Here is a 410,748-nt window from a genome sequence, read left to right as displayed (position 1 = left end):
ACATGACATGTTGCAGGGCTGAAAGGAGTGGATAATTAACATGCCTCTCCTTCCTCTCCCTCCCTAACAAGAATCCAGGGCAACCCTTCTAATCCTCCTCCAGGGCTGCCACAACCTCACAGGCATTAGAAAACTGTATATCCTCCACCCCTTCACCCAGACACCAGCAAGCGAAGACACACTTGGCATTGGCTACATCCTCATGGGACTCAGAAAAGCCTCCCTCCTCCATCCCATCACCCACATAATAGTGACTAGAGGCATGTTCAGCTGACATGCTACAGAGAAGAGAAGAATGGGTAACAGTATTCATTCTTTATTTTAACCTCCCCTCCAGCAGAATCCTTACAAACCTCCTCTAGCACAGTCCTTGTAGACCTTGGGAAATTCTCCTTCCTCTATCCCCCAGCCACATACTGGTGTGTACAAAGGCACATTTGACAAAAATCAGGGCAAACATTTGGTTAAGGTGAGACCAAGCTCCAGCAAAAGCTTTGGTTTTGCTGAGGAGACACTCAGCTTGCTGTACCTGTGCCAAGTCCCCACCATGTACCACAGTAGGAGACTAGTAATTAGTCTTGCCCAGTGGCTGTACCTGTCTATAATCTGGGTGCTGCCCTTGGACTTGATAGTGGCAATGGTAGCTTTGAAATCTTTGGAAACCATGTTACTAAGATACAGAGGCCATGTAGTTACCATGGTGAGGACTCTATTACATCTTCTGTTTGGCTGGCTCAGAGCAGGCACTGGTGAGCCCTGCTACAGAAAGCTGCTTATAGTAGGTTTTCTTAGAAGAGATAATAGGTAAAAATATTTTTTAAAAAGAAAGAAAGGAAAAAAAGGGATGGATGGATGGCTTGACAGTTAAGGCATTTGCCTGCAAAGCCAAAAGACCCAGGTTCAATTACCTAGGACCAACGTTAGCCAGATGGATGCACAAGAGGATGCATGTGTCTGGAGTTCATTTGCAGTGGCTGTTGCAGTGGCTGAGGCCCTGGCATGCCCATTCATTGTCTCTCTTTTTCTCTGTCAAATGAATAAATAAAAATATTTTTTTAAAAAGAAGAGATAACAGGGACATATGGGACCAGAGGGGCATGGATGGGCACCAGATTGGTCTTGAATTCTGTCTGGTCAACATTCATGGCTTTATCACATCTGAGGAAAATAGCCATGGAAAACAAGATCCGGCTAATAAGGCAGCTAAGTTAGTGTAGGTTGGGCATTCAATACCAAGGTTTCCATGATAGAGGTCTACAATGAAGGCACAATCCACGTGCTCTGGGGTGCTGTAAGCAGAGGATGGAGTTATCAGGATCAATCATGCCAGTGGAAACCTAGGGCCTGGGTAAATGAAGAACTCCTGGTTGGACTTCTTGCCATAATCAACAGAGATACCAGCGAGGTGAGCCCAGAGCCAGTTCTATCAGAGATTCAGGAAACAAAGAAGCTCTGAACACCTGAGCACTGGTCAGAAAATTTATGAATTCAGTCTGAGATGGGGCCAGTGATCTCCTTGCCAATGGTGCAATGCCCACAGGCATCCTTATCGGCAGCATCTTCCTTGCCCATGATGAACTGCTCAGGGTACAAGAGCTGGTGGTACATCCCAGTGTGAATTTCATGAGTGACTTTGGGTTCCAGATCTACAAACTCTGCCCCGGGCACATGTCTGGCAGAACTCATCTCACTGAAGAAGGTGTTGAACAAGTCATCTCCTCCCCCAATAGTCTTGTCAGTTAGCACCTGGCCATTAGGCTGGACGTCATGTTCCAGGCAGTACAGCTCCCAGCATGCATTGCCTATCTGGATAGTAGCCTGACTAATGTGAATGCAGATGCACTCTCACATCTGACTACAAATTAGAAGAGACAGAAGTAACACAGGTCGTTATCTTTTAGGAGGAGCTAAGCATCAACATAAGCCCTCTATGTTTCCATAGTGAAACTTGAGACTACAAACTACACAGAAATGAGTCATGAATGTACATGCTTGGGGAATGTACCACACTCCCATCAAATTGCTGTGTAAGCATGAGGACCTGTTGAGGACCCTAGCACCTCATAAGATGCTTGGGCATGATAGTATGTACCTATAATACCAGGATAGGGGAGAAGAAGCCTGGGAATACCTAACCTTCACTGACTAGTGAGTCTACCAGAATCAGTGAGCTTCAGTTTAGTGAGACAGATCAAGAATGGGCACACCAGGGTCTCTAGCCACTGCAAAGCAACTCCAGACGCATCTTCCCCTTGTACATCTGGCTTACGTGGGTCCTGGAGAATCAATCCTAGGTCTTTTGGCTTTGCAGGCAAATGCCTTAACTGCTAAGCCATCTCTCCAGCCCGACCCCCTCTGACCTTAATGTTACCCTTCCTAATTGTGCTTATCTAAGAGGGCCAGAATTGTCCTTTGCAACTAGTTGCACTGGACCTGCAGTATTGTCCCGAGACACAAGCATATTTTCTTTCTCTTTGGAAATAAAGATAATGGAAGTGAAAACCTGCTGTGGTTCAGCACCAAGAATACATATTGTCATAGCAATCCCTTCTACCAAGGCTCTATTTGCCTTCCAATGCCAAGACAGTTGTGGGTGGCTTTCTCAAGTCTCCTATTGTTAGGGGGAAAGCCAGCTCCCTGCATTATTACCCTTGAGGACCAGCAATGTGGAGTCCACTTCCCTATGAAGCAGGAGATGCTTGTCTTTGATTTAATTTGACACTCCAAATCTAAATCCAATGACATCTGCTGAACTATTGCAAATAAAGTCAGAATCCTTTCTGAGTGCAGTAGTAGACTATATGGATGAGAAAGGGGAGGGATGAAGCTGATAAGGAGACAGATCTTTGGAGGTTTAAATGGAGGCAAAACTCTACAGAAATGGAATGGAAATGACTCTATCCCTCAGGAGGGAAAGCCCCAGAGAGAGGTAGGGAAAAGATGGAAATGATGAGAAAATGAAACTAAGATCCCATTTTGCTCACAGCATCAGAAATCAGCAAAGGCCTCATGTGGTGTGTTAAAGTATTGGAACTGCTACTCTGAAGTCAATTAGAAATTGTGCAGCTGTGGGATCAGAGCCCTAAGAATACGAAAAGCAATAAAGTTGAAGGAGCTGAAGGCTAATCAGAAATCCCTTATAGCCACCCTGCTTCCAAGGGAAAAATACTTAGTTTCTCCTACTCTTCCCCTTCTATATTGACTTCTCTAAGTCAAGCTTTCATTCCTCCCTTGAATTATTTTTCTAACTAATCAAGGTTGACCTAAAAGCAAGCCTATACCTTACTGCCAGATGAGTTCTTCTGACAATCTCATCTTTTGTCCTAATCAAACTTATTTTGTTTGCATACTCCAAATGCCATCCAATTGCAATGGAGTAATACCCTAATTCTTTAGTGCCTAATTTTAATACAGAGAAGTATTCCTACATGCTATGCAGTTAGTTTATAAGAGAGAGAGAAATCAAGGTGTTTTTCAGTCTACTAATAGAGTGAACTTGCTGGTTTCTGACTGACTTTGCTCACTCCCACATTCCTCATGCTCAGAAAGGCTAATGGGAGAGTTGTGGAAAAGTTTTGAAATACCTGCCAAAGCCAATCTGCATTTCTAGCTTCCATAGTGCCCGTTCCAAGCTCTTGAATCCACACGGTTGCATCAAGTCCCTGTCACCACAGAAAAGCAAATCTTGTGATATTATAAATTCAGAAACTTCTAGCTGTTCTACAATCTTCATTGATCAATTGTACATCCATCCCTCCACAGTTTTTGTCCACTTTATCAGACACTTCTTATTATATCCCAATGTTCTTGGCATAAGAGATTTTAAACATTGTAAAATATGGGCTATATGTTGGAATATGTCCATCACTAACTATGCTAATATACAATACAGTCACCTTATTGCTATACTTTAGATGTTAACTGTTCTCAAAAGCCCAGTTGTTAAAGACTTGGTGCCCCGGTGGCACTGCTGGGAGGCAGTAAGAACTTTCGGAGGTGGGGCTTAGTGCCAGGTCTTTTGTGCCCTAGGTGCATGTCTCAAACAAGACTGGGAGACTCTGACCTCTTCAGCTTTCTTTTGTTTCCCGGCCATGAAGTAAGCAGTTTGCTCTACCACACATGCCCCACCATTGCAAACTGGCTGCCTCACCAGAGGACTTCTTAGAAACAATGGGTCCAGCCTGAGATAGACTGAAATCTCTAGACCTATGAACCAAAATGAACCTTTTCTTTTGGTAAGCTTATTACCATAGGTCTTTTGTTATACTAGCAGGATGCTTCCTGATGGTCTCAGTCATGGTCAAATGTAGTGTGTAATAAAATACATAGCTGGTAATATTCTATTATTTACATTTTTAATTTCAGGCTTAGCTTTCCTACCCTATTTTCATTTATAAAATTCATACTGAACTGTGCTATTTTTATAAATGAAACAAAAGGAAAAAAAAAAAAAGAAACAGGATTATGTTGCAACTAGAGAGTAGCAAGTACCATCTGAGGTAGAGTTGATATCCTAGAAGGGTCACTGTGCTGCTGCTCTGAGTGTTAAACAAACCTGGATCCACAAGGACTTTATGGTCCCAATAAATCTACATTATAGGTTTCCCTCCTCAAACCCATTGGGTGCCCAATTTCTGGATGAAGGATGCAGTGGTCACCTTCTCATGGATGGAACAAAATACTCAAACTGAAGCAGCTTATGGGAGGGCAGGGTTCATTTCAGGATTACACTTTTGAGGATGTTTTATCATAGTAGAGAAAGCAGAGCAGAGCAGGCAGCTGGGGCATCACATCTCCAAACAGAGTGGGAAGGAAATTATCTGAGTGAAGTAGCTCAACCCCAAGGTCTGCCCCTCAGCAACACCCTCCTCCAGCAAGGCTCCACCTCTGAAGAACTCCACCAGCCAAGTAGGAAGCTTAACCACTGTGGGGGACATTTACATTTGAACCACCACAGCGGGAGGTAAAGATAAGTAAGTGAAAGCAGAGATTCACACATCATAAATGAGAAACCCACTCTCTTCATATTCATATTCATATTCATATTCACATTTAGTCATTTGCATAGTCATTTTTAAGTCCAGAGGAGGAAATATGTTTTATCATAGCTAGGTCCATCTCTTCAGAAAATAGGTTAAATGGAGATGGTCTTTTACTGGACTTAAATGGTATTTTTCTGTAGTAATAAGTCATTTTAAAGCTCCTGATGCATTACTGAAGGATTTAAATTGGTAAAAGTATTTAATGGTTTAATTGGGAAAGGTATTTTTAGATAAAATAATTTTTGAATGAAAACTACAGTTTAAATAGGTGCTCAGAAGGCAGAGAGGTAGGCGCATCACTGTGAGTTCCAGGGCGGACTGAGCCTACATGATGACTTTCAGGTCAGTCTGGGCTAGAGCAAGATCTAGAGCAAAACAAACCCAAAATCTACAGTTTAGAAATCAATTGTTAATCTTCAAAAGACACATCAACCCCAATGCATACCTTAGCTTTAGGACTTGAAAAACAGATGGCCTGGGGTCTCTGAAGAATTCAAGATAAATGGCAGTGTAAGAGACAGAGGGAAAAGGAGACTGTAAATTTTTCTTTCTGGTATTAAAATCGTTTATGAAAATCAACTACATTTGACTTTGTGTTGTCTGTCTACTACATTCAGTGGACAATGAAACTGTTAACATGGCTCAGAGCTAGCTGATAGAAATTAAACTGAATTTTATTATAAAGTTCCAAAGGTATATAAAGTTTTAAAAATAGAGGCTGAGTAATGCTTAATATTCCACATATCCGATAATATACAGCATAATATTCCATATTTGCTGAGTTCCTCATTTTAGTTTCTATCCATATTACTAAAAAGCAAGTAACAACTGAAAGATGCAAACCCTATGATGGAAATATGGCATTCTTTTTGTTTATTGATTTTTGCTGATTTCCAAAGTAGAACAGTTTTAATTACATCTGAAAGGATTATATTAAAATGATTAATAATGTTTGTTATGGGGAAAACCATCCACTCTCTAATTAGACTGGGTGCCCACTCCACAGGAGGGAATACATGCCTGATACTGAAAACTTATGACAGGGGAGCCCTAAGGGTTTAACGTCTGCTGGTGTCTAGCTAGATGTACATACTGTGCTCACCAAACTGCCCAGTAAGCACTTCTTATAATGTTCATACCCTTTTGGGTAGAGGAGCTTCTTTTTCCAGATGGTGGTGACCTTGGGATGACTCAGAAGGCAACATAGTGCTGAGAAGTGACATAGGAGAGCTCAGCACTGAAACATCTCTATCACATCTTCCAAGGCTCAGGGTCCATTGCAAAAGAGGTGGCAGAAAGAATGTAAGAGCCAAAGGAATGGTAGGACTCCTTACAATGTGCTCCTCCAAACATAAAATGGCCTGGATATCCATGACCTCGTAGTGCCTGACACTACCTACACAAGGGCATAATAATAGGAGGAAAAGATGATGACATCAAAATAAAAGAGACACTGATTGATGGGGAAGGGGATATGATGGAGAATGGAGTTGTGGAGAGGAAAGTGGGGGGAAGGGAATTACCATGGTTTATTGTCTATAATTATGGAAGTTGTCAATAAAATGAATTTTTAAGAATAAAATAAAATTATTAATAATAGGGGGAATATATAAATTAAACATAAAGCAAGATTTCTGTCCAAACATTTCCATAGGAATACTTTGTTGTTTTGTTTTTGCTTTTCATTTGCTTGTTTATTTTTGTTTCTGGAAGTAAGGTTTCACTGTAGTCCAGGCTGACCTGGAATTTGCCATGTAAGATAAGGGTGGCTTTGAACTCACAAAGATCCCCCTACATTCGTCTACTGAGTTCTGGAGTTAAAGGTGTGTGCAATCATGCCCAGCTTCATAGAAATTCAATTAATTAATTAATTAATTTCAAAGAAGAGAGAGGGGTAGGGAGAGAGAATGGGCATGCTAGGGCCTTTAGCCACTGCAAATAAAATCCACATGCATGCACCATCTTTTACATCTGGCTTAGTATGACCTGGGGAATTGAACCTGGGTCTTTTGGTTTTGTAGGCAAGCACCTCTACTGCTAAGCAATCTCTCCAGACCATAGAAATATTTTAAACCAGTTGAGAACATTGGTTTCTGCTATTGTTTGGAAGAGATTTGTCCTCCTAGCATTTCTACTTGAAAACTTGGTTCTGTGTGGCCATGTTAAGTTAACATCTAACTTTTAAGGGGCAGGAAGAATTAAGAGACTGTTAGATTGGGATATTGCCTTCTGAAGATATTGAGGTAGTGATTATGAGACTGGTTAGTTCCCACTAGAGTAAGCTAGACACAAGTAATCCCTTTCCACTCTGTTTTTTTTTTTTTGTTGTTTGTTTGTTTGTTTGTCTTTCCATGTGATCTCCCTCCCATATGATTTCTCTGGCACATTCTCACTGTGATGCCATCCATCATGAAATATGCAAAGAGAAACTCAACAGAAGCTACATCTGTGGGGATTCCTAATTTGGGACCCTGAGTTTCTGAAGCTGAGCTAAATAAACCTTTTCCCCTTATAGGTTCTTTACCTTAAGTATTTTTTATTATCAATGGGAAAATAATATTGTTACCATGTTTATGGTTGATTTGCTATCTTATTTTTTCTTGGGTAAATTTGAAACATTTCATGAGGGCAAATATCCATTTTATTTGGTGGCCAAGGACCTTTCTTGATCCAAATCTTCATTTTACTTCACTAAAACTGTAGTTTGACTTAAAGGCAGGGGAGAAAAAGTGTTGATTACCTAGCATGAAGAGAGGACTAGGAAAATAATAAAATTTCTTCCTGTGTGTGTGTGTGTGTGTGTGTGTGTGTGTGTGTGTGTGCAGCCACACACATGCAAACACAAGTTCATGAATGTGATGGTACCCAAGTGTATACATGCATGTGGAGATATGAGGACCACTGTAGGTGTGGTTCCTCAGGTGCCATCCACCTTTCTTTGAGAGATGGTGTTTTATTGGCCTGAAACTCACCAATTAGGCTAGACTGACTGCCCAGTAACAGGTGTCCATCTCCCCGGTACTGGGATTATGAACACACACCTCTACAAGTGGCTTTTTTATTTTGGTTCTGGGGATCAATCTCAGATCCTCATACTTGCAAGTCAAGCACTTCACTGACTGAGCTGTGTCCCTGGCTACTACTTCTTAGGAATTGTCCTTGACCTTCAACCTTTGAGCACTACTTAGATAAATAAAACACAATATACTCTATATACTTTCATTATTGTTTGAACAAAAATGCTTCATACAACTATAACTTGAATTGAACATGACATGCTACAGAGATACACTTAAATGGGGAAAATTAACCTTATTCTGACATCAAGTATTGGAACTTTATGGTCATATTTCCCCTTCCTCTTACTTTAAGAATTGGTACACTGAGAAAAGCCTGAAAAGGTCATCAGACTAAATAATTCAGGCAGAAAAGCTGCCATTGAGAAATAATTACAAGTTCATCTTTCATGAAGTTAGCCAAGAGAAAATCACTTGCCACAAAGAAAACCTGACCTATGTTCCCAGTCTGCTATATATATTATTAATGTCATGGGGCCATTGTCCTCTCAAGAGTAACATTTGGTTGCTATTTGTATCATCATCATTTAGCCTTTATTTAGCACATTCATCTTTTATTGGGTTTAAAAGGTCAGTTGTGATCTAAGGTTTTTCCATGTTCCTCTTCTCTTTTCTTGAATTCATTGAAGATATTTGTTGGATTTATTTTACACTGGAAGATTAAGTTATGAAAAATTACTCTGTGGAAAATACCCCAATGCATACCCTTTTGGGTGCTGACTTACATCTTGAAGACAGGTAACATTTCCATGTGTTCATCTCCTTTAGGACATAGCTGCCATCTGACTCTATTCACAATGGGATCCAAGAAGAACAGGTAGTGTTATAGCTCTGGATGCATTTTCCACCAGAGGCAAACTAGCTGTCCCTGAAACACATATACTGGTTAGTAATTTTTATTTAAACACAGGCTCCCAGTGGCTTTGGTTCTCAGGGTAGTCATAGCCACAAATGTACTCATGTTTCTCTTTATCCTGTTCACATTCAAAGAGAGCTAGATTATTAAAAGTTTTGGCAATTCTTGCCAAAAGTGACAGAGATCTGTTTTCAGTATTATGACCATCCTTGACTAGAAAGTGTTCAAGTGGCTGTGTATACAGCCGTAGGTAGGACCATTTATATGCCATTTTTACATGTCTCCAACACTCCCTTACCAGTGACTGGCCCATTTGGAGTTCCTTCTAGCTCCATGCTAAGAATGGAATCAGTCCTGAATCCTAGCCCAGATAAGTCTATTGCACATGTGTTAAAGAATTACTTGACAACATGTAGTGTGGGGGCAGTTAGTGGAACCATTAAGAGGTGGAGCCTATTGGAATGAAATTAGTTTGCTATAGACATGCCCTTGAAAAGTATATTATAATGCTACCTTCTTTCTGGCCACTATGAGGTGAGCTGCTTCCTTTGCAACCTGATGTATTGTCTCACCATGGGCCCAGAAGTAATTGGGGCCATGCTACTATGGAATGAAACCTCCAAAACTGTTGGTCTAAATAGGAAATAGGCATTCCCATGTGGAGGTAGATTATCTCAGGTTTTTGTCATAGTGATGGAAACCTGACTGTTGCAGTCAGCCTCCCATTACTGACAGAAAACACCCGACCAAGAGCAGCTTGTAAGAGGAAAGGGCTTATTTTGGCTTACAGACTCAAAGGGAAACTTCATGGTGGCAAGGAAAATTGGTATGAGTATAGGGTGGACATTACCTCCTGGCCAACATTAGGTGGATAATAGCAACAGGAGTGTACCAAACTCTGGCAAGGGGAAGCTGCTCATAACATCATAAGCCTGCCCCCAACTGCCTCCAGGAGTCTCCAGTTCCCAAATTGCCACCAGCTGGGGACCTAGCATTCAAAACACATAGGTTCATGTGGAATGGCTGAATCAAACTACCACACTGAGCAACACACCCATGAGTTCCAATACATTTGATTATTGCCAATACAGGCCCTGCCTGGCAGTCCTTAAGTAAGGTGACACTCCTGTGCCCGCAGCTTGTTTATGTCTCCATAGAGAGCTCTGAGTGTGTCACCATGACTCCTATCTGGCTCTGAACGCTGTCCCCATAAGTGATCTCATCTTTCAAGAGAGAAAGTGGGCCACTGGGCAGAGACTCTTGCTTGGCTTCACACATTACTAAGTGTGCCTGACAGCATCAATGGGGGAATGGCTTTACATCCAAGTTCCAAAAACAGTTTGAAATGAACGAACACCAGGACCTTTTCCCCTATCATTCATCACCCCTTCCATTAGCCAAGGCCAGTGCAGTCCTTTGTCATTTCTGTGTCATCATCCCAGTCCCTGGCTTTCCAAATCTACTCTTGGTCTCTTCAGCCCTTAGTCATTTGTCTCCATTCTGTTCCACTGCACTCTGCCTCACATTCTCATGCCCTTCAACTCATTTTTGCTAAACCTGGCCTTCAATGTGGCCACCTCTTCCCCCTGATCGACTCACTGCATTACTCCTCACACTCTCTGCCGTTGCTATCGCTCCTCCTCCCTGGGGGAATTAGAGAATGGTGAATACAACAGATCCTTACATTTTTTCTTCTTCTGAGATGTCTTCCCAAATTTATACCTTCTACCTCCAAACATGTGCCATATATTATGTGTTAAACTAATCAAGTTTATCAAAAGCTGGCTAAGCTTGAATGAGCAATTTTGTTGCTGGTGCTCCATGTGTTTACTTTCATACATACTGTTAGAAGGACATTTGCATGTATATGTGTATATGTGTCATGCATATATATGTGGGGGGCACATATGTGTATGAGAGCATGAGGAGGCCAGATGGTAACAGAGGGTGTCTTCCTCAGTCATTCCCCTCTTTCTTTACTGAGGCAGGGTCTCTCGCTTGAGCCTGCAGCTGATGATGCTGGTCTAGTTAGCCAGTTTGACTGAGGCCTCGTTGCCTTGTAAATGCTTTATCCCCTGAGCCATCTCAGCAGCTGGAAAACTTTTTTTAAATCACTAGGCATTTTATTTTTTGTGCTTAAAAATGAAGACCTTGCATTATCTGGCATAGCATCTACTAGATCAGGAATGAAAAATACATCTCTTTTCCATGCCAATTTCAATTGCTTAGAGTACTGTTCATAAAGATTACTGGGTGCAGAATACATACTTAGGTTAACAAGATTTGTACAAAAAGGGTTGGAGAAAGCAGACCCTTGGAACTGCTTTTCTGGTGATATCTGGTTGACAAATATTCAACCTTCAGATTTCAACAGAAGAATTTTTTCATAGACCACCAGATTCTAAGCCTGCTTGGCTATTCTTACTCTATGCTCCTTAGCTACTAACTAGCCTCTCTGTCCATTAAAAATGTCACTTGTGGTGTACAATATTTTACACCACACAAAGTGCTTAATAAATATTAGCCAAACTTGATTGCCTCATATTCTTTATCTCTAGACAAACTAGGTCACTTGTTCTTCCCTATAAGGGTCTCACATAACCAAGTTTTCATTCTTGTATTCTTATAATGAACTGCTCCCCTACAGCCCGAAGCCAACAGGCTACGTATGTGTCCTCTGACACCTATTTACAATTCTATTTTCTCTAAAAAGTATTTCTCTACCTTCTTTTTCATCTGGAACTAGACATTTTCATTGCTCCTTCTCACGTATTTTTTGCAAATGACTTGATTTGGTCCAAAATCTCTAATATAACATATGAAAAGTTGGACCCTCAATGCTTCCAAGGTTCTCACAAAGAGATGCTTCTCAGTGGAGGACATGAGGCTAGAAATCATATCTTGGCATTCTTCCAAGGCACAATCTCTCCTTCCTAAGGTGGAAGGCTAAGTTCACCAACACCAGCTGATGAGTATGCAGACAGGCTACTATATAACTGAGCAATCTCAGGAGTGGCGCTTACAATGTTAAAAATGCTATACAGCTTTCAGGAAAAACTTCTTTATTCTTGTGCAATGTATATTTGGTTGGTTAGGACACTTTTATATATCAGATGTGTTCACAGTGGGACTCATTTGTACTAATGACTATAACACATGAAGATGTCTTACTCTCTTAAATATGAGCTGAATATATTTATCTAGATTCTAGACATTTTTTTTCCAAAAGCACTAGATTGTGGAACAAAAGTCATCTTCTAAACTAAACCTTTCTAAAACTAAAGATTTCAGCTTTTGTAATGGAAGTACTTACCAAGGGCTGGAGGTATCCCTGTAGCAGAGCATTTTCTCCCTGACCCGGCAGTGATTTGTTATTTCCATTCCCATCCTGCTGCCTGTCCATCTTTGTCAGTAACCTGTTAATATTTTTAATTGTCAGTGGACCCATGAGCAGCCAAATCAATGCAGAGCACCTGATACACGAGAATGTGACAGCAATGGTCACGACGGTGTTATTCTAGCAAGGCTTGATTGTGTGTCTTCTGTCTGCTCTTCCTCATTAATTCCATCTAGCAGACTCATACTCATCTTCCCAGGCCCAGCCAAGTTCATGGCTAGAGCAGGAGTCGTTTTCATACCTGTCAGCAGTGATTTCTCCATCTGTTCAATGCAAAGAGATGGGTGGACCTTCACAGGGTGAATACTCAGATACATTTTGAGAGTTGTGCAGTCCCTGAGATGAGTGAGACCTACTTTTTCCTCTGTATACTTGACTGAAACAATGATAGGAAAAATAAAAAGAAAAAGAAAACTTTTTACTGCTGTGTAGCCAATATTCAATGGTAGGAGTGATTAATAATCTGGAGATTCCTATCCTACATGAAGGTGGTAACTAGCTGATCCTAAAACAAACCTGGGCTAAGAAGACTTAAAAGCTGTATTTCAAAAACAGGGAAAACCCATTCCTGTTATGTAGAAAAGCAGTGGTGTAAGTTGTTTTTCTAGAAGTTGACAGGAAAATTGAATTATTATGGAAAAAGAGAAAAGGAATGTTGATAAAAGAAAATTGCATATATTAAATGCTACTGTGTGCTGAGAGTTATTTTGATCTCTTCATGTCATTTTATTTAATTCACACTGTAAAAGCATGTGAGTTGGTCAAAGTACCTAGTTACCTGGTGTGCACCCAGATGCTGGCCACCAGTCCTTGTTGAGGCATGCGTACTTATTCTCCACACAGCCTGCATGGAGATCCAAGCATACTACTCCTAGAGAACCCACAAGCAGGCAGCATGAACACTATTATGTGGTTATCCCTAAACAAAAATAATGACCACTACATACGTGTGGTAGTTTGAATCAGATGTTCCCCCCTTATTCATGTGTTCTGAATGCTTGGTCCCCGGCTGGCAGCAACTTGGGAGGGGTAGCCTTACTGGAGGAGATGTATTTCTGGGGTATGAGCTCAAGGGTGCTAAGGCCAGCTTCCCATTGCTAGAGATTTGCTCACTCTCCTGTTGTTGTTTTCCACCTACTGTGACAGAGGTGATGGCCAGCCTCTGCCCATGCCATGCTGTCTCCTACCATCATGAAGCTCTCCCCCATGCCAGCCTATAAATCAAAATAAACCCTTTCCTCACATTGGCTGCTTTTCCCAGGTATTTTGTCCAGGCAACCAGAAGGTAATTGCTACAATAAGCATACAACATAGCTAGAAAGTGTTAGAAATGCACAAATTTTTCGTTTAGTGTGGTAATAATAATGACTTGTCTTTGATATTGCTTGTAATTCCAACATTATTATTAAGCTTTTATAAATATAAAAATTATAATTTATTCTAATAGTAAACATAAGAACCTAATAACATTGCACCAATGTTCTTTTGTGTGATGGGATTATAATGTAATGAGGCATGAAAATTATCACATATGAGTTGGGACTAATGGACATTCAGCAAAACTAAAAAGTATAGCCCTATGAAGAAATTTAGCCATTGAGTAAATTCATCTTTCAATTATGGGAACATAATTTAAATGTAATCCAATAAATCTTTCCCCTGGGTTATCAAAATCTCTAACAGATAACATATTTCCTTGGCATAGTGTGGGTCTACTTGATAAAATGCTAGAAATGGATCCAGCAATCCCACTTCTAAGAACTTACTCAATTATTTGGTATTAGTCTGTTGAAGAGATATCTATACTCCTACATTTGCTAATTTTTTTTATAATAGCCAAGTTATAAAATGTCAATCAAATGCTTAATAAATGAAGACAATTTGGTATACATGCCCACTGAACTAGTACTCATAATAAAAAGAAAGGAATTATATTATTTGTAACAACATGGGTGGAACTGGTGAACATTACATTAATTAAATTCAGTTACAAATGAGTAAGTCTAGGAGACCTAATGCACAACATTATAACTATATGAATAATAATGTGCTGTTTACTTGAAATTTACTAATGGAGTAGTTCTTGTGTTTTCTCACCACAAAAAATTAAAAATATGAAGTGACAAATATAATGGCATCCTAATGAGTATCAAAACATTACACTGTGCACCATAAAAATATAACATCTTTTGTCAATTAAGCCTAAATAAATCTAGGGCTGGGAGATGATGAGGCAGAGATTAGAGTTACACAGCAACTAGCCAGGAACTCCTGTGGCCACCAGAAACTCCTCTTTAGGAAGAGACACATTCATGCCTGCCTTCATTTCCAACTTCTGTCCTCCAGTCAGTGAATTTGTTTATGTAGCGTTTAGTGCCAAGCTCGTCCTTCTTTGTTACAGCATCCACTCGCACTTAAGACGGAAAAGCAGAATGGATTAGGAGGGGTTTGGTGTTTATTGTGGAGCGGGTACCCAAATAAACCAGAATAATGACACATTATAGATACTGGATTCCCCATTCCTTGTCTGCACCCAAATGGACTACAGCACCAAGCGAGACTGCGTCTTCATCACTTTAGAGCTGAATGCAAGTGGAGGGAGATCACTCTATACCCGACTTTGTCATTTGGTGGAATTCTGAGTCACCTAGGAGACACACCTGAAGCGAGGGCGTTGCCTGTGAGGATTACCTAGCGTCAGAAGCATGCCAGCTCTCAAAGCGGGCAGCAACTTCCAACTGCCAGGCCAGAAGAAAGTCCTCGGAACAAGCAACATTACCTGCCTACATCAGTTCCTCCTGAGAAAGTGCGTCTGCCACCGCGGCTGGTGTCACCCTCTTCTGGTGTCAGAGCAAGCTTCCTCTGTGTTCCAATATGGACCAGCAACTCTCCAAGGAACTCCCAGGCTTTCAGCACCAGATCGGGACAACTGAGGCAGCTGACTTTGTGGACTGAGCCAAGACTTTCTGGGTGCTGGCAGGCAGCCATTGTAGGACTACTCAGTCCTTTTTATGTTTCTAATTTTTCAAAGTAGGGTCTCACTCTATCCCAGGCTGACCCGGAATTGACTATGTACTCTCAGGGTGGCCTTGAACTCACAGTGAACCTCCTACCTCTGCCTCCCGAGCGTTGGGAATAAAGGCATGCGCCTTCATGCCAGGCTTACTCAGCCCTTTCATGCAAGCCAATGTAGTAAATCCTCTAGAGTCTCGCCTAGTACAACCAAAGGAAAGCCTTTCCATACTCTATACATTTCTATCAGTTCTGAGGCACTAAGGAAGCCCCGCCTAGTAAAACCAGACACAGCTCCACAGATGGGCTCAGCTCTCTGAGCTTCCACAGTCCCTGTTCTGCTGCAGGCTTCCACCTCCCAGCAGCAGAGAATAACAAGGGGGTAAATGCACTGCAAATGCTCAAACATCATGGGGGTTTAGAACATTGCCGAAGTGTGAACACTTTGTTGAAATGATAAAACATTTTCAAGTCTTTTATTGTAAGAGAAACGGTTTTGTTTTTAATTCAAAAATATTATGAGGCTGGAGCCCTTCAAAGTGCTTGCTTGCAACGCCTCCTGGCTTGGCTCAGTTTGGTAACCAGCCACATAAAGCCAGATGAGCATTAGTTTGCTGCAGTGAAACCCTGACACACACATGTGTGAGCATGCCCCCCCCCCCACATGAGCGTGCCCACACATGCAGGGACATGCATATATACTCAAATAAATACATGTGAAAAGAAAATGTTATTGTAAATCAGCAATTTATAATTGTATGTGTTGATTATTATAACAATGTATGAGCACAATGTGAAATAAAGACTTAACATCCATTAATTCAAATATATATTTTATTTTGGGAAGTAGTGTTCTGTTTTGTTTTTGTTTTTCAAATACTGAGGTTAGAGTCTGGTGCCTTGCACCTGTTGGGCAAGTGTCCCTGGTGTTTTGAGACAGTCTTCTAGACAGTCCAAACTGGCCTTGGATTTTCAGTCCTCTTGCTTCTGCCTCCTGAGTGCTCAGTTGCAGGAGTGTCCCACCAGACCTAGAAAATGCCAGGGTTGTGTGCATGTTTGTTTTTGTTTGAAGATCACACCCTGGGTCTTTTGTGTGCTAGGCAAGTGCTTTCCCACTGAGTTACATGCTTCACAAATGAATCTTTAAATATTTTAGATTTGAACATTTGAAATGTATTCCCACTAGTGTTGAATTTTACAATATTGTATTTACTAATGATATTCACTGCAGTGTACAATAGAATCTCATACACAGTTTTACTCCTCCAACGATTTTATAGCCATGGGCAGGTGGTATTGGCCTAGGAGGAGGGAATCATGAGGATTTATATAGAGTTAGCGCTTCAAGAAGAGCATTGCTACTACAAAAGTGTGAATGCACTTAACATGCCTAGTTTGTATACTTAAAAATGGCTAAGGTGGTAAACATGATGTTACGTGCATCTTACCACTACTGAAGATATCTGTGTTATGAAAGCTCTCTAAGCCTCGGTTGTTCACCAATGCAATGAAGATGATAGTGGGTGCATCAGTATTTGATATGAATACACAGACCATCCATGTGAAGCAACTCTGACTCCTGGCTTGTAAAACTGTCTGTCATATGCTAATGGCCTTTGTTATCACGGCCTCAGTACTTGCTATGACTGTACTCCACAGGAATTCCTGAGGTTGCTATCTCCTTACCCTGCTTTTATTTTCAGCGCCAACCTCTGTGGAATTATTTTCTCCATTGTAACATTTGCTATTTTATTTTCTTGTCACCCACATGAAAGGAAGCATTTCTGGTGTCATTTATCATGGTGGCCCATACATAGCCTGGAACAATGCTGGCATCGAGTAGATGCTAATATATAATGTATGAATAATTTAGTTCTGTTATTGTTATTATTTGCATTATCATATGACATGCAGATATTTTTTCCGCAGGCTGGTAGATTTTAAAAGCTTGCCTAATTACAAAATTATCTGGAATGATTCCCAGGTCCAGCCCACCCTGCTAAATCAGAATCTGCAGGCAAATTCCCAGGAAGCTTCAGTTTTAAACAAGGCCCTCAGGTGATTTGTGTGCAGGGCTTGCTGTGTAAAATGTGAATATTGCATCAGAGAGCTTGCTAGAGGTGCAGAACCCTTGAGAGGGAGCAAACATCCTGGGGATCCCTAGGTACATCAAAGCTGTAGAAGGACTGGCCTAAGCTACATCCCCTCAGAATTTCCAACCTGTCAGATCACTGCAATCGTTTAACAAAGTTGGCGCCAAGCCAGAGAGAAGGTGCACTGGTTTCCTCTGATTTGGAGTGATTCTGATTAAGCCACACTGGGTTGTGATTTCCTAGATTAAACTATCTTCGGATATGATTTAAAGAAGTGAGTCCCTCTCAGAAATAAAATAATAATAATAACAAAACCAAAACACATCCAATCCTGTGTTCCAAGCTTAGCTTTATTATCATCAAACTAACAATACACCAGAGTAGAAATCGCTACCTAACCAGCCCATTCAATAAAGGCCTCTGGTGTCTCAGCAATGACATTGGTGAACCGGGGTGAGTCCTGTGGAGGTATCTTCAAAGAGAACTATTACTAAATGGCTTAAGGGACAATTAACCATACAATATAATTTTATGTCATATTCCTAGATATTCTAAGAAAGAAATTGATCTCTGCCCCTCAATCTTCTATTCTTGCTTTAAAATAGATTATATTATTATTCAGTTATAGGGAACTCAAGGGATTAGGAAATGCAGGTCATTAAAGATCCAGGTCCTTATTTATACTCATAGATCTTAAGAGCAAGGAGCACCTCCCACCATGAAGGGCCACCTGGGGCACAGGCAGTCAAGAGGAAAGGGAAGGGGCTGAAATGGAGTTATTATCTTTCTTGTGGGTTTTGTGAAAAGTAATGGGCAAGTCAGGGAAAGCAAGCTTAAGATGTGCTCTGGGGCACTGAACTGTCAGTTGTTATCTGGTCCCTGGCTCAGGGGTGACTAGAGTAGGTGATGGTAGGTGGAGTGTGGAGTCCTATAGAGAGGTTGCCTCCCAGTGCAGACCTACTTCGTTTCCATAAGAAGAGACCTACTTCGTTTTCATATGTGAGTGATTTCCTACCTCTATGAACTTACTAGTTCTAGAAGCAGCATTTCCCCCAAGCTTAGCTGTGACTAGATAACAAAGCATGAAAAGCATCAGAGACAAAACCAGGATGGTGGCTCATATCTTTAATCCTAGGATTAGAGAGGTTAAATTAGTTAGATGGCTTGTGTTTGAGGCCAGTCAGGGAAGCGAGTCATTTCTAGGTTGGTCTTGCTAATGTGAAGACTGTAAAACAAACAAACAAAAAATAAAAACAGAAAATAAACAATATGGTTAATATAACCATTTCAGGTTCATAGCACTTAATCTGATTGAATCAGAAGTACCTCTTTTGCCCATCCTTGAATTTTCCTGCTTCATATGTAGAAACTATATCTCCTCGCTAACATCACCCTCTTCCTCTCTGTCATACCAGGATCCGCCACCACGCACTTCACATTTAACATACTGGTAATTATGATTTTGACCATGGAGATTCAACTGTGGCATTTCAGATGCTGTAGTTCCCTGAGTATTGGCTGGAGGTTACATTCAGGGTTGGGCCTTTCAAGTTTTCTCAATCTATTGTCACTAATATCAATATAAATGTCAATTTACACAGGGATTTCAGATCACTTTCACTCTACCTCTGTCAAATCTGGCATCTCTTATCATCCAGGACAGGCTGCTGACCTGGGCCCAGGCATGAAACATTGTGTGTGAACACCAGCTTTGATGACATGGTCATGAGTAAAATGAAACAATCCTAGTCCCACTCCTTTCTCTTCTGTTTAAGAAAGAAAGTTGCAGTCATTCAAGGCACTCTAGAGGACAAAGTGTTCAAGGAGATCCAGAAAAGACACAGGTAATGCCTATTACAAGTCTCTCATGATATAAATGAAAACATTGCTTAAGAACCCATGTTTAATGTCTTTTACTCATAAATGCACATTTCATTTTGGACTTTGATTTTGAAGTTTAAGTTGAAAGTCATGTTCACCTTGTAATTACTGTCCCGGTAATAATCATCTGGCTCTTCTACTTCACATTTTTCATTTTATCTCAGGAAGAATAACCACGGCAGAGGTCAGCAGTTTATCCATTGTTTAATTCTAAATTCAACTGTACATCTGAAAACTCCATTATGCTTATTTATTTATTTATTTGGTTTTTGAAGGTAGGGTCACACTCTAGCTCAGGCTGACCTGGAATTCACCATGTGGTCTCAGTGGCCTCGAAATCACAGTGATCCTCCTACCTCTGCCTCCTAAATGCTAGGATTAAAGGTGTGAGCCACCACACCCAGATTTTCATTATGCTTATTTTCTAGGAGTACTTTCCTGATACGGAAAACTATCACCTTTCAGAGTGTTTGCTTTTCAACTCTTGGTAAATATCTTATGTAAAATCTGAGGCTTGTGTTTGGCTCATCAGTCTGCCAAGTATGTATTGGGACTCTTAGGCCCATTTTCTCACAAAACATGATCTCTACCAAGGGTTAGCATCACATTGGAAGCCTACATTTGAGTAATGGGTCTCCTAGGGCTAAGGGCTATGGGCAGGAAAAGACATTCAACACATGAATATTTATGTATCCTTACCATGAGAAGCATTCTCTTTTGTACTTACATGGGAAATGAGTATTTTGATTCCTCACAGAGAAATAAATCTTAATTGAGCCTTGCCTCCTAGCTAAAAGAAAAAAACGTGTTTTTGTTTTTTTTTTTACACTGCCTGCTGCTCAAACTATGGCTCCAGCTCTGTCACTCTTTTCTTTATCCAGCACCCTTATAAGAAAAGTGACCCATGGGCTGGAGAGATGGCTTAGCGGTTAAGCGCTTGCCTGTGAAGTCTAAGGACCCCGGTTTGAGGCTCGGTTCCCCAGGTCCCACGTTAGCCAGATGCACAAGGGGGCGCATGCGTCTGGAGTTCGTTTGCAGAGGCTGGAAGCCCTGGCGCGCCCATTCTCTCTCTCCCTCTATCTGTCTTTCTCTCTGTGTCTATTGCTCTCAAATAAATAAATAAAAAATATTAAAAAAAAAAGAAAGAAAGAAAAGTGACCTATATTTTCCTTGCCTTTCTCTTTTGCTTGCCATATAAGCTACTGTGACCTGGCTTTTCTACCATGTATCTATGTAAAGACAACTACTTTTATGTTCAAGTTTTTTAAAGATCAAGAAATTTGTATCTTTGCAGTTAATTTTACATGACTGATTGGCACATCAATGCAAGAGAAGGCACATAATTAAGACTGGCACAGGAATACTCTAGCATTACTTCTCCAACCATCTGTTGTTTATGCCTGCCCACAATTGATCCATGCTTCTGGTAAGAACGTCAGTTTTCTTTGGAGAACGTCTGACAGCTGTACTATTAATCAGGAGATGATTGGTGTAGCCTGGGTCCAGCCAAAACAATACAGCCTGACCTTAGTGACAGATTTAGGTGAAGTCATGTGATTCAGTATAGACCAAGTATAAGCACTGCAGGGCTCTTTGTGGCAGTTTGGGGGATGTTATACACTATTAAGTTGTTCTGTGAAATATAAACTTAGTAATAATGGTGACCAATTCACTGTCATTGAAGGAAAGCTGGTCTAAAAGAGCAATAAGATTGAGAGAAGCGCCATAGAGAGATGAAGAGAACTTCCTGATCACATCATTTTACCCATGCAGCTGGGCTCGCCCAGCTGAGCCACCTGCTGCATGGCATCGTTTGAAACATTCTCCTTTGGTCCTTTGGCTGCTAAAGACAGTCCGACTGACTTCTTTCTGTCACTGATACTGCAAGAACTGGACTAATATGGATAATATTCGATGTTGCAAAATAATGTTAGTCAGTAGAAACACTGTTATGAGATCAAGAATTGCTGTGAAGTTTTTGAAAGGCAAATTTCCTTCAGTATGGGGTGAGAGACAGATCTAGTTCCATTTGGCTCCATGTGGATATCCAGTTCTGCCAGCTTCAGTTGGAAAGGCTGTCTTTTTTTCCAATGTATAGTTTTGGTATCTCCCTGGGGGTGGGGGGAACAGATGGATATAGCTCCACGGATTTATCTGTGTTCTTTATTTCATTGATCAATATGTCTGTTCTTTAGCCAGTACAATGCTGTTTTCAGAACTATGGCTCTGTACTATAACTTGAAATCAAGGTATGGTGATACCTTCAGCATTACTCTTGTTGCTCAGTATTGAAGTCTTTTGGACTTTCATATGAAATTTAAGTTTTTTTTTTTCTATTTCTGTGAGGAATGGCATTGGAAATTTGATGGAGGTGCACTGAATCTGTAGATTGCTTTGGGTAATATAGACATTTTCCACAATATTAACTCTTCCAGTACATGAACATATGTGGTCTTTCCACGTCTAGTGGATTCTAGTCTTCAATTTCTTGAGTATTTCAAAGCTTTTATTTTATACATTTTCATTTATTTGGTTAGGTTTATTCCAAGATATTTTTTTTTTAATTTATTTGTAAGGAAAAAGAGCGAGGGAGAGAGAAAGAAGGAGCACACCAGGCCCTCTAGCAACTGCAAACTTCACATAAATGTTCCACTTTGTGCATCTGGCTTTACATGGGCACTGGGGGAATCAAAAACCCATGCCATTAGGCTTTGAAGGCAAGTGCTTTAACTGCTGAAATATTTGTTCAGCCCTATATTTCATTAAAAAATATTATGATTAGATATGGATATATTTTATATGTAAACATAACATGTTGATACCATCCTTTCCCTCCTCCCTGCCCCTTTTCTGAAGAGGCCTTCCTCATTGTGGATGCAGGTCAACCCCATGGATACTGTGTGTCATGCATTATGGAACAGCAGCCAGTTATGGGGCAGAGGTAATGTCTCTTTGAAAAATGTCCCAATGTGTGGTTCTAACAATGTTTCTACTCCCTCTTCTGCAAAACATCCTGAGCCATGCTGGGAGCATTTTAAGGCTACTTCAGTGATGGGAGCTTAGGAGTATCTAAATGTCTGATTTGGTAGGTATTGAGTGTCCTCAGTATCTTTCTCCATCACCTTTGTGCTGATATCAGTTTACCTAAGAGAGCAACATTCTTGCTCATTTCTCCAATTCCTCTGTGGTTTCAGATGGGGCTAGGGTGGAGGGCGCTGGGTCATTTATCTCCTGAAGTCCAGTTACCATCTGAAAAAGAGAAACAAATTCTCCAACGGAGAATGAAGTCAGGGTCAGTTAAATGGGATAACCCTTATTAATTTAGAGAGAATTATAAGGGTTTAGACACTTTTATAGTATACGGTTAGTGGGAGCTTGACAATGGACAACAGAATCAATATCTGGATATGATTCTGAGTGGATCTGTTAGCCAATCCAAGAGAACTTGGTTACCCACCATGGCTGTGTGTCACTATTGCACTTGTGTGAGCATCACATCAGGTTGTTTGCTTCTGAGTCACTTAGACTGATTTGCTCAGACAGATGTTGGCCACTTTCCCCTGGTAGCTCATATGGCCCCTAGATGGGCTGAATTTCTGAGGACTGGCTCTTCTCTGGATTTCAATCAAGTCTCTCCATGGTCCAAGCTGACAGTGATTGGTATCTTCAGCAGTAGGGTCTTACCATTAACCTCTGGTTGGTAATCAAATGCTCTGACAGAAGTTTGTCTTATTTGTTTTGGGAGATCTAGTAGGTCTCTCAGATCAACAACTCAATGTGGATGTAGACCACATACTGGTACAGGGAATTACAGGCCAGTGCCAAGGGAAAAGAAAAATCCAAAGAAGAAAGAGAAACAGGAGACATTTGAGGTTAGGTTTCATTTCACTCTCTCCAGGTCCCTTTGATTCAGGTGCTCCCTCAAAGATTTGCTTGAGGGTTCCAGCTTTTATTCTGATTTCCAGGATAAAGGATTCTATGGTACCAGTTCAATATCTTGTGTCCCCCAGCCCCTTCCCTTCTCTCAGCCCTACCCTCCCTATTGCCCAAGCCTCAAGATGCTATTCAGTAATGTCAGGAACTTGGGTTGATCCATTGTAGGAACTGCAAATGAGTGAGAATATGCAACAATTGTGTTTCTGTGATTGTGTGAGTTCACTTAAAATGATTTGTTCCAAGTTCAACCATTTTTCTACAAATTTCAATATGTCATCTTTTCATGCTGCTGAGTAGAATTCCATCATGTAGATATAACACATCTTGGTTATTCATTCATCCAATGATGGACACCTGGGTTGATTCCAGTTTTTAGCTATTATGAATTGAGCAGTTATAAACACGATTGAGCAAATATTTCTGAACTGAGATGTAAAGCTTTTCAGGTAAATGCCCAGTAAGGGAATAACAGGGTCTGCTGGAAACTTTATATTCGTCCTTTTCAGGAGCCTCCAAATTGATATCTACAGTGGTTGTACCAGCTTACATTCCCACCAACACTGAATGAGTGCTCCTATTTCTCCACAGCCTCTCCAACATTTGTTTCCATTTGATTTTTAATGTTTTATATCCTTACTGGGGTAAGGTGGAATCTCATAGTTGTTTTAAGTTGCATTTTCTTTTTTTATTTAAATTAATATTTTAAAAAATTTTTTATTTATTTATTTGAGAGCGACAGACACAGAGAGAAAGACAGATAGAGGGAGAGAGAGAGAATGGGCGTGCCAGGGCCTCCAGCCACTGCAAACGCACTCCAGACACGTGCGCCCCCTTGTGCATCTGGCTAACGTGGGACCTGGGGAACCGAGCCTCAAACCGGGGTCCTTAGGCTTCACAGGCAAGTGCTTAACTGCTAAGCCATCTCTCCAGCCCTAAGTTGCATTTTCTTAATGGTTAGGGATGCTGAACATTTTCTCAAGTGTGTGTTAGCCATTTGTAATTCTTCCCCTGAGAACTCCCTGTTTAGTTCTCTGCCCCACTTATGGAGTGAGTTGTTTGATTTTTTATGGTTCAGTTTATTTCAGTTCTTTGTAGTTTCTAGATACTAGGCTTCTGTCAGTGTTATAGCTGGCAAATATTTTCTCCCATTCAGTGGGTAATCTATTGACTTTGCTTATGGTATGCTTGTCTTTGCAAAAGGTTTTAGCTTCATTAGATCCCACTGGTTGAGTGCTTGTTTAATTTCCTTGGCTACTGGGCTTTTGTTCAGGAAGTCTTTTCCCAGTCCTATATTGTGGAGCATACTTATTACTTTTTTATTCCAGTAGTTGAAGTGTTTTGGACCTTATATTGAAGTCTTTACTTTTGGACTTGATTTTTGTGTATGGCAAAATGAATTTTCTACATATGGTCATCCAATTTGTCCAACACCATTTGTTGAAGATGCTGTCTTTTCTCCAGTCTATATTATTGGCACCTTTGTCAAAGATCAAGCAGCTGTAGTTGCTTGCCTAAAGTCTGGGTCTTCAGTTCTGTTCCATTGGTTTAACTTTCTGTTTTTATTCCATTACCATGCTGTTTTTGTGAATGTGGCTTTGTAATATAGCTTTAGATCAGTTATGGCGATACCACCAGAAGTGTTTCTTTTGCTGAGGATAGGTTTGGATATCTGAGGCCTTTTTCCATTTCATATGAATTTTGAGATCATTTTTTCAGTCTCAGTGAAGAATGATGCTGGTATTTTTATTGGTATCCCATTAAATCTGTATTGCTTCTGGTAGAATTGCCATTTTCACAATATTATTTCTACCTATCCTGGAACATGGGAGGTTCTTCCATCCTCTCAAGTCCTCCTCTATTTCTTTCTTGAGTGTTTTTAAGTTTTCATTTTTTAGTTCCTTCACATCCTTTTTTATTGTTATTCCTTGATATTTAATTTTTTTGTTGTTATTGAAAATGGGACAGTCTCATTAATTTCTTTCTCTGCATATTTCTTGTTTGCATATAGAAAAACTACTGATTTTTGTGCATTGATATTGTATTCTGCCACTTTGCTGAAGGAATCTATCACCTTTAGAAGTTTGGGAATGGACACTTTTGGGCCACTTATATATACAATCATGTCATCTGAAAATAGGGCTAACTTGACTTCTTCTTTTCGAATTTGAATTCCTTTTATTTCCTTCTCCTATCTTATTGCTTGGGCTAGTACTTCTAGCACTATGTTGAAGAGCAGTGGTGAGAATGGGCACCCCTGTCTTGTTCCAGATCTCAGTGAGAACTCCTTGAGTTTTTCCCCATTAAGAATTATTTGGGCTTTATATATAGCCTTTACTGTGTTGAGATATAAACCCTCCATGCCTATTCTTCCCAGTGTTTTGGCCATGAAGTGGTGTTATAGTTTGTCAGAGGCCTTGTCTGCATCAGTTGAGATGATTATGTGGTTCTTATGGTTCAGTTTATTTATGTGGTGTGTTACATTGACTGATTTCCATATCTTAAACCATTCCTGCATCCCTGGGATGATGCCTACTTGATCAAAGTGGATAATGCTTTTGATGTGTTGTTGAATTTGGTTTGCAAGGATCTTTGCATCTAAGTTCATTATGTACATAGGCCTATATTTTTCTTTCCTTGTTGCATTTGTTTCTGGTTTTGATATTAGGATGATTCTAGCTTCATAAAAGGAGTCAGGGAGGATTCCCTGTTCTCCACATATGTGGAATAGTTTGAGAAAAATTGGTTTCAGTTCTTCTATGAAGGTTTGATAGAATTCAACTGAGAAGCCACCCAGTCCTGGACTTTTCTTTCTGGGGAGATTTTAATTACCTTTTTAATTTCTGTGGATGTCATAAGTTTGTTTAGGAGATTAATCTGCCTTGAGTTTAATTTTGGTATGTGGTATGTATCTAGGAATTCATCCATTTCTTCCAGATTACTTAAATTTGTAGAGCAAAGGTTTTGGAAGTATGCACTGATGATTGTTCCAGTGTCATTGATGTCTATAGTGATATCTCCTTTTTCATTTCTAATTTTTTTTTAATTTGAGACTTCGCTTTCTTGTGCTTGATCATTTGGGGCAGGGGTTCATCAATCTTGTTTATTTATTTATTTATTGAAGAGCCAGCTCTTCATTTCATTGATTTTTAAAAAATTTTTTGTTGGTTTCCAATTCATTAATTTCTGCTCTAATATTGATTATTTCTTTCTGTCTGGAGTTCTTTGGGTTGGATACTTCTTGTTTTTCCAGTACCTTTAGGTAAACATTTAGTTTATTGATTTTTAATCTCTCTGTCTTTCTAATGAAGACATTAAGGGCTATGAATTTTCACCTTATGACTACCTTCATTGAGTTCCATAAGTTTTGGTTGGTTGTGTTGTCATTATCATTCAAATCTAGGAATTTTACAATTTCTTTTTTTTTAATTTCTTCCATGACCCATTCATTGTTTAAAAGTGTGTTGTTTAGGCTATAGGTGTTGGTGGCGTTTTTGACGATTTTTTTTTTTTTGTTGTTGTTGTTGTTGTTAAATTCTAACTTTAAAGCATTGTGATCTGACATATTACAGGAATTTACTTCAATTTTCCTTACTTTATTAATGCATGCTTTATGGCATGATATATGGTCAATTTTGGAGAAGGTTCCATGGGCTGCTGAGAAGGATATGTATTCTGTAGAGTTGGGGTGTAAAGTTCTATAAATATCCTTTAGGTCTATTTGATGTATGATGTTGTTGAGCTCTATTATTTCCCTGTTGATTTTCTGCTTGGATGATCTGTCTGTTGAAGACAGTGGAGTATGGAAGTCTCTGACTGTGATGGTGTTTGTGTTTATTTCTGTTTTATTGTCAAGTACATTTTGTTTTACAAACTGTCGTTCCCCTGTGTTTGGGGCATATGTATTTAGTATTGTGATGTGCTCATGTTAGATAATTGCCTTGATGAGTAAGAAGTGGCCTTCTTTGTCCTTTTTCATTACTTTTGGTTTGAAGTTTTTTTTATAAGATATTAATATAACAACACCTGCCTGGTTTTTATTTCCATTTGCTTAGAATATCATTTTCCAAACTTTCACCATGAGGAGGTGTCCATCTTTAGTGGTGAGGTGGGTTTCTTGAAAACAGCAGATAGAAGGGTCCATTTTTTTGACCAATAGTTCACTTTTAAAGGCAATTGTGAATGGCATTGTTTCCCTAAATTCTTTCTTAGCATGTTTACTACTTGTATTTACTAGTTTTGTATGTTTGATATGATCTGCAAATAAGCACGTCTTTCTTTTCTCATTATCCCTTTTTGATTTTATTTTCTTGTCTTATTGCTCTAAGCTAACATTTCAAGTACTATATTGATTAAGGATGGACAGAATGGACACCCTTGTCTTGCTTCTGATATTAGTGAATTTTCCCCCCATTTAATAACTTCTTGGCTATGTTTGTCATATATAGTCTTTATTTTTTAAATTTAGTTTTATTTATTATTCTTTTTAGAGAGAGAGAGAACAGGTATACTAGGGATCCTAGCCACTGCAAACAAACTCCAGATGCATGCTCAACCTCATGAATCTGGCTTACATGGGTCCTGGAGAGCTGAACCTAGGTCCTTTGGCTTTGCAGTAAGTACCTTACCACTAAGCCATCTTTAGCCCATATATAGTCTATATTATGTTGAGATATATTCCTTCTACTCCCATTTTCTTCACAGATGTTAATAAAATGTCCTTTTATTGCATCTGTTGAGATTATCATGTGACTTATGTCCTTGAGTCCTTTTATGGGATATATTAAATTTAATGATTTGTGTATGCCAAACTATCCCTGAATCTCTGGGATGAAAACAGAATTCATGTTAGAGAATGATCTTTCTTATGTGTTCATAAATTCAGTTTGAAAATATTTCATTGAAATTTTTGCATGTATATTATTCAGGGAGATTTGTCTATAATTTTCTTTCATTGTGTGTCTTTAGCTGACTTAGTTATCAGGATAATAGTGACTTCATAAAAATTATTGATAGCATTCCTAATTTTTATACTTGATGGAAAATATTGAGAAGAATCTGTTTTAATTCCTCTTTAAAGGTCTAGGAATCTATCTGGACCCAGAGGGTTTTATTATCATTATTATTATTATTATTATTATTATTATTATTATTATTATTGCTTCAGTGTTATTGTCTGTTATAGACCTGTTTAAGTTGTTTATCTAATCTTGGTTTTATTTTGTTGTTACATGTATCCAGGAATTCATCAGTTATATTGGCTAAGAGTTTGTCAATCTTCATGTCAAATAACCAACTCTGTGTTTTATTGATTCTGTTTTTAGTTGCAAGAGAGTGAAACAGACAGATAGAGCTTATGACATTGCCAGGGCCCAATGCCCCTGGAAATGCACTCCAGATTCATGTGCTACTTTGAGCATCTCAGTGTACAGAGGCAATGGAGAATTGAATGAAGGCCAGCTGCTTTGCAAGAAAATAGCTTATCCACTGAACCATCACCCTAGGACTCACTGACTCTTTTGTCAACTGCAAATGGGTCAACGACCTTAATTTAAGTGCAGAAAATAATAGAGGAAAAATAATTTAGATATAAGTATATGTAGGTACTTTTGAATAGGACTCCAGTCACTCAATATATAATGGCAATAATGGTCAAATGTGAACTTGTGAAATTAAAAACCTTCTGAACAGCAAAGGAAATAAATAGTCACCGGAATGAAGAAACAGCCTACAGAATTGCAGAAAATCTTTACAGCTATAAAAATGCCAAAGTTTAACCCCACACTATATAAAGCATTAGAAAACTAAATAACAACAAATCAGAAAAAACAATAAACAAATGAGGAAATAGCCAATAAACATAAAAATGTCAACTTTACTAGCCATCAGAGAAATGCAAATCAAAACACTGAATGTCATCACACTCTAGTCAAAATGCATGCCATTAAGATAATAAATCATAACACATACTGGCAACGATGTGGACAGAAATGAAGTCATACACATTGCTGGTGGGAATGTGAATGAGGCTTGCCATTATGGAAATCAGCAAAGACGGTTCTCAAAAAACTAAAATATATGTAGTGTATGGTGCATCTGTACCTACTGGGTCACATCACGTCAGCACATCACAGAGATATTTGCATGTAGAATCTATTGCAGCAGTATACACAGCATATATGGTATACAACCACCATAGATGTTCAGTTAAAGAAGAATAAAGACAATGTGGTATATATACATAAAGGATTATTTTAGCCATAAAGAGGAATGGAGTTTTGTCATATATAGAAGATAGATAGAGCTGAAGAAAACATATAAGGTGAATTATACTAGTCTTGGAAAGAAAAAAAATACATATTCTCTCATTTATGATTCTTAGATTTTATATAGATAACACCAAATCATGATAGTAGAAATAAAGCTGTCTAAGGGAATAGGGGTGTTACAGTCAGGTTCACATTGCTGGTAGAAATCACCCAACCAAGAGCAAGCAGTTTTGGGGAAAAAAAGGTTATTTTGGCTTACAGACTTCAGGGGAAGCTCCAGGATGGCAGGGGAAAACGATGGCATGAGCAGAGGGTGGACATCACCCCTAGCCAATATAAGGTGGACAATACCAACAGGAGAGTGTGCCAAACACTGGTAAGGGGACGCTGGCTATAACACCCATAAGCCAGCCAACAATACAGGAGGCATTAATTCCCAAATCCCTATCAGCTGGGAACCTAGCATTCATAACACCTAAACTCATGGGAGACACCTGACTCAAACCACCACAAGGGAGAGCTACTGAAGAAGGGAAGGTGAGAAAGGGGAGAATAAAGAGTGTGCAGCAAAATGTGATCAGTACATACTTGAAGGAAAATGTCCTATGTAACAGTGCTACATACAATGTCCTCATGCAACACAGTGCCATGTACAGTGTCGCCATGCAACACGGTGTCATGTACATTGTCCTCATGCAACACGGTGCCATGTACAATGTCCTCATGCAACACGGTGTCATGTACAATGTTCTAGTGTAACACGATGCCATGTACGATGTCCTCATGTAACACAGTGCCATGTACAATGTCCTCATGTAACACGGTGTCATGTACAATGTTCTAGTGCAACACAGTGCCATGTACCATATCCTCATGTAACACGGTGCCATGTACAATGTCCTCATGTGACATGGTGTCCTGTACAATATTCTCATGTAACACAGTGCCATCTACAAAGTTCTCATGCAACACGGTGCCATGTACAATGTCCTCATGTAACACGGTGCCATGTACAATGTCCTCATGCAACACGGTGCCATGTACAATGTCCTCATGCAACACGGTGTCATGTACAATGTTCTAGTGTAACACGATGCCATGTACAATGTCCTCATGTAACACGGTGCCATGTACAATGTCCTCATGCAACACGATGCCATGTACAATGTCCTTATGTAACACGGTGCCATGTACAATGTTCTAGTGCAACACAGTGCCATGTACCATGTCCTCATGTGACATAGTGTCCTGTACAATATTCTCATGTAACACAGTGCCATCTACAAAGTTCTCATGCAACAAGGTGCCATGTACAATTTCCTCATGCAACATAGTATCATGTACAATGTCCTAATGTAATGCAGTGTCATGTATAATGTGCTGATGTGACACAGTGCAAGGTACAAAGTCCTAACATGACACAGTGTTATGTATAATGTTCTCATTTTAACCTAAAACCAAGGTGAGTTTTTCTACTGGTTTTCTTCACATTAACCAATAGGTATGTTTTGTTTTTTTCCTCATCTGCTAGAAGCTTATGGGACCAATTATCCAAGCTAAACATGTTGGCAATATCCTCATTCCTATAATTTACTTTTTGCACCCTATGGGTTGATAGACCTTGTTAATTTATCTTCTAATTCTTTGTCAAAACATCCCCTCATCCATGTTTTATGAGATGCCCTTTTATTAATTGTTGTAACATTTCCCTTACAGATAAGCAATGCATAAATTAAAGCAAGTGATGAGAACCACCTGAGAAACTTATTAAATGAAACCCCCAAGGGTAATTCTCTACAGGGTTTTAATAGACTTGATCTGAGAATCCATCTAAGAAACACCATTTAGTTTCTTGCAGTGGTCTTCTCACTCACTGCTGTGGATGTAAATGTTCTGATTGCTGGGTTTCTGCCCCTACCTAAAATTTCCAAAGTTGCATACCTGCCTCCAAGATATGCTATGGCTACTTGCTATGATGTAGCATGCTCCCAAATTGTAACAAACACTTCCTATTCTCTCAGTTCCCCCAAATAAGGCATCTCTCCATAGAAAATGCCACTGGAGAATATTTTTTTCCATTTGGCAATAGCAGATCATATTGTATTACCAAATAAACATCATATTATACAACAAGCTTCCAGGATAGTACTAAATTCTTATCCCTATTATCTCATTCAATATGTTTTAGCTCTATGAGATAAGAGACAGTATCAATGGGATTTTGTAGCTTATGGATTCTAAGAATTAAACTGCTGATGGTCATGGAGCTACTATGCCCTGAATTGGAACTCTTTATACTACTATATTGACATGCGAGTTTCCAAGGATCTTATGTCTCCACCTCTCATCTAGGGGAGGTGTGCAAGGATTAAAGATGCTCAAGATACTGTGTCTGGCCTTATATAGGTTATTGGGTTCCAAACTTAGGTACTCACACTTACATATCCAGCTTTTTATCTTCTCAGCCATCTCTTTAGTCGCCAAAGCTTTCAACTTTGGCTAAGATCCAATTTATCAACATTTCCTTTCATGGGCCATGATTTTATGTCATGTATAAAATCTCTGCCCAAAGATATTGAAGAGTTTATTTGCTATTTTTTCTGAAAGTTTTATGCTATGCTTTTAATTTAATTCCACCATTATCTTTGAGTTCTCTGTTGTTTACAATGCAATATTTAGATCTTGGATCATTTCTCTGTCGGTGGACAGCTAATTATTCCATCATCACCATTTGCTAGGAAGGCAAGTTTTATTCCATTGCATTATTTTTGCACCATTGCCAAAAGTGTGAATATACAATTGCTTGAAAATAAACTTATATTGAAAATTGAGCTGAAGAGATTGCTTAGTGGTTAAGGCACTTGTCTGCAAGCCTAAGGACCCAGGTTTGATTCCCAAGTACCCATGTAAGCCTGGTGCACAAGATGGCACATGCGTCTGGAGTTAGTTTGAAGTGGCTAGAGGTCTTGGTGTGCCCATTCTCTCTCTCTCAAGTAAATAAATAAAATATTGTAAAATATATTAAAAATTGTTTAGCATGATGGCTTGTTATAAAAAGGTAATTGTGGCACAATGCTGTGTATATTGATGGGCATGTTATAAAATGGTTGGTTTTATGTTGTTTCATCTTAATAAAAGCACCACGAAAAGTTTATCCTAGCTAAGCTTCCAATTACTGTTTCATATAATTTAGTTAAGATTTGCAAGGATTATATAAAAACCCTCTCTTCATCTCCCAAGATATTCTTTTCAAAGTTATTTGCCTCCAGCTTCCAGATCTTTGTTGCTAAAGTCAGGTAATGGTAATGTTATCATATCTAACCTCTGGGTAAACATTTTCAACGGCGAAGCAATATGTGGGCAGTGATAGAGGCAGCTGTTCATAACAGACATAATATTTCCTGGCCATCAACCCCCACAGCCCTTAGTCATTCTGTGCCCGTTACTTATCTCTGCCCTGTCTTCATCCCTCAGGATTAAAGTGTCCACAACAGAACACTCCATTATATCATGAGGTGATCACTGCCTTTTCTGGGAACACACAGCTCCAGAACCACATATTTTATCACTTTTCTGGCAAGGAGTTCACAGCTTTCTTCTAAATAACAGCAACACCGAGTCAAGGATGAAGAGTGTGAGGGAGTCCTGACTTGCTGGCATTCCAGAAGGTCTGGTCCAGACACTTCCTCCCATGTAGCTGCTTTTATTAACAGTGAAAGGGTTCACATTTAGATCTTTTGGTAAGTTCTTGTTGCTAAGAAATCTTGAGGCATGCAGGTGAGACCAATAACCACCTTTCCAGGCCTGAGGTTAATATTGTCTTAGCAGGACATGTCTTCAAGAAATCTGTGAGATGTTAGTGTCATTGCTGATCTTCAAATGACAACTGATGTCAGGTTAGAGAACCTCACACTTTGTGTATGTCTTTCTAATGCATATGAAAAGGGAAAACTCATCTTCTATCTTCAAGTAGTCTAACTCATAGCACTCTGGTCATGGGCCCCAAACATTTTATGCTTGGTCCAGAGATCATGGCAAAAATGAGCTACATTTTTATACACAGAAGTGTCCTCTACTAACACAAAGTGGAGTGATGAGAGGAGAGATTTTTGCATTTCTCCTGGAATATGCTATGCTCTTCCTGACATCATGCCCTGCACAAAGATGGAGGGTGAGACAATGAGAAGATCACAATCTGCTTTCCATCTTAATGCAATGTTACTGATCACTTCTGCAAATATGTGTCATTTCTTTCTTAGAGCCTGAATGACGTCCCAATCAGGTGCCGAAGCTGCCATTTCCTGCTAATGTATTATTTTCTCTTTCATTTTATGAAGTTTCCAGAACATTTTGTAACGTGCTATGCTTCAATAACTATTGTATTCCATGGAGATATTGACAGACCTTCCATGGAACATACCCTATGTGCTATTGAGTTTTGAGAACACCTTTCTCTTTCCAAAGTCACAGTTGCTGTTAGCAAATTAGAAACCTTGAGAAAATTCTATAAGAACACAAACTTTACATTGTGTTTCTTTTCTTTTTTATTGACTTTCCTTTCCCCTTTGTCAAGGGAATCTGTTTGACATTCATTTTCTTTTGCTTTTTGTGGTTTTGAGCCAGTGTCACAATACAGAGCCCAAGTTGGCCTCAGACATGTTCTCTTCCTGTCTCATCCTACCAAGCGCTAGGGTTACACCCTATGCACCACCATACTGAGAAATTTAGTGTTCCTTAAACTTATTATTCTACAAAATCTGACAATGTGTGTATATATGCCTGAGAGAGAGAGAGAGAGAGAGAGAGAGAGAGAGAGAGAGAGAGAGAGAGGGAGAGGGAGAGGGAGAGGGAGAGGGAGAGGGAGAGGGAGAGGGAGAGGGAGAGGGAGAGGGAGAGGGAGAGGGAGAGGGCGAGGGAGACGGAGAGGGAGAGGGAGAGGGAGAGGGAGAGGGAGAGGGAGAGGGAGAGGGAGAGGGAGACGGAGAGGGAGAGGGAGACGGAGAGGGAGAGGGAGAGGGAGAGGGAGAGGGAGAGGGAGAAGAATGGAAGAATGAGGGGCCACACAAGGGAAGAAGGGAGAAGGGCAAGGAGTCAAGAGGCAAGTTTGCTAATAGCACTTCTGGAGCTGGGTTTCAAGACAAGCAGCCTCTGCTTTCTGTTTCTATTTTCTCACTCCTGAAGCTGTATTAAATTTGCCACCTCAGGGAATACCTGCAATCTCTAAACAGTAAAATCAGCTATTGGCTCGTTTCCTCCAATTATTTTGGCTTTGATGTTTCTGAGCTAGCTGACACAATCAACAGCACACTCATTCTTCACGCTTGCCACTTAGAATTCTTAATTTGTTATCACTGTCACCAACTACTTCTCTTGGTTTCCTGACTGCCCAGGACTTGCAGCATGGCACTCATACCCAGACTCAGCCTTCCTTTCCGTCTACACCTCTTTCTGACCACATCCACAAACACTTTATGCTCCATCCAGTCTAGCCACTCACTGGCCCTTTCCTCACCTCCTGATCCAGGGCATCTGGTCACATCTGTCACAGTGGTCTGCTACTGCCTTTCCTGCTGCTCAGGGTTCCCCTTTCTTTACCTTGCCTTGTCTCATTATAGTTTGCTTTGTTTAACTTCAACTTTCTCCTCCACTAGACTGAAAACTTTGTAAGGTCAATAGTCATTTATGTTCCTAGTTACTAAATACCCACCTTTGTTTATATATCCAATAAATGGATATTAATGAATCTAAATTCTATGAATTCTATGCTTCTCATTGCTTCAGCATTCATTTTGTATTATTGTGCATCTTCTTTTGTTGGTAATTACCATTTTTTAGCCTGTGTACTTTATTAATTACCTTACATGTACTAAGTTTCCTCACCTCACATTTGGGAATCATGTATGTTTTAAAGCCCTTTAGGAACTAAGGAAACTTGGGCTCACACATATTATGACACATATGATTGAGACTGGATGGTTAATACAAAGAATGGAGTTTCTTATTTCCCAGAGAGCGTCACTACATTGTGGCCCATATTCAACTTCTGTTTCTGACTCCTTCCTACCAGTTACCACCTTTCTAGCTCTACAAGCATCTGTTTCATGCATGTATTAAGTTTGTTCTCTTGCACCAGTAAACTTCTGAAGAACATAAATTTCTGTTTCAGAGTTTTTGTCTTCCAAGAACGTAACACTAATATGAATTAGCTAAATATGAGTAGAAGAAAGCTGGCCATACTATATATTTAACTTTATTAATATTGACATTTATCATACAAAATTACTATTTAAATCTTTTATGTGGGCAAAAATAAATGATATAAAATACATAATGTACCTTGATAATTTTAACTGCATATAAAACATGGAGTGATTGAAACTATGTCACATAAATATTTTACAAAGAGACAAAGACATTCAGACAAAATTTATCATTACATTTTGGATATTATATAATGTTAGAAAGAGGCAGATCCAAAATAATTACTATTTAGAGAATCAATCTGATATTTTGATATTTAAAATGAGAACTGTGTAAATGAGCACTTATAAAAATATTTTTAAGCAAAAGCTATGATCTACTCATTTACTTGGCAGTTACAAAAATATATATTAATCTAAAACTACACGAATTTGCTTGAGGCATTAAGCATTCAAATTCAAATGTATGTTTTCTAAAGCATTCACCAGCTTCATATTCTTGGCTACAGGGTCTAAAATGTATAATATGCACATAGTATTAGAGTAGACTTGTGTTAGGAATAATGTCATTGGAAGTATGAGACACTTGGGACAAACAAGGAGACACGGAAGCATTTGGAATTGAACACATCAAACACAGCAGAATCACTGGGTGTGTCTAATTTTACGTGACATGAATTCTTACGGTCCTTTGTTGAGTGAATACACGAGAGGATGGCGTTGATTATTACTTGCAATTAAAACTAGCCAACCAAAGCCTGTTATTGCTAGCAAAATATCACTTAAAATCGAATAGTTTTATTCTTAATCAGTTATGTCTCAACGGCAAAGTCAGGTCAACTGACTTCAGGTTGAACAGAAGAGCATTACAGTTTGGGTCTTAAATGTCCCCCAAAGGCCCATGGATTAAAGGTTTGATCCCCAAGACCGTGCTACTGTGAAGTGGCAAAACAATTTGGAAGTGAGAGTCAATGGGAGGTCCTTATGGCTTTAGATTGTGAGGCCCAGGTTTCTTCCTCTCCTTTGTTTTCTATCTGATGAGCTCACCAACTTTGTTCAATCACACTCTCTTGCCATCATACTGTGCTGCCTCAACACAGGCCCAGTAGATCATGGACTTGAACCTGTAAGACCATGAGCCAAAATAAACCCAACTTATTTATTTACTTATTTTTGTGGCAGTTTTACTTTAGCCAGGGCTTATACCTAACTTACTCTGCAGGCTGTCCTTGAACATCCTCCTACCTCAGCTTCCCTAGTCCTGGGATTAAAGACATGCACCACCACACTGGCCTGGCCTAAACCTGTTTTGTTTATAAATGGATTATCTCATATATTTTATTATAGTGATAGAAAGGTTCCTCACACAAATGGCAAACTAACAATGATTTAAAAAAACAAACATGTACACCTACACTACATACATAGCTCTGATGTCCTCAGTACAAACAGTCAAGACACTGATCACCTCCAGTATTCCTAAGTTCACAAAAAACATCAGAATCTATTTCTTATAATGTCTTGTCATATAAAGAAGCAAATATAGAATACATGAGGACATATGCATACACACATATATATTGATTTAGTAGACTTAGTACTCATTTAGTAGACACAGTTCCTGCAAGAATCTATCCCAGTAAGAGAAGAAAGCTGCCCCAAGTGAAGTTGCCTTACTGCCTAGGCAAGGATTGCTGAGATGTACATGTCAAACCTGAAGAGTCTTTCACACATGTGAGTTGATGCTTTAGAACATGAATAGTGACATCACTGTTAATGGAAATTAGTAAAGTAGTACAATTTTCTGAATCCAGAGCTTATCACTATGACTTGTGTGGAAATGCACCATCTACGATGATGGTGGCCATATTTATAAAATGAATATACGGGGCCATTCTTGGCACAAATGTCTTTGCTGTTCCCCCCACTTGTTATTTAGTGATAAAGATTTTCTAAGGTTGATGAGTAAACTTCCAATTAATCAAAAGTGCAGAGGATATTTATCTTAATTGAAATTTGGGTCATCCTCAACCATTTCAGAATCTTTGTCCTAAACTTATTTAAGAAAACCAAAATTTAGTTTAGAAAATTGGTTAATACATAGTATATGTGTACATATATATGTATTTTTATATATATACACATGTTTATGAACTTATTACTACTATGGAGGAATTATTAAGCTAAGCTTAGCAAGATCATTCACATAATAAGTCTTTAAAATTAAACATGGCTTCCCAAAAGTCAGATTCAAGTCAAATACTAAAGGTTAGTTTTAAAATCACTCATGTAGAAAGTGCAGAAATGACATTTAAAGTAAAATAAAACATATGAATTACTTAAAGAATACTATTTATTTTAAAATTTAATATGATTTTATAAAAATACAAGCAAATTAAAATACGCCCACTAAGCTGTATTAAATTTTGCCATATAGGAACAGAGCTAATTAAAATATTCCAAGAATTTTTTAGTATTTTAAATAGAAATGCTTTGTTTTAGATACACAGAGTGATTTACTCTCAACTCAATGCTTCCAAATCAATAAATACTAATCTTGCCTATCACATATACATATCCACAGGACTGGAAACTTTTGGTTTGCTTCAATTAGTTAATATTTATCTTGCAGTTTATTTTCTGCATTAATTGTTTTGCCTATTACAATTAGTATCAAAGTCAACTTCATTTCATTCTGAATTTAATGTTTACAAAGTTGAAATTAATAAAGCCAGAACAAGGCCATTTCAATGTCACATGCATTGTCATATCCTAAGAAATTAACTTCATTTTGGGGCTTTTTGAGACAAGGTCTCACATTGCAGCTGAGAATGAACTAAATAAAACTCGCTATTGGCCTCCAACTTGTGCAATCCTACTGCCTCATCCTCTTTCCAAGTTCTGGGATTATAGGTATGAGTGAGCTGCAATGCTGGGCTTAATGTTACCTTTCTCCCCTTTCTCAGTACTAGGGGCTGAATGTGGGGCTTTACATATGTTAAGCAAGTGTTCTACTTCCAGGCCACATCCCCAGCCCCATCTTCATTGTAAACTGAACACCACCGCTACTTGCAGATGGAGGGGCAGGGATCCACACTGAGGAGCTTAGCAGGCTTTAGTCCACAGCATTTGAAGGCCTGCTGGTTATAGAGAAGCACACAAGTACATTTGAAAATTCAAAGGCCAGTTAAAAGTTCACTGTCAGGCTGGGGAAATTGCTTAGTGGTTTAGGCATTTGCCTGCGAAGCCTAAGGAGCCTGGTTCGATTCCCCAGGACCCATGTGAATCAGATGCACAAGGGACACAAGTTTGTTTGCAGTGGCTGGAGGCCCTGGTGCGCTCATTCTCTCTGCATCTTCCCCCCTCTCTCTCTCTTTCTCAAATAAACAAAGAAATACAATATGTTTTTAAAGTTCACTGTCATTAGGAAGTAGATTATGGTATTGAAAACTATCATTAATGGACAATTGATTTGGAATTATAGTGAAGTGACTTGGAATACACATGTATATCTAATCCTATTCAACTATAGTGAAGAGTAGGTCAAAATGTCCAGGAAATCCTACAACTTTCATACACTATAGGCATATGACATAGTCCCATTCACCTTTTCCAACATAATTTGTGTAATTAAATGGCAACACATGTCCTATAACTCCAACTTTAGTAAAAGGTAACTGGTAACATTATGATAGTTCCTATAAAAGATGGACTTCTCAGGTTCCAATTTTGGTTCTGCCCTTAGTCACATGAACTTGAGTAGGGCTATTCTTTGCTTCAGCTTAATTGTGAAGTGGGTGTAATAAAAATAAAAAAAATAATAATAATGCCATCTCTTGTTGCTGTTGCAAAGCTTATGTCATGCAGGAACAACAAAATACCAGCTAAGCAATCAGAGGTTTTACTTGGCATATAGTAAAGCTCACTAGTTCTGAAGTTATGGTGATTAAAAGGTACAGCAGCTGATGGAAATGTAAACCTGTTCAACATTAGTCAGCACCATGCACATGCATAGCAGGCTTATGTTTAACACTACCAATAATACAGAGCACACTTAGCTATATAGAGAGTATCTCCTTAAAATACATTAATTTATAAACATTACAATGACAAGTACTATGCTCCGTGATGTGACAAGTTAAGTGTTGGCCCTTCCCTACCTCTAAGGAGAATAACTGCTATGTTGGCAACTAGAAACAGGGATGGCAACATGAAGAACACTGCCTACTCAAGCTCTCCAGTCTTTTCTTGGGAAACAGACATAGACTCTACATGTGATTGACTGCAAGTCTCAGGTGCTCTGTGCCACATGACAATTATGATGAGCTTCACTAGTAGTCTATAGGCATCGCACACAAATGGATCGCAGTATCGTTGCTATTCACTACACAAGCACTAGTGAAGAAGTCTCCCAATGAGAGTCTGAAAGCCACTATTGGATCTGTGAAGTAAAATTTAATAATGGTTTACCTAAACTGTAGTCACAGAACGGGTTACACGCACTTAGCTTCTCTTCATACGCAGCCATGTGCTATGCAGTAAAAATTCTGGTAAGTGATGGGCAACAGCATATGCGAGGGTATTTATGTAAGATCGTATTTGTCTGATGAGATCAGTGCCATCTTAGCTTGTGTAAATACACACTGTGATGCTTGCACAATGACATTGTCTAATGGCAGAATGGATCCCTGTTATTAAGCAATGAATGACTCTAATCATTACAACCACAGTAATAGTATTTTAATTATTTTAAAAAGTATGTATTACAAACCAACATTAATGCATTCATGGTGCTAAAAACAATGTTATTATATCAACACAGAAATGATAAGCTTTAGAATGAAGACAGCTTTTACCTTGTGTCCATAAATTATCAAAGTTCCTAATGGTCCTTTAAAATACAACAAATAAAGCTTTATTTTCACATCGTATACATATATCTTGATAGAAAAATACTCATATAGCATTCTTTTAAGGTCTGCACTTTTATAAGACGCCATAAAATTAAGAGTTTATCTATATTCCTAGGTTAAAGGTTGAATCCTTCTCTTCACTTACACCCCTTCCTACCACTTTCCCAGTTCTGGACACTCCCTACCCATGACCACCAATGGTACAGCACCCAGCGGGATGGCATGGCCCAATGCAGAGGCCAAGGAGAGCACCTGTTTGTCAGAACTGTCCATAGGGGGAAGTGTTCCTGAAAGCAGTGAAGAAATTCCTGCTGGGGACCTCCTCCACATATACATCACTCTCTTTTGCAGGTGGAGAATGGAATGCCTATGACACCCAATCTATTCTGTACTGTCCTAAACATTTCTACATGGTGGCTACAGAGTGTGCTCATCTTTATTGACTGATAGACTGCTTTAAACAAAACTAGCCATTAAAACAAGTGTCCATTTGGGGAACTTGAAAACAAACACAGTACAATTAATGAACGAGAAAGAGGTCCCAATAGTTAATGTTTTATCTCTGACATTTTCCTATACATCCCAGAGTTGAATTTAGCCCTAAAATGAATACTCGGTATCAATATGTAGAGAAATCAGTTTGTGAGGCTGAATTGTCTGAAAAAAATGAACTATTTCCATATAAATATCCAAGTACACATTGAATATTAGTTATTTATGTGGTGGTGAATGGTTTAAATTCTAAAATTGCTTGTCTTTAACTTCAGTGGAGAGTGTTGAACCTGTAGCTACTTTGTTTTGGACAGTGTCTGAACGCCCCTGCCAGCCTTGCTCCTTGGGAATCCTCTTCATTCCTCACCAGCTGGAGGAGGTGGCTCACATAGCTTGTACAGCCTAGAGAAAACACAGGGGAGTGTGTCAGTCACCTTCCATATTGCTCCTATGGAAATGTCTCTACTGTAGAACAAATACATTGACAATAACTTCTTACTTTCATGAGTTATGACAACATTGTTTCACCAAATCTCCATCTCCACATCTCTAGCAAGCTTTAAAATTTTGGACCTGTGATTTAGGAAATACGTATTTCCTTTCAAATCTAGACAGCTACTCATGAAGCAACGTTTGTACTTAAAGCCATTGTGTGCACCCTTCTGTTGATTTACCTTGCTGGTAGTGAAGTCTAGCCTCTAGCTTGTATTTGTACAATCACTATCCTATTGATCAGGCCAATCTTATTGTAAGATGGTCTGTATCTTATAGCTCTCTACTGTTTGTTTATACGTTTTACAAGTTTACTCTCTTCTGTCCTGTCCCTGTGGTGTTAGAAACTTGAGTTATACAAGATGTAGTCCATATTGTCTTGAATTGTTAAATCCTATTACCAGGAATGACTACCTGATAATCCTAGTGATCTAAAGGCCAGAAGCATCACAGTGAATCCTGAGATAAGAAAGGCTGAACTGAATGAAGTGTTTGATATTGAACTACCCTGTGCTTTTTAACAGAGACAAAGGACACACTGGTCCTACTATACAGGTTTCAACTTTGAAAGGTGTTTGGAGAGGAGGGGGCTGAGGAATGAACCCAAGGTCTTCACACTGGCTAAGCTGTGCTCTACCACTGAGCAACACTTACAGCCCCAACACCAAGCCTTTCAGTTGTTTTGCATTCTTCTCTTTTTAATGCAAGTCCATATATTATATGTATATGAACATGAATATGTATTTTTAATGTGGGCACTGGAGATTGGACTCTGGTCCTAATGCTTGCAAGCAAGCCCTTTACCAGCTGAGCTGTCTCTCTGGCCCTGGTTGTTTTTTAAACGCAGTACATGGACTGAAGAGATGGTATAGCAGTTTAAGGTATTTGCTTGAAAAGCCTGCCATCCCAGGTTCAATTCCCCAATACCCATGGAAAGCCATAAGCACAAAGTAGCTCATGTGTCTCAAGTTCATTTGCAGTAGCAACAGGCCCTGGCAAGCCCATTGTTTATTTCTCTCTCTCTCTGCTTGCAAGTAAAAATAAATGACTAAATAAATAATTTAATTAATTAATAAAAGCAGTCTAATCCCCAGGGATAGCTGAGATGATTCTCTCCCTTTTGCGGAATGAACACAGCTTAAATGAGTTGTTAGCCAATTTAGCAAATTGTAAATCTCCTTGGCTTTTGACATTTAATCCCATGCTAATTCTAAGTCAACAGAGAGAAATGAGAGAGATTCGATACTCATTTATAAATCTGGCTAATAAAGTGAATTTACTTAGTTTGGAAATACAGAAGATAAAGTCTTTGGAAATTTGCAAAATGTACTTCAAGTCTGGAAGGCGGTTTATTCTCTGTATGTTATCTCCACAGCTGAAGTGAACACTGAGCTAGGGACATGTCACCTCAGAAAAACTTATTTTATCCTTGCTGGAGAAAAGAATGTATTAAATTGAGCTGATGGGCTTGAAAGGTTCTTGTGCACTTGAACTTGGTATTGCTTCTAACTGCCTTCCCAGGGGTGGAAAACTGGAATTATCAGAAAGCTCTTTTCCTTCTCAATTTCTATAGTATCATTTCCATGACATGATGCCTAGTGAGTGAAAAGGCACAAAGGCTGAATCAGGTAGAACAGAACTTGGAGGGTGGCTGGTAAATGTTCTTCCCATCACATTCTATTACCTTGCTCTGCACGTTTGCAACCAATGTGACTAGTGCCGGCAGGTAGATGGGGTCTGAAATATCTGCCTTGCACACTTAAGCAGAGGCTACTACCCGTGATCACCTAATGAAATAATGACTCTGGCTACAGCAGAGCTGGGTAGCTTCTGAGAGGCTTCTTGGAAACAAGTCAGGGTTATTTGAGTTCAGACACATTTGTAATGGAAATTGTGGAGCCCTGGGAGCTGAGCACAGGCAGGTAAAGTTTGGAAGAGAAATGTATTAGGTAAAGAGTTAGACTCTAACTGTAGTGAGCCTTCTGTGTTTTGGCAGCTAAAGTTGTTGGGAAGCAGAAGGCCTTTGCTAGAGGCCTTGCTATGTTCTTGTCCCACTCATGCACTCTACTGGCCCTATGTGAGCGAGGGTTGTCCCTGGCTCTACTTTCTCCTATTCCTTGTTGGGCTTGGACAGCCATTTTGGTGCTGGTATTTCAACCTCAACCCAAATTTGCAGAGAGCAGAACTTTCAAACTTCATTGTAAACCTCATGCCCTTCATTTTCCTACAGGGCAAAAAGTGAAAGTTATGTTAAAGGAGACCATAGATGAAATGCTTTTCAAGGTTGAATGATCAGTGAAGCCATGTCTGTATCAAGTCAATTCTCCCTACCCTACAGATTTCTTAGAGGGGAGAACAAACAGCACCTTACTAAGGACACATGGAGAATAGGATCTGGAACTCAGATCTTTAAGTACTGGTGTATGTGGCCTCTTAATTAAAATAAGTCAACCTTTCAGAGAACAATAGTTTCAGATTTTATGGCTGAACAGAGAATGAAGACAGGTAATCAGTTAGTTCTCTGACATCTGGAATGCCATATTTGGCTCTTGGTGAAGATTTTGATTTTTGCTTTAATGAGCCAAGGCATATATGGAAGCCAGAACCCCACCTCATTCACCCCTATCACACATATTTAACTGTCTACATTTCTCCATCCTTCTACCCTGTTAGGGTGTGAGATCCTTGGGCACAATGTCAATTTTTATCTGTCTTGATACCTCCATGTCAAAGGCAGTCCCAACACATATTTCCCAGATACAGTGCTAAGGGGAGTGCCCAATATGTGACATGGGACAGGATGTCCAAGAAAACCACCTCTAAAAGCAAGCTTTACCCCGCCACTAACAACAACCAATCTATATCAAAGTATGAAACTCCAATGTATTCTCTAGCATTTGGACTCTCTAAATTACTGAATTCACTCTTTCTATGGGGTGACTATAGACATTTGCTCCTTAGTGGATTCTAGAACAATCTTCGCTTTCCTTCAAATTCTCCAGAGGATCATCTTCAATGGTTGTCTTGTTCTTCTGCTTTTTCTTCACAGTTGGAACACTCAACCTTCACAACCATCAAGATAATCAAAGGTCATTTGTAGATCTTCACTGACCTCCTAAATACTGGTGAATTGTAGGACTGTAGCTCCATCTCTCTGTTTTCCTCTCCTTAACTTCAGTGCTGTATATTGAGCTGCCCACAAAGGCGTGGATGTCTATTGTTCTCAGTATTGCCAAGCTGAGCTCATCGTTTTTGCCCAGTACATTTCCTGCCTGTACTATCTCAGAAACAAGCCATGGATTTCAGGTCTCTCTGGAATCTTTGCTTTCCTTTGTTGTCACTTAATATGTGAGCATTACTTCTGCCTGCTCAGTATGTCTTTACACCATCTTCTCATCTTGGATCTTAATGTTATTCTTTCCTTTCAAGCTCCTCTTTTCAACCTTAGCAATCTCCCCATGGTCCATCCACATATGGTCCAAGACAAGTTCAAATTCAAGCCTTCCAGATAGGAAGATGAGTAATGCCTCTATACTCTCAAGTTAAAATCAAAACTTTGTGGGCTGGAGAGATGGCTTGGAAATTAAGGCGTTTGCATGAAAAGCCTAAGGACTAGTGTTTGACTCTCCAGATCCCATGTAAGCCAGATGCACAAAGGTGAGGCAAGTGCAAGGTTGCACATATCCACTAGTTGGCACAAGTGTCTGGAGTTCGATTGTTGTGGCTGAGGCCCTGGTGTGCCAATTTTCAATCTCGCTCTCCCTTTGTATTTCGTGCCCTCCCTCTTAACAACAACAACAACAAAAATGAATAAATAAAAACTTCGTGTTGTTATTAGTATTGGCCTTGTCTGGACTCTACATATGGTCCAGCCTCATTTTGGTCATCCTTAATCACAGACAGCCACTGGGAATAGATGCTGAAGGGCCTTTTCACCTTACCATTACCAAAGAGCCTGCTACTCATACACACATAGCAAAAAGTCGATAAATGTCAACGTGTGTGTGCTGAGTGATTTTTTTTTAAAGAAAAATTATGTTAGTAAAACTAAAAATAGATGTTGGATGGAAAATTTGAACCAAATATGATCTCTGATAGAGGCACATCACTGGACTGCCGAGGATGAACCTTGTAGAAACACTTTGCTAGCTTTGCCCATAGGGGGCTTGGCCTTGAGAACCAAGTGTGTCCTTCAACATGCTGTCTTTGTGGTAGGAGCTGACTTTGGCTGGGAAGTATCCAATCTCTATGTATTCCTCAGCATTCTCTCTGCCCTTCACAGTCTGTTTCTCACATTTTACCTACTCTTACAGGGAGGTTTCCCCTCCTTCTCTCTATGAGGTAGAACAAACCCAGGTCCCCTGTGCATGCTAGCAAATCCATGATCACTGAGCTATATCTCAAGCCCCACACCTCATGCACTTCATCTCTACCTGAAAGCTCCTTTCAGGCCCTGGCTACCCAGTCTCAGGCTTATACGCCCCCCATCACTGGGGTAAAGAGAATGTGATATATTTCCTCAATAAATATGTGCAGGATGATTAAGAGTAAGTAAAACATAGTTAGAAATCATCCTTATTTCTCTCTTAAAGTGACTATTCCCTTATAAAAAGTATCAGCTTTACAACTGGTTGCTTTTATTGGTTTTAATATTAACACAACCCAACAATGAAAATAACTCTGTTCATCAGTTACTTCTCTTGTGTTCAGCTGGCCCGTTGGTTCATTGATCAGGATGTTGAAGACTTATCCCAACCCCGTTGTTTATTAGTGTTTACAGGAAGAAGCACCTTGAAGAACCATTACCTTGTTTACTTATTGGAATTTTAACACTTTACTCTGTGTGTTATGCAAATATAACATGTCTGTTTAAGGGGCTGGAGAGAGAATGTGTATGTCAATGATGGTTTAGCAACAGAAAGTCTGAGACTCCATGAAAGATAACATTAACAAGCCTGGAGGATTAAGTGGAGTTTGGAATCAGTACTAAAAATAAATGCAACCAGAACATGAGAGCTCCATCCATTTTCAAGGGGAAAATACATTTTCCTTTTTGAAAGCACTTTCACTGCCCATGTAGTTTTTCAGAATGAAATATAATTTCATAAATGCTGCAGTCGTTGTCCTCACTCTGGTAATGGCCTCATAAATAGGAAGTAAGAGTGTCTTATCTCTGACAGTGCTTGGAGAAGCCTACTGTTTGGTAAAATGCAAATGTACAAAAGTGATCAAGTGGAAAAGGAATTATTTAATAGTGCCCTACTTCAAGACACATGACTGTCTATCCTAATCGCCAAGGAAATCAAATGGAAAAACACCTCTCTGGCTGTTATTATGTTCATTTATTTTGAAGGTGGTTGAGGTACTTTACTATGATAGACCAACTGTGACTATTCAATACAACCAACAAAGAGCTCACTAATTCATTCATTCATTTATTCATTTATTCACACATACAGTCTTGAAATCAGTTCAGGTATCTAATGTCTACTATGTAGATACTCTGATATGCAATAAATAAAATCCAAAAAAAAATAGACCCTTAACTCTGCTTCTTGAGACTTTATGTTTAGATTAGCCAAAGGAATTTACAGCAATGTGGGACAAAACAATGTAGTTGGGGCTTCATAAAGCAATATGCAGGGCACTAAGAAAATCCTAAGAAGAAATAATTCCTATATGACTTAAAGCAAAAAAGGACACCTAAGCTGGGTTTCCTGGGTTACTTAGAAGTTTCCAATCATGGCAGAGGAAAGAGCATGCCTGTGGTGGTTTGAATAGCTGGCCCCCAATATATTCAGTTTTTTGTTTGTCTGTAGTTTGCATCTGCAGCCACCTGGCTGGAGGCAGTGTCACTGGGCAGATCTTAAGGAGTGGTGGTGGGTCCAACCACAAGGGCTATAGGCAAGAGCATCATAGAAGGTGACGGACAAGGATAGACATTCTTCGCTGTACTAATGTACAGTTTTGTTTCTGAATTCATGATGGAACTTTCAAAATAGAATAATGTCATTTAGTTCTGAGAGCATTCATTCATGCCTAACATACCTGATCCACTCAATTGTTTATGAGGGTGACCCCACAATTAAGACCAGTATGACACTGGACATGCCCTACAGAAGGTGAATTGGCCACAAATGATATCGCCCGGGATCCATAGAACAGCCCAAGGGAAGGAACAGCAGGATACACTTACCTTGGAGCCGATGGAGGCGTTCGGTCCCTGACCCCCAAGTTCTTTGCAGTGTTCTGAACTCTTGCTCCCTGAAAGTCAGGAAAATCACTTTTAGCTCCATAATGTATTAGTAAGTATTTAACATGCCATTAAAATCTCAGTGAAGAATCTCTACTCCAACAACTTATTTAATGCTAAGACATATCGGATGAGGAATAAATCAGAAATTACCCATGAGAACATTTTCAAAATTAATGCTTTTAAGACTCAAAATATATTATGCTGTTTCAAATTGTTAATATTCATTTTGATAGCCATTGAACTTATCAAGAAGTACATTTACCAGCTTCTTATCACTACCTCATGTTATATCTTTACTTGCAGAACCAGTTATAACTTCATATGCTGAGAAGAGCAAAGGGACAGGCTGAAAGCCCAGGCCAGGTCTCTACTCTCATGGCGCAGGTCTCACAGCTGTCTAAGCACACCCACTTTTCTTTAGTTAGGCAGTTACTTTAAAATTAAAAGTATTTAGCAAAAATTCCTCAATTATTCTAAAACAATTTCTAGACAAGCAATGTCCTTATGGACTCATCCCTGTAGCCTATAAAGTTCGTGAATGAACTTTTCAGTTCCTAATGAAAATGGGTTACACAGAAACAAACACCAGTGCTTGTGGCTGGGAACAGGTGATAGAGAACTGCTTAACAAACTTCAAAAAAACTCCAAATGCCAAATATTACTGGCCTAAATAAATTGAAAAGAGCAAAGGAGATCTAGAGAGATGACTTAGTGGCTGAGACCCTTGCCTGCAAAGCCTAAGGACACAGGTTCAATTCTCCAGGTCCCATGTAAGCCATGAATAAGTTGGTGCATGTGTCTGAAGTTCATTTGCAGTGGCTAGAGGCCCTGGCAATTCTAATCTCTTTCTTTCTCTTTCTCCCTCAAATAAATAAAAAAAAGAGAACAGAAGAAAAAAACCAAAGAATATTATGTCTCAAGATGGAACTAATACATGAAAGAAAATAACAAAAGACAGCCTGGCAAAAAGACAAATAAGAAGGAATTTAGGTATCACAATTAATGAAAGCTTTTTACCTTGGAGAATTCAGAAAAAAAAAAAAAAACTTTTACATATTTCAACTAGCTTCCCCTCAAATTAACCCTTCATTTAACCACAGTTGACCAAAGCCAAAAATTAGCATTAGCACAGTGCTATTAATTACATTGTATAACTTATTCGAGTACCATCATCCCCCTCCCCAATGAATGCTCCTTTGTTATTCCAGGATTCAATACAGGGCCTCACATTGCATTTTATTATCATGACTCCTTAATTTTCTGCCACAAATGCTCACCTACTCTGTCTTTCATACCTTAACACTTTTGATGAGTACTGGATGTTATTTTGTAGAATATTTCAAGCTGAGTTTGTCTGAAGTGCTATTTTGATTAGGGACAGGAAATACATTTTTGACAAGAAACTCACAGAAGTGACATTGGGTCCTTCTCTGTGCCTTACATCAAGAGATACATCATGCCCTTACATCTTATCACTGGTGATATTAACTTTGATCATCTCCTGACTAAAGTGATGTCTGCCAGGTTTTTCTACTGCAAAGTAACCACCTTTCTTTTTGGAGGCTTAACAGAGATGCTGGGGACTATGAGACTACATATATTGATCCACCCTTCAAAATTTAGCTCACCATTTCAGTCTCCAGTGATGTAACAATGCTGTGATCTTTATGTGATGGAATTCTATAAAAAAGAATTATCCATTTTCTCCAAGTAATATACTTAATTACATACTAACTTACCATGGACTCATAAATATTGATTTTATTCTATGGGATATAATCAACATATTTAAAAATATTTTATTTTTATTTATTTATTTATGAGTGAGAATGGGTGCACAAGGACTTTTAGCCCCTGCAAATGAACATGGTGACACGTGCATTTGGATTACATGGGTTCTGGGGAATTGAACCTGGGTCCTTGGGTCCTTAAGCTTCAAAGGCAAGCACCTTAATCACTAAGCTATCTTTTTCACCTATAATCAAAATCTTTGTTAATATTTCTTTCCACTGAAATCACTCCAGTTTTGGACTCTGGAAGTCCTTTCTGCCTGCTTCTGTGTCCTTTGAGATGTTTCATTCTGCTTCAATACTTCTTTATTTTATTTTTGTGTGTAGTATGTGCAGCGTGCATGATAGTGGCATATGCATGTGTGTGCAGAGATACACGTGGGGTGTATGTGTGTGGTGGACACTGGGTGTCCACCTTTATTACTCTGCTGCTTTATGTATTCTGAAACAGAGTTTCTCACTGAACCTTGAGCTTTCATTGTTTTTTAGTTAGACTGACTGACTAGGGAGCTCCAGTGATTCTCCTGTCTCCACCCACCTCAGAACTAGGGTTACAGACATACATGGCTATGCCCAGCTAAGTGGGTCAAACTCAGGTCCTCACATGCTCACACAGTAAACACTTATCCACTGAGCAATCTGCTCATCCCTGTTCTAATTTTGTTTTTGAATAGGTAGAGGAAATGCATTTTTGACAAGAACCTCAGAAATGACCTTGGATCCTTCTCTGCCTTATATCCAGAGTTACACCAGTGATGACATTACCAGTGGTGACATTAACTTTGATAGTCTCCTGACTAAAGTGATGTCTGCCAGCTTTTCTACTGCAAAGTAACCACCTTTCTTTAACAGAGAGCACCTAAGGCTCATCTTCTTCTCAAATGTCAATCACCACTTCTCATTTCTTCCTCCTTCTTTCCCTTCTTTTCCTCCAAATGTTATTTAAGAACAAAGATTTGGATACTGGGTGTGCTCATTACTAATTACATATAACTGCTTCTAGGCCTTTGTAGCAGACAGGATTAGTTTGCAGATGCAAACATGCTTATACATCTCTATTTCTATTTCTACATATATCCATATCATGTGTGTTTGTATGCATAAGTTTATGCTGGTACAGTAAAGCACCACAGGTTACCTTAGAGGTTCCAGCCTTTTCCCTTCCTTATTTCTTAATCTGTCTTCCCATTCTTACATACTCGTTACTTATTTGTTCAAACATTGTGTGTACCCAAATGGGTTTTAGAATTTCTAAGTCATACCTGTATGGAAAAAATAATTTTACTTACTGAACAATTAGAACTCAGTATTTTTATATAATTCTCTTTGTCTACTGACATAATATTCCATTAAGCAACTAACAGAAAGATTTTCACTTTCTTGAAACCTGATGCTTGCCATGCTGAACACATCTGTTGGCATATTCTCGCTTGATTTATCTATATAATTCTTTTTATACTTCTCATGCCAGATACTTTTTTTTAAATTTTTTTTGTTCATTATTTATTTATTTATTTGAGAACAACAGACATAGAGAGAAAGACAGATGGAGGGAGAGAGAGAGAATGGGTGCGCCAGGGCTTCCAGCCACTGCAAATGAACTCCAGATGCGTGCGCCCCCTTGTGCATCTGGCTAACGTGGGACCTGGGGAACTGAGCCTCGAACCAGGGTCCTTAGGCTTCACAGGCAAGTGCTTAAACACTAAGCCATCTCTCCAGCCCCAGATACTTTTATTTTTACTGAATTTTTCACATATCTCCTTCTACTTAAACATCCTCCTTGTCTCCATTGGCTGCTTGTATTGTCTATTCTCCAAAGCTCTGATAAAATATCAGTTTGCAAATAACTGATTGGTCATTAGGTATATCAGATACTGTTTTATGTGAGTTAAGTACTTGAATTTCTATACCACTCACAATAACACTATCAAGAAAATATTGCTATTATCACTGTCACATTAGTGAGGAAATTCAGAAACAGAGAAACAAACAAACAAAAAAATCTTTCCCTGAATCATACAGATAATGTGATTCTGTAAGGACTGGAACAGGGATTCAAATGGAGACCTCTTGTTCCAGAGTCTAAGCTCTTAGTCATCATGAAGTAATTTCCCTTGTGTATTGGGCCCTTTCTCGTTATCCTAGTAAGTTCTAATATATGAATCAAACATCATCTAGTATTTTCTTATACTTGGTATTATTCTGGAAACTGTAACCAAATAAAGAAAGCTCACACACTGTTCACATGCTCCCTGTCCTGTGTCTGATGTCTTGATGAGGGGTTCCCCTAGACAACTAGCTTGCTTGCCAATGTCTGAATCATGACAAAGTGCCTCATGTGTCCATCATGAGACTGGACCATGACCACCCTCTCCTCAGATCTTTGTTCTTTGTGAGTAGGATGATACATTGACATTGAAGGTAAGGAGCTGGCAAACAATGTAATCACAGTGTTTTTTGTTTTTTTTTTTTTTTCTTATTGAGGTAGGGTCTCACACTAGCCCAGGCTGACCTGGAATTCACTATGTAATCTCAGGGTGGCCTCAAACTCACGGTGATCCTCCTACCTCTGCCTCCCAAGTGCTGGGATTAAAGGCATGCACCACCACTCCCGGATTAATCCCAGTTTTTATACAAAAGATCAAAAGGAAAATTTTGCATAAGATTTCACCAAAGAACACATAGACTATGCAACTTATATCATGGAAGCTTTTAAGTTTATAAGACAAGGGGCAATTTCTATCTCAAGCCTTGTATTAATCATGTTGTTAACTAATCTTGTAAGTCAGAGTATTGCCTATGGTTATTACAGTCATCATCAAAGTTGCTAAGGATATGGTATCCTTATGTCATCTCTGATCTTCAAATGCAAGGAGTGAGTTAAGACAACTCCTCGATGACAAGTCCATACATAATCTGTCCAGAAAAATAATGCTAAATTTATAAATATGAACAAAAAATCACGGCAACACTTTCTTGTTGCCCCAAAAGAGACAAAAGATTTTAGTTAGTTCAATATATTATTCCTTATTTGTGGCAAAACATTAATATGCGTTTTAAATAACATACATGCATAATTTATAATAATTCAATAATGTGAACCAAATGCGGTGGCTCTTGCCTGTAACTCTCGCACTTTTAGGGAGCCTGAGGCAAGATATTAGCACAAGTTTGAGGTCAGCCTGAGCTATAATATGAGTTCCCCAGAGAGATAACATGACTCAAAAATCATAAAGAAGAAACAAGGCATAGGGAGATGCCTTGAGTTCAGATCCCTAAAACCCATGCAAATGGCAGGTATGATGGCACATGCCTGTAATTCTGGTGCTTCGGAGGCAGACAGGGAATACTGTGGGAAAAGCAGCTAGCCAAATTGCTGAGCTCTGGTTTTGGTGAGAAACCTTGTCTCAATGAACAAGTGCCACGTGGCCATGAAAGACACATGATGCCATCCTCTGGCCATCACACACACAAAACATGCAAACATAAGTGAGTCCACTCATACATGTTCCCACAATCCACACACACACAAACAGCATAGGCCAGAGCTGGAGAGATTGCTTGGTGGTTAAGGTGTGCAAAGCCTAATGACCTGAGTTCGATTCCCTAGTACTTAGGTAGAACCAAATGCACAAACAACAACAACAAATTCAACATAGAAATCACTGAAAAACTTTGAAACATAGTAAAGATGGAAAGTATTCTAATCTCCTTTTTTCTGTAAAAGCTGAGTCAAGGGCCAGACTGAGAGTTGTAAAGAGAGGGAGAGCTAAGCTGGAGCTTTGATACAGATTTGTGTTCCACCACTCAAATTCTCAAGACTGGGCTGCAGCCTACCCATTCAGTTTTTTGCTAGGCTTGGTGCTGGAAAGGAGGGTGTTGCAGAAGGAGCAATGCAGCCTGAGGGGCTGGACACAGGTCTGCTCAGTTCCCTGAGAGGTGGCCGCTAACTCCACGCAGGGTAAAGCATGGCAAAGCAGAGCTGGGTGTCACATTCTGCCACAGTAGCTGAAAGGTGGCTGCAAGAGTGAGCTAGCGCACATATCTGCATGGAAGTAGTCTAAGTACTAGCCTTATTCTGGGCTAATAAATCTCAAGGTTCGCCCCCCAGTGACATACCTAATTCAGCATAACTCCAACTCAAAAAAAAAAAAAAAACAAAAACAAAAACTCATAAAAACCTTTCACTCAAAAGATAAATCATGTATTTGCATCTCTCAGCTCTTAAAATGCCAAACTTGGTACGGAGGAACCAGAAACAAAGGGAACAAAGCTCCTTGTTCTAAATCAATTTATTTAAACAACAACAACAACAGGCAGAAGAGTGAATGAGGAAATAAATACTGCAATGAGGAATGGCCTGACTTTTTATAGTCTTTCTGATTAAACTTTACGTATCTTGTGCTAATGTTATGTAAGTATATCCTGCTTTAAAGAGCATCACAGCATATGAATTCAGCATGAAGGAATATGTAATATCATTTTTTCTTCATTTTCTGGGTTTTTATTTTTGCTTTAAATAAATTGAAGATACTATATAGAATTATGACTATGTCCATAGGGAAGGAATGTGTATGTAGGCAACATATAACAAGCTCCTTGTTGCAATGTTCTAAAGCAGACTAATCCAGACAGCTTTTCATGCCTTCAGGCATAATTTTGAGGTGACTTTTCCAAGGTTTCTGGCATAAAGAGCAATAAGGAAGACCAGTGGGCATAGCATCTTTCTGAGCTAAGGCCTTAGCATCCAAAATCCTTGATTTGATGGAAAAAAATAATCAGTTTGCTTTGGTTTGCTTTGTAAAGCAGAACTTGTATGGCCCTCCCCACCTCATCAAATCCTTTTTAAATGTCTGGTAACTTACACCTGTGTTTGTCATTCACCAGCTGGACAAGAATATGTCATAGTCTTCTGGTGGGTCCAACCTTTACTCAGCAAATCTCTCTTTGACCTCCTAACATCTTCCTTGCCAACGTTTTGCTCCTAGATCCCTAAGGAATAGTGCCTGATGCATCCTCCCTCACTGAGCCTTGAGCCTACACTGTACATGCTGGCTGGGTGTTAGCCTCTTCAGTCCATTGTCACGAGCTTGCTTGACATTCTAAAGAGTAATCGTGGAAGTAAACTCAAGTGAATTAACTTGTTTGCCTGAGAGTTATAAATAAGTCTTGGATAAATAAAGTACTCATAAGTACTAAAGCATATCTACAAAGGTAAATCATACACCATTGTTGATCAACAAAAACCAAGTCAGCAAACGAGATTCATTATTGGAGCAGTCCAAATAAGCGGTGACAGAAAGCCTGTCATCTTTCATTTTTGTCATTTCTTTGGTCAAGTGTCTTTTCTACTAGATTAAGACCATTTCCTAACCAGTACATTGGAATTTAGTTCAGCTTAAAATAAAAATTTTAAAGATTTAAAACTAATTATCCCTTTCCAAGTGCTACTGGGTTACAGTATAAGACATTCAGTCTATTTAAAGAGTATATTGTTATCTGTAAGTATCCTAGTGACCTAAGGACACTCCAAAGGCTGCTATTCAGCCTCTAATGGGAAATTTGAGATCGGGAGTTTATACACACGATCATACAACACCTTCTTGGCACAGGGTAGAAGACCCTTGGAGAACACCAGAATCCATAGAGACCCTTGATTCTTCCCTCTTCTTCATTAACCCTGTCCCTCTCCCAATCTACCTCACACTAAACCACCAGAATGCTCATGAAGAGCCACGCACCCTTTACTGTACCTCAGTCCCAACCCACTCCTGTCTGAGTTTGTGTGGCTGGTTCCCTTTATCCTTCCAGGTGATTATGTAAGCATTTTTTTCCTAAGTTTTCCAGGATGCCTGTAGAGAGATTTCTGCACCATGTTTTCATCAAGGATTCTTCTCCTTTGTGATTTTCCCTGACTTCATGTGCTGGGTAAGTAGTCCATCACTTCTAGGCATGTGTCACACACCTGATAATAAGCAAAGGAGTCTTCAAATCCAGGTCCTGGAGAGTAATATCCCTGAAATATGCACCAGAGACTTACCTGCTTCCGCATCACATCTGTAGCCTGCATAATGTAGCGAGGAGGCAGCCCGTGGCTTCTGGCTAGAATGATGGCCTGCTCCAGGGTCACACTCAGGGTGCACCTGTGGGCAAGAGAATGGCAAATCCAAATCAGGCCCACTGATACGGGTCTACTCTTCAAGCAATCAGGACGGTTAACTTCAACAGCAGAAAGCAGCCAAATCAAAGTGGCTGAGAAACTAACCACCGAGTTTTCTACACTGAACACCTCTGTATAAAAAGCCAAATAAAGCCGTAAAGGAAATATATTATGTCCACCGAACTGCATTTTAAACACTTATGTTTGTGCCCATATACTAATCCCAGTCTCACTTTTGGTTAGAGATACTTCTCTTTTCAGACAGTGGTGACCACTAGGGTAACTAAAACCTCAGTGCTAAGAAGAAGTGACAGAAAGGAGGGTTCAGCACTAAGTGAGACATCTCGAGCACACCCTCCAAAGCTCAGGGTCCACTGTGGAAGAGGGGGTGGAAATGCAAAAGCCAAAGGAAGGGTAGTACTGCTTACATTTCTTCCTTCCAGACACAAAATAACCTTGATATTCATGACCTCACAGTGCCTGATATGACCTACCTAGACCTTCATAATAGGAGGAAAAATGATGACATCAAAATGGGAGAGGGACTAACTGGAAAGATGAAGGGATTCAATGGCAAGTGGATTTGGCAGGGGGAAAGGTGGTGGTGGGTGAGAATTATCATGGTGTATTGTCTATACTTAGGAAGTTGTCAATAAAGTTTTTTATAAAAAAAGAAAAGAGCAGGGCATGGTGGCGCATGCCTTTAATCCCAGCAGTTGGGAGGCAGAGGTCCAGAGGTAGGTGGATCGCCGTGAGTTCGAGGCCGCCCTGAGACTACACAGTGCGTTTCAGGTCAGCCTGGACTAGAGTGAGACCCTACCTCAACACACCAATACAAAACAAAAAAAAGAAAAAAGAAAAAGAAAAAAGAAAGAAGCTGTAAGGTATATTACTGGCATCATAACTTAAAGGATTTACATTTAAAATAAACATAATGAGCTATATGTAAAGGAGAGTTTTATCATAGAAAATTAAATGACCATATTTACATGTTTTTCTTAAATATTCTTTATAAAAAAGTTCATATAATTTAGAAAGGTAACTTATTTATTCACTTCTATCTATTGATAGTCAACACATGTTTCTTTGGAGACATAATCTCATTATGTAACCCAGGGTGCCCTCAAACTCATGATCCTCCTTGACTCAACCTTCTCAGTGGGGTCTGTAAATGTGTGCCTCCATGCCCAGCTGTTAGACTTTATATTTATACATAAATATATTAGAAAGATAATTTAATAAATAAATTATGAAAATTAATATTCATAAGGCTAGTCTATTTCATATATATTTCTCAAACCCAGAGTAAAAGATACTGTGAAGGTTTCAAAGGCAACTGGGATTAGTTTTACAGGAATGTGGTGCCCAGAGCATTCTGATAACCAGTTCTTTTTTAAAAATTTATTTCAGAGAGAGAGAAAGAGAGAGAGACAGAGACAGAGACAAAGACAGAGATAGAGACAGACACAGAGACAGAGACAGAGAGACAGAGAATTGGTGCTCCAGGGCCTCAGCCACTCCAATCAAACCCCAGACGTTTGCTCCATCTAGTGGGCATGTGCAACTTTGTGCTTGCCTCATCTTTGTGCATATGGCTTACATGGGATCTGGAGAGCCAAACGTGAGTCGTCAGGCTTCACAGGCAAGTGCCTTAACTGCTAAGCCATCTATCTAGCCCATAACCAGAAATTCTAACCAGAAGTCAGGGCCTGGCGATTCCTTGGTCATTCCCTATTTTTATGTCATTTCTCATTTTTATTTTATTTTTGTACATTTCCTCAGAGCATCCTATAATCCCCAAATACCCTCAGTTGGGGTATTTTCAGGTGACTGTGAGGGATGCCTCTGGCATATGTGGTAGCTTGAATGTATGGCCCAAAGACTTGAACATTTTTGATGAAACTTCCCACTTGAGCCCCTCACAGGCAGATTCCAGCTACAGGCTCTATGGGGTGTTTCCCTGGGAAGCATATCTTGGAATCCAGCCCCACTAGGTGTGTGCAGAGAAGCTTGAGCTCTGGCAGTTCCTGCTTGCTTGCATCGTGTTGACTGGTGACGTCTCTCTGCTTGGATCTATGGAAGGGGCCAGCTTCTTCCGCCACTGATGGTGCTCCCCTGGGCTCTGAAAGCCTGAAATAAACCCTGTTCCTCCTATAAGCTGTCTGTGGTCTGGTGTCTGTCTAGCAATGCGAACTTGACTACAACAGTACACATTTCATTAAAATGCTGCTGACTTTAGATGGTTTCCATAAAATTTATATTTGTGGAGTTTTTAAAGTTCCTCTTTGATTTATTGATAGTTAAAATATCCTTCTTCCCCATTATTGCATGGTCCACCCTACAGTTTGGTTTTATGTTCATGTATTTTTCTAGATGTATCCAATATTTCCCTCCACAAAGAGCAGTAGGAAATAATAAATAAAGCCAGGTGAGGTGGCACATGCCTTTAATCCCAGCACTTAGGAGGCCGAGGTAGGAGGCTTACTGTGAGTTTGAGGCCAACCTGAGACTGACTACTCTCAGTGAACCCCAGCCTGGCCTAGAGCAAGATCTTACCTTGAAAAACAAAACAAAAACACAAACAAAACAATGAAATAATAAATTACAATGCAATTACTTCTCCACTTCTCCTTGAGGGCTCTCTAACCTAATATTCTCAGACGTCCAGTATATCTGGGTGACTTTTGGTACTGATGAGGTAAAAGAGAAGAGGACTCAAATACCACTCTTGTATTATTACAAAGACCCTGACCAATAACTGACCAAGCAGACTATATTAGCATGCCTAAATGTAATGCATGGAGGAACAAGCCTAGTTCCATTGCCTGCTAGGTGAATTCTGAAGTGTTCCTGTTAGGCTGGGCTGCAGCTGCATAATTAGCATCTTTAATTGTACATGAAGCTCACAAACACAGTGTCTGTGTTTGATAACAATGCCCATTATTTTATATGAACATTTATGCCAGAGAAGGCCACCCGTGTAATTGACAGTTCATGTTTAAAACATCTTTTCTTCTATGAAGCATTTAATTGCCAGCCTAACCTACTCAACAGACTATAACCTTTTTCCCTCAGTAAGTTCTCCCCTTCTTCAATGTTAAACCTATTGATTCTACCTTTTAATAAGTAATGCTTACTACACCAGCTGAACAAAGTGAAAGAAATACTTTTATTTTCCAAATTGTCATAAAACATGTCTGCTCTTTACTAATAAAGCTTGTGTGGCTTGGGATGGACAGATGGCTTAGCAATTAAGGTTAAGCCTAATGACCCAGGTTTGATACCCCAGAACCCACAAAAGCCAGATGCGTGAGTCTGGAATCCATTTGCAGTGGCTTAAGGCCCTGGTGTGCCCATTCTCTCTCTATCTCTATCTCTCCAATAACTAAACACACACACACGCACACACACACACACACACACACACACACACAGTTTTTCAAGGTATATATATATATATATATATATATATATATATATATATATATATATATATAGTTTTTCAAGGTAGCACCTCACTCTTGCTCAGGCTGACCTGGAATTCACTAAGTAGTCACAGAGTGGCCTTGAACTCATGGCAATCCTCCTACCTCTGTCTTCCAAATGCTGGGATTAAAGGTGTGTGCCACCACTCTTGGACTAAATAACTTTTTTTTTTTTTTTTTTTAATTTGAGAGCGACAGACACAGAAAGACAGATAGAGGGAGAGAGAGAGAATGGGCGCGCCAGGGCTTCCAGCCTCTGCAAACGAACTCCAGACGCATGCGCCCCCTTGTGCATCTGGCTAACGTGGGACCTGGGGAACCGAGCCTCGAACCGGGGTCCTTAGGCTTCATAGGCAAGCGCTTAACCGCTAAGCCATCTCTCCAGCCCTAAATAACTTTTTTAAAGTGAGTTTGGCTTGCATACTTTCCATAAACACTCACTGTGAGGGGGTTTGAACATACAACTTCCAATGTCCTCTGATTTCATAATCTTTTTAAACCAGCACACTTCCTGATGTTGTCCTAAATAGCAACAACAGCAACTGATCTGTCAGAGCCTTTGCAAGGTTTTGCTGTACCCAGATATTGATGTGGCCTATAACAAATTCTCAGAAAGGGACTTCAAAGTAGCACCTCATTTTATTTTGTTTCTTCGAGATTAAGTCTTAATACATAGCACTTACCGCTCTGGTACTATTCACTATGTAGTCCATGCTGGTCTTGAATTTGCAACAATCCTTCTGCCTCAGCCTCCCAAGTGCTGAGATTTTAAGTTTGACCCTGGCTAGGTATCACCTCTTAATGCTACACCACTTAACAGAACCATGTACCCTCAAGTGGGTATGCATGTGTTCACATCCAAAAACGTTGGGCGCTCCTTTGTCTTTCTTTTCATACTAACCAGGTGTAGATTCTAATGACAGCTTAAGGTATATTGAAAGGTTTTAAAGAGTGGCATATTTTTTGAAAGAAACAATCATACAAACTGGGGAATACTGCTGGTTTACAATTTAGGGTTCCCTAACCCTTGGAAGCCTCATGTTTTCACTTACCCGGATTAGGATTCCACATGCATGAGACACATGCAAGAATGCTAGCAATGAGACTGCAATGGTGCAGTGGAAATGGCATTATCTGCCTCATAGCTTTTTATCTTTTCTCAACTTAGTCTGAATGTCAAGTGGTAAAACTCAGTACTGGAAGACGCATTTGCTTCTGGTGTTCTCTGAAAGATGCTACCTCACAAGAGCAGCACATGACTTCTCAGTAGGGCATAAATGCACACCTAGAGTCAGGCTCCACAAGACAGCATTCGATTTTATAGTTGTTTCATTACCAGAGATACTGAGCTCATAACAGTGGACAAGAATTAAAAAGGAGCATTGGAGAGGCTAGGAACTAAGGAAGTCCTATGCCATATGGTTTCTTGCCTAACTATCCAATCACTTTTCTAGAATGATATCTCCCTTCAAAAGATTAATTATAATTAAAAATCATTTTATCCTATCTTGGGAAAATATGGACTTTCAAAATTGCTCCTTCTGGCTGGTATGTCATTTAAAAATATTCAAACAACTTCACTAGGGGCCACAAATCAGTAAGGCAATGTCACAATGAAGTGTTAGTCCTTCATGAATGGCAAATGTGTGTGGTGAAGAAAGTCTCTCAATAGTTTCAGTATTAAGACATTCCAAATGCCGATTCTGCCCTCTATTTGTGAGGATGTACAATTGTTGTATGATAAAACCTATAGGATTTGTTAACTTGCCCATGGAGACAACAAAAAGAGTAAAAGTATCTGTGCTTATGATCAATAAACATTCTTGACATATTTTGTACTGGGAACAGACCCCCAAATCACTCATATTTAGCCTACATTAAAATGTTAATAATAAACCTTCCCTAATGGGTCTAACTTAATGTGCAAGATGCTTTCATTCATTTAGCAGTCTGATGGAATAAATGTAGAGAAATACTTTTGGATTCATTCATTCATTTTATGGCTATTTTTGTAGCTACTCTGCACCTATAAATCCCATTAGTGGTGGGCAGAAACAGGTGTTTTACTGGGAAGTTGGACAAGGTCTGGGTCAGGGCTGGCTGCCTGTATACATCTTCTCGAGGTTCTAGGAGGAGTCCTGGTAGTGTTGACAGTCATATGTTTTCATTTACAAATGGGCATGAGTAAAATGTTTAAACTGCCAGAGGTTCAGGGATGCTATTCTCTTTACATCCTAGCTTCCTGCTATTGTGACACACAGCCTTTTCATGGATGCTGAATGTTTCTAGAATCTAGATAAAGGGAGCTGAGTGAACAATGCACTCTAGAGAGCTTGCCTGGGATCTATTTATTCAATTCATAGTTGATTTCACTTACATTGGTTTACCCACATAAAGCAATGGCTTCCAGAGCATTCTCCCCACCGCCCCTGCCAACTGCACAAAGGCATCCCTGGATGAAAGCAGAATCTTGGCTAGTGGCTGCGATAGAATGTCCCCACAGTCTGCTCCTTGCTGACTGGAAGTGTGTGGTGGAGAGGAAGCAGGCTAGAAACGCACAAAGCCAGAAGCTATCTGTGGAACAACCTTCCACTACCACAGTTCAAGTGATTTCACTTTATAATTTGCTCTTTTTTCTGTTAAATTCAACAACTTAAAACTTTCCAAGGCAGACTATATTTTGTAATTGAAAGACTTTTTTTAAAATTTTTTATTTTTATTTTTTATTTTATTTAATTGAGAGCGACAGACACAGAAAGAAAGACAGATAGAGGGAGAGAGAGAGAATGGGTGCGCCAGGGCTTCCAGCCTCTGCAAACGAACTCCAGACGCGTGCGCCCCCTTGTGCATCTGGCTAACATGGGGCCTGGGGAACCGAGCCTTGAACCGGGATTCTCAGGCTTCACAGGCAAGCGCTTAACCGCTAAGCCATCTCTCCAGCCCATGCCATCTCTCCAGCCCGAAAGACTTTTTAAAACTCTTAGGACTTTAAATTCGATCAATTAGGGTAGAAGCTAAAGTATGTTTCTTACTCTCTGTATAGGAAATTATATTACAAAATTATAATTCAACAAGGAAAACAAAGACAATGTTGCCAAAATTTGTAGTGCAAAAGGACAGAGCTAAGTTACACAGCGGTACTTCTTTTCTGGTTTTGGAGTACTTGTGTTTACGAGCTTTGCCTTTTGTGTTTATCCTGGTGACTGGCTAATTGTTAACCGTCACTTCCCTTTTGTCATATTATTTTCCTATTTTGCATGTACATGTGTGTGGTATATGTGATCATGTGTATTCCACATGATGACATACTGTGTATGAAGAGGCCAGAGATTGATGTCGGGTGTCATCCTCTATCATTGTCCACATTAATTTTTGAGACAGTGCCTCTCCCTGAACCTAGAACTCATCAATTTTAGCAGCCAGTGTCAGGAAGCTCCTGTCTTCCCTTCCTTCCTCAGCACTGGGATTACAGGGGCAGGCTCCACGCCCTTACATTTTACTTGGGTGTTAGGGGGTCCAAATTCAGGTCCTTATACTTCTGTGGTAAGCAATTTATGTACTGAGCCATCTATCTTCCCAACATGTCTATCACTTTTTTGTTGTTGTTGTTGTTTTTTTTTTTTTTTTAAGGTAGGGTCTTTGCTCTAGACCAGACTGAACTGGAATTTAGTATGTGGCATCAGTCTGGCCTCCAACTCACAATGATCCCCCCACCCTGCCTCCTGAATGCTGGTATTAAAGGTGTGCACCACTATTCCATGCCACTCTCTTTCCTAAAGAGTACACTTAACTTCAGGTTTAAAAGTCACCACTAAAGACAGATACCTCCTCAGGGTGAAAGGGTAGAAAACAATATTCCAAGCAAACGGGAATAAGAAACAAGCAGGCATAGCTATATTAATATCAAATACCAAAAACAATCAAAAAAGACAAAGAAGGCCACTTCCTACTTATCAAGGGGACGATCCATCAAGAGGATATTACAATCATACATCTGTATGCACCAAACACAGGTGCATCACAGTTCATAAAACAAAAACTACTTGACAATAAAACAGAAATAACCACCAACATCATCATGGTTGGGGACTTCAATACACCTTTATCAGTAATAAACAGATCATCCAAACAAAAACTCAACAGGGAAGTAAGAGAGCTCAACAAAACCATAGGTCACTTAGATCTATATGGACATCTAAAGAACTTTCCATCCCAAATCCACAGGCTACATATTCTTCTTAGCAGCCCATGGAGCATTCTCTAAAACAGACCATATGCTGGGTCACAAAGCCTGCTTCCACATATTTAGGAAGAGTGACATAATTCGCTATATGATATCAGATCACAATGCTATATTGCTAGAAATCAACAAAAGACCCACCAAGAATCCCAATGGCACCTGGAAACTGAACAGCACACTTTTAAACAATAAATGGATAGTGGATGAAATAAAAACTGAAATTGTGAAATTGCTAGAATTGAATGACAATGAGAACACATCTTATCAAAACTTATGGGACACAATGAAAGTGGTCCTCACGGGAAAATTCATAGCATTCAATGCCTTCATAAAAAAGACAGAGAGACCCCAAATCAATAACCTAACCATCCACCTAAAGGCACTGGAAAAGGAAGAAAAATCCAACCCAAAGCACTCCAGAAGGAAAGAAATAATTAAAATCAGAGCAGAAACTAATGAATTGGAAACCAAGGAAATAATTAAGACAATTGACAAATCAAAGAGCTGGTTCTTTGAAAAAATAAAAAAGATTGACAAACCCCTGGCCAATTTGATCAAGCAATAAAAAAAGAGAAGCTTTAAATTAACAAAATTCAAAATAAAAAAGGAGATATCACAACAGACATAAGTGAAATTGGGAGAATCATCAGGACTTATTTCAAAAATGTCTACGCCACAAAACTGGATAATGTGGAGGAGATGGATAAATTCCTGGAGGCTTGCCATCTATCAAAGCTAAACTCAGAGCAGATTAATCTCTCCAATGTTTTGATCATGGAGATTGAAAAAGTATCAAAACTCCCCCCAAAAGAGGAGTCCAGGACCAGATGGCTTCTCAGCTGAATTCTATCAAGCCTTCATGGAAGAACTCAAACCAATCTTCCTCAAACTGTGCCACACAATTGGAGAACAGGGAAAACTACCCAACTCCTTTTATGAAGCTAGTATCACCTTAATTCCAAAACTAGGTAGAGATGTTACAAGAAAAGAAAACTACCAGCCTATTTCCCTGATGAACATTGATATAAAGATCCTGAACAAAATCCTTGCAAACCAAATCCAACAACACATCAAAAGCATTATCCACCTTGACCAAGTGGGATTCATCCCAGGAATACAGGAGTGGTTCAACATACGGAAATCTGTTAATGTAATACACCACATAAACAAGGTTAAACACAAAAACTACATGATCATTTCGATTGATGCTGAAAAGGCCTTTGACAAGATACAACATCCATCACTTCATGATTAAAACATCAGAGAGAATTGGCATGGTTGGTTCATATCTTAACATAATAAAGGCAATATACAAAGCTCCTAAGGCCCAAATAATACTTAATGAAGAGAGAATGCAGGAATTCCCTTAGAGGGAACACCTGAACCACAAGACACTGGAGAGGGTATGATGAAGACTGACCTTAATCTTCTACAGCTTCCCTCCCTCCCCCCCTTTCTCTTCTCTATAACTCTTGTATATTAATTATCTTTTTCTTCCTTTTCTTAATGGGCACTGACCTGTAACTCCCAGTACCAGCATATGGCTATCATCCACAATGAGCTTTTTTTTTAAAAAATTTTATTTATTTATTTGAGAGCGACAGACACAGAGAGAAAGACAGATAGAGGGAGAGAGAGAGAATGGGCGCACCAGGGCTTCCAGCCTCTGCAAACGAACTCCAGATGTGTGTGCCCCCTTGTGCATCTGGCTAACGTGGGACCTGGAGAACCGAGCCTCGAATCGGGGTCCTTAGGCTTCACAGGCAAGCGATTAACCTCTAAGCCATTTCTCCAGCCCCATCCACAATGAGCTTTTGATCAGAGACCTACAAGGTTTCCTAAAAGAAAGACAGATTTCTGTCCGAGTACTTGATGACCCACCAAAGGTTAGTGGTAAGACCCTACTGCTGAAGACACCATATACTGATGACACTTAAATGGAATGGCATACCTGGAAGCTGGAAGAGAGTCATTCCCCAGACAGTCAGTGTGTTTGGTGCCAGAAGGTGCTACATGGGCGATTGGGAGAAAATGACCAATATCTGTCCAAGCAACTCATGGTCTAACCTACTTAGCAGCAAAGAACCTGATGTAATGCCCACACAAATGAAATAGTGGCACACAGCCATGGTGGGGAACCAACTGCTCTTGATTTGGCTAACTGATCCCCTCAGTGGTACGGGACCCATAGCTGAAGCTGGGAAACAAGTCCGAACCATATCCAAACATAAGTACACTCTCCATTATCAAGCTACAATCAATCATTGGCTACAAGAGGGCCTTCACCTATTAAATTTGCTATAAAAAAGGTAAGGGTTATCTCATTTGTCCTGGTGCTAACTTACTCTCCATTGGAGAATCTGCTTCTCTTTTTCAGATAGATGTAGCTCCTAAGGAGAGAGCCACCCTATCATATCTCAAAAGGGCCCTGGATGAAACTAAGAAAAATTAGTGCAACAAGCAAAGGTGCTGTTTTCCTGATGAACTGGATACAAGCACAAGGGTGAAGGAGATCAACACAGAGAAAAATCAACTCCTACCAAATCAGAGAGCCAGTGACCCAGAGGCCCCCAACAACTCATCACTGAAGCAGACCAAAAATGAACCCAACTTGGCTCAGGGAAATTTTGCAGAAGAGGTGGCAGGAAGAATGTTAAAGCCACATATTGGGTCATGTTATGCAGAGACATTTATCCTACCCATAATTGTGGGCTAACTGTACAATGCATGACCCATATTCCTCAACAAGGAGGGCCCAACGGGATGAGTTAGATCCTAGATGAGCCTAATAATGGTACCAAATTGACTGTATTTGCTGAATACAAAACTAATTAATAAAAATCTATAGAGAAACAAACAAACAAAAAAAGTGTCCATCAATCCAGTGAGTTGCGAGTGCTTTAGTGAACAAAGCCAAGTCTCACCCCTTTTGATAGTCAATTTTTTAGTGAGAAAACAAAAAGAAAATAAGCAACTATATAACATCAAGGGAGCATAAGTTAGCTAGAGAAATTAATTTTGTAACAGGAATATAAAGCAAACTGGTACTGACAGAAGGGAGAATGGCAGAAAGAGATACTGTTTTGGGAGAAAAAACATTTCAGGAAGAGCAAATGAAAGGCACTGAGGTCAATGCTTATCTATCTGTCTGCTCACAAACACGAGTGGCACTCAACATGTCAGCACATCAACATGCTGGTGCACACACAGGGTGGAAGTGATGAGAGGTTACAGAAGTCCTGGTCCCAAACATGCAGAACCTTGGGGATCAAAGTTCAGGAGTAAGCAGGCTTCTTAACTATTTCTTTTGTTGACATGAAAGTAGTTTCAACATAATATGAATTAGGAGGTTTTTAAAAATCATTTTATTTGAGAAAGAACGAGAGTGCACATCGGCACATGAAGGCTTCTTGTTAATGCCAATTAACTCCAGATACACAGACTCCTTTGTGCATCTAGTTTTATGTAGGTACTGAGAAATAAAACCCAGGGTAGCAGGCTTTGCTGACCATCTCCCAGCCTGAATAGGCAGTATTTTTAAAGCATATTATCACAATATTAGGTACTCAATCAGAACCTTATCAATAATATATTCAAAACATATTCCAATCCTTCCTAATGGCAATATTAGAAAAAACAAGCTCTTTATCCTGTTTCCATGTCCATTTTTTTTTTTTTTTTAGTTATTGTTGTTTATTTGAGATGTGATTTCATGTAGCCCAGACTGGCCTTGAACTCCCTAGGCAGCCAAAGCAGATGACATTGATATCTTGATCCCCCGGTCTCTGCCTCCAGAGTCCTAGGATTACAGTCATAAGAAACCATGACCAGCAATAAATGCTTTTCCAAAGTTTTCTTTTTCAGTGCCAGGGATTGGGTCCAAGGCCTTGTGCACGCTAAAAAAGCACTCTACTGATGTACGTCCTCAGCAGGCATCTTGGTTTTTAAGGTTTCCTACCACACCTCCCTCAGCTGCTACGTCATCTTTCCAGTACTCCCTATTAATCCCACCAACTTCCTGCTGCCGCCATTATCTTCGTATCATTACACCAGACTCTCTCCAAAATGGAATGCATGTCACATACAAATTTGATCCTTCGCAACTTTCCAAGTATCTCAGGACCTCTTCCTTGAATGTAGAATGGCAGGTGGCAGTGGGAGTCTCACAACCAGTCAGAGACAATTTTGTGGGGACTTAACTGGGCACATTCTCCCTCCACCTCTATTCCTTGATGTAAGATGAAGAAAGGTGACACACGGTCATCATAATGTGCCACAAGAATGACCTGAAGTGAGGTGTCTGCCTGCTCAACCATGCCTATGGTAATACCATTTTTATTACTCTTTGATAGCAAATCCATACTTTGAATATGGAATGTCCCCACAAAAAGCCATTTTCCTAAAGGCTTTGTTCCAAGCGGGTGGTGCTGAGAGGTGAGTGGCTCGTGACGGCACTAATTTCATCAGTGGATTAAGTCATTGAGGAGTTCATTGTGGAATGGATTTTTAAGAGTCAAGGCACAGTTGGAGGAAACAGGTCATTGGAGACATGCCTTTGAGGGGAATATCTTGTCCTTGACCTCCTCTTGTGTTTCTTTGCCTCTTGCCCACTATGAGTGGAACCACCTTTCTCACCACACACAGGCTCAGAAGCAATGGAGTCAGTTGACCACAAGCTGAAACCTCTGAAACCAAAGAAATCCTTCTTTAAGGTGTTTTCTCACACATTTTGTCAGAGTGACGAAACGTGACAAACTACAGTGAAGTACGTTTTCACACGTGCTTCCTCGTTATGAGCAATAGATTATTTGGAAAAATCTGACATGCATGAGCTTTTCTAGATTCCACGTTCTTAAATATCATCACATTTTAACTATTTAACAAGAGTTGACAGTTTACACACCTTTTTCTTTTCTTTTCTTTTTTTTCAAAAAAGGTGCTCATTTAAATTTAATGTAGGAAATATGGCATCCTAACAATGTAATAATTACATGAAGTACAAACCTTCCGCCAATCTCTTTGTTCTAAGTTGTGGCTAAAGTGCATTTTATCTTATGATAACTCCATTTAGGCTGATATAAGTCTTTTACATGTTTCTCCGACTTCACCTCAGATATCAGTTTTCAACTTTGTATGCAAGCTACAGAACCAAGGGTCAGAAGAAGCATGTAACATACTGGCCTTTTTTGCCAGTTCTATTTCTAGGTGCTACAGGTTCCAGATAATTCTGACAAAACACCCCAACCCCACAACTGAGTCTTCCTGCAGAGAATGCTCAGCTTTCTAAAAGGCTCATATGCAAAAGCTGTATTTCAACCACATATCAACCTTTACCTAGAACATTTAAGACTCTGAGACCTTTTTTTTTTTAAATACTTTATTTATTTATTTGAGAGCGACAGAGACAGAGAGAAAGCTAGATAGAAGGAGAGAGAGAGAGAATGGGCGCGCCAGGGCTTCCAGCCTCTGCAAACGAACTCCAGATGCGTGCGCCCCCTTGTGCATCTGGCTAACGTGGGACCTGGGGAACCAAGCCTCGAACTGGGGTCCTTAGGCTTCACAGGCGAGCGCTTAACCGCTAAGCCATCTCTCCAGCCCTCTCTGAGACCTTTTGAAGCAGCTTTTTCTCCATGCTAAATCCTCACTTTAAGATGGTTCGTGACATTTCCAAAACAAATTAGATAAGACTACTAAAACCTAAGGGTCTGGCTGGAGAAATGGCTTCACAGTTAAGCGTTTGCCTAAGAAGCCTAAGGACCCCAGTTCGAGGCTCGATTCCCCAGGACCCACATCCAGGACCCACGTTAGCCAGAAGCACAAGGGAGCGCGCACGCCTGGAGTTCGTTTGCAGTGGCTGGAGGCCCTGGCATGCCCATTCTCTCTCTCTCTCTCTCTCTTGGCCTCTTTCTCTCTCTGTCACTCTCAAATAAATAAATAAAAATTTAAAAAAATACCTAAGGGCCTTCTACATATTTGGTCATTCACCAATATCATAGACAAGAACATCAGCTTCATTCCAATTACATTTCCAATCCTTCAGCGGTTTCCTGACTCATTTCACATTGATTCAAGTTTTTCCAAACAAGGACATCAGTTTCCCAAGGGCAGACAGAATGCATTAAATTCAACTCCTGGGGAGATGTAGCACCTCTTTGGGGCCACAAGCGTGAGGCAGAATGCAGAATAAGACTGATGTAGGAACCAACGTGAGGCTTGGAGCTCTGGTCCTTTCCTAGGATTTATTTGCTCTCAGCATCTACACGGTCAGGGACACTGATGCTTTGTTTAGTAGGTAATCATTGCATGCAATCTCTCAGGAGCAATCTCAAAGGCTTTTATTACTAGTGCAGGAGGGGCATCCAGACTCTAGCTATTTATTTTCCTACATTTCAAAAGACAAGGGTGGCATTGAACATTACAACATTCTATTCTCTTTCTTAATAATGCTATTCATACCCTGTCAAAACTAAAAGCTTTGATTTTTTAAAAAAAAATCTATGTAAACACTGAGTTTAGGAAAACGTGTTCATAATTCAAGTTATGTTGAACATTAGTAATAAAATTGAATCCCCTGCATAAATATCATCTTATTGGTGTGCTGTTTATAGTTAGCATACTAATTAACTATTATAAAAGTAGGGGATTTGGTAAGTACACATCTGAAACCTCAAGGCTTATGTTGAGACCTTCTGAATTTAAGGAATCACTTGTTAATAGTTATGACTAGAAATCTGTGCTGCAGGCACGACCCCTTAATTCTCTACAAACTGGCCAATCATTGAAATTCATGGTTTTTTGCACTGATATGGATATTTTATAATAATTGAATATAAAGGGAAATAGGTATTTGTTAATTTGGAATCCTTGAATTTTGGCTGGATGTAGAGTTCTGTCGATTGGGCACTGTGTGATTTTGTCTTAGTCATCCTCTGTAGCTCTGCTGCTGCCTTCAGTCATGGAAATAAGAGGAAGAAAGTTCCCCAAGGGGCACAACACCCTCCAGGACTCTGACAAGGAAATCCTGGGAAAACATCATGTTGATAACATTCTTCATACAAATTATGTCTTTGTATAGTTATAGACATATTTAGAACCTTATAGTTTTAAACCTTGCAACATGAAATTTTCCCCATTCACTGAAAGCCTTCTTAATTTCTTCTTTAATTAAAAGCCAGGTCACATTTTCAAGAGACTAGTGTGAACAGTTATTAGGAACCTACTTGAGTGTGGTTATTGGTGATGGTTTATGAAGGTGTAGATATCTGTGAAGCAATCAAATTCTGGCAAAGAGCAAGGACCATTGTTTTACCTCCAGAGTAATGACAGAGGCGCAGAAAGCTGGAACATCAGCTGCTCTACCTTTCTCTGCATGTTACCCTCAGACACACAACAACTTCTGATGACTTTACAAGACACTGCCTATGGCCTGACTTCACACATTCCAGAACACTGTCTGAACTGTCCTGAGATGCCTGGGGCACTTTCATTTCAACAATTTTTGAACTAAAGATACAGTTCTTCCCCTGAGAAAGATGTACACGATTCAGCTCAGTGTCTAAATGCATTTACTTTCTCCAGGAGCATTTTTGGGGCCCCATTTTATTCAACTATAATTAAAAAACAAAGTATCTGAAACAGATGTGTCAAAGATTCACTGTCCTGATGAGAAAGCAGTGAGGTACCTTATTAAAGAATGTTTTAAAAATGATCTCAGCATTTCCAGTTTTACCAAACCACCCCAGAGCAGATGAGGTCCATATAAACATGACTTTTTTTCCCCCAAAAAACCTTTGTATAGTGATTTACAGTGGCTAGTATACTTCACAGCTAGAGTGATGAATTTTATTAACCCCCAAGATACCAAGTCAAACTTGTCCCTTACAAGAGATCAATGCACATGTGCACTATGTGGATGCATCTTCCACAACACATTCCATTTATACTCATTGCATGTTATTTTTTTTACTATTTCTCAAATCTCCTCTCTAGCTGTGCTGCTTGTATCTTATCTTTCTGAGGTTGGTGCAGCTTCCCTCTGATTTTCTTGTCTGGCTTTCTTCTACTGGTCTTCCTGCACAGAGAAGGTGATCTGCTCAAAGTGCAGATGACAATGCAAGTATCTAAACAGCTTCTATTTGCTCACATCAGATGCAAGCTCTTTACAATACTGCCTTTGCTTTTGCTTTGACTTAAATCCCACTTCAACTATGCTGTTCACATTACCTTCCATCACTGACTCCCTAGTTCTCATATGTTCCCCCTCATTTATATGTCTGTATGCACCCTGGTTTAAGCCATGTGCCATACCTTTAATACTATATCTTACTCATCAGAAAGGGGTTCACATAAGAAAATGGACATTGGTGGGAAGTTACTGAGTAGGATTCTGGCTTTGCTAAGAGCTATGTGACCTTGAGCAAGTTCTTAATGCTCTGTGTCTTCCTTTGTCAATTTAATAATAGTATACATTGCAAGGTACAGCTTTGAGGGTAATGAAATAACTCATGCTTAGAACATAGCACAGAACAGCAAGTATGCAGCACACTCTCAGTGACTATTACCAATGTCCATTAGTCTTACTACCACCACATGACCACTAGGCTAGATGGCTGTCTGAATTGACTGTAGTATTTCTAGACCCCAGTGTACTTCCTGGTGGTCAGTAAGCATTATTATACCCTACTCTAAATTGGTGCACATTACACACTTACTGAAAAATTATATGAACCGCTACATTCAGTTCTTTGCCATCTGGATTTGCCATCCATTTTATCAAAAAGTGCTCACTTATTAAATAAATTCAGAAATATGGCAAGTACTTTGAAGTGAAAATAAATATTAGCAAAAAATCAATTACGGGTTCCTTTATTGTACATTAATGAAATATGATTTTAAAGTCTTTTAAAATATACTCTTTTATTTATTTGCAAGCAGAGAGATACAGAAAGAGAGGGAAAAAGAAAGAGTGAGGAAATGGGCATACCTGGGTATACCAGGGCCTCCATTCACTGTAAATGAACTCCAGATGCATGTGGTGCTCTGTGCATCTGGCTTGCATGGTTACTGGGGAATTGAACTCTGGTGACTAGGCTTGACAGGCAAGCACCTTAACCATCGAGCCATCTCTCCAGCACATGATGTTTTCCTTAATCACTAATTTTCATTTCCCTTTATCTGGATACAGGTATTATTTCTACCACATCTGTTGGTTAACAATTCTGGATGAGCTTTTAGTAATACTTGGAACACGTATTTGACAGTATGCACATTGTACAGTACATTTATTTGTCTTTCAATAACACTATTAGGGACAAATTTCAAGTAGAAATAATTATGCCTCAGATAAATATCATTGTCTATAACATTGATAAATATCACTGGCTACACAAAGATGTTACTTCTGGTAATGACTGATCATAGCATCATAACTGCCCACTTATTATGACCCAGTATTGCCTGAATCCAAAGCATACATCTGAAACTGCAATAGAATCAATTCTTCCACATTGTCAAAATGACAAGCCACAGCTTTTCTCTTTGAGTCATTTTACTTAAAAACCCAAACTTATGGCTTTGTCCCATTCACATAATTAAGCTGGCCAGTTTGGCTTCCAGAGTGGATATGTGCAGGGAGGATGGAGACTTTCAAGTCTCCCTGGCTGGTGGAGCTCAGGGCAGAGACATAGCAATGTGCCACGATGGGTTTTAGTCCCATAAATAAATGAACAAATGCTGGCTATTGACTTATAAAGTCCTAAATTTGTGTCTTTACTCTAACACATGCTCTTGGCTGTTCTCTCTGGGAAAGAACAAATCCTCTACTTGAATTCAAGGGGAGCTGTTTGTTGCTCTTGAACGACTTTCTCCAAGGTATAAAGGTAGGATGCTAAAAATAATCACCAGTAAGACCTGGCATTTGGTATACCATTTCTTATGCTATTGTGTAGTAAATTCCTCCAAACTGAAATATTCCCTATTAAAGAAAGGAAGGAAGCTCTGGGATTCATGAAGCCAAGTTCGGGAGACCTGAAATTTAAAAGGTCACACAAGCATTCCTCAAGGTTATAGGAATGATTAAGGGCAAACTGACCAATGTTAATTAGAAATTCAAACATTCCTTCCAGGGGGAGGAAAGAAGCTCAGAGACTTAGGAAGTCTGGGAAAGTGTTGCAGGACAGTATAAAGGGAAAACAAGTGCTTGGGAATGAGAAACCAGCTGAGCTGCGGGTCGTGTAGTGATGTTCCAGAGAAGCAGCTTCCGTGGTCTGATGAGTTGAAGTGGCTACGGGGACATTGCCATCCGGGACAGGATGGGATTTCTCAACAGCCAGTTGTTTGGGCGTTTCCATGCTCTGTGGGTAAGCCCTCATCTTGCGGCTGAGGGAAGAGCATCCATGGTGGTAATACTGGCGTAAGGAGCTCCACCTAAGTGGCTGTGGGCAGGTCGCCACCCAGAATGAGGTGAGGCTTCTCCATGGCGTGGCTGCTTTGAGTCATCCAGACTCCTATAAGCAACCCTCACTATGCTCAGTAAGTAACCCCCAGAGGACACATTGGTTCCTGGGGGTAAACATACTTTGGTCAGTGCCTTATAATGACCCCTTACTATGATTTGAAATAATCCATACAGGGTTTCCATTATTTTAGTAGCTATGGTCTAATTATTTTAAGCAGCTGCTCTGTGGGCTTGGGCTACTGTTCGATGATAGACTACTTATGTCACGTGAATAAGGCCCTGGGTTATATCTCCAGCACTGAGAAATGAAAAAAAAAAAAAAAAAAAAAAACCAAACCAAAAAAACAGTCAGCTGTCTGACTCTGCAATGAGAGGAGGGATTCGCTGTCAAAAACACAGATGTCCATTGAACACCCAGAGTGCTCACGATGCTAGACATTGAGTAGATGTGCTTATGCTCATTGCTCACTTAATGCTTGTGCCAGCTTCGTGATAAAGAATCATTCCTGCTTCTCCCATGAGGCTCTAAGAGATCAGGTTATACCATCATTTACTTACTTAAGTAGCAAGTAACAGAATTCTAAGCCATTTTCTGATTCAAACCCCAGACCCCTCTTGCATTACAAGAAATTCATATCACAGAGATTAATAAATTTGAGGAATCTGAACTCTCACGTCCATGATTCAACCATCACAATCTTGGGCTCAGCATTTGTTCATTAAATGTATTGTTTTGGTAGAGTTGAATTTAGGCAGCTTCAATTGCTTCTCTATGGATGCAGACCTCGTACAAACATGCACTAATGATTAAAAAGGAACTAGTTTTGAAACACACGAAGTTAAGTGTATCACTTATAAAGCAATCAAGTAGTGAACATAAATTGAAGGAGAATGTGCTTCTTCACCATAGACTTGCATTTCCCTCTATAAATGTGCTATTATGTGCGAAACATGTTTATTCCTGCAACGAACACGTTTATTCTGGATTCTAATTATTTTTAACTGCGAAGCACAGAGCAATACTGTGAAAAGCCTATTTGACAACAAGAATAAAGCACCTGACTGAAGAAACCATTTATTCTTGTTGCACAGTCATATTTTCCTGCTCTCCTTTATTACCTTACACTGACAAAATTGTACACTGGAGGACTACTGCAGTGTGTTAAGTACTAAGCCATCCCCAAGTGGCTGCTGAGGTTCTCCTGCAAAATTAATATGGAAAGGCCAGCTGCTGGCCTATTGATCTCTCACACCCCATTCACTTTTAGAAATGCTTTTGTGACAAATGAAAAGCTTGAGAAAATTGCCACAAGTCAATGTAGGAATTCAGAAACCCAACACTAATGTAACAGAGATGTCCTTTCCTGAATGAAACACATAAATACTTTATTTAAAAAATATTTTATTTATTTATTTAAGAGAGAGGGGGAAGCAGACAGAGAGGAAGAAGGAGAATGTGCATGTCAGGGCCTCCAGCCAGCGCAAACGAACTGCACATCTGTACCACCTTGTGCATCTGGCTTACGTGGGTACTGGGGAATCAAACCTGAGTCATTAGGCCTTGCAGACAAGTGCCTTAACTGCTAAGCCATCTCTCCAGCCCCCACACATAAGTACATTTTTGTAAAAATAAATAAATAAATAAATAACTCCAAAAGCCAGTAATCACAAAGCATTTCTTTCAGGAATGTCGCGTTAGGTATATACTTTTATTTTCAGTATTATTATTTGACTCTTCTCTAATAGCTAGTGGTGGCTAAGTCTTTCAATGATGTCTAGATTTGATCATCTCAGAGCAGAAAGGCAAAGGGTTAATTGGTGTTTGGAAAGAAAGCAAGGACAAGGCAGGGAGAGAGGAGCCCTGTGTACGACAGAGAAGAGTGCCAAAGTGATGGGAGAAGGCTGGGGTGGGATCCTGGCAGCAGACGCAGAGCTAAATTGAATACTCTACTCTCTCCATCTATCTTAAAGCAAAAACACGATTGAGTTTAAGGGGGCACATTTGTAGCACTGCACACAGGGAATTAGCCATGAAATTCTCATTAAAGATAATAGGACTTTATATTACAACTTTCAATGTAGTCTCTTGAAGTTCTTGGTATATTGCTTTAAATCTAGGCTTAAAAACCAAGCACGGAGCAAAAAACATTTCACAGCCCTCCTTTCCTTTTATCTGGGCACAGGGCTGGGTGCTCTTCTCTGAGATGGCTCCAGTAGGCAGAGAGGCACTCACTGACCTTTCAGGGTTGTTACTGAGGCCTTAGGTACTTGGGAGGGGGGTGGAGGAGGGATGTTCCAACATGTGCAACGCAGAACCTTCAGTACAATATGGTGAATCTGCTTTTCCATATTTCACCATGCACTTCATGGTTCTATTTTTGTTGTTGTTGTTGTTTCATTTCAGGATTTCACCAAATAGGTTAGTGCCTACCTCAGCTACCTGAAGTTCTTCAACACCACCTTCTGTGCCTGCGTTCTTTGATTTGCCATCTGACTTCTGTTTTTACTGATGTCATGGATATGTAAGGCGCTGTTTAATTCATGGTTTCCTTCTGCCTCATCACAAACGGATTTTCCCTAACTTGTTCATCCAAGGACTTGAGAGTCTTTGTTTCCACACATTTTTAGCGGGTTCTTCTGAGAAGTCTCCTCCCCATAGCACACAGGGCGGAAATGAAACGTCAGAGGGCATCACTGCACCACATGGGCTGCTGGCAATCTGTCCATCTATCACCTCTTCCCAGCTCTACCATGGGGAGCTCTGTACTTTTGTCCCACACTGTCTTCTCTTAGAACATCTTTCTTGCTCCCAATACCCAGAAAATTCTTAGTGATGTATCTCTGTGAAGCCTTCTCTCTCTATTTTAATCAGCTCCACGTCTGTTTTACAATTTCTCTGTGACTTATTGCTTATGTAATACCTTTAATACCTGCTGACTGAATCCATCCACCAAAGGACATGTAAAATTCAAAGTCACATTAATTTAACAACCTTCTATATAGTTGCCTCGAGAAAACTACGTATCATCTTCCTGGAGCAGTTCCCACCATGCCTCTTTCTAAGATGGTCAGTTACAATTGTCAGTTCTCCTGTGTTGGCTGACCTGGGGTATCAACTTGACTGAATTAAGAAGTATGCAGGAAGCTGGAAAAGGAGTGCCTAATCTTAGTTTTTGCATTCATTATCTCTAATGTTTCAGTAGGCATCAAGTTAATACCTCTTGGCTGAAAGGCACAGCTAGGTACTTTGGATCATTGCCTAGCATGGTTGGACCTTACCAGGTGGAAATGGAAGTGTTGTTTCTGGAGGGGACTGGCATTGGTGGCTGGAATGGGGTGAGCAGGTACTATCCAATCAGCTGAGGGTCTGAAGAAAAGAACCTCTTGTCTTCTTGCACATCAGACACATCAGAACTCCAGGCTTTCCACCATTGGCCTCCATGATTTCCATGGGTGGCTTCCAGGTTTTTGAACCTTTATCCTTGGGCTTGAAATTATCCTTCCTTGTTTCCCAGGCCTTTAGACCTAGACTGACCCGTGTTTTTTTTTTTTTTTTTTTTTTTTTTTTTTTTCCCAGTTTGCAGGTGAGGTGGCCTATTATAGGACTACTCAGATTGCATAATTCAGTGAGCTGATTCCTCTTCCTCTTCAGATTCTCCCATATAGCCCCTTGTCTCTACTTCTCTAGAGAAACCTCAGTGAACCACCCTTAGTTCTCACCAAATATCAAATCCTATTTACTACAGTATAACACCGTTGATGTCTGCCCTTTATCTTCTATCTTCTATGCCAGTGCCTTAGTTTGGATCTTATTTCTTGTACTTATTGTAAAATCTTACTGTTCCCCAGCCTCCATCCCTATCCTACTATTGACCATGATAGTGACCAAGTGACCATCTTCTTTTGTTTTGTTTTGTTTTTATTTTTTTAAGTAGGGTCTCACTCTAGCTCAGGCTGACCTGGAAGTCACTATGTGGTCTCAGGGTGGCCTCAAACTCACGGTGATCCACCTACCTCTGCCTCCCAAGTGCTGGGATTAAAGGTGTGTGCCACCACGCCCAGCTACCATCTTCATTTTTAAGACATCTCAAAAATATCTAATCATGTTCTCCTTTCTCTAAAACTCCATCATTGGCTTTCTATAGCCCCAGGAATCCTGAACACTTAACCTTGCAAACAGGGCCTTCCATTCTCTAGACCTTGCCTACATTGCAATCGCTCCTGCTTCTCTTCTGCCTGACAGTAATAGTGACTGCCTGTGAGCCCCCAGGCACATGCCTTTTCATACTTTGCACTAAAACAAATCTTCTCCATGTTCATCACCTGGTGATTCATGCTTTGAAACCTACAGTGGCCACTATCTTACTCACTTACTGACTGATGAAGCTTAAATCTTATTCCTACTGGATATGGCACATGACCTGTTAATAACTTATAGTTAACATGGAGAGCCAGTGCCGGTGGCAGACAACTACAATCTCAACACTCTCTGGAGGCTAAGGTAGGAGTATTTCAAGTTCAAAGCCAATGTGAGCCACTTGGAGAATTCCAGACCAGCCTGGGCTACATAGCAAAACCTTGTCTCAACCCCCACTTTTCTCACACAGATTAAATCAAGAAACATTTGCACTGGGGAGTCATTCATATTTCTTCCCTCTGTTGGAAGTTGGGAAATTTGGCCTACGTGATTTTTAAGAATGCCATGCTGTTATTAATCTGGAAGCTTTTAGAAGTAATTTATAGCAAAATGGCTGGAATTATGCTTTGTGTTTAATATAATTTTGTAGACTTGGGAAAAATACAATTTCTTTTGCTTTAAAATAAACAGTGAGGGGCTAAAGAGATGGGTGAGTTAAGTGTGCTTCCTGCACAAGCACAGGGGCCTGAGATTACTTGATATTGAAGCTCCAGAAACCATGTAAACAGCTGGATATGGCTATACACACTTGTAACCCTAGTCCTGTAGGGAGGAGAGAGTATAGAATTACTTGGGCTCCATAAAGGGCATGTTTTAGAATCAATAAGAGACACCATCATAAAAAGGTTAAAAAAAAAGGCAGGTGAGCAATGGAGAGGGACCTCTGGCTGCAACAGGTGAGTGCATGGGTCATCATTTCAGCATGTATGTGTGCATAAAGCACATATACTGTACACACAAAGAAAACCAAATAAACGTTGAATATATTTAGTATTTTTTTAAAGTATATTATATATTTATCAAAGCTAAATAGCTAAACACAAATTTGGTTATGTAAATCTCTACTATTTTACTAATATATTCAAAGAATAAAATTAGGTTTGGCAAATACAGATGAGGTATAACAAATACTTATGTGTTCATATTACCTTAAGGGGATATGTGAGTCCTGTCACAATTACTTAGGCTTTTCCCATTTTTGATGGAAAGCAATACTCATATTCAGATGACCACTTTTATCTTATGTGTACTAAACTTTAAGGCGTGCCTGGCCAACATAACATAAGTTCTGATGTCCAACTAAAGACAAGTAAGATGTCACTCTCAGAAATCTCTATTCATCTTTGTTCACAGTATATCTAATTTTAAGAACCCAGTAGGCACCAAAATCAAATAACCTCAAGTACTAAGTCATCAAGAATCATATCAAGAAACAAAGTAATATTTAGGTGATAAAATGGTTAAAGTGGAACCACACTATCTTTTATAAAAGAAAACTGCTATCATGTTTAAAATATTTGATTTTCCATATTACTCTAAAAGAATACACACCTCTATTATTCATCTGATCTGATTATCAAAGCCAGTATAAATTTTGATGTTTACTTGCCTATTTTAATTTCAGTAAAATTGAAATTTAGTGTTTCCTTCTAAGAAAGAGAGCTGATAGAACTGAGATCTACAGTTATTGTACCAATATTGTTACCAACCTACCATGAGTAAAATATATTTTATCCTTCAGAGCCCCATTGCTGAACAATGTCAATTAGAAGAACAATTCTTTTATTTCTTTGTTTTTTAATTTTTTTTATTTTTTATATAGGGTCTTACTCTTCTAATCCAGGCTGTCCTGGAATTCACTATGTAGTCTCAGGCTGACCTCCAACTCATAGCAATTCTCCTACCCTGGCCTCCTGAGCTTGCACCACCACCATGTCTGGCAGGAATGGAATGGGCACACCAGTGCAAATGAAATCTAGATGCATGTACCACTTTGTGCATCGGGCTTTACAGGGGCACTGGGGAATTGAACTCAAGTCTTCAGGCTTTGCAGGCAAGTATTCTCAACATTAAGTGATTGCTCTAGTCCTAAAGGAGCAATTCTAAAATGATTTCTTACTGGGAATAAACAAAATCTTTGTACTAGTTTCTAGCAAAAACATTTGTTGTGTTTCATTTAATCACCTAAAAGTGGCTAAATAAAATATATTTATTATGTTTTTTTAAAAATTCAAATGTCTGCTCTAATCTTGTTATTACAGCTCTTAAAACTTTTTTGCACATTATGCCTACATTTCAAAGTTTGAGTACAGAGGCAATTTATTATTTCCTGCTCCACACCTAGACTCTAACCTACATAAAGAAACTCCCCAGAGTAAACCAAGTCCGCTTACTTAATAGTTTTGCACACAGTGAAAAGATACAGCTTTTCTGCCTATCCTGTAGGGATTCTGGTTACCTAAGTCAGGTTACCTTGAATGCTCTACTTTATGAGGCTCTGCATTACCTAATCTGAGCCTATTTGTCAACTTGTCCTTTGATGTCATGGTAATGACAGGGTAAAATACACTAAGGAAGAGTCCTATAAAAGTTCAAAGTAGTTTTCAAAATTGTTAGTTGACATTACCAGAGTAAGATTTTTATATGAACCAAGAGTTAGTACACTGTTTATCTTTGTTGGAAATAAAAACTATTCCATTAGCAACACTCACCATACAAATTTCTTATTAGCTGTTTTATATTTCTACTTCTGGATTTAATTTCTTTAAAAAAAGATCTTGTTTAAAATTTATTTTCAAGCAGAGATGGAGGGATTCAGGCCTCAAGCCACAAACACCACTGTGTTCATCTGGCTTTACGTGGGTACTGGAGAATCAAACCCATGTTTTTAGGCTTTTCAGGAAAACATCTTAACTGCTGAGCCATCTCTCCAGCCTCATTAAAAAGTTCTTGTAGTCATACATCGGGTCCTGTACTATGATTACATGCTGGGTTACCTAGGCTACTATTGGTGGGTATAGGGTAGGGAATGAACCTGGGAAGCCACTACTCTTTTAATATCAAATATGAAAATACTTCTCAACTTCCTAATAACTTACTAGTAAGTGCATTTTGGAAATTGAACCCCTTTAACTTGATTCCTAAAACGGTATACACATAAAGGCTAATTTCTACAACTTAAGGAAAATAGCCTTACATTAGATAATGTATGCAGATAACAGCTAACCAAACATTCATTAGGTTCATCGCTATGTGTTTTAACAGTGGCATTAGGTTGATCCGGTGTATACTGTGTCCTTTCCCACAACTGTGTCAGTTCTTCACGAAGAGAGTTATGATGCAGCTGGAAAGGGTGCTGCTGAAACCCCGACGCAGTGAGGTCCAAGTGATGGTGCCACTAACCTACTGCTGGGTGACAGAAAGCCAGATCTTTTAGTTAAAAATGGAGGACCTCCTGAAGAGATTTAATATCACCAGAAGTCACGAAGACAAAAAGAAATGCTTATGTCCAAAGTAATCTGATGAACACCACAGGCTCTTCAGAGTCATAAAACTTGCATTCAAATTACCTACTGTCTGCTCACATAGCCACACCAAAGCTGTGAATCATAGACAACCTACCAGTAAAAAACTACAGTGAAAAGAATATGAAGACAGGCTGGAGAGATGGCGTAGCAGTTAAGGTACTTACCTGTGCAGCCTAAGAAGCCAGATTCAATTCCCCAGAACCCATGTAAGCCAGATGCACACGGTAGCACATGAATCTGGAGTTCATTTGCAGTGGCTAGAGGCCCTGCTGTACCCATTCTCTATCTCTCTCCCTCTCTAATAAAGAAATAACATTTTAAAAAAGAGCAAGAAGACAATAGCTCATTGGAACAAGTTCTTAGAAAACCTATGATACCAAATATCTTTCCTTCACTAGGAATTTTCTAACATATACTGCATGTATCCATTTAGAGATACCCTAAAACTTCCTTTACCCTAGTTCCCAATGAGCAAGAGAGCAGATACCAAGGCAAAGGAAGTGAAGTCTTTGTTTTTGTACTAAGTGACACATATTTTGGGGGGTTTTATAACCTCTGGAGGATGTTGATTTATACTGGTCAAAGGAAAATCATTTGGCTATTAAGCAGGGCTAAGAATAAAGAACCTAAACAGATAAAATGCCACACTGAATAGAAGGATACTGCAAAAAGAAATGAAAGGGAACTTCAGAAATCCCCATAGTGAGCTTCTTAACTGCCTGCAAGAAATAACCGGCACAGACACAAACAAGCTTGAAAAGCCACGGGGTTGATTCAATACCTTTAGCAGGTTTTAGTTGGAAAAAAGAAAACAAACATGAAGCAAAAATAACTATGTCTATAAGGCATGCATATACATAATAAAAACCTATGTGTCTGTTGGTAAATGAATTCAATAGACACCAAGTGCTTTCATTTGCTAATGAAGAAGTATAAATTAAAACATTACAGAAATATAATTGTAAGGAAGCACAGGGTAGAATGAGCCAAAGAACACAGATGGATTCCACTTTCCTGTGCACACCAGGGAAGGACTGCCACACGGCTCTCCACATTACTGGTTCTATTATACTTGAGAGCAATTCTTTTGGGAACCCAAATGACAATGTTTTAATCAAGAATATTTAAATTATGCAGCACAGTAATTCTAACTAGATGTATTTTAACTTTCTTTTAGCCTAAGAAACAGCAACAGAAAACACTTCTGCTCCAGTGTTATGTGCAGTGGAACGAGAGGAGCAGTCAGTAAACTAAGTGTTCAGAAAATGGAGGTAGGCTCGGTGGTTGCAATATGATATAGAAAACTTATAATAACTGGGTGCAGCACACAGTGTAGCATGCAGCTGCTCAAGGAAAGTAGTTCTGTCTTCTTGTTCTGAAAAGCCAATCTGATTAAAGTGACTTCAAATTTTAAAAAAGGAAAATATAATATAAAAATATTACATAGTGAATATATATAACAACAAAATCAATCTCATTCCCTTTTGTGCTTCTATGACAGAATACCCAAGATAGGGTAAGTGTTAAAGAACAGAAATTTATTTGTTAAAACTGAGACTCAGAAATTCAAGGCCAAGAAGCCCTCATGTGGTAAGCACCATTCTTGCTATCTTATCTCATACTGAAAAGTAGATGGGAAAACAGACCAGAGCACAAAAGGGCCCAAGCTCATTATTATAACAACCCATGCTGATGATAGCTAAGCCATTCACATGATAATTCACAAGGGCAGAGCTCCTATGAGATTTAATCACAACTTAGCAAGACATTATATGTACTTATAAAGCAATGTACAAATGTGTATTATTTGACAGAAATTATGAGATGATGTAAAATGGAAATGAAAGGGAGGTAGGACAGAAGAAAATTTTAGAAAAGTAATTCTATTATGAAACCACCTTTAAATCATGTTTATTCTTCTTAAAAGGCGGAAGCTTGATCTTAACAGGAGACTATCGTTCTCCTCCACTACTCAAGGGCAGTGAAGATCTTAAACATCAGTGAATGGATGAGAGCATAGATTAAAGTTGAGCATGAAATAGAAATGATTACCTTGGGAAAAAAATTTAATAAAAACAAAGCCAGGCTAAGTGATGGAAGATCTAAATAATTCATCTTGATTTTTTTCTCATAATATTATATTCACTATTGGATGCAGCTGTGACATCTGATTCAGGAAGGCATTAAAATATTCACAGATGAATGATAAGTAAATATGCCTTTCCTTTAAAAATCTACATACTCATTTTTGTTGTTGTTTTGAGGAAGGGTCTCACTGTAGTCCAGGCTCACCTGGAATTCACTATATAGTCTCAGGCTGGCCTTGAATTCACAGCGATCCTCCTACCTCTGCCCCCTCCCACGTGCTAGAATTAAAGGCATGTGCCACCACACTGGTTCTCATTCTTATTCTTACAAATATTTTAGACTTTACAAATATTTTAGATCTTGTTTTCTCAATGAAATCATAAAGTACAGTAAATTTAAGAATGTGGATATTAAACACTATTGACCATTTCTCATATTGATTTCAAAAATAAACGATAAAGGTAACATGCAAAAGATTTGATCAACACTGATATTTTTGCTTCTCTTTTGGAACCTGAGGGTAAGACTTCTTGTTTAATGTTTCACACAGGTGTGGATCTGCTTGGCTCCCTCTGTGACAGTATGAATTAGAATTACTAAAGTATTATTTTAGGAACAGCCTTCTGCAGAATTTTAGATTCCAAGGTAAATTAGCACACATTTTATCGTCATGAAAAAAATAAAGCCTTCACTGAAAAATTAAAGATTATGTGACATTCCCGTGTTATTCTTCATAATATAAAAATGAAATTTGACTGTCAAGTAGTTTTAACTTTAAATTCAATACACATCATAGGGCATTTGTTGCCTATAATTTCTATTTATGAGAGAAAGAGAGAGAGAGAGAGAGAGAGAGAGAGAGAGAGAGAGAGAGAATGTGTGCTCTAGAGCCTTCAGCCACTGCAAACAAACTACAGACATGTGTACCCCATGTGGGCATGTGCAACTTTGCATGCTTGCATCAATGTGTGTCTGGCTTAGGTGGGACCTGAAGATTTAACATGAGTTCTTAGGCTTTGCAGGCAGGCATCTAAACCACTAAGCCATTTTTCCCAGCCCTGTTGCCTATATTTTTAAATGTCTTCTTAAGTGAATTACCCAAGCCTCTATGTATTGCGAATTATAGAAATGGAGAAAGTCACACTATTTTAAAATTTCAGAGTTACTTATGATGCTATCACAGGACCAGTGGATACAGTAACTATACAGTAGTTGTGTAATGTTGACCCGTATCTCATACAATGCTTATCAAATTCTAGAATTGTTCATAGAATGCTTGTGAAAGCAATTTGGGCAATTAGGTCCTGGTTTCTTTCTTTTTTTTTTTTTTTTTTTTTTTTTGGTTTTTCAAGGTAGGGTCTCACTCTAGCCCCGGCTGACGTGGAATTCACTATGAAGACTCAGGGTGGCCTTGAACTCACAGCAATCCTCCTATCTCTGCCTCCCAAGTGCTGGGATTAAAGGCATGCGCCCTACGCCTGGCCTGGTTTCTAATTTTGAATAGCAGAGTCCATGTAATTAATTTTCAATAAATTGAAATAGAGGTAAGAGTATATGTTTGTAGGTTCAAAGGTGGAAATGTCCATTTGTTATAGTATATCTAATCTTTAAAACAATTTTTTGAGAGAGAAAGAGAGGGAAAGAGGCAGGCAGGCAGGCAGACAGACATACAGACAGACACACAAACACACGCACACACAAACACACAGAGAGAGAGAGAGAGAGAGGAGGAATGGGGGCATCTGGGTCTCCAGCCAATGCAAACAAACTCCAGATGCATGCATTACCTTGTGCATCTGGCTTACATGAGTCCTAGGGAATCAAACTGAGGTACTTTGGCTTTGCAGGCAAATGCCTTAACTGCTAAGCCATCTCTCCAGCCCATATCTAATCTTTTGATAACTATAATTGTGACCTAAAGTAAAACAAGGATGCATATAATCAAGGTGAGGGCATCTCATTGGAGCCACCATGGAAATCTTGCTATTCCTTCACTGCAGTAGGAACATTACCACTGGAGGCTATTCCGCTTCTCCTGATAGTTGGAAGGCTTGCTTTCTGAGACAAGTAGACAAATCACTCATTCACTCCATATAGGTCTCAGTGAAATTTCTCCAGCCTCTCAGAAAGTGTACCTTCCTTCTCATTGCTTCTGTAATTTGTATACTCTGACAGCCACATAACATGTTCACTTATTTAGTTCATCATCTTTTGCTCCCCAGTGTCATATAAAACATATGAAATGGGGAGTTTATTTCATCAACGCAGTAACCCCAACACCAATAGCAATGCAATCACATACTTAGTGCTCAGTGAACATCAGCAGAATGATTAATGAATGGGAGCAGACAATGAACAACAGGTTATCAAAAGGTAGAAGAACAGGTTATCAAAAGGTAGAAAACATGTCCATGTCTCTGTTAGTAAAAAGATCACAAACATTTCATCCATTCAGTTTCACATAATATTGTCAATGAAATTCATTATTAAGTTGACAATAAAGTGAAATGTACCCAGTCATGAAAATGGAAAAAATTTTTTTTTCTTTCACAGAAATAGTCTTGTGATGATCCTTCAGCATGATCTCACTACACAGAGCTTCAAAACTACAGGGTGGTCATAACAAGTCAAATAGAATACCACAGATGTCACCCTGAATGGTCTTTCTCCTCTTTCTATATGTACAACCTCATACATTGCACCCAATTCAAGCATCACCTCCACAGAGTGGTCCAGATCTAACCACCTGAAAGTTCTGTTTCCCTCTAAAACTTCTTTTAGTCTTACTTCTCATAAATTTGTGTGTGTGTGTGTGTGTGTGTGTGTGTGTGTGTGTGACTTTTATCATTATTACTTTCATGATTACTGTTGTGTTGGATTTTTTTGTTTGTGCTTCATGCTTTATCTCCAGCATGAACATCCACTCTGCACTGACTACAATTTCCATTGTGGATTGAGCACCAAATAAATAAGCAACCACATGCCCTAGTACCAAGAAGAATTAAGTCCAATAACAGAGACCAGCTCCCTGGTTAAAATGGCATAAAAATGACATTAAATTCTACCCTTTTATTTCCATCTGTAAGATTTCGCTTCCTCAAGGACTCAAGAGGCGAGAGAAAAGGACCAGGTGACTGTGAAGAGAACTGCAATGGGATTTCCCTCTGGAGTCCAAGTCTGAGGGAGCTCAGGGATCATCCACCTGCCATGGCTGCCCCAGACAGCTCAGCTGTTAAGACAGACTGCCTGAACGGAGCCATTCAAAATTTCTCCCTGCATACTCATGAATAGTGTCTCGTTTAAATGCCTTGACCATCATTATGCTCACTGTACGAGGAAGGCAGAACCAACCCCAAGGAGGAGCTGGCTCATAGCATATGGGCTCTGGGGATGCTAAGCCATGGAACAAAGAAACGTCTGTTAGGCACCCTGAGAAGTGTCATTGGACTAGTGGAGTTCAGCTCCTGCTAAGAAAGTTCCCACAGTGAACAAAAAAGAAGTACAGTTTGTACCTAAAACACCAATATAGCACTAAGAATGCAAAAGCAGTAAGGATACGGCCACCATGGCATAACCATACAACTGCATTCGTTGATTTAACCGAAGTCACTAGCAACAGATGGATCCGAGCAAGTAGAAAACCCAATTTACACTCCAAATGCACCTGAGTCCTTGGAATGTTTCTAGCTTTAAATCCATCTAGACAAAATACACAAAAGAACCAGCACACAGAGTGTGACACAAGAAAGGCTTGAGCTGGATGGGAGGTTCACATACCGATGCACACCACTGCTGCACATGATGACGTGGCAGGCGCCCAGCCTGTCGCACAGCTCAGAGGAAACAGACAGCAGTCCAACTCCAGAGGCACTGCAAGCTGTGTTGGCACAGGCAGCTGTGCGTTTGGATCTGATGAACGAGGCCACCAGCCGGTAAAGTTCATCCAAAGCATTGAGAGGTCTCATTAGCTATAGAAGAAAGGGAGGAGCAGAAAATTCAGCACATTTAAGTGTCTTATAACTCACAGTTGTCACAGCTTCCAAATGAATGGAACAAGATGTCATTTCCTCACAGAGGTGACAGTGCTGGATGTGACAATAATCATAGTAGCCACTGTTGAAGAACAGGGCTGGAGAGATTGTTCAGTGGTTAAAGCACTTGCCTGCAAAGTCAAAGGATCCTGGTTCAATTCCACAGGACACACATAAGCTGGATGCACAAGGTGGCACGTGCATCTGAAGTTTGTTTGCAGTGGCTGGAGACCCTGGAGTGACCAGTGACCATTCTCCTTCTATCTGCCCCCTCTCTCTCTTTCAAATAAATAAATAAATAAATAAATAAATAAATAAACAAACAAATAAAAAAAATATTTTTTTCTGAAAAGAAAAAAATAAGAAGAGCAGGGAAACTGAGGGAGGCATGCAGCAACACAATCAAATGTAATCTACTTGTTGTCTTACCTTATCTATATAAGCAGCTTTGGATGTAGAGTTAGGTGGGGAGTTTGACTTGTCCAAATACAATGCCCTGTAATAATTCAAGAAAATTATCATTTGATGCCTGAAAAAAAGAAGTTTAACATGCATGAAAATATTCAACTGCCACAAACTTAAAAAATAATTATTTATTTCTTTGAGAGAAAGACAGAGAGAGAAAGAGAGAGAGCTGGCACACCAGGGCCTCCAGCCACTGCAAATGAATTCCAGACTACTTTGTGTATCTGGCTTACACGGGTTGTGGGGAACTGAGCATGTATTTTTAGGCTTTGTAGGCAAGGGCCTTAGCCACTAAACCATCTCTCCAGTTCTGTCACCCACTTACGTTTAATGAAAAGTGAATTTAAAAAGGCACCGAATGCCAGATATAGTCGCATATGCCTTTAATCTCAGCACTTAGGAGGCAGAGGTAGGAGAACTGCTGTGAATTCAAGGCTACCCTGAGACTACATAGTGAATTCCAGGTCATCCTGGGCTAAAGAGAGACTCTATCTTGAAAAACAAAACAAACAAACAGACAAACAAGCACTGAACAGTAGGGTGGCTATGACTGCCATCATATGCCACCAACAGCTCCAAGCTCCCTCACATAGCATGTGGCCTTAGTGAAGTCATTCAACTTTTCTATGCTCAATTATATAATTTGGGCATATACAGATATCTACTTCATAAGTCTGCAAAGAAGAAGAAATGAGTTCATGAAGAAAAAAAAGCTTAGAACAGTACAAAGAAAGCAATGATTGTTTTTATTTATTCCTTTTATTTTAGAGAGAGAGAGAGAAAAAAAAAAAAAACAGAGAGAGAAAATGGGCATGCCAGGGTCTCAGCCAATGCAATCAAACTCAGATACTTGTGCCACCTAATGGGCAAGTGCGACCGTGCACTTGCCTCACCTTTGTGCATCTGGCTTACGTAGGATCTGGGGAGTCAAATATGGGGCCTTAGGCTTCGCAGGCAAGCACCTTAACCACTAAGCCATTCTCCACCCTTATTATTTTTTTTAATATTTGCAATAATATTATATTAGGAATGGAAGAAATACATTGTGGCTAATGTAGAACATTATTGAGATTTGACTTACTGTGAAAATGTAATATGACACTAATATTTTTATTTTAAATCAAATTGAGCTGCCCATTTAGGAACAAAGTTATGCTCAGACTGGAAGTTGAAACTTGTCACTAGGATGCACGATGCTAGCACCTACTCTGATGTGCTTAGTCATACGCGAGGGGACTGTAACAATCTACAGAAGGTGTTACTGCTGGACTTTGTTTACAGCCCACAACTAAACAAAAATTCTATGAAGTCACTTATGAACTTATAATACATTTAAGTTTTTGATATAGAATATACTTTGGTAAACACCTATTACATAAAATTTACCATTTTAAGCCAAACAATCAGCCCACTTATCTGAATGTGTTTCTGCAGAAATGTAGAGAAAGCCGGTAATAGTGATGCCATGTAATGAGCCTTAAGGAAAACTGAGATCATTAAGGTCCCTAAAAATGGCTAGAATACCGTAATGTTGAAGCATTTTCACAAGACTTAATTGAAATTTTAATGTAACTTGTTCTAAGTTTAATGAAAACTGAGTTAATAAATTGCAAAGAAAATTACCATTTAATCAATTCTTGGTGTATATTTCAATGGCAATAAAAACATCTGCACTAACCATCTGATTATCTATTTTTGTTGAAGTGAAAAAATTTACAAGATGTGAACATTTAGTATTAACATAACAAAACCTTTACAGTCATGGCATGGCCATTCAACTCATGAACTTGCATTATGTAGTCATCTGCACATGATTGGGTCCAACAACATTCTACAGCGGGTGGAGGAGGGGCTCATAAGGTACCTCTCAGGAGCTATTGGCTGTAAGTGGTTGCTGGGGAAGGGGGAAAGAGTCTCTTCAGTGGTGTAGCCACTTGTAAGTTGTTCATGCTCCAGTAAATGATCCCATACATATGCTCACAGAAGTCACAATTAAACACACACACACACACACACACACACACACACACACACACGTGACATCAAAGTAGATGGACCAGCTGGGAAAAAGGAGTCCAGAAGGAGTAGATGCAGGGAACATGCTAGATAATATGGAGATAATTGTGATCAAAATACATTATATACATGTAGTAAATGTGTCCAGTAATAAATGAATTAACTTTTACAAAGTAAGTCTCATGGTATCAGATGAGTTTTCATATTAAATATTCTAATACAAGCTGATTAGATTGATTTTTCAAAGGAAATTTCAGGATCAGTACTGGCTAAGTGTTATCATATTAATGGGCAGTTATGGGAAAATGAGGGAGAGAGAACTCTGTGTTCACTGTCCTTTTTTATCCCATTTAACACAGACACAGACACACACACACACACACAAACACACACACACACACACACATGCATTCATGGATGGTGGCATTTCCCATCATTATTAGTAGTGCTGTTTGTTTCTTTGTCTTTTTAAGGTAAGATGACATGAATGAATGAGGCTTAACAGCTAGATTAGAAAAGAGCTGTGGTGGTTAATCTCTGCTTGTCAACTTGACAGGAAACAAATATTTTCTGTAAGGAGCTTTCGAGATTATATTAGTTGAATGGGGAGGAACCACCTTAACTGTGGGCAGGATCATCACTTGGTCTGGATGCCTGGACTTCACATAAAGGAGAAAACCAGCTGGGCATTCAGCATTCATCACTCTGCTCCTTCCTCCCTGCTGAAAAGATAATGTGATGCCCGTCCCCAGCTCCTGCCATCCTTTCCCCACTGTGCTGGACTACCTCTCAGAATTGTACACTGATATAACTGCTTCCTTCCTTAAGCTGCTTGCAGCCAGGTAGCTTATCCCAGTAACGAGAAAGTAACTGATTCAAGTATTAACTTTATGAGTTTTCACAGTGAAAATTATGTTTACCTTATTGAGATTGTATTTCTTATTCTCTAAAATACAGAATATTCTCCTCTTTCAAAGAAATTATCAGTAATTCAGCATTCAAGTTTGGTTCTGCAGTCTGACCTACTTAGATTGACTTCTAGGTACCACCTGTAATTTCCTCAGACTGAATCTCATAGTCCTCATTGCCCTGGGCACATATGTTGCCAGGTGTATGGGTGTGACCCAGTGCCAGAAGACTTCTGGTTCCCGATGATTGGGTTACAGTAATATGAACCACAAACATCTATCAAAATGCCAGGAAAATACATTGTGGTTTACATGGAGAATAATTACCTATGATAACCACTAGATCAAAAGTTAAGTCAAAGGAGTTTGTACAGTTATTTTTTCCAACATTTTCTTCCTTATCAGAAAGAGATAACAATAATTAAAAAGGAATGCTATTCTCAAAAAAAGGAAATAAAGCATGAATCATGTGATGTACAAAACCTGCATTTGAACTGAATAAGGTGAGAGTGAATGAGCAACTGAGGACATATTTTCAGTTACTTTTTAAAAATATTTTTGTTTATTTATTTTTATTTATTTATTTGACAGCAACAGAGAGAGAGAGAGAGAGAGAGAGAGAGAGGGAGGATGGGTGCGCCAGGGCCTCCAGCCACTGCAAACGAACTCTAGACATGTGTGCCCCCTTGTGCATTTGGCTAACGTGGGTCCTGGGGAATCGAACCTGGTTCCTTTGGTTTTGCAGGCAAACACCTTAACCACTAAGCCATCCCTCCAGCCCCAGCACCTGCTTTTAATTTGAAGGGCAAGCGTGTGTGTGCGCTTGTGTGTGTTTTCTGATAGTTAAGGTTTTCTTTTAACTTTCTGTTCTCAAGTTTAACAACAATGCTTAGGCACAGATCCAGATAACCAGATAGGTTCCCAGATTATATTTGTAACATGAGAAATTTTGTTCATAATTCTAAAAAAAAATTCCAGGTATTAATTTCAGTCCACGATTGTTCCTATTTTCTTTTTCTTCTGGAACTTGCATTAGACATATGCTCACATCTCTTCTAGTATTCTCTCCTTTTCTCCCTCCTCTCTCTCTCTCAAATATCTTCTTTTCTTATATTAATTTTGGGCGTTTTTTTCAGTAATAACTTTCAAATGTGTAACTCTATCTTCATATCAACTGTGAAACTTAACATTTATTAGAATTTTAGTCCAATAATTATCCTTTTATTTCCAAGATTTCTGTCTATTCTTATTTTATTTCTGCCATTAGAAGATTGACATACCACTAGAATGCAACATATCTTTTAGCCTGCATGGCTGATGAGTTTATGTTTGCTCATTGCTGTATGGCTAGCACTTGTGATAATGTCATCTCAACAAATACTTAAAAATAAATAATAGTTGGATAATTATTTTTGTTTTTGTCTTTATGGCTGGCATTCATTTCTTTATACTTTAAAAACCCATGTATGTATGTATGTATGTATGTATGTGTATATATATATATATATATATATATATATATATATATATATATATATAGACACACAGATATATTTTCTAGGTTGTTTCACTATATCAAATTCTTCTAGGACATGTTTATTTCCAATGGGCAGTTTGGCTGTCTTTTGTATATTAGGTTTTCTCATGGGTCCAGGGTTCTGTTTTGTAAGCTCACTTGAAGTGAGAACTTTTTAATTTTATTTTACTTATTTTTTATACAATTCCATTATTAACTACATTCTCATTTTCTCTTGAACATGGCTTTTAACTCATTTTGTGCCAAGAACTATACAGCTACCTTCTTTCACATCCAACTTCTGAGTATGACATTGTGTGGACATCCAGATAATAAGTCACATGCTGACACTGGCCCAGTTCCTAGCTTACAGGGCCTGCGGGCGTCCTCCTGCCATCTTCATACCTGAGTATCACAAAAGTCACTCTCTCAAACACTAGTGTGCAGCAGATTTTTCTTTATGTCACAGTTTCAGCTGGTGGGCTAGCTCTGGATTTCTACACAGTGTAGCTTCTCTCTGATCTCCGAGTGCCCTACAGAAACTTCCCCAGCCCCTTCTGCTTATCTCTTGAGCCCAGCAGGTCCAGTTCAGCCTTTCTCATCACTTGTCCCTCAAATCTATTTGTGGGCCACAGAGATGAAGAGAGCAACACTGTGACTTGTATATGATCTGTCCACATTAGGAAAGAATTTTAAGCTCTTGGAGTCTCTTTTTGATCATTCTAATGGCTATTAAAATGATTTTATGTGTAGATGGCATGTTGATAAGTAAATCAATATGTAGGATGAGCTCAGTACAATAAGAAATTGAACTCATCCAATAGACAATAATCACAGTAAGAGGACACAGTGGCACAAATGATTTGGAGAAATGGTATTAAAGAAAAAACACTCATATTTCATAAAGAAAAAGAAGTTACAGAAACAACATAGAGTGAAAGAATGAGTCCACATCAAAAGAGACTGTTTAGAAACCATCTTATTTTTGTTAATTGCTATACAGTAATACTGAAATAAAAAAATAGTGGATGACAGAAATTCACCCAAAATATTCTTAGAAGATACCACCAATCGAGTTAAATATTTCACATATTTCTTGTGCCAAATATTAGCAATTCTTAATTCATGATGGATAGCAAGTGAATAATTAATTATCAAAAATCATCAATTGGTAATTATGGCAGCTAATAAAACTATTTAACTAATATTAGCAATATATTATGCAATATCACAATACACTAGTAAAATCCAAAGAAAGTATAGCTAATTTAGTATTCCTATATACATAGTCCACATATTTGTAATCCCAATGATGTGTTAAAATTAGAATTTTAGACTTAATGCAAAAACTAATTTTAGAAATTCCTCATGAGATAAAAGATTGTTCAGCCAGATATTTTACTGGTTGTAAGGTTAACAGGTATCCACTGAATCTCAAAATCATTCAGAAGATGACAAGGCGTGTATAAGAAATAAGTTCCTAATGCACTCTCCTTAATTATGGAAGTCCTGCAATGCCCCTTAATCAAATTTTATGAGAAAAGTTAATGGGAAAATTGGATTAATGCCAAGACTGATGGCAGTTTCTGATGCTTCCGAGGTCAGGAAGAATGAAGTCATGGTCCTGCGTCTGAATATAGATCATTGTCTTAAGAATATTTTGAAAGTGCTGTTGCTGTTTCTTGAGGGCTGAACAGCGAATTACCTTTCCTCCTGGCATATATCAGCATTCAACAGCTCGGCTTTGTAAATCAACTATGTCAGATAAAATGAATAGATTTTGACATTATTCTTTTGCTTAATCCTTACAGGATAAAATACTAATGAAAGAGGTGGCAGTAAGGTTGGATAAGTAGTGACATAAATATATCTAAGTCAAAGAGCTGCAGTAACAGTAATGCCGGCATGTCCTGCTTACCATCTAATAGTGAAGGCAAGTACTTGAGCGTTTGTAATGCCAGGGAGGTTATTAGAAGTGCAGATTCCTAACAGAAGGAAAGTCACAAAGTAAAGCCTAAGAATTGGACTTGGATGTGATTCCAAAAGGTCAAAAATGGTAAGCAACATTTAAAGTGAAAGCTTCATTGACAACAACAGGACAGACATGCAAGAGATATAATAATCAAGTTGTCCAGAGTGGGCTCTTGGACGGGTATGAGAGAGAATGATGAGTAGATTTGTGTCCTGAAGAAATTAAACTCTAACGTAAATAAATTGTAATTAATCTGTTGAGTGGTGAAAAGGGCTACAAACAAATACTGTCTAAAAGCTGCAGCAAAAACAAAAAGGAAGAAATACTAGACTGATAAAATATGGAAATTTACAGCTGCAAATGATCCTAGAAATGAAAAGAATCATTCTGTATTCACAAGTCTGCTTATTTGTAAGCTGCAATAGTGGAAAGATGAAATAATTTTTTGCCATGAGGGGAGGAAAACAAGTTTGGACACAATGAGATTTATTCATGCCATTACACAAGTTCATGTACCAATTTAGGAATGACTTGGAAGAGAGGGCGGAAAGAATGTCAGAGTCACATGTTGGGTCATGATAGGCAGAGACATTTATTGTACCAATAACTGTGGCAAACTCCACAATGCACAACCCATTTACATCAACAAGGAGGGGCCATTGGGAGGGGTAGGTCATGGATGAGCCTTAAAAATGGTACCAAACTGCCTGTATTTGCTGAAAAGAAAACTAATAAATTTTTTAAAAAGTGAATTCCCAAGTAGGTTAACAGTCAGTATTTGAACTCAGTAAGACCAGGATTGTGTTTGAGAGATTACCAGTTTAACAATAAGGGAAGACATTACAACTCTTTTCCTCATTGGAAAGAGTTAAATCAATTTATTATTATTATTTGTCTTGAGAGGTACACAGAAGTTAAATCAGTGACAAAATTGGCATTCTTTTCATTTGTCCAACTTTCTTCATCTGTTCTTTAGGATGTTGGAGGAGACGCAACTTCTAGGAGAGATGAATGAGATAAGAGCATCTGCTGTTTTATAAATTAAAAGGAAGGAGCGTTTCCATCCAGCTCTGTGCTATTTTCTGGCTTCTCTGGGTCACTGCTTATGATATCATCACTGTATTTGCAGAAATTTTTCACGTGATCAAACATATATATACCTTTCCTATCTGATTCCAGAATATTCTGAACTGCAACAAGGTTCTTTTGTGCATTTTAAAAGTATTTTGCAATTTTGTAATTAATCTGTACTTTAAAAAAGAATTGTAATGATAGTTGGACAATTATAGGTAACACCTATATATATATATTATTAAATACGCCACTGTTACAGTGGCCAACCAGTTGAGTTTAGAAGTGAGTATTTTAGGATTATCATTTTCAAATTGTATTTGACTGTCATAGCACTTAAATTAGGGGAAGTTTTTTCTAGAACATCTTATTAAAAGATACTGGTCAATTATATAAATTAAAATTACCAGACAGATTCAGCCTATGGCCATAGATTGTTAAAGAATCTATGTAAACTGGGAGAGTGGAATGCTAAGTTTGTTCCCATCTGCCTTCCATGTCTGTAAGCACAGTGTGGCCTTCTCTGCAACAGATCTTGCTTAAAGTTATACGAACAGAAATTATGAAGTTGACATAAACTTGAAAGCTTCTTGATGCTTTTTGTTTGTCATAGATAGAAACCCGAAAGTCGTAATTGTCACAGAATTGCCTAGGACCAATTTTCACTTCAGTTCTACTTGAAGTTCACTGGAAAATAAACTGCTAGAAGGTAAGAAGACAGAGAGAAGGTGTGACCGCCGAGAAAACTTCCATGTATGTTTGGGTAGACAATGTTTATCTGTCTTCTTTTGTGTCCTGGAAATGTAAGTATACTATCCCCAGTAATGGAGACATACTTCACTATTTCCTACTATGGTGAATAATCTCCTTTCATATGTCTCCTTTCTTATTTCAACATTTTATTTTTGTTTATTTATTTGGGAGAGAGAGAGATATAGAAATAGGCAGAGAGAGAGAAAGGGAGAGAATGGGTGCACCAGGGCCTCCAGCCACTGCAAATGAACTCAAGATGCATGCACCCCCTTGTGCATCTGGCTTACGTGGGTCCTGGGGAGTAGAACCTGGGTCCTTTGGCTTTGTAGGCAAGTGCTTTAGCCACTAAGCAATCTCTCCAGCCCCATATGTCTCCTTTCTGAGAATCTAAAGCGATGACCTAATGGGAGTCATATCTCACCATATGCTTTCCTAATCCTACTTTACCCCACTTTGAGCTTTGTACTTCTTTTCATGAATGTGCTGGGTGTTAGACCTTCTCCCTGCTCCTGCAACATGTGCACATAACCACGGACACCCTCTGCTCTTAGAGTAGTCATGTCATTACTTTCCAATGCATAGCATATCCGCACATTACAGAAGAGAATCTCTGTGGAAATGGAGAGAAAAAGGAGCAAAATCTTTTAAAGTAGCAAAGCCTTTATAAATAATGTTTAACTGCATCACATGAAAACATCTCACAGTGGCCTTCATGGCCCCATATTCAGCCGCATAACCATACTGAGGAGGGCCCCAAGGGAAACAAGAGCTGGGGCGAGGGGTAAAATTGTATAACTTGTTATAATATATACATTTATAATAAAATTTGGAAGCAGGGGACATTCCTACATGATAACAACCAGTCCAACATGATGTACACACATGTGCAATAGTGGCACAAAGCCTAGGTGGGTAACCAATGGCTCTCAGATTGGCTGTGATATCTGCTCAGCAGAATAATACCCATAACTGGAAGTGAGAACCAAGTCAGTATCCTGTGGAGACCAAAATCGTGATCTTCAATAATAAGCTCACACTAGTCTTTGATCAAAAGTGAGGCTATTCCCATCAAAATCTGTCTAGATTCACAATGTTTATCCCCTTTAACCTGTGCTGATCTTACTCACTATTGGAGAATCCCTTTTTCTTTTTCAGAAAGCAACAAGAACTGAGGACAACCAAAATCTGACAACAAGAAGGGAACAGATAGCTGACTCCCTGGCAAGAGAGAGACCACCCCTCGCATAGCAGCCAAGGCCCAGGTGAAACCACAGAGGAATTGGTGTAATGGGGAAGAGTGCTGCTTCCATGGCAAGCCTTACAGTGCCAGGGGGATGAAGATGGACACCAGGATACTTACAACGTACCAAAGCGGAAATCCACAAGCTGCTTAAATCTCAACACTAGAGTTAAAACACACCCACCAAGGCTCGGGGAATTTTATGGAAAAAGGGGAAGAAAGAATGTAAGAAGCACAGGTGGGAGTGAATATCCAGAGGCATTGAGCCTCTTACAATGACTGTCTGCTACTCTCACAACTCATAACCCACAACTCTAGGGCAAATTCTAGCAACCCCACTAAGAAGGGCCCTCAGTGGAGTGTAGGCAGGGAAGAGGGAAATGATGGTCACAACACATGATGTATCCATACAAAGTTTCTACTTAATTAAAAAAAAAAACTCAAAATTACCTCATAATACCCAGGAAAAGCATTTTCAGTGGTAGAAGTATTTGTAAAATAATTCTACTGAATTTAATAATTATGTTGGATTATTGTGTATGATAGCTTTATACTTCTCTATCAAACAATAACTTTTGAGGTTTAAAGTATGCCAGTCTTTAAAAAATATGGTTTTCTTATAATACCATAAATAGCAAGGTGGTGGATCTACTATTATTTTCTACCAATTCCTTCTGGGTACCCTTGTTAACTATAGGGTGTTTATGGAACAACTTATGTAATGTCTAGATACGGTTATTTCATTGTCTTTAGTTCCCAAAGTCCAAACTGAAGTTCAACCTCCTCCATCCTATCTCTCTGCACCACACCCTGCTTATTCAGATGCCCCCAAATATTTTCCATGTAAACAAAATTCCCTTCTTTTGGTGAATTTACTCTCACCTTCTGCCTAGAAATTTCTACTGGTACTATGGAACATCTACAGAACATTTACTCTGAAACAAAGTTCTCTAACTCCATCACACTGAGTTTCATACAGTCCACTACTTGCGTTAAATTAAGCATTCTAGGTAGACAGAAAACTTTTCTTACTTTTTAAAAATATATTCATTTTTATTAATTTATTTAAGAGAGAGAGAGGGAGAAGGAGATAGATGGACAGAGAGAGAGAGAGAGAGAGAGAGAGAGAGAGAGAGAGAGAGAGAGAGAGGATGGGTGTGTCACCAGGGCATCTAACCACTGCAAATGAACTCCAGAGGCATGCCAATCTGGCTTACATGGGTACTTGGGGAATCAAATTTGGGTCCTTAGGCTTCATAGGCAAGTGCCTTAACCACTAAGAAATACCTCTAGCCCACCTTTCTTAAATTTCTAATGAGGTGTTTTTGTTTTTTTTTTTTTAAAGTCAGGGTCTTATTCTGTAGCTCAGGCTATCCTAGAACTCACTATGTAACCCAGGCTGGCCACAAACTCACAGCACTCTTTCCATCTCCACCTCCTCACAAATACTTGCATTATCGATGTGAGCTATCATACGTGGTTGAACTTAACTTTATTTCATAAGACCTAGAAATAGAGAACTGGAGTTACCGTACTATGAAATAACTAAATGCATATGATACACTGCAGAGGAAGATGATACTAAATTAGTTAAGATTATAATAATTCTTATTTTTAAAAAAGATTATTAATATGAAGGAGGAATTCTTGCCAATATTGGGCAACTCAACATTGAAATATAATACTTATAGGAAAGCATTTAATCCTAATCAAAACTTAGAATCAGGCTCAAAATGTTTGATAATCTCCGTAACTGACAGCTAAGATCAGGAGAAACAAACAAATAAACAAAATCACAGAATCCATCGTAACATACAGTAGGCACTGTTTCACTACTATTCTACCAGGAAAGGATTAAAAAACAAGATTTTGTTCAGTTCTAAAGAAGAGATTGAAATAAACATGGTTATAAACTATTATACTGAGATTTTAAGGGTCTAATTCTTGTTTTGCACACTTCTACACTAGAAACTATAAAAGCTAAGTTCTCCTTTATCTGAAAAATCTTTGTATTTTCCAGGTAGCACGTCACTCATCTATGGTACAGTGTATTATTTTCATTCTCCACCATAACCTCATTTCTCCAGATTCTCTGTATGTTTAGTCAGTAGCTCTTCCACATATCCCAAGACCCTAGGTATCTCTTTGTTTTGGAATCTACTGTTTTCATCTTAGGGATTTGTTCAGATTCTTCCCTTCATTACCTTGAAATCACCTTGAAGAGAAAGGCAATTTATACAGCTTATCTTGTCACACCATCACTATTCACAACCTGGTGCATAGTCAGTATATTTTATTTGAGCAAATAAATTGATAAACAAACAAATAAATAAATGAGTGAATAATTTCTCAATTACACCAGTTAATGGAAGCTCTAAACCATGTACAAGGATAAAATTCTTTTTTCAAGTAGTATTCTGTAGAAACAAGTATTGAAAATCCTGAATGGTAACTATATTGGTCAAGAAAACAAAACTAAGCATAACCAATTATCTCCTGCTAAAAGGATGTATATATTTTCATTATTTCTTTTATAAGCTATGCTAATAAAAAGACAATAAAATAACTGATGGGGAAAGACAATTTGTCCTATCTTACATTTTCAAAGAGTTTTATTAAAGTTAGCTAAAACAGCATGGTTTTGTCATCATCTTCCAAAGTAGTAAGGCAGGAACAATTCAGAAATGAGTCCACAAATAACTGCAGACATCTGCTTCCTTGAGAAGGGCAGGAGGAAGATAATATGGTCAGAATTAAAGGCACACAGGAACGGGAAGGATGTTCCTAAGAGAATTTGGAGACTGGAAATACAATGAGATCTGTATTAAGCAATTTAAGGCCTACAAACTCCTTTTCGGTAACTTTATTCATGGGAACAGATGTCTAACTAAGGCCAGTCTCACAGCAATATCCAGAAGCAAACATAATCTCCATTGTCAAATTCAACACCACATGCTCAATACCTAGAAAGTTGCTCAGAACAGCTACTTGGGAAGTACATGTGAAACCAAAGATACAGTTCAAGGGCAAAGCAAAAGTCAATAATGACTAGTAATGAACAACCACATGCAACACCACATCTTTTTTTGCAAAGAACTGCAAGTATCAAGTTCATTCTAACTGAAAACAAACAAATCTCCACTGGCCATCCCTACACTCTTCCAAATGTGGTCCAATAACTTCCTCCCTTTGTCAATCAAAATTTCTCTCGAGGAAGCCAACTTGCCAGTCCTACCTTCAACCCTTCACTTATGCCCCTGCCAACCACAGATCTGCTGCTAGACCCATTCTTATCATGGATAATGGTGAGTATTTTGACCAAAGGCAGTGTATTATTTTCTGATTCTCTTGTACCTGATACCCACTTCTTCAAGTTTTCTACTTCCTTAGCTTTTTGGCACTGACCTGGTGCCAAGCATCACTGATGTCCTATTTTCTTGCTGTCTCCCTTCTAGGATTCTGTTTATTATTTTACCCCTCAAACACCTGGTTTCAGAGGTCAGTAGTCTCACTCAGTATTCATCCAAGCCATCTTCATTTCCTCAAAAAGACACAGATATCTTTCCACACCAGGCCTGTGTATTCAGTTACTGTTCATACACATATAGTTCCTAAGTCACACACAATTCCAGGTTATTGGAAAAATAAAATAAGAAATAAAACGGGCCTGAAGAGATTGCTTAGTAGTTAAGGTATTTGCCTGTGAATCCAAAGGACCCAGGCTCAGTTCCCCAGGACCCATGTAAGCCAGATGCACAAGGTAGTGCATGCATCTGGAGTTCATTTGCAGTGGTTGAAGATGCGGCATGCCCATTCTATCTAGCTGCCTTTCTCTCTCTCTCAAATAAATAAAATAAATAAATAAAAATATTTAAAGAAAAAATGGTATTTACTTGCTAAGTGCCAACTGTAATTTGGGAAAGAAAAATAGATAATTATCTTCTTGTGTGAAGAATGATCTACAGCCAGGCACAGTGGCACATGCCTTTAATCCTAGTACTCAGGAGACTGAGATAGAAGGATCACTGTGAGTTCAAGGCCAGCCTGAGATTACCTAGTGAGTTCCAGGTCCAGCTGAGGCTCAACCTAGACAATATATACATATTATTATATATCATATATTATATGATATAAATATTTATATTATGATTATATTAGATATATATGCATATATATACATATATACATATATATATATACATACATATATATATCTACAAAAGTTGAGTAGATTGCTGGAAAACATACTAGTTAGCATGCTGGGTCAAGAAGGTATCAGTTAGCAAAGGAGATTAAAGGCCCTTAAGGCATGAGAAGAATTTAAGAGTGAAAAACAATCTCATTAAGATCATTTAACTAATGTTTGAATAGTTACCTAATTTTCTACAGAGAGCAGAGTAACACAGTAGATATGAACTATGAACAATATTTGAATATACACAGACATATAGATTGATGAAATAAAATGAAAGAGAGGATAAAGAAGACAGACAAGGTGAGGAGGCAGGCACTTTTGAGATAAACTTATCACATATTTCTCATAAATTCTGCTGTGTTGTATTAGGGCAAAGTTAAGTACTAAATGATGTTAAACATAAGAGAATTTTGGTTTTGGGTTTTTTGTTTGTTTGTTTGTTTGTTTTGGTGTTTCAAGATAGGGTCTTACTCTAGCCCAAGCTTCCTGGAATTCACTATGTAGTATCAGGGTGGCCTCAAACTCTTAGTGACTCTGGGATATATTTTCTACACACCCTCCTACTTCATCTCTGCTGCTCCTTACCTCTCCTGGTTCCAGAGTGCCCCTTCTCTACTTCATCTGACACACTGCATCATTTGTCAGTATTGTTTCCAGTTCTTACCTCCCTAGCCTTCCCTCCTCAGTTCATCTCTACCGAGCTTCCTGAGCATCAAGGTACCTATTCTATGGTGGTCACTAAACTTGTTGCTGTAATTATTCTTCTTTAAGATTCAGAACCATCACTGCATCCCCAAGGCTATGTTGTGTCTGCACTTGCACAGAAGTGAATAATAAATGTTCAAGAATCATATGAGGTAGTTCTCCAAGCATGAGAGGAGTGGCTAACAACTTCCCTTCAACACTCACAGGTAGTCTGTGGTAGTTTGAATGGATGCCTCTCAATATATTCAGGATTTCATTAAAGTTTGCAGTTTACATTTCCAGCTACCTGGCTGGAAGAGGTGTCACAGTGGGTGGATTGGATTCTAGGGTCCAGCACTAGGATGTGGGGGTGAATTTGGAATTCCATTCTAAAAATATGCAAATGGTCTGAGCTTTGCCTGGAGGTCCTGAAGTGTGCATGTTTGCTTGTGGTGGCTTTTGGTTTTTCTCTCTACTTGGTTCTGTGAAAGGGGGCCCAGCTTCTTCTGTCATGAAACTTCCCCTGGATCTGTAAGCTTCATTAAATTTTCTTCCTCCCATAAACTATCTGGTCTGGAGGTTCATCCCATCAACCTGAAGCTGACTGCCACAGTCCATACCTTTCTTTAAGGAGTCGAAGTCATACTGAGGCCAGTCAGGAACCTCTTATTTATATCTTGTATCCTGGTTTGCTTGTCCTAATGTTAGACATGTCTAGTCATACAAACATGTGTTAATCATTCATGAGTAGATATTTGGTCAGCAATGTATATACAAAAAAAAATAGATGAAAAGAAGCAAATAAAGACACAGTAAAGCACAAAATGACAGAGCTGTCATAGAGATTCATAAGGAAACAGGAAGAAAAACAGTAATTGACAGGAGGTAAAAAGACCTCACAGGAGTGTGAGGTGAAACTTGAGGTTAAGTAGGAAGTGTCCAGGAGAAAAAGAAAAAAAAAAAAAAGAGTTATTCTGGCTATACATACCAAAAGGGAGACATAATTTGTGCTTGTTTTTCTCCTAATTCACAGACAGAATTTCACAAACTTGAATACACTTCTGATGGAACCTTTCCCTCAGGTGAAGTTAGTTGGTTTTGATAGCCAGGCAGTTCATTTTATTAACACAGTGCTGCATGATCTACCCCAATCATGAGTTTCACTTTCACTATACCCATAGAAACTACCTCCAAGTTAGTGTCATGTCGCTCTCAGCAGCAGCTCTGGGCTCAAGGTAAGTCCTATGACTGGTGTAGAGGTAAAGCTTTGAGAAAATAAGCAGTGTCATCATGCCCCTTCCATGGTACATGCACAAAACCGAAAGCCTGAAATGCCAGCAATAAAGAAACTGAACACAAACAATAGGAAAATCACTCAAAAGAAAAGCTTGACTAAGATGCTTTGACTGTATGTTTTAGACTGATTGTCCTTGCAATCATATTGAAAAGTCAGCAGAATTAAAAATAAAAATTGATCTTGCTTCTCTGTAAGTGTTGAAGTTTTTTTCTCACATAGTTTATTTCCTTAACTGATTCATTGTAGTATGCTTATTTTCTCCTTTACACTTCCAGATCTCATTTATTCTAAAAGAAATTGAACACAAAGTGCTTTGATCTTCTTTACGCTTTAGTGAAAACAAAACATCTTTTCTTCGCTTAACAACAGCATTTCTTAGCATCTGCATAGAAATGATTTGCTTTAATGGATGGCTGAAATATTGGGTAAATTTTTATCTCTTATACTTGTCAGTTCATTCTTATTAACACTTTCACAAAGCAGGGCTTAGCACAAGAATGCCATCATTTATAGTATAGTCATACCAACCTCATGTACTCCCTCTTAACTAAAAAAACTGTATTAAGAATTTCTTAAGGTAAAAGTAAAACAAATTTCAAAATTATAATTTCTCAAGGGCAAATGAATTGCTCTGGATTCAAGCAAGCATGGTCCAGGTGAATAAAATAAGATTACATGCATAAATGTATGTGCAGCTATATTCCAGTCTCAGTAAAGCAATGATGTCAAGAGTTAATAGAATTACAGTACTTTTCAAATAAAAAAGAGATATGGTGCTCTTAGAATGTCACTACAGCTTCAACTTTATCTGATCTCATCTCATGTGGAATTTATGAACCTTGACTATACTGATAAATTTTCTAGAGAGATCTCCAACAGAGTCAGCATCTGTACCCTTCAAGTAGTCTGAAAGTTTCTGAATACAAAGCAAAGTAGACTGGATACTGGAATCAATCCAATAGAATAATAATATCACAAAAGTGTGGGCACGTATTACAATTAGTATTATTTCCAATTAGCAAAACTGTATTTGTGATGCTATGTACCAAACACAGTGGGAGACTAGGACCTGGTTGTCCTTATACTACTGAAGAAGGCTTAAAAATCATCCACGAGCCAAAACAAAACAGGTGTCAAAAAGGAAGCTGCCTAGCCTTAAAGAAACATTAATTACAGCTGGAGCTATAATTGAAGGTATCCTGCAGGAAGATAACTTGCAGATGAAGCCTAAGTAATTACAAAATAATTGCACTCTTGCAAGGTACTGCAGCTGAAGTGTGTCCTGCATGAGGTCTGAGCTACTGAGTTTTGGAGAAACTGAAGGATAAAAGCATGTGAAAAGTCACATATGAATTCTGTTTACAAACCTGTCTCATGCCTATTCTCTTGAATGAACTCAAGCCACCATAATGCCTCACAATATCTCCTTCACCTTTGGATATTATTACATATTCTGCTATGCCTCCTGGAAAATCATTCCTTTCTCTGCATGTTTATCTCCAGCACCTTTCTCCTAACCACTGTCATCCTCACACTGCTTTCAGTTCACAGCTTAGAGGTCTCTTACTCAATTCTTTCTTGAAGCCCTCTGCCATCATCCTAGGGCCATTATGATGAGTTCCCTTTCTGCATGCATGCACAGCACCTTATGCTGTCTCTACACCATTTACCTCATGTGGTTTTATCAATTATTAGTGAGAATTCTAATATTACCAGAACCCACAGACAAAATGCTCTTGGCAGGCAGAATCTTTTTTCATCTGCAGCAATGCTTGGGACATGTAGCGCTGTCCTTGGTACTTTGTAGGCATGCAGAGGCTGTTAAATAAATGTTAATTTCCTACAATTTTACTTTGGTGGAGAATTTTTATTTGTGTGTAATAAATATTTTGTAAGTGGTAGATTATTTCTATGTTTCACGTGTAAGGCAGAAGGCTAGAGAATGCGTAAGCATTACAAATTAATTTGAGCTCTTTATAGACTTGGTTTATTCCCCTGCCATGAGAGAATCACTTCTCATATAACACAAAATTTATAAACCTGAAAATTCTGCATTCTTAGTCTGAAAACAGGAAAATACTGAATGTACACACGTGGTTTACAGTAGTCTTACAGATGTAAAAGTATGGGCACATCTTAAACAAATAAAAACGCCAAAACCAAATTTACTGAAAGAAAAAAATATATAACACTGACTGCTACAGAGAAAGTAAACATGAATCTACAAGGGTTTGCTTAATTTAAAAATGAATCATTCTATCATTTAATTCTATAAGCTTCAGCTTTTATAGATAAATAATAAGAATGAACAGTATTTCTATGATAATATTCTCTCAAATGCACTCAAATATTCTTCCTATTTTGTCCATAGTTTCATTGATTTAATAAGGGTCTCACATATACTCATCAATTGAATGCAAGAGTTTCATGTTAAATGGGATATGGTGTTAGATACATAGCAAAAGAATGGGACTGTGTCTGTGACTTGTGGACAAGGAGGGGAGAAAGAGAAGGGATAAGCCAAAGCCTGCAGCCCTGTACTTTCTCCTGCTGTTCCATAGTGGAACCTAAGATTGTGAACTGCCAGTAATCCATGTCACCTTTCAGAACCCTCTCATGCCAGGACTGCATACTCACTGACATTTTTCCCCCTGTGGAAGTATAGAGGTGATATGTTTCATGAAAATGCTATCCTGAAAATCATCAAAACACACGCTTGTTCTGGCTGTCATTTTTTTAGTTGAAGAAACTATCAAAACTATATGGATCTGGAATGGGTACTTTGTAGTATTTTTAATGTAAAATCTCTACCATGATTCTATTTATAGAAAATATACCTGAGTTTTTACATGCCTTTTTTTTTTTAAGGGAAATGCACCATTATTTACCCACAAAGACATATCTTGAGAAAGTATTTGATTTGAATAAGTTTCTTATTGTCTTCTTGCAATAATAATGGATTTTTACATTTGGATATCCAAGATAATCAATGACCAAAATTTAGTGAAGCTGTCATTTCATGTAAATAATAAATTAACTCAGTAGCTAATACAAAATTTCTTTTTGATTTTTACCTTTGCATTTATACTGAAAATAACATTTGAAAATAATAGCACAGTTCTTGAAAGGGAAATGACTTCTTAGATGTAGGGAAGAATATTCACATTTACATTTTATCTCCTTAGTCACCACATAATGGTGCTTTTGCCAATAAAGAGAATGCACTAAAATGAAACATTCAGTAATGACAAATTACCTTTAAGTAGAGCAGGAAAAAATGAGGCTGATGGAAAAGATGGTTCATGGCCAGAGAGAATAAAAAGAAGAGAATAAATGGAGAATGGCAAAGGAGAAGAAACCAGGAGATAACATCATCCCTACTCAAACTCCTAAATTTGTCAGAATTTCAGAGTCAAACCCCATTTTGTGTTCTAAGAATGCTACCTAAATTGGTCCAGGAGTTTGATGATATTCTAGAAACAGCTTAGAAATATTTCTGCCGGCTCATCTTTGTTCCTAGAGCAAACAAGTAAACCTGGTGTCTACAGGAAAGCAGGGTTAGGGCCATGGAGCCAGTGGCATTCTCTATTGGTATTTCCAAAGAAAGCTGAAGGAGAATGGTAAGATTAGCTCTCTGGTCTCAGTTTCCTCACCACTGTCCTGTGGCACTGCAGCTGCCACTGGTACTAGTGGTTTGGGAAGCATTCTTTGAGAGCTTCTGATCTGGAATGTGGCCTTCAACTCCAGCCATGCATTAGACTCTCTGGGACAGCTCCAAAAATGTCTAGTGCAGTGGTTTGCTTGAGTTCCAAAATAAAAGAATACAAAGAAGACTACTACAGAGGATCATAGACATGGCTTTATCAATATTTGGCGATGGAGGAGGCAGGTGTTAATGAAGAATGAGGAGTCAGCCGGGCATGGAGGCACACACCTTTAATCCCAGCACTCAGGAGCAGAGGTAGGAGGATCATCATGAGTTTGAGGCCACCCTGCCTCAAGAAAACAAACAAAAACAAACAGACAAACAAAAAAGAATGAGGAGTCATGAAGAAGGCCAATATGGAGTATAATTAGGAATAAGAACACACCAATACAGGGAAGAAAAACCGTGTGGAGGTAGGTTAACAAGAACTTCAGTGCCATGTAAAGGAATGAAAATCCCTTTTTGAGGCAAGACATCATAAAATTCCTTTGATCGGGTGAGTGGCATTGTCTGGAAGCAAATATTCTGAGCAGAAAAATACAGTGCCTATGCTTGGGGATAAAGATTGACTAGTGGGTGTCAGCAATGGTCTGTTATCTCAAAACGAGGTTAGGGAATGATGTGCAGGACTGTGTGTTCACTATAAATGGTTTAATTTCATATTTTACTCAAAGATAACCTAGGAATTTATTTCATCAGTTATAAAGGCAAACTTTACTGTAACCGCAGCCAATGGAAAGATTTTCTCAAGGCAGAATTTAAAGTTCCTAAGCTAACATTTCTTTGTCAGGTGACATACTTTTTAAGAATTTAAGATTAAATTTCTTCTTTCCAAGGAGAGAATTCAGTGCTTTATATACTTTGAAAAACAGTCACCTAGAGAAAAAAGTAAAGTTGGTGCAGACAATGAGACTTCATTCTGAGTCATAAAGATCTCAAGCTACATTTCAAGAGGGAGAGAAAAAGAATAATCCAAAGTTCACAGGGACACAGAGCTTCTGAAAAAGTATAAAATGACAGACAAAGCAGAGGACACAGAATTGTTTTATACAGCATGTGAAGTAGAGGTAAAGAGACAAGATTTCTACCTATTGCTTTGGACCACCAGAACCAAGGCTTACCTTTCAGCTTTTTTTTAAAAAAAATTTTTTTGTTGTTGTTTATTTATTTGAGAGCGACAGAGAGAGAAAGAGTGAGAGAGAGAGAGAACGGGCACGCCAGGGCTGCCAGCCACTGCAAACGAACTCCAGATGCGTGCGCCCCCTTGTGCATCTGGCTAACGTGGGACCTGGGGAACCGAGCCTCGAACCAGGGTCCTTAGGCTTCACAGGCAAGCGCTTAACCGCTAAGCCATCTCTCCAGCCCCCTTTCAGCTTTTTAGAAATTAATGTTATCTATACAATACAGTCACAAGGTGGAAAAAAATCAAAAAAAAAATGCCACATGGGCTGGAGAGATGGCTTAGTGGTTAAGCGCTTGCCTGTGAAGCCTAAGGACCCCGGTTCGAGGCTCGGTTCCCCAGGTCCCACGTTAGCCAGATGCACAAGGGGGCACATGCATCTGGAGTTCGTTTGCAGAGGATGGAAGCCCAGGCGCGCCCATTCTCTCTCTCTCCCTCTATCTGTCTTTCTCTCTGTGTCTGTCTCTCTCAAATAAATAAATAAATAATTTTAAAAAATGCCACAATAGCAATTTTGAATTACAAAGACTTAAAGTAGAATATTTTTTTTCTTTGAGAATCTGTTTTTCTTTATCACAAGGTAGGGAGACCCAAGGAGATAAATCACTCCTCGCATTTCAGCCAAGGCCCAGATGAAACCACAGAGGAAGTGGGGAGACCAGCAAGAGTGCTGCTTCCAAGGTGAGCCAGAAAATCAGCACCCAGGTGAAAGACACAGATGCTGAGGACACTCAACCCATACCAAAGCAGAAATCCAGAGGCTCTTAAGATTTCATCACCGAAGTAGACTTAAAACACACCCACCAAGGCTTAGGGAATTTGGCAGAAGAGGGGGGCATAAAGAATGTTAAGAGTCACAGGTTAAAACATTATGACCACTGTTATTGCCTCCTCTCAATAACTTATTTCTGCTCCCAGAATGCATAACACACAACCCCATGGGAATTAAAAGCAACCCCACTGAGGAGGGCCTCTTGCAGAATGTGGGCAGGGAGGAGGGAAAAGGTGGTACTAACACATGATGTATGCATACAAAGCATGTTCTTAATAAAAATAAATAAATAGGGCTGGAGAGATGGCTTATTGTTTAAGGCAAAGCCAAAGGACCTGGTTCAATTCCCCAGGACCCATGTAAGCCAGATGCACAAGGTGGCTCATGTATCTGCAGTTTCTTTACAGCAGCTGGAGGCATAGACACTCTCTCCCTTTTTCTCTCTCTCAAATAAATAAAAAAAAATTAATACATAAGTAATAAATGACAAGCAAAATAAAACACACAGAGAAACCAAAATATATCTTCTGCCATATACTCTAGTTTTAAATTTGCATGTGGAGAGAAAGAGAGAGAGAGAGAGAGAGAGAGAGAGAGAGAGAGAGAGAGAAAGGGAGAGAGAAAGCAGAAAGGTCATGGAAAGTAAAAGAGTTTAAGGTACAGATAGAGGAAAAATGAGACAGTAATGGAATACATGTGACATAAAAGCAGGAAGGACTGTTTAGAAGAAGGGAGAAGAAAGAGGCGGCAGGGAGGATAGGGACATGGGTGAAGGAGGGGATGCATAAGAAGAACGTATAGTGGCGCGCACACACGAAAAAGCTATAATTATACGCATTACTTTGCATGCTAGCTTTAAAAACGATTGGGAAAATAGCTGTCTGTAAAGTGTATGTCTTGCAAGCCTAAGGACCTGTGTTTGATTTCCAGAACCCATGGAGTAAACAAATAAACTGGAAAGAATGGCATGTACAGACAGACAGGCTCTGGTCTACTTGGCAAGCTCCAGGACAATGATAGATTCCGTCTCAAAAAAAAAAAAAAAAAAAAAAAAGTGGATGCTTATCTTCAAATACCACCTCACATTGTCCTCTGACAATGTGAACATGACATGCACATGAACATGACTACACACACCACACACACACACACACACACACACACACACACTAAAAAATATAAATAAAACAAGACAAAGTATATAAAATAAATAAAAGGCTTAATTTGTCAAGTAGTCTTTTTTTAAAACATCTGTCCATAAGCTAATTTATGAGAGGAGGATACATATGCTAAAAATTGTTCAAAATGAATGCTTCTAAATTACAGTTCATTTCCTTTCCATTAACTGTAGTTAATTTTCCCTGTCATTAATCATTGCACCAGTTGCACTATTTTTAGAGGGAAATAACATTAAAATGTAAGCACTAAAGTATCTATTTGAATGAGTATATTTTTTCTCATGGCAAGCACAGGGCTCCCACATTTCCTGTGGAACATACTGCTTCCTGTGTGGGGTCTCAGCAGTTTCATGGTACATGCAGGAACCTACTGTCCCTGCAATTCAATGCCCTTCCTGTGGACTCCATGTAAAATAAACCAATACCATTGTATCCTGGAAATAGTGACTGTGTCATCTATTTGTCTTCTTCAGAAATGAACAATCTTACAACAAACACTTCAACACACATTTTTATAATGATTTTTCATTTGAAAAAGCATAGCCATTAGGCTGTTTGAAACATTAAACACTGTAGATGATTATTTCATATGCAAAGAAATACCATCATTAATAATCTAACCTGATGAAAATGTCACAAGTCTTATTTGTGTATGGCACACACCTTTAACCACACAGCACTTTAGGGAGACAGAGGTGGGAGGATCACTGTGTGTTCAATGCTACCCTGAGACTACAAAGTGAATTCCAAGACAGCCTGGGCTACAGTGAGACCCTACCTCAAAAAGAGAGAGAGAGAGAGAGAGAGAGATTGTTAAGAAACAAACTAAGGAAACAAAAGTGGACGGTCACATACCTGAGCCTCTGGTTGTACTGTTTGACCTTTTCTAGTGAGGCTGCATTTATCTGGGCTTGAAATTCTTCCACTGAAACATTGTCTCTATAGTAATATCCTTCCATGCTCTCCAATGCTGCAAACACAAGTTAATTAATATGCTTTACATGCAATATTAGAACTTATTTTCTGCAGTTTAATACCACTGATTACAAATACATATGATAAACAACATCAATTATGAACATATAGACAACAGAAGATCCCCAAAATGTAAACAAACAAACAAAATCTCTTCTTGTGCTCTCAAAATATGTAACAGACATTTGGTGATTTTTTTTTTGTTGTTAAGTAGGCAAAAGAAATTTCTAGTTTAAACTGTCCTCTATTTTTAAAACATTTTGGATGCATTGTAGAAGACTAAAATATGCCACCCCAAAATATGCCTTTTTGGCATGAGGATTATTTTGAGCTGATTATTTTGAGAAACTGCAGACATACGAGCTTGGAAAACAAAGTACATGCTAAGTGTTTTCTAAGGGAAGTTTATATCCAAAAAGGAAATTTGCATTTATTTATTGGGGGGGGGTTGGAAATCTCAATTTGTATGGGTGTATCCCTTTCTGTTCCATGAGGAGAAAGAGGACAAAATCATAGGAGCCTCTGATGCACAGAGAAGGCACTGGCTGAATTCATCACAAGTCATCCTAGCTTACCTGGTGCTCTTCTTAATCACCTCCCCAGACCTTCCATCGTAGTTTCAATAGAAATTGATACAATAGCCCTCCTCTCATTTTTGAGAACACTTTCCAACACCTACAGTAACTGCCTGAAACCAGCGATAGTACTGAAGTGTGTGTTATCCACACACACACAGGAGAGGGAGGGAGGGGGAGAGAGAGAGAGAGAGAGAGAAAGAGAGAGAGGGAGGGAGAGAGAGAGAAAGTAATGCCTTCTCCATCTTCACTTAGTACTTGCTAGGCACCATGGCTGTAGTTTTAGCTTTCAGTATTCCAGTAGAAGCAACATGATTTTCTGTTTCTTTACCATTTCACAGGTAGATATGGTCTCACTATACATCTTATTAAGTCAAGAACATTCATCTTTTCATGGGAAAGAGGGATTTTATGCACCTCCTTTTTATACCTCAGTTGCCAGCATCACTAGTTTTGTACTTTGAGGCCAAAAGAAGGGCTACTTGCACATGATCACTGAAGGTTGTGATGGATAATGACATAATATATCCAGGTGACTAGTGGCCAGGTGAACTACACAAGTACGGATATGGTACTCAGAATGGTATGCAATTTAAACCTGAATTTCTTATTTCCAGAAGTTTCCATTTAATCTTTTTAGGCTGTGGTTGTTTGCAGGTATCTGAAAACATAAAAAAAGCAATACCAAGGATAAGGGCAGACTACTGTATTTTAAGCCTAAGCTCAAGGCTCCACATTGTGCTCCTCTGCTCTACTTCGTCTCTTGTACTTTTTTCCTCCTGACTCATTCTCTTCTAGTTACTGTATATTCCAGGAGCAACAGAACCAATCAATAAATATCTGTATGACAAAGAACCCAAACTATCTCCAAGTAACGGAGAGCTTTGAAGGACAGATGGCCACATGATAAGTTCACCTCCCCCCTCAGTGGGGGGAGTCAGTTATCCATGCTGGTGAGTAATCACCACATGGAAACCAGAATGTTTCCCTTAATTAAGTGACAGCAGTGATAGCATCTCTGGAACTCCTTAGAGTACCAGAGCAGAGATAATGATTAATTAGACCTCTGTCCACGATTACCTATGCATCCTCCAACCATTTCCTTTCTCTCCCTCTCCTACAAGATTTCAAAGTTCCTGTCAGCACATGAAACACAGACTTGGGGGTCATGGTCTCCTGCATTTGTATGTTCCAACATGGTCACATTAATGGAAGCTCCTGTATCTGCCCTTAACCACTGCTTGTGTCTTTGATGATGAATTAAGGCAGGTGAATAACATCAGACCATTGGCACCCTTGGAGGTGGGGCTTTTATTCTAAAACTCACATACATGTGAACTTCACATGGCTTTTGCTTCTGTTTGTTTTTATTTTCTTGCTAACCTATTTTTGTTGCTGTGAACTATTCCAATGAACAATTATAAAGAGTAGAGAGAGAATTCTTTTCTTTCCTTATGACATTGTGAAATTAAATGCGAATATCATTTATGTAATATATACACAGAAAACATTTGTATACTACATGATTATATATATGTACATTTATATATATGTATATATATATAATTCATGCATATTAACAATATGTACAGAAGAGGCAGAACTGTGCACTGACATGCATCACAATAAAAAGAGCCTGGTCCTAGAAAGCCAAGCGCCACATGTTCTCTCTCATATGTGGATCCTAGCTACAGATGACTGGGCTTCTGCGAGAGAAGAAAAATACTTATTAGCAGAGGCCAGTAAGTTAAAAAGGAGATATAAAGGGAAGAGAAAGGAAGGGAGGAGGGTACTTAATAGGTTGATATTGTATATATGTAAGTACAATGATTGTAATGGGGAGGTAATATGATGGAGAATGGAATTTCAAATGGGAAAGTGTGGGGTGGGAGGGAGGGAATTACCATGGGATATTTTTTTATAATCATGGAAAATGTTAATAAAAATTTAAAAATAAAAAATAAAAAAAAGAAATTTAACCCTGAAAAAAAAAAAAGAGCCTGGGGTAGTGGTGCAGAGGCAGGACAGAAAGACAGGGAAAATTAAGGGGACAGGAGAAGGGAAAGGAGACTCTTGCCAGCTGAGAATCAAGACTTATAGAACAATTAGCCAATTTTGCTGTCAAGGTTGGCTACACAGAGACAATATTCTTTTTATACAGAGTTATTCCAAATAAGAATGTTAAAATAGCAATGAGCCATGCTTTAAGCCTAAGTGTAAATGTCCTTTGAGTCTGACCTTGCTCCTTCCCAGCTGTAAGCCTGCAATTTTCTGAACATCTTTCATGTAGAAACATAAACACTATTTACAGTAAAAGACATGGCTTCACCACCCCCCCCCCCAAGGGTAGAAATTTTGTGACCCATGGTTTTACCTTATCAGAGTGTAACCCTACTCAAGGCATCTCAGGAACTACCCTAAGATCTCATTTAACCAAGGTGGGTATTTCTTTGGAGGTCCTTTGAGATGTAACTTCAGAAACCAGAAGAATCCTACACATGACTATTTCTAAGACACCCCTGTGCAACTCTCTGGAGGAATCTACACCCAAAGTTCATCACTTTCTATTATTGCCCATACTTAAATAAAAATCTCTCTTTAATTGACTCCAACTCTGCTTCATACCAACTCATCTTCAATTCTTTTCTGCAGTATAGTCAAGAATCCCAGCTCCACCAGAGGAGAGGTCTCTGCCAAAGAACTTCTTTGTCTACTATAGGTAGCAGAGTAAGACTGTGTTCCCTGCCCATGCTCCATTGGCACTGACACATTTGCCAGAGACCATGAAGTGACAATTTCTGAAGTGGTGTAGGTAAGTTTGCTTGACTGCCACTAAGGTCCTCCACTCGATTCTTCTGGCTCCCACGTATTTTATCTTGGTTTCTTTGCTACTGTTTTCTGGCCAAAGCCTTGAATGGTGTTTAATGGCTGACTTCCTTTTTCCTCAATACCCTATTGCTAGGTTGCTTTCACAACCTCAACTTTTATGTCTTGTAAGACTCTGATTTTCTGTTTGCCTTTTTGAATCCTCACCAGGTATTGTTTTAAAGAAAGGGCCTCCAAAACTTTATAAAATAGGCCAAAATAGGCAAATTTCCGTAGAGATGGCGCTTCCAGAGCAGGCAGATCTGGCTAGGAAGGCAGGGCTTTAAGAGAGAGATCTTAGGATGATCTTACATCACAACCCTGCCACTCCTATCCCAGCTGGCCCCACCTATCTCAGTTTGCCCTGCCTCCTTCAGTTGCAGGATTCAGAGTTTGCCTGTCTCACCTAATCATCTCTCTCTGGCACACCCAGCTCAGGTGTGGGTGGAGTCCTCCTCTGAGCCCAGGCTGATTGGCTGGGACACCTGGTGTAGGTGTGTCCAGGTGTGGTGGCTCAAATTCTAAAGCTATCTTCTCTGACCCAAGAGAGATGCCTTCTCTGTGCTCTCTCTTCAGCGCTCACACTCTCAGCACATTTTTTTTTTTTTTTTTTTTTTTTTTTGGTTTTTTGAGGTAGGGTCTCACTCTGGCCCAGGCTGACCTGGAATTCACTATGTAGTCTCAGGGTGGCCTCAAACTCACGGCGATCCTCCTACCTCTGCCTCCCGAGTGCTGGGATTAAAGGCGTGCGCCACCACGCCCGGCTCAGCACACTTTTATCTATTCGCATAGTGTTAAGATTTTCCCCTCCCACCCCAGCATGGCGGCCAGGGTGGGAAGGGACATATTTATGGCTTTTAATCTTTTTTCAGGAGTTCCTAACAGTTGGAAAGGCTTGTGATGTCTAGTCCCGTTTGAGAACCCACTGTTTTCAAAATTCACAAGGCAGCCTAGCAATGACAAATTCAGGTTGCTAGGAGTAGTACTGGTTATTTTCTTCTCCCCACCCCCTCTTTTACATACACAGAAAATAGTTTACCTTCAGTCTTTTAACAAGTGGAGGAGTTGAATGCAAAATATGACGTTACAGAAAAAAAAAAATTCTATCTGTAAATAAAGGGGTAAATCTCTGTTATTTACCTCTTAAAATGGGAAAAGATGTTGCTTTAAGTCTGCATAGGAAGCTTAGTATTTTGACCTCTTTTGCTTTTACTTCTCATCTACTTGGTCCTTATCATTAATCATGTTAGACTTTATGTCTTCAAGATATACAATGTTTACAACTTTTATTGAGTCCTACCTTTAGAAGCACACATTTTAGATTAAAGATTTTAATGCAGTGGAAGAAAGAATCAGTTCAACAGTCCAGCTTAAAACTGACAAAAAATCATCTAAATAAAAGCTACAAAATCATTGTTTTTTAAAAAAAAAATTCTATGATCTTGGGCTGGAGAGATGGCTCAGCAGTTAAGATGCTCACCTGCAAAGCTTAACCACTTGGGTTTGATTCCCCAATACCCATGAAAAGCCAGAGGTATAAAATGGCACATGAATCTGGAGTTCATTTGCAGAGGCTAGAAGCCCTGGCCTGCCCATTCTCTCTCTCCTTGGAAATAAATACACATTTTTGAAAGTCTATATTTATGTATGATAATATGTAATGTATACATATTGTCCTCATGTGTACTTGTGTTTATATATTGTTTTTAAAGTACTAAATTAGTTTTATAATGAGTAAATATTTACATAGATTTAAAATGTTAAACTAGTTCTTAATATATGTGGAGTTTAAAGGCAAAAAGTCCTAGTTCGGGCTGCCCTCACAGGCTAGGCTCTGACATCAGTCCCAGTTCGTTAAAGAAACAAGTAATGGTGAGGGACAGAAGAAGAGATTTTATCAGTGTGCACATATTGGTGGGGAGGTGGGCACATAAAGGCATCCAATGTCCTCAAGCCCATTTTTGGGATAGTGACATGAACTTTAGATTTCAATGTAGGAGAAATTGGAACAAAGAACAAGATGTACATATATTTGCATAGGGTATGGTCTACTTGAAGCTGTCTGAGTTCTGATTCTGAAAGGTGGTCCACAGATGCCTAAGGTACTTCAACGTACAAGCTACTTCTCTGGAGATGATTGTTGGTGGTCTTGACTGTAGCCTCACGTACATGGCTGAATGATCTCATCTGCTATTGGACCTGATAGATACTGCTATTCTTAGAAGCCAAGATTTGGGGCAAGGACTTATCTCTGTGCCTTCAGGTTTAATGAAGGATGAAATAATTCAGGTAATTACTCTTAGATGATTAACATGCTCACATGCAGAGGTAAGCAGGGAACCCAAAGGAAAGGTTCTGAAGGCAGACATGTCAGACTTATACACTGCTTTGAACCATGGTGCAGGTCCTAATAAAAAGCTTCTAAGGATAATAAAACTTAATCTAGAACAGGTTGGTTAATTTTAATTTGCTGGTAAGAAAAAATAAAAATGTTTTTAGGATTACTAACATGTTTTGCCTATGTTTCAGACATAACTTCATGAGTTTTATCTTTATAAAAAATATTTATTTATTTATTTATATTTGTAAGCACAGATAGATAGAAAGAAAGAAAAGGAAAGAAAGAAAGAAAACTGGTTTTACCAGGCCCTCTTGCCATTGCAAGCATACTCCTAGTGCATGCTCTACTTTCTGCTTCTGGCTTTACATGGGTACTGGGGAACTGAACCCAAGCCAGAAGGCTTTGCAAAGAATGCCTTTAACAGCTAAGCTATCTCATAGCCCAGCTTCAAGGGTTTTCAATGAGAAATTACTTTAGGTAATTTTTTTTCCTAAAATTTATAAAGAAAAATGACAGAAAGGACCCATCAAAAAATATATAAATTTATAGATACTTAACATTATTTTTGGTAAAGAATATTCAAAAGGAAATGCTTCTAGATTTACAAAAATAGGATTAAATATTTGAATAGTAAAATACAGTTTTATCCTAAAAGTAAAGGAATGTTCCAAAATGAAAGAGAAAGAAGTGGAACACAAAACCAGAAGGCTTAACCATGAAGGTCAAATTCATAAAAATGGTTTATAAAAGATAAAACTTTTAGAAAGATAGCATGTGTGTGATTAAATTTACTATAATTAAAGGCGATTTCAAATATTCCTAAGGTTACATTGTGCTTGGCATTATTTCACCAATCTGCTTCCAGACATTATGAAGAAGATTAAAAGAAAAAAAAAAAAAACTAAGCAAATAGTATGACCCCCAGCTACCTCAAGTCAACTTTCAAATTTGACTTTTAGGGTTTTCAACAACAGCAATTAAAAAAAAAAAAAAAAGACAGTCCAAAGCAACCCAGAAGTGATTAGAAACACAGGAACAAGCCCAATTCACTAGCCCTTAGCCCTGGGAAATAATACATTTCCTGAGGCAGGTAAGAGTATGTTCTTTCTGAAAAACCTGAGACTGAAAAGAGTTCTAAAGGAGTCCCAGCTGTGAGAAACAGGATTACTGTACGAAAGACTGTCTACAACAGGGCTCTGAGAAACCAGAGCTATGCCCTGCCCTCTGTACATAGAGGGGAACACTGGAAGCAAGAGTACCCCACTACACAAAGGAAGGATGGGTCTATAGCCCAGGTAGCTGCCCTTGAAGACTGGAGCTGCCTCAGTGAAGGCCCACTCAAGAAACTATAAATAATAACCACTGAGGAAGTTTGAGTAACTCTTGGCATGGTAAGCAAAATTTTTCTTCCCTTTTGGGTTCAGAGACATTCTTCTCTGCCTTAATTGATGACAAGGATCCTTTTCTAAATAGACTTGTGCGATATCCTATACTAATGGGCAACCCCAAACCAAAAGATTCAGTGAGCATTTAATACCAGACTAGGGGACCTGATTTTCTCCCAGGTTTTGTTAGTCTTTCCTTAATGTCCTAAGTCTTTGTTTGGAAGAGACATTTTTACCTTGCCCAGGAGGAATCTTTCCAGTTCACCCCACCCCCATTCCGAGCAAATGTTTTCTTTTAGAGGAATACAAAGTAAAACAATAATGAAGAAATAACTTAAAACATTATTTTCTTTAGAAACACAAATAAATCCTCAAGCCTGGGATGGAATAATGCCAAGGAGTATAATTAATATGTGCCAACTGTTGTCATCTCTCTAAAGGAACTCGTCATTATTCTCACGTGTTATATCATCCTATAAAGCCAGAAGCAAGCCAAAGACATCAACATCCATTCTAGATTTAAAACCTAATAGATAATACTGAACAGTCCAAGAACTAGAAGCAATTGATAAAACAATAATCCAATACTTCCAAGTCCCTAAACTATTTTAACTCAGATTTCAAGTTAAACTGTTGGTTTATTGATATTGACTTGAATGCTTTCTTTTGTATCTCAATACATCATTAATTACAATATCTTGTGTTCTTGAATAGATTCATTCCCATAATATACAGATTCACTATATATGAGAATAGTGGTATCATGAGGATTGAGATAGCCCTCAACTCTGGTAGCAAAAGAATCAAGGTCCTATTTGAAAAAAAAAAAAAAAAGGTAGCTTTCTACTGAATATAGATGATCTTCCTGTGGCTTTATGAAATTGGACTCTGGTAACAACATTATGAAAATCTAAATACTAAGAATTTCAGGATACTGAATATCCTTACAGAAGACTTAAATCTCCCCAAACAAGGTGAAAATTTAAAGACACATTTTAAAGCCTAGGATAACAGGCTTTGGACCCTTCCTAAGTGGCATTCTTCAGGGAAGGAACACCAAAACCTAAAAGACAGTGTCTGTTTAGGCATGGGTGGATTCTCTTAAATTGGGTACTAAATGTTGGCCTTATAGCTTAGCCACTTTATGAGGCTACCCTAAAATTTTCTATAATGGACAGGTGAACATCACAAGATTTTCCCAAAGCTGAAGGAGTTATTATTAGCCTCAGCCTTGGGAACTCTTTAGAAAAACCCTTTGCCTTATATGTAGTAGAAAAACAAGGTATGGCATTAGAAGTCCTTATACAAAATCCAGGACCTAGAGTTTACTTTTCTAAACAGCCGCCCCTCCTAGCATGTGGGTAGCCAGTATGTTTACGAGCTGTAATAGCAATACCAATTCTATTAGATGATAAAGATAAATTAATTTGGGGACACCCTGTAGAGTTCCTAAGTCCTCACCAAGTTCACAGCATTCTTCCTATCAAAGGGTACAAATGGTTAAGCAGAAAACTGTCTAAACACTGAAATTGTTTTTACTGGAATCATCAGAATATGCTCAACAAAACAACTTCACTCCTATTTTCTTACATTCATGAATTATCCCACTCCCAAATGGAACTCATATGAAATGCCCATTCCAGTATGTCTGACTTAAAATATAAATTCTTCAGAACCCCTGATGTAGAATGGTTTAGATGGGAGCGGCCAGCAATGAAGGGAAACCAAAAGTCAGGTTATGTGATAGTTTCTAAGAGACAACAGAGACTAAGAGACCAAGCCTCTTCAACATCTCAGCTCAGAAAGACAAACTTATGCCTTAACCACAGCTTCACAATTTAGAAAAGATTGAATGTGGTCTTGAAATTTTCTCTCTCCTACAGGGTATCTGGTGACACATATAGGTAGTTGTGATGGCCTTAAGTGACACCAGAAAAACAATTCTGTATTATACAGGGAAATAAACAGGGAGATATACATGTGTGGTGGTTTGATTCAGGTGTCCCCTGTAAACTTAGGTGTTCTGAATGTCATGTCCCCAGGTGATGGAGATTTGGGAATTAATACCTCCTGGAGGCAGTGTATTGTTAGGAGCCTCTGCTCATGCCATTGTTTGCCCCTGACATCATGGAGCTTCCCCTCAAGTCTATAGGCCAAAACAAACCCTTTTATCCTCACAAGCTGCTCTTGGTAGGGTGTTTTCTGCCAGCAATATGAACAATGCAATAGGATCTGCTGTTGTACACCCAATGTTGGTGAGGTGATGACCAACCTCTGCTCATTTTCCCCTGACATTATGGAGCTTCCCCTCAAGTCTGTAAGCTAAAATAAACCCTTTTCCCTCCACAAGCTACTCTTGGTCATGTGTTTTCTGCCAGCAATGTGAAACTGACGGCAACAGTAAAATCGGTACCAGAGGAGTGGGATTGTTGATGCTAGAAGCCTGCCTGTGTGACTTTGGCCTTTTGGAACTACAGGAGGAAGAGATGCCTTGCAGTTCTGTAAGTACAGCTTGATGGATTATTCTGGTCATGGTTGAAAGACATGAATGAATGCAGTAAGAACTACTGACTGAGGTTTGGCTTATGAGGGTGAGAAAGAGCTTTGCTTGGACTGGGCTAGAAGCAGTTTGTGTGAGAGGCTTACTCCTATCCCCATTATCCTGATAACTTGTGCAGGGTTGCAGTGTGTAAAAATGGACTGGTGTAAGCAGAGGGATAGGGCACAGAAAGAAATCACTGGGCCAAAATTTCTGCTTGTTCAGCTGCAATTGTATGAGAGATTATAACCATTGAGATTGGGCCAGCTGATCTGCATTGGGACAACAAGAAGAATACAGAGTCTTTTGAAGGGGCCTGAATGCTCAAGGAGTGTCCTGTTCTTCAAAGTCTGTTTTATTCCCCCCTAGATTAACAAATTGGTAGTGTACCTGGCACTATGGAGTATTACAAATGCAAGAAAGAGAGGGTCATTGAATTTGCAACACAGTCTTGTATTTTGGAAATGGCCATAGACAATGTGAAGCAGGCTTGTTGGATTACCTGCTTGGAGACCTGATGGAGCTATGAGGATGAATCATGGGTTGCAGTGGAGACCCAATGGAGATGCCATGACTATGGAATGCCTGCCAAGGAAAGCTGCCAGTACTGGATGAAGTTTCCTGGGACTGTGAGTAGCTGAGCTGCAGGGGTGGAATTGGAACTCCAGAGATTTGTTGCTGAATTATTAGACTTGGACTCTCGTCACTAGTTAGAGTTGATGACATGGAGCTAAATAGTTTGATGATTTCCCTGGTCATTTTAAATCTTCCTTGCTTGAATTACTTTTTTGCTATACCCAATGCTATCTTTTGCAATATGAATATTTATTCTGTTTTTTTTTTTTAAAAAGGTTTTTTGTTTTGTTTTGCTTTGTTTCATGGCTCAGTTAAAAGACAATGGGACTATTTGAACAAACTATGGGGACTTTTAAAGTTGCATAAATGTACTGCATTTTACATCATGCATGGTTATTAGTTCATGGGGTCCAGGAGTGGAATGTAATGGTTTGATTCAGGTTTTCCCCATAAACTTAGGTATTCTGAATGCCATGTACCCAGCTGATGGCAATTTGGGAATTAAACCCTCCTGGAGGTGGTGTATTGTTTGGAGCAGGTTTATTGGTGTTATAGCCAGCTTCCTTTTGCCAGTGTTTTGTACATTCTCCTGATGTTATTCACCCTCTGTTCATGCCATCATTTCCCCCTGCTTTCATGGAGCATCCCTTCAAGTTCAAGTCTGTAAGCTAAAATAAACCCTTTTCCCACAAGCTGCTCTTGGTTGGATGTTTTAAGCCAGCACTGCAAATGTGACTGTAACAGTAAAGTGCAGTTATATGTAAGAGTAGGTAGCACTCCAGGGGTAACAGACTGAAATTTAAGCCCATTTTAACCAGAATTAAAAGAGTAATGGGCTTCCCTATGAGGAAATAAACTGATGGAAAGTGGCTGATGGGCTCAGGGGAATGTATGATTTTGTTGCTTCAAGCTAATTACGGTAAAATTATTAAAGGATTTTATGTCACCTGGGAAGAGAAGCTCTAATTACTCTAACCACTAATGCCTTTTGGAAGAAATCAGAGAATTCATGTGGGCCTGTCCTCTGACTTCATAATAAGCCACCACCCTTACAAAACTCCATTCAGAGGAGAGGGAAGTTCCAAGGAAAAGATTGACAGATTTTACACAGACGCCTCTTTGTCAGGGATACAAAAACATTCTGATATTTGCTGCAATATTCTCAAGATAGATGGATGCCTGACCCATTAATATATAAAGAAAAAAATTTAAATGGCAGGATCTTATTCTCTAGAATAAAACTTTCACTTCCTAAGTCTCAAAGGCCTCCAGAGCATCATGAAGATGAGAGTCCCTATATCTATAAATCATTAGCAGACTAATGTGTGTGTCGAAGAAAAGAAGAGGTTTTACCATTAGAAGAAACAGGTGTGTTTGTCAGAGACGAGGTCCAAACTTCTTAAATGAAAAGACAAGTACCATTTGTACCTCTGTCAATAGTTTTGGTTTGCTTCTTTATTTTTTTCTTTTAATTTTCGGTCCAGTCGGTATAATATGTACTAAATGATTATAATCTCACAATGTTTTCCTTTTAATCTATCCCATCACTGGATTAATTCTAAGAATCATTCTTCTGTATTTTTGTGACATTCTCAATATATAACCATTAGTATTGTTTTACAGTCCAAGAAGCCTCATTCCTACTGTCAGAAGTTGAGATAATGTGGACAGCTTCACTACAGGACCTGATGACCCTTGATATTCTTTGTCAGGAGCACAGGGGAAAGTATGCCATTATTAAAGTACTGTTATGTGTCCTCTGTTCTCCAAGGTTTACATATTCAGACTTATGTAAGATTCTACCTTAAGATTTAAGGATTTACTGGCATTATTTTTATAAGGTACCACATGATAAAAAGGCCTGGCTATTTATCAGTGCTAATCTAAGACATAACAATCTGCTTGTTAGGCATTGTGTATGTGGTTTTGTGTTCTAGCAACGACCTCCTGTCTTCCTGATTCTTATCTGGTGAAGATCCTCCAATTTGCCAGTACCTTCACCTCCTCATGTCCCTCTTACCAGGTCAGATTTTCTATACCTAGATAGGTGAGGTCTACAGCCCTACAGAGCCTCATGAAGCACCAACAAATGGAACCTTGACCATCATCAACCCTGAATATTAAGGAGCCAGAATCTCAGAAGGAAAAATTGAGGCAGTATATAACAAGAAAGTTTAGAAAACGTGAGAGGGAAGTAAGGGAGCTCCTTTCTTCAGAGTCTAGTTGAAGTCTTTCTAGTTGAGAATCAATACTCAATTCTCCTATCTTTGCTAAAAAGACTGCCTAGATAGACATAACTTTCCTCTTATGTAGAGCTATTCCAATAGGAATTTTAAACTAGCAAAGAGACATGCTGAATGCTTAAATGCCTATGACCTTTGAGTATGACTTTTCTTTTCCCAGCTGTAAATCTGTAATTTTCTGAAATAAGCAAGAATATGGTAGCTTCCCTTTATAGGTAAAGATATGACTTAACCTCCTTATGAAACCTTTGTCACCTATAGTTTTACCTTATCAAAATCCCAGAACCTCTGGGAACTGCCTTGTGATCACACTGACTGCAACTCATTTTTTTTTTACTGCTTTCTGCCAACTGCTGTGGCAAGGAATGATATCCAACTTCTGGTCTACTATCTTTTCCCTGACATCATTAAGCATCCCCTTGAGACTATAAGCCAACATAAACCCTTTCCTCCTGTCAGCTGCTTTTGGTTGGGTATTTTGTTCCAAGCAACAAGAAGGTAACTGCAACAGAAACTCTTTGAGATGTAACTTTATAGAAAGCTCCAAAATTCCCTGTTAGGACTATGGTTATGACACCTAGGAATGACTTTTGAGGAACACTGACCCTTACTCAGCTATGTACTATATTTTCCCTAGCAACTTCTCTTTCTATTAATGGCCATGTTTATGTTTACAAAAAATGGAGCTCACCAATTACGCAGGCCAGTGTGCTCCAGGAACACACCTATCTCCACCTCCCAAGCACTGGGCTTCCAGAGGTGTGCTGCTATGCCTGGCATTTCAGGTGGGTACTAGAGAAGCAAGCTCAGGTCGTCATGCTTACAAGGCACTATGCACTATGCACTATGTCTCCCGGGCCCCTTATTAACTGCAAATGTCTTTTGATTAACACAATTTTATTTTTTAGTAATATTTTTATTAAGTGATTACTTTTCCTTTAACCTTTATGAAGTAACATGTTAAAGATTCTGGAGAAATGTGTCAGACAACAGGCCCAGAAATACAAACTTTATAGAAAGGCAGCCAGTAGTTGGGAATAAAGAGAGATGATTCCACATGAATCAGTGGAAGAGATTACCTATCATGAGTTTTGATTTTCAATGGGCTATTTCAAAAACTCATCTTCTTTAAAAATGAATAAATACAATAGCTTCTAAATGCAATCACAATATTCCACAAATTAACAGAGTTACTACTTTTCATATATTTTTCAACAACAACAGAAAAACAGTTACTAATTTGAATTACATATTCTAAACTAGTCGATCTGGTACACTTTAGAAATGATGGAAATTTGAATTTTTTTAATTTGAATTTTTTAAAAACTTATTAGTCATTTATAATCGAAATTGTAAAAAACTAAAGAGGAAGCATATTACATGTACTTCAGCACAGAAACCAAATTTGTGGTCTTCTTTTAAGAGTTTGATGACTGGTTTTCCTCCTAGCTTTAATATTGGTTAGAATAGTCACAAAGGTTCAGCAAAGTCCAGATTCTGAATACTGACAGAAGTAAAACGAAGCCTCCTAATGAAACAGCCTCATACCATCAGTGTTCACTCCTGCTAAAGACTGTTAATTGTTTTCCTGTTAACAATCTGTTATCTTAAGAGGCATAGTCTATTAACAGCCATACTTTAAAGTAAATTACTTCTCCTACTTGGAAACTAAGCTAATGTTGAGAGTCCCTGCATCGACATGGAACCCCAGTTTCTCCTTAGAAGCTGTGCAACTTTGTGCCAATTAATTAGTATCTGAGACCCTCAGGTTCCCTATTGTGCATATGGAAAACAAGAGCAGCTACTAATGATGGCTTTCAGGAAATATTTAATTATATAATAGTGTTAACAGAGACCATTCCTATTTTTATTTACTGAAGGAGTTTTACGTTCCAGGCAACATCCCAGATATCCCACAGGCATTGTTTAATTCAATTTCCATGAGATATGGATTGTGCTTGAGTGTGCTTAGCTAAACAAAAAGTTTGGAGAACTAAGGAGGAAGTTCATGCAAGGACACTCCAATTTGTGCCTTAAGACCAGAAATACTGGAAGGAGACCTGAGAAGGAGCAACCATGTGTCTGATTGTCTGGAATCTAAGTTTATAATGTCCAGATTGATTAGTCCTGCTATAAAATCTTGCTACAATATAAGGACAATTACATAAACATCACTGAATATAATTTTAATGAAGACTTACACATCTCAAGACTTGCTATTTTCATACCATATGACATTTACAAATTAAAAGGCTGTTAAAATTCATAAATCCATAAAAAAATTAAAACAATAAAAATGTCTAAAAAATTGCCATATGATTTAGTAAGAATTTTATGGCTCAATATAGTCTTGGAAAATGAACAAAATGATAAGTTTTGTATTTAAAAATCAAATTTAAGGGCTGGAGAGATGGTTTAGCAGTTAAGCGCTTGCCTAAGGACCCTGGTTCAAGGCTCGATTTCTCAGGACCCACGCAAGCCAGATACACAAGGTGACACATGCATCTGGTGTTCAGTTGCAGTGACTGGAGGCTGTGGCATACCCATTCTCCCTCCCTCCCTCTCTCTCTCTCTCTCTCTCTCTCTCTTTCTCTCTCTCTCCCTTTGCCTCTTTCTCTGTTGTTCCCAAATAAATAAATAAAAAATAAACAAGAAATCAAATTTATATGGTCAAGGAAGGAGTCATCATTCCATATTTTAGCTACTAGATTGCTTATTAATTGTTTTTTAAAAGAAAAATAGTGATGCTCTACAAAATTTAATTTCTAGTTTCAAGAAAAATAGACTCAATTTATGTCATGATAGCTCAAACCTTGGCATCTCTTTGGCATTTTCACATATAATTTCCTACTTCTCATCCATATGTTACAGTTCTCTAAAGTAAAATTAAAATGTTTGTTTAATAGCATATTTAATTTCTTCAATAGAATTTAAATAAAAACAGTATCTAAAATCCAACTTGAATTTGTTTGTTTTATTCCTACCACTTTTAGAGGGGGAAAATCATTCCACTATATTTGTGTAACAAATAAAACAAGGAAAACTTAATGAATGTTAGAGAAAATTAAATATGAAGTTGTTCTAAGTCTCAAACTAAGACACAATTCTACGTACATAGAAAACATTTCATAGCTTTTCCCATAAACAGATTACCTATGGAAAGCACATGATTTACACCCCATATGTCATGAAGCAGAAGGGGGAATGGAGAAAAGGAGAGAAGCAGAAGGTGTATCAGGAGGAAGTGGAAAGGGAAGAGTATGAGGGTGAATACAGTCAAAATTGCTGCTAAGTTTGAAATAATCTTTATAAAAACCCAACATTATGTATCACGAGTATATACCAATTGAAAAAAAAATCTAGTACACTTTTTTGATAGCATAAAATAATGTTTGTTAACTAAGATATTGTGTATGCACTGTTACCCTTCCTCAGAATTGGTCAAATTTTGCCAGAATTCCCCAGAATTGGTTGAAATTTGTCAGGAAAGCAAACTCTATCTCTCTTGTTACAGCAACAGGGAGGGGATATTCTATCTTCAGATATAATTTCTGAACTTTTGCATATATATCCTAGGAATAATTTCTTCCTTTAAAAATGCTATTTATTGTTTAAATTATAAACACTGTGTAAAGCCCAAAGAGAAAACTAAGATTCATCTTTTGAGGAACCTTTAACAAAAATTTTAGAGGAAAACAAAGTTGAGTGAAAGTAAGCAAAAAAAAAAAAAAAAAAAAAGGCAATGTTTAAAAACAAATTCTGCCATGAAAAGGGGTAAAGCATTCCATGGTCTAGGCAATTTAAGTTGTTCTGTGTGCACACTATGTCCTAAACACATAAGAGGGGAGCGATAGTGTTCAGTGGAACGTCTTTCAGGAGGAAGGAAGCCAAAAGAATCCACAAATGTGACTGTGGAGAAAGTCCAGCACTACACAGTCCTACAGAAAAGCAGCTTCCAGAGAGCAGGAAACATGTTTCATAACAGTTCACAAGAAGGGATGCCTCATCTTTTCATCACAGGCCTTTATTTGAAGCCACATCACCAAGAGGTAGAATGCATGGATTCAGGAACTAAGTGGGGAAGGGTGCAGCTAAAATGACTGTGCTTGACATCGACTGAGAGTTGAATTGTACACCTGAAAAGATAGAATAAACCCCATCCCCTGGTACTTGCAAAATGCAAATACAACTTTATTATGAATTAGGGCCTTTGCAGAGGTCATCAAATTAAAATGAGGTCATATTGGATTAGGGAAGGTTCAAATCCAGAGAGTGGTGTCTGTAAGAAGAGAGAATTTGTATGCAAAGTCAGAGACAGACACACAAGATGAGAAAAGGATGACTGGAGGTGGAAGCAGAGTCTGTTGAACCAAGCCTCCCCAAGCCAGGGAACATGAGGAAGAGCTGGCAGCTACTGGTGCCACAGGGAGGCAGGGAAGAGTTCTTCCTTAGTGTCTTAAGCAGACTCCCTGGGACAGCACTCTCTGACAGCAGTGTTTTATAATACACGTTCTGTTCAATCTTCATCATTTTGCTTTATCTCCCTCACTAAGGGCCCAGGGATCACAGCACTGTTAATTCCCTGGCATGTAGGAAGTGTGCACGAATATTAGGTAGATCATCTTAATGTGATCTGCACAGTGTAAAATGCTGGATATGCTTTGTACCAACTTCCATGTGTGAACATTTTTTAATGTGCCTTACCTTGGAAATCTGCATCATTTTCATCTGCTTACATTGCTGTTCTCATAACGCTGTGGCTTTCAGTAGCAATATACAATCACCTTCAACCCTGCTCACCTCCAACCCTCCCTAAGATTGCTCATCGGATCTGTAGGATTCCTACCCATAACTGTGCCCAGATGCTCCTGATGCTCTAGTGAGGCAAGACAAATGGAAGAGAATAATACACTTGCTTCTGCCACTCTAAGAAGATGATACCACAGAGCAAATGAGGAGCGCTTGGGTTGGAGAATCAAGTCAGCTCAATGGATGAGCACTTGGCTAGCTGATGTAAGGCTCTTGGGCTCAGACCTCAACCACATAAATATTACAGAACAAAAAACAAGCAAACCAACAAAATGGGGGGCTGACTTGCATGGATTTCCCAGGAAACGTTCACACTTACCCACTTGTCTCTATAATTTCACTTGCCAACAAAGAGTCAGGTGCATATAAAAGCAATGTTCTTCAGATAAATGTTCATCTCAGGAACACAGATTGGAGGTCTCCTCCATTGAGTGCCACTTTCAGTCGCCAGGTGGTAATGTCTACTCACACTAGGTCTGACTCCCTGTGCTGAGGAACCTGGAGAGCTACTGATGACTCCTCAGGGGAGTTTTATGGCTACAGAGGAAGCTGAACACTGAATAATTTTATCATAAGAAGATTTAATGAGACAAACTGTTTCCCAGTCTTCGTTACTTATGACTCCAGCTACAGACATATTTTCAAGTTGGCCCACTTAAATCTCTTTTTATTTCCTATTTCACTGCTTTAAAAGTGGTATTATTTTCATTAAAATAGCATATATTTAGGATTATTTTTCAATTGGTTTTTGCCAGAGTTATAAATTAGAGGTTGCCTGCAAAATAATCTTTTTCCTTCACACATTTGCTCTTCAGTAATTATTCACTTATGAAAGGTGTGTGTATCTACAAATGAATTCTTTTAAAAAATAGTTGCCATTTGTCATATCACTAATGATTTCAATGACATTATTTTTAAAAATTAAGAAGAAAAATACACAAAGAGGTTTGAAGAATAATAAGCCCCGACTAAACCTATTTCTCTGTCTGACCCAACTCTAGAGGGACTTCTGACATATTTTAGGTTAAGCTAATGTCCTCATGTAGCTCCAAAGGTCTGATTTTGCTCATTGCTTTTTTTCATTTTTATGCCTTTTCTTACAGATTCTTTATTACCTAGACTAGTCCTCCCTGTAAATCACAGACCTCCAAAGAGAAATTAAAATGCTTCCTAACGGCTCCTAAAACCTTTCTTCACCGAAACGTCCCTTTCAGGGAATGTACTCTTGCAAGGCTGTTTCAGCTTTACAACTATGGCAACTGAAGGAAGGTGATCTATCTTTTAGAAATCAGACTTTCCATTTAGTGTGTATGTGGTACAAAGCAAAATTTCCACTTGGCAGTGAATTTAGATTTCACATGCCTGTCCATTGTTTAGTGACATTGGCTGATTCTATTTCACTAGTCATCTTATTTTTATTAGACTATTAAAATTCATAGCAAAGCCAGCACAGGTCCTGAAAATGCAAAAGAAGAAAAGTAGAATTCTTCATGGGTTCACTCACTGAAGCTGGCATAATCTTGTGAGCACAGCATGCATATTTTAGGAGTTGGGAGAGACCTAAACTTAAAAGAGACCTCACAATAACCTTGATATCTGATCTTTTCTGAGCAGCCTTTTATGATCTCCAAAATAAAGATCCAGTATCTTCCTTTGGAAATCTAGTTCATGGTAAAAATCTTTTTACTGACACTATTCCTAATTTCTTTATTTTATTTTATTTATTTGCAAACTGAGAGAGGCAGAGAGAGGGAGAAAGAGGAGAGAGGTAGATAAAGAGTGGGAGAGAAAGGGAGAGAGAAAGAAAATGTGTACCCCAGGGACCCTAGCCACTGCAAACGAACACCAGATACATGTGCCACTTTGTATATCTGACTTTAAGTGGGTACTGGTGAATTTAACCCAGGTCCTTAGGCTTTGCAGGCAAATGCCTTAATGGCTGAGTCATCTCTCCAGCTCCTCAATTTTTACTTCAGGTGACATTAAATTTTTATTTACAAATAAGAATGTTTACTCAACATGCATATAAATTTATATATACATAAGTAATCTAGAATAAAATGCATACATAAGTGTATTTGTGAAACAAATTCTCACTATATAGCTGACTGGTCTCAAAGTCACAATCTCCTACCTCAGTCCACTAAATTTGGGATTCAAGGAAGCCAAAATTAAAATTTAAATATAATATGCCATTGTCAAACATTTTCTTGTCATAGTTTAACATATAATTTTTTTTTTTTTTTTTGAGGTAGGGTTTCACTCTAGCTCAGGCTCTCCTGGAATTCACTATGTAGTCTCAGGGTGGCCTCAAACTCACGGTGATCCTCCTACCTCTGCCTTCCGAGTGCTGGGATTAAAGGCGTGTGCCACCACGCCCAGCTCTAACATATAATTTTAATTGCTCTATCAGAATTTAGCTCATTTATGGCATTTAGTCTGGTTTATTTGCATTTATTTATTTAAATTCGTCTTAATTTTTCTATTAGAGAAAATGTTCCAATCCTATTTAATAAATTTTTCAGTCACATGTGATTTTTTTCTTAATAAATATTACCAAAAGCAATTAAATTTCTGAAGTACTATGAAGAAAATTTCAAATTATTAAAAACTTTGTTTTTGAAATTAAATTTATTTAAATTATTTATATAGCTAAAATAACTTAAATACGTAAAGAATAAAAAGAAGAGCAGCTCACCTTGTGCAAAGAGAACAGGGTGAATTTTAAATCCTCCTCCATTCCTTAAGCGTTGCGGTAGTTGTTCAAAATGATAATTATCAATGTAGAAATAAACTTTCAGAGCTTGCCGGCTTCCTTCAGCTTGATACGTGAGAGGAACGTCTATGATGACATGAAACACTGCATTACTTCCTGACAGCAAGGATGTGCCAGAGATTATACTTGGATTTTTTGGACTAATATTTTTACCTTTTCCCAAAGCATCCTGAAAATTGCTACCAGTTACTACATTAAACATGGTCATGTACATCAAATCCAGGTTAAGAACCAAGTGCTATACGTTTACTCAACTCCTCATTAGTGAAAGAAACAGATTTATTATAAAACAATATAAAATTCTGTAACAGGAAACTTCATTACACTTTGACATGCCAGATGTTTTACTTAACAAAATGATGAGTTTGGCTATACATAATTTGGATTCAAAACCTGTCGTGGCAGCTGCTTCATTCATATTTTAGTCAGAACAAGCACTCGGGGTACACTTAAGTACTGTATGAGAAACTGAGTCCACAGCAATCATTAACAAAATGGGTGTGAGCTTTGGAAGCTCTATTCTTTGAGCATGGATAAAAATGCACCATCTTCCACTGAGATGCCCTTTGGTCATTAGAAATTACCTTTCCAAATTTTAATCACTGTTTTCAAAGATACTAAATTTAATGACTTTTTAAAAAGCAACTGACTTGAAAAACAGTAGGAATATTTTGTAATGTCCTCACAATTACTCTTCTTTTTGTACTTATCCATGACAAACATTTCTACTTCACTAAAACAGAATGTAAACACCTTCCTAATGTATTCAAACTAAAGTGCTCACACTGACTAGTTAAAAGTTAAGACCAGCATGTATCAGGTATTTAATACAACTTCTTGACTCACTATGGATTATTTAGACTTGCTGGTTTGAAATAAAACAGTGAAGTTCAAGGTTCAGTGCCATTTATAATCACATTAAAAGCTCCATAAGTCTGCATATTTATAAAGATGATAATGCATCAACATCTACAAATCTCTTTAATGCCATGTCATAATGTTTCTTCCATTCTTTTCATTATATTTTTTAAAAGACAACATTAAAAGTTCGGTTTAGGAAATAGAAATGTGTAGGTTTTTCAAAGGGTTGCAAATGAATGGTATATTCATGATTTGGAAAATCTGTTTCTGCTTTTTGAAATAAAGGGGAAACTACCAGGCATGGGGTTCATGCTAGCATTGGGAAGTGGGATGGAGGCAAAACTATTCTGAGTTCAAGGCTATTATGGAGTACACTGAGTGTTTTCATTTATATTGGGTTGCAAAAGAGATGCTACTCCATTTGCAGTGGCTAGAAGCTCTGGCATACCTATTTTCTTTCTTTCTTTCTCTCTCTCTCTAATAAATAAATAAAATTTTTAAAGAAAGTAAAACAATAAGGCACCAAGCAGACTCAAAGATCTAACATCACATAAAAGAATGTGGGAATTAAAAAACTAAAACACACACAAAAAATAGGTATCGATTTTAAAAGTAAGTGAAAAGTATGAGTCCTATATCAAAAGCTGAGAAGTCTGTTCTGGAGAAATGGCTCAACAGTTAAGAACGCTTACATGCCAGCATGAGGGCGTGAGAGGACCTGATTCACCCTAAATTTGGTTTACCAGCACCCATGTAAACAGTTCTCTCTCTCTCTAATAAATAAATCTAATTTAAAAAGAAAGTAAAACAATAAGGCACCAAGCAGACTCAAAGATCTAGCATCACATAAAATAAGATAATGTGGGAATTAAAAAACTAAAACACACAAAAAAATAGGTATAGACTTTAAAAGTAAGTGAAAACTATGAGTGCTATGTCAAAAGCGGAAAAGTCTGGCCTGGAGAAATGGCTCAACAGTTAAGAACGCTTACATGCATGAGGGCGTGAGGGGACCTGATTTGCCCTAAATTTGGTTTACCAGCACCCATGTAAATACTTGGGCATGGTCATGCATTCCTGTAACCCTAGTCCTGTGGGGAACAGAAAATGAAGAATTATTAGGGCTCAAGGGCCATTATCAGGAAATAAAAACAGAGGAGTGATAGAGGAGGGTACCAGATTTTCTCCTCTGGCCTCTACATGTACATGCACAAGACTCACACATTTGAACACACACCCTCCTGTGCAGACTGCACAACTCACACATGCATGCAAAGAAAAACAAATGAAAAATTCTCCCTCAACATATATGTAAAAACGCACAATAATTCTCATAAACAATCGTCAAAAAATATAAATAAGCCTGGTAAAGCCTATCTAACAGTACATAAAAAAATAGACCATGATTAAGTAGGATTTATCCTAGGTTTTCAAGACTGTTTTAATATTTGAAAATTAATGTAATCCATCAAGCATGGTGAAAAGGAAGAAAACCATCTTTGTTTATAGACAAGACAATGATTTATGGTAAAAAAAATCTCAAAAATTAAAAACAAATATCTTGGAACTAATAAGTAATCATAGTAAGGTCAAAAAATATAAAGTTAGTGTGCAAAAGCTCATTAATTTCCTTTATGTCAGCAATGAACAAGAAAAATGTATTATTAAAAACATAATTTTGGGGCTGGAGAGATGGATTAGTGGTTACATGCTTGCCTGTGAAACCCAAGGACCCCGGTTCAAGGCTCGATTCCCCAGGACCCATGTAAGCCATATACACAAAGTTGTGCATGCATCTGGAGTTCACTTGCAATGGCTGGAGGCTCTGACATACCCATTCACTCTCTATCTGACTCTTTCTCTCTCTGTCTTTTGCTCTCAAATAAATAAATAAATATAATAAATAATAAAAATATACCTTTTTAAAACAAAAAACATACTTCTTTATATCAGCACCCTCTAAAGTGAAAAACTTTCATGTAAATCTATTAAAATATGTACAAGATCAATATGAGGGAAATTAAAAAATGAATGAAGGAAATCAAAATAAAAACTAAATAAATGGAGAGCTACCCTATGTTTACATAGGAAGAGTCAATGTTGTCAAGATGTTACTTATTCCCAATCTGATGAAGCTTTAATGCAATTACTGTTAAAATTCCAAGTTATTTCAGGGAGGCAAACAAAATGATCCCAACGCTCATATAATGAAGGGGAAAAAAATCTCAGTATAAGAACAGAACAGAATGAGTATCTAACTCCAAAGATTACTATAATACTGTAGCAATTAAGATAACTCACCAAAAAATTGGCAAATATGTCAACAGAACCCAGAAGTAACAAGAAATAAATCAGAAATACAATGTAGCCAGTATATGACCAAGGAGCAAAGGCAATATGATGAAGCTAGCATGGCATTTCAGTAAATAGTTCTGGAGTAAATAAATACACACCTACAAAAAGTAAACCTAGACACTGAACTTACATCCTACACAACCAACTCAAACCTGATTAAAAACCTAACTGTAAAGTGTGCAGCTGTGTAAAGCCTGGGAGATAGCACAGGAGAAAGCCTAGATAATCTCCCATAATAACATTTTAGAAATAACACCACAGGCAAAAATCAATAAAAGGAAATTGATATGCTCAATTTTGTCAAGATTTAAATCTCATGTGATCTAAAAGATAAAACAGAATGAGAGGGCAAACACCACACTGGGAAAATATTTGTCAAAAGTATCTGATAATCGACTGCCACCCAAATTGTCCAAAGAACTCTCAACTCTCCATAGTAAGGAAACTTGCAAGGGTGTTTTCAAATGTGGAGAATAATGTGGACTTGAAAATTATTTTATTGTTTTTGAGGACTTTATCTGCTGTGAGAAAACAAATTTTATAGAAGAACTATGTAAATGATCAAAAGCCTCAGCTCCGTCCCTGAGTGAGGGGAGGGCCTGTGGAGAGACTGACCCGAGGCAGAAGCCTGGCAGGTCCGTCCCATCCTGCAGACACAGCACCAGGCCAATGGGTTTGAGTTGAGCATTGTTAGTGATTGCCCTTTTTTAAAAACCCTTTGCAGGGTGGGGTACTTTTTGTCCTCCAAATGTCAGTTTGAGAGCTACTACTGGTAGGTGTCTTCCCTGGTCACACTATTAAAGGGCCACCTCACCCTTTTTCTTTATGTGTATGCCTATTTTGCCTAGGACTCATCACAGACCCATCTTTATAGCTGACCCATTACTGTCGCTCACATAGGCAGTGAGCACCAAAAAGACAGGGACCATGTCTATATCACTCATTTTGGCAGCCACAGCCTCAGACACACACTTGACTCATAAGGGGTTGTGAGGTTTAGAAGTATTTATTTTCCTAATCATTTATTACTATAAAATTTAAAAAGGAGGGCTGGAGAGATGGCTTAGCAGCTCAGGTACTTGCCTGCAAAGCTAAGGGGCCCAGGTTCAATTCACCAGTACCCACGTAAAGTCAGGTGCATGTGTCTAGAGTTCATGTGCAGTGGCTGGAGGCCCTGGTGCACCAATTCCCTCTCTCTTTCTCTCTCTCTCTCTCTCCCTCTCTCTCCTTCTCTCTTGCTAAAATAAATAAATAAATAAAATATTTTTTAGAAAGTTGAAAGGAGAAAACTTGCTGTCATATTATTCTCCAAAAAGTTCACACTTCATACAAAATAAACTTAGTTCTATATAATCTCCTGGTTAAGCTAGTTCATTTCTCTTTCAATCCAGACACTTAAATTCTGTGTGTTTGGCATGTCATCATTCTTCAGAATGTTACTGTTCTCCAATACAAAAGTAAGACTGTTGGTGATAATAATACAGACATAGCTTTTAAGACAGAGAAAGGGGACAAGTTCAAACACTGAACACTGTGTGCCACATATGAGACTTGAGGATTTCAAATACTTCTTAAACTCCTCAACTGTGAGTTACGAGAAGTTAATGTTGGAATGTTGAATGAGAATAGGGCTGGGGTTTGAGCTCAGGTTCAAGGTCAAAGCCTACAGTCTGCTTCCATTTGAGGCTTTCTCCCTTCTGCACTGTGCCCTCTCCCATAGGCATGCAGCCCACTAGTCAACATCTAGCGACGCAGAATCTATCATCCAACCTGACTGCTCTGCTCCGTGTAAAAGACAATCCCTGTCATGAATAAAGAATCTCTAGCCTTCATAAACACCTTAACAACACTGCATAATAGCCCCATTCATGTCATATTTTTTTAATTTTCTTAGAATGTCTAGTTATGAAGTGTTGAAACTGGTCCTTTTTTAGAGAATTATCTAAGTCTAGGCTATGCTTCTAAGTGTTGCCCAATATATATCACGATGCTATATTTGTGACCAGCATGGCTAAGTTTAAATACTAACAGTATTTTCATGATCACAGTTATCTTTAATATTGAGTATGTGTTATGTCACTATAAATATTAATAGTGAATATGAAAAACACAAATACTGTATCAACCTTATACTTGTTCTCCTATTTATTTTACAAACCATTCCCAAGTGTCATAATGGAACCACAGAGAGCAAAATTCAAGTGAGCATAGAGATTTTCATGCTATACTGTAAGGAACGACTGTTTGGTTATATTACATACTAGTTTCCTCTGCATTCTTCAAACTGTGCCTACATTCTTCAAGTACATGAACATATATCCTATTTTATAAATATACATAGCCGACCACATTTGTCTGAATATTATCTAGGTCAAATAATACCCACTACCAGAAAATAAAACTCTTTCTTGAAAATAACCTGTATTTTCAATTGAACTTCATGTTCTTGCTCTTTCTTATTCATTAGTGACAATGAAAATTCAATACCATTCTATCCTCTTGACCTTTAAAAAATAATATAAACAGTTTTGGCATTTTCTGTTTTATCATCCTGCAGCTCTCCAAAAGTCCAGGTCACTGTGATCTCTCATTTGAGTTAGTTAGCCCCTTTCCTAATGGCACTCTGGGCTTCTGTTCTTATCCCCAAAATGGTCTAGTAACCTAGCACCTGGGGACAGCCTTTTGTTATGTAAACCACATCATGTTGGTCCTCTGCCCAACAGCCTGCTTAGGAAAGAGTAGCACTCTCTATGGACCACATAGTCTAATGGACTGACCTCCTCTTTGCTCTCTCACATTTTTTCTCATTCACCTAACCACAGCCACACAGCCTGGCTTGCTATCCTGAGAGCACGCAACACATGGTCCCATCTAGGAGCTAAAGGAATCTGAGACAACCATCTTTAAAAATCTGTGTGATTCACCCCCTTGACCCATTCAATGACCCTGATCTCTAGGGTAGCTTCCCTCCCTGCCCTGTTATTGGCAAGTTTTCATATGCCTCTTTATTCTTTCTTCTCTCTTCTGATCACTTTTACTTAGTATCAAATTAACTTGTTAGTCTGTCTGGCTCCTTGTTTCTCTCCTGTCAATACAAGACACATTCCAGTCAGTTTAGTTCTTTGAAGCAGACACCTAGGATAGTGTTGGCAAGATTTTAAGCATTTAAAAAGGATTTGATGGAGAAATTAAGGAGTGAATATCATGATCTAATGAAAGCAACAATTAAGATAGCATTTATTGAAAAAAAAATATATATAGAAGTTGGGATGGTAAAATAGAGCCTCTCCTATTCCTGAAGACACTCACATGAACTACAACACAAAGGATCCACATACTCATGAAAAACAGGAGGAAAATAAAAATGGCCAAAAAAAACCTCACTGAAGACTCTTTGACTGATAGAAAATTATAACAATGTTAAAACAAGGGATTGATAACTTGGAGAAACCTAAAAACAGGGACTTGAAACCAAAGGTAGGTACTCCATATAGTACTTTAAAATGCTGCCTTTATCAGGATAAATATTGAAAAGCTTCTTCTTCATAGGAATGTTTATCAATCACTCAATTCACAGAATTACATATAAAAGATACTAACATCAAATGTATGCCATGTTATTATCTTACGGCAAAGATGATCTGTAAACACATAGTGACTCACTTGCAACCAATGGTTCCTCTTCTGATGGTTTAAAATAAAAGGAAACCTTTTCCAAATCAAATAGTGCAACCAGGGTATCTTCGAGCATGGCTTGCTCATCAGTCTACATGGGAGAAAAACAGTATGTAGCAAAGCATGACCTAATGTGATGGAAGAAGCATGGCATAATGTAGATGAAGAGAGCTTTGCCTATGCTTTATTTCACATACAATACTGTCAGTACATCCTTAAGGATTTCCTACCTAAAATGGAATTAGGAAGTCCCACACAGCTCCACATTCTTTACACAGTTTTATAATTCCCCCTTTCCTATTGCTTAAATGGTAATACACACAATTTTAAGCCTATTTTGTAGCTAGACTACAATCATATTGATTGCATTTCCAAATATACCAGAACCATGATGTTTGGCCTACCACCTAAATAAGTAACAAGTGAAAAGCAAAAAAAATTAGCAAAGATCTTATTTTAGTTTAAAGCCACATGAAGTTACAGCCATCCTATTTCACAATAAGACAATTTATTCACTGTTTAATTTGGTATTTGTTAGAACTGTGATAAAAGCAGTTTCCATGTATGAATATATTTGTCGTCCAAAGAGGTTAGGAACAAGAATTATTTTCACTTCAGCTGTCTTTATGGGGCCTTAGTCTAGAATTTTGTGAATATAGAATCCAATTTGTTTCAACAATTTATTCGTTTTCCTGACACGCAATTTTCTAGACATGGTAACAAAGTCAACATTCATCTCAGCAATACTATCTTTCTGGTACTAGTTCCTGTCTTTCCTCTTAGCAGCTAAAGCCTGCTCTACAGAATATTTACTAATCTCATAAGGAAAGCACAGTTAACCTCACCATACATGACTAATCTCTTCAGGATAACATGAGCTTCCTTAATAATATGGATTATCCTTTACGCAAATACAAAACGTATCACACAACACTTTGGCAGTGGCTCTAATCTTGTGCTATACTATGGGGCACCATGAGTAGTGGGAAGGAGGTGGTAAAAGATTTTGTGAACAAAATGGAGCTGGAGAGATGACTCAGCAGTTAAGGCGCTAGCCTAAAAACTCCCAAGGACTCAGGTTCGCCTCTGTACTAGCCACATTGAGCCAGATACACAAGGTGGCACATGCAGCAGCATGTTTTCTGATGGTGAGGAGCACAGTTAGGAGATGTGCCCAACAGCCTGGCCTCTGAGTACACAGTGCAGTGCAAGTCAGACGTGTGTGCGTGTGTGCATGTGTGTGTGCGTGTGTGTGTGTGTGTGTGTGTGTGTGTGTGTGTGTGTGTGTTTGAGGTGTGACCAAAGTGATCCCAAGCAACAATTCGTGGGGCTAGGAACTCACAGACACACAAGCCCTGGAGAGCACAGCTTCCAGGAGACATCTTCCTAGGTGGGTTTTAATATGTGGATACAGAGACTTCTTTGGTCTTTTCTTTTTTCTAGCAACAAAGTAGAAAGGGTGTAAAAGGAATAAATTGTTGAAATAAATTTAAAGATTTCATAAGGCCGGGCTTCTTTTTCTTTGTAAAGAACTGTTTCACTGAGATGTAGTTCACATGAGTCAGCCTTTTGCAATGTACAATGCAGTGTCTTGAGAGGATTCACAGACCTGGGAAGCTAGCTACATCCTTTAATCATTTAATTTAGCATATTTTTTTATCAGTCCCCCCCTTGTGGTAGTCTGAATATTTGGCCCTGTAGACTTCCTGCTTGAGTCCCTAGCGCGCAGATTTCTACCACAAGGGGTCGTGTCACTGGAGGCAGATCTGAGTCCAGCCTGAAGGTGTGTTTGGGGGCAGATCTTCATCCTAGCCCAAAGGTGTGTGAAGAGCAGTTTTGAACTCTGGCTGTGCTTGCTTGCTTGCTGCTTTTGGTGTTTGCTGGCTGTTTGCATGCTTCTCTCTGCTTCACTCTATGAATACGAGCCAGCTACTTTCACCACTACTGGAACTTTCCCCGGATCTGTAAGCTTAAAGCATATCTCTGCCTCCCCTAAACTGTGTATGATTGGATGTTCATCCCAGCACTGTGCGGCTGACTACAACACCCCTGTACGACAGAATTTACCAGTGATTAGCATGCCCTTCCTATCATCTCAGCCCTAAGGAAACAGTGGCCACTTTCAGATTCTAAATTTTATGTATTCAGCATTGATGATAATGAAATCAAATAGTCTGTGGTCTTTTAGGCCAGGAAAATTTCCTGAGCACAGTGTTTCTAAGATTCAGATATGTTCTCGTATATAGCAACACATCATTTCTATCTCTGTATTTATTACATTCTATGTAACCAGTCATCAGTTGATAGGTATTTGGGCTGCATGTAGATATTAGCTATGATGAATCACCTTGCTAGGAATATTTTGTGCAAAAGCTTTTATGAAAATATAAAATTGGGCTTCTCTTGGTTATACGTAAGGAACAGAATTTCTAATTAATATGGAAATATGTTTAATATTTTGAATAACTTCCAAGCTCTTTTACAAAATGGTTGTACTGTATAACAGTCCCTTGACTCATTTCTGAGAATTATGATTTCTACACCTCCTCACCAACGCTTGTTGTTACACATCTTTTGGATGACAGTCATCCATGCTGGCTGTGATGTGGGCTTTTTCTAGTCTGAGTTGCATTTCCATGACAGCTACTGATATTGACTATCTTTCATGTGCTTATTAGCCACTGTTACATCTTTCCTTGAGAAATATTGATCATCATCCTTTGCCTACTTTTAAATTTGGTCAGCTTTTGCTATGAAAGCTTAAAGATTCTTTATATATTCTAGGCATATGCCACTTATTAGTTATCTAATTTCCAAACAGTTTCTCTTATCCTTTGAAAATTCAAGAAAAATTAAGTTTAAAGTACAGCAGCTCCTGACTAGACAATGGAAACTTTACAGGATGGAGAACAGAACAGAAAACAAATCTCACTCATGTATTCACCAGTCCAAAAGTTCTACTGTGTGCTCAGGGCTTAGTGGATTGCCCAGAGATGTGGTTTGGGTTAAGACCTATTTCCTAACAAAGGCTTTGCTCACTCTCTCTGGGAAGGACTACATCCTGTTATTTTATACGCTCCTATGACAGCACAAGTGGCAGAATGAGACTCATGGATACATCACACTTGCCTCCAGACGTAGACTCCTCCAAAACCCCCTCACTTTCCATAGCAAAAAGCTAAAGGCCCCGACTACACATGTGGACCTCAGGAGGCCCTTAAGCTGCTCTTCAGACAGAAGCTGGCTCAAACCTAAGGTGTTTCTGCCTCAAGTACGAAGAGGTAAGAGCAGTCGTTAACACTACCACCACCACTTAGGGTGGCTTCTGAGCAGGGAAATAAGGCACTATACAGGAGCAACACCGTTTCCTTTGCTAGGCAGACATACAGGGAAAAAGAACCTTTGGTAAGTTGCTATGTTCAATAGTGCTCCAAGATCGTGACCAAAGATGGCAGTGAGAGTGGCTCATGTCTCACTTCTTTTCTGCATATGTCAATTTTCCCACTCACAGGCTCACTTCATGAGTGTTCTGAGACCTGCACAGTGCTGGACACATCATAGACCAACCAGCATCTTCGTCTGTATTTAAGCTGACCTAACATGGACTCCAGACAGGAGGGTTTCTCTCATCCCATAAAAGCCTGGCTCCCACTGGACGAGTGAATGTCCAGTTTTGGAGTCCCCTCCTCCATGAGGAGTCTGTTCTCTCTGCTCTCTTTATGTTTTACTTTAAAATAAATTTTGCTATTTTCAACCCTTTCCTGCCTTTTAAATCTTTAATCAGCAAAGAAAACAAAGCCCAAAACCATAGATGGTAACAATATGTTGGTTATCATTGACTAATTTGTGTTGTGTTTTTAAACATTTTCCCAAAAAATGTCTCATTTCAAATTAACCAAGAAAGACACTGATCATCCATCTGCATCTATATTTCCAGAATTTTCTGTGGAAGCATAACATAATAATAATAATCACTTCCTGAACCTCAACATCACGAAGAAAAACACTAGCTGGACATAAAAACTCATACAAATTTGTGTAAAAACTATGTTATGTAGTAACTATATTTTCTAAACATACTTCAGCAGATGAAATAGGCACTTATGTTTAAAGTAATAATTCCAGTTAATAAGCATCTGGAATATGCAGGTAAAGGTGGATATTCATGACTTCAGAGACTATAAAAACTGCCAACTACAGAACGTAAAAAAAAAAGGTTTTATTTTCCAAATCTTTTAAAATACTTTCTCCAAATTCACTGTAGGCTCATTACTTGTCATATTCTGCTGAACTTAATAATACATTGTTTTTACACTCAATAGGACAAACATCCAGACAAAGGACAGAAATAAAATTATTTAGCACAGGCAAGTTTTAAACACATGTCACCCAGTGGCTTGTATGTGAAGCTCACTGTAATCATGAACCTCAGTGGGAGCTCAGGGTCATGGGTGTTGCTACGTGTGCACTGAGGTGAGGGAGAACAAGATATGGAAAACCTACTTTTCTGATGAGCTTTCCCACTTAGTGCTCAGAGATCCAAGATGTGCTAACACATGAGGTTTTCCTAGCTTTGAGCAACACTAGAGAAGAGATAAAAATCAGGAAAGAAGGGCTGGAGGGATGGTTTAGCAGTTAAAGTGCTTGCCTGCAAAGCCAAAGGGCACAGGTTCAATTCCTCGGGACCCAAGTAAGCAGATGCACAAGGTGGTGCATGCATCTGGAGTTCATTCACAGTGGCTGGAGACCCTGGTGCACCCATTCTCTCTCTCACTCTCTCTCTCAAATAAATAAACAAAAATAAATAAAAAATTTAAATCAGGTAAGAAGAAATAATATGTTGTACCTATTTGTTAAACCAGAATGACCATGGAAAACTAGCTCCTTTTAAAGTGGCTGAATGATGATTCTAAAATAATAAAGGAAGTAATGAGGGGAAATGTCCCACCATTCAGTCATATTTAGGAACACAAAGCAACGCGTATTATAGCTGACATAGACAGCAAGAGTTATGGAACTCCTTACCAAGTTTGGTGACAGAAGAGACTGAAAGTGGAAAAGGACACCTGCATTAGCTATCTGGTCCAGCCACCTTCGGCTGGCTTCCCAAGTTTCCATCTCATTTTCCTTGCTGTTGTCAAACATCTGGTTTAAGGCCGCCATGAGCTGCTCGGAAAAGGCACAGACAGTGGCCACGAGACTTTGGCAGAAAACCATGTCTCTCCGGAGCTGTGTTTCACTGTCTGTGATTGAAGAGAACACAAGGCTGCTTTCAGAAAGGTTTCAGAGGGTGAAAACCAATTATTAAGCACTTACCATCATTGGTATTTCATCTTCTCACCAAACCCAAGCCAAGTGGAAAATGTGCATTTGTGCTTCAATTCTGCATTCCCACATTCTATCTACCACATATGCTTTCATCAGTCATTAAGCACTGTGAAATGTGAGCAATATTAAAATAATTCTCCTTAATTTATGCTGCAAATCTATTCTGTAACCATGAAATTGTTTTATAAAACATAAGGCTTTGTTTATTTATATGGTTTTTACCTGATGGCACAAAACTTAAATTTGCTGTAAAGACTGAAAGTCCAATTCTTAAATTTGTGTTGGGAAATGAGATAATATTATAGATATTAAAAATAACCATCTTTCAAACATACCCAAATATTAATGTACATGCGGAAAGAATATTTGCCATGCAATTGTTTGTAATAAGCAAATCTGCATTTCATAAATTGAGTTGCTCAATTTAATGAAGAGCAAATATGTCCAAATTTATAGGATTGTGAATTCCTATAGTTCATTAACATAAGTACTGAATTTTTATAGTTTTGCCATAAATTATTTTTTTATGTTTACTAAAAGTATTAATCCTACACCTGATTGGACTTTTGGTTAACTAACTTTAAAGATAGGTTTACCCTGCGCGCTGCCACTCCCAAGCCAGAGTTTTTTCTAGATGAGTAAACACCCAGGGTTTACTTCCTATGGAGGCATAATGCAAACTCCACAACTGACATAGGAACCAGACCACACCTTCTGCACCCTGAAAAACATCATGTGTACTTGAAAAACACAGGGAAAAATAATCTCCAAAAACTGAACTGAATATTTTGAGGGCTTAAATAACCTTCCAGGATATATACAGATTACCAATATTAGTGTAAGACATGGAAAAAGATGCATTAAGTTGTTTTATTGGCAGAGGCATAATTTTTAAGATGTTTGCCAAGAACACTGAACACGTGCTTTTAATAATCATGAAAAGCATGTTTTCATGTAATGTAATTACAGTGTGTTACTTCCACTTATAGAAACATCAACCCTGGATAACTTCATTATGCAATATATTAAATATTATAAAATATTAATTTTTTATTGAAAGTAGTCCTTTACTATATTAAGCTATATGAGCATTCTGCTTTTGTAGGTCTAAATAGTTGAATACAGTAATTCCTAATGGTTCAACTTACTAATTAACCAACATGTGTTACACATTTCCCTTAATCATTCTATACCATCTTCCCCATGCTACTAGACATAAAAGAACGTTTTACAGGTAAGTATACAACATGAAAGCTAGAGTAAACTTTAACCAATTCTCCATTGACAAAAGCAAAGCACGCATTTGGGTGCTTGCAAATTCTAACAATGAGTAAGCATTTGATAAATGTTTACTGACTGAGTGAATGAAAATAAAAAACCAGAGCCCCTCACAAACATGAAAATACATGAACATTCTCTGGCTGCTCAAAATCTGAGGACTTAATTTGATTTAAGAGGTTAATTCACAGAGGTTGTTAACTCAAATATGCAGCCAGATTATGAAGGTTTAAGAGAAACTAATTGAAAATGGCCCTGTGACGGTTAAGTTTTGTGTCAACCTGATCTGTTTAGGAATCCACAGACATTCCTCATAAGTGGGTCTCTAAGGTTGCTTCCAGGAAGGATTAACTAAAAGAGATAGTCCTTCCCCCAGAGTGGGAGCCCCTCAGAGGGAGGGGGGGCTTTATCTATGGAAGCTCTGTGAAGGAAAGTATCCCCCCCCCCCCCCAGCTGCTGGTGCTGCTTGCTGCATTCCACATTGAGGCCTTCAGTGATGAATTGGGACTGCGGAGGCATCCAGCCTCATGGACTGAGCAGCTACCGGGTTCCTTGACTCAGGTCTACAAACTGCTGCTGTTGGACTGCCATAAGGTAATCCAATAAATCCCCTTTTATTATAATTCATTCTATCATTTCTGTTTCTCTAAAGAACCCTAATTAGTACAGGCCCTATCTGCTCCTTTGGCATTTTTTGATTGATTGACTGATTGGTGTGTGTGTGTGTGTGTGTGTGTGTGTGTAGCTCAGAGGACAACCTTCAGGAGTCTGCACTCTTTCCCCCTTCTTAGAGACAGGATCTCTTTTGCTGCTGCCTAGAATGCCACTCTAACCTGCCAGGAACTTCGCCTTGGATTCAAGGCCTTGATGCTGGTGCTGGGAAGAATTGAGCTTGGGTTGTCAAGCTTTGTATGCAAGCTCCTTTATGAGCCAAGCCACCTCCCAAGCACCATTCCTTTGACATTCATGCTTTGCTTTTCAGTTGTCTTAGAGAAAATAAATTACCTGGGTGAGCTTGTGAAGGTACTTCAGTAGCTTTCCTAGGAATGTTCCCACCTGTCCCTGAGAATAACTTGATAAAATCATGTTTAAAATAAATTTCTGATGTCAAGAGGCCTCTGGTAAGAAGGTGTTGATTTTGTTGTCAGTAGCAGTGTGCTTCATAAGGGTTAGCCACTTTGCTGCTGTTAGAAATAATCTCCTCCACATTGCTTTTGGAAGGAAATTTTCAAAACCTTTACCACTCCCAAAAATATTTAGACATCTAATCTACTCTCTGCAATTATATTCTGTATGCATGAAGTCAGACTGAGATTTTCATTCAACTTCTCTCTTAAATCAGAATTAGACAAAATTAACATTGATTAAGTTTCATATCGAGAAATGCTAACTGCCAAAGTTGCACTTGTTAATTAACTAGCTTTGAATATAACATAGATATTAAACCTTACATAAATTACTAGATGTATATAGCAGTTCATGTTGGAGCATGGCCATGTCTTTGCTCACAATAAAGTGAAAGAGGTAGATATGCAAGATGCCCCGGATCCTGGGGTCACTTCAACTTTAAAGGAGTATAGTTTTGAACATTAAACATTTGATAAATGATTACTGTTTCATGAGGAAATATTCTGTTGCCACCTTGATTTTTTCACCAGAGAACAGAGGACTTGTTTGTGTAGACTTCAAAATAAACGTAATACATATTGTATGCTAAAAGCTTTTCAAAAGACTTTTAACAAGTTATCGTTTCAAAGTCAGAAAGCTCAGTGACAACAAAGGGTCCTGATCACATATCCCCCACTGATACTTACAGCTTCTCAACCAAGGGCTGTTACTTCCCTAGCATTCATCTCACAGTCTGGCAAGAATGTCCCTGTGAGAGCACAGTGAAGAGCGATGTACAGCATGCAGAAGCCTCCTCTGTGCACTGCCCCAACGTCAGCATCCCTCAAACCTTAGATGCCCTTAGGATTGCTTCTGGGTTCCCCTGGTCAGCAGACTATCCCTTCCACTCTACTTCTAACTTTAACTCATTCTTTAACGGTCAATTCACTGAACTACTGGGCCTGTTTGAACTATTAAAATATTCTATCTTCCCTTGTGAATAGTTTTCTTTCTTCCAGAGAGTACAGCAAACTTCCTCTGTCACTATAGAACTGGGACATCCCCCTCTCACATAGATAATATAATTGTGAGAATCTGTTTATCTGCTTGGGTTCCCTAAGGTCAATACATTAAGGCCATAGGAAACGGTGTATGTATATCATGAGTAAGGCTCATAGGCTTTAGAGGCAAATAATGTGATTAAATTATCTATTTTAAACCATGTGACCTTGGGTTGGGTATGTAGCTCAAAGATAGAGTGCTTGCTTAGCATGAACAAGGCTTGAGGTCAGCTCCCAGTGCTGCAAGAAGATAAATCGTGATCTTAAATACAGGATACCTATATGTAAGATGTGATCTATTCTTATTTTTTAGGTCTATAATAAAGATAAATAAAAATTTAAAATGCAACAGTTAAGCACATATTAACAAAGTGAAATCTAGAATGCTCATTGTGATTCCTGTTTCTTAGATCCTAGCATTTTGACACTGAATGGGTGCTTAGTTGTATTACTGAGTGGAGAAGGAACAATGTGATAAAGAAATGAACCAAAATCTGTTGAGCCCTGGCAAAAATAAATAGTTGGGTTCTATTTTTCCTTTCAACTATGCAGTTATTCAAAATCCCCTAGGCCCATCTTTACCAAAGTTCTTCTCATTCCTTATTTTTATCAAAAACAAACAAACAAAATCTTCACCAAGATTATAGCTGATTGCAGCTTCAGGAAGAAAAAAAAAAAAAGAATGTACTTTGTGACAGCTTGCTAATTAATTCTGTAGAGTATAAATTTTTGCAGGTGCGTGCACCCTGCCCCCTTTCCCCTTTATATTCCTTCTCTCTCCCTCCTTATGTCAATTCCTCTTTTTTTAAAAAAAAAAAAAATTATTTATTTATTTATTTGAGAGCGACAGACACAGAGAGAAAGACAGATAGAGAGAGAGAGAGAGAATGGGCGCGCCAGGGCCTCCAGCCTCTGCAAACGAACTCCAGACGCGTGCGCCCCCTTGTGCATCTGGCTAACGTGGGACCTGGGGAACCGAGCCTTGAACCGGGGTCCTTAGGCTTCACAGGCAAGCGCTTAACCGCTAAGCCATCTCTCCAGCCCATATCAATTCCTCTTGATGCCTCTCTCCCTCTCATTCTTTCTCCTTCCCTCTCCCCCACTGTTTCCCTCTCCCTATCTCTTTCTGTCTTTTTCTCTCTGTACTCTTCTCCCTCTTCCCTATTACAATAAAGTGTTGGATTTCTCCCACACCCCTCCCACAAAAAAAAAGAATTGCCTTTTATTGAGAATATATTGCAACAAAAAAGGTTTTAGCTCCTATCACAGCCTTAAGCTTCATTTCATTATCTAAGAACACAGTAACCTCACTTTTTACAACTATTTAACAATTAACTCTTAAACTCAGCCATTTAAAAGTTCAAGTTCTATAATTTGCTAGGTGTTCAAAAAAGAATGACATGGTATCTAGACAGATATTAACTATTGACAGGAATTATCTGACATAAAAAATAAAAATAAATAAAAAAACAAACACAGATAAACAACAAAATAGTCTTCTAAAATGACACTGTTAATATTAAAAATAATGCTGTGTACTCTAGGATCACTTGTGGGATAGCAAAACTAAGCCTGAGTTTCATAAATGCCATGCCATCTACTATTTTAATTCATCTACTCAGTAAAACCTAATCCTCCCTAATTTTCATGATGCTCGGAAATATGACTTGAATGAATTCTAGTCTCTAGCTATTATTAATCTACCAGAATATCATTTTGTCCACCTTTAAAATTGCGGATATAGTATTAGTCCCCAAAATGGTTCTGAGAACCCAATGAAAGTCATAAAAATGAGGTTTAGGAAATGTGTCATTATTAGCACAGTCCCAGAAAGTAAAATATTTTGCCTATTATAATTAGTCAAAAAACAAGGCAAAACGTTGCTTAATTATGGCAAAGCCAAACTAAGCAACAGAAAAACTGTCTTGCTTATTGATTCATTTTTAACCGTAATTTTGAGAATCTTGTCTTGGAAAGAAGAGTTACATACCAAGTGCAATGGCTTGTGACTTTAGTCCTAGCTGCTCTAGAGGTTGAGACATGCATGTGCTACCATGCTCAGCTTTATCAGTTTCCTTTTTAATAACTGAAACATGTTTATGCATATTTTCACATTTCACTCATAATCAAAAATAAGCATATGTTTTTGTGTTTTAATATAAATTACCCAAGTACTTAAAAAACCTTTCCAAGGCTTTAAGAGAAAGCAAGAGTCATATTTCCATGTACTTTTTTTTTTTTTTTTTTTTGTAAAGGAATGAAGGCATTCCCTCCTATTATAAGAATTACAAGATCCTGGGACATATTGCTTCAAGTAGTAAAAATAATGCAACCATTACCTGAATATTCCAAAAGAGCCAGAAGTATCCTGCACTTTACTTCTGTAATAGAAAGAGAGCACACCAGTTAATTTTCACTCTGCTTCTGCCATAAACATCAAATTTTGACTTGGTAACAAAAATTAGCAGGATCTTATTAAATTAGAGGTAATAAAAATATATTTACTTGACATGCCCATCTGCTTAGATACTTACAATCTATTACTTGAGGCCCTAAAATGTCATCGAGTTCTAAATTATATGAGCATAATGAACCCCATTCAAATCAGAAGGTCGTCCTTAGCTGCGTTGGTCTGTTTTTTAAAGTGCATGTTGTAGTATGCGTCAATAAACTATAAAAATTTTGTTGCTGTCATTTAAACATAAAAATTGAATATACATACATTTATGTGTGTATGTATTTCCATGGTTTAACCATAATCAAAATGAGCATGGTTTATTAACATATAAACACACATACTTCTTTCCACTCCATACAACACAGGGTCAATCACAGATAGTTGTCAAATGTGTACTAGCTTCAGACTCATTGCCTTGTTTCCCTCTGATTCCAACTGGTAAATAGTTCACTTGAATAAACTGAATTTTAAAGCTTAGAGAATTCCTTGTAGGTAGTCAGGATTTTGCATGTTTCCAACAAAGTCAGAGACCGAATTAACTAAGGAATCCAGAAAATGCTCTCAAAGACATTAAAACTTACAAGGAGTCTGGAGAGATGGCTCAGCAGATAAGCGCTTGCCTGTGAAGCCTAAGGAACCCAGTTCAAGGGTAAATTCTCCAAGATCCACATTAGCCAGATGCACAAGGGGGCGCACACGTCTGGAGTTTGCTTGCAGTGGCTGGAGGCCCTGGCGCACCCATTTTCTCTCTCTCTCTCTCTATCTGCCTCTTTCTCTCTATAAGATACCCAACCTTACTGGCTAAAGAAGCTAGGCTTATACAGGATCCTTTCTCTGGCCTGTTGTGGTCCTATCTAGACTAAAGGTGTTTCCATATATTTCCTCCAGAAAAGTCATGAAATGTAAAATTAACTTGAATTTAATGGGGTGATGGTTATCAAGTAAGTATGTCTTAATTTATCTTACAATGTGAGATCGTAACTAAATGGAAAGATTAAGCAAGAGACAGTTACCATCTTTGTGACATCTTAAAATTTATCAGCTCCCCCTGAGTTGGCCAGCTTCCCTGCTCTCTCCTCCCTACTCCCAATTCAACAGACTGTGAGGGGATGAGTGTACAATTATGCAATTTTTGAATGCAGCTGTAATAATCCTTCTTAAATAAATGCCATGGAATTGTGAAATTTGGTATCATGTTTGGTATACATTTCAAATACCAGAAATAAGATCATCCCATCTACACATATAAAACCCATAAATCTGGTTGGGAGGCATTGTGTTAAATTGCCACCCAAATCCTTAGCATCTACTAAGTCACTCCTCATAGAGACAATTTGGAAAGCAGAATAAAAAATAGTTCAAATGGAACAAAACAAAGTGGTGCTGAACAGATGAGGTTCCTTGAGGTTAAACCACATCATGAACAAGGATGTCTGCATTGTTCCTGACGTATGGAAAACAGGATCGGACAACACACAGATCCCCAGGGAATGGCTGCTTACCCATCCCTGGGTTAGTCCGTAGAACTGAAGCAGTGATTATGAATTAATCATCTTTTAAAGATTCATTTAATATTCTGGTAATCAGAATTCTCACCCCAAATTTTTTAGTATTAACAATAAAATCTCGGGGCTGGAGAGATGGTTTAGCAGTTAAGGTGTTTGCCTGCGAAGGCTAAGAACTCATGTTCGAATCTCCAGGTCTCACACAGCCACACACGCAGTGATGCAAGTGCACAATGTCGCACGTGCACACAAGGGATGCACGTGTCTGCAGTTCATTTGCAGCAGCTGAAGGCATTCTCTCTCAAAATAAAATTTAAAAATCTCAAAGATGACAAGAGCAACCGCAGACTCACAATTTCAGGGAATATTGTCATCCTGACAACTATTCTGAGAAAATACACCTTCTCAAGAAAGCATCGATTCTCCAAAAAGGCTTTTAAAAACACATTTAGCATTTCTATTATTCATTATGTTGGGTGGTTTTAATTCAGACTTTTCATTAAGTATAATGTTAAAAAGTATCACAAGGTATCACGTAACAGAAATGTTGTAATTTACTTTGGGGGAGGGGTGTTCTTTCACATCTATAAAACTACTCTCAACTGATTCCAGTACTGAAGATGCTACAGGTGAATGTACTCCTATTCAGAAGACTTGTTACTCAGAGCATAAGATTTGCAAGATAGGGACGCTGAGACACAGAAGAGGTAAGTGACTAGATTTGACTCTATCAGATATAAGGAGCTGTTTCTTCATCAGTGAAGAATCACCTTTCTTATTTAAGCCTAACATTGTAATGATTGGGATTATGCTGGAATTCTGCTGAGTATTATTTCACCCCATCCAATTGAGGGATAAACTGTGGGATAATGCTGTTCATGTTTATCATCCTTGGCAATATCTACATTCTGGGCCAAATAGATCTTTTTTGTCCTCTGCTCTGCAGGGCGTTCCAAGGCATCCCTTGCCTCTACCCACTAGGTACCTGTAAACACACAAGTGTGACATTCAAAAACATCTTCAGGGGCTGGAGAGATGTTAGCAGTCACGGTACTTGTCTGCACAGCCTAAGGACCCACGTTCAACTCTACAGAACCCACATAAGCCAGATGCACAAGGTGACACAGGTACAAGATTACACATGTGCACAAGGTGGTGCACATGTCTGGAGTTTTATTGTAATGGATGGAAGCCCTGGCATACCAATTTTCTGTCTCTTCTCTCCTCTCTCTCTCTCAATTCTTTTTCTCATTAAAAAAAAAAAAATCTTCAGACATTGCTAACTATCAGGCTCAAAGGAAGAGCTGGATTATGTAACTTTAAAATCAGAGTTCTCAGTTCATGCTTTCCATCATATTCATTTTAGAAACACTCAAATGATTCTACTCAATTTAACCCTACCACTTGGAAAGCAGAGTGAGTTCAAAGCTACCCTGAGACTACTGAGTGAATTCCAGGTCAACCTGGGCTAGTGGAGACCCTTCCTCAAAAAACAAAACTAACTAACAACAACAAAAAACAAAACAAAACAAAAAAAAAAAAAAACAAACAATGGGGGCTCGAGAAATGGCTTAGCAATTAAGTGCTTGCCTGTGAAGCCTGAGGACCCCAGATCAAGGCTCCATTCTCCAGGACCCACATTAGCCAGAAGCACAAGGTGGCACATGTGTCTGGAGTTCGTTTGCAGTGGCTGGAGGCCCTGGTGCACCCATTCTCTCTATATATATCTGCCTCTTTCTCTCTCTGTCTGTCACTCTCAAACAAATGAATAAAATTTTTAAAAATATGACCTGAACAATATACAATTAAACTCAGCAGAACTGTCTCTGTTTGACATCACTAATTTACAGGTTACACCAACTATAGAGCATCACATAAACAACCAAGCAATCCAGAAAAGGCAACCAAAACCAAATGATGCAATTTAGTTGAATTTTAAGACTTTCTATAAAACCCTGCTTCATGTACATATTGTTAATTCTCTAGTATTGTTCCTATCATTCTTCAACTTATAAACTATTGAACTCAGTCCATGTTTCATAAGTCTGCATATGAGCCTTATTTTATTCCCTCATAACATTCTCTATGATACAGTCTATATGTTTAGATCACTGGGACAGAAGGTTCGGCAATCTTGCCTTAATTTCTGTCTCCCGCTTCACCTGCTTTATTCCTTTGCATTTTCCCCTGAATAGGAAACATTGCAAAAAGTAATGAGGCATTACAAGACTTTTGGTTTTACTGGTTTTCTAAATGGTTATCGCTAATATCATGCAATGTTCTTTGCTTTTTATGCTGACCTTCAACAAATTTTCTGATGTTCTGAGCAAGAGACCGGACACTGCTGGGAAGATTCCAAGGATCTTGCTTGAGGTGAAGCCTTAACCTTTTTGGACAACTCAGCTTTGCTTCCATTTCCTGTTGAAATTCTAAAGAAAAGAAAAGAAAAGAAAAACTACATAAAATCTCTCTTAAGTCTCAACCAATTCTCAGTTAATCCTACCAGCTTCAGAATTTTATTTCCTTAATCACTGCTATCTTACAATAACTACTAAATCATGGCAGACACTTTGTTAAAGCAAAAAAATAAATAAGCCAAAACTTGATATTTTCTTACAAATGTTCCAACAAAGAAACAAATCTAGATGAAACTCAACTCAAGATGTCCTAAATGAGATGTGAGAAAGTAGCAGTCACATATCCTGTTTAGTTTGGCTCCTCTTCTCACCAGTTCTCATTCCCAAGCCCCCGTCCATGCCACTGGGATATAACCCGACAGACATGATGCTCAGCTTCAGCAAAAAAAAAAAAAAAAAAAAAAAAAAAAAAAAAATTGAGACTCGTGTATCATTAACATATTTTTCCTTGGCCTGGGACCATATAGGTATCAAATAGTCTAAGCTTTCAAAGCAACCCAGGCAAGAAAGCCAAACGTCACATCTTTTCTCTCATATGTGGATCCTAGCTATAAATAATTGGACTTCTATGTGAGTAGGAATAAAACTCAATAGCAAATGCCAGTAAGCTAGAAAGGGGACATAAAGGAAATAGAAAGGGAGGGAGGGAGGTACTTAATAAGATGGTATTGTATACATGTAAGTAGAAGAACAGATTAATGGGTGAAAAGGCCTAAGTGAGGTCAGGGAAAGAGATTGAGTAAAGGAAAGGTGGAGGGAAGAGTTAATCAAAATCTAAAAGGATGTAAATAACTCATAAGGAAACCTACTTTTATGTACAATGGAACACTTAGAAGCCATAGAATGTTACTAGACAATTTTCAGTGCCAGGGATGGGATACCTTCCAGTGAGTTGTTGGCCAGGAAGATCACTGATACCCCCAAGACATTACAGGCCATTACCAAGGCCCTTGGCTTCTCACCAGGAGTAGATGGTAAGACCCTATTGCTGAAGACTCTACACACTTGGGCTGCAAGGTCACTGAGAAATCCTGATGGAGCTGAGCTGAAAACCTCCTCCGTGTAGATCAGCTGACAGAAAGCTAGAAAAAGCCATGCTACATGCAGTTCAATGGGACAGACAGAAATCACCAGTGGAGATACTCAACAGTGGACACTGCAAGCCTTATATTTAGCTAGCCAGGCCAAATGAGCCAACATGTGTTTGTTATGAGGGAAACCAACCACTATCTAATTGGACTAGAAGCCCACCCCATGGGAGGGAATACATCTCTGATACTGAAAACCTATACAACAGGGGTAGTCAAGAGCCCTAGGGGTGTAATGTCTGCTGTTGTCTGGCTATATGTATATACTATGCTCACCAAACTGTACAGTAAGCATTTCTCTTAATTTTCATACCCCCATATTGATGCTATGCTCACTTTTGGTTACAGAAGCTTTTCTTTTCAGGTTCCAGTGACCTTGGGATAACTCAGAAGGCACCATGGTGCTGAAAAGAAGTGACAGAGGAGTGCTCAGCACTGCAATATATCTATCTCACCTTCCAAGGCTGAGGATCCATTGCAGAAGAGGTGGTAGAAAGACTATAAGAGCCAAAGTAAGGGAAGGACTCCTTACAACATGCTCCTCCAGACTTAAAATGGCCTGGATATCCATAACCTCACAGTGCCTGACACTACCTACACAAGACCATCATAATAGGAGGAAAAGATCATGATATCAAAATAAAAGAGAGACTGATTGAGAGGGAAAGAGCATATGATGGAGAGTGGAGTTTCAAAGGGAAAGTGGAGGGAGGAAGGGAGGAAATTACCATGGGTTATTGTCTACAATTATGGAAGTTGCCAATAAAAAAATAAATTGGGGGCTGGAGGGATGGCTTAGTGGTTAAGCGCTTGCCTGTGAAGCCTAAGGACCCCGGTTCAAGGCTTGACTCCTCAGGACCCATGTTAGCCAGATGCACAAGGGGGCGCATGCATCTGGAGTTCATTTGCAGTGGCTGGAAGCCCTGGCGTGCCCATTCTCTCTCTCTCTCTCTCTCTCTCTCTCTCTCTTCTCTCTCTGTCTCTCTCTCTCTCTTCTCGCACATAAATAAATTAAAAACAAACAAATTAAAAAATAAATTGGAAAAAATAAAAACAAAAGCAAAACACTTCAAAAAAAGTTTATGAAAAAGTATTGTGACTTTCAACATTTTCAAAAATGATAAGGCAGGGCTGGAGAGATGGCTTAGCGTTAACACTTGCCTGTGAAGCCTAAGTTTGAAGCTCCATTCCCCAGGACCCACATAAGCAAGTTGCACAAGGGAGCATACACATCTGGAGTTCGTATGCAATGGCTGGAGGCCCTGGCGCACCCATTCTCTCCCTCCCTTTCTCTCTCTCTCTTTCTCTCTGCCTTCTTCTCTCTGTCTGTCACTCTCAAATAAAAATAAACAATTAAAAAAAAAAAACAATTAAGGTGCTGAAGAGGTGGCTCTGTAGTTAAAGGCACTTGCCTGCAAAGCCTGGCAGCCCAGGTTTAAATCCCCTAACCCCCTAAAGCCAGATGCACAAAGCAGTGCATGCATCTGGAGTTCATTTGCAGTGGCAGGAGACCCTGATGTGCTCATTCTTTATTCCTTCTCTCATGTGCCCCTCTGCTTGCAATTAAACAGATAATTTATTTTAAAAAATGATGAAAATAGAAGTAATATTTGGTGAATTATAAAGCATAAGCAGTCCCATTGTTTCTTCTTATTATTTGTTTTGTGACTGTCTGTTACCCTTTGTATTCTGATATCTCTTAATTGTTATTTTCTAACATACCTTGCAGTCCTCGGCCTGGTGTGAGATACTTGGTTTGCTCGAATGCTCTCACAACAGCTTGTCCTTTTAGAAGGTTGGTAATTGAATCCACCTATTAAGAGTATATTTTTGAGAATTAAAAACTTATAATGCATAATACATATGCATATATGTAAAATTAAACCTTGTGAAATACTTTTTCTTAAACAATTATTTTGAAACCCTACAGTGCTTTGGAAGCCTATTTTTAAGTAAAATATTGTACTCAACTCATATTTTGATAACACTGCCAGTATTTCTCATTACCTTATCATATACTAATAGAAACTCTTTTGTACTTCAAGAAACTGAAAGTTTGGAATTTATTTTTTAAAAGTTATCCTAGGAGATCCAGTTGTTTGGGAACCTACTTCATCATGGAAAGCTTTCCTTTCAATTTCAATAAAATCTTGTTTTTTAATCAATTACAAAATAAATACTAAAAGTTTCCACAGTGGTAAAAATTTCTATAAAACAAATCTTGATTATGGTTATAATTTTTTTAAATGTTAAATACTAATATGAAAATTAAGTTAATCCTGAAATCTATAAATTCTATGAAGCATTTTGACAATCTACAGATAACCAAAATCAAAGACAATACAGATAATTCTTGTCACTTTTCCCAAGAGTATAACGTTCTTGATATTCACAATACCCTTGAGGCTGGATGCTAAAGGATTCTCTCTCTAGAACAAAGGAGGCAGAAGTCCAGTGGAAGTCTTTCTAATACCCTTCCAAGCTCTTTTTCTTGCATCTGGAAAATTTATGTAAGTTTACTCTGGAAAAAAAAAGACCAACAACTGCCCAATCATACCTGGCTGAATAGATGCTCCAGGCAAGTGTGTATCTTGTCCTGATTATCATGAGAAATGCGGACACTTACAGGAAGTTCATCACCTAGTTGAAAAAACACTTAAAATTCTTCAAGTAATATTTAACATACCAAAATATTTTCATATTTGGTAAAAATTATTTTATTATCAAATTAAATATTATTAAATATTATTATTAAAGTATTATTTATTTATTATTATCTTATTTCATATTATTTGTCGTGTTCAGAAAAAGGTTTTCCAATGCTCATATCAGTCATATCACCCCTCCTAAAATTGGCAGAAGCAGTAGTGCACCTGTCAGTAAGGATGCTGCTATAAAAGATCTACTTTTCCACTGGCTGAAAAATTGAAATAAACTGCATCTTAAAAATTAAAATTTGGGGCTGGATACATGGCTTAGCTTTAAGATGCCTGCCTGCAAAGCCTAATGACCTGAGTCCAATTCCTCAGTATCCACATAATACCAGATGTACAAAGTGGTACATGCGTCTGGAGTTCACTTGTAGTAGCTTGACACCCTGGTGCACCCATTCTCTTTCTGTCTGCTCCCCTGCTCTCTGTATCAAATAAATAAAATACTTTAAAAAAATTAAGATTTGTCTTCAATAGGTAAAAGTCTTCACACACAAATGAAGATATTTCCAAACTGATCACATTATTTGTGTTTTCCTTACATTACTCCCCTTACCTCCCAAATGTAAGGCTTACTCAGTTGTGCACATGCTGACATCAAAAGAAATCTTCAGTCTGAAATTCTTTCTTACATCTCTACCCCAAACAACCATGCCTAATGATTTTAGTAAAACATGTTCCCTGTGTACATATAATCATTCATGATTAAAAAATACATTAAACGAATATTAATTTGCTTCCTTCGCTTTTAAAAATTCACTCTCTTTGAAATTAATATGGGGAAATTTACTTTATCAATCAACATATGTCATGTGGGTGGCCCCTGGGAATGACTGATAAAAGCAAAAACGATGGTGGATATAACATTAATCTTTTAGAGGTATCTCTAATAGGACTAACACTGAAAAGCATAAGCACCTGGCCCCGAACTCACCTGAGTCCATTTCGTCACTGTGGAAGTAGGAGCTGCACTGACTACTGCAGATGCTCGTGAAGGAGGCGATAGAGTTCCTGTTGCTGTTGCAGTCACTGGGAAGAAGGAGTTGTATGTGACTTTAGGAGCGCGTTTGCCACATTTGTCTTGCAGTGGGTGACAAGAGAATGTCTTGTGGGCAAAGTGTATGATGAGCAAAGTCCAGGAATATACATAGGCTAGGATAACAAACCCACTGTCTTGTATGTTAATTGAAAGAAAGTAATAGTCTGGGGAGATGGCTCATCAGGTAAGAGCATTTGCTGCTTAAGCATGGGGACCACCAAGTTTTAGTCCCTAAAGGCTATATGAAAACCTGGGCATGCCCACAAACATTAAAAATCCCAGTATAAGGAGGGACTGGAGTATCCCCAGGGCTTGCTAATGGGCAACGGCTCCAGGTTGAGAGAGCATCCCTGGCTCAGGAAAATATGTGGATGAGCAAAAAGAGAAAACCACCCAAAATTCTCCTCTGGCTTCCACATGCACAGGCATGGGACATGGGCATCTACATATACATACACCATACATAACACATGCCACACCATACACATACAAAATATGAAATTAATAAAAAAGATTGTTAGCCTATGTCCTCCTAGTGTTCATTGCATAAATATCTGTCAGTTATATTTATCATTATATTTTAAGCAAAACTTATCTAATTCTGCTTATCTCACTTTTAAAAAATACGTATTTCATGCTAAAGCAATTTTCAAATTTTCTTACCATGTAATTGAATTTTTAAAATGTGTGATTATAGAACTAATAGATAGGTATAGTATAAAATTCTTCATAATTTATTTAGTAACAGTGATTTGATAATTTTCTAGTAGAGACAAAGTCCTGCTTTATGACTATTGACTTTCAGAGCTTTCTTGCAGTTTAAGTCATAACTTAATGGCAACATTTGGAGCTCCACAGGCAGGGACCTTGTCGGTCTCTATGGATAGCACAGAACAGGTAAATGCTCAAAAATGATGAATGTCCATGAGGAAAATGTTTTAAATGTGATATGTAGATATGATCACAAGTCAGATCCCAGAAACAGTATAGGAAATAATTTCTTTTTACCTCTCTGTACAAGGATAAAGGATTTACTTAACTTTAAATTTGCATTTAAAAATTCTATCTTAGCCTAGAGGGAGACTATGAGGGTAATTTTAATTATCTGATAACTAGGATGTAAGGTAAAAGTATTTTTAGACATGTAATTTCCCACTGGAGAGAAACGACAGGTTCTTATGCTGGTATCTTTAGAAACTAAAAGTAAATGAAATAGTAAATGTGGTTAATGCATTATTAAATCTCTAGGAATAATTACATATGTTCATAATTTCATATATTTTTAAAAGTCCTTTCTGACAACAAATTGAGATGACAAAGTGATAAGAGAGAAAATATGGATCCAGGTCAATTATATAAACTTAATGGACCCAGATTCCTTCTATGTAAAATGCATTAAATATTAGAATTTGCCACATTGCTTGTGGTGGGGAATTACATAAAAATCTTCCTACTAAAAGTATGTTTTTAATGTTATTTATTAATTTGGAATTCAAACTAGCTGATGAGGAAAAGCTTTGGTTTAATTAATATTTAAAACAGTGCCTTTACATTGTATATCAATAAGTAAGAGTGAACAAAGTGATTTTTGCCTCTAATTAACATGAATTAAATGGGAGATGCCCCAGCTGCACACATGTGGCTGGTCAGGACAGTGCCCAGGGAGGGAAGGGATACACAGATGCAGGGAGGAAAAACAGCTCCATTGATGGAGCTCACTGGACAAGCCTCTCTGCAAGTCCAGAAGGAAGAAAACAAGAGAGTTCAGGGGGAAAGTGTTGTGTTGGATTATGTCTCCCCCAAATTCGTAATTTGAAATCTAACATTCACTACCTCAAATTGTGACCCTAAAGATAGGGTATTGTGTGTGTGTGTGTGTGTGTGTGTGTGTGTGTGTGTGTGTGTGTGTGTGTGTGTGGTGTGGTGTGGTTAGTTTGAAGTAACAATGACCAAAACCAAACCATCACATTTAACTTTGAGGAGAGAGGCTGAGAATTACTGACTCACCTGTAAGAGTCTCTGTTGCTGACAGTGTCATGGCCTGAATCTTCTTGTTCATCTCCGGCTACGTTAAAACAGACTCTCTTGCTGTTTCTTTCTCCCTTCTCATTATCACTGTCGGTTGGTATTGCACACTCTGATGTCTTACGCTCCAATTTAGGAGAATATGTTATCGATGACAGGAGGCTGCAGTGTGATATTTTTAAAATAATAAGTACATGTTTTGTTTTCAAACTGTCTAAAACAAGTAACTATCTTTTTAATTGGCTTCTACAGGCTTACAAATATTTTAGAGTGTTTCCATGTTTCACATCAAATAACTATTCCCTTGAACAATAAACATGCAATAGTAACTTTTATTGCTCAGAATACATAAGAGAAAACACCACACAACTAAGAAAATAAAGCCTCCAATTCCTGGTGCTGCCACTTATAAATCTTGTTATTAGAACAAATTAGTGGTTTTCTCTTAACAGCGAAGGTGAGGGTCATGAAAAACAAGGCTCCCTGGATGTCGTGGGAATGAGATGGAGGTCATATCCCTAGTGCATAAAGTTGCCACCGATCTCTGCTTGTCATTATCACCATAAGTCCAACCATATAAAACTATGGGGTCATCTTCAAAGTATTAACAACCATGCTGGGGAGTTATTACCTCAGAATTAAAACATTCTTGCCTTGATGGAGGAGGGAAGCACGTAAGGCTCAGACAGTTAATGAACCTTAACAAGGCTCAGAATGGTCATGAAACATACAAGATTCACAACCCCCCCCATCATAAAGTTATTTAAAAAAAGTGAACATTGTAAGGGAGAGGAGACTCTTCAGGGAGAGTCCCTCAAGCCAGATGGGGAGCTGCAGGGACGCAGCAGCAGCAGCACCCATGCCAGTGGGGGCTTTCGGGCTGCCTGTGCCATCTGTGCTCTTGGAAGTGACCCCTCACCCATCCTTCTGTGGTAAATCCTCGACTTCACCGAGCGAGATTTGGGTGGAATCATCTCTTTAGTCTATCACTGGTGTCCTTCCTAAGATGAAGAGATGTTTATTCAAGGTTCCTATGCTTTTAACCCCAGGAAAAGTCATGGAACAAAATGTTCAATGTAATTGCTAACCATGTCTTACTATCTTACTGGCTCACCCTCATGTATTAAAACCCAATCTCCTAGTGACCCTTTCTCCAGGGTCACGCTCTTGACGGGGAGAATATCATGTTGTGAATCTCCTCCCATTGCTCAAATGAGCAGGAGCCCTGGGATTGCTAGAAGATGCAAAGCAGAGTGACAGTCAGCGTGAGGATAATAGGAGGCAGGGGCGATTCCAATTGAACTTACAATCCAGCCAGGATGAAATGTCATGAATCTGTCCAAATGCTATAACACTTTAAAAGATGGGGCTGGGTAGATGTCTCAGCTGTTAAAGAAGCTTACTTGCAAAGCCTGACGGCCTGCATTTGATGGCTAGTAAACACACAGTCAGATGTACAAAGTGGTGCATGCATCTGGAGTTAATTTATAACGGCAGGAAACCCTGGTAACCCCATGTCCATTCTAATTTATTCATTCTCTCTCTTTTCTCAAATGAATAAATCAATATTTTAAAAACATTGCAAAGTGAATTAAGCCATATCTGAACCAGGAGCCTATGAGTGTTTTTTCTAGCCAACAGCCTAAAATTGCATTTATTAAATATCAATGACATTCAATTCCAACCAGTGGCACCTATCTTGACACTCATTTGTCATAGCAATGTAGTGTTTGCTTTCTTTCAAGGCAATGATAATAGCCAATACATCCTACACACATCAACCCCAGTGCTAACCAGTGAGCAAATCCTTGATAAGGGAATGAGGAACTACACATATTTACTTTTTTCCTTGGTGTTGTAAATGCAACAGTTTACAAATCATACAAAATTCCCTGACTACTTGGGGTGAAAATTTCATTATGTTGAAACAGTAAGTAAGTAACTAAAATGTATCAAATGGTGACAAATTTTAGGGAGTAACATGAAGAAGAGAAATATGGGGTCAGGACTGGGGATGTGGCTCAGACATAGAGCTCCTGCTGGACTTGCAGGTGCAAGGTTCTTTGGGTTCAATCCAAAGCTCCAATTTCCAATAGAAGAGTCAAGCAAAGTCTCACTGTGAGGCAATACTTGAGTAATATTTTGACATTTTATCATTTTTAGACGCCACTGAAAATTGGAGGAGTTATGTTACATTGCTCAAGGCTCTGTGAACATTTTAAATAACTGAAAGCTATGAATGATTTTAAACAGTTTTTCTATTTGGAAAGATATTTTTATATCTTGTAAGATAGATTATTTATTCACATTTTCCACCCAAAAGATTAAAACATTAGTCTGACTCCAATTACCTAAGCTCCATTCCACAGAGCGATGAACTCTGAATACCAAGGAGGAAAGAAATGCAGGGGTTTTCATTCTGCAAGGAGTCCTCTGTGCTTGTGTGTACTTTAAATTAGAAGTCATGGGGCTGAGCAGAAGCAGTTTTCTCAAAGTTATAAGAATTGCATTCACATTTAAACTGTTGCAATCATGTTTGCACTGACCCAGTGGGAACAAGTGTCTAGCCTTACAAATAAAATAAATGACAGAAAAATGCAAGCATAAATTTTCTAGAATCTGAAAAGCAACAAGAAAGTATATAGTAGTAATTTGTGCATGCAAAATATTTCCTTTGATTTTTCTTATTTAGAATATTTACCTACTAATGAACTGTCCAATTAATTAAAATACTGAGCAGCATCCTATTCCAGATCAATATCCTCTGAATAAAACACTGGTTCATAAAGATTTTGTGCATTTATTTTTGCTTTTAAATATCATCATCTTCATAATCATCACAGCCAGTATGCTAAGTACTGAATAGAAATGTCTTCATGTCATCTTAAAAACCACCTTATGAAGCAGGCATCATCATTGTCTCCATTTTAACAATGAGATGAGGGAAAGACACATGTGTTTTGCAAATTAAGCTGAATATATGTTATACATTGGGCAGGTCAATCCTTAGTGTGCATGTGTCACTTGTGGGGGTTACCTCTAACTCACTGAGAATGGGCATAGCTATGTGGCTTGCTTCACCCAATGCAAGGTGATTGGATATAACTTGGGTCACTTCTGGTAGAATCCCCTATGCCAGTCCAATACCGCCTCATTCGTTTCTCCTGAAATGACAGACATGTTCCACTTAAAGAACAGGTGTCTGATATTCTAACCAAGGACATGTAGAGCAGTAGCTCTGTGTCCCAAGGTGACCTGGAGAGTGAGGAAAAAGGAAACCTTTGTTGTTTTAAGTCTTTGAGACTTTTGGAATTTTTGCAAACAATGAAGGTGATAAAACACACAGGTTTTTTGTAGAGTCTAAAGAGAAGAAATGTCTGAGTATCTTGGAAGGATGAGCATCTATTCAGATTAAGCACAGTCTCTATAATTTTAGCTTGACAGCTGAATGTCTGTGTGGCTGGCCAGCCACACAGACCTCCACAGAAGCAGAGCCCACCAGATAGACCAGCTTCAGGTGAGATTGGTATTGTCATTTTTCAAGGACAGAAAAGGGCTAGTGGAACTAGATCTCAGTGACTGAGTTTAGGACAGATCACTCAGGATCTTGCAGACCACACATGATACTGCAATTGGCCCTCTGCATTTGTGGTTCCCACATCCGTGGACTCAAACACATACGAATCAAAAATATTTATAAAAATGTACCTGCCATTTATGTGTACAATCTTCCTTGTTTCTATTCCCTAAACAATGCAGCATAACAACTATGTGCTTAGCATTTACATTGTACTAGGTTGTATAAGTAATTTAGAGATGATATCATATATACAGAAGGATGGAAATACTATAGTATTTTATGTAAGGGAGTTGAGCATCCTGAGATCTTGGCATCTGCAGGGGATCCTGGGAGTACTCTCCTAAGGATAACAAGGGACAGGTATAACTTAACAACATAATACTGTTTAGTGAGTCAAACCAGATCCCTCTTGGATCTGTTGAATGCTGAATGGATCAGAGAAAGAAGACACAGCTCTTATCATGACACTAATGAGGGGTGATGCTGAGCCAGCCCACAGTGACAGACAGGAGCACATTCTGAGGAATAACTGACAGATACTGATGAGGTGCTAGAAGTGGAGAAGGATACAGAAAAAGGTCAATACTGATTCTTTCTTGATGAAGGTGGGAAGTGGGAAACATATTATTGAGCAGGGAAAGCTCTTGGTGGGTGAAAGGCTGAAACAGATTTGGGTATAAGGAAATTATAATTTAGTTTTGAAAGCACATTTAAATTAGAGGCTATTTCATGACAACCCCCGTCATAACAATCATAACAGAGGGACTTTAGGAGTGCAATAAGTTACTGCATATAAAAGTGTGACCCTGCCTCTCACTGGACCACTTGAAATAGATATTAGTCTTTAGGAAGCTGTGCCTGTTTGCACATTTACCTACAAAATATTCAAGATAACCAACATCCAAGGTAATTCCATCACCAGCATTTCCATTCTCATCGGTAACCTCAGATTATGAACTGTTCTACAATGCAGTTTTCTTATCACTCAATCCTTTGACACTTGCAAAATGAAACTCATTCTCAAATTTCCTACCTTCACTCCCAGATACTCCCCATTTGTTTCTTCCTGAGAAGATTAAAACATTATATTTTAAACTCCCATAAATATTTTGGACTACTAAGTGTTGCTCATTTTATGTATCCTACTATCTAAGTGTCATCACAAAATAACCCATTTAAGGGCAAAAATATTCAGCTCCTCAAAGTGAAGCAAAAATCACAAAGCCTTGATTAAATCAATAACATCCCCTTATTTCTTGTCAGTGTACATAAAATTCATCTCTAATTCCATCTGTGGACTTGAAACAAAGTAGGAGATTTAGAAAAATGCTTGTGTGTTAAAAGAAATTTTATTTCTAGTCATATTCCCACGTAGCCAGGTAGCCAAATAACAAAATAAAACTGTGTTGATCCCAGGCACTTTATAGAAATCAAGACTTCCAGAAAGGCTACCAATGAGATCTTATGAGGCAATTTCTCTGCAAACTGGCATCTGGGATCTGCTTCTCCCCTCTGACCAAGAATAACTACTACATGGTGAGAAAACTGCCTGCTAACTAGCCTTTGAAAAAATTGTTTAAGCTTGACTGCATCACCAAATCTCTTAACACCAAGGCAAAGGAGAATCCAAGCATTTGGACAATTGTATTGTTTTTAAAAGATCATATTACACATTTAATTATGTGGAACATGTTTAAATTTAGAATTAAATTATATGGTTACATGGAGAAGACTTAAGTTTGTTTCTCAATTCATTTGTTCATTTCATGCCTTTTTTCTTAGACACATACAGAGCTGGGTGGATACAGTTTTTCAGAATAACAGAACAGGAATATCTTAATGAAAAATCATCAATCATTTAAAGAAGTTTTAGTTAACCAGACACAGAACTCTTTCTAAAACCAGTTCTTTAAATATAAATATTTTGAAGTCAAATAGAGGTAACTCCTTGGCTCAAGATTTTCCATGAAAATATACCTACATGACCTGAACATTACCAAAAAAAATAAAAATAAAAGCCAATAAAATAATGAAGTCTGGATGAATGCCAAACAGATCTGGATACCAATGCTTCCAAGGCCTGATTTCTAAGCACATAAATAACCTTGACTTTAACAAAGGAAAGTGGGAACTATAATTCTAGGCCTAAATGGGCATGTGAGACTGGTCCAGATGTTCTCTTAAAATCTTTTTGAGAGCTAGAATCTATGACTCAACACACCATAATAAAGATTCCTCTTCTCTACACTTCCTAAATATCTCAGGGGGAAAGGAACCAGTTACTAAAATAGAACATATCATGTAGTGAAATCCCATTTATTAAATTAAAGCAAATACAATATGCTAAAGTATGAACTTCTTTGTCACAGGGCCTCCAAATTCGAATATGATGCCATTGCTTAAAAATAGTCTCCTGTTGTCTTAGCAACCTTGGTTTATTTAATTCATCTGTAAATGTGGGAGCTGAAGTTTAATATTTAAAATTCTGTAAGGAATTTTTAAAATCTTCTTCATTTGACATAGGAAAATAGAATTCTAATTCAATACTTGTGAAACCTTGAAAGGGAACATGCTTGAAGATAAGTTTTAAAATATAATAAAATATATTTTTTAAAGTTTTTAATATGGTCCATGTCTAAATAGTTTTACTTTTGATCTCTAAATATTCAATATATGCAAAATTTGAGATCATGTCAACTATTAACACCATCAGTGTAATGTCTACTATACCAAAGTGTGGGACAAGTTCTAAGTATTTTTACCTAAACAAAATTATGCATGTGTGATAGAAACAAAACACATCCATTAGCAATTTAAATCAACAACCTGACAAAGAGAGGACAATAAATATTAGATAAGGTGTCTATACCATTTTTTAAGTCAGTCAGGCCTAAATATATTCAAGAATTCACATTCATTTTTAAAATATTTATTTACTTATTTATTTGAGAGAGAATGAAAGAATGAGGGACAGAAAGCAACAGAGAGAGAGAAAAGGCACACCAGGGCCTCTAGCCACTGCAAACAAACTCCAGATGCATATGCTATTTTGTGCATCTGGATTTACTTGGATACTGAGGAATCAAACCCAGGTTCTTAGGCTTTGCAAGCAAGTACCTTAACCACTGAGCAATCTCTCCAGCCCAAGAAATACCCTTTATATGGGTGAGCAAGCAGATTTGGCAATACGCTGATTGCCTCTGTATTAATTTCTATACTTTTCACCACAAACTTGAAACTCATTATCATTATTCATCCACTTCTATAGATGCTCTCTTCATTATACTGAACTGTATTGACTAGACATGATACATAATCACCTCACAGAGCTCAGCAGTTCTGCCACCATAAAAGTCTGCAATTGAAGTTGGGGGAAGAAGAGGGCACAGGTTAACCAAAATCATAGCTGTATTTAAAAGCCAAATGAAAAGCCTATTTCTTGATTACCTAATTAGAAATCTAATTTTTAAGAGTTTCAGTAGAAGACCTGTCTGTGGGATCATAAAGCTGCTTGCAGAAGCTACAGGTTATTAAATGAAAATCCCAGTGCCAGGGTGCACCAGAGGTTCCCAAGACTCCCAAAACAATACAGTCTATTGACACTGTTCTTGATGGCCCACCACAGGAGATGGTAAGAACCTGTTGCTGAAGATACCACATGTTTTGATTGCAGGACACAAAAAAATCCAAGCTGGAACTTATCTGGAAATTTCCTCCCTGATGACCCGTTTGCATAGTGCTGGAAGGTGACATGTGAGCTGCTGTTGAAGAAAAAGTCAAGGACAGTCTTACCCAACAGTGAGATGTGGGCTACAAAACTGACTGGCCAGGCAAGATGAGCTCACGGGTGTAACAGTGGAATGACACTTATGGGGGAAACCAACTCTTTCTGATTGGTTCTGAGGCCTGCTCCATGGGAGGGAATTTATGCCTGGTACTACGAACCAAGTCAAAAGCCTATAACTGGGGATATCATGAGCCCTAGAGAAAGTACTTCGTTTTGCTAAATGGACATGTTGTGATCATCAAACTACCTTATAAATATTTATGTTTATTCCTGGAAATTAGTGCTACTATCAGCTTTGGTCAGAGGAGCTTTTTTTTTTTTGTAGTGGGTAGAGATTACTGGAGAGATTCAAAACTAGTCAAATTGCGGAGAATAAATGACTATTGAGTGCTCAGTCCTAAAGGAAACATCTGGATCTCTCCCTCTATGGCTCAGGAAACATTGTGGATAAGGAGCTACAAAGAATATAAGAGCCAGAGAATGATTAAAAAAAAAAAAAGTGCTGTAGAACATAACATAGTCTTTCAGATATGATATGGCTGCTGTACTGAGTATAATGAGTATGAATGTACCAATGTAATGTAATTAGGAAAGTAAAACACTAATGTACTAATGGTTAGCTGCAAAAAAAAAAAAAACAAACAAACCAAAATCTGCGTAAGATCAGGCCTATGAACAGTTTGTCATGGATGGGAGAGGAGCTCACAGGCCCACGTCTCTCTAAGGGACTATTGGCAGTTACTGGTCAAGGGAAAGGAGAGTCATTTCTTTTAGTGGTATAGCACTGATACACTGCCCATGCTCTGGTAAAATAGCTCTCACTCATGTACCCCTAACTAAACTCAGTGGATCACAAATAAAAAGACATCAAAGTAGAAGTGGAACTAGTTGAGGGGTTCAGTGGGAGGGAGAAGGGAGACAAGAGAGAACAGTGGGGGTGAATGCAATCAAAGTACATTACATAAATGTATAAATTTCTCAAAAATAAAATAAGTTCAAAGGAGTTTATAGGCTTGCAAAAGTGTTCATGAACTATCTCCATCTTGCCTTGGTTAAAACTTTCATTTTACTGGCCCAGATACTGGGGATACAGCTTAGTAAGCTTTTAATTCAGTCAGAACAGTAAAATGAATTGGTTCTGAGAATGCAGACTTTTGTCTTAACTCTTTCAATAGATGTTAACATTAGTCATACTCTGCATCTTTCATAAATATTTCTTTATTTCATATACTCAAATACTGTTCCCTGGACTATAAAATATAATACGAAAATCTCCACATACATAAAACATTTTTTTTTCTTTTGTTCTATAAGGGGGACTCAACACAGGGCTTCAAATACGTTATACAAATGCTCTACTTCTAAGTATCCTCAGCCCTTTCCTCACTTTTCATTTTGAGACAGAGGTACTGTAGTGCTAAATTCCAAGGCTAGCCTTAAACTCACTAGGTAGCTCAGGTGGACCTCACACCTGTGAGTCTTCTGCTTCAGCCTCTTGAGTAGCTGGGATTAAGACACATGCTATTAGCAGTGACTTTAAACATATTTTGAAACATGCTATTTTCTATCTTCAATAAAATAGACTTTTATCATTCTTTGTCCTGAAATGATGACTTAAATTTTCTATCCGTATGTATTCTCAAGTGTTAAGGTGCTGGAATAAAGAAGTTCTATGTGATTAGAACAAAATTCCTACAACTAATGAAAGCATGAATGTGGTTTTTCAAAAGTGACACTTACTACAACTATTTTAATGGGAAATTTTACAAACTTAACATACTTACTCATCTATTTGACAAACACACATCTCCACCTCTTTTAGTGCAGTCTGGAGCTTGCCCAGAAGCTTCTGATAGATGTCTTGAGTTTCTAAATCTTCTTCTCTCAACAAATATCGGAGACCATGGCCATCTTGCTGTCCCAAAGACAGGCCTGACGGGGCAGCCATGGTCGTGATTGTATGCTGAATGTACACCATAGGGCTTAGTTTCCCTGAGAAGTTAAAATAATTCCACAGTAATATTTATTACCCTTCACTTGAACTATCTGTTCCAGCACAGTTTAGAGGTCCAAGCTTATATAAAATTAAATACCAATCCAATGCTGAATTTAATTCAGGAGTTAAAGCTTCTGAGGAGTTGAAGCTAAAAGCCACACTCAATTCACTTGTTTGTCCCATTACAGTGGTACAAATAGCCTTGAACATACTTCTCTTGTACCTCTGGGATTTATCACAACAACAGTCATTTTAGATAACTGGTCCTAGAAAGATGAACTGCACCCATCATGCATATAAGGAAAGCAGGAGCAGCTATCTTTCCTATAAGGAAACAACAAAAGTGCCTGACCCTGTTTTTACTCTGCAAATATTTATGCACAATTACCTGAGTAACTATAGTGAGGACTCTTTTGTCAGGTGTCGGCTCCCTAGGATGCCAGACATCTACCAAACTTTATGATGCAGGAGTACCTACAAACTGCACAAATTACTTACTACTCAGGGGTTGATAAAACCTCAAAAGCCAACATACCGTGCTCCGAAGATTTATTTTCTTTATCATGAGAATGATGTTTCCTGCTATCCAGCTGAACACCAAAGGCACTCCCAAGGGAGGTTGATGTTTTGGGATAAGAAACTTCCATCACGTTGACATGGCAGTTGGTAGGGCAGAAATCACTGCTGTGCAGTGGGGAGATCTTTGATTTGGCTTGTTTAAAGGTAGGCCACGCTCTATTCTTCAACACACGGGAAAACTGCAAATTTAAAGAAACAATGGGAAAAAAAAAAACACACCAAAACAGTTAGACACACAGTAATGACTTAAAATTTTCACTTGCATAACAAAATCCCAAGAAAATTTAGTCATGTTAACTGGAATGAGTGAAATAAATTACAAGTTGTTATAATTGAATGGTTATTTTAAAGCTTGAATTCTTTATAAAGCAAGGCTATGTAGGCAGCAGACAGCAGATTGCAATTTTGGTGCTAAAAGATGACCCCCAGTGAATAACGCAACTCCCCAACACCCAATGCCACAGGTTCCCAACAGATGACAGAGTCCAGCAGAGAAACTGGCGTTACAGGATAGGAAGTAGATCTTTAAAACTGACAAAATGCTATAGCTGCAAGGTGGTCACGTGAGCTAGAATATAGAATTACATCAATCAACATCAGAAAGCTTCCCAAAGCAGCATGTGTGTGAGCAGACCAAACAGTATGGTGCAGTAGCATTGATCCAGACTGGCTGGACAGCTGTACTTCCTACGCCTCCTGCTAGGCTCTGTTGAATTTTGGGGTCAGAATCAGATTGAAGACTGGCATGCATTCAGATTTCATGCCACAGAGAATAAAGTGATGCTGGAATGATTTATTACTCCCAAGTGTGGCCATGTTCCTGCCCCAAATCTTGCAGTGACTTTCCAACCAACTCAATATGCTCCTTCCATGGTCTGGAAATCTGACCACAGATTGGTCTCCATTAAGCTTATTGTGTCCCTAAAAGCTCTCTTTCTCCTTCTGTGACCCAAGCTCCTCTGGCTTCAATGTGGTTCTTCTCATACATTACCCACTCACTCTAGGTCTTTGTAACAGCTATTTAGTGTCTAGACTTTTATTCTTCACTGACAAGCATTTTCCTATGCATCTTCAGATTCTAGCAAATTGCCGGTAACCTTTCTAAAGTCCTAGGGCAGAGTCCATTTTCCTAGCTACAAACTAGAGGACAGCACAATATGAACCTTCTTTTAATATGAAAAATTGCTTACTCCTATCTCAACTGGTAGGAAGGCCATGGGGTAAAAGCTAAATTTGTTTTGTACACCAGAAATAGGTATCTATACAGCTGAACTCAACTGTGGTCTCACTGACTACCTCAGTGCTAGTTATGACTGTCACAATAACTGGTGCAATGTTGGGCAAGTCACAGTCCTATCACTCTTAGTAAAACAAAGAATTTGAGTTATATAACCTCTATGTTCTCTTTTTTAGAATTACAGGGTTGAGGAGATGACTCTTCACTCCCTGTGGCAACATGAAGGCCGCAGACTCCCTGACTTTGCTTCCCCACCTAAGCATTTGGGCATGGACACTTATATGTGCAAACCCAGTCTTGTGGCGACCAGAAGTCAGAGAATCCCTGGGGTATGTGTAAAAAGCACCTTCAAAATAAGTAAGAGACTCCTGCAAGGCCACTGAGAAATCTCGCTGGAACTGAGCTGATAACCTCCTGCATGTAGACCAGTTGACAGAAAGCTGGAAGAAGCCATTCTGCATGCAGTTCAATGGGAGAAAGATAAATCACCAGTGAAGATACTCATAAGTGGACACTGCAAGCCTTATAATTGGCCAGCCAGGCCAAATGAGCCAACAGGTGCAATAGTGGCACATCTGTTATGGGGGAAACCAACTGTCCTCTAATTGGACTGGAGGCCTGCTCCATGGGAAGTGAATACATCCCTGATACTGAAAACTTAAAACAGGGGTAGTCATTAGGGGTGTAACATCTGCTGTTGTCTGGCCAAATGTATATACTATGCTTATCAAACTGCCCAGAAAACACTTCTCTTAATGTTCACACCCTTATATTAATGCTACTTTCACTTTTGGTTGAGAATCTTCTCTTCAGATGGCAGTGACCTTGGGATGACTCAGAAGGTATCATGGTGATGGAAAGAAATGACTGCAGTGCTCAGTACTGCAATATCTGTATCACACCTTCCAAGGCTCAGGGTCTAATGCGGAAGTTGTGGCAAAAAGAATATACAAGCCAAAGGAAGGGTAGGACTCCTTACAACATGCTACTCTCCAGACATAAAATGGCCTGGATATCCATGGCCTCACACTGCCTGATACTACCTGCATAAGACCTTCATAAGAGGAGGAAAAGATCAAGACATCAAAAGTAAAAGAGAGACTGATTAAGATGGGGAGGGGGTATGATGGTGAGTGAAGTTTCAAAGGGTAAGTGGGGGGAGGGAGAGGAATACCATGGAGTATTTTTTATAATCATACAAGTTGTTAATAAAAAAAACAAAAAAATTAAAAAAAATAAGTAAGAGACTCCAAGAAAAAAAAAAATACCAAGCATGAGAGTGATGGAGAAGGAGCACCTGATATTCTGCTCTGGCCTACACATACACATACACAGGCACTGAATATGCATATTCCACACCACTCCCCCCACCCCACACCACATACACATACACGGGCTCTGAATATGCATATTCCACACCACTCCCCAACATCAACCCCACCACATACACATACACGGGGCTCTGAATAAGCATATTCCACACCACTCCCCCCACATCAACACCACCACATACACATCCACCACATACACATACACGGGCTCTGAATATGCATATTCCACACCACTCCCCCCACAACCGCTCCCCCAAACCTCCACCACCCACATATACATACATGGGCTGAATATACATCTTGCACACCACTCCCCACACACCACCCCACCACCATAATACTATAAACATGCATAAAAGCTAGAATCATGTCCCAGCTTTTTTATGTTACTATCAAACTAAGCATTTTGACAGTGGAAAGAATATAAGTTAAAAGTACTACTGTTCACTGTCTAACTGTTCTGTTAGATACGATGATAAATTTTAAAATCATTACCCATAAATATTAGATTGCTACTAGAAAATGTATATACAAATTGCCTGTGTACATATAATACATATGTTAAACTGTATTTAAGTCATGTGTCAAGCAGCATAACTCAGTAAAGTAACACATTAAGGATCTAAATGGAATCATACTATAATGTAGGATTATTATTAAGGGGGTTTATTAACAAATTTGTTGATCATATACAATGAAAATATTGCAAACACTGAAAGAAAGGAATTCAGAGAATTCCTAATCTATGCCCTCACTTTAGTAATTAAGAATCCGCAGCTCAGAATGGATCCAGAATTTTAGAAAGGCTAAATGCAAAATTTCATTCACAACTCTTTTCTATTATCACAGATGGATTAGAGTCTCAGCTAAAGGCCCCATGATACATGTCAAGCTTTAGAAATATATTTTATTATGTCATAGAAGACAGCAAAAAGCATGCTTCTCTTGGCACCATCCCCTTCGGCTAATTATCCATCCACTAAAAATGGAGATGGGAATAATAGCTCCTCAAGATCCTGAGCTAAATGCTTCTAATACAACCCCTGTGCCATAAGTACACATTCTAGGAATACAAGTTCTAGGTAAAAGTGATGCAATATTATTGTTATATATATAAAACAACCGTCAAGCATGGTGGCACACTCTTTTAATCCCAGCACTCAGGAGGCATCGGAAAGAAAATTGCTGTGAGTTCAAGGCCAGCCTGGAGCTATAGATGGAGATGCTGGTCACCCTAGGCTAGAGTGAGACCCTACCTCCAAAACAAAACTTATGTAATAACCATATCATTAAAATTATATGTTCCATGAATATAAATGTATGCAACAACACTAAATACTTTAAATACATACTAGATACAAAAGTCAAGTAATTAGAAATATTTATAGGTGCTGAGAAGGCAATGAGCAGAGTAAGATAATGAAGTTATAATGAAGTGATCAGGGATAGTGTGAACACCAGATTGTAGATCCATATCCCAACTCAAATTTCTGTGAACACAGTTTTCTCCACTCTAATATCTGAACATGCCTAAAGTAGCTCAAGCACGAGACTTATGGAGGAAGCTTCACTGTGGAGCCTCTCTTGAGAAATAACTTCAGGAAAATAGCACTGTCTACCAACCTGGGTGGGTTTATTAGAGTATTGATCTGTCCCCCAAATCCATGCTGGAAACTTGATGTTAAGATCTGGATGTGGGGCTGGAGAAATTGCTTAGTGGTTAAAGCGCTTGTCTGCAAAGCCAAAGGAACCAGGTTTGATTCCCCAAGGCCCATGTAAATTCAGATGTACAAGGTGGCACATGCGTCTGGAGTTCATTTGCAGTGGCTGGAGGCCCTGATGTGCCCATTCTCTTTCATTCTATCTGCTTCTTTCTCTCACTCACTCTCTCAAATAAATAAATAAAAATGTTTAAAAAATAATATTTAGCCAGGCATGGTGGCACATGTCTTTTATCTCAGCACTCGTGAGGCAGAGGTAGGAGGATCGCCATGAGTTTGAGGCTACCTTGAGACTACAGAGTGAATTCCAGGTCAGCCTGGACTAGAGTTAAACCCTACCTCGAAAAACTAATAATAATAATAACAACAACAACAATAACAATAACAATAATATTTGAGGACTGGAGAGATGTCTTAGCAGTTAAGGTGCTTGCCTGAGAAGCCTAAGGACTCATGTTCTACTCCCCAGATCCCACAGCCAGATGCACACAGGTGAGGAAAGTACAAGGTAGGGGGGACCTTTGAGTGGTGGAGCCTATCCTTATGAAGAGACCTGTGGCTTCTCTCTCTCTCTCTCTTTCTCTCTCCTTCCTATTTCCTGACATAAGCTCTTCCACATGGTTAATGTATTAACGGATTCACGGGTTCTCATGGAGTGGCTTCATTAAAAAAAATATATGTTTTTTTCAACACATTTGCTCCATCTCACAATATGATGTCCTTCACTATGTTGTGTGTGACCTGGCAGGAAGGCCCTCACTGGATGCTCACCAATGTGGCTACCCAATTGTTAGCTTTCCAGAACTATTCCTTATGTCGCCCAGTATATAGTGCCTAATCACATCATCAGAACTCTATGACAATCACCCTTAGAAGAGGAAGAGGCAGCATAGGTGCTTTCCCACCATGATGAGACAGTAACCTAAGATAAACCCTTTCCTTCCATCAGCTGCTTCAAGTTGAGTGTTCTGTCTCAGCAACAGAATGGTAACTGCTACAAGGTGAAACCTTGAACAGCTAATTCACATATTGATCCAGGCAATACATTTAAAACCTGATAGTCACTGTGCTAAAGTCCTGGAATAATACAAGCTAAATTACAACAGTGAAGATAGTCTCCAATTGCAATTAAGTGGATTTTTTTTTTTTTTTTTTTTTTTTTTGAGTAGAGTCTCACTGTAGCCCTGGCTGACCTGGAATTCACTATGAAGTCTCAAAGTGACCTCGAACTCACAGTGATCCACCTACTTCTGTCTGCCAAGTGTAAGGATTAAAGGTATGAAGCACCATGCCCTGCAAGTGTACATTTTTGACTATGCAGCTACAAAGCTTTGTATTAAAGTGTCCTCTTGAGAAAGGAAGGCATGAGGCAGAATCTTATACACAACAGCCCAGATCCATGTATCAGTTTGAGGATTCTATGGCAACGATAAGCAAAGGTGCTAGGGATGCTCAAAGTAAGATTTCCAATTCTTCCGGTGTAAATATTTTTATGTGAATTGTAACCCTCTTGGATGCTTACAAACGATCCCCAGTGCCCAGACTAAGTCCAAAGCCTTTTTATTTTGAGGTAGAATGATGAGAGAACCAAGAAGGGTTTTCATCACAGGTGAAGAGGAGTTTCCCCAACCAGGGCAATTGTACACCTACATGAAACACACATTCTGTTCCAAGGAGAATGAAAGCCTATTTGGAATTCGTTCAGCTCTTGAGAACCACCCAACCTTGTCTTATGCATGGACTAAAACACACCTATGACCTGCACCACTGACTGACTATGAAATCAGAGATGAGCTCAGGAGGCTGGATGAAAAAGCTCTCAGAATCAGTGGCTCTCTGTTTCTTAAAACCTAAAAAGGCTTTAAAGTCAAAATGAAGTAAAGCCTGCCTATGACTTTAGTTTCTGGGGCGTCATTATATTTCACAAAAGGGAGTTTTTAAGCTTTCCCTTGGAAGAAAAAACATACTGCTGATAACAGTTTAAAAATAAAACACATGGAAATTAAAAGTCTATATTCACAAAAGCTATGGTTTCTGTTGACATTCATTGGATACATAAATGGAACTAATCTTATATAACCTACTAGGGTTATTACCTTAGGTATTTATATCTCATTCAAAATGAAAGGATCCTTGAAATATTTTTGTGCTAACCATGCATCTCTGACTAATGAAAAAGAAAACCAGTTATCTAAAATATGTTTAAGGTCGAATGGGATGCTGGCAAAGATGATTTTTAAAGCACTTAGGCCCTAGTTGACTAGATTTTTCATTCTTTACTTCTAAATTAAAAATAAAACTGAGTGAGGCTTCATGCCATGGGACTAATATCTGATTTACTACTTCCCAACTAAATGACCAGAGGCAAAGTTCTGTCACCTGTGAGCAGAAATAGGGTGAATGAGCACACAGAGCAATTGTGAAACTCAATCAACCCTATTTAGAAGTACTCTCTGTAATTCAATGACACTGCTTTATAACTCATATCATTCTATAATTCATCAGTATCATTTATATCATGGAAAAACACTGCCCGTTAACCTGATCCTCTCTACCTTAAAAAGTCCCCGAATAGATTTCTTATGAGAAAATGGATTATTGTTCTCAATCACTAGGATTATGCTTTTGAGAATCTCCAACATTTAGGGGGAATTCCTGTAGTATCTTGTAATTTCATGTGCATACAATCCTTGCTTATTGCAAACCTTATTTCTGGTAGAAACCAGGAAATGATAACATCTTTATCCTCCACAACCAAACATTCCTGTCTCCGTATATATTTAGCCCTCAACACTTAGTAAGGGGTGATCATTTTCATTTTCTCTCCATCTCCAACATACCTACAGCAGTCTATGTCATCACCTTGCACTGCAGCAAGCAGAGAAGAGCATTAGCCTGTCTACTGTGACCTTTCCCTGTCACTCTACCACTTCAGACAACTGGAAAATTTTTTATTTGCCCAATTTCTTTATTTTTATTTTTTAAAATTTTTTTCTCCTTATTATTATTATTATTAACAACATAATTTGTATGGATACATCTTTTCCTTCATTCTTGGCCCTATTCCATTGGCATCGCTCCTCAGTGGGGTTGTAGGTATTCCCTGTGGGGCTGTGATTTATGTGTTGTGGAAGCAGCAGTGAGTTATTTTTGAGGGGAAAGGAATGCCTCTGGGCACAATGTATCAACCTGTGGCTCTCACAATCTTTCCGCACCCTCTTCCCCCAAATTCCCAGAGCCATGGTGGGTGAGTTTTTAGTCTACTTCAGTGACGAGCTCTTAGGAGCCTCTGGATCTCTGCTTTGGTAGGTGTTGAGTATCCTCAGGGTCTGTCTCCTGCATCCTGGTGCTGCTTAGCAGGTTTAGCATAGAAGCAGCACTCTTGTTAGTCTCCTCAATTCCTCTTTGGTTTCAGTTGTGGCTTGGCTAAAGTGTGAGGGGTAGTTTATATTCTCTGGTCTTGCTGCCTACTTCAATTTTTTAATTGAGACATAATTGAACAATTTGCAGGATATAATATGATGTGTTAAAATACATGTGTTCAAGGTCTAATGTTCAGAACAAGGTAACTGCTGCATCTATCCCCTCTCTTCTGGATTGCCATTTTATCTTCTATACTTAAAACTCCAATTCACCCCTACTCTTTCAATGTACGGTCTCACTCTAGATCCCAGGCTGATCTGGAATTTACTACGGAGTCTCAGGCTGGCCCTGAACTCACAGTGATCCTCATACATCTGCCTCTCCCAAATGCTGGGATTAAAGGCCAGGCTCCAATTTCTTTTCTTTCTTTCTTTCCTTTTTTTTTTTTCTTTTTTTGTTTTGTTTTGTTTTTCAAGGTAGAGTGTCACTCTAGCCCAGGCTGACCTGGAATTCACTATGGAGTCTCAGGGTGGCCTTCAATGATCCTCCTACCTCTGCCTCCTGAGTGCTGGGATTAAAGTGTGCACCACCACATCTGGCACCAATTTCTTTTTTAATCACAACCAAATCCAACCTTCCTTTCCAATCCAGGAAGACAATTCCTCATATATAAGTTCAGTCTTAGTTTTACCTTGCATGAGTGACATTTCCTTTCCCCATCTGCCCTACCATTTGAACACTGACTATTCAATCTACAGAGATTTTCCCTTTCCTGGAATTCCCCCTGCTCTCTTAATAACAGCACATAAGCTTTATGAGACAATGTGAGATGGAGGTAAATAAACAAAAACCAGTGTTAGAATAAAAGAGAGCAAGCATCAAATCCCAGTACTGTGGCCAGATGGGCGCCACTGTGAAAGTTCCTTTACCACTCTGAACTTCAGTCACTTCATCAGTGAAGCAGGCACTATGAATCTCATATTTCTTTTAGTAAATACAGACTATGGGTAACTTTAAACTAGCACATGCGATGCCTGATACCTGGCAGCAGGCAGCCACAAACTGCTGTGTTTCACAAAACTCTAGGAAGCACCCTCACACTAGAGTGTGCAGTGTCAGCATGCTCAGCCAGCCTCTGTGGGACTTCGGACAAGCAATTCAAGCATTATTATTGCTTACTTCATGCAATTGGGCCTGACTTTAAAAAATGAAAAATTGTTCTTTTTTATTTATTTATTTGAGAGTGACAGAGAAAGAGGCAGATAGAGAGAGAGAGAATGGGCACACCAGGGCCTCCAGTCACTGCAAATGAACTCCAGATGCGTGCGCCCCCTTGTGCATCTGGCTAACATGGGTCCTGGGGAATCGAGCCTCGAACCAGGGTCCTTAGGCTTCACAGGCAAGCACTTAAGCTATGCCATCTCTCCAGTCTGGGCATGACTTTTTGATTAGATTCTAAGTGTGACAGGGCTGGCATCCGGAAGTGACTCTTCTTTATGCCTCTCTTGTCTACATGAGAAGTACACATCAGTAAATATTTCTGTGTTCTTCCTTCCCCATCCTACAACAAATTCACTTTCATGGAATTGAGTCTATGAAATGTGCATTAAAAGTGTCTGCTACACAAAATGCACCTGTGTTTCTCTTACCATTCCTTGCAGGGGTGTGTATGGGCACTACTTATGACACTTCTTGGCATTACCCCTATTACACCATGAGTGAGAGTTCCCGGAGAACTCATCCCAGGAAAAGCTCTCATAAGAAAAGTATATATTCCACAGGTAATGTGATAAATAAGTAATAGATAATTTCCCTTTTTATTTAAGCTGTCATGAAACAAAAGGGATAATATTCAATTTAAGCAAATGCCCAGAATCCTGGAATCTGCTTACATGTGACCTTTCCCACAGTAACTACTGTAATATAGCTTAACCATACAGTAGACACTGGCCCCTTTCCTTCAATATACATTCTCATTTTCTTAATTATAGTAATAAACCTCTTTGTATTTCAGCTGGGTACACAGATATCAGCTTTAGGTATCATTTTCCAGACTCCCTTTGTCTCAGTAACTAATGGGTATGAACAGGAGTGATATGAATATGTCCGGATCATGTCCTCAAAGGAAACTCTGGCTAAATAACTACTGGGTATGAACAGGAGCAATGTGAATATGTCAGGATCACACCCTCAAAGGAAACTGTGTACTTTGGACATTTACTCCCATGTTCCCCTTCTGAGGAGTTATAACCTAGACATGATGGTGAGCCAGTTTTGACCTTGCAGAAGTGGGCAAATATCCTGGAAGAAAGGATAGGAAGGGGTCGAGGCAAGAGTTTTTGTGATACATCATGAGACCTGAGATTGATTCCCAATACTCATGTAAAACGCAGGCTTGGTAGGGAACACCTGTGCTCCTAGTTCTGGGGAGGGGGTCAGAGACAGGGGGATCTGACTGCACTAATTGGTGAACTCAAGGCCAATGATGTCTCAAAGGAGACAGACTGTGATCCTAAGAATGACAACTGGTATTTTTTTTTTCTGGCCTCCACATACACACATATTGATGGGCATCCACACACAAATAAACATGTGTACATGCACAAATATACATGTATGATAAGTACATATGTACACAAATGTGCATAAAAATAATAAAATATGAATAGTTGAATAGTCCTAAGACTTTTAATCCCTGCCCCCACTGGATGCCTATCAGTTGGTCTTGTATGTGATTAAGCAGTAAACATGCATTGTTCAAGCCTGTTGTTTCCATCTTTATCAGGTAGCTGAATTTATTCCATACCTAATTCTTACTATTTTAATGTTGTTGTTATATATAGTTTTCCTTTTCTGTGTATATCTATTTAAGCTATTTCTAGTGTTTATGTGGTAGGAAAATAGGGACAAATGAAATTAATAAGAAAAAAAACACAACAAAGAAAAATTAGCAAGACCTCAATGCCCAGAATCTGAGGGAACCCCAGCCACACCTTACACAGATCCATCTTTGTAGTTGAAATGAGTCAGTTTTTCAAAATGTGCTTGGAAGGAAAATTAAAGTAACTTGCATTATTTAGTCTTTATATTTTACTTCAAAGTAATGTCAATCCTATAGATAAAGAATAATGAAGAGACGAGTTTATATCCTTCACCTCTAATGGGGCATAATGATGGATTCTGCCAAAACTCAAATAGGTGAACTGAGCTCAACCAACACAGAAAGAGGATTATTTGACGTTTCAGGTAAGCAGTTACCTTGAGTACTCTATGAGATTGGACTTAGAAATAAAACACACAACTATAATACACATTCAACTTAACCAGGAAAGCAAGAATTACAGGAAATTCCTAAAGAAAAAAAAAAAGATAACGCTCGTTTCCTCTTGTCTTACTCTAGGTGATGCAGCCAATTTTGACCATTTTTCTGGGTACTCATTCACCCACATCCTTATTCTTATTCAGACATATGTAGGTACATATGGGTTTATTTTCATTTACAATATCTAGATTTTAAAACACATATAGTTAACTAACATTCATATATTGAGATAAACAATATATCATAGTAAGGATGTTCTAGATTTTCAGCATCCACTTGGACCTTGTGGGAAATAACTTATTAATCTTTTACTGATGTGCAAAGAAAAATAAATAAAACCTATTATGTAATATGCTTTGGAGATCAATTCCCACAAATTATCCCTCTAAAATACATCCAGAAATCTGTCACATTTTCTTTCTCCTTCACCTTCATGGTGGTCAAAGCTATCATCACCTCCAACTAGACCACTGACATCACACCCACTTGGCTACATGTGGTGGTTTGAATGTGAACGTATGGCCCCCGTAGCCTCAGGGATTTTTGACTTAGATTGAACTTGCAACTTAAGTCTCTAGTGGCTAGAACCCTGATGGAAAAGGGAGGTGTCAATGGGGTGCACCTTGTAGTCCAGTCCTATTAGCTTTATAAAAATCAGTCTGAGCTCTGGCTGTTGGATTTTTTTGCTTGCTGCAGTTGTTTCTGCTCAGGATCTATGGAAGTGAGCCAGCTGCTTATGCCATGATGAAGCTTCCCCCGGACCTGTAATGCTGAAAAAAACCTTTTCCCCCTAAGCTGCTCCTGGTCATGTGTTTGTCCCAGCAATGAAAGCGATTACAACACCATGGTTTTTCCATTCTCAACCACTTGCAATTCATTCCTACAAAAGAATGATCTTTCCAAACCTTAAATTAGATGGACTCATTCCCCTTCATAAAATCTTCCAAAGCTCCAAATGGATAAAGCATTCCTAGTACTCAACAACCACCTGCCAGAGCTTCTCTTCTGCTTGACTGGCCACTGCCCAGCTACCTGGCTTTCTTTCTGTTTTGGAGTCTTTTCTTCTGTCTCCACCTGGATGGGCCTGTTTTTACTCACATGGAGTTCTCAGCTGCTACTACTCACCAGATACAATCTTTCACAAAAAGATAATCTCTTGGGCTGGAGATATGGCTCAGTGGTTAAGGCACTTACCAGTAAAGCCTAAACACCTGAGTTTGATTTCCTAGTACCCACATAAAGCCAGATGCACAAAGTGACAAATGCATCTTGAGTTTGTTGGCAGTGGCTCAACACCCTGGTACACCCATTCTCTCTGTATGTGTCCCTCTTCTCTCTGTGCTCACACATAAATAAAATATTTTTTAAATAGACACTCTCCAGTCTTCCCCAATCTAGTGGTAAAAGTATCACCACGTCTCCTCCCTTCCTGATTTCCTCATGACTGTGTTTCAGTGTTTAAATGGTCTCTTTGTAGGGATTTATACATTGGTCTGCTCTCTCTCCCCTTCTTGGCTATGAGAACATTAAAGAAGAGATCTTGTCTGTCTCATTCTCGTTGCCTCCTATACTTTTGGCACCTAGAACAATGTTTGGTACTATGTTGTCCATGGTCTTGGCTAGGCCAAGTGTTTCCAATGTCTTAGCATCTTATTGAAAGAACAGAAAAAGTACACATATATAGAAAGGAACAAGGTTTGTGATTACAGGTATACTCTATCATCATCCTTCACCACCCTGTGTTATATCAGTTAGACCTGTATAAGTGTCTAGGATTTTTATATTGGGCTTTCCATAAGATTCTATTCTTTTTTTAATTTGAGAGAAAGAAAGGGGGGTATAGAGAATTGGCATGCCAGGGCCTCAGCAACTGCAATTGAACTCCAGATGCTTTCCCTTCCTAGTACATATGTGCAACCTTTCACTTGCCTTACCTCTGTGTGTACCTCACCTTTGTGCATCAGGCTAACGTTAGATCTGGAGTATAGAACAAGGGTCCTTAGGCTTCACAGGCAAGTGCCTTAACCACTAAGCCATCTCTTCAGCCCAAAATTATATTCTTTATCATATTTTTAGTCTCAAGGATTTTGTTATAACAACAGGAAACACATCAGAAAAATAATATAAATGTTTTCATCATTTCAATAAGTTAGTTCAGGGCTGGAGAGATGGGTCAATGGTTAAGGGGCTTGTCTGCTGAAACTAACAAGTCAAGTTCAATTCCCCAGTACCCATGTAAAGCCAAATGCACAAAGTGGCACATGTATCTGGAGTTGATTTGGTGCTGCTAGATGTCCTGGTGCACCCATTCCTTCTCCCTCCTTGCAAATAAATAAAATATTTTTAAAATTCATTCATAGCTAATACTTAAAGAAGATATCAAGAAGTGATTGAATTTTGACACTCAAAATAATAACTTCCATAATAATTACATGTAAATGTATAGAATCTTTACCTTTTTATAACTGGATATTCTCTGACATATATGTTCAATTCTTTCACTGCAAATGGCACTAAATTTATTCTGAAGGTCAGTAGGAATCACCTCACTTAAAGAATTCAGGTTGGCACAGTTTTGTACAAAATGATCATCACTTTTTGCCAGGGCTTCAAGAATCTGTAGTGATAAATGAACACAAAACATTTAACTTCAAAAGCAAGCATATCATATTTTCATAAGTTAACATGCAGGAAGACTTTCCTGGATTGCTCTTCTCTTCTAAGTTTCCCAGCATAGACATGTTAGGCCAGGCACTGCCTGTGAAGAGATTTGACCTGCCTGTTTGGAATCTCAGGTTTTGCCCGAGGCTGAATTGGTGATGCAAGCTGACTTCAAAGGTTCCCTGCTGGATACATCAGTACCCTCTGATGTTCACCTATGTCTCCTGAATTTTAGTCGAAAACATTCATTCGTTATCTTCCTTTCTCAATTTTGTTGTAAACCACAAAGAAAAAAATAAGCTAAAAAAAAAAAAAAGGCATCTTTACTTATTACCTAGAGCCTGACAGACAGGGTCAACAAATGACTGATCAAAGAACAAATGATTGAATAACAATTGAAAAGTATCTTAGTACTGTATAAATTAATGATTATTTAGTGTTTAAGCTCAACCTGATAAAAGCATCCAAACGATGTTTTCAATACCAAATACTTTTGCATATAAATTGCAACTCTGTGTGCGTGTATGTGTGTGTGCGCGCACATGTGCACTCACATGTGTATGTAATCTGGATCAGTGAGGATTTCTAATGGTTGGAAATTAATATGGTATATTTGTTCATAGCACTTCTAACTGTTCAAATCACAAAGACTGATTATTTCCTTAACCAATATTTTCATAACAATGTATTGGACATAAACTGCTAGTGCATCAATTTTCTATTTATTTCAGTGTTTTATTTATCACCAGCTCTACTTTTCCCATTGCACTGGATATGGACAATGAGTTTGTGTTTGATCACTGGTCTAGAACGGAGTGGCTTTCTCATTAACAGTGTGTACTTCTGGCTGGCTCTCATCATGTGTATAATGGAAATAATATTTGCCATACAGTTCTATGTACCTTACACAGTTATATATGAGCCATATGTAGTAATGTTTTCTAAAACTGAAATAGCTGAAAAATGAGGTAAGATTAATAAAATCACCTGAATGCAAACTTCTTCATGGGTTCCATTGAATGGTATGCCAGTTGTAAACAGGCTGCTTTTGGAAAATGTTTATCTCCTATCAATAGACACCTACACTGTACAACATCAGAATTGTAAGTATTTTAAGTAAAATTTAAGAACATAAAGTAAAAATATTATTTCTAAAGACAAATTTAGATCTTTATGTTTCTTTCTCCCACACACATTTTTAAATGAATGCTATAAAGGATAGCTTGCTCAACTACACACATTTGAAATAAGAATTAAAATGAACAAAGGTAAGAAAGCCATGTCTCATTTCTCCAACTTGTAATATCTGAATTTTCACAGCAAGCCAAAAAAGCCAAATGAAACACTAAAGCCTCAGTGTGTGGAGGTCTTAGGAATCTGATTAACTGATCTTCTAGAAAGGCCAGAAAAAGGAAAACAGTCACCTCTTTCACAAAACTTTTTTTTCTCCACTTGGATATAAACTCTTGCCCTCCTCACTTTGCTTTCCCCTGAGGGCCATATAGTGATGTCGTTCTCAAACAAGACTACACAAATGTCACTGGATCTATTTTTAAACTGGATCCTAAGTGTCCAAAAGCTGACATCTGAAGAATTTTATATTTCCTATAAGGTATTTCTTGACATGAGTCATCAGATGACAATGCATATTAGTAAAAATCTGCACCAGTCATAGTGATGCACACCTTTAATCCCAGAACTTGGGAGGTTGAGGTACGAAGATTGCAGTGAGTTCAACACCAGCCTAAGACACAGTGCATTCCAGGTCAGCCTGGGTTAAAGTGAGACCCTACCTCAAAAAAAAAAAACTGTTATGAAAATTCTCTGAAATGTACTCATTAGCCTGAATTAATAGTGCAGCTGATGTAATAGACACACCTGGCCTGGCTAAGAGTCCCATCTAACTCAATACTACTACAGAAGGATCAATAAAAGGCAAATTACACACACTTGAAAATGGGGGAAGTGAATGGACAGACATGTGCTATGTGCACAACCACAAGCACGCTTATTAAAGTGGTGGGAGAGACGCAGTTGCTTCATGCGGAAGCACGAACCTTGCTGTCACATGGTCACACACACCTTGGCAGTTAAGGTGAAGAACCCTTTGGGTTCAATCATCTTCTCCACCACGTTGCACTTGATGCCAGCCGTGCTGTCATACTCATACACGACGCCGTACTCCAGGTGCACGTTGTCCACCGTTAGGCTCACGTGCTCCTTCTTGCCGTCAATTATGGCCATGGTGTTGAACTTGTCTATTACCTCTTGAATACAGGAAATATTAATGGTTTCTTCATAGCAACAAGTAACTTTGACAATGAGTATTTTTTAAAAGTTCTTTTCAAACATTTTAAAAAGAGTTCTCTACAGGACAGCTAAAACAGGTGCGCTAAATGGTACATCTATTCTTGTTAACATAGGAAAAACGAAAATAGAACTGCTGATAGTCCAAATCTTCTCACTTATATAACTACTTTTTGACTATAAATCTACTGTTATTGGTGAACTACATGCACAGTTGTTTATACCAATTTACAGATGTTGATTCTGTGTTTTTATAAAAGCATGCATAAGCTAAATTCATAATTTTTAAAACTATGTAAAGTATGGGATGTATATTTTCTCAAAGAAGAAAAAAGTACAAAGAAATTCATATTGAAGAGGCAGAAAGAGCATGCAAGAATCATATTTTTAAGTAGAGAAGAGGTCTGAAGTTTCTCGAATAGCATCTTACAGAGAGAACTCATTGAGAAAATCCATCATTGTTCACTCAACTAAAAAATTCTATCTGGAATGTCTGCTGTAGTTATTTAGCCAACAGTGAGTTAGCTAGGGAATAAACACTGAAAATCGCCTAAGAAACTGTTGTGAGATCAAAGAGTAAATATCAAACAAGCAAAAATAAAACATGAGTTTATATAAAACACCAACATCCTCCAAAAGGGAAAGAAACTGTAAATATCAAATATTTTACCACTAAGTCGCACAGTGCGAACTGCAGTTTCTGTCACATTAATCTACCTTTGGATTGGCACCAATGCTGACTTGTTCTGAATAAGAAATCCAAGCCTCAGGACCTTGTCCTATTTTGAATAAATATAACACTATAACTTATCAGAACAGAGTTAAGGCTCCACTTAACTTGAGACACTTTTAATACTGTCTAGGGGTTAGATAAATCAAACTAAGGCACGGAGAAAAAACAGTTTTTCCTAAGTATCATACCCTCATGTTACCAGTGTCACACAGTAAAGAATATACATAGTTGGTCTTTGGACTCAGTTACCAACAAGGAACTTCTAAATCATTAGAACTACTTGGTGATGGAGGCTTCATGCAAATACTGTATTAACTGAGCTCCATCCTTAGCCCTCTTTTTACTCAGAACCAGCTTGTTGAAGCCAAACCCAAGTATATATTTGTGAGGTGATTGCTGGTGAACCCTGAGATCAATTTGAAATGGCAGGCGGTTGTCTGAGAAATCAACCATGTAATCTGAGATTCAAGCTTTTGGCTCCTTCCCAGACTAAGGTAAGGAGCAAGATGTTAAGTTCAAACACCAACAGCCAGTAAGTTAGTGAATCACATTACATCATGAAACTGCCACGAAAGCTTTATAAAGGACAAGGTCTGGTGTGTTTCTAAGGTGATGAGTACATAAGCATCCCAGGAGAGAGGTACACCCCGACTTCATGGGATAGAGCTCCCATGCCTGGGACCCTGGCAAGCCTCAGCAGGTGCATCTGTTCATTCTGCTGCTCATTTTGTATCATTCATAATAAATCTATGATAGCAAGTGAAGTGTGTTAATGAATTCCATGTATCCTTCTTGAAAATTATTAGATACAAAGAGTGGGCATGCGGGATCCACTTAACTCAGAGTCTATTGGCCAGAAACAGAAGTAAAAAGCTGAGACTTAGAACAGGCAACTGCAGTGAGGGCAGCTGCGGGAGTGAGCCCTCGACTTAGAGTGTCTGTGCTAACACCCAGATGGGAGAACTGAGTTGTAGGGCACACAGGTGCTGTCTGGAGAACAAGGAAAAATCCCTACACATAATGTGTCTGGAGTGTTGTTACCAGAAGAAAAATTTCCAGCTGCAGTGGTTTGAAAGAAACTAATGGCATAATAAAAGTATCCAAGGACACAAAATGGCCTGGATATCCATGACCTCACAGTGCCTGACACTACCTCCACAAGACCCTCATAATAGGAGGAAAAGATCATGACATCAAAATAAAAGAGAGACTGATTGAGAGGGGAGGGCATATGATGGAGAATGGAGTTTCAAAGGGGAAAGTGGGCCGGAGGGAATTACCATGGGATATTGTTTATAATTATGGAAGTTTCAATAAAAAGTGTATTTAAGGGCTGGAGAGATGGCTTAGCGGTTAAGCGCTTGCCTGTGAAGCCTAAGGACCCCGGTTCGAGGCTCGGTTCCCCAGGTCCCACGTTAGCCAGATGCACAAGGGGGCGCACGCGTCTAGAGTTCGTTTGCAGAGGCTGGAAGCCCTGGCGCGCCCATTCTCTCTCTCCCTCTATCTGTCTTTCTCTCTGTGTCTGTTGCTCTCAAATAAATAAAAAAAATATTTAAAAAAAAAGTGTATTTAAAAAATTTTTTAAAAAGTATCCAAGGATACCACCAAAAAATATGTTGGAAGGACACACCAAAATATAAAAGTGAGCTCAAGGACTACTGGGGAAAGTTCTCAAACAACAATTGATAGCATTTGGCAAATGTAAGCATAAATATAAGTGACTTAGTTGTCCTTGACAAAGAAGCCACTGAATAGAGCCATCTGTACGTCTGTTCCATAGAGAAAACAAGGCATAGTACATCCATATCCAAAGGTTTTTGCCTCTCTCTTTCTCTCTTTGATGAAGTACAGTAGAAGGTAAGTTACTTACATAAAGATTGTATTTTTTTAAAAAAATATTTATTCATTTGTAAGCAAAGAGATAGAGAAGAGACAGAGAGTATGGGCATGCCAAGGCCTCCAGCTTCTGAAAACAAACTCCAGACACATGCACCATTTTGTGCACCTGGCTTTATGAATCAAATTTGGACCATTAGGTTTTGCAGGCAAGTTCCTTAAGTGCTGAGCCATCTCTCTCAAGCCCAAGAGCATTTTTTAAAGAAGTTCTGGACATTCTGGCCAAGGGCTCCCATTTTGACAAGCATACAGATGAGATCTTGTCATAATGAGGGTCCTGAGCCAATGGAGGTACAGACTCTGTCTAGCTTCCAATGAAGTAAATACTGTGGGTTTGTTAGTCACACCAGAATGGAACAGTCTAAATAACATCCATCTCAAAACAAGGAGACACAGCTTGAGCTAGAATCCTTACTCTATGACTTAACTAGCTTAGGAAAGACCCTTAATCTACAAAGGTCTCAATTTCTCCTCTCCCAAGGAGGATGGTGACAATGCTATCCAACTGATGAGATTTTATTAGTGAATGACTAAATAAGAAAAATCTAGTAAAACACTTTGTAAAAGTGCCTGCCACTAGGCATAATGGTAAATGCTGTAATCCCAGCACTCAGGAGGCAGAAGCAAGAACATTATCATGAGTTCAAAGCCAGCCTGGGCTACAGTATGAATTCCATGTAAGCCTTCATTACATTGTGAGATATTGTTTCAAAAAGATTTTTAAAAGTGCCTAACAAATAGAGTATGGTTTTTACATGTTAGCTGTTAGCTATTACATGCTAGTTGTTTACACTACTATGAGTTATTGGTTTGAAATGATATGTTTAATAATGTTAGACCTTCAATATTTGAGACTAGGTACAGGCAACATGAAGAACACTATAAGAAAATGAGGGGAGAAAAAGTAACCTACCTTCTACTTTGCAGTCAAAAGCATCCCCTCCCTCATCTCCAGAAGGTTTGGAATGGGATTTCTGGAGGTCCTCTTGAGCACTTTCAATGCTATTATAAACCCACTGTATGGAATCTTGCTAGAAATGAGGGAAGGAAAGAAAAACCTCAGAGATTCTGGAATACATAGTTGAATACATCTCCACTGCATGAGCCTGCTTTAGAAAGATGACTATTGTTATTTATTTCTTCAGTTTGTTAAACAATAATACAATTTGAAATTAAAAGAAAATCAACATCAGTAGGGAAAGTCACTGACAATTCAGCACACTTTTCTGTAGCTTAAATAATCCTCCAAATATATGATTTATGTAAATGTATCTTCCACAGATGTACGTTTTAAAAAGGGGTGCATTTCTCAAAGTTTTTATTGAAATGCCTAAATACTGTATAAAAGTGAGCAGTGGGAGGGAATTCATGCCTTGCACTAAAAACTGAGTCAAAAGCCTGTGGCTTAGAAGTACATGGGCTCTAGAGCAAAGCTACCACTGCTACCAGCCTAAATGGATATGTTGAGCCCAAAAACCTGTCCCCTAAGTGTGTATACTTATGCTCATTGATTAATGCTCTTTTCACTTTGGATCCCATAAGCTTCTTTGTTCAGATAGTGGTTAATACTGGGAAGACCCAACACTCATCAAGGTGATGAGAAGAGAAAGAAACACTGCACAGGAAGTGGTGGAGTGACCATGAGTGCTGGGTGCAGTTCTCACTGACAAGCAGAAAAGCTTCTCTATGGAACTGCAGTAGACATCGAGGAGGCTCAAAATCCATCAAAGCTGAAAACAATAAGCTTGAGAGAGGTCAACACTAAATGAAACCTCTGTATCACACCTCTGAGATTCAGGAAACATTGTGGAAGACGGAGCAGAAGGAACGTAAAAGCCACAGGGTGGGAAAGAGTACTTTTGGGCGCTGTTCTCCAAACATGAAATGACTGGTATATTCAGGACTTTACAGTGGTGGTCATTATCCCCACCACACCTGCGCAATTCTGAGCTCATCAATATTTTAACACAGAAAATAGAGGTGTTCAAAAAGAAGAGAACAACAGAAGACATATACCTTGAAAAGAGGAGGGTATTAGATGGAATGTAGTCGGGGGAGGGGGAGAAGGTAATGGAATTAGAAGAAAATTACAGTATGTTCATATATTAAAATTCTTGATAAAATGTTTAAAAATAAATTAAATTAAATAAGTGCTAATTGATAGTATTTTAATGAATCAATTATCCATAATTATACAAATCATTTAAATGCCCTAATGTTGTATACATTTTAATACATTAATGTTTTGAATTAAACCATTAAAATTGGAATATATTCTTTTATATTATTGCATTTTAAGTCATATGACTATATTTTAATTCTTTAATGTCATAAAGGATGCTTACATCTTAATCAAAACAGCAGTTCCAAACTTACCTAGGGAAACAAGGGAAATAAACTGGTTACTTAATAAATGCTTAATGGGTGATGTTATTTTGAGGTCTATAGTTTTCTTAACTAAGATAATAAATTGGATTGTAAGTAACTGAAGTATAAAATAATAGATAGTGTTAATTTTTCCAAAATCATTTTCACAACTGTGTTTAAATAACTATGCTATTATAAATTACTAAAATGATAGTTTAGGGTTGCAGATGCAGCTCAGCCCACTGGTAAGGGGTCAATCTCTAGCATACATCACCACACCCATACACCATATCCCCCCTTCTCTCTCTCGTGTGCGCACTACTTAACTTGGCCACTTCTTGTGGCTGCCAAGTATGCATACATTATTGTAGCTACTTCTCGCTAGAGCTCTGGGCTCAGCCTTATTATTCAATTTGTCCAAGGGCATATTGGCAAGCACAGTGCAGGTAAAAGATTTATGGCTGGTAATATTCCCTCCTGACAACCAGAGATGCACAAAAGAAAATCCTGAAACGGAACCAAGGAGGGATATGAGAAGTCCAGAGGAGGTACACAGGTGCCTAGTAAAGTCCCTGCAGAACACAGTCACATCAGTAAACTTCTAGGAACTACCAACTATCCAAATTAAGAGTCACTGTTGGGACTGGAGAGGTAGTTTTACTATTAAGGCATTTGCCTGCAAAACAAAGAGACTCTGGCTCAATTCCCCAGGATCTATGTAAGCCAGCTGCTCAAGGCGGTACATATGTCTGGAGTTCTTTTGCAGCAGCTAGAGGTCCTGGCATACCCATTCCCCCCCCCCCCCTCACACACACACACACACATACACACACACACACACTCTCTCAAATAAATAAAATGTTTAAAAGAAAAAGTCGTTGTTGGCTCAGCCAATGGGTTTTGGAGTGGCCCATTTCATAGCAAGGGCTACCTGAGAGTATAGGTTCCTCAGGGAATTTATTGCCCTTCTTAAATATTTCTCCCATTAACACCTTTCTAAGATAGTCAGCATGGAAAGTGAAAAGAATTGAAACTCAAAGAAACCAATTTGGATACTTAAAAAATTCTTATAGAAGGGGAAAAGATGTTCATTTCAGAAGAGGCTTAAAAAAAAACTCAATCTTATAGTCCAACAAATATCTGTGGTGCTACCATCAACCAGTTTAGCCTATGAATTGTGAACAATTTCCAATTTGCTATGCCAACTCTGACCTTATTAGTAAGCAAGATTGCTCAGTTCTTGTGCAGTAGAATCAGTATTTTTCAGAATACCACCCTTGGCCTTTGTGAAAATTACCATTTATCTTTACAGTTTGGGCACAAAGTCATACCACAAATCTTGAAGAATACTTCACCAAACACACGAGGGAAGCTGTAAGGCCCCACTTGTAGAGTTCCCTCTACTTCTAGTTAGTTACCTGAGAGAATTTTCTCTTACAGGATTATGCATGTAATAGTTATGCTTCAGAAGATAATTCACTTTGCTTATGACCTCCAAGGTAAGTACTTACTCAACATGCATGAGGGCCTGAGTTCAACACTCAGCACCAAGGGGAAGATGGAGGATACTATAGTACACAAATAAAATGCAACAGTTTAAACAATTCTAATGAGTCATTCAGTTGAAGCAGTAATTGTGAGGTGTATAATACTGCGTATAAACTGGAACTTAGAGTAAGAAACCACAAGTATCTCTAGTGCTAGCCTGCCCCAACCCCATGCCTTCCTGCAAGTGCGATGAGACTCAGGGGCGTACCTTCGTGGGTCGCCTGTATTTCCGGCAGGCAGTGACATGTGCAATGACACTGGCATGCGTCTCTTTGCTGACATTGATTCCGTTTACTTTGATGATACATTGTCCGGGGTGAAGACCAGCTGCTGCGGCCACTGTCCCTTTAAATGCAAAAGAAATTGCCAAAAAGGAAAAAAAAAAAAAAAAAAACCCACTTGTCAGAAATAAGATTCATCTGTATCATATGAAAAACCATGGGAGGAATTTTAAACGCTAACAAAGGCCTAAAAAGGATATTCCTGATAAATCTAGTCTGGATAGCAATGCCCTCTCAATAATTTTCTGTTGTCTTAACTCATTCAAACTGTGATTAACAGAGAATCCCCCTCCCCCCTCCCATTGCCTCCCCGCTCCTTGAGAATTAGTTTGAGGAAAATATTGCAGAGAAACCTTTATAATGTTAATCAGTTACTTTCCCTTTCAAATGCCTAGTCAATCTAATTTCCTAAATATATATAACAGGAAAGTGTGAAAGCCAGAAACATAAGCTTTATTATCTTTGTTTACAATGTCCCTGAATACTGAAACAACATTGTGACTGTTATTAACAATGATGATACTGGGCTGGGGAGATGGCTTAATGGTTAGGCAGTTGCCTGCAAAGTCAAAGGACCCAGATTCAGTTCTCCAAGACCCATGTTAGCCAGATGCACAAGGTGGTGCATGTATCTGGAAACTGTTTGTAGCAGCTGGAGGCCCTGGTGTGCCCATTCTTTCTCCCTCAATCTGCTCCTCTCTCAATCCCCATTCTCTCTCTCTCTCTCATAATATATTTTTAAATGATGATATTGTAATGTGCATACAGAAGAGAAATTTTGGGGCTGGGGGGGTATCTTTGGCCACAGGAGGAGAATTCGAGACAAAGGTCCAGGAAGAGAGAGTGAGGAGGTTCTGATGCCAGAGCCAGGGCAGGCTGCCTTGCTGTATTTCCCCAGCTACTCCAGGGAAGAGCAAAGACAGTGGTTAAGTGGACCCAAGGCTGAAATCCAGTGGCCTGGATGCAGCTGGGCATAAGATAATGAGGCTCCCCCCGTCATTTCATTCAATGTGCATCTGAGAAGAAAGGTGAAAAGACATGTTTGACTTGATTCCTTTATTTGGGGGGCGGGGGTGCCGGAGACGGCAAGCATGCCATTTCAGGATCACGAGGAATCGAGCGCTGAAGAGCAGCTTGACACAGTTCCAGCCCAGCTGTCTCTTCCTCGAAGTCCAATGTGGCCCCTCTAGAGAAACATCTTTGGCTCTCTACACTATAGAAATAAGTGGTTTTCTGTATAATGTTTGTCTTTCTCTGTCTTTCACTTAGTGTCCCAATCTCTAAGTTTACTTTTCCAGTAAAAATTGGTGTTGGTGAAGTGATGGTCAATGTATCTGAAAGAGGCTCTGGCACAGAATTGGAAAAACAAGAAAATGGGTTGGAGATCATTGTTTTCCTTAAAGGCCTTAAAGAAAGTCAGGCATGGAGTACAGTACACTTAGGAGGAAACAATGAACCTCCTGGAACAATGTAAAATTTGCTCTGTGACTAATTTTTCTAAATGGTGGCAATTGCAACAAATTATGACTCTTTACCAAGAACCCTTACAGAAAAACAACTGAAGTCAGAAAGAGTTCAATTGGGGGGACCAAAGTCTAAGTATTGGAGGGACATGAAAAGGAAAATTCAAAATAAATAATTAAAGAATAAATGAATCTACTGGATCAGTGATTAATGATGGGAAGCCCCATTTGTGGTTGTTTTGCCTCTCACCTTTAATATAGTAATTGAAAGTAGAAGTTCAGGAAATCACAAGTGCTTGACCGCACATACATGGGGGAAAATGTAAAATCAGTTAATCATTACAGGGGCCTGATGACTTTACTTGAGGTGAATAATTATGGGATTGTTTGATGAAAAGGAATAACAAAATGTTTCTATGAATTCTGTGAAATTGTACCTTTCTTGAAGTTTGTTCTTGCATGATGTGATCAGAAAATAAAAGACTGAGGCTAAGAGCTGTGGCAGCAGAGAAGCAGAGAAATATAGAAGCATGGAAGCATAGAAACAGGGAAAAACAGAAAATAGAAAAAAAGACAAAAAAAAAAAGAAAAAGAAAAAAATAGAAAAATAGAAAGAGAAAAATAAAAAAAAATAGAGAGAAGGAGGCAGAGAGAAGAAGATAGAAAAACTCAGCTGCCTTCAGCATTAGCCTGTCACCTTCACCAGAACTTGACTTCGAGTCATTATTTCACCACTCCCTTTCACACCTCTCTTTGGGGACCCTCCTTCAAGCCAGGGCTGGACCCTGACTGGGGGGTGGAGGGGAAGGTAAGCTCTCACTCTAGCCCAGGCTGACATGGAATTCACTATGTAGTCTCAAGCTGGCCTTGAACTCACAGTGATCCTCCTACCTCTGTTGGGATGAAAGGTGTGAGCCACCATGCCTGGCTGACATAATTCATTTCTGTCATTCATGTAACAGTTAGCTTGTAATCTAAACTTTATTCTGCTAGCACTACTCTTTCTTAACATTTCTGCCTAATTTTTGAGTGACTATATTAAGATGTTTCACACTTATTAAGAATAAAAGCAGTAATCCCCTCGTTGCTATGTAAGCACTTGGCTTCCTGGGCTCAGCAGCTAGCGCCTTACTCTTACTATGTGCAGAACTGTGAGATCTGTGATGCCCTTCAATTATTATGAGGAGCAATATAAAACAAAAGGTACATATCACAAGAGCTGTTAGTAATGTATTTGCCTTTAAAATAGAATTTAAAATATAACAAGATTTGATTTAAGTTATTTAATTTAAAGAGAATTCTATAGTGAGATGATTTATCTAGTGCTCAGAGGACTATTCGAAGGAACTCTATAACAACAGGCTATACAGGCCCACAGATTATGATGAAGCCAGAGAAGTCACATTTTTTAGCTACTCACCCCCCCCCAAAAAAAAACACATTTGCTATCACAAAGTTATAGGTAGGCAAGCTTAAATTCATTGTATTTTTAGTTTAAATGGAAGCATATAGAAACAGGGGCACCATTCTTATGTGTGTGGTGTGTGTGAATGTGTGAATGTCCTAAGAATGTGGCTTTTCCCATGGGTGCACATGAGTGTGGAAGCCAGAGGTGCAGCCTCATTGGTGAGCTCTAAGTAAGTGAGAGACTCTGTCTCAAAAAATGAGGTGGGGGGGCTGGAGAGATGGCTTAGCGGTTAAGCGCTTGCCTGTGAAGCCTAAGGACCCCGGTTCGAGGCTCGGTTCCCCAGGTCCCACGTTAGCCAGATGCACAAGGGGGCGCACGCGTCTGGAGTTCGTTTGCAGAGGCTGGAAGCCCTGGCATGCCTATTCTCTCTTTCTCCCTCTATCTGTCTTTCTCTCTGTGTCTGTCGCTCTAAAATAAATAAATAAAAATAAATAAATAAATAAAAATAAAAAATAAAAAAAATGAGGTGGGGCTGGAGAGATGGCTTAGTGGTTAAGCACTTGCCTGTGAAGCCTAAGGACCCCCCGTTCAAGGCTCCATTCTCCAGGACCCACGTTACCCAGATGCACAAGGGGGAGCACACGTCTGGAGTTCATTTGCAGTGGCTGGAAGCCCTGGCGCACCCATTCTCTCCCTCCCTCTCTCTCTCTCTCTCTCCCTATCTGCCTCTTTCTCTTTCTGTCACTCTCAAATAAATAAATAAAAATGAACAATTTTTTTTTTTTAATGAGGTGGAGAGCAATAAAGGAAGGCATCCAATGTTTACCTCTGGCCTACCCAGCATTGAGATTACAGATGTATGCCATCCCATCCTGGATTATTTTTAATATTTTATTTATTAATGTACTTGAGGAAGATAGAGAGAAAGAGAATGGGCACCCCAAGCCCTCTAGCCACTGCAAACAAACTCCAAACGCATGTGCTTCCTTGTAGAGCTGGCTAACATGGGTACTGGGAAATCGAACCTGTGTCCTTTTGCTTTGCAGAGAAGTGCTTTTAACTGCTAACTCATCTCTCCAGTCCACAGGGCTTTTTTTTTTTTTTTTTTTTTTTTTTTTTTTTTTTTTTTTCTTTTTTGAAGCAAGCCCAACAGACTGACCTTTGTTTTAATATGATAAAGTAAGCAAGAAAAGAGAAAATTGATATGCCAGGGCCTCCAACCACCACAGTTGAACTCCAGACACATATGCCCCTTGTGCACATATGCAACCTTATGGGCCTGTGTTACTGTGTGTGGCTAGATTACATGGGACCTAGAGAGTCGAACATAAGTCCTTAGGCTTTGCAGGCAAGTGCCTTAACCTCTGAGCAATCTTTCCAGCCCACTCCCAGGCTTATCTTTGAAACAGGGTGCTGGATATCTCAACTTAGGCCTCCTACTTGCATAGCAAGCAAGTTGCCAACTTAACTATCCCTTCAGCCCCCAAGAGAGTTGTTTATTAATCAAAGTTTTAACAGCGATAAATATGCTTTAGAGTGTTTTACTTTAGATGTTTTGAGAAAAAGTCTCATTCTTGAACTCACAGTAATCTTCCTGCCTCAACCTCCTGAATATTAGACTCACAGAAATGAGCCACCACAACAGTGAATTTTTTTCTTTTGTTTTGGTTTATTTATTTATTTACTTATTCATTCATTCATTCATGACAGAGAGACAGAGACAGAGGGAGAGAGAGAGACAGAATGGGCATGCCAGGGCCTCCAGGCACTGCAAATGAACTCCAGACACATGCGCCACCTTGTGCATCTGGCTTATGTGGGTTCTGGGGAATCTAACTGAGGCCCTTTGGCTTTGCAGGCAAGAGCCTTAACCGTTAAGCCATCTCTCCAGAACTTGTTTTGGTTTTTTGAGGTAGGGTCTCACTCTAGCCCAGGATGACCTGGAATTCACTATGTAGTCTCAGGGTGGCCTCAAACTCACGGTGATCCTCCTACCTCTGTCTCCTGAGTGCTGGGATTAAAGGAGTGTACCGCCACACCAGGCAACAGTTGGAATTTTTTAATTTTTTAAAAAATTAATGTTTGTAGATTTTGCCAAATTAATACAGTAAATGGAAAAAATCCATAACAGCATGCTCCTGCATATTTTAAGCGCGACTCTATTTACAAAAACAGATAAAGCAAGCTGGAACAGTTTCCCATGCACATGGGCTTCTTACCTCTCCCCACTGCATGCACAACAGAAGGTCCAAATCCTCGGATCTGAAAGCCAAGCCCATCAGCTGAATCTGGGATTTTCACTGTCCTATAAAACAATCCGAAATGAAGGCAAGAAGAATTTTAAATGCTACAGTTGTTAAAATGTTAATCATCTATGCCTTCGCTCATCCTGGCAATATATACATACTGACGGGCTACCAAGGAAAGGACAGTGAGCTGGACGCCCTTAGAGACAACATGGTCCTTACCCTCACACAGGCACAGAGCAGGCATGCATTATAGTTTCTAAATTGGACACAGTCATTACACAACATATTCTGGAAGAGGAACTGGCAATAGGCACAGCTATACTGGCTGTGAATTCTCATTCAGCTGTTTTCTAAGCAGATAGTGTCCCAGAAACTGCCACAGAATGATGGCACCATGTAGACTCCTTTCTCACAGTGTGGATGTGGATTAAAGGAAAAGCTTCTGGTACACTGCCCTCTATGGTACCAAGCCAGGATCTTCTCTAAAATGGAAGCTCCTCTCTTTAGTTCACTACCACAGAAAAAAAATGGTTACCTTGTGAAATTTCATTGTAAAGAACGATACTAAATATGAGCCCATGCATTTCTACATGGTGGAAACTTCATCAAAGAACAAATTATAAAGGACAGAGTTGTCAAACACTCCATCAAAATAGTGTAAGAATATGATTAACTATAGGGTTTATGTAAATACAATTCAAAAAGAATCATACATCAAAAGGTAAGCCTGAATAAGAAAAGAAGTATTTCCAGTGAATCCACACAGAATGGAATGAGAACATAAGTCAGCTGCCATGGCAAACTAATGAAGGACATTCAAGTTGTCACTGCAACATAACAAAGAACACTATATAGACTGGAACATCATAACCATAAAATAAGTATAACAAATTGCAATTACAAATAAAATGAAATGAACACAGTGCAATCAATTTTGATGGAGAGCACCTGATACCCAAGAAACATTTTTTTTTTTTACAAAGGAAGAATTAATTATAAAATACACATCAACAGCCATTGAAAGGCATGCTGGACAGACTATGAAGTTATACCCAGCTGCTGGAGGCCACTTGAGAAAGACTGTGTAACTAGAACACTCCAGAAAGCCCCAGGCTACATTCAGGCTTGAGGGCAGAGCCTGGCACTGTAGCCTCCAACACTCTCTAGGCAGGCATTCAGCTTAAAAATGTGAGTTGTCTGGGGCTGGAGAGATGGTTAAGCGCTTGCCTGTGAAGCCTAAGGACCCCGGTTCGAGGCTTGGTTCCCCAGGTCCCACGTTAGCCAGATGCACAAGGGGGCGCACGCGTCTGGAGTTCGTTTGCAGAGGCTGGAAGCCCTGGCACTCCCATTCTCTCTCTCTCCCTCTATCTGTCTTTCTCTCTGTTTCTGTCGCTCTCAAATAAATAAATAAAAAATTAAAAAAAAAATGTGAGTTGTCTGTTCTGGGGAAGCTTGAACTTGCTATTGCAAAGTAGTTATACATCTTAGAGTGATTTGCATATATGTAGAACAGAGGTCAAAGAACCACTATATACTTTATCCTTAATGACATAATTCTTTGGTGTACAGGGCTGTGTTTACTTCCTTTGAAAGGAATACAGTTACAGTGTCCAGTGTCCATCAAAGACGTATAAGCATTCAGTAACAACGAGAGATGGGGGTGGGGAAGAAGAAGTAATTACACATTCTAGTGTCCGTGAAACAGGAGGCCGACCCTGCTTCTGCTTAGGAATGAGAGGCCACTGTGGCTGAGCTAGCCCTAGCTTCCAGGCATGGTGAGTTACGGTCACTTCGACATGAGCAACAAGAGCAGCTTCTCAACCTTTCTGAGCAAGGTCTTCCTATCTGTCTAATATTGCTATGTGAGGCTGACCCCTCTGTAATCTTTAAAATTATTATTTTATCTTAGCAAAATATTTTTATTTGTTTATTTGCTTGTATGTGCAGGGGGAAGAAGGAATCTCAGTAATTTGCTATTCTACATGAACACCAGACACATCACCAATTCTATTTTTTGTGTCTTTGCTTACATGGGGAATCAAACCCAGGTAGGCAGGTTTTATAAGCAAGCACCTCTAGCCTTTGAGCAATCTTCCCATCCCTTAGCAAAATTTCTTAACAAAATACAGCACCATGAGATCCATTTTAGTGTAAACAGTGGAATTCTTTTAATAAAATTATCTTTTGAGAACAAGTTTTCCTGGTGGAATAAAAGGGCACATTGTTTATTAAAATAAGAGTTAAACTCATACAAGAGGAATGACCTATGTCCAGGAGAAAATAAGTATCTTAACAAATCTATGAAATAGCCTTTTGGAAAATTCCTTGATGTTATCAAGTGGAACATACAGCTAGACTCAAAAGAAAATTCTGTTTTGTTTACCTCTCATATGTTAGCCTTTTCTCCCAAACAGGATGCTGCTAATGTTACAAGACAGTCTTTTAAAAACCATGAGCACCCTGACAGAAACTTCCATACAGTTCTTCCTGAGGCCTCATGCCCTATGAGTCTGCCTACAGATGGTCCCCAGATGGTGCTAGGTACCTGGGCTAGAGAAGGTCGGTGCTATTTAAGACAAAATGAATTGGAGAGAGCAGAGATGGCCTTCCAAGATGCTAACACCTACTCTGCCAAACCTGCACAATGAACAGCCCACTGTAGCCAATGCACTTTATGAAGTTTATGAGAAATGTTGCCTTACTTAGAATAGCAAGAATCCACCCAGGAGAAAGCCCTGTGTCATCACTTCTTACTTTCAGGTCAATTTCTGGTGGGGAGGAACCAAAGCTATCACAAAGACTGAAAATGCCTTCCTGATGGCTTCAACATGACATGGACCCACAGGCTCATGCAGACGCAGTGGCTAGCTGATGGGTTTGCGGGAAGTGGTTTGTGAGAGCGCTCATCTAAATGGATCCATATGGTGTGGTAATTGCAAGGTAATGCCTGATTGAAGGAGGGACCTAGTTTGAGGAAGGTCACTGAGGGTATGTTGTCAGGGACTGTATCTTCCATGACTGAGTGAAGTATTGACTGATCTCTGTTTTTCATCTTCCAAGAGGTGATGAAGACAGTCTGAGCCATGTGCTTCTCCCATCGTGACGTTCTGCATGAGCACACGGGGCCAAATAGCAGCGGTTGGGAAACACAGAAATCATGTCAGGTGTTTTGCCACAGTGACAAAGGAAAAAGTAACAAATTCAGCCTTATTAGGCAGTGATGTGTCAGCAAATGCTGAGAATAAAGTAAGTCTTTACAATATCTTTATGTGTCAAAGTGTTCAATGAAACTTCCGATGTTTTATACATCAGAAATATGTGATGAAAGAAAAACTATCCATTGATGTCAATTTAGATATTAACTTTTCAATGTAAATGCTGAGGTTGAAAGTGCTTTCATCATACTTACTATAAGCTAACCGATAAGCATGAGTGATAATACTGACTGCCTGCCAGGGTACTAGCTCTAAGGACATGTTTGCTCTTCATCACTGATGTTGGGAGTGTCCACTAGCACTCAGCAGGTAGAGGCTAATGATGCTGGCTAATACCAGACAGTGCACAAGAAACTCTGCCAAGTATGTACTTACAAATATGAGAGTTCTATTTGATGAGAATTGTTCTTTAATGGGTACCAACTGAATTGTAGAGAAAAATCCACATGGAATAACAAATGTGATTTACAATTTCCCAAATTAAAAACGTTACTATCCTATTTATATCTTGTGAAATTATTAAAGTATTATACTCCATACTTGCTCTTTATTCTTAGTGTAGGTAGATTTTTGTGACCATTATCACCAAACAGCCTCTTAAACAAAAAGACATGTGTGTGTTGTAATGAATTCATAATACTGGGAAAACATAAGGGGAAAGTTACACATTTAAAGTACATTAAAATAAAAAAATAGTATTCTATATTTATAAAAGTTTTTAAAATATTTTAGTCATTATTATTGACAAGGAGAGAGAGATAAGGAGAGTTACAATGAGTGTGACAAGACCTCTAGTCACTGCAAAAGGACTCTAGACACTGTGCATCTGGCTTTACATGAGTACTAGGGAATTGAACCCGGACCATCAGGCTTGGCAAGCAAGTGCCTTTAACTGCTGAGCCACCTCCCCAGCTCCATAAAGAAGACAAATTCTCTAATGCAATAAGGAAGTGATAGAATGAAATGAAATGAGAAGGCAGTCAAGAGCACCAACACCACCAATGAGTACTAACCATGTGTTAACTGCCTTCCCAACTAACAAATCAAGACTTAGATCAAGACCTAAGAGCTCTGTGGCACAGCACTGTTGTGCCATCTCATGGATGAGAACTGAGAAGTGACAAATTACTTGGTAAGTGGAGGAAAGGGGCTTGAACTTCAGGTTCCAGGCACTGAGCAGCAAGGACTGGAGCAGTGTCAGAAGACACGGGGTCCAGCTCTGAAGCTTGGAAATGTCCCTTCTACATTTAGTGTTGACATTGTTCTCATAATAGTCTTTTCAATTTTTATTTGTTTATTTATATATCTGAGAGAGGGTCAGAAAAAGAGAGAGGAAATGGGCATACACGGGGTCCAGCTCTGAAGCTTGGAAATGTCCCTTCTACATTTAGTGTTGACATTGTTCTCATAATAGTCTTTTCAATTTTATTTGTTTATTTATATATCTGAGAGAGGGTCAGAAAAAGAGAGAGGAAATGGGCATACACGGGGTCCAGCTCTGAAGCTTGGAAATGTCCCTTCTACATTTAGTGTTGACATTGTTCTCATAATAGTCTTTTCAATTTTATTTGTTTATTTATATATCAGAGAGGGTCAGAAAAAGAGAGAGGAAATGGGCATTCCAGGGACTCCAGCCACTGCAAACAAACTCCAGATGCATGCACCACCTTGTACATCTGGCTTACATGGGTCCTGGGGAATCGAACCTGGGTCATTTGGCTTTGCAGGCAAGCACTTTAACCACTAAGCCATCCCTCCAGCCCCATCACAGTGTTTTAACTGTTGAATGTCTGTGTCAGCAGACCATTTGCTGTGGGGTCAAACCAGGGGTTATTTGGAGGGCATGATTTCTAATGGTTGCATTGGAAGGCTACTTTACATTCCTTTCAGAGTATCCTCAAAGTGGAGCTAGGCAGCTGAGATAGCCTTTATCTATGCAGGATGGGATAAAGATGTAGGAACGGATCTTATTTCATTTAGAGGGAAGACCGTGCTGTGGTTCTTTGCTGCCCTCTAGCCTGGTGTTTATGAATTAGTAACTTTATTAATGAGTCACTCATTCTTTCAGGTCACTTGGTAAATGGCTGGTACAAGTTAAAGCATCCATCCATCTTAAGGATTTAATATTGTCACAAAGGGAAGTACTGGGGACAATCTATCCAATTACACTGCATTCTGACTCAAACTATGCATAGTGCACCTAACTATTTCTGAATGCATAGTATTTATATAATAAATGTACATAGAGTATATACTTCATGCAATACATATGTATATATAGTATTTATATATAAAATACTTTTAAGTCAAATAATACTACACATATATTCATTTATGATATATAATTAAAATTTCAAATCTTGTCTGTGAAACAATAGCTTTCATTTATCTTAAAATGAATTAAGTTAAAGTAAGTTGCTTACTGTTACAGAAAAATAATACAAGTAAATTTTAAAGAACTATTCTGATATAGTACATTCACATGTTCTGTTGGTTGGTGAAATAATTCATGGCAAATACCACACAGCCATATTAAAACTAGTGACAATGAATTACAGAAAAAAAAGACAGTGACTGTCAAGTTCATTACAATATGTTTTAAGTTTACACAAGTATATAGAGCATGGTTGTGTTCTATATGTAACAGTGGTTTACAAACAGAAGTGGCTATGTCTGTGTGGTAACATTAAAAGAAAATGTCTTCCTTCAGAAAATATCTTTCTTGTTTTTCCATAATAAGTATTATTATGATTCAAGTATGAAGTGTTCCCCCAAAAGGCTAATGTGTTGAAGAGAGTGGAACTATCATGAGGTTCCTAGTTGAATAACCCATTGACGAGAACATAGCTGTTAGGCTATTGGGGATAATGCCCAGTTGTAAGTAGTAGGTGAATGGAGCAATCCTTTGAAGGATATACCTTATCCTTAGATTCCATCTTGTTCCCTCTCTCTGCTTCCTGACTGTTGTTAGGTGAGAAACTTATGTTCTCCTACCTCCATGATGAACAGAAACGTCTAAAACCATGAAACAAAAAAAGAAACAAACTGCTACTCTTTGAAGTTTTTCTCAGACAATCTCTCATAATGATGTAGGGCTGAATAACACAAGCACACATATTTTTATTATCTTAGGTAGACAGATGAAAGATCAAGAGGTTTTTTGTTTGTTTGTTTGTTTCCTTTATTTAAAAGCATGGGTATCTTGCCAAGTATGTACAATCATGGAGTATCTTTTAGACTTCGTCTCATGTCATATGAACACTAAATTGTATGCTGAAGTGTGTCTAATCACACTTTTGCACCAAAAATTCTTATAGCTAAACAGGTATCGCTTTATTCTTTAGTATCAAGTGTTCTGCTAGCTTATTCACTAATAGTAAAACTCGATCTAACACAGGACAGAAAAATTTGGACTGGAAGAGGAGAACATTATTTCTTCTTTCTTATTTATTTATTTATTTTGGGTTTTTCAAGGTAAGGTCTCACTCTACCTCAGGCTGACTTGGAATTCACTATATAGTCTCAGGGTGGTCTCCAACTCACAGCAATCCTCCTGCCTTTGCTTTCCAAGTGCTTGGATTAAAAGCGTGCACCACCACACCTGGCTGAGAACATTATTTCTAATGATCCATGGAATTTAGGCAGCCAACACTTACCACCAGAAGCAGCACAGTTTTCCCTATCATCTGAAGCACTGTATTAGTAATTTTTTGAAGTTTCAGTGTTATGGATTTTAAGTGCTATAGATATGGAGTGCTTAATTCTAAATGGTTACTTTGTAGTTTGTATTTTCTATTTTGCTTATCTATGGAACATATTTTAGATCTCACAAAAATAAATCCACTTACTCCCTTGGTTTTGTGCTCACAAGAACCCTTAGAGGCTTTCTGCTGTTTAAGCATGATTTCAGGAAACAGTCCACTTCATGGAAAGGTCTCATAAAAACTAGGTCACCATTAATAGAAAAAATCTTCTTCCCAACTTCCATACCAGCCATCTGTGAGAAAAGTGACAAAAAAATAATTTCATATGATAATTTAATAGAGATTTTAGGTTCTTATAAAAGATGAATCTGTAAAGGTTCAATGCTTATAGGTTCTGACATTTTAAAGACATGTGCAATAGTTTTACACAAATTCAAATAACAGAACACTGCATGAAACAATATTCTCTTTGGATTAGTATGAATTTGATTATACAGCTTTGTTGAAATTCTCCCTCTTTCCTTCTTGGCATTTCACTCTCCCAGACGCTCTCTTGTTACTGTTAACTTTTGCTCTTTAAAGTAGGGTTAAACACCTGTTTATTACCCTTTACTGTGTTTTCAAGCTATATACTTTTAACTCAGAGAGTTTCAACCCTTTGTGTGTGTATTTAGTCTATATTACATTTAGTGTAAAGAATGCCAAGTTTATTTGCATGAATTTTTATGGTAAAAAGATGCTGTGCATTAGCAGAAGTTACTAATAACTAAAAGTAGATTCAAATGTAAATTCTACTTGTGTACATTAATTCCATTTCTGTAATTCTAATATTCTTTATTAGAGCTTAGAATACCAAGATGTTTGCTTAAATATTAATATCTTGGGCTGGAGAGATAGCTTAGCAGTCAAGGCATTTCCTTGCAAAGCCTGAGAACTCATGTTCAAATCTCTAGGTCCCACACAAGCCAGATGCAGCGAGGCAAGAGTACAATGCTGCACATGCCCACAAGGGAGTGATGCATCTGGAGTAAGTCTGCAGTGGCTGAAGGCCCTGGTATGTCCATTCTTTCTTTCTATCTCTCTCTCTCAAATAAATAAATAAATATGATAAAATATCAAGTATCTTTCAAGCCCAGTAGCAAAGTGAAGAGACTTGAGGCCTGAAATACCTGGGCTGGAAAGTAGGCTTCATAAGGATGGGGGACTTTTGGCCTTTGTCTATTGCTGTGCCCAATCCTTAGAACACTGCCTAGCATATAACTATTATTAAATAAATATTTCCTAAGGAAGGAGTGATCAGAAGATTTCTCTGTGTAAAAGCCTTGTGAAATCGAATAATGTCAATCAGCCCCATAGAGCCCCAGGTTGGAAACAATGATAATGGAAATTCCAGGGCAGGGACACAGAATGTGCTACTTGCCTCCTAGGAACTCAAGATGATCAGAGCTGTAGTTCTCTGAAGTACTATGACTGTCCCAGCCCCAATTATCACTGACACACTGCCAGAAATCCCAAAGCTACCTTAAAAAAAAAAAATGCAGATACCCTGCCAGCAACTGATTGCAATCTGAGACTTTTATATTCACAAAACATAACAAAATATCTGAATGATAATGCTAATTTACATTACCTCAGCATTAGACCCCCTTTCTACCAACTTTATTATTGGAACTTTATTTTTGTCTTCCAGCCCAAAGCCATAACTTCCTTCATTAGATTTAATCTGGAATATGAAACATGAATATTATTGATAATGCAATGATGAATATTACAAATAAAACAGAATGAAGTCATCAATCATGCTAATGCAGGTCTCCTGCCTTTGCCTAACCAAGAAAAGTTAGATAATCATCAACTTACCAACAGTGACTTGGCTATAACATTTTCTACAACTTTTAAATCATGTTTCATAAGTCGGTGTTTCATATTTGATCCTTCCATTTCCTCATCAGCAAAAAAGCGGAAAAGAAGAGGCTCGTCTTTGAATTCACTTTTTTCAAGGACTACAAAAACAGAAAGGTTTAAATTATTTCATTTAATCCAAAATACAAACTTCTTTTCCTTACCAGTGTATATTCAGTAAATAAACACCTGCCCACAAGTTAAATTCTCTTGTATCTCTTACTCTAAACCAAATCCAATTTCTTGAGTTACTGTTATTTAAAGGATTTTTGGATTTTTAAAATAAGTACTATTTTCCAGTATCAACTTCTTTGTATTTAACTAAGCCCTCCATTGTCCAAATTAAAAATCTAAATTTAAAGAAAAGAATACAATGAATCCAAAAATATGTAATCCAACATGGAAAATTATAGTGCTTTCCACTTTCAGAAAACATTTTAGCACGTCTTTAATACACTAAACAATTATAAGAAAATTTAAAATGGACTGTGTTTAACCTTCATGTGTGACCAATTCCCATTGAGATCACATTTGTTCTAACACTTCAAACCAGAAATATGTCATATGAGTGAAATGTGACTTTTAACTTCCAAATTTATAGTTCTTTTCTGTTTCAAAGCAATATTCTCAAATAAAATTCTATAAAGGTCAGTCTTTCCCTTTTATCTGAATATTAATATTTTCCCCCAAAGCCTCTATGGTCCCTGGGTATAAACTGATGGCATATGTTTTATGTCCTGTTAGCTTTGTTCAAACTAAGGGTAAATATGTACAGCAAGAATGTATTGAATGACATCTTGACTGCTGTCAAAATGCTTTAAAATAGAAAATTTTGGTTCCATTCTCCATCCTTAGCACCCTGATGCATACTACTTAGGACAGGGTGACTCATGGTCATGGGAAAGCAATGGGGCCCAGGTCTGGGACTAATTCTGAGTATGAAAAGTTTTAAAACATAGTTTTTTAAACTTTCTTGATTTTATTTTTCTTGTCTATAAAGCAAAGGCAATAAAATAAATCTTCACAAAGCTGCCTTAACTAAAATGAGATGACGCATGTAAACAACTTGGACTGTACTATGCAATACAAAGAGATGACTATTGTATTTCATTATTTTTATAAAGTTTCTATAAATACCTGCAGAGCAGATGGGCACATGGGTTATTTTTTATGAATGGGTTATCTTTGGAATGAATGCTGGCTGGCCACATGAATGAACAAATGAAACTATCAACCTCACAATAAAAGGTAACATGAGCCATAACAGACAATGGGAGACAGAAATATTTTGGATTAAGCTGTTTTGCCTTGATGATATAAACATTTTTCTGAAGATCACATGATGTTTCTACTACAGCTGTTTTCCCTCAACCAAACAGTCCATCAAGAGGCCAACGGAAGTACCAAGAGTGCCAGGCATATTAGGCCAATATGCTTTCAAACTGACACAACAATTCTGTAGGCGTACCTAGTGTTATAATTCAGTATTTTATTATAAGTGCTTAGCTGAAATCATTACTTCTTGTTGTGTGATAAGAAGAATAATTGAAGGTTTTAAGTTTGATATTATAGCTTTAGCTTCCCAAAATGTCATGAGGGTTTTTCTCCCATTCAATAGCTTGCTCTTCAGGGACCAGTATTTTTTTTTATCATAATTCATACAGTGATCTAAACCAAATGAAATGGGATAAAATTCCTAAACATATACATGACAATCAATACATCTCAAAATTGCTATAACTTTTGCCAGAATTCTTTCTTCAAATAAATATTAACATCCCTGTGAAATTAGCTGGCAGACACAAACACTAACAAATATGTATTTAGAGGCCTATTATTTCAGTTTTAGTAGCTTGGTAAGATAGTATGCATGCAGAGGATAAATTCTCATTACCATGGAGAAATCCATAGGTTTCATTGGGGGAAAATGACTCTTGTTCAATGACCTGTTTGCAATCATCAAACAAAAATAGACTAGAAAGACACATTTCCCCCCAGAGATTTAGTTATCCAAAGTAATCTTGAATATAATTTCTTAAAAGTAATAATAAATATGAAACCTCATGTTCTCATTTAATCAATCTACTATATGCTGTCATTTAAATGAATATAATCTGAAATCAATCCAGATAAATAAGGGATTATTTTTGTTAAGATCACAAACTTTCAATTTCAAATTTTGCTCTTCTTGAATGACCACGGTCTAGAAAAACAGAAGAGAAGTCACAGACACTAGTACATAATAGCAAGTTGACATAGGAATAGCCCCAGCAGTGACACTGACTGCAGATGTGGTGACTCAACAGGAACCCATGGCAAGACCCAGACAGTGTAGCTGATTCATCTCGCCCTCACTGAGCACTGAGACACTCCCAATGTTCCAAGAGAAGCCAAACAAAGAAACACATGTGTAAGTGCGCAGGGCGGAACTCCCTACCATGGTGCATAAATCCATTGTCACAGAGTCCGACAGCAAATATCATCGCCTCTTCTCTGGTGCGGCAATCGCCCTGTTAACCAGAAAAAGCACTGTTCATGTCAACCAACAGGCCATTGAAGGCTTTAGTGCATCTGATTTACAGTCCAAGAAACACTCCCCACACACTATGTAATGTTTATTAGTCCTCTTTCATAGCATGTAAGTACTCTACCAATGTATTCTCACTTCTATTACATTTCTATTGTTACTGCTCTAATCAGATGTTTCTGTATACCTTATCTAAATTACGATACTTTTTCTGCTCTCTCTCTAGCATAAGCTACTATAGAATTCAAGTTTATTACCCAGGAATTTCATATTCCAAAACTTTAAAGAGGTCCTATTTTTTAATATTTATGTACAAGAGAGAAAGAGATAGTGTGAGAGAGAAGGGGCACGCCTGGGCCTCCAGCCACTGCAAATGAACTCCAGAAGCATGCACCACTTTGTGCATCTGGCTTACATGGGTCCTGGGGAATTGAGCCTGGGTCCTTGGACTTTGCATTCAAGCACCTTAGTACCTAAGCCATCTATCCAGCCCAGTTCCTATTTTTTTAATAATAAAATCCAAAATACTGTTGAGCTTTCCAGATGTTTCAATCCTAGTTTTCTTCTTCCTCTCCAGCCTCCCTTTTCAAAGATTAATACTTGTTCTTGTCATTCTGATCAGGCTAGCTGCCTGGACTCTATCCCACCTCATTCTAACCTTCATGCAAATGCTAGCAGTTGTTTTCCTCGCTAGCTATCTTTAAATGCCCTACACACACTTCACCTCATGCTGTGACAACTGTAACTGTCAACTACAAAGGCAGTTGTATAATCTGAAATTCCAGACTATGCAACAGGTCTTCCTAAAAATCAGGGTGATTTGTAAGTCTTACATGTTGGCTTAAAATGTATCGATTCTTTTCCTACAAACCATAACAAATGGTTCACATTCACACCTTAAAATATAATCAGTCCTTCTTTTGCCTTCTAGGTATTAAAATCCAGTGAAGAAAAGAGCTAGGGCTGCTGAGATGGCTTAGCAGTTAAGGTGTTTGCCTATGAAGCCTAAGAAGCCATGTTCAAACCCCCCAGACCCCATGTAAGCCAGAAGCACAAAGGTGAGGCTGGTGCAAAGTTGTACATGCTCACTCGATGGTGCAAGCAATGGGAACTGGATTTCAGTGATTAAGGCTCTGGAGCATCAATTCTCTCTCTCTCTCTCTCTCTCTCTCTCTCTCTCTCTCTCTCTCTCCCCCCCCCCCCCTCTCTCTCTCTCTCTCTCAACATTAAAATTAAAATTCAAAAAAGAAATAAAGAAAAGAGCTAATACGGGCTGCAGAGATAGCCCAGTGGTTACAGACACTTGTTGCAAAGTTTGATGGCCCAGGTTCAATTCCCAGCACCCATGTAAAACCAGATGCACAAAGGGGCATATGCATTTAGAGTTTGTTTGAACTGGTAAAAGGTCATGGCAAACTCATGTTCATTCATTCATTCATTCTCTCTATCCTTACAAATTAATAAATAAAAATATCCTTTAAGCTTAGCATGGTGGCACATGCCTTAAACCTAGCACCTGGGAGGCAGAGGTAGGAGGATTTCTATGAATTTGAGGCCACCCTGAAACTACATAGTGAATTCCAGATCAGCCTTGGCTAGAGTGAGACCCTGCCTCGAAAAAAACAAAAAATCTTTAAAAACAGTTAATATGCCAACCAATCAGATACATATAGCCAGGAAACTAGGAACATAGAAAACACCCCAAGCCTACTAAAGTGCTTAATAAGGCCTCCTGTGGGAGATGATGCTAGAGAAGATTTTTAATAAATATGTAGAAATCACAGTAAATAACCATCAGATCTTGAAGGCAGAAACCATGCCTATTTCTTGTCTTGTTGGTTTGTTTTATGTTAGTAATATGCTTAACTTTAAGCTTATGGGGGGGGGGTGGCTCAGCAATTAAAGGCACTTGCTTGAAAAGCTGCCATCCAGGGTTCCACACCCCAGCTACCCATGTAAATATGGATGGGCATTCATTTACACTAACAAGAGTCCCTGCTATGTGTGCCTATGTATACACACACACACTAACAAATTTTTAACATACATAAGTATTTTTGGAATAAAGTTAAGCTTATGATAGCAGCTTTGATTGTTTTATTTGATGGTATGTTATAGAACATAACCATTCATATTTGCATTAACAAATCTGTGCACCATTATTATTCTTCCTCTTTAATCCTTTTGTTTTGTTTTATTTTTTTAACTGACAAATTCCTTAATTGTAAAGAATATCTCATGGTAATTCCCTCCCCCCTCCCCACTGTCCCTTTGAAACTCCACTCTCCATCATATCCCCTCCCCCTCTCAATCAGTCTCTCTTTTGTTTTGATGTCATCATCTTCTATTCCTATTATGATGCTCTTGTGTAGGTAGTGTCAGGCACTGTGAGATCATGGCTATCCAGGCCATTTTGTGTCTGGAGGAGCATGTTGTAAGGAGTCCTACCCTTCCTTTGGCTCTTACATTCTTTCTGCCACCTCTTCCACCATGGACCTTGGAAGGTATGATAGAGATATTGCAGTGCTGAGCACTGCTCTGTCACTTCTTCTCAGCACCATTATGCCTTCTGAGTCATAAAGAGAGAGAGAAAAAAAATAGAAAGAGATATAGGAAGAGAGAGAATTGGCATGCCAGGACCTCAGCCACTGTAATTGAACTCTAAAAGCTTGTGCCACCTAGTGGTCATGTGCAATCTTGAACTTGCCTCACCTTTGTGTGGTTTATGCAGGATTTGGAGAGTAGAATATGGGTCTTTAGGCTTTGCAGGCAAGTGCCTTAACCACTAACCATCTCTCCAGCCATTTTTTCTTAATTATTTTTTAAAATTATTTTTAGAAAACATAGTTTTAAAAACCCCTATGGGGGCCAGAGAGATATCTTATCTTACCTGCAAAGCCTAAGGACCCAGTTGGATTCTCTAGGTCCCACATAAGCCACATGCACATGGTAGTGCATGTGTCTGGAGTTCAAGTTCGTTTGCAGTGGCTGGAGACCCTGGCAAACCCATTCTCACTCTCTCTGTCTCCCTCTCTCTGTCTCAAATAAATAAAATAGATAAATAAAATGTTCTTTTAAGGGCTGGAGAGATGGCTTAGCGGTTAAGTGCTTGCCTGTGAAGCCTAAGGACCCCGATTCAAGGCTTGATTCCCCAGGAACCACTTTAGCCAGATGCATAAGGGGGCACATGCATCTGGACTTCCTTTGCAGTGGCTGGAGGCCCTGGTGCACCCATTCTCTTTCTCTATCTGCCTCTTTCTCTGTCTGTCACTCTCAAATAAATAAATAAATAAAGTAACAAAGTGTTCTTTTTAAAAAATACCCGGGCTGGAGAGATGGCTTAGCGGTTAAGCGCTTGCCTGTGAAGCCTAAGGACCCCGGTTCGAGGCTCGGTTCCCCAGGTCCCACGTTAGCCAGATGCACAAGGGGGCGCACGCGTCTGGAGTTCGTTTGCAGAGGCTGGAAGCCCTGGCGTGCCCATTCTCTCTCTCTCCCTCTATCTGTCTTTCTCTCTGTGTCTGTCGCTCTCAAATAAATAAATAAATAATTAAAAAAAAAATACCCTATGGAGGCCCACTTACATCTAGGGAGCATAAAAGAAAGCCATTGCCTGGATGTGATGAAACAGCATTGTTTAAATAAGACATATGAGTGATCCATACAGAGATCAAAACTTAAATTACAAAATGTTTTACAAATATATTAATGCACTTATCCACTAAGGAGTTAACTCAATATCATGCTATTTTTTTATAAACCACTACACTAAAAGCAGCTAAGTAGGAAGTGAAAAGTGTTTAATAAGAGAAGTCATTACATTTTCAAAGAGGGTATCACAGCAAAACTCTGTGGGATCTTGAGCAGTCCACAAAGAGCATAAGGACTACTGTCTTGCCGCCAGCTCTTCACTCTCATTAAGCTGTCTAAATCAATTCAGTCAATACTGGTCAATCACAGTCTTTGTGGACAGAGGGCCACTTCACAATAAATTAAGCATTTAATTTGCCCTCTTATCATTCCACAGCTACATCCTTCTCCTCCTTTTCTAAGGCAATCCACGCTGTTCTAATTAATCTGAAGCTCTGTAATAAGGTTTGACTATGCCTGAAACTCAAATTTGGGGGCTATATACCATTAGAATTAAAAAGCTGCTGCGACAGATAAGAAAATGGCATGTGCAGTTATTCCAGGAAGTAGACAGCAGCTGTGCAGACTACAGCGCAAACGTGAAGAGATATGCACAGAGTTGGCTAAGTAAATTATCATGAGAACTGGGATCAGATACCATACATGTTGCTGGAACAGAGTACTGAAAAAAACTAAGAAAAGAATTGTTTCAACATGGTCTAGAATTTTGGAAACTAACCCTTAGAGAGTGAAAGTTTCAGTGTTTTCTAAAGTTGATAACTGACTCATTGAGTTCAAATTTCAATGTTTATTTGGAATTAGTCTTTGCTTCAAATAAATTTTCTGCAGTTTTCTCACATAACCCAATATCGTATAAGTTCGTGTGAATTCTACAACAGTGTAGCGTTAGGTGGAATTGTAACTATGTTACTGAATATAAAACTGATTCCGATTGTACATGGCAAGCAGCATTTAAAAATGATTGCTATTGGGGCTGAAGAGATGGCACAGCAGTTAAAAGTACTTGCTTGAAAGCCTGAAAGCCTGGGTTCAACACCCCAGTAACCACATAAAGCCAGATGCACAAAGTGGCACATGTGTGTGCAGCTTATTTGCAGGTCTGTACTTTGTTTGTAGGAGGCTCTGACACTGTCATTCTTTCTCTCTCTTTTTCCTTCTCTCTAAAATAAATACGTAAATGCATGCATCTGAACTTTATATTGTAGTAGCAAAAGCACTGCTGTGCCCCTATCCGGTTTTATCCCCTTATAAATTAATTAATTAATTAACTTAATAACAGACAAGCATACTGGGAAAGCCACTGGTCACATTGTTTAAGGTTTTATTCGAAAACCATTATTTGGCTTCATCCACAATATGAGCTTCTCATTGAAAAAGTTTATGCCCATTGAAATGCACGAGAATGCAGTCTTAAGAAGTGTAGAAATTGGGCTGGAGAGATGGCTTAGCGGTTAAGCGCTTGCCTGTGAAGCCTAAGGACCCCGGTTCGAGGCTCGGTTCCCCAGGTCTCACGTTAGCCAGATGCACAAGGGGGCACACGCGTCTGGAGTTCGTTTGCAGAGGCTGGAAGCCCTGGCACGCCCATTCTCTCTCTCTCCCTCTATCTGTCTTTCTCTCTGTGTCTGTCGCTCTCAAATCAATAAATAAAAAATTTAAAAAAAAAAAGAAGTGTAGAAATTAACATAAAATAACAAAAATCTTAAATTGCATGTGTAAAGAATAAAACAGGATTTAAATATTAACAGATAAAAAAAAGTATACATTTAACAGATAAACAGCAAGTTTTGTTATCTGCTTAACAAAATGGTTTTGTTACAAATAAAAGTGAGGCTTCTTAGGTAACTGACTTAAAGTTATGCGTAATGACTGAATTTCAACCAAGCATTTTCTCCTCCCTGAACAGTAAATTCAGTTCTAGTATATATTAGCTTTCTTAGTTTTTTTCTTTAATGAGCAGAACATACTTAATCTTTTAGTAGGTGGCCTATTAAAAAATTCCTAAGTATAATTATATTTGATAGTCTATTATGATGGGCTAAAAGTCTTAATTTTTTTTTTTTTTTACTCATAACATTTCACATTTTCTCAATACCAGCTGGCATCTTCTACCTACAAAAAAGAGAAATAATAATAGTAATAGGTCTGTACTTTGCAATTTTAAAATGTAAACAGACATAATATAAATCTTTCATTGTCAAAGTTCAACTGGTATCTAACAGAGAACATGACACAAGGAGATCAGAACCATTTGTTAGCACTAACAAACATTTAAAACAAATGAGCAAAAAGTGCTGCTTCCATGGCGAGTCTGACAACCTGAGCCAAGATGGCGTAGACAAACACTGAGGATACTTAAAACGTACAAAAACAGAAGAAGGTGCAGAAAGGTTTTAAGAACCAAAGGACGGAAGGGAATATGCAGAGGCATTGCTTCCCTGGCACAACTGAAGGCTGTTCTCACAACTCATAACATACAACCACATGGTGATTACCAGCAATCTCACCAAGAAAGATCCTCAATGGAGTGGGGACAAGGAGAAAGGAAATAATTGTACTAATACATGATGGACCCATACAAACTTCCTACTTAATACAAAATAAAAATATGTGAAAATGCAAAAAAAAAGTGTTGGAACATAGTTATTCAGTGATGTGCAAATTGTGCTATGCTGTGCTTTTGGTGAATTTCAGCTTGATATTTTAAAAACAGAATCTTTTTATATTTGCAAGAAAAAATAGCACAAAATTGTATGTCATTTATATTTAAGAACTGAGAAGCAGGACTGGTGAGGTGGCTCAGTGGTGAAAGGCATTCAAGCAAAGCCCACTGATCCTGATCTGCCTGCAGCAATGGAAGGTGGAGCCACAAAATGCCGAAACTAACTTCTTCTGTTGCAGGCACAAACAACCCTATCTCTATGAAGGAGGAGCTGAAGGAGAGCCAGAGCCCCTCTAGGTTGTTCTCTGACTTCCACACTGACACCATCACACCTATCAGTGCCAACACAAACAAATTAAAAACAGTAACTCAGGGACTGGAGAGATGGATTAGCAGTTAAGGTGCTTGTTTGCAAAGACAAAGGACCCTGGTTCAATTCCCCAGGACCCACATCAGCCAGATGCACAAGGTGGCACATGTATCTGGAGTTCGACTCCAGTGGCATGCCCATTGTCTCTCTCCCTCCTTTTCTCCCTTTCTCCCTCTTTCAAATAAGAAAAATACTTTAAAAAATAACTTGAAAGACTACCTAGATTCATATCCTAATCCAGCTTCATAATAATTATATAAAGTTAATTTACTGTGCCTCTTCTGAAAGCAGGTAGTAATTTTCTTAAGTACTCAGTTCCTATGCATAAAAGCAGCAAAGAACAAAACTCAGAAATTTCTGAATTTTTATTTACCTGAGCAATTAACCAGTCTATCAGTTTGTTGGCCATGACAACAGATTTGTAGGTCCTCAAATGGTAATCTTTATCTCTGTAAGGAAAACATGAGTGGAAAACATTAAACAAGGGGAGATGTGATTACAGGGTGATATCTTCTTTCAGAATGAGTATACAGAAGAAAAACTTACCAATGTAATCTGAACCAAATAACCAAAATATGTGCAAGTAAAAAACTATCATTGCATAAAAGAGGAGGAAGATCCATAGTAACATCAAAACAGCCATTTCTTTGTTCACATTTTCCTATATAAAACCTGATTATTGCTGTTATAATATTTGGTGATAATTTAGCTAGAAACATAGCACCTTAGTAATTTAGGAATAACAGAATTTCTCCCTTTTTAATATTTTTATTTATTTGACAGAGAAAGAGAAAGGGAGAGAGCAGGGGAGGGAGGGAGAGAGAGAAAATGGGCACACCAGGGCCTCCAACCTCTACATACAAACTCCAGACACATGTGCCCCCTTGTGCATCAGGCTAACGTGGGTCCTGGGGAATCAAACCTGGGTCATGTGGCTTTGCTGGTAAATGCCTTAACAGCTAAGTCATCTCTCCAGCCCAGAATTTCTCCCGTTAAGTCATGGTAGAATCTTCTACAAGTCTCTTCAGGGTATGAAGAATAGAGGAATAGCCTTTACTCTTGATACTATGTTCTCCAGGAAGACTAGATTTGCACTGGAAGATTATTCACTGGGCTCTGTGCTCTTATAAGCCCTCAAGTCTGACCTGAATTAGACACAGGGAAAACCACACAGAGTATGGGCAACAAAACTACACCCTTGCCCCAGGGAACAAGGGATTAACTGGCTGGCCACATCAGACTCCCAGTTCAGTAGACTTCTAGAACTAAGAAGTTACTCAAAGTTTTTAGAAACCCAAACATCTCATGATCAGTTCTGTGCCCAAGGGCAAAAATCTATAATTCATTTCATTTTTCAGGTCCAGATAAAAAGGGAATGAGAAAATGACAGTCCTTGTAAAATTTCAAAACATACAGACTACTAAAAGCTTAAAGTAACTAATAATTACTAGCTGTTTTTACTATTCTTTAGCTTCTGTCAGTAATTTGTTTACCAACTTGCATAAAAAGCTTTTGAGTGAACTAGGTTACTCAATAATCAAATGTTTCTTTCTGTATTTTGAATCTATTTCCATGTTTCAAATATCTTATCCCCTTGATTTTCCTAAGCATCAATAAGAAAAGAAAACAAGGGGTAGTCTCAGACCTCTCTTACAACTCTGATTCTTCACAGTCATTAATCTTTCTGTGTAAAATGAATTCACTTGTAGCAAATGCATACACTATCACATTCCATCTGCTTTGTTTTCTGTTGGTTTTCTCTTTTTTTTTTTTTTTTTTTTTAAACTTTTATTTATTTATTTGAGAGCGACAGACAGAGAGAGAAAGACAGATAGAGGGAGAGAGAGAGAATGGGCGCGCCAGGGCTTCCAGCCTCTGCAAACGAACTCCAGACGCGTGCGCCCCCTTGTGCATCTGGCTAACGTGGGACCTGGGGAACCGAGCCTCGAACCGGGGTCCTTAGGCTTCACAGGCAAGCGCTTAACCGCTAAGCCATCTCTCCAGCCCTGTTGGTTTTCTCTTTACAACACATAAACAATGGTAATTTATAGAAAAAGAATATTTCCTCTTTATCAGTTCTTAAGGAATTTCTTGATATGAAATGTCATATGGTGAAATGTATTTGGAGAACATATTTTTATACATATAAAGTCTATATAGTCACATATGACTTTGAAAATTTAATGTTTACTCCCTTCTATTTTCTTTAACAGGGTGAAAAATCTTTTAAAGTATTTTGTATTGTTATCCAAAATATTAGAAAGATATCTAACAGGATTATAACATAAAGTCAACAATACTTATAGTTTTTCAACTCTTTTTACATTGTGTGCCTGGAAACAGGCAAGACCCTATAGGTCCCTGCAGGACCTGCCTATAATGTGCACACACAGTATAAGAGCACATTCCAATACCCTGAGATACTAACTTCTAGAATCCTCCTAATTCCCCCTTGTCTTAAGCTTTACAATCCCTTAGAACTGAAAACTAGTTCTACACTACACTACACACATACAAACATTTGAAGTCTATAGCAAAAGTTGAAAAATGTCTTTATATTAATTTGAACATTTTTCATGCATTCTTTGAAAGTATGATTTAGTGAATATATTCCAAACAATATCTTATGACCATGTTCAATTTAGTTTATCATTATCACTTAATATAATCTACATGTAATACAAAAGTACAATAATATTCCTGATTATTTACTGTTAGTAATTCTACTACAAAAATCAAAATATTCCACCATCTTTATAGCTATGTATAAATTATTTCTGATTTTCTTCTAATATGAAAACATTGTAGGAAATAAAATTATGAAGTTATGTTAATAAATCCAACAGAATCCATAATTTCAAATACAAAATGTTGCCTTTGAATAGAGCCTATTCAAAGGAAATACTGTAATACATATTTGATGTGTGATTATACAGTTTAATTTAAAAAGGTAAATATTACTGTAAATATTTTGAGTAAACAGGATTTATAAACCTTTTTCTAATCATTCAACTGATCCTTATTAAATATTAACTGCATCTGGATGATTTCATTTTCAATTCTGTAACATGCTATGGATTAGTAGCAAAAATAATTTTAGAATGCATAATAAAGGAGTACACTGCATAAATAGAGTTTTGGAAAATTTTAGGAATATTTGAAGGTAAAGAACTGCTTTAAAAATGTGATTGAAAGTAAAATTTTCACTTTAGGAAGACAGGTAAAATAAACCAAGTTCTAACATGCAATTCAAACATGTCCATTTATGATTCTCAGAACTTAGAAATAAGACTCACCTTATTACTGGGGTAAATAGACTGTGAAGACGACAATATAATCTTACACCCTGTGTGAAATAAAGGCATGTCAAAAGCAAGTAGAATCAAGAGACATCTTAGCAAAACTTCAAACTAACAAATGAATTCCTATCAGCCTCCTAAAGTCATTATGCAATCTCATCTAATTTTAAAATATTACTCATATGTTTTAACACATAATAACTATTCAATGTTAATGTCAAATGTTAAATCCACAAATGTCTAACTTTAAACACATAAAATAGGATTTAAGTCACTAAAAATAGAATTAAACTGTACTGTGAATTTGTTGTATACATATTAGATTGAATGTTCTAAATTGTTTCTTAAGACTTACTTCAAACAGAAAGAGAATCCAAACATTAATAAATATATATAAATATAAATATAAATATATATATATAAATATATGTTCATTTAATATCAAATAAACATTGTAAAGTATATAACAAAAACAGGTATTACCTTGATTTTTGGACTTATAATCTTTAAGTCTATACAAATATGACCATAGCCTGCTACATTTGAAATAGTTTTCAAAGACTAGAACCTTCTGAGCGAAGCAATAGCACTCTTACTTTCATTTAGACGAGGGAAGAGAAGAAATTATCTAATACTAGAATTTTGAATAGAAAAGGTAATGGTGATTTAAAATTTTTCTACAGTAGAAGAATTTTTTTGTCACTCATCAGCTTCATGTCTTGCTTGTATGGCAACCAGAATTCCGTTATTATAAAGAATGAGGGGGCTGGAGAGATGGCTTATTGGTTAAGGCACTTGCCTGTGAAGCCTAAGGACCCATATTCAAGTCTAAAGACCCTGCAGGAGCCAGATGCAGTGAGTCAAGTGCAAGGTCGCTTTATATGTACACAAGGTGGTTCATGTGTCTGTAGTTCAATTACAGTAGCTGAGGCCCTGGCATGCCAATTCCCCACACACACACTCTTATTCTCACACTTGCTCTCTCTCATAAAACAAAAACAAAAACACAAAAAAGGCCAGTCTGTTGGGCTTGCCTCAAAAAAGAATGAGGAAGAGGTAATTACCTTAGAAATCACATCCTGCATCTCATTTCTTGGGTAAAATGTACCATCGTCATAGCGAAATCTATACAACATCTGCTCAGGCTTGAATTGGTGTTTATCAGTAACTGGGAACATAGAGACATTAATATTAATAGTGACTATCTAAAAAGCTACAGATAAGCATGTTTATGAAATACATATTCCCAAGTACTCAAACTTTTAGTTTAATGTAAGGCTTTATTTTCTCACATAGTCATGCCAATCCAATATTTTCACAGTCACATGTGAAGGTTTTTGATATTGAATATATTTAAAAATTACATAAATTGATGAGGAACAAATTGAAGTTATAAATATATACATGTGTAAGTATGAATAATTTATATATTTATACATATGTAACACACAAGATGTAATTTTGTATTTCTTCAGAGTACCCAAAACCTGAATAAAAATTATTCTTCAAAAATCAGATACTCAGCCACACTCTCAGCACTGGGGAGGTTGAGGCAAGAGGACTGCTTTGAGATCAAGAACAGTCTGAGCTACAGAATGAGCTCCAAGTCAACATTGGTAACAGAGCAAGACCCTGGCTTTTAAAACCAAAAAAAATATAAAAAGAGCAGATACTCCAGTGAGTTGTTTGATTTTTTTGATTCTCAGCCCTGGAAGTGAATTTTCACAACTATCTAGTCTATCACATGGTGATCAGGCCAAGACCACACATAAACCAATGCAAGACATTTATCTCATGTTTAGACCTTCAGAGGAGATTGTATAATTTCACTATGTAATGGATTCCAAAATTTTAACAGTCCTTATACTGATAAATGTGCTTTTTTACATGTCACTAAGATTTTCCCTCAGTGGAAAATGAGAATGGCCATCCCACATTGTCATCTTTGGGGTAAGATTTTCATATTCCCCATACTTCCTATCTGTAGTGCCTAATGGTTTCACTGGTGAATTCTAACAAATTCCTATATATGAATTGATGAAAATCCTTCTAGAATCCCCCCCTCAAAAAAGAAAAAAAACAGAAGAGAAATGAACACTTCAAACTCAGTTTATGAGGCCAGATAAGTATGTTACAAGAAAATACAATTATAGGCCAATATCCTTAATGAATATAGAGGAAAAAGTCCTCACTAAAAGAATATGAATCAAATTCAATACAAATAATAATCAAATTGCTCATGTGGGATTTCTCCCTAAAGTTAAAGATGGTTAAACTTTGACAGACCAGTAAGTATGATACACTAAGCTAACAGAAAAAGGAAAACAGCCATAGGACGAGCTCAACAAATGCAGAAAAAGCAGTTGACTAAAGCTAAAATCTCTGAACAAATTTAGTATAGAAAGAACAGACCTCAGTATAGCAAAGACTATATGTGATAACCTGAGAGTTACCATTATTACACTTAACTGGTAAAAGCAGAAAAGTTTTGCATCAAAGACCAGGAAAAAGACAAGAATGCTCATACAGACCAATTATGTTAGCTGCTGCCTCTTTCAGTTAGTATTAGAGCTTTTTAAAACTCTTGGTTTGTTTCATAAAGAAACACAAAGAACACGTTTCCTAGGTGACAGTGGTTCTCATTTTAACATTATCATAATGCTGAACTCTCCCCTGAGGGCTATTACCACTGGCCATTTTTTCAAAACATATGTTGTGTAAAGAAGGATAATCTAGAACTTCATGAGCAAGAGGAATGCACAGGCCTCTGTATGTAGTGACAAATCCTTCTTATGTGAATATGAAAGATTACAATAAATTCCTCTTGCTGTCTGTGTTCAGAGAGCACTGTGTTGTGAAGCCCCTCTCCCCAGGACCTAGTAGAAAAGCCAATGCATTCAGTTACATTTCTATTCAACTTAAGGCTGGAAATGCTAACCACAGCAACTAGACAGGAAAAAGAAATAAAAAGATCTCTAATTTGAAAAGAGGAACATTTACCTCTGCAGATAGCATGATGATATAGAAAATCTTAAAGAAACCATTAAATCTAACAACTGAGTTTATAAAAGTACAATCTGCACACAAGAATAAAAACTCAACACACAAGAACTGGCAGCATTTCCATATGTGAGCAAGAAACTATGCAAAAAGATTAAGTGGGGGCTGGATAGGTAGCCCAGTGGTTGAGGTACTGTTTCCAAACTAAGAAATAAAAATTATCAAAAAATTATCAAATTTGTAATGCCATCAAAAATCTGATATACTCCTTAGGAATAAACTTGGTCAAGGAGATTAAATGGTTGAAAACTATAAACATTGGTGAAATAAATTTAAAGTTATAAAAATATTCTGTGTTCAAGAACTGGAAAAATTAACATTATTTGAAAGTTTAGAACATTTAGAGTAACCTACAAATTGAAGTCAATTCCTGTCAATATTTTAATGCCGCTTTTTGCAGAAACATTAAAAAAAAAATCTAAAATCTGTATGGAATCACAAGTCACAAAACAGCCAAAACAATTTTGAGCAAAAGGAACCGAGTTATGGACAATTAATACATACTATGTAACATCCAAACATACTGCAAAGGAAATCAAAACACCACAGTACTAGCATAAATACAGGTATATAGACCATAGGAGCATAATAGAGAAAAAAATAGAAGAAAGCTCAAGAATATTCCCATGCATTTCTGGTTGACTGGTTATTGACATAGCTGCCTGGGAACACAAAATAGGAAGTTTCTTCAATAAATAGTACTGGAAAAAAGTGAGTATGTACAAGAAGATCGAAAAGGGACTCTTCACACAATTTGTAAAAATCAATTCAAAGTGAACTAAAGACTTAAATGTAAGATCTGTAAGGCTACTAGGAAAAAAGAATAGGGGAAAACTTGATTTGTCTGTTTTTTTACTTTTTTTCCATTTTTTTAAATGTATACTCTTTTTAAAAAAAATTGTTAATTTTATTTATTTATTTGAGAGCAACAAACAGGGAGAGAAAGAGGGAGAGAGAGAGAGAGAGAGAGAGAGAGAGAGAGAGAGAGAGAGAGAGAATGGGCACACCAGGGTCTCCAGCTACTGCAAACTCCAGATGTATGCACCACCTACCTTGTGCATCTGGCTTACGTGGGTCCTGGGGAATTGAGCCTCAAACCAGGGTCCTTAGGCTTCACAGGCAAGCGCTTAACCACAAAGCCATCTCTCTGGCCCTCAATGTATACTCTTATTCTAGCCCAGTCTGACCTGGATCTTACTCTGTAGTCTAAGGCTGGCCTTGAACTCATACTAATCCTCCTACCTCTGCCTTCCAAGTGCTGGGATTAAAGGCATTGTCACCATGCCCAGCTAATGTTTATTTTTATTATTTTAGGTTATATTTTGTTTGGGGGATTGTGTGGTGTGGATATGTGCAGTATCTCATATGGGCATGCAGATATGAGCACTCTGTGTGCACACAGGTGAAAGTCAAACTACAATTCTATCATTCTTCTATGTTGTTTCCTTGAGAGGAAGTCTCTCACTGAACCTGGAGCTGTTTATTTTTATTTTATTTTATTTTTATTTTTTCCTCGAAGGCTAGATAGCAAGCATGCCCCATTGAATCTCCTAATTCTGCTTTACTCAGCACTGGAGTTACAGGTATGTGTGACCACACCTGGCTTTTCACATGATGCTAGGGTTGAATTAGGTACTTGTGCTAACACAGTAAGCGTGCTTACCCACTGAGCCGCCTCTCCACATCCAAACCCTGGGTAAACCTTCCTGAAATTGATCTGGCAATGAACTTTTAAATTTGGTCCTAAACATGTAGTCGACCGAAGCAAAAACTGACCAGTGGAACTGCATATAACCAAAAAACTTTTTCTAGCAAATAAATAATAAAATGAAAAACCCTATGGAATAAAAAAAATGGGAAGTATGTATCCAATATAGATTAAAATCTAAGTATGCATGGAATACATTAAACTCAATATCCAAAATACAAATGACCCAATCAAAACTAGACAAAGAATCTAGAAAGATACTTTTAAAAAAATTCATTTATTTGAAAGTGACAGAGAGAGAAAGAGGCAGATACAGAAAGAGAGAGAATGGGCATGCCAGGGCTTCCAGCCACTGCAAATGAACTCCAGACACATGCGCCCCCTTGTGCATCTGGGTAAGGTGGGCCTCTAACTGGATTCCTTAGGCCTCACTGGCAAGCGCTTAACCACTAAGCCATCTCTCCAGCCCTAGGAAGACACTTTTAAGATAAAAGAATAAATTCAAGTGATGAGAGAGTATATGAAAATGTGCTTTGGTTATCTTACACACAGAACAAAAAATAAATGCTTTGGGAAGAAAAAACTGAAAATAAACAGAATTGGTAGTTGAAAGAGCACTTGCCTAGCATGTGCAAACCTCTGCACCTCACTGCACCTCATAAACCAGGTGTAGCAGTTGCCACTCATAATCCCAGCACTGGAGAGTGGCAGACAGGAAAATCAGAAGTTAACGGCCATCTTCCTCAGCTACATATACAGTGAGTTCAAGGCCAACCCGGGCTACATGACACCTTGATCTTGAAAAACAAAAGGCAACAAATAAACCACAAAAAAATCTCAGTCTAAACTTAAATATTTTATTTAGAGAGAATGCTACATTCCCAGAAGCCCAGAAGAGATAATTGTTGCTATGAGCTATGTCTTCATGATTGGAAAGAAAACTTTAACTCTATACTAAAAATGTTGAAACAGGAGAAAGCACTGTCATAATTAGCTATATGTGGTGGATGCAGAAGCATTTCCAAAGGCTTGGAAATACACATATGCCCATGAATGGACACACACACACACACACACACACACACACACACACACTTAAAGTTTCTGCTCTTTGATCCAGTTCTGATCCAGTTCATGAGAACCCAGTATATGAATTAAGGCTATAAAATTGAGTCAAGACTGTCCCACCACCAAAAAAATATAAAAGAAAAAAAAAGAATTGGGACTGGAGAGATGGCTTAGCAGTAAAGGTACTTGCCTGCAAAGCCAAAGGATCCAGGTTTGATTCTCCAGAATCCATGTAAAGCCAGAAGCACAAGGTGGCACATGCACCTGGCGTTCATTTACAGTGGGCTGAGGGCCCTGGTGCACCCACTTTCTCTCTCTTTCTCTCTCTCTCAAATAAAATTTAAAAAAATTTTAAAATACAAACACTGACAATACAGCCTTTATATTTATAGAGTAACCTATAAATTTAAAAAGGCATGTATAAAAAGTGTAATAAAGAGAAATACTATGCTTAAAAATCCATGACTTATTTCTCTTATTCTACCTATACCATTTTTATTCTTCAGTATTCATCAAAATAAATTCTCTTGATGTTCAAGAATTCAAAGAAACTGGGCCCAAATGTCTCTCACCACAATACAACAGGTGATAGACTGATGACTCACAAGCCTGTGCTAAGCTCTTAGGCACCCATGGGGCTTGAGGTATCACAGCCTTGGGCTAATGTTCAGCTCTTAACTGTTGTCTTGGGGAAAACACAGCTAACAGAAGAGGTCTGAATTCAAATCTAACCTCCTGACAGGGGCTTTTTCTAGCAGAAAAATGGATTTACTAACCAACTACAGTTAGGGTCATCTTGAAAATAAAGATGCCTGGAGCAATCTTTTAGACAACTGCAAGGGAACAGGAATGTGCAGCAACCATGACCTTCTAGACAGTGGAGGGGAGTGCAAGTGAGGAAGAAGTACAGAGTGTGGTTTGCTAAGTTATTCAGCATAAACACTCCCAGGCTCTGGCCAATATCAAGCCTCCCACTGAGAAGCACTGAACATGGAGCTCACTGTGCACACCACTACACAGTATTTCTACTGCACAGGAATAGACACAAATGATCTCAAGTGCTTAGGTACCAGCAAAATGATATGAAATAATTAAGAGGTGCCAGTTTCATAAATATGTTACCCTTTTTCATTATATAAGTATATCCTCATGCAATGTCAATGTTGACAATAACTGTGCTTAGCAACCGGCCAATTTGCAAAATGTTTTTAATTTAATTATCAGCTCTCAGGTGCTTATACAAGCAACTTTAGCACACTACAGAATATAACAAATGAGGTCTCTCAAATCTGAATGAAGCATTTTTACTGTTAGTAGCAGAGTTTGGCAAGGTGAATATTAACAGCATGCTATGGTGAAAATTTATATTACTTCAGTCCAAGAATCCTTACCACTGCCTCAGATGTGGTTGTCAAAAACATAGGCAATGTCAGCCTATGGTGGTGCACGCCTTTAATCCCAGCACTCGGGAGGCAAAGGTAGGAGACTTGCCGTGAATTTAAGGCCGCCCTGAGACTACATAGTGAATTCCAGGTCAGCCTGGACTAGAGTGAAACCCTATCTCAAAAAAACAAAAAGAAAAAAAAGGCAAGGTGAGAAAGACAAGTAACACTTAACTTTTCTTTCTTTTTCCTCTTATTCTCTTTTAAACAAATGGTTCATTCAACTTTATTTTAAGAATTCTGTTTTCACAAAAATGCAGCTGGAACCCACACATGTTCAGTCACTAACACACTTGGCTCATAATTCTTCATTCTAATGGGATTACTTTCTTAATATGAAATTGCTCTCAGCTTAGGGGAAATCAGAGACACTCAAAATCAATTTTTCATAAAAATTCTACATGCCAAATCTGATATATTGTCACTAAACAAATCCTGATTATAATATAGCCTAGACCAGCAGAGTCAAATGGTAACAGAAGAACAGTATTAATAGAAAGTATGATTTTCACAGAGATTGAAAAAAAGAAACATCTCAAAATTCATATGGAATGGCAGGAGACCTCAGATATCCAAACATGTCCACAGCAAAAAAACACCTCTGGCAGTATCACTCTACCTGACCTAAAGATATTATAAAGCCATAGTGACAAAAATAGCATGGTAGTGGAATAAAAACAGAAACATAGATGAGTGTAACAGAATTGAAGACCCAGGCCTTAGGCCAAGTAACTACAGCTGCTAGATCTTTGACAAAGGTGCCAATAATGTGGACTGGAGAAAAGATAGCATCTTCAACAAATGTGTTGGAAAAAGTGGATGACTATATGTAGAAAAACGAAAATATATCCACTCATTTTACCATACACAAAAATCAAGTCCAAAAGTATTAAAGACCTCAATATAAGACCTGAAACTTCAACAACTGGAAGAAAAAATAGGAGGCACTCTCTATGATGTATCACTGGGAAAAAACTTCCTGAACAAAACCCCAGTAGCCCAGGAAATTAAACAAGCACACAACCAATAGGATCTCATGAAACTAAAAAACTTTTGCACAGACAAATATGCCATAAACAGAGCCAATAGATTACCCACTGAATGGGAGAAAATATTTGCCAGCTATACCTCTGACAGAAGCCCAATATCTAATATCTTCAAAGAACTCAAAAACTAAACCATAAGAAAAACAAACAACTCACTCCAAAAGTGGGACAGAGAAATAAATAGGAAGTTCTTAGAGGAAGAATTACAAATGGCTAACACACATTTAAGAAAATATTTAACATCCTTAACCATTAGGGAAATGCAAATTAAAACCACTATGAGACTCTACCTTAACCCAGTAAGGATAGCAAAAATTAAAAAATCAAATGAAAACAAACGTTGGTGAGGCTGTGCAGAAATAGGAACACTCATTCACTGTTGGTGGGAATGTAAGCTGGTACAACCACTATGGACATCAATACAGAAATCAAGACTCCTGTAAAGGATGAATACGTGGTTACCAACAGACCCTATTATTCCCTTACTGGGCATTTACCCTCAAAGCTCCACACCTCAGTTCAGAGGTATCTGCTCAACCATGTTTACAGCTGTTCAATTCATGATAGCTAAAAAATGGAATCAATCCAGGTGTCCATCATTGGATGAATGGATAACCAAGATGTGATGGAATCTACTCAGCGTAAGAAAAAAAAATGACACATTGAAATTTGTAGAAAAATTGTCAAACTTAGAACAGATCATTCTAAGTGAACTCACACAATCACAGAAAGACAACCGTCATGAGGTCTCACTCATCTGCAGTTCCTAACCTGGATCAGCCCGAGTTGCTGACATACCTGAACAGTATCTCGAGGCTTGGACAATAGGAAGGGGAGGGCTTGGGGAAAGGGGAAAAGTGGGGGAGGAGGACACAAAACTGAAATCAAATTGAACTGGTACCATAGAATCCTATATCCTGGAAGTGAGACTAAAAGGTGGAACCCTCAAAAGGACCTTAGGGGGAGCACCAGAACCGACAGTCCCTTAAATTTCTCCTGTTTCTCTTTCTTCCCTTTTTCTTCTATATTTTCCCTTGGCAGTGGGTGGTAATTCTTTGTACCAGGATGTGGATTATATCTACAATGGGCTATTGATTAGAGAAACCTGCTAGACTTACCAAAACAAACAAGACAGACTTCTGTCAGAGCTCTTGTTTATCCATCAGAGATTAATGGTAAGACCCTACTGCTGAAGACACCACACACTGTCAGCATGGACCATGGAGGAACCTGGTTGGATTCCAGAGAAGAGCCAGTCCCCAGAAAATTAGCCCATCTAGTGCTGGAAGGTGCTACGTGAGCTACCAGGGGAAAGTGGCCAACATCTTGTCAAGCAACTCAAAGTCTAAGTGACTCAGGAGCAAACAACCTGTTGTGATGCTCACACAAGTGCAATAGTGGCACACAGCCATGGTGGGTAACCAACTGCTCTTGCACTGGCTAACAGATCTGGTCAGTGGAAATGAAACCATATCTGAAACTGGGAAACAAGTAAGAATCATATCCAGATAATGATTCTGCTTTCCATTGTCAAGCTCCTACTAACTTTGGTCATTAAGAGGGTCTACATCCTTTAAATTCTGTCTAAATTAATAATGGTTATCCCATTTAACTAGTGCTAACTTCATTCTCCACTGGATAATCTGCTTCTTTTTTACAGACAGAAGCTGGACCTGAGGAGACCAATGACCCAGTGTACTCCACCCCAGATGAATCCAGAGGAGTTGGGGAAATGAGTAAGAGTGCTGCTTTCTTAGTGAATCTGGTATCAGCACAAGGGTGATGGAGATACACACTGAGGACACCAACACCTACCAAGCCAGAGATTCAGAGGCTTCTAAGCGTCCATCACTGAAATAGACTTTAAATGCTCCCAGCATGGCTCAGGGAATTTTGTGGAGGGGGGGGGATTATTAGAGCCACACGTTGGGACATTTTGCCCAGAGACATTGCCTCTTCCTGCACAATAATGCATGATCCACAATCCTCATGGCACTGACCTGCATCCCTAACAAGGAAGGCCTCTTTTGAAAAGGGACAGGGAAGAAGGAAAGGATGGTACCAACATGTGTTGTTTACATACTAAATATGTCCACATCTAATAAAAAAAATAGATCATTTGCAGAAGTCTTTATCCAGTTTTCAAATTCATTGTTTTCAAAAATTTGTATTTTCATTTTTGTTTAAATCATTATTTAATAGGTATTATTTACCTTGTTCTTATGGCTCCATAGGCAATGAGTTTAAGTAACTATACTATTTAGTTTAAAAACACTTTATTCATTGTGTTTCAGTTGCAATCTAGAATGTCCCTCTCAGGTTCATGTTATGGTCCTTAGTTAGTGACACTGTATTGTGAGGTTCTGTAAACTTTGAGATAATGAAGCCTAAATGGAGGAATCACATGGGTGTGTGCGGGGGGGGGGGTGGGGGGTACATTATATTATGCCTGGCTACTTCCTGGCTTGCTCTCTCTGATTCCTGGCCCTCTGTGCTGTGAATAGCAATCCTGTGTCACAGGCTCTCACTGCCCAAGCATGAGTTCAAACCCCTGGCAATCAAACCCTCTGATTGTGAGTTATCTGCATGGTTCTTGTCAGGTATTTGATCACAACTACAGAAAAATAATCAAGGTAAAAATTGATAAAAGAGAAGTAAGATTGTTTCTGCAAGCAAACTTGACCATGTGGTTCTTAAGGTTTTGGATGTTTCTTTTATTCTTTTTTTTTTTGCAGTTAGAATCAACTTTTATTTTCAGTAGCCCTGATTCCATTTTTTCTCACAAAATACACCTAATATGTTGTTTGTTTGTTTTTTTAAATTAGTTTTCTATTCAGCAAATACAGGCAGTTTGGTACCATTATTAGACTCATCTGTGACCTACCCCATCCCCATTGGCCCCTCCTTGTTGAGGTATATGGGTCATGCCTTGTGGAGTTAGCCCACAGTGATTGGTACGATAAATGTCTCTGCATATCATGACCCAACATGTGGCTCTGACATTCTTTCCACCCCCTCTTCCGCAAAATTTCTCTGAGCCACGTTGGATTCATTTTTGTTCTGCTTCAGTGATGAGGTGTTGGGGGCCTCTGAGGCTCTGGCTCTCTGATTTGGTAGGAGTTGATTTTTCTCTGTATTGGTCTCCTTCCCCCTTGTGCTGGTATCCGGTTCATCAGGAAAACAGCACCCTTGCTTGTTTCGCTAATTTTCCTTTCACCAGGGCCCTTTTGAGGTATGATGGATCTTTCAGAGAAGGAATGCAGAAGTTTGGAAATGTAGGTCACTGAGTTTCTAGAATGCTTTATGTAGAGTTTGTCTGAAGATTCTGGAGGGAGTGTAGCAGACTAGAACACTGGTAGAAATGTGGCTAGTAAAGACCATGTTCTTGAGCTTTCGGATGGGAAAAGCATTCTTGTGGTAATTATTGCAGAGGCCATTTATTATATTCTGACAATGAAATTATAATTTAAAAGTAATGGATTAATTAAATAGCAAAGAAAATGTCAAGCATGTGAGCTATGGTAAGTACTTGCATGCTGGTTTTAGTCATATTTATAGTGACAGCTGGGAATAAAAGGCAGTGGCGAGAGGGAAAATGCATAGTTTGGCCAGGAAAAAAGAAGTGCGGTAAAGCACATATCCTGTAGTAGAACAATAGAAAGGGTTTCGAGAATCAGAAATCCCCTTCTTTCCCCACCCCAGACTAAAGAGTGTAAAGTCTTTGACAGGTTTATTTTTCCCCCTCCATAAGAAAGTGTCTTTAGTGTATGCTGTTCTCACTATGTGAAATGGAGAAATATTTTCCTGTGATCTGATGCCCAGTAACATAGGCTGCTACAGCCATGCTATAACAAAAGGGTCCCCAGCACTCCTTCAGTTGGCCAAAGAACTTGGTGCCATTTTATGTGATGCTGGTTTTTCAGGCCTGAAAAATGCCAAGCACTTCAAGATAATGGAGTCTTGCTGACATTGCCTGTCTCATTCCTCTGTCACACCTGTCAACTATTTATACCATTATAAGTACTGGGAGTAAATATTCATTGTTCATGAAAAAAAAAGAAAAACAGAAAGTACTGTGTGCTATATTTCTCAGGAAAAATAAAAAGATAATTAGTTGTAAATATCACTGTTTGAAACTATTTTAAATTCTTATAATGTAAATATTTGAAGGGTTCTTGCATTTAAAATTATAAAATAATTTTTAATCTGAACTGTATTTAGTAATTTCAAATCAAAACCTTATTACTGGATAAAGTAGTGCCTATGGATGAGGGGATAAACTGACTAGAATTACCATATTCTTGTGACAATAAAAACTATTATATTTGATTTATGTTTACCATCGTGGGAAGAAACTAAAAGTACTATAAGAAACACATTAACAGAACAGCCAAGGGTGGGACTCTCTTTGAAACTCTTGTGTCCTGATCTGTCAATAGTCATGAAATTAAGAATAGATCCATGAAGATAATTAATAAATATTATTCCAACTACACTTTTCTCTAATTTGAAATTTATTTAATTGTATTTGACTAGCTATTCTGGACTTTAAGAAAAGTAAAAATGCAGTTCTGTTGTTGTTGTTACATAAATGAAATTCCACCATAATCACTGTCATTCTCATTGATACAAACCAATTTCAGCTGAAAAACTGAGAAATGACCTATGAAAATTCCCATTGCAAACAAAATTGTGTTAAAGGCTAGTTTTGTGGGTTGGAAAGATAGGTTAGTGTTTACTTGCCCACAAAGCCTAAGGACCCAAGTTCAACTCCCCAGATCCCACATAAGCTAGATGCACTTGGTGATGCATGTGCAAAGTCGTCCATGTGCACAAGGTGGCACACACATCTGGAATTTGATTGCAGTAGCTGGAATTGGTGTCAATTCTTTCTCCCTTGTTCTCTCATAAAAAATTTAAATCTCATTTTGTGGTGAAGATATGCTAATGCCACTATGCAACATACATGTGTAGTGTTATGTATATGGAAGCTAATACACACACATAATGATTGCTCTGTCATTAGTATCATTCCACAGATCTGTGGGACTTAGAACTATGCCTTCCCTGGCAACAACTGGGTCAGTCTTTATCAAACTGGTTTGCTTTTCTTTTTCATGTTTCCCAGTTTCTCTTGCAGGTCAAGGGTGACCATGTAGGTGAGTGGTAGAAAGAATATGTGCACAGAATTGATTCACAAGTGATAAGCACAAGTAGACTGAAGTAGGCTGGGCCTGCATTAAACACAGCCTACGCGAGGCAGAGCACCACAGCCTACGCTCCATCATGGACTTCTCGTGAGTAAAAATAAGCTTCCAGACTGGAAGCTATTGTCTATCTTATGGATGCTTGTTACAGGAGATAATGTAAAACAATTCAGATTTTTTTTTCAAAAATCTCAAAATCTTTCCACCAAAGAGGATATTCCAAAGGAAATATATCAGTAGCTGAATTTCTTGATAGATAGTATAAAAAGAAAGATCATTAAAATACTGTGTACATGTTAAGAAGTAAGAAAGTTTGCTAGTTCAGGTCTACACACTTTAAAGTGTTTAACATATACAATAACATTAGTAGAGAAAAGACTTTTAGAAGACCTCAATAAACATATCTTTGTTTTTTGCATTTAGCTAGATTGATAATACATGACCTAAATGGGAAAGACATCACCATTTCTGAAGGTTGTTTGATTGAACTTTTCTCCATGCTCCCTACTTCAGTTCAATTTTAACCAAGGCAAAGAAAACTGTTTGAGGAAATAGAACTTAATCACCCCTACTATAAACGTCACATTATGCTCAATAAATATGTGTAATTATTATGAGTCAATCAAAAATGTTCAATAAGTTAAAAAATAAGAAGGTAACACATTTTTGTTCCCAAGGGGCCAAGGGGAAATGAGAGAGTAAAACTATCTAGCTCAACATCTCCTTTAAGTAATTATCATGTTATCATGCTTTGAGAATGGAAAGTCCACCATAGGCTCATGATCTGAATTCTTGGTCCCCAAACAGCATTATTCTTTGGGCAGTTCTGAACCATTAGGCGATAGTAAGGAGGTAGAGGAAGTAGGTGCCGGGAGGTAAGTCCTTGTGGTTACAGGATCCCTGGTCACTTCCTGTGCGACCTTCTCTGTTTTCTGCTTGGCTCAGACATGAGCAGCTCTCCTGTTTCACAGGCTTCTCTTATCATGATGTTCGTACCAAGTACATGGACCAGCTTATGATGTGACCCTCTGAAACTGAGTCAAAATAAATCTTTCTTGCTTTAAGTTGTTACATCAGGCATTTATTTTAGTCCCAGTGGACGAAAATATAGTTCATACAATTGTTGGCTAATGCTTTCTATCAAATCTATTGCTAAAAGCACCAGAGTAGGAAGTACATAAAGAAATATTGAAAGTTCATAAATTAACATATTAGAATGATGAAACTGAAAGGAGAGCTTCTAGGTTAGAGGGTCGTCAAAAGTATGGGTCAGGAGCACAGGGATTTTGATTGCATTTATTACAGTACAGTATCTCCAGCATTTTGAAAGATTCCTCACTTCTATGAGGAACTGATAAACAACTGTTGAATGAGAATCCGAAGAGTAAAATCTTCAACAGGGTGAAATCCTCAGAGCCGAAATCATATCCTACCAGGGAGTTTTGCAGGCCATGGTGAAAGGTCTGGAAGGTGATGGAAAGAGGTCTAGCTGTAAATGTGACAAGGAGCCAGGAAAAAAGAAAGAGGTAACAGAAGAATGTTTACTTACATTTTGTATCTGTTTTAAAAAGAATCTACAACTGTTACCTGGAGACAGGGAGCAAAGACAGAAGAGAAGAACTGGAAATTGAAAAGAAGGTGGGCATGGAGGGCGAGAGAAAATGACATGGGGTGGTGATTCCTAACAGAATAAATGGGATGCCAGCCATGGAAGAAACACTCAGAGTCAAAGAGAAAAAAAAAAAATCGCAGGGATTGTCTTTACTTTAATCTTACTATGTTTTAGAAAGAGTGTGAGAAGGAAATTACATAGTCATATATCCCCATTTTAAAATAATTCTATATGTTCTTATCCTCCTCCACATTTCACATTTTCCATCATTTATTCTTAGTCTTATGATCACTGTCATTTTGTTTCCGTGTTTGTTGTCAATGTTCCCAGGGATCTGGTACTCTTTCCAAATATGTCTCTCATTTTATTTCCTTCCTGAATTGTGAGCCCTTTCAACCTCTTGCCTGTGGGAGTCTCACATCCTCTCCACTGCAAATGCTCCATCTCCCAAGCCTCTTCTCCTCCTGAGCTCATGACAGTCACGCAGATGAGAAAACTTGGCTTAGTCCACCCTCTTCATTCTGCATCCACCACATCCAAACACTTATCAGATATGCTGCTTCGGCTTCTCCAGATTCTCATGTGGCTGGACCTAGGACCACACAGGACCTTGTCCCATCAGAGCCAAGACAGGCAGGGCCATCAGATAGAATGGTGCCAGAGTCTTCAACCTTTCCTATCCTCTGCAGGCTGTACAAAGCTACACTGAACAACATCTTGGGAAGCAAGCTCTCATTACACTTTGTATACAGAAGCTGCTGGCCTTCTTCAGAATGTGGCCAGCCAGTCAGATCTGCTGGGATCAGGCACTGCCCACCTTTCTCACTGCATGCCCCACCAAGAACACTGATCCAGATGTGAGAGTGTGTGCCAGTTCCCGAAGAGGCCACCACGAACCCTCCACCTCCTGTGCCTTAGTGAGGGGTGCCCTTCTAGCTTCTGTCCAAACGCCACTTACCCAACAATGCACAGCACAAACACAGCTGTCCCCAGATGCCCTTTCACATCCTTTACACGGAGCTAGGCTTCTCTCCCTCCACAGTACCACAGCACTTCTCTGTATTATAATGTTTCCCTGGATTTTAAGGAGTACAGCTGTGTCACCATGAATCCATGCTCCCTCATATGCTCTTTTACATATACTAGGTGCTGAAAATGCATAACTATCCTATAGTGCAGAGAAATTATAATCTAAACAATTGGTAGGACTCAGATACAGCCACTTGCCAACATGAAACTAAGCAAATAAAATCATTACCATGGTGGATAATCCCATTTTCCAATAATGCTTGTCCCAAGTGAACACCTTCTTCAGGCTTGTGAATCTCTCCAATTTCCAATAGCCATGACACAAATTCACTGCAAATAAAAGATAAACTTAATTTCTTTACCAGGACATCTATTTTCAATGTAGTCATGAAACAACTATGAAAGGAATCTAAAAATATAAATAAATATTTTCAGCTCATTTCAGTAGGTATTTTTCTTACATACAGATTACACTCATAGCAATTAAATTCGAGCCCAAAATTCCCACATCTGTACATTAAGATTCTCTTAACCTATGTGTACTAACCTACTCCACTTGTAGAGACCTCTTAGAATCCAAAGTGAATATTTTAGAGTAGCATTAATTAAAAGGGAATACTCCATGTAAATGGAAATAGCCATATAGTATCACTGAAATGACACTAAATTCAGGCATTTTACAAATAGAAACGTTCTCTTGCTCTGGTTTTACAACTCTAATAATTGAACTTTTACAAAACTGATGAATTTGTTTCAGACTCATTTTCTTTGTGGCATAGTAGCCAAAGTTACAGCAAGCACCATGGAAGAGCTTTTCCATTGACTCCACAGGAGCCACAAATGCCTAATGCCAAATAATCAAGGGGCATGACGTTCCGAAAATGGATTATCTAGTGTAAGAAACACACTTTAGAGCAGAAAATTAAAGATAAAGGCTTTCAATACTTTCATTCAAAAGGAAAATAAAGAGTAAGAGAAAGAATACGAGAAACAAAAGAGTAAGATGACATAAAAGATAAAAAGTTTGGGAATATTATGGTAAGGCACAAGGGATAACATCATATGCTTTGCAATAAGTCAGCCTAGACTGAAACCCTGTGCATTCTGTTGGGTATGTGCCCTCTTTCTCAAGCTGATTATTAATAGTTCATGGATATATTATCAATAATGCACATATAGTAACAGTAATATTAATGTCACAGTGTTCTCACAGGATTAAATGGGATGAGATATGTCAGGAACCCAGCACAGAGCCTGACACACAAGGCCATCTTATTAAATACCAGTGACCGACACACAGGTTGAGCAGGATGATAGGTAGTTAAAGCATCATTCTTGATTATGATTTTTAAAATTCCTAAAGATTCCAGATTCAAATAAGTTAAAGAATCAATTTAAGTGTTACTGTAAAAAGCATAGTATGTTTTAAAGTGGAAGAGGCAATGGGAAAGGGAGTTTTTGAGTGGTTTTATCATAGGACCTACTCAAGAAGCAAGAAGGTTCCTGAAGCACTCAGACATGATTGTCACCTGGACTGCAATGCAGCAGTGCATGGTGTTAAGGAAAAAGTACAGGTAACATTTGCTGTCTACCCTATGCTTCAGATGTGCTGGGAGATGCTTTATTCATCACCACGAGCTCTAACAGGCACTACAACCATATCAGATCCCAGATACATGGACACAATGTTAACAAAAGCCTTCCATGTGCAATAAGGACAATTCTTACCTGAGCTAATTTCATAGCTTTGTTCTCTAAACACCCAATCTCATGAAAGAGTGCCAGGACTATAGTGCAAATGATCCTCAAGGGCTAGGATGTAACTCACTTGGTAGAGTGCTTGCCTAGCATGCATAAAACTTTGGTTCAATCCCCAGCACTATCTAAGGTAGGTATGGTGGTGTATGCCTATAAATCCCAGAAAGGCCCTTGTGAGATGGAGGCAGCAAGAGCAGAAGTTCAAGATCATCTTCAGCTACGTACTAAGCTCAAGGCCTCGAAACTAGCCTAGGACACATGAGACCTTGTCTGAGGTAAAGACAAACAAGAGAGGTTGGAGAAGGGAGAGAGGAAAAAAGGGTCTTTGATACCATAGTTTGAAGTGGCTCTCTTGAAAGTGAGGACCCTTAGGAGTTATACCCATGAACTCTTACAAAATGAAAATGAATGATCCTTGTGGTGCATGGGGCTTCTATGCCAAGATGGATCCTTATCTGCTCTGTTCTCTGCCAAGACCTATCATCTGGTGAGGGGCGGGCGTAGCAGAGCACACAGCTGCCAGGTGCTGGACCCCTGTTGCTTGGCAGCTGTGTGCCCCACTATGTGGACTTTTCCCCCTGAAGAAAAACCCAATGCCAGCTTGCCACGTAACACACTCCTGGCTATGGTTTTCTGAGTCAGGAATGGAGGCAGATTTGACCTGTGCTTGCACTGTATGTCCCTGTAGCTTAACGACTTCCTAACAAGCATTGCTAGTAAGCATTACCATCATTTGTTTCAAAAGGAGACAAAAACTTAACTTTCAGAATATAAAACTCCCCAATGGTTCCAGGATGTGAACAGAGGTGGTTTAATTTCAGGTTGTGCTTTCAACTAAAATAACTGTCTACTTTGTGGAACTGATGCCAGAATTCCCAAATATAAACTTGTTAAGCTTCCTGATCCATAGTTTCTGTACCTCTAAGAATGTACAAAGCTATTAAACTCCTAAGTATGCATTACTGAAGGTGCCAGCACAGAGATAGACCTAAGACATGCTTCTTGAAGCAGCTTCCCTTCTCCTTCAATGAATCCCACTTAACTGTCTACAGAAACCAATCAAAAAAAGTCACTGGCGCTGGTCTCTCAGGTGACACACTCTTTCTGACTCTTTATCTATACCTTTTCACCCTGAGTCCACCTGCTGGAGTTCTGAACTTACTAATAGTTTAGACTGTCTGCCCTCAGCTCTCCAGTATTCCCTCATTTTCTGGATCCATGGTCAGCTATGACTCTCAGACGTGGGAGGCATTTCCATACCACATTCATCAATTCTTGAATGGCCACACTGGCCTGCTTGCCACTCGTTGCCTGGCCCCAGCCTCTGTGTTGCCCTGAGAAAATGGCATATCACAACTGTGGAGGTCAAGGATGGGTGATGAGGGCCTTAAGTTATCTGGTCATGACCCTGGCTCTCTGTCCATTGCCTCACCTCACTATCACCCAGGAAATATAAACCATAAAGAAGTATGAAGACTCAGTTAGGAGAATATATTTTAACCAGAAAGAACTCATTAAAGGAAAGCTAGAATATGAATGAAATACATACACTCAGAGAACATGCCTACCTTCCAAGAAAGCACTTAGGGAATGTAGTTAGTTTTCTTTTTCTGTCTTTGATCAGATTTCCTTGATTGCACATCATTTTATATAGTTTCTCACCCTGCTCCGAGATCATCACCCAGGTGTCTTGCTCCATTCCCAATTTCAAACCTACCCAAAAACAAGAGAAAAAGTATCATCTAACTGAAAAACTCTTAATTCATTTGCTCATGTCCTTATTAAACAAGCACTTATTGCCATGTCTTTAACAAAATTTTCTTTCCTGCAATATCATACCTTCCTCACTTTCTGGTTAAAACATTTAGATGTATCTGCAGGACCTAAGAAATGAAGTGGAGGCTGCGGGTACAGAGCTCAGTTTCCAAGAAGTTCAAAGGACTCTAGGGAGCTTGTCAAGGCAAGATTCCCCGAAGCAGAAGGCCTCTGTATAACCCAGGACATGAGTTAGTCAGTGGAGGAAAAAAGAGGAGCAGCAGATAAGACTAGTACAACTGGGCCTGTGGTCTGCCCTTGGGTTGGGATGGGGGGCTGTGATACAGTGGAGGCACATGTAGCATGCCTCACTTCTGTGTGGGAAATGCTAAGAAATCTTTCACAGCACGGCCATGCTTAAACATGCAGTTATGAATACACAGCCAAAGCAACAAAGCCCCGGGTCTGAGGTGAGAGCACATGCTCTGGTGGGTTTGGCAGGGTTCTCCCAGTGTTTACTCACTTCATTCCTTAAGTGCTAGAGACACATCTAAGTGAGAAACACAGGATACTGCATGAATGAAAGCTTTGTTCATTTGGAAACAAAGCTGAGAGGACAGCATGAGGAGCAAACTGAGGAGGGAGATGCTTCAAAGGAGGAAGAAACGGGCAAAAGTTCAAGCAAGTCCACGTCCCTATAAAGGAAGAAGTTCCAGGTGAGGAGAAAAATGCTGAGAAATAAGCAAGAAGGAGTTGGGACAAGACTCAGCAAAGATCCAAATGTAGGTGAGGGAGAGAGATCGGGATGGTTAACCAGGGTTTCACGAGACATAGGGAACAGAAGTACAAACACTTAGCGGGCAAAGACATCCAAGTAGCAAGGAGTCCATGAGGACTGGCAGTGTCAAGGAGAACCCAGGCGTCAGTACACCAGGTGGGGATGGCACCCACCAGAGGAGGAGACAAGGAGGGACACGATGACTGAGACAGCATGGTGCAGGAGCACACGTCATCTACTGAGAATGGAAAAGCCAAACGAGGAACCTAGTTGGTGGAAATCCTGTGAACACAGTCAGTGCATGGAACTCGGAGAAAATTGTTGCAAAAGCGAAATATTTAAATTATGTTTGAACCACAAATTTCCTTGCTAAAATTTTGTGATTTTACAGTGCAAGAGCCATTCATACTTATCAGTGATAATGAATAATTAAACTAGAATAGTCAGAGTCTGATAAAGATAAATATCATTACACATTTTATAAAATTAATTTTCTGTTGACTTTCAGATATTTTTTTTTCTTAGAAAGATTATAACCATTCTGGGGTGGTAACATTCAATGAATTGAAATATTCAATTTGTCTTTTATTTGCTTTACTATTTAAACTGATGAGTAGATGCACCAAATCCAAATCATTTATGTGTTTATAACCTTTGTTTCAAATTTTCAATCTGATTCTTCATCCCAGATAGAATCAAAGGAATTTTTGAAAATGTTTTAGAAATTCTTATACAAATGTGTGAATACATCAATTAACACAGAAACTCTTCAATGGATAACATCCAAAGAGGGAAGAAAGGACTGTCAGCATTCTGTAATGCCAGTGCCAACACAAAGTTTTATATCTCAGTCTCAGGAACAGTAATCAACAGTGCCATGCTTCCTGCTGATTGAAAATCAATTGCTAAAGAAATACAAGCAATTACATTTCTGAGCCACACTACAGAAATGTGTGTTCTTGCAGATAAACATTATACTACTGAGTTTTGTCAGACCAAATAGCTTTTGAAAATCTTTCCGAAATCATGAAGCAAATTTTGACTAGGACTCCTCATGAGTAAGCTACTCATTGGTTACATTACATTGTAGTCAGTGACATTCAAACCATATGAAAGTTAACATGTAGATATACAAATGCACTTATCTGTAATTAGGAAGCCAACCTACCTGGTCTAGCAATTTTTAGTGTGCTACAGAAGTATGAAGAGTCAGTGGTGGAGGTCCTATGACACTGTGGTGAATTACTGGACCTCATCTCTTTTTAAAAAATTTTTTTGAATATTATTTATTTATTTGAGAGTGACAGACAGAGAAAGATGGGGGGAAGAGAGAGACAAAGAATGGGCGTGACAGGGCTTCCAGTCATTGCAAATGAACTCCAGATGTGTGCACCCCCTTGTGCATCTGGCTAACGTGGGTCCTGGGGAATAAAGCCTCAAACCAAGGTCCTTAGGCTTCACAGGCAAGTGCTTAACCACTAAGCCATCTCCCCAGCCCTGGACCTCATCTTTTAAAGACAACTATGATAACTGCTTTAGAGGTAGCAATAGTAATGTGCTAAGAAAAGATATTGCCTATATTGCCAAATTTACAATAATTTTATTTTTAATAATAATTATGTAAGTAATCAAAATTATTTTAGTATAGAGCTTAGCACACATACTAAGTCAAAGTCAACATCCTTTACCAATCCATTTGCTCACAACTTCCCAGGTATCTGCTGTAATATTGTTAGAATTTTCACAACTCTTAGCTAGCAACTCAAACACCCACCTTTCCGTCGTTCTCTTTCTTTCAAAATAGCTTCAAACCATTCATGCTTTTCTTCAGGTGTTTTTGCCATGCACACAAACCACTTATTTTTTGCTGTGTTGTGTATCTTCCACCCATTCACAACAATGTGCCCACTGCTGTGGAAATCAGCTGAAAACCAGTAAGTAAAGTCCAGTGAGTAAAATATGATATAAAATACTACATCAATAAGATCACTCAATTTACAGAAGTTCCAAAGCCACTGAATTCAAAACATTGTTGTTGTAGCATGTACATATTACAAAACATCAGAAAATTAAAGCAATGTTTTATGTTGGATACAATTAGTGCTCAATAATAATTGTGAAAGATATCTAGTTCATGCCAGTCATATAGTAGGTACAATTAAATCCCACAAACTAAAATTCATTTGAACTATGTTCAAAGTGCTGGCCAAGTTTCTCCTGCAAAAAAAAAAAAGGTTTTAAGGTATTTTCTTCATAATAATCCAACACTGATGGTATTAAATCCATTTTGTCATTCTAATATCCCTAAAATTAATCTTTTATATTTTAAAGACAGCATTCACCTCACTAAATCACTTTTTCTTGTTATGGCACAATAATCATAAATCATTGGAATGTTCTAAGAGTGTGCACACCTAAGCCACAACAAACACAGGCATGTAAACATCAAACTTCTGCTGCTCCACCAGGCTGAAATGTACTCCCAATGCCACATCATTCCATGTAGTAAAAGGAGGCAGAGAATAGTGACATAACTTGTAAGGAATCTCTACAGGCAGAACAATATCTGCCAAGCAAAGATCTCAAGATGGAAAATGGATGTCAGAGGCCAGAATCAGTATCAGCATCAACTAAAAGTGACACCTGTCATCTGTCTGGCCGGCAAGTCACTAAGCAGCATAAGTCAGTTCATAGGAGGTAAACATAAAAATGTTAAAGGTGGCCGAGAAAATGCCCTGAGTGGCATTTTACATGGTTCAGTGTTTTTTCTCACCAATGATTTATTTTATTAGTAAGTTATGAGTGGAAGGGAGGCAGATGCCCTTGGCACTATTTATCTGGTTCCTGAACTCTTTTCCATTAAAGCCCACACCACCATATATTTACTTCTGTTAGACTATTATTCTCCAAAATGCATTATAAAATGACACTGTATAGCTGTAGGGGTCTTTAAAACTTCTTATTCTCATTTACATAAGAATTGAATTACATTTGATATTAGTCTGTATTAGATATGTGCTATGAACACACAAATAATAAATAATAATATTGGATCATAATACAGATTCAAACTCTGAGATGGAACCTTTGTGCTTTTCACATTTTACGTATTTAACTCATGTTCCCATTCAATATCAAGCAGCAGGACTTCATAATAGTGTAAGATTAAGAATTGTGGGCTGGAGAGATGGGTTAGCGGTTAAGGCATTTGCCTGCAAAGCCAAAGGACCCCAGTTCGATTCCCCAGAACCAACATAAGCCAGATGCACAAGGGGGCACAGGCATCTGGAGTTCGTTTGCAGTGGGCAGTGGCTGGAGGCCCTGGCATGCCAATTCTCTCTCTCCCCCTCTCTGCCTCTTTCTCTCTCTCAAATAAATAAATAAATAAAACTTTTAAAAACTAAAAATAATAATAATTGGATGGCACTGGGGAGAATACAAAAATTATTCCCTATTTACACTATGCTCTCCTTAATAGCTACAAAAAAAATAACTTAGAAATTTTGGTAAAACAGCAGAAAAAAATTTAATTAAAATTGTAAATGTTTATAACTCCCCTCTCAAATGTGTCTCTAAACAGGACTATTATTCATGGTTAGCTAAGTGAACCCTGAAGTACCATTTAAAAGACCCCACATTGCCACTAATTCCATTACACTTTTAACCATACTCTTAAGAAAACCACAGGAGTTACATAAAGCCTACATGACAGATAGCGGGACGTGCTGTAAAACCCACCCAGGGCACACAGAGGAACACAGGTTTGTGTGCCAATGTGATCCCAACAGTGGCCCCACGGGAGCCCTGCCACAACCACACTGGAACTCAGGTCTTTGCTGCTGCCCTTCCTGGATTACTGGAGTTTGGCCACTGCCCTTTTCAAACAAAACTGAGTCTTCCCTTCAGTATTTTTCATCAACTCATCTCTTAGCTCAAAAGGCTTGGGTGTGGTGACAGTTATTGTCTGTTATCAACATGACTGAATCAGGAATGAAGTAAGGAACGAATGAAGGATGAACTGAGGAAAGAAAAGCCCTCCCTCAGAGAGAGCATCCCTTCTGGTGGCTGGCTATATATAAAGAGGTTCCGGGAGAAAGTGGCCTCGCCTGCCTTTGTCCCTCACTGATGAGTGCATCCACCCTGCTGCTACCATCCTTCACTGACCTTGGCACCCAGCTTTGTCAACCTTCCTGCGTTAAGACAGGCAGCTCTCTAGAACCCTCCAGGCCTCAGAAGGAGATTGGGACTGCTGTGGGATCCAGCCTTGTGAACTGAGCGTCCATGGGGCTCTCAGACTTTCCAGCCTGCAGCCATTCCCAGCCATTGTTGGGCTGCCCAGCCTGAGTCATGTATACGGTAAGTTCCCTTTATAATAGGGTGGTGGATAATACTGATTGTCTAGTTGATGGGACACAGAATAATTCAAGAAACAGTCTCTGGGCATGCCTATTGCACAGATAATATATTCATCCTTTTGGCTCCATTCCTCTGAGAACTCTGACTAATACAAGTGTGTCTTGCCACTGAAGCAAGTCCCAGTGTATAGACCTTGTTTTAATAGATTTTCTTTTCCTCCGCACACTGTTAAAGCTTAGGGTGGAAGCTGGTCTTGGTATTGTGAACTTTTGAATGCTGGGTGTGTGCTATAACAATGGCGGGGGTTTTGCTAACTCCAGTAGAGCTAGGCTATATGCCTAGACTTTGGTAGTAGTTACTGCCACATATATTTGAGAGAAAAATGTTCCCTGACACCTCCAGGTCAAGTTTAAAAAGCCACGGGGAGGAGAAAGTGAATGTATCTCAGTGCTGGGAGTGTGTGCTTAGTGTACCCTACATTCAGTCCCCAGCATCTAAAATCCCTAAAAAAAATGTGCTAATGCATTCTCACCACCCTGTCCTTGTCTGCTTCTCTCCCACCTGTCCTGAAAATGCCAGGTGTTTTCCTGGCTGGAGTTCTCTTCCAATTAACCCTATTCTTCTGTACATGGACTGGTTTGCCTTTTAAATTATGCTCATCTTCCATGCAGCCCAGCCTGACTGCTCCAGCCTATGCAGTCAAACTTCCTTTAGAAATCGTACAGCTGGACTCAGAACCAGACATGTGATCTTAGAGTGACTACATGTGACCACAATTTCAATGTCCAAAACAGAAATCATTAGATGATTTGGAAAAAAAAAAATCTACCTTCTCAAGTAACATGTTCATTACTGTATCCAAATAGCATTTTGGAAAATGAAACAGTTTATAATATGATTTTAAATGGAAGGACAAAGGGAACGACATAGCATGAAAGCTGAAATTAGGTTGTGAGGTTCAGGTACAAGAGGGAAGGAGAATGGAGGAACGAAGGGGGGAAAAGAAACAAGAGACAAAATTTGTTTGAAAATCACCACAGTAAAACATGATTCATTGTATGCTAAAAGTATCAATTAATTGATTACTTTCACAAAGAATAAAATGCTCCACTTAAAATTCCATTCAAAATGGACATAAAAAATAATAAAATACCAAAGGACAAACCAAACAAAAAGTAAAAGCTCTCAACAATAAAATATAAAACACTGAAAAACAACCTGAAGAAGACACTAGGAGACAGAAAATCTTCTGTGAGGGTTGGATTCTGTTGTCAACTCGGTCAGATCAGGAATCAAATAAGAGACCTGCCTTTTGGGTATGTCTGTGAGGGCATTTCCACGAAGGATTAGAGGGAGGAAGTCCTTCCTCCAGACCGGGTGGCCATTCAGGTGGTGGACTACACATGAAGATCTCCAAGGGAACTCAATGCCCTCTCTGTCTGGCTGCCTCTACTATTCCTCACGCATGCATCTAGCCTGGTTTGACTATCCTTCATGGACATGGAAACTGAGTTTCATCAACCTCCCAACTTGAACTGAAGACCGTGGATCTCCAGGAATCTTTCACACATTCAGTACTGCAGCACCCAGCACTGTGGACTGAGCAGTTACTGGGTTGTCCAACTCTCCAGCATGTAGCCAGTTTCACAGGCTGAGTAGCAGACAGCTATTGCTGGATTGCCCACTTCCTATCCTGTAAACAATCCAATAAATCCCCTGTACAATACATATTCAGTCTTTCTGTGCTATTCCTCTATGGAAGCCTGACTAGTACAACTTCCCATGTTCAAATACAAGGAGAAAATGGCAATATGTAATAGTCAGTTTCACATTGCTAGGATGAACATCCAAGCCAGGCACAGTTTAGAGGAGGAAGTGATTTATTTCAAGCTTACAGATCCAGGAGGGAAGTTCCATAAATGGCCGAGGAAGCTACTCCCGTACATCCAAGCAGAGAGAAACCACCAAACAGCCTATAAAAGCCAAAAGTAGCAAACACAAACAGGCAGCAAGCAGCAGGGACCCTGCCAGAGCTGAGTGTTCCGTATGTCTTTGGGTTGGAAATCAGATCTGCTCCAGTGATACCTAAAGACCAAACACCAACCAGGGCCTACCCCAGTGATACCTCATCCAGCCAAGAAACTGAAGACCCAAGTTATAAGCTTTATTAAAACACCTGAGTTGAAATTTGTGGAAGGGGGGGGGGAAGATTGTTAGAGCCATAAGCTGGGTCATTATGCACAGAGACATTGCCTCTCCCCAATAACTGATGGCCACCCCCACAATGCAATACCCACAATCCTCATGGGGGAGGAAGGACAGAGAGAAGGCTAACGATGGTACCATCATGGCTGTATACATACTATATACATAACAAATTAAAAAAAACACCTGAGTCTCTGGGGGACATTAAAACTACCACACCATTCTACTGAAAGTGCAATGCCAATCACAATTCCAACTGTATTCTTCATAGAATTAGAAAATAATCCAAAAACTCATTTGAAATCTAAATACCTTAACTATCCACAGCAAACCTGAGCAACCAAGAGAATTGTTGGACATATCAAAATATGTTATAGAGCCACAGTAACAAAAAACCATGATACTGGCATAACACCCCCCCACACACACACTAATGAATAGAATATAAGACCCTGAAATAAACCTACTCATCTATAGACAACATCTTTTTGATAAATAAGTCAAGAATACCCTTTTGAGAAAAAAAAATTTTATTTTAATAATAATGCTATTTCCTAGCGCTGACAATCCACAGGTAGAAGACTAAAAGCACTTTTCTATCTCTAACTCTGCACCAAAAAAAAGTCACTCAATGGGGGACAAATACTTTAATGTAAAACCCAAATTTTCTTTAAAAGAATCTTCTAGAAAAATGTAAGGGAAATACACAGGCAATCCAATACTGTATATGGCCTCAGTAATTCATCAGTGTTGAAGAACTACAAATGTGAATCTATCAAATTAATGAGACGACTGAGCAAAGACAACCTACAGAACAGAAGAAAGTCCTCTGCCAGCCATTCAGATGTTGAAGGGTTAATATACAGAATATACAGAATACTAAGATATTAACAAAAGAATCAATAATCCATGTAGGTGTAGTGGCGCACCTCTGTACTCCTAGCACTAGGGAGGAGGATATAAGCAGATCATGAATTTGAGGTCAGTCTAGGCTAGGGCTATATAGACTATTTCAGGCCAAGAGGATGGAAGCTGTGGAATACTGTCTTTAGAACATGACATGGTTATTCCATTCATGACCTCACAACATCTGCTATTACATACACAAGACCTGAACAATACATACTGGGCCTATCAACAGTCTGTCATGGATAATGGAGGAGGTCATCCTAGCTTCCATCCCTCTTTGAGGTGTCATTGGCTGTGAATGGTTGCTGGAGGAGAAGGAGACATTGTTTTGAGTGGTATAGCCACTGGTAAACTGCATGCGTTTTTGTAAATACCCACACTAATGCAGGCAGCCCTAGTTAAACTCAGTGGATCACATGAATACACAAGGAAAAAAGACATCAAAGCAAAAGAAGGACTAGTTAAGAATGGGTTTAGTGGAGACATTGGATAGGGAAGAGAAAATATAGATAACGGGAAATGGGAAAGGATTGTGATTAAAATATATTAAATAATATATGAAACTTATAAGTAAAAAAGAATCCTGGGCTTGAGAGATGGCTAAGTGGTTAAGGTGCTTTCCTGCAAAGCCAAAGGACCGAGGTTCAATTTCTCAGTACCCATGTAAACCAGATACACATGGTAACGCAAGTGTCTGGAGTTAATTTGCAGCAGCTGAAGGCCCTGGCATGCCCATTTTCTCTCTCTCTCAAATAAAATAAATACTTTAAAAAAAAAGAACAGCAGAGAGGAAGGGAGGGAGGAAGAGAGGTAGTTTAAGGCCAGCCTATCCTACACAGTGATACCATGTCTCAAAAAATAAAAATAATTAAAAACAATAAAACAAAAGGTTAAATAAATTAATAAATGGGAAAAAATATCTAAATAGATAATCCTCAAAAGAAGAAGGATAAGTAACAAATGGCCAATAAACATATGAAGAACTGCTTACACGTTTATCTATCATGGAAATTAACATCAAAACTTCATTGATATTCTAACGAACCCTAATCAGAATGGTTGTTAAAAAAAAAAAAAAACAGAAATATTGGGACTGGAGAGATGTCTTAGTGGTTAAGGTTCTTGCCTGCAAAGCTTAAGGACCCAAGTTCAATTTCTCAGTACCCACTTAAGCCAGATTTACAAGGCTGTAGATGTGTCTGGAGTTCATTTGCAATGGCTTGGAGGCCTTGGAGCCCATTCTCATCCTCTGTCTTTCTCTTTTTTCTCTCTATCCTTTTCTCTCTCTTTCTCTCTCTCAAATAAATAAAAATAAAATATTTTTTTTGAATACTGACAAAGATATGTGGGGAAAATCCTTATACACTGCCTAGATGCCAATCAACAAATGCAAATGATTGGATAAAGTAAGTAAATTATATATGTATATATACACACACACTGAATGTATGGTATTATTCAGCCACAAAGAAGAAAATCTGTAATTTGCAGAAAAACATATGGAACTAGAGTTTATTATCTTAAGAAAGTACAGAAAATAAGCCAGACAAAGAAAAACAAGGGTTAAATGTTTTCTTACCTATGTAGGAGCTAAAACCAAGGAGAATGAGAACAGGAAAGAAGAAGGAAGAGGCAAGAAAAGGAGTGAACAGGATGAAGGAGAGAAGTGGCACACAGGCAGACCTGCAACGGCAGAAGGAATGGCTGTGAGAAGCGGGCAAAGGAACTGGTGGAGACAAGCGAGGGTGTTGGCAGGGAGGATATGTGACTGAACGTAAGTATGGAAAAGTCACAGCAAGGACTCATCATGAACTCATATATAAAGAACACCAAAAAATTACCAAAAGAACAAATAAGCCATGTGGGGACGGTGGTGTCCCCTGTTACCTCAGTACAAACAATATGCTTTAGTAATTATAGTAAATTAAAAACAAATGTTGGGGCTGGGGAGATGGCTCAGTGGTTAAGGTTCATGCCTGCAAAGCTTAAACCAGAGTTTAATTCCCCAGTACCCATGTAAGCCCAGATGCAGAAAATGATGCATGCATCTGGAGTCTACCTGCAGTGACTGGAGTGCCTGGTATGCCCATTCCTCTCTATCTTTCTCTTCTGTATCTCTTTGCTTGCAAATAAATAAAGAAAGAATTTTTAATGTGCATAAAAAACTGGGCTAGGTATACAAGGAAAATCTGAAGCTCCACATTTGTGACAGATGTGATGTCAGGACCCCAGAATCACAATACAGGGGCTGCTGAATGGAGTGTGACTCAATCCCAGCTACATTAATAGTACAAGAGCATTTCTCTAAATACCTTTGAAATGAAAGCCATGTAGCAAGTACTAATATATTTTATGTCATGTCATTATTTTCCTGGTATACCTTTGAAACTATCATTGAAATCATTGGAGAAACTGTGATTCAATCTATATACTTTTCAGTTCATAGAAAGCTTTTATCAAATGAAAAAATAAAATTTATTTTAGCTTCATTTTACTTTATGCTTATGACAAATCATAACTTCATGATCTTGCTTGTAAAAGTCCAATATCCAAAGTAACAATTTACGACCCTTTAGTAATAAGCATTTTAAAATGGACACCTAAAATTACACAAATAACTTTCATCCACAATTTCCTTCTACTAACCAACTGATTATCCATATGTAATAAATTTATGACTAAAATAAATTTGCAATCTTTAATAGTCTATGGTGAAATGTTATAATATTAAATATAATACATATAAAACAAAACTTAAAAAGAGCCCATTCATGGGCATGCACACATACACATCTTGGGAATTGTGAATGTCCTATGATATTAAAACCGAACAGACATTCTAGAAGAGAGCACCACAGATCTCTTTTTCAGTACTGTTCCTTTAACATTAGTGTGTTTCAGCCATACTCAATTTTCCTGTTTTACTTTTCTCAAGTCTGTTACTAGCCATACTACCTATAGAAATACTTCGAAGCTCCAATGCATTGCCGCTGAGTTATGCAACTGAGACTTCTGACTTCTGAGGAGTTACTGTGGGCGTTCTGCTTTAAGCTCAGAACCACTGACCTGTGCCATCATCCACATTCTCCACTTCCATCACCTCAGTATTGATCCGGCCTCGAAAAAGGTACCGATGTCCATCGGTGGATGCCTTGCTATTCTTCAATCGTCTTGAAAATGAAGAAAATCACAGAGATGTTACTAGCTTAATGCAAAACAATATAAATTAATTAACTTTGTTTCTTTGAAAAAGAAAAAGAGACCCTACCAATTCATTCAATATTCCAAGTCTTTTGTGGCTTGGTGATTTCATTTGAGACTTCTCATTCATAATGGCACTGATTACAAGTGCTATTATGATAAACAATTTGTGTGTTTATGAGAGAGGGAGAAAGAGAGAGTTATGCCTCATGTATCCCAAGCTGGCCTTAAATCACAAAGTAACCAAAGATGACCTTAAATTTCCTTTCTGCCTCTACCTCCTGAGTGTAGGAATTAGCCTCTACTAACCACTTTTATACCAGGGCCTCCTACAGGTTAGGCAAGCACTCTTTATCAACATGAGCTACATCTCCAGCCCCCGACATATGAGTTTTGTAAGTAAACTGAAGCCTTGAACTAAAGACAGGTCAGGGTGTAGGTACACATGACTCCTCAATTTTAGACAACAACACTGCCTAAACAAACACTCAAGGTTGGCTCTTTGATGTTATAACTGAGATTCTTTCACCTTCACTTCGCATTTTTCAGGAGCTGCAATTCTCATTTTTTAAATCCTGGTAAACAGCTAATTAGCTCTTCTGATTCCTGTTCAAAGAAACTGCTGTGCAGGAGGCTCTCAGGTGGAGGGGTGGTCAATTGTAAAGTTATTTCCCTTGCATCACTTTTATGATATGATCCCTATAGATAGAGGTGCTGAACAAATCTCAGCTCATTTATAATCATCCTAAATTCTTGTTTATTTTTAAAATAAGCTAAACTATTTTTAAACTGTGCATGGTATGTCTAGTGTCAGCTGTGAATCTTACAAGTATGAGCATTTGTAACAATGGATTCCGCAATTACGTGTTAGAGAAACCAAACAGGGGAAGGTGTTTCCTTTTAAATGGAAGTAACAATTCTCAGAAATTATGCAATATTAAAAGTTTCTAGTCCCTCAAGAAACTTTAACTGAAATACTCCTCAAGTTAACTCCCTAACATGTCCGGCTGGTAATTTAACACATGGAAACGATGATGAACTTACCATCCTACACAGACGTATGTAGCACATGTATGTTGAGCCATGCCTGTCCACTGCCTGCCGTGCCCTCTCCTCTCACCTGCAGCACATGCCTGACTGAAGTGGAGGAGTGGCACTGAGGGGTGTCTCCAGATCCTGTCACCCTCCCACAGCTCCTCCCACGGCTCCTCCTTCCCTTAAGAAGCACTGTCATCTGGCTAACCTGTCCCGACCTCTCATCTCAATTTATCAGTCTCTATCACTTAAAGAAAACCAACTACAGCCTCACACATTCGCCACCGTGTTCTCCCCCTGTTTACACTGACATCGATCTCCAAGTGTTCTTTGTTAAAACTCCTCAATAAATGCTGTAGCTCAAGAATTCATGAATTCAAGCCAGGTATCTATGAACTTTGAAATCATAGGCCAGATACCTATGTTCATACTTGGTTCACATTACACATATATTATAGATAGATATTTTCTAATATTTGCAGAAAATGACTGTACAAAAATGTCCCTGCTGTTTTGCTTAGTTTCTGAAGCCATATCATTTTATCATTTGTATACTTATGCTGAGTAGATTAATATCCAGGTAATTATATGTTCAACAAGATAGAAATGGTATCACAGGATTTCAAAATCAATCATATGTAAGAGGTTCAGTATCTTTCTTTAGTGCTGGTAGTATTGAGTATTGAACCCAATGTTTCACATATGCCAAGCAATCATTCTACCAATTAAGCTGTAATACCAGCCTCAATACCATTGGTAACAGTTTTAGTCACAGGCAAAATAATCACAGGTACCTCTACACACACACACACACACACACACACACACACACACACACACACACAAGGAATCCATCACTGAGGCCTCGTTTTCAAAGTATTAATTTTCTTTGGGACCCTGCATTGAACTTTGAACAGGCTTTATAGATATATATTGACCTGAAGATGTCGGTATCCAATTATAAAATTCTCAGTGTCTTATCAGTACTATAGCACATATCTTGAATTGAGATATCTGTGATTCCTTAATAAAATGATCTCCTAAACTATGAGGATCAAGAAGCCTATAGTTTGAAAACAATGTTGCTGATACTGCATATTTTCATATCTTCATTCTAACATTTCTCTCCTAATTGGTGCTTCATGATGGTAAGGATACTTGTACAACATCAAAAAGCTAGAAACAATCACGAAGTCCAGTGACAGGAGAAGAAATGCTTATATTGTAGTAATCAAATGGGAGATATTAAATTATGGGATATTCTGCCTCATTTAAAATGAGTAAGTTATTGTTATATACAAAATGAATATAGATTTAAACAATTATTGAATATAAAATATAAATTGCAGAAATCTAAATATACTATGATACTATCTTTGAAATGTTAAGGTGATGTTTACCAAGGACACTAAGTATTCTAGTGGAAGGAACAGATGATTCACTCCCAGGGCTTCTCCCATTCTCAGCAGAAATGGTCACATCGATCTAGTTATTTCCATCCCTAGCCTCTATGAGGTCCATGTTGTGCCTATTTAACCTACTTAAAACAATTTTGGCCCTAAAGCCAGACCATATCAGGGTTTGTGCTGAAACTAATATTATAGAGACTCTGGATGTGGTGCCAGGCATATAAATAAGGATACAATGACTTTAGTGGGAAAAGACCTTATTATCAAACAGAAGCTTTTAATCCTTCCATCAAAACATCTTGATTTTATACTAGAATATCTTTTTTTTTTTAATTTATTTATTTGAGAGCGACAGACAGAGAGAGAAAGACAGATGGAGGGAGAGAGAGAGAATGGGCACGCCAGGGCTTCCAGCCTCTGCAAACGAACTCCAGATGCGTGTGCCCCCTTGTGCATCTGGCTAACGTGGGACCTGGGGAACCGAGCCTCGAACCGGGGTCCTTAGGCTTCACAGGCAAGCGCTTAACCGCTAAGCCATCTCTCCAGCCCTATACTAGAATATCTTAATAGCATCTACTAACTTTTAATGGGCTCCTCTATATCTTCATAACTCTCTTCAATCTTATTATTAAACACCAAGAATATATATATTTCAAGAGAATGAAGCCCATGGATAAGTGGCATCTCACTCAAAGCAGTGCATTCCAGATACAGGTGATATCCTGAGAGTACTCAAACTAAATTCTGCTAAGAAAGCAACTAAAACCTTAAAGAGTAGAATCATGACCACTGGATTAGAAAGGACAGTAGTTCCTCAACATCAGCAGCTTCATGGACTAGACTAAAACCTAAAACTGAATGTAGTTGGAAGTAAAAGAATTGAGGAAATAGAAACAGCAATCTCACTCAAAAAAAAAAAAAAAGTCTGCTGCTAAGGAGAGAAGCGGTCGAGTGACACAAGCAAGGGAGAGCTCTCAGGATATAGCAGACAACGGAGCCAGAGTGGTAGGGTCAGTACATAAAGAACAGCATGAGTGGGAATGCCAGAAAAGGCAAGCTAAGGGATGGGGGGATGATATTTAGGTTGGAATACTTAAACTGTAACTTCCAATTTCATAACAGCTGGTGCTAACATGCTACCCACACGACCATAGGACTGGTGGTTCAAATGGAATAGAAGGAAAGATCACTGAAGGAAAAAAAAAAAAGACTGTGAGATCAAAACTCGAGCAACTATGTGAATTTTAAATACCACCCCCCCACCACCACCACCACTGACCAAGCAGTGATAGGAGCAGAAGAGAAAGTGACCCAGAAGCAGAAGCAGGAAGTGAATCTGTGGGCAGCAGGCAGGCACTGTGTTCTGGAAAGGGGAGCCAGCAGCGACAGTCAGTGAGCAGCAGAGTAATGAGCCAGACTCCATGCCGAGGGGAGTCCTGGGAGCAGAGGAGGAATTGAATCAGGAGCAGAATTAGAAAATGGGGAAACACATCAGCCTCCCCCAGTGGATATGCTGGCTCGGAAAAAGTGCCCGAGAAGACCTGGAAGGAGAGTGTCACAAGCTCAGAGTGGCATGTCAGTCAGGGCTCACCAGCAGGTTGAGGCTGTGAAGTGAGAGGACAGGATCTAGGGTACCCAAAGAAAAATGGGGACCTGTGAGATGGAAAGACCCACTTCTGAAGTGTGACCTGTCCATGACCTTACCTGTGTTTTCTTTTGCAGTACACCAAAAGATTATCGAAAAGAAAAAACACCCGTTCTTGAATATTTCCTGAAGAAATTTTCAGTAAGACGCCACACATTAGCATTTCAGTGCAGGTATCAGTAATGTTGGACCCCTGGGTCAGAAAGAGAGAGAAGGAAATGCCTGATTATTGGATCATTTCTGTGTGTGTGTGTGTGTGTGTGTGTGTGTGTGTGTGTGTGTGTGTACTCCACCACTGAACCATCCTTGCAGCCTGTGTGGAAGCCTTGTGTGCCGTTGCTTTCCTTCACGTGATACTATTCACCCAAAAGCCGCATGTGCACCAGATCAAGTTCAAACAGCGTAAGCAGTTGCACTGAATGGAGTTTCCTTCCCCTTCTGGTCTCTCTGCACAGACTGTGGGTCTGCCTGAAGACCATTAGTGAAATATCTCTTCAACTTCATTTAAAGTAGACAACTTCATACCAATTCATTACATTAATGTAAATATTTCCCCTTTCTTCTTTGCATTCCCCATTTGGAAAAAAAAGTTCTATGGATACATATCAAAGTATATGAGACTGTCTAACTTGTTAGTAGCTCTCAATTTCCAGATCTACTCCAAGTATGGAGATGAAGAGAAGAGAAATTTAACAAACACTAAAAGGTAAGGCACTTGGAGAGAGTTTCTGTTTCCTAAAGGAAACCATGGGTAAATTTATTGCTAAATGCACCTTTTGGAGTGTCCACAAAGACCCCATGCTTACTGACAAAGCTAACTGTTATCCCAGAGCTCTCATTAGAGAAGAGAAGACTCACAGAAGAGAAGCAGCCTGGCCCCATCATTTGCAGACAGCCTGGGAGCACAAAGCTCAGGACACAGGCACAGACTCCAGCATGAGCCGAGTGCAAGTGTCCCCCTTAGCTGCCATCAGTCCTGCAGCCCATCTGCTCAAACCTAACCCATCATAACCGATGCTTCGAGATGGATAAACAAAAAAGAGAGGTGGGTTTTGTTTTGATTTTGCTTTGGGTTAGGGGGTGTTCTCTTTTGCCGTGTGAATGTCGTGTGTATGTGGGGGGGGGGGGTGCATGCGTGCCACAGCACTCACGTGGAAATCAGGGCCACTTCGATTGTTGGTCCTCACCTGCCATCTGGTATGAAGTAGCATTCCTTGTTCACCACTGTGTTTGCCAGTCTGGCTGGCCCACAAGCCCCTGGGAGAGTCTGCTGTCTCCAGCTCCCTCCTGGCTCCAGGTGCCCCAGGACTACACAGACCTGTGCTTCAGCACTGGGCAGTATGTTGGCACTGGAGAGCTGAACTCAGGCGTTCATGCTCGCATGGCAAGCAGCTTATCCCATAAAGCATCGCCCCAGTCCTCTGGACACTTAAAAGTTGTTACCTTTTGTTATTTGAAACTTAGAATATCAATTTCAAATTTCCTATTTCTCCTGGTATAAATTCTGTCCCAGCTGGCCTCCCTGAAATATGAAACTATTTATTATTTAATCATCTACCTTTAAAAATGGACTCTGTTATCCCATGTCCTATTGGATATCAGTCAGGAAAAAAGAAAAACTTCAGGGAAAATACAATCTAGAAAAGATGTAAGTGGACAGGAAACCTGGAAGATGATCTCACAAAGACAGTACCACTCAGAGGTGAAGAAAACTGACAAGAATGACAAAACAGGTATTTGAAAAGAGAATCATTTTTCAAAATCATGGAAATCTCTTGAGAAACTGATAAAACACTTGAATATTTTTACAAAGAAAAATCTTTAAAAATATGCAGTCAAACACAGTTCAATTATGCAGTTTTGTCATAAATGTATATCATGCACATAAAATGCAATTGATTCTTGTTGAGGTTCAAATTAATAGTTAAAGTTATAACTTCAATTCTGTTTTATGTGATAATATTAATATTCTTTTTACCAAGAAAAGTCCCAAGATTTCCCCCTCTCCCATTGAATTAAATTGTATTTATCTGTTTAAGTAGACTTATTTTCAGTGGCCTTTCCCAAAACCACTTATCCTGAAGTAAGACAGACTACCTGTATCTCAATTCCATCTCAAGGTAGAATATGTTTTATGTACCAAGTAACCTAACACAGAGGACAAAAAGAACAAACTCATTGCCAATTTTGAGAAGATTCAAAGTCAGGAATTAGGAGGAAAACATGACTTGGAATCAATACACTATCAATCACAAACTAATTCCTTGTAGGCAGAAAGAGATTCTAACACCACTGAGAAGTGATTTTAAATGGTCATGTAGAGCCAGACATTGTGGCACATACCTTGTAATCCAACACTTGAGAGGCAAAGCCAGGAAGAAGCCACAAGTTCAGGGCCAGTATGGTCTACTTGGTGAGCTCCATATCAGCCTGCATTATAGAGAGAGACCCTATGTGCAAACAAAATCATTCTGAAGCACTGTATTTAACCATATGAAAAAGGAGTCAAGAAGTGTCAAATTTCTCTTCTCCATCTCTTTGCTTTTTAAGACAATAAATATCTTGAATTTCATTCCCCCAATAATTTAAATACTAGTAATTTATACTCATCTTTTGTTTTTTTGCACATATAATGGACCTAATTCCAAATAGACATATCAAGGACTTAAAGCTGAATTACTAAGCATCAGAGTATTATCAGTACTCCTTTATCAAAACACTTCAGTATGAATCCAGAAGCTATTGGTAGTACTATGCTGCAATTGATTGACCAAAAAGCAGGCAGAAACTGGGAAGAATCCTGTCCTATGAAATAAAACAACTCGGTTTAAGCAACTAATAAACTTCCCGAATAAAGCATATTATCCAATGAAATAAAGTTCAGTATAATATCTTTTGGACTGTTCTAAATATTATTAGTTCAGATATATATTTGAGATACAATAAACTGTATTAATAAGAGGCATGACTTCAAATATAAGCAATTAAAACACAGACCTTGGGCTGGAGAGATGGCTTAGCAGTTAAGCTGTTTGCCTGAGAGCCTAAGAACCCATGTTCTACTCTCAAAATTTAACCAGACACATAAAGGTGAGGCAAGTTCAAGGGTGCACATGCCCACTAGGAGGCACAAGTGTCTGGAGTTCGACTGCAGTGGCTGAGACTCTGGCATGCCAATTCTATTTTGCTCACTTGCTTGCTCTCTTTAAAATAAATAAATAAATAAAAATAAATAAATGAAACACAGGCCTTACATCTATGCCACAGTCATTCATCCTGTAGACTTGGTGACTAGTATGGTGGTGTTGAGGTGTTTTAATCTTTAAGAGGTGGAGAATAGTGGAAGGTCATTAGACCATAGGACACTACTGCCCTCATAAGGTATTAAGGCAGAACTCATGTGACTGGATTATCACATGTACTATTCCTTCCTTAAGTTTTTTATGTCAGTATTTTGTCACTGTAACAAGTAACTAATAAAGTAGCAAAACACCTTCAGTTAATGCATGTATGTATATGGAAAAAAACTCTACATTTTTAGACATATATATGCATATAATATGCACATATATATTCTCTACTCAAATGATGTTCTGTATTATTGAATGACTTATATGAAAGAATTTCTACCTAAAATAGAAATAGAAAAAATTTGTGGTATATAGGATTTTGATGCTGTTCAAGGGAATTTTAGTGACAGAAGCATGGGTGCCACCTCTATGAAGGAGTACTGAAAGATCTGCAGGTACTTATAGAAGGAGCTTGACAAGGACCTCGTTCTCAGAATATGCTCCAGGAATGTAACCTTGCAAGCTCTTCAAGAAACTCTGGCTTCCATAAATATCATCACTCCACTTTCATCTGAACTTGGCCTGTCCTAATTCTGGCTATCAATTCAAACCCACCTCTATGACTTCTTTCTGTTCCATCTTAGGGTCAATTTCATCCTGCCTGCTGCTGCTGCTTCTTTGTTTTTTTGTGTTTTTCAAGGTAGGGTTTCACTATAGCCCAGGCTGTCCTAGAATTCACTATGTAATCTCAGTGTGGCCTTGCACTCATGGTGATCCTCCTACCTCTGCCTCCCAAGTGCTGGGATTAAAGACGTGTGCCATCATGTCCAGTCGAGCTGCCTACTTCCGTGGCTCTACTACTTCCTCTCCATCTAGCAGACTCCTAAGACCCTCCTCTCCTGCCATGAACTGACAGCTTCTCTCATCTCCATAGTGGTGGGGATAATCAGGCTTGGTAACAAGTTGCTAATGAGCTGTCTATGCCCTACTCCAAGCTGCATGTTCAGTGTTCAAAACTTTAAACTCTGCGTGGCCATGCCTTATTTATTTGTTATCAAAATCTACTCATTCTCCTTAAAATGTGTTATTCAAACCACCTGCCCTATCCCTAGTGGAGTCGAGTTTTTTCCTGATTTCCTCAATATTTCACAGAATTCCCTAAACTCCACTAACTTCTGCTTTGATGCACCATTTTTCTTCAGTACCCTATATCTGTGTCTATACCAAATGCCTGAGGTGAGTCAACATGGATAAAGAAAAGCCTTATTTTGGTTCATGTATTCTAAGCGTTTAGTCCTAGGTCACTTGTCACTGTTGCTTTTGGGTCTGTAATAGCACAATTCATTAGGCTATGCTGGCAGTGTATCAAAGAAGGCTTCTCAACTCATGGTGCCCAGGAAATAAAATAGAGGAACAGGAAAGGGCCAACATATCATCTCCCTTTCAAAGGCTCATCCCAAGCTATTGAACTTATTTCCATTTAGCCTGGTCTTCCAACAGAACCTTAATTGGGGGCCCAACCCTTCCGCCTATGAGCCTTTGGGGGACATTCAAGGTCCAAACAGTAGCTGGTAAACCTGAGCCAGCCTCTGCTATGAACTGTGTGAAATCACATGACCACATACATTTTCCCTTTAAGTATCTGGTGTAATAGTATGCATATAATATCAATAGTGTTTAATCAAGCTCCCATTTCTATACTAGAATTAAGTTTTTTAGGATATGCACAAGAAGAAAATAAAATTATAGTGGATTCCATTTCCCTAGAGTACTAAAAAGAGACTGGAATTCTTGTAGCAAAAGACTTGGCAGATTTTACTGACAAATCCTGCAATTTAAAGAGAGTTTGGTTTTTCTTCCAGTATTTGTCTTACAACAGAACTGCAAAAGCAAACTTCACTCCATTTTTCTCATCCCAGCAGGCCCACTGCTCCCCAGGAAAGGAATTATCATCATGAATCAATTGGTAAAACACACAGCCATTCTAAGTGACTGAAAGAGGCGGCATTCATACTGAAATGAGGGTCACCCTGGACACTTGAAAGAATACAAAAAGGAAGCTAAGTCAGGTCCCAGGGAGCATTTTAAAAGATTCATAACTGGAGGTAAACAGAGGTGAATTCCCTCAGAGCAGTGTTTGAGACTTCCTTGCATATCCATCTAGATAAAATTTTATGTCTAAATGAAAATCATCAAAATGAAAATAAGAAAAAAAATTAGTAAAGGACAGGATCTAAATTAACGCACTTGGATTTACGACATATTATATTTGGCTGGTGACATTTATTGGTTACTTATCACATGGTAAAAAAAATGTTTACTACCCAAAGGTCATACTCATTTAAATTAAGTCAATTTATATACAAGATTTTCATTTACTTTATATAGCAGCAATATAAGACTTCAACCCCATGAAATTACTGAGCTTCAGAATTCCCATAGATGAAAACATCTTATAGATTCTCAACCAGTCTCAGCATTTTGCTTTCTTGTCTTAAAAAAATATATCTCCTTAATGACTCATAACACTCATAGCATTCTTTATTCTAAATGACCTTTAAAAAAAAAAGTCAGGGGACTGGAGAGATGGCTTAGCGGTTAAGGCATTAGCCTGCAAAGCCAAAGGATCCCACTTTTATTCTCCAGGGCCCCCGTAAGCAAGATGCACAACGGAGAGCATCTGGAATTCATTTGCAGTGGCTAGGGGTCCTGGCATGCCCATCCCCCCCAGCACCTGTTTCCCTCTCTCTCTCAAATAAATAAATTAATTAAATGATAGGGCTGGAGAGATAGCTTAGTGGTTAAGGCAGTTGCCTGTGAAACCTAAGGACCCATTTTCAACTCTGCAGATCCCACATAAGACAGATGTACAAGGTCACATAAGCATCAAGGTTGAACATACACACAAGGTGGACCACATATCTGGAGTTTAACTGCAGTGGCTGGAGGCTCTGGCACACCAATTCTCTCCTCTCCCTCTCTCTCTCATAAAAAAATATCATAATAACTGCTTTATTTTCAAAATGAACACATCTGAGCTGAAGAAGTTTGCTTAGTGGTTAGGCATTTGCCTGCAATGCCAAAAGACCCTGCTTCGATTCACCAGGTCCCACGTAAGCCAAATGCACAAGGTGACAAGGTGGGAATCTGGAGTTTGTTTGCAGTGGCTGGAGGCCCTAGTACACCCATTCTTTGTCTCTCTGTCTCTCTTTCTCAAATAAATAAATAAAATACATTAAGCAGATGAAAACATCCAAATTTTGATTAAACTTCAAACGAAATTTAAAATCAAACCCTTGGAGAATCTGAAAATAAAATCACCACACACATTTTTTTGCTTTACTCTCATTCTTTATTCCCTCATGGATTCAGATATCCAAAGTCAAGCTAGGTAACAGGATAATTAGAGTGCACAGATTCTGAACTATCAAAGTTTGGAGGCACATGGTGTCTACTGGCTCCATCATAAACTTCTCAGGTTAAGAACAGACCAGATACCTTCCATATACTAAACATATACTAAAAGAACAATGAAAGTCACCCTTTCCAGAATAGACAATGGTCCATTAGCAGTACTAATTAGCAGTACAGTTTTATCCAATGGCAGGAATCCTAGCGTGTGACCTGAACAACTACTTGAAGCTCAGGAACAGAGCACAATGCACGTACCTCCCATCCTTCAATGTGTGACTGCCATTCCTCTAGAACTTCCAGCTTCTCCATCTGTCTCTTGGCCTCATTGATGTTGGAACAGACAGCTTTCATGGCTTGCAGAGCCTCCATCACTGCTGCATAGTCACTGTGTTTCCGTGGAGTCCGCTTCAATAACTCCTGTTTATACATACACATAAACACAAATCACCCTTTGATCTTCAGTTCTCTGGTAAAACAGGCTCATAATGTCCAGAAAATTACAAAGATCATGAGAGCTACTTTGCTAAGTGACACAAACTCAACCAAGATTGAGATCAAAAGCACAACATCAAACCAATGAGTAAGTGTTATTCCAATGTACATTTTCACAGTCACTTTAGTGTTTTATATTGTGTTTTTTTCCCTCAAACATACTTTGTTTTAAAATAGACTTGGGGACTAAAGAGGTGGCTTAGTGGGTAAAGGAGGATACTTGCAAAGCCTGACAGACTGGTTTTGATTCACTAGTATCCACGTAAAGCCAGCTGCACAAGTGGTACATGTGTCTGGAGTTCATCTGCAGTGGCTGGAGGCCCTGGTGTATCCTTACCTACTCTTTTCTTTCTCAACTTGCTCTCTCTCTCAAATAAAAATATAGTTAGTTTTTAGTTTTCTTCTAATTTATCATATATGTACCTGGAAGATATATTTTTAAATGTAAACTTGGTGTTTGTGTTATCAAAACTATATCTATATGTTCATTTCATGTTTTTAATTCCTTAAAAGAACACATGTTCAAAGAAATATATATTATAATGTCAAAAATAAGTTAATTTTCCGGCTGGAGGGATGGCTTAGCAGTTAAGGCATTTGTCTGCAAAGCCAAAGGACCCAGCTTCAATTCTCCAGGGGCCACACGTGTCTGGAGTTCATTTGCAGTGGCTGCAGCCCTGGTGTGCCCTCTCTGTCTCTCATTCTCTCTCTCTCTCTCCCTCCCTCTCTCTTCCTCTTTCTCTCTGTTAAATAAATAAATAAAAACAAAATATTAAAAAATAAATAAATGTTAATTTCCTATCCTAAAATTTTTGAGAAACTATGAAACTAGGTAACAAACAAAGAGAAAATTGTCTTAAACTTCAGCAAAAAAATTATTTACAAATTCCACAGTAATCATTAAAAGAACAATTTATTTCATTTGCACTGATGACTGTAGATAATTCTGTGATGAATGTGCTTTCATGCTTCCAATAACTTCCTTATTTTGTTTTTAATTTTTTAGATTTGGAAAAATATTTATTTTTTTTCTATTCCAGATATCAAAAGTAATCTTTAATCACTTAAATATATTAAAAGGCCTTGTTAGCTGTTGTTTAGAAGCATAAAATCAAACTTCTTCACTGTCTAGACAGTTGTGACCGCACTGCTTTTTAATTAGTCATTTGTTTCTTTACAACAGTTGTCAACATCATGAAGCTAACACAATTACAGAAACCCTGAGGCACAACTTCTAAAAGATGTTCCTGTTTCTCAATATTCACAGGGAATGTGGGCTGGTCCTATATTCTCATAAACTCTTGTGGTCAAAATGGTGCCATAAACATTGACCCTGGTTTTGGCCTGTTGACCCTGTTTTGACCCTATGAAGTTATATTCTTCCTACCAAGCTAATAGCAGGAGAATGCACATTATGCTATTCTCAAGATGTGATGGAAAAACTTATGTTGGACCCCAAGTCAAATCTGCAACAGGGCCACAGCAGCCTTCTTCCAAATTCTAAGGAGCAGAAGCACTTTTGAATTACGTAAAGAGGAAAAGTCAATCCACAGGACATGATGTGGGGGTCCTGGAATGGTACCAAAGGGGATGTGTGGAATCCAGGAGTGAATTTAAGTAATAGGAATAGAAAAACAAAAACAACCAGTAATGGGTAATGATATTCTCATAATTACTTGCTATGAACCTCATGTTAACTGGACAAGTAAATAATGTCACGTTCTAAAAGTAAAATCAATGTATGCTTACAGCCTAATTTTTTATTTTTATTTTCTTATTTTTTATTTTAGAGAGAACAAGAGACAGACAGTGAGAGACAGTGAGACAGAGAGAGGGGGAGAGAATTAGCACACTAGGGCCACAGCCACTCCAATCGAACTCCAGATGCTTGCACCACCTAGTGGGTATGTGCGACCTTGTGATTGCCTCACCTTTCTGCGTCTGGCTTATGTGGGATCTGAAGAATCAAACATGGGTCCTTAGGCTTTGCATGCAAGCACCTTAAATGCTAAGCCACATCTTTAGCTCCAGCCCAATATTTTAATATTTTCGTCTGAGTAAATGAAACCTCTCAAAATTATAGAGAATCTAAGCAATAATTTTTGAGCACTGTCATACCTGCTTTCCATTCTGAGTGTATGAAAATAATTTTACCCAAAGAAGAAGAATTTTACCTCTCTGCTTAAAGGACCTCTGAACTGATATTCTTGTGAGGCAAGGATGGTCCATGATGCTATCTTTTGAGACATAAGTTCAAGTATCTGAGGCCATCCTTCATCAAAATGAATGATGCAGGGCTAGAGAGATGGCTTAGAAATTAAGATGCTTGCCTGCAAAGCCTAAGGATCCATATTCGACTATTGAGATCCCACATAATCCAGACACACAAGGTGATGCAAGCATGCAAGGTCACACATGTGCACCAGGTGGCAGACGGAACTTGATCGCAGTGGCTAGAGGCCCTGGTAAACCAATTCTACCTCTCCCTCCAACCTCCACATAAAAAAGGCCAGCCTGTTGGGTTTGCCTAAGAAAAGAAGAGGAAAGGAGAGGGGAGGGGAGGGGAGGGGAGGGGAGGGGAGGGGAGGGGAGGGGAGGGGAGGGGAGGGGAGGGGAAGGGGAAGGGAGGGGAGGGGAAGGGAAGGGAAGGGGAAGGGGAAGGGGAAGGGGAAGGGGAAGGGGAAGGGGAAGGGGAAGGGGAAGGGGAAGGGAAGGGAAGGGAAGGGAAGGGAAGGGAAGGGAAGGGAAGGGAAGGGAAGGGAAGGGAAGGGAAGGGAAGGGAAGGGAAGGGAAGGGAAGGGAAGGGAAGGGAAGGGAAGAGAGAATGATGTAGAGAAACCACTTGCTCATGATGTGTTCAGCACAGTATCTCCCTATTCTTGAAGTAAGTTAGACATGTCTCCAAAAAGGAATCATGAATAACTGCAGTTCTAAGTAACATATAAACTGAGTCCCTGAGTGGAGATATGCAGGGATTCTCACAAAGAACAGAGCCATGCTGGTACTGACACTTTTGTGTCTATATTCCAGACATTGTCCAAAGTCAGCCCTCAAGTTGGAGGCCCATTCTTTTACTTATTCATAAGGCTTTTTGTGGTGTAACCAAGCAATTCTAGACTTGCTCTTTAATAAGAAGTATTTCTCCTCAAAAAAAATTTTATAAGATAGTCAATATATACAGTTGACAAATATTGCAACAAAGATTTCCAGTTAATATTCATAACATTTATACAAAGTTAAATCAATAAAATCAGTAAGCATGTCTACAGAATTCCATAGTATTTTTTTGGCTCTAACATTCTTTTTTTAATTTTAATTTTAATTTTTTTCTTTTCACAATTTTTATTAACATTTTCCATGATTATATAAAATATCCCATGGTAATACCATCCCTCCCCCCAACACACTTTTCCCTTTGAAGGTAGTCAATATATACAGTTGACAAATATTGTAACAAAGATTTCCAGTTAATATTCAAAACATTTATAAAAAGTTAAATCAATAAAACCAGTAAGCATGTCCACAGAATTCCATAGTATTTTTAAATTAGATGTCAACCAGTAGTTAGCATATTAAAATAAATCAGAATAGGTTTATTCATATCTATTAAAAATAAACAATAATGGCTAAAGTGTAGAAGTCATATGATGCTAAATGATGTATGAAATAACTAAATCAATCATTGTAAAATCCCATGTATAGGAATACAAATGTATATTTATGTGAAAATGTATATATCCATACATGTATATATTTCTGTAGATACATGTTATAAGATCATCACCATCTCTGTTTTAAAAATGATAAACCAAAGCTTAAAGAGGTTAGGTTATATACTGCAATTAGAGGGCTGGCAGGGAGAATACTTGTAATTTGAACCCAAAGTTCATGTGCCCAACCCTGTCCCCAACTCCTTTTGTAGATGTGACAGTTTCAAAAGTATGATTTCAAAAATTGCTGTTACTCTAAGACACTACATTGTCATAATAAAAAATACTGGTGACTGTCATAAGATAATAGACCTACAACTATTAGTGGGATATTCCTTATCTTTAAAAGGTAGTGCTTTCTGGCTGGAAAGATTGTGAAGTGGTTAAACCCTCTGCCTGCAAAGCCTAATGACTCTGGTTTGATTTCCCAGTTCCTACATAAAGCCAGATACATAATATGGTGTATGCATCTGGAGCTCTCTTACAGTGGCTAAAGGCCCTGACATGCCCATATTCATTCTCTCTTTCTCTCTCTCTTTCCTTTGCCTCTTTCTGCTTAAATAAAAATGTCTTTAAAAGGCAGTGTTGTCATTCCATGTTCTATCATTTGCTTAATATCACTCCCTTATAATCTTTTAAAAAGTGCTATCAAAATTATAAGATTTTGACCTTAACTTCATTAGCATCATGAAGTCACCAAAGGGGAATTTAAAAAATATACCAAGAGCATCTAGCAGAGTGGTGTGGCAGAAGTGTAGAGGGCTCCCCAAAAAATGCACCAAGAGTGTATGTATTTAAAATAAGAGTTCTATAGTTAAAGCATTATATAAGCTAGTCAAAATAGCCTTAATGGGTCCTTTTTGAAAGGATGGTGGCATTTACTCTAAATGAAACTCAGACACGTATGTTTGCTACAAAAAAAAGCCACTAAAAGCCTCCTTTAATGGCTTTTCCACCAAAGATTTGCTCCCTGTTTTATATGTAAATTTATGCCAAAATAGCCATTTTTCCAAAAATTATACTCTTCCTTAGTTTTAGAATGTTGCATGCTTTAAATGATAATTTAAAACTATCAGCAAAATATGAAGGCACAAAGAATGTGGCAATGAGGTAACAGTTAAAATACCTTCAAAATCAGAGGGTACTTGCATATCCTTTGTATTGGTGTCACTAAATATCCTTCCAGGGGGACATCTGTGCTCTTCCGCCCTCCAAGCAGCATGCAGTTCTGGGGGGGGGGGGGGGAGAGAATAAACGTAATTCAGTACATTTTTCAAACCTGAGGTTGTGAAACTGTTCTGTCACAAAACTTTATGATTAAAAGTTATGAAAGCGGGCTGGAGAGATGGCTTAGCGGTTAAGCGCTTGCCTGTGAAGCCTAAGGACCCCAGTTGGAGGCTCGGTTCCCCAGGTCCCATGTTAGCCAGATGCACAAGGGGGCGCACGCGTCTGGAGTTCGTTTGCAGTGGCTGGAAGCCCTGGCGCACCCATTCTCTCTCTCTCCCTCTATCTGTCTTTCTCTGTGTCTGTCGCTCTCAAATAAATTTTAAAAAAAATTTTAAAAAAAGTTATGAAAGCATGTGTCCTTATACACATCTCTTTTTCTTTAACAGGTGCATAGTATTCAATTGCCAATGACAGAGACAAGGAAATGTAGGCGAGACTATTCTTCATTAAGGAATACAATGAACTTACAGCTCAGCAATTAGTTCACATCTATTCATATCCTGAAAGAAAGGTGGAAATGGAGACGGAGATGCAGAGCGGGGGAGGAGGACAGACAGAGACGGAAAGGCACATGCGGTCACATAGAGGGATGCGCTGCGTAGTACAGAAGCAGGCAAAAAGACTACTGGTTTCTAACTCTAAGCCATAATGCAACCAGAACTGATTTCAGAGCTCTTTTTACTTCTCTGGACAACTGTCAGGCTTTAGCCAGGTGATTTCTAAGTAACTTTTAATTATCATGTTTCAAGGATTCTGTCACAGGCAGTCTCAGAGACAAGGCAAACAAAGAAATCTCAAAATCAGCAATCACAGTGAGATGAAAATGAAGCAGCTTCCACCCACCATAAAGTGGCCTGAAGAGAAAATCCACCGCTAAGGAACCTTCCACCTCCTGAGCAACGCAAAGACAAACACTGGAGACTTGTCCGTCAGAGGGACCAGCACAAAAGGTGTGTGTAAGAAATAACTAACAAAGGAAAGAGGTGGCCTTTGAGATGCTGAGGTCTTCTGTTAAGTCTGTTTCATATCAACATTATACAATGCTGTTCATTATGCACTGAGAGGAGAGGCTACATGTGAGAGGAAAGGATGCGAAAGGAAGACTGATGGTACCCGACCCCCCCCCCCCCATGAACCAGGCAGCAAGACTTCAGCCCCAGTTGGTGTTTCCAAGGCAGAAAAACTAGACTCTGGTGGTAACTTCCCCCAAACACCTCAGGAAACAGAGCAGCTGCTGCATGATTTTATATAACATGGTCCTAGGGAGTTCCATCCCTAATGCACCTCCAGGTTATAACAGTATTATTTCATTATATTATTTATAAGAGCATTATTATGTATGGCATTCTCTCCAGAGAAATCCTTACAAACACAGTCACTGACATCCCATGATATGTCATGATGTTCTGTACCACAGCATGAGTTGGCATCCTCACTTGCATGGCTACTCTTTTTCTTAGCTCTGGGCTGAAGGGTCCTAAAAGTTCTTACACAGATTCTAACACACTTCAGTTACACGTACTATTTAACAATGAATTCTCTTCATGGTCACATGGATATCATGGAAGGAGAGGGGAAGAGGGTCTCCTTAGGACTATGCTGTGTAAGAACATGCATTGGCCACTCTGTCTCCTGAGGTGTCTGGGGGAAGTTAGGATCAGAATTTTACACTGGCGTAGGGCAGTGAGCTCTCTTCTTATGTATACATAAAACTGCTTCAGGGGCTGGAGACATGGCTTAATGGTTAAGGCACTTGCCTGTGAAGCCTAAGGACACATGTTTGACTCCCCAGATCCCATGTAAGCCATACGCTCAAGGTGATATGTGCAAGGTCACACATGTGCACATGATGGTGCACATGTCTGGAGTTTAATTACAGGGGCTAGAGGCCCTGACATGCCAATTTATATTCTCTCTCTCTCTCTCTCTCTCTCTCTCTCTCTCTCTCTCTCTCTCTCTCTCTCTCTCCCCTTGCTCTCTCATTTAAAAAAGGCCAGTCTACACTTGGGAGGCAGAGGAAGGAGGATTGCTGTGAGTTTGAGGCCATTCTGAGACTCCATAGTGAATTCCAGGTCAGGGATAGAGTGAGACCCTACCTCAAAAAACAAACAAAACAAAACAAACAAACAAAAAAAAATGGCAGTCTATTGGGTTTGCTTCAAAAAAAAAAAAAAAGCTTCAAAAGTACAAGGATCATAAAATCTTACTGAGGTGGCAACATAAGCAAGGTCCTAAAATAATACTATTGTGACCCAACCCCACAACTAGAAACTGAAATGTTTTTCAAAGGGTAATTGTTACTATCCAATTGTGTAAAGAGTAAGGAAAATGAGGACTAGAGATGGCTTAGAGATTAAGGCACTTGCCTGCAAAACCTAAGGACCCAGGCTTGATTCCCCAGCACCCACATAAAGGCAGAGGCACAAAGTGGTGCATGCATCTGGAGTTCATTTGCAATGGCTGGAGGCCCTATCATGCCCATTCTCATCTTCATTCTCATTCTTTCTTTCTCTCTCTCACTCTCTCTCTCTTCCTCTTTCCTTCCCTCTCTCCTTCTTTCTCCTTCTTCCTTTCCCTCTCCCTTTCTCTCCTATCTCTCTCTGTTTGCAAATAAATAAGTAAATAATTTAAAAGAGTTGCAAATAAAAGAATAAGTTAAAGGAAAATGACACTAGAAATAAAATGAGTGCCCTAAAAGTCATCCAGCTAATCTGTGACTACTTTTTGTCAGGGCAGGAGCCATAGAGGAAGATTCTATTAGAATGTGCTGTGGGTCCCCTTAATTTACATTCTTTTTTTAACAGGAACCCAAGTTTTAATAATGACATTCAACTATTATGTACTTCATTCATGTTTCTTGGCTATTGTAAAATGATAGTTTGTTTTTACCCTTACAAGTAGCCTACAAATATTTTTTTACTTCTTTTTTTCTATTATTATTATTATTATTATCAACATATTTCACATGGGTACATCATGTGTTGGTGGCCTCTTTTCTCGCTTCCCTGCCCCCATTCCACTGGGGACCTTCCTCAGTGGGGATGCAGGTATTCCCTATGGGGCTGTGGGTTATGTGTTGTGGGAGCAGCAGTCAGTTGTTTTGGGGGGTGAGGGAATGCCTCTGGGCATGATGTTTCTACCTGTGGCTCTTCTTTCTATACCCTCTTCTGCCAAATTCCCTGAGCTGTGATGGGTTTAAATGATGAGTTTAAATCTACTTCAGTGATGAATTTTTAGAAGTCTCTGGATCGCTATTGTAGCAGGTGCTGAGTATCCTCAGGGTCTGTCTCCTTTACCCTGGTGCTGATTTTCAGGTTCACCATTGAAGCAGCACTCATGCTCATCTCCACAATTCCTTTGTGGAAGTCTTTAATTTATATTCCTGACTTGTGACATTTTCAGTGAGACCTCACACAAGTCACTAGGCAAACTAAAATGAGGAGTCCCCCAAGTTATTGCTGATGGAGCCAGGACGCGTTCAATAACACAGCAGAGTTCTTCATAAAGAGCCCCAACATTTCAATGGAAAACAAGTTCCTTCCGGCCTTGGCAGAAATAGATAGCAACAAATCCCTTTCCTGAAACATTGGCAAAAACTACTCCAAAATACCAATTTCACAACTTTTGAAGTCAAATAACAAACTGAGAAGTGTTTACTCATGAAAACCTACAGAAGTTGAGGCTTGAGCTGTGGGCGTCTGTGACATCCTAACCTGGGTTCTTCTTATTCCCCATGACCCATCTACTGGCTCATTCATCTTTCACTTGGATGCTCTCAAAGTAACACCATCACAGTGGCACTGACGCTGGAAACGTGCTGCTAAAAGATACAGTTGGAAGCTTGTGATGCTAAGGAGTGTTGTAAAGAAAGTTAACACCTTCCATAAGAAAGGCAAAAGTATGCACACAGTGTCAGCCCAAGATTATAGCCATGCTTGAGAAAATCCAGCAGAACTGCTAACAATTTAACAGAGAGTTGCATATGACATAGAGAGACTGTATTCATCTTTGGCTAACTGTAAGGCTTTACAGTGCATGAAAAACCAGAGCAGGTTCCCTGGAAAGAGAAGTCTGAATTGACCTGAAAACCACCTGGCCTTTGAGTAGGCCCACACCCCAGGAAGATCCATGGTTAAGATAGATAACTGTATTTGAGTTACCCCTGGCAAATTAAAGCCATCACAAGAGGGACATCAAAAAAGCAAGGCTAACCCTATTACTGAAGACAGCACATGCTGCCAACACATAACAAGAGATCCTGATAGAATCTGGAAGGAATCTAGTTCCCAGATTGTCTGCCCATATAGTACTGGAAAGCGCTGCATAAGCTGCTGGGAGAAAACAGCCAAAAAACACTGTGTGCTAACAAGGGACACTGCTATATAAGAGCAACCAGCCTACTACATGGACACACCTGTGCAATAGTGGCACCTAGAGGTGGGTAACCAGTGGCTTTCTGATTGGCTAAGAGATCTGCTCAGTGGAAAGGAACTCTTAGCTGGAACCGGCAACGGAGTCAGAATCCTATGGAGACCAAAATGTGGACTCCAACAAGAAGATCCCCCTAGTCTTTAGCCAAAAGGCTACACCCACCAAAATCTCTCTTAACAATGCTTATCTCATTGAACCTATGCTGTCCTCAGCCTCCTTTTGGACAATCTGATTTTTGTTTCCAAAAGGAAGCTAGAACATCAGATAAACCACCCCTCACACATCAGCCAAGACCCTGGTGAGCCACAGAGGAATTGGCAAGATGAGAAAGAGTGATGCTTCAATGGCAAGCCTGTCAACCAGTGCCAGGGTCATGGAGACAGACACTAAGGTTACCCAAAGTGCACCAAAGCAAAGCTGAGAACACAACACTAAAGTAGACTTCATACACACCCACACGCACCACAGCCGAGGGAATTCTGCAAAAGATGAGGCAGAAAGAATTTAAGAATCACAGAGTGGAAGGGAATGTCCAGAGGCACTGCCCCCCACCCTTACAATGACTGCTTAATACTCTCACATCTCATAGCCTGCAACCCCAGGGGAGTATCAGCAATCCCACTGAGGATGGCCCTCAGCAGAATGGGGTAAAGAGGAGGGAAAAGATGGTACTAACATATGATGTGTCCATACAACTTTCTACTAAATGAAAAACAAAGTCCGTGTACCTGGCATGCATAAAAAAGCAAGCCTGCACTGGAGATATGGCTTAGCAGTTGAGGCATTTGCCTGCAAAGCCAAAAGAATGAGGTTTGATTCCCCAGGACCCAAGTAAGCCATATGCACAAGGTGGCACATGCATCTGGAGTTAGATTGCAGCAGACGAAGATCCTGGCGTGCCCATTCTCTCTCTCTCTCTCTCTCTCTCTCAAATAAATAAAGTAAAAGATTTTTTTTTAAAGCAAAGCTAAATTATGAAAATAAATTGAGTAGAAGCATCATCCTCTTCACAAATATGAAAGACAGGCTCAAAGTAAGTCTGGACAAGTTACTAAAACAACAGAACACCACATGCAGAAAAGGAAAATAGTAACCAATCTCTGAAAAAAAAAAAAAAAAACACAAAAACCTGCAGATTCCAGAGTTACTATAATAAGTTACTTAAAATGTCAAGTTTTTCATTTAAAAATTATGACATATAAAGGAACAGGAAAACGTGACTCAAACACAGTCAGTAAAATTCTTGACGGTACCCAGATGTTGCACTTAACAAAGACTTCAAAATAGCTATCAGAAGTATGTTCAAAGAATGTTCCACCCTGCTACAGGAACTGAAGGATAATATGCTGACAGTGAAAAAGCAAATGGGAAATCTCAATTGAGAAAAACTATAAAGTCAAATCAAATAGACATGAGTGACATAAATAATTCAGTAGGTAAAATAAATAGCAGATTTGATGAAATAGAAAAAAAAACACATAAAGATAAATCAATGGAATTCATTCCACCTAAGGAACAGGAAAGAAAAATAGATTGCAGAAAAATGAGTGATAATGAGGGACCAAGAAAAAGCATTCCATTAGAAGACATGTATGTAAGGGTCACTAGAGAAGAGAACAATAGGATTTGATAAATAGCCTGATAACAGCTCAAGACCTCCCAAACTAAATTTTGCTGTTTTAAAATGGATATTGGAGTCTCAGTGTATTGCCCCGTCTCGTGGGCTCAAGTGGTCCTTCCATCTCATCCTTAAAGAATCTGGAAACACAGCCATATGCTACTGTGCCCAGCTAACCTACTCAAATTTCATTTTTAACAAAGCTCGTCTTTAAGTTATCAAAGTAAAATCATACCCATATCTAATCACACCACATTTGAATGACTGAAAGATAAAGACAACAAGAAGGTATTGAACGTAGCAGCAAGGGCTGGAGAGATGGCTTGGTGGGTAAGGGTGAGAAAGAATGAGGACTTGAGGTCACTGCCTATTAACCACATAAAAAGTCAGGTATGGTTGCACTCAGTTATAATCCTGGCACTGAGGGGAACAGAGACAGGAGGGTCACGAGGGCCCACTGGTCAGCCATTCTAACCTAAAAAATAGAGAATTCCAGGTTCAGTGAAAGACTCTGTCTCGAGGAAATAAAGCAGAAGAATGATAGAGGAACAGACTCAATGGAGCACACCCATCTGCACACATACACACACCACGCACCACAAAGAAGTACAAGCATAAAATAAAGCATCATGTTAAATACGGATATATAAGCAACATAACAGATACATACAGTCTCATCAGAAATCACTGGAAAGATAGCTTTAGATTTTTAAAAGGAAAACAAATGCAACCAAGAGTTTTATCATTAAAACTATCCTTCAGAAATGAAGGCAAAGTAAGATATCCCCATATAAATGAACACAATATGAAATTATTGCTAGGAGACATGACTTAAAATAAATATTGGGAGGCTGGAGTGATGGTTTAGCAATAAAGGCACTTGCCTGCAAAGCCTGAAGACCCAGGTTCAACTCCCCAGAACACCCACATAAGCCAGGTATACAAAGTGGCACATGCTTTTGGAGTTTGTTTGCAGTGGCTGGAGGCCCTGGCTTAACCATTCTCTCCCTCCCTCTCTCTCTCTCTCTCTCTCTATCTCTCTCTCTCTCTCTCTCTCTCTCTCTCTCTCAGTAAGCAAAAATAAAATAAATATTTTTAAAAAAGAAATATTGGGACTGTTATTCAGATTAACAAGCTATCACAGTCAATTTCATGGGAACAAATAAGTGGCAAGAAATTTTAAGTAAATAGGCAATGTAAAACACTATAGAAAATGCAAAATTGCAGCACACTACTGCAGTTTTCATCACGTTTAGAATGGGATGTAGGAGGCTACAATAGTAAAATGAAGGAGAGAGGGTGTGGAACTTTTTCCATGTTCACCCAGGAAACAGTGCAGCAAAATTCTGATATATTTTACTGGAACTAAATCAGTATTAGCCTAAAATGAACTTGAATATATATGCTGCTGTTTTTTGAGTAATTTAAGCAAAAGAAGCTAACAATGATAGTTTACAAAATAAAAATAAGAATCAAACCGATACATTAAAAATACGTGTTTGGCACAAAAGTGGGCAGAATGAGAGCAGAAGAACAAGACAACAGGTGGGCAGGAGACCGGCAAGACGATGCATGCAGGGCACCCTGTCGACCGTCACAGTAAAGCTACACTACTCCAAGCGAAAGACAAAAGTTGTCAGTGGATGATGCATTTGCTGATCTGCGAGGCTGAGTACCTGAGTTCAATCCCCAAACCTCAAGTAAAAGGCCTGAAGTCATGGAATCCCAGCAGGCTGACTGCAAGGTGGTAGGCAGAGACAGAATTTTCTGGAAGCTGGTGGTGAGCACATCAAAAAGCAGTAACAGCAGCAGAGCAAGATCCAGAGAGAAATCCTTCCTCGAATGAGGCGGGAAGGGCACAGACCAACCTGAAAATTGCCTTCTAACCTCCACACTTATGCTATATACCACGTGTGTGCATGTGCTCTTACGTGCTTGAACACATGCACATGCATGCACACACAGAAAAAAAAAAGTTTCTAAGTAAAAAGTAATAATAGAATTGAAACAGTAAGAGTACTATACTTACCATAATAGTATAAGGAAATACAGACCCTATCAGAAGAAATACCACACAAGATAAAGAATGGCATTTCATAATGTCATTAGAAGTATGAATATAATAAACATGACTTCCTACGTATCTAACAGAGCCCCCAAAAATACATACAGCCAAAATGAACAAAATTGAAAGTGTAAAAGACAATTAATCATACATGAACATAATCTCCTACTTCCTAACTCAATAATTTGTTTATTTTTATTTATTTATTTGAGAGCAACAGACAGAGAGAAAAAGAGGCAGATAGAGAGAGAGAGAGAGAGAATGGGCGCACCAGGGCCTCCAGCCACTGCAAATGAACCCCAGATGCATGCGCCCTCTTGAGCATCTGACTAACGTGGGTCCTGGGGAACCGAGCCTCGAACCGGGATTCTTAGGCTTCACAGGCAAGCACTTAACCGCTAAGCCATCTCTCCAGCCCCTAACTCAATAATTTAATAATATGAATGATTTTTATTTTTCTATGTGAATCATATTCATGTCCTATCATATGAATAAGCCATAGCTTTCAACACATTGTAAAAGAAGGGCTTGGGATGTAGCTCAGTGATAGAAAAATTACAAAGCATGCACAAGGTTCTGAGTTTAATTTCCAGTACAAAACAAAAGAAGAAAGGTAGGGAGGAACAAGGGAAAGAAGGATGGAGGGGGGAAGAAAGAAAAACTGAGGGACAGTAAAAGAAAGAAAAGAAAATATAGTCACCATGAAATCTCATGATGAACTAGCAGTGCATAAAAACTTCAAAAAGAACATCTACAAAAAATAACAGCTTATAAAGACTGGATATGTCTTAACACTTATATTCAGCAATTTTCTGATGATTCCAGTACAGTAAGAGAAAAAAAGGGAAGAAGTAAATCTACCTTCATTTAGATAGTGAAAGAACGTAGAGAGGAAATACTGGAACTAATGCATGAATTTAAAATACAGGATAGAAGATAAACATTCAAAAATCTATTAATTTTTGTATATTAGCAATGGCCCCCAAAATGACATTAAGATATTCCCAATCACAAAAGCTCCAAAAGAATAAACTGTTTAGAAAAAAACTTAAAATGAGATTAAAACTTGAGTAAAGGTTTCTAAATATGACAAGAAAATCATGGTCATTAAAAAACATTAGTAAGTTGGATTTTATCAAAATTCAAAGCTTTGAAAAGCATTAATTAAAAAAATTAATAGCTGGGTGTGGTGGCACACGCCTTTAATCCCAGCACTTGGGAGGCAGTGGTAGGAAGATCACTGTGAGTTCGAGGCCATCCTGAGACTACATAGTGAATTCCGGGTCAGCCTGGGCTAGAGTCAGACCCTACCTCGAAAAACCAAAAACATTAATTAATTAATTAATATACAAAGCACATTGGGAATAATTAAAAGTAATATATTTAATATAGGACTTGCATATAAAACAAGAACACTTACAAATCTATGATAAACATTCCAACATAAAATACAAATATTTGAATAAACATATCATGAGAGAAGCCATATGTATGATTAAAATGTACATGAAAGCATGTTGAATATCACTTTAGTTACTAGAAAACTGCAAAGTCAGACCACAGTAAGATCTTACTATACCCTAATTGGCATCACTATAATCAGAAAGACCAGTAAATGCCAAGTGATGGCAAAATTCAAAGAACCTGGAGTCTCAAGACAGAAAAGGTGGCTATGGTGCAGCCATTCTGGCAATTATGCTGGTCGTGCCTTCAATTAGTTAATGCTATAGTGACCCACCAATTTCAGATTTAGCATTTATTTAAGAGAAGCTTTACAAACCTTTTTTAATTTTTTTGTTTTTATTTATTTATTTGAGAGCAACAGAGAGATAAAGAGGCAGATAGAGAGAGAGAGGGAGAATGGGCGCGCCAGGGTCTCCAGCCACTGCAAACGAACTCCAGATGCATGTGCCCCTTGTGCATCTGGCTAATGTGGGTCCTGGGGAATCGAGCCTCGAACCGGGGTCTTTATGCTTCACAGGCAAGTGCTTAACCACTAAGCTATCTCTCCAGCCCTACAATCTTATTTGCACTAAACATTACAATCTACAGCCATATCTAATGTGGTAAAAATTGGTAAAAAGATGAACTAACTATGGTGATCCCATACAACAGAACACTATTCAGTAATGATGAATGTAACATGGATACATGACGTATCAGAAATTCTTTACTAAGTAACAGAGGACAGGCCCAAACAATTACATTGTATTTTTCATTTGTATAAAACCTGTATGAGCCTGTAATGTGGTCACCTATAATCCCAACACTCAGGAGGCAGAAGCAGGAGTGATGGGAGTGTGAGGCCAGCCTGAGCTACAACAGGAAGCTCACACAGGGCAGTAGTGGCACACAGCCATGGTGGGTAACCAACTGCTCTTGGATTGGCGAACAAATCCACTCAGTGGGAAGGAACCCATATTATGGAAGTGGGAAACAAGTCAGAATCATATCCAGATGAGTTTGATTTCCAGTAACAAGCACCCACTAATTTGGACTACATGAGGGTCTACACCCTTCAAGTTCTCTTGAAACTAATAACGCTTATCCCATTTAACCTATGCTGACCATCTCAAAAAAATTCCCTAGAAAAGGCCACCCTACTGAGATAGTCAATCAGCTTAGAGCAAGTGGGGAGGAATAATGGACTGTAAAGAGGCATGAGGGATTTTGTTTTAAAGAAGTTGTGGGAATGCTATACAACAGCATTTGGGGGATGGCTGTGCAATTCCACAACTGCCTCACAACCACTTACATAAAGCTTTACAAGAGATCCTGTATGCATTTAAGTGTGCTGCCGTAAAGAATTCAACATTTAATTTTGCTGGTTTCCTGAAAGTAAGGAATGGGGGGGGGGCAGTCAGCCTTGGCATTCATTTTCTACCAGACCTATGATCCGCTCCTTCCGGTGATTGCCCTACTTTCGTTTCTCAGAGTAGAAGTAAATGAAACCCCAGGGACCTAGGATGTAAAGCAAAGGTGAACTGTGGCATGAGATCTTTGAGAACCAGGAACCTGTGAAGTCTCCCATGCAATTCTCAGTTGACCAGAAGAGGGCATTAGCAGTGCTTCCCAGACAACACTCTTAGCCCAGTTCTCACGCTTGTTTACCAAGGACCCCAGGTGCCCAGCTGGGCTGTGCAGACAGGTAGCTCACTAACAGGTTTTTACAAAGAATGCAAAGCCTGCTTCTGACCCAGCCTGTCAACAAAAGCCAGCATAACACATGAACATACACTTACCAAAAGAAATGTCCGGATTGTTCTTATTTTATTAAGTTCAAGAAGTAATTTTTGTGCCTTTTCATGGTTACTGCAATATTCATCATAGATACGAAACTTGTCTTTCTGTAAATTCAAGATAGAATAAATAAGAATAATTTTAATTACCACTTTGAAATTTTAACCTATGTGATATGTATAAATAAACTATGTCATAAGAGGTATAATATTGTATGTGGATATATTTTATTTATTTTCCATAGTTCAAAATATGACTTAGAACAGGAGACAGACATATATTAATTATACCCCAACATGACCAATGCATTGACACTAGTAAGCCAACTGATGGTGAAGCTCAGAGAAGAGAGATCTTAGATTCACTATGGCAATTGTGACACAACTTTCAAAAATGTGCTGGTTCTGAGCAGATCCATGCTGCACAGGGCCGACGAAGGAAGAAAAGGAATCGTGAAATTCAGTATCTTGCAGTTCACGCACACTAATCTGGGCAGTTGTGTATAAGAAGAATGTTGGTCAACAGAGAACTATCCAGCAACAAGTCACTAAGACAATGGTGGAACCCGAAGACACACCGTCTGAGTGGTCATTTCACAAAGAGATGTAGCTAGGGCAGAAAAGTCAGGAAATAGTGCTTTCAAATAGCTGTCATACATGGACAGTTCTGTGAGCTCCAAACAAAATGGTAGATCTATTATGTAGAAATGGCTGGAGCAATGATGGACAGATATATGATCAATACAGAAATATTAAGCAATTAATGCTACTGCTTAAAAGTGACCAATAGACAAAACATAAATGATCTTCATAGATGGATACAGGTGAGTCTTTCAAAACAGGAGGATTATTTTACTATCAAGATCTCTGAACTTCCTTCTACCTGTAAGACTTTCTATCAAGGCAGACCAATGAAAAGACAGATAAGTTATTAATCAAATACTAGAGCAGAAGTGTGTCTTTTGAAATTTCAGAGGCATACATCTAGAAACATTAAACACTGCCTTATGTAGCTAGTAGAGAATGTATTGAATTACTTATCTCAAGAGATGGTATGAGCCAGGAAAAGAGTCAAGTTCAGAACTAGTTGAGCTAAATTCAAAGATGAGAGATTCATAATGTGTTTCTACGGAAATGACTGTGAGAGGACAAAGTTCCCATGTGAGCCCTGGACTGAGATAACAGCCCTTCCAGCTGGCAGGAAAATCCGTGGAAGGAAACAGGCTTAAGTGCATACAAACCCCACAGCTCCCAGCCATGACCAAGAAATTCACAGTTTAATTAGCCCACTCCTAAGGAGCATCATTCCTCCACTGAATTATCTTTATAAAATACAGATTACAAAAGAGCATCTGCAAAGGCTGCTCATCGTGTGTGTGTGTGTGTGTGTGTGTGTGTGTCAAGAAACTGCATATAAACGACTAAGTGAAAAAAAAATTACAGGTTAATTTCCATGACATATTACTGTCACTCATTCCATTTTTTAAATATTTTATTTATTTACTTACTTGAGGGGAAAAGAAATGAATGAATGGGCTCTCCAGAGCCTCCAGCCACTGTAAATGAACTCCAGATGCATGTGCAACCTTTTACAACTGGCTTACATGTATACTGGGGAATTGAACCTGGGGCCTTAGGCTCTGCAGGCAAGGGCCTTAAACACTAAGCCATCTCTTCAATCCCATTTCCATTTTTTAAGTAAAAACATCACTGGGTAACAGTTTAATAAGTACATGAAATAAAATAGGCATTCTGAAAATTAACATCAATATGTTGGTATATATAATAGCATTTTTACATGTGAATGTGTGTGTGGCATGTGTGTTCACCTGTGTATGAATGCATATGTGAAGAGATCAAAAGTTGATATCAGGTGTTTTCTTCAACCATGCTTCACCTTATTTACTGATGCAAGGCCTCTTACTTGATCCCAGAGTTCACCAATTCGGCTACTCTACCTAGGCATCTTGCCCAAAGGTGCCCTTGTCTCTAACTTCTGACTGCAGTGCTGGGTGCTGGAGATCTGATCTTTGGGCCTCACACTTTTGTTGCAAATGTTTTATCCACTAAGCCATCTCCCCAGCCCTGCAGCATTCTTACTTATTTTCTGTTTCAAAATATGAATACCCCTACGTTATAAAAACAATTTTCACTAAGCAGGTGACTTTTACTTTGAAAATCAATTGTATGGATAATTATGTTTATCCTGGATAAAGACATAACATGAATGACACAGATATAGGATGTATATCTGTGTCCCGTGTTCCTTCCATAGTGCTCAGAATATACACCTGAGAAATCACCTTAGAGGAAAATTCAATCACAAGCAACAAGGTTTGCTCACCTCCAGGTTTGTCTCAAGCCAATTAACTAAGAAACATTCTGTAATAAAAGGCTCATCGTGCCATTGTAAGAGTGAAGATTTTCTTCCTCAAAAGGAAAACACTCTATGTTTGAGAGAAACATAAAAATCTAATGATTATGAACAGGATGAATATTCATTAGAATTCAAAGCTACAGAGGATGCGAAGAGCTAGCTTGCTGAGGAAAGAAAAAGGCTGTTTATTCATCTCTAAGTAAAATGGATAGTGCTAGACACCTCCCCATTTCAGGCTCCAAGGGAAAGATTTCACTGGCCTTAAGAGACCCCCAAACTTGTGATGCCAGATTTAATGCATATTACAGTGCCAAAACGCAACCCTTAAAGTCAAAATCGAAAGGCATTTTTAAAAAGAAGAGTGAAATAAAAAATATTATCCTACAAAGTGAAGAAAGCAAGTTCCCACTTCTTGTTGAGCATTAGGTTCAGGGTGTAAGCATTCTTCCACGACTTTTAGGAATTCTTGATGGACAGCAAGGATATCTTCAATGTTCGAGAACAATATCTGAAAATAAATAAATAAATAAGTACATACAAACATACATAGTAGGTGCAGTCATGAGAAAGTTTTAAAAACTAAAAATAAATAAATAAATAAAAATAAAATTGGGCTGGAAAGAAGGCTCAGCATTTAAAGGCCTTTGCTTGTAAGGACTGATGGCCTGAGTTTGATTCCCTAGTAACCACATGAAGCCAGATGCACAAAGTGACATATGCATCTAGAGTTTGTTTGCAGTATCAGGAGGCCCTGGTGTGCCCATAATCTCTCTGACTCTCTGTCTATGTCTTTGTCCCCTCTCTCTGTCAAATAAATTAATTAAAACACTAAAAAGTCCATGAGAGTCCAACATTCCCAGTGCATGGATAGCCACTCCACACCTATTCCTTACTCGCAACTGACAGGCAGAACCTAGTTTTGTCTAAACTTCTCCTCCATTCCCACACAACTTTGGGCACCAGAACACTCAGCCTGCAATTCAGGCCAAAGCCTGAGAGGTCAGATCCAAACCTGACCATTCCACTCACACCCCAGGATGGACTGTGGACTGAATGGTAAGCATATTTGCTGGCAGGTTTTGGAAAGAAGAGTGTGTATTCCTGTGAAGAGCATTCTGGAATGAGCCATCCTTTCTCTCTCTCTCTAGCAGGTGCCTTGGGTGTACAATGTTTCAGTTAGCAAGCTTTAGTTGCAAGCAAAAGCAACCCATTATTGACATGGACTCAGATACTTGAAGATCCTCACAAGTTAGAGACTCCCAATGGAAGAGGGATTCTGCAGTGGAGTCAGGGTTGACAATAAGTTGCCAGATACTCGCTAGCAACACTCTGCCACGGTGGTTATCAGATTTCTCTTTCCTCAGCAGCACAGTGGACTCAGAACAGCCTCAGAGCCTCACTCACTCCCAATGGGCCACTTGTCCCAGCCTCCTCAACATTTCACAGGAAATGCTTATACACTCAATTCTGTGTTAAAGACATTATGCACACTTTCTTTTCTGCACCCCAGTAAACCATCCAAATCTTGTCCTTCTGTGGTCAGAACTAGACTTTAATTTCCTCATATTCTGCCTTCATAAACCACCTCACCAACTGTCTCATACTCACCCAGCTTCCTCCCTCTCATAGGCACTAAAGACATCAGTCTGATTTCTTAAGTTTGTTTTTTCTTCCTCTTAGCAAATGGTTTTATTGTTTTGGTTTAAAAAAATTCTTGGCTGGAGATATGGCTTAGCAGTTAAGGCATTTGCCTACAAAGCCAAAGGACCCAGGTTTGATTCCCCAGGACCCATGTTAGCCAGATGCACAAGAGGGTGCATGCATCTAGAGCTCATTTGATGTGGCTGGAGGCCCCAGTGCACCCATTCTCCCCCCTTCTTTCTCTGTCAAATAAAGAAAGAAATAAAAACAAAATGTTTTTTTTAAAAAAAATGTTCTGTGGCATGAAGGCCATCCTCTTATCCATTTTTTGTTTACACACAGCCTAGCTATTGTCTTTTATTAATTACCCACACAGGTGAATGCTACTGGATCTCATAGTGGACCTAAGGTTAAACTGGGGGATCCTGAAGGAGCACTCCACAGACAAAATGTCATCTGTGGAGAATTGGAGCATGGGCCAAGGGTTAATTATGCATTCTCACCTTCACTGTCTCCTCAGTTACATTTTTGTCAACTTTTGCTGCTGCACACTGGTTCATTCGGTGTAAGAATGCCTATGGGAAATAAGAAAGATACCATGAGGGTAATGTTAGCTTAATAAAATGACAAAGCATTGATCAGAATGAAATTAAACAACTTACAAGAAATCAAAGTTTAATACTTAGTATGGCAGCACACAAAAAAGACAGAGAGGCTAATGGCTAGCCACAAGTTCAAAACCAGCCTAGTCTACAAAGCAAGTTCTGGGCCAACAATGGCTATCTAAAGACCCTATCTTGGAACAAAGAACTAACAAAAAAGAAATCAAAATTTAAAATTCCAATAGCTATAAAGGAGGGAGGAGAGGAGAGGACTTAAGGGGATGGTATTGTATACATGTAAGTAGAAAAACAGATTACTGGGGGTAGAAAGCCCTAAGTGAGGTCAGGGGAAGATATTGAGTAAAGGAAGGATGGAGGGAGGGATCAAAATCTAAGAGGCTATGAATAAGTTTTTTTTTTGGACAATGGCACACACAGACGCCATAAACTGTTACTGGAAAAATTTTCAGTGCCAGAGATGGGATACCTTCCAGTGAGTTGTTGGCCAGGGAGGTCTCTGTTGCCTCCAAAGCATTACAGACGATTGCCAAGGATCTTGGTTTCCCACCAGAAATAGATGGCAAGACCCTACTGCTGAAGGTTCCACATGCTTGGGCTACAAGGTAACTGAAAAATCTTGCTGGAGCTGAGCTGAAAACCTCCTCCAAGTAGACCAGCTGACAGAAAGCTGGAAAAGCTACACTGCATGCAGTTCAATGGGAGAGAGAGAAGTCATCAGTGTAGAAAAAGAGCTGTGGACACTGTAAGACTTAAGTTTGGCCAGCCAGGCCAAATGAGCCAAGAGATGCAACAGTGGCATATCTGTTACAGGGAAAACCAACCACTCTCTAATTGGACTAGAGGCCCACTCCACAGTAGGGAATACACGCCTGATACTGAAAACTTAGGACTGGGGAAGTCATGAGTTATAGGGGTGTAACACCTAATGGTGTCTGGCTAAATCCATGTATTATGCTCACCAAACTGACCAGTAAGCACTTCTCTTAATGCTCATACTCATATATTAATGCTACTCTCACTTTGGTTAGAGAAGCTTCTCTTTTCAGATAGTGGTGACCTCTGGGATGAATCAAAAGGCACCATAGTCCTAAGAAGTGACATAAGAGTGCTCAGCACTGAAACATCTCTATCACACCTTCCAAGGCTCAGGGTTCATTGCAAAAAAGCTGGTGAGATGAATGTAAGAACCAAAGGAAGAATAGGATTCTTTACAATGCACTGTTCCAGACACAAAATGGCTTGGATGTCCATGGCCTCACAATGCCTGGCACTACCTACACAAGACCATCATAATAGGAGGAGGAAAACATGACATCAGTATAAAATAGGATGATTGAGAGGGGGAGGTAATATGATGGAGGGTGGAGTTGTGAAGGCGAAAATGAGAGGCGAGGGAATTATCATGGTTTATTGTTTATAATTATGGAAGTTGTCAATAATAAAAAATTAAAATAAATAAAAACAGAAGTGGGAGGGGGCCTGGAGAGATGGCTTAGCAGTTAAGGTGTTTGCCTGCAAAGCCAAAGGATCCTGGTTCGACGCTGTAGGACCCATAAGTCAGATGCACAATGGGGCACATGAATCTGGAGTTCATTTGCAGTGGCTGGAAACCCTGGGATGCCCATTCTCTATTCTCTCTATCTTTGTCTGTATCTATCTATCTATCTATCTATCTATCTATCTATCTATCAATCTATCTCTCTATCTCTCTCCCATTTTTTTCTCTCTCAAATAAATAAATAAAATATATTTCAAAAAAGAAGTGGGAGGGGATTCTGAAGTGACTCCCTTAGAACTACAAGAGCCAGAGAAAGCTAGAGAGATGCATTTCCTCCTGTGTTTTTCCTCTCTCTTTCTCTCTGACACACACACACACACACACACACACACACACACACACACACACAATTTCTACTAACTGCTTTCAAGAAGGATCCTTCAAAAATGGGATGAAGGAATTTCCCTTTGCCCACTCCTACCTCACCACACACAAAAGCCAAAATTCCAATTTCTGAATTTGAGGCAGGGTTCCATGGAAGGCAGATGAGCACATTTAAAACTTCTGGAAATGGAGCCTCAAGCTAGCATGTGTTACTTGGTGTTACAGCAATTGTCTGACGAATCCTTGGGTTCAATAACTATCACCACAAAACAATTCCTTCTTTCAAAGGTGCCACAAATAGGGCTGGAGGGATAGATCAGAGGTTAAAGATGCTTGCTTACAAAGCCTGATGGCCAAGCCCCATTGTCCAGTACCCATTTAATGTCAGATGCACAAAATGACACGTGTCTGAAGTTTGTATGCAGTGACAAGAGGACCTGAGGTTCTCATTCTCTCTCTCTCTCTCACACTCTTGTTCTCCCTCTCCCTTTCCCTCCCTCCCTCTCCTTACAAATAAATAAATAATTATTTTAAGTGCCACAAGGGGACTGGAGAGATGGTTCAGCAGTTGAGGCATTTGCTTTCATAACCTGATAGCCTGGACCCACATAAAGCCAGATGCACATGATGGAGCATGTGTCTGCAGTGTGTTTGCAGTAGCAAGAGGCCCTGGCACACCCATCTCTTCCCCCTCTCTCTTCTCAATCTCTCTTTGCAAATAAATATTGTTTTTTAAATACCACAAGTGCTTTATCTGATAGAATAACAATTGTTAATTACAATTTTAAACACTAGATGCAACTTGAATTTTTTTTCAGTCAAATATTAGCAAATGCTGTATAAATACTATGCAAGAGGCCTAATTTAATTAAAATTGTACTAGTATGACAAATTCCTACAAAAGTACAAGTTCTGTCAGTTTCTTGAAAACTGTTTCCCACTACGCACTTGGAGAAATAGGAACCCTCATCCACTGTTGGTGGGAATGTAAGAAATGTCAAAATCAGATGCAGCAGTCAGCACCAGAGCCAAGCAAAGAAACAGAAACGAATGGCAAACAGCATGGACTACAAGCCAGCAGGGCCTGAAGACAACCTCACACTTAAGCTCAAATTGTTCAAAGCATTTTTATTTTACCAGTAGTTCTACTTTTAGGAATGTATCCTAAGAATATAGTCCGATAGGAATTCATGGATTAAAAATTTTGAAACAACCTAAAGTCCTAAAATAAGGATGCATGAAATACACTGTAGTAATTCATATTATAGACTGTGGTGGCAAAAGTAGCCATGTGTGAAATGTGACTGAAACTATGTACATATAAATGTATACATATATGTAAATATGATAGATACTTGGGAAATATTGTTTGGTGAAAATAATTTACTGATAGCATCCTTAATATCTACACATATACATATGCACATATATGTGTGTGTATACACACACAGACACACATACACACACACACACGTGTCAGTGTGTTCACACCAAATCTACAAACAGCAATTACTTTGATCTAGGGGCAGGAAGGAAGAAGATCTCTGTATACCCTGTTTTCTGTATATGTAGTTGTGAGAACACTTCAATTTTTTAACATGAAGTATCTATTTAATAATCATTTATTTGAGAGAAAGAGAGAGGCAGACAGGGAGAATCAGAGGGAATGGGCACCCCAGGGCCTCCTGCCACTGCAAAAGAACTCCAGACACGTGTGCCACTTGTGCATCAGGCTTTATGTGGGTAATAAGGAATTGAACCCCAGCCACTGTGCTTTGCAAGCAGGTGCCTTTAACCGCTGAGCTATCTCTCCAGCTCCATAAATTTTATTTAAAAAAAAAAAAAAAACTATTCAAACAAAAGCAAACAAATGAGCCCCCAGATTTGGCCACGAGTAAGGACTTCCACATCATCTTCACTTACCCAGCCCATGGTTCAGATTCCACTCGAACAATGTGGGTGAGGAAGTGCCCAAACACCAGGCCAGGCTCTGCGCCAGGGGGGTGAGGAAGTGCCTGCTGCAGGGTGTTCTCCGGGGCCAGGGCCAGGTAAGGAATTGCATGGAAAATGGATGGACTTGGAAAAACTCATGCTAAGCATGGTTACACAGACTCAGAAGGACAAATGTTACACATTCACTCTTGTACGTAGTTCCTAACCTGGATCAGCTGCTGTTAATTGTATGCCATCATAAGTGTCAACACTATGGGCACAGTACTAGAATGAAGCTAGGAATAAGGGGAAGTAGGGAAGGAAGGGAGGAAGGACTACTCAACAAGTTGAGGGCCCCAAAAAGAAAGAAAAAGAAAGGATGGAGGGCAGAAAGGAGGGGAAAGTCTAGGTGGTAGGGAAAGGGAAGATCAGAGTGGGAAATACACAAAACTAATGGCGACATAAATCATCTCCAGAGAAAACTTCCTCCTAGATACCATTCTACAAGTCCTTATCCTCAACAAGGCAGAGGGGAGACCCAGACAGAACAGCCCCATAGAAAGTGGAGAAATCAAAACCCTAAACCCATGGGCCCTGGCTAGTAATTCCAGGGCCAGAATTGGGTTATCTCCCTCCCCCACACACAGTGAGCTGTTGGTCAAGGAGACACATAAGGTCCCAAATTAATATAGACCACTGCCAAAGCAATTGGCTACCGGCAAGTGCTAAAAGGTAAGACCCTATTGCTGAAGACACCACAGCCTGTGGACACAGGATATCAAATGCTGGAACTGAGAAGGCATCCTGCTCCCTCCTGGCTAGTCCACATGGTGCTAGAATGTGCTATGACAGCGGCTGGAGATAACAGTTGCCAACAGAGTGAATAAGCAGGAGATCCTGCCAGATATGAAATCAACCAGCAGAGCAAGAAGCACACACTTGTGCAACAGTGGCAGCACACAGCTGAGGGTAACCAACTACTCATGGATTGGACATGGCCCAATCAGTGGGGGAGAACGCATATCTGGCTCTGAGAACCAAGCCACATCCCCTAGGGCAGGAAACCAATAGCCTCCAGCGAGATCGTCCACTGCTCTTTAACTGCGATGAGTGGATATATACATCAGTATATCTCTCTAATAACTAGGCTTATCTCCTTTAATTCAAAACTGCTCTGACTTTTAGTTGAAGAATTGGTTCTATCTTCCAGATGTTGGAGAATCCTGGGGGGAACCAGGATTTATCAACACATCAAGAACAGCTGGCTGTCTACCATGACATGGGGAACCTCTGCCTCATCTGCCTGGGCCCAGAAGTCATTACAGGGGAAATCAGTGACACACATACTGCTCTCATGGCTAGCATGAAAACCAGGTCCAGATGGTGACAGACACTATATCGTCACTGAAACCTCATCAAAACAAAAATCCAGAGGCCACAGAGAACTCAACACCAAATCAGATCTCTATCTTGCCTGCCAAGGCTCAGGGAACACAGGAAGAGGGGGCGATGGAAAGACTGTAAGAACCTCAGGGTGGGTGGAAATAGCCTGAGTCACCATGCCCCCCGACACATACACTGCAGAGACTGACTGATATTGCATGGTCCCCCCAACAAATACCAATAGCCCCATCAAAGAAGACTCTCAGCAGAATTGAGGGAGAGGGGATAAAAAGAGTACAACCTTTTTATTAAAATAAAATCAATTTAAAAGAAAAACAAAAACTGAATAACCTGGGCTAGGATCATAGCTCAATGGTTAAAGGTATTTGATTAGTCAGCCCACTGACCCAGGTTCAATTCTGCAGCAACACGCAAAACTGGATGCACAAAATAGTATGTGCATCTGGAGTTGTTTTCAGAGGCAAAAGGCCCTGATGTACTCATTCCTATTTATTCTGTTTCTCTTTCAAACAGATGTTAACAAAAACTAATAACCCTAACTGTTACATTCACTGAATTGAATGAAAAAAAAACACAAAGTATCAATTATGGCCTCATGTGCCATTTTATTAAAAATGTGGTAAATATTAGCTGAAATTATGTCCAGTTGATCACAGAAAAGAGATTTTGAGTCTTCTAATTTTAAGTTTCATTTTAATTATTAAGTCCCATTTAATTATTCTTTCTTTTTCTTAATTTCAAACTTGTTTTTCTTGAATAGTTTCCAAATGCTAGTACTAGAAATGATCTTTATCTCTTTCTATTTAGTTTTAAAATAGCAAGAATAGTTTACTTGCCTAGTTTACATTTCATGTTGACCACATAGTAAACAGGTAACCTCTCTGGACAAGCAAATCTTAAGCTTTGCCTCTGCAGTTATAAACCTTCTCTTCATAGACAGAACTCAGCCACCTTCTGAAACCAACACATGAAAGCAAGGAGGAAGGTCATAAAACCAAATCAAAATAGGAGTTGGAAGGGAAAATGCAAACTAATAAAGTACTCTGTCTCTTTAGTCTCTTTATGTGGCTCTTTTATCTCCCACTCTTCCATGACAGCATGGACCTTGTTTAACAAAAGGATACCCCCAGGGGGCCGGAAGCATGTCTCTGAACAAGCAATCCCCCTGCCTCACTCCTACCTTATTCTACTCAACAGTGAAGGCAGGCTTTAGATAATTTGCTGGAATATGCAATCATAAAACTGACTTTTTTTCAAAAATTTTAAGTCTTACTTCCTAAAGATAATAATAAATGTCTACAGAATATCTTTTTACAATCAGTATATACAGAGTCCCTTCAGACTGATATCTGGACATTAAATCCTTCTCATTCCAACCAAAGTATGAGTAAGCCAGTCACAAATATACATGTGAAGCATCGGACACATTTTGATCTCTGTATTTATTCATTCTCACCAGTCCACAGTTTCGTCCGAATTAGATCATTTTCACCACAGCACAAACATATTTAGAAATAATCCCTGGAAAACAGCTTTTAATGGCAGTGATTGCCAAACATTGTATTGTGCTTAGGACCAGCAGTATCTAAATGCAGCATAGGCCTATTCCTGGAAGTTTTACTTCAACAAATTAATTTAGGGCTCAGAAATTTGCACTAGGAGCAGGACCTCTCAGTGACTCTGCTAACACTGGTCAGGAGACCACCTTCTGATGGACATACTCTTCTTCATCCTTCCTATGACTAAGAGAAAAGTCAGACTGAAAGAAACCAGTAAGGGAATTGGAATGGGAAGTACAAGTTCACTTTTTAATTTCAACTTAACATGAAATAATGGTAATCTCTGTACATCAGCTTCCTACAAAGCCACTTGGAGTTCTAAGTACACTGCCAGGATGGCTCTCTCCCATATGAGTCACAGGACACTGCAGACAGATGGTCAGATAAGGGAGGCTACCTCACATTTGCAGAAGGTAGGGCTTTTGGATGCCTCTCCAAGGCTCTGGAAGTGCAAAGGTGTATCAGCACATGCTCAGTTCCCCTTCATTCTCTAACATTGGTTCTAAATAACATTTTCAGAAATATTACTCCATATAGGGGTTATATTTTTTCCCCACTCTGAGAAATTGCTTCATTGGCTCTTTAACTAGCTCCATATTGTCTTTCTCTTACTAAATATTAGGTAAAATTATATGTTAAATGTCAAATGCTAAGTAAGGTTTAATGCCAATAAAAATGCCATAAATCTGCAACAAAGAGTTCAAAAGAAAATGAAGAAATTCACTAAGACGTAAGGGAAAGATTGTAAAACAATCTCTCCTTCCCTCGTTTGCTCATCTGTCTGACTATAGGCAAAGTAAACATAAGTTTCACTCTCAGAATACATTGCTTTTTTTATAATTTTAATGTTTTGAATGGTTTTATTCAACTATTTTTTTGTACCAATCAGACACATATGGCTCACTCTGACAAGTTGTACAAGTGTTAACAGTATACACTTGTGGTTGTAAGCACTTGACATCGACCTGTATTAAATATCATATACGCGCTAAGCCTTATTGCTGCCATAAATATTCCATGGTTCAAATAATCGTGGCATCATACTGTTATCCTGAAAATGGGTACAGGTGTATGTATTTTATATGTAAAGGTGAAAAGAGAAAATTTCAAGAGCCTGTGCTATTGTAGAAAAAAGATACAAGATATACTCATTCTATAAACAAATTAAAATTAAAAAGGGTATATCTTTTGCCCTTTAGAACTTGAAACTATATCATGTTACAATATTTGGAAGATCAGTACATGTTTGTTTGTTTTTTTTTCTGGGAAGGCAGGGCATGGGGAATGAAGTTTAGGAAATGAAAAAAGTGTCTCATTTGTGTCTGCCTTGAACATTAAGTTGATAATGGGACCTTTTGTAGTAACAGATGAAATACAAAGATGATAAGAAGTAGGTTTAGAGGATGGAGAGGCATTTGCTGTGGTCTTATAGAGTTTGATTACCAATGTGGAGATCCTGAGTAGGGGGCAGCAACCAACTTGAAGTTTCGAAGGAAAATTGAGGTTAAATGTCTTCCCTGAGTTTCCTGAGGGGAGATGGGAGCTGAATGTCATTGGAATGAAGATGTGACTCTAGAACCAGCTAAGAACCTTCATTAGAAAAAGCATCTATATAAAGAAAACAAAGAGCCCCAGAACCACTTGAGTCAGGAGAAACAACAGTTTTTCAAGATCAAGAAAGTGGTGAATTGCTTTGACTAAACTGAAACATCAAGAAAGATAAAACAGGGGGCTGGTTTAGCAGTTAAGGCATTTGCCTACAAAGCCAAAGAACCCAGGTTCAATTCCCCAGGACCTACGCTCTTCAGATGCACAAGGGGGCGCACGCATCTGGAGTTCATTTGCAGTGGCTGGATGCCCTGGCACGCCCAGTCTCACTTTCTCTCTCTCTCTTTCTCTGTCAAATAAATTAATTACAATAAATTAAAAACAAAAAGAAAGATAAAACAGGGATGGAGAGACAATTTAGAAATTAAGGTGCTTGCCTAAAGACCCAGCATTCATTGCCCAGAACCCACATAAACCAGATGCACATGGTGGCATGTGCATCTGTAGTTTGTTTGCAATGGTTAGAGGCCCTGCCATGCCTATTTCCTCCCTCTCCCTCATAAATAAATACATAAATAAAATATTTTTTAAAAGAAAGATAAACCAGGAACATGATTTGAGAATTTTAAGTCTGGTCCCTAGTGAACCTGACCAGTGAAATAGGCTTGGAGAAAAACAAAGCAGGAAGAAAAAACGCCAGTAAACAGAGGAAAATTCTGAAGACGTATTATCAAACACAGAAGCACACTTAGACAGTAGATTTGGAGTTACTGTCTTACTGCTATGAACAAATACTTGACCCGAAGTCAATAATGTAAGCAAAGGGCTTTAATTTGCCTTGCAGTCTCCCCCAGGGAAGTTTCAAGCATTTCTGAGTGGGAAGCCAGCATCACATTGCACCACAGTCAGAGAGCACTCAGAAAGAACAGGACGTGGAGGATGGTTCTAACACCTCAAGGCGCACCATCCCAAGTGACACGCTTCCTTCAGCAAGGCTTCACCTCCTAGAGGTGCTACAACTTTAGCAAACTGCATCACAAGTTGAGAATTAAGTATTCAGACACATGAGCCTATGGGGGGGGAGGCATTTAGTTTCAAAACACCACATTCTGTCCCTGACCTCCATAGGCACCATGACTACCTCATGATGCAAAAAGCATTCTCTTAAACTTTTGAGAGTCTCTATAGTCTTCAAAAGTCCCCAAACTGTTACAAAGTCCAAAGCAACATTCAAGACTCAAGGTAGTCTCTTATCCCTGTAAAATCAAAACAAGTTACTCACTCCCCACATGCAATAGCACACAATAAATGTTCCCATTCTGAGAGGGAAGAATGGGGTACAGCAAGGAAAGATTGGACCAAGGCATAGTCAAAACCCAGCAGACATAATACTAAATCCTATAGCTCCATGACCAGTATCTAAATTTATGAGCTCCAAAATTCATGGGCTCCAAAACGCTAAGGCAGCTTTGCCCCTCTAGCAGTGTTCCCTGTAGCCTCTTATGTGGGCTGGATCTGTGCTTCACCCACTTTGCTTGGCTCATGTCCCATGATTCTGGCATCTCTGACATCCTGGAGTCTCCAGTGCAACTCTGGGTTTACCTTCACATGGGGCACACAGTGGCCTCTCGTGGCCTACTTTCAGGGATTCCAAGCCAGCCATACAACGTTTATCCTCACACAGTCCATGACCCCTTCTAGCTTGCATTCTGCATGCCCCAAATTATTACCCCATGTTACCACCTTCTGCTGCCCACCGGGGATGAAGCCTGCCACCCACAGAACTAGCTATAGAAGCCTCTGTATGCTGACCTTGGGGGGCAGAGAACTTCCTCAGTATCCTTTCTTCAGACCTTTTACTTTCAAAATAATTCAATTCTTACCCTTCTGGGACTTCAGTGGGGTGAATATTGCCCTAAGAGCATCCTTCCTATTGTCCAAAGGAAGGACCATAGGCTTATCTTTAAAGATGAGAATCTCTGTAATAATTGTAGCCCAAGTGTTATACTCTCCATGCCTGGGACTTCTACTCACATAAGTTCTCTTCCTGGAGACAACCACAATAGTTGGGTGTGCAGGAGAAGTGGTTGTATATACACAGAATATTTAAAAAAGAAATCTGTGGGTCAAAATTTAAGAAAACAATTTTTACTGTTTTATCAAGAATATTCTTAAATGAAAATGTCACTCATCCCCTTGATCCCTGTGAGTTAGTTTCACTGAAGTATATATTATCATCTTTTTTAAAAAAATTTATTTTTGGTTTATTTTTATTTATTTATTTGAGAGTGACAGACAGAGAAAGAGGCAGAGAGAGAGAGAGAGAGAGAATGGGCGCGCCAGGGCCTCCAGCCACTGCAGACGAATTCCAGATGCGTGTGCCCCCTTGTGCATCTGGCTAACGTGGGTCCTGGGGGATTGAGCCTCGAACCGGGGTCCTTAGACTTCACAGGCAAGAGCTTAACCACTAAACCATCTCTCCAGCCCTACTATCATCTTTTGGAGCCAAAACTTTGACTCAGTCTCAAGCATCAGCAAATGCATGCACTATTCCCTTTGTGCCACCATTACAAATGTCACCACAGCACAAAGAGAGCAGTCAGAGTAACTATGAAAACAGTTTTATCTCCATATGCGTGAACAGCTTACATAAAACAGATTACACCTTGAGAAGCATTGTTCTGGGTATGTGGAATATCACAATAAAATGAGCAGTCAAATGTCTCTCCTTATATGCCAGTGGAGAGAGACATAAAATCAACAATAAATAGAGCTAATCAATTACTTATTCTATGAGAAAATAAGGAGCTGAGGGGGCAACTGAACAGTATAGCACATGTCTAGTATTGCAAGGCCCTATATGTAATTCTTGGCATCTCAAAAAATAAAATAAAAAGATAAAGACTAAACATGATATACTTGTGAAATAATTTATAAAAATATAAAATATTGGCTGGAGAGATGTCTTAGCAGTTAAGGCACTTGCCTACAAAGCCTAAGGACCCAGGTTTGATTCCCAAGAACCCACAAAAGCCAGATGCACAAGGGGACGCATGTGTGCACATGCATAAGGTGGAGCATGACTCTGGAGTTCAATTGCAGTGGCTAGAGGCCCTGGTACACTAATTCTCTCATGAACATGCATGAGCAAATTGGTGCGCTCCCCCCCCCCTCTCTCTCTCTCTCTCTCTCTCTCTCTCTCATAAAATAAATAAATGAGAAGAAATATTTGAAAGCCTATGTGATACCTTGTGATTATTCCCAGAGTTCTCCATAGACCCAAGGCCAAAGATCTATCATAAAACTATACCACACAGGGCTGTTACTTGATTAATCTTGATCTTTCACTTGTCACAGTCCCCAGTATTATCAGTTCTTCTAAGTACTCAACATCATTTGCTCTCCTTCCCTTCCCTCAGTATCTCTCCTAGTCTTGACATCCATTCTATATGCAAGACTCAGAGTGGGATAGCGCATACAAGGCTTACGTGCACCTCAGCATGGTTGACTCCCCCCCCCCTTTTTTTTTAACTAATCAGATATTCTCACCTGGCTGTCTTCTGCTATCATTTGGTTCTCAGCTAATTCCATTTTCTCAGGTAGGTGCCTTAATACCAGGCAGGCTGACATGTTCCCTTACCCAGGCCTCATCCCACACTATCTACAATATCCCTACAGTTTTTCCAACTCCTCAGAGTTCTATTGTCTGTTTACTAAGTGCGCCATACACTATGATGGGAGTTTGACAAAGACAGCAACCAGCCATCTTAGTCTCTGATGTTTCCCAGCACCTACAGCAACACTTGGCACTTGTTTGGTGAAATGTGATAGCTGGAGGGAGCTCAGCAATTAAAGGCACTTGCTTACAATGCCTACTGGTTTGGGTCCAATTCCCCAGTAAACACATAAAGCCAGATGCACAAAGTGATGCATGTATCTGGAGTTTGTTTACAGTGGCTAGAGGCCCTGAAGCACCCATACTTGTGTGCTCTCTCCCTCTCTCTCTCTCTGTTTCTCTCTCCCTCTCTCTCTCTCTCACATGCACACTCTTTATCACTCTCAAATAAATAAATAGGTAATTTTTAGCTGACATGTGGCACAAAGCAAGCACACAGAGCTCTACTAAATATTAGCTGGTATTTCTGCTACTACTACTGGTACCTATATCCACTGTGGCTACATCCACAGCTATAGTACCATTACTTCGATTGGTTATGATTATTACTCTTATGGTTTGAGTGTGTAGTGAGCTGTAGTCGGTCCAGTCCATTCAGAGGGCTCTGCTTCCTGGTTGGTCACCAAGGTGTGTACAAGCTGCCTCACTCTCCCACCTCCAAGGACAAGAACCCCTCCCACTGCCATGAGTACTCTCATGCTTTCTGTGCCATGCCAACTACGAGCCAAGTTAAATCCTTCTCCTCCATCGCTTCTGTCAGGTATGTTCTTCTACAACAAGAGAAGTAATGAACACAATTACTACCCCTCAGAACAGAACTCAAGGGTGAGTGAGGTTCCTGCTTCCTCCTCTTTGAGCCTCTGTTAACAGTACATCAACCCCACTGACTCTGACTTTTAGATAGCTTCTTAATATTACTACAAACATAATTTAGGCCTTCCAAGAAAAGTCATATTATTTATACATGTTTCTTAACCAAGGTTGAGATTATATATTGACAAGCCCACTGTAAACTGAAAATATACTAAGTAAAAAATGAATTTAAAGCCGGATGTGGTGGCGTATGCCTTTAATCTCACCACTCAGGAGGCAGAGGTAGGAGTAGGAGAATCACTGTGAGTTCAAAGCCACCCTGAGACTACAGAGTAAGTTCCATATCAGCCTGGCAAGACCTTACCTTGAAAAAAAAAAAAAAAAAAAAGAATTTAGTCTACCCAACCTGCAAAGTGTCCCAGCTTAGCCACACAGTCTGCTGTAGGTAATCAGGTGTCTCCTCTTACACAAGCTCACATGGCTCACAGCAACTAAGCCTCACCACCATTGGCCAGTATGGTGATAGAGTCCTATCCTAGACATAACTACCCCAACACATGAACCAAATCCAAGTGAGGTTTCCACTTAATGTATATGGCTTTCACATTAATGTCAAATTTAAAACTGGTAAATCAGACCATAAATAAGTTGGGGCATCAGTATTTTTTAAATATCCTATCTTTCATACACATTGGATCTTTCTGTTCAAGATTTCAGCCTGACACCCAAGTTTATGTGTGTGTGTGCGTGTGTGTGTGTATATATATATATATTTTATATAATATGTATAAAATATATATTACATATTATATAATATATATATAATTACATATATAATTTATTTAGCTATATTTATATTTTATAAACATTGAATATTTATATGTAAATGTATATACATATGCATTTAATTTTTTAATATTCTAGAAGCCTAGAAATTTACCAAGAGTAAAAGGTAGAAAAAAAGTCACTCAGGTTCAAGCTATGAATCTAAGAAATATTAACTATCCCTTCAATCCTTAATAGAGTCAAGAGTGTACAGTACTAACAAAACCTGGACAATGTATGTGAAACATGGCCAGAGCAGACCTTTGATTTCAATAAAATGGCACAGATCTGAGTACGGATGTAAATCACACAGGCTGATGAAGTACAATGGCAAGCCAATGTGACTTGTTCTCTTCAAAAATATCATAGGATGAATGCTCTCTCTGCTACCAACTTTTTAGAACACCAATAAACCATTAATGATAATTTATCATGCTGACTTACAAAAATTAAATAAAAATGCAATTGCTTATATATGACATATCATTATTTTAATTTAATATCAGAAAAAATAATGAATTTTAATGAAGTTAAAGTACCAAAGCAGGAAAATATTTTTAAAAAATAAAGAAAAAAGATGTTTAGACTATTCCACGGTTTTTTCTGGAGGCATGTCACATGAAAGTTTGTTTCAGAGTGTTAAAAGGGCAATCGCTGGAAAAATGGATTTATAATAGCAGCTCATGTGCTCACATGAACATATTTATGAATTTTTCCTTAGTAAGAAATTGTCTAAATTGCTGTATTTTTTAATATTCTACAAATATTTATACTGAAATGTCAGTAGACTATTGTGTCTTTGATATAATACTTAACATTGTGCTGGTCAGGAATTTACATTGATAGCAGATAACTCAAGTTACACAGCACAGTGAAAGAAAAGGCGAGGCATTACAAAGTGCGTTATATAGATAATATTCCCAAGCACAGCCTTTTCTCTGGCACAGGAAGCTGGTCATTTCCCGAATTTAAAGTGCAAACCCCTATTCCTGTTTAAGTCGTTATTCAAGAATTCAGTTCCCATGAAAAGGAAATGTAAGCAGTGGGGGGAGGAAACGTTTCTGATGCTGGAAAACAACCCGAAGAAACAGGATCCTATGTAATGCTGTGATTCTCTACTCTTTTCTTTTCTTTTTTCTTTTCTTTTCTCTCTCCCTCTCCTCTCCTCTCCCACCCCTCCTGACATTCATAGCCCTCTTTTTTTTACTCTATGACCTAACTCAGTGCCCAATTCTAAGAGCTATAAAGTAATACAAATTGACTTCAGGACGGTTAATTGGTTCAACTAGTATAAAGACCTTTTCATGTAGTTTTGAAATTTATTAATCTCACTTCCAAGTTTTATATGTAAGAAACTTAAGTGCATATCTGAGTTCAAATCCAGTACTACCAACTACCACTCTGCCAATCTTTCCACAGTGAAGCAATTTCTGTATTTATGCAATAGAACTCATAACAGTATCTTTCCTTGAACTAAATACATTAACACGTGTCAGATAAGGATCATATCTTAGATGAACGTATTTTTTTCTGATATTAATTTTTTGGTGACTTGTGCACAGAAGTGTAAAGGCCAGAGAAAGATCAGGTGTTCTCCTCTGTTGTTCTGCCTTATGTCTCCCTTCTCGGTCCCTCTCTGCACTGTGCAGACACGCAGGACCAGGCCTGGCTTTTAAGACTGAAGAGAGGCTCTCATGCTTGTGTAGCAAGCACTCTTTCCCACCAGCCATTTCCTCAGCTTTGTTATTACTTTTTGTGTTACATTCTTATCACCAAATGCATTTAATAGATTCAACAGTCATTATTCTCAGTAATACAGCAACCTCTGAAGGAGGAATTTTAAAGAGAATAATCAGGGCTAGAAAGATTTCCCAGTGGTTAAGGTGCTTGCCTGCAAAGCCTAATGCCCCAGGTTCAATTGTTCAGTACCCATGTCAACCCAGATGCACTGGGTGGCACATGCACCTAGAGTTCATTTGCAGTGGCTAGTGGACGTAGCACGTCCATATTCTCACTCTTGTTCTCTCTCTCTCTCTCTCTCTCTCTCTCTCTCTCTCTCTCTCTCTCTCTTTCCTTGAAAATAAATAAATAAAATATTTTTTAAAAAGAGGAGGGACACTCTATAGCAATTTCACCATGTTATAATTGATAGCATCAACCACTGAGTAGGAAAAATATGTAAAAATTTTAAAATTTGACAAGACATTCATGATTTTTATTCATAATTTGCTTTGTAAAATTATTCTAATAAGCTATACAAGGGTACTTAACTATCCACTCAAGAAGTATGAGTAAGGGCTGGAGATACGGCTTAGTGGCTAAGGTGCTTGCCTGCATAGCCAAAGGACCAAAGTATGATTCCCAGGACCCACATAAGCCAAATGCTTAAGGTGGCACATGCATCTGGAGTTTGTTTTCACTGGATGGAGGCCCTGGTGCACCCATTCTTTCTCTCTCTCTCCCCCTTTTTTTCTCTCTCTCAAATAAATAAGTAAAAATAAAAAATGTAAAAAGGAAATATGAGTAAAATACTAAATATAAACTGAAAACTGGACTGGCAAGAAAGCTCCACCAGTAAGTTCTTGCCTCTCAAGCATGAGGACCTGAAGTTCATCCTCAGTACCCACATCAATGCCAGACACAGTCCCGAATGCCTGCAATCCCAGTGCTGGCGAGAAAGAGACGGGGATCCCTGGAGCTCAATGGCCAGCCAGTCCAGCCTAACCAGTGAGCTCCAGGCCAAAGAGAGACCCTGTCTCAGTACGAGATGGACATCGTTCCTGAGTATGATACCTGAAGCTGTCCTCTGGCCTCTGCACACATGTGCACATACATGCATGTGCACTTGTATCTAAACATGTGTGACCAGATACAATATGAACGTGTATACATGCATGCACACATACCGTGCATACATACATACATATGAAAAAAAAACCTTGAAAATCTGGGGTAGCATGATTATTATTAACAATCCTATGATGTTGCAAAAAAATCAAGAAACTAAAAAATGAAATACCAAAAAAAAAAATGTCTACATACTTCATTTAAAAAATAGGAGTCCGGAAATGTTACCAAGAGTCCATTTCCATAGACACTGGCTTGCAGCCCTGTCAGCAGCTGGATATTTATGAGGTAAGTTGGATGTGTAAGTAAACAAGAAAGCGTTCCATCTGGAGGCAGGCAAAACAACTGTGATTACTGAAAAATACTTTATGCATTTTCTCTGACCTGGATTTCTTGCAACAATAAACAAAAAAGAAACCTAACTTTTGAATAATTCAAATTTTATCTCTTAATTTTGTTAGTGACCACAAAGATACAACAGCCTTGTTCAGTGACTACAACAGGGAAATCACCTCCTAACGTGCATATTGTTGACTACCTCAAAAACAGAAATAGGGCTGGAGAGATGGCTTAGCGGTTAAACACTTGCCTGTGAAGCCTAAGGACCCCAGTTCGAGGCTCAATTCCCCAGGACCCACGTTAGCCAGATGCACAAGGGGGCACATGGAGTTCGTTTGCAGCGGCTAAAGGCCCTGGCATGCCCATTCTCTCCCTCTCTCTCTCTCTCTCTTCCTCTTCCTCTGCTGTCACTTTCAAATAAATAAATAAACATAAAACAAAAAAATTAAAAAACAGAAATGTCTGCTTGTTTCTTGCTTCAGGAGCATCTGTATCATCACAAGTCTTAAGAAGCAGCCTTTGAGGAAACACAGAATGGAACAGTAGTCCTGAGATGAGATGGGGTCAGTAAACTGGTTTACAGCAACTGTGAAAAGCTGAAAGCCTGGAAGGGGAAAACATATGAAGAAAAGTAAAAGCAGCTCCTGGGGAGGAAGGGAAGACTGTCAGCTGGAGAAGGCTTTCCTCAGGAGGTGTCACTTCAGGGGAAGCCTTAAGGAGGCACAGGACTAGCTGGCAAAGGGCAGGGCAGAGGCCCCACCATGGCGGTGAAGAAGCAGGGGTGTGCACACACACAGAAGGGCAGCGTGCATCTGCAGCCTTATTGCTGGAAGACAGAAAATAGAAGCAGCAGCCCGTCGGGACCAGGACAGTCATGCAGGGCTGGCCTGAGGGCTGATGGTGAGGACTCGGTGTTTTCATCTCAGAGTGAAGCTGTAAGCCTAAAACTTACTCCCCCTGCTATATGGGAGAACTGGATCCGGAGAAGGCCAGCTGAGTTTCTACCGAATAAAGTCAGGTAAAAACCACTGGGCTGAGCTAAGGAAGAGAGAAGTGCCCAGAACCCATACATGTGTAGAAGCTAGTGTTGGCAGGATTTTCTGGTGGATTCTGTAGCAAAGGGAGAGGTCATGACAGACAGGAAGGAGAGACACAGAGTGAAAGACTTTGGTCAGGGACCAGAGAGAGCCTTCAAAGGCATGCATGTCCCCAGCAACCCATGACCTCCAATCAGGCTCCATCTTCCACAATCCACCACCTCCCAGATAAGGCAAGAAAGGCAGCTACAGAGCAATGAAGGTCACCATTCCAGCTTCTCTTTCATAATTAGTCACATCAAAGAACACAGTTCATTGTTTTCATCAGATACACAAATTATCTCAATGCTTCAGTAGTCCTGTGTAATCTTGGCTCCATTTTAGCAATGAAGAAACTAAGCATCAGACAGGTTAAGAAACTTCCCCACAGAGGAACATCCAGGCAGTGAGTGAAGGAAACTGGATTCATCTTCTGCTTGGTACAGCACCAGCTCTCTCATTCCTACACAGGGTTATCTGAGAGCCACACTTGAGAAGGCTGAGATAGAAACTAAGTATGCTCCATTTCTAGATTGAGTTTCCCAATTCCCTGTCCTCACCTTGGAGAAAGAATGGAAAAGGCTGTCACTATTTTCCTTTTTCAGCAGAAAAATTCAACCAGTTCTCAAAGTGGATTGTACTGACTATCCTTCACTCAATGAAAAATCACAGAATTTGAGCATCTTTGTATTTCTCAAACAGAATATTGCTTATAGAAGAAATATTTCCAGAAACTCTTTCCTCTCACCCTAATTGCAGCATATAAGCTAAGGAGACCACATCACACAGCACAGAGCCATGGAGTGCCGACTTCCAGTTAACACGCTCCAGCTGTTAGCAGGAGCTGACTAATGTTTTCCTGGGCGGCATACTACTAACTAGTTCCACCGAGGAAAGGTGTCCCCTCCCACTTCAATGATCTTTTGCCATGTGAAGAATTTAGATACTTAGAGTCACATTGTTTTAATCAGAAGTTACATAGTGAGCAGCGATTGTACAAGAGTATAGCAGGCTTATTATAAGGTTTAGGATGTACTTAGGATAAAAGTCAAACTTTGGAAAAGTTTTCAAGAATCTTAAGAACAGCATACAGTTGATTAACAATAACATAAAAATCTCTTTGCCATGCAGCAATGAAGTCAATGATGAAAGCTAACTGTAATTATTACATGATGTATCCATTCTCCAAGAGAACTACTTGTACTCCCTGGACAATGTGACTTCCTTACCCAACACACTCCATCTGCTAGCAATGCCCTGAAGTTTATAATTCAAACAGTCATATAACTAAATTAACCAGTCAAACTATAGTGTCTATTACTTTTCTTAAGCCAGTAGGTCAACAAATTGTTTTCCACCATGCAATTGGTTTTATAATTTCAAATGTACTGGTGGCATTTTCCAAGTCTCTTATATTTGAGGCACTTCGTGCACATGTGCACACACACACACACACATACCTTTCAACCCATTTTTAGGAAGTGCTCCTCTAAAAGATTCAATAAAAATGGAAATCAACAGCAATGTAAGTGCACATGTTTGTTTGTTTTGAAAGACATGAAAGCAGAAAGGAGACCCTTTGGAAAGAGGAAGAGGACCAGGAAGAGGGAACAGGATGGAAAGAGAAGGGAAGGGAGATATGCGCATGATTAAAGTACATATGTATGTGTATGAAAATGTCACAATGGATGCCATTAATTGTATAATTAATTAAAAGAAAAAATTACTGCTTTTTCATAAATGAAATAATCCCCAGCACTGTCCAGAAATATCAATGGAGCTGTGACAGTTTAAAAATCCATTTAAGGATACTGTCTGGATTTCCTAAGACTACACAGTATAAATATATGACATATTACAAGCAATGTATCAATTGCTTCTATGAAGAAAAAGAACCACAAGGACAATCACATTAATAAAGACAGTCTCTTCTCCATGCATCTTAAGTGAGTACTTAAAAAAAAATGCAAGGGACCTCTGCTCCAGCTCTAACAAGCAGAAACTACATAAGCTAAAAATCATGCTTCATCCGAGCTAATGTTGCAGAAAACCTGAAAGCGCCTTTGTAAGTGAGCAAGGAGCAACAGCTGCTCGCGTCGCATCACTGGAGGACCAGCAGCGGGAGTGTGACCACGCTGTCAATCAGAATCTTTGAAGCTGCATCTCAAATGAGAACCCCAAGGAGTCCCAGCCACAGGGCAAATTCACATGTACCCATCAGTTCACCAAGTGACGGAGAGTGCTTGAGCCAGGGCAGGAAAGCTGAGAAAGATGTCCCAGCTTTCCTGAGCGCATGGCAGAGGCCCACTGAAAGCTGAGGTCTGGGCAGATGAGCACAGAGAAGGCCTGCTGAGGTCCCTGGCCCTCCACACGGTATTCCACAGCAGCACTCTGGCAGAGCTGGGGACACAGAGCACTGCTAGGTGCAGAAGGTGGGTGCAGCACTGAGGCCCGAGCAGAAAGACAGTAGGGCTGCGAGGCACAGTGAAGCCCCCCAGCACCAGCCGCTGGGCTGTACACTACAGAGAGAGCTGATCCTCAGAAGGACTCCAATTCCACCCACACAGAAGAAATCCTCCTCCATATTCAAGGCCTGTGAAGCTTACAGAGAACAAATGAACAGAGATCCCAACTTTTAAATATATCACCGCTTGGCTGGAGAGGTGACTCAGTGGTTAAAGGCACTTGCTTCCAAAACCTAATGACTTGGGCTGGATTTCCCAGTATCCACATAAAGCCACATGTACAAGGTGGTACATGTATCTGGAGTTTGTTTGCAGCAAGTAGCAAGAGGCCCTGGCATGCCCAAGTGTGCATGCTCGCTCACTCGCTCACTCGCTCGCTCTCTCAAAGGATAAAACTTAAAATAAAAAAACGACTACTAAGGAGACTTAAATAATGCTTTATTTATAATAGTATCAAAATCAGAATATTAGGAATGAGGAAGAGCTAAAAGATGTCAGCATTGAAATACACATGGCTGAGAAACAGAGAGAAGATCCAAACAAATGGAGAGATAAAGCATGTTCATGGATTAGATAGTTCAGTTTGTTTAAGACATCCCTCCCATAATCAATCTATATGTTCACCACAAACTTAACCAAAACATCAGTAAGTTCCATTGAAGTAGTTAGTAGGCTGATGGTAAAATTTATATGGAAAAATATCATGAATAGCCAAAATAATCTTTGAAAAATAGTTAGAAAACCCATGTTCCCTGATTTCAAGACTTACTATATAACTGGAGTAGTAAAAACAAGATGGCATGGATATAAACTAGGGAAAGAAATCTATGGAACAGAATAGAGATAAATCTGTAAAACAAAATATGTGATGCCTGTAGGATGACTCTTCAGCCAGAGTAATACACATTTTCTTTTACCTGTTATTAAACAGTAGTATATTGTTTAATGTAATATAGTAAATTTAATAAAATATTAACATGTGAACAACTCAGTACAGAAATAGACTCAAACATAAAACTTAACCAATATTTTATCAATTGAATTCAATGGAGAAAGTCATTTAGTCACCAGAATTTTATCATATAAAAAATCAACTACTATTAAGCTTACATGGACATAAAAGTTTTGTCACAGAACTAAATGTATAAGTTGGAAGTGTATAGTCTGTGGAAATAATAATAACAAAATATAATATGATTTTGGGACAAGCAAATATTTTCAGAAAAAATATACACTGGACTTGATAATGGAAAACTTTTGCCCTCACAGAAATATGACTGATTAAGAAAACTACTGGGAAACCATCTAAAATACATAATATATGATAGCCCACATGTAGGATGTATATTAAAATACCTAATACTAGGGCTGGAGAAAAAAAAAAAAAAGAAAAAAGCCTAAGAATCCAGGTTTGATTCCCCAGGACCCATGTAAGCCAAATGCACAAGGTGCACATGCATCTGGAGTTCATTTGCAGTGGCTAGAGGCCCTGGTGCACCCACTCATATGCGCTCTCTCTCTCTCTCTCTCTCTCTCTCTCTCTCTCTCTCTCTCTCTCTCTCAAATAAATAAGTAAATAAATAAAATATTTTAAAAATTAAAATACCTAATCCTAGAAAAATTATCCATTTTTAAATAAGTAAAAGCTTAAGAAACATACATAAATGCATGAAAAGGCATTACATATTTTAGTTACCAGGAAAATCCTATTTAAATTAGAATAAAACATCACTAACTAAATGCCATGATCTAAAATTACAAATACTGACAACACCAATGGTTGACAAGAATATGGAACAGCTCTTAGGCATTGCTGGTGATGATGTGCAAATGTGAACACAACCACATTCAAAACGGCTTCTTACAAACATACAGTGGCCATGTGACCCATGAATCTCACCCCTGGAATCCGCCCAAGAAAGCTGGAAGTATGTATCAACTCAAAGATGCATGAGGGAACATTCATGGCTCCTTTCTTTTTAATACACAAACTAGAAACAATCTTAATGTCTACCCAGCAGTGAATGGAAAAACAAATTATATTCTCATTGTGTGACATAAACACAAGTGAACATATCAATTTTTAACATAAGCACCATCCATTAAAAAGTATGTTATAACTAAAATAAATATTTACACAGTCAATGGAACAACTCAATATTTTTTCACTCATGTTGACAACATGCTAGTTTGCAGCATAAATATACTTTTCTCAAAATAAATAGATTCCAGTGGTATGGAATCTTGACTATTAAAGCTCAGTCAAAGGACAAACTAGCTAATTCTCTGTGTTGCACAAAGATAATTATTTTCAAATCACTGAATTGCATAATCAAGCACATATGGATGGCTTTATTTGGGACTAAAAATGAAGTGTCAATCATTAATGGTTTTCAAAGTAAGAGCTAAACCCATATTCTGATTGTGATACATATTAATGGAAACAAAAGTTTCAAACAAGTAACAAATGGGCTTATAAGAAAGTGTTATGCATTATATTCATCATAAAATGTCTAATCACAAAAATCGTGTAAATTCTGTCTTGCAACTCTTTGTATACTATTCATGATGCACAAACCATTCTTGTGTTGTTGTTGTTGTTGTTGTTGTTTTTCCAGGTAGGGTCTCACTGTGGACCAGGCTGACCTGGAATTCACTAAGGAGTCTCAGAGTGGCCTCGAACTCACGGCAATCCTCCTACCTCGGCCTCCCAAGTGCTAGGATTAAAGGCGTGCGCCACCACGCCCGGCTTGCACAAACCATTCTTAAGTACAACTATGTAAGGAGAGAAGCAGAGACAAAGGCTGACACAAAAATGAGTCTTAAACAATACAAGAACAGGAAGATTATGGTAGACAGCAAGGGGAGTGTAAAAAGAAAGAAGAAAAAGAATGGAAACAGAATTCCTCCCCTTAAAAGATTTAAATTTAGTATAGTTATACACATAGTACTTTACACTAAAACTTTATAGAAATATTTAGCATAAACTATGGCTCGAATGCCTGCCTTATCGCAACATAGTCTGGTTAGCCGTTATCATCTTCCAGAATTTTACACTACCTGGCCCATAGCACAGGCTCCATAAAGAAGTGGGAGTTCATTGTCTGGACTTCACAGTGAGGTTGTTCTCCTATTACTGTAGCCAGAAAGGAGATTATTGTACAATTCTTTTCTTTGTTTGTTTGGTTTTGGTGTTTTGATGTAGGGTCTCACTCTACCTCAGGCAGACCTGGAACTCACTATGCAGTGTCAGGGTGACCTTGAACTCATGGCCATCCTGCTACCTCTGCCTCCAGTGTGCTGGGATTAAAGGCATGCGCTACCACACTTAGCTATTGTACAATTCTTTTTTTTTTTAATTTTTTTATTTATTTATTTGAGAGCGATAGACACAGAGGGAAAGACAGAGAGAATGGGCGCGCCAGGGCTTCCAGCCACTGCAAATGAACTCCAGATGCGTGCGCCCCCTTGTGCATCTGGCTAACGTGGGACCTGGGGAACTGAGCCTTGAACCGGGGTCCTTAGGCTTCACAGGCAAGCGCTTAACCACTAAGCCATCTCTCCAGCCCGCTATTGTACAATTCTTGAAGAACAAGATCAAGTCTGTTTCTCTGATTATCTCAGACAACCCAGCATATCAGAACACAACAGATGCTTAACTTAGGCATGTTAAAGTCATACTGTGCAATGATTTTCTTTCTTTACTATTCTTTTTTAACTCATTTTTTCCAAACAATTGTTTAATATACTACAAGGGTGAAAATAGCTCAAAATCAATGTATAATGCACCCACTAAGCCCCATAGGCTCATATATTTGAATATTTGGTCCCTGGCTTATGGCACTGTTCTGGAAGGTTGCAGAACCAATAAACGAGTATACCCTAGCTGGAGGAAATGGGTTATCTATGGTGGGCCTTAAGATGTCTTAAGCCCAGTCCTATGTCCTGTTTGCCCTCTGCTTCCTGACTGTGGATGCAATGTGGACAAGCCAGTCTCCTACACCTGCTCCCATGTCTTCTCCACCATAATGGATGGTATCTGCTTGCCTTCCTTAAGATGCTTCATGTCAGGTATTTGGTCACAGTCCTGAGTAAAATGACCACTACAATCAACTTTAGTATGTTCTTCAGCATAAGGAAACATCGCATTCAAGACACAAGAAAACCAGCAGCAGTTGATGAAAGTATCTTCTCGGGCTGGAGAGATGGCTTAGCGGTTAAGCGCTTGCCTGTGAAGCCTAAGGACCCCGGTTTGAGGCTCGGTTCCCCAGGTCCCACGTTAGCCAGATGCACAAGGGGGCGCACGTGTCTGGAGTTCGTTTGCAGAGGCTGGAAGCCCTGGCGCGCCCATTCTCTCTCTCTCCTTCTATCTGTCTTTCTCTCTGTGTCTGTCACTCTCAAATAAATAAAAATAAAAATAAAAAAAGAAAGTATCTTCTCTTTTCTTTACTCCCAAATCTATTTAAATATATTCAATAGCAATGCTAATGTTACTCCAACAAGTGATTTTTTTTCATTGTTCTGTCAAAGCCAGTGTGGAATACCTGTCAAATGGAAACAACATGGTTCCTGGGATAGATGCACGTAGGCCTTCCACTCTTCTTTGTTAGTGGTGATCTTAGGCACTCCACCTAAGGACCAATGGGATATGTTTCTGAGACAGTAAAAACTGTGTGGGACAGTCCCAGAGCAAAACATTGCCTGGCTTCCATTAGATATATGTTTAGTCAATGAAGCCCCCCAAGCAAGATGACAATAGATGAACAATATTCATGGTCAAGATGTATGTACACAATTGCTACGCATGATTCCCACCATATTAAAGTTACCATTTTGAATGCAACCTAATTTAATACAACATTTAATATTGCCATCCTATACTAACTTCACTCACAATCTGCTTCAATCACTGCTCTCTTCAGTCCTCCTCCAGGTTATTTTATTAATTTAAAGTAAAGAGTGCACACACACATGCACTAGTATTAATTGCTACTAAAAACAAACTCCAGACTCTTAAGTTACTTCCATATTCAGTTTATGTGAGTAGCTTGGAAACAAATGAGAATGATAGGATTTGCAAGCAAGTGCCTTTACAAGTGAGCCGTCTTCTCAGCCACTGTGTTGTTATTGAAAAGAACTGCATCTACCTCTTTTTATGTATTTAAACCATCCTTCAAATCCTGCCACAGAGCCTACTTTCTCCATTACCATTTAATCTTATATTTGGGTATGCCAATGGTGATTAGTTCTGTATAAAATAATACATACCTTCAGTAACTGAAGAAATGTTCTAACATGTCAACAAGTAGTTGCAAAATGTAGACTCTTTCTATGAAACTGGACCTACAAGTTAAACATCTGAGCCCCTAAGCATCACATGATTCCAAGTGTACGTTACCATTCAGAAAAAGGACAGTCCAGTAATTGTGTATGTATATATATATATATATATATATATATATATATATATATATATATATACACACATATATATACATATATATATATCTTTGTCAAATATAATTAAACAAGATAGCCAAAGTAAACCTTTCATTTATACTTTGAAGAATTATACACAGACTATGCAGATATTGAACTAGAAACACTTAAAAATATAGAAATATTTTGATAACTGCTTCCTGACCATTTGAAACAGTGAAGACATCCTGAAATTTGCTTCTAATCATATCCAAACATAGTTTAAAATGGTTCAGGTTCTGAAATAAAGTTCAAATACCAATTTTTTCAAATAAGCACTGATTTCTTTCAACAGTCTTAGAATTTCCAATGGAAATGTGTTTAGCAGAAGTTTTTCCCTAAGAAAAACTAATTGCACTGCCCTGCTTGGTACGGTACCAGTTATGAGTCTCTGTAGCCTCTGAAAGAAGAAAGTTTGGTTCCTCTAACAAGAGGACAGCTCCTATTATGTTCAGATGAATGACCCAAAGAAAAGGAATCTGGACCGTTGCTATGGTGGCTCTGGAAAATAAGCTTTTGTCTGCTTCTCAACTAAAGTTCATATTACCATTAACCATGATGGGTCCTGTAATATTACTACAAGACTTTTAAGAATGCCTAATGCATTTATACTGTATAAAAACACTGCAGGAGAAATCCATATCTTAAAAGTTGCATTTAATACTCCAGCTCTGAAATGCTTTTTTTTTTTTTTTAAGTTTTTGGTTATTTGTATTTGTTTATTTGAGAATGACAGACAGGGAGGAGGAGGAGAGAGAGAATGGGTGCGCCAGGGCTTCTAGACACTGTAAATGAACTCCAAACGCATGTGTCCCCATGTGCATCTGGCTAACGTGGGTCCTGGGGAATTGAGCCTCGAACCGGGGTCCTTAGGTTTCACAGGCAAGCGCTTAACCCCTAAGCCATCTCTCCAGCCCTGAAATTTTTTTTTTTAATAAGCCCAATATCTGATCAAGTCAGATTTTAAGCAATGCCTCACAAAATACAAAATGTTGGATTCCCCCAAATTCTAAAATGCTTCTCCGTCAAAATGATTATTGAGTGAATAAGTACTAAACAAACCTAAATCATTCTTGTGGACCAAGACTAATTAATAGATACAAATTAGCAAGTAGCCCATGAAAACAGAGCCACACCAGGATGGTAACTGGATTAGTGGGTCCTATTTTAGCAGTGTGAGATGACACTGCCTTCATTCTTGCTCAAACAAAGACAGCAATGGAACTGGGAAAATGTGTCTTTGAAATAACCTTCAGACCAATATAGTATTCGGCACTCACAGACTGGCTTTAGTTACCAAAACATCAGTCTAGTACAGTTCCAGCAAAAGTAAGATAAAGACCAAAGGGCCCCAGTCCGTGTGTACCCTTTTCAGAGCTCAGAGCATTGCTCTTCAGCTGCCTTCTCAGTGCCATTGTCTTGTCTCAGGATGTTGTCACAGTCACCTTGCTGGAAGAAAACACCCAATCAAAAGCCGCTGATGGAAGGAAAGGATTTCTTTTGGCTTACAGTCTTTAAGGGAAGCTTCATGATGGCAGGGGAAAGCATGGCATGAGAAGAGGCTGGATATTGCTTCTTGCTGCAACATGTAGAAGATAGCAGCAAGAAAGTGAGCTGAGCACTGGCAAGGGAGATCTGGCTACAAGCCCTCCCCCAGCAACACACTGCTTCCGGCAAGGTTCCACCTTCCCAACTGCCACCAGTGTGGGATCAAGCACTCAAAACACATGAGTTGGGCTGGAGAGATGGATTAGCGGTTAAGCGCTTGCCTGTGAAGCCTGAGGACCCCGGTTCGAGGCTCGAATCCCCAGGACCCACGTTAGCCAGATGCACAAGGGGGCGCATGCATCTGGAGTTCATTTGCAGTGACTAGAGGCCCTGGTGTGCCCATTCTCTCTCTCTCTATCTGCCTCTTTCTCTGTCACTCTCAAATAAATAAAAATAAAACAAAAAAATTAAAAAAAAAAAAACACATGAGTGTATGGAGGACATCGGATTGTAACTACTACAGCTGTCCTTGGCAAGCAGGAAAAAACAAAAAGTATAACCTACAACAAAGGCTAAGTGCTCTCCTTGTTTCGCATAGGAAAGATTCATGTTTAAAATTTCCGACTTGGGCTGGAAAGATGGCTTTAGCAGTTAAGGCACTTGCCTGTGAAGCCTAAGGGCCCAGGTTTGTTTCTTCAGGTCCCACGTAAGACAGATGCACAAGGTGGCACATATGTCTGGAGTTTGTTTGTAGTGGCTAGAGGCCGTGACACATCCATTCATATTCTCTCTCTCTCTCTCTCTCTCTCTGGCTCAAATAAAAATAAAAATAATTAAAAATAAAATTTCAGATGCTTTGAAATATAGCTTAGAAAGCAAAGGTCCTGATTTCAAGGGATTGCCCATTCCTGCTGGAGACGAAGCTCTGAGGTTGAGTGGGAGTGCTCTTTGTGCTCCAGCCCCCAGCGTCCCGAGCAGCTTTGCTCAGTTACGTTCCCTGTCTTGGGTCGTCTGGTGTAAAGACACAGCATATGAGCACTGCCTTCGGACTGGTCTATCACCTGCTATCTACGGGAGCTATGTACAACTTTCCTCCCTCTTGAACTCTTTTCTTCCTCTTTATAAACTTAAAATAATTATAACTACTTATTAGGGTGTTGGGAAAACAAGACAGAGTTCAGAACTGCTCATATATTGTCACACAACCACCAGAAATACCGGTATCTGCAAGACTCACTGCAGAAGTGCACATTTTTGCAGATAAGCAGTTTAGGAAGCTTTAAAATTCAGAATATATTAGCATACCACATTGAGTGATGAAGGGATGGCAGATAACGCTGTTTGTACTTAATAAGATAACTTTCTACTGCTATGGCAAAGTCTTCAATAGCTTTGCATGAAAGGCTGAATATTATTAACCATGCTTCTGATATTAAGCACAGAAACCTGCTCCTCCCTAAAAAAGAAAACACTGAGCTGAAGATGAAGTTATAGATGGCATTGTCTCCAGTGGCTGGCACTGAGGGGATGGGCTATAACCTCTGGGGGAATTTAGGCCCAGGTGGATGATCTAGGCCCTCACAGCATGGTCTAGGTATGTTGCTAGGGCCTTGGGGAAGGTTGACTGAGAGCTGAGATTCAGTGATATCACATCAGTTATGTCTGCCATTCGCCACTAAGACCCATAATGGCTCATATCCTTGGCTGAACATTCAAGCCATCAAAGGAAGGCTTGGGGGGAAAAAAAGTACTCAGGCCCTACCTGGAATCTGTTAGCATGGGTATAAATGTTTTAAAGAGCTCAACTCATGCACAGATAGGCTTCAGAACAACTCCCACATGGCCAGAGAGCAGCCGGCAATGGTAGCATTCTCAAGATTCACATTTGTTTGCAGATAAGCATCTTCGGAAGCTTTAAAACTCGGGATTTATTATTATCTAGCAGAAAATATTCAGTTTATAAACATGCATCCACTTTGGTTATGTCAGTTGCATATTTAGGAAAGCATGGAGAGAACTGTTTATGGAATGTTCTTAAATGTTCTGAAAGAGTGTCCCCCACAGAGGTTATTTTTAACATGACTATTGAGGCACACTTCCACAACTTTAGGAATGGTTTTCAAACTGCAGAATGTCACTTTAGCATTGGACATCTAGTGATGAAGGAATGAGTGGCAGAAAAAGCTATTTGCAGCTAATACCGAGACAAAAACACTCTGCAGTGGCAGAGTCATTGCATGAAATGCAGAGCAACATTATTAAGCAGCTCGGACGTGTGTTGACCTCTGTGCTAGTTTGGCTAACCAGTACAAGGACTTATCAACAGAGTGGTCAGGACTGTCATTCCAATGACTAAGTTTTATAAACTAAAACATTCATTAGCAATCTAATATCCACTTTGGCCATTCGCCACTGTATCTGGAAACTGTAAATCTTTACGCATTTAATGTTTTGATGTTTTTAAAACACATTTTAAAACTATTCTTAAAATTCAGATACAAAGGTAACTAATTTGGGGGAAAGAACTATTTTAAGGGAATCTAGCATTCTTTCAAATCACTAAATTGGAATTCTATTTGTATTTAAAAGTAAACACAGTGGCTTGAGGGATGGCTTAGTGGTTAAGGTGTTTGCTTGCAAAGTCAAAGGACCCAGGTTCGATTCCCCAGGACCAATATAAACCAGATGCACAAGATGGCGCAGGTATCCGCTGTTCATTTGCAGTGGCTGAAGGCCCTGGCATGCTCATTATCTCTATCTGCCTCTTTCTATCTCTCTTTCTTTCTCTCAAATAAATAAAATGAATAAATAAATAAATAACTTTTAAAGGTAAACTTAGATGTGCTCTACTGTCTTTATGAAGTTTTAGCTCTCTTTTCTCATCTTTTTTTTTTTCCATATCTATTTACCATACCCCTAAACCAGAAGCTGTATATTCAGCTGCCCACAGGCAGGCAGACCAGGCCACAAGAATAAAGTTAGGTTTAAAATCGCGAGGTCACACAATATTGAACAATGAACCTAGCCCAAAAGACATGCCTGGTTCCCTTGCTCTGATTGTAAAACTTAGAAATGTCAGATGCCAATCCAGAATTCTAATTTACTCTTGGAAAGAAGACTCTTTAGAAGGCTGGGGCCACGCTGCCTGCTAAGGATTGCTGACTGACATGGGGAAGCAAGATGGGAAATGAACCTGGAAATGTACATGGAGAGGAATTATGGATGTCTCTTAATGCCAGGCTATAGTTTCATTCATAATGCACTGTGTGAATCATCTGTCCTGTCACTGTAACAAAATACCTGAGGCTTCCATTTATAAAGGGGGAAAAAAGCCTTATAAGCTTTCAGGTTTGGAGACTGAAAAGTTCAAAACTGAATATGCTAGTTGAATCAGTCTCTGGTTAGGGCTTCCTTGGCTGTATCATAGCAGAGCATTGCGTCATGGCAGGAATGTGAGTGTTCAGAGATCACAAGGTGACAGAGGAAGCCAGAGATTAGGGAGGAGACTTGCTCCTTTTTAACAATAATTTGAAAGAACTACATTATTTTTTCCCCTAAGGGCAGAGTCCTCAGTGGCCCAGTACCAGTTCCACCTCTTAAAGGTTCCAGCATTCTTCACATTGCCATGCTGAGGATATTTCCAACAAGAACCCTTGGTGGAGAAGCCATATCCAAACATAGCACTTGGTAACTGAAACTTCGCCTGTGTGCCGAACACTCCTCACCAAAAGATAACTCCAAGCACAAATCTAGAGGAGAAATAAAGGTTACAAAGATGCCAAGATAATACAAGGAAAAGATCTGAGCTTAAATTGTGGATGCAAGTTGACTGATTGTGGCATTGCTAATGAATGGCCTTGCTGGCTTAAATTTTAGGGGCAGATGACTGGCTTTACATAGTGGGGCTTGTTGTATTTGTATGTGTGTGTTGTGTATGTGTGTAGGTGATTGGACACAAGTATGTGTAAGTATAAGGGCATATGCACATATGTGTGCATTCATGTGGAGGTCACAGGTCAACATTAAGTATCTTTGTCAATCACTCACTACCTTTTTTTCCCTTATTTATTTGAAAGACAGAGAAAGAGAGAAAGAGGCAAATAGAGAGAGAATGGATACACCAGGGCCTCCAGCCACTGTAAACTCCAGATAAATGTATCACCCTGTGCGTCTGGCTTACACGCATTCTGAGGAATCAAACCTGGGTTCTTAGGCTTCGCAGACAAGCACCTTAACCACTAAGCCATCTCTGTAGCCTTAGTTAACAGGGTCTCTTGCTGAACCTAGAGCATACCAATTCAGCCTAGCTAGTGGATAAGCCCAGGGATTCCATGTCTCTGTCCCAGTGCTAGGATTAGAGGTACACTACCACGCCTGGCATTTTGCAAAATTCAGGTCCTCAAAGCTGGCACTCCAAGCACTGTATATACTGAGCCAATCTATCTCCCCTTTACATAGTTTTGAAATGATGGAAATATCAATAATAAGAAAGGAAAGACGGAGATATAGTTCAATGGTTAAGACACTTGGCTGCAAAATCCAATGATCTGGGTTCCATTCTCCATTACCCACTTAAAGCCAGATACACAAACTGAGGCATGCATCTGGAGTTCTTTTGCAGCAGCTAAAGACCCTGAAATGCCTGTATATTCATCCTCCCTCTCTCTCTCTCCTTCTCTCCCTCTCTCCCTCTCCCTCCCTCCCTCCCTCCCTCTCTCTCTCTCTCTCTCTCTCTCTCTCTCCCTCCCTCCCTCCCTCCCTCCCTCCCTCCCTCCCTCCCTCCCTCCCTGTAAATAAATAGATAAAAATTTTAAAAGAGAGGAAAGACACATCAGAAATGAGTGATTTTGTTATTCTAATCCTCCTTAGCTTTTGTTGCATTACATTTTAAACTAAGACATGGGCATATTCTCTCTTCATATTGACAAGAAAAAAAAAAAAAGTGTCACAGAGCCCATTTGAAGCATTCCACCATTCTGTTCCTGTCTTCTCCAGGTTACTCACACTGTGTTTTACAAGTCGATAAAGTTGCTAAATGCCAGGTACCATGCTTTGTGGCAGGGACACAAAATCAACCCATGGTCTTTAGAAGTTCACAGTAAGATGGAAGTGATTCAAATGAAAATGGATGACTTGAACACAACCCAATGGGAGACAGATGCTTCATGTAAGTGTTGAAGAGCTGAGGAACCAAGCCAACTATACTGACCATGCTCATGCTGCCTGTCCAGGCAAGACAAAGCACAGGCCACAAATTGGGGCTCTAAGATAAGACTCCTTCCATTCAAAGCCCAACTCTGCTGCTTATCATCTGGGTGATCCTGGGCAGCATTATGGTCTCTCAACACCTCTGTTCCCCATCAATAATGGGGAGAATCATGGTGCCTACCTTCTGGGGACATGTAAAAACATTCAAGGGCTGGAGACATGGGTTAGTGAGTGCTTAAGGTGCTTGTCTGCAAAGTCTAAGAACTCATGTTCAAGTCTCCAGGTCCCACATAAGCCAAAAACACAGTGACACAAGCGTATAATGTCACACATGTGCACAGGGGATGCATGTGTCTGGAGTTTCTTTGCAGAGGCTAAAGGCCCTGGAACATCTAACCCTGTGCCTGGCATGCCAAATCATTTTTACTAGTATAAACTGACAGCTCAAAAGGCACAGCAGAAAAGCATGTTCATCTTTTCCTTGTTCTTCCTGTCTCTAGGCAAAAGAAACATTGCAAAACTGAACTTTTTCCTCAAAACTTTTTTTGTCAACTAAGTGAAACTAACCTTGAACTTCCATCTCCAAAGTGACAGTTGGCCTAACATCTGTCCACCATTCCATGTTGCATCTTGCAAAGTTTTCTTGAAGCTTCTATCAGAGGTGTGTGTTCTGCTAGAAACATCATTAACCTGACAACAGTATTAAAAATATTATCCTGGGTAGCTCTGGTGGGTATGCCTGATTTTCTGCATGGAGGGAACTGTCCCACCACCCACAGATACAAATCTGCCCCAGACCCATTCAAGATGAATGTCCCACCCAAATATCGCCATCAAACCATTCCCAGTAGTCTGTTTGGCCAACCAAGGGAAGAGAGCCTGTCCTAAATCCCCTTTACATCCCCGACTCAATAGACCTTTTGGGCATCTTCACTCTGGCCTTAAGATGCACAGGCTGTCCTCTAGCAGTGAGCTTCGTGGTATCCCAGAGAGGGCTTTGCTGCTAATGTTTACATCCAAAGATTTTTACCTGTTTAAAAATACATCAGATTTTTAAAAAGAGAACTTGGGTATGGTCCACTGCAGCTAGTGAGTATGGATGTTAAATATAATCAAAAACTGCCAGGGTTAGGATGGCCAGTGAAGCAGAATTAATATTTGTAACACTCTATCACATGATTAGAAATAATGTTTAAGTAAGGAAAAATCTAATTTCCCATGAATCCATTTCTTGACCAAAAGTATCTTATTTTCATCCCTCTAAATTGTAATTCGTTAATTAGCTTGGCAGGAAAGCGTATCAAATGCTGGGAAGCGGTCACAATGCTATTGTGTTTGGCTTTGAAAACAAGTCATGATTAGGAAATCAACATGGGAAGCACACTTCAAACATCCGAGGCGTTTGCTCTGCCTAGCAACTAGTGGGAACTTGGTGTGTTTTGTCTGCTTCTAGGTCATTGTTGTTCTAGTCACTGGAACAATGCAGTCGCTACACAAGGAAATGCTTTTGTATTTCAGTACTCACTGAAAGCCTGAGTGGAGACCTAGCACACTAGATGGGCATCTGTCCTGTTACTCACCGGGGAAAGGAGAAGCAGTGAGGACCTCTCTCCCTTCCCATCTTCAGTGCCCCCTCACCCCCACATGGCAGCCAGAGGCCTTCAGCATTTCCTTTTCAGGGAAGGCTTGGAACTGGCTGTTTTTATGAAATGGACATGACCTAGAAATGCATTAGGCATGATCACAGCTTGTGCACTTGAAAGCATCCTCGGCTGGACTTTCCATCACACAGTGTTTGAGCTCCTGTTTATTAAAGCACAGCTTGAACCAGAGGACATGCAACCTTCCAGGCTAACAGCAACAGACCTTTGGCACCAAATCACCACAGTCCTGGCTTATACTTCTACATAGGAAGTCAGGGAAATCCATGTCTTTTTAAAAATACTTTTTGTTTATTTTTAATTATTTATTTGAGAGTGACAGAGAAAGAAAGAGGTAGAGAGAGAGAAAATGGGCATACCAGCCTCGGCAAAGGAGCTCCAAATGTGTGTGCCCCCTTGTGCATCTGGCTAATGTGGGTCCTGGGGAATCAAGCCTCAAACCAGGGTCCTTAGGCTTCACTGGCAAGTGCTTAACTGCTAAGCCACCTCGCCAGCCCGAGAAATTCATTTCTAATAAACTACCAGAAAAGAAGTCTTGAATAAATTAATAATACACTATTTGTTAAATCAGGCATATTTAGATCAATGATACATATACACATACAAGCAACACACATATATGTGTATGGAAATACATGTATATATTCTTATCAGCATAGCATAGCAGTGAAGCATTTTGTACCTAGTCCTGAAACTGGGCTTAAAAGTCTAGACGTACTTTACTGTTCAATTCAAAAAACATTTTTCGGGCTGGAGGGATGTCTTAGCAGTTAAGGTGCTTGCCTGCAAGGCCAAAGGACCCATGTTCAATTCCCCAGGACCCACATAAGCCAGATGCACAAGGTGCCACATTATGTCTGGAGTTTGTTTGCAGTGGCTGGAGGCTCTGGCATACCCATTCTCTCCCCCCCCCCCCGTGTGTGTGTGTGTGTGTGTGTGTGTGTGTGTGTGTGTCAAATAAATAACATAATATATTTTAAAAAGCATTTTTCAGCAATTACTAGATACTAAGATACCTTCCGAGATATTAATGAGGAATAAGTAGTAACCTTTGTGCACCTAAGTGTGTGATGCATCAGCACCCTAGGTTGTACAAACCACTTTCAATGAACTGTGCTGCACGTGCATTTATTTTCAAGGCCCAGCAGCAGGACAAGAGATGGAGGGAATGATTAGTCCTTTCTGAGGATGAAACATATAATAAGGAAAGATGTTATGATAGTCCCTCAGAAAGAGTCTCAAAAACATTTAGATGTTTTCCAAGTTAACAGAGGGAAATGGCCCTCAACACTGGGAGAACCCAGGAAGAAAGTGAAGGTATGAATTCCCACAGCAGAGCTGAGAGCAGAGTGAAAGGATGGTCATTTAGCGTACGCAAGGCACCCTGCCCTTTCCAAGTACCAGCCCAATCTTCACCGATGTTGGCATCAATACTATTCCCGTATTACAGATGTGAACACTGAAGGAGACACAGAGTAAAAACCTCCTCATGACCAGACAGCTTTTTGATCCATATCACAGGATACAAACAGAGAAATCAAAGAATGGCTAAACAAATGAAAGCACTTGTTTATAAGTCAAGACCAAAATGTGTGAGGAATTTGGCAGAAGTGAAAGAGCAAGAGGATGCTGTGGGGAGCTCACCAGAAGGTGGATGGGGGAGGGCCATCAGGACCAGCTGCACTGCCCGGAACTTCTTCTCCTATGACCATTCTAAGCAAGCAAACATGGGCATCCACCTGCATGGAAAGTTCACTAGAAATGCACAGTGGAGTGGGGGGAAATTCTCTGATACAAAAACACAGACAGTTGGAATTATAGTTCAGAGGCAAAGTGCTTACCCAGCATGCATTAGCCCTGGGTTCAATTCCCAGCACTAGAAATGATGTTATATAGGGAGGAACCTGAAGCATGGACTACTGGTATAACTGGGAGAAAATCAGGAATACAAACTAAGTAAAAGAGAAGATGGAGAGACTCTAGATACGACAAGGCACCTGTACATACAAACATCACCAGGACAGCACACTTGGGCCCACATCTGCCAACCTTCATGAAAGCCCTTTGGGGTAGGACCAGAATGAAATCAAATCCTTACAGTCATCAGTGTGCAGATACCAGAGATTCAGCCTCTGTTTTCATTAAAGGTAATGTTTGTTTTGAGGAAGGACACAAACCTAATCAGTGTATCTGTTTAGAAGAAACACCACCGGGGTGGAGAGGTGGCTTAGCAGTTAAGTGCTTGCCTGTGAAGCCTAAGGACCCCATTTCAAGGCTTGATTCCTCAGGACCCATGTTAGCCAGATGCACAAGCGGGCTCACGCATCTGGAGTTCGTTTGCAGTGGCTGGAGGCCCTGGCACGCCCATTCTCTCTTTCTCTCTCTGTCTGTCACTCTGAAATAAATAAATAAATAAATTATTTTTTTAAAAAAAGAAGAAACACCACCACCACCATAGCCTACCCATCTGGAGAAGGTAATTGTTCTCCAGATGTCTTTCAATATTGTCTAAAGGGCTCAGGAGAAAGGATAAAATTCAATGCTTAATAATGAGGCTTGATTCAATCATAAAGATTTGGAACCCAGCACAGTTAAACTAAGGCATTCTAAGAAAGTCTACAAAGAGCACTTTGAACTAACATTGAACTTCAGGTCCATTCAGAAGAATAATGCAACTATACAAGTTATGCTGGAAGGCAGGAAATAATTTCCGAAGTTAAGTAAGAACATTCTATGACTTAAAGAAAAGAAAAACTACATTCCATTCTGAGGGTCAGGAAAAAAAGTATATACAATAGGTAAATTTTTTATTTGTTTTATTTATTTTGGTCTTTAGACACAGGGTCTCATTCTAGGTCAGACTGACCTAGAATTCACTATGTAGTCTCAGGGTGGTCTTGAACTTAGGATCCTCCTACCTCTGCCTTCAAGTACTGGGATTAAAAGTGTGAGCCACCACCCCCAGCTGATTTTTTGTTTGTTGTTTGTTTGTTTTTTTGTTTTTTTTTTACAAGGTAGGGTCTCACTCGAGCCCAGGCTGACCTGGAGTTCACTATGGAGTCTCAGGGTGGCCTCAAACTCATGAGGATCCTCCTACCTCTGCACCCCTAGTGCTGGGATTAAAGGCATGCACCACCACGCCCAGCTTCTGATGTTGTTTTGTTTGGTTTGGTCATGTTTTAAACTGGCTTTCAAAGGTTGACTACATGAGGAAGAAGATACAAAAGCAAAATACAGTAATCTATTCTTCATATAAAAATTCATATAAAAGTTCGCCATTGGGTTTATCAGCTTCAAAAGAATCTCTACCCAATTCCTGAAGGCAATGCACACACTTTTAAATAATTTCCCTATAAAGAAGGAAGGTCCAGGCTGGAGGGATAACTTAGCAGTTAAGGTGCCTGCCTACAAAGCCAAAGGACCCAGGTCTGATTTCCCAGATCCCACATAAGCCAGATGCACCAGATGGCACATGTGTCTGCAGTTGCTAGAGGCCCTGGCGCACCCAACCATTCTCTTTGTCTGCCTCAGTCATTCTCTCTCTCTCTCTCTTTCAAATTAATAACATTTTTGAAGTTTTAAAAAAATGAAGTTTCTAATATTTACTAACAATTGTTGACAAATAATCATATTCATTTCTATTATCCACTATAAATTATTATACCAAAAACAAAACGACCGTGAAGTCATAATAAAAATTTAAATGTGATACACTTTTCTTAAGTATTTGTTATGTACCAAACACATTTAAATACCACAGCGTGCCTATGCGGTAAACATTACTATTCACATTTCTGAATGGGTGACGAGAGGGATAAAGCCATTGAATATCTTACTCTTAGTTACAAAGCTAGTAAATGTCATAGCAGGCCGCAAGTTATTTATCTTCTATTTATTTAGTGGCAAAAGGAGAAGTGGAAGTTTTTTAAATCCTACCATCCAAATTTGCTGTAATGTTTAAAACAGATGACATGTATAGAGTATCCAGCTGAGCATCAGGCACAAACAGCATTCAATCCAATCTCTAGTAGCTGTGATTCTTATAGCAGCATCAGCGTTTAGCAACCAAGCTGCTTCTCACCCATAAAACCTCCAATAAACCTCTCAGCACATGGCCTACCTCATGCCCAGGCTTCCTGGCTGCGAGACTCCTGAGTGCATCCAGCTGAAGCCGCCTCCTTCATACACATCTCCAAGAGTGTATTTTACACTTCGAGACATCTGGTAGCATTGACAGTGGTCTAGGTGAAAGTGTCACAGCCGACAGCATCCCAGAGAAGCTGGCTGCCATCCTCATGCAGAGCACTCCCAGTCACAGGAGATCTCTAAGACTGGAATAATGGATCCCAATGCCACCTACTTTCCTGCTCACAATGAACTACAGCAGAAATACCATCACGTCATAGAGCGAAACCTCTCTCCCTGGGCTTATGTTTAGTGGAGGCTGGTTCCCCTCTGGACAATCCTTGCCCTTGGCCAATTATCTGACTGTTTTAACACAATGGGTAAATAGCCTCTTTCATTATTGGATTTGCCTGCAATTAAAGTTCCAGACCTTTCCGTACCCTGCTTCCCTTCCACTGCCCATTCCCTTCTTAGTAACTGTTACTTTTAAAATATAGCCTCCTGATTCCTATGAGTTCGAGGCCACCCAGAGACTCCATAGTGAATTCCAGGTCAGCCTGGGCTAGAGGGAGGCCCTACCTCAAAAAAACAAAAATAAATAAATAAATTAATTAATTAAATAAAATAAAATATAGCCTCCAAAGCCGGGTGTGGTGGCACACACCTTTAAACCCAGCACTCAGGAGGCAGAGGTAGGAGGATTACCATAGTTCGAGGCCACCCTGAGACTCCCTAGTGAATTCCAGGTCAGCCTGGGCTAGAGTGAGACCCTACCTTGAAAAACCAAAAGATAAAAATAAAATAAAATATAGCCTCCAAAGGATGAAAAGATGGCTCAGTTGATAAACTGCTTGCTGAGCAAGCACAAGGGACCAGAGCTTGGATCAGCATTCACATAAATGCAGGCAGACATGGCAGCCCACCTATACTCCCAGTGCTAAGGAGGCAGAGACAGAGGCTCCCTGGACCAAGTGGGCTAAGTACAACAGCAAGATCAGAGAACTCGGGGTTCAGGTGACAGACCCTATCTCATTAAATACAATGGACAGAAATCAATGAAGATGCATGGCATCAAGCTCTAGCCTCCCAATATCTGAATACACATAAACACGTGCACGTACATGTCCCCCATGTGCCCACATGCATACAAGATTACCTACATACATGCACACATACTATACACACACACAGAGTCAAATTAAAAAAAAAAAAACAACGATGGCATCAGAACTAGATTATGCGCTTTGATGGAGAGCACAGAGGTGTCACTATCATCTTGTACATGGGTCTCCTGGTGAGACAATATTCAATATCCTGTCACCTTAGGCGAGCCACGAGATGAATAAACCCAGCAAACAGGGACTATAAACTATACAACTTCAAAATTTATGTGTTTAATTTTATGATCCCTTCATTTGGAGTTGGTTGAAACAGGTCTCCACATACAGCTCTGCCTGGCCTCAAATTCGAAGCAATCATCCTGCCTCTTCCTCGGCCCTCTGGCCTCTGGCCTCTGCCTCTGCCTCTGCCTCTGCCTCTGCCTCTTGAGTACAGGGATCATAGACCTGTTTCACCATAGCCATCATAGTTCCACCCAGGTCATGGAATTGAGAGAAACACATGAAGAAAGCTATATGTAATGTTGAGTAGTCTACTTATTGCTAAAAACATGCTGGATTTTTTTTCTCTTTACTTTTGAAGTACTCAACCCTATTTTTTTTTTTTAATGAGAAAGACAGAGAGAGAGAGAATTGGTGCATCAGGCCTCTAGCCATTGCAAATGAACTACAGATGCATCTGGCTTACATGGGTTCTAAGGAGTAGAACCTGGATCTTTAGGTTTTGCAGGCAAGAGCCTTAAGTGCTAAACCATCTCTCCAGTCCTCAACCCCATTTTTTTTTTTTTTTTGCTACTCCAGAGTCTACCTTTCCTTCAACTCTTGACAATTCCAAAAAAGAGCTACCAATTCCCAGATTATCATAACACTTCGAATTTTGAAAATAGGCTATAAACCCTAGAGAAAGGCTGAGTTCTTAGTTCCTGGCAGGAAGAATAATAAACCTATCTCATTGCTGTCTCTTTGACCCCATAGTCAAACAAACACAAATGACGTCTGCTCTGAGCATACAAAGCCTTTCTCAGCAATGTGTTTTGTGTTGGGCATAGTCTGGTGACAGCTACAATGATCCAGGTGAATCTGTGACAGCTGAGAGCATCCCCAACAAGTTGTCCTTCCCCCTCAGCAGGTATCACTCCTGCTGTGTTGTGTCATACTATTTCTTTAAGTTCCTAGACTTCCTTCCTTAAAGTCTCAACTCACATTCTTTCTACACTGGAAAACCCCCTAGATATCCTTATGCAGAATGAGCTGCTGTGACGCTACTTCTTGCATACATCTAACAGATTGTGTATCATAACAACCTGTTCCATTATGGTTTTCCCAATAAGCAATGATCTCTTCCATGAAAAAAAAAGCCATGTCCACAAACCTGGAGGACTCAAAGTGATGATCATCCCATAGAAGACACTCAATAAGTGTGCACTGGATAAACACTTGAATGGGAAGGAGCTGGGAAAATGGTTAAGCAGTTAAAGGCATTTGTTTGTAAAGCCTATTGGCCTGGGTTCAATTCCCCAGCTACCAACATAAAGCTGGATGGGCAATCTCTTTGCAGCTACAAGGGACTATAGCATTCATACAGGCAGAAAGACAGAACACACACACACACACACACACACACACACACACACACACACACACACACCATGTGCAAATATATATAATTAAAACCCAGGGGGAAATGCAAGACATATCATATTTTTCTTAATATACTAACAACTAGAGGAGGAAGGATCAAGGAACATAGAATGTGCATCGCATTTTTTGTGAACATACATATTTTAAGCATGGTAAATAGAAAGACCCTTTCTATATAACCTGAGTTAATGACCACAAACACAAGCCACAAGCTATAATACCATCTGTCATTAATTTGAATCTCTAAATCACTAATTTTTTTTTTAGCCACAGATACACATTACCAAGAAAGAAAATAAAAATAAAGAAAAAGTATGGAACTTTAGAGTCAAACTTTTCCATATGGCATTGGTGTGTAATTAAATGTGCAGGGATTAAAAATAATCAAACCTGTTTTTTTTGAAATAGCTTTGTTATTACAATATTTTTAAGTAAATATTCTAACTGTTACACCAAAGAAGCAAAGAACAAGGAAATTCCTCTAGTTGGTTAGATGTGATAAAAATGTAATTTTAATACTCATCAATTTTTCTTGCAGTAAATGATATGATGTAACTCTAAACAGAAGAGTTCATCAAAATAGAGAACATATACCTTAAGACTTTTTTTCTGTTAAACACACCAATGCAACTTATTAGTTCTAGCCTAACAAGTGATTCACTGAAGCTTAAAATCTTCAAGTATGATCAAGAGCACAAACTTCAATGGCTCATTAGTGTCCTTTCTTTTATCATTATAAGAAACAAAGTGATTTTCTTTCTCACGCTATATGCAAAACAAAAAAACAATAGCTCTGAGCAGATGAAATACTTTCCAATAAGCTGGTATTAATTTTAAAAGGCTGTCTAATTAAAAGGACATTTCCTTTTATTTTCTTCTTGGACTTAAATACTGAAGTATAAACCCCATGATTAGTTCAGGACTTTTGGAGGGAGCCAAGCATATGTGCTTTAAATTTTCTCAAGTATCAATCAATTTATATTTCTTCAATAACCACTCTAAGCTATGAACTTGGCTAACAAACTGTACTGATGAAAATACAGATGGAAAAGAAAATATACATAGCCTAGAATTATACCGTAGATAGGATTATTGGCTACTTTAGGAAATAAATGCAACAAGTACAAATTTTTAATAAACATTTAAAACACTCAGAAAGATGTGCACATCTTTACCAAAATGCAAAAATAAAAATGTTAAAAATATGATATTCAAAATAGTCAACAATTATAATTAGTCAAATATCCATCAACAGAGTGGAAAAATTATATCACACTCATAAAATGTTGGTAGCATACAGCAATGAGTGTATCAGTTACTTTCTCATAGCTGTGAACACATACCTGACAGGAACTTTCTTGGTAGGGAATGTGTTATGGCAGATGAAGAGCTGGTCACACTGTCAGGCAGGGAACAGAGTAACAGGACATGGAGCCAAACTAACACCTCAAGCTCTAACCTCCCTATCTACTTCCTCCAGAAGGGTCCCACCTCATAAAGGTTCTACAACCTTCCCAAAGAGCACCATCTTAAAGGTCATTAGCATTCAAACAACAACTGGTTACACTCAATATTACAGAAAAAAAAGATCTCACAAACAGTAAGTGAAAAGAGGGATATGCTGGGTTAGAACTGTAGCTCAAAGGTAGAGTTCCTCCTTGCCGTGGGCAAGGCTCTGGGTTCCATTCCCAGAGTGGGAAAACATGTTTATAACTGATAACTTCATAAAATTCAAGACAGTCAAACCCAATATGTGAGTTACATTGGCATGGCTATTAACTTTGGGGTTCACTGGAAGAGGACATGAGAGTGGCTTCTGAGATAATTATACCATTGTGCTCCATTTGTGAGGTGTATTAACAATTTTTACTTGCAATGTTTTGTGACCTGTTAACTGCATACCTTTGTTCCAGTTGCTATAACAAATTACCATAAATTACAATACATAAAAATCTATGCCAAATATTTATTCTGTTACTGAAACGGGTTAGCAATTTGTGAAGGGCTCAGTTAGACTCCCCCATCCTCCCCCCCTCTCAAGTGTGATAGCAATTGAGATGGCTGGAGAATCCACTTCTAAGGTGGTCTTATCTCTTCCCTCACACGACTGGTATCCTGAAACCTCCACACACATACTCAATGGGTTTCATGCCTTGGACTCACCTCCTCTAGTGAGGCTAACCTGTTACCACCTGTTGATCTGTGGACACTCACACTGCTTAGGGCTGAATCCAAAAATAGAACATTCTGAAGCAATATGCCAAACACCTAGGCAGAAGCAACAAGGATTCCTATGACCAACCTTAGGAATCTTTGGTCAACTATAAGTTATATGGTCAGCCTAGAATAAAGGAATAGCTGCTGAAGCAAACGGAGTGGGTTTACTGGAAACATAACTCTAGAGAGCAAATGCAAGTGTATTACAATTTAATCAAAAGCATGAAAATAAAGGGCTAATAAATGTAGCTCAGAGGAAGAGCACTTGTCTAGTATATACAAGGCCCTAGGTTCAAACCCCAGCACCACAGGAAAATAAAACTTTAAATGTATGTGAGAAGGCTGGGGGAATGGCTCAGTTAGTCAAGTGCTTGCTATATAAGCATGAGGACCTGAGTTCAGATCCACAGCACCCATGGAAGAGGCTAGGCGTGAGAGCATGCCTGCAACCCCAGAGCAGAGGAGTTAGAGACAGAAGATTCCTGTGGCATGCTGGCTAACTAGTCTAGACCAATCAGTGAGCTGCAGCTTCAGTAAGAGACCCTGCATCAAAGAAGAAGGTCAAGTGATTGAGTAAGACATCCAATGTGGACCCCTGGTTTTCATAGGCATGCACACACACATGCACACCCATGTGTACATGCATGCACACACAAACACCAATATAACACACACACACACACACACTAAATAAGCAAATGTAAGAAAGAATTCACACACTTGCATAATAAAAGGCCAATTTCTGAATTCCTGATAGATACTAAGTGTAGTTGATACATATGATATCATTAAAAAGATATAATCATATAATGAAATATAACATGTACATCTTTCCTACCATGTTACCTGGTCACAATAACATCCATATAACCATTCATCTCTGTCACTCTCACTATCTCCTATATTCAATTCATAAAGAGAACTATGTGCTTTGAAAGGTAGGCGATAGAACAGGTAACATTTACTAGTTTCATTTTAAAAAGAGCCTACTCACTCACCCTCCGTTCACCTCGGACATTGCATTAGCAGTTCATTCTAGAGAATCAAATTGAGAGCTTCTCAGTTCCTGTCCTTGTGAAAAATGGAACATAAATGTACGGACCATGTGCAGGTCACAGCAAGCAGACCCTCTGGTTCCTTTGTCTAGAATGTCGAAAGATGGGAGGCCTTGCAGAGGGAAGGCTGAGTCTAGTCATGGCAGCCCTGGCAAGGTTCAGAGAAAGGGAGGGATAAAATCAAAGCATCACCAAGGTCTTTGCAATACATGAAAGCCTGAGCAAACAGCCTGAAGACCGAAGTCAGCTCACCAGAGACTGAGGAGGCCTGAGAAATACAGAGCAGTGCGGGGTCAGGAGCTGCTTCCCAGTCACTGCTGTCAGAGAGCAGCAGATCCTATGTGCTAAAAAACGATGCATTTTCCCACTTATTTTTACAACTACTTAACATGCAGTTGTTTACATGCTGACATGAAATAAAAATTCACAAAACTGAAAGCAATCTTACTGGATTAATTTTTCAAAGGATACCCTTTATCCATGTTGGTCAAAAAAACCACCCCCCGTGAGGATTCACTGCAGTAAAAGTTAAGTAACTTCTTCTGGGGATTAGCTCTGCACAATCAGTCCCAAACTAATTCTCAGAATTTTCATGATAAATAGTAGGAATCTTTCTCATACTCATATTTGGCCGAACCACACTATTTTAGTCTACCAAAACAATGAAAATGTCAACTCCCTTTCATTTATCCTTTTGTTATCCCTTCTATGAGAAAATTAACATCAAAATATAATAAGCTATTTCTACACCCAACTTTAGCTAAGCAGTATCATGACATGCTATATTTTTATAAAAAATATTCACTGAACTATATTTTCACAGCATGAAATATGATTATAAATTCTAGCTTTTAGAATCAACCTTAGAAAATTGGCATTATGGGCTAGAGAGATCACTTAGTGATTAAGTCACTTGCCTGCGAAGACTAAGAACTCAAGTTCAAATCTCCAGGTCCCACATGGCCAGGTGCACAATGCCGCAATCACACAGTATCACACATACACCACATGTACTCTAGCATTAACATGAAACAGAAATAAAAGGGAAAGGAAAGAGAGAAAGAGAGAAGGGAGGGCCAGGCGTCGTGGCGCACACCTTTAATCTCAGCATTTAGGAGGCAGAGGTAGTAAGATCACCATGAGTTGGAGGATACCCTGTGACGACATAGTGAATTCCAGGTCAGCCTGGACTAGAGTGAAACCCTACCTCGAAAAAACAACAAAAAAGAGAGAGAGAGATAAGGGAAGGAGGTAGGAAGATAGGGATAGAGAAAGAGAGAGAGAGAGAGAGAAGAAAATAGGGAAAGGAAAGGAGAGAAAGGAAGGAAGGAAGGAGGGAGGGAGGAAGGAAGGGAAGGAAAGAGGGAAGGAAGGAAGGAGAAAGAAGAAATAAATAGAGAAAAGAAGAAAGGGAAAGAGAGAGAGATGAGACATAAACATAAAAGAAAAGAAACAATAAAACTGCAGCTCTAGAGGTTTTCTCTTTCCTTTTGTCTTTTCTATTCCTTATTCAATTGCACAATTATGCTCTTTATTATTATTTTTATTTTTTTAAGAGATAGAGGGGAGAGGCAGAGAATTGGCATGCCAGGACCTCAGCCACTACAATTGAAAAGTTGTGCCACCTAGTGGACATGTGCAACCTTGCACTTCAGTCATCTTTGTGCATCTGGCTAACATGGGATCTGGAGAGTAGAACATGGGTCCTTAGGCTCCACAGGCAAGTGCCTTAACTGCTAAACCATCTCTCCAGCCCTTCTCTTTATTCTTAATCAAGATCCTGGAAAAATTATATTTTATTAGTTAAATCCAGAGTACTATCACCAAAACAGCACAAAGAGAGGAAATTTTTATGAGATATCTATAATTTAAATTACCTTCAGAAAATATTTTCAACACATCAGATCAATTTTTCTTCATATTTTATTTATTGATTTGAGACAGGCAAAGAGAGAGACAGAGAGAGAATGGGCTAGGGCCCCCAGCCACTGCAAAATAACTCCAAATGCATGCACCACTTGTGTACATAAGTACTGGAGAATTGAGCCTGGGTCCTTAGGATTCACAGTCAAGTGCCTTAAACACTGAGCCATGCCCCTAATTTTTCTTTTTTTAATTTTTTAATTTTATTTATTTATTTATTTGAGAGCGACAGAGAGAGAAAGAGGGAAAGAGAGACAGAGAGAATGGGCGCACCAGGGCCTCCAGCCACTGCAAATGAACTCCAGATGCGTGTGCCCCCTTGTGCATCTGGCTAACGTGGGTCCTGGGGAATTGAACCTCAAACCGGAGTCCTTAGGCTTCACAGGAAAGCGCTTAACCACTAAGCCATCTTTCCAGACCCAATTTTTCTTAATAATTCACTTTTTCTCCAATTTCAATCAGTTTTCAATACATAAATGTAAATGGGAGAACAGTATCAAAACAGAAAATAGTTGTTTGGTTATTTCTAGAATATACTATTCTAAATGTTCCATGCTGTCAACAAGACCCTTCACATTGCTTCATAAAATAAAAATGCTAGGTTAGGGGCTGGAGAGATGGCTTAGTGGTTAAGCACTTGCCTGTGAAGCCTCAGGACCCTGGTTTAAGACTCAATTCCCCAGGACCCACGTAAGCCAGATGTACAAGGTGGCACACGCATCTGGAGTTCATTTGCAGTGGCTGGAGGCCCTGGCATGCCCATTCTGTCCTTCTTGCTCTCTCTCTCCCTCTCTGTCTCTCTCTCCCTCTCCCTCCCCCTACTTCTCTCTGTGTCTGTCTGTTGCTCTCAAATAAATAAAAATCAACAAAATAATTTTTTTTAAATTCTAGGTTATGGGAAAGTACCAACTAAAAAAGTGTGAACTAAGTTGCACAACAATAAATGGAAGTGTATTGACAAGATGAATAACTGAAACATCACTTCTGTATATTAATTTGGGTTCTAATTTCACATTTTATATTAACACTAATATTTATGTGTTCTAATTACAAATACTCCTAATAATAGAATGTCTGGCTTTATTTATTAGCCAAAATTTTATGATGTTTTATAAATTGTGATGTCCTCCACATATTGTCACAAAAAAAAATATAAACAGTAATGTGAAATTACTAACAAGAAAATTCTAAAATACATGTTACCAACAATAAAAACTATGGTATAGGTTTAGTATGGGACATCATTTATGGAAGGATGGTATTTGCATTGGATCATACAAGGCATGTGAAATGGGCATGTGAAATGTGGATCTTCATGAAGAAGAGAAAGGTTATCAGAGGCAGAAACAGTAGCAAGCTATTTCACTGTATTATTTGCAAACCAAACTAATCCTCCAGAAGGGATTCTTTAAGGATAGATACTGCCAGCAAGTGTGAACAAATGCAGTAACAGTTTTATCATAAAGGCTCCATAATGTAAAACTGAAAATCAGAATGTGTGAGTTGAACATGGAGGAACAGGGTGGGTGGAGCAGGAGGGGAGGGTAAAGGAGGGGATGAGGGACACAAAACTGGACCCAAATGGCAATGGTACCATAAAATTCTACACCCTAAAAGACAGACTGAATGTCTGAACCTTCATCAGGCCCTTAGGGGGAAGAATCACAAGGCCCTGGACAAAGTATGATAAAGACTAACCTTAATCTTCTCCTGTTTCTCTCTCTCTTTCTCCCTCCCTCCCTCCCTCCCTCCCTCCCTCCCTCTTCTCTCTATCTCTTTTATATTACTTGTCTTTTTCTTCCTTCTCAGACACTGACCTGAAACTTCCAGTATCAGCAGGTGGCTAACATCCACAGTGAACTTTTGGTCGGAGAGACCTACAAGGTTTCCCAAAAGAAGACAGATTTCTATCAGAGTACTTGATGACCCACCAAAGGTTACTGGTAACACCCTACTGCTGAAGACACCATATGTTGTTGGTATGTAACATGGAGTGACCTGGCTAGAATCTGGAAGAGAGTCAGTCTCCAGCTAGTTAGCTCATCTAGTGCCAGAAGGTGTACGTGAGCAATGGGGAGGAAAAGGACCAACATTTGTCCAAGAAACTCGTGGTCTGATATGATTCTCACACAAGTGCAATAGTGGCGCACAGCCATGGTGGGAAACCAACTGCTCTTGATTTGGCCAACTGATCTGCTCAGTGGAACGGAATTCATAGCTAGAGCTGGGAATCAAGTCAGAACCATATCCAAAAATGAGCCCACTCTCCATTATCAAGCTCCCACCAATTGTGGGCTACAAGAGGGCCTATACATATTAAATTCTCTCTCAAAAAAAAAAAAACTCACAAAGGTTATCCGATTTATCTGGCCCTAACTTCACTCTCCATTGGAGAATTTGCTTCTCTTTTTCAGACAGAAGCAGATTCTAAGCAAAGAACCAGCCCATCACACCTCAAAAGGGCCCCAGCTGAAACTAAGAGTATTTGGGGAAATGAGCAAGAGTGCTGCTTCCTTGGAGAGCCTGGTGCCAGCACAGGGTAAAGGAGAAAGACACAGAGAATATCCACCTCCTACCAACCAGATATCCAGAGACACAGGGGCTCCCAAGACCTCATCACTGAAGCAGACCTAAAATGAACCCAACATGGCTCAGGGAAATTTGTGGAAGAGGGGATGGAAAGAATGTTAGAGCCACACATTGGGTCATTATGCACAGAGACATTGCCACTTACCCATAACTGATGGCTAAACCCACAATGCACGACCCACACTTCCCAAGGAGGAGGGTCCCTGCAGAGGACAGGGAGGAGGCTAACAATGGTACAAACATGACTATAAACACTGTGTATATAACTAATTAAAAAAAGAAAAAGAAATAAAATGAGAAAATAGGGCTAAAGAGATGGCTTAGCACTTAAGGCACTTGCCTGCAAAGCCTAAGGATGCATGTTCAACTCTTCAGATCCCATGTAAGCCAGACACACAATGGTGAGGCAAGTGCAAGGTTGCACATGCCCACGAAGTGGTGCACACATCTGGAGTTCAATTGCAATGGCTGAGGCCCTGGTGTGCCAATTCTCTCTCTTTCTCTGTTTCTCTCTTTCTCTGTCTGTCTCTCTCTCTAAAATAACAATAATAAAAATTAAAACAGGAGAAAATAATATAGCACCTCCCCCCTTTTCCACAGAGGGGACACATTATAAGACCATCCATGAATTCCTGATCCCCCAGATAATACCAAACCCTATATTGTTGGCCTTTTATATCTACAGGTTTTACATCTGTGTGTGCAACCACTTGCAAATTAAAAACATTGAAAAATAAAACTATCTGTGCTGAACAGGTATAGACTTCTTTCCTGTCATTATCTCCTAACATAGCACAACAACTCTATAATGCCATTTACTTTGTATTAGGTATCATAAGTATTCTAGAAGTGAATTCAGGTAGACAGGAGGACATGTATAGGTTATATGCATTTTACTCAAAGTCCTCGAACAACTATGGATTTGGGCTTCCACGGGGAGCACTAGAACCATGCCACCATGGACACTAAAGGACAGTTTGTGCACTGCACTTCTTCTTGTACGCCCTGCACTGTTGCCACACAGGACTTCAGGGCACATCTGGCCTTCCATGCTTTGTGTCCAGGTGCCTCCTTTCGGTAACTCTGTTTATACTTTGAGCCATCACTAACTGCAGCAAGGTTTACTTACGCACATGCACTGCAATACCATAACAAGATATCTGACCAGCGAGATGGCCACTGAGACAGGTAGCATGAACAACATGGACACCCTGGACACAGGGATAATTCAGGTCCTAAACGGGATGGTGCCCAACAGTGTATGAATTCATCTTGCTACTCAGAATAGCGGGCGGTGCAAAACTTAATATTGATGTGTGCATTTTCCAGTTAACATTTTCAGAGACCACTACACATCACTACACCCATTGGAAGCAAAGCCATGAATATGAAGAAACTCCAGGAAGTTGAATCCAGGTAAGTTTGGGGAATATCACTCTTCTTCCATACCACATAAGTGGTAGAGCCTTAGGGAAAGGGGTCAATCTAGGAATGTTTAGACAAGGGAATCAATAGAGCAGAAACTGGCTGGATAGGGGATGAAAGATAAGGAGGTAATGATAACATGAAACCTTGCAGTCCAGGGAAACTGAATTAGAGAAGTGAAGTAAGGAGTGAAACAGGCTGAGTGTTTTGTAAGGGAAAGTATGAGTTCAGTTTGCACAAACTGAGTTAGAAACCAAGAGAAGACAGACAATGCAATGTCCGTGGACAGAAGCCATGACTGAGAGATTGAAGATCTTAGCCAGGGGGTGATAAAATTGAATTTTACTTAGGTTAAAAGTAATTGTGGATGCTGTGATGTGTCGATAAGCTCACAAGAAAGATTAAAAGTCATATAAAAGGGGAAGCTAAGATATGAGGGCTGGAAGTTAAGGGCAAGTTCCATCAATGAACCCAAAGGTGATCCTACAAGGAGGGCATTTCCGAAAGTAACACTGAAGAACCAAGTCCAACACAGGGGAAGCAAGGAGCTGAACATGCCATTAAGTTAAGAAACATGGTTAAGGGCTGGAGAAATGGCAGTTAAGCGCTTGCCTGTGAAGCCTAAGGACCCTGGTTCAAGGCTCGGTTCCCCAGGTCCCACGTTAGCCAGATGCACAAGGGGGCGCACGCGTCTGGAGTTCGTTTGCAGAGGCTAGAAGCCCTGGTGAGCCCATTCTCTCTCCCTCTATCTGTCTTTCTCTCTGTGTCTGTCGCTCTCAAATAAATTAATTAATTAATTTAAAAAAAAATAAGAAACATGGTTAAAAGAGAGTCACATAAAAACCTCAGGAGCTTCCTTTCTAAAGAGAAGAGTCAGGAAGCCAGACAGCGTAGCGGCGGCAACTGGGTGATGGGGCCATAAAGAAACATCATGGCTGGAGAGATGGATTAGCAGTTAAGCACTTGCTTGTGAATCCTAAGGACCCCGGTTTGTGGCTCCATTCCCCAGTACCCACGTTAGCCAGATGCACAAGGGGGCGCATGCATCTGGAGTTCATTTGCAGTGGCTGGAGACCCTGGCATGTCCATTCTCTCTTCCTCTGTCTGCCCCTCTCTCTCTCTCTCTCTCTCTCTCTGTCACTTTCTCTGTATGTGTCTGTCACTCTCAAATAAATAAACAAAAAAGAAAAACAAGGAAAAAAAAGAAAAGATTGTGACCAAGGAGTTCAAGTCTGTGAGTAAGGTTTTCTTCCACAGATACAAAAGCAGGCAGCAAGACTCAGAAGCAGTTTTACTCACACTTTTTCATACAAAACCCTCAAGTATCTGATGACATAATGAGGAATAAATTCTAGCCATGCTTGTGCTCCTTACTCAAGTACAAGGGCATGAGTTCTGTAGAGATCACCAATGCAATCAATTCCTTTATTACAGGAATTATAGAAACCAAAAGGCAGAGTTCTATTACTGTTATAAGCCAAGGTGAAGATTTCCAGCAGGGAGCTTTAATTATACCTGTAGACATAAGGGATAAGGCTGAACAAAACAAAGCCATTAAACATACCAAATCCAACAAAGGGTTGCATACAAATCAGTTTCTTGTATTTTAAATCTCCTTTGGTATGCACACTGGTCTTAGAGCACAACTTCCATAACTCATCACACACGCATGCACACACACACACACACACACACACACACACACACACACACACAAAACCTTTTGGAAAATACATCAGCCCTTGTGGGAATCCTCAGAATGCTTTCAGACATTATTTTCTCCATCCTCCGTATTTCCCAAGGCAACTGACTTCCTTTCCCAGGTCAACAGCCCTTTCTACTAATCACCATTGCCTTACTGCTTTGCACAGATCCATCAAAAATAATGTGTGGACTTCTAAGTTGTATCAAAACCTTAATATGAGGGCTGGAGAGATGGCTTGGTAGTTAAAGGCACTTGCTTGCAAAGCAAGCAGCCCAGGTTCAATTTTCAATTCCTCAGTACCCACGTAAAGTCAGATGCCCAAAGTGGCACATGCATCCAGAGTTTGTTTGCAGTGGCTAGAGGCTCTGGCATACCTGACACCCCTCCTTCTCTCAAAATGTTTTCCACTACAATTTCTCATTACTATTGAAAATTATTCCTACATATTCACTGGATTCAAATCTTCCTTAAAAATGCAGTCTCCTAGCTAATTTCATTTTTCTTTAGCTTTTTTTCCCTATATTTAGTTTTTATAGTTTTATATGTAATTTTTGTTATTTATTCAATTAACAATATCACATACTTTGTTAAATAACATTTGTGAACCTGACTCATTTATAATCTTTTGCTAGGTTTTCAAATCTTTCTAATATATGGTGAGTGTTTCTAGCATTTTCCTAAACAAAGGGCTCTTTAAAAAAATATTAAAGGGCTGGGAAGAGGTGGCTCAACAGATAAAAATGTTTGCCTGCAAAACCTGCCAGCTCAGGTTTGATTCCCTGGTACCCTCATAAAGCCAGATGCACAATGTAGTACATGTGTCTGGAGTTTGTCTAAAGCAGCAAGAGGTTCTAGTATGCCTCCCCCCCAACACACACACACACAGTCTCCCTCCTGAACTGAAAAAATAAAAGTATTGTGTTATTTCCTTACCATTCTATGAGGTTGAATACTTCTCACATGGAGTCATTTAAGCAACACTTACTGATCACCTATTAGGTCTGAGGAGAAGAACTAGGGCCTAAGAAAAGAATCATCAAACACAAGGCCCTTCCCTAGTGAACCAAAGAAACTAAATGATTAAGGCAATTAGTATATCCCCAAGTGCTGCATAAAAATTCAAGTGCGAAAATGGTGGGAGTGTTGGGCTGAAAATGGTGTGGCTGCTACTTGGCAGGGAATGGTTCCCCAAGGCTTCACTGAGAGGTGACATCACCAAAGACTTGACAGAAACAAAGGATCGAATAGGGTAGCTGGGCAAGCACAGGGAGCAAGCTAAGGCCCTGAGTCATAGGCATGCCCATCACCTACACACGGGGCCCAGCAAATGACGAGTGTATTATAAGACGAGGGGAAGGACAGGACGTGAAATCAGAAAGGTAAGGAGCAGGGGAGCCAATAAAACACTCACAGGCCACTAGGCTTTAGTTTTCAATCTGCTAGAAACAAGAAGAGCTGCCAGCGCTCCCTATCTGAGGTGCTGCATCTGAGAATTCAGTAACTGTCGGGTAGAGTGAAAATATCCAAAGAATACTGTATCTGGACTGCACACATTTTTATCATTATTCTCCTAGCAATGCAGTGTAATACTATTTACAAAGCATTTATACTCTGTTAGGTATTAAAAGTAATCTATACCTGGGAGGCAGAGGTAGAAAGATTGCCACGAGTTCCTCGTCACCCTGAAACTACACAGTGTATTCCAGGTCAGCCTGGGCTAGAGTGAGACCCTTCCTTGAAAAAAACAAAACGAAAAGTAATCTAGAGATGACTGAAGAAAGTAGGAAAAGTTCCTTAAATGACATACAAATATTACACTATTTAATGAGACTTGGACGTCTGGATTTATTTTTGTCATCTGCGAGAAATCCTGGAACCAATCCCTTAGGGGCATCAAGTGACAAGTGTACTGGGAGAGTTTACAGCAAAGTGAAGTGCCCTGACACAGTTAGCAATCAAGCTACGAAACAAATACGTAGCTACAAGAACGCAAGAAAAGACACTAAAAAATAGGTGGACATTGAGTTCAGGCGAGCTAACATATTGAGTTCAATCCCAGCTTGGACTGCAGTGTAAGATCCACTCTCTCTTTTAAAAGATGATTCATAGATAGAAAGACAGATATCTAGATAGATAGATAGATAGATAGATAGATAGATAGATAGATAGATAGACAGACAGACAGACAGATGATATAGATTATAGATAGATCAGGGATGGAAAGATGCTAAAAAGAAGTGATTACAGTCTGGGTATATTTTGAGATAGAGTTAGAGCTTTCTACTATTAAATAGGAAGTGAAGAAAAGATCAAGTTGTTTATTGGCCCAGGTTAAGACCTCAGGAAGAGGTAGTTTGGCAGGGAAAGCACAGAGAGGGGTGAGGAAAAGAGGTCACAAGTTGTCACAAGTGTCAGGCCTTATCTTCCACGGCCCTGATAAGGCTAAGCTGCCAATTAGACCTCCAGGGGAGAGGCCGACAGACCAGACAGAATCTTTGTGTGGACACCAAGGGAGTCAGTGTGGGTAGGGAAGAGTGTGAGGAATGAATCCCACAGCATGGGAGAATGATCAGAAAGAAATCACAGTAAAAACATACGAGAAGAGGATCACAAATGTCCCTCCTGGAAAGAAGTGTCACAGGAAGTGAGAGCCAGAAACTCGAATGGGTCAAGTAATCCAGGGTTAAGACAACCACCACTACATATAGTAATAATATAAACATTCAGGCTAGAGAGATGGATTCATGGTTAAGCGCTTGCCTGTAAAGCCTAAGGACCCTAGTTCGAGGCTCGATTCTCCAGGACCCACGTTCTCTATCTCTCTTTCTATCTCTCTATCTCTCTATCTCTCTATCTCTCTATCTATCTCTCTATCTATCTATCTATCTATCTATCTATCTATCTATCTACCTACCTACCTCTTTCTCTATCTGTTGCTCCCAAATAAATACATAAAAATAAACAAAAAAGTTTAAAATAATATGAACATCGTTGTATTTTGACAAAGATACTATTTCCTTATTTTTATTTGACAGAGAGAGAGAGAGAGAGAATGGACACACCATGGCCACCAGCCACTGCAAATGATCTCCAGATGCATGTGCCCCCTTGTGCATCTGGCTAACATGGGTCCTGGGGAATTGAACCTGGGTCCTTTGGCTTTGCAGACAGATGCCTTAACTGCTAAGCCATCCCTCCAGCCGACAAAGGTACTATTGAAAGTGGCAGATTAAAAGCCAGTGACTCAAAAGACAATGTGAGGACACTAAACAGAGTTTGGCAAGAGTAACTCAACTGTCCCATGAACATCTCCTTTGTCACTTACCTTTGTGGTAACTGAGTGTGTCATCCACCTAGAAATTGTCCATAATCCGTAATTACAGCAGTAATAGTCTCTACTCTCCTTTGTCAGCTGGCTCTACATCTACCTCTGCTGTGTCTCATCTATATCAATCAAGACAGGCTTTCGTGCAACGTCTTTGGAGCAGATGTGTGATCTTTTGAAATTCAGAGGACCTCTTTGAGTCCCCTATGATGTCCTAGAAAACTAGAGGGAGGAGAGTAGTTTTTCCATCCCAGGACAACTGTGCAGAGTAAAGGTAATGTATGTACATGCCAACCATATAACATTCCAGACCAGTTCCTTCCTCCCTTGTTCTAGTAAGCAGTGGAAGAACTGGAAATGGTATTTCACTGTGAAAGTAGTCAAGTTGACTCACATTGCAGACTACTTAAAAAAAAAAGAGAGAAGGAAACAAGAGGCAGACCTTTTCCATGAATTTATCTTGAGAGCGAGACTAAACTGTGGACAGGGAGAATCAACAATGCTCGAAGGGGGTTGAGGTGACGGCTCTGGGGTAGTGTTTGCTGCATAACCCTAATGACCCAAGACCAGATCCCGGAACCCATCCAGAGCCAGACACACAGGGTGAGTGTCTGTATTGCCAATGAGCCTAGACCAAGAAGGGAAGAGACAGGAGAATTCAAAATGTTGGCCCCACATGCCTGTAAGTGAATAGGGAAAAAAGAGACCTTGCCTCAAACAAGGTGGAAGGTGAGGACCAGCCCTGAACATTGTCCTCTGACTTCCACATACACTGTGACATGTGCATGCCCACACTCACACCCAAATACATACACACACACACACACACACACACACACACACACACTTAAAAAATGCTCCAAGCATTGCCAGGCGTGGTTATGCACGCCTTTAATCCCAGCACTTGGGAGGCAGAGGTAGAGGATCGCCATGAGTTCGAGGTCACCCTGAGACTACAGGTTAGCCTGGGCTAGAGTGAGACTCTACCTCATAAAACAAAAACAAAAACAAAAAAATGCTCTAAGTACATTCCACGTTTTGTGCACAGACGTGGCTGGGATTACAAATGTCTGTCACAGCGTCCAGGCTTTTCCACGGGTGCTGGTGTTCCAAACGCAGCTACGCACGCTTGTGCAGCAAGTGCTTAACCCACCGAGCCACCTTCCCACCTGCAGGAAGAGGGTTTTTCCTTGTCACTTTTTTAGTTTTATTTTTATTTATTTACTTATTTATGTGCAAGGAGGGGCAGGGCCTCCTGCCACTGCAAACAAACTCCAGACATAGGTACTAGAGAATGGAACCCAGACTATCAGACTTTGCAAGCAAGCACCTTAGTCGCTAAATCATCCGTCCAGCCCAAGGAAGAGGGTTTTTTTTTTTTTTTTTTTTTTTTTTGAGAGAGAAAGACAGACAGAGGGGGAGAGAGAGAATGGGCACGCCAGGGCTTCCAGCCTCTGCAAACGAACTCCAGACGCGTGTGCCCCCTTGTGCATCTGGCTAACGTGGGACCTGGGGAACCGAGCCTCGAACCGGGGTCCTTAGGCTTCACAGGCAAGCGCTTAACCGCTAAGCCATCTCTCCAGCCCAAGGAAGAGGTTTTTAACAGTATAAACTGTACTTCTGTAAGAGGAACTATGTTCTGTAGCACAGTATGGTATATAACGTGAACACAGATTTATTGTATATTTAAAACTAGAAAATTCTGCCAGGTATGGTGGCGCACGCACACATTTAATTGCAGCACTCAGGAGCAAAGGTAGGAGGATCATTGTGAGTTCGAGGCCACCGTGAGAATAGAATGAATTCCAGGTCAGCCTGGGCTAGAATGAGATCCTACCTCAAAAAACAAAAAACAAAAATAAAATAAAGAAGATTCTGGATATGGTCTCCACAGAAAAACAGATTAACGTGTAAGGTGATCGACAGCCAATCATCTCAATTTGGTCACCACAGATTTATTATATATATGGGTATGCTCCAAAATATAGACTACTATTTTATCAATTAAAATATGTGTTGTTGTTTTTTTCATTTTTCGAGGTTGAGTTTCATTCTATCTCAGACTGACCTGGAATTCACTATGTAGTCTCAGGGTGGCCTCAAATTCATGGTGATCCTCCTACCTCTGCCTCCCAAATGCTGGGATTAAAGACATGAGTCACCACACCGAGAAAGTATGTTTTTTAAAAAAATATGTATTACTCTGTCTCCTTTTATTCTAAGACTCTGGTTGAAGTGGCCCAGGGACACCCAGGTGTCAGTCTTTCCCCACTGCATTGGTCTTTCTCACATTTCCTGAACACCATGGGTGGACTTCTCTCCAGTCTCAGCTGGTCACACAGAGCCATTCTATACTCTTGTGCTGAAAACCTCCATAAAGGAAGATTCCTCCTGAATCAAGGCACAATTCTGTAACTCCCTTGTGCAAAACATTTCCTACCACCCCACTATCTACTAAATTAGTTCTCAATTACTACTAATAGTACCCCAGGCCATGCATCCACTAGCCACAAGAAACCGTGGTTCACCCCATCCCACTCTTCGCCCCTTCATTCTTCTCCACCAACATTTAGTCACACCACCTGAATCCGCATTCTACAAGTCCAAAACCACTGGATGCGACATTTTTTCCAACAATTCCTATCAAAAACATAATCGACTCAAAACATAGGTCTTCCCTCCATATTATAGGCAATGGATGATCTTTTGATATTAATTTCATAAGGATGAGAATAATTATAAGATTGCTGGAAATAGTGCAGGTAGGTCCTGATGTGTCCTCGGAAGAAGGACATGACTCCTGCACTCCAGCTTCTGTCCTAACCCTGGAGATCCCAGTAGGGTCATGGTTGACAATAATTGCATCATGTTCTCACACAGGGGAGAATGATTTTATCCTGAGTTATTTCACATTATATTCTGGAGTCAAAAGATTACCTTTGGGCCAAGAAAACACAAATTTGTAGCAAAACTTCTGTGAGAACTCAAACTCCAAGAATGTTTGGTATATTTTCCCAAACTGGTAGCCCAGCCCCATCTCTGTAGGAGGTTGGTGGGGCTGAGAACTGCAAAGTAAAATATCAGCCTTTATGTGTAAATTGGTTCCATCAGAGACACACAACCATGAAAATAGATTAGCGTATTGTTATTTTTGTGGGATAATGAATCCCATGTCTTGAAAGGCTGATTGTCATTACAGTATTTCTCCCTATGAATAGGAAAAGCACTCACTGGAGTTTGGGATTTTCTATTCATTTCTGGTTTGGGGTGTGGTGTGGAAGTTTAATGACTACTCTGTATCTGGACCTTATACTGCTTTCCATGAAACTTACAGGCTCCACAGAGCAGACAGTAACCTACCTAGCAAACAACTCAAATCAAATCCACACAGTAGGTTAATTCAAACCTCAGGCTACTTTGGACTTTGGTATTCCAGAAACAGGGTAACTGGCTATCTTCTTACTGGTTTCCCATAGTCCCAAAAATTGCTAGACAAATCAAATAGACAAGATAAAAAAAAATCAAAAAGACAAGATGAAGAAATATTTAAGGTGGGAATTTGAACAAATCAGGTGATGGAAATTTCAGTCATAGGGTAAGACATGCAAATAACAAGCAAAAGATTCTCTCATTCTTTTTGTTTGGAACCCCTTCTACCTGTGCAGGCCTTACTGGAGCTAAAAAGGGTCCTTCCTGGGTGCAAAAGATAGGAAGTGAAAGTAAACAGCCCACTTTAATAAAGCTGTCAGGAAGCCCCCAACTCCTCCTAAGGGCTCCTCTCCAGATGGAACCAACTTGATTTCAGTCTTCTAAATTATGCAATAATCATAAAACATTAATAGACTAGGAAGAGTAAGAAAATGGACTTAGGCGGATCACTAAAAATGGCTGACTCGAGGATTTTTAAGCACCCATGGAAGTAAGTTTAACAAGACTAGTCAAAGTCTACCTCTATTTGGGTCACAATTGTTAGTTCTAATCCTTATCATGAGATCATCTATATCCTGGAATTTAGCACAATCCTAAACCCTGACTCCAAGGTACTTGGTAAGGCCAGGAAAAGGATGTCCACTGGAGGTTTCTGCAAGGGACCAAAAAAAAAAAAGGGTGACAACAGCACTGCAAGTGAGTGTACACACACACACGCACACACACACACACACACGCACACACGCACACACGCACACACACGCTGAGCAACGGGAGCCACACTTTCCAGGCCTTAATGGCGGCAGTGTTTCCACTAATCTGTCTTTTTGTCTCTGGAAGTCATAAACCACAAACCTCAGCTGGGTTAACCACTGATCCTCATTCCTTTCCTGATGCTTGGCCCCGCCCAGCTACGATCTTACACCAGCCTAACTTCCCAGCGATAACCCCCAGCACATCCACTGTGCTGCTGATTAATGCGCCAGTCCCCACTCACTCACAGCCTTCTTATCAGACTTTGAACAAGGGCGACCCCAAGCCACACCAGTCAGTCTGATGACCAGGATGAGCAATAAGACACTGAGCAGAACAAAGCCGAAAATCCCAAAGCCTGCAAGTCAGAGCTGCGGATGGGCTCAGAGCACTTAAAAGATGTTGTACTTCTTATTTCTCGCCTAGGCACCACCTTCTGCATGATTTCATTAGACAAATCTTGCCTAACTAAACAGTTATTCACATCTTGTGGTTAGGTTGATACAATGGCTGTTAGCACTGGGGCTGAATTTTGTCCCCATTTTGTCAGATTCACACCACAGGCCAAATCAGTTCTACTAATAGAGTATAGATAAGGAGCACAAGTTGAAACACAATCAGGCACAAAAGAGAACTGACTGGAAGAGATTGCGACTTTCTGGGGTAATTGTGTTCGCACTTCCTTTTAACTTTTATGATGTATTAGCCATAGAAAGGTCTCCTCAGAGGAAAAAAAAAAAAAAACGGAAGAGGAAAACACAAAACCTTATCAAAAAAATACAGACAGCTAAATTCCTTTCCTGCAGCGATTTTTTTTAAAGCCTAATGTAAGTAGAATTATTCACTAATTTCTATTCTGAAGTTGGTAGTGACAATCGTGGCAAGTCTATTTCCCTTCCTCTGTGCTGGGAATTCAGTGAGCTGAAGCACAAAGCTTCGGGGCTGTTCAAAAACAAATAAATAAAAAATAAAAAAAAAAAAACCTATCATTTACAAAAACAGCCCTGAAAGAACTTCAGCCCCAGAATCCAAGCTCCCAGTCTCTAGGAACAATTAGGCAAGAATCAAGGCCCCAGGATGCAAAGGAGAAAGGGAATATTTTCCACAGTCCTTAAGTGGCCTTTCCCCTCTACACAGCTTCTGGCAGGGGCTCTCAGTGACACTTTATAGGTCCCAGCAGGGCTGCATCCAGCTGTCCACAGTCCCAAGGGAATGGCTTCTATAGGACCGTCAGCAGACAAGAGCATAGGAAGAAAGGGGTAGGGAGCATTTATAAGAACTGTTTTTTTCCCCCTGCCCTCTTATAGAAGAGACATGTACAAAAGCACTTTGTACCCTGACTTCACAATCGCACCAGGGGTAATCTTAGGCAGTGGTCACAAAACCTCCTTTTAGATTCTTCTGCACAAGATCAGCCTCTAACCACAACCTCCTTGTTCAAGGCTGCGTGTCCCCACACTGCCCTTCCAGCAGAAGACTGTCAGTCAAGTGTGTGCATTTACTACTCAGCATGCTGGGTTCCCACTAGTAGGCAATATGAATAGTGATTTCAGTTCCCATTAGGCCAGAGATGCTGGGGTATGAAAACTTGTTAGCCAAACCTCTACAAAACGAGCTCCTGAACGGAATAAACATAAGACAGAATGAGAGGCCTGGGAAAGATTCAACCAGGCAAAGCCTCAGCACCATGGGGCCAGTCTCTTTGGTCAACTCTGCTAACAGATGTCTAGGTTTACTCTCACCTCAGACATAATCAGAGTAAAGACTTAAACAAGCCACATAACACATCCTCCCTCGTGGACATGGCTAACAGCGAAAATACAAGTTATTTTCAGACACTTTGTGGGACTTACCAAAAGGATCATGGCAAAAAATAATGACTGTGTGCCTCTTCATCCTACATGAACTATCACACACATCCTCTGATTTCTCCTCTGTAAGTCTTGTCTTCCCTTGGGCATCTAGAGTAGCTAATCAATAGACAATTTACTCATTTATCTTGTACCTCTCAGATTAGAATCAAACTCCATGAAAGGTAATTTTAAAAATTTATTTTTAATTAATTTTATAGGTTAGAATACAAAGTAATGTAATAGTTAGGGATTTGTAATCCTTGTCAATCCTATGCTCTCTAAGTCTAGAACAGTAATTGACACACACATATACAGAAGGTGCTCAATACCTATGTCCCAGCACACAAAGAATGGGAACATCTTAATGGGGTTGCACACACCTAGAATCCCAGCCCTGCAGAAGCTGAGGTAAGGACAGGGAGGCAAAAGCCATTCTGGGCTACATACTCAAAAAACTGGGGTCCCTCTCATTTTTGAAAATAATTCTTAGGATAAATAATTCTGTAAACCTATCAGAGGCAGTATACCAACTGCTTTGACCATAAGCTACACAATGCTTTATACGATTTTTCACCAAATATTGAAATTGGTTTGGAGATGAACAAAAACAGAAATCACTTTGATTCTATTTTGTACTTAATTTTTACAAGATTTTTTAGTCCTATATTATTTGTTTAGTAAATGACTTTGAATTTAACTGACATATTAGCTACTAAAGAAAAATACTATCTTATAGGAAGAACCTTAAATTCTGATAGGAGAGAAAAGAAATAATTTGTAGGGAAGGTAATTACTACAAAATAGGAATCCCATATGCAATTTATTCTTTCAATCTAATAAGCAGACTTTGTCTTTCTAATAAATGTATCCAAATAGTCTGGCTGAATTTCTAGCTCTCTCAGCAAGGGTTTGATTATATTTTTACAAATCCCATTAAACTTGAATCTGAACCAAATGCTCAAGTATAAAAATGTACATGTTTTAAATTGAGGATCCATGAAAGTACTAAGGTCTCAAGTTTTTGACTACCCCTACAGTCACGATCTTTATGACTTATGCATGAGCAAAACTTAACAGAATCTTCAATCCAAGAGCTAGGGTGCCTTTCAGTGACATTTGTTAGCATGTGTTCCAGGACCAGCACCATTTAAAAAAATCCAATACCTCAAAGGATTATTTCTTTTATATATATATATATATATATATATATATATATATATATATATATATACTTTACATTTAAAAAATCCTATTCAGGTACAGAATAAATAACAACTTTAGCCAGGTGTAGTGGTGCATGCCTTTAATCCTAGAATTTGGGAGGCCAAGGTAGAAGGATCGTTGTGAGTTTGACACCACCCTGACACTACATAGTGAATTTCAGGTCAGCCTGGACTACAGCCAAACCCTATCCCAGGGGGGGAGAAAAAAGAAATACCAACTTTTATCTTCTCAGACTTTAGCTGAGAGCTCTGCAAGCCTGTCTTCTATGAATGCCTTTCAGACACCACGACTACATGTTGGTGCTCCTTCTGGTAGAAACTGAAAAAGCGTCCTTACTAGTACTCTATGGCCTATTTTTCAAACTTCATTCATACTCTCCCTGATCCATCCTATCAAAAGGATTGGCAAAGAGATCACTCTTGGGAATAATGGTCACTTCAACCATGGATTTATCTAATTTTGTTTCAATTCCAGCAATGTTCGTTGCCAAAGCAAAGTATAGAATCTCGTCGAGTGAAGAATAGTAGACACATTTGTCAGCACCTATAGATATACTGTTTTTATCTTACAACTTAATCAGGGACAGGACACACATGTGAGCTATGTTAAAAAAAAAAAAAAGATTCAACCCTGTTATGACTTACTAAGTATACAGAAATCCAAAAAATCCAAGAAGAATTCAATCAAATTGAACCCAGCAGCTATAATGATGTATATTAACAGATACTCCAGTGGGAGCACAAAGGACATCTATTTTTAAAAAGTTCACCGTGCTTTCTTATTGCCATGGGAGCACTGGATCCCGACTCCTGGGTAATTACTGGCCCCTGAGTGCCTGCCTGGCTCTAACCCATCATGGGCTAACCATGAGCTACTGCTGCTCATTTGCTCTTGAAGGTTTGCCTGAAATGAACTACTGTTCCTTCCTGACTTCAAGCTTTTGTGTACTCCCGGAGTCAAGTTCCGCGTCCTCATTCCAACATCTGCCTTGGTTTTCCTAATCTTGATTAATCTTGGCATTTCCTCAATCCTGAAAAACCTGGACCAGTGAATCATCAGCAGAACATTCTGGAATGGCCACTAGTACATCTACTTAGTATCCCCATTCTCCCCCTAAGATGTTCTGAGGAGTGAGTTGTGAATCACAATATAATATGATACTGTGGTGAGGTATAACAAACACATGATACCTGATGATTATTATTTAAGAGCATTTTTTCATAAGATTTTTAAAAGTACATAAAATCTCCAAATTGTCCTAGGTATTACAGCAGTACAAACCAATGAAAACAAAAGAGGTAGTTACATATGAAAATAAATAAATGAATATGAGATGGATGTCTATGTTTGTGATAATATAAGAGATCAAAACAGTAAGATTTTAGAGTAAAGAAATCCAAACATTAGCATAAATACTTTTCTGAGAACATAAAACTAAAGCATCACTGGATACAAATGTACCAGGCAGTATATTTAACTCTCAATATTTACTCTCCACTTCTTTCTTTAGTGAAGAACCCACCAGGTTCCAGCCGGGCACATGGCTAGCTGACTAGTCAGCATATTTCCCAGTCTCCCTGAGAGCTGGCCTGGCTGTGTTACAAAGATCTGGCTACATGGATGACAGACAAAATGATGTGTGTAATTTCTGGGTCACGTCCTTCAAGGGAGTGCTTGCCCTCCACTGTCTCTAACCTTCCATCCCCCCAGGGTTGGGACTTGAAAAGGGTCCTGGCAGGCCAGCTTCAGCCATGCAGACACAACCAAAGCCCTCCTGTGTTGACACCCCCATCTTTTCTGCACATTGGAACCACCTGGAGAAACTATGTAAAATCCAATGTGTGTCACACACCCCCACTGACTGACTTAGTTTTAGGGGATGGCAGTACATGCAGTAAGAGAGAAGGAAGCAAAAATCTCCCAATTGATCTGATTCAGGTACATGCCCACCGCAAGTAGGCAATAATGTCAAAAAGTGAACTAGCCAGACATGGTTGCTCTGGAGGCCGAGATAAGAGGATCACTGTGAGTTTGATGCCAGCCTGAAACATGGTGAATTCCAGGTCAGCCTGGGATAGAATGAGACCCTACCTTGAGAAACTAATTTATCTATATACACGTGTGCACGCACGCGCACGCGCGCGCACACACACACACACACACACACACACATACATACATATACAAATACAACAAAAGTGAAATAATCAAATTTCTTGAAGAGGATGCAGAAAGGCCATGATGATTACCTTTGCCTTTCCTAGTAACAAAAATTCTTGCCATGTTAAATCTGTCATTATGTGGTTTCAGTAAGACACTTAAACACACACACACACACACACACACACACACACACACACAAATTCTAGTCTTCAGCCAAAAAGAATGTGTAGGTACAGGTAAAAAACATACCTTGTTCTTTTTCTAAAGAAAATACTGGAGTAAACTTATTACTAAGAAAAGAAAAAAATCTTTTGCATAATCCAAGGAAATCATGACTGCACTAAAGATTACTAAAGTTAAAAATAAACTAAAAATAGTAATATGCTAAAAATATTCAATTTGACAAGGATAGAAAAATATATTAAGTTGTCCAATTCACTAATGATTCACATAACTCAATGACTACTCAAAATCAAATGGAATGATTTCACAATAGCTACAAAAGTCTTGAATGATCTCAGGCCAATTTTTACTAGGACATAAATGTCCTGCTTTGTTTAGAAATGGTCTCATTTTATTTTCTTGCTGCATCACTATCAACTTATCTTTAATGGTCCAAAGTGACTGCCCCAGTGTCTACCATTATTTTCTTGTGTCAGCCCAGAAGAAGGTGGAAAAGAAAATGGGGGGAAGACTTCATATAATTTCATTAGAATGGGACACATTAGAAGCTTCCCATTGCCACTTCTGGTCATATATCCATAACAAGAATCTAAAAGTGTACCCACACTGATCTTCAAGGAGTGCTGAAAAATGAAATGTTACCTTAACCTGTATAATCTTATACAGAGCTAAATAGCTTAGCACTATTTGGGGGGACAATTAAAAGTCTTTGTGGAAGATTTCCTTACTAATAGGTACAAGAAAAAAAAAAAAACGGAGGCGAAGTTGTGTCTATATAGTCAAAATAAGCTGTAAAAATAGCTAGGAGCAAGGCTCAGTGGTAGTGTTTACCTAGCATGCATGAAGCCCTGAGTTCGATCACCAGTTCTTCAAGATATATTTTTTTTAAAAAACTACATTGATACATAAATTATAAAAATACATTAAAGTTACACAAATTCAAGCATGACATGAATATACCATGAAAGCCTTCCTCATTCCTGGGACAATAATAAATTGTTACAGTAACTTTGAAATATATTAGAGGGAGGGTCAGCATTTAGCTGGATTCACAGAATATATTGATGTCCCCTGTGATACTAACAAAAATGAAACTCTGAAACAGAGGTGCCATTTCTGGAATCCCAAGAACTCTCTTTAGGGCAACAGTCACAAATAAGAAAAAGCTGGAATTCCAAGGGAGCACGAAAACAAGGCCAAGTTGAGGCATGACAAGGCATTAAAGAAAACATCAACATTTCTTGCACAATTTCTGAAAATGTGTCACCATCTATAAAGCCTCTCCCACTGGCAAGAAGACAACTTAACTAGATAATTGAAATAGCCAAAGTCAGGACTCAGCCCTTATTTGACCCAGGGAAACTGAATTTTAAAGTGAACAAAAATGTGTACCAAGCAGCATTCCATGTTGCTATACTTTTGACATAAACCCGGAGAATATTTTTTTTATCAGCATTCTAAATTTACCCAACTGGAATCATGTCTTAAGTATTGTACAATTTAACCTTTACAAATGAAGGGCTTGCCTTCTAATGGAAAGAATGTATTTCACATTAATGAGAGAATGCAATGTCCTTGGCTTAGGCACTATCCAGCAAAATAGGACCTTTTTTGTACATTATGCTGAGTTATGTAGTAAGGCTAGATGGCAAATTTGTGCAGATAATAAAATTTTGAAATCATTGATTACCTAGAATTGATTGTTTAAAAATCATAGATGCTGCTAAACTTTCTCAAAATCACAATCGTTGAAGTTTTAGATTAAAAAGCAATAGTTTTGGCTGAAAGTATGGCTCAGTGGTCAAGTGTACTTCCTGTGCAAGCATGATGGTCTGGAACTGCTAGAGTTCAAATCTCCAGATCCCACGTAAAAAGTTGGACATACCCACACCAGTAACCCCAGTCCTGCAGGGAGGGGTGCAGAGATGTGAGAATCGCTGGAGCCCCACAAGCTTCAGAATGTGCTCTGGTCACCTTAAGCCACCTGTCACAGGCAAGTAAGTGGGCATCACACCACACACACACACACACACACACTCACAAATCACATTACATATAAAAAAATGTGAAGCACAATAGCTCATGAGAATGAGAAAATAATTATGCTCTATACCATGAGGAAAGTGACCCAACAACATTTTTGAGCCTTAAAACGTCTCCTAAGGGATAATTTCATTTAATTACAACAACAATGTTTTAAATCAAAGATGATGGGTTTCGGGGCAAAACTGTAGTGAAAAAAATCATCTGTTATAAAAATGCATGATCATAATATATATATATAAATGTATGCATACTGCAAGAATTTTTTAGAGTAAACGAATGTATCAACACACAGACATGTGGTTTTATTTTATATTAATACCAAGTATGTAGAAAAGAACCTTCCACAAAACATTGTTAACGTACCAAGAATAAAATGTAATCATGCCAAAATCTTGTCAAATAAATGTTTCATTTTTTAGTGTTTACAATGATTGATGTATCTGTTAAATATAAGATGGCTGTTCTATTCAATCCATTGCTCAGAACCTTGATTATCGGGGCTGGAGAAATGGCTTAGTGGTTAAGGTGTTTGCCTACAAAGCCAAAGGACCCAGGTTTGATTCCCCAGGACCCATGTAAGCCAGATGCACATGGGGGTGCACGCATCTGAAGTTTGTTTGCAGCAGCTGGTGGCCCTGGTGCACCCATATCCTCCCTCCCTCCGCCCCCCCTCAGCTATGCACTTCATTTCAGTGGGACAGCACAGAGGCTGAGCCTCTGGGGGTACACAGGCTTCCCTGACAGTTACTATTATAGACTAGAGAAGAAAAGGCATTAAACGCAAAAGAGATAGCCTGCATATCCACAGTACCTGTAAGGATGCTTGACAAAGGACACGTTTCATGGCAGGATGGCTTGGGAACTCTTGCCCATTGGCTACTTCATCTCTCAGTGCCTCAGAGGCCCTCACCATGGCTTTCCTTGAAGAGGCCGTTTGCCTTCTGCCATGTTCTGCTGTAGCTGCTTCAGATACCATCTCCCCTCCTTTCCCTTGGTTGTATTCGGCGTCCTTAAACCAACATCCCTGGACAAAATCATTTCATTACATGACTACAGCGGTTTGAATGTGAAATATCTCCCACATGCCCATGTGTCTGAACACGTGGACCCCAACTGGTGGTGCCATTTGGATGGTGGGAGAACCTTTAGGAGGTGGAGCCTCGCTGGAAGGGGTGGAGCCTCATTGCAGGGGACAGGCCTTGAGGATTTACAGTCTACCCCAATTTCATGTCTACTCTCTGCTTCCTGACTGCCGACACAATGTGACCAGCCACTGCACGCTCTTCCCTCATGCACTACCACGGTTATTTTCCATGATGGACTGTGTTACCCCACACTGTAAGCCAAGACAACTCCTGCCTCCCTGAGGACAAGTAATCTCTCAGAGCGACAAAAAAAGTGACTAATTCAGTTACTAACCATTTTTGCCTTGTATTTGCCAAGAAACTCCTTTAGTAGTTTCCTTAGCTTCTAGTATGTTCAGCTCATACCCACAGTTTGAATCCTGCTCACACATTACCACAAGACCAAACCACAAAGAGACTCTAACTGCCAAAGAGATCTTACCATCTCTTCAATCTTCACATTTTTATGTCTCTGACCACTGGACATCTAAAAGAGATGTTTCTACTAGAAATCAGGTTGCATCTTGCATTAGAACTTTTTTTTTTAACTTTCATTGGTTTGGTTCAAAGTCACGGGTGCATTCCATAACTCCCTTTGATTATTGGTTCCCCCACACACCACCTCTTGTTTGTGGGTTCTCTTATTCTAATTGCTCCCCTGATCCACCTGATGGCTTCACCATACAACTAATTTCTAGTTTTCTCATTTTTAGTCCAAATTCCTTCTGTTTCACATTCCTGTCTTCGTAAACTAAAGTGGAATTTGCAGCTCAGTTCAACATATCCAAAACCAAATTCATTTCCTTTCTCTCCTCATGCTGCTATCCCCTGCCTTCTACTTTTCAGTTAATGGCTTAACCAACCAGTCATCCCACGTGGGGACTTAACATCATCCTAAATTCACCAGTGTACTTCTCCACTTCTTAGGGAACACACAGTACAGCTGCCCCAGAATTGTTCCGTAGCTGCTGAGTGCTTGTGTTTTGTGATTTTGCTTGTGGTTTTTGTTTTTATCTTCTCCATTCCTTCCACCTCAAATCAGACATTCCACATCTATTACCTGGACCAACACACTTACATGAAACTGCTAGCGGGAAACTACATACCAGTCTTTTTCTCAACTCTACCATAAAAATTCTTTCTAAGACACAATCTAACTTCAATAGACAGTATCTTTGTATTAATGGCATATATTATGCTAGGGCTTAATTATACAAATGAAAGCAAAATACAAAATTAGCATCCTCTACATAAGGAACAGTCTCTAATCATATGATTAATACCCCAAACTCGAGATTCATAAAGCATTCCACTTATGGTATGTTGACTATAGAATAACCATCTCATGCACACAGCCAGGCAAAGAACAAGTAAAAAAAAAAGCATGGGGAATCAGTAAGTAGTGCTCAAGCAGAGAGATGGAAGGAGACCTACCTCTAAGCTTACAGGTAAAACCCAGTGGATCTGTAGCTCCTGAGAGCACAATCACCTTGTGTGAGCCAGCACCTGCCTTACATGGGCAAGACCCTTTACATTTTGTATTTCTAGGAGTACTCACCTTTGCTAACCTTTAGCAAACAGTGCCAACTTCTCCCAGTCCATAGCCTATGACAGATTATGAGAGTAAGGGTAAGGTTTATCTGTGTACCATGTGATGAGGCTAGCAACGAAGAGAAAACAGTAGAGGAGAAGGAATCAAATCCCCTAGGAACATCAGAACCCTTCTCAATGCCAACCTTCAAGCCCTCAGACTTACAGATTATTAAGCATTAAGATTAATTAAGATTATTAAAAACTGATGCCCTACTGCCCACAGTTAAAGTGAGACTCCTAGGGCTGGAAAGGGAGCTCAGTCAAGGAAATTGCTCGCCTCACAAGTGTGGGGGGCCTGAGTTTGACTCCTAACGCCCATGTAAAAATGCCAGACAGGGTAGTCTGCATCTGTCATCGTGCACTGGGGAAGCAGACACTGAAGGGTCCCCGGGGCTCACTACCAGCCAATCTAGGCTAAGTGGTGAGCTCTGAGCCAATGAGAAATGCTGTCTCAGGCAAGGTGGTTAGCATTCCCTAGGATGCCACCTGAGATGGCCCTCTGGCTTCCATAGACATGTGTACACACAAGTATAAGTGTACATAAATAAATACATACATGTTTTCAAGAATAACTAAAGTCAGATTCTTCAGTATTCAAAAGGCACACACACAGGACTTTGTATCTCTAGTCATAAAAAATGTTTTGATATCCCGAGTGCCAAGCTAGTCTCACACTGTGCATGCTGCTCTTTACAGACAGACAGCTCTACTCACGGGCTAGCACATTCTTCCTCATCTTTTAAGTCACCTTTCTGAGGACAGATTTGTCATCACCCCCTCTGAAAAATCCCCCTTGCTCACATATCCAGGGTGTCTTTCAAGGCCTCCATGCAATTTTGCATGTGGCTTGCATGTTGCACCTCCCACAGAGAACTGTAATTATTTGTCTGTTTTTCTCTTTCCTACAATAAATTACTACCTTATTATGGATAACACCATGTTTACTTTTTCTTTGTATCTCCTGGCTGCACAGGTTTTCATAACAAAATGCCACAGCATTTATTCCCTCACATTTCTGAAGTGCAAGACCAAGGCATTAACAAGTCTGATTTCCCCTGAGATCTTTCCATGGCTATTAATGACCCCCTTCTCTCTGGACCTCTCTTGGTTATGCTTCTATAGATGAGTATTGCTGGTATCTGTATATTCAAACCTCTTCTTTTAAAGACACCAGTCATGTTAATTAGGGCCCAACCGACAGCCTCACTTTAACTTAATCACCTTTTTAAATACCCTATCTGTAAATTCACTCCACTTTGGTTACGAAGGTTAGAACTTCACCATATAATTCCTGTGGAAGAGGGGGCAAAACTCAGTCCATAACACAGTCTTTGGGGACAATGTGTTTAATCCACTCATCTTTGCCTGAATGAGCCAGCTGGGACTAGAGATGGTGTGCAAATCCATTCAACGTCTGTTTGTTTGCCTCTTTGCTTTCATGAGCACCTGCAACTCACAAGGCACCATGTGAAGGCCAAGAAAAGCTCACAAGGAAGTAAATGCAGCTTCCACATGCCCTGGGAATCAATCACCGGGGTAAGTGGCTACTTCTCTAGCTGCTTTTGTAAAAGAAAACACATTTTAGTAGAATCCAGGGCAGAGAGCCTATAGCCATAAAGTCCAGTGCCCTAAAGGCCTTTCCAAGGACATCTAGAGCCCCAGGGACCACCACAGGCAAAAGCAGGGACCAAATCAGATGGTAGATATATAATGCTCTATGAGAAGTATGAGGCACCACATGAGCTATGATGATTGTTACACAGAATGCAAAGTTTGCTCCCTGTGTTGAAGTCGCTGGAGCATAAAAAATACCATGGAAAAGACTACACTGACAGAAGGGAAATACAAGATCTAAAAACCCAGAAAAAGTGTAAAGGAAATTATATCTATCTAACGATGACCTACATGTCTGGTTCTTTTTAATAGCAGAGGAAGTAACAGTAAATGCTTACAAGGTCTTCCTGTGAGCCAAACCAGGGCCAAGTCCAATGCACATATCATGGCATCCGTAAAGCAACCTTGAGTGAGCAATGCTGTTCTTTTACCTTTTTCCCAAGGAAGTAGAAGGAGCCTGAGAAGCTTTAGAATGACTAAGGTTACAGAGACAGTACTGATACTGTAGAGTATTTAAGGTCAAAGCCTGGACAGGCAACCCATTTCAAAATCGTTTATTTCCACAGGACACAGAGCTCAAGTGTTTGCCTGATGTCAAAGCACGGCCTATGCCTTACGGCGTGCCAGGAACAACTCGGGTGCACATCTGGTTCCCAGTACAATTAGCACTCCTTTCTGCTCTCTCAAGTGTCCCAGTTTAGACTAATGATATGGTCCCCCTGCTATCGTGCCACCAGCCCAGCATGAGGCATCTGCACAATCTTCCAGGCCCAGTGAACAAGAAAAGTATGAGAGCCTTGATTGCAAATTCAGGGGAGAAGGGCTACAAAGACTACTCAAATAAAATCAGCTTTTCTTTATGCCCCATTCTCCCATCTGACTTCGCATGCAAAACCCAAGTTGAAAAATACAACTGGTATGAATTTCAAGATGGTTGTAGGCAATTATTAAACCTGGTGAGGGACTCTTCTAAGCTCAAAGCCTGGAGCCCCTGCATTGGGCACACATGTTTTATAAAGGGCCCTAGGTATACTCTTTCTCAAGTCATTCAAATGGGTCTACGATGTTGTCATGTTCTGTCACCAGTCTGCCAACAGGAAGCAAGCAGCAACCTACTACTGTCCAAACCTGGATGTTAAACACTGGATATTAGGTTGATAAAATCATTTCTTTAGAAGAAATGTTTTACGGTATTTCTAATGAGGCACAAATTTTCACTTCACAGGCAAGCCAAGGATATAAATTCAAGCAAATTAGGTCACTCTACCACTTTTATCTATGATCTAAAATGAATTCATCTAGATAATGTAACCTACCTATGATTTCAAATAAAAATTCAGAATATACAAGATGAAATAGCACATTATAAACAAAATTCAAAATTTAAGGATAATTGGGGAGCTGTCATTAAAAATGAGGTGGGGAGAAATAGGATGGGTCAATTCCTTGATTCTACCATTAATTCATTCAATCAGCATTACTGAGCAGCTGCATTAACAAAATCCTGGGGGTGAACAGGCAAGCAAGATCTGCTCTGCTCCTCTACAACCTTATGGTCAATTCAGTAGCATGAGACTAATGAGTGAATCAACTAGTTTAGCTATGAGAAGAAGTCAAGGCCTTGACACCAAGTAGAATCGCCAGTTACATAAGGGAAGCAGTCCAGGTATGGAGGCACAGTCATGCAACCTCACCACTAGGAAAGATAACACAAGAGGTTCATGAGCTAAAGGCCAGCCTGGGCTACCTAATAAGCCCTACTCTCTAAAAATAACAAAGGTCACAGAAGCCCAAGCAAGAATGGTATAACAGGGGAAAGGCAAATCACTGTAAAGGACAGTCACATCAAAGCACAAAGCTTGCTCAAACAGTTAAGTGTGTTCTTGAGTTGCAACTAGAAAAGAAGTTGCAGATAGAAGGATCCCATGGCACACATAAAAAAAAAGGGGGTGATGGTCATGTGGTCATGGGCTGCTGATGATGGGGAAGTATTGTCCCAGTTTTATCATATCCTTAGGATAGGGAGAAAAACATTGGGCCAAACAATGTGAATATCTTTAAAGCTTTCAGTACATATAAGCATATGCTAATATGAAAGCTAGATGGACTACATCAATTCCAGATGACCAAGTAAAACTTTAAGGGGGTTAAGAGCCATTACAAATAATTCCCAAAGAAGAAAACTAAACAATGTACTGTAAATAATTCCCACAAGACAACTGACTAATGTATTTAAATAAATTTTAGACTCTGAATGGTTACAACCCCCCCCCCAAAAAAAAAGAAGCCAGAGTTGATCTTTAAGATGATGTGGGAGATGGCATGGGGCTGCAGGCAAGAGGACTGCCATGAGTTTAAGGCCAGCCTAAGCTACAGAGGGAGACCCTTTCTCAGAGAATTTAAAAATTCAGACCAGAAACCACATTTGTGCATTTGTATAAAAGCATATGCAAGCACAAATAATGGGCAAAGAAAAGGGAAAGCAAAAGCTCATCATTTCTAAATAATGCGCAAAATCATAAGATGATGCTCTGTTAAAAGGAAGAAACCTTTTATTTCATACCTCCTATACTCTCTTGCCTCATTCTACGAATAGTAATAACGAGTTTGCAATTCTAGTAATGAGGTGTACAGATTGGAGGAAAACCTGACACTTTAAATAAAGATCAACAAGTTGATGTCTAAGACAGATTTGATTAGCTGTCTATTTCTGCGACTTGGCATTTACACAGTACTCTTTTCATCTATTTTCAGAAAGCACTGACTCTTTAAGAAATGACTCAGATTCTCCAAGTCAGAAGGCTGACACCAAGAAAGTTTCATCAAACTGAAAAATGGTTAAAAGTTGAATCCCCTTTAAAAACATGTTCTTTTCACCTGTTTACAGTCATTGCCACAAGAGAGCGTTCCATATTCCTGTGTCAGCCATGGCCAGCGTGTTCTCTAACCCCTGCACCTTTTCAGTGCACCTATACTGATTTTGAAACACCCACTCGGAAGTCAACCTGTGCGGTTTATATCGCTTGAGACATTGTTCTTTCCTTCTTGCCACAACCAAGTGAGTTTCCTCCTCCAGCATGAATATAAGCAGAAACTTCAAACTCCATGAAAAGGAAGTTTGGCATCTGAAACATTTCCCTTCGGGCCAGAAGGGTTTGGAGCATTGCATGAATGGGCAAGATTGGAGGGTTTGAATGCAGTTGAGGAGGTTAGCTCTAAGGTTCTCAGAAGGATGCTGTCACGGGCATCCAGATGCTCAGGAGCCAACTTCAAATTCAAAAATTCCACTGATCTATCAGGAATAAACTTTCCCACAATTTTGCCCCTCCAACCCGAAAATGAATGAAATTTGTTTTTCTTTCTTTCTTTTTTTTTTTTTTTTTTTTTTTTTGGAGCAGACTTGTAGTGAGTCAGCTGTGAAACCTGGAAATAGAGTTCCTGCCCAGTTCTACGAAATCCCGAAGTTGTCAGACACGACTTTTATGACGGGGCTCTCCAGGGCTCAGTGTGCTCTGGGGACCGGGACCGAGCAGAGGAGGAAGGAGATGGTGGGCCAGCGAGGGAGGGAGCACACATGTGGCTTTAATATGCAACAGCTGCTGGAGATCGCGACCCGCGGCTCCTGCTGGACTGCGCCTCCCCGCAGGAACCCCGAGTTTCAAAGATCATCACCAGGCACTTCGGCGTCCTTAATCTGGACCACAGAGTCCAGCTGCACCAGATTTCAGGGTTGCTTCACAAAAGGCCATGCACCTGAACGTAGGAGATTTAAGCCGGACGCCTCCGCTCTGAAACCAAGTGTCAGGGGACAGGGGGAGAGAGAGAGAGAGAGAGAGAGAGAGAGGGAGGGAGGGAGGGAGGGAGAGAGATGGCCGTGGGGGGCCCCCATGAAGTGAGCCCGGGAGAGGGATAAAGAAAGGTGAAGGACGGGGGGCGCTCTCGCTCGGAGCTGGCTTCTGCAAGCCCTGGAGCTCGGGGGCGCGTGTGCAGGGAGCGGCGTCCCGGGGCCCCGCGGGCGGCACTCACCGACACCAGGAACTCCAGCGTGCCCACGTAGTCGCGCTCGGTCTTCTGCAGCTCGCTGAGCACGCACACGCGCAGGCGGAGCTGCTTCTCCGCGTCCCGGGCGCTCTCGTCGCTCATGGTGCGGGGCCGGTGGGCTGCGGACCGACGGACGGACGGACGCGGGAACTGCGAGGCGCCCCGGGCGAGCTAAGTTGCCGCCTCCTCCACCGAGTCCGAGCGGGGACGCGGGGCGCGGCCGGGCGCGGGGCGGAGGCGCGGGCGCGCGGGGCTCGGCTGGGGCTCCCGGGAGAGCGGGCGCACCGCCCGGCCCGCCGCTTCGGCCTCACGCGGCCCCGGCCCGAGGGGAGGCGGCTCCGGCAGCCCCGGCGGTGACTTGGACATCAATCAAATGCTTTCTGTCCATGTGACTCCGACCCTTTACCCTTCGCCAAATCTCAGGAAAAAGGAAACACAACCCTGGGGAAGTGGGTCTTGCCAGCTAACCAAACACACACACACACACACACACACACACACACACACACACACACGCCTGCCTCTGAGATGGAACTAATCGGAGGCTCCCAAATCGAGGAGGACACACTCCCAAGACAGCTCCAAGGCTATTGTTTAAGCTTTAATGTGTTTTGCACAAATCCTGAAAGCAAAGAAACAAGTCCCCACGGTTACATAACTTCATGGGAACAAAAAAACAACCACGGTATTGACCCTCCCGCTTTGGCAAAGGAACACATTGATTTTTGGTTTTATTCGAGTACAAAACAGGTTTGCATGAGAAAAAAAGAAGAAGAAAAAGAAAGACATCCTGAGAATATTTCACAGGGCAGACAACCTTCTGTCAGCACTTAGAGAGCCCATTAGCATAATGAATGAAGATGCCCTAGGACAGTGACAGCCCATACTTTAAACTCCAGATACCAGAGGCATCGCCCCTGCTAGATGCCTTTTAGACATCTTTGTGCGTCTATAACGTTTTTCAGCAACAACATAGTATGTAAATTAAAGGAGAAGGAAGGATATTTGTTGCTGGTTTTGTTTCCAAGAGCAACTTTGATTTTTAAAAAAGTTATTATTGAATAGTCATCAAAAGGTAGGTAGGTCGAGACATGATACATACATACTAGATTATAATGTTCAGTTTTGAACGTGGAAAGACAGAGCATTGGACTTGCGTGCTTAAGTTTAGTGCCTTTTCGTACTTGCAAATAGAGTCAAGACCTGTAAGCACTGTTTGTTTCCGATCAATTTAACAAATTTTACAACCCCCGTACATATTTCTCTAGCTATTACACATACATATTTTCCAAGGTGTTTTTTAACTTAGAATAAGTTTAACCATTTATAACTAATGACGTTGAGATAAACTAAGTCAATGCTTTTGATGCAATGGGGCATGTTTACTTGATCAAAGAATGGAAAGCATTAACAAATTAAATTTTTTTAAAAAAACAACTTTCTGGATATTTGCGCTAAAAAAAAAAAAAAAAAAAAAAAAAAAAAAGAATTTCCAGGGCTGGAGAGGTGGCTTAGCAGTTAAGCGCTTGCCTGTGAAGCCTAAGGACCCCGGTTCAAAGCTCAATTCCCCAGGACCCACGTTAGCCAGATGCACAAGGGGGCACATGCATCTGGAGTTAGTTTGCAGTGGCTGGTGGTCCTGGCGTGCTCCCCCCCAACATCTATCTTTCTCTCTCCCTCTTTCTCTCTGTCGCTCTCAAATAAATAAATAAAAATAAACAAAAAAATTTTAAAGAAAGAATTTCCAATATTGATAATTTTTTTCAAGGCATGGTTGTGACTATGTCTCATGAATCAGACATGGGCAGTAAGTTTCTTTTTATATTAAAGACACAATTTTTGAATGGTGAGTGCAGAGCTCATGGAAAGATGTGGCCTTCCTCTTTCTTTTGCATCTGGCTATTTAGAGGCAAAGGTAAATAATGTGGATGGCTTCACACCTAGTGGCAGATAAACAAAGGGCAAGGAACATTAAAAGCAGACCTCACAGCACCTGTAAACAATAAACAAAAGAAACCAGAAGACACCAGAAGCACAAATCCAATAACCACTGGGAAACTCAAACACCACCAGATCTTCTCTCTACTACTGACAGCAAGGAATGAATGCATTTCTTCTTCCCCAGGTCGGCTTCCTCTCCAGGGACTAAAAAAAAAAAAAAAAAAAAAAACAAGTAAACAAAACAGCTTTCCATCTGGTGTTCTAGATTTAATAGAATGTTTCTCTTGCCAGTTGCTCCCAGTTAGAAAATTGCATGTGGAATTTCTTTGATCAAAGCAGTCTGTGGTCATCTCACCTCTGAGAGCAATAGACTTTAGTTTGAATCACCAATGATGTTTTAATCATCCAAAACATTTGTCTCTGCTCTGCAGACATGCCTGGGGACCTCTGCGCACACTGAATACTGCTGTGATCTGACGACCAAGCAATTGCAAGCTCTGGGAAAATATTGCTGAAGATGGATCGCAGACCATTGCATTACAATCACGTGAAGTTTTGTTAAAATGAACCTTCCCTAGACCACTCTAAACTTGTGTATCATGTCAGACATTACACCTGCATTCTTTTTTTAGGTACACTAGCACTAGAGTCACTTTCTAAAGGTTTTAAATTAAGTCAAGGTCAGAGTCAGAAGCATAAATAACTCCATTACAATGAATACTTTGGGGGGCAGGGGATTGATACAGTGAAACCTAGTGGAGGTATTCATCTTAATTGTGCAGATTCAGCTTTCTCTCAGAAGTGCCTGTGTGGAAATTGTTATGATATTTGTAGTTCCTGTCCACCCTCCTAGAACTCTCCTCAATACCATTCGTAATTAATGAACAACTCCGGGACACCGTGTAGTGCGTTCTGCCAGGCACCTCTCAGAGCCTTGGAGCCCTGGCTAGGTTTCTTAATTCCTCATCAAAGACATAAGAGCATAAGAAAACAGGGCTGGAGTATCTGGAAACTTTCACTTTGATGGTAAATAAGGTCTTTCATAAACTCTGAATGTGCTGTGTCCCTTCCCACTTCCTCTATTGAAACTTGGGCTGTGCCTGCCAGGAAAAGGAAAGCAACAAGCAGATGATGGACAAGATCCAGTTTTTTTCCTGAAATACTAATGAGGTTGCAGCCTTCAATAAAAATGAGATGGGAGAAAAGGAGATAGAAGTGGCTGAGCTGAACTAGCTCAGGCATTAAATTTATTTCGTATGCATGAACTTGTGGGTAGAATCCATTATGGTAAGGTTCAAAGAGCCCGAGTGCACAGCACAGTGGGTTTCCATTGGTCAGGCTCAGAGAAGGCCAACTCTGGCCCACAACACTGAACAATCCAAGACTGCCTCTTTGCAAGAGAACTTGCTACACCTAATGCAGAGAAAGGTCATTTTTAGCCATTTTATCATTTCAGTACTTCCATACGCTCAAGTAGCATAACAGATTAAATTTGATGCCAATTCAGTAAAAGGTATGATAACTTTGGGGAAAAAAAAAGGGAAAGATTGCTGTGTCCTGTGACTATTTTGTCAATAAAGATTGTACATTTCCTTTATTGCTGTGGTCTATGATATATCATATCAGTACACAAAAATATTACACACACATTGGAGCTGCGTGAATGTACACTTAAGAGACTTAAACAAGTAATTCTAAGACTATTTATTTAATTCATAATTCAGCCTAACCACTCAGTTATTGGAACTTAAGATTTTTGCAACTTAGTCCTAACAGGTACAGCATGTTCTGTAACATGCAATTCTGTCTTACTAATATTAGGATTTCAGAATTTTATTTAAATCAATAGGATACAGTTTTCATGAATCATATTTTAATTTCTGACATATTAACGTGTGGCATAGCAAACTAAATAAGTGTCTTGATAACATTCGTTCAGCAACCCTCTAGAGTTCTTTCTAGAGTAACCTGAAGAGACCAAATTACTCTAGCCACAATCTAACATGCAATGGGTAATTACTTTCTCATAGTGAAGGCTTTAACCCACAACCATCTCAGGAAAATATGCATCCAGTTTGGGCCTATTAGTAATCTCAGAACAATGTTATCCTTGCATTGTCCCTCTACCTGCTGAGCCTGCCACCACCCCCACACCCCAACTTCTTCAAGACAGTCCTCTGTGAGCTCATACATTGTAAAACTCTACCCTATTTCTCTCCTCCTTGGGGGAGGGGAGAGAGCTGCTAAAGAGTTGTGTACACCACCTGTGGTAGGCAGAACAAACAAACACATCCTTACCCTAATCTCCAGGAGTATGAATGTGTCATTTACATGGTAAAAGGTAATTATGTGTACATGTGATGAAGATAAGGACCTTGAGATAAAAAGGCATCTCCTGAGCTCTGGACAGAGCAGAGGGCAGTACAGCCTAAAGACGTGAAGTCTGTTTATAGTTATTTAGCTAGTTTGATTGTTTTGAACAAGCTTTTGCTATATAGCTCAGTCCAGCTTCAGCTTCACCATGGAGCCCAGACTGGACACAAACTTGTAATACTCCTACTTTACCTCACAAATGCTCAGATTACAGATAAGCATGCCCTCAGAAGTATGTAAATTTGGGTTTGTACTAATTTGTTATTCATCAATGAAGATATAATGTAATTTCCTCACTATTTTACCTACCAATCATGTCTCCAAACCTTCTAATGGAAGCCACTCTCCCATTACTGTGATGACTGATCATGGAAAGGCCACCGGTGTCTTTGTTTCTAATTCCAATGAAGGCATTTCATGCTTGTCTTATTGGGCAGTGTTGATTTCTCATCTAGGCAAATATCTCCTGCTCTGCTTCCTTCGGTGTCATGCTTCTGATTTTTCTTTGGCGTTTGTGGCCTTCCCATGCTAAAGTTCTCTTTCATGGCCCAATTCTGAACTCGAATGCTCTTTGGAGTTTAGTCCAAAGATTTTCTTTTCTTCTTATTCTTCTTCCCTCCATCATTTCACTACCAACCTTTATCCCCAGTTGGTCAATGATTGCCCCACCAGGAATTAATTGGTCCCTATACTTCTGTTTCTCATGCACATGCACATAGAGGTTTTATCATGCACACAAAAAAAAAAAAAAAAAAAAAGATCTCTCAGACTACTTCTGTAGGAAGTTGATATGAGGATTTGTAAAACTAATTCAGGGGCCACCAAAAGTAAGGTACTAGGTCAAGAGGGGTTTTCCTGGAATAGAAGAAAGGTCTGACCTTTTCTCCCAGTCCTTAAGAATGAAGGCAAATCTCACTTATGACCCTGCCTCATTGGCTTCCTCTACTACTCCCACTTTGCAATATGGGCCTGTGTTAGTTACCTTCTCATTTCTGGGACAAAAGACCTTACCAGAAGCAGGTTTAAGGCATGAAGGGGCTTTCCAGCTTACGGTTTTGAGGGGAAGTCCATCATGGCAGAAGGAGGAGTGAGAGACCCATTGTCACCTCAGCAGGGAGGAAGTATGAGGGCTGAGCTATAAAACCTCAAGGCCCAGCCCCTGGGACATACCTCCTCTAGCAAAGGTCTTCTCTTCTCACTAAAGGGTTCACAATTTCCCAGAACAGTGTCACCAGTTAGGGATTCAATATTCACACTCGTGAGTCTGTGGGGGACGTTTTGCATTCCAACCAGCACCGAGCCCAGCCCGACTAGAGTACATTCAGTACTCTTCAAAGGCCAAGCTCCAGAGCCAAGTACAGGTCTTCTTCCTATCATAACACTGATCACTTTATCGTAGTTGTATCTCAACTGATGAGATTCATTAAAAATTTGTCACTAGTGTCTGGAAGGACAAGACATAGCCTTCCTAGAATCTGGCATGCAATTCTAATTTGACAACAACTTGCTGGCAGCATATATGACGCAATGGATGGAAGACTGACTAGGATTGTTCTGTTTTCCCAGAGCTTGTCAGTATGTCTTTAAATAAGGATTGGTCCAACTTAGTCCAACCTGATGTGTTTATTTTTACATTTCCTTTATGCATTCTTCAACAGGAGAAGCCAATATAAGTACATATTAGCTTCTTAAGGTATCTTCATGGTAGACTGTGAGCCTTCTTCCCCCCACCTTGGGGGACAAGAAGAAATGCGAATTATGCTGACTTCATTGCTTTCTCAAGATGTGTCCTTTAGCTCACCCTAAAGGTTCTGACCAATCAGATCCCTCTATTCTGTTCATAGGCCAACAGTGAAAAACAATGAGAGAAACACCTGATGATGAGTTCAGGAAAGAAGTCATAATTACTAAAACAAATATAAGTTTATTGCAAATAGATAGTGAATGTGCTAGGCATCCCTTAGATATGAAATAATAGATACTGAATGTACTAGGCTTCCCTTAGACATTAAATAGTAAATAGATATAGAATGTGCTAGGCTTCTCTTACACATGAAGCAGTCTGTCTTTACCACAGCACTTCAGGAGCTATGTGATTCCAAATTAAAATCCTGTGAAACAGCTTTCTTGTAATCCGTTAGCATCATTAATATCATTAGATTCTGTTGTATTTGGTGTTTGCCGAACAAATCAGAGACAAACCTCCTGACCAGAAGCAGCTTTTAGCAGGAAAGGGTTTATTGCAGGTTAGAGTTTTGAGGGGATGTTTCATCTGGCAGGGAAAACATGGCAAGAATAGACAGGAAGTAGTCACATCTTGTCACATCAGTGGAAATATGGCTAGCTAGTACTGGCAAGAGGGCCTGTATTATAAAACCCCAGTGTCTGCCCCCAGTGACATACCTCTTCCAGCAAGATTCCACAGGCTGGGGTTCAAGTATGAGGATTGATCCCAAGTACATGAGGCGATGGGGGACATTTTACATTCAAACCATCACATAAGAAGAAGATATAAACTACATATATTATCTTTCCATCCCCTCTAGTCCCATTATTAATATTTTACATTGGCATGGTACACATCAGCTTTGCACTGATGTAACAAAATACTAAGGCAAGTGAATTTATATTTTTAAAGGCTTATTTTGGCTCTTAATTTTGGAGACTGGAAGTCCAAAAGGCATGATGCAGGCCCTTCTAAAGTCCCCTTCTTGTATCTTGTATCTCTGTGTATGTGGTATCTCCCTCTCTTATAGTGTCACCAGGTTTTAATCATGGAGGTTCAAATTTAATGCTGTATCCTAATCTATTTCCTCAAGGCCGCACCTCTAAACACTATAGTTGAAAAAAGTTTCCACCCTTTTGATAGCATTAAAATGACACTTCGGGTGCTAAACTCCTGAGTTCAGGGAAAATAAACTATGTTTAAAATGTAACAATGGACAGAATAGTGATACAATGTTAATATCAACTAACATTCATGGTTTATATTGGGATCCACTCTTGGGATTATATGCATTGGGTTTAAACAGCTGTGTAATGACATTTATCTCCAACTATAGCATCATTTTTTGCATGTGTATGTGGTGTGCATGCATTGGATATATGCATCTTTGCATGTTTGTGAGCACACAGGTGTTTGGGTATATGAAGGCCACAGGTTGGCATTGGGGATCTTCTTCAATTGCTCTCCACCTTCTTTACCAAGCAGGATCTCTCACTTGACCCTAGATGCTCAGATTCATCTAGCCTATTTACCCAATATGTCCTAGCAATCTCCTGTATCTGTATCCTGACAGTTAGGATTTCAGGATGCCAGAATATCTGTCTAGCATTTACATGGGTGTTGATAATCCAAATTCAGACCATAATACTTGCCTCACAGGCCCTGACCCATCTCCTCAACCCTCCGTTACATTACAGTATCATTATGCTACATACATGTCCCCTGTGCATGAGCTATTCACTCCTCTCTGCCTCATTCCCTCCAAGCTCTTTTCAAGTGCACATTATTCCCTACTTTTGATTACTCTAGAGTGTCATGTAGTCAGGCTCATACTAATGTGATGCCATATATGTGGCTTTGATTTTCTTTCTCTCCTTGCATGTAGATATAGAGTTGTCCAGCACTGTTTCTCTCTTAACTACATTAAGTGGGTTTATTTCTGGCTTGCTGGTAATCATCACATTCTTGATGTCTTTGTCACAGTAGGTCATGAGTACTCTCAGTTTGTTCTCCTTCCATGTTTTATGGACCATAAGTCTTGGCCTCACATATAAACTTTAGAATCATCTACAAAATCACTTGCTAGATTCTGATTGGGATTTCAGTGACTCTGTAAATCAGCCAGGGAAAGATGAGTACCTTGACAATATTGCATCTTCCTATTTTATCCATATGTGGAATGCTTATCTATGTACTTCCACTTACAGATTTTTATACATATCTTTTCGGATGTATACCTAAAGAAATATGTATTTTATTTTTATGCTTATAAATGTTTTTGTGTTTTTTTAAGTCTAGTTGCTCACTGCTAATATAGAAAAAGAAATTCACATTGCATCCTGCAAGCTTACTCAACTCATTTATTAGTTCCAGTGGTGTTATTTTGTTTTTGATTGTTTTGGATTTCATATGTGGATAATGTCATGTATTAATGGAACCATTTTGTTTTCTTTTTCTCCATCTCAAATGTATACCTTTTACTTCATTTTCGTGTCATATTTATTTAGCGAGGGTTCCCAGTAGATACTGAATAGACATGGAGAGTGCAAACATAGCTGCCTTCCTCCTGATCTTTCTGGGAAAGCACCTAATTTCTCACTATTTGGTAAATCCTAGATGTGGGTATCTTAGAAATATTGTTTAGTAAGTTGAAAAATGTTGTATCATCCATTTCCTTTAGTTATAATTTTGGTCCTTGCATTGGCAGCCTTGAATTACTCACTCAAGTAACTAAAGTAACTCACTTAAGTTACTGTTTCTTATGTTTGAAAAGGTAACAATGTTTCTAAACTCTTCTTTTCTGTTTTTCACACCTACTTTGTATCCCCTGAGCTACATTTTTATTCATTTTGTATTGTCAGGCTTGATAATATTTAGCTTGCTTTATGTAATGACATGTAAGTCTATTATTTGTTAAGGGTTAAAAGTAATAAATAAGAATGTATGTTATGTGACTATTTTAATAATGCTTAATGTGATGACACATATGTTAGTATTACATCTCATTTTCTCTAGGCCTGTTTTATAGCATTTCCCTCTGAATTGAAACATTTCATCCTGGAGGAAGGCTCTTAAGACTCAGGAAATTCATTAAGACTCAGGAAGCTCATTAAGACTCAGGAAGTAAATAAGGCTGAATGGGAAGTTACTGAAACTTACACGATTCACAGGGGCCTTCTCAAGGCTATTTAAGAGTAAGGACTGCCTGAGAGAGGAGATTCTTTTGCAAGTCAAGCTGCCTGCAAATTGAACATTGTGTACCAGAGTTTCTATGAGTGGTGCTGAGTTGATGTTGACATGAATAAATGTTTTGATTCTCCACTCTAGTGCCATCTCTGTGTGACTCAGTTTCCATAACATGAGTAGTCACCTGTGCCAGGGTAGGCCTTTGATGATGTAGCTGCGTTTGATTCATCCATGTTCCTGTAAGTAATTTCAATAACCTCACTGGTTCACTAAGCTAGACTTTTTTGGTATCATTTCTTTGGTCTGTTGTCAGTGCCCTATATGGGGGTGAATAGACATGTTCATATCTCCCCTGGAAAATCTTTCTGCAACAAATGGTGCTTGAGTGCTGAGATATGCAACAGAAGCTGATCAAGGGGAGGTTGGGGACGACCTTTCCCTGTGAGGAATGGGATGGTGTGTTTTCTTGCTGTAGTGGTGGGCACATGCTCCCAGCATGGGTGATAGCCTCTGCAATGAGAGCCAAGCAGCCTGTGAGTGAAGGGTCTGTGTGGGGAATCTCAGGATGGTTGACTTCCTCTAAGTACTATGGGGCGGCGTGCCTGCTTGATGAGTAGGGTCTACCTCAGGAATGTGGAAGCATTCTGAACATGGCTAAAGCTCTAGAACAAATGTTCACATCCCCGAGTCTAGCACATAAGAAGCAAGAGTGTCAGCAAGCTGCCACAGAGGTAACATGACTGGTGTTATGGGTAATAGGATATCTGTCTAGGGCTGAGGTGGCTGCTCAGAAGGAACTTGGTTCGTGTCAGAGGAATTGCAAAGGATAGAGGGAGGGGGGTATGTAGCTGTCTTCCTCTGAATGAGCCTCTACTTTGGCAGGTAAATTAGATAAAAGAGAAGGTGAGATGGATGTCTTGACTTGCCATTTCTCACAGGATGAGAAAGAGAATTCTAGTAAGATCAGTACTAAATAGCCTTTCTTGGGATCCAAAATTTTGTAACAATGTAAAGGTGATAGAAGAACCCCTTCAGATCCCATGTTTAATAGACAGGAAGGGACAATCCATGATTCCAGTCCTACACAGAGGGAGGACTTAAGGATGGCCCAGTTCAAGAGCCCAGGATGGCCATGTAGCATTCTGTCTCTGAACTGCTTGACTTTGAAAAGACTTTTAAGCAAGAAATGAAAGAAACTGTGACATCCTGGCTTGCGAGACTGAGCTATAATGGCAGACGGGATCAGTCTGAACGCTAAGGAAGATGAAAAGCTGAGCACCGTGACTACACATCTCTTCTCAAAACAAAGGCTGCATAGCCACAGGCCATGTGGGGGAAATCAGTCCCAGATGGGCTGGCTCATACTAGTCATTAGCGACACTTGTGTATCATAAGCTGAGGTCCCAATGAATACCAGGGAACGAAAGACAACAGAAGGACAGGTTTTACTGAGGGAACTAGGAATGAGAGAAGCCGTGTTTGATGCCCAGTTTGCTGGTCCCAACAGGGCTATGTTCACAAGAGAGTTAAGAAGTTAAGCAAACAGGAACCTTAACACTAGTATGGGGCTTTAGTAACTACTGAGCCCCATGGTGGCGCATGAGCTCTACAAGGTAGGAGGCGGCTGTGTTGATCGGGATGACTTACACCAACATGTCCCTAACATGGTGAAGCAATCTAGAAGACAGGAGAGAAAGGAAAAGAAGGCCAGGTCTCTCTGAACCATTTTAAGGCAAATGTGGCAAAATTTGTGTCGAGCTAAAGTTCCTAGAGAAATTAACCGAAAGCCAAATGCTGTGATAGTCAGTTCCTAGTTCCTGACCTGAGGGCTGGAAGAGATGGCTGACCTGTTAAGGCTCTTGCTTAAGGACTCATGTTTGACTCTCCAGATCCCACATAAGCCAGACACACAAAGGTGAGGCAAGAGCAAGGTCGCACATGCCCACTAGGTGGCACAAGCATCTGGAGTTTGATTACAGTGACTGAGGCCCTAGCCCATCAACCCTCTCTCTTCCTTGCACTCTCTCTCTCTCTAAAGAAAAAACAAAAATCAGCCTGACTACAAGTTCACAAAAGGCATCATAGAGCAGTATAGCATTAAGCTTGACTTAGGGGAAGGCAATTATTCCTCCAGAATATATGATATAAAATGTGCTGGAGGTGGAGATTATTTGCCTATACCAGCGCCTTTCCACAAGCCAAATGTGGCTAAAATAAAATGACAAGGGCCACAGTGTCATCAGAACAGAGGAGTGGCTCCAGTAGCGCTCAGGACAGGCTAGAGAACAGTCCTTGCGCCTGAGCCACCTGAGTAGCACAAGTCAACTCCACCGAGGCCATTGGGTTGAGGAGATGCACAGAGGCCACATGGAACCACCTAAGAACAAGGAAGCAGCAGGGCAGCTCAGGGAAAAAACCTTAGATTGTGTAGGGCTGCTTAAAGTGATGTCACCCCATCCACGCTGTTGTCCCCAACATTACTGGTGTGAACAAGCAGTTGATACAAATGTTGGAATCTTTTCATGCTGTATTGAACCTTTTAAAAATCTTTCTTGAGGGCTGGAGAGATGGCTTAGCAGTTAAGCTCTTGCTTGTGAATCCTAATAACCCCGGTTTGAGGCTCCATTTTCCAGGACCCACATTAGCCAGATGCACAAGGGGGCACACGTGTCTGGAGTTCGTTTGCAGTGGCTGGAGGCCCTGGCACGCCCATTCTCTCTCTATATCTGCCTCTTTCTCTCTCTGTCTGTTGCTGTCAAATAAGTAAATAAAATAAACAACAAAAAAAATTTTTTTAAGTCTTTCTTGAGTATCCCCTTAGCTGTTAACTCCTGAGACCAACAGGTGCCTTCTTGAATAGATGGCATGAACCTTCAGAGATTCTGTCCACCTTCTGTAAAAAGGTTTCATTACATGAGTACTTTAACGCTAATCTCTAAATGTTTGAAACAGAAAAAAAAAATCTGAAAAAGTATTAAAGAAAGAATTAACAGCTTATAAGAAGGTATCCTATGTTGATGGAAAAAAGGCACTCCCAGAAATCATAAGGTTGTGATGAGAAAATCCGGTTCCAGGGATGGCTTTCTTCTCAAGGGTCGTTGGCCAGTGTGGGTTTCTAACATAAAACTAACATAAAAGCTGTTGTCACTGCTATTGGGTACAGGGTAGAACTACACTGTAAGACCCATTGTAAGACCACACATGCTTTGGTGGTAGGACATGAGAAATCAGGCGGGGACTAAACTGGAGGCTTCCTCACTGCTGGGTTTTCATAGTGACGGAAGGAAGCACGTGAAGGCTGCTGAGGGAGAATGCTCACCAACAGCCCTGCTCATTCATGAGCTATGGGCCCTGTGTGCTACAGTACAGCGTTCCAGGCATAAGCTGCCCACTGGTATGGCTCTTTTGGGTGCAATCAGTTACTTTGGAATTGGATGTAAAGCCCTCTCTACTGAAGAGAATGCACGTCCGGTATCATTTGCCAGGGCAAAAGCCTGTGATTGGTAAAATCAGTCATAGGTCCCAGTAGGAAAAGAAGTGTTGTTCCATTAAATGGATGGGATGTTCCTGTCAAATTACCTTCCAAGTATAAGTGTTCATACCCATAGAGAACTGCTCCTGTCCCTGCTGCTGTCAGCCTCACTCCGTCATGGGAAAGAAACTGCTTTTTTGCAATGGGAGGTATACTACAGAGACGCAACCAAGGGACACTTGTCGTATAATATACTGAACATCCTCATCGCCTCCTCCAAGGCACAGGTAACATTTAGAAGAAGGGGAGGAAAGAATGTGAGAGCCTGAGGAAGGAATGAAGTGTGTGGCATTCTCCTCCAGATTGAAGCGTTGCATCCTGGAGGGAGGATCTTAGGACTCGGGAAATTTGTTAGTAAACAAGGGTAAAGGACCTCGCCAGTCTCAGGAAGTTCGTGATACTAAAAAGACTCACAAGGCGCCTCCTCAAGGTCAGAACTGTTTTGAAGAGGAGACTCCCACCAGCCAAGCTGCCTGCAAATTGTGCAGTGTGCTCCAAAGATGCAGCAGTCCTGAGCTGTCACCTATGCTGGGATGGCTTTTCAGTGACGAGCTGCTTTTAAGTCACTCATGATCCTTTAAGTAACCTTTCACCCATATTCCCCCAAGAAATCCCATTTAACTCACTGGTACCCTAAGCTAGACCTTGTGGGATTTTTTTTTCTTTGTTCTGTTTTTGGTGCCCTGCCTAGGGGTGGATAGACATCTGTTCACATCTCCTAGGAACAGTTTAATGCAACGTCATAACCATCATGGCCCAGCAGGCACCATTCTAGGTTAACTGGATTCTCTTTAATAACACATCACAGATTGTTGAAAGTCATGCATATCTCTTTCTTTCAGGATTTCTTCTGTTATTTAAAACTTGAATTAATTACGCAGTTAATTTTCTATTGTTTTCTATTTGGGGTGGAATCCTAAATGGAAAGGAGAAATGTATCCACTGCTCATAAAAATCACTAAGTTTATCTAGTCCCTCAGGCTAGATTTTTTTTGTTTTGTTTCTATTGTGTTCTTCATTCTTCTCAGAGCTTTCGAGTCCATTCCTAATTGCTTCAGGGTCTCATAGATAACGATCATCTTGGCATCATTTTTTCAAAGGCCCCTGGGCAAATTCCATCATTTTTTGTACCAGAGATCTTTTGTCTTCTTGCCCTGGGTGCCCATGGCCGCCAGAGCAATGTACCAGTGCCTCACAGGCCTGGACTTTACAAGTTCAAGATCAAGGAGTTTGTGGTATTCATGTCTGAAGAGTTTATGCCATATTTGTTTTGCTCAATGCCTCTGCTGGTTTTTTCATCTATGTTATGAGGAACTTAGTTTATATTCTATTTTTCAATTTTTGGTCTTATGTTGCATGTATAATAAATACTTTAATTCAGTCATTACAATAGATTGGATTTGGTTAAAGGGCTGTGCCCTTGTAGGGACCTGTAGACCCTGGGGCTTTCCTTCTTCTCTTTCAGTTTCTGACCATAAACGGAGCAGATTTTCTTTGTCATGTGCTGCTTCACCTCATGATGTGCTGCCTCACCACAGGCTGAAATCAACAGAGCCAAGGATTGTGAACTGGAACCTCTCAAACAGTGAGCCAAAAGACAAGGTGTTACAGGAATGGTTGCCAGCAGGGGTCTTTTGGGAAGTAATCGGATCATAATGACTCTGACCTAATAATGAATTAATCCACGGATGGATTCATCATTTCACAGCAGTACTGAGAAGGGGTAGAAACTATAGTAGACGAGACCTAGTTAAAGGAAAAATTTGGGAGTGCCTCTGAAGAGCTCATCTTGTCTGGCCTTTTGTCTGTCTGACTCTGCTCTCTGGCTGCCAGGAGGTGAGCAGCCTCCCCTGCCATGATCTCTCCACCAGGATGTACTGTCTCACCACAGGCCCAGAGGACCCAAGAGAAATGGACTGAAACCTCTGACACGGTAGCTCAAAGGAAATTAGTTAAAAATGACTCCTCTAAAGTCATTTGTATCAGATATTTTGTCACTGTGGCAAATGCCAACCAGCATGGTTTCCTGTGTTACTGTGTGTGGATCTGTTTTCCTACTTGGGCTCTCTCGTGAACAGGAATATTGTAACAATGTAATAGGTGTGCATCTTGCTCAGGTGCAAAGCCAGCAACCACAACCAAGAGATAAGAAGAGTGGCGAAAACTTTATTGCTTGCAGCAAATACAAAGGATTATTTGAAGAGCAGTGATCTCCCCGAACAAGTACAGCATGGAGATTTCATTGAGGAGCCTCTACAGACTAACGTAGGAAAGCACATGTAGAGATGGGCACATTTTTGAACATGCTCAGTTTAATCGTGTTTAGAACATGAAAGATGATGAAAGCAGGCACTTCTAAGCATGCTCAGTTCATTATGATAAGTTGCCCAGTTTAGTATACATCATCTTTGTTAGTCATTTTTTCCATTGCTGTAACAGCAGCATACCTGACAACAACAATAGCAAACTTAAGGGAGAAAGAATTTATTTTAGCTCACAATGTCATGACCACATTCACAGCGACAGGAGCAGCTCCTTTCTGTGGCAGTGGGGATGTGAGGCAGCTTATTCACGTAGTGGCTGACCAGGAAGCAGAGAACTCGGGTTAAGTTATAACCCATAAAGTCCAGCATTAGCAACCCACTTCCTCTACTAAGGATGACCTCCTAAATGACCCACAACCTCCCCAAACAGCACCATCAGCTAGGAATCAAGTGCTTAAACACAGGAGCCTATGGGTAGAAATTTCATACCCAAACAGCAATAAAAGAATGAATCACAGTGACTCGGTGTCCTTCTTTGGTTCCCTCTAAGTATCTCCAAAGAGATTTAGGTGAATCAAAGAGAATAACGGTTACTTCAAAAGATTGTAGCTTTCATCCTAGAGAGATGGCTTAGCAGTTAAGGTACTTGCCTGCAAAGCCCAGAGACCCAGGTTCAATTCCCTAGTACCCATGTAAGCCAGATGCACAAGGTGGCACATGCATCTGGAGTTCGTTTGCAGTGGCTAGAGGCCCTGACACACCCATTCTCTCTATCTGTCTCTCTCTCTTTCTCTGCCTACCTCTATCTCAAAATGAAATAAATAAATCTTTTTTTTTTAAGAAATGTGGCGTCTTTCTCTTTGCACAGGAGTATCCCTCTAAATATGCCTGCCTCACTTAACAGCTAGCAGGAAGTTGAGTGGAATTTCATGTATACTCTAGAGCTGGCCTAAAGGAAAGAAAATGAGCCTTCAGGAGATGGAAGCTACTGCAGGGAAGGACCTCAACATGGAGATGCTGGCATCCAAAGTTCTAAGTGTGCCTATGTAGCTATTTGGATTTTCTTGGAGATGAATTCTTGAGTATTTTTAGAGGCTAAGGATTCATTCCTGCCCTGAACATCAGGGAACGCCAGAAGAAAGGCGCGAGCCAGGAGCAATGCACTGCTCTGCAGACATACTTCTAAGTCTTGTCACCTTGATGTCCCCAACTCTCCCTTGCTGGTGCCCACTCTGTCTCTCAATTTAACCATTTCCTTCTCTTTTCCTTATCAGCAACCTTCCACTGAGCTGGAGAGATGGCTTAGCAATTAAGGTGCTTGCCTGCAATGCCTAAGGAACCATGTTCAACTCTCCAGGTCCCACGTAAGCCACACATAAAGTGACAAGTTCGCATATGCACGCTGGGTGGCACATGTGTCTAGAGTTCAATTACAGTGGCTGGAGGCTCTAACACTCCAATTATCTCCCTCCCTCTCTCTCTCTCTCTCTGTCTTGCTGCCCATCTCCCTCTCTCACATAAGAAGAATAAAAAACTCCCAACTTCTTTTTAGATTATAAAAATTAGCTGAAGTTTTTCTTTCATTCTCTTCATGAAAATAGTTTGGTTTGCTTATTTTCTACATAGGTATTAAGGGAAAACACAGATCTTCAGCCAACTTTTCTTCAGTTATCTTAAACTAGAGTTTGTAAATGCAATGTAATATGCTGCTGATGGAACATTTGTGTAAAAGCATTGATGATAGGGAAAGCCCACACTAAAAGGGTCATAATATTGGTTAATGGTATGTGAACGTTTATTTCCAGATGTGAACATATGCACACATGCAACAGGAAAACTATGGATAAATCTCTACATAACAGAGTCCCTGTGATAATCTTTAAAGAGAATAAAGGACCATTATGCAACATACATTATCGTCACTACATAACTGTCTCAATCATTTTTAAAATTATTTATTTATTTGAGAGAGAGAGAGAAAATGGGTATGCCAGGGCCTCTAGCCACTGTAAGTACACTCCAGTTACATGCACTACTTTGCCCATCTGGCTTTATGTGGGTTCTGGGGAATCGATCCTGGGTCCTTAGGCTTTGCAGGCAAGTGCCTTAGCCTTGACCACTGACAAATCTCTTCAGCCCTGCTCAGCCATTTCTGAAAGACAGTATTCCTCAATAACTTGTGGGGTTTTGTGTCTACACCTCTTTGTGATTTAATAATTTGTTTGTTCCTATGATAAAACAAGAGGCAGGCTAGGGTGGTGGCTTAATCAGTATAGCACTTACTATACAAGCCTAACAACCTGAGTTCAGATCCCCCAGGACTCATGTAAATGCCAGGTAGGCTTGGTGGCCCACTTGTAATCCCAGCACTTGGGAGGCAGAGAAAGGGGAATCCCAGGGCAAACTAAATCTGTATTCAAGTATGAGACCTTATTTCAAAGAATAAGGTGTGAGCACTTAAGAAAGACAGCCAACATCAACTTCTCATAATCACATACATGCATCATGTGCATGTGTGTCTATACACATGCATATTCACCTACATGCAAACATGCATACACATAAGTACACACAAAATAATAGAAGAGAGAGCCAGCTGTGGTAGCACACGCCTTTAATTCCAGAACTCGGGATGCAGGGGTAGGAGGATCACTGTGAGTTCAAGGCCACCCTGAGACTACATAGTGAATTCCAGGTCAGCCTAAGTGAGAGCGAGACCCTACCTTGAAAAAAAAAATAGAAGAGAAGAGCTCTATCTTTTCCACCTTCTTAAATTTTAGATGGCCTTGGTAGTTTTGTTTACCAATATAATGGAAGAGATGATGTACAAGGTTCAGAGTAAAAGTCTTAAAAGAGCTTGTAACTTCTATCTTGTGTTAGGCAAAAGCCCAGAGTGGCATTTATGGGAGGAGAGTTCACATAGAGGACTGCCAAGACATACCAACCAGCAGTTGCCAGATGTGGGAATGTGGTCACCTGGGAGTGTGGTCCTGCAAATGACTGTAGAATCTTGAATGGCCTCTAGCTGGACCAGAAGAACCAGCCACATGACCAACTCATAGAACCAGAACTGAGAGAAATAACAAATCATCCATGTTTAAAGACAGTAGGTTTATAGGCTGAAGAGATGGCTTAGTGGTTAAGGCACTTGCCTGCAAAGCCAAAGGACCCAGGTTCAATTTCTCAGAACCCATGTAAACCAGATGCACATAAGGTGAAGCATACACCTGGAGTTTGTTTGCAGTGGCTGGAGGCCCTGGCACGCTCATATTCTTTCTCTCCCTCCTTCTCTCTCTCTCTGTCTCTCTTTTTCCTCTCTTTCTCTGAAATAAATAAATAAAAATATTTTTTAAAAAGACACTAAGTTTAAGAACAGTTTTTCCTTGAGCAATGGTTTGCTGAAACAACAGCTAACAGAAGTTCTGATTTTTGTTGTTGTTGTTGCTGCTGCTGTCATTCTAATGGATCATTTCAATGGTATTTGTCTACCCCTTCCTCTGTTCCTGAGGTTAAAAGAACTCTAGGCATTGGTTGAGTATCAGCCCTAAGTTTTAATTTCTCCTTGGTTTATTGCAGCAAGAAACTACCCTTATGACCTTAGGTCCACTCTAGTCTTATTCCTAGAGCTGAGGTTGAATGTAGTCTCCCCATTGTATGGATGGGAAATGGATGCTAGAAAGGCAATGCTTATGATAAGCATGGCTCGGGGGAGGTAGGATAGGTAGCAATTGAGCATGGAAAAGTCCATTGCCCTGACCATAATTTATCTCCTGCTTCTCCGGAAGCCAGTATTGTCACCATGGAAACAGCTGCCACCCTTGCTCCTTGCCTGTCATATCAGAATTGCCATTTTTGTGTAGACTGTAGTCCGGCTGTAACAGAGTTTGGGGGTTCAAGAAAAGTCCCTAAACTCCAAATCCTGAGTTCGTGTTTGTTTTTCCCAAAGAATTGGGATAAAACAAGACTGAGAAGGATAAATTTATAAGACATTACATCTTTATTAAAGAATATCAAGGATATGGGTGAAAGAGGGAGTCCACAAACCAAGGAAAGGAAAGTAGATACTCCTAACATGGTCCAAGGACCCATGTGGGAGATTGTGGGCCTAAAAAAAAAAAAAGAAGAAGAAAAAAACAAACATGAAAAGGGATTTTTTAAAAAAATGTCTTGTGCTCCCAAAGAAATAAAAAAAGACGTAAAAATAGTAACAAAGAAATATCCCCACCCACCCTGACAGATTGGCTATCAAAAGCCTGGAAGGACATAATCTTATCGAACTAAGACCCAGATTTAGAGATATGAATAGCCAAAGAGCCAGAAAGAAAATCTCTCTCCCTCCTGAGCACAGGTAAGACTATTTATTTGGGGTCAGAGGCTTTTTCCTGATTAGGTTGGCACATCTGCATGCAATGGGACAGATGATTGACTTAAACTCAGAGAACAGGTACACACACACACACACACGCACACGCACACACACCTGGGTGCGGGGTGCACTTGTGTGAGAGGTGTAGACTCTGGAACCCAGTTCCGCTGCAGTGGCTGGCAGGGCAAACTGTGTGATGGAGGAAAAAGGACGGAGGAGAAGCTTGAGTTCCAAGCCACAGGCAGACATAAATTCCTCTTAGGAGCCTTCATGGCTATGTGCTTGGTTGTCATGCGATCTATCTAGTTCCCTCTCATTGCCAGTACTTGATGCCCACTGCTGCCAACATTATGAGACTCCCCCACATTTGGGTGACTATAGTATTTGAAGTGAGCTCCAGCTACTGTCAAGTAGCCAAGCAGTGCAGTATGGCCATCATGTCTAACCTAAGCTGTCAGTATGAAGATCTAGAAAAGGCACTCAAAGTTCCAAACCCAAAACATGATGAGAAATGTTAGTTATCCTGATTTGGTAATATACTAAAATATAATGGTGATTACTATTTACAACTAATACATGGTAATATAAAATGGGGTGCTGGTAGTGTGCTTTCCCAACATACACAAAGCATGCACAAAGTTCTATCTCCAGAACAGAAAATGAATAAACCACTTAATTTAAATCCATATTCAATTGGAATGTATCAATTTATTATAAGCCACTTGAGTGAAGAAAGAGTATTTTCCTTTTCTTACTTTCTCAGCAAAGAATTAACATCCAGTTAAAACTGGCTTACAGCTTGCCTGCAAACCCTAAGGACCCAGATTTGATTCCTCAGAACCCATGCAAGCCAGATGCACATGGTGACACAATGTGTTTGGAATTTGTTTTCAATGGCTAGAAGTACTGGTGTGCCCATTCTCTCTCTCTCTCTCTCTCTCTCTCTCTCTCTCTCTCTGTCTCACTTATTAATAAATAAATAAAAACTCAGAAAGGAAAAAGGAGTTGTGTTATATATTTAGACTAAAAGTAAAGTTTGTAGAGGTTGTAACAGTGCACACAGGCAGGAAGATCAGGAGTTGCTACATACAGAGTTCAAGACCAGCCTGAACTGTTTGCCCTTGTCTCAAAAAGCAAAACAGGGCTGGAGGGATAGCTTAGTGTTTAAGGAATTTGCCTGCCATGCCAAAGGACCCAAGTTGGATTCCCCAGGACCCATGTTAGCCAGATGTACAAGAGGGTGCACATGTCTGGAGTTCGTTTGCAGTAGCTGGAGGCCCTGGAGTGCCCATTCTCTCCCTCCCCCCCCTTCCCTCTTTCTATGTCACATAAATAAATATATTTTTTTCTAAAAAAGCAAAACAAAAAATGGGTGAGCAGTGGTAGTTATAGGAATGGAAGTTTAAAAGATTGAAGGTACTAGATCAAGACAATCTAATAAAAAGTTCCTGAAAGGGAATGAGGCCAGGGGTTCAAAGCACCAACAGGATTAACAGAACATGAACACGAACTCATTCGCACTTGAATCAGGAGAAAGCGGTGTGTGCACAAGCATGATGCAGGGGGTTGGACATGTGTGAATGAGAAAGGAGTTTCTCCTAGTGCCTGCATTATGCATACAACAGGGTGCGGATTCTCTTCTTGGTACAGAGTCAGAGGCTAAAGAAGACAAAAACTGAGGGTCAAGATGAGATTGGAAATCCTGCTGTCAGACACCTCCAGTCTGCTGTGCGTGGTTGCCTCCAGCAACACTCTGCAGAGTCTCAAAACAAGTGAACCCCAGAAACAACATCAGGAGTCACAATGGCAGCGGCTTCTCACGTGCTCAAGTCCTTCTGCTTGTTTTCTTGCTTGCTTCCTTGAGACAAGGTCTTGATATGTTGCTTAGCCAGCGTTGAACCTGCAGCAATCTTAGCAGCTCCAACTGCCCATTTATTATTTAAAATTACCTAAGAAGCAAAATCAGAAGCCACTCAGCGTAGTGGAAAATGAGGCCACATGTTATCGTTCTAAAACCATAACTGGTGAAGTTAAGTAAGAAAATGTCAAACAAGATAAAACAAGCTGATTTGGAATCTGGCTGGTGCCAGCTGCATTTCCTTACACCACCTGTCAACTCTCTCTTTCAGTGTCAAGCTGCACTAATTCTCAAGTTTTTGCATGCAAAAGAACCACAGATATCAACTAGCGGTGCATGCCTTTAATCCCAGCACTCAGCAGGCGGTGGTAGGAGGATCACTGTGAGCTTGAGGCCATCCTGGGACTACAGAGTGAGTTATAGATGAGCCTGGGCTAGATAGAGTGAGACCTTACCTCAACTCCTCAACACAAGAAAAAGAATCATGGATATATTTACCAAGGTGGTGGGTGGTCCTGACTCTGGATGCCTGCTGGCTTTTTACTCATTCATCCCTCTTTCATGGAGAAATAAATTCATTCATTCATTCATTTGCAAAACGGGTGATCACATCCAATGTCCCGGGATATCCTACAGGGAGCACTCTTCCCCAGAGCTGCATCCCCACTGTGACATCAGATTTATTCAACTACGTGGATCCTTTTTGAGCATGGTAATTTGCTACTATTGGTTACATGATATAGTACTTTCTCCCTTTGATGCATTTGCAAACGAATATATATATATATATATATATATATCTTTTATAACATTTGGTATGCTCCTAAGCACAATAGTTAATGTATTTTCTAGAACCACATCTCAGAGCATGACTCATAGAAAGATTTGTATGACTTACTGAGCAGAATCAAATGCAATGATTATTATCGACTTCTTCAAAGCTTCTGTTTCACAGGAGCATTAGGCAGCAAGCAGGTTGCTAAGGAAACTTAAAGAAATAACCCAAGCTCTGTTTCTCTGGGCTTCTCACAGGATTAGTGAAACCAAAGGAAAATAGATCATCCAGAAGGGGTAGATATTTCTTTCACCTCTAGTGATTCGCATTTGATTTTCAAACTGACAAAGAGATTCAAATAGGACTAGAAAACTGAATTCATCAGAGAAGAGGCAAGTTGGAAAAGAATTCACATATTTCTGTGTTGCAAACATTTTTGTTATATTAACTAAATATTCTGAGGACTGTGGGTATAGCTTAATGGTAAAACAGCACCTGCCTAACATTTGTGAGAACCTAAATTCAATTCCCAGCACCACCCACAAAAATAAATAGCTGTAGTCAAATGACTGTAGCCTCTCAGGTCTATTTTATTTTAAATTCTTAAAAAAGAACAGTCAGAGGTTATTTGGGTCAATGGATAAAGAAAAAACTTTTTCATTTTCTTTAAATCAGAGCTGATAAGTAAGGGAATGGAAAACAAGAATATTTGAAATAGGAACAATTCTGAAAAAAATTCTACATAGTTTGGACTCTCAATCACTTGGGAACAAATGTGGCCATATTCCACCCATATCACTGAAAACCTTTGAAAATTCTATGAAATCTTTAAGGTCCACTATGCCTGATTAACAAATTTGAGAACTCTTATTGGATCTAACTTATAATTTTTCTAATTGAAAACATTAATATATTTAGATTCGTCCCAAAAGAACTTCCAAGTTGGCTTTCCCACTAAGAACATTCTCAAGAGAATGGAAATACTACATCTTATTTGCATGGTGGAAGATAAGAAAGGAAGTCACTGATTTGAAAAGTGATCATTCAAAAGTTCATGGCTAGCAGTCTTTAAAGGAATAGATCTTATCTACTAACAACTTTTCCTCAAGATACTCTTTTATAGGAAAGTATTATGTTTATCCAACATTTAAAGGAGTTCAGATTTCTAGTGTGTGTAGAACAGTGTTTGGTACAAACTTTAGCCCTAAGTGTCAAGGAAAGGAAAAGAAAAAAGAAAGGAAAGTCAATTTATTTGATCAGAGCTGACTACCATTTGGCCTTATTCCTACACATCTTCAGTCACAGATTCTTCACTAATTGGCATCCTAAATAAAATATTGTTCCAGTGCTTTAAAAATCACAGTATGTTTTAGCACAAGACAGATACCTCTTTATACTCACCCAAGTCCTAAACTTGATGTGTACAGAAAAGTATCATACTTTAAATTTCTATCCTGGCATTCAAATCAATGTGCTAAAAAGGCAAGGACTTTTATGTGATTGTTGTGGTTTTTGAAAATTTAAAGTATTAAAGAACATATCTGAAAGCATATTTTTGAGATGCCTTTGAGGTATAAATAACACTTAATGCCAGCTTTTCTTTCTTTTAGAACTATAGAGAAAACATAGTCAAATCAAGTGTCATGGAAAATTTGTCCTTGGTTTTGATAAGGAATTTTTAGTATACCAGTTTTCATAGGAACTACTGTGGATGTCACACAAAGATTTTTCAAATGTTCCTTTTAAAAGAAATATTAGTTTTTGAGCTAGGCATGATGGTGCACACCTTTAGTCCCAGCATTCAGAAAGCTGAAGTAGTAGGATTGCTGTGAGTTCAAGGCCAACATGAGACTGCATTAGTGAATTCCAGGTCAGCCTGGGGTAGAGCAAGATCCTACCTCAAAAAAAAAAAAAAAACCATATACATACATACATATGTGTGTGTGTGTATACATATGTGTGTGTGTGTATATATATATACACACACACACATATGTATACACATATATATATATGTTGGCTAAATCAAGTTTGGATTTCCCAGAGTGTGCTTGTTGGTTTTAAAGGTGACATAAGAAGCTGCCCAGGGCTGTGTCCGTATCCTAGACTTCTCACTAATGCAGAAATGAAAGTGTACCTGGGAGTCCAGATCATGATTATATCTCAAAATTTGAGCAGCTTAGTCAGGTTTGGTGGTGCACACCTTTAATCCCAGCCCTCGGGAAGCAGAGGTAGGAGGATTGCTGTGAGTTTGAGGCCACCCTGAGACTACATAGTGAATTCCAGGTCAGTCTGGACTAGAATGAGACGCTACCTTGAAAACCCAACCAACCAAACAAACAAACAAAAAAGTTTGAGCAGCTTGGCCAGTCTCCTCTCTAAAAGAAGAGAGTAAAGCTCCTCATACTCAAATTTTCCACTTTAGGTCTATCTCTCCCCCTCCCCCTGTGTCATCTTTAGCTAACCGTAATCTCATCCTCCCAGTCACATCTCCCCACCTACTTCCTTGGTACATGCAGCTGACTTTTCCTTTTATGTGACAAGAAATCACAGATTTCAGACATGCCCCCAAATTGTTCTTTTCCTGATCCATTCACATTTAGTAAGCAGGCCAGCTTGGGTTACAATGTGAGACCCTGTATTAAAACAAAACAAAATCACAGCAACAACAAATAAAGAAGTAATAAATAAAAATACTAAAGAAATCAATATCAGTGGTAATATAGATATCACTAGAGTCAAAACTGGACAAAACAGGCAACCTAAAAATTAAATTTTCCATTCAATTTTGAAAGATGCTAGAACAAGATGTTCAGTAATATATATATAATATATATATATGTATGTATACATATATATAATAACATATATATACATACACATACATAGACCATGTATTAATGTACTTAATAATATGGTAAGTACTTCATTTAGGCTAGGTCAATCACATTAATATATCTATTGACAAATAGGGATTGTGTCTTAAATACAGTGAGCGATATTAAAAATATTTAGGAAATATAGCTAATGAGAAGTGTGTTGTTTCCTCATGAGCATCATTTTATTTGGGATTCCATGGTTTTGTGTATGTGTAAGTATAGATCTGTGTTTATATGTCATATATAAAACTATGACCAAGGGCTGTAGGAATTGCTTGGTGGTTAAGATGATTGCCTGAGAAGCCTAACAACCCACTTTTGGCTCTCTAGGTCCCACGTAAGCCAGGTGCACGAAGTAACACAGGCACACAAGGCTGCACATGTACACAAGGCGGCACACACATCTGGAGTTCAATTGCAGTGGCTGGAGGCCCTGGCTTGTCAATTCTCTCTCTCTCTCTCCTCATTCTCACTTTTGCTATCTGGAATAAAAAGAAAAAAGGCCAGTCTGTTGGGCTTGCCTCAAAAAACAAAAGTCTATGACTAAGATACATACATTTCAAACTTACGTTGAAAGACATATAGATAGATTACTTAGGAATGTGAAGCCAGACCAACTTTACCTCTTAATTGGGATAAATAATAAGACATCGAGCAGGAGAAATGGCTTAGTTACTAAAGAAGCTTGCTTGCAAAGCCCGGCAGCCTGGGTTTGATTCTTCAGTATATAAAGTCAGATGCACAAAGTGGCACATGCATCTGGAATTTGTTTCCAGTGGCAAGAGGCCCTGGCATGCCCATTTCCTGTCTCATTCTCTCTGTTTGCACATAAATAAAATATTTAAAAAAATCAAAGATTCGTGATAATATATTTTTCATAAACATTGGACATTAGCTCTCTCATGTCACAAATGATGACAAATGTCTTCCCCCTTGTGTCAGCATTTCATGATAATCAAATCTTTATTTTAATATGCCTCAACCTTACTTAAGCCTCCAGTGAAGAGACTTACTTAGAAAAACTGAATTTAGAAGTAAAGCCTTTTTTCCTCCAGACTGATGAGTTTGGACCCAGGGTTAACCTTGATGGGAACTCTGGGACATTTCCAGTAGGAAACGCCCTCCTGCAGAGATGGTAAGAGGATAAAACCAAAACATCTCAGTCAGAGCAACTTTACCTTGTTTTCTCCAATTATAGGCTAAAATTGCATCTCTAAAACAATGACTGCTGGGAATCAGCTCTCAAACCCTAGCAAGTCACCTAATTTACAGAATGTAATAAATAGGACAAAGAATAAAGCTGATCATTTCTGGGTACCTGTAATGTAAAGGAACTAAATGCATTAAAATTAGAGTATCAGTTCAGAGAAATGAAGTTCTCGGAACTGGCAAGTGTGTTGTTCAAAGAAAATATTTCAAAGGCATGTTTCCTAAGTGATTAAGATTCTTTACAATTAAAAAAAAAAAACTTCTGTTTTAAAATATACTTCAACTTCAAAGGCATTGCTAGCCAGAAAATCCCCCTGGACTCCTTGGTGACACATCTCTCTCTCTCTCTCTTTTTCAGTCTTAGGAAATTACAATGCCAAAATGCAACATAACCCACACATGTGTGAGCCCTGTTGCAAAAAGTCCTCAATTGATGCAAGATGTGCCTATGGAGACATGGGGGAGGGGACATAACAAAAGAAGGTAGTCTGCCACTGAAGCCTCAACCAGAGACAAAACTGGCAGAAGGGAAGAAATGTGAAACAGCTGTTTTATTCACTTCAAGCTTCTGTGTACATGTGAGTGTCGCTACAAGTATATCTTGTCTGGAAAGGCACTCAATTGGTTCACCAATATTTATTTTGCATGATATGGATCCCTCTTGAGAGACAGAATTAAAAGTCACTTCTCACTAAAAAAAAAAAAAAAAAAAAAACAGCTTCCCTATTGATCACTACCTATTAATGTACTCAGGATCAATAATATGTTCGTTATCAAACATTCCAAATAGCATCTAGTTGCACTTTATTAGATATATACTCCCTTTCAGACAATGTGGCAAGCACTTAGCACTTGCTGGGATTCTAGCAACTGCACCACTTATTAGCCAGTATTCCGTAAGAGTTATTGTTCTGTTTTACAAATGAAAATATTGAGGGACTAGCCAACTTCCTTGTTCAGGTGTGTCTGGCCTGAATGTGTATTTCTTCATCTAAAAAAGTACATTTCTGTATAACCCTCTTACCAGAGGCAGCAAGCACATCTCTGGGAGATGGTGAGATACACACATTTTCAGTGTTTGTCTTAGATCTACTGAATTAAAAATCTGAGGGGAGGGACTAATGATCTCACTTCTTTAATGGCTTTTATGACATTTTAATCTTTTTAGTATATTTTATTTATTTATTTGAGAGAGAGAAAGAGGTGGGGTGGGGAGAAATGGGCCAGCCAGGGTCTCCAGCCACTGAGAGTGAATTCTGGATGCATGCCCGCCCCCTTACTTACATGGGTTCTGGAGAATCTAACTGGGATCCTTTTGCTTTACAGGCAAACACTTTAATTGCTAAGCCATCTCTCCAGCCCTAATCTTATTTTTTTGGTTGTTGTTCATTTATTTATTTATTTAGTTGAGAGCGACAGAGAGAGAGCGAGAGAGAAAAAGAGAGAGAGAGAATGGGCACGTCAGGGTCTCCAGCCACTGAAAACGAACTCCAGACTCGTGCGCCCCCTTGTGCATCTGGCTAACGTGGGTCCTGGGGAATCAAGCCTTCAACCGGGGTCCTTAGGCTTCACAGGCAAGCGCTTAACCACCAAGCCATCTCTCCAGCCCCCTAATCTTATTTTTATATATAGAGAGAGCGAGAGGGAGGGAGGGAAAGAGAGAGAGAGAAAAAATTGGCATGTCAGGGCTTCAACCACTGATATTGAAATCCAAATGCTTGTGCCACCCAGTGCACATGTGCGACCTTGCGCCTGCATCACCTTTGGCATCTGGCTTACGTGGGATCTGGAGAGAAATTGAACATCGGTTCTTAGATTTCGCAGGCAAGCACCTTAACTCCTAAGCCATCTCTCCATCCCAATCTCACTTTAAAAAAAATATTTAATTTTATTTATTTGACAGAAAAAGAGGGGGAGAGAGAGACAGAAAGAGAATGGGTGCTCCAGGGCTTCCAGCCTCTGCACACAAACTCCAGACATGTGTGCCCGCCCTTGTACATCTGGCTAATGTGAGTCCTGGGGAATAGAACCTGGGTCCTTTGGCTTTGCAGGCAAACTCCTTAACTGCTAAGCCATTCCTCCAGCCTCCAATCTCACTTTTTAATAAGCCCTTTGGGCAATTCTGTTGTTCAAGCAAACTTAAGACTCACTGCTTAGTCTATACAACTTCTAAAATATGTTATGTTACAATTAATTGAATATACACATATCAATTAAGCCTGACTCAAAATCTTTACTTAATCATGTCTTTAATAACATCATAAATATCCTCATAGTTACTATTGCAATAATTTTAATAATATCAAATCAAAAATAATTCCAGACTTCCTGCCAAGATGGCGCCTGCCTACCTGAGCCGCTCATCCCTGAGAAAGAAAGGCAAGACATTAAGGGTTCACTGGGTCTTTTAGGAGAGAGCAGTCTCCAATAGATTGCCAGTGGTAGGGCACAGAGGGGATAAAAGCAGGTGGTCAGTGATTCCCTTGCTGGCTGGTAGCACACCCCTTCCCCCAAGCAGCCGCCCTACCCACAGTCTCAGCTTCAGGAAATTCCCGCACTTACTATAGGAAAAGGGTCCCAGTCCAACATAGTTCTGCTTGCCTCACTGCACAGGGCTGATTGCCCTGCTACCCCTGCCCACGAGTGACCTTGGTCAGGCTACACCTGCTGGCCCATTCGAGCTCAGGCTCCCTTGATCAATTTTCCTGCCAAATGTGCATGGCTGCCAATCCCTGCTTGTGCAAGCTTAGCTTGCTCCACCCATCTTCTCACTTACTGCTCTAGCCACTGCACATTCATAGGCGAGCCCAGGCCCATTGCAACGCCCCACATGAGCTCAGACTCTCTCTGTTTGTCACTTGTGCTAGTTCAGGTGCCATCCCTTCCCTGTCTGGTGCACTGGCCAACCGCCATTGTCCTGTTGCAGGGGAGCGCAGACTGCTTCTGGGTCCCAGTGTTCCCCTGCCAGAGTCTGGGCTGCTTCAGTGCTTGGTGCCTCAGTGTCCCTCCTAGCATGAGCGCAGGCAGGTTTGGTGCATTACCATGTGAGACATCAGGCAGCTTTGGTGCCCCAGCCAGGCAGGAGCTCAGAAGGCTTTGGCAAGTGAGAGCCAAAGCCCAGGCTGCTTGGCAACTGCCTGAGGCTGCTTCAGATTCCCATAGTGCTTGAGCCCAGGCTGACCCACCCACCTACATGCCCATACAGGGCGATGGGCAGACCACAGTGCAAAAGAAATAACATGAAAAATCAAATGCAAGAAAATCCAGTTAGATCACCCAGTCCTACAATGAACATCTCTAATCAATACATAGAAGAGTCATTAGTATCAGAACACCAAAATGAAGCTATGAGCAATGCAATCCTGACAAAGCTACTGGTAGAACTTGCAGAAAAGCAACAAAGGACTGATAATCGTGTGGATGCTGCCATCACTAGACTAGACCTAATAGATAAGAAAAAGGAAGGAGTTCAAAGATAGTTAAGAGATATGAGGGAGAGTGAAAAAAAGAGGACATCAAAAACCAGCTGGTGATGCTAAATGAAGACATAAAGAAATGCAAGGATGAATTTCAAGAAGCATCAAGAAAATCAGAAAATGATGTGAAAAGGGAACTTGACAGAGGGATGGAAATTATACACAGAAAAGTAATAGAAAATGCAAACCTAATTGAACAAGTCCAAAACTCTCTAGAAGCTCTCAAGAAAAGAGTAAGCCATGTGGAGGATAGAAACTCTAATCTGGAAGACAAGATGGAAGATACAGTTTGAGAGTTCAAAAATTTCAGTAAGTTCAAAAGTTTGTGAACAGAACATGAGGGAATTGTGGGATATGCTTAAATGTTCTAATATCAGGATCATTGGAATACCAGAAGGAGAAGAATTTCAGACCAAAGGCATGGAGAACATATTTAACAAAATAATTGAAGAAAATTTCCCCAGTCTCTTAACAGAAAGGCCCATCAAGATATAAGACACTAAGAGAACTCTAAACAAACTGGACCAAAGGAGAAACTCTCCAAGACTTATTGTCATTAAGACTCTGAACACTGACATCAAAGAGAAAATCCTAAAAGCAGCTAGGGAAAAACAGCACACCACTTTTAAAGGTAACCCCATCAGAATTACTCCAGAATTCTCAATGGAAACCCTGAAAGCTAGAAGGGCCTAGAAAGAAACACTGCAAAGTCTAAGAACCTATGGCTTCCAGCCCAAACTACTCTACCCAGCAAAAGTATCCCTCATAATAGATGGTAAAAGAAAAACTTTCCATGACAAAAGTCAGCTTTACAATTATATGAACACAAAACCAAACTTACAGAGGGTATTTCAGGAAATTTTTTTACAGAGAAGAAACAAATAACCAACCTCAAATGCCTACAAGAAGCAGATCACAATAACCAAACTCAGAGTAGGCACAAAAATCTTCAAAGTCCATGAAAACACCAAACCACATATGCCATCACAATATGGTAGGGATCAAATCAAATCTCACAGTCAATATCCTAAATATTAATGGCCTTAATTCACCCATCAAGAGACACAGCTAACAGGATGGATCAAAAAATTAGACCTCTCAATCTGTTGTCTTCGAGAAACCCACCTCAGCACTAAAGACAGATACCTCCTCAGGGTGAAAGGGTGGAAAACAATATTCCAAGCAAATGGGAATAAGAAACAAGCAGGTGTCGCTATATTAATATCGGATAAAATAGACTTCAAGCCAAAAATAATCAAAAAAGACAGGGCTAGAGAGATGGCTTAGCGGTTAAGCGCTTGCCTGTGAAGCCTAAGGACCCCGGTTCGAGGCACGGTTCCCCAGGTCCCACATTAGCCAGATGCACAAGGGGGCGCACGCGTCTGGAGTTCGTTTGCAGAGGCTGGAAGCCCTGGCGCGCCCATTCTCTCTCTCTCCCTCTATCTGTCTTTCTCTCTGTGTCTGTTGCTCTCAAATAAATAAATAAATAAATTTTTTTTAAAAAAAGACAAAGATAGCCACTTCCTACTTATCAAGGGAATGATCCATCAAGAGGATATTACAATCATAAATCTGTATGCACCAAATTCAGGGGCACCACAGTTCATAAACCAAAACCTACTTGACATTAAAACAGAAATAACCACCAACACCATCATAGTTATGTACTTCAACACACCATTATCTGTAATAGACAGATCATCCAAACAGAAACTCAATAGGGAAGTAAGAGCTCAACAAAGCCATAGATCACTTAGACCTAATGGACATCTACAGAACTTTCCATCCCAAATCCACAGATTACATATTCTTCTCAGCAGCCCACGGAACATTCTCTAAAATAGACCATATACTGGGTCACAAAGACTGCCTCCACATATTTAGGATGATTGACATAATTCCCTGCATGATATCAGATCACAATGCTATATTGCTAGAAATTAACAACAAAAGACCTACCAAGAATCTCAACACTACCTGGAAACTGAATAGCACACTTTTAAATAATAAATGGATAGTAGATGAAATAAAAAATGAAATTGCAAAATTTCTAAAAATGAATGACGATGAGAACACATCATAACAAAACTTATGGGACACAATGAAGGTGGTCCTCAGGGGAAAGTTAATAGCACTCAACACCTTCATAACAAAGACAGAAAGATCCCAAATCAATAACCTAACCATCCACCTAAAGGCACTGGAAAAGCAAGAAAAATCCAACCCAAAGAGCTCCAGAAGGAAAGAAATAATTAAAATCAGAGCAAAAATTAATGAATTGAAAACTAAGAACACAATTAAGTCGATTGACAAAACAAAGAGCTGTTTTTTTTTTAAATAAACAAAATTGACAGACCCCTGCCCAATTTGATCAAGCAAAAAAAGAGATGCTTCAAATTAACAAAATTCAAAATGAAAAAGGAGAGGTCACAACAGACATAAATGAAATTGGGAGAATCATCAGGAGTTATTTCAAAAACCTCTACTCCACAAAACTGGATAATGTGGAGGAGATGGATAAATTCCTAGATGCATACCATCAATCAAAGCTAAATTCAGAGAAATTAATCTCCTAAACAAACCTATCACACTCATTGAGATTAAAAAAGTAATAAAAAAAAAGCTCCCTAAAAAGAAGAGTCCCGGATCAGATGGCTTATCAGCTGAATTCTAACAAACCCTCATGAAAGAATTCAAACGAATGTTCCTCAAACTGTGCCACACAATTGGAGATCAGGGAAAGCTACCCAACTCCTTTTATGAAGCTAGTGTCACCCTGATTCCAAAACCAGGCAGAGATGCCACAAGAAAAGAAAACTACCACCCTACTTCCCTAATGAACTTAGATGCAAAGATCCTGAACAAAATCCTAGCAAACTGAATCCAACAACTCATCAAAAGCATATCCACCTTTACTAAGTGGGATTCATCCCAGGAACACAGGGGTGGTTCATCATACAGAAATCTGTCAATGTAATACACCACATAAACAAGGTTAAACACAAAAACTACATGATCATTTTGATTGATGCAAAAAAGGCCTTTGACAAGATACAACATCCATCACTTCATGATTAAAACATTAGCGAGAATTGGCATGGTTGGTTCATATCTTAATATAATAAAGGCAATATACAAAGCTCCTAAGGCCCAAATAATACTTAGTGGAGAGAGACTGGGGGAATTCCCATTAAGATCAGGAACAAGATAGGGTTGTCCACTCTCACCTCTGCTCTTCAATATAGTACTGGAAGTCCTAGCTCAAGCAATAAGACAGCAGAAGGAAATAAAAGGGCTACAGTTTTGAAAGGAAGAAGTTAATTTAGCTCTATTTGCTGATGACATGATTGTATATATAAGAGACCCAAGAGACTGCATCCCAAAACTCCTGAAGGTGATTTACTCCTATAGCAAAGTAGCAGGATACAAAATCAGTAGCCTTTCTATATGCAAATGACAAAGATACAGAGAAAGAAATAAGGGATATGGTCCCATTTTCAATAGCACCAAAAAATAAAATAAAATACATTGGAATAATGTTAACCAAGGAAGTGAAAGATCTATACAATGAAAACATAAAAACACTCAAAAAAGAAATTGAGGACTTGAGAAATGGAAAGACCTCCCATGCTCCTGGATAGGCAGAATTAACATTGTGAAGATGGCAATCCTACCAAAGGCACTATACAGATTTAATGCATTTCCAATTAAAATCCCAGCAGTGTTCTTCACAGAGATAGATAAAATGATCTCAAATTTCATATAGAAAGACAGAAGGCCTTGCATATCCAAACATATTCTCAGCAAAAGAGATACCTCTGGAGACATCACCATACCTGATCTAAAGCTATATTACAAAGCCATAGTAATAAAAACAGCATGGTACTGGCATAAAAACAGGAGTATAGACAATGGAATACAGTTGAGTACCCAGACTTTGGGTCAAGCAATTATAACTACTTGATATTTGACAAAGGCCCTAACAATATAGGCTGGAAAAAAGATAGCATCTTCAACAAATGCTGCGCAACAAACTGGATAACCATATGCAGGAAACTGAAACTTGATCCACACATTTCGCTATGCACTACACTCAAGTCCAAATGGATCAAAGACCTCAATATAAGACCAGAAACTCAACTACTACTGGAAGAAAATATAGGAAGTACTTTCCATGATATAGGAATGGAAAAAGACTTCTTGCACAAAACCCCAGTAGCTCACGATCTTAAACAGTCACTCAACCAATGCGATCACATGAAGCTGAAGAGTTTCTTTACAGACAAGCACACAATAAGCAAAGCCAATAGATTCCCCACAGAATGGGAGAAAATATTTGCTGGTTATCCAACTGACAGAGGCCTAATCTCTAGAATCTACAAAGAACTCAAAAATCTAAACTGTAAAAAATCAAATACCCCACTCACAAAATGAGGCAAAGAGCTGAACAGGCAGTTCACAGAGGAAGAAATACAAATGGCAAACACACTTAAGAAAATGTTCATCATCCCTAATCATCAGGAAAATGCAAATTAAAACAACTATGAGATCCCACCTTACCCCAGTAAAGATAGCAAACATCAAAAAGTCAAATGAAAATAAATGCTGGCATGGATGTGGAGAAGTAGGAACACTCATTCACTGTTGGTGGGATTGTAAGATGGTACAACAACTTTGGGAAGCAATATGGAGGCTCCTGAAAAAGCTGACTATATAGTTACCAACAGACCCAGTTACTCCCTTACTGGGCATCTACCCTAAAACCTTGAAACCACAGGCCAGAGAGATTTGCTCAACCATGTTTGTAGTAGCTCAATTTGTAATAGCAAAGAGCTGGAATCAACCCAGATGTCCATCACTAGAAGAATGGATAACTAAGATGTGGTATATGGACACAATGGAATTCTATACATCAGTAAGAAAAAATAACACAATAAAATTTGAGGAAAAATGGTTGTACCCCGAACAGATCATTATCAGTGAACTTACCCAATCACGGAAAAAAAAAAACAAAAAAACAAAAAAACAAAAAAACAAAAAAAAAACACGCCACATAGTCTCACTCATCTACAGCACCTAACCTGAATCTACCAAAGATGCCTTACATACCCAGCAAGCACCTCGTGGACTAGACAATAGGATGGGTGGAGAGGGAGGGGAGGGCAACGGAGGGGGTGAGAATCACAAATCTAGACCCAAATGGCAATGGTACCATAAAATTCCACTTCCTAAAAGGCAGACCAAATGGCTAAACCTCCACAAGGCCCTTAGAGGGAACACATAAACCACAAGACACTGGAGAGGGTATGATGAAGACTGACCTTAATCTTCTACAGCCTCTCTCTCTTTCTTCTCTCTAACTCTTTTATATTAGTTATCTTTTTCTTCTTTTTCTTAGTGGGCACTGACCTGTACCTCCCAGTACCAGCATGTGGCTATCATCCACAATGAGCTTTTGATCAGAGAGACCTCCAAGGTTTCCTAAAAGAAAGACAGATTTCTGTCAGAGCACTTGATAACCTACGAAAGGCTAGTGGTAAGACCTTACTGCTAAAGACACTTTATGTGGTTGACACGTAAAATGGAATGGCATGGCTAGAAGCTGGAAGAGAGTCAGTCCCCAGACAGTCAGCACATCTAGTGCCAGAAGGTGCTATATGGGCGACTGGGGGAAAATGACCAATATCTGTCCAAGCAACTCATGGTCTAACCTACTTAACAGCAAAGAACCTGTTGTGATGCCCACACAAGTGCAATAGTGGCGTACAGCCATGGTGGGAAACCAACTGCTCTTGATTCAGCTAACTGATCCCCTTAGTGGTATGGTACCCATAGCTGGATCTGGGAATCAAGTCAGAAACATATCCAAACATAAGCCCACTCTCCATTAACAAGTTACCACCAATCGTAGGCTGTAAGAGAACCTACACCTATTAAATTCTCTATAAAAAAGTAAGGGTTATCTCATTTGTCTGGTGCTTACTCTCCATTAGAGAATCTGCTTCTCTTTTTCAGATAGATGTAGATCCTAAGGTGAGAGCCACCCCATCATACCTCAAAAGGGCCCCTACTGAAACTAAGAACAATTGGCGAAACAAGCAAGGGTACTGTTTTCTGGTGAACCAGGTACCAGCACAAGGGTGAAGGAGATCAACACAGAAAAAAATCAACTCCTACCAAATCAGAGATCCAGAGACCCAGAGGCCCCCAACACCTCATCACTGAAACAGACCAAATATGAACCCAACATGGCTTAGGAAAATTTTGTGGAAGAGGGGGCGGAAAGAATGTCAGAGCCACATGTTGGGTTATGATACGCAGAGACATTTATCCTACCCATAACTGTGGGCTAACTTCAGAATTCATGACCATATACCTCAACAAGGAGGGGCTAGGGGAAGAGGGGCAGGACATGGATGAGCTTAACAATGGTACCAAATTGACTATATTCGCTGAGTACAAAACTAATTAATAAAAAATAATAATTCTAGTCAATTAACTAGCATTTTAAAAAGTGAAGAGGGCTGGAATGATGGCTTATCACTTAAGACACTGGCCTGTGAAGCCTAAGGACGCAGGTTTGATTCCCTAGTACCCACTTAAGCAATTTGCAAAAAGTAGCATATGCATCTGGAGTCTGTTTGCAGTGGCTGGAGGCCCTAGTGCCTCTTCCCTACTCTTTCTCTTCAGTAAATAAATAAATAATTTCTTAAAGTAAAGAGATAATAGTAGGAATTAGGAGCAAGGTAGTCTCACTTATAGACAGGTAGTCAGGGTAGAAGCCCAGAAAGGATCGAGTATCTCTGTGCCCTGCTGTAACCAGTAGCCAAATAAGAGAACTGAGAAGTTTTATAAGGAATTCTGTACCCTTACTGACAAGCTGAAAGAAAAGAAAGCTCAGAAACTGAAAATCCACAAAGGTCCTGATGCATCAAGATGTTGCCAGATTACCGGCTTTGTTCTCACTTCCCAGTTCTTCTTCTCTCTTGAATCTTTTTAGTGAGCTTTTTTCTATCACCAGGTTTTTTTCTGAGTCTGTGCCATTCTACCTGACCCATCAGCCAATCAGAATCCTCTACATACGTTTAAACTCAACCAATAAAATGTATCTCAGTTTAATATCTAATTTATATATGGGCCATGACCTGGAATTCACTATGTGGTCTCAGGATGGACTTGAACTCACAGCAGTCCTCCTACCTCTGCCTCCTGAGTGCTGGGATTAAAGGTGTGTGCCACCACACCTGGCTTTCTTTTTCTTCTGATCAGGTTTTTTCCAATGGTTTATCAGTATTTTTTTTTAACTTTATCTCATTAACTTTTGCCTTCTAAAAAGTTTGCACTCTTATTTTATTGTTTTAAAAATACTTATCATGTGAAAGCTACCATCTGACCAGATTTTTATCAGAGTTTTTTCTTTTTTTTTCCTTTTTATTGACAGCTTCCATACTTAAGAAAATAAATTACAATAATTCCCTCCCCCCCACTTTTCCCTTCACAAATCTATACTCCATCACATCCCCTCCATCTCTCCATTAGTCTCTCTTTTATTTTATTTTATTTTTAATTTTTTGTTATTTTTATTTATTTATTTGAGAGTGACAGACATAGATAAGAAGAGGCAGATAGAGAGAGATATGGAGAGCTCAGAGCAAGCGCGGTGCAGCCTGAGCGGCGCTCAGGGGGAGGGGGGAGTGGGCGAAAAAGCAATAGGATCTTATCATCTATTCCTGGTGGGAAACCAAGAGCCTTGGCAATAGTCTATAATGTTTTAGGGGGCATCAGGGACCTCCCTGGCCAATAACTCATTGGATGATATCCCATCCCTAGCACTGAAATTTTTCTAGTAACAGTCTATGGATTCTGGGTGTGTCATTATCCAAAAAGGTAGGTTATTGTTGTAGTCAGGTTCACATTGTTGACATAAATCACCTGACCAAGAGCAGCTTGTGGGAAAAAAAAGGTTTATTTTGGCTTACAGACTCAAGAGAAAGCTCCATTATGGAAGGGGGAAACAACAGCAAGAGTAGAGGATGGACATGACCTCCTGGCCATCAAGTGGGCAACAGGAACAGGAGAGTGTGCTAAATACTAGCAAGGTAGAGCTGACAATAACACCCATAGCCTGTCTCCAACAATACACTACCTCCTGGAGGTGTTAATTCCCAAATCTCCATCAGCTGGGAACCTAGCATCTAGCACACCTAAATTTATGGTGGACACCTGAATCAAACCACTACAGTTATCATATGGCTTATTCACAATATCCTGAGGGGTTTTTTTAAAAGTATTTTGTTTTTATTTATTTATTTATTTGACAGAGAAAGAGGGAGGGAAGGAGGGAGGGAGAGAGAGAGAAAAATATGGGAGTGCCAGGGCCTCCAGCCACCGCAAACAAACTCCAGATGCATGTGCCCCCTTGTGCATATGGCTAACGTGGGTCCTGGGGAATAGGACCTGGGTCTTTTGGCTTTTCAGGCAAATGCTTTAACCACTAAGCAATCCGCCATCCCCACAATATCCTGAATTGTGATTAACCCTTACCCCACACTCCTTTTACTCAATCTCTTCCCTGACCTCGCTTAAGCCATTCCACCCACAGTATTCTGTCCATCTACTTACTATCTCCTTAAGTCTACACCCCTCTCTATTTTTACTGTAATTCACAGACAAGTCTGTACATTTGTAACTAGGATCCACATATGAGAGAAAACATGTGACATTTAGCTTTCTGGGCCTGGGTTACCTCATTTAGTGCAATCTGTTCCAGATCCATCCATTTCACTGAAAAATTTCATAGTTTCATTATTCTTTACCACTGAACAAAAATTTCATTGCATAAATCTACCACATTTTCATTATCCATTCATCAGTTGAGTGGCATCTAGGCTGGTTCCATTTCCTAGCTACTATGAATAGAGCAGCAATAAACATGGTTGTACAAGTATCTCTAAGGTAGTGAAATGAGTCCTTGGGATATATGCATAGGAGTAGTGTAGCTGGGTCATATGGTAAATCTATTTGTAGCTGTTTCAGAAACCTCCACACTGATTTCCACCATAGTTGTACTATATTACATTCTCACAAACAGTGTAGAAGGGTTCCTTTTTCTCTGCATCCTCACCAACATTTTTTGCCATTTGTTTTTTTGACAATACCCATTCTGACAGGAGCGATATGAAATCTCAAAGAAGTTTCAATTTGCATTTCCCTTCTGGCTAAGGATGTAGAACAGTTTTTTTAATTTTTTTTTGTTTTTTATTTTTTATTTTTATTTATTTGAGAGCGACAGAGAGAGAGAGAGAGAGAGAGAGAGAGGCAGAGAGTGAGAGAGAGAATGGGTGCACCAGGGCTTCCAGCCACTGCAAATGAACTCCAGATGCATGCGCCCCCTTGTGCATCTAGCTAACGTGGGTCCTGGGAAATTGAGCCTCGAACTGGGGTCCTTAGGCTTCACAGGCAAGTGCTTAACCACTAAGCAATCTCTCCAGCCCTGATGTAGAACATTTTGATTTTGTTGTTTAAATGTCATCTGTATTTCTGTGTTTGAGAACTCTCTATTTAATTACTTAGCGCATTTTAATTGGGTTATTTGATTTCTTATTGATTAGTTTTCTGAGTTCTTTGTATATCTTAGATATTAATCCTCTGTAAGATGCATAGCTGGCAAAGATTTTCTGCCATGCTGTAGGTTGCCTCTTTGCTCTATTCAGTGTCCTTTATTGTAAGAAAGCTTGGAAATTTCATGAGATCCCATTGCTTGATTAGTGGTTTTACGTCTTGAGCAACTGGGGCTATATTCAAAAGATATTACCTATACCAATGTGTTGAAGGGTTTCCCCTTACTTTTTCCTCTAGCAGTTTCAGATCTGTTATGAAGGTCTTTGATCCATTTGGACTTGATTCTTGTGCAAAGAGAGAGATAAGGATCTATTCCTTCTATATATAGATATCCAGTTTTCCCAGCACCATTTGTTAAAGAGGCTGCCTTTTCTCCGATGCATGTTTTATCCATTTTTGTCAAAATCACATGGCTGTAGCTGCCTGGGTTAACATCTAGGTCCTCTATTCTGGTCCATTGATCTACATGTCTTTATGCCAGTACCATGCTATTTTTGTTACTATGGCTTTATAGTATAGCTTAAAATTGGGGATGGTGATACTGCCAGCCTTATTTTTGTTGCTCAAAATTGTTTTAGATATTCAAGGTTTTTTGTACTTCCAAATGAATTTTAGGATTTTTTTCTATTTCCATGAGGAATGGCATTGGGATTTTGATGGGGATTGCATTAAATGTGTAGATTGCTTTGATAAGATTGACATTTTATAAATATTGGTTCTTCCAATCCAAGAAAATGGGATATCTTTCCATTTCCTCATGTCTTCTACAATATCTCACTTGAGTGTTTTAAAGCTTTCATTGTAGAGATTCTTTACATCTGTGGTTAGGTTTATTCCAAGTTGGTTGTTTTTTTTTTTTTTTTTTCTGAAGCAATTGTGAATGGGAGTGATTCCCGGATTTCATCCTCTGTGTGTTTGTTGTTAGTATTTAGAGAAGGTACTGATTTCTATGTATTGATTTTGTACCCTGCTACATGGTTAAAATTGTTTATTACCTTTAACAGTTTGCTGGTAGAATCTTTAGGGTACTTTATGTACAGGATCATATCATCTGCAAATAATGATAATTTGACCTCTTCCCTTCTAATATTTATCCCTTTTATGAGTGTCTCTTGTCTTTTTGCTATAGTTAAGACTTCCAGTACTATATTAAATAAGAGTGGGGACAGTGGACACCTTTGTCTTATTCCTGATTTTAGTGGAAAGCTTCAAGGTTTTCCCCATTTAGTATTATATTGGCTGTAAGTTTGTCACAAATAGCCTTAGTTATGTAGAGACATGTTCCTTCTAATTCCAGATTCTGTAGGACTTTTACCATGAAGGGATGATTGAGTTTGTCAAATACCTTTGCTGTACCTATTGAGATGATCATGTGATTTTTGTCTTTCAGCCCATTTGATTAGTGTATTACATTTATTGATTTGCTTATGTTGAACCATCCCTGCATCTCTGGGATGAAGCCTACTTATTTCATTAAGCTGGTTTCCTGTGTTCTCTTTCAGGAGTTTGTTTCTTCCTTAATTCCTTTATTTTCTTTTTGGATTCCTTTGATTTCTTCTTCAATTTCTTTGGGTATAGATAAAAGCATTTATTTGAAATATTCATTAGGCTGTTCATCTGAAACAGTGCCATTGGGGGGGGTCATTTCTGATGGAGTTACAATTTTTTGTTCATTTTTATTATTTATCTATTTGAGAGTGACACAGAGAAAGAGGCAGATAGATAGAGAGAGAGGGAGAGGGAGAAAATGGGCACGCCAGGGCTTCCAGCCACTGCAAACGAACTCTAGAGGTGTGCACTCCTTATGCATCTGGCTAACGTGGGTCCTGGGGAATCAAGCCTTGAACCGGATTCCTTAGGCTTCACAGGCAAGCACTTAACCGCTAAGCCATCTCTCCAGCCCAGGATTTACAATTTTTGGTGGGACTGTATTGTCTTGATTCTTTGTGTTTCTTGTATTATAATGTAGTGCTTTTTGCATCCTGAGTTATTTGATGCTTGGGTTTTCTAATTATCTGCTGTGTTCCTCGACATGGAAACCCAACTTTATATACCTTAGAGGTAGGAGTGCCAAGTATAGCTCTTGGACTCCAATCTAGCCTTGGAAGTAAGCCTAGATGTTGAGTTTGCCTGCCATTCAAGTATACTAGTGAGTTGGGTGGAATAATTTACTGGCAAATTCTAAAATTCAACTAAGTAGTATACACATTCAACAAAAACCAGCACAGAGTATGCAAGTGTGGTGATTAAAACTAACAGATAACCTTATAAAGTTAAAATCCCTATGGGTGTGTGCTGCTCTACATCCTTATTCCTGTCAACTTGGAGGTTGAGATTTCTGTTCTGAAATGGGTTCCAGGTCAGCCTGGGTCTGAATCAGACCGTGGCCCCAATAATGACAGAAGAAAAAGACAAAGGCTCTATTAATCTTAAAGTACCAAAGGCAACAATAGTCAACCCCCAAATACAGCTTAACTGAGAATGGTAAAGCCAACCAAGAATTTGTGACCCCAAACCTGCCCTAACATGGAAAGAGAGATTAGCACTTCTAGTGCAGGCCTGTGTACCTGCTTTTTTATCAGTCAGCCTTGTTACCTTTTTGGGTGGCCTCCAATCTCACCAATACTGAGTGCCCACCTCTATCCCTCTCTGTTGGGCTATGGATCTGGTGTTCTGACCAGCTGTGCTGGATGCTGAATGAGTTCTCTGGAGGTTTGCAGTTCTGATGGCTGGGGGATGGGAGAGTGCAGGAAGCCTGGAGTTGTCCTGGAACTGCTCAGCTGGTCCAGCCTCTATTATCCTCCGCAGCTCCTCAGCTGATCTCTGCTGTCTCCCCTTCAAGTTTATTGACTTTGGAAGGATGCTGGTGTGATTGGAAAATCCCCTCATTTGGTCTCTGCTCCTGCAGCTTGGTGCTGGGCCAGACAGGCATGCAGATTCAAGCCTCAGGCACCTCGGCAAGATCCTGTCAGGTTTGCTTAAATCCCTCCCTAAGCCCGTTTGGTGTGACTCCTATGCCGCCATCTTACCTGAAAGTCTTTGCTCATTAATTTTTAAAATTGTTTTTATTTCTAATTTATTAGTTTCTCCCCTAATCTGATTTCTTTCCATCTAGTAATTTTGGGCTTGAATTTTTTTTTATTTTACCAAAGTCTTCAGATAGTTACTTACTTGAGATCTCTCCATTTTTATAATGTAAGCAGTTAAAATTATAAACTTCCCTCCTAGGACTGCCTTCATTGTGTCCCATAAATTTTGGTATACTGTGTTTTTATTGTCTTTCAGCTCCAGAATTTTAAAAAATTTCCTCAATAACCTATTCATTATTTAGTAGTGAATTGTTCAGACTCCAAGAGCTGGCATATTTTCTGTTGTTTCTCTAGTTCTGGATTTCTAGCTTTATTGCATTATGGTCAGATATAATACAGGAAGTTTTGTCACTTTTCCTGGTCCTAATATATGATCTATTTTATAGAAGGCTCAATAGGCTCCTGAGAATGTGTATTATATAGTTTGGGTGAAATGTTGTGTAAATGTCTGCTAAGTCTATCTGACCTATGGTATTATTTGGCTCCATTATTTCTCTGTTTTTTTTCTACTTAGATGATGTATTTATTCATAATAGTAGGTTATTAATGTCTCCTATTATCATGTTGTGTTGGAATTTCTGATTAAATGTCGAGTAGATTATGCTTTATAAAATTTGGTGCACCTGTGTCTGGTGCATATAAACTTATGATTATAATATCCTCTTGTCAGACTGTACCCTTAATGAGTATAAAGTGGCTTTCTTTATCTCTTTTGAACATTTTTGGTTCAAAGTCTCTTTTTTCAGTTATTAATATAGTTATGCCTACTTGTTTCCAGTCCCCATTTGCTTAAAATAACTTTTTTCCATACTTTCACCCTAAGATGGCATCCATTTTTAATGGTAAGGTGGGTTACTTGTAGACAGCAAATGGATAAATCCAGTTTTCTGATTTAGCCTGTTAACCTGTCTTTGGATTAGGGAATTGAGTCCATTGACGTTCAGAGTTAAAATTGATAGGTGTTAGTTTACCCCTGTCAAGCTGAAATTGTGTGGACTTTGGTGTTTCCTTGGTCTTCATATGCATTCACATCTGTTATACTTTGGATTAGTGATTTTTTTCCTCCTTTGCCTCTTCAGTAAGTTTGTTCATCTCTTCAGTATGGAGTATTCCATACAGTATTCTATGTAGGACTGGCTTAGTGCTCATATTTTCATTAACCTAGCTTTTATAATGGAAAGTTTTGAGTTCACTTTCTATTATGAGGGATAATTTTGCTGGGTATAGTATTTTGGGCTGGTCTTTCAAAATCTGACATATTCTCTTTTAAGTCCTTCTGGATCTTAGTGTTTCTAGTGAAAAATCCAAAGTAATTCAATAAGTGTACCTTTGTAATGTACATGCTATTTTTCTCTTACAGCTTTTGGTTTTCTCACTCTCTTTTTTTTTTTTTTTCTGTGTTTAGTGTTTTAACTATAACGTCAGATGGGTAATTCCTTCTGGTCCTGTCTACTTGGTGCTCTATTTGCTTCTTAAACCTTTATTATCTTTCCAGACAGATTTTTCTTGTAATTTTAGATATCTCCTCAAGATTTTGTTGTATAAGATACTAGATGCCAAAGAAAATAATGTTTGAAATGCACAGATGAGCATTCCTATTTCATGCTATGCTTCTAGGCTAGGAATTGGTGTTAGTCTGGTCAAAAACTAGGCTGTGTTTGAAGTTTGTTGTGGTTACAATTATCCTTGGTGAACTGTTTCAAATTCCTTAGTAATATCATGTATTGTGGGCTTTAATGCCTGTTTATTGCATAGCTTTGAGTTTTCTTTTTGCCTTTATATATGACACTGGTAGTTGTACTCAATACCTGGTATGGACAGGAATGAGATCATTTTTTTTTATTGTCCCGATTAAGGCTCAGGCTTAGGCAGCACTGTGAACATGGGTCTCAGACCTCTTCCCTGTGTAGATGTAGTGCATATTTCTGACCTCTCTTGGAGTAAGCTTTTACTTTCTTTTTACCTTTTATCTTTCCCAAGTTATAACAAGTTTATACCATATCTGAAGGTAGTACCTATTGTTCATTTCTCTGAAGATAAGAATTTATGTCCCATATGAAAATAGAAAAATTTCTTGCCAGATCTGTAGCAGTAGGTAATATTCCCTACCTTAAAAATGCCTTGGGAAGTTTTGTCAGGAGTCTCCCTGTTGGAATCCTTGGAGGGAGAGCCTTCTGTCTCTTGCAGTACAGCTTGAAGCAGCTTGGTTTGTGCTTATACTCTAGCCCAACCCTGGCCATTAGTAGTTCATTAAAAGTTGCCTGCTAAAGATTCTTATTCTATCACATGGTATTTGTGACATGTGTCCTCAGCAAGCAGATGCTTAGATTAAGTTTTCCCCTGTGGGTACCTATTTATTTCCAGACTTCAATTATTTACTTTCCCAGTTACCTTGTTTGCTTTACAGATTCACAAAATACCACTGGTTTTCAATCTGTTATTCTTTGTCTTAAAAGTGTGGAAGTGATATCTCATTCAGCTCTAATCCCAAAGTGAAAGCTTTCTTTCTGTCCTTTAAAAACTTTAAAAAGATAATGCTGGCGTGGTGATGGATGCCTTTAATCCCAGCACTCGGGAGGCAGAGGTAGGAGGATCTCTGAGAGTTCGAGGCCACCCTGAGAGTACATAGTGAATTACAGGTCAGTCTAGACTAGAGTGAGACCCTACCTTGAAAAACAAACAAAAAAAACAAAACAAAAAAAAAAAACTTTAAAAAATTGGACTATATGGTGACTAGAATTGACCTATAGAGCATATTAGAAGTGATGTCCTGATCCATTATTTGAATCATATTTAATGAGCAGCATCCTCTATTAGCTGCCTCTTGGAACTCAGAACCACTGTGGAAGAAATCTACCTATCCCAATAGAGAGAGAGGCTGATGTGGTAGCCCAATATGTGAATGAAGAAGCCATCCATGGTTGTACAGCCTAATCAGCCTGATGTGTGACTTCAGGCAATGCCAGCAGAACAACCATCCACCTGAACCCTAGCCAACCCACAAAACTCTAAGAAATTGTAAAATTACCATCCTGAGACATTAAGTTTTATGGTGACTTTAGATGTAAGTAATAACTAAATTTATGGCCAATCAATATTTGTGATAAATAAGTGAAAATGTGGGACATACTACCATATAATTTTATAAATAGCATAACATTCTTCTAAGAGCATCAGCTTGCCAAGAATATAAGGCAAAGAACCTGGAGAGGAAAGAATCTACCCAGAAGATATTGAAAATGAAAACAGATATAATTTTCCACTTCTGTATCTATATGAAGCTCTGGAGACAGATTAGAAACACAAGAATTAGTGAATTATCTCAATCAAAATGTGTACTTGACAGATACTGACACATGAAGATCAGAATTTGTTTACATGAAACAGAGAAGCAGCTCTATGTGAATACAATAGAATAAAAATGAAATTGTGTTAGAATATAAGCTTTTTAAAGCTAGTCTTCATAGAACATGATTAAAATAAGATGCAGGGGCTGGAGATATGGCTTAGTGGTTAAGCACTTGCCTGTGAAGCCTAAGGACCTCAGTCTGAGGCTCAGTTCCCTGGGACTCATGTTAGCCAGATGCACATGGTGGCATATGAGTCTGGAGTTCATTTGCAGTGTCTGGAGGCCCTGATGCTTCCATTCTCTCCCTCTCCCTCTCCCTCTCCCTCTCCCTCTCCCTCTCCCTCTCTCTCCCCCTCTTTCTCTCTGTCTGTTGCTCTAAAATAAATAAAAATAAATAAAAAATAAAATAAGATGTAAATAAATATTATTATTTCAAATCACCTTTAAAGTATGTGTCACAGACAAGATATTTCCACATTTCATACAATTGTGAAAGTTTCCTATTTACTTAAAAAAGTACATACTTGCTTAAAGTTTTATGCTCTCCAATGACAGTCAGATAATGAACAAAAGTGATCAAAACAAAGGCATTTTTACCACCTCAGGAAACAAATCATACCATGCTATAATTAGTGCCATTCCCTAACCATGGCCTTTCTTAAAGCTTAATTAAATTTTAACAAAGAAGGTCTAATGAGATAAATGAGTCAACTGTTGCCCAGCACAAAACAAAAATAAATTCCAGGAATTTGGATAAATAGGCCAAGGACATAATTGTGGTAAATTTAGGGATCTCTCTGAAGTGTATATAGTTCTCTTATCAAAATTTTCTTAAAGCAATTCTTCTTTCAAAACTTCTCTTCCTGGTAAGAAGAAAAATCATGGTCATAATGCTGTCAAGTTTATAAGATGATAGTCGCCTGGTCCCGGGCTTACATAGATTGAAGTTAATGAAGCATGCCTTCCTACAAGGACTGATGAATTTCTTGGCCTATGAATGAAAAAAAAAATCATTCAAAATTTTATTATTAAGTTCCTAGTTTCTCTAACTGGATTCAGCCTGAGTGTCTAAAACAAATATCAAGACTTGCATGCAGTGAGGGCATATTGTTTTAAGGAGGTAAAAATACCGTGACATGTATACCTCTGTCTGAGCCGCAGTTAAAACAATGGTCAAAGTAACAACAGAGAACATAATCAACTGTGAGAACTGTGAGAATTTGTGCTTGGAATTTCCTGTGGAAGTGGTAGGGTTGTGTTGTTCCTTTTCTCCTTGTTGATGGTAGTCAATGATTAAGACTTGTTTATGTGGTAGAATACTTCCTACACAGGTGGAGCTTTAAGTTCAGGCAGGAACCTGAAGAGAATATGACTCTCCGGTTTGTTTTATTGATACAGTAGAGAATGTGCTATGGCTGAGATTTTGAATTCTTAATTGACTAGAACAATCTAAATGTAATTTGATTCATACAAGTCATTTATGGGCTAGAAGTCATTTTAAAAGAAGAGAAAATATAGCATGCAATCCTAATTAAAGTTTTTAATTTCTGTTGGACACTATGTATAATTTAACTCTTTTCCCAAATAAATCTCTCAAAAATAATACTGCTTCTATTCAAAGATGTAAAGAATGACATCCAGAAAAATGCCGAATTTATTTAAATTTCTGAAACAAGATGGCCAAGTTATATAACAAGATACCAATTGGTGCAAGCATGATGTTTCATTCTAGGATGCTCTGGAATAACTAGGAGGCTGACATAACTCATTATTTGTAAAACAAATGTTAATGGCATGCCCCCTGAAGTCCAGGTACTTTGTAAAACTCTGAGCAAGCACCAGAGAATTGTTTAATTAGTATTTTCTTTGGAGAACTCAGACTCTATAACTTACAGTTACTTGTTCTTGTGCTTCATTCATTCAAGGAAAATATGAAATAGGCCATGTCTGGTTTTAAATATATATAAGTACAGAATAAAACAAATTAAAAGAAAAACTTGTCCTCCTATAACTCGCAAAGTAGGCAACAAACAAGAAAAAAGTAAAATATATTATATGTTACTTGACAACAATTACTAGTAGAAATAAATGAGGGCTGAGAAACAAATGGGAAAGTTTCAACAACAAAATGGCAGCAGGAGAAGACCCCAGTGAGGGGATGACGGTCTTAAGGAAGACCTGAAGAAAGTGTGAAGATGTCTGGGCAGAAGGTCTGAAGCCAGGGTCACGGTCTTGAGGAAATGGTTTTGGGAAAACAATCCGTAGATGAAGTCAGAGGTCGAGGTCGCAGGGGCCCTGTGCAGGCTCTGTAGGCAGGAGTAAGGACTTGAGTAAGATGGGTAAGGGCTTGAATGATATGGGATGCTGTTGGGAGGGTGGCAACACTGGGATACGACCGTCTGACTTGAGTTTTCTAGTTGATCAAACAGCATATGCTTCCTTAATGTCCAACACAGAGACAATATATTCCTTTTCACACAAAATCCAACCAATGCAGTGTGATACCAAGTCCTTTATGGGTGATTTCAATTTAGCATAGATGGGAATGCCTAAAGAAAAGATAAATTATCTTATATTGAATATGGTATTTCCTGTATTGTTTTCAGTCTGCCCATTGAAACTTGAAGGCTCTGGGCCAAGGCATATAACCCCAAGTACCATATTTAGCAACTTCTTTTTATAGAATTGTGTGCAGAAGTATGAAACTAAGTCTTTTTTTAAACTTTGTGAAAATGAATCCTTTCAGTCCTTCCCTCTTTCCCCAGGCAACCCATTTTTAAATAGTGAATTACTCAAAAAACAAAAGCCATGGAATATTTATCCCCAACTGTGGGACCCTGGTTTCGCAGGGGTGCATTGTACACTGGCTCCCCGGAAGTGTCCAGGCAATGTGGAGCAGGGTCTTGAGTGGACATGAGTACATCAGGAAAAAAGACCGTGGAGGCAACATCAGAGAGCAGCTCAATTTGTCAGAGGAATGGGTTTAAAGCATCTGTGAAAGAGTGGAGAGAGGAACAGGTCATAAGGAGATTGGTTAGTTCAAAGGTCCCGTTGATGTCTAATTGGCATGTAGTGACTGCACAGGTGAGTGGGAAAGGGTTACAGGGTCTAAGTTGTGGCAGGAAAAGGTATGGGGTACCAGTGGTAGGGGCAATGGCTGTGTGAAGGCGTGAAGGCTGTTGGCTGATACCTCATTAATATACAGGGAGATGTGCTGGGCAAGCGGCAAGAGGACACAAGGCTCTGGCGAAAGCAAAACTTAAGTCATATCAGGACATCCAAGTGCCCTGGGCTGGGGGAAGGGAGCAGCCTCACTCTAGGCTTGCCGCCACCTGCTGTAGCCTGGGGCCCTTGGCTGTGCCTGACAGCTCAGGCCTGCTTTAACCTTCAGTGGCCCAGGGCCCTTACCTGTGCCTGACACCCAACTATAAGCCAGCCTGAGAATGTTTTATATCCTCACCTAAAGGTACTTTCCATCTGCTGAGAGTTCCACCACTGGGGTTACTTGAAAGACTTTGGACTCATTTGATTGGGGATGAGAGGTCACTTCCTCAGTGGCATCCTAAGTTCAACATTGTAGATGGCAGAGGTAAAGCTGTGCCTGTCAATGACACCTTGGAGAAGGAGCATCCTCACTATGCTAGGTATGGTGGCGAGTCTTCAACTATGGCAAGAAGCTTGTCCCCACTAAGATCAGAAAGCACAACCGCCCCTTGTGCTCCTTTGTCTTTGTGCTCTGTTTGGGTTCTCAATAAACTGGATGGCGACTACCCACACTGGGGACAGTAGAACTTTATCTGGTCTACTGACTTAAATACTGATTTCTTCTAGAAAAACCTAACAAACACACATAGGAATGCCAATTTGTCAGCAACATGCACATCACTAAGCCCAGTCAAATGAACAAAGAAAATGAACCATTACACTGTCTGTGAAGTTGAAGTTAAGAAGCTATTGCATAAGATGGGGCTCTGACTGGAGTCTTCCACTGACTTTCCTGTTCCTAGACCTGGTGTCAGGGAAAGCTTTCCCTCAGGGCAATGCGAATGCATCTTAACCCAGACAGGGCACAGAGAACATACCAAAGTACTATTTCAGCAAAACCAGTTTTGGAGAATAGATGAGATTATTAGAGTTACTTACACAGCGAGGTGAAATACTGCTAACAGGAGCAATGGTGACACAAAAGCCTCCATACCACTGAGAAGTCTTATCCTATCCTGAGCGACAAGTTCCCCATTGCTACTTAGGTGAAGCTCCCTATGTTGGGATTACCCTGTGATGCTCTTCCCTCAGCCTCTGGTTGAGGGCTTATGTACAGAGCACAGAGACCTCAAAGCAGCCACACCATTGACAAGTCTCAACCCATCCTGGATTATGACCTCCCCATAGTTGCTTCTATTTAAAGGTAGCTGTATCACTAAAAAGTCCACCCCAGCATAGGCAACTGCTCATGGAAATTATGTCTCTGGAGTACACTGCATAGCCTGCAGGCAGCTCAGTTTTCCCAGACAGCCTTGAGCACTCTGTAAGACTTGGTGGCAGCTACATGGGAGAGTTTCATCCTCAAGCACGTCTTTTCCCTTTGTATAACTTTAGGGCAATCTTGAATCCTTTTACTAGACTTGTTGACTTCCTGGTCTTCTGAGCTTCCTTCCTCCACCTAGGAGGGGATGTTTCAATTTCTAATTAACATTGGTCAAAGTCTACCCTTACTTATTCCTATAACCTTGAGGTGTGGTCATGTGACCTCTTAAATTTCAGGTCTCCCAGAGTTGACTTCCTGAATTCCCATAACCTAATTCTCTTCAGGAGGCAATATTTTAATTCAGAGGAATTTGCTACTCAGCACCTGGACACCATTAAGATATACCTTCAAAGATTTTCTATTTGTTTTTCAGTTACCCATGCATATGATATTTGGAGTTTTTGGAAGAGCTCATACTCTGATTTGAGGAAATTCACTGCACCTTATCAGGATTTTTCCTGGGGGAAAAATACTTTCAATTACATGAAAAGACTAGGAAGCAGTCAATGGGAGAACATGCTTTAAACTTCTAGAGAGATAATCTACTTTTGCAGGCAAACTCCAAAATATTTTGTATACTGTCCATCATTCTGGATCATAGCAATGAATCTCCAGCTTGAACCTACCCCACAATCCACAGAGGGCTTGTTAAAATGTAGAGCCATGGGCTCTATCCCAAGGTTTCCAATTCAGGCCTGGAGTAGGGCCTTGGAACACTCATCAGAATGGCATCCCCTCTCTGCTCATGCCACATTTTCCTCTGCCATCATAGAGTTTCCCCTTGAGTCTCTAAGCCTTTTCCTCCCACAAACTGCTTTTGGTCAAGTACTTTATGTCAGGAACAAGAAGTTAACTGCAACATTTAACCAAAGTTAGAACATTTGACCAAAAATTGGGAGCTAAGTGTGGTCTTAGACTAACAGGATATAGTTATTAAGAATCTCAAGGAACTGCTGTTCTCATTAATCATGCAAAAATAATTAGAGCCTCTAAAAATGTAACAATGGATAAGGAACCTTTCCATTTGAAGAATTTCTAGTAGGTACAGGAAATATGCCTTGCTATTCTGAGTTGATTCCAACAAGAACAATTATAATTTATCCTAATATAATCTCATGACTCTAAAATAGACACAGGAAAACATATCACACACATGAACACTAAAGAAGTTCTTAATGAAGGATAGATTAAACATCCCATTAAAGTAAACAAACTCTATTTTTCTTGTGTGTGTGTGTGTATGTGTGTGTGTGTGTGTGTGTGTTTATGTTATGTGCTGTGCTGTGCTGTGCATGCAGAGGCAGGGATTCCTGTTCTCACCTTCTTCCATTTACTTAAGGTAAGGTCTCCTTGTTATTTTCCACTGCTTATAGCAGGATGAAGGTTCTGAGAGTTTCAGCAATTCTCCTGTCTCTATAGCCCACTTCACTATGGAAGTGCTGTGATTATAGATATGCGCGACATGCATACTGGGGATCCAAACTCAAGTCCTACACTTGTGTGGTGAGTGCTTTGTCTCCTAATCCACCTACCTGTGCGGGGCTCCTTCCCGCACAGGTAGTGCCGAGGGAAGGACCAGGCCTGCTGGTTCTTCCCTAGGGGTTGAGGGGATGATGAGCATCGGATGACCCAGAAACCTCTCCTGGCCACCGGAGACAAACCACACTGAGTCGGGAGTCTTTGCAATGCAGGAACAACTCGCTTTATTACTCTGAGCAGTTGCTTATATCATGTTGGGGACGAAGGCGGGGATTTTAGGGTGGGAGAAGAGGTAAGGGCCAATAGTAAACTTTAACTATTGAAATGGTAATTACAATTACCACGAAGAAATAGCAGGCCAGAAGCCCTTAGGCATCCTGCTGAGTCATAGCTGGCCAGAGACAGGTCGCCAAA

General features: G+C 39.3%; 1 protein-coding gene, 2 non-coding genes and 1 pseudogene across 4 annotated transcripts; 2 read left to right on the top strand and 2 right to left on the bottom strand.

Annotated features, from left to right (window-relative positions):
* Positions 1 to 1,055: 1,055 nt before the first annotated feature.
* LOC101595213 lies at positions 1,056 to 1,851 on the bottom strand (annotated as a pseudogene).
* A 38,685-nt stretch (positions 1,852 to 40,536) lies between these two features.
* On the bottom strand, positions 40,537 to 358,785 carry Prex2 (phosphatidylinositol-3,4,5-trisphosphate dependent Rac exchange factor 2). 2 transcript variants are annotated; one of them, XM_045143485.1, is made up of 40 exons: positions 358,669 to 358,785; positions 283,217 to 283,288; positions 281,458 to 281,580; positions 278,699 to 278,803; positions 267,242 to 267,343; positions 262,169 to 262,330; positions 255,269 to 255,402; positions 250,986 to 251,089; positions 242,224 to 242,373; positions 239,485 to 239,629; positions 236,388 to 236,488; positions 221,051 to 221,154; positions 219,984 to 220,033; positions 217,061 to 217,136; positions 209,921 to 209,993; positions 207,442 to 207,584; positions 207,212 to 207,304; positions 205,726 to 205,874; positions 198,633 to 198,718; positions 193,470 to 193,606; positions 190,260 to 190,377; positions 186,493 to 186,677; positions 184,205 to 184,366; positions 170,732 to 170,954; positions 169,985 to 170,192; positions 160,816 to 160,995; positions 158,704 to 158,798; positions 157,616 to 157,698; positions 156,781 to 156,871; positions 153,854 to 153,982; positions 149,930 to 149,971; positions 143,842 to 144,059; positions 138,805 to 138,907; positions 131,848 to 131,991; positions 111,697 to 111,811; positions 88,318 to 88,384; positions 87,635 to 87,825; positions 55,744 to 55,846; positions 47,854 to 47,921; positions 40,537 to 41,567 (listed from the first exon to the last, which is right to left on the bottom strand). In XM_045143485.1, the coding sequence occupies exons 1-40, from the start codon at positions 358,783 to 358,785 to the stop codon at positions 41,522 to 41,524; spliced, it is 4,797 nt and encodes a 1,598-aa protein (XP_044999420.1). In that variant the 3' UTR covers positions 40,537 to 41,521. The 2 variants fall into 2 exon arrangements, with proteins under 2 accessions (XP_044999420.1, XP_044999421.1); XM_045143486.1 differs by lacking the exons at positions 190,260 to 190,377; positions 207,212 to 207,304; positions 207,442 to 207,584; ... (13 more) ...; positions 283,217 to 283,288; positions 358,669 to 358,785 and having other exon boundaries at positions 205,726 to 205,780.
* Positions 89,746 to 89,876, top strand: LOC123459152. The gene has a single exon (XR_006636060.1). It is a non-coding gene; the product is annotated as a small nucleolar RNA SNORA33 (small nucleolar RNA).
* On the top strand, positions 245,023 to 245,174 carry LOC123459101. Its single transcript, XR_006636017.1, has one exon. It is a non-coding gene; the product is annotated as a small nucleolar RNA SNORA62/SNORA6 family (small nucleolar RNA).
* Positions 358,786 to 410,748: the final 51,963 nt, after the last annotated feature.

This window comes from Jaculus jaculus, chromosome 2 (genome assembly GCF_020740685.1).
Source record: "Jaculus jaculus isolate mJacJac1 chromosome 2, mJacJac1.mat.Y.cur, whole genome shotgun sequence".
Taxonomy (NCBI): domain Eukaryota; kingdom Metazoa; phylum Chordata; class Mammalia; order Rodentia; family Dipodidae; genus Jaculus; species Jaculus jaculus.
The sequence above is the reverse complement of the archived record's forward strand: the minus strand, read 5'-3'. Positions and strand labels throughout refer to the sequence as shown.

Bases quoted from the DNA above. Each gene is read 5' to 3' on its own strand.
- Prex2 (XM_045143485.1), bottom strand. From the start codon at position 358,785: ATGAGCGACGAGAGCGCCCGGGACGCGGAGAAGCAGCTCCGCCTGCGC. The intron at 157,699-158,703 runs GTGAGTTCGGGG...TTTTTCAACTAG, and splicing joins CAGTGACGAAATGGACTCAG to GTGATGAACTTCCTGTAAGT. The intron at 131,992-138,804 runs GTGAGTCACTAT...ATGTCATCATAG, and splicing joins AGAGGAACCATTGGTTGCAA to ACGTTCCTCTCACGTATCAA.